The sequence below is a fragment of the Polyodon spathula genome, chromosome 3 (assembly GCF_017654505.1).
Source record: "Polyodon spathula isolate WHYD16114869_AA chromosome 3, ASM1765450v1, whole genome shotgun sequence".
Lineage (NCBI taxonomy): Eukaryota > Metazoa > Chordata > Actinopteri > Acipenseriformes > Polyodontidae > Polyodon > Polyodon spathula.
The window spans coordinates 42,064,917-42,558,624 of NC_054536.1; the positions used below are offsets into that span (position 1 = coordinate 42,064,917).

At 38.0% G+C, this 493,708-nt stretch overlaps 2 protein-coding genes across 4 annotated transcripts; one reads left to right on the forward strand and one right to left on the reverse strand.

Annotated features, from left to right (window-relative positions):
* Positions 1-32,285: 32,285 nt before the first annotated feature.
* Positions 32,286-482,223, forward strand: gmds (GDP-mannose 4,6-dehydratase). 3 transcript variants are annotated; one of them, XM_041245279.1, is made up of 12 exons: positions 32,286-32,319; positions 47,158-47,429; positions 110,399-110,443; positions 122,926-123,013; positions 129,481-129,590; positions 214,744-214,936; positions 215,616-215,720; positions 253,122-253,249; positions 404,997-405,148; positions 407,792-407,888; positions 477,916-477,984; positions 478,613-482,223. In XM_041245279.1, the coding sequence occupies exons 2-12, from the start codon at positions 47,331-47,333 to the stop codon at positions 478,673-478,675; spliced, it is 1,149 nt and encodes a 382-aa protein (XP_041101213.1). In that variant the 5' UTR covers positions 32,286-32,319; positions 47,158-47,330; the 3' UTR covers positions 478,676-482,223. The 3 variants fall into 3 exon arrangements, with proteins under 3 accessions (XP_041101213.1, XP_041101211.1, XP_041101214.1); XM_041245277.1 differs by lacking the exon at positions 32,286-32,319 and having other exon boundaries at positions 47,157-47,429; XM_041245280.1 differs by lacking the exon at positions 32,286-32,319 and having other exon boundaries at positions 405,030-405,148.
* A 7,351-nt stretch (positions 482,224-489,574) lies between these two features.
* Positions 489,575-491,453, reverse strand: LOC121313108 (forkhead box C1-A-like). The gene has a single exon (XM_041245281.1). The coding sequence runs from the start codon at positions 491,196-491,198 to the stop codon at positions 489,783-489,785; it is 1,416 nt and encodes a 471-aa protein (XP_041101215.1). The 5' UTR covers positions 491,199-491,453; the 3' UTR covers positions 489,575-489,782.
* Positions 491,454-493,708: the final 2,255 nt, after the last annotated feature.

Consider the following 493,708-nt stretch of genomic DNA (forward strand, 5'->3'; position numbering starts at 1 on the left):
AGATTTATTTTTTTTATTTTGTTTTATTAGCGGTTGTTTCCCCACCACATTGTAAGAAAAATAAAACCAACACTGGTTTTAAACTGTAAATCAAGACTCCAGCCTGATCATTTACACTGCCCTCGGCCACATCACATTACAATTAGCAAAAGTGCCTCAGAGCATCAGCAGTTTAAATACAGTATACAAATATCAGTGGTGCTCAATCACTGAGGACAATACATCAAAACAATCAAAACAAGTCATTGTTGGTAAGCAGCTTGTTATATGATCACAATTATGTCTACTTATGGCTGCAGAATCCTATTTTACTACAAGCGATCGTCTCGTGAGTGTGCCTAGTTTAACTGACGTGCGGTGCTACGTGTAATGGCCTTTGAATTAAAATGACATTACAGCACAGTATTTTACTGTCAGGACTACCACTGCATTTAAGCATCTGTGGCTTACTTATTTTCTGTTGTGATGCAAATCTCAGTTTTTTATTAAGTGGAGATGCAAAGCGCTGCAATCCCACTCCCTCTATATGCATATCACACAATAACACTGCTCCTCTCAGTATGTATTCAATGAATGTTTATTCACTTTATTGAATCAAATTTTCACTAACAGAGAACACAAAAATATATACCATCACAATGCAGTGGCACACTCACTCTCTGATTACAAACAATGCTGTGTTTCCTGCATCACTGCACGATCCACGCTGCGTACGTGTCTAATCACACAAAGTGTGATCAAATTCAAATTCATAAACAGCTTTATTGGCTGTACACATCATTGCACTTTATAAAATATCACGTTACATGTAGTCAGTTTTGCCTGAAATTATTCTTATAAGCGGGTTGTTTGATTCTATCAAGCAGAGTATTTTAGCATGGTTGGTATAGGAACGATTTTGTTCCAGTGGTTTTGATCACTATATGTGGTTGATTATTATATCAGTGATTCTTATAAATAAGCACTGTAATAATAACAATAAAAACTACGTGAATCCAAATTCCACATGGGTGGTGCAAATTCGTGGAATTAACAGTTTTTTTTTTCTTTTTCATGTTTTTGTACTTATAAAACAAATCTTGCTCAGTGAATTAGGCTCATGCAAGCCTTATTTTCTCAGTAGCCCACATCAATAACACAGCTATGCTAATTTAATAATATTTTGGTACAACCGTCACCTTTTTCCCCCTTGGAAAGGTACCCATGATAGACGTTACTTATGATGAACTGCATCACAATGCTAAGGGATAGAGCAGTCTAGGCTAAAGCAATCAGCTGTCTGATGACCAATCACAAAGATAACAAAAATAAGTGTAATCTGCTTCGTTATTTATTTATGTATTTATTGCAAAGGGTTTTTTTGTTTTGTATTTGTAGTAGGTTCGGTATTTTTTATAACCTTTATAAATTGCTATTAAAGAACTTAGTCACTATAGTTCACCAATTATGCTATAAACTACAACAATACATCACTCCAGTAGTAATTTGCAGTTCTGGCTTCATTTTAATTGATTAAATCATGAATGTTTACTCTCTGTAAAAGTGCACCTTGTTTCAAACAAAAAAAACACAGACAATTTAAGAAATAATGATTTTTAACTAGTTTTATTATATAGCACACATGGATAAGCAAAGACAACACATAATATATATTCTAAATCTAATAGATATAGGCAACTCTTGATAGGTTAAGAATTATATATTTACCCTTGTGGAGCTTGAAGAAAGGTTTTAAGAGTAGTAATGTTTCAAAGTTTTGCAAGTCAAGTTGTAAAAAGAGTCCATTAATGTGCAAAACTTGATTTAAGAGTCCTGCAGTTTCGTTGCAAATTGTTAGATTTCCATGAACAATGTGTAAAATTTTTCTTTTAAAATCCCACATAGAAAGTCAATTGCAGTTAATCCTCTTCAAAAATATTGTCTTTTGGTTGCAGTTCAATTCAAAGTTTAGTTCCAAGGCAGATCGAAGTTTTTAAGTTGAAGAAGGTTTTCTTCAACAAGGCATCTTCTGTAGCTTCCAGATATATAGTTGATTCCTCAGAGAATAGGTCCAAAATAGATGAATGGATGGAAAAATCAAGACCCAGAAATTGTTACGCTGTCACATTGAAAGTGGTACACTGTGAGATTCAGGTACAGGTACAATCAATTGCAATGTGATGTGAAAAAAGTTTCCCTGTTGTCAAACAGAGGTACATTTACTATTAATTATACATCTTTTTTTTGCAAACCATTAACTATACATTATGTTTTGCAAACTTTTGCAAAAAGAAAAAACAATTCATGACGAACAAGACAAAATGAAAAGTCAACCATAAAGTTGCAGAAGTAAAACAATTAACCTATATATTGCATATGATAAATATTCACCAATTATTTTCTTAGTGGAAAAATATAATAAAGTCAATTAAAAATAAACAGCATAACATACCAGATCTGAACGGGCACTTCTGTGCTTTCTAAGCGGAAGTTGTTTAGATGTTGTTTAGGCATGTGCGAGCACTTTTTACCCGCGTACCTGGAAATAACATTACACACTCAGTGGATTAACCAATCACAGCCAAGTGGTGACAACATGTGCTTGGCAGGAAAAACCACAAATGAAACTGTTGTCTACGGAGGTGTCCAAGCACCCTGAAGTGTTTGATCCCTCCCATATTTCATACAAGGACAGGCAGATCAGTATTTTATACATCACCCCTGATAAGCATCCTTCCTGCAGCCAATTTGGTACTGTTATCACTTTTTTTACTTTTTTTTAATCATTTCTGTAGCGCTACTATTTTTACTAAATGACTGTCTGTAAAAGGATATATTTTCTAACACTTCAGTAGTAGGCTACTTACTGTCAGAAATGTATGTTTCTTTGCTAATTTGATCACTCATTTCATACACCTGCATATAGATGACAGAAAAACAACTTTGATAAAGAAACCAGTGTTTTTATTTAAGCAGATTATATGGGGGGACAACATTACAGCTATGGCCAAATGTTTTGCATCACACCCTATAGCATTAAAAATGTTATGTTAACATGTTGAATTACATACCGTTTTGTAGTTTTCCAAAAATTGAAAAATGTAACATTTTGAAATCTAACATGAAATACAGCACTACTATTGTAGTTTCCAGTAAACTTTTGCAATATCATTTTGTAGTTTCTTTGATTGCATGATGTTAAATAAAATATCGAAATTATTATTAAAACTTTTGGCCATGTATGTAAATTATATTTGAGTACATAGCCTATGGTGTGGTACTGACAACTACTGTACTGTACCATTCAATTTTTCTACACTATTGTAAGAAAAGTCAGTCGCGTAGTGCATACTATGAAAATGGCCAGCGGTGCCGCGCCGGTCTGTCCTGGGCTTAAGCCCTAGTATTTTATACTTATTTATTTCCGATTTGGTCAAAGAAACTTGACAATAAGCTTGCTTAGTAAAGCCTTCAGTTATAGTAGAAAGTTGTGTGAGGTTACTTCACAAAAACAGGATTTCCACTGCTTAAGTCTCGTAAGCATACTATTTCCTATGCTGCTCTAGAAAGAGTGCAAAGAAGAGCGAAAATAATTATTAATGGTTTAAAAGGCATGTCATATGCAGACAGGCTAAAATAACTGAAGCTGTAGTGTATTGAACAAAGAAGACTATGCAGTGATCTGATTCAAGCATGCAAATTTCTAAAAGGTATGAATAATGTCGACCCAAGGGACTTTTTCAAACTGAAAAAAGAAACAAAGACCAGGGGTCACAAATGGATATTAGACAAAGGGGCATTCAAAACAGAAAATAGCACTTTTTTTACACAGAGAATTGTGAGGGTCTGGAACCAACTCCCCAATAATGTTGTTGAAGCTGACACCCTGGGATCCTTCAAGAAGCTGCTTGATGAGATTCTGGGATCAATAAGCTACTAACAACCACGAGCAAGATGGGCCAAATGGCCTCCTCTCATTTGTAACTTTTCTATGTTCTTATTACTGTCATTTGGATATGGAGAACGCAGCAGGGATGTAAAAATATTTGCTCTAATTAACATTTGGGCTGACGGTTCAATCCAGAGAAGCTTGCGTGGAAGTGTAAGTAACAAGCTGCTTTCGGGGCACTGATACATGTATTGTGTACTTGGGTGTGTAGTGTGCGATATGTAAGGTATGAACCATGACGGGCCGTGCAGTTCTCATGATATATAACCACCCCAGAAGTGGTCTATATCATCGGAACCTCACGGCCTGAAGTGGTTTCTACCGCTAATAACACGACTACCTGACATTTGTGGGAGGAAAACACATTTAAAAACACATTTAAATAAAGTCAAAACCAGAAACTTTTATTGTGTATACATCAGCAGTGTAATATAGTCCCAAATTTAATTTAATTTAATTTAATTAATTGTTCACTTATAAAAAAAATTTGTTGCACATGCTCGTTTATTGTGAATTTCTGCATCGAAAATGCCATCTCACTATAAACTAGTGAGCACAAACTGTGATGATGGGCGGAGTTTCAAATGACACTAAAGGCCCGCATAGTAGTGGTAGGTTTTCTTTTCCCCCAAAAGAAAGACTTATTTTGTATTCTTTTCCCAACACCCGGTGGTGTGGGGAGGATGGAGGGGTGTGCTCTTTAATAGTAGTAGTCGTAGTAGCATATAAATATATTGTGTTTGTGCGGACGGATGAAAGCCACCTGTCATGATTATTTATTATTTAAGATGGCGGCAAAAAGCAGCGCGTTTGTGTTTTGTTTATTTATTTAAAAACCTTGTGCAGAAGGTGACCATCTCCCAAGTTAATTCATTGATTAATTGGGAGATGTTCACCTATATAAAAGGGAACTCTGGCCAAAGTGAAACAAACACTAACAATTCTAAACAAGTATAGATTTAGCAATTGTTTGTCTATTAATTTAGACGTAAGTCTCGCCTCTGACACTCTTCTATTTTTATACAGGTGACCATCTCTGGTCACTGGTCACCTTCTGCACAAGCTTTTAAAATAAATAAACAAAACACAAACGCACGACTTTTCGTCGTTATCTTAAATAATAAATTATCATGTTGAACGGCCTTCGTCCATCTGCACATAAACACGATATATTTATATAATATAATAATAATAATAATAATAATAATAATAATAATAATAATAAAATAATATTAATATCTACATAAAAAATAAAATACTCCCAAGGGGTGGGCACCCCGTCACAAAGTGAAACGGCTTGATTTCAAACCATATGACATGAAGCTGCTCTCTGATTGCTCAGTTGTGTATTTTTGAGACAAATTCGCAAAAATAGGATCAGTTTCTATTTTTTTTTCATCGCTCGCATTGGAATTTGTGTCACGGTTGAAGAGCGCTATTGAAAAGTAGAGGTTTTATTGATTTTCTTGTGTCACTTTGTCGTGCCGTTCATCACGTCGTGTCTGGTGTGTAAGGGCCTTAAGGAAGTAAAGGGAGCAGCTGCAATGGAGGTGAGTTTGTGAACTTGTTATATGCGAGGCAGACATATTCTAACATGTTTTCATCCTTTTGGATCTCAAAAGATGTTTTTGTTAGTTGTCGGACACCCTTGTGTCTAAGTCGTGCCAGATTAAGTTAATGATCGAACCAGACTTTACACATCAATCCAACCGCAGTGTCAGGGGACAGTACTTCAGTTTTCCGCAGACACAAATCCAGGCTGGTAATTCGGTGGTTGGTGTCTGGCCTTGTCTTTGTCTGCTTTTCTAAGAGTTTTTGTGACTCTCAGGAATACATTATTGCTGGTTTAAACTTGCGGACAGCAGAGATTTTAAAACCTCTACTGTTAAAATATGTATTTAGTTCAGCTCAGTGCTATAAAACTGGAGACTGAATACTGGTCCCTAGCTGAACTTCTTGCACTGGCATAAAATTCCCTTAATGTTGTTGAGATTTTGTGGACTTACTTCCATAAAATGAATGTCCATATTTTTTTCTTTAAGTACATTAACCAGCCCATGCTGTAGTTTTTTGTGTTTAGTTGTTCCTCATCTATGTTTTTCAGGTGGACTGCTGTCTTCACTCAGAAAGTTGGTGTTGTACCAGTTATGTGGCGTTTCATCCCCAAATATATTAAAGGAAATAGGTGAAATGCCACTAATTTTTGGCTGTGGTTTTGTAACTAATTACAAATAAAATGGCATTTAGTCATGGAATTTTGAATGTATAGAATGTGGTGTGTAGTGATTTATTCAATGTGAAGCGGCTCATTAGTATGCAATCCATGCTATACGCTATATCTACGCAGTCATGTGATCCTGTATATATATATATATATATATATATATATATATATATATATGTGGGCTTAGGGCTCTTCCATAACTTTCAGATATGTTTCCATGCAAAAAAAAAAGAGTTTTAGTGTCCTGCCTTTGAAGTCGTACCATGTTTTAGATGCACACTTCCTATAACGTGTGTAACGTGTGTGGTATGTGTGTGCTACCACACATAAAAAATGAATGTTGAGAGACAGAGAGTGATGACTTTCTAAGCTGCGTGGAAACCCAACCAATGTAATATTCCATTGAAGCTACTTAAAATACCTGTTGTGAAACTTCATGAAACTCCCTATTTATGGGAATATTAGTAGCAGACATTAAAGTCAAATTCAGTTTAGGTTATATAAATGCCACCATAATTATTTCCCATGCTTTCAAACTTGATACTGAAATGTCTGTCAAAATTCATGAATATTCATTAACCTACTTTGGCAAAGTGGATTGCAGTGAGCAGGTGTAGAGGTGATGCAGTGCTCAAACAATGACACAAACAGTGTTCACGGTCCAAACAGTTTCTTTAATTTGTTTTCACTGTTTGGCACCATTAAATAATAATGCTGGCAATTACACAGACAATACAGGCTTTCAGTCCCAAAATAATAATACACAAAGGCAATGTCCAGGCACGGCTCCACTTACTTTCGTGGTGCTCCTGTGCTGGTGAATACAGAGTTAAGTGTGACAGTTGCATTGTTTGTAATCCAGGTTGGATGTGGTGCTCCCGTGCTGGTGGTGAAATCACAGTTAAGAGTGACTGGTGCAGTGTTTGTAATCCAGGTTGGATGCAGGCTTAACAGCGACAGCTCTCAGTTTGCTTAGCCATCTAATAATTACAAATAAACAGTTAATAACAAATACAAAATAATAAGTAATTTGTGATTTAGTTCAATGGTAATGTTACTGTATTGTTTGAAAATTAAGTAAGTGTGGTGGTTTATGGGAAGAAGTGATATGACAAGAAACACGTAGTTGGGGTTGGATTTTTATTTGTAGCACTCTCCGAAATACAAAGTCCCGAGCAGTGGGTTTCCACACAATTTGCAATAAAAAAACTGCCTCTGTTATCAGCTAGGGTAAGCAGAGGCTTGAAATGAAAAACAAACAATCCACCAAGAACAGCAGGTGGTTGGACTCCCTCTCCCAAGCAGGAATGGTGGTTGTTGGAGATGCCAAGGATCACAGGTGAAGTTCAGGCTCGGAGGCAGCCGGCCTGGGAATCCTCAGTCTGGGTATAAAAAAAACACAACACAAAAAACAAACTCACAGAGCTTATGCAGCAAGATCATCTCAGTTCAGGATAGGGAGACCAAATGACAGAACCCCTCAGCCTAAATAGTGCCGAGCTCCACCCCTGCAAGCTCCACTAGCCAGTTTTTCAAAAGTGGTGAGATAATTTTTAAAAAAGTGGTGAGATAATTTTCTATTTCATCTGCACCTGCCCACCTCAGCGAATCTTCAAGTGCAGCACAGCTGATTGCAATAATGGGGCTCGACCATGAGGTCCTGCTCCGAGTTATGATGGCCGCTACCATTGCAGCTTCTGCCCCAACCATGACTCAGCCATTCTCCTGTGTCTCAGTCCTTCCTGCACAGCGCTGCCAGTAGTCGGGAGGGCGAATTACAACAGGGACTCCTTTCACTCCTGTCACAGTAAGATATGAATGTTTTTTATATTATTAATTAGCAATTTGGTATGTTCCAAGGGGAGGGGCCAAGTTGGGTATAAATAGCCTGTATCAAGCCCAGACTCAGAGAGTGTGTGTTGGTTTTCTAGAACTGGTTCGTGCTGTGTAAATGGCTGAGAGGGAACCTGTTTATCAGATTATAGCCTCCTACTGACAGTTAACTGTTTCTGATTTTTCTATTTATTTATTTAGTAATTTATTTTTGTTTTCTTTTTCTCTTTTGTGGCCACATTTGTACCAAGTGCAATTTTTGTTCTGGTGTTCCTCACTCTGTTTTAGAAAAATAAAAGAAAGCCAGCTTGGCGCAACACAATCTTTTCTGGTCATCACTTACTTAATGACATCTGACATTAAACACACCGATCTCTAACAATTGGTGGCAGGGTGGGATCCAGTGGCTGTGGTAACAAGTGACAAAGATGAGACAGAGGAAGCACCAGCATCAAGGAAGCCTCCAAAATGGGGTAGAGTTGAGCAAACAGAAGGTGCAGAGGAAGAAGTGATGATCGCGGCTCCTGCAGCAGAGGCTACATCATCACCAGCCCTTCCAAGGGTGAGAAGACTGCCTGGGGGTCATTAGATGTCAGCCACTACTGAACTGGCGGGTATGTTTAATACATACTTGGGGTTTCAGCAACAAAGGAAAGAAAGGCTGGAGACAGAGGCTGTTAGACAGGAACAAAAATTCAAGGTTATGCAGCATCAAATCATCCAGTTGCAGTTGGATGTGGAGCAGGGTCAACCTGGGCAGGATGCAGCTAAAGAGGGAGGCTCTGGAGACCATCTTAGACGAAGTGGGGCATTTTATGATTGGGAACCAAAGCTGGTGAAGCTGGAAGATGCAGATGAAATAGAAAATTATCTCACCACTTTTGAAAAACTGGCTAGTGCATATAAATGGCCAACATTTGATTGGGCCATACGTTTAATTAATATTTTGACAGGTAAAGCCAGTAGTGCTTCTGTAGCTATAGACATGAGTGACACAGTGGACTATAATTTACTGCCTGAAGAGACTTCGCAAGAGTTGTACATGCGTCTAAAAGACGTGTTTGCAAAATGGGTGAAGCTGGACCAGAATGATATAAAGGCTATTATGGAAACCTTAGTCCTTGAGCAATACCCGCAAGTGCTATATCCAGAAGTAAGAGTCTGAGTGAAGGGGTATGACCCCGCGATTGGCTATGATGCTGTATGCTTGGTGGAGGCCTTTGTTGCAGCTCGCAAGGGACCTGGAGGTTGCCGCTTCACTGGAATCTCTCGGTTGGCCATGGGTAAGTCTGCTGAAGTTGGTAAAGGTGGTGGTCTAGACAATCCTTTGCATAGTCAGAGAAAAGATATAACCAGTAAGCCTGTAACAGTTAAACCAGAATTGCACTCAGGAAGAGGTCCATTAGTCTGTTATAACTGAGGTGAACCACGGCATACACAACCAGTTTGTCCATTTAGAAAATATAAGATGACTAATCTGTGTTATGTTCCCAGACCTAACATAAGGGCAGATGTAGGGCAGGGAATTGAGCCAATAGTCACTGTTTTGCTTAATGGGAAACCCTTAAGAGCATTGATAGATACTGGGAGTATACAAACCTTGATACAGACACAGTGGATGCCTAGGGATTTGTGCAATTGGGATAGTGAATTAAGAGTTAAATATGTGCATGGGGATGAGACAGCTTACCCAACAGCAGATGCTTATATTGAGTACTGTAACCAGCTTTTTTTGTTGACAGTAGGGATAGGGCCAACACTTCCGTACCCCATTGTTTTAGGTCAAGACTTGTCTATATTGCTAGAGTTGTTACAGCAGATTAAGTTATGCAATATTGTAGTCACGAGAGCACAGGCTAGGAAACTGGACACAGGTACACAGGAGGTGGAATCTAACCCCTTAGATGATATTCCTTTCTGGGATGAAGAGTTAAGAGGACAGCCAGTTAGGACCTGGAAAACACGTAGTGAGAGACGGAGGGAAAAGTGTAGGGGTTCAATAAAGCAGGGTCATGTCGGAGTGTGAATGGGTTAGAGCCATCTATAATAGATGAAGGACAGATACCATTGCCCATTAATCTAGCTGAGTTACAGTTGAAAGATATTACCTTGAAAGACTGTTTTAATAAAATAACTGAGGGAGATACTAGCATGCTTGATTTGGGGAAGGACACTTACAGGCTCAGGAAGGGTTTGCTGTATCATCTGTGTAATCAGGGGGAGCAGTTGACTTTACCAAAAAGGTTACGGAGCCAAGTGCTGCAGCTGGGGTATGCCATCCCTTGGGCTGGACACTTGGGCACCGTTAAAACACTGTCACGAATAGCCAGAATGTACGGGGATGTGAGAGAGATTTGTCGAACTTGTCCAGAATGTCAGATCTTGGGAGGAAAGGCAATAGCTTGGGCCCTCTTAATTTCATTACCAATCATGGATGTTCCATTTGAACGTATAGGAGTTGATGTGATAGGCCCTTTAGAACGGAGTCAAGCAGGAAATAAATATATTCTGGTCATTTGCGATTATGCCACTAAATATCCAGAAGCTTTTCCAATGAGGGATGTGAAGGCAAGACATGTAGTGTCAGTGCTGTTGCAATTTTTTTCTAGAGTTGGTTTATGGAGAGAAATTTTAACTGATCAAGGGACAAATTTTATGGGCCGTACCTTACGTCAAGTGTACCAGTTGCTAGGGATAGGTAGAATAAGGACCACCCCTTACCACCCACAGACTGATGGCCTAGTGGAAAGATATATTCAAACATTAAAGAACATGTTAAGGAAGTTTGTTTCAGAAATGGGCAAAGACTGGGACAGATGGCTACCATACTTACTGTTTTCATATCAAGTTCCCCAGGCCTCTATGGGCTTTTCACCTTTTGAGCTGCTTTATGGACGCGAGGTACGAGGACCTCTTGATGTGTTGAAAAGGAAAGCTGGGAAGAGGAGGAGCAAACCCCAAAAGTGAATGTGATCACTTATGTCCTTAAAATGAGGAATCAGCTGGCACAAATGTCAACCTTAGCTCATGAGCACATGGAAAAGTCTCAAGTAGCTCAGAAGAAATGATACTATCAGTCTGGTCGGAAACGTGCTTTCCTGCCCCGAGAGCAAGTGTTGTTGTTGTTACCAACCATTGAAAATAAGCTGTTGGCAAAATGGCAAGGTCCATATACACTGACTCAGAAGATGAGCCCAGTTACATATGAAATTCGCATACCAGAGCGCCAGAAACCACTGCAAGTTTTTCATATTAATTTGCTTAAGAAGTGGTTTAAGCGCCCAGATCCTGCTGCAGAGAGTCTGTACATCCAAGCCATTGAGGAGGAAGAGGATTCCACAGAGCAGTATTTTCCCAGACAACATAAAGAGGGGGAAGTGGATTTGCTACATTTGCCACAGGAAAAGCAACAAGAATTTCTGCAATGTGTTCCCACCAATTTGTTTGTTGAGAAACCAGGACGTACTGAGGTAGTCCAGCATTGGATCATCATAAAAGACAACACTCTGGCTCGTCAAAAACTATATCGCATTCCTGAGAGACTCTTACCTGTCTTAAAAGAGGAGTTGGAGGTGATGAAAGACTTTGGGAAATGGAACCTTCCTGCAATGAATGGTGCAGTCCTGTTGTTCTTGTTCCCAAGAAAGGTGGACGTATAAGATTCTGTATTGACTTTCTTAAGATCAGTAGTATTTCCAAATTTGATCCCTATCCAATGCCTCGATTGGATGAACTGGTGGAGCATCTAGGGAAAGCTAAATACCTCAGTACACTTGACCTCTGCAAAGGCTACTGGCAGGTGCCACTGATGTCAGAAAGCCGTGAATATACTACTTTTAGAACTCCATATGGACTTCATGTCCTTTGGGTTACATGGTGCCCAGCCACATTCCAAAGACTGATTGATCAAGTTCTTAGGGGAACTGAAAGGTTTGCTGCTGCCTACCTGGATGATCTTATTATCTATAGTTGTACGTGGGAAGAGCATTTGAAACATTTGAGTGAAGTGCTGACCAGGATAAAGAATGCCAGTTTAACCATCCACCCTCGAAAGTGTTCTATCACCAAGGAGGAGACCAAATACCTGGGGTATGTGCTGGGACAGCCTCAAGTTGGGAAGGTGGAGGCGATAAGAACTGCGGAGAGACCAATAACGAAAAAACAGGTGCATTCATTTCTTGGATTGGTGGGGTAGTATAGATGCTTTATCCCCAACTTTTCAGCCAGAGCTGCAATGTTGACTGAGTTAACCGAGAAAACTGATCTTAATAAGGTGCAGTGGACAACCGAATGTGAGTCAGCCTTTCAGGACTTGAAAGAGTCACTATGTCAAGAGCCTGTGCTACAAAGCTTAGATTTTAACCTGCTCTTTACAGTGCAAACCGATGCTTCTGGAATGGGCTTGGGAGCAGTCCTCCTTCTAGGAGAGAACAGAGGCCTGTTGCTTTTATTAGTCGCAAGCTCTTGCCTAGGGAGTCAAAATACTCCACGATTGAAAAAGAGTGTCTTGCTATTAAATGGGCACTTGATTCCCTTAGATACTACTTAATGAGCAGGAAGTTTATTCTTGAAACTGATCATTGGGCTTTATCCTGGTTGGGACAGATGAGAGACTCTAATGCCCGAATAACACAATGGTTTCTGACAATGCAAATTTTTGATTCTGAGGTCCGTTATAGAGCCGGGGCACAAAATCATACAGCAGACTTCCTTCCACGTCTGCCTCTCCGGACTGACATCTTCCTGCCCCCACCCCACCCCCCCCCCCCCACATATCTGAATACTTCTATTACAAAATAACAGGAACTGGTTAAGATGGGGGTTGTTTCGTAAAAACTGACTACAATAAGGACTTCTGTTAACCTTTTATTATTTTGCTTTTGTGTATCTACCGGCTTAACAGTAAACTATTTGGTAAAATATAAATTAAAATGTGCTTACCAATAGGAGGAGCTGTGTAGGTTCCTGAAAGAGAAAAAAGTCTGTTTGCATCAGAACGGCAGGTTGAGCAGGGACGGCGCAGTTCACTGAATGGAGGCCTACATTCAATAAACTTGCATCATCTCTGTTAAGAAAGCTAATGTAAAACTAGTTTTAATTCAGCCGAGTTATTTGGTGGGTTTGCACTTAAAATAATAAAGATCTAATTGAGAAGATTAGTATAATTTATTTAACTAAGACTTAAGGAAAATTAAAGTACAACTTACCAATTTGCATTGCCTGTGGCTCTGTATGTGTGGATGTGTGTGCATGTGTTGACAAAGGGAGCGCGCACGGTTGAGGCGCGCTTTTTGAAAAAGATAGTGGACGTGCATAATGTAAGTCTATGGGGAGTCTATACCATTGCTGGTATTAGGGTTATTTGCACCTGGACCAGTGACTCTGTGACGTCTGTTTCATCACCACACTCACCACACCGTCACAGGTACATAGCCACAAGCCTAGCTACTGAAGACCATTCCTTAGCATTATTCCACAATAGCTTTTTGCATCATGTGAAACTAAGGGGCAGATGTACTAAAGTGTTACGTCTGTCACAATCGTTGCATACCACCTGCAAACCAGTCAGAAGTGTAGTGTGAAATATACTAAACAAATTCAATGCTGTTAGCATCATTTTAGCGAATGCTTTGCAGTCGCAGTTCTTATTTGCTCTTTAGCCTTAAATGAATATGTAATTCTGGGCGTTCCTCCAGAAATTCGCAGACACAGGGTGGAGATATTGTAATGAGGGATCAAAAATATTGCAATGAGATGTACTAAAGCTGCTGGCAATTGCGACACTTGCAATTGCATCAATTTTTTAGAACTTTTAAAGCATGCTTTAAACAGTGGCAATTGTTGCTATGATTTCCCAGTCCGCTTTTTCTCATGCGTTGCCAATTGTGCTCAATGTATTTTTGAGAGGAGCACACAAGTACCTCATTTTCAATAAAGTCAGGGTGTACTTACAAGCCTTGAAAACTAATTTCTATGACATTTCTGGTTTTCCCAGCATGTTGGGAGCAATAGAATGCACACATGTGCCACTAACCCCTCCAGCTCATTCTTAACATTTGTATAGGATCATGATCTGTTGTGTGTTAATTGTCTAGGCTACTAAGTAGACCAAGATACAAAATAATAATACTTCAAATAAAATTAAAAGCCCTAAAATCATTTATTTTCAATTTCAAATAATCTTTTATTCCCATTGTACACCAAGGTGTACAATGCAGCAGCATGATTTATTTTGTGTTATCGGTAGCCTACAGGCTAAAGTAAAAAGAAAGTGCGCTAGGTATTTATTTGACTACTATACTGTATACTGTATAGTGAAGTTTGGGGACCCACTATAGAATGTGATGGGATTAAACTGCCTTTCACAGAACAGAATGCATTGCAGGTGACGTTTACAGTGGCTCTCAAAAGTATTCACCCCCCTGTTCCACATTTTATTGTGTTACAACATGGAATCAAAATGGATTTAATTAAGCGTTTTTGCCACTGATCAACACAAAAAAGTCCATAATGTCAAAGTGAAAAATAGAATCTACAAACTGTTCTAAATTAATTACAAATATAAAACAGAAAATAATTGATTTTATAAGTATTCACCCCCTTTGCTATGACACACCTAAATAGGCTCTGGTGCAACCAATTGTCTTTAGAAGTCACATAATTAGTTGAATGGAGCACACCTGTGTGCAATTAAGGTGTTTCACATGATTTCAGGTTAAATACATGGCTGGTTAGTACATTTCCTAACAAAAACTACATCATGAAGACGAAGGAACATTCAAAGCAAATCCAGAATAAGGTTATTTAAAAGCACCAATCAGGGGTAGCATATAAGAACATTTCCAAGACATTGAATATCCCCCGGAGCACAGTAAAGTCCATTGTTAAGAAATGGAGAGAATTTATGGCACAACTGTGAATCTGTGAACTGTGAATCTGTCTAGAACATGCCATCCTCAAAAGCTGAGTATCCGGGTGAGAAGGGCACTAGTCAGGGAGGCCACCAAGAAGCCTCTGGGAACTCTACAGGAGTTACAGTCTTCCACAGCTGAACAACAATAGCCCTGGTGCTTCACAAAACTGGCCTTTATGGGAGAGTGGCAAAAAAAAGCCATTGTTGAAAAAAACTCAGATCAAATCTCTGCTAGAGTTTGCCAGAAGGCATGTGGGAGACTCTGAGACCAAGAGGAAGAAGATTTTATGGTCTGATGAGACAAAATAGAGCTTTTTGGCTTCAATGCTAAGCGCTGTTTGGCACAAGCCTAACACCGTACATCATCCTGAGAACACCATCACTACCATGAAGCATGAAGCAGAATTAATGGTCTCCTCACTGCTGAAAAGTACAGGCAGATACTTATCCATCATGCAATACCATCAGGGAGGCATCTGATTGGCCCCAGATTTATTCTGCAGCATGACAACGACCCCAAACATACATCGAAAGTCATTAAGAACTATCTTCAGTGTAAAGAAGAAGAAGGAGTCCTGGAAGTGATGGTATAGCCCCCACAGAGCCCTGATCTCAACATCATCAAGTCTGTCTGGGATTACATGAAGAGAGAGAAGCAACTGAGGCTGCCTAAATCCATAGAAGAACTGTGGTCAGTTCTCCAAGATGTTTGGGCCAACCAACCTGCCAAGTTCCTTCAAAAACTGTGTGCAAGTGTACCTAGAAGAACTGATGCTGTTTTGAAGGGTGGTCACACTAAATATGGATTTGATTTAGATTTGTCTTCTGTTCACTCACTTTGCATTTAGTTAATTGATAAATGTAATTGTGATGAGTCAAAGGGGTTTCGGTCTGCAATTCAGCCTCCCAACAGTAGAAGGCATCAAACCAACACGGGATTTCCCTTACCAAGGTCTTGTGACCATGACAAAAGTCATCTTTTTAAGGGGCGGCACCTTGGTGAGGGGCGGAAGTACGAGTATGTAAATTCCAGCCACTGGAGTCAAGTGAAATTAAGGATACCTGTCAGTTTGGGATTGGTGATCCACTGACTACCGGGGCGGGGTTTGCATACTAAAGGGAACGTGCTACTGTGTTCGGGGTTGGTCCTAAGGAATAGAGGCGGGGAGAAAAAGGCTGGAGGAGTACTTGGTTGTTGTGGACTGTGTCACGAACGGGGGCCTTACTAACTGGTTCTTTTCTGTTTTTATTCCTTTTGTTTTATTTTTTGGATTAAAGCAGAACGCGACGAGGACTAAGAGGCTTCCGTTCCTTTGTTTTTGATTACTCCCGCACTCCCTCCCTCACATCCTTTTTTATTATTTTTCTTTTTTTTCTCGTGTAATATTAAATAAAATTTTAATTGTTACACGTAAATCACTGTCTGGAAAATCCATTTGTACTCACACGCCTCACACGTGGTGTCATTGTGGGAGATGGATCCAGCTACAGTTTTGGCGATGTTTAGGGAGCAGGAGGAGAAGCGAGAGGAGAGGGAAGCACGGCGCCAGGAACAGCTCGCCCAGTTCTTTGGTCAGCTGGTAGAGAAAATCTCGACACCAGCGGCGGAAACAGCGGTTGCCCGGATGTTTTCTTCACAACCTAAGCTACAGAAGATGACTCCGGAAGATGATCCTGAGGCGTTCTTGGTCACCTTTGAGAGAGTGGCAGAAGCAGCAGGGTGGCCCAAGGAACACTGGGCCATGAAATTGGCACCCTGTTTGACAGGACAGGCGCAAGCAGCGTACAGAGCCTTGATGGCCTCGGAGGCCGCGGATTATATAAAAGTAAAAGAAGCCATTCTCTCACGCCTCGGGATCACGGAAGAAACATACCGGCGCCGTTTCCGGGAATACCAGCTGTCCAAGGGGGTGCGGCCCCGGGTTGCGGGACAGTATCTCCTGGATCAGTGCACCCGGTGGCTGCAACCGGAAGAACACACACCCCAAGAACTGGTGCAGAAGATCGCTATAGAGCAGTTCACCTCCATACTACCGCCAGGAAATCGGGAGTGGGTTAAAAGGAATCAACCTACCACTCTCGAGAAGGCCATCATCCTGGCGGAGGCTTATGAGGATGCGAATGAAGGCGCCGCCTCTGACCCCACTCCTGCGCCTAAACTAACCAGGACCAACCCATCAGTGAAGCCCAGAGGAGGTAACCAGACCTTCAGACCATGGAGGTCGAGGTTAGCCCCATCTTGGGCGAGAGAAAAACCCCCTAACCTGTCGGTCACCGACTCACAGGACAAACAAACCCCGTTGGTGCCTTCTACCCCAGTCTGTTACCGATGCAATGAGCCCGGACATATAGCCAGGGATTGTCCAATGATGGAGGTAGACCTGGCAAGAAGATCCTGGTCGGCAGTAACAGGTAAGAACACTGGGGAATGTTGGGAGGGCCCTTATCAATTAAGAGTACAGGTCGGGGATAAGAGTACTAATGCATTTGCAGACTCTGGGTGTGCACAAACATTGATTCGACAAGCTCTTTTGGAGGGGGTAACCTGGGAGCCACAGGGTAAAGTGGCTATCTCATGTATCCATGGAGAAACTCGGGTTTATCCCACCACTAAAGTTAGACTTACTGTTGATGGTTACTCAGCTTACGTTAAAGTGGCTGTAGCGCAATGTTTACCATACCCTGTTCTCCTGGGAAGAGACTGGCCGTTTTTTGATCGTATTTTAGGTCGGGAAATGGTCTTAGTTTCTACCAGGGGACAATCTAAGCAACGGGAGAAAACAATTGGCGAGATTTTCCCGTTACAATCCGACCTGTTTAACCCTAAAATCCGCCCGAGAAAAACAAAGAGAGAGCGCAGGGTGGAAAAATATGAGGGAACTCTGAGACGACAAGGGGAGGGGTCTGACTCAAAGGTAAACCAATCTTGTAAACGGCAGGGTAAAGGAGTAGGTGTTCAGTGTGACCGGGGCTGCGAGGTTACTGATGTGGAAGGTCACATAATAAAAGACACTCCTCTCAGCGTACCTAATCATTGGGACCGAGATATTGACCTGGGCTATGAACAACAAAATGATCCCACATTACAGTATGCTTGGAAACAGGTTAGATATGTTGAGGGGAAGGATATGCAGGAAGGACAACCAGTGGTATTTCCGCATTTTTCTGTATCTGGGCACTTATTATATAGAATAACCCGGGCTCCCGGGACGGGACAGCTCGTAAAACAGTTATTGGTTCCTAGGCCTTTTCAGTCAGAAGTCATGAGATTGGCGCATGACATTCCATTTGCAGGTCATTTAGGAACTGAAAAGACTCAGGAACGAATTCTGGCCCGGTTTTTTTGGCCAGGGGTTTATGGTCTTGTGCGGAAGTATGTATCTGAGTGTCCGGAATGTCAATTAGCTGCCCCTAAGTTAGTTCGCCCCGCACCTCTGGTCTCACTGCCAATTATTGGAGTACCGTTTGAGAGGATTGGTGTAGATTTAGTAGGCCCTCTGGAGGGAGCAGAGTCAGGATATCGGTATATTTTGGTAGTAGTGGACTACGCAACACGATATCCAGAAGCTGTTCCCTTACGCTCTATGAGTGCAGAAGTAGTAGCAAATGAATTGGTTAAAATATTTTCTAGGGTGGGAATCCCGAAAGAAATTCTCACTGATCAGGGCACTAATTTTATGTCTGGCTGTATTCAGCAATTATACAAATTATTGAAAATCCGTTCAATTCGAACCTCAGTTTTTCATCCTCAAACGGATGGGCTTGTTGAACGATTTAATCAGACTTTAAAAAGTATGTTGCGCCGCTTTGTAGATCAGGAGAAACGTAATTGGGCTAAACTGCTTCCCTACTTGCTCTTTGCAGTTCGTGAGGTACCACAATCCTCAACGGGGTTCTCTCCGTTTGAGCTCTTGTACGGTCGGCAGCCGCGGGGTATCTTGGATCTCATAAGAGAAGGCTGGGAAGAACAGTCAAAAGACTCTAAAAATATAGTGAAATATGTATTACAGCTACGCGATCGCTTAGAATTAGTCGGTCGATTGGCACATGACAATCTCAAAGTGGCACAGCAGAAGCAGCAGCAAAGCTACAATAAAAATGCAAGAATTAGGAACTTTCGACCTGGAGACAAAGTGTTGTTGTTGCTTCCCTCATCAGAATCTAAGTTGTTTGCTAAATGGCAGGGTCCCTTTGAGGTCATTCGAGCAATTGGAAAAGTTAATTATGAGATTCGACAGCCTGGGCGTCGGAAGGAAAATCAAATTTATCATGTTAATCTCCTCAAACCGTGGAAAGAACGGGAGGTCCATTTTATATCTCCCGAACAGGAGGGAGAGGACTATGGACCCTCAATTGAGCCAGTATCAGCAGCTGGGGTTCCGATGGGGGAACAATTAACTCCTGATCAACGCAAAGAGGTAAGCAATTTAATCAAAATGTTTGGTGATGTGTTTTCTAACGTGCCCGGAAGAACGCATTTGATTGAACATGCTATTATCACTCCGCCAGGTCTGAGAGTTAGACAGAGACCGTATCGCATTCCAGAAAGTCGGAGAGATTCTGTCCGGAGGGAGGTGGAGTGTATGTTGAAACTTGGGATAATTGAACCTTCCCGAAGTGAGTGGTGTAGCCCAATTGTACCAATAGACAAACCAGATGGGTCACTACGGTTATGTATAGACTTTAGGAGGGTGAATGCTATCTCTAAGTTTGATGCATATCCCATGCCTCGGGTAGATGAACTCTTAGACAGGCTGGGGCGAGCTCGGTTTATTTCAACTTTGGATCTGACGAAAGGATACTGGCAAATTCCATTAGCAAAAGCCTCTCGTGAGAAAACGGCATTCTCAACCCCAGATGGTCTTTTTCAATTTTGTACTATGCCGTTCGGACTTCATGGAGCTCCCGCAACTTTCCAGAGACTGATGGACAGGGTATTACAACCTCATCGAGAGTATGCAGCTGCATATATCGATGATGTAGTCATATACAGTTCTTCCTGGAAAGAACATTTGAGTAGATTAAAAGCCGTCCTACAGTCTCTGAGGAAGGCGGGACTCACAGCGAACATGGCAAAGTGCGCTATTGGAAAAGAAGAAACAAAATATTTAGGTTTCATAATGGGTAAGGGTAGAGTGAAACCGTTGGTTTCAAAAGTCCAGGCTTTGTTGGATTCACCGGTACCTACCACAAAAACCCAGGTGAGATCATTGTTGGGATTGGCTGGTTATTACCGCCGCTTTATTCCACACTTTTCCACTATAGCCGCCCCTCTCACTGATCTCACTAAAAAGAACGCTCCAAATAAAATTAAGTGGAGTGCAGAGTGTCAGACAGCCTTTGAATCTATTAAAACTAATTTGAGTCAGGCCCCAGCATTAGTAAGCCCGGATTTCAGCCGAGAGTTCATCCTTCAGACCGATGCATCACAGACTGGTCTGGGGGCGGTTCTGTCCCAGGAAAAAAATGGTATAGAACACCCGATATTATATATTAGTCGGAAGTTACTGCCGAGAGAACAGAGGTACTCGGTGGTAGAGAAAGAATGCCTGGCAGTAAAATGGGCGGTGGAGTCCTTAAAATACTATCTTCTGGGACGACCCTTTGTACTCATCACAGATCACGCCCCTTTAAAGTGGTTAGACACAATGAAGGATTCAAACGCTAGGATTACGCGGTGGTACCTGGCGCTCCAACCCTTCGCCTTTCAAATAAGGCATCGTGCAGGTAAGTTACATCAAAACGCTGATTTTTTTTCCCGGGAGGGAGGGGAAAAGGAGGGGTTAGAGGTTTCCGAGTGTTCCTTCGGCTCCACTCTGAGGGGTGGGATATGTGATGAGTCAAAGGGGTTTCGGTCTGCAATTCAGCCTCCCAACAGTAGAAGGCATCAAACCAACTCGGGATTTCCCTTACCAAGGTCTTGTGACCATGACAAAAGTCATCTTTTTAAGGGGCGGCACCTTGGTGAGGGGCGGAAGTACGAGTATGTAAATTCCAGCCACTGGAGTCAAGTGAAATTAAGGATACCTGTCAGTTTGGGATTGGTGATCCACTGACTACCGGGGCGGGGTTTGCATACTAAAGGGAACGTGCTACTGTGTTCGGGGTTGGACCTAAGGAATAGAGGCGGGGAGAAAAAGGCTGGAGGAGTACTTGGTTGTTGTGGACTGTGTCACGAACGGGGGCCTTACTAACTTGTTCTTTTCTGTTTTTATTCCTTTTGTTTTATTTTTGGATTAAAGCAGAACGCGACGAGGACTAAGAGGCTTCCGTTCCTTTGTTTTTGATTACTCCCGCACTCCCTCCCTCACATCCTTTTTTATTATTTTTCTTTTTTTTCTCGTGTAATATTAAATAAAATTTTAATTGTTACACGTAAATCACTGTCTGGAAAATCCATTTGTACTCACACGCCTCACAGTAATCTATTATCATGTCTATTTTTGAAAGCAATCTTACTTTACAACATTTTTTCACACCTGCCTAAAACTTTTGCACAGTACTGTACATATAATATCTATATATTCCGTAACTTGGTAGTTTTACTAGAAAACACTTCTCATAAACATTTTTCTTTTTTTCAGATGTGTTGGTCTGATTTTAATGATTTAGTACAATGTTATCTCATGCAACTGATTCACTACTTAAAGAGTAAGTAGCGGGGTTCTGAAAAATAAAGCGTTATATGTCCTCACATGTTGCTACAACTGTTTAAATAATGTACCTGTGATTTCTCTTTTGATTGTTAACATCCTGACAACCTTTTTACACTTATAACTTTAAAGTCTGTTTCAAATCTCTTTTCACAATGGCAGCTCTATTGCATCTGTCCTCTAAATCACTGCAGGACATTACAACAAGTGTTTTGTTCCGTACCACATTATGGATCGTTATTGCTGCATTACCTGTTTGACAATGTGGGCAATAATCCTTACCCTATCAGTGCAGCAGCTATTTTGAAAATATCTTTAAAACAGAATTTAAAATTATAAGTATAAAAAGTTGTCAGGATGTTAACAATGAAAAGAAAAATTACAGGTACATTATTTAAACAGTTGTAGCAACACGTGGGGAAGTGTAACGCTACTTTTTTTTTTCGGAATGCTGCTACTTACTCTTAAAGTGTCCCCTTTACAAGACAAAAATAGTCACCACCAAATCCCTGTACAAACTATTGGCAGTAAAGACAAAAGAAATACTCAAAGTGTGCTGTGTTTTCCCACTGTTGATATGAAAGAAGAAAAAAAAAAACACACACACACCCTGCTGATTTCTGAGAAAACAAAATTCTCAGGGTAAATGATCCTGGTTTGTCCTGGTAATGCCCAACATATTTAAAATGTACTCAACTATACTTCAAACAGTTTGTTTCATAATGTTTCTTACAACAGCGGGGTGCACAAGTTTAAAAGAAGAAAGCTGCATGATACCTCTTCAATCAGAAGACCACTATCTCAGGATTCCTCTGTGGAGATAAGCATGCCAATATACACCCTGGCAAGTGAAAATAATATGATTGGGATCCTTTCGGGTTAAACCCCACACTCACACACTCATACACACACTGATCATGTACAATCAAAAGGAACCAAAATGGAAATTATCAACTTGCAACATGATGAGCCTGCTGAGCAATATAAAAGCCTTTCTGTGTTTCAGAGATGAGGTGTGTGTGGCAGGTTTTCTTCAGATCTTACTGTCCCACAGCTTTTTGAATCTGCCTGAGCCGTGGCTCTTTGGCTAGGCCATCTGCATTTGGGCTTGTTTTGCAAGGGTTGTTGTATCCCCTCAGAGTTCAGAACGGGCCTCAGTGTTTCACACACAGTGTGCAGCCATCAGCCCTATCCTTCCTGCCTGAGATTGAATGATCGATGGTCGGCCTCCACATATGTGCAGTTATGGCAGCTAAAGCCTGTTTCTTTCGGACTAGCAAAACAGCCCGTGGAGCCAAGACAAACAGCAAGGGCATAAAAGTTAACAGTTTGCAATAATTGTGGTGTGAAACATTCCCATGAAGTCCAGACATCAATGATGCTGCCTCAAATATCTGGGATGAACAGCATATTTCTAAAATGAACCGGTAATGTAGAAGCGCTGTGGGAGACAGCAGGCAGCACAGAATACATGCCTCTCGCAGAGCTTGCCATGCAGTTTGCTCCTGTCGCCAAAAAAAAGCTCTGGAATAAAAAAAGAATCACGCAAATAGATTTTGTTTCGCTCAACAGTTTTTTTTTCGGTTGCTATTTAATTAAAAAAATTAAAATATATATATATATATATATATATATATATATATATATATATATATATATATATAGAGAGAGAGAGAGAGAGAGAGAGAGAGAGAGAGAGAGAGAGAGAGAGAGAGAGAGAGAATTTTAATATTTGTGTGTGTGTGTGTGTGTGTGTGTGTATATATTTATATACACACACACACACACACACACACACACACACACACCTTTATATCACCCCTCGATATGCTGCGGATTCAGATATATCGCGGTCCTGGAGGTGGCTTCCCATTTTTACAGTCTAACTGCATATGCCTTAGCTACAATATACATAGGCACTTATAATTTGTATCCAAGTGTCTCATTGGTCAAAAGAAGGTCACATGGCTGTACCAATGACAATCATTTTCTGATATGTGACTCAGGGCAATCCATATTTGCCATATAGTGATGGCCTAACTGCAGGTGGTCCACAATGTAGCTAACACACCTGTGAACTTGTTGTCATTTTTATATATGTTACGGTTCATGTGTAAAATCAGTAAGTCTATAGATTAACCAGAAAAAGTGTAGATTTACCAGCTCAGTGGTCAATCTATAAAATAACCAGTGTATGTGTAGCAAGGACAGGCAATTAATTTCCTGTGAAGCCGGAAAGTGTGTTTTAGCTGGTTCATCGTTGACGTGTTTCCAAGTGACACCGACTGGGTATAAAAACTCATGGGAACTAGTGTAAGTGGTCAGCAGCAAGAGAAGCTGACCTGGTGGTGAGTAGTGGGCCGCAATCCTGATGTAATTGCAACTTATTCTAACTTTGTGCTTGCTGCATTTCGGGTTATGACCTTCTTTAAGTATTTACTTTGTTCTCTCCAAGTGTGTTGGTCGGTGCTGTTGCTGGGCTATGCTGGGTGCTGGAATTGTACTAATGATCTGTGTATAGGAATACCCTCTTGTATATGGTTTGTGATGCAGTATTGAAGGGAGTTTGAACAACGTATCATGGCTAGCGGCCAGTGGCCAGGTGGAGAAGACCATCGAATCCTATGGAACTCAAGCCTTTCCTTTGTTTTGATAGTTATTACCAAATATTTGTTAAAGGTTTTGCATAGATAGCCACACCTTTACATGCGTTGACTGTACAGGAGCCTATGGCGAAGAAAAACAAAAGTGGTGGGGTTGCCCTCTCAAGGGTCTCTTTTGAGCAGCAGTGGAATTCTGGGTGTGAAGAGGCCTTTGAGTTTTTGAAGACTAAGCTTGTTACATCCCCAGTGCTGGCTTATGCATATTTCCAAAAAAAAACGTTGTCTTCGAAATTGATGCTAGCCCCTGTAGACTAGGGGCTGTGTTGTTACAAGACACTGATGGCAAGTAGCTTAAGCCAGCTGTGGATTGCGACACACAGAAAGGAATACGCACAACTACAGTGCTATGAAGCTTGAGTTTTTATCCATGAAGTGCACACTCATGACAAGTACTTGCATTGTTACACATAACCTCTTTGATAACTGGACAGAGTGCAACAACAATAAATGGAACATAATACAACATATGTACTTTGACAGCTTAATCTGCAGAAGTTAATTGTTGTTAATTGTTGTTAATTGTTGTTTTTTTTTCCACTCTGCTCAGCGGGTGACTCGGCTGGTAAAAGTTCCAGTTTTTGGATCTGGGCCTGTTTAAAAAAAGCTACTATGGATTATCCGAAGATAACAAAAAATAAGAGTTTGAAACACAGCATCTGAATGACGTTGACGTAGTTGATTGTCATTGATAAGTTTGCCTTGCTGCAGTGCGTACAGCACTACTGTTGGATGACAGTGACAGATGAGTGGAATCCAAGCCTGATTCACTTTATACAGCCAAACTTTATGATCCAGCTCCAGTGAAACTAAACTCCATTCTTTTTTTTTTTTCAATCATGTTAATAGAATGTGCTACTGATCTTACGGTCTGAAGTGCTAAGACCGAAATTTTTCAGTTTGCGTAAAAATTATGCAGCATACATTTATCATTTTAAATGGTTTCCAGAACAAATCATTGTTAGTTCAAAATCTTTTATCAGTCTGGATAAATTTATCCCCCCATGGGAGGACAAGTGCTGAGCCAGGGATAAAAAAAAAAAAAGCAGAGCCAGGAAAATCCCCCCTTCCCCCCCATCAAATCCCACCCTGCTGTAGAATATCACTCTTCCTGTCTGAGGAGGCATCTAGTCTTTTGTACTTAACTCTTGCATTGAACTTAAATCTTTCTTGGGGTCTTCCAAGGTAGTTCATATGGTTATATTTATTGTTCTCTTTTGGGTTGTGCACTGGGTCAGACGTATCAAGGTCTTAAGACCAATGTTCTCCATTTTTCATAAAAGTAAAAACATATTTAACAAACAAACACATTTGAACTAACAATATTACAATTTTTGTTATAGTATTTTATAGTTTAAAATTGGCCTTTTTGCCAAGGACTAAAGTATGCTGAGGCTTTTTCAAATCAGCATGCAGAAATCCACTGTGTTATAAGAATCTGTTTGGACAATCAGCATATTTACCATGTTCCCTCCCTAGATGTTTTACAATCCTCACATTTTGGAATCATGATCGTGAATGGCAATGACGTGATTTCAGCATGTGATTATTGCATATTAATTACCGTAGATTGTGTGGATAGGGTAATAATATCAACTACAACTGTTTAAAAAAAAAAAAATCAATTACAAAGATAAAACAGATCACACCAGCAAGCAGCAGCAGTACGTTATTATATGGCACTAAGGTCTACAACACTTCAGTAAAACATTTCTGGTTGTATGCTATTAGGTGACATTCCTGGAAATCCAATGGAGCACCTTAACTACACAGAGAGCCTAAAATAATATATAGTAGAATACAAGCAAGTATCACACAAATGGCTTGAAATGTTTAGTCTTGTTGTTTTTGAGCTCTGTCCCTAGTAGCATATTACTACCAAAATTATTTAATGCTTGTTTATTTTACTTGGGGAATCTATAGGATTGTACCAGAAATCTAGTGTACAGAACAATTTTTTCATAACAAATCTCTACTTCTGTGGCAATTGGAGCACACACAGGACACACCTGCATTTATTCTAACTGACTAGTATAATGTTAATCCAAAGCAGAGGATAACGAAGATCTAGACTGTGATCTAGATTGTGAGTGCAAGCACAAATAACATTTGTTTTACTTCAGACAAGTCTACAGTAATTCCACAATTCCAGTCTATAACATGAGTGTCACAGAATCAGCTACTTCTGTTAACCCACCTGTGAACAGGCTGGCTTTGTGGTGACATCATAGACTAGGAAGAGCCTGACCAGTACTGTGGTTTGAAGTGCTGATGCACGTATTTAATAATTGAATTAAAAGGTTTGAACACAAAACAGAAAACACTTAACACAAAACAAAATGGCATGGTGGCCAAAACAGACAAACAGATACACAACAAGTACTGTGCTGGTTCAACTTCAACACGTTATTGTTTTCACTCACGTCACTCTCTTTCGTTCCTACCTCTTTTATGCAGCTGTGCCTGAGCTTGACTGCTTGTCAATCATTCAATCCTGCTCAGGCACATTCTACACGTCAAGTGATTTGGCAAGGGAGGCAATAAACCCTTCCCTGCCAACCTAAAACAGCAGTGCAAAAAAATAAAATACATTCAAATCATAATACAACAAACCAAATATAAAATAATACAAAATATGCACAGGGGCAGGGTGTACCTGTCACACATCTCCCCCCTTGCGCGTAGCACATGTGGCCTTAAAGGCCACCTCCCCCTTAAAGGCCCAAAAGTCACGGTCTGGGTCCTGGCACCTGAACGGAGCTACTAATGGGCTCATGGGTGGCCACAGTGTGAGGCCCTCCTACAGTGACCATGATGGTAGTGGAAAGGCTGACAGCTGTGCAGCACACTCTGGCAGTGGAAATGCTGCCTCCTTTGGACATGTAGCCAGCAAAGCTAATGCTGGCAGCAGAAATGCTGAGAGTGGCAAGGCTGGCTCCTCCAACAGGGGCAATCCTGGTAGAAGACATGCTGCCTCCTCTGGAAATGTAGAAAGCAGTGGCATCGCTGACAGTGTCAATGCTGACAGTGGCCAGGTTGGCTCTTCCAGCAAAGTCAATCCTGGCAGTGAAAATGCTGCCAGTGGCAACACTAGTAGTGGCAAGGCTGGCTCCTCCAGCACGGGCAATCCTGGCAGCGGACATGCTGCCTCCTCTGGACGTGTAGCCAGCAGTGGCAACGCTGACAGTGGCCATGTTGGCTCCTCCAACATAGAAAGACTCCCGGGCGGTGACGAACAGACATCCCTAGACAAACTGACAAACTAGGCAATCCAGGCTTGGCAGCCCCAGGCGTCGCAGGCTTGGTATCCACAGGGTGTGCAGGCTTAGCAGTATTTACTGTACAGATAATTAAAAATAGCGGTGGACAAAGTGAGTCCAGGATAAAATGCAACAATGTTTTATTTTATTCTTATTGCAGTAATACAATACAAATTTCTGAGCTGCATTGTTTGAATGATTCAGTATCAGCAAGAGACTAATAATCACATTTAAGTTTAAACATGTAAAAGTCACCCAGTTAAATACAGTTACCCGAAACTCAGGAAGAAAATTTGACTCAGAAGAAAAAGTTTTCTTATAAAAAGTTTTCGTTCTGTGGAAAATATTTTTTACACATACAAACAATATTATTTCATGTCTAACATTAGTTGACATCTGATCTCAGACAATTAGACATTTTCCTCAGCATTTCATTAAAACAAATAAACAAAAATAAATATCAACGATTCAACTCGGTCTAATGATTATTCGACTGATGAACTATTATTGAGAACTGCAGCAGATATCAAGAGGATGAACACTGCTGTGTTACTTTCCATTAGCCTTTCATTTGTTACAACAGGGCATACTAAAGTCTTTCTTTAGTCTTTTCTCAGGTGGCTGTGGGCAGTTGACGAACTGCCTGGGCAGATGCCAAAATTACATAATATTCGGCATCTGACCGCTGTAGCTGGGCACTTCACCAACTGCCCAGGCATTATGGCAACTGCCCAATTTTGGCAACAGTCCATAACATATATATATATATATATATATATATATATATATATATATATATATATATATATATATATATATATGTTTGAGTTATTTTATAAATGTGTTTCTGTAACAAAACAAAATAAAACAGCATTTTTAGTGGATTCAACGAAAAACAAAATTTGTGAAATAAAACAAAAAATTATAACAAATAAAAATAATTTCACGGGGCTTTACTTATTTGTATCTACGTATAGAATAGCTGTATAGGAATTATACATGGAAAAATACAAGAACATTTTGGAAGACCTAATTGACCCTCCTATAGAATATAAATAATTATTGTTTTATTCATATTTTTTTTTTTTTTACCAATAACAGATATAAACCTTACTGGAATGGATGTACCTAATTGCATTAAACACCACCAAAAAACATTGTTATTATGTAAGCATAATCTGCAGAAACACCAAAAAACATTATTTTACTGTAGGCATACAAAAATATATATTGTATATATATATATATATATATATATATATATATATATATATATATATATATATATATATATCATTAAAGTAATGGAAAACAAATATCACTCAACCAAAAATGTTTCCATTCATTCTTAATAATGTTTGACAGGTTTGTTTTTTTATTTTTTTTTCCTTATAGCTTCTAGGCTTGTCTGCCTGCATTTTTTGTTTGTGAATACTGTTAAATGTATTCCAGTAACTCCACTAACCTGTTTTAAAAAAAACAATTTCATATTTATGTGCTTGTACGTGAACTTTTCCTTTTTTTGCACTTCACAGTTCATCCTTTTAAGTACTCATCTTGAACAAAAAAAATTAATCCATAACCCATGAATTGTTTAAATATAGAATTTTCAGATGGTGAAAAGTCATAACGCCACTTAAAAACAGAATACCTGGAAAGATAGTTGTACTATATTAGTGTCAGGCATAGTGACAGAAAAGGGAATGGAAAACTCTCCTTTATACTTGCGTCCTATGATTGTTTGAAATGACTGGAAGCTCATTAACAGCTGAAGGAACAACAATTGTAAATTGTGAGAAACAATAAATCTGCTTTTTTTTAGTGAGCCACACATCCAGCCCTTTCCCTGCTCTTGCGATACAGTGGAAAATGAATGCCGTATCTTTTTAAAAACAGCTTCCTGGAATGAAGTGCACATGAAGGGAATTCAAGCCCATTGCTTATGTAGGAAGAGATAACAGACAGTTCTAACGGCAATGTGACATAACCAAAAATATAAATGTGTGATCTTTTTTTCCTTTGTTTTCTTTTTCCTCTGACAAAAATGTTATGAATGGTAATCTATGACCTTTAAAAGATTCTGTTGAATACCAATGAAACAACAAATCAAATCAACAAAACAGGAAATTAAAATAAATATTGTTCTTTTTTTTAACTTTAATGTGATTGTATGCATCTGAATGGTACCAGAGGTGAGCACTTTCTGAGGCAAGCCTTTGATATGGGGTGAACTTCTGGTAACATGGCCTTTATTTTAGATATCACATCTTCATATAACTGCTTACAAAAAGTTAAGCATACTACATTTTCTTGGAAAAGTGGGTGTCCAAAAGTGACCAATGGCAGACTGGGAAGATCATTAATTTATCCCTGGGAAATCGCACTAGAAAGGCAAGGCAACTCTGTCAAGATGCTGGCTACAATGTATACATCCAGACAATCAGAAATAGCCTATTCAGGTTTGTATGCATGATGCCCCTGTGTTCCATCTCAAATGATGAACCACCATCATCAGGCTCAATTCAATGGTGCTGTGACCATCTGGGGTGGATTGCAGCAAATTGCACCAATGTGGTCTGATGAATCAAAGTTTAATCTTGGCTTCAAAGATGGGAGATGTGTTTGGCACAGTCACAGAGTGTTACACTAGCTGCAACATGGTACCCAATGATAGTTTAGGCGGGAGATCAGTTATGGTGTGGGCTGGGATCACCACAACTGGTAGCGTAGATGGGAGAATTGATAGTTAACCCTTCGGCCATAGTAAATAAAAGTCTGCAGCTCTCTGCACTCTAGTTGGGGTGTTTGAGATGCGGAGAGAGAGAGAGAGAGAGAGAGAGAGAGAGAGAGAGAGAGAGAGATTAATTTAAAAACAAAAAAGAAACGTCTAGGAACAATAAAAGCAATTTGCCCAGCCTGACCTGGATCGTATTTGTAGTGTTTTGTGTTCATGATTATTTTGTTTACATCTTTTCTTTTGCTCTGTGAGCAAGTGTTTTTTGTTTAATAGTTTTTTGGTTTTTTTTTGGTTCTTTATTAAACGCCTCACAACGCGTCTTTTTTGCCTGCAGAACTTGCCTTCGGTCTTTCTGTTCCTGCATCTGGTCTGACGTCACTGCTCAGCCATTTCCTGTCCCGTCATGAATAGCTTTTTTCTTTTTAGAAAAATTGATTGTCTGATTCCATTTTAAGTTTGCAAAAAAATAATGTATAATTAATGTTTGCAAAAATTAATAATTAATGGTAAATGTACCTCTGTTTAACAATAGGAAAACACATCACATTGCAATAGATAGCACCTGTACCAAAATCTCACAGTGTACCACTTTCAATATGACCATGTACTACTTTCTAACATTCCATGGGTCAAGTTTTGGTACTCGTACCATATTGTGACGATGTACCACTTTATAGCACTAGAACGGTTGTTTTATTAGCCATAGAGAAGTGATATGTTGACGCTTACAAAACAGGCCATAGCAGCCAACCCACGTCATTTGAGCTGCTAATTGACTTCTTGTACATTTTCTTGTACATACTACACTCTCATAAGAACTATGCTGTCTGAAGAATTCACAGCATTTGCAATGTGAATGCAAGTAAAAACACAGATTGGCATATGACTTGGCGATCCTATCAACATGTAGTTGCAGTCCAGATTCGGACCAGAGTCCGCCTATTGAGTACCCCTGCCGTATACTATACTGTGTATGATATATAGTTATATAACAATAATTAACCAGTATAGCTAATTTTATTGTTGCATCATTTCCATCTGATACAAACTATCTGATACAATGACATTTCAGTTGGCTATATTAGGGTAATGAGGCTGGGTGGCATGGTGGCGTTGTGGTTAGCGCTGCTGCTTCACAGCACCAGGATACTGGGTTTGATTCCGGCCTAGGGGTCTGTTTGTGTGGAGTTTGCATGTTCTTCCTGTGTTCGCGTGTGTGGTGCCCTGCGATGAACTGGCGTCCCATCCAGAGTGTAGTCCTGCCTTGCACCCTGTGTCTGCTGGGTTAGGCTCCGGCTCACCGTGACCCTGTAAAGGATTAAGTGGTTAATGATAATGGATGGATGTAATGAGGCTGATTGTACAGTGACAATTGAATTGGCTGGATGAAATCCTTTTCAAACAATCTGAATGCTTGGGTTGTCTGGGCCATTGCATGTATAATAAGTATTGGAACACACAAATAAATGTTGAAAGGCAGTATATAAACTGTATTGTATCTTAAACCCTAAAAATAGCCCACAATCTACAGCATAGCTGAAATACATTAAAGGAACAGTATAATTTAGAGGTTTTCCAGATGGCCAGAATAATTTATGAAGCCAAAATGAATGTAGACCAACAAAAATAAAATGGTAATTGGTTTAATTACATATGATAAGGTATTATTTGTTTTTTACATTTTAGTAATTAGAAGCAAACACACAGACCTCATCATTGCTCTTTGTGAGACTGCCAGAGTTATGATGGTTTAACCAAGTCCCGCCAAGTCCCCTAGATATGTCACGCTTATGAGCATATTAATTTAACAGCAGGAATAGGTACAAGATGCCAACAAGAGTGAGGTAACCACGCATAAGAAATGGAAGCTGTATGATTCTCAGATTTAATGGATAGAGAGAATTGGTGAAATGCATCCTAAAAAAACATGGACATTTTACAAAATAGTATGTTTATAATTGACATTTGGTCTTTTTCTTTTTGTCTGATACAGTTCCTTAACACGTGGGACAAGAGGTCACAAGTCTTTCCAAAAATGTTTCACAAGGATTGCAAGGAAAAAATAGCCATTAAAAGACTTCTCAGTGGTGTCTCATGAGCATCCTGTGACTGTAAGTAAACTCTTATGTTTTGAAATGCTTTAGACAAATAGAAGAAAGTGGCGAACGGACTGTTTTAATGTGTCAGGCTTTGTTCTAGTGACAGCTAGGAGTTGTTTCTAATTCTTTCTTAACTGTCTGGTTTATTTATAGCTGGAACCTTTACAAACCCATTTCTGTCAAGCAGATAGAATGTCTGGGGGTCAGCTTGGTATGACATATAGGTCTTTTCCAGGAGTACTTTCTCTGCCAGAACATCCTGTCCAGACCATTCAGTGCAATAAAAAAAATGAGACGTGTAATGAGAAAATATAATTGCTGTACTTGGACCTAGTAGCCAGCCACTGAAATTGCTCAGTGAGATATGCAAAGAAATTGTCGTGTGTGTACAGTGGTTCATCTATTATTTGAAATACAGTGCAATATTGACAAAGCTTTACTCCTTTTTTATGGATAGAAGAATTTGATATTCATTAAACTGTTCTGTTCTGTTCACTTCCTAACAACAGTAGAGAAACTCTTATGATTATATTCTGTGATTAGTGTTCCTCAGTGTTTTATTTCTGTTTTAAGTATTCAAATAGTTATTGTTTTTTCATTATATATAAAAAAAAAAGTAATTACATGTCACACAATGGCCAATTAATTAAATGAAATTCAACAATATGTCTTTCTCTGCCTACTGAATTTTTTCCAATTTGTGTGTCACATGGTATTCTGCGACATAGCTGTATCCAATTTCTTATTGTTTTTATTTTTAAAAAAGTATTATTAATAACACAATTTAAGCAGTTTATTAAGAGCATTGTTGCCTACCTCAAAATGAAAAAAAAAAGCTTATTCTCAATTTTGGATCAGTCTTAAGCTACATAACTACATGCGCATGACATTTTCAGTGACAAAGACAATAGGATTATACTACGCCCAGTATTTCCTGGAATTCCAACTTCCAGAATCACATGCTCACATCAGAAAATAGATACCATAAAAGATAGTAAAATGATTTGTTTTGTTTTTCAGTGAAATTGCATATTCTTAATTTGACTTGCTTTTTGAGGTTTTCTCTAAGTTTAAGCAATGCAGTGTATGTATGCAATCTATACCTTTAAAATCCCACAATCAGTTTCAAACATAATTATTATTATTATTTTTTTTTTTTTACACTTCTGCCTCAGGAGACTGCTTTTACTTAGTCTTTTGCAATGTAGTTAACAATCTACAGCTCTGAAGATGAAAATTACAATGTTCCTGTTGAAATTGATCTTACAAACAATTAAAACTTTAAAATAATAAACCTCTTACATAAAATCCCCAGTGTGTTAGTGCATATTTGAGTGAAATGATTACATTTATTTGAAAAGAATAAATATGTAGAAATAATAAGAATTCTCACAAGCCAAATAAACAAAATTCAAACAAATAACATGAATAGCTACCTTCCTTCCAAAACATTTAACAAGAATCAAATTTAGTTTATCCAGTAAGCCACATTACGTAATAGGATTATAAAGTTATACAACCACAAAGTTAGCAATTCATTCCATTACATACATCTCAACCAGCAGATGGAGACACAGCAACTAAGAACTTGACTGTAACTTAACATGCAGAATATGATACTGCAACCATTTATTATTTGTGTGTTTGTTTTCAATACAGAAGGTTTTTCTTGGTATTATTGGTATTATTATTATTTTTAAAGTATATATATATATATATATATATATATATATATATATATATATATATATATATGTATATATATATATATATATATATATATATATATATATATATATATATGTATATGTATATATATATATATATATATATATATATATATATATAATATATATATATATATATATATATATATATTATTATTATTATTATTATTATTATTATTATATATCTATAGTACAAAAAGTCACTCAGAACGGATCTTGCCCCAAATACCCTTTATGGGATTAGTGTTTTTACTTGCATTACATAATCATTAATATGTCTATCTTTTAAGGTGATGGTAACTACACTTATTATAATATTGTAGTATGGGGGGGTAGCTGCAACAAGGGGCCCATGTAAAATGGACGGTGTTATGGATTGGGGATCTGTGCTCATGTTTAAATTGTACTCATTTTGTTCTAAAACATATTTATCATATAATATGCTGTAATATTTGAGTTATTGTGCTAAGAAAAGTAAGTATATATTTAATCTATTTAACTTGTATTCTTTTACATGCTTCTAGTCAAAAGTAAATGTAGATTTTTTTTTTTTTTTTTTAAAGTACCTTTTAAAAAACAAACTTAACAGGAATACCTTTTAATATCTATACCTTGTCCGATGTAAAAATAATTAAACACTGAAATGTAGGTTTTTAAAATACATGTTCTGATTGTAACGAGATATCCTTTTGGTTGAGGTCTATTTAGACAGAGCTGTGGTAAGACGTACATTAAAAGATTAGAAGGATCGTTCTGTATTTACACTGTTGACAGGTTAAGCACCTCAGGGGAAGGAATGCAAGAGCTGCAAATCAAGGTTCATGCTTCTGCAGAACTGTAGACCGTCCTCCCTTTAGATTTTGCATTATCAAGTGTAGGCAAAGGTATATTTTCTGCACAAAAGGCTTCAGTTAATTTTAAGTTGGTGGGGAATGTACAGGTGCAGGAGTGATGTGGTGTGTAATTTTTATTTTTAACAATCCAGGTCTGCTGACCAAATAATGAACCCTGGCAAGACACAGCAATGTGTAGTGCAGGGGGTAAATAATAATGGGTTTGAAATCCCAAACAATAAACACAAGTGTTCTTCCCAGAATGTACAAATACAGTCACCAGTCCTGGGTGCGTGCTGTAGTGCGCTTGATGGGTGATACAGTTTATTGTGTGACAATAGTGTAGTGCTGTTCTACATTTTGTACTGGCCCTTGGCAACAGCTCCAGAACCTGTTAGACTTCTACTAATACAACAAGCAACAATTAGAGACAAAAGAAACAAAACACTCACGATACGTTATCACAATGCCTTCTGAGTTACTTTCTCGTAACCAAAACGAAGGAACAGATTGTGTCTCTCCGTCCCCTTTTATGCCGTCACACATGAGTGCAACCACCCCTTCAATCCGTGACTGCAACATAGTTTCCCTTCCGGATTGATGAGTTAATGCACCAGAGTTCCGCCCCCTTTCTAGCTGGCCGACTTCCCTTGAACCCTGGGAAAGAACTGTCGGGCCAACCCGTCCAAGGTACTGTGTGCTCACTACTCAGTGCCCTCACAGGTCAGGAGGGAGATTTACCACCAAGAATCACTGTATTTCTGTCATGTAACCCACCATTCAGAGTGGAGCCATAGGAACACTTGGCTGAATGTACCTTTCACATTACTCCCCCCTCCCCATTTAATGGCCAAACACTCCTTTTCGACCACTGAGTAGTTGCACTCCCGAGGATGCATCTTTTTACTGATATACAATATCGGGTGTTCTACTCCTCAACAACATTACTGGGGAGTTGGTTCCACACCCTCACGATTCTCTGTGTATAAAAGTGCCTCCTATTTTCTGTTCTGAATGCCCCTTTGTCTAATCTCCATTTGTGACCCCTGGTCCTTGTTTCTTTTTTCGGGACGAAAAAGTGTCTTGGGTCGACATTGTCAATACTTTTTAGAATTTTGAATGCTTGAATCAGGTCGCCACAGAGATTCAATTCTTTTAGCCTGTCTGCATATGACATGCATTTTAAACCCAGAATAATTCTGGTCACTCTTCTTTCTAGAGCAGCAATATCCTTTATGTAGTGAGGTGACCAGAAATGAACACAGTATTCTAGATGAGGTCTTACTAATGCAAAGTTTTAACATTACTTCCCTTGATTTAAATTCAACACTTTTCATAATATATCCAAGCATTTTGTTGGCCTTTTTTATAGATTCCACAATGTCTAGATGAAGACATTTCTGAGTCAACATATACTCCTAGATCTTTTTCATAAATTCCTTCTTCAGTTTCAGTATGTCCCATATGATGTTTATAAAGCACATTTGCATTGGCTGAGTGCAGTACCTTACACTTTTCTCTATTAAATGTCATTTGCCATGTGTCTGGCCAGTCCTGAATCTTGTTTAGATCAATTTGAATGACCTTTGCTACTGCAACAGCATTTGGCACTCCTCCTATTTTCATCTGCAAATTTAACAAGTTTGCTTACTATACCAGAATCTAAGTCATTAATGTAGATTATGAATAGCAGAGGACCTAACACTGATCCCTGTGGTACTCTACTGGTTTCCTCGCTCCATTTTGAGGTTTCTCCTCTAATCAGTAGTTTCTGCTTTCTACATGTTATCCAATCCCTAATCCATGTACATGCATTTCCTTCAATCCCTACTGCGTTCAGTTTGAGAATTAATCTTTTATGTCGGACTTTGTCAAAAGCTTTCTGGAAATCTAAATAAACCCTGTCATATGCTTTGCAATTATCTATTATCAATGTTGCATCCTCAAAAAAATCAAGCAGGTTAGTTAGACACGATCTCATCTTATCTTAAACCATGGTGACTGTCTCCCAGGATACTGTTACCATATAGGTAATGTTCCATTTTGGCTCTAGTTTCCATAAGTTTACATATAATAGAAGTCAGGCCTATTGGTCTGTAGTTACCTGGTTCGGTTTTGTTTCCCTTTTTGTGGATCAGTGTTATGTTTGCAATTCTCCAGTCTGTCGGTACAACCCCTGTGTCAAGAGATTGTTGCATGATCTGGATTAGCAGTTTGTAAATAACTTCTTTCATTTCTTTGTGTTCTATTGGGAGGGTTTCATCCGGTCCAACGAACTTGGCAATAGCGCTTACCTTCCGGAAGTCCACACAGAAGCGGTTTGTGCTGTCTTTCTTGGCCACTATGACAATTGGACTGCACCACTCACTCCTGGAAGGCTCAATCACCCCAATTTCGAACATGTCCCATACCTCTTTGCGAACGCCACTTTGTCGACTTTTGCTGATCTGAAACCAATTGTTCCCCCATCTAAATAATTTTAGTTATAAGGGTCTCTGGACAGGGGCCTAAATCATCCTTTACATTGCCTGGGGCTATAAATAAGGCCTTCTTTGACATGATGAATTTCATGTTCATTACGGTGACCGGGCTATCTAATTTCATAATTAACCTTTACTATAGCCCAAATCACTTCATATGGCCCCTGCCATTTAGCACATAGTTTCAATTCTGAGGGAAGCAGCAGCAGATTGAGAATGCCAGGAGGCTGTCAGCTGTACAAGAGCTCAAGGGGGAGAACCCTGTTGAACTCTGCGGTACCTCTCTCACTGCAAAAAGGAGATAAGGAAGAAGAGATGCCCAATGCTTTTGCTCTGGTTCACAAATCATCTCAGCATCTGCTTCAGGGTCTGATAGAAACGTTCCAACAAACCATCCATCTGTGGATGATAATCAGATGTCCTGATGGGACGTATTTTTAGTATTTTATAAACTTGATGTGACGTGTTAGTTCTGTGATGGTGCAAATATAGTACTAGGTGGTGGATTGTGCCGATCGCCAGCTTATTTTGAACCCCTGCATTCACTGTCACTATTTTTGTTTTGAAAATAATAGTTTTTTTTTAGCAATCATTTTTAACATTTTAGCCTCTCGAGTGCTTAACACATAAAACTCTCTGATTGGTTAAATGTTGTGTCAAGACATAACACAACTGTCATGTGGTTCCAAGATTTTTTTTTTTTTTTTCATGCAGCAATGGTCTGCTAGAAGCGAAATCAGTCCTTATTGTTAAAGGCACAGTAGCATCTGCAGGCGGATTGGGGTTTTCCTGAAAAGGCCTTGGGAGAATCCTGTTCTTGTTTCCCGCAGGTCTCTTTCTGACTCTTTTGCGACGATCTGGTGGATATTGGTATTGCAGGCAAGTATACAGCTCGCTTTGTTCCACCATGCAAAGACCTCTGCTGGCAAACCCTGGAACAGCACTCGTTGTATGTCAGTGTTAAATAAGACCATTTCAAACTAATCTTTCATGAAGTAGTGTAATTATTTGTTCAAACTTTCATTTTATATTCCTCAATGAATCATCACACAGTGTCCCTCTAAAACTGTATTTACAACAATTGTTTTTCTCTTCAATAAAACAGGACTACACCCAGTCCCAATCTTCCTCTACCTTCTTGTCCCAGACACAGATACTAACAGCAAGATTTGCTGGACATATACAATCATTCCTTCTTGGAATAAAAAGTTCCATTTTTGTAGACCACAGCATGAGGCTCAGTTGGTTGTAAACAAATCCCGTACAATCCTTTCAGTTCCTGAAGAATGTAGATCAATGAAGAAGACAAACATCCACACTGGAAAGTATCCGATTTCTGTTCTTTTCTAATTTCACTATCATTTTCAGGCTCTGTTTAGTTTTTTCTCGATTACCATTCACAATGACCATACCCTTTTCTCTATTACCAGCCACCAAGGCTACACGACACACAGTGGGTGCGTTAAGTAAGTGAGCGGCTCAGAGCAGCTCAGTAAAAGAATCAACTTAACTACTTGTTCAGTTCCGTTCCTGCTGAACCGCTCAGATCGCTCCAGAGCATTTCCCATCAGTGATCAGAGGGAGCGGACTCAATGGCCACCTGCAGGAAACAAGTGGAGATGACAGGCAGGATTGACAAATACGTTTGTCAAGAACGATTAACTGGTTTCGACTGGTTTTCGAATTTGCATCATTAAATTTAATTTAAAAAAAATGTAGAGCTGTGTGGCAAAGTACCCGCCCCTGTGTGTATTTTGTGTTATATGTTGTATGTTAATGTTGGTGTATAGTCATTGGTACACGGGATATAAACGGGTCTGTGTAACACAAGTGTTTAAAATGTATATTTGTATTTAGGTATGAGGATTGCACAGCACTTCACGTGCAAGTAAAAAGTAATAATATGCGAGCACGGGGAATTGCACTTTATTAATTCATGTGCAGTTGTACTGCGACTCCAATTGAACGATTGATTAGCAATCAAGTCTCGGTACAGCTGTATAAAAGCAACATGTTTTCACTCACTTGGGGTTGTGTGTTTGATGAGTGGAGAACGGGATTGGAGACGATTGGAGAGGTAATACTGATCGTTAAAATAATAATAATAATAATCGTTAAAAATATCTGCTCACCGTGTTTGTCTGTGTAGTCTGTTTTGTTCATCTCTTTGTTTTGGCGAATGTGTCGTGTCCTGTGTGTTTTTGTTTGTTACAGCCTTTTTATTTACTGTTCTGTTCTTTCATTAAATGCTGAGCGCAAGCAAGCGCTCAGCTCAACCCAACTCCACCTCTCTGTCATTTATTTCCTGGTTCCTGTTTCTGGTCTGATGTCCCCTTTGGCTGTCTTTGTGACATACTCATGACAGACTACCAGCGACTCCTAGATGCAACCAGAGCAGGAACCGCAGTTTCTTGTTTAAAAAAACCAAAAACAAAACCAAAAAAAATGTCAGAAGACACCGTCAGTTTGAGGGGCTGGATCCAGGACAATGCTGGGCTGGAGGCCCAGTCCGTGCCCATAGCCATCCGGGTCCTGTGGCTTATGGACAGGGAGTAATGGGAGGCGTACGAGAGAACACACCCCAAACTCCCAAAGTCCTCTGCTACCTGGAGGCATACATAAATAGAACAGCACCCGAGGTAGCAGGGTCTCCAGCGCCCAGGCGGGGGGACCATGAGAGTCCGGTGCCCAGACGGGGGGACCGCAGGAAACCAAAGCCTGAGGGACTGCTGTTGCCACCTCCGCCAGCAAAGGAAGAATGCCTGCTGATCCCATCTCCACCAGCAGAGGAAGAATGCCTGCTGTCCCCATCTCCACCAGCAGAGGGTGAGTGCCTGCTGGTATCACTTGCCCTACCGTCACCACCTGGAGGAGAGGAGCAGGTGCTTCCTCTGCCTCCATTACCTTCCCCTGCAAGTGAGGGAGAACCGCACCAGTCCCCTGCAAGTGAGGGAGAGCAGCACCAGTCCCCTGCAAGTGAGGGAGAGCTGCACCAGTCCCCTGTACTAAGGGTAGACTACACGCCGCTCCCACCTCCGCCGCCAGGAGACTACACGGCGCTCCCACCTCTGTCGCCAGAAGACCTCATGCCTTCGCCACCTCCATCGGCAGGAGCAGAGCAGCAGGATCTGCCTGGGCCTCCGCCACCTCCATCAGCAGGAGTAGAGCAGCAGGATCTGCCTGGGCCTCCGCCACCTCCATCAGCAGGAGTAGAGCAGCAGGAGCTGCCTCAGCCTCCGCCAGCTTTTTCGACGGAGTCGGAGGCGGTGGAAAGGAACGTCCTATGATGTCCTAGACATGCTTCCACCACCTCCACCAGCAGTGGCCGAGAAGAGGGCCAACACCCGCACCCCAGCTTGTCCTGACTCCCTGTCTCGCTTCGCCCAAGGATGCCTTCTTCGCTTCGTCCAAGGATGCCTGCCTCGATTCGCCCAAGGATGCCTGTTGCTCCGCATCGCCTTGGTTTGCCTGCCTCGCTTCACCCAAGAATGCCCGTTGCTCCCCATAACCTGGGGTTGCCAGTTGCTCCACATTGCCTAGGGTCGCTGGAACTGCTTCGCCAAGGGTTGCAGTCAGCTCTGCTTGGCCGCAGGTATCAGTGTGGCCGGAGCCCCACCAGAGGGAGCTGCCGGCTATGAAAAAGTGGGGAGAGGTCTAGAGACCACCTTCCCCTGCAGCAGCTTCACTGCTGGAGATCCTGGGGGAGGTCTGGAGACCACCAACCCCAGCAGCTTTTCAGCTGCTGGACTTGCCCCGGCTGAAGGAGCCATTCTGGGAGCTGTCAGCACGTTTGCTGACAGCCGCACCATTGGCAGCATTTCCTCTTCCAGTGGTACAGCGGGAGGAGAGATTCACCCCACTGTCAGCACGTCTGCTGACAGCATGGCCAGTAGCAGCCTGGCTACTGGCAACATTGCCAACCATCAACCCCTTAAAGTCCCTGTTCTTGGCCCAGGACTTTGAGCGAGACTTTGGGGATTTTAAGGGGGGAGGTGGCCATTGAGGCCATGTGTGCTTTGCACAAGGTGGGGTATATGTGGCAAAGTGCCCTCCCCTGTGTGTATTTTGTGTTATATGTTGTATGTTAATGTTGGTGTATAGTCATTGGTACACGGGATATAAATGGGTCTGTGTAACACGAGGGATTTAAAATGTATATTTGTATTTAGGCATGAGGATTGCACAGCACTCCACGTGCAGATTAAAAAGCATATAGTGTGTGGACACGGGAGTGCACTAATTTAATTCACATGCAGTTGTACCGAGATTCCAACTGAATGATTGATTCGCAATCGAGTCTCGGTACAGCTGCATAAAAGCATGCATGTTTCACTCACTCGGGGTTGTGTGTTCGTGAGTGGAGATTGGGTGTGGAGAGGAGAGAATTAAAAACAAAGAGAAAGAAAAGTAAATAAAATGAGTGCTGGAAGCACCAGCACCGTACCTGTTTTGTATTCAACATTCGTCCACCCTGTTTGATAGTATCTATTTGTTTTGTTTGTCTGTTTAATTTGGCCTCAAGTGCCATGTGTTGTTTTTTGTTACCACCTTTTATTTTCTGTTTGTTCATTTATTAAATGCTGAGCACAAGCAACTGCTCAGCTTCACCAAACTCCACATCTGTCTATTCTGTGTTGGTCCCTTTTTCTGGTCTGACGTCATCCACTACAGCTGTCTTTGTGACAATCAAATATAACTAATACAGGGTATGGTAGTGATGTAGTACAGTCATGTAGGGTTGCCACCTTTTCCACATGCCAAACCCGGACATATAAATAAAAATATGTATTTACCGTTAACAGAATGCATTATACTACAGTAATTACTTCAATATGAAATCACAGAAACATCATTATTTATAACATATTTAAAAGTACAATAATGCAAACAGCATTCATCTACCTGTAATTTAGGCGACTTGAAAACCAAACAGAAATCGTTATGCGCGTACCTTACATATTGTTCACGCTGTGCTCCTTTTTGCACAGCATAGTCCTTTAGTACAGTCTCCTTATCTTAACCATTTATCTGTCACTGAAGTTGATTTTACAGGAAATCTACATATTCTAGTTACTGACGCTTCATTTTTTTTTGTGGGGTGTGGAGAATTCACTGACACATGAAACAGAATACCAACGATGGTAAATGAGGAGCAGAATATTTCATATACATGCACAGGTGCTTCAAATAATAATACAAACAAAAGGCGAAAAGAAAAAGAAAATAAAACACTTTTAACAAAACTACAAAATAAAGTGGCTGCGTCCTGCAGCGTCACCCACCACCGCTACACCGGTCGCCTCGGGTCTTCATGCCTTTCTATTTCCTCTCTAAACACTTATAGGATTGCCCACGTTTCCCCATCTATCTCCACATCCCTCCTCGGGTACGTCAATAAATAACTGTGTGTTGCTTGCTTGATTGTGCTTTCTCTCCAGCTGCTGCCGTTCTTTCTCCAGGTTTGTTTACACTGGTGGTCCTGTACCTAGCATCACTGGACGTCTTTGAAAAAGGGCAGTAGAGAAACATTCTTTTCTTGGCTGAGCGACCACCTCACGGCCCGCCTCCTGACCACTCAGAGAGAGGAAGAGGCAACACACCCTCTCCCAACCTCCCTGTAACAATGCCATGAATGACAGGGGATCCCAAAGGGCTCCCAAGCTCTTCCTGCAGGATCTGCATGCATCAGACAGCCAGCACAGAACTCACCCTGTTGCAAACCCCATAGAAATGTATGATACTCTTAAACCAAATATGTCATATATATTGTTTTAATTGTGAGTCCATTTAATGAAAGATGTCTACTTGTGCCAGAATGTAATGTTGCTGGTACTATATGAGGTACCCTTGTGCTAAAATCTAGCGCCATAACATCAAATTTGCAAACCTGGCCTAGAGTCCCATAAGAAATAGATTTAGCAGTATGTCATACATTTTTAAGAGGTGCTTCAGTACAACAGCCAGAGTTAATAATGTCAAGTATATTTTGAAAACAATCCTATTTCCTGACTGTCAGTCTGCCTCTTTCACAGCCACTCTAACACAACTACAGTACTCTCTCTGCTTTCTGTTATATTGCTTAATAAATCACAAAGTGAAACTATATTTTAATATTTGGTTTATCTGTTTTCTATATTATGATATCTATTTTGGATAATCGTGTATTTATTATTATTATTATTATTATTATTATTATTATTATTATTATTATTATTATTATTATTATTATTATTAATAAAGGCAACCGGTGAATACAATTCTGTTTAGCACCCCCTAAACAAAAGGGGGTGCCAACAAGGACTGGCCATTAACTAATTAAAATGAAAAAACAGTTCAAAGGACTGCAAATTATATGTTCAAAACAAAAGGGGGGGCACGCCACCCAGAGCCCACTGGTCGACAAAGGCCGATATGTCGCCAGCAGACTCTGCATGGGCGTGCTCTAACTTAACCCTGGACCGGATCAGGGCCCTGAACATGGCTCCGCAGTCAGAGAGACCCTCCCTGGTCATCTTACGCTTCCTGGTCTTGTAGATGGCCAGTCTAGCAAGAGCCAGGAGCAGATTCACCAGGAGGTCTCTCGCCTTGGTGGAGCCACGAACAGAGTGCTCAAAGATGAGGAGTGTCGGGAATAAATGCAGACAGAACTGCAGCAGAAGATTCCTCAACAGAAGGAAGAAAGGCTGGAGCCTGGAACAAAGAAAATAAATGTGGACTACCGACTTGGACTGACCGCAGAAAGGGCATGCGGCGTCCAAGTTGGTAAAGTGACGCAGGATCTCTCCTGACGCGAGCACTCCATGCAGCACCCTCCATCCTAAGTCCCCAGATCCTCTCAGGACCAATGGGGAGTACAGGGCCTCCTACCGGGGACCGACGCCCTCCAGTGGTCAGAGGGGCTCCCGCCAAGCGGTGTCTCGGTGGGAGATGAGGGCGAGGAAGTGGAGGGTGTGGAGCACCATCGCGTACAGGGTCTTCCTCAATGCGGATCGCAGGGGGGTCAAGAAGAACTGCGAGATCCTGCTCAGATTTTTCTCGAGGGAAGGCCGAGGGGGGTCCCGCGCCTTGGGTTCAATCAGCAGGACTGGAGAGCCGGGAGTAGGGGGGAAGGTTGCTCTCCGGTCCTGAGGACCCCCACAAGATACCTGTCAGAGTCTGGGTCTTTTCAGGGACTCCCCCTGACCCACCAACAGATGATACGGTGGTGGGCTTTGTTGCCCCCTGCTTGGCCCCCCCTGTGGACTTGGCCTCCTTCCTTTTTCTTTGAAGGGGAGTAGTCCACTTGGCAGCCTTCTCCCCCTGCGCGCTGCCCCATGGCGCAGAGGATCCTACTTCCTTGGGGACCTCCTCTCTCTCCCCCCCTTGGATGTTGTTAGGAGGGGGGCAGGTGTCATTTTAACCCCCTCTGTGGGCCTCTTGGAGGCCCTGGGGGGGAGGTGGACTCGGAGGGGCACAGTGCTGGCGCGGATGGTTTTGCACCTTGCTTCAGCTTGGGGCACCTCTTTTGCTGGTGCCCCAGCTCCCTGCAGTGGTAGCACCACACCTCCTCCGAGGAATAAAAAAATGACATAACTGATCCCCTGAAAGGGGACCACACAACTACCCTCCACCACAGATGGTAACCTGGCGTCGGAAGGACAACATGTGGCGGAGGGGCTGGTCTTTGCACTCTAGGGGGATGGAGTGGATTGCTGTTTTCAGCTCTCCTACAGCCTGAGGATGGGGCTTCAGGAGGTCGTCCTTCAGGAAAGGTGGGAAGTTTGAAAGGAGGACCCTGTTGCCCAACCCCTCCAGGGATTCCATGGGAATGTACATCACCCCTCTCAATCGCAGTGTGTGCCAGAATGGTTGACGGCCAGACCACCTTGGCCATGGCCTTGATTGACAGGGTGTCTCTCAGGAGGCATCTGACCCTGTGCCTTCTTGTAATTTTTTTAAAGGGGGCGGCAGCCTCCCCTGCAGCCACCCGTGCCCACTTTTTCGGGGCTGTGGAGCCTGTACATGCATTTTTATTTATTTATTGATGTTGTAATTGTTCATTTACTTATTGTTATTTATATTTATTGTTGTTTTGATGCTTATTTATTTATTGTTATTTTTATGTTTATTTATTTATTTAAATCTTGAGAAAAGTTCTTACTACGCCTTAAAATCGAAGTCCAAACAAACAAAAACAGGTGCATAGATCCACAAACACACGTAGTAGCAGAAGTCAAAAAGGATCTGCACACTATGATCAGGAGAGTGGCGACAAGGAAACCACTAAACAAAGTAAGCGAAAAAAAAATATTTAATTTGACCAAAGAACAAGCAAATAAAGAAATAAAGTGCTCAGTACAAGTGCAAACATTTCGGTCATTTGACCATCATCAGTGCTGTGCATAGACATCAGTAGAAATGTAATATAGACTCTTAAATAATTACATTACGTAACAGGAAAATATCATATATAATGATGATAGGATCATAAAATGTAGTATGTTGATAAATTGATGGATTTAACAAACAGATTATAGCAATTCATATAAATTTGGAATCAGGTTGACACAATTACATAGCATTAATGTTAGTATTACAGAATAAAGATGGTTTATCTTTTTTTTCTGAATATAACAAGATAAACCTAATTCTTCATTAATTCCTTCAGGTTGTACTGTTTTGAGATAGAAAATCAATTTTGCTTCACATTGAAGTAATTTTTGGTTTAGATCACCTCCTCTATGAGGTTGAGTTAAGCTTTGTATACCACATCATTTTAAATCTGAAATTTGGAGTGATTTATCTCTGCCAAAGGCGAATGTATGTCTTTTCTACGGATGGCATGTTTATGTTCATTAATGTGAGCTCGTAGTTGTCTTTTGGTTTTGCCAACATATTGTAAATTGCAAGGGCAAAAGATTAAATAAACAGCAAGTAATGACTTGGGAAATCGTATAGTCTTTGTTAGTAACTTGACTTGTGAAGGTTTTGGTTTTAATAGCGTTGTCAAAAGCTGCACATATCCAACATGAGAAGAATATGTTAATTACTGTACCCCAGTTTAAATGTTTAGCTGTATCTTTAAATGAATCAACATGAGCTAAAATATACTGCATGTTTCTACCTCTATAATGTGTAAAGAGGGGCATATCATGAAATACTTTACTGCCAGTAGTATTAGTAGATAGAATAGATAACAAACAAAACAATAACAGACACAGAACACAAAACTAAAAAAACACTTGCATTCCAATAGTGCAGGGGTACACAAAACAAAACAAACACAACGGGGGTTTTCCCCTTAACAAGGAAAACAAGTAAATCAAAGTTTAAAACTAAAAAAAAAGTTTAAAACTTAAAAACTAAACAACAAAAAATAAAATCAATAAAATAAGTGTGAAAAAATAAAAGAGGGAAAAATCTCTCACGGAGACAAAAACTAAAAAAAGATTTGAAAAATAAAAAGTTTCAATAACTGTTTTTAAATGTTTTTAATTGATTGTTGAGGAACTTCACAAACATGTGACCTCTCAGTTCTAGTGGTAGAAGTACTTTTTGCGATGTTGTGCTTGTTGGACAGGCTTATTAGTTAGTTGTAATATGAATATAAGTTGTTATTTTTAAAAGGGGTGTTCTCATTTGCAAACTTCACTAGTAATACAATTAGTACAGCAATATATGCTGATACAGCACACCATAAATTATTTGGTTAATTGATAACAACACCCCCAGACTCTACTCGCCATTAGTTGGCGCTGTGAAAAGTGAGTAAAACGTTTTTTTTTCTTCTTAAAAGTAGCCTCTCTTTCTTGTGTGTTCGTCTGTTCATAGAAAATCTGCTTTTCCTGGATTGTCTCCGATTGGCTGGAAGACTCCCGGTTTCATTCTGACACGCATTTACTGCAACTCTAACCCGGCTTTGTCACTGCAGTAAGGAAGTCTGCAAAATATAAAATCTGTATTGGAAACATTAACACGAGTCCTTTGAAATACAGGAAGAGACAATGGCGCTGTGTGCAGAACTAGTTGCTTGCAGCTCTGAATTGAATGGACAGCAGAATAAAAAGAGGAAGGTTGCTCTCATCACTGGCATCACGGGACAGGTAAGCAGTGCACACGGTATGCGGACTGTAGGGTACCGCACTGTCCAAGCAGTTACATCACACATCTTGCATTTAGCGTTTTACTAATTCACATTTCCTAAACCCTCCAGGAAATACAGCTTAGCTTGTGCAGCAGTGTTTTATTTAAAGTAAAACAGTAGCCTTATTTGTACAGTGTTAATGTAGATGGACATTGTTAGTCTTACATATTGTGATTGGAAGACAACAAAACGCACCTTCAAAATACGTTTGCTTCAGCAAAGTTCACAAATATTGCCACAGAAAATAATAATAGCGATAACATCTATCGCCTGTGCAGGTTCAAGTTCAGTAACAGTAGTACTAATATTGGGTTACAATGCAATGTTCAGAAATAACTTCATAGTAATGTAGTCAGGGTACTTCAGAAAATAGTAAGTGGAGCAGCGGTGCGTGTTTTCCAAAGCACAAGGGGTTTTGGAGCCCATCAGGACCCCAATGGGAAGGCCCCTGGGGAATTTTTCACATTTACAGTGCCAGTGCAGTCAATTTTACACCTAAAAAAGGTGAATAAATTAATGTGTAGATAGTTTATGGGGAGCCTGGGTCCATGAAAAATAATACTGCTAGTTGGATGAGAAAATGTTTATTTGCATGTAAATCATACACTTATTTGAAGATTGGAGCTAAGTTTTAGGTTAACAATAATCAGTATGATAATTAGAATTAATAGTAGAAGATGGTGAATTAGAAAAATACTGCCAATTTCACTGTTTGGGTAGATTTTCTATGGAAGGTTCCCAGCCCAGAATAAAGAAAAGGAGACTCTTACGCTCTAAACTGGGTGGTCTAATATTAATACCAGATGTACCCACGTGAAACCATTTGTAAAATAATCTGACTGTTCACTTCTTATAACTGGTCCCAAAACATGTTTATAAGCATTTAAAATAATAAAAAAAAACAGCTATTTGTTAGGATAAGATAAAACTGAAGCACATAGATATTTTGTCTGCAAAATAGAAAAAGCTTGGCATCAGAACTGCAAGACATCTTTCAAAATGAAACACTGTTGGGTCCGTGTCAACACAACCAGAGCTGGGGGCCAGCAACACAGAAATACTAAAGTGGTGGTACATGAATTCTAGAGAAGACCTACTTGGCTGTTGGTACAGAAGCATTCATAGGGCTACTGATATTCTAAGTATCATTTTTAGATCCTCAAAATCACTCCAAAATTAGATGTTTCAAGTATGACTACCCCCCATAAAAGGGAATGTATCTCAGTAAATCATCATTGAGTTTGTATTTGGCCTGGTTTCATACCTGACCTGTATCTTCCACTACGCGAAATATTGACACGGAGTGACCCTGTAATCTTTTGACACAGTCAGTTACAATGCAATATAGCAAAGGAACTCTTTCAGTTCTTTCAAATAAAATAAATCCTCAAAATGACCACAATATAGCCTACACATTAATAGCAGACGTCCAATTGAATAAGTATGATTCTGCATGGTAAGCCATAAAAAAGACCATGCAACTGCAAGTCGCAAATAAAAACGAAAGCAAAAAAAGAACAATATTGTCAATATTGTCTCCTTTAAACAACCATGCTGCACGGGGCCTTGCCGAGACCTCACGGTTCAGTCAAAGGGAACCTGGGTTGTTTTTCCACTGCAGAACCGAGCTGTGCTACTGTCACATGCAACGAAAGACAGTTGTTATTAATTAACTCGGTTTGCCAAAAGATGCGCAAATAAATGCTGTTAAAAAAATTAATAGACCAACGGTATAGCTGTATCTTGTATCGCTAGATTTTGTAAATATGTTTGGGAATTATATTCTACAAATTTTACTGATTACGTGATCTTAATAAAGTTCAATAAGTTTGTTAGAGGTGAAAAAAGAAGGTTTTAAAAATATGAATTGCCAAAGATATCCTGTTTTAATGATAGTTGTTGTTTTTTCTAGAGTGGTTTTGTGTTTGGGTGCTTAAAAGAAGAAGCTGCACGAGCACAATGAGACCCGTAGTTGTATGTATGGTACAGCTGTGTTTTGTTTTACTATATTTTTGTAAGTACGTTTAGAATTTATTCTTTGCATTTGGTTCATTATATTAATGTAAAGGTCAAGAATGAGAAATTTGGTAGAATTTTATGAGTTAAATGTACCGTACCTGCGGTTTATTCCCATTTGCTTCAAGTAGTCAGAAATTTGGACATGAACATTCTCATTTCTGACGCACAACTGTAGATCATCCTGAACACTTCTAACTGCACAAAGAGAAACTAGAGCCTGCACTTCCTCAGCCTCCCAGGGCTGTGCTTTTCTCTCACCACACTCACTGCCCGCCATTACTGGTGTAATGTAATGATGAAAATACTGAACCTGGCCACCCTCGGCCTGGCTTGGCTCAGAGCCAGATTTGGATGTCTAGTGAGGCTGGAGTTTCACGGGTTGGTACTCGCTCGTCTCGACAAACAGCCAGTGGAGAACCACCTGTACCTGTACCGTATCAAGCCCTAACGTCAGATGTGACAGTGGAGAAGGGGTATATTTGTCTAGCATGTGCCCTTTTTTTACATACACTATGGTATCCCAAATCTCTTTTACAATAAAAAAAAATGTAAAGACTATACAGACATCACATATCACAGAAATAAGAAACAAGCAATAAAATGCATTTAAAAAACACCCACATTTAAAAATTGGACAAAATAGCAGGTCAAAAATAAACACGACAAAATGTATGCAGTCTTGTAGCCTAGTAAAAACAGGTGTGCAGTGTCTTTGTAAACACTGATATGATTTTAAATAACTTTTGCTTTGTATTCAAAGTTTTCACAATTATTTTCAGCAAATCGAGAGATCTTGCTAGGAACACAGGATCGATGAGGGATTGTGTGCTGTTTTTCATCAAATCTGCTGGATAGTGTTTTGTTTGTCAGTTTTGGAAGAAAAAAGGTATTATACAAGTTTTGAGTTTATTTTAGAATTGTTGAAACAGTACATGTTGTTATTATTATGTGATAACGTTCTTTAAAAAAAAAAAAGTATCCCTCTATAAAACAGTTATCATGTCCGTTTCAGTACTGTTCAGCCAGAGCGCACACAATGAAGATGGAGTGTGAAAAAAGACAGTGTTCACACAAGAGTCTAACACTGAATGTAGTGTAGCAACAGGGCAGATACTGTATGAGCCATTGGTAGACTGTGATACCATAATGGCATGAACCACTACACACTGGACCTGAATTACTTTAATTACTAATAGTACAAGCATAAGCAGTAGCACACAGAACAACCCATGCCATCAAGTGTGTTATTGTGTTACAGAAGGACATTTTGGTGTATGGATGAACTGTTATCTGAGTTAAATGCAACGAGACCTGAACCATTGTCTGTATCCAGGTCTGGGAATTACTTGCCCTCTAATTCTAACACTGAGAGAATAAAATGTATTTTCAGGGGGTTACTCATTACCATGAGTAATCTCGATAAATACTGTACAATCTTTAATGGTAATGGGATAAGCATTACAAAAAGAGCCTTCCGTTTGAACTGTAATCTTACTTTGAACTCCTTTACAACTACGTGCGTGTTTTACAAGGTTCTTTATCGGCTCAGTGCATTTATTTCGAGGTATCGCACTGACTATGCAAATTAATTAAGCAAACTTAAACTCGGTGAACGTGTTAAAACATCAATATAAAGCCGCACAGATAAAATAAGGAAATGCATTAATAAGTTATAGAACAAATATTATAGGCACCTTTTTTTAGTGGTTGCCACCGATGATGGTTCTAGTATTTGTAGCTACACTGGGGTGTTTACGCTTCAGCCTGTGCAGCTTTGAATTTTTCTTATTCTTACAGTGATTGGCTGTAAAGACAACAGAGCCTGCCAGAGATTGGATCATGTTTGTAATCATGTTTGAATCTGGGGATACATAAAGAGAGTCTGTCCGCCCAACTGGCTGTGTGTATGTCATGGTCACGTTGTCATATACAGAACCACTTGTCCAATTATGGGGAAACTTGTTAAAGACATTATTTAGCACACTATTGAGTGTAACATTCTGGGTTTAGTCTGTTCATCTTTGTCACATTTACAAATATGTATCTCTAGAGAACCGCTAAATGTAATTGTGTTGAAACTGCACAAGGTTGTTCTTTGCCACAACACAAGTTATTAGGAGTGTCAGAGTGTAGGAGTCTCACAGTTGTTCTTTTGCCTACAGAGGACACCTTTTGAACCCCTGCACATGAACCACAACCACAACATGAGGAAACACCTTGAGCTGGAATGAGCTGCACAGTCATCTTTTTCTATGGGTAGAAAAACCAAAAAAATTCAGAATTGACTCTCGGAGAAAATTCTACATAAAATTAAGAACAAACAGATAGTGTGTAAGAAAATTAATTATTCCTAGTGCCAGCCAAGTTGTCATTTGTATTCAGATTCAACCTACCTTGATGACATCAGTTATACTTTCCCCATCTATGTATGCCATTTCCCCATTTTTTTAAACTGAAGTTTACTTTGGCACATTTAGAACCATACACAAACTGGCAATTCCCAGAAAACTGAATTAAAAAAAAAAAACTTTCATAATATGTTATTCAGGAAGTGAATGATAAATGTATCTACACTTAGTATACGTGCTAAGAGGTGCTACAGTACACCTGCATGTGAGAACCTGAACGGGTTTGTTGTTGGAATTTAAAAACAGTTGCATAAATGTTTTTCTCTTCAGTCAAGAGCGCATTTGAAAACAACCCAATACACCCTAATCCTTAACCAGATTATTAGTTTTCTTTAGCACAGGTATTGATGATATCAGAATAGAAGTACATGCTACTGTAACTCAGTATGCTTTGACTTATCTGTACTGTAGTTTAGACTAACATTTTTACATACAGTTCATAAAATAGCACGTTATTGAAGGTATCACAACATAGGGGGTCTACTTTTTTGATCCGACTCTATCTGTACTGTATGTCTCACTTGAATTTTGACAAATTGTGACAACACTTGCTAAACAATCTTTGTGTACTTACTGTAGTATTTCATAATTTTGGGGGTCTATGGGGGCTGGCAGTCTCTGAATGATACACCTACATTCTTTCATTTATCTGGATAACCCCATCTCTATCTCCTATCTCCTATCTATCTATCTATCTATCTATCTATCTATCTATCTATCTATCTATCTATCTATCTATCTATCTATGTAGTAAGTTTTTTAAAATTGTTTTAATGAAACTTGGTTTGGGTGTACAATTGAGAGTATCAATCTCAGAGCAAATTAAGCCATGTCTTACAGAGAAATGCTGAACTTAGACAGATGTGCAGGCTATTTATAGCTCTTATTAAAGCCATGGCAGGATATCTGATGTGTTCTGGGAGCAGACTTCCTTGTGTCATGTTGGATAACAGGGTGCTACTAAAATGAAGGACATCTATTAAAGTGTGATGGACATTTTTCTTGTATTTAAAGTGAGACTTTTAGTAGAAAAGTGTAAAAGATGGGGTTATTTAATTGAAAAAGTGAAGGAAATAGTTACTTCACTGGAGAAGTCCTTTGTCACTTTTGCATTGGAAAAAAAAAAAACCTGTCCTTCATACTTTTCTATGAGAAAAGTCCTGTCCTTTTGTTTTTTTTCTACTAAGAAAACCCTGACCTTCACACTTTTCTATTGGGAATCTTATACATGTATATTTTTATTTCCTGATAAATACAATACAGTACAGTAGTTATCAATTACCTTTTGGATGCACAAAATGGGGTGTGTGTTTTTCTTGTTTTTTATATATATATATATATATATATATATATAGCGCTTTTGCATTTGTTGTCCCTTGTTTGCTTTTTAACAAAGTATAAGTACAGAACATGCTTCACTCTGCATCTGGTCTAATATCAGAATTGTAACTCCTGTTATGCTTATCAGTCACAAATTGCACCTAATAAATAAATCTGTCCACCAATATTAAACAAGGCCTTTTTTTAACAATTGTTTATTGTCCATAACGATTAAACACTCAAAAGTTCTAAATTTAGAAATACTAAAAGAAACGTAATACATTCAATGACAAACATTTCGACTAGAAGTTTGGTTTAGTAAAGCATATGGAATGGTAAACTTAACCGGATGCCTAGACCAGTTACTTTTTATAGCTTCTTGTTACGACATCTGCTAACATTCAGGTCTATAAACTGTACAAGTACAGGAAACCACATTTATTCATAGACACAAGTAAATAAACCTAAACCTTAGGTAGCTGAAAACAAACTCTTCCTGAATGCAGAAAGAAGGGTTTGGAAGGATAATTAATTATTCTTATTGAGTTTTGAAGGTTAGGACAGTATGTTATGTCTAACGAATAATAAAGTATGTTTAATTATCCAATAATTATGTAATTTAAAGTATTGTTTTGTAGCTCATACATTAAACTGCATTGTTAACTTGTCTGAGCAGGACAGGCTACTTACTGGTTGGAAAACATATAAATCATGTTTGTAGCCTATTTGTTGCTCTAAGAAAATGCCAGGCTTGTGTGGACTGTACATCAATAGGAGTGAGATATCTTGGAACATGATCCAGAAGAGTGAGAAGACCCTGCAGATCTGAGCTGTATAAGCTCTGTATTACTCTGATGATGTGATTTGTAGCAGGTATCGATTTAACAGGAACGCAAATAGTCACCTTTTTGGAGAACATATACTGAAGAGTCGAACTGCTAGAAACAAGGCTGTCCCTGTATTAAATCAATCCATGATTAAGATTCTCATGTTGGTAAGTTTTGCAGGTGTATTCATCAGTGCCGTGCGCAGAAAGCTAGTAGATACTACTTACCTTTACATGTTTTTAATATCATTCCATCTACCGAGAGGCAGCTCAATTCATTTTAAAGTAATTTATATTTTATTACTCCCCCCAGCACGTAAATGTGTTTACTCTTTACAGCTATGGCCAAACATTTTTGCATCGCCCTATAGAATGAACTAATTTTGTTTTTATATTCGAGTGAAACTTGCTGAATAATGTTTTACATTAACATATTCAATTACATACCGCTTTGTAGTTTTCTTTATACTTAACTAAAAACTGACAAATTGGTATTGAACATGAAATACTGTACTACTATTATGGTTTTCTTTTGATTACATGATGTTGGGGGAAAAAAAAGATGTAAATTGTCGTTTTTTTTTTTTGTCTCAGTGCTAAAATTCTAGGTAATGCAAAACTTTTGGCCATACTTGTATACTGAAAAATACATATTTGTATCAAATGGGATTGTTAGTTAGTTGAAGAAGTTGTATTTAGTAACTACTGTGGCAGGGAAAATGCGTTGGTGGTTAGCAGGGATGGGGTCAGTTCCTGTCCCTGCCAGATAAATGTGTGTGTGTGGATGTGTTTGCATAGCCACAGGTGTAATTAGTTTATTTAATTGTTTTATAATTTAATTAGTGTCACCTGCCTGGGATTAACAGGCAGGTGTATAAACAGGATACAATGTTTGTTCAGGGCAGTCTGAGAAGGAAAGAGGCTATTAGTGTAGAGAGACCTGTGTGGCTAACAGAAAAGATAGTGTGTAAACCTTTTGTTTCTGTTGTAACATTACAAGAAATGTGTTATGACTGATAAACAGCTTAGCTGTCCGTTTATTAGTTTAAGGATCGTGCAGAGTTTAGTACACTCCATGTGGAGGCTTTTGTTTGATTATTTTCCTTTTATTTCTGTAAAACAATAAAAGGCACGAAAGTGCTTTAAAAACTTCAATTTCTGTGTCAATGTGGCAAACAAACGTTAAATTCAGTGAAATCTTTCACACTACAAATACATTACAAGAAATATGTAGCATTTTCTAGTCCAATTTCCAATTATGAAACTGAATAGTATTGTGTGACGGTTTTTAAGTATAACTGTATTTATTTTATTTTATTTATTTATTTTAGTTTTAAAGAAGCTATTTGCATGGTAGGGTGTACTGTATGAGAAACAGATGAGATATTTTGAAGTATTTGCAAACTGAGGGAATACAGTAACAAATAAAAGCATAGGTGTTTTCTCTGCCATTTAACAATTAATGTAATTTAATGTAATTGTAGTCCGGTCTTTCTGTGCCATTTGTCAGTCAAATTAAAGTTTTAAACATAATGTTATGAGAAAAATAACCAGAGATGATGCTGTAGTGCCTTCTATACTTTCTTGTGCACTGCAAAGAAAATGTCTGCTAATATTAGACAATCCTTTTTTGTCAAACAAAATTCACATTACATTTCTTTTTCAGGAAGGCATGTGCATACGCTATATAAAAATTATTTTATTATAAAAGTATATACTGCACATACCCTAACCTCTGTCACATCCAGCACCTGTGTGTGCAATTATTATTATTTTCAAAACTGACATTCTTGCGTAAGTAACCAAAAGAATACTGCAGTATTTATATATATATATATATATATATATATATATATATATATATATATATATATATATATATATATATGGCAGTTTTTTTTCTGTACTTCTACAATTTATTTGTGCCTGTTTCGGGAATTAGGACAGCAGAGTGTTTCAGGCTAAGTTATCTACAAGATCTTAGAGCAATGGAAAGCTAGTTTTTGTTAGGGTGCCTGTGGCAAAGTGCCCCGCCCCTGTGTGTTTTGTGTGTTAAATGTTGGTGTATAGTCATAGGTACACAGGATATAAACGGGTCTGTGTAACACAAGTGTTTAAAATGTATATTTGTATTTAGGCACAAGGATTGCCCAGCACTTCACGTGCAAGTAAAAAGTAATAATATGCCAGCACGGGGAATTGCACTTTATTAATTCACATGCAGTTATACCACTACTCCAATTGAATGATTGATTAGCAATCGCATCTTGGTACAGCTGCATAAAAGCAACATGTTTTCACTCACTCTGGGTTGTGTGTTGGGTGAGTGGAGAACGGGATTGAAAACAGGTTATAATAATAATAATAGTTAAAATATCAGATCACTGTGTTTGTCTGTGTAGTCCGTTTTTTCTTTAATTTGGCGAAAGTGCCATGTCCTGTCTTTTTGTTAATCTGTTCAGCATAACTCCTTTCTGAGGTTCAGAGCATTCTGCTCTCTACAGAAGATTGCTTTTTCAAGGTATTGAATAAAACTGCAGCCCTCTGTTCGTCCTCCAAAGGTTTACTCCTCAAACTGTAGTACAAACCTACAATTTACTTTGCAATAATTTTTTTCCATAGCTACTGTTCTACACTACAGACCCATTCTGCCTTCTGTTAAAAGGTTATTGTCAAAATTCAGAGAGACAGTGGGCTACATGTTTGGCTAATTCTGTTATCCCAGCTGTGTTGTATGCTTGTAAACTGGCTATGAGCTCCTGCTGCGTTTTTCCAATACTTTTGTATTGCATTAGGAGCTTTACATGGATGATTCCTCCTTCGGGAGCAAGGTATTTGATACTGCAGTCTGAAACTATACCCACCTTCTGCCATTGTCTCCTGCCATGGTGTTGGTAGTTACAGAACAAAAAAAAAAAGTATAGTCACCTATGGTAGGTGTTTATTATCCATCTAGGTATCTTAAAGTATAGATTTTGCACTAAAAATAAAAGCTGCCGTCTATTGCAAACTTTATGTAGGCAGATTCCCTCACAGGGATTTGGGGCATTACCCATTTAAAATTCTCTGACCTTTTGACCTTGAAGAACAGGGTCCTGTACAGTATGAATAACTATACTGGATTCTGCCGAGTCAACACCCAGGGGGCATAAGGTTGTCATTAAGGCAAAAGTGTGTGTGGTGGGGTGGGGGGTGGAGATACGTTTATTAATCGGAAGAGGAAGAGTCATCATTCCAGACGAGCACTGATTGGACTACTGTCCATTGCTGCCTCTAAGGAGGTAGGTGAACAGGAACTAGGGTTCCTGTCTGAGGACATGGAGTCTAATAGCACGTACCTAGGTCGCCCAGTCTCAATCGCGTGGCTCATCAGCTTTGCTGTGGCTGCATGAGAAACTCCTTTGACTTCGGGAAGTTCATTTGCCAGGGTGATGAAATCAACCAACTGTCCCTTCTGGTTTTCCATATTAGGCGGCGAAGAACCGCTGGGAATAGATTTCTTGGCACACCAGTTGCTGAGGCATCTGTTATATACCTTCCCATCATTCGTATAGCTCCAGATGTGTCTGAAGAAGATCAGCAGGTCTGGACCAAGGTGCTCTTAGTAGCCCCATACTGACACAGGAGAACTTGAGTTTTGACCCTTTTGCAGCTCCTGAGCGGTCAGCCTGAGAGACTGCTGATATGCCACAACCTGCTCAGCCAGGCGCGGGAAACCTTATGGCGGCCTGGCTCCTGAGCAGTCTGGGTCTTTCCAACAGGGTTTGACACCCCACAGAATGCCAGGGCAGTGTCCATGCATCCCCAGTACAAGTGGGGTGTCTTCAGACGTGGTGCATGCCCTGTGGGTTCGACCTCACAACTTGTCCCATGGCAGTTATACTACAGTTTTGCATTACCTTTTTGGACGAGACGATATCCCCCTTCATATTAAAGGTCAATCCTGGCAGCTATTCAGCTTACCATGTCAAGACTGACTCTTTTCTCTCCAGGAGCTTGCTTCCTGGCGGGGTGATTTGAGAGGTGCTTGGCAGCTTCGTCCGCCTACGAAGAACATTGTTCCTTGCTGGAGGCTAAATGTGGTGCATAATGCACTCATGAAGCCTCCCTTTGAACCTCTGCATTCAGCTGAGCTGAAATGGCTATCTTTCAAAGCAGCTACTTGCTGGCCTTCACCTCCATGAGATGCAGGCATTCTCTATTGTGAAGGCCTGCTTATTTTTTTTCAGAGGCCAGGACAAGTTCACGCTTCGTACCAATCCTGCCACCTGGCCAAATCTCGGCTTTCCATGTCAACCAGTCTGTGGAATTGGAGGCTTTCTATATTTAAATCAGAAAGTATTTATTGAAACCACCTTGTGCTCAATTAAGTAATGGAACTAATGCAATTCCTTGTCGAAATGTATTTTATTTTATCGTTAAGTTCTACAAGCATGCAACCATATCTGTCATCTAAGCATTTGATATGCCATCAGTACGGTTAACCAGGTTATGTTTCATTGGTGCAAATTAAGTGGTACGAAATTATCCTCATGTGTCTTCAGTTGTTGACTGAGATTTCAGTAACTAACAAATCATACACACCAATAAAGACAACGATTTAAAAAAAAAACAAAAACAAACAAAAGCAAACAAGAAAAAAAACAAACAGAAGTATGCAAGGTAGTGATAATCTTAATATATAAAAGAGAAAGTTTGTCTTTCTGTTGCATTCGGACCCCGCAGGAGCCAGTGCAGCCAACCTTTGCATGACCTCCTCTTTCATCCAGGGGAAGGTCGAGGGCTATGTTTGGATCCAAAACTTTGACCCCCAGGGTACTTTATTTAGTAACCCCATTACTGGATCACTGCAGTAGCCATGTATCTCAAATTAAAGAAACCAAAAAAATAAATAAAAAGAGCAAACATTAAAAAAAAAATAAGGTTAATAAAAGGGAAAGGGGTCCGAGCGCATTGTGCGACACCCAAGATCAGTAACATAAGCCTACCGTTCCCTAATTTGTCATGCATGAAATATTGAAATATTTAATTTCCTCGAGCAACGGCAGGTACTTTAGCTAGTCTATTATAAAAAGAAAATAGATAAATTAATGCACCTCAAGACTGTATTTCGTCTATTAGTCGTAGTGATAAAACAAGGAAGCTGTTACTTGGGTCATGGTAACATTATAGCTAGCTATTTGCTCCTGTTTGTTTTTTTTTTTTCATAGTCAGAATTTTGATAAAGTAATATTGTGTCCCTTTTTTAGCGTGGGTGAAACCAGGGTTAACATTAATAAAACCGGAGCTGCCATTCTCCATGACAAGATTACAGACAGTGAATAAACTTAATAGACCACCGACTCGATATATAGTGGGTGTCTGGGTCCAATATAAATCCAGTATGTATCGAGGGCGGCTATATAGCGAGAGACCCATAGAAAAACAAATGGGCTAACAAATACTGTACAACCAGTCCCTCGTTTTATCGGGTGCATCAGGGTCCAACATAAGTCCTCTATGCAAACGGCTTTTTCTCATTTTTCATGTAAAAAGCAGCACACAGTTTTAATTCAAAATGCGGAGGGTAACTGCTTCTCATCAGTTTAAGTCTCCAATTCATTTCATGAGTCTTCCTCTCTTTTCTTGCTGCATTGAAAGAATCCATTCCCAACATAGGAGGCTTGTTGCTAGGGAATTGACGTCACTGCCGTGTGACTTTTTTTTTTTTTTTTTTGCATCGCTGCCACAAGTAAACACCTCGTTGGATAAAATAAAAAAAAAATGCTTCAGTAAGTAGATATTTAATATCTTTTGTGTTATTGTGCAATGCATGTGTATTTGATAAGTTCTTTGTTTTTAATTGTTTTGTATATTTTTGTTTGCAATGAGCAGCACAAAATAAAACAAACAGTAATTCTAAGTGACTGTGTATATTGTAGGTAAAGCATGAGCAGTTAGACTGTAAAATGGGTAGCCAACTCCAGGACAATGACATATCCGAATCCGCAGTATAATGAGGAGAGGTATAATGAGGGGTGGGTGTATCCTGTTAGGTCATTGCCTGTTATCATATAAAATTGTAAAGTTATTTAATTTTGCTTTTGGTATATAAAATAAACTTCATACCTTAAAATTGTATCTATGTTCTGGTACTGTAGGTATTTGTACGCCACTGCCTAATACGATTTGCATTTTGGGTCTGGCGTGTATCTACATTGGGTGATACAAACCTCAGTCATCTACAAATCGGGAAGCTCTAGTTGCAATGATTTCCTGCTTTATGAAAGATACGAATAATGCATGTGTTTAAAAAAAATAATCCTGGTAAATCTGTACGTGTTCACTCAGGGTCGGTCATATAAATTGCAGCGTAAGGTATCAGAAAAATGCCACTGTATAAAAAAAAATACTAAAAAAAAAAAACAACTAGTAGCAAATTAAGAGTTCTGGGTAGCAAAATGCTACCAAATATACGCTAACTTTGAGCCTTGATCATAACCCATGTTTCCTGAAATCGAAATGTAACCATTAACCTTCAAGGTTGCTGCGTCCATGATTGCAGCAGACTTGAAAGAAAAATGATGTTGAGTGAGATCTGTGATATTGGGTCAGGCCTGAACTGCATCACAGGCTCGCTGGTATTCAGGATTCGGGTCTTTAGGAGGTAAATACCTATATGGTAATGGTTACATTACTATTCCAGGGAACCAGGGTCATAATAACCTAACGTTGTTATACTTTCAGGATTCATGGTATGGTGTTGAAGGTTCTTAAAAATTACTAAGCCTCAGTCGACTGTTGGGTGCGGTCTATGCAGGCTAAGGTTCTTTAAAAGCCTCCATCTGCCATGGATGAATGCTGCTAACTGAAAGTGTTTTTTTTTTCTTCTTAAGACATACAATTCAAGAAAGCAGTTTTTCGAAGTGGTGGATTATCAACAGAACTCGCTAGTTTTGATTTTGCATTTCCCCAACATGTTTTAAATTAAATGTAATAAACAGCTAAAGTAGGATAATAAATGAACTAGAAACAGATCAAGTAGACCAGATAGCAACGAACCATGCAGACATGCATTGCTGTGTCTGTTTAATGGAATGCACATGAGAGTATTTAATTTCCAAAAGAAAAATAGAGAAAGGAAACAAGTTTTCCTTAGGTTAGTTGTTATTATTTATTTTGTGGATTTTAGCCCCGTATTGGCTCCTGGGGGAGTTCAGCAGTAGAGTTGATGCCTGTGCTAAACAGTTCCCATCAGTTCCATTAACAGATTACTGTACCTGCCCTTCATTGTGCTCTTAGAAAGAGGCCCAATAAGAATTTTCACATCCCACAATGGAAGTAGCCAAGGAAACTTGCAAAACATGCGGTTATCCTGCCAAACTAGAGTCCCAGTGGGCATCTAGTTTCTCATTTTCTCTACTTCTGCTAATTTCTTGTAACAAAAGACCAGACATAGAGCAATAAAAAAGTACAGCAAGCCTGCGGTATGTATGTTCTAAGTTTAATATTTTAAATTAAGTTGAAAGTCTACTTCAGATAAATGCGAACTCGTCAAAATTACTTAACCTTATCTTGGCTTGATAATATATCAAATACAATGAAAAGAGGGCTACTTTTTTAAGATACTACAGATAACAATTCAATGCAGAATCCCTTAAGCACAAATTGAGAAACATGAATATGTAAGCGGTAGCACATGACTGGGTGGGATTATGGTAAATCATGGCATGCCCTGGATGTATTGTAAGGCAAAGCTGAGTATCTTCAGCATAAGAGAAATGCATTGTTCTAGCTTAATGCACATCCTGGAGTGTGTTATTGCATTTACAACATGGGGCGTTTATGTTAGAAAAAACAAAAAAACACTAGATTTTACACTTTAAAATAACTTTTATTAAATGTATCCTTCTACCAGTGCAACACAGTCCCCATGGTTTGGCTTTAGAGGCTATAAATTAGCAGAGTTTTACAAATTAATTGCTGAGATATGTTAGCATTCAAAATATTTAATACTTGGGTTACATATTCTTCTGCGAAATTAATTGCATGCGCATTTACTGTGTTCTACATACTAAAAGATTGCCAGCAATCGAATGCTTTAAAAAATCTAATAAAAAAAGTAACTGCTGTGCTGCTTTCTACAAAGGGTAACGTGCAGGGAACATCTTATACAGACTAATGGAGTTTGGTGTTGATATACTGACAGCCCTGAGGGTATTGTGTGTAGCAAGAACTCTCGCAGCCTTGGACTAACCTAATGTTCCCAGGCTGGAAAATGTGTTTGCCAGCCATTGTAGCATCTCACACAGATCTGTGAGTATTAGCATTTGGCATTGGTCAATTTAAAAAAAAAAAAATAATAATAATAATAATAATTGGTGCAGTGGATGTCTGTTCCACCACCAACAGCCCCTATATGACTTAAAACAGACAACACACTACATTACAGATAACATCAGCATTATCTCAATGTTGTTCTGTTGGTTGGAAGTCTAACAGATCAGAATACTTTTTTTTCGATTTGCGCTATGTGCCGTGAAGTAGTCATTAACCAGGGCACACACATAGGGTTCGATGCATAGTAAACCCTTAAGTCTCTCTATAAGTCACTGTAAGTCGCTTTGGATAAAAGTGTCTGCTAAAGGACTTATTGTTGTTTAATAATAATGAAGCACATTTTCATTTATTGTACTGTATGTTGTCATTGACATCTGCCTTAATTATCGTTAAAATGTGGCTGTTGTCCATGGGTGTCTAAGTCTCCTCCAGGTGGATCAGTTTCCAGTCTGTCTTATGACCTGTGCTCATTTCTGTCTTGTTGTGGTAAGTCATGATAACAAACTATGATGTTATTTGAAAACCCTTCAAAAACAACGCTTTAAGGTATGAGAGGGCATGGGTTACAGTGGATATTGTCACTGCTTGGTGCGTTGTTAGGTACGAGGCGTAATAGATCATCTGATCTGATCCTCCATCAAGATGTTGCTCCAGCACTTTCGATTTTCTAACGACGGTTCCTGATAACTCTGTAGGGAGCTCTCCGATTTGTGATCGCTAACAGACATCATTTCTCTCACTGGCAATCCAGCGTTGGACAGTTTCTGTATTGAGGTACTGCAGATGCAATGACTGGTGTATATTTGTGTGGTGCCTTCCTTTCTGCACAGTCAGCATTGTTGCTAGGTAATTCACTCCCATTGGCTCTAGCCTATACCATACACCGTGATAATTAAACGTGTTTTGTTCTCTTTTATTAGGGTGAAGATAGAAGGCAGGCAGATTTGCTGGAAGTTTTGACAAGTACTTCTGTAGTGATGCTACTGGACACAAGCGATTTCCAGGCTTTTCAAACATGAATCCGTGGTGACGTTCTTTGTTCTGTTCAAAGGGATTTTTGTGGATTTTTTTTTTTTTTTTTGTACTTCTGTTAAAGGTCATGGTGGTGTATTGTTTTTATAACAAAAGAGTCTGCCAGTAGTTGTCTGTTTCCTTATTTTCGCCTGACAAAAATGTAACTGGACGTCAAACCAAACTTTACTCACAACAGCTGTGTCAGGGTTCAGGGCTTCACAATGTTCAAATGTTCAGTTTTTGCATGATGAGGTTGTGTTTTGTCCTGGCCTTCACATCTAAGTATTTTAATTGTAGCCACAAGCACCTTCTTTGAACTTGTGAATTCTGTGTCGCTCATTTGACACCAGGATAAACTTAACGGGAGGTCATTTACATATGTGTTCAATCCACACAGATCCCATCATAGCTGCTGATTCCGTATTTACAGTGTCGGACTGTGCCATAAAAATCTGTTAGGATGTTATTTAGCCCTTTTGTTAGTTGTGTGAATTCAATATGTATTTTTTTTTTTTTTTTCAGAAAGCCAGGCAAAGCATTTAACAGCCCAAATGGTTTGTTTAGTGGTATTCATTTCATTTCTAGTTTTTTCTAGCACATCAATGTTAGAGTGCTGTACCTCAGCGTTACGGTTTAACTTTTTTCTTTTCTTCGCTTTCGGGAGACTTGCAAATATGAGCTGATGCAGCTTCTATTTCTTCCCATTTATTGATTGTCATCAGTGCAAACAGCTCTAAAGTGATGCTTTCAGTGGTATATTCCATGACTGCCAGGTATTTTGACAGGTGTTTTTTATTACCATTATTTTAATAGACGCAGTGATACAATAGTACCACGGGTCTAGTGATTTACCCAACAGTTATTAGACTGGGGATTATATCATGTCTTAGAACCACGGATTGGCCAATCAGCATGCAGCATTATAACAATCCGTTTTATAATCTATTTTATTTCATTTCTTTGTAAGCAATGACAATATATGCTTGAATATCTTTTAGAATACATGTGTTTATGTTTTTATCTTGAATATGTGGCAAGTAATGTTCCCTGAAATGGATGCATCCCTTTTATGAGGAAGCCAATTTGAGATTGTGTTATGGGTTTTCTCTGTTGTTTTCCATTGTTTCTGCTTAGATCATGTATATTACTGTAACTGGCTAATGTCTTTTTTCAATCACTGAAAAAGCTATGGGTGTGCAATTATAATGTCTTCCCCCACTGCAACTAAGTTCGTAAATTTACTTTTTTCTTTTTACAGATTCACAGTTTCAGAGGGGACTTAAATAAGTCGCACACCCCTAGTGGGAAAATTACATAATTTCCCACCAATTCTTTACAGTTTAAGTCAAATAAAAATACTGAAATAAGTAGGTGGTGTCTGATCTACTTTAGTTACTTTATCTTTCTTCTATGTAATATTATCATTTGATGCAATTTGTTGGCACTTTCATTTACTATGTACTGTAGGTCTCGTACTGTATGTTACTATCTCGTACTATTTTATATATATTGTACAGTGCCTATAGAAAGTCTACATCCCTCTTGAACTTTTTCACATTTTGTTGTGTCAGTGCCTCAGAGTTTCATGCATTTAAATGAGGATTTTTTTCTACTTATCTACACACCATACTCCATAGTTAAGGGGGGGGGGGAGGGGGGATATTAAACACAAAACTGAAAGGTCATAATTGGATAAGTCTCCACCCCCCTGAGTTAATACTTGGTGGAAGCACCTTTGGCAGCAATTGCAGCTGTGAGTCTGTTGGGATAGGTCTCTACCAACTTTGCACACCTAGATTTGGCAATATGTCACCATTTGTCTTTACAAAACTGTTCAAGCTCCGTCAAGTTCCTTGGGGAGCACTGATGGACAGCAATCTTGAAGTCATGCCAGAAATTTGATTGGATTTAGGTCAGGGCTCTGACTGAGCCACTCAAGGACATTTACCTTTTTTTTCCTTAGCCACTCCAGTGTAGCTTTGGCTGTGTGCTTTGGGTCGTTGTCATGCTGAAAGGTGAACTTCCGTCCCAGTTTCAGCTTTTTTGCAGAGGGCAGCAGGCTTTCCTCAAGGACTTCTCTGTACTTTGCTCCATTCATTGTTCCTTATATCCCTGTTGATGAGAAACATCCCCATAACATGATGCTGCCACCACTATGCTTCACAGTAGGAATGGTGATCTTTGGGTGATGCGCTGTGTTGGGTTTGCACCAAACATAACGCTTTGCATTTAGGCCAAAAAGTTCAATTTTAGTTCCGTCAGAACACAAAACTTTTTGCCACATGGCTACAGAATCTCCTGAGTGTTTTTTGCATACTTCAAAATGGGATTTAAGGTGGGCTTTCTTGAGTAATGGCTTCCTTCTTGCTATCGTACCATACAGGCCAAATTTGTGGAGTACTTGGGATATTGTTGTCACATGCACACTTTGACCAGTCTTGGCCATAAAAGCCTGTAGCTCTTGCAAAGTTGCCATTGGTCTCTTGGTAGCCTCTCTGATCAGTCTCCTTCTTGCTCGGTCATCCAGTTTGGAGGGATGGCCTAATCTAGGCAGGGTCTTGGTAGTGCCATGCACCTTCCACTTCTTAATAGTCATCTTGACCATGCTCCAAGGGATATTCAGGGCCTTTGATGTTTTTTTTATACCCATCCCCTGATCTGTGCCTTTCAATAACTTTGTCCCAGAGTTCTTTTGAAAGCACCTTGGTGTTCATGGTTGAGTCTTTGCTTTAAAATGCACTACCCAGCAGTGGGAACCTACAGGAACTGCTGAATTTATCCTGAAATCATGTGAATCACTATAATTTAACAATTGCTGCCAAAGGTGCTTCCACCAAGTATTAACTCAGGGGGGTGGAGACTTATCCAATTATGACCTTTCAGTTTTGTGTTTAATATCCCCCCCCCTTAACTGTGGAGTATGGTGTGTAGATAAGTAGAAAAAAATCCTCATTTAAATGCATGAAACCCCCCCTTTCAAAATGTTCACCTTTTGTTGCCTTATAACCTGGAATTAAAATGCATAGCAATCCTAAATTAGCTCAGGTGTAACCAATCGCCAAGTTAGGTTGCCTCCACCTTGTGTTAAATTATAGTGATTCACATTTTGAAAGGGGGTGTATACTTTCTATAGGCACTGTGTGTGTGTGTGTGTGTATATATATATATATATATATATATATATATATATATATATATATATATATATATATATATATATAAAATTAGGGCTGTCAAGCAATTTAAAAAAAAAAAAAAACTAATATTGCGATTCATTTTTTAAAAAAATCTTAGTTAACCCTTAGCGGTCCATTTACTCAGCACTTGTCAGGCACGTCAGGTCCAATCTATTTTCACACATGCTTTTTAATTTTTTTTTTCCAGAGTAAAACAAGTTTAAAGGCCCTGCATGGCAAAAGTACATCAGTACAGCATCTCCAGCCAAGCCCCACCCCTTGTTCACTGTATTTTTCACATACCTTTTGTGGCAGGATGACGAGTGGTGATGTCAAGTCAGACGCATGAACAGAAAACACCAAGGGCAGTACTGCAGGGCAAAAAACGCTGCATGCCGTTTATCTAAATAACAAAAATAAAATGTTTAATAAAAACACTGCTCACAGAGCAAAATAAAAGGTTTACACAAAACAACGAACACAATAATACAACTCAGTCTGGGCAAATTACTTTCACCGATCCTATATATTTTTAGTTTCACTTTCGTCTCTCCTCTCGCTCTCCTGTTCCTCCTCTGAACACCCACCCCGACTGCAGAGCTGCAGGCTGCTATGCAGGTGACAATCTCCCAATTAGCATAAATTAAACAATTAATTAATAGGGATATGGCCACCTTCTGCACAAGGTTTTTGATTGTCGCTGGGACTTCCCATCCATACTACCAAACAAAAGCTACAGCTTCTCGGCGTCATATTTAATAAAACAAGAACGAAATGCATGACTTTCACGTCATTTAAAAATGTACAATGTACAATAAATAAATCATAATACAAATACAAAATAACACGACACAGTAGCAGAGGGGGAAACTGTTTTAAAAATAAATAAACAACACATTTAAACAGGGCTTTCCTACCGCCCTGCTACACCTTTTTATAGACATGCATACTGATAAATCCTCTCCTGATCACTTGTTTTATCACCAAACTCCTCAATAATGTGATCCAAGTCATTGTTTTATTACTATAACATCTCTGCGAATCTCTACGATATTCTTTGAGCGCTGGATGCGGAAGCAGGTATTTCCTTTGTTATGTGTCCGCACTATCTCTGCGGTTCATGGGGCTATCTGTATTGCTCAGGTATGCCCCCCCCCTTTTTATTTTTGGCTTCATTTCAGCTCCTATCAGTCTCACTCGGCCACTGAAAGGTTTTCTGTGCTTTTTCCGGAAAAAAAAAAACAAAAAAACGACTTGACCTGTCCTTGACGTCTTTTTGATGATGTTGGACAGGGTCCGACATCGGACAAGAAAGGGAAAATTGTTAACAAAGGGTTAATCTTAGTTTTAATCTCCCATATTTATTTGATGCAATTACTGCATCCATCTCATTTGTTTGTTTCATTACTGTTGCTATTATTTGGGGGCTAAGCAGTGAAGTTGCTGGACACCTATTGTTATTGTTAAGAGGATTTATTATTATTTTATTATTATTATTACTATTATTATTATTATTATTATTATTATTATTATTATTATTATTATTATAAACGGTTTAGAACTTTCTGACATTTTTTCAGCCTGAAAATTAATGTCATAGGTCACATGGTTTGGCAGCCATATTGGATTTTTCAAGAATTTTAGACAAAAAAAAAAAAAACTTCAGTTGCCTAAAACAAATACAGGTGAATTAAATATAAATCAATACTGAATTGTGCATGTTTAGTTTTGTCCCCACCAGTGGTATTTCTGTCAGCGCATGTTTGGTATTTTGAGTGATGCTTCTCCAGGAGCTTTAATTACCACTGTTCAAATCCAATGAATCACTGAGCCTGGAAAAGAAAACACATTGTTAGAAGTGGTGGAAATGTCGATATTTCATTTTCAGTTCTCTGTCCTTATATTTCTGCATGCAACACAATTTACCACTCACCTATGCTTAAGTAGCCCTTTTCCTTCATAGCCACAAGACTTTTGATGCTTTAGCCATCTCCTTGTGTCCATCCTGTTGCAGTTGTTGGCTTCATTGATGTCAGCACATCCCCCATATCTAGAAGAAATTGATCTGGACGGTGTGGAAAACACAATGATTGTGCTGATCCATTTGGGTGCAAAAAGTTAATTTCAACGTCCTGTTTCTTCTGATCAGCAGACACCACCAGCCTGAGCCACCAGTGACAGTCATACTAAACAGTAACATATAATTTCACTTGGTCAAATGGTAGGATATCCACTTGACTGATTAATTTTTCTCTTTGTCTTGTTGACTGAGAACTCAAGGATTTTTGCTTTGGTAACCAGTTGAAAGAAGTAGACAGGCCATGGAAATCTTGCAGGCTCCAGGAAATCTTGCACAGCTTGCCATTGTGTTATCGTGAAGTATTCTACTTAAGAGCAGGAATGTTGTCTTTTGCAAACCTGTACAGTGGCCATGGTTATGGACACTGCAAACTGGCTTTTGTTGCAATTCATTTAATGGTTCCTCCTACACGATCACAGCGTCCTTTGCCATGAGATGTTGCAAAGAAATTCCACTCTGCTTCCACGCCTGATAATGATTCAATGACACTTCTGTACTGGCAGTCGTAGAAGCTTAGAACAAATAGACATCAGCTGGTGTGTTGTGCACTATCTCTGTACAAGTATGTGCAAAGTAACAAAAGTATTGTGCAGTTGTATTGGGTTCTTCTCTCATACTGGATATCAAAATAGTAGCATAAATTTAATTTAAAAAAGTGCATACAGTATTTCTAAATTCAGAGATTGAAATAAAGGAACACCAGCTCTTTCAGTTTGGTGGTTATTGGTTAAAGAATTGACCCAGGAAGTACATAACTGAAAAATCATGGCTTCCAGAAGTTTTTTTTTAGCTTTAAGTACTACCAGCTACATGTTTTGAAAGGAAAATACATGCTTGAAATAACACATTTGAATAAAATAAATAGATGCGCATGGCAGAGAAATTTTATCAAACTATTTTTGTTAGCTGCCGTTAGACTGACAAAGTAAAGGTTGACCACACACTCTCAAACAAAGGCCAGAAATGTATTTCATCATTTCAACTAGAACAAAAAGACAATGAGGTTTCCATCTCTTGGTCTTCATCAGTACTACACCTTCTTGTGTTTAATAGGTACAATTACTTTAAAAGAGGATATATTTTATCAAGTAAAAGACAGGGGAGTTGACAAGTTTCCTACTGCTTATACATGGGCCAGTCTCTGATGTTGTTTTCCACAAAAACTGTACAAGTCTTGGCAAAAGTTGGATAACCAAGGGACTCCTAACGTGGCAACGGATGTGTATGCATACATACAGGGATGTTACCTAGAGTGGGGGTCTCCAATCCTAGTCCTGCAGACCTACTATGGCTGCTGGTTTTCGTTTCCACTAATCTGTTACTTAATTAAACCAATTATTGGCTTAATTAGTCAAGATTACCAGATGTTCCAGATCTTTAGCCACTGATGACATAAAGACACCTATAAAACCTGCTGGATAGGGGCTCTCCAGGACCAGGGTTGGAGACCCCTGACCTAGAGAAAACCCTGATCTGAATTTATCATTTTATTAGATCGGGAATTCATTATCCATTTGTTCTGGAACTTGTTACAGACATAAGAAAAATATGGAAGATCAGAATTAGGTCATGGTGACTTAAAAGAATCTTAAACTATGAGAATGTCCTTTGGATAATATTACAAATGTATTTCCTCTGGATAATATTTACAAATATATAATCCAGTAGTGTTTAAATCAATTGAATAGACACTACTACCTCCATAACTAAATTTTCTGGACTTGAATAATGAGGTAATGATTCAGGTCAGCCTGCAGGTGGTGCCTGTATAATGTCTTCTGAAATCTCCTGGCTTCACATAATAAACGGCACACGAACAGAAATGATAGATACAATAACACAATAAAAACAAATGGGTGTAAAGGTAAATAAGTATTATTAACAGTTTTATTATAATACCATTTTACGTTCCTATCAACTGTCTTGTAATTGTTCAGTACTGAATGATAAGACTGAAAAGAAAATGTATACATGATTAGTATTACTACATTACTCTTCTACATTGTACTCCCATAGTGTAATGTACTATTAATTTAATCACATAAGAATTAGCGGTAAGTATGTTAAACCAAAGGACATAAGTGTGCAGTGTCTCTATTCATATTGGTGTTTGTGATATAGCTACGGTAAAGTTATGTTGGACCTGAAAGCACATGCCACTAAACGTATTAAAAAGTAGATGTGTGTTAATGTTAATTAATGTTAATTAATGTGTGTATTAATGCTGTTAATATTTAAACAACATATTGTCCCTGTTGCTCAAATAGAAAGAAGGGCAGAATTCTTTGTATGGTTGGGGGTATAATGATTTCTGTCATCTGACTGTATAATTTATGCTGTATGGTAACTCTCTGGGGTCATTCCTCTGCTTTATTTATTGCTTTTGGCTTGGGCTGCCTAGGTCCAGTTAACCTGACGGGGAAAGTCGTCCACTTGAATTAAAGTTTTAGTTTGCCAAGCATTTCAGCTGGATCAGTCTTGCTGTATTTCCAGATGCTGTACAGCAAATCAATCTGATGACATTCACCCACACACTTTGTAGTAGTGTATGTTGATGCTGTTACCTTATTGGAGTATCGGAGATAAATTGCTTTGTTCCATTTTTAAGTTCAAAAGTAATTTCAGAACATAAATAAAGTGATAATTTGATTACTGTCTTGAACAGTGTGTTAACTTTTTGTGTTTATCAAGTAAATACATAAATAAATAAGTAATTCAGTGTACATCACCTACCAAAATAAATGCAGAAATAGTGAATAAATGCAGCAAAACGGGTGGAACACAAAATAATTATTTATTTTTACCATTGCAAAATGACTGGGATAGATGGTTTTTCACACAAAAATGGAATGGAAAATGGAAGCTCGATGACTTTCAAACTCTCTTTTTGCTAATCCAAGAGCAAGCGTTGACTGAGTGGAGTATCTGCGTTAGCTGCCAGGCAGCTAGCAGATACTCCACTCACACGGGAAACAAACAACAACAAATAAACATCTTGTTTTAAGAGCTATCTTTTTAAATAGGACACAGTGAGCTGGTCCCAGAAGGGCACTTCTCTGTCTGACTAGAAAGTGTTTCCTATTTATGTTAAATACTCTCTTGCGGTCATGAACTGTCTCAGAATTTTAACTATTATTTACTTTAGTAACTTGGGCTATGTGAAGAATTTTTTTTTATTATTTTATTTTTTTTTATTACCAACATTTAAAGTATAAATAACAAAGTGCTACTAAAAGGTACAAATGGCTGGAGCTGGCAACTTCTTTGCCAAATTGGATTTTCCAGCTGTTATTTAAACTTGCATGCACCAGCTTTGTCAAGCCAGGCAGCTGAAAGTGCTGTACTTGCCGGAAACCAGGGCATTTATGATTGAGTTCCTGTTATTGACTTTTTCTAGACGAAATGCCAAGTTTTACTAGACATAGTACAGTAGGTTCAGTGTGGGAGCTTTCCGTGAGAGCTGTCTGAGGAATACTGAACACTTCTTGTTTCTAAACCTGTACATTTTCAACTTTTTTTTTTTTTATGGCACAGTTTCTGTAGTCCACAGCAAAACACAGTGAAGCACATTTGATCCTAATTGAGCCCGACTATAATATCTACATACTTATTGCAACAGCTTTAGTAGATGCTATTATGGTTTGAAATTTGTGCTTGCTTGCTACACAATTCAACGGTTTAGAATAGTCACACAAAATAGAACACCATTTTTTGTGTACTGTATATTCACAATGTACTGTATGTTGTATTGCAACTAGAATTTCTGTAGTAACATACAAACAAAATAAAAAAAAAAAAAAAAAAAAAAAAAAAAAAACCTTGGATGGAAATATTTTATTATTTCCTGAATATTTCTTTCTCTGGCATAAACACCATTCTCTTAACAAGTGGCATTTTACAGTCTGTTTTATAGTTTTAAATAAGCCAACAACTACTCTAGTTTCAGAGTGTTTTTCTTTTTAAATTTTCTAATACTATATAGCAAATACTCACCACATTATAGCCATGAGGAATGGAACCTATTCCCTCCACATCCTCTTGAGTTTGTACCAGGAAAATGTTGTTGTCTCTCACCTTTTCCACAGGAAATGTAATTCCTTATGCACAGCATTTGATTTTATTTGCCTTTCAGACTTTAGTTGTTACAGTAGACCTTATACTTTATATAATATATTGGAAATGTGATATATATACTTATAGATATACATATATATATATATATATATATATATATATATATATATATATATATATATATATATATATAGAGAGAGAGAGAGATATATAGATTTTTTTTATTATTAAACACACACGCAGTTGTTGTCAGGTTTGATACCTCTTGTGAGTCTGTTGAACACTTGTTTGTCTTACCAAGTGGTAGTTAAAAATCTGGTGAATTAACTGAGTTAAGGCAAATGGTACAAATATTTACAAATTAACTCCATTGACTTTCATAGAGTTGGAGTCATAAATATTTGTCCCCTGGCCTTAACTCGGTTAATTCACGCTACCACTTGGTAAGACGAATGTGTAAAACACTCACAAGAGGTTTCGTTGCCGTGTAAGTATAGTGTATCAAACAGTGTTAATAACACTTGATACATTAGTAAATGTCATTGTTGCAAATAGAGGATAAGTAAACTTTTGACGACAAATGTGTGTGCCTGTGTCTAAATATGGCCATGTCATTCTTGGCTGTCACAAATAGCACCGCTCAATCAGAGGCTTCAACTCTCTACCAGTCAGTACATGCAAAAGCACCCATTTTATATTCGATCCGGAAACAGCCTTTCACTTGTCTAAGTAGTGTGCCCTTTTATCATTTGAATTTATTATGCTACAGAGACTAGTAGAATACATACATGGTTATAGTTTTATGCTTTTATGTCAGGACTATAGACTTATCACAGATTATTTTGTTATAAGACAGAAGTTAATAGGATAGGGAGAGTATGTATCCATACCAACTATAAAACACACTTCTGTATCATTCAAGAACCATTTGGGGAACAACAGTGGGCTATGCTGCGCTTTTGGACTTGTATGACAATACAAACACACACCTGTTACGATAGATCATGTAATAAAAGATTGATAAATCTGTCTGTTTTTTTAGATTCGTAAACATCACATTATAGTAAGTGTAAAACGGGTAACTTTAACATAAAAATGGATGTCAACAATGTCTGACATAACAAAGTTAGTAAAACGTATCAGTCGCTTGCATGTATAACACATTAGCAGGAACAGGAAAGACATTTACAGTATGCTGTAAAACATTCAGCATAAACTCACACGCACGCACACACAGATAAAGGTAGGAACGAGTTTTAAACATTTAGAAAGCTCTGCAAGAGTACCCTCTGCTGGCTGTATGACTGATCTAATAACAGGTTTGAACAGGTAAACGAAGCAGATGATAGACCGTTAGAACAGTACTACTAAGCTCGTCCTGCTGCAGTTGATGTAATAAAACAAACAAAAAAAAAAAAAAAAAAAACATGGTTTTAAATTTTGACATTTGGTTTCTTAAACTATATAAGATTCAGTTGGGTATAACTGATCAGCAAACAGCTGTAGTTTTGTTTTAGGATCTTTGGCAAGATGTTTTATTCATTTGTTTATTGCTGTATTTTATATGGCCACATGTCTATTGTAGTGCATCAGTCTTAAAGACAGATCTCCTACAGTTTTGTGTGTTTAGAATTTTATTAAATATTTGTGATAAAACACAACATATTTAGAATTGTATTTGCTGCTGATGCATTGTCCTGGTCTATACAAGTAGTATAGACTCTGATAAGTCAATCGTATGCATCAATTTCAGGTTAACAGTAACTATGAATACTGAACAGTTCTTGGATAACCTTATAAACATTTGCTATGCATCAGTAATATAAAATGCAGTTGTGACAGCTGTTTGATGCTGTATTCCACAGTCTGGAGTATTTTTTTAAGAATCGAGAACGAGTTTAATGTTCATTGGAATCTGGGACTAAAGGTGAAAGGTGGAACACTGCTGACTCCCACGGTGCACTCCACTGCTCCAGTCCAATGTGTGTACTACAGTTGGCGTTTTAAAGAGGCGTTTGTTGTACGACCTGTTGCGCTACTAACGCCATCTGGGTATAGACCTCTGGTCACTGCTGTACAATACAGTGTATGCATTTTTTGCCAGAAATAATAACACAAAAATAATCTGTCTGGATTCATTTATGAAGATGGATTCCTCATCATAATGTGATTTGAAGTTCTGAGAGAATTAAATAAGTACCAGCTTTGCCCTTTCGCTTTAGAGTATTTCCAGCACCTTCATTTGTATCTACAGTAACCCCTGAGCTTAGCGTTTTAGTGAGGTACAGGCTTTTTTTTTTTTTTTTTTTTTTTTTTTTTTTTGCATTAAATGGGGAAAAAACATGGTGAAACAGTTCAAACCCTGCTGCTGTGAGAAAATATACAGCACTTTTCACAGGAACCCCAGTTACAATGACCCAAATATCTTCCACTGTAATGATATCTACCCCTTCAATTGAGAGACATTTCTGTTTTTGATAGCCGTCCCCACCTTTCTTCTCAGTCTAACTTGTGCTTTGTCATGCTATGCTCCAATACATGGATGTTTTGTTATCTGCATGTTTTGGTGCTATAGACCCCTGTGGAAAGGCAGGAGCCCTGCACAAGAGTGGGTTTTGTGGGTATAGATTGTAAATAGTGTGTGGAATTATTGTAATTAATTAATGAAGTACCTGGCGCTCCTGGGCTAGCCTGCCATCTGCCTTGTGGGTGGTTGTATTCGCTGCTGGGTGACAGGCAGGGGATCGAGATGGAGGTTGTTGTTGATCTGCACCACAAACAAACAGGTTTTATTTATGTAGAGACAGACTACAACTCACGTGACACTACCGGCGATGGTAGTACACTGAGGACAAACTTTGTAATGTACGTAAACAAAAATACAACACTGTACAAAAACTATCAAATAAAAGGTGCCGTGAAAACGGAGTGTCAGATACTTCATTAATTAATTACCCAATACTGTTTACAGTTTATACACACAAAACCCACCCTGTGTAGGGCTCATGCCCTGTCTCACCCCCCAAACATTTTTCAGCGTGATGGGCCAAGGAGTTGTACAGTTTCAGTTAATACAATTCATGATCCATATTACAAATACCTCATTCAGAAATCTGTTTGGATTGATGTGGAGAGAAAACAGGCATCTTAACAGAATGGATTGAAAGATTTTGTTTAATTGGTCCTAAAGGAATTTTTACTTTATAATTATTTTGTTATGTTAAAATATAATTTTAGAGGGGTGTGAAATTCACAATGCCTGCTCACTTCAACTAGAGGGGAACTGTGTGTTTTACTGTGTTTTAGTTTCACGGAAGCAGATGGCATACATTTTTTTAAAGTTATTTTATTGTTGTTATTACTGATGTATTGTGTTACGTACTGGATGTGATACCCTAAAAAAGTATGTATTAGTCATTTCAAAATCTAAAATATTTTTCATAATTTGATGGTCAGATTGTGGAAGGAAAATTCTTCATAATCACTAATCTGTTGGAAAATCACATCAAAACAAGTGTGCTACCCAGTTGTTAGTTAGGCAGAAAATACTTTTATTTATTTTAAATAAATAAATGCATAATGTATTTATTTTCAAGTTGTCACTACGCTAATGAAAGAAAGCACTAGCAGAAACTTATTTTTTTTTTTGTCTAGTCACGTTGGTCGCCTTACTTAATCATCACATTTCCACTATTTATTTTATCCCTTACCATAAAAAAATGTGTACTAATGCAGTACCATATTTTGTAGTGGACATCCAAAATATTCATATAGAATTTACCCCTCAGCTAAGTTTTTACATTCATAGTTTGTTTTCAATATCCTAGTTTTATTTCTGTCAATGCAGCTATCATTGTTTTTCATCAAACCAGTGGATCATTCTATTTGACCACTTACAGAAACCCGACCAGTGCTTCCTGTTGAAAGGAGATAGGACTGTAAGTTTAACAGAAAGCAGCATTGCTGTGCTTCTGCCAAAAACAATAAACCTCAACACAGTGATAACAATGATGATAGGTTTTCATGTTTAGGGACTTTTTTTTCTTTCTTTTTTTAACAAAGTAATTTTTTCAACATGTTCTTTTAAGAAGGCGTCCTTGTTAATTTATTTATTTTTTTTCATAATTTATATTTAATCTCCAGAGCACAGCACCAAATTTGGCCACGTTTTTGAAAAAAACGTACAGAGTTAGAAATAGTTAACAGCTGTGTTGTTATTTGCAGCCACATAATTGAGGTGTAGTACATTCTACTTGTTGTCTGTCAACCTGCCCTTAACACTCTGTATCACACAAATATAGAAGTCATTGTCACACAAGGTCATAAACATTTCAGTGTACAGGAACTGTAAGAAATTGTGGATTAAACCTGGCATTTATAAGTTCCAGTACCAATCATCTGGATATGTTTGTATTGTCTGATACCTAAGTTTAGTATGTGTGCATTGTCTGTGAAGCTCCCTGTGTGTGAATCGCGACAGGTTGAGATTTCGTAAATTGGGCTCAAAATAGAAGTTTAGCACTGAAGATTATCTGCCTTTCTGCTTCGAACTGTAAATTTTATTAAGGGAGTTATCAGTTTTGAGCTTGCAGCACGAAAGTTGGACAAGTGTAAAAAATGTAAAATTAAGTGAGCTGTGATTAAATGGGCAAGCTTTTGAATATGGAAAACTGAATTATTTTTAGCTAATGATTACCGGTATCCAGATCTTTAATGTATAGATTCTACAAAATTGCTTTAAGAATAGCAGTACTAAAAAATGAAAGACTTGGGGCCCTATTCACAAAGCTTATAGGGGGTGTATAGGATTGTGACAAAGTGCCCGCCCCTGTGTGTATTTTTTCTGTTATATGTTGCGTGTGGTGTGTTAAATGTTGGTGTATAGGCATTGGTACACGGGATATAAACGGGTCTGTGTTTCACATGTGTTTAAAAATGTATAATTGTATTTAGGCATGGGATTGTACATCACTTCATGTGCATTTAAAATATTTAATATGTGAGCACAAGGTTGCACATAATTAATTCACGTGCTGGGATTCAAGTGAATAATTAATTGGTAATTGAATCCTAGCACAACAGTATATATAGATGCACGTTTTACTCACTCAGAGTTGTTGTGTGTTCGGTGAGTGGAGAATGGGATTGGAGATGGAGGTAATAATTGTAATAATAATCGTTAGTTAAAATATCTGCTCACCGTCTTTTGTCTGTATAGTCCATTTTGTTTGTCTCTTTTGTTTTGGTGAATGTGCCGTGTCCTGTATTTTTGTTTGTTACAACCTTTTTATTTTCTGTTCTGTTCATTTATTAAATGCTGAGCGAAAGCATTCGCTCAGCTCCACCAAACTCCACCTCTCGTTGTTCATTTCCTGGCTCTGGTCTGATGCCACCCACTCCGGCCTTCTTTATGACAAGGACCTATAGATGTACATACTGTAAAACAATGAAAAACAACTTGAAATGAGCTGTCTTGCCACATGATTGATTCATTTTAAATACAGATGGCATTTCTGACATGGCCTGATACAGTAATAGGCGTTCAGATAATTTATGCTTCAGGACTTCACAATTGAATTTGTTAGGAACAGTCTCTAAAGGGATGGCACTATATGCCATTCTGGAGGAAAGACTTCAGATGTTTTACCCCATAACATACCCAAGTGGGGTTTGACATTAACCATGGCTCTGAGGCCTGTGGTTGGTAGAGATTGCAGTTTGGCCTGCAGTTAAGAAGCACTACAGGCCCGGCTACATTTTTTAACTGTTAATAGATTAAAGTTTTAAAGATATGAATTAAAGACTTATTGCTTTTATTGGGAACTCTGTGTGGATATGGACTTGATTTTTAAGGGAGTTTCACATCGGTTGTGAGGAATTTTGGCCAATTCCTTCTTACAGAACTGCCTCAACTCGGTGACATTTGAGGGCTTTCTTACATGGACAGCTCGCTTCAGGTCCTTCCACAACATTTCGATGGGGTTTAGGTCCAGACTTTAACTAGGCCATTCTAAAACACCGAATTTCTTCTTCTGCAGCCATTCTTTTGTAGATCTGCTTGTATGTTTAGGATCATTGTCTTGCTGCATGACCCACTTCCGGTTCAGCTTCAGCTCACGAACGCTGGCCTGACATTCTCCTCTAGAATCTTCTGATACAATGTAGAATTCATGGATGTGTCAATGATGGCAAGGCATCCAGGTCCTGAGGCAGCAAAGCAGCCCCAAACCATCACACCCCCACCACCATGCTTGACGGTTGGGATGAGGTTCTTCTGTTTGAACACAGTGTTTGGTTTTTGCCAAACATAACGTTTCTCATTGAGGCCAAAAAGTTCTACCTTTGACTCGTCTGTCCAGAGAACATTGTTCCAGAAGTCTTGTGGATCATCTGTTTGCTCTTTGGTGAACTTCAGATGGGCAGCAATGCTATTTTTAGAGAGCAGCGGTTTCCTCCTGGCTATCCTTCCACAAACACCATTCTTGTTCAGTCTTTTTCTGATAGTTGAGTCATGAACACTCACATTAGCCAAGGCGAGAGTGGCCTGCAGATCCTTGGATGTTACTCTGGGGGTTACTTCCTTGATGATTTTCCGGTTTGTTCTTGGAGAGATTTTGGTAGGACAACCACTCCTGGGTACAGTGACTGTGTTCTTGAACTTTCTCCATTTGTAGACTATCTGTCTGACAGTGGATTGGTGGATCCCCAATTCCTTAGAAATGGTTTTGTAACCCTTTCTAGACTGATGAGCATCAATAACTGTTTTTTCTGAGGTCCTCAGAGATTTATTTTGATCGTGGCATGACGTGTTTCCACACACCTGCATGGTGAAGTCCAAACTCACAAAGTTTCTGATCTTTATATAGGGTGTGGCCTCCCAAACTCACCCCTGAAGATTTACCTTAAACACCTGATTCTAATTATCCCCTTAATTGAGCTGATAAAACCAGGGGTTCACTTATTTTTTCACGTACCCTGAATCTTAATTACTCATTGTTTGTCTAATTCATACATCATTTTGTTTCAAAAGATGGTTTTGATTCAAGAAGGCTACCATGATAAAACTGTGGAATTTCCATAATTATCATTGGTGTTCACAAACTTTTTCTCTGCACTATATATATATATATATATATATATATATATATATATATATATATATATATATATATATATATATATGCATTTGTAACAATGATAATCTAATTATTTATCGATTGGAACCCCATGATAACAAATCAATAATGTTTTAATGAAATTGAATATTCCATTAAATTAAGGTGTCTTGTATATATTAACTTACTGTCAAACGTAACCTGAGTATGCGTCTGTGAACAGATACAGGATAATGATGCAGAGATGAAGAGTGACTTGCTTTGTTAATGTATTTTATACATATTCATTTGTTTTAAATCAGTCCCAACTGTAATCGCCTGACTTGAGAGAAAGTAATAATATTTAACATTACTAGGTTGTCACGTGCTGCTGTTTTAGAAAAAGTAAAACCAATTTTTTTTTTTTTACCTTTTCATTTTGAAGCAATGCACTATCTGCAGCCTTTTTCATTTTTTATTGCTGTCTTAGTCTAAATGCCGCTGGATTGTAGCTTGCCATATGGAATAGCTTGCCACCAGTAGAATGCAAAATTATTGTACACGATCCGCTGCACTAATAATTATAGATTTTTTTAAAATTAATTTTGGACACTTGCAAAATGTTCACTTGCTTAACAATATCAGTTGAGATCTCCTAGGATACTAAACCCGCCCCGCATTCCCTTATCTACAAATCAGTGAGCAGAGTACTTATTGGCTGCTTTAAAGTGTCAATCAATAAATCCTGTCCAGTTTTATTTTTGAAACTGAAACAAGCTTATAATCACATCAGGAACCTGGACAGATACACAACATGCAGGATAAATGTACAGAAAATAGACAGTTTTCACGGTGAAGAATGCATTTCACGGTCCGTGTCATGTTTTTCACGGCTGTGAAATAGGTAGGCCCTTAGTAATGTACTGTAAGTGTAAGTGAATCCATGTGGGTGAAATGCTTCTCTGAGCACTCCAGTATGTGACACATTTTTGGTTGAGACGTGGTATGTCTATTTGATTATGCCTATACACGTACGAAAGAGATATTCTATATATTCAGGTGTGAATTATTATCAACCGGAGTTGTCGCTGTCTAAAGTTCCGTTGCAGGAAAGGGGAGGCTACCTCTAATGTACTGTTTGGAAAAATGACGATACAGTTGTATTCACTGAAGATAATGCAAATCTAAGTGGCTATGCAATGTCATGTAATGTTTTGATTAAAATATGACAGCAAAAAGTGAAATGCATCTCTGCAGCCACGGCACACTGGAAGGGACTGCTGCTTTTGCTAGCAGAAGCTGGACCACGTAATTCATAAATTGTAACCAACAGCAAATAAATAAATAATAATAAAAAAGAAGTTAAGCCATGAATAGGCCATTTTAATGTAGTTTTCAAATCTTGTTTTATTTCTCCTTTGGATAGCAGGGTTTTTTTTGTTTGTTTTTTTGTTTTTTTTCTTAATTTACCGTTATGTTACACCTGCAGTTTGTCAAAGGCAAAGGCTAGTGATGGCAGCAATATTTAAATGCCAATTGATTTATCAAACATCAGGATTTATTTGAATTAGTTTTTTATACCATGCTATACAAAAAGAGGACTTATTGTTCTTTTAAACTGATACTGTGAGGGAAGTTTTTTTTTTGTTTTAAGCATTTTAACTTGGTAATAATTGTTAATTAGGCATATTACATGGTTATCTTTCCTAATGTATTTACTTTTTTGCTGGGAGACGAGACGCTTCAGCTTCGCCTCACCCCCCTCCGAACACTAACCCCTTCTTTTTTTTTTGTAAAAAATATAGCGTTGATTACATGGTGCTTTATGCATCGTTAATTCACGGAAAGTTACTTTTTTGCTTCACTTTATGTGCATTATAAAGAGGAAGTTATTTTATTTTGTATTTTAGTCAGATGTATGTTTTGTGTCCCGTGGATTCCCCAAAGGTGTAAAACCCTACTCTGTGGGGATGGTTCTGAGTCAGGGAGGTATTGTTTAAAGATGAGTTGCAGTAACTTTCTGGAAGTGTATTTGCTATTGGAAAGTCTGAAAAGACAGGAAACCTTGTAGTGCACGATTATGCAGTTACAGTTCTTTGCACATTTAAGAATGAGACTAAACAGTCATTTCTTATTTACATAAATGAATAAAATATTGTTTAAGCCCCCAAAAGGTCTGATAAAAACCTCTCTGGTCAATGTGAGATTAAGGTCGAGTTTCTGTTATTTAAATTCAGTGTCTAGACTGCTGGCTGCTCTTTTTTACTATTATTTTTCTCGCTCAGGCTACTGACAAACTCTGTCTGATACTAGTCCTAGATTGGGGAATTCTCAGGTGTGCCGGATGCAGATCAGTAGCAATTACTTCAGTATAGTCGCGCTCTGTTGATAAATGGACTTGTCATCTTAATGGAGCGACTGTGTCTGTCTGACATCTCTTTCCTGTGTTGCCTTGGCTGTGGTTGGGAGTGAACTTCTGGAACGTTTAGTGGAGGGCCGGGGATGCAGCCTGAACAGACCTTCCCAATGTGTTCCCAGCTTGGAGTTTCAACACAGCCGGCGGTCGCCTTTGATTGCACAGCTGAGGAATGATTGCACTTCTGGAGTTGTGTTCTGGCAAGTCGGGCTTGATTTGGAGCAGACAGCCAAACCCATAATCATACTTGCATACAAATGTATTTTTTTTCCCCTCAGTGTGTACCCTCATAGTAGGCATAGTGTTTGCATTTTGTATATATGAGTATGCTAATTTATGACAAAATTGAAAGAAATATTTTGAGAAAAAGGTGAATAAAGAGTTTAAACTTTACAGTAAACCTACAGTACTACACACATAAATCATATAAATAAATTGTTTAATATAAATTAAGCAACGATAAACAGAATGCAGTTTAAAATGTTAGTTTCCATATATAGTACTTAGGCAGACATAGATGAACATGACATTTAGTACAGATTGACACATTCAAATGTACATGCTGTGTAAAAGATTATTTCTCAGTAGGTTACTCTAGATGCAGTTCTTTCACAGTGAGGCATTGTATTGTGTTATTTAATGAAAAGGGCATGTTTTAATCTACATTACACAGTCAATCTTGACCTTGTCAGGCTTCCACAGTAAGTACTGTATTTGCAGACAAAGCTGTTGAAGTTCCATCATGTGTTACCTGTACTCTGCAGAACTTGGTAAATACCCAGAAACATTTCCTGTCCAGCTGTTTCTTTACACCTCTCTCGCAAATCAGAACAGGAATAACAATTTTCAGAAGGTCTTGACTGATGACCACTTGGAATTAAAATCCTACTTGTTTCAAATTGGCTTTGTCATATCAGATGTCAGCATTGAAAATATGGAGACAATTCATTTGTGTCAACATCACACACAGTCATATATATGCTAACTTCACTGGCATTTTTCTGCAACAGAAAATAAGTAAGCTGTAGATGTTTTAATGGTAGTTCTGACAGTAAAATACTGCACTGTAATGTAATTTTAATTCAAAGGCCATTACACGTTCCACCGCATGGCAGTTAAACTTCTCAATTCTACAGTAGTAAAATAGGATTCTGTAGCCTTGAGTAAACATATTGTGATCACATTCTGGCATTGAAGGTTAAGGGGCATTTGCCAGCCGGCTTTCGTGTGTCTTATCAAAATGTTTCTGCCTAGCTCGAGGGCTAGCTGCAAAATGAAGTCCCTCTGAGTGATTGTGTTGCCGATGCACTTCTTGTACAAATCCAAAGCGTTGACAGCTGCCAGGTCCAAAACTTTATAAAAAAACAGCCACTGGCCACCTGCGAGTACCACCTTTGACAGAGTACAGCGGTCCCATTTGATCCAGTATATCCACACTACTTCATTGCGTTGTAAAGTGCAACAGTCTATGGCTTCATTTAGCATCACTCCCGATGGTCACTGATTTGTGCAGAGAGTTTAGAATAAGCACTTTTTTTCACACCTGTACACACTCAGGGTGGCACAGTCGTTCTGCCTGAGGAGTGTAGTGGAGTGCAGGGGGGCTCGCAGGACCGGCAGATAAGGATAAAAGTAGCATAGCTATATCAGTGTATTGTGATTCAGTGTGTATATTTTGTGACAATTGCTAATAAAATAATAATAATAACAATATGTGTAGAGCACTCGACAGGAGTATATAATACGTTTTTTCACAATGACTTTGATTTTGTTACAAAGCCCAGATTAAATTGTCAGCTATATTGTATTGATTTCAATATGCCACATAAACTGTGGGTCTGGCGGTTTAAGAACCAAGTTCTTATAACTTATTCATTTTTTCTGATTCTGCAGCTGGAACACCATATGAGTATTTAATTCAAACATTTAGTAACATTTAAGAACTGTCTTGCATATTTACTTTGTATATCTAGGGTTTATGTCACAACCCTGTCCTCGCCAATAACCATTAAAGAAAAAAACCATTATAGATCATAATGTAATTATTAACCATAAAAAACACAATACCTCAATAAAACTAGCGATTCTGGCTTAATTATCCCTAGATTCATAATGAAAAGAGATTAACAATATTATGTATGATTAAGTATTTCAAATCAATCATAAATGTGTATTTGCTATAAGACAAAGAAAACTAACAATCCAAATTATTACATTTATTCATATTCTCAAAGGAAGAAGAATAAAGGTTAGGCTTCATAGTTAAAAACATGTAGAAAGAAGATACAAAAAATAAAACATTCAAGGAAAAGTAATGCATTTTTAAATGTTCATAATTAATCCTTGATGTGCTGTCTGGTCATAGAGTTCTGCATTAGTGTTCCCTTGTACTGTAAGCAAGTCTTTGTCGGTCCTTCCATTGGTTCACAGTATTTGATAGACAGTTGCATGTCACACAAGGGTGTGTTAGAAATGGAATGTATCTGCCTATTTTGTTATCAAAGGATTTTACATTTATCATTTAAACCTCCTATTCAATATAACTTTAGTTGCATTCATTGGAGAAGCATACAAATTTCATTATCTTTACAAAATTAAGACTACAAGCATATAAACACATAATACAATCAAAGGATAATATTTTAAAATAGTTATTAGTTTATAATATTCATTTAAAACACAATGAACACTTCAGATTTATTGAGAAACATACTTAAATAACTATTAAACTTGTGTCCACAAGTTATGTAATTAAAAATTATTCTTAAAGCATTTTAACTAACTTATAACACAATAATGGTACAACTGTACTGTAGCTTGCCTTTGTAAGTTTTATGACAACTTAGGAGGCCAGACAATCGGATAGCATTTTGGAAGGCGAGCTTCAAAGAGTTAACACAGTTTGTGGCCTGTGCCTTATCTACAACCTTTGAAGTTCTGGAATTGGTGTTAACAACTCAGTCACCACAGCATGTCAGTACAGACATCAGAATTAAATATCTGAGAAATGCATGAATTTAACCATGAATTTTTGACAGAACGGACATGCACGAGATATTCACATAAGGGGAGATATTTAAATTTGAATTGCAAAAGCCATTCAAAAAGCAGCTATGGCGGTGCTGGTGTTAGCGATTCCAAATTTAGATCAGTTTCCTGTCTTCATCCTGAAGCACATTGAGCAAGAATGCTACTATATACAGTGGCTCTCAAAAGTATTCACCCCCTTGGACTTTTCCACATTTTATTGTGTTACACCATGGAATCAAAATGGATTTAATTAGGAGTTTTGCCACTGATCAACACAAAGTCCATAATGTCAAAGTGAAAAATAAAATCTACAAATTGTTCTAAATTAATTACAAATACAAAACAGAAATAATTGATTGCATAAGTATTCACCCCCTTGAGTCAATATTTGGCAGCAATTACAGCCATGAGTCTATTTGGATAAGTCTCTACCAGCTTTGCATATCTGGACACTGCGGTTTTTGTCCATTCTTCTATGCAAAATTGCTCAAGCTCCGTCAAGTTGGATGGGGACCTTTGGTGAACAGCAATTTTAACTCTTTCCACATATTCTCAATTGGATTGAGGTCTGGGCTATGACTGGGCCACTCCAGGACATTGACCTTTCTGTTTTTAAGCCACTCCTGTGTGGCTTTGACTGTATATTTGGGGTCATTGTCCTGCTGGAAGATGAATCTTCTCCCAGGTCCCAGGTCTCTTGCAGACTTCAGCAGGTTTTCCTCTAGGATTTCTCTGTACTTTGCTGCATCCATTTTGCCCTCTATCTTCACAAGCTTTCCAGGTCCTTACGCAGAGAAGCATCACATCATAGCATGATGCTGCCACCACCATGCTTCATGTTAGGGATGGTGTTCTTAGGATGATGCTTGCGCCAAACCTAGCGCATAGCGTTGATGCCAAAAAGCTCTGTTTTGGTCTCATCAGACCCAAGAATCTTATTCCACTTCAGCCAAAGAAGCAGGAACAGTTATTTAAAAAACTGCCATAATAAAAAACAGTAATGTAGTGTGAGTATTGTACTAAAGCAGGGTCAGCTGTTGCAGGGAAAACAAGGTTTATTTCACAGACTGACCAGAAAGGTGAAAACAGAATGCATAGAAATACTGATTTAATAAAAAAACAAACAAACAAAAAAAAAAAAAAACATTTAGGCAATTAAAATGAAATGTACTGCAACTTACTTGACTGCAGTAAAATAAACAGCCATTCACTAAAATAGTTCTCAGATTGTGCTAGTGAAAATATCTACAATATATGACAGTGTAGTGTATTTAATATTTAAAAAAAAATAGCAGAACTAACACACAGCAATTTAAAGTTGTTTTTTTACTTAAATATAAACGGTAACATGTCATCATAACAGCTGTCTATGTTTACATGATGTCAGATCTGGACTTGACGTAACACTGAGCATGGGAGCTGCAGCATGCTGTTTCCCATATTACTCTATACAATTTAATGGTGTGGACACCAATTCCACACACATTTTCATCCAGTCTTGTATTTCAGGGGTCTTGATGCTCCAAAAGTACATTTTTCTATTGTTGATCTTGCCTTGCTGTGAGCAGTGCTGAAATAAAACCCCTTCATTGCACTAATGGAGTGCTTTGTCAGACACTACAAGCAGACATCTACTACTACCATCCAAACTGTGCAAAAATCTGCCATTGGCACTACACTCCACAGTGCGATCGGTGCCCCCTACTATCTTATATGTGCCACATACCTTAAAACTCATGGAAAACCCTGTGTGTGTGTGTGTGTGTGTGTAGATCGATAGATAATGACCTCCATTCTAAAAATAAGATCTTCCACTCCAGTTACTTTAGCTTTCCTAGTTTTTCAAATAGACATTTTAGCTTGTCCTATCAAGACATTAGCCAACTGGCACAGATATTTATTGTTGTGTACTGTACAACAAATGTAAAAACACTTTCAGAAAAATCTAATCCCAACTGATTAAATAATACCTTTCATCAGTCTAAAAAGAGGGAGTAGTCTATTGCACACATTAGAACAATGGAAACAGTTTCCCTAGCAGCACAGAAATGACTGTGTGCAGCAGCCTCTACTGCAGATTTCCCAATCTCTTGGGCAGTGGGGGCTTGTAGAGGGATCTCCAGTCCTGTTTTGCTTGATCCTGTACTCCCAGCTGCCCCCTCCAGTGTGTGTGTGTGTGGAAACCCCTGCAACTGGGCTTTGTTTTGTTTTTACTTTTGTGCAAATTTCATATAAACTGTCACCATTTGTACTTACTTGACAGGAGGAGAGCAGTCAAGTGTTTTACTTTTTAGTAACAGTCCATGCTCCTCTTCATCCTGACTGATGTTTGGGGAGATTGATAGGAAAGGGAAAGGAGTTTCTGGAGGGGTCTGGATGCGCTCAGTAAAAGCTCTTTGCAATATTTCTTTGTGTTCAGTAGGCATGGCTGTCTCTCTCCTGATCTCTCTCTGATCCCCAAAGCTGAGGACAAGCTCTGCAGGCTCCGCCAGTTAAAAATGTCCAAGTCCAACACATGGCGGAGCTTTGTGACCCCCGCCTTCACCATCAAATTAGAGACAGTTTGAGAACCAGTCAGCTCTGCTTTAAAAATAGGGTTAGAAAGCAAAGGATTTTCGAAAAGCCAATTAAAAGTCGAGCTCCCTTGCTCAGCCCCACTCTCAGATTCTGCCATGCTCTCAGCAGACTCTGCTAAAAAGATGGGAGGCAACTAAAATCAACCTGAGTAGTGTTCATTAAAAAGAGTTGGTTATCCAGCCCCAGCCCTCCGGCCTGCTGCAAGAACAGCAACGCCAGCTCTGTCCATACAGGTTTCTCTGCACTGTACAGCATCTTCTTTACCGTCTGCAGCCTAAAAGCTGCAGTCCTGCTAGACAGCTCTGAGCCTCTGTCCGTCCTCCGCTAAAGGCTGGTAAAGAACACTGCCTCAGCCAGTGCAGTTCGTCCCAGAAGAAACTCAGGAATTCCTTCTGGATTTCTTTCAGAAAGATCTGTTGCGCTTAAACAAGCTCAGGCTGCTAGGTTGTTGACAATGAGGACTCTTCCCCTGAAGGACAGCTTTCGTAAAATCCATCGCCACTTCTGAAGACACCTTCTCCAGTACCCCCTCCCAGTTCTGTATGCTCTCTTATTCCCCAGAAAGACTCCCAGATATTTGACCTCATTCTTCTTCCACAGTAATTAACTTGGCAAGACTGGGGGTCCTGCATTTTTCCAGTCTCCTATTAGTAAAGCCTCACTTTTTTCCAGTTTATTTTGCAGAGATTTTTTTTCAAACATTTTCTGACTTTCACAAATACTGTTAACATCCTGCTGGTTTGTTATAAAACCTGCATAAGCAGACTTTTGTATATGTTGTGACAGACTTCCAGGGATGGATTTTCCAGTCAGCACTTGTCTGAGTGTGATTTTAAGGGCTCAATAGAAAGGGAATATAGTATCCAAGAAAGAGGACAGCCCTGCCTAATAACCCTGAGCAATGGGAAAGATACACTCAGCCCCCCACTGATTTTCAGCAAACTGGAGATGTCACAGTACAGGAGCTGAATTTGGGCAGTAAAACCTGGGCCAAACTGAAAGCTTCAGATACTTTCAATAAGTAATTTTGATAGACTCTGTCAAAGGCCTTCTCCTGGTCAAGGGAGATAAGCCCAGCAGGGAAACCTAAGAACTTGGAGGCAGCCAAAACATCCTGAATGAAAAAGATATTGGCAAAAATGCACCTGTCTGGGACGCAGTAGGTTTGGTCACGGTGTACGATGTTGCCCATCACAGTACTGTGTGTATTAGCCAGGGCTCTAGCTATTATTTTATAATCTGTACCCAGCAATGACACAGGCCTCCAATTTTTAATACTGCACAGGTCTTCTTTTTTTGGTAATAGGATTATAACAGCTCTCCTGCAACTTGGGGGCAGTTCTCCTTTATCCAAACTTTCAGTGAACACTGCTTGCAGATCATATTCTAGCAGTGTCCAGAATCCTTTGAAGAATTCAACTGGCAGCCTGTCTATTCCAGGTTTTACCCCCTTTCAGACCCTTGAGCATATCAGAGAGCTCCTGCACAGTTAGGGGACCATCCAGATCCTTTTGTGTATCTTCAGAGATCTTCGGTAGAGCCTCCCGGCAGTGTTCCATTTCTTCAGGCTGCCCTCCAGCCTCCGCTGTGAACAGCTCAGAACTTTTTGGGCTCCTTCTGCTATTCCCCTGCTGGTGACTTCTAAGTAGTGTATGATCTTCCACTGTACACTTGTTCTCCAGACTGACGAACTGTGGGGGCGCATCGATCTTGTGGATATTCTGTACCTGTGACCTCACCAGCACCCCTTGCACTTTGACATTCAGCAGCTCAGCGCACTTTTGAGGTCTTGAATTGACCTACTATTTAGATTGAACTGCAGAGCTCCCTGAAGCTCTGACATGTCCCTCTGTAGCTCTTCCAGAGTCTGTCATCCTCTTTATGACGTTAGCAGTGTACTGCTGACAAAACAATCTGATCTGTGCATTTCCCACATCCCACTATTGCACTAGCTAATTAAGAGGTTTTCTGCAGTTTCCATCTTTTCCAGAGACAAAGACACTTTTTGAAATGAGAATCTTTTGTATGTCTGTAGTATTGTGAACTAAAAGCTAAATGATCATTATTTACTGAAACATGAAACTAATGCTAGTTTTTTTTTCCCTCTTATAGGATTCCTCTTTTGCTGTGGTATTTATCAGATGGTTTTCCATTTTTTAATTTTGATTTTAGGAAGAGAATGCAGTGGGTTTTGCTCTCATCTTGCTCTCTCACTCACATGAGACTGGCAAGTGTTTAAAAATACCTTTAGGAAAAGCCCTAAATGTATATGTATCATTAGTTTGGTGTAATATTTTAGTTCTACACATTAAAACTGTATTCTTTTCCTTTATAATTTTAGGAGATACTACCTATGGCACTTTTTTCCTTTGAAGTGTTGTTTTTATAGCTGAGGTAACTGAGACACGCAGAGGTCAAGTGACTTGACTGGGGTCACACAGCAGCTCAGATGGGATTTGATTGACTGAGAGATCCAGGGTTCTACTTTTCACTTTGGTTACAACTAAGGGGTAGATGTGCTAAGATGGGCCAGTCGCAGCAAAAAAAAATACAGCAATTTGCATTTTCGTTACGACAGTTCGCAAAGTGGACAGTTTGTCGTATGTACTAAGAAAAAATATGTTAGTGAAGAGAACTGCAATATACTAATTTAAGTATTGTTTGTGTCATCTTAGCGAGATCTAGCGAGAGTTGTGTGACATTTTTTCAAATAAAATAGATGCAGTTGAGTTGTGGTATTGCTACGCAAGAGAGTACCCGAAGGATAATGTCTATACATGTAAGGGTGCAAGAATTAAAATAACATTGTTTTTGTTAAATGTAAACATCATCTGTACAATGCATTCTGTTCCATCTTTATTTGACCTATTTTAATACTGTTTTATATATAAAAAATGAAAGGCAGTTTAATCCCATCAGATTCTATAGTGGGGCCGCAACCTTCACCCCCAAAAAGCGTTTCATAATTATACAGTAGCCCGTCGCTAAACTGGACATGTTTATCCAACATAAGGAGGTGTCTGGTTTAAAAACAATACAATAAAATCACACACACACACACACACACACACACATGCACATTTATAGTTCTCGATGTATTTTAAATGTAAATCATTGAGCTGAAATAACACTAATGTGTTTTGGGTAGGCTACACATTACATTATATAAAAATATAAATCTGTGCAGTAGGCCTATACAGTATACAGTACAGTAGTAAAATCAAATGAATATCTAGCACACTTTCTATTTACTTTAGCCTACTGGTAACATGAAATAAATTATACTGCTGCATTGTACGCATTGGTGTACAATGCAAATAAAAGATTATTTTAAATAGAAACTAAATGATTTCAGAGTTTTTGTATTTTATTTTAGTTATTACTATTTTTAACTTGGTCTGCTTAGTAACCTAGACAATTAACACACAAATATGGTCCTATACAGCTGGCACATGTGTGCAAGTCTGTTGCTCCCAACACGCTAGGAAAAACCAGAAATGTCATAGAAATTTGTTTTCAAGGCTTGTAAGTACACCCTGACTTTAGTGAAAATTAGGTACCTGGGTGTTCTTCTCAAGTACATTGAGCACAACTGGCAACACACAAGAAAAAGCGGACTGGGAAATGCCAGCAAAAATTGCGACTGTTTAAAACATGCTTAACAAATTGATGCAATTGGTAGAGTCGCAATTGCCCGCAGCTTTAATAGATCTCATTACAATAATAATGCTTAACAGCATTGCGTTTGTTTAATAGGTTTCACGCTACACTTCCTTCTGGGTTGTAACTATTGCGACAGACGCAACACTTTAGTACATCTATCCCTAAGTTTCTTTTGTCGTCTAAATTTGATCACAGTTCCATTCACGAGACTGTTTTTATTTGGACTTGAAACTGTCAGACATCTTGCTTTCTTTAACCTTTGGAAACTTGACAGTTTGCATGTTAAAGAAACATACTTTACACACTGCAAATGATTAAAATAAGAAGTGTTCAAAATGTGGTTTACTTTCACTGTGCCTTCAATTGACATATTGCCATGGAAACCAGACCTCATTTAATTAAAAAGGGAAGTAACTAAACTTCTAAGGACAAGTATGTTTGCCTTCAGGGTTTCAGAGGTTTATAGAAATTGCACTCTGTAGTAACACCAGAATACCAGCAGAGGGATCCATGTAGTGCCAATTGAAGCAGATACTGTACATATAGATGTAAGGTTGTGATATCTTTTATAGTGATACAAGGACATACAAATCTGTCCATGGATTGATTAAACTGTAAGAACAAATTTGTTTTGCGTATTGGTAGAGGTGTGTTTCTCCTAAATGCCTAAAACTTTCACACTCTGTTCAAATTTGTGAATTATGAATTGAAGGCTTGATTCCAGTATTTGTTAAATTCCACTGGCTGTGATTTTTTCAAGTTAATAGACTCTTAAAGTGCCTACCGTTAAGGCTGCTTGTGTCATTCACTCTAAAATGCAAAAGCTATGTTTACAACAGAAATCGAGGTAGCATGACATGATAGTAAAAAAAAACAGTTGACCATGCTCTTTTTTTACCACATTATAGGTTTATAGCAAACATTATATATGCTGACCATATGTTTTACTGGTATTGTAGTTATAAATAAATGTATAATCAGGTTACAGTATTTTGATATTACTCTGTGTAGTATATTGTGAATTGCAGGAGAAAGTGCTTTTGAAAGTAAGATTCACTGATGGTTCTTCAATTTTTCCCTGGAATTTTACTCATTTTAAATATATGTTGCTTACGGTATTTATCTGGACATACATGTTTCATTCTGTGAAAACAAGTTTTGTTCCTGCTAGGGTTGCTGTTGCTTCTGTTAAAGACATCTTTTCACCTATCCGTTAGGGGCAGAACCTTTCCTATGCAATGCTTATTTCATGGTATGATGTTTTTGAAATTTTTAAAGGTGTTGGGTACTAATGTGAAAACCTCTGAGGTATTAAGATTGCTTCTAGAAGTCATGGGTTTTGATAGGGCTGATACTCTAGTCACGTGTCCCCTTCCTTTCAAAAAGTTTGCACCAAATTATTAAGGCTATGTTTTATTTAATTACCACTGCAAGAAATTATATTTAACTTTATCATAGCCTCCATGCCATAACATTATTTCAATACACCACTGACAAGTGTAACCACACACGTTTTCTCAAGTCTTGTACGAAATAAACCAGCAAGACTACTTTTCTTTTGCTGCTTTTCTTGTTTTTTATTAACTAATATTCAAAAATAATAGTGGCAGTCAGGTCTAAGCTAGCTATCTGCTGGAATGGGTTCGGCCTACTGTGGGGAGGGTACGAGTCATGTTGTGAACAGCCGGATTGTAGATGAGTTCCGATCCCAGGTCACAGCGCTTGTATTGGACTGACGTCTCGCGAAGAGCCGAGGATTCCATGGTCTCTTCCTATCCAGAGAGCGAGTCTGTCCAGAGAAAAACAACAAGATAGGCATACAAGCCCCTCACTACACAGTGAGCCAATTAGCAATCAGAAAGTCCCGGTCCAAAGATATAACTTTGTTACACAAGTAAGGTACAGCACATGTCTTGAACTTTCTTTGCACACACCAGCGCAAACAAGTCTGAAGAAAGTGTTGTGCTTGATATTTTAAATAAATGCTGCAGCTTTGCCAAATATTCATTATTTTTATCAAGCACATATTTTGTCGAGGTACAGGGCTGTAAGTGCATGTTTTAGCCTTGGTGGTTCTTTTTTTACAGCAACATCCTGATAAGTGACTTTGTTAGGTGGAGGGAACGATGTTTATTTGGGAGTAGTGTAAAATGGGAATCATTCTAATCTGCTGGAAATGCTTGGGGGCAGCCTGTGGGGTTCCAAACTGAGCCAAATTACAAGTGCATATTATAAATAATAAAATGCATCTGTCAGCAGTCCAGATCACTTTACAGTACTGTATATGTTGGATTTAGTTACAAAGAGCTACAAGCATCTGTGTCTTGGAAAATTCAGTCACAAAATACACGACACATTAACCTTTACAGTAAATTAACGTTCTCCAATATAAAAAGTATGTAGCTACAATATAATACTGTTTTTATAAAACTAATATATTTTGTACTGGTTTAAAACATCTTAGATGTACACACGTAGAGCTGGTTTCTCAGGCTCGATTAACCCTAATTTTGGATTACTGTACCCAATGTTTAAGTAGTGCAACATTAGTGCTAATCTGGGCCTGAAATTATATTTTTTTTATTGTTATAACTAGTACGTCATTTTTGGAGTACCATTACTACGGCAAAAACCATCCTCAGTAGCCTGCATTCATACTATAAACAGAGCCAAAGGTAGAAAAGATCAGAGAGGTAGGCACTGGTCTGTAACTGTAACAGGGTAACGCTTCTGTGGGTTATATTGTGATGGTTTTGGCTGGGGAACCCCTGCTGAGTAATATTGTTAGTTCAGCTTGGATAACACAGTTGTTAATAATAATTCAGAGTAGGAAACAAACAAGACTCTAAGCGTAGGTTGCTGTCGTTGTTTTGAATTTATTTAAGTTTTGGTTGACGCCTCTTCCAAAACAAGTATTTTAGTACCCTGCTTTGTGGGTACATATCTGGTCTATGAAAAATAGTGAATCCAAGTGGTGGGAGAAACTCAGTGGTGGTGGTTGGAAACAGTACCTGTTAATCAGTTATGACTCCTACAAAATAATGTGCAGGAACAGATTACAATGGCAACCTTATGATGAATTACTCTTACACAAGCAACAATATATTTATTTGCAATAAATGTCCAAGGACATACACCACACATAGTTTAGAGTAATTCTCTATTTTGTAAAGGTTATAGCAGTCTGTTCATTTATAAAATAAATAAATACAAATTATTTTCATTAGATTGTTGCATTTTTGAGCATATTAAATTGTTGTACATTTGCTTCTAAATGCCTTAATTCATGAGCTTGAAAAATAAATAATAAAAAAGTGTCTCGGTTTTCTGATTTTAGTTTCCAAGAAGGGAAAGTGTTAAAAAAAAAAAAAAAAAAAAAAAAAAGTCTCTCCTGAGGCACCAGACCTACTCAGATGACCCTCTGTGGGTTCTCGTTATGTGGCTGGAGTACCACAGCTTCCTTCTCAGGATGTCGGGGAGGAAGGACCTTCGTGTGTACACTTGGTTCAGTGCCCAGTTGTTAAAGTGCTTATCAGTCTACTTGGATCAGCTTGTCGCTCCAGTAATTGCATTTCTTAAGTACATCCATTCCTCCTCTTTTCAGCCTTTCTTATTATCCAGGTAATCACACAAACATAAGATCCCATATATAATAGTGTTAATCCCAGACAATGAATGCGCTGCTTACCAGTGCACATTATCACCAACACTGTTTTTGAAAATAACTTGTTGTCCAAGAGACAAAATGCTACTTGTCCTTCTTAAAAATATGTTTGCCCTTTCCCCGTCACACAAAAAAGTGAAATATAACTTGTAGGATTTTGGTTTTATTTAACAGTGAACACAATCAATCAATTATTGATTATTAGGGGTGGATCTATTCTTGTAGCTTGACAAGCTCACTAAATTCTTCAAAATACACAAAAGGTTCCCTGTGACCCCACCTCACCTCAACAAATTTATAACATACTTTTTAAGGAAATGTTCCTTTCAGTGCAGTTTGGAACACATGTGGAGTTATTTGTATATAAAAATAGCTTCTGCCTGTTTTTCCCCACTCTTTTTCTATAAGCTAAATTCAACTCCTGATGTACAGGTGTTTGTTTGTTGCACCACAGATACAAAATCATTGCCGACTGTTACTGCTGCTTTGTGGAATTCTGATTTTTCTTTATGCTCTTTCAGTCTCGTAACTGCTGAACAACAGATTTTTAAAGGGTGTGTATATAACATGTCAAAATTCTCTGCATTTTTTACTGTTTCTACCAAAATACATGCAGTATTTACAGTAGGCTCCATCAAATTCTGCAAAGAAAAAATGTGTTTTCTTTTGTTTATTTCTGTTATATACTTATTTAAACATCTTGTCTCATGACGGCTAACTGGAACACTGCAGCAGCAGAGTGATCCTGGTTTCATACCTGGATGAGTTTTTTGTACTGTACAGATAATCTCATGTACAGGCATTTCATTTCTGTCGTTATGAACGTATTTATCTATCTTCATGTTTTAAGTTTCACAAATTGATGGATTATGCTCGTCCAATAAATAACTAATATTGCTTCTATTCAAGTGTAGTAAAAAAAAGTATATTTAAAAAAAAATAAAAAAAAAGGTCAATATGGTAAATGTCAAATTAGGTTAGCAACACTAAAATCGAAAGAAAAAAAGCATGACATTTTTTGCCAGTGAAAGTTTGTCTTGCTTCTAAACAGTAAACTTTCTTCTTTTTTTTTTTTTTTTTTTTAAAAACATCCCAACAAGTACACACTTGACCACAAAGTGTTAAATTACACAGCACAATTTTTTCTAACCTGCTAATACCTTAGTGGCCTATGGTGGGTTTTTTTTTTGTTGTTTTTTTTTGTAACTTTATTAGATTGCTTCATTTAAATGTCAGGTTCATGTATTAAGAAAGCAGCTTCACTTGTTTACTAATTTTACCAAAAACATAAATAATACCTTAAGTTTATAAGATTAGTCTGCATTGCCAGAGGCTGTCAGGCAGCCATTTCTGGGTTTCGTTGTAACCAATAGAAGATCAGCTTCTTCCACAGCTAGCCACAAAGTGAGAGGGATAGGATGTAAACACTTCTTAAAATGTCTGTGCGTAGGTGGCATTTTTAATTTTTTTTCCTGAAATTCAGTTTTCATAAACTTGCTTGGCTCTCTAGAAATATACCCTGGGTTTCTTTCTAGCAACAGAACAAACATAGGAAATATAAATAAAAAAATAAAAACTGTTTGTCCGCTGGGAAAAGTATAACGGCAAAACTTGTAGTCCCTCACACAAATCTTGCTGTCCAGGGCATCGGGCGATTCGAATTGGCCACCCTTGCTGTGATTGATTCTATGTGCACCAGACTACATTTTTTTCATATTTAGTACGCAACATGGAGTTTTTGTGCGGGTTGGGTTACTTGATCTCCATGCAACTTAACCACTGTTGGCTCCCTTGAAACAAAATGTGACACCTCATCTGGGCATTCTTGGAAAATAATTGTACTACAATTCATCTCACAAGCCTGCGGTACTTTCAAAATGAAGTGTGTTTGATACATACAGCGCAAACTGTAGGCGACACTTTATTTGATCTGCTAACTTTAAAACGAAATATTGGTACATGACTTGGCTTCAAAAGGCCCAATCATAAAATCTGAGTCAAATTTTATTTATGAAGGATTATCCTACACACACTTGCCATTACTTGTTAGCTGATAATTTATTTATTTTTATTCCATCTAGGAAATGTACCAAAAATTAAGAGCAGAACTTGATAATTGTATTTTTTTTTTTTTTTGTTCAGTAAACAATGGCTTGATTTGAACAGTTCTGTAATTCCCACTTTGGAGAGTTACAGCAGTTGAATGGGGGTGTGAAGGAGGGTTAAGAAAATGGAGTGTGGGGGATGCACATGGCAGAACTCATCACTCTCTGGAGTAAACAGGCCACTGATGTGGTTTTTGGGCTATGATTTGTTTTTGTTACAGTTACTATCAGAGAAACAATTGTGAATCACCACTTTAATTGAGAGCGGTTTTAACTCCAGTTATACACCGGAACATCTCCCCAGGACTTGTTTTGAAGACCTAAAATAAACTTAGAAGAGCATGTTAGGTTTCTTATTTCTTTTTTATATTATCTGTGGTGTTACCACAAAAGAAAAACCTGGAGTTGTTTTTGGAATTATCTTAGCCAGGGAGAGAAAAAAAAATGTTTACCATAAATTAGAGATGCTTTTCATAATATTTAATTTTATACCTGTTGAATATACTATTATGTGCTTACAGAATAATGTGATGAACTCCACACACAGAGTGAACTCCTAGTCTCCATTTTGCTTGAGTCAGGAGAAAAGCCGATCGCTTTCCCAGAGATCCTGTATATAATCCTTATTTTGGTGCCAAGTAATGTCCCTCTATAAAGCGTGCTCTTCCTGGAGTATCCAAGTCCAAACTTTTCTTGCATACAACATTCCCGCTAAGCTTTTTAGTTACTGAGAAACTTGCCGTTTTGACTGAGAAAGGGTCAATTATCAGTGAGAAACCTTCGGCCACTCATTAACCCTTTTAATATATTTTTTGTTGCATTATACCATTTTGAAATGGACACATTTTCAAAATCTGCTTAACTTTTGCCTTTTCATGTTAGGAATTTTATATTTGTAACAATATTTATAAAAATATAATTTGTATTAAATAATTGAACCGGATAAATAATTGAAATTCGATGGATCAGAGCAAAACGCAAAGTAGAGTAAATAGCAACTTGCCTGGTTAGTGGGAAACCTGGGCCTGCCGGTGTGTGCAGAGCCTTTTGATCCAGGGAGGAGTTGATGAGAGGGCCACCCGCAAATCTTGCTCCACTGACAAGCGCTCTCTCCTGTTTGTTTTTTTTAAGGTATGCCAGTGTTGACAATGCTAGCTCGTAGAGCTATGTTATCGGAAACGACAAGAGTACAGCAATAGCATGGTCAGAGATCGTCGGATATTCATGTACCGCAGTCAGCAAAAACTCATCCATCCAAAAATCCATCCGTAGCTCTGCATATTCCTCTTTTTCTTTTTATGTCAGCTTTTGTGATGAATTGGAAAAAAGTGAACTAAACAGATCACATATCCAATCATAGTCTTCCACATGTGCAGAGGAGAAGTATCATTCGAACTTCTCTTGCAGCGTTTTGAGGTGTTTGAATATGAGGCTCTGCGCCTTGACAGCTGCGTCTTCAAGTGAACCCCCTGCCACTGTCTCTTGCCAAAGGCCCAGTTTTGACCTCAAGCCTTGAAGTTTATCTGTGATGGTCAGGATCATCTCATTCTTCCCCTGCATTTTAGTATTCCGCTCGTTCAGATGGCGGAACATGTGCGAGATATGCAAGCTTAGCCCACCATAGTAACTCTTTATAAGGCAGTTCCTGCATCTGTCAGTTTTCTCCGGAGCTCATGAACACGGGAGAGAACCTTCCCCCTCGATAACCATCGCACCTCGGTGTGTAACAGTAAACTCTGATGCTTGGCCCCCATCTCTGCCACAAAATAGTGAACAAACGTGACTTCAATGGCTGAGATTTTATGTAATTCACGATTTTCACGGCTTGCTCTAACTGCAGCTAACTGTGGTGGCAGTGTTTTGGCTACAAGAGCTTCACGGTGGAGGATACAAGGATATGAATGTCAGGATTTTGCGCTTTCACCATCAAATCCTTTGACTTTCCCCATCATGGAGGCTGCTCCGTCAGTGCAAATGCTACAATACATGGCCCAGGTAAGTTTGTTTTCCTTCAAGTAAGTATTGGTTACCTGAAATTTCCTCACTAGTCGCATGACTTGGTAGCTCCTTACAAAATAAAAAATTCTCCTGAATGGAGTCCCCATCAACATACTGAAGGTTGGCCAGCAGCTGGCAGTGTCCGCTTATATCGATGGACTCGTCAATCTGCAAAGCAAACTTCCCACTAGTTGCTAACTTTTCTTGCAGCACTTCCTCGATATCAGCTGACATGTCGTCAATTCGCCGTTGAACTGTATTATCAGAGAGTGGAATTATTCCGATCTCTTTTACAGCATCAGCTCCTAACATCACTCCTATGATTTTTTTTTTACATGCAGGCATGATTAAGTTTTTGGCAATGGTATGGGGCTGCTTTGATTTTGGTACAAGCTCAGCCATCAGGTAACTAGCCTTTTGAGCTTTATCCGATACCCGCACACACTCAATCAGATGTTGGGTCTGCTTCATGTTTTGTTCTTTACTCCGCTTGAAGTACTGAATATCTTTGTTTGCAAGAGGTGGATGTTTCGTCTGCAAATGGCGTTTTAACTTGGTACCATGTCAGCATTTGCCATCTTCTCTCTGCTGATGAGACATTCAGGTAAGGGGCAAGCAGCATCTCCTGTCCATGAAAATCTTGGGGTTCAGATGTTTCATCAACGATTTTAATAAGTGGAGGAATTGCCTCTTTTGACAACAAACTTATCCATTTCTTCATAGATCAGGGGATATAAAATAGATCCAGCAAATAAATGTGGATACGGACAATTTCGCTGCGTCTGCTAGCTTTTGTCTTGTTTTACTGTTAACAAAAAAAGCGCCGTATGCCGTTGCTTGGTTTCTAGTAAAAACTATAACATCGTCTCAATTTCGCCCTTTGGCCACCTGCGTTTTAGAATGTTCGCGTTTTCAAATCGAAGGACTGATTACCTCGCTTTTACACTATTTGATTAATTTTGATGATCATTTGAAAAAAGGAGTAACGCAGGCATATCTCTGTCGTGATTTCCATTACATGAGAGTAGGTGTTAAAACTTCATATGGGGCCGCTCTCGCCAAGATAAACACCAACTAAGACATAGCTTCTTCTACTGTAAACTAATGGGATCCATCTGCGTTTCCTTCCATCTGATGATGTAGACATCCTTCTGCCTGGTGTTGATGGCTGAAGTGTAATGCCGGCTACAGGGATCAGCCTATTGTGCCTCCCTGGCGCATCAGCACACACAACAGCTGCAATGCTGACTCCAGGGATCAACCACTGCACGGCCTCCCTAGCACATCAGCATGACAACCGTCTGGACAGTTGAGTAGGGTACTTCACTGGGGTCTTCAAGTGGGCACCTTCCATCCTTGGTATTTCGTCGACTAGCCAACGACACTTTAAGAGGGGTTGACAGTGATTCTGGCGTCCCAGCATCAACCCCCTCTGCCCCCCACTCAGCTAAGCCCAGCTTACTTACCTACCTTACATCGACATTGCTTTTTTTCTACTCTGATTGAGGTCCCCAACCAGAATTTTTTCGTCTCAACCAGAGCCAGTTGCTGCTCCTCTCTTCTCTCCTGCTTCAGATAAGTTATTCACTATGCGTCGCAGGTCTTGACCACTGAATCCGATGTCTCTGAGAAACTGAGTTGTGGAGTGTGCCACAAATCCTTGACAACCCACCTCCACTGGGTAAACCTGGACTCTCCATCCTTGCTGTTCCGCTTCAGCAGTCATTTGAGCGTACCGAAGTTTCTTCCTTTTTCATACACCTCGTCCACAGCATCCTCCCATGGCACTGTTAACTCTACCAGGTGAACAAAGCATGCTGATCCAGACCACAAGACAATATCCGGTCGAAGGTTAGTGGTGGCAATCTCAGGTGGGAAAATAAACCATTGTCCAACATCTGCCAGCATTTTCCAGTCTCTAGCAGCTTCCAGTTATCCTAGATGAGTTTTGGTTTTAATACCTTTTCTTGGTGGTTGCTCCTCTGGACGATGCCAAGGCCAAACATCGCAGCACCTGATCATCACGCCAAATAAACCATCCTTTGCTAAGACCCACCTTACATTCTGTCAAAATATGTCTTAATGTAGCTGATGATGAACACAAAGGACACCACAGATCCTCTGCTAACTGTAGATTAAGGTTATGTGGTGATGGGAGAACATCATATGTTGACCTGATGAGGAAACTGATCCTGCTCTGTTCCATTGTCGTTATAGCTCATCATCTGATCTTGTGTTATTCCACACTCTTCCATCTCGTCCGTCCTCCCTGCTTGGCCTGGAAAACTGCCTTTATGTACCTCATCCTCTCCTCCTGCTTTTGCACCTTGTTTACTTCTAGCTTCCGTTGAGCTAGGGCTTCTTTGTGCCATGTAGGAGGAGCTGAACTGAGACCAAGGCCTCCTCTTCCATGCTGTACTTGACCCATGATATCACTGATATGAAGGGCTTCCTTTGCTGCCCACTATAGGTTGTCAAAAAGCACTCCTGTTTTTTGGCTTGTTCAGCAACTTTCAAAAAAAAGTAACAACAAAAATAAATCTTGAGGATCTGAGTTTTCATGTCAGGTTGATTTGGAATAAAAACTCTGTTTGGGATTCTTGCATGTTGGATTATGAGCTGGTGCACTTTGAAACGATTCATATCAGATTGATTTTGAATAAAAGTTTAGTTTCAATTCAGGATTTTTGCTTTTTGTGTAGCGTTTTAATTCTTTACTGAATTGGATAAAACAAAGTCAGAACACTGCATACATGAGATGAACAGGTTCATGTATTCTATTTTTATTCACAACATCATCTCATTTAACTTACTCCAACAGTTTATTGTTCATTTTGATTGTCCTTTTCACTGTAATGAACCCCTCAATATAATAAACAGAAGGCTTGGAACCCAACAAGTTCGCTATAGGAAGGGTGTACTGTATTTAAAAATTGACTAGTCCTCATTTTGTTTTTAACTGCATCACTGTCAAGAATGGGCAAATTAAATGAATTAATGTTTTTTAGTGGAAACAAAGCAAGTGTTGCTTGCTCCTTGCAGTAAGTAATGTGAGCTCAGGTGAGATGTCAAACCTAGTGCACTATGTACTGGAGTTGAGGAAATAAGATGCTTCCTTTCAAAAGCTGAGGGAGTCATTTAGGTGGGGGAGCACAAGACTTGTAGTAGACAGGTTGTAGCAGGCGCTAATAAGTGTTTGTAACGTAGGACATCCACCCTGGTTTTAATTGCCTTAAGCTACAAATTGTGGAAGCTCAGTTCTTGCTTGGAACGTTTCCATTTGTTTTCAGTTTCTTTATCAATTGGCAAATTAGTGAAAAGGTCTGCCCTTATTGAAGTTTCTCAGCTCCTCCAGTACTTTTTCCTGTCTGTTAAGATAATCTGAGGGAAACAGGCCTCTCAATTCAGCTCACTTTAGATAAGACTCGTTTATCAAAAAGGAATTGACTTTATGGTACATTCAGAAGCCCCGGTCATTTCTTAAACAAAAAAATAATCTGCAGTCTCCTGTTATTGAACAGTTGTAACTGCACTGACTGATGGACCAAGTCATTTTGATAACTGTTCACAACTATCTACAATATTCTGTATATCCTCCTCAGTCTCTCTTTTGGTACGTCTTTGTCAGGTGCTTTTACTTTTAGTTCAGGTGCTGCTCTGCACTTCTAGCTGCCTACCCTAGCATATGAAATGTATGGTAGAGCTGAATTCCACTGTATTTATGGAGTCCAACTAGAACTGAAAAGCAGCTACTGAACTGGAAGCAAAAACCAAAACAAAATCAGTAATTACAATAATAACCACTCAGAGTCATTGCAGATATCATGAAAGGGAAGGGGGCAGTAAACCACCACGTGGTGTTTGGTATTGGTACGACCTTTATGTATACATACTTACTAACACACTCAAATGTAATTTTAACCATTTCAAAAAAAAAAAAAAAAAAAAGAATACAAAATACAAATAACAGCTGTTTTGTAACATAGACATATTTACTGGATTGTTTACCACATTTCTTTCAAATGATTAAACTGTCTACACTAATCATGATGACAAGTTCACGTTGATGAATTTTCAGTTGCTGGATAAAAGAGAAAAACAATTGTGTAACTTCACCGCACAACAGAAAATAGTTTTCTTTAATTTCGAAAGGGGGAGGGAGAGGGGTGTGTGTGTGGAGAGTTTTCTGTTTTGTTTTTTTATCATATATGTTTGTGCATGTTGTTTTTTTAAGCCTAATGTCCTAATGGCTTTTACATGATATGAATTGAAGGGGTATTAAGAACTGGCAATAATACAATGCTAATTCTTTTGTCAGCTGTGACGACTATCCGAAGGCGAAGTTTTTAAAACCTATAAAAAAAACAAACTATGCAGTTCTTCATGATAAAATCTAAGACCTTTGTTTTGTAATAGTTTTTTTTATTTTATTTTTTTATGAAAAGGTATGCTTGTACAGTGAATAAAAATCCAGATGCTAATGTATAATAGAGTGGTGATGTCAGCAACTGACAGATACTTATTTTCTTTCTCAATACCTGCTTTTGTGCATCTGTAAAGTGTATTCCCTTTCTTCATCCATACTGTGCTTTCATGCTAGTTTTTTATTTTGGAAATTAATCTCAAATGGTACAGGGCTTGGTTTAGATACCAGTGTTTTACTGTACCTCCTGGAGGTAAAAGTTCCAGTCCACTTTATTGACCAAATAATTCCTCCAACTGTTGACTATGCAATGTGACAGCTGCAGCATTCTGCATGTTCTAACAAAATAAACCTTGTTTTGGCTGATTATCCCTGCTGGTGATAGACATCACACCGTTAGTTTAGTGTCCTGTCGGTGGAGGTGGCGGAGGCAGAGGCAGCTCTTGCTGCTCTTCTTCTGGAGGTGGAGTTGACGGAGGCAGAGGCAGCTCCTGCTGCTCTGCTCCTGCCGGGTGAAGCGGTGGAGGTGGAAGTGGCGTGTAGCCTCCTGGCAACGAAGGTGGGAGTGGCCTGTAGTCTCCTGGCGACGGAGGTGGGAGCGGCGTGTAGTCTACCCATGTTTCAGGGGACTGGTGCGGCTCTCCCTCTTGGGGCGAAACCAGCAGGTATTCTTCTTCTGCTGGTGTTGGAGCTGGAAACAGCAGGCATTTTTCCTCTGCTGGTGGAGGTGGAAACAGCAGACGTTCTCCCTCTGCTGGTGGAGACGTGGGCTGTGGACGCTCTGCCTTTCCCTTTGTGGGCTGTAGACGCCTGTGCTCCCCCCTTCTGGGTGCTGGGTGCTTAGGCTCTTCCCACTCAGGTGTAGGACGTTTGGGCTCCTCATCCTCTGGCTCCTGCTCTGGGCAGTCCTCATCATCATGCCCATAGGCAATGCACAGGGTGCACCACCTTCTGCTTCCTCCTCACCTGGAGGGTCCCCTCTGACCGACAGGGAGCCATCGGAGACAGTAGGGACCTGGCAGGAGTCTGACCTGGCCAGTTGAGGGAGTGAGACTCGCCCCCCCCCCCCCCCCCCCCCCCAAAGAAAGACCCCTGGCTCCCTGCAGAACCACACCGTGTAGATAGGAAAGAGACTGCAAAGCCACACACACAGATGATGGGAAAGGCTAGAAAGAAACAAAACAGAGAGGCTTATTATAACAGGCTATGGATTCAAGGCCATCCGTGCCGTGGAGAGGAACCCCTCCATTGGGAAGAAGCCTCTTGTGGACCTGGTGAAGAGGGCACACCCACTCCGGGCATACTAACGAGGGACTGGCTAGGTGCTGCGGTGTCCGTGGTAGATGACCTGATATACGCCTCCACTGCAGTTTGTCAGGTGCTGGTTGACTGGTGTGTGCTGCTGAAGTGGCTGCTCCGATCCGGAAGGAGTGGAGAGAATAAAACTGAGGGGAGTGCCCAGACCTAGACAGAAGGGTGTTGAGATGGGAAGCAAACCAATGTCTTGTAATGACCATTCTTGAAGAGTCGATGGAGAGGATCTGAAGGGGGCAAGGTACTTTGTTATGGCAGAGCTTAGGCCAGAGAGGAGAGTTTTTGAGAACTGAACGCACTGAACCTTAATGTAACTGGTCTCTGAAGTCCTGATAAAGTGATTTCCGGAGACTTGAGTGAGGCCGGAATGCTGCAGGCAGATGGCTTGAAGCGCAGGAACCCGAAGAAGGCGACTAGGCTCAGTGCTTCCATGACTATGTCATCGAAAGGGGGGAGATGAGGTGAAGGAGGATATGCGATGAGATCAGTTATGTTGATGGAGAGGCGGGAGGGAGGCTCTTCTCCATGCCCCGGATCGTCAGGCGGAACTGGTGCTGGATACCTGAGAGGTAATTCCTGATGGAGGAAGTGGCCAGGGATAGCCTGAGGCATGTAATAAAGGAGGTGCTGAAAGTTATAGGTGGTGGGAGAGATTCGATTCTGGGCGCAGAATGTGGTGATTTGGTGGCCAGGTGGTAGAATAAGAAGAGCGAGTGGAAGGGGATAAGGCATTCTCCATAAATTTGTGAGCCGACTAAAGGAGGCTGGATAGGATGGAATTTAGTGGAACACCAGTTGCTTGAAAGGAGGAACTTGCCACGCATTGGGGTCTGCTTCCGAGACCAGGCTGTGAAACTTGTGGACCTTTTAATGATTTGTTTACGCAGAGTAGTAGAACCGGTAATGCACTTGGAGCCAGTGGTGTACTGGGGGTAGACAGCAGAGGCACAGGCTAGTGTGAAAGAGGGGTCATGATCGATGGCCTCAGTCACTGAGGCGGTGGCTGAAGTATGGAGGAATGGAGGGTCTGGGCTTTAGCCTGGTGTTGATAGCCACCATGGATTCAGAAGCTGGCTGCAGGAGGGCCTTCATATCTTAAAGCACCCCCCGGCAGATGCTGTTGGAGTCAGAGGCTGGTGACTGTGGAGGAGGGTGTGGCCTTGGAATTGTAGAAACCACTGCTGCTGCAGAGAGTGGCTTACTGGACAGGGCAGCTGGGCCTGGGGAATCGAGGAGCTGGTTCAGGAGGCAGCAGCTGGGAAGGACTCGAGCCTGAGGCGGATGGGCCTGGGTGATCAGATTGGGTTGCTCCTCACTTCCGTTTAAGGGGGAAAATGGGGACTGCCGAGATGGAGTGGCAGAATGTTAGGATATCACAAGTAGGTCTGCAGTGAAGTCTGCAAAAAACAAGCACAAGACAAAGAGTGGAAGTAGTGCTAGGTTAATATAGGAAAGATGGAGAGATAGACAGGTTGACTGCCAAACAGAAACCCTGTCACTGCCCTGGCCACACCCCTTGATTAACGTGGTGAGCGCTGTGCGAGGCTATTTAGAGATGACTAGAAATGTGCTGCTCACTCACCCGGAACTGATTGTGCTGGTAGATCACTTCCCCCAGGCGGAGCACGACTGAGGAAAGCTAGAGTGGATGGCATGGAAAAATGAGGTAAACAGAGAAAAAGCTCAGTGAGTGGCGTTGCACTTTAAAATACTTAGTTAGTAAACAAAAAGAATCGAAGAAGGAATTTGTAAAGAGACACAATTGAGATGGCAGTAAGTTGTATGTATATAAATGTATAACAATAAAATAATTTTGTTGAAAATATCAGTTCAACGATATTACTATTGCCCAGCTGTCTTCTTACATCTGGAGATGTACTGGGCTTCAAATCAGACTACTACTGCGACTGCTACCACGAAAATAAAACACCAAAAAAAGCAAAAAAAAAAACTACTACAATTGTACAATTACTACTAATAATAATGATAACAATAAAACTGCTTGATATATAGAAATGTTCAGTAACTCTGATCTATAGATTTTACAAGTCTAACCTTTATTTTACAACGGAGTTGGCGGAGGTCAGGGTGGTAACCAAACAAGACCTATTTTGTAATGACACGGCCCATCTCTAGTGTCCAATAGGAATGCATGGGCGGGGTCATGTATTTATTTCCAGTCTTTTGGATTGTTTCGAGGCCACGTCTGGTGTGGATTGACATTCGGCGACTTCGTTCGCGTCGCTGTGTCCAGTGTGAATGCAGCTTTAGCATTTTCGTATCTTATAGTTAAATATCGCTGTGGCATCCTTTATACCTTGTCATTTAACTAAAATGTTACCACTACCGCTACATTACCAGACATAAGGAGCATAAATAAGATAATTACAAAAGTATTTAAGCCTCTGTTTTAGTTAGTTGTAAGTAAAACTTTGACAAATGCCATGTTTACCAGGCCACGGTCAAAACAGTAGGAGAACACGAATGATGCTTAACCTGTAATGATTACTGTACAAGCATTAGTAACACTTCATGTGTTGACAACAAATAAGGCTCAATACATGCATAAACCTTGTTTGGATCATGCTGGCACATGTTTTGTGTACTTTGCAATTCAGTTTACCACAAGTCCATTTGTTTTGAGCTACATCTGTAGCACATCCTTCAGTCGTCAATTTTGTTGTTTTTTTCATGCTAAATGGACACAAGTTTCCGTTCTGTCTGTTCCTGGTGGTTTTAATTAGGGGTGATGTTGCCAAACTAGTTTGGGGAAGCCTCTGGCTTTCACATTATAATAATCTTATAATGATCTTGTGGCCAAAAAAAGGTGTCCTGGGTTTGGTTGACCTTTATTTCTATTTTGGGAGGGGGGGCATTTGGTAAGCTGAAAAGGACTCTTGTTTTTCAATAGTAGCCTGGTGTTTTAAATGAAAATTTATTTTCAGGAAAGTATAACATTACAGTAGAAGTTACAGTAGTTTCAAATGAAAATGCCAGTGTTGAGGGTCTTGCTATGTAGACTTACTAAAGGGTTATAATTTTGGTGGAGTTTCAAGCCTTCATCCAGTAATACTAATTAACTGCTGTACTTTGCCTGCCCATGCCCAACCCAGTGTGTATATTTCCAACAGTGCAGTTCAGTTTGACTTTACTGTCATAAAATAAATCAGCCCATGTACTTTTATTGGTTGATTTATTCATTACTCCATTGCAGCTGGTGCCTTGTTAGAAATATCCTGGATTCCGGATACAATCAGGGTGGAGAGTGCTTTTTTTTTTTTAATGCTTTTTAACGGGTTTGGCTCAGTTATAAAGAAGCAACTGGGAAAAGTGATATTTCAAGACATAAAAACTTTTAATGGGAGCGGCAGAACATACAGAAACTGCACTCAGTTGCAGCAGCCCCTATATCTTAACACATCACCTGATTTTAGATACCGTAAAGACTGTGGTGACTGGGCACAAGTTAAAGCCCTGTCACACGTCCACTGCTAGGATGTTTCAAGAAAAAAAGAAAATAACACAGCAGGATATCAAAATGTATTGTGTGAGCCTTTGGAGAAGAGAATCAGCTCAGTTAAGATATTGCCAGGAACCAGTACTGCATATTTGATAGGTTTCACTTGATAGGCTTGGAAAGGAAGTGCAGAGTTAGTAAATGCTTCTGCTGGTTCAGAATGTTCCAGTGTGGTTGGAAACTTTGAGAAATGGCCTGGGTGAGAAGAACAAGACCTTATTGACAGGGTTCAATCCTGGTTAGGTCTGTTTTTCATCAATTCTCTGTATGAGTAGTGCTTTTTTTTGTCCCGGGGCTCCTAGCTTTTACCTTTTAAAAACAAAAAATCCCAAACATATATATATATATATATATATATATATAATATATATATATATATATATATATATATATAAGATGTGTGTATTCTTTCTGAAACAGGATATGCAGTCATAGGAGAACACAGAGGATGTTTTATTCACCTTGAAGAAATTGTTAGAAAAAGACTACACATTACTCTAGCTTGGTTTAAAAATGTCATACTTTCCAGAGTCCTTTTTAGAAGTGCAAATATTATAATGTTAATGCCGTTTTCATTTGTTTTTTAAATTTTTTTTATTTTCTAGAGAGCCTCATTCACGCCTGCTGATTTTATGGGCTATAGCTCACTCCATCATTTCCGCTTGTGGTGGCATTGAAGCAATGGCTTGTTGTGGTTTAAATTAAACAGATGACATTTTTTTTTCTTGTCTTGTTTCTATCAGCATTTGGGAATCATGCATGTGTGTGTCATGTACAGTGTGTTGTAAGAGAAAGTCTTGTGCAATATTTCATCATTATTCCTCCAAAAATAATGTCATACACGTGTTAGCTGTGCTACTAGACTATTAAGTAAACCACAGATTGTCAGCTGAACAACATGCCTACAATAGTCTATTCCATCTGGGGTTTGGCATTAATAGTTATTGCCTTGCTAAGTTACTCAATAGGAACCATTATAAGTGCATCAGAAGCATAATGTTTTGTACACCAGTCACCTCCACCCTTTATGGACCAAGGGTTAGTCCACTCACTGAATCATACTTTGTTCTGGGGTCAAAACTGACCAGTATGCTGTAGCACTCATGGAAAAAATATACAAACTGTAAAAGTAGTTTTTATTCAGAAAAATCCCTTGTAAAAGGTATTTGCTTTGCTAAAACTGAATGATTAAGTGCTGTTTGTTTTATAAGCTGATAACTTAAGTAAATATTAACAATCTCCAAAAATAACCTGTACATACTGTAGCCACCAGTTTTCCTTTAGCTTCTATGGTATTGCGAGCTGTAAATTAAAACAAAGTATATGTGAGGGAGTTCCTTTTCCTTCAATGCACTTCAGTCCACAAATAGAGAAGGGGAATATCTGTCTGCAGTAAACTAAACTGCACTGTTTCTACTGTAGTCAATTGAGATTCACAAGCAGCACAAGCTAGGGACCAACTCAATACAACAACAAAACCAACATTCCGAAGTTCTGTGAATACACTGTTCATTGCTACAACAATGCTACTCATTTAGTAAGCACCACAGTTTACTAGAATACACTGAAGTTACTGTACAACAAAGCAAATGAGTAACTGAAAAAGTGAGTTAATTTAGTGACTGATATCTCTGAATGTAGTTTAGTAGAGATTGGTAGAGCTACCTGTATTACTAAGAAGTTCTGCAAAGGACAGCAGCTCATACAGTGAACAACCCTTGGTGAACGGCTAAACGTTTAGCAGGAACTGAAGTTTGTAAATGTTTAAACTCCACACCACTAATGGCCTCTTTGCAGTCCTCCGTTTTTCTATGATAACTCTAATACCTTAACCCTTCTATCTTATTGGTGCATCTGTGTAATGCACTGTGTCTTTCTTTTGTCTTTTCAGGATGGCTCGTATTTGGCTGAGTTCCTGCTGGAAAAGGGCTATGAGGTGAGCCAGTGCATATTCATCAGACTAGGGTTGTCCTTTCTTCCCCCATTACTGTCCCTTGTGCTTCTCTCTGTTTTTTCAGGGAAACCCAGACAAATAATACTGTCTCTAGAGAAAACCACGCAGCACAGGCAGTAATGAAGCAAGCTGATTGTCTTGGTTATCTCTTTGCTGTTGAATTCTCTCCACTTGCGGCTGTTTTCTGTACAGGGTGGGGGTGGGGTAGTTGGCCCACACTCGCACACTTCCCCAAAGTGGCCAGATAAGCACCAGCCTTTGCAAAATAAATGCTGCAGGGAATAAAGAGGATAATTTATGATGCAAGCCACCACATAAACCACAAATGAGATCATGTCAGATTCGGAAATTGCAGCGAGCAATAAAGTTAAAATAACAGTGGGGATTTTTCACAAAAGGCCACATTTGTCACTGTGCGCAATCCAGTGGTGCGCAAACTTTTTATACGACCCCCCCCCCCCCCCCCCGATGACACAGATATTAAAACGTTAGAACTTAACTTTATTTAAAACTTGGCAATTTAAACATTTACCTGACAGATAAATCTGAAAAACATTATCGTTCAGCAGTAAATCTAAGAAAATAGATCTGTGTTTCCACAAACAAAAAAATAAATAAATCATTGCCAGTTACCGGCATATCTGAAGCGAACATGCAAGCCCACGCCCCTTGACGCGTTTTATTTGGCATTGCTGCAGAGCTGCCACACTCTGAATGTGTTTGTTAACATTTGTGTATTTTTAGCTAAATCTGGAAATATGGAAAGCCACCATTTCGGCTCTGTTCACTGCAGTTATTTGATATTTTAAACAATATTCTCAGTTAACTTAATAGGTATTATATCTTAACAGTGATTTCAACATCCAAAAATAAAATTAGGTTACTCAGTTTAAAAGTATAATTACTTCAGTGTTACAATGTTACCAAAGAAATTCAATATAGCTACAAAACTTTAATTAAAAGAGTCTTGTAGCAAGGTTTTCCCACTCAGGGGTGTGCACAAAAATAAATAAATAAATAATGGTTGCCCAAGGGACAAAATGCTAGAAAAATTTACTTGTCCTTAAAAATCTACTTCTCCTCCCCATTCCATATAACTTGTAGGATTTTGTAAAAAAAAAGAAAAAATAATAATTTGCTTTTTTTAAATCTAAAAAAATAAGTAAATATGGCAAAATAGGTTAGCAACACTAAAATTGAAAGAAAAAAATCATAATTTTTTGCCAGGTAGTTTGTCTTGAAATGCTTCTAAACAGTAAACTTGTTGGGATGTAAAAACAAAACAAACAAACAACAAAAAAACAAGTATACACTTGACCACAAAGTAGACTAAATATGTGATATTTAATTTTTTTCTTATCCGTTAATACTTTAGTGACTGTGGGGTGTGTGTGTGTGGGGGCGTTTTTTGTTTTTTTTTGTAACTTTACTGGATTGCTGCATTTACATGTCTGGTTCATGTATTAAGAAAGCAGTATCACTTATTTGCTTATTTACAAAAAACGTAAGTAATACCTTAAGTTTATAACATTAGTATGCTCACTTGGCAGCTATTTCTGGGTTTCTTTGTAACCAATAGAAGATCAGCTTTTTCCACAGCTAGCCAATCAGAAGTGATAGGGGTGGGACACAAATACTTTTTGAAATGTTTGTGTGTAGGGGCTAGACAAGTCCAAAAATTAGATTTTGTTCCCAATGGTTTAAAAGATGGTTTCCTTTTTCATTTGTAATTTCCTCAAATAAACACATTTCTGGTGGTGGCCTGGATAGGTGTGCAGAGCCACAGTTAAGAGCCAGCTTATTGAGAGAATTGAAGAGCACACAGATGTGCTTGTGACCAAACAGTTTGTCCTTAGAAAAACAAGCAGTTCTCCAATCACATAGCTACATCCAAGTTTCAATAGCTTCATAGCACATTCAGTGATTGGTTCAAATTGACTCTTGGGTGTTTGTAAAACAAATCTACACCACACCATCCAACTCATTGGTTACTTTGAAGATAAACAGGATTGATCATTGTCTATTAGAATATCACTATAAATGTTAATGTTAACAGATATCTTCATTCCATAAGTGGTCCAGTCTCTTTGAAGAACAGTCAAGACGCATTGTCTTCAGACCATATTTGTTTATTCAAAACAATAAAACAAAGCTGACTCACACCTTGAAGTCTTTGAAACTAAGACCACAGTGAGGGTCTTTGGTTTAGGAAGAGATGGCAGTCTGAGAACAGGCAGAATTATCCAGTACAATGGTTACAGTTTGAGTTGGAATACCTTGGAATATACCTTTTGAATAGTTAATGTTAGCCCATGTTATTCATTTTAAAAGGAAGCATAACTACTGTGTAAAGAAAGGGTCATGGCTATTACCATTTAGTAGCATGTAAGTGGTTACAAGTTTTTAATTGGCAGAGCGAGAACTCTGCCTGTAAATATTGTGGTGTTGTGTGTTTTTGGTGGTGGTTGGCAGGGATGGGGTTAATTGCTGTCCCTGCCAAAAACATATGAGAATGTGGCTGCTGCTTAATTAAACAATTGGTGATAATTGGGAGTAGCTAATTTATTAAAGGAGAGCTCAGGACTCCATTAAGGGAGACTACCAGGAAGCTGGAACCAGAGAGGAAAGTTAGTGTTTGTGATCCACTTAGACTTTTGTTTGACCAGGAAACAGCTTAGCTGTCCTGTACAGCTTAGACCTGCACAGTTTAGTTAACACCCCTGGAAGGAGTTAGGTTTTTGGTTTTGTTTATTTTGTTTTGGAGTTTAAAATAAACATACAGGCCTGCCCTGTTGAAAACTTACCTGTGCTTGTGTGGAGTGTTGTTCCTTTTACACAAAAGACAAGTGAAGACGGTCCTGCGTGTGACAAGCTCACCCTGGGCTTTTCACAGTAATACTTTTGAATACTACAGTACATGCAGTTTGTAGAAAATAGTACACAGCATAGGGATCCGTATCATTTTTGATGTTTGCATGCACCTCAGTTTTGACCCTGGCTCCTAGGTGATTTATTACATGTGCAATATGTTGAAGTTGCAATGGTGGACAATTTTTATTTACTTTCCTGCAGGAAAGCCAATGTTTAATGTTGCTCTATACCATATGATATACCACAGTATTATTGGTTATTACAGTGATTATTATCAGTGTCTTATGTGCATTTTATTACAAAAATAACAAAACCTCACACGAATTGTAAACACAAAAAGATTTATGGAACCTGTCATGGGTGATTTTTTTTTTTTTTTTAACAAAGGCAGGTACATTTTTATAACTATACATGGAATATTGGTACTACAATTGTAAATATTCATACTAACACTGCAACTTGTTGGTGCAGTGGGTTAATGCCCTGTTCACCTCTGGAGGCCTGTGTTTAAATTCAGCATTGGTCTGAGTGAAATGTTTTTGGTGGTGATCTCAACTCGGGCCTCAGTGGATGGTAGTTTATCATAAAGTCCCAATACAGCTTAGCAAACTGATAAGAAATGGGAATAAAGAGTAAACTGCTCCAACATTACTAATGCACACCTTGATTTTGAAGAATATAGTGTTTGAATAAAATGCTTCAATATCTAGCTGATGAAACAAGTCTAGTTTGTTTTTTTAGGTAATGGTTACTTGGGACCAGATGACCAACACCCAAATTATAGAAACAGGGCCAACAACCAGAACTTAAAAAGAAAAATCAATCAAAATAACTTTTCAAAGGAAGAAAAAACCCTATCCAGCACAAACTAAAATAACCTTGACCATTGAGTTGTGATTTCACGTTATTATTATGCATGTTTGTGACCAGGTGGCTTTGTGGTGACGTCAGGCCAGGAGGTAGACAAACAGCAGTGCTGGGGTATGGAAGTGCTGCTTGCAGATTTTAATAATAATAAATAAAAGAAAGGTTTTGAACAAAACAGAACACAGATCCAAAGAAAACAGCACTGTGGCCAAAAGAAACAGGTAAAATAAATCAACAAGTAGCGTGCTGGTGTAAACCCAGCACGGGTAGCAATTGTTATTATTTTCACTTTTAGTTCTCTGTAACTCATGGCTCTCGTTCCGCCTCGAACACACCACCTCGATCAGCCAAAGTTGCAGGTTTTTATACATGTGACCGTCTCCAAATTACAGTGGACCCTTTTTATACCGCCAGGTAAGGGCCATGGGCAAAAACAGGCAATAAGCGAGGGTCAACAAAAAATAAATAATCACACACACACACAACCTTCTATGTTTGCAATACATTCAAACGTTTTACCAATCTGGAGATGGTCACATTCTACACGAGTTTAGTATGGATGGGGAAGTTTTACCAAGTAAAAAGATAGAATGCCTGCACACTTATGATGCGCCACCACTTTTATTAATTTAAATTAAAAACACCATGCCATGAGATAAAATCTTCATCAGGATTTGAGAATGTTGCAACAAGCTTGTCTTAAATAGACCATTAATTTATGTTCAATAGATACAGGTGAACAAACACATTATATCAGACAAAAGAAATTAAAATCAGACTGCCTTGTTACATTTTCAAAGGCAAAGCAGCATTTTTATTAATACTTAAGAATAATTATGAATTCTTCAGAAGTGTCACAACCTATTACATTTTATATATATATATATATATATATATATATATATATATATATATATATATATATATACACACACACACACACACACACACACACACACACACTATTTCATAAATCTCATGATATTCGTAACATTTTATCTTTAGAAAGGAACAAGAGCTGTACTTTTATGAGATTGACATCACAAAAAATAATAAATAAGACAGTCACAAATAACACAAATAAATGAATTATTTGTTGACAATATATATCAACTCGTTACACATAATCAACAAATAAAATAATTAACCCCATCCATGCTGCAAAACAATTAATAAAACATAACATGTTTTTACCCATGTAAAGAATACATTTAAAATAATAATACAACAAATAATATAATACACACAGAAGTGGGGTGTAGCCCGTCACAGTGTTACAGTGCAGTTTATCATCATTTAATTTGCTCGAAAGGGTGTGCAGCCTTCAGTGCATCTGCTTCATCTTGTTGCGGCACATTAAAATCCTCCTCTTCCCTCAGTGATTGCTGTCCTAACGTCCATTTGTTTCTGGCAGTCATTTTGAAGACGATTTCCTATATCCTGCCACAAAGCCAACTAGAATCTATTTTTAAAACTGCCATGACCTACCTGTTCTAATTTGATTGTTTATTATTTATTTATTTATTTGGGGGGGGGGGGGGGGGGGGGGGCACTTTCTTTCCACAGTATTTGGATTGTTGTTGTTAAGAACCTGATACAGTACATACAGAACTAGTGTTGGACAAGAATAAAGAAATAAATAGAACCCCAGTACTAAAGAAAGGTCTATTTGAGGCACTACTACAATAAACAGTATAATGCGGTATACTTGTATAAAACTCAGGTTTCCTCTTCTGTTAAGTTACTTTGCGTTTCACACTTCATGCCAGCGCACAACATTTGTATTGTTATTACTATTTTTTATTAATGCTATTACTTCACAGTCCCTTAGATCATTCTCCTCCAGGTCAGGTTCAAGAAAAAAATATATAAATATGAAATCCCTGTGAACAGAATCCACTAATCCTGCATTTTTAACTAGATTATTAGGGTTACACAGTTTGTCTCGTCATAAAATGTAACATTTCACCTGTCTGTTGGAGCAGACAGAATTTTCATCACTGATTACAGTGTTACTTGCTGTCATGGATTAAGTGTTCTGCACTTCTTTCTCACCCAAAACAAAATAGGTACAATGTTTGTTCTTGCTTTCCCTGCCACCTTAACCGAGTAGCGAGTGCACACCTCAGTGGGCAGATATTAACTCTCCTAATGTAAAGCTCCATCAAGTATGATCTGTCAGCAGAGCTTAAGTTCGTTGTCTTTGACCATCGCTCTGCGATTTTGCACATGCCTGAACTAGACAAATAAAAGATGAAGTATTTGAGAGCTGACAGCCTCCGTCAACAGGCTTCTGTTTGGCAGATAAGATGTTGTCTAGCTTGCTGTCATTGTCAGGTGTTACACCTGAAAAAATGTTCCTGTCTACTTTTATTTTAATCTGCTGTATGAAATTATGGATTAAGGATGTGTGATTGTAGACTTTTGAGCTATCCTGTTATGTCAATTTTATTTATTTTTTTCTTCTCAAGACAAATTTTCTAGTCCTTTTTGGATTCTTTTTTTTATTTTCTTTGGGAAACTTGTGACAGGAAGGCTTATTCCACTGGCAACACATTAACCATCATTAAACTCCAATCAAGGGGCAGGATGCTACAGTGAATAGAGGAAAGAAGGGCAGGGCACAGTGACCTGTTGTACACTACTACAGAATCCCGCAATTATCTCTTTTCTACAGTGTTTCCTATGGGACAGTCCACAGCATGTGTCTCAGCTACTCTGCAGAGCTGTCTTGCCAACAATTTTCTCCTTTGCTCTGCAGTATATGAAGAGTTTTGGGGGTATTCAATAAATAAATAAATAAATATCGCCTGTAAAGCTTGAGGTAAATCTTCTGTTTTTTTTAATGGTCTTACTGTCTTTAGAAAAATATATACAGTTGTAGTCAAAAGTTTACATACCCCAATGGAAATGTATAATTTCTAGAAATTTCTTGAAAACAAATAATTATAGGAGAACTCTTTTGTAGCAAAAGTTTTGCTTTTGTGGATGAAGAAAAAAGTTACAAGAAATAGATGTCTACAATTATTTATTTTAGTTTTTTTTTTTTTTTTTTTTTTTTTTTTACAAAAATCCAAAAATGCTAATTCAAAAGTATTCATACCCTGACAAGGAAAATGAAATGAATAGCTAGTTGAGGCACCTTTTAGAAATTATAACCTATTAGGATATTTGTCAATGAGCTTTTGGCATGATTCTTTAGTGATTTTTGACCATTCTTCAATGCAAAATTGTTCCAGTTCATTCAAATTCTGAGGACTTCTCTTGTGCACAGCATTCTTGAACTCATACCAAAGATTCTCAATCAGATTTAGATCGGGACTATGACTAGGCCATTTCAGAACCTTGGCTTTATTTTTCCTTAACCATTCTGAAGTAGATTTTGATGTGTGCTTTGGATCGTTGTTGTGTTGGAATGTCCAGTTGAGCTTTAAACCAAATTTTGTAGTGGAGGGTTTCGGATAGTTGGCCAATATCTTTTTGTATGCTAGGAATTTTACCATGTAATGGAACAAAATTCCCTCTGCCATTAGAGGTAAAACAGCCCCATAGAAGGATATTACCACTTCCATGCTTGACAGTAGGTATGGTGTTTTTTCTTTGACGGTTTCCTAAGAGACCATCACCATGTAATACTCGACCTGTGGTTGAAATGGAAACCAGAGTCCCATTTAATAGCCAATTCACTTTGAACATCTTAGGCAGTCAATCTTGGATTGTTATTAGCCTTCCTCACAATTCTTCTACTTGTTCTTGGCGACAGAGTCTTCTTTCTTCCAGACCGAGGGAACATTGTGACAGTACCATGAGTCTTGTATTTCTTGATAACAGAAACAATATTTGAAAATTTGATACTCGGATGCTTGGAAATCTTCTTGTATCCTTATCCAGCTTTAAGACAATAAATAATTTTCAGTCTAAGGTCTTCTGATAGCTCTTTACTTTTTTCCATATTGACTTATTGGTAATGAGCAATCATCCTATGCCTAACCCTTTAAAATGCTCTAAAAATGTTCACCTACAATCCAACATTTTCTAGACTTTTCTAGAATTAGATCTCCATATTGAAATTTCTAGCACATTGTAGACAATAATATAGCATCAAAGGGTAGGAATACTTTTGAATTAGCATTTTTTGGAGTTTTGCTAAAATATTGCTCAGATAAATAATTGTAGACATCTATTTCTTGTAACTTCTTTTCCTCATCCACAAAAGTATGTAAACTTTTGACTACAACTGTATGTTTTATATATTTCAATGACATGACTAACCAGCAGCAGGCCCCTTCCGAGATGCCTGCCCCATGTGCACTTTCCCCTGCTAATAAACAGTTGTTATTTAGAAAAAGATGATTTACCCAATGTTAAATAACATTTTTCTGAAGACAGAATGCAACATAGCACCATACCACTATTTAAATACTTCATAAACTTGAATGTAAAGGAACACCTAATGAGTCATATTTACCTCAGATTGTGGTAACCTCAGATCTATCTCTACATTCAAGCGATTTCTATACTTATTCTTGATGTAAATAAGCAAAGAAAACAGCGTTTCACACAGGTATGTTGAGGCAAAGTGAACAAGTATTTTGATGGCTGTTTGTGACAATTCAGAGAACTATTTTCGAATTGAGAGCCAGAACCGATTGACAAGCATAAAAGGTACAAAGGTTTTCCACGTCTTACTATTTGGTATGAGGCCGCTACGATGCTTCAAGTGCTTTGGCAGGTGTAGCGCTGCTTTCTTCTATTAATCTCCTCTGTCCTTTTGAGTTGAAAGAGCTTTTGGTCTCCAGTTGGCGTTTTAGTTTGTTTGGTTTCATGCTATCATTGGCAAGAACATCCGCACAAACACCACATTGTGGTCGCTGGTGTTCTTCAGAACCAATACATGTAAATCCCAAGTCCAAGGGCTGGTATTTTTATTTATTTATTTGTTTATTTATTTATTTTTACCGACTTTACCTGCTCTCTCATCTGGATCAATATTCTTAGCTTTTACTTTTTAAAAAACACTCCATTCGTTCCTCTTGTTTGCTGTCTAATGTTAAGAGTCACATTCCAATGTTGGTTTGGGCTCTAAGGGGCAAGCAATGACATGCATCGGAATATTGTTCAATGAAGCTTTGGTACATTGCACCTTGTTTTACAATCGCCAAGTAGTCAGAACCAAATATTTACCAGTCCCCCCCCCCCCCCAAATAACCTTGTCACGCCCCCCAGTTTGAGACTTTGCAACTTTTTAAAATAAATAAACTTATAAATTGGCAGTGTAATTGTGTTTCTACAATAAACCCTAATAAACAGAAATGGACCCCAGATCTCTGCGTGCTGTTTCATCATGTCATTAGCCCTATGTATATAATCCATGTGGATTGAGCTAAGTAGGGTACATCTCTGGGGGTCTTCAAGAGGACACCTTCCAACCTCGGTGTTTCGTCAATTAGCCCACGACACCTCAAGAGGGCTCAACAGTGATTCTGGCGTCCCAGAATCACCCCCTTCCGTCCCCAACTCAACTCAGCCCAGCTTACTTACCTGTACATCAGCATGGCTTTCTTTCTATTGTGCTTGAGATCCCCATCCAGAATCTTTCCATTTCAACCACAGCCAGTTGCTGCTCCTTTCTGCTACTTCAGATAAGTTCTTCACTGTGCAACGCAACCCTTGGCCACTGAACCTGACATCTCTAAGAAACTGGGTTGTAGAGTGAGCCACAAATCCTTGAAAACTCACCTCCACTGGTTAAACCCAGACTCTCCATCCTCGCTGTTCCATTGAGCACACTACAGTTTCTTCCTCTCATATGCCTCATCCACAGTATCCTCCCATGGCACTGTTAATTCTACCATGTGAACAAGGCGTGCTGATCCAGACCACAAGACAATCTATCTACATTGTTCAGTTGCTTTTGCGCATCTGGTAATAAACCGACTTCTGTTGAAAACTTAAATGTATTGCTGTCGTTTCAGTTTTATGTTGTAAACTGATGTTTGTTCAGATGTTTATTTATTTACATTATCTTGTTTTGATTTGTAAAATAAATGTTTGTTTATATATATATATATATATATATATATATATATATATATATATATATATATATATATATATATATATATATATATATATATATATATATATATATATATTTTTTCTTTTTATCAAATTGTTTATATATTTCTCCTTTTGTTATACTATTTACAGTGTTTTGAATACAGCTGTCAGAAAGACTGCTGCAGGTCTTCTAGTGTTAAATGTGTTTTTGTGTAAGAGTACTCCCAAATATTTAATACCTTTTCTGTGCCAGTCTTTCCAAAGAATTGCTTTTCCACCAATTCTTTGTCCGGAAAGGTGAGGTTTTTTCTCTCCTATGTAGCAAATTTCCCTGGAGTGGATCATTACAAGGTTTCTGTTTCTGTTGATGTCTCTGGCGTTGGTGGTTTAGCTTTTTTGTTGTAGAAAAACCCCAAATGTAGCTGTCTTTTTACCACTGTACAGGGCTACATCAAATTCACTCTGTTTTGCCACATATTTTCGCTGACTGACTCTTTGGTTATGTTATTAAGGTTTGAAAGTTTGAAATAAACTGCGCACTTACATATTTTCTACCCACTTAAGAAAAATTTAAAATATCTGTTTTTACTTTTAAATAATAAACCCTGGCAGCAGGGGCGTAGCCAGGATTTTATTTCAGGAGGAGATGAAAATGGTAACTTATCATAGTGGTGCAATTGGCAACCTGATTTCTTATTTGTGCATTGACGTTTTATTTTTGAAAAATAAAGAACAATCTTTTTTTTTTACATTAGACCAAATACACCGTTGTGCAAAATACAGTTTAGAAATTACACTAATTTCTTGAACTTTTAACATGTGCATCAGATTTTAATTTCACATTATGATAATAAATAAATTTAACTATATATAATTTCATTAGTACTTACGGTTGTTCCTTTTTGTTAACTAACATTATGTGCTCAAAGCAAAGCAAACCATTTTATTTAGTCTCTCCAATCCTGGCTAATTTAATTACTGTTTGAATGGCGCAGGACTGCCGGTGGTAGCTGCTAGCTTGTTGTCTTCAGACGGTTCATCAACAGTCTTCTGCCATTTAGACCAAAACGAATATCAATTTTTTAAAATAATTTTTTCCTTTTCCCTACCGCTGTCATGCCATACTTCACGTCTCTCACTCAGTGTTCCGTCACGTTGCCCGTCCCCTTGGACTGTAAAGTGTAAAAGCTGTGTACATTGTCCAATCAGAAGAGTTCAAGGCTGAACCTCTCATGAATGACAGTAAATAGCCCAATTTCAAACAGAAATCTGAAACATGTGCTTTGGCAGACAGCAAGCATGTCATTGGTCAATTGTGAGTGGCGGTTCATATGTATACTCATTGAAAGCGGTACTGATTGAAGCTTATTGAGGCCACCAAAAAAAATTGCTCTTTTCAGCACTTTTCAGCACAATGGCTAAGCCACTGCCTGGCAAAAATCGGGGGGGGGGGGGCACGTGACCAGGCGTGCCCCCCCCTATGCATTGCCTCTGATTAAAACAATGAATTTCTTTATGATTAGTGACACATTTTCCCTGCTTAGTTTTTAATTGCCCCGAAGTGTCTCTTGTTGTCCCTGACCCTTAGCTGACTTGTTACGTTTCCCTGCTTTTTCTCCTGATTCCATATTGTGTGTTCTTTGTTTTTATTAATAGTCTGTATAGAAAGTGTTCTGCCTTTTTAAAAATATTATAATTAGATTTTATTTTGCATTTGTTTTATTGATCATTGCTATTTTAGGATTAGACCAGTATTCTTTCTCTAGTGGTTTAATCTCTTTGTCCAATTTTTCCACATGTTGCTGTGCATTTTGATTATGATTCCCCTTATGTATAGTTTAAAAGCTTCCCATACACTTGTTTGTTTTGCCTCTGTACTATTATTTTCCTAAAATATTTATTGTTATCTCATTTACAAAGTGCTTGATCCTATAGTATGCTGGTATTCATACGCTAGGCCCTTGTCTTTTCACAACTTGTTCCCATTTTAAGCAGCAAGTCTATTGGAGCATGGTCAGCTAATGCAATTTATTTTAAAAGTTACATTTTCAGCCAAACTGTTTCATTTAGCAGTAGTTAAACCGGGTACTGCTCTCTTGTGTACTGTATGTGATCAGTGTTTTCTGCATTTTTTTTCTGCTACTGTAAACAATGTACCTTTTTAGTTTTTCTTTTATTTCAATTTAGCTGCCATCACAAATGCCTTTGCCTCTTGCAACGGTTCAGAGATGAGGATCTCTTCCACAGTTTTGACTCTGAGCACAGCCGGGTAAAGCAGAGAGTATCTGTAGCCTTGGTTGATTAACATGTGTCGAACCTCTGTGAACATCTTTCTTTTTTCGTCAAACTTTTTGGTAAAGTCCTGAAAAGTCTGTTTTGTTTTTATTTACTTTTTGTCTGCACCTGCATTCTGTCTGGTGGTCCTGGGTCAGAAAGAGTACCCCTTTTACTCACATAGAGCCCATGGGATCACTTATTATTATATGTGTATTGAAGTATTACCAAGTCTGTTTTATTGCATCTCTCCTGGGATATAGGGAGAGCAGGGGTGATGGAGATTTCCTGTCAAGTATGAGCGGTTTGAGGTACTGAAATGACATAACCCTGAAAGAAAGACACATTTCTAACATCCTGTTTCATAGGCTTGCATTTTTGTTTTTACACAGGTGCACGGTATTGTACGTAGATCCAGCTCTTTCAACACAGGCAGGATTGAACATCTTTACAAAAATCCTCAGACACATACAGAAGGAAGTAAGTCATTGTTTAATTCTTAGCTCAAGCACTACGAAGAGGTGGGATCTTTCAGTTCAGAGGGTTTATGTTCATTATTGATGCCAAAGCTAGTAACAAAAAAATACCTTTTGTTCTCTTTCTAGTACGAAATGTAAACATTACCATACAGGTATTTACCTCTTAAAGATCCAAAACCTGAATAAGATATCGAAGTTGCTCGCAGAACCTGTGACGCAGTCATGGCCTCCCCAGAGGGCATAGAAGTACTGCGCTCACAGATCTCTGCGCCATTATTCCTTTCAAGACCTGACCTTACAGGAGAGCCTGGTTCAGATAAATATTTGTTGCCTGTCTAATTTTTTCTCGCAATTCTTGTGTTTACACAAATGTTAAGCAATATTCTTATGCTTGAGTCGCTCCTTCCCAGGGATCCAGCAACATAAGTCGGCTGTCTTTGTGCTCTCCCCCAGGCTGCATAACTCTTGCTGGAGTCAATTTATTTCTTGGTCAAAACTGTAATTGTCTCATTACTGTTTCTTGTGGAGAAAATGTTCTCTAGTTTATATATCTCTGTGCTTTTTGCAGATACTACATGCACAGCTGCTGGGCTTGCCCAGTTTCCACCGGAGGCTTCAATTGCCTCCTTGGTCCAGGTGCCTAATTTAGTGTTCCTGTCCAAGGACACTACCTGCCCCAACAAACAGTGCCTATGCAGCAACTGGTAGGGGTAGGCGTAGGGGAGGTGTAACCCCCATTGCGCACTAATGTTCCTACAGTCCAAACAGCATTGCCTTCTTATTGAACCCTGTGAGTCCAGTCTTTAACAAACTAAGACAGCAATGGTACGTTCTTCTGTACATTGTTTGCTATTTGCATGATGCCTGGGTTTTATACCTGTGATACATGCAAGACCTAGTCTGCCTGTCTAGTTGCATAATGCCAGGCTTTTTATCACTGTGACACATGCAAAGCTAGCCTTCCTGTCTAGTACCAAGCAGGCCTTATTGACAGTCCAGTTACTATGTTTAACAAGCTGACAGTCCAGTTACTGTGTTTAACATTCTTTCTGTACATTGCTTGCTGTTTGCATCAAACCACTTTCTCCGAGTTTTGTGTGAATTTCTCCAAGACACTCTGCATCTCTAGGAGCTGGCGTTCCCGTCCTGAGGATGTGGAGTCAGATGGTGTATCCCCTGTGGTTATGCTTCTCCCTGTAACGGCGGAGCTTATGCCATTGATAAAAATGGACACTGCAGTCTTGCAGATGCCCTGGTCTAAAGAGGGTTTGCACTGTTGCATTACTGTACAGACGCCCCCTTGTGGGCAGCAACAGTACTGTACCAACCTGGTGCTACATGCATAAAACCGGTACCAAATTGACCCGGTACCATTCCAGTAGAGTCCCGACCTGCTACCGACTGGTTTTACAACCCCTAATCTGGTACCAAGCAGGCCTCGTTGACAGTCTAGTTGCTGTTTTTAGCAAGCTGGGGCAGCAGCACGCAAAGCAGGCACTGGTAAACCGCTTTTCTGCGAGTTTTGTCGGCGTTCTCCAAGCGTTTCTCGTGCAGCTCTACAGCGCTCTCTGCATCCCTCACCTGTACTTTGGGAGACCTAGGCACCTGAGAATAGAGAAGCTCTGGGCAGCAGTTTCCCACAGCCACGCGTGCCCAATGAGGACAAAGTTTGCTCCGTTCTGTTTGGTTCCGGCCTGCTACTGACCAGTGTTCCCTTCCGAGTCTGGTACCAAGCAGGCCTTGTTGACAGTCCTGTTACTATCTTTAGCAACTGAGGCAGCAACTGTACATTCCTACTGTACATTACTTGCTATTGCATATGCTTGGGTTTTTATCCCAGTGCAGCAGCTTCAGGGACCAACACAACCAGCTGTGCTTGTGGCCAGACCGCCTCCCACTGCATCAGCACTAGGGGTTTGCTGTCACAGGCCCAGGGCCTCTTCTCCGGGAGCCATCTGAAGTATTACCATCGGTGCACCACAGACATCTGGGTGGTTACTACTGTTCAGACCGGCTACTCCCTGCCAAAGCAGAGTCCTCCTCCCTTTCGGGGCATGACTGCAGCATCAGTTACGGACCCACAGGCCACCGCTGCGGTGTCTCAGGAGGTGGCAGCTCTGCTGCAAAAACAGGCTATTCCTATGGTACACTCCCTCCAATTGGAGGACGGGTTCTACTCGATGTCCTAGCGGGATGGTGGCCCCAGACCAATCCTCAACCTTCGGCAGGTCAACCTGTTTTTCGCTGAAGGAGGTTCAAAATGTGAAGATGCAACAGCTAAGTTGCAGTCATCAGGCCAGGCAATTGGTTCCCCAAGATAGACCTCAAAGATGCTTATTTCCATATCCCCATAAAGACCGGCACACATGAGTACCTGCGGTTCGCTTTTAGAGAACAGTGTATGAGGTGAAGTTTTGCCATTTGGCCTCTCTAGCTCCCCATGCCTTTTCAAGATGCACGGAAACTATGCTGGCCCCATTGAGACATTGTCCCCACTGGTTCTCTGTAACAGGAGCCAGGGACCCACTGGCGATAGATGTCTTGGCACACCAATGGCGGAGGCAGCTGTTGTATGCCTTCCCATCGCTCCCATGCTCCCGCTGTGTCTGGAGAAAATCACACAAGACTGGGCCACAGTTAGTGGCTCCTTGCTGGCCCAGGGGTGTGGTTTCCAGTTCTGATGCAGCTCCTGAGCAGCCAGCCGTGGAACCAACCTGAACATCACGACCTGCTCAGTCAGGCGCGGGGTACATTGTGGCATCCCAACCCATCGAGCCTGCGGCTCTGGGTCTGGCCCCTGAACGGCAACATTTCAGCGGTCCAGGGCTTTCTGACAGGGTTACTGACACCCTGCAGAATGCCAGAGCAACATTCACATATTCCTTGTATGTGTACAAGTGGGGCATTTTCAGACGTGCTTGCCTAAGGGTTTTGACCCCACGACCTGTCCCATGGCAGTTACGCTGCAATTATTTTGTGGGACCTGTTGATAAGGGGAATCCCCATCTACATTAAAGGTCTAATTTTCAATTATTTCAGCTTGCCATATCAAAATTGATTCAGTCTCCCCAAGAGCACAGCTTTCTGGTGGAGACAATTATTTTAAAAGGAGTTTGGCGGCTTCAGCCACCCATGAAGGACATTGTCCCTTGCTGGAGGCTTATTGTGGTGCTTTAAGCACTTGTGAAGCCTCCCTTTGAGCCCTTGCATTCTGCTGAGCTGAAATAATTTTATTTGGAAGTGGCTTTCGTGCTTGCAATCACACCCACTAAGCGGGTGGATGTGATGCAAGCATTTTCGATTGTGAAAGTCTGCTTAATTTTTGCAGAAGCCAGGACAAAGGTTACACTTCATACCAATCCTGCTTTTCCTTGGCATTCCACATTAACCAGACTGTGGAATTGGAGGCTTTCCATCTGCCTCCTTTCCAGTCAGACAGGGAGTGGCAGCTCCATATGCTTTGCCCAGTGAGCATTAGCGTATTATGTGGACAGAACACAGAGTTGGAGACAGTCTGAACAATTTTTTGGCTTTTGTAGGACCAAGTCTCATGTTAAAGCTCTGTCTAAGCAGAGACTATCCAAATGGATCACAGACACAGTCAAGACTGACTATGAGCGAGCCAACTTGCCCCTCCAGAAAAGCTCACTGCCCATTCTACCAGGGGCATGGCAACTTTGTGGGCTTTGTTCCAGGGTGTATCTGTCAGAGACATTTGCAATGCAGCAGTGTGAGCTACTCCCCATGCTTTTACACAGTTCTATGAACTGAATGTTGTAGATCCACAAAACCATGGCTTTGGAATGAGAGTTTTAAGGGCGGCTTCAGGATTGGCCCTTACAACATAAACAGAGGTGAGTTTTCCCTCAGTTTTTTAGCCCTAGCTACTTGTACTGGGGTTCCTAATGGTAATTCTCAAGGTAACTTTGCTTAGCCTTTGGTATTTCTACCCAGTTCCTACTTGATAGAGAACATTTGGTTATTATCATAACCCTGGTTCCCTGAAATAGAAATGTAACCATTAACCTTCAAGGTTGCTGCGTCCATGATTGCAGCAGATTTGAAAGAAAAATGATACTGAGATCTGCTCTTGTAATCTATATCTGCTCTCGGGGACAGGCACGACTGCGTCCCAGGCTCTGATGAGCAGTTTTTGTTATATCTATTCAAGTTACAGTGTCTTCAGTGATAAATACCCATTAGGTAATGTTTACATTTCTATTTCAGAGATCCAGGGTTATGATAATAACATAACGTTTTTTTTTAGCTACTGAGCTGAATTTTGTACTATATTGTGTATTGTTAGCAGGATTACTTTTTCTTCTATCATGTGTACAATTCAAGCAGCACACCTGTTTCAGTGTCTTGGTTATGACACTTAAAACCTGTAGTTGTAATGAGATCTCCCTTTAGCGGCCTCCATTTTAGACACATATTGTTTTAGATCTTAACTATATTCCAGAAGTTCATCTACGCGTTTCCACAATTTCAAAATATTCCAGTTCAATTTGTCATACAAATGCATTCATATTTTTGGTCCCATACTGGTTGTGATCTGTAGGAAGCCCTAGGTTGGTTCACACTTTAAAACTGCTTTGGGCATTTTTGTACAGTATTTAAAAAAACAACCTGGTATGAGTGATATATTAAGTCATCGCTTCCTGCTGACTTTTAAGCCTACAAGTTAAAACATCTATGTGTCCTCAGTCTAACCCTCAGAATCTTGCCTAACCGCCCAGTACGTCCGGTATCCCTCCTTGCCCTGTGGCATTCTGCCTTTAGTGGATGTACTTGTAATTCTTAAATACATTTGCAAAAATCACCTAGAATTTTGACAAGTTGAATTACATTTCATGCGAGGTAGCCTTGTGTCGATGGCTTATTTTCATTTTCAAATATGAAGCTGTCTAAATTAGAACAAGGAAAAGTAACACACATACACACATGGTTTTGATACTTCTGTTCGCAGCTCCAAAGCCATGTGAAAGCCATACCTTTGGTTAATTTCTCCTTTAAAATGTGACACTTTTTTAAATTTAATTTTTTGGATAACAGACCCTCTCACCCCAGTTACACAAAATATAAAATACAAAATAAAAATAAGTAGTTTATTTAATGCCATTGATGGAATCGGAAATTCAGTTCTGTCAAATGAAGGGCTTGTTATCTCTTTTGTGAATATAAAAAAAAAAAAAAAATGCTGGACTGGCACCCAAAAAAGTAGAGTAGGTGGTAGGAGATCTAAATTAAGTCTTTTGTGCACTAAAAATGTAGATTGAACCGATAACCCTAACCCTAACCCTAACTCTGCCATTCCATTTTTTATTTACCATCTTAAATCTATAAACCATACATAACGTATCATTTTCTTTTTTTTTTTTTTTTTTTTTTTTAATTTAGTAGTTGCCAATTTATTTTTTATTGTTTTCTCCCCAATTTAGTTGTGTCCAATTATTTTTAGGCTCAGCTCACCGCTGTCCTCTGAAGCGTGTGCCGTTAGCCATACGCTTCTTTACACACTGCAGACTTACCATGCAGCCACCCAGAGCTACAGTGTTGGATGACAATGAAACCCTAGGGAGTTTACAGGCAAGCCTGCAGGCGCCCGGCCAGACCACAGAGGCCGCTGGTGCGCGGTGAACCAAGGACACCCTGGCCCACCTAGCCACCTAGTGCTTTCTCATTGGGTCTACTTTTGCATATTCTTGCATATTCTGTTGGGTATGGCAGGATTTAAAATGTACCTTTATATCAAGGTTGTCTGTTATTGCTCCAGTGCAATAACATAGAGGCCTGGGGGTACTTTCAAATTGTCATCAGCGTTTCAGATCAGATGTCCTGTTTCTAAATATCTGTATATGTCTTTTGACACCACTGACCACCAACCTTATGGCTGTCATTAGACACTGACTGCAGCTAGATCCTGAATGTCTTAACACTGCGTTTGTAACTGAACGCAAGTTCATTCTGCTGGTTTCTCAACTAGTTTTAAAGAATGCCACACCCTTTACTGTGGGGTTTTATGGCTCTAAATGGGGTTGTTAAGAACCTTGGAATTAACTTTTTAATTCCTGAGCTATAGTTTCATGACAATGTATGGTGAGATGAAATTGTTTCAGGTTTTCTGCAGTGTTCATTGCCTTTGGATTTTTGTTCAGGTAAGATGCATATATTTCAAAGTACACCTCTAGTCCCCCTCTTAAGTTACTGGTTTTACCATGTTATACTAATTGAGCTCAAAGAAATGGATGAAACTAACACAGAAACACCCATATCTATAATCTTTGATAAACTTGGTTGGACACAGCAGGCAGTCATTACACCAAACACCTTGACCACATTTAATGTACAGTACCTTCAAACTAAGCACTTAATGGTATACATTGAATTATTTGTGTAACTTGCAGAGGCATTTCATTTTCATACACTTGAACAATAACACGTTCCATTATCTCTTCATTTATTTAGATATGAAGTTGCACTATGGGGATCTCACAGACAGTACCTGCCTGGTGAAGATTATCAATGAAGTGAAGCCTTCAGAGGTTTTCAATCTTGGAGCACAGAGCCATGTCAAGGTAAGCCTAGAAATAATTTTTTTTATTCCACTCTCTCTGCCACATAACAAAAACACTGGACCTTTTAAGGAATCGGTAGTGTTAGCAAAGTGAACAATTTGCTTACCCCTAATGCTTTGATAATTGCCTGACAACAACATGCATTCTTGAAGGACCACAGCATGCCACAGTGTTAAAGTGGTATATTCTAAAGCTTATTGGAACCACCTCTAATGTTCAAACATATTTTCATATGTATATTTTTTTATATTAGATATCATCATGGAACCAGACCCGATGTTCTTCGGAGCCAATATTGCTAAATCATTAGTGATACATTTTAAGTGGAGAACATTCTGTAATGAGGAATATGCTGGTATTAGTACTTTTCAAAGTTTATACTCCTAAGAATGTTTTAGTAGTAGGCTAGTTTGTTATAAATGTTTTAAATTCTTTTTTTAACCACCTATCGGCTAATTGTGGATATAGATTACAAAAAGGCCTGTGTCTATATTCTAGTAACACTTCTTTTGAATAAAACGTAGTTGGATGCTTTCATTTTCCATTATGTTGAAGATTGTTCATAGAGTTGTGGCTTCACTTTTCCAAAGCTGTATTAATAAAGATTGGGCCACCAAGGACAGAGACAGGAAACCCAGCATAACATCAATAAGCCCTTTATTCTGCCCACAGCATATGACCTGCTGTAACTACCCACAGGATTGTCCATAAAAACCCTAACCCAAGATAAGAGCAGTACAGTTTAAGGAAATGGAAAATCCCCTAGTAGCTTGCCAGGCAGTGATGCTGTTCTACCATTTTTTTTTGTTAAATCACACATCATCTGTGGTCTCTGTGTGTGACTCAATTGCATCTTTGGGATGATTTCCACACCTCATCTCCCTTTCGCAATAATTTCTCTACAAAAAAAAAAAAAAAAAAAAAAAAAAGCCACACAGTGTGAGCTTCTTTCTCAAGATTATGGGGTAGGCTGTCATGTTAAAATATTTATGCAGTTTGCACTTTGAAATAATAGTTTAATCAGTGGCATAAGCGGCCGGTCACTGTTGGCAAATATTGAAGTTATTCTTCAAGTACATTTTTGGCTATTGTCGTCATCATCAGGTAATCTATAGAAATAAATGAAGGGTGTCAATGTTCATATCCGATAGGATATATTTTTTAATCATTCTAGAAGTTGGCATTGGTACACCATGTTTTTTTATACACTTCCCTTTTAGTCAGGACATTGAGATGGCCAACAGCTTAAGTCAGAGGTCCCAACTTTTTCTGAAATGCGGAGTGGGTGTTCATGTTTATTGCACGCGTCATGTAATATTGTCTGTAATGACTAAGAAAATAGGGAACTGTGGATCCCAAGAGAACATTTCTATTTTATCAAAGCAATTTAATAAAAGTGAAATATTGATGTTTCTAAATTCATTGGCAATGATAAATTAGTGACACAGGATACTATTATTTCTACAAACAAGTCTTGACTGAGATTCATTACATTTTTTAAAGAATATTCAGGACATTGTCAGTTATATGCATCATGTAGATGCCGCGCAGTGCTATAAATAGACAGGTCCTCTTGTTCTTGTATTTTAGCAGTACATAGCAATACAATATATCCTCAGTGTGGGTGTTGTTTTGACCATGTTTTCCACAAAATAAATCCCTTTCATACAAATACAGTGGGTTGCGAAAGTATTGACCCCCCTTGGCATTTTTCCTATTTTGTTGCCTTACAACTGGGAATTAAAATGGATTTTTATTTGGATTTCACGTAATGGACATAAACAAAATAGTCCAAATTGGTGAAGTGAAATGAAAAAAATAACGTGTTTAAAAAAAATTCTAAAAAATAAATAACGGAAAAGTGGTGCGTGCATATGTATTCACCCCCTTTCCTATTAAGCCTCTAAATAAGATCTGGTGCAACCAGTTACCTTCAGAAGTCACATAATTAGTTAAATAAAGTCCACCTGTGTGCAATCTAAGTGTCACATGATCTGTCACATGATCTCAGTATATATACACCTGTTCTGAAAGGACCCAGAGTCTGCAACACCACTAAGCAAGGGGCACCACCAAGCAAGTGGCACCATGAAGACCAAGGAGCTCTCCAAACAGGTCAGGGACAAAGTTGTGGAGAAGTACAGAGCAGGGTTGGGTTATAAAAAAAATATCCGAAACTTTGAACATCCCACGGAGCACCATTAAAGCCATTATTAAAAAATGGAAAGAATATGGCACCACAACAAACCTGGCAAGAGAGGGCCGCCCACCAAAACTCACGGACCAGGCAAGGAGGGCATTAATCAGAGAGGCAACAAAGAGACCAAAGATAACCCTGAAGGCACTGCAAAGCTCCACAGCGGAGATTGGAGTATCTGTCCATAGGACCACTTTAAGCCGTACACTCCACAGAGCTGGGCTTTACAGAAGAGTGGCCAGAAAAAAGCCATTGCTTAAAGAAAAAAATAAGCAAACACATTTGGTGTTCGCCAAAAGGCATATGGGAGACTCCCCAACCATATGGAAGAAGGTACTCTGGTCAGATGAGACTAAAATTGAGCTTTTTGGCCATCAAGGAAAACGCTACGTCTGGCGCAAACCCAACACCACTGATCACCCTGAGAACATCATCCCCACAGTGAAGCATGGTGGTGGCAGCATCATTCTGTGGGAATGTTTTTCATCGGCAGGGACTGGGAAACTGGTCAGAATTGAAGTAATAATGGATGGCGCTAAATACAGGGAAATTCTTGAGGGAAACCTGTTTCAGTCTTCCAGAGATTTGAGACTGGGACGGAGGTTCACCTTCCAGCAGGACAATGACCCTAAACATACTGCTAAAGCAACACTCGAGTGGTTTAAGGGGAAACATTTAAATGTCTTGGAATGGCCTAGTCAAAGCCCAGACCTCAATCCAATTGAGAATCTGTGGTATGACTTAAAGATTGCTGTACACCAGCGGAACCCATCCAACTTGAAGGAGCTGGAGCAGTTTTGCCTTGAAGAATGGGCAAAAATCCCAGTGGCTAGATCTGCCAAGCTTATAGATACATACACCAAGAGACTTGTAGCTGTAAATGTTGTAAAAGGTGGCTCTACAAAGTATTGACTTTGGGGGGGTGAATACTTATGCACGCTCAAGTTTTCTGTTTTTTTGTCTTATTTCTTGTTTGTTTCACAATAAAAAATATTTTGCTCTTCAAAGTGGTAGGCATGTTGTGTAAATCAAATGATACAAACCCCCCCCAAAAATCCATTTTAATTCCAGGTTGTAAGGCAACAAAATAGGAAAAATGCCAAGGGGGGTCAATACTTTCGCAAGCCACTGTACATGTGGGCGAGGGGAGGAGCCAACAGCACAGCAGAACAACACAGTTAAACGAGGCAGTCTTCCCAGCGACAGCGAGTGGAAGCGACAGCAAGTGGGAGAAGTACAGGCGTGGTAAAGTACAGAGCAGTTTAGAAGCAGTTTGAAAGCAGGTTGACGGCTGCAGAAGAAACTAAACTTAAAAAAAAAAAAAAACCTCAACATGGTCTTCAAGCCAGTAATCTGTGACACCTGCTTGATGTGGGAAATCCGAGAAAACCCAGCGGAGCTAAACCAAGTGTGCGTAAAGTGCCGCGCGATCCAGGATTTGCATAAACTAGTAAGTATGCTAGAAATGGAGCTGGAAGAAGTGAGACATCAACAGGATCTTGAGGAACTGGCACACCCACAATTCATGGAAGTCTGCATCACCCCTAACAGACTGAAAACCACCAAGAAGGTAGAAGGTCAGAACAGCTGGGTTCAGGTAGGCAGAAGCAGGGAAAAAAAGAAACATTGTCAAACACAACCACCAGAAATCAAAACAACCAACAAATTTGAGTAATTTCAGAATTTTGATGAGCAGAACCAACAACAAGAGAATGAAAGGAACAACATCCAGGACTCCATTGACAGTGGTGACCAGACAGCAAAAAGAAGGGAGATCATGATTGTTGGGGACTCCATATTGAGAAACACAGCAAGTTCAATTCGCAGTTTGGACCCCCTTACTACAACAGTGTGCTGCCTTCCAGGAGCCTCGGTCAAGCACATCAATGAGAACGTGGACAGGCTCCTAGAATGAACAGGAGACGACCCGGTAGTAGTCGTCCACATCGGTACAAACAACATTGGAAGAGACAGACCAAAATCCCTGCAAAACAAATTCAGAGAGCTAGGAAGGAAATTAAAAGAGAAAACCAAAACTGTGGTATTTTCTGGTATACTACCGGCACCTTGCAAAGGACCATATGGACAGCTGGAAATAATTAATCAAAACGCATGGCTGAAGATGTGGTGCACACGGGAAGGCTTCACCTATCTTGATCATTGGACCACATTCTACAACGAGGACTATCTGTATAGACAGGATGGACTGAACTTAAATAACAAGGGAACCTGTCTACTCGGAGAAAAGATCCTCAAGCAGGTTCAGAAGCATTTAAACTAGAAAGGAAGGGGGGAGAAATCAACAAAAAAACAGAAGGGAGACCGCATCAAAACAAGAACAACAACTCAGGTAAGACAACCATTAAATGTATTTATCTAAATGCTAGAAGTATCAGAAACAAAATTCTAGAACTTGAAGCTACTGCACTAACAGGTAACTATGATGTGATAGGTGTTACAGAAACGTGGTTGTCTGAGAGTGATGGGGATGAATATAATATTTGTGGGTATACACTGTATAGGAAAGACAGGCAGGACAGAAGAGGAGGAGGGGTAGCGCTATACATAAGAAACAGTCTTGAAGCCCAGGTGTTAAACCTGGACAAAGAAAATAAAACCGAATCAATATGGGTCAGAATAACGGACAAAAATTCAAAGGGCATAATAATAGGAGCATGCTATAGACCGCCAGATTCAGACGGTGAGCAAAATAATCTGTTATACAATGACATTAGAAATGCGTGTAGCAAAGGAGAAGCCATACTAATGGGGGATTTCAACTTCCCCCAAATAAAATGGGAAAACCCGGTGGGTAGCACGAAGGATGAAATAGAAATGGTGGAAATGACAAATGACTGCTTCCTAACACAATTTGTCAAGGCACCGACTAGAGGGGAGGCATGCCTTGATTTAGTCTTTTCAAATAACGAAGATAGAATAACTAAAACAGAGGTCAGAGAACCACTGGCAAACTCAGACCACAACATGGTCTCATTTGAAGTGTTTTTTAAAACCCCAAAAGTAATGACTAAAGCTAAGGTTTACAATTTTAGAAAAGCAAACTATGAAGGTATGAAACAGAGACTAACAGAAGTAGATTGGAGTAAAATAGAGAAAACACCCACAGAAGAAGGATGGTTGTTCTTCAAAAATGTAGTACTAGAGGCGCAAAACAATTACATCCCTAAAGTAGACAAATCTAAATGTAAAACTAAATTGCCAAAATGGTTTAATAGATCAATTAAAAAAAATATTCAGCAAAAAAAGGCACTTTACAGAGCATTAAAAAAGGACCAAAAAGAAAGTACGCAGAAAGAGTACACAGAACTGCAAACGCAAGTCAAAAAGGAAGTTAGAAAGGCCAAGAGAGAAATAGAAATGAACATTGCTAAGGGAGCTAAAACCAATTCCAAAATGTTTTTCTAATATTACAACAGCAAGAGAACATTCAAAGAGGAGATTAAATGTTTAAGAGATACAAATGGCAAAATCGTAGATGAAGAAAAAAAAAATAGCAAATATATTAAATGATTACTTTTCACAAGTTTTTACAAAGGAAGATACTGACAACATGCCCCACATGTCATCCAGTTCCTATCCAGTTTTAAATAACTTTAGCATAACTGAGGCAGAAGTGTTAAAGGGACTAGGAGCTCTTAAAATAAACAAATCCCCTGGGCCGGATGAGATCCTCCCAGTAGTACTCAAAGAAATGAAAGAAGTAATTTACAAACCGCTAACCAAGATCATGCAGCAGTCTCTTGACACAGGGGTGGTACCGACAGACTGGAAAATTGCAAACGTAATACCGATCCACAAAAAGGGAAACAAAACTGAACCAGGTAACTACAGACCAGTAAGCCTGACTCCTATTATACGCAAACTTATGGAAACTATAATAAGATCCAAAATGGAAAATTACCTATATGGTAACAGGGTCCTGGGAGACAGTCAACATGGTTTTAGGAAAGGGAGATCGTGTCTAACTAACTTGCTTGATTTTTTTGAGGATGCAACATCGATAATGGATAACTGCAAAGCATATGACATGGTTTATTTAGATTTCCAGAAAGCTTTTGACAAAGTCCCGCACAAAAGATTAATTCTCAAACTGAACGCAGTTGGGATTCAAGGAAACACATGTACATGGATTAGGGAGTGGTTAACATGTAGAAAACAGAAAGTACTTATTAGAGGAAAAACCTCAGAATGGAGTGTGGTAACCAGTGGTGTACCACAGGGATCAGTATTAGGTCCTCTGCTATTCCTAATCTACATTAATGATTTAGATTCTGGTATAGTAAGCAAACTTGTTAAATTTGCAGACGACACAAAAGTAGGAGGAGTGGCAAACACTGTTGCAGCAGCAAAGGTCATTCAAAATGATCTAGACAAGATTCAGAACTGGGCAGACACATGGCAAATGACATCTAATAGAGAAAAGTGTAAGGTACTGCACGCAGGAAATAAAAATGTACATTATAAATATCAATTGGGAGATACTGAAATTGGAGAAGGAATCTATGAAAAAGACCTAGGAGTTTTTGTTGACTCAGAAATGTCTTCATCTAGACAATGTGGGGAAGCTATAAAAAAGGCCAACAAGATGCTCGGATACATTGTGAAAAGTGTTGAATTTAAATCAAGGGCAGTAATGTTAAAACTTTACAATGCACTAGTAAGACCTCATCTTGAATATTGTGTGCAGTTCTGGTCACCTCGCTATAAAAAAGATATTGCTGCTTTAGAAAGAGTGCAAAGAAGAGCGACCAGAATTATTCCGGGCTTAAAAGGCATGTCATATGCAGACAGGCTAAAAGAATTTAATCTGTTAAGTCTTGAACAAAGAAGACTACGTGGTGACCTAATTCAAGCATTCAAAATTCTAAAAGGTATTGACAGTGTCGACCCAAGGGACTTTTTCAGCCTGAAAAAAGAAACAAGGACCAGGGGTCACAAATGGAGATTAGACAAAGGGGCATTCAGAACAGAAAATAGGAGGCACTTTTTTACACAGAGAATTGTGAGGGTCTGGAATCAACTCCCCAGTAATGTTGTTGAAGCTGACACCCTGGGATCCTTCAAGAAGCTGCTTGATGAGATTTTGGGATCAATAAGCTACTAACAACCAAACGAGCAAGATGGGCCGAATGGCCTCCTCTCGTTTGTAAACTTTCTTATGTTCTTATGCTGAAAGTAAGAGAACAGAATTATAGGAAGCTGGTTTATTTTCCTGCAGGAAACCAATGAAGATGGAATTGTTTTTTTGACATTCTCTGGGCTAGTTCAGTACACCGTAAAAAGAACCACATTGTAAACAGTTGTTACTCCCCCAGCACTTCTTCCAATACAATATTTCTTAGGGTTACACAGACTTTTTCTTCACTTGTGAAACATTCTCAAGTGTTTAAGTAATTAAGAAGGGCATCTTGACAAATCTTGGACAATACAACTAAATAATATACAGTAAATATAACTTTTCTAGACTTTTCTTAAGGACACTAACAGCAGTTAGTGAATAACAAACTTTGTTCTAGGCTTTATTAAAGTTACCATGTGCTAGAACCGATTCAATACCACCAGTCAGTCAGCTCTTCCAGCTCAAGCAGGCTTCTATGGTCAATGCCTGATGCTACGTTAGTATATCAGCTGTGAATCAAATTAAAAATCAATCTGTGCAATTACCAGCTTTGTCAATTTGACTAGCTGTAATGAAAGCTCAGTTCACATTCGTTTGGACAGCAAATACTAAACAAATACACAATTAATCCAAATTAATTTTATTATCGGCCAAAACCAGCCAATTGATAATTAATAACTATGAAAGCAACCAGCCCTGTACCTGTCACTGATATTGTCGCATCAGCCAACTGGAGCTCAGCATCTTTCAACAACAAGAAACTGAGACAGGCAGTTCTGTAATATTGCTCCATTCGGGTATCTGGCACTGTCCAGATAAACTGTGAGAAACTTTGACAAGTAAAAAGTTATCTCTCTGTTTATTTTTCTTTTCTTATGTAAGTGATCCTTTATGAACATTTTCAGGACTATTTTCCTAAAACATTTCTCAGTGGAAGGGTACCTAACGAAGTATTACAAATTCAAGTAAACCTGGGTTTTAAAGTATTGTTTTAAAAAAAAATAATGAGAAAATAGTGATAGTGCCCTCTTGATGAAGGCTCTACTGTGTAGCAGTTGACTTTGACTTTTGTTGGCGCCCTCGCCTTCAGCTCGGGACACACAACTCCAGTTGCGGTCAACTACTGTACCTCATGGTAGAGCCTTCATTGACAGGCACTGCTGCTTAAGTTCTGTACAGTTACCTCTGATGCATTAATTTCTTCTATACCCAGTTCATGACTTGATACATAAATCAGAATCCCACAGGCTTCTTACAAGACAACTTTGTACCAGTTCATATTTAGGCACTCACAATGTAAAAAATGACTGAAAAGTATCTCTCTCTCTCTCTCTCTCTCTCTCTCTCTCTCTCTCTCTCTCTCTCTCTCTCTCTCTCTCTCTCTCTCGTATTGCAGTGCTATAATGGGAACAGCTTAATTTAACTAGAATTAAAATTGATGTAATGTAATGTACAACAAATAAAACACATCAAGTGACATAAATTGTAGGATACTATATAAATGACATCAATAATTGAACAAGGTTTAATATAATTCCGTAACAAAGACGGCCGGAGTGGGGGACGTCAGACCAGAAACTGGAACTGGGAAATAAACGACAGAGGGTTGGAGTTTGGTGGAGCTGAGAGAGTGATTTTGCTCAGCATTTACTGAGTGAACTGAACAGTAAATAAAAAGGTTGTAACAAAAACAGCACATGGCACGTGAGGCCAAAATAAACAGACAAACAAAATGGACTAACACTTAAACAAACAGTGGACTAATAGACAAACAAGGTGAGTGAAAACAACGGTTATATATAGTACTTCATTTCATCGTTCTTAATTAGTTCTTAATTCACCCGTTCTCCATTCACCGAACACACAACCCTGAGTGGGTGAAAACATGCAGCTTTTATGCAGCTGTACCGAGACTCGATTGCGAATCATTCAGTTGGAGTCGTGGTACAACTGCACGTGAATTAATAAAGTGCAATTCCCCATGCTCGCATATTACGTTTTACTTGCACGTGAAGTGCTGTGCAATCCTCATGACAAAATACAAATATACATTTTACACACTCGTGTTACACAGACCCGTTTATATCCCGTGTACCAATGACTATACACCAACATTAAACACAACATATAACAGAAAATACACACAGGGGCGGGCACTTTGCCACAAATTCCTATTGTAGTGATAGCAGATGTGGAGCACATTTTAGATGGACTGCATGTTCCTGGTGAAGTTGGATAGTTAGCAGATAAAATTAGCAATTCAGTTGGCTACCAAACCAGGATGCTGATAATCGGGATTGCTGCTTAAATGGGATACAACTCGGGGAGACAGTTCTTCCCAGTGCTGTTTATGTTGTTTAATTGGGACATCACTTCATTTGTTTGGGATACAGTGTTTTCAAATGATGACCAGAGATTGCATTTCAGAGCAAGGCATGTTCGCGTAGCATAATGCAGTGAGTACATGATTATACTGTGACTTGTGTAAATTGCATAAACCATGTTGATTGAACTGTTGAAGAAGGAGGAGTCTTCTTTGGTTTCTCAGGCTGCTGTTGCAAATAAATATTATTGTATATTAAATAATGTATTTAACATTTAATCCTAATGAGATGTAATTGCAATCATTTCCTTTTCATTAAGAATAAAAAAAAAAGCTGTTCTCAACTGCCTCTCGTTTAATTGGGACAGCCGCTTACTCCTCATATTTTTTCTTCTCCCGAGACATCCCGATAAAGCGGCGCCGACCTGTAGTGTGTGTTATCACCTATTTGTAATTTGTAACATATTAATAACTGTAAATGCTTGGGACCCCTACTGCAGACTGTCACAACAATTGCCAGCCGACTGAAATCGATCGGCCGATCCTGTAAAAATCTCATCGCAAAGCATAACACACTGCCCAATACGACTGAAAAATCACAACAGACAGAGTTACTGCATAAGGGACCCTAAAAAGTAAACTCAATGCTGAAAATAAGCCATTGATTTTATAAGTTAAAAACACTGGACACTGTTTTGCTTCTTTAAAGATGAGTGCCAGTCCCTTTAGCATGCCTGAAGTCAGATCCATAATTAAATATTTAAGAACATGTGAGTTTCAATTCTAATGGTGCATTCCCCTCTATTAGTCACCACTTGAGTGAATGTGGAATGTTAGAAACTGGAAAATGTTAGCTACTGTCTGTTCCTGATTTGCAGTAGATTTCGTTGATGGAAAGGCCATTTACGTTATAGACAGTGTAAACATGTAGCTTTTGAACACAGCCAGATACAAGACATTGAAAGGCCTTGTAAACTGTTTTTGTGTGGCATGACATTAATCTACAGCACTACATTCCACACAGGGATTTGTAAGATGTACATACAATGGACTGCTACTTGATTGTAAAATATATACAAATTTGCTTGTACACCAAACTGTTAAGGAAATACCACTTGTTACCCTGCAATAAAAAGCCCTATTACAGTATCTGATTTCTTAGAAAAGGCAGATTTTTTCTAGGTTTGTGATATTAGTAAATTATGGGTAAGATATTCATGTCCTTGGTTAACCCTGTAAACTATTACTGCTTCCAAATTTTTTGATCATCTTGATGTCAATGCCTTTCCTTAATCGTTGGGCAGTCTTTAGCAGAAGTTAAGAGTATTGGAATCTGGGCGTAAACAAGATGGGGGTGCCTGTCTGTCATCAGTACATCACACTTTATAAATATGTACATACGGTGGATATAGGTCATTTGTGAGCTATTTTCATGATATTGAAGGCCTCATTTTGTACATATGTCATCATATGTGTCATTCATAACTATACAAATATTTTGACTAGTGCCTTTGTCATTGTTTTAACATCAAAGGGGTGTTTTCATAAGGACATTATCTAAAAATAAACTTGGAAATACTGAAATACTGTAAACGTATGAGTTATGTTACTTATATGCATGCTAATGCCATGGCTCATGACTCGACACCTGATAAGTCAACATTAAATGCATCCCCATGGGATGTCGAGTTAACCAAGGTTGACTTTCAATCTATCTATCTATCTATTGCCACTATAGTTAGGGTTGAGTAAGCAGTTTAATGTTAAACCCCAATTTTTTAATTTAATAACTTTTAACCAGTTCAATGGTTTTGCATGAATTTGGATGTGTGATGCCTTTGGTTAGATCTCTTGATGTAGGCCATTTTGTTCTGCTCGGTTATGCGGTGCCGAGATCCAGATAGTGGGGGGAAAAAAAAAAAATCTGTTTTTGCAGTTTTTTTTTTTTAAGGGTAGAAGGGGACTGGCCCAATAGTGCCTTTTTCTGGTTTGGTGAAAACATATTAATCTATTCCTGAGAGACAGGAATTTCAAATGATGTTTGATCTCGAAAAAGGAATTGGCCTTACAACAAAATATACTGTTTATATAATATACATGCCGGTTGAAACCTCTTCCAAATCTGTTTCACCACTTGATGATGCAGCCTCCACTCCAAGCTGTCTGGAGCTATTCTGGACAGGAGGTCTGCTGCCTTGTTGTCCACACTGGGGAGGTGAACTGCCCTGATGGAACTCAAGTTTCTGTGCGTCCAGGACAGGAGTCTGTGCGCTGCGTGGTGAAGGCACGGTGAGTGCAGGCCGCCTTGGTGAATTTATGTAGGCTACCGCTGTGGTATTGTCCGTCCGGACCAGCACACGTTTGTGCGCTAATTGCGAAAATGTGATAACGCCAGGCTTACTGCTTGCAGCTCTTGCATTCCACTGACCTCTTATTCCTCTCCCGTTCCAGACCGCTCCCCAGCCCAGGCTGGAGGCTTCTCTACTGATCACTTCCCTTCTGTGAGAGGATCCCTGGCGAATCCTCCAGTGCCACCATTCAGATGTCTTTCAGCATTGTGTGGACACTCGCACCAGCCAGTACCGATCTCGGACCGGGTGCACCTTGAGCATATTCACCCAGACTTGAAGCAGACGCATTCTCAGCAGCCCTAGTGGAAGGATTCTCGAGGCGGCTGCCATCAGCCCCAACAACCTTTGATATACTTTGATCTGTAGGAGAACGTTCTCTCTGAATAGGGAGAGTGTGGTCTCCAACGACGGAATCCTGTCTTCTGACAGTGAGGCAAGCATGCTCACAGAGTTCAGTTTGATCCCCAGGAACACTGTGGACTGAGATGGTACGAAGTTGCTCTTCTGTTGATGTATTCAGAGCCCTAACTTCACCACATGATCTATGACCTGTTTCGTGTGCGCCTCTGCGCGTTTTTCACTGCTCCCAAACCAACCAATCGTCCTGATAGTTTAGGATCCGAATACCCCGCAGCCTGAGTGGAGCGGGACGGATCAGGACGGATCAGGACGTGAAAATAGGCGTCTTGCAGGTCGATCAACGTGAACCAGTCGTCCGGGGACGGACTGGAGGATACACTGTGCTGTCAACATGTTGAACTTCCTCTGTTTGAGGAACAAGTTGAAGACCCTTGGTGTGAAACCGCCGTCCCTTTTGGGCACCAGGAAGTACCTGGAATAAAAACCGCTGAGGGCATTGCTTGGACTTACCAAGCGTACAGCGTTCTTCCTTCGAAGATTGGTGATCTCCTGTTGAAGGAGTATCGCCCTCGTTGGTTCGATGGTGGTGAGGAGCACACCCTTGAAGGGTGGCGGACCTATGCGGAACTGTAGAGCGTATCAGTGTCTCATAGTCGATAGCACCCAGGAGTCCTGGGTGCAGCCTTGCCATGGGTATTTGCTGTTGGTCAGTCTGGTTGTGCCGGGGTTTGGTGGCAGCCCGGGGCCCCTCAGGGTGGTCTCCCTCGGGCTTGGGAGGGGGCAGTTTCCCTTGGCCTGCGGTGGTCTCTGCTGGGGATAGGGCTGCGTGCTCTGGGCCTAGGCACCTGCCGCAGGATCGGTGCTCGTCCTGCCTCGGCAATTTTGCCGCACACTGGTCACACTGGTGAAAACCAGCGGAGGGTCCAATAGACTGGACTGACATGCTTTGTAGTTTTTTTTTTTTTTTTTTTTTTAATTTAACTGCTGAGCTCAATGAGCAGCCTGCAGATGCTTTTTAACACCGATTCACCAGTGCCGAATCAGTCGGTACCAGGATTGGCGTCGAGGCGAGCACGGTCGGTGCCGGTATGTAGACAACCTCGAAGCTATTTCGACTATCAGCGTTGAAAGGAGCGTGGTTGGTGCCGAGTCAATCGGCGCCCAGGTTGATGCCGACATGTAGCGCGGTCGGTGCCAGGCTGTAGACGGCCTCGAAGAGGTTCACCGGTGCCGAGAAATGCACTATTGATGCCGAAGCAGTCAATGCCGAGTGGACCTGTTCCGTGGTCGGTGCCGATGGTAGGCACGGTTGGGGCCAAAGTGTAGGTGCCGCCGAAGATGTTTACGTCGGTGCCAAGTCAATCGGGACCGCTTAGGCGCTGTTTTTTCAACCTCGCGATCGGTGGGAAAATGATGCCGGGGTATGCAGCCTATTCAGTCGGCGTGGTCTCTGAGGGCAAGCACAGCCGTGCTAGGAAAGCCCGAAGATAGAAAGGGGTGCTAGGCCCGCGCGTTTTTTTTTTTTTTTTGTCGCTGTGACCGATTAAATCAGTGTAGAGGACGACGTCGCAAGCACCACAACAGCTCTCCACATAGTGTATCAACTACATGAGGCCTCATGTAGTGAAAAGAGCAATGGCCGCTCGCTAATCTCTTCAGAGGAGTCAAAACCAGCTCTAATCAGAAACTGACACGAGAATAAAGCAAGGGCACTCTTTCATACATGCTTGAAGTGTGATTTTACCGTGCATTATTTATTTTTTTATTTTTAATTTGTGGATAAATCCAACAAATCAGCAAAATTCGGTAGTAGAAGTGAAAGCTATCCACAAACCTGTCTGTGTGATGAGAGAGAAAATGGCGATGTGCCACGGTGAGGACGTCCCTCTTCAACAGGAGGTGGGAGGGACTTCTCCCTCACAGCAGGGCCCTGATAGGGCAGCTTTTATAGATTTGCTCAGTGATTGGTGGTCAGAGAGGCTCTTCCCATTCGGTAATGGTTGTCATTCGAATTGAAAGGGAACGCTCATGGTTATAACGCACCTCGGATATAACACTTCTACAGCATGTCGTTCAATTCCCTATTGTAGTAATTCATGCAATATTTCTACAGTAAATACAGCACTGGTGTTCAAACTGTAAACAACTTCTCAGTCTAACTTCCGTTTCTGTCTCTACCTTTTGATACAGTATCTGAACTGAAGAAAAGCTGCACTGGCCCTTTATAACACAGACATCTTATTTAGCATTCATTTTATAACTAAATAAATATTAGGCCTATTTTCAGATTCGCTTCAGCCCTGTTCTGGCAGCCAAACCCAGGGAAAGCCCATTCCCTCTTCCCCTCTCCCAACCCGCTCTCCTTCTCACATTTGGTTTGTTTGTCTGAACTCCCGACCGCCTTGTAGCCAGACTATGTATAGTTTAAAAACTGATTATTATAGGGATTCACAAGGTGGGATTATTTTTTTTTGTGTAAAAATATAGCATTGATTACATGGTGCTTTATGCATAGTTACTTCACAGAAAGTTACATTTTTGCTTTACTATATTATAGAGAGGGAGTTATTTTCTTTTGTATTTTAGTGAGATGTGCGTTATGTGTCCCGTGGCGTCCCCCACCCCCTCCCGTTTATAGTATGATGTGTCCCCCGAGACTCCTGTTATAGCAAGGGAGCACTGTAGTAAAATTAAACTATTAAGTTTTTACTTTTTAATTTTTGTTCCAGAGAGAAATGGTACAGCTGTGGCCACAACTTTTGCATTGCATACATTTGTTTTTTGGATTGAGAGAAAAAAAAAAATAGATTAACATAATTCAGATGTTTTATTTAACATCATGTAATCAAAAAAATTACAGAATGATATCGCAAAAGTCTGCCGGAAGCTTTATGTAATTCAGTATTTTAACGTAGCATTATTTCACAGGCTTCACTCGACTCTGTGATGCAAAATAATTTAATTATATAGGGAGATGCAAAACCTTTGGCCATAGCTGTACTGCTAATTCACTCTATTCTAATAGTTAAAGTACAACTATACATTAAATACTGGCAAAATACAATAAACTCGATTTTACCATTGTCTGTACTGTATAGTGAGTATAATGTTATAGTTTATTACCTACAATGTACTGTAACTACTGCTTGGAACATTTGTCTAAACAAAATCTCCACAGTGCACAAACAGCTTCCACATCGAACAAGCTGAACGTAACTGATGGTCAAAATTCTGTATTAAAAAATAATAATAATAATTAAAATAAAAATAAAAACTTTTGGGATATTAATTTGTTAAGTTTGGTCATAACATGATGTTTTCGCTTATGAGTTGTAACAAATTCATTTGTACTTTGGGCTAGGTTTTCACTTCACAGTCTTCCACCAGGGCCCAGTAAATTTTAGTGCCTATGGGGGTGGGGCTAAGATTGCAAAACACTTTGTGCGAATAGGTGAAGAAAAACTAATCATGTGTATTGATCTTGTTACACAATTGATTGGATATACTGTTATTTGATTGATTACTGTCTTGTTCACAGTCATCTTAAAATAACACTAGAATATGTTTAGATGAAAAAGAATACATTTTTGACTGATTCAGATCGTAGAGTCAGCACTGGGTAGGGGTGGGGCTAAGATTGCTAAACACTTTGTGTGAATTGGTGAAGAAAAACAAATCATTTGTATTATACATAAACCTGTGTCAGTGTTTAGTGTTATATATATATATATATATATATATATATATATATATATATATATATATATATATATATATATATATATATATACACACACACACACACACACACACACACACACACACACACACACACACACACACACCTGTGACGTGTTTAATCAAGTTTACAAATAAAGTAAGTTTTATTTTTGTGCTCTGTAATTTAATATACAGGCTTTCTAGCTATAAATATATTCTCAAAAAAGAAGGAAATTCTTTGCAAAAGTTTTAACCCTAACTCTGCATTCCCTCCCATCCCCTTACAAGCAGTGGAAGGGGCAAGGCAACACAAGCATCCACAGACAGCCATCATCAGTTAAAACGAACAACATACAACTCTCGCATATTCAACCCTATAAAATTTTGACTTCAATGACGGTTAAACGAGTATAACACATATCTGATTGTTTCATTTTGGCCTGTTCCAACCTTTGCCTGTTTTTCAGGGAATACAGAAAAGATACAATGTCAAAAATACATAGACTGTGTTTTAAAATAAGTAGGCTTCCATTTAAATGTACTGTGTTGGTTTTGTTGTTTTGTTGGTACAGTACTATATTTTCAACAGAAATAGTATTTTAATTCAAAACAATATGATTCTGAAAATATGACTTGCCAAAAGAGACTGTAATACAGTAATATATATATATATATATATATATATATATATATATAGTGCCTTGCAAAAGTATTCAGACCCCTGACCAATTCTCTCATATTACCGAATTACAAATGGTACATTGAAAGTTTGTTCTGTTCGATATTTTATTTTAAAACACTTAAAACTCAAAATCAATTATTGTAAGGTGACATTGGTTTTATGTTGGGAAATATTTTAAAGAAAAATAAAAAAACTGAAATATCTTGCTTGCATAAGTATTCAACCCCCACACATTAATATTTGGTAGAGCCACCTTTCGCTGCAATAACAGCTTTAAGTCTTTTGGGGTAAGTATGTACCAGCTTTGCACACAGTGTCGGAGTGATTTTGGCCCATTCTTCTTGGCAGATTTGCTCCAGGTTGTTCAAGTTGGTTGGACAACGCTTGTGAACCGCAATTGTCAAATAGTGCCACATATTCTCAATGGGATTGAGATCAGGACTTTGACTGGGCCACTGTAGGACATTCACCTTTTTGTTCTTGAGCCACTCCAATGTTGCTTTGGCCTTGTGCTTGGGATCATTGTCCTGCTGAAAGGTGAATTTCCTCCCAAGCTTCAGTTTTTTAGCGGACTGAAGCAGATTCTCTTGCAGTATTTTCCTGTATTTTGCTCCATCCATTCTTCCTTCAATTGTAACAAGATGCCCAGTCCCTGCTGATGAGAAGCATCCCCACAGCATGATGCTGCCACCACCATACTTCACTGTAGGGATGGTGTGTCTTGAGGCATGGGCAGTGTTAGGTTTGCGCCACACATAGCGCTTTGAGTTTTGGCCGAAAAGCTCTATCTTGGTCTCATCTGACCACAAAACCTTTTCCCACATCGCAGCTGGGTCACTCTCATGCTTTCTGGCAAACTCCAGACGTGCTTTCAGATGGTACTTTTTGAGTAACGGCTTCTTTCTTGCCACCCTCCCATACAGGCCAGTGTTATGCAGAGCTCTTGATATGGTTGACTGGTGCACCATTACTCCACTCCCAGCCACTGAACTCTGTAGCTCCTTCAAAGTGATTGTTGGCCTCTCTGTGGCTTCTCTCACAAGTCTCCTTCTTGTTTGAGCGCTGAGTTTTGAGGGATGGCCTTTTCTTGGCAGTGCCTGGGTGGTGTGATGCAGCTTCCACTTCCAGATTATTGATGCAGTTGTGCTCACAGGGATATCCAAACACTTGGATATTATTTTGTACCCTTTCCCTAATCTATGCATTTGTATTACTTTATTTCTAACTTCTGTAGAATGCTCTTTGGTCTTCATTTTCCTTCAGATTCACAGCCTTACCAATGATTCTTCAACAGTGGGGTTTTTATCCAGAAAATGTGACAGCAACTTTAATGGTTCACAGGTGGAGGCCAATGGTAAGGTAATTGTGTCCTCGTTAGGGCAATTTCTTTCATCGGTGCAAACTGGGAGCTTCCACAGCACAGGGGTTGAATACTTATGCAAGCAAGATATTTCAGTTTTTTATTTTTCTTATAAATATTTAAAAACATAAAACCAATGTCACCTTACAATAATTGATTCTGAGTTTCAGTGTTTAAAAATAAAATATCAAACAGAACGAAATTTCAGTGTACCATTTGTAATTTGGTAATGTGAGAGAATTGGTCAGGGGTCTGAATACTTTTCCAAGGCACTGTATGTATGTATGTGTGTGTGTGTGAGTGTTTTATATATATATATATATATATATATATATATATATATATATATATCACACACACATACATACATACATACATACATATACACAGTACTGTGCAAAAGTTTTAGGCAGGTGAGAAAAAATGCTGTAAAGAATGCTTTCAAAAATAGACATGTTAATAGACTATTTATCAATTAACTAAATGCAAAGTGAGTGAACAGAAGAAAAATTTAAATCAAATCCATATTTGGTGTGACCACCCTTTGCCTTCAAAACAGCATCAGTTCTTCTAGGTACACTTGCACAAAGTCAGGGATTTTGTAGGCATATAGTCTGGTGTATGATTAAACAATTATACCAAACAGGTGCTAATGATCATCAATTCAATACGTAGGTTGAAACACAATCATTAACTGAAACAGAAACATCTGTGTAGGAGGAATAAAACTGGGTGCACAGCAACAAGACACAAGGTAGTTATAGTGTATCAGCAAGATCTCTCTCAGGCAGAAATTTCAAGGCAGACAGGGGTTTCCAGATGTGCTGTCCAAGCTCTTTTGAAGAAGCACAATGAAATGCGCAACGTGGAGGACTGTAGACGCAGTGGTCAGCCAAAGAAACTTACTGCAGCAGATGAAAGACACATCATGCTTACTTCCCTTCGCAAACGGAAGATGTCCAGCAGATGGCAGAAACAGTGGGACCCTGACACACCCATCTACTGTCTGGAGACTTGCAGCCAATAAGCCATACCTCCGACATGGAAACAAGACCAAGCGACTCAACTGTGCATGAAAACACAGGAACTGGGGTGCAGAAAAATGGCAGCAGGTGCTCTGGACTGATGAGTCAAAATTTGAAATATTTCCCTGTAGCAGAAGGCAGTTTGTTCCCCGAAGGGCTGGAGAGCGGTACACGAATGAGTGTTTGCAGGCAACAGTGAAGCATGGTGGAGGTTCCTTGCAAGTTTGGGGCTGCATTTCTGCAAATGGAGTTAGGGATTTGGTCAGAATTAATGGTCTCCTCACTGCTGAGAAGTACAGGCAGATACTTATCCATCATGCAATACCATCAGGGAGGCATCTGATTGGCCCCAAATTTATTCTGCAGCATGACAACAACCGCAAACATACGGTGAAAGTCATTAAGAACTATCTTCAGTGTAAAGAAGAACAAGGAGTCCTGGAAGTGATGGTATGGCCCCCACAGAGCCCTGATCTCAACATCATCGAGTCTGTCTGGGATTACATGAAGAGAGAGAAGCAACTGAGGCTGCCTAAATCCACAGAAGAACTGTAGTTAGTTCTCCAAGATGTTTGGGCCAACCTACCTGCTGAGTTCCTTCAAAAACTGTGTGCAAGTGTGGTCACACCAAATATTGATTTGATGTAGATTTTCCTTCTGTTCACTCACTTTGCGTTTTGTTAATTGATAAATATAAACTATTAACATGTCTATTTACTTTACAGCATTTTTTTACACCTGCCTAAAACCTTTGCACAGTACTGTGTGTGTGTGTGTGTGTGTGTATATATATTGTAAAACGATCCTCACACTCACGGAGTTCGTTGTCCCTTTAAGACCAGACCCAGGACACAGAAATGGAATTGCTTTAGCGCTGACGCGCACTTTTAATAAACACCAATCAAATAAATTAAACAAAACAGAAACAAACACCTAGCTCTCTCTTGGAGCTCTAACTAACATTAACGGGAACCTAACTAAACATTCAGGACGGCTAAGCCGTTTACCTGACACTAACACCAAATACAAACTCACACGGGCTTCACTCCGTACTTCACCTTCGATACGACTGCTCACTCACACAGTCGGGCTCTTCTCTCAGCAGCCTGGAACAGACTGGCTGCCTCTCTCAAATACCCTGCACCTGGCTCTAATTTACAACTACCATCAGGTGCAGGGGATTACTAAACAATTACACAATTAAACCCCATAATACCCAAATGTGCATTCTCACAAGGTTTTTAGCAGGGAAGGATTTTAACCCCCTCCCTGGTACCTTATATATATATATATATATATATATATATATATATATATATATATATATATAATCATTTGAAATAATAAAAAAAACTAAAGTAAAAAATACACTATAAATGCCTTACTGAACATTTACCATTTTAAGTATACATTTTTTTGGGAAGTTTAAACTACATAACTACATGATACGGGCCCATATTGGTTGTGTTCATTACTTTGTTGGGATACAACTCTGAGTAGCCTACCTTATTTTTCTAGTTCAAAGCTGAAAGATTTCTGAAGTGTTTGTTAAAATAAGTCTTCATGACTTAAAAAATAACAGGCACAGACATATTATTTTACTGAACTGCCAGGCCAATTTAAACACATTTAATCTGTTTTCAGTCAAAATATTACAAGGTAGTTAAACAATTAATGTAAGCAAGCTTGATGTGAATAGGGATGCTCTGGCTTGTAGTCTTAACTAGTAGAATAGAGCAGTAATAAATTCCTGTTCAGAGATATGGTATGCATTTTCAAATACGCTACCTCCACTCTGCAGCTTCTACAGCAGATAATAAGTTTCATTTTCATATTTTCAGTGTTATGGAAACACCTTGGGCAAAATATAGTGGCGTCCTTCACTTTGACCCGTGACCTTATAAGGCTGCCATATTAGGGAAGTAGCATTTTACTCTCAGGATGACAAAGACCTAGCACTTGAGATAATTACTTCATGCTTGGTACACATATTGTATATGAGCCTTGTATCTTGAAAATCATTTGAGTTAGTGACTTCATATTTGCATTTGAAGGTTAGAGCAGAACTTGCACAATGAAGTGTACCCCCAGTGTTCCTGTTATTTTTTATTTGCTACACAAAATTAATCAATCCTAATGCACAACTATGAACATTTTAAAACTATAACTTCAAAAAAGATGCAAAGGAATGGGTTTATTTTTTTTTTTCATTTGGACCTTATTGGAGAGATTCAAGTCTGTCTGCAGTCAGTAATATGAATTACTCTGATCTAAGATTGTAATTCCACTAACATATCTATTCTATATATATATATATATATTATATAATATATATATATATATATATATATATATATATATATATATATATATATATTTTATATATATATAGTTTTATTATATTCTGGGAAGCATAAGTTTATAATATCCCAGGTTATTTTCAAGTTCATCAAATTATTAAATACATGCCTTAATAAAATAATGTCACTCATGTGTTTTCAATTGTTTTTAAATTGTTGAGAATGCGATATCTATGTATAACGTATGCATAGGTACTATAATTGCATCTCAGCCCATACGAAACAAAAAAAGCACATTAAGCACATATCGCTTCTGTATGATTTCCCAAAAAGATTTCACGGAATTATCTGTAGGTCGTTTAAACGCCTAACTGTTTTTATTCTCTGTAGATTTTGAAAGGGGATTCAGTGTTCAAAAGCACAATAAAATACAAGCTGTGCTGTGGTATTGGAATACAAAACATTCAGCAACCTCAGCAATTGAAGCAGATGGGGGGGAAGTGCTACAAAATGTCATATAGTTCTTGGAGCCATGGGTCAGACTATTGTTTATTTAGGGATAACAAGCTATAGTAAGCAGGGATTTGAATATGAAAAAAGAAACAACAAATTCCCTACCCTATTAGTAGTGTTGTTGTAAAGATGGATCAGGGACGGTCTTGGTTTACTTGGAGCTGGTGTACTTGGTGACAGCCTTGGTGCCCTCAGACACGGCTTGCACGGCCAACTCTGAGCAGCAGGAGGTGCACGGCTGTCTGGGAAGGGATGGTGGAGCGCTTGTTGTAGTGAGCCAGACAGCGCGACTCACCGGCGATGCGCTTGAAAATGTTGTTGACGAACGAGTTCATGATGCCCATTGTCTTGGAAGAAATGCCGGGTTGTGATGGACCTGCTACAACACTTCGTACATGTAGATAGCGTAGCTCTCCTTCCTTTCTGCGCTTCTAGTAGTAGTAGTAGTAGTAGTAGCAGGTCTGCATTTATGCATCTGTCCCAATTCTTGTTGATGGGTAATGTAGATCCAACTCTTGATACTGTGACAGAGCATACACTCTGCAAATGGGGGTGCCCACCTGTGTGTGTGTGCTTGGTGGCTGGTGGCTATCTTGGTGAAGGGACCAAGATGGCCACTGTTGGCACAGTCACATTATTATTATTGTTGTTGCTGTTATTTATTTCTTAGCAGACACCCTTATCCAGGGCAACTTACAGTTGTTACAAAATAGTACATTACAGATGACAGCAGTTCTAAGATATAATACAATCAGTAGTAAATAGGAGCGAATTCAAATAAGAGAAAATAAAAAATACAGTAAATAATTACATGGGTTTGATTGTTTAATTGAGTGATTGGAGAACTGTGGAATGTGGCAAGTGACTGATTAATTGATTGTCAATCAACCCCCGGGCACATGGTATAAAAGGAGTGTTTGTGCGAGTAAGTAGGAGAGTGTGGAGCGGAGTGCGCGTGGTGAGACTAGAAAGAGAGCACCGTGCTTGGGTGTTGTATTGTGTTTTGGGTTTGTAGTGTTTTGTTCAAATGTTTATTTTGTTTGCGTGTTTTGTTCTTACTATGTGTGCAACAAGCACTTAACTTGCAGTTTTCATGTCTGGATCTAATATTTCAAGGATGCAGAGCAGCCTTGCACGGGATGCTACGCCACAGACACAATGCATAGAAAATAGTGCTTTTTCAATATTAATGTCAGTCTACTGTTCTGTTATTTAGTGTAAATTGTAAAGTACAGAGCCTGATAACAGACAAACACAAAGGCTAAATCTGATTTTAGAGTGAGCGTATCTGTGTGTGCGTTTCCAACAGAGAATAAAAAAAAATAAAAAACACATACAAAGTAATAACAATTCTGTACTTGTTGTAACAGATTTCAATTGGAACTGTTTTTGTTTTCCTGGGTTAGGTGGGGTTCTGTTTTGACACCAATAACGATCGGAATTTTGGTTATAATTGGCAGACCACACAAAGGTACGATTGTTGGGTTTTGCTCAAACAATCCAATCATTCATTTGTATGTCATGTATACCACGAGTACAACATGTGAAAAAAAAAACACAAAAAAACCTTTGAATGAATTTAGTGTCATTTGCCTTTCATCCTCTGAACAGATAAAGTAATTGCAATTATTGCAATTGCTGTGCTTCATGCTGACAGTCAGTGTAAATATTTTCGTTATGTACGCTACATGAATGCTGAATGTAAGCTAATTTATTTTTAAAAACTGTAATCACTTGCAGGACATCTTTCAACTGTTAGTAAAATGTTTTTTCAAGTTTGCATGTTATTCATATGTGCATTGTTATATTTTGTCAGTCTGCCAAAATCCTGAACACACCTAGGATTTTATGCAAAACTTTTCAGTTTTTGTACAGGATACTTTTCAAACAAGTTGAACTGCCTTATTTTTATTTTCAAATAAAATAACTTGAAGTTCCTCTCGCATTATTTACTGTAAATGTGTTGACAAAAATGAGACTGGTGCCTCGCTCATGGTTACCTTTTCACTGATGTCTGGTATGAAAAAAAAAAAACATCTTGTGTTATATGCAAGTCAGAAAGGCAAGTGTCTGAGAAAGCTTTATCATGTTATGTAGCCAATCAGTGATATACATAGTAAGCATTTCTTCCAGAGGATATATGTATAATTTGAAATAATCTTTCTCTAGAAAAAGCTTTTCCATTATATTTCCTTGGCAGAGTTTGTAAATTCCATTTTCTCCTGCTTGTTAAATAAATTCCACCAAATGCTTTGCTTGGATGCCATTGTTATGTATTCACAAGACAGAATTTAGTGATGATCAGGAATGACACTTCACTGTTAACCAAACAGATGCACATGTCTCTCTTATGACTGCCGTCAAAACCCAGCTTGTTCAATTTACGGTAGCTCTTTTGACAGTCTATAGCATAATAGTGGTGCTGTACTACTGCATTAGTTTTAAAACTGAACATAACAGCCATGTTAACAACAACAATAGCAGCGGAATATGGCCAATATATGTTGCAAAGAATCCTGCAGCATGATGCACATTTAACATTAATAACTGTATTTAAACAGATTATTATTATTATTATTATTATTATTATTATTATTATTATTATTATTATTATTATTATTTCAATGTTTCTTGTACTGAAAAACATCTGCAGAGCTGAAGGGACTAAATGTGTACTATATAGTATTTAAATATGTATCGTGCACTTAAAACATTAAAATGTGGTTTAAAAATGTAATCATTACCCAAAAAAGATCTGGGTACCCGGTTCCAGATTTTCTACCCGTGCCAGCCTCTAATTCAGACTAATCGTTATTTTTATTCATTTTAGGTTTAGTCCGTGAGTAGCTCCCATCAAAAATCTTTCCGACTTGTTAAATTAATTAACACAGTGTAATTGTATGTATGTACGCTTGCATATATTTACAAAACTTCTTTCAGATTATGTGGTAGAAGGACATCCTGTAAGTACAAATTTTTTAAAAAGTTATTGATGGTTATATACTAACAATATATATATAATATCTTCTTATATATATATATATATATATATTATATATATATATATATATATATATATATATATAATATATATTGATAACTTTTGAAAATAGTAAACTTTAAATCAAAGTAGATTTAAACAAATAGCTTTTTTTTTTATTTATAAAACTGAAAATGTTATGAATTGTGAAGTGCTCAAATTGTAAAATATAAAATTATGTAAACTAAAACTATTAGGGACCAACACTTTACCAAGAATGGGCTATATTATTTACGAAGGAAAATACAGTGTTGATCAACCCCTGAAACCTTATACACCAGCTCCAGTAAAGGTTTCCTGTGACTGTGGTCATGTTTAGATAGTGTGCACTGTGTAACATATCTTTTTTTTTCCTCAATTAGTTTTGTGGTCTCGGCACAGTCTCCAGAGGGGCGTTTCCCACAATAGAAACAAACCACAAAATATCATGATTGTTGCTTTTTCTATGGCTCCTATTGCCATGAAAACCAGACTGTACACTGCCTATTCAAGAAGGCTTTGAGGATGTACAGTGCTTGCTGTAATCTGTATTTACTTGTATCAAAATATATTGTAAAAAAAAAAACAACATGTTCAATTTGAGGGCAAACATATAAAACAGTTTCACAGTAAACTGCCAATGTAATGAATTTGTTGAAATGCATACCTTGGAGACTTTCCAAATTGAAACAAAAACTTCTGTATGTTAAATTAATATTAAGTTTTCTTTCCATAGCTTCTAAAAAGGTCAGCTATTCATTTGGTAATGTGTTTAAGCATGTATTATTTGGTCTGTATATAGTTCTGGAATGGAGGTAGACTATGCCCATCCTGTTCCAAAGTTTCAGCAGATACAAGTTCTACAAAGAGACTGCTTTGACTATTCAGATCTTGCTTTGTAATCATCACTCTTAAGTGAATCTGTACAACATCATATAATGATAGCACAAAGTTATATTCCTTGCTGATGAATCAGCTTGTGTTACCTTTTAACCCCTAAGGCCAAAATTTACCTGGGGCCATACATTTTGTCAGTCTAGCCTGAAAGCTGGATTTTTAAAGGCTGCTCAATAAAAGCAAAATGAGTGTCTACTACTAAGTATTTTTTTTTTTTTTTATAACTAAAGCCGTACCAAACTAGATTTAAATACGGAACCATGAATGACAACATGTCTTGTTTGTAAGATTCACACAGATAGGTGGCAGCAAAGTGCCACACACCCTGGACAAGTCTGCTCCTCTGATGGCAATGAAAGGCAAGTAACTTCTCAGTCTTACTGCTTCCAGCTGCACTAATCCTATACTTTTAAAAACAGAAGACAGAAAACTGATTAGAATGACAAGGCCTGGAAGACTTGAGTGGGACCGGGAGGGGACAGCGAGTGGAAAAAGTTCCAAGCAAGGTGTCTCTTGTGGTCTCTCAGGTATGTCAGTCACCCTGCATTAAACTTAAAATGGGGGGGGGGGGGCGGCGGCTCAGTGCACGTTTTTCAAGTTGAGTCGGTGTGAGACTAAACCATTTTACAGGATGCTGTTTGTTACTGAAAATAGTGCAGGAGTGGTGCCTCTGCCCAGTTCAGGACTTGGCCTGCACGTCTGCTTTTCAGTAAAGCAAGTTTCAGGGAGGAAATGTCAGTTCATGAATCAGACGAGTGTGTCCTGGGAATGTTTGCTGGGCTTTGCTCTAATGTCAGCGTTTTCTGAAGCGGGGCTGCAGTGCATCCTGTAGTGTTGTGGCACTGCCGGGTGATTTTAAGGTGGCATGGTGTGTTATTAGTGGAAGAGTCTTGTCTTCGAAGTCTTAATGCGTAAACAAATGCAGCATCATCATTTTAAATGTTAGATTGAGAGGATAGGTTGAAGAGACAGCACAGTAACTAAGTATTATAATAAATATTTGGGTGTTGCATAACTGAGACTGTAACTATGGATTCCCATGGGGCATTTAGCTTGGAATGTTTAAAACAACTACATAGAAAGGATCAGATTTAATTGTTTACTGTCACGCATGTTTCATATTGATCATTAATAGTAGCAATAATAATTAAAAAAAAGTTCCTTCATGTAAAGACTCTGCTATGGCAGATGGAGGTTACTGCTTATAATATAGTTATCTTGAATTATGTATTGCAAAGACTGTTGTCAGGCACAGGCCATTAAACCATAGAACAGAAGGCAATGCAAATTGTTTTGAAGGCCTTTTGTTAGCTGTACCTTCTCTTTTTTAAAGCTTTATATCAATATTCAATTTAATTGTGTTGTAATTTAAACCAATTGTAATTATTATACCGTATTATTTTAATTACCGGTTGTTCACGCTCATTTACCACAATAGCGCCATCTTAGTGAGTTCCATTACTGAGAGGATTCTAGGCTGTCAAAAGTCAGCATAAAGGAGTTTGTAATTTTTTATTCCAGGCATCCTGAATGGACCTCCTGGGATATGGTAAGGGAGGTGGTATTTTGAGCTTCTGTGTTTTTTATTTATTACTTTACTACATTTTTAATTCGGCTGAAGGAAGCCTAGTATGTGTCGTTATTAGTATGACAATTGAATTTACAGTACTGTTTCCAACTGTAATGAGGTCATGCGTGCAGTAGGATGTGGAGATAAAAGTTGGGTTAGTATTCTCATTAAACACACCTATACATTGCATAATAAATCACAATGTCTATTTACAGAATAAAGAAACATTCATGTTAAGGTTGCAGGACTGTTGGGTGTGGGGGTGACATGTTGTTCCTCAGTAATAACTGTGAACAAGAGAAGGTTGTCATCTAATTGATTTTTCCTGTTTTGACAGTTGGAAGAATGGCTTGTATTTATGCACGTTGTCATGGATAATATCTGGTTCCTACTTTTGGTCATGCAGTTACTGCATCGATGCACTGACTGTGTGCAAGTGTTCATACTGGTGACTGGCTCAGCAACACAAGAACTGACTGAGCAACAAAGACACTTATTTTTTAGTTAGAGTTCAGGATATGGGGCATTTAAAAAATGTATTGCTTGCTATTTCAGCTTTTCAGTGCAGTTGCTATGTTCACCCTTATTTTGTCAGAAACTAAACTGACTTTTGTTCATGTACTGTATGCTCTACACATTATAGTTAAAGTCTTTAATTTTGATTTGCTAATTTTGCTGAATATTTTGTATTCTTGCCTATTATGTGTTTTGATGGATTTTCTAAGCCACCTTTTTGCTTATTCCAAATGAGTTAATGTAGTTGGAAAATAAAACATTAAATTTACTGTGACACCAAGATAAAACTGGAGTATGGAGGTGATGCTACATGTTACAGGGTTAATTGTTTTTTTCCAATCCACAATTTTTTTTTTGGAAAACTTTCTGCAAAGAACTCGGTCATGGTGTGGCAGCCAGACTGGCACCAGCACACAGAGTATCAAGATAAGCCATTCATTAGATCAGGTAACAAAAAAAAAAAAAAAAAGATCACACAGTTTAACAGCAATACAACATCTGTAATAAATAAATGAATGCAAGGTGTAGTTCTGAGAATGTAAGCATTAAATAAGGAAGACTGGCTCCTGTACAGCAATTCTTCTGGTATTTTAATTTAGGTTTTCTTTCAAAGAATATAATGAACCAAGTTTGTAACCAATGTAGTGACTTCAGTTTGTAGATAACTCACTTTATGTGAAGCCAGTAGTGAAGTCTTCTCATAATAGAGAAGATACTGTTTGTTTAGGTGTGTGTGTGTATAATATACTTTGCTCATAATCCATAGACATGTCTGAAGTCTATTCACTATGGGGCATTGTGTACATTTTAAAAATGTGTGTACGAGTTCCGGTTTGGTTTGGTAAGAAAATAAAGCTTAGGTTCAAGAAACATGGCTACTGTGCTAATTTAAGACTTTCAAGTTCCCGCAAGGTAGATACCAGACTAATTGTCAATTATTGATGCCTAAACCTTGAATTTAACATGTAGCCAGCAGCAAAGGTACAGTGCCTTACAGTAAACAGTAAATGCCAAGTGAGGTAAAGATGATTATTAAAGGGTTAGAGCTACAGTATTAGAAGCTTCACAAGTGTCTTTGTGTGATATTTCAACACAATTAGGCTGTACTTATTTGTTTTAACCACTCTACCTTGCTCTTGTAAAATTAATTAGAAATGTGGTCTTGTAAATCGACATTCAATAATCACTTCTCTTACCCAAACCCACACTTTCCTTGAAGCACTATGAACTGTATTGTGTTATTAAAGTTGAGTTTTTTTGTTTCCGGCTTTAAAATGACTAATTATAACAAGACCACATGTAGGTGTTGTCCTCTATATAGCAGAACATTTTAAGGACTTTATTTTTTTTTCAGTACCATTTAATGTACATCAGAATGTGTCTTCAAAGGAAAACCAAAAAAAGAAAAATAAATCTAACAGCAAGAAGAAAACTGTGTGAAACATATGATTCAAACTGCTCAGTGCTACTCATCATTATTGTTTTTGTTATTATTAATAATATTGTTACTGTTATTTTTTCGGAGGTTCTTCATTTCAGTGCTGAACCAGTTAAAGTTGTACCTTGAGTGTTGATTCAAAGTGTATTATAATTACAATGAACTCCTTTGGAATGCTTAATACAGGTAATCAAGATTTATGTCAAGTAAATTATACAATTTCGGACATGTGCTTCCGACTTACAGTAATAAAAAAAAAAAAAAAAAAAATTGTTTAAATTGTAAAATCTTTGGCTAACTTGAAATGTTTAGATTTACCTTGTATGAACTTATGTTTTGCCAAAGTCTAAAAGTAGATTAATACAATGATGGTTTCTGTTACAGTACAATTGTGTACATTTGTTTGCTCAAAAATAGTACATCTTAATTGTAGTGTCTGGTTCAAGTTTATTTTATTTTGTTCTAAACCAGGCTGGAACCTGTCAAGCCTTGGGCTAATTTTTTATTAATCTCTTCATGAAAAGGAATCGGCAGAGTAGGGCTTTGATTTTTGTAAACAGCCATTAAAGCAGCGTGTAGGATGGTCCAGCCCTTTACAGTAGTTGTGTGGTGATGTCATGTGGGCCAGGCTGGAACAATGCTTATTATGAGAAGGTGACAAAGTATGAGTTTTAACCACAGGTGTCAAACATTAAAGTGAGTGTAAGTTGGTTAATAATAATACTAATAATAATAATAATAATAATAATAATAATAATAATAATAAAGTTCTGAAAGTGCATTCATGTATATATTGAAATATACAGATGGATATGCAGTACGTTATCTGCAAAAAACAAACATGACTATTTTAAGTAAATATAAGCAACAACAAAAATAACTGATTTCATACCCATATGAAGATGCTCTTTAAGAGAAACCACAGAGTTATATATAGTAGTGCACTTTTTCAGAGATACTCATTCCAGATACATGTTTAAACATTCAGGGGTGTGCAATTTGTATCACCTAATGCCCGGGACAACAAGCTTTGTGTAAGGAACAAGAAGTTTTGCCGTTATACTTTGCCTGTCGGACAAGTAGTTTTTATTAATTTATTTTCCCTATGTTTGTTCTGTTGCTAGAAAGACACTCCGGGTATATTTATAGCGTGCCATGCAAGTTTCTAAAAACTGAATTGTGGAAGTGTTTATGACTCACCCCTAGCAATTCTGATTGGCTAGCTGTGGAAGGAGCTGATCTTCTATTGGTTACAAAGAAAACCCAGAAATGGCTGATTGAGCACCTCTGGCAACACACAGACTAATCTTTTAAATTTAAGGTATCACCAGTATTTACGTTTTGTGTAAATGAGCAAATACTGCTTTCTAAGAAAACTACATGATATATGAACCTGACATTTAAATGCAGCAAGCTAGTAAAGTGTAACAAAACCAAAAAAAACTAAAACACTGTAGTCGCTAAGGTATTATTGGATTTTTAAAAAAAAAATGTTGTGGAATTTATAACATTTTGTGGCCAAGCTTGTCTTCTTTCGATTTTAGTGTAGCTGAACTAATTTTGCTATTTACCATATTTACATTTTTTGTTTACATTTAAATGCTATATTTAAAAAAAAAATAAAAAAAATAAAAAAATACTAGTGCTGAACAAAGCAATATTAGTTATTTATTGGACAAGCACAATCCATCAATTTGTGAAACTATTAAAACATGAAGATTGACAAATATGTTTATAATGGTAGAAATTAAATGCTTAAATATGAGCTTATCGGGGGATGGGGGGGAGCAGAAGCTGTTTTTATATTTGAATAACTCCCAGTACTGCTTACAATAGTTGTACTCTTCGTATGTTACTTAAATTTGTAAGCAAATGTGTTCCAAACTGCACTGAAAGGAACATTTCCTTAAAGTATGTTATAAATGTGTTGAGGTGAGGTGGGGTCTCAGGGAACCTTTTGTGTATCTTTAAGAATGTAGTGAATATAATATAAACCACCAATATATATGTTGTTTATGTAGCAAATATACTAATAATTGCTTATTTGATATAGAACACTGAGATTAAAGCAATCAAACACAGATTCAACAGAAATATGACTGAAAACACTACTTTGGCACTAAAGCAGTTAACAAGGTTAGGAAAACTGGTTGGCAGTGAACTTGCCCTGACAATGTTGCTTACACCCCATTTTGAAGATGACATTCCTGGAAGCAATACCCTGTTTACAAAGACCCTGTCAATCTCAGGTTGAATGGGGATATACAAATCTGTCCAGAAGCTGAATTAAAGCTGTCACAGATCACCAACTGTGTTTATTTGATTAATTTACATTTTCTTATAACATATCTATTTGTTTCTGCTGGCCCCTCTGGGATTGCCGTGGCTTGTTCAAAGAGGATTGGGAGAGAGCGAGCTGCTGGGAGATTACGTGTTGGAGCAGATGGTTCAAGTCGGGTCATTTTAGTCGGCTCTAAAGTGAAAAACGTTCATGTGATCCCCTTGCCTACTGCCCAGTGAAGCTATGGAGTAATTCAATGTAAACGGGCGACATGCATAAGATGCAGCGGAGGCTAATTGTTTTTGTCTGTCTTTTTCATTCCTCAATGTTTCCCTCTGCGGGCTGCAGTCTTTCATTCCTCGGAAAACAGCAGGTTTTCTGCTTAACCAGGCAGCACAAATGTCAGCTCTTTTTGACACTCATTTCAAACAGCTTCAATATGGAACAAAAAGTTTTTTCCTATGTTAAGTCTGACAGCTTTTGCATCACACATTTACTGACGTAGTCCATTGAAAAGTGAATTTTTAGAATTATTAATGATTGTGGGCTTGTCTGTTTTATTTTTCTGCTACTGTAGAGAATAAAAGGTGCGTTAAGGTATTATTGATGCTTGGACAGTACTGGTACACCTAACAGTCAAATGTATTGTGATTGATTTAAACCTTGAAAAACAAAGAATTTGTTTGTATTACTTGTGGAAATTAACATTATAATATTTTGTATTTGTCTAGTTTGTAGAATACAGAAATTGACACATTTACAAAGACCCTGACTAAAGGAAATCCAACTGATTCAGGCTCTCTTATTTTTTCAGTTGTTTTCAAATGCTATTTAAATAAAGTTTCTAAGGTACGGAAGCATATAGCTGCCATGTAGAGCAAAAATCCAAACCATGATTTCCAATTTCACAAGATAATTATTATCTTAACGTAATAATTATTCCCGTTTTCACAGCTAGTTATTATGTTAAAAGGTGATAATTATCTCGTGAAAATAGAAACAAATTGCAATGTATCAGGTTTCAGAAAATCATAGACAAATGCACTACTAATATGTCATTGTAGACATAACTTGTTGTAATACTAGCTTGTTGCATCCTAGTTCATATTGTGTGTTAGCAGTGTTATTTATTTTGCACTTACTGTAAACTATACTGCATTTAAATATTAAGCTTGCATTGTAACCCTCTACTGCCCTGTAACAGTAAGTCGCCTTGGATAAATAAATAAATACATAATGCAATATCTCACTAGCACAAGCAAATTCACAAATCAGGAGAGACGGTCATGGCTGATGTAGTAAACAAAATGTGATTCTATTTTGGATTAGGCATGAAGCATAAGGTCATATTTGAATGTTTAGTGCATTTGGCTGCAATTGTTATGCAGTAGAACACTTAGTTGAAAGCACCAGTCTGATGTACTAGACGCAGCACTGTATTTAATGTAAGAAATTTTACGCTCTGGACAATTGCATTGTTACAGATTAATGCAGTTAAAATGCATTCGAGAAGGATCTGTTGTTAGCCAGAATGACGTTACACAGTTGCTTAATATTATTGACTCCCAAGGTATTCAATTTAGGTGTATAAATCGATTGAGATGCAGAACATACCACAAAAGTCCCTGATTTTCTATGGCATCTTGATTCCTACAATAAAGTTAAACCCTATGGAATATGCAATACAAGTGCAAATCATGGATAGTCTAGATATGTAATTTGGTTAGCAGCACACACAAGGAACAGTGATCCAGCAGAAGTAGCAAGTTATTTTATGGAGGCTGTGAAATCAAGAATGGGGTGTCCCAGGCTAGTGTGTGGAGATTTGGGCCTGACAAAATACTGGCACTGGTTTTGTTTATGTTTTCACAAGATAATTGTTAAGTAATAACATAATTACCTTGTGAAAACTGAAATAATTATTATGTACTAATGTTTTACATGCCATGATTACAAAATATACGGCTTATATATATATATATATATATATATATATATATATATATATATATATATATATATATATATTACTACATATTATCAGACCATCGACGTAGATGTATATGAACCATATTAAAGTACTTTTATAGCAAAAATGACTAAGACACATTTCCAAATTACCTTGACTTCTGTTTTATGTGTGAAAAAAAACAAACACTTCTGAAGTATATCTTTCAGGACGATTTTATTTTTTTTTTTTAAAAGCTATGTGGCAATAGTATGTAAACCTTCTACTCACATCTGCATCTCTAAGCTTAAACCTATTATTGTAAAACCTGCAGCTCTTAGCACTCCATGGCATATAAATGTGCGTTTTTTATTATATTGCAAGTTTGCAAATGCCTGCTGTATTACTGGATTTTCTCGTTTCACTTTAATACTAGGAAATGTATTTTTATTTATGGTGTACAAGGTGCAAAAGTCAAGAGTAATAATGTCTGTCCATGGAGCTGTCATTTCTCATGACTGTTAACTAAAATGTGTATTTAAAAAGTGCGCATTTTAAGTGCTAGTACCTTTTGGTCCTGCTTTATTTTAAGGGGCAATTTCTTACTGTTCATAACTATCTTACTAACATGTTAACAAATAGTGTGTGATTTGGTTTAATAGGTAATATTTTGACCAATTCATAATAAAAAGGGTATAACAGAACAATTTAACCCCATTTTAATTATATGATTGACTTTGAGTAGGTCATTTCAATGAAAGGATCTAATGTTTGCTGCAAAGTTTTAGCTGGGCTTTTTTTGTTAGTTCATAAATAGGTTATTATATTTTAACTAGCCAACTAGCCATTAACACGCTATGTTAGGAAGCGAACTGCAAACAGTTAATAAACAGATAATAAATAAAAGATTAATAAAAGGTTAATAAAAGATTCCAGAATTACAGGCAAATATTCTTGTTCTTGCCATTTCTTTTATCAGTAGGACTACATAATTATTCAAGTGTATTTAGGTATCATCAAGTGCCTACATATTTTCTGTACAATTTAGCACCTAATTGATTTAAATATTTTTTTCAAAAAGTAAAATAGAGTCTTAATTGTTGAAGTTTAGAAATAAAATTTCTTATCTGAAACACTCTTGCCTTCATACTTCCGAGCTCATAAACCAAGTTAATTTTGAGTTTTCCCCTCAGCAGTCACATTTGTTTAGTCTGTCGTCTGGACGGAAATGCTTGTACAATTGCACTCTTTCCCCTTTTTTAAAAAAAGAGAAAGCTGCTGGGTAACGAAATGCACAGCACAGTCATTACACTGATGGCTATCTACTGTGTGTTTTTTTTTTTCTTAATAAAAACCACTAAAGCCAGAAGTAGATTGACAGCACTTTAACCAGCATTGCTGAAAAATGCTTGACTGTAATGAAGTTTTAAAGCAATACATCTGGGAATTGTTCATGTATATACTGTATATTATAAAAATAAAATACATTTAAAGATTGAAACAGACAGTTTACCTGGTTTCAAACTAGTGCTCAGTACACGGTTTACAGTTAGGAGCCTACTATGTTTTTATTTTAAGATACCAAAACTTGGTAAACTTCTTGAAATACATTTCAGAAAAAGCATAAGATGAAATGCTTTTTTTAAACTGATGAGTACTTAATGAAATCCACTTTTGACCCCTTTTATTTTTCCTCTGCTAACTGATTCTTTGAATCTAGGTGTCAAACATTGTAACCCCTTTTGCCATTCCTGGTGGATCAGAAGTGCCTTATATTTGAAACACTGCTTTGAGAACTGCAGAAAAAGCGATTAACAAGAAACCTCCACCGGAGTCCAAAGCCATGCAGTGTTCTAACAAATAAGCTTTTAAAAAGAAATTGACCAATTAATTGGGTGTTGATATTACAGCATATCACCATGGGTCGGCATTTTTTTTCAAAAACGGGCAAATCACTGGCAGATACCCATACACCTAGAATTTAAAAACAAAAACGACTGACATTTTGAAATGTATCCCAACTTTTCGGAAACCGAAGTGTACATGAGATATTAAATGAATCTGAACCGGACACCAATGATTAATTAAATTAGTGAAGAAAAGCAAAAGTACAATAAATGCAAAACTCGCCGTTCTGATCGCTCTGTTCCTTCACCCTGAACTACGGCGTTTCCCTATTACATTTTGATAATAAATAGTTTTAAAAAATACCTCTTAAACTTTAAGCTTTTCACAAAAGATTTGGGTCCCTGTTAAAAGAGGCTTTGGGGTTAAAAGATGTTTTGGTTACCGCTGTCCCGCTGTCTGTTCTTCGGTCTGCCTGCCTGCTGCCACTGGACCCACCACCTGCGAAGCTATGATCTGATGCTGAACATTTATAAATTAATCTTGACAATTCCTGCCATGCCTTTTAAATGTGTCCAGGTACGATGGTATCATGGGTTCTGCATTGTTTTAAATTGTTTCTTAACACTGGCCCAGTAGTTCTCCACGTTGCCAAACTGTAAATTGCAAAGTTAGTTTGATAAGTAACCGGGTATTCCAGGCAAATAACGTCTTTCTCTCGCCTTAAGCTGTAACACAAATCTGGTATGGATACCTCCTGTTACTACCCCGGACAATTAAGGATGATTTAAAAAAAAAAAAAAAAACACTCACCTGATACTATTGCAGGTCTTGTGAGGATGGGTCTGCGTGATGTAAAGGCAGTCTTATTTGTGCTGCGTGATTTAAATGTAGACTCGTTTGTTCTGTGTCACGATGGAAATGGGCAGTAATATTTTACTTTAAAATGTAATGAAAAAAAAAAAAAAAAAGAATTACAAGAAGTGTAACGAATCAAAACTTCACTTTCAATGTCAATGTTCAATTCAACAGCTGAAATTATTTTTTGATTAATGCATTTTTGGTTTTATTTTTCTATGTTTTAAGGGACTATTTTTTCAAAGGTCAAGCAGAGATGGAAGGATATTTAATAAAAATTACTTTTTTGTTAATTAAAACAGTTTTTTTTTTTTTTTTTTGTAATGTTGGCACTTCAGGGTGTGGGATATACTCTAATATCCACACGCTCTGGGCTTCGCCTTGTGACTTACAACGCATCCGGGATGTGTGGATATTAGAGTATATCCCACACCTTGTCGTGCCTTATTGTTTACTTGTTGAAAAGTTTGATAATTACATGGTTGGATATGTTTAACTTGTTCCACAATGTACAATGTAAAAGATGACTCAATGGATTGTGTTATTTGATGTGTGAACTGTGATTCATCACAATACATTTACAATACAAATCCTAACTGCCTCCTGTAATTGTAAAAAACGTGCTGTATTGTCTAAGATACTGTAAAGTCTAAACACCAGTGTTACCATTACTGGAACACACTTCAGGCATATTTAAATATGTAGATTACTGTTAATTTAGACATTTATGGACATGTCATTTTTAATTAATTAACAATGTTAACTCTAATGAAAGTTATCCTGTACTTTAAAGAAAATAGTACAGTAAAGATTAAGTTTGCTGATCCAATAACTGAAGTGAAATTAAGAAAAGGCCCCTGTGACGGGCTACACCCCGCCCCTGTGCATATTATACTTTGTGATTTGTGTTGTATTATTATTTAAAACATAGTTTACATTCATATAAGCTATGATGGTTTGTTATTGTTGTTTTTGCCGCATGGACGGGGTTAAATTTTCCCGTCTATTCTAACCCTGTGCAGAATGTGACCATCTCCAAATTGATTAATTTATTAAAAACATAACAAACGCTACTCGGGCTGGATTTGGACCAGCACGATACTTCTTGTGTTCAGTGTTTCTTTTGGCCATCGCGCCTTTTGTTTTGGAAAGTCCTTTGTTGTGTTTAAACCTTTTATTTATTAATAAACGCACTGCAGCGCTTTTCATACCTCAGTCGGCTGTTGATGTGTTGTGAATTCGTTTCCTAGTCTGACATCATCCACAAAGCCATCCTGTGACAGGCCTACAGTGATCTACAGTATTATGAGCTTTAACTTCTAGCATTTCATCAATTTGCAAAGGCTATATTGGGATGTGTTGATATTGATATATAACAGGAATTTTCAAACTAGCACAGAAAGCTTTCGAGCAGACCCATTTTTTTTTCTTCTACCTGCTCAGTCAATTATTAACAATAATATACAGTGTCATAGTTTTTTCGTTTGGTTCCTAATCACTGTAAAGATTGACACGTAATTGGATTTCTAGAATAAGTTATATATATATATATATATATATATATATATATATATATAATATATATATATATATATATATATATATATATTATATATATATTATATTACCGTTATATAAATAAAACTTTTACAACCTCAGTTGGTAACATTAAATGTTTGAGAACCATTGTAGAACATTCAGTAGAAAAAATGGAACTCCAAAAAGGCTGTAAGAAGAGGTACACATATTGACGTCATGCAGTCTAACTTGAACCATGCATTAAAGTAACAAGGGTTGGTTCTTCAAGCTCTATATAAATCAGAAATATAAAGCAGTTATAAATATGTCAGACAGCTTTACCAGAAAAAAAAAAAAAAAAAAAAAAAAAATACTGTCTAATAACTTTCACCAGGAAATCATTTTGACTTGGCCATACAACACAGGGACACATTATAATTACAGTAGGGGGGTATGAATAAACTCTCTATGGAGCAGCAAGGCACAGCTTTTAAAACCCAAAGCAGGTCAATGCACAAAGACAGTGACACACTGACTCAGTCACACAGGGAACCTGGAAAAGTTACCAGTATTGCAAATTTGAATTGCGTGGGAAAGGTGATGTTTGTCAGGTCGCTTTGCATTGACTGTTGTGGCACTCCCTCTGTGGTATGCACCTGGAACGCCGTATTATTTAACAGCCGAGTCTATTTTGGCATTAATGTTAAATACATGTGAGACGTGTACGAGGTGGAATGTGGAGTGCCAAATGAAAACAGAAATCTCCACTTGGCAGCTGTGAACAGCAGATGAGATGCCTAAATCATCAGAGATGGGTTTCATGATCTGCCAACATCTGCTTTACTATTAAAATTAGTTTAAAAAAACAATAATTAAAGTTTTCCTAAATGTTTTGTAAATAGGGCCTCCTGTATCCGATACACTGTTAGTGTGCTTGAGTATGCTAACTCATTCTTGCTGCTTGCCTAGAGGATCTACCTATTGTATAGCACTTGGAATTTGTTCCTATAATTTTATATGCTGGATTACCGTTAAAGATTACTGTGGTAATGTGGTTTTACTTCAGGTAAATCATGTATGCTACTGTATGCACAAAACAAACTAACCAAAAATGTTTAAAGAAGAGGTAGAGTGATCTAATCTACACCATCTTAACTGTAAAAGGTTTGCACTTCTAAAGAAATACTCAATACATTCTAAATGTGTTAGGTGTTCTTAATCACCATTTATTACTGTTTGTCATGTGTTTTAAAGTCACCAGCATATTGGTCACCAGCACTTTTGGGGCAGTGTCATAGCAAGTTGAGCAAGGTGGAATATCTATAATAAGAACAGGACCAATTAACCACTAGAGGTGTGTACCAGTTCTTATCTTTGAAACAGTATGTTTGTTATATATTCCACTGCAAACAAACTCCCTCTGGGGAGAAGAAATTCCTGCTGCACACCACTTCTGGCCATATTGATCAGCTTTGCCCAGTGATGGTCCCAAAGGTAAAATATTCTGGTGATTCATGTTTGTTAATCATTAAAATGTATAAAGATGCTCTTGTCCATTGTTTTCTTAAAATTGAGATATGTATTACATTGAACAAAGTTTTATGTGATATTAACAGTAAAAAAGGTAATTGTGCTACTAAATTCCTGCTTCTATCAGTGTTTAGATTCTTCTTCATAATTTGTGGTTTGTTATCCATGCCAACAAAATTATAGCAGAGTTAGACCATAGTAAATCATAACAGCCATGCTCGGCATGCCTCGGGCCTGTTTGCATGGTAAGATGCTGAAAGAAAGACAGAAAAAAACCCCCCAAAAACATTTTTTTGTTTAGTTTTTTTCCCAATGAAATCTTTTTCTTAAATGATGTGAATTTTCATATGTATCTGTGGTTTTTATTTTGCTAAAAATCACGAAGGTTTCTGTTTTTATCAAAGATCTTGCTAGGAACTGTTTAGTTTAAATAAATAAATAAATAAATAATCCTTAATATTTTAAATTGTTCTTTGGGATGCAGCTGGTACACTGGTCTGTAGTGAAGAAGCATTAAGGATAATACAACTTAAGCATTCAAAGCAATCTCTGATTTGCTTTTTTTATACTCAGTGCAATTGTTAGAGAAAATGTACTTAAGGTAATAAAGCATTACAATTGGCAATTTAAGTTATTTGGAGTTTCTTGAGTCTCACCTCAAACTATAGATCACGCCTCTATGTCTGGAGTCTCCTGACGAAATCGGGAGGCTTGGCAGGTATGCATGTGCAGATGTCTGGCTTTGGAGATGGCACACAGTGTTATTGCAATATAAAAAAAAGGACCCTATTTAAAATGTGAACAATGTTTATTATTAATAATAATAATAATAATAATAATAATAATAATAATAATAATAATAGAGAGCAATTCTCAACGATCAGAAGCATTTGTTTTGTTTGTTTATCTCGATAGATGGACCAATATTTGTGGATGGAGAGTTATCAGATGTTTAATAAACACTTAAATCATTCTTGGCAAGGAACAGCAGGGGCAGCATCGATATTATTTTCAATAGAAGCCTGCAATGATTTGCTCACGAATGCTGCAAAAGGTACTAAATAGGACTACTACTACTACTAAACACGGCACGGCAGGCGATCTCACTTCCCCAGCTGGTGTCAGTGGTGGGACGTGGGGAAAGTGCAGATCAAGATCCTCTGTCAGGAGTACACGAGGGGCGCAAGCAGGAGGAGGGACTCAGGGATCGAGCGGCTGGAAAGGGAGCTGATCGCTCTGGAAAGTCGCCTGGCTTGCGGGGACCTTGAAAAGCACCTAGCGGGACCTGAAGAGCACCTTGTGAGACCTGCAGCTCCAGCGGTCCCGGGGGGCGTTTGTGCTCTCGCGGGTCAGTTCCTTCAGGAGATGGTCTGCGGCACACACTTCTTCTACGCATTGGAGAAAAAGAAGGGGGACCGGAAAAACATCACCTGCCTCTTGGTGGAGGACTGCTGCCTTCTGACGGATCCGGAGAGCTTAGAGAGCCAGGGCCTTCTACTATGCCCTCTTCTCTCCGGATCCCGTCGACACCGACGTGTGGAGGGTTTTGTGGGACGGGCTTCCCACGGTCGGCGAGGGCGTGCAGGACGAGTTTGAGGGCCACCTGACCCTGGCCGAGCTCTCCAACGCCCTCAGTCAGATGCCCTACAACAAATCGCCAGGCATCGACGGGCTGGCCGAAGAGTTCTACATGAAGTTTTGGGACTTGCTGGGGCCCACCTTTGCGCCAGTCCTGGTAGAAGCCTACGAGACTGGGGAGATGCCCCTTTCGATGAGGCGGGCCGTTATCACGCTGCTGCCCAAGAAAGGGGATCTGCGCTGCCTCAAGAACTGGCGTCTCGCTGCTCTGCACGGACTACAAAATGGTGGCCAAGGCCGCCTCCCTGAGGCTCAAGTCCGTACTGGCAGACGTGATCCACCCCGACCAGGTCTGCACGGTCCCGAACCGGAAGATCTTTGACAACATCTTCCTGGTTCGGGACCTCCTGCACTACTGCAGGAGGACCGGTCGGTCGGTCGCCTTCCTCTCTCTGGATCAAGAGAAGGCGTTCGACCGGGTGGATCACGGTATCTCTTCGGAACCCTGTGAGCATTCGGATTCTGGCCGCGCTTCGTAGGCCTGTTCCGGATGCTGTACGCCTCTGCCAAGTGCCTGATCAAGGTCAACTGGTCCCTGACCGCGCCCCTCGCCTTCAGGAGAGGAGTACATCAGGGCTGCCCTCTGTCCGGACAACTGTATGCTCTGTGCATCAAGCCCTTCTTCTGCCTTCTTCGCAGGAGGCTCACGGGCCTACGCCGATGACGTGCTCCTGGTGGCCTTGGATCCGGTCGATCTGGAGAGGATGCAGAGTTGCCAGAGCGTCTACTCTGCCGTGTCCTCTGCCAGAATCAACTGGACCAAGAGCTCTGGGTTACTGGTAGGTCCCTGGTGGGTGGACTCCCTCCCTGCCGCGCTCCAGCAGTTCCAGTGGAGCGAGGACAGCTTCAAATACTGCGGAGACCTCAGTCGCAGCTAACTGGGTGGAGTTGGAGGACAAGGTGGTTGCGCGACTGAGGTCAGGTCGGGTCTGCTAAAACTGCTTTCCTTCAGGGGCAGGGCTCTGGTGATCAACCAGCTGGTGGGGTCGATGCTTTGGTATCGGCTCACCGTCTTGAGCCCGCCCCCTGAGTTTGTGGCTAGGGTTCAGAGGAAGCTGATGGACTTCTTCTGGGCCGGAAAGCACTGGGTGTCTGCGGCGGTTCTGAGCCTCCCTCTCGCTGAGGGAGGGCAAGGCTTGGTGTGCATCAGGAGACAGGTGCACACCTTCCGCCTCCAGACCCTGCAGAGATATCTGTACGCAGACCCGGTCCCGCAGTGGTGCACGCTGGCGTCCCTCCTTTTGCACCAGCTGCACGACCTGGGCTACGACCGGCAGCTCTTCTGGATCCACCTCCGGGGAATCCGTCTCCCTGAGCTGCCTGTCTTTTACCAGGACCTGCTCAGGACCCGGAGCATGTTCAACGTCGGCCGAGACACTGTGCCAACCAAGGGCCAAGGACTCCTGCTGGAGCCCCTGCTGCACAACCCCCACCTAGGTGCGCAGGCGTTGGGGTCCCCCTCGGTGTGGCGCGCGCTGATCTTGGCCAAGGTGACCAGAGACTGGGATCTCCTGGATCGCGGACGCTCGGCGTGGCTGACGCCCGAGTCGCTCTCAGCCAGGGCTACCGTCTGGACGGCCGGCCGAGCGATCCGGGAGTGCAAAGCAGCGTTGCACCCAGATTCTGTCAGGTATCTCGAGGGAGTTCTCAGGACCGAGGAGCCATCCCCAGGGGAAATGGGGACCTGGGGTGGAGGGTCCTGCACGGAGCGCTTGCCTCAGGAGAGATCCTGCGTCACTTTACCGACTCGGACGCCGCCTGCCCTTTCTGCAGTCAGTCCGAGTCGGTGGCTCATATTTATTTTCTGTGCACCAGGCTGCAGCCGTTCTTTTTACTGCTAAAGAACCTCCTGCTGCAGTTCTGGCTGCATTTCTCCCCCACCCTCCTCATATTCGGGCACCCTGTTCGTGGCTCCAGCAAGAAGAGAGACCTCCTTGTGAATCTGCTCCTGGCTCTTGCTAAACTAGCAATTTACAAGACCAGGGAGCGGAAGATGAGCACAGTCTCATTGACTGTGGGGCCATGTTCAGGGCCCTCGTCCGTTCCCGGGTTAAGTTGGAGCACGCCCACGCGGAGTCTGCTGGTGACACGGCCGCCTTTGTCGACCAGTGGACTCTACGGGGCGTGCTCTGTACCACCTCCCCTTTGGTTTTGCCACAGGTTTTTGTTTAATTAGTTAAGGTTCGTCTTTTTTTGCACCCCCAAGGGTGCTAACATGAATTTTTTTCCAGCTGTCTTTGGACAGCTGGTGTAGTCCCCTCAAACGGACCTTAAATAGGACTACGACTACTACTAATAATACTACCACTACTACTACTACTAATAATAATAATAATAATAGTTAATGATAATAGTGCTTAAATGATAAATGCTTGCGAGAAAATATATTGGCAATAGACTGCTGCGGTATTGTAACGGGAGGAAATAAAAATAAATAAATAAATTTAAAAAAAGCTACACGTCTGTACATGTCCAGCAAATCCTCGCAATTGACACTTGCCCTGCTGAATACATTCATGCAGACTCGGAGAACATTCTAAACCAATTTTACACGATTTTTCGCTGGCTCCTGAGCGAGCACTGCACGAACCTGACGTGCATTTTTACAGATAGGAATCTGCTGCAAGATAAATATATAAGTTTATGCTAACTGTTTGCCAGAATGCTCTCAAAATGACATGTTTACCTCGAGATGTTGGAGTCTCGACTTAAGTTCGATATTTATGATAATAACTTGCGAAAGTTAATAAACTATGAGTGCAAAGGCTGTTGCCAGTTATTGTGAATAATGGGCGCATTTTAGCCTTGGAGGGAACGCTGGTGTCTACTATTGGGGGAAAAGGTATTAAAACATATTTTACAGTTTGACTCTGTTGCAGCTGTTAAACATTAACTTGTATGTAAAAAAAAAAAAAAAAAAAAAAAAAGTGTGTGTGTGTATATATATATATATATATATATATATATATATATATATATATATATATATATATATATATATATAATATATATAATTATATAATTTTGCTCAAAACATCAATTAAAGAATATCTGCTCTTGCTGCAGAAAGCACCTCTTTACTTGATTTAAGTACATGTACTGCACAAACAAAGGTGACCTTTGTCTTGTTATGGAGACGCGCCATGCTGTTTGACATGATGACATGTAGGATATTATTTAGAGCTGCTGAAATTTTGGGATCTATGGGTGCTTTGTTTGCTTTAGATTGTGTTTTGACTTGCATATTTCTGACTGACATTGTAGCATTAACGTACAAGCCTAGCATTGCACTTTAAAATACAGCTTTGTATTATATCAGATGTAAGAAAGCTATGGCAGATATAATACCAGAGAGATTTTCATCAAAAATTACACACACATACAAAATACAGTATATAAAATGATTATTATGATTTTTTATTTTTTTTAATACAAAGATCAGTATTGCTTCAGCACAGGAAATCAGTTAGCACTATATGGGGCGTTTTCTATTGATTGAGACAGCAGCACATATATAAACTGTTAGTAAGAAAATAAATATTAATTTCTGTACCATGATTATGAAAAGCAAACAACTAAGAATGCATATGCATTTCTGGTTGCAAACATATTTAAAATGGCAGAGAGCATCTTTTTCTTGTGATTTAAAAAAAAAAATGGTGGTATTTAGATCCACCACTGTTTAGACCCCTGCATCTCTTTTATAGCATTATGACCTTAGATACTTTACAAAATACATTAAAACACAAATAAGGAAAGCCATGCACTAATAATAATAATAATAATAATAATAATAATAATAATAATAATAATAATAATAATAATAATACACCAAATAGTGTAACTCGAAACAGTACTGAGTACAGTTAAGCCTAAAATGATGAGGTCAGATATTTATTTTTCAATGCGCTGTTAAATGTTCCTATTGTACTGCTTGCCATTCACATTTACTGTAGGATACTCCAGCAGAAAAAAAAAGGTCCACTGCTAGACCTTAAAGAAAAAAAAAGCAGCATATCTCAGTTTTATTTCAAACATGCAGGTGAGAAGTAAGAACTCGCAGAGACAGCCTGGAATTCAAAGCTGACGTTTAATGAGAATGTTGGCAAGAGGTAGTCTCGAGAAATGGTTCTATTTTGGAACATTCTTGTTTTTCATTAGAACGCTATTGTATGTATTATGGCATGTCAGTTTATTGACCAGCAGCTTACATTGAAGATTATTCCCCCCTGATAGTTTACAAACACAGTAAAAAGTTGAATACAGAAAACAAATGAATACAGCTTACATAGTGAATCCTATACTCCTGTGGCTACTACTGAAAAGTCAGTTCTGTCGATTTCTATTTAAAGAAATTAACCTTTATTAGCTTGATGTATTAGGTTAACATACATAGAATATTGTATATTTGAATCTTATTACGGTTTGTGGATTATACTGTACTTCAATGGTGTTGCATAGTTTCTTTTTTTAAACCTGTTTGTATGAAGGTGCTTAATGTTTATTGTGTTAAACTGTGTAACTTAATTATCCCTGGGTGTAATAAACTTAGTCTAAATTGAAATTTGAATCCATTCTTTTTCTTCAGCATATCCACTTTCCTAATATGGAGCGAGACATTTATTCAATACTTGTTTATACAACATTTATGTCACTGTGAACAAGATTTGCAATAGTATCTCCATTACCCTTTTGAATGAATGTCATTCATCATAAACAAAGATGGCTAGACTATGAAAATGATCTCTTTCCTGTAGGCTATTCTGTAATCGCTTAAATTTAATCTGTGTTGCTACTGTAATAGTTGTAAATAGTTTTTCCAGTACCATATATAGAACTGTACATTTTTTTAGGGTCCTCATTCCAAAAATGTGGACCCTTATACACTGATAGTGTCCATCATTTTGTGTGTCACACTATACTGGGTGAACACTGGGAGAAATTATTTCTTGTTTTAAAAATAAATAAATAAATATTTTGGTCATTTAAATTATTTTTATTTTTGCTCTTTTATACTGTGCCCTCGCTGCCCTTATTATATACTATCCCCTTACCTAAAGTGGCACTCAAAACCAATATTGAATACAGTTATGCAAACAAGTTGTGCAGTTTAAAATGTATTTTTCAATGTGCAGTTATACGTAGTGCTTCTTGTTGTATTTTAATTACTAAAGTACTGTGTTTTAATAGTTATTTTTGGTAAGTCAATATGAAGGTGCATTCGTCAGAGTTCAGGAGCTGCTCTTTAGTTTCAGGTGTCTGTCACTACTCTATCATTGATCTATGGGGGCTGTCAATAAACATCTGTGCACTAGATGGAGCCAGCACCTATTAAAGCATCTTTCACACTGGCACTCCTACCCAGGTCCTAACCCGGGTCACAATCCCACATAGTGTGAAACCACATACCTGGGTCATACCAGGGTTGACCCGGGTCGCATCGACCCACCTCAGGATGTGGATTGACATACTTTGACCTGGGTCGTGCAGGACAAAATGCATGACAGCCATTTGTAAGCCAACAAAATAACAAACAGTCATGGCTGCGTGACGGCTTTACTTCTGCAAGGAACGTTTCTGTTTAGCCAGATTGCAGAAGGGAAGAAGAAACATTTGTTCTAATTCACATATGGGCTGACGGTTCAATCCAGAGAAGCTTGGCTGGAAGCATCCATAATAAGCTGCTTCCGGGGCATTGATACCCGTGTTGTGTATTTGCTTGTCACCCAGGTTGACCCTGCTCCTTCAAAAGCAGTTTGAAATCACATAGTCGACATGCCAGTGTGAAAGGGGCTTAATAGAGACACTTTGGCACACAACTAGAACTGAAGAGCAGACCCAGAACTCAAAGTCAAAGCACCTTAACAAAGACTAAAAAAAACAAAAAAAACAACAAAAAAAAAAACAGTATTTGAGAACCACTATGAATGATTGCAAACATCATAACAAGGTATGCGTTCAAAAAAAAAAAAGTTTGTCAAAATTGTTAGTACTACTTCACTCAGACGTATATGATCATGTACAGTATTTTAAGGACAGTGAGATGGATTGTGGATTTCAGTCTTTTTTTGATACATCTCACATCATGTACAGATACATTTTCTTTATTGTAATTAGTCATTAAAAACGACATAGTGCCTCATCTAGAAGAGGCACTACCACACGAAATGCACCTCCCACCCCCAGCATTTCAATTGCTAATATGCATAATCCTTTACAGATGCCAAGAACAAGATAGGGTTTTTCCTTCTGAAAGCGAAACATTTTTTATATGTTATTGCTGACTGAAGGCAGTCTTTATGTGCTGTTTAAAGGTGTGTATTAATCAGTAGATGATGTTCTTCTGCAACGAGACACCTGTAGAGGCCGTTTCCATGTGAAGTGACGTTTCAGTGCACCTTCCAGCTGCCCCCCCCCCCCCCCCCGCAACCCCCCCCCCCCCCCCCCCCCCCCCACTGTGACTGCGGCTAGTCAGAGGGCCATGAAGTCATTGCGCTATTCAGAAATTGTAGAGATTAAAAAGAAAAGAGGAAAAAAAAAAAATCTGTCATCTCTGAGGTTGGATTTTAAACAGCACAAAATACCAGAGCTATTATGCCCAGACATGACAGCATGCAGCAGGATTGTTTGAAGAAATCAGTTATACACTGCACAGAGGACCGTGTGACAATAACATGATTGTTACAAATTGTAAAACCGAAGGGGGAGGAGTAGGGTCGCTTTAGCCCAATACCTCTGAAACTCCCTTTTACACAAAATGCTCAGAAAACCCTGATTAGGTTTCAGAGTAGAGGTTATTACATTATTAGTGCTGTTCAAATCTTTGTTTGCTAACATGACAAAATACAGTTTCATTGTAACATCATCTCGGATAAGAAAGAACATCCTTCCTCTGAAGAACTCGAGGACAGGCAGAGTGAATGCTGCATTGCTACTGTTCTGAAGACTAACTGTGTACTTAATCCACTAATTACTAAGTAAAGGTTTGAACAGCAGTGACAGTATAATAAGCTCTTATCTGAAACATAATCAGGTCCTGCTAAGGGCCTTGTGAAATAGGGAGTTTTCAGAGGTATTGGGCCAAGGAGTTCTCACTCCAAAACACACTAGTTACATTTGTCTCCCCGGTGCTGGCAAATGGGGAAACAATCATATAGAAAAACTTAATACAGGATTAGGTTGGTATTAGAAAACAGATGTCTTAACCCTCGCCACTGCAACAGGCATGTTGAGTCTAATGGTATTAAGTACCTGTTGAAAAACATTTACGGTGGCTTCTGATTTGCTATATATACTGTTTATGACTGGAAGGCTGCAATGACCACTTTTGGGAGTCATGTTATGTGGAGTAACTGGGCTTTTACAGCTGGTGCCAGGTATGCATTGATTATTGCAAATAAGGATTTAATATCCTTAACAATGAATTCTTTCCAGAAAAAAAGACCCTTCCTTTTAGTAAGAACATCTTTCTATAGTTGTCCAAGAAAATTTGCATTACCACAAAGTGTCATTGCCAGATTGTTTATATATATATATATATATATATATATATATATATATATATATATATATATATATATATATATATATATTCGATATATATACGAACTGGAAACTTGACACAAAGAACTGTGTTGGCGCCATCTGTTCTCTACTGTGCTATACCATGGTGCAAACATACAGTAATCAACATTTTGGAGTTGAAAGGTCACAGGATCACCTGATTAGCCACTTAGAAGTCCACTGCGTTTTTTTTCTCAGGTTCTACTGTATAGGGGAAAATGATTGATTTGATCTTAAAAACATTAAAAGTATCATTTAAACCCTTTACACTTTATGTGAGAATCAACGTGTTTCTCATATGTCTTCTAAAATATCAAATTACAATTCCTTCAATCACTCATCCATGTATTATATAAAATCTCTTTTAACTAGAACATTCCTGTGATGTCAGTCTCATGTTTAGAGGAGTGCTTATGGCAAGCCTTAGCATGTTTGTCATACCAGCCTAAAACGTCATTCAATCACCAAAAAAAAAAAAAAAAAACAACATCAATAGCTATTAATATTCTGATTAACTCTAAAATGTAATCCAAACAAATATAATGGCAGCTTAAAAGTTTGTAAAGTCTAAGTGCAGAGTATTGTACACATTTTACAAAAACATCCATTTAAACACTGTTTTATTCATCAGTTACAGTTACCACCCTTGTTGTGTAATAAACATGATGAATGATAATTAGAAATTGTTTTTATATACCTCCTATGGCAGAGAACAACATAATACATCAGTCAAGAGAACACTTTTGACCTATTCTCACTTTATTCACTGCAGGGAACTCTCCCACATGATTTTGTTTCAGTATCTCACAGTTACTCAAAAGGCTGGGAAACAGAAATGGTATGTGTTGGGAATGATTGAGGGTGAATACAGAATGTTCATGGAGGGAATGCTTGTATACCAGAGCTCAATATTTTTGTATATCTACCAGTGTTCCAATCACGAACTGTCCTTTTATACAATCACTAAAGCTTATATATGATAAACTTCTCCCTCAGGTCAAAAAGAGTATTTTCACAACACGGACAGCATTAAAAGTGCATTCTTGTAGAGCATAGTTGATAGTAAAAAACAGCTCTAAACTGTTTGTGAGCTATTTGCGAGCTGAATATTTTATTTATTTTGTTGTTTGGTAATTGTAATATTCTCTGATTTATGTTTTAATTATGAATAGCCATTACCAGTGAAATACAATTTGAACAAATGCATTTTAGCTGAGGAAAAGCATTTTCGGAAAATATAAATGCAAGCAGAAGCAGGGCACATTTTATTTATTTATTTTTTTGATGTGATTAACACAAGAAGAACAAAGCATTCATCAACATCTTTTTATTTTTTTGCATGAATTTACATGTTCTTGAAATACTTTTAAATTTGAAATGCACCCCTAACTGAATTGAATTGGGCCCTAGGACACACTTTTGCAGCAGGGAATTAAAATACTGAGGATGGATCCCATCATTGTTTAATTCTGATCTATTGTTGTCACCTTTTGTTTCATTTAGTTATTTATTTATTTAATTATTTTAGCTCTATTTTTTTGGCCATTGCTTCCTGGTGGCAGTATTATGTCTTGTAGCTTCCTAATGGTATCAAGGGACGACTAGGAAAACAGTTGTGAAAACCATGAGAGTGAATGAGCAGTGCCAGTCTCTGCTGAAAGGTCATCTTGTTTTACATTTTTACATTTTACATGCCTTTCCATTGCACGCACCCCTTTCCAAAAGTTGTTGACTGGCGCTTGAGCTGCCCGGCAGAGCTAACTAAGTGAATACCTGCGAGTTACTGTGTCGCAGGAGAGTGCGTGTTGACCTGAAATGTGCCAAGTGACAGTCGGAGTTCACTGGCTTAAATTACAGAATCTAGTGTTAGTTGTATGTAATTTACAGTGTTTTTGTCTGTTCACAGTTTATGGTCCAACTAAGGAATGTTCAGTGCCGTCAGACTGTTACATCACTGAGGCAGTTTCAGATTTGAGAGGACCACCTAAGGTGGCTGGAATTTGAGCACTGATTGATTTTAACTGCATCGGAGGAGTTCAGTGGGAGACGGACTTGAATCGTTTTTTTCTTTGCTGTATATTTTATGAAAAGAGATGCATTCCAAGATTGATCTTTTTGCGCAGTCCAGCACGTTCAACTTTAAATCCCATAATGGAGATTAATTATAATAATTAAACTGTCATTAGGAAAGGTATTTAAAATGCTTCTTAATTAAAAATGCACTTTTATTTAAACTGAATAAGCAAAATATTACCCAACACACCCAAAGATTAATGGGTATATTATTTAGTGATTAAGTTAATGGTGAGGTCAGAAAGAAATGCCACTTTTAATATATGGTTAAGGAACATTTCTCCTGTTTTTTAAAGCTTATTTAAGCAAGTGTTACAGATCTAAAAGTCCTGGTAAACTTATGAGGGACATTCATCTTTATAAAAAAGGAAGACTGTCCAGCTATTGTTTCCCACCATGTAGTAGCATACCGTTGCAAGAGAGTAATTTTTTTGTGGCTATTTGATGTTGACTTTCTGCAGTGGTCTAATGTGTACTGCCATGTTACTAGAGAGTTTGAAATGATTCTTGGGGCCATGCTAACAAAGCATTCACCTCAGTGCTAACTTAAATAAAGCAATACAAAACATGAATGGTTCAAAGATTCTGATAAATAGCTAAAACATTTAATCAAAGATTTAGTAGTTTTTTTTCTGCAGCAGTTATGTAACATCGTCATTTTTCTACAAATTTAGTATTTGCTTAAATGTTGTTAAAACTAATAGTAATATTTAGTAGTAGTATCTTTTGTTTTCTGTAACCACTCAAGAGTGGACAGCATTCTGACTGACGCGTGACCTGATGACATTCTGTATAAAACAGTCGCTTACATCTTTTATAATAAAATAGCAGAAAAAAATAAGAGAATTATACACAATAATGTTAAAGTATATGTTAAAATAAGAAGTTGTAGGTACGTGGTCGTGGTCAGACTGATTACTTCAAAATGTAGCCGATATCTATTGATATCAATCACACTGTTTGTTTTTAACTGTTTTAACCACACTAGGATTCCTCCATAATAAAACTTTTTATGGTAAAACATTGTAATGTAGTTATTGAAGGATTCTTTTCTATTCACTTTATGTTGGGAGTGGATTCATGTCTCTCCTGTGTACAGCCACAAAGTAATTCAGATCTCTTATAAGCTGGTCTTTCCAGGCTGATACCCGGCCTGAACCAACAGACAACAAATATTATCAAGAAAGAGCATGTCAGATGCAACAAATGAAATGTTTATGATCACTAGCGACCTCCGACCTTTGATTTATGTCATTTATAATTCTGTCGCCTGGGTGCTGTACATTTGATTTGGGCTGTTTTTTGCGTGGGTCACATTTTACCAAGCATTCACATATTACAAACAAGTGTACTGAATGGGGTACCTGTGTCTGGTCACAACCACTGACTAATTGCTCCAGGGAAAATGAAAAAACAGGTTAAGATGTTCTGGTTTGTTCATACCGTGAGATGTATCCGTCTCTCTTTCCAAATGGGGTTGTCTTCGGTCAGATGGATTATGGGGTTAGTATAATACTGTATTTGGGGGTAAACGGATCCCACAAAGGAGCTGTAAAACAGTTCAAGACTTGGTCACACATAACCCAATATTGGTTTCAGTCGCCACGCATTGTGTCAGGATGGTAAGAAAATACACGTTCATCTCACATTTCTCAATTTTATCAGTTACTGGCATTGAGAAGGAGATCAAAATGCACAATCCTGAAATCCTGATGTTATCACTAGCACTGAGCACCACTAGAGCAGAGAGTTCTGTAGGCTATAAAAAAAAAAAAAAAAAAAAAGGCTTCTGGGGACTAATCCATGTTGTGGGAACGGCACTGCTGTTTTCTTGCCTATCTATCAGGAAATGGTCCTTAATCTACAACACTTCACAGTATCAGCATTCCTTCAAAATTACACAATTGCATAAGATTAATAATGGGTAATTGTCTCATTAGTTAAAGTAAACACATGGCACCCTGCTTTGAAAGATGGCGTAAGTGCTTCAAATATTCATTTCTTGGATGTCCATATATTCTGAATTTATTTTTCCCCCAGAAGTTTCATTTTTTCCCTCTTCATGTGTTTTTGGCAAACAATGGATTGTAATTGTTTTTCTAAATGCACCCTGAGGTAAAATGAAAATGTCTTTCACAGTTAACTTCTTGAACAGGTTGTCTAGAGTACAAGGAATACAGCTGAAGATTGGTTAGCCAGGCAACATAAAGATATACTATTAGGATAGAACGCACCTTAGTGTATGACCCACGGTCTAGACAAGTTTAACTCTGAAATTCTTAGAATACCTTGGTCTAAGAATCCATTGGCAACAAATATACTTTACAATTAAGGACGATGTAAACTTATTATAGCTGGACAAAAAGGCCAAAGAATAAAAACTAATGAAGATATATATATAATCTCTCTCTCTCTCTCTCTCTCTCTCTCTCTCTCTCTCTCTCTCTCTCTCTCTCTCTCTCTATATATATATATATATATATATATATAATATATATATATATATATAATATATATATATATATATATATATATATATATCATATATCATCATCTTCAGCCTTTTTCAATCCGCTGCTGGATGAAGGCCTCCTCAAGATTCTTCCACAAATGCATGTCTGCTGCTTCCCTCATCCACGTTGCTCCAGCGTGTTTCCTAATTTCATCTTGCCATCTTCTTGGAGGTCTCTCTGGATCCAGTCTAGTGTCTCCTTGGTCCAGCGATGGACTTTTCTTCTTGCTACATGTCCGGCCCACTTCCATTTCAGTTTTTTCGCTCATACAATAACATTGCATACTTTTGTTTGCGTCTCTTATCCATTGCTTCCTTTTCCTGTCTTAATGTTATTCCCAGCATGCATCTTTCCATACACCATTGAGTTGTTTGTAATTTCTGAGTCAGTTTTGCTTTGAGGGTCCAGATTTGAACATGAACATTTAACATGAAGTTAGCACTGGCAGCACGCATTGGTCAAAGACTTTTCTCTTGAGGCATAACGGTAGTTTCCCTTTCAGAACTGTAATTAATCTTCCAAAGACACTCGAGCCCGATTTTGCTCTTCTGTTGATTTTGTTATTGACTTCTTCAAGCTTGACCCAATTGACTTCAATTGCCTGTGGAGTGGTATATTTATTGAACATGACTTGAGTCGTCTTCAGTTTCATTTTCAAACACTGCTTTGATGCTGGCCTCGTGTAGTTCTTGTATTTTTGTTTGTAATTTTTCTGGCACGTTGTAAGCGCAAGGATGTCGTCAGCAAATCGTAGGTGATTCAAGTAGGCTCCACTGTTTTTATGGAGTCTTACTGTGGATGTTCCATTCTTGTATATAGTGCTGATCAAGTCTCTGTATTTTTTCTCAATTTCTTGTTTTTTCAGAGAGTTTAATACATATCTTGTGTAAACAGTCAAAGGCTTTTTCATAGTCGATGAATCCCAATCAAATAGGTAGTTCATACTCGTTGCTGGTTTGAATCACTTGCCGTACAACTTGAAGGTGATCCATTGTGCTAAATCCAGTCCTGAATCCTGCTTGCTCATTTGATTATGCAGAGTCAAATTTATCTGCTACGTTGCTCTTTTCATCCTGATATATTTTTCTTCAAAATCAATTTGCGGTTCTTGATGACAGTCCCGTCCTCTTGTTTGGTTGCTAAAATCAGTTTTATTTCCCCCCAACGATTAGTCTTTGATTTGCTTTCTTCAGGCTTTGGTTGTTTTCAGTAGTTTTCTCTACCAACCTATAGTTGAACGACCGTATATCCTCTGTAATGTGCTTTCTTACTGTCTTGCAGAGCTCCATGTATTCAATCTTTGTCTTCAGAGCTGCCGTTTGTTTTATTTCCCTACTTTTCTTCATGAGGTCTTTTGTCTCTTGCATGATCTTCTGGTCACATTTTGTACTCTGTTCCAGCGATGTTTTGCAATTGCTTGCGTCACTTCCTCATAGATTTTGTTTACCTCGATTGCTTCATCTTTTTGCAGATCTTGAAGAGCTGACTCTATTCTTTAGTTCCAGTTGAAACACTAGGCTTTGCTTCTGGAGCATTTCTACTTTGATTGTGTTGGATTTCGTCATCATGAGTTTCACCCTCTCCAGTGCTGTGTTTAGGTGTATTTTGCATTTTTTAGTTATCTAAACAGATGTAAATAGCAGCAGTATTTAAATGTGCCACAAACCCAAATTTGATTTTTCCCTCAGGGTTTATGAACATTACAAGATTAATACATTGATCATTAGGTTTATGAATTTTAGGAGGTATTAAAATCTGTTGCTGTTTAAGACCATTAAAATAGATCCCAATCAGATAATCTGATTAGGTAGTGTTTTTACATGCTACTGTGAAACTAAACTGTGGAATATGATCATGGTAAGAGTGCTGAAACGCCATCTTGGATCATCTTTTCGGTATGCTTCAGGAGCCTGCAGCAGTATTTTATTATTCATTTAATTATGTACTCTGCCCCAGTAGTCCTATTATTATCCTACTTTAATGATACAAGACACTGAATAGTAGGTGGCTTGTATTTCTACAATGCTGTTTGTAACAGCCAGGTGATACAGTATAATAAGTACCCTACAGCTAAGCTTATTTCAGTACTGATTTAGAACTATTTTTCAACCACCAAACCATGGGCCAACTTGTAAAAAAGAGGAGCTTGTAGTTAGGCTCAGATATTTTATTGTTTTTGTGCATATTCTTCAAATTAAATAACACAATTGCTATATTACTTAGAGATACAATAAGTGAGTAATATGTGCAGTACATTTAATCCTAACTGCTAGTCGCGAAGGTTTTTTTTTGTTGTTTTTTTTTTTTTTTGCAAGAAGACACAAGTAGCATTAAAAGAGTTAAGATGCTCAAATGACAAACAAATATACATTACATAAAGATCAAAAATGTATGTTATTTAAAAAAAATCTTGGGAAGAGTTGGTTTGGTTTCTGAATTTGCCACATTCAAAGGACCTCACTTTCTTTGAAGGATCAAAGCATCTATCACGCAAGCCATCAGAATGAACAGAAATGTGGGGAATCCTGCGCAGGAGCCGAGGGCCGCCACCTCCAGACAAGCCATGCATTCATTGCTAAGAGCCTTCGTCCTGGCCGTCCTGCCAGCTTTCACCAGTATAGCCTGCTTATCAAAGCACTTTATCAGTGGGGAAGGCATATGGGTTAACCACTTCACTCAGCTTTTACTTCCCAGCTAGTGGTCTGTCAGCAAACAGCTGTTTTTCAATGTGTACACTGTGTGCTGCTGCAGCAGCAACAGCAGTGGGGAGCTTGCAGCCACCGCTGACAAAACTAGCTTTGTGTCGCAGGTAAGCAAAGGACCAAAGGTACGGCCTCAACACTAGGCTGCTTGTTGCTCGCTCCCCAAATGAATGATTTATTCTTGGATAAAAGATTAAAATTAAAATAAAAGAAAGGGCTGCATTGAATCCTGAGATTAAGATTAACTGTTTGATAAGATCACAGTGTTCCCTGATGTACATGTTACACATTTTTCCCTGAAGGAATGGATAAGATCACATTGCAAAATAAATAAATACATCATAACTGCCTACTGAATCCTTTCAGACAGTCAGGCCTCTCATAGTTTTAAGATTTCGGTTTACATTTACCACAAAGGTCAGTGGAAAGTAACTGAGTAATACTTTCACTTTTGGGAGCCTGGGTTTGAATGCAATTCATTACCTCAGTGACAGAAGCCTCACATCACAAAACCTGCGCTATAGTTAAGCACATTTTCCAATAGCTACTTCGGAGTGGTCCCTAAAGGATCAGGAATAAAGTGCTTTTAGCAGAACTTTAATAACTAATTAAGGACCGACACCCCCCCCCCATTTCACAGCCTAGTTTGCAAAGAGGTGTAGCTGCTTCAGGCTGGCCTATTTATTGCTTCATGCTACTGCCACATGATACATGAGTTAATTTAGTTAATTGAATTATGCATTCATTAAATCGTTAACGGTTGTGCTGAGTATCCGTTACAGTAAAGCTGGGAGTATACTGAGTATCTGTAAAAATGATGACAATTTTTTTGAGTACAAATAATTTAAAGAGTAAAAAGCATATTATGTTTTACTACTAGTAGAACATTACAAATAAAAATTGTCTGACAGTTGGACAGTGATGCATGTCAATCTTAAGAAAAAGGAGACTATAGTACTTCACAGTCAGCCCCATAAAGAAGTAAACGGGGGGGGGGACACCTTGCATCTTCAACAGCTAAATCCTTGTTAAGCAACATTAAAGCATGGTTTAGTCATTTTTGAATGAGAATGCATTTTTACAAATATGAATGCTTATAAGTGAACATATAAGCGACACATTTTTAAATCTGATGTGCTGAAAAATTATATTTGCAGTGTTGGATGGTACCTTTTGCCCAGTTGTAGTTACATTTGTATCAAAACAAAAACAGCCTTGGTGTGTCTTGAAATTAAATTAAATTAAACCTTTTCTCAAATTAAACCTTTTTATTAAAACTGGGTTTGTCAAAGAAACCACAGTACTAGACTTACGAACAAGCTTTTTAAAGGAATTTCAGATAAACAATTTGAACTGGACTACCTCGGTTTCAAGGGTGTCCAATTTAGAAATACGTTATAGACTCAAAGTGGCATAAAGTGTTGAAATCTGTATTGAAATAATTAGTTTTTTGAAACTGGATTATTTAACAGACTCAAACAGTTTTGTTGTTTCTACCCATGTCACAAGTACTAGCTCTCAAAGACCAGAATTAACTGGAACTAAGGTTCACTGTAATTGTCTGCGCTGTTGAAATACGTTGTCTTGTGCTGGTGGTCCCGTGCAGGTGTTGGGTTGTGTCTGAAGTGAGGAACTCAGCCATTTACATACCACTACAGTTTAATAATCAGATACACTGATAAACAGCCCATTAATCAGCACACCCTGCTACATACTAGAGACCTTTCAACTGATAAATTGGCACTGTATACCCTTCACTTCCAATTTCTTCCATTAAATGAAACATACCCCCTCTTTTAACCTGCCTTTCCATTTTGATGTGGTTGGGAAAAGGGGGTGTAATGATGATAGCTCAAGGTAGTGAGAAAATTACACAGCGTGAAAAAATGCAGCCCACAGAAATAAAGGTTCTTTGCAGAATCTACACTGTGGTAGTGTTTATAGAGACCGTTGCGTTGATACTTCAAAATCTTAGAGACATGTTAAAAAAAATAAAATAAATAAAAATAAAGTAAATGTTGACTTAAAGGCACACCTTCTATCACTTTGAAGTGCAGGCTTATTTCCCCAGCTATTAACTACATTAACACCTTGTTATCTTAATGTTTTTTTTTCACAACTTGGTCATTAAATCCATGAATGGTTTAAGTGTCTTCCACTGTTCAATTAGTAATCTTTGTTTTCTTTGATTAGGATTTAGGTGGGAGGTATGAGGAGGAGAGGGGGTACTTGCTCTTCATTGAGCACGATGGCACATTGTAGAAAAACAAGAGCCATAATTAAAAGTAGATATAAAGCCAGCTTCCTTATTTTCATCCACACATCACATTGTGAAGCCCACTCCTAATGTTCTTACCACTTCTCAGCAGAGGCCACCATGTCTGTAGCCCCATATAGATAGACTCTTTGTGAACTCTGTGGGGTCAGCTGCACATCAGTGCATTATATTTATCATTATCTCAGTGTGCAAGGTTACAGGTCAGTGTCTGGTGGAGTAACTTGAACTTATCAAATACTGTACTGTAGTAACTCCCTCCACTCAAATACTGACTCTCCTTATGATAACTATGGCACAGCAGGACCTTGCAAATGACTGCTCAACTGTATTTATATCTTCATCAAACCAAAATATGCTGCAGTGTGTCTAGAAAATATACATTTGCAAAAGACAAGAATAACTGTTGTAGCCTATATTTCAAAGTGCATTTAACCAAATGTGGTTTTTAATGTTTATTTTACAAAGAAGCTGTTCCACTTTCATTTGAATTGGGTTACATGGTAATCCCTTTTTTTTTTTTTTTTTTTTTTTTTTATTCAACAGCAATAACATTTTCTGAACAGAACCAACCACTGCAGTCAGTTTGATAAGAATAGCCACCCGGCCTCAGTAAAACAAATACGTTGTCTATTCACAAGCCTTGCAAATGTATAAAAATTGCACAATTGTGTGACCTTGTTGTCCGTGTGACCTGAAAATAGGGATCGAGCTGTACAGTACCCTACAGGTCACCCTCCTTCTTCCTTTAAGACATATTTTCCTGACATGCTTTTGTGGACCTCAAATGAGATTTTCACATTTCCAGTAGGTGGTGTTAAACTCTGTTTATATCACCTGACTTTGTTACTGTTATTTTTCAGGTGTTTCTGTGACTGAAAATGTATTGCCATCAGTAGAACAGTGTATAGTTTCATTCTTTTATTATTTCTAGGGCCATTATACAGTCTTGATAACGCCTTATTGATAAAAGTTCCAGGTCAGGCACTATTTATTGAACTGACAGATTTCCATACTTTTTACCAGTGGAGCAGAGGTAAAGAAGCTGTCAGAATTTTTTCCATCTGCAGTACACGCATATTTCCAATACATTAAGGGTATTCTACTGGACATACATTTTGTAACAAAAAGTTGCATGTCAAATTACATGTGTTTTGTTTAATTATCCCATTATATCATTTCTATGGGGTAAAAGATGAAAAGGCTTGTGTATAGTCCCTCTCACAGTTTAGATCCTGTTGCAGGCATTTGTGGAACCACCCTCTGCTGTTGTACACCATTCCTTAATAACCAACTACCTATCCTGCTGAACTCCACCGTGCTAAACGTAGGGCATTTCTTTTTTACAATGTAAAAATTCTGAAATTGCTAATTTCACTTTACACAAATGCCAACTTCAGTCAGTGGATTGGTAAATACAGGGCCTGCTAGCATACTGAGCTCTTAAGTGTACCTCAATCCATTTGTGTTTTATGTAAGGGTCCTTTTCTCTTTGCATTTTCCTGTTTACTGTTACATTTTAAACATGACTAAGTGTACTACAGAATGGTTGCTTAGGTTATACTGTAGTAGTGATGCACAAGCTAGTAGTGTAGAAGATAAAGTAGGTATCTACTTTATGCAAATTGGTGTGTGACATTGGTTACATTACCCTGGGATGTAGATGTTCAGTGAACCAACATGCACTAAACCAATGCCATTTAAAAAAAAAAAAAAGTGATTACCAGTAAACGTATTGTCATATAACTGTGCAAATCGAATTAATCTTGGGGAAATGCAATTAACTGTTTGGTTTCATATGTTAACCCACACGCCAGTGACTGAGTAAAAGTGCCATCATGGTTACAAATTTGTACAAATGAAAGATGTAAGGGCAAAGACAGGCTGGTGCTGGTGCCCCATCACTTTGTCTGTCATGCCTTTTCCTTGGCACCAAATCTTCAAATAAACCTATAATTCCAGTGTTTAACTAAAGCAGAGCACCCAGAAGGCATTTAGTAACAATCATCGTGATGACTTCATTCCATGCAGAGATGGAATAAAACTGTTAAGGAGTGTACAATATATTTGTGGTTTGTTTGTTTTTGCACAGGTTGTTCAGGTAACGTGCAAGTCGTTTGCCAAACGAATTGATGAGAGAAGCCTGTAAGAGTGCTCTGTGGGTCAGTCTTATCATTAATAGAAAGCAGCATTGGACATCCTGCAAACTCATTTCCTAATTTAAAGTGGGTATCCTTCCTTTACTGAGCAACGTTTCCTTTTTGGTGAAGACCCCATCTTTGTAAACTGTTAAAGGCACGGCCCTTTGAATGGCTCTCCTGCCAAATGCTATGTGCCAAATTTTTATGTGGCATTTACTTTGATGGCATGTTAGATTGCCATCATTATTATATTATTATACTGCAAATGTATTAAACCTACCTTGAAAGAATCAATAATAAACTCAAGGGAAAATTACATAAACCTATTTTTTGCTGGTAGCTTTCTGTAAATCTGTCTGTGTATGTGTGTGTGTGTGTGTATATATATATATATATATATATATATATATATATATATATATATATATATATATATATATATATATATATTTTATTTGTAAATGTACCAAGATTTATAGTAAAAAACAGACACGTACAGTTACGCGGATATCATAGCAATGGGGAATCCCCTTTTATTGTCAAGGCTAGGTTGGTGTCACCTGTTCAAGTCTAGTCTGGTATGCATTTGGTTGTGTCTGAAATAGACAGGCATTTAAGCCAAGCAAGTTTTTAAAATCCACATTCTTATCTCTTATTAGCACCAGTAGTATTATCATGGGTCCCGCTTTTCTTCTGTTGAAGACCTTTTGTTTTTTTGGCTGTATTATATACTTTGATTTGGTATAGAATAGATGAAAGGTTGCTATTGCTGCTTCCTAGGGTTAGGGTTAACCCTCTCTTCAGTGGTCTCACTGCAATCGGACCATGTGACCAACAGAGGAGGCACCATGAAGATGCAGTTCATAAATAGCATTGTGTTTTGAAATATGTCCTGTTAATTAAGTGTGGGGCACCTTCGCAATGGAATTTTTATTAAAAGCATAAACAAAATTAGGTATTTACCCTGTTAAGCCCATTCTTATACACTGGAGTTGTAGGAAGATGCTGCCATTCTTTGTTTACAGAGAAGGTGTCAGAGAGGAGGAATTAAGCAGGGGGAATCCTGTCCGCCCCATTTTATATAGGAACCTTGCAGAAGTTTATAAGCTGCGTGAACTGACCCGATTTAAATGTGTAGTCCGGAGGTCAGATCAGCCTGTCACATGAATTTATTCTATTTATGTTGCAATTTGGTAATGTCTGAATCAGTGACCAAACAATGTATGGATGTGTTGATTAGCTTGTTAAGTAGGCTACACATGCAAAACAATACATATTATGAAATAAGTAGGCTACATTCATTACATTTTACTAAATTTTTATTTCGGTATGTACAGTGGCTCTCAAAAGTATTCATCCCTCTTGGACTTTTCCATATTTATTGTATTACAACATGGAATCAAAATGGATTTAATTAGGAGTTTTTAACAGCAATAGCGGCTGGTTGAATTTGTTTTCAGTGGTGTTTGTACATCCAGTTTATCCTATGTATCGTTTTGAGTCGAAAATTGAGATATTTGTTAATTGCAAAAGAAAAAATTTAAGAAGAAAACACAAATCTACAGAAAGTGCAAAGCCATAACATGTTATGCCGAGTCCCTTTGGATAGTTTTATGGTGGCTTTCATAAAAGGTTTGTCATTGATAGTTGTTGTAGTTCCCTTTCAACTACAAAATGTAACCATTTGTGTATGGGTATTTACCTCCTAAAGACCCGTTACCTGAATAAGATATATCAAAGCTGCAGAGCCTGTGACGCAGTCAGACTGACCTGACAGTAGAGCTTTTGTTCAGGTAAGTACTTGTTGCCTATCAATTTTATATTCTTGCAAATTACTGTGTGTTTACACAAATGTTAAGTGATATTATATGCTGTGTTAGTATTACTAATCTTGCGTACATTGTGCACTACAGCCTGTTGCTTGTTACGTCCCACTTCCTAGGAATCCAGCAACATAAGTCGGTTGACTTTGTGCTCTCCCCCCAGGCTGCACAGCTCCGGCTGGAGCCAATTTATTTCTATTTTAAAATATGAGACTTTATATTAGTAACTGTAATTGTCTAATTACTGTTTTTTGTGGAGAAAATGTTCTCTGGTGTATAGGTTTCTGTGTTTTTTACAGAAACTACGTGCACAGCTGCGGGGCTCAGCAGCGCTGCGCAGGACCAAGATACGTGCTTCAGTTTTATTTGCTTGCAATCTCATCCACAGTATCTTGCTGCCATTTTGGGGACTGCTTTTGCATCACCATTGCAAAGGCTGTTAGTACCTCTAACACGCTCCACTCAGTCTCTCGTGTGTGGTGCTGACTAAGTGGTTTTACCAGTGGCCTGTACAGGTGGGTATCCCTGTACATTGTTACCCACGGTGACTGTGAACCAGTGGATCCGTACTGAACCAGGACCGAGGTTACTGCACCGGTGCCGTTCTGGTGCTGAAATGGTGCTAAAGTCACCACACTGGTACCGAACAGTCATGGTTTCTACCTGGTCCTACATGGCCCAGCACTGACCGGTGCTCACATATCCGGTTCCCTGTTGCTATCTATAATCAGATTGAGGCAGCACCTGTACATCTATGTACTGTACACTATATTCTGTACACAATATACATGCCTGGGTATTATCCCTGCGAGACAAGGCCAGTTTACCTATTGAGGACAAGCACGGCAGATGTTTTTCCTGCTTGGGGCCAGAGCATGCCAAGGAGACACACGCTTGGGAAGTGTCTCTCCCGCAGCTCTACAGAGCACTTTGCATCCCTCACTTCTGCACAGCTCTCTTCCCCATTGCCCTCTGTTAGAGAGCTGGCTGCATCCTCACTCCATGGCTCTGTGCCAAGGGAGACCAGACGATGCACCTGGGAAATTAGCCCACGCAGGAAACAGTCTTCAAGATCTTCCTCATCTTTCTCTGCTTCTCCTTCTCCTCCCCTCAGGAAGAAGTCCCCGTTCCAACTTTCCATGTTCATATTGGACGCTTATTTCCAAGGGTGTTAAATAAGTATCCAGAGGCAGTCCACCACCCAAGCAGATTTTTTTTTTCCTTTTCACTGTCAACATTTATTTTATTTATTTATTTTTTGTTTATTTGCAGTTCTGTTTGTTTGACCGACAGTATTTCTTTTTTGCAAAGTTGATTTCTAAATTATGCATCTCCTTGACTGGCTGTGTTTTTTGCTCCTTGACTTCCAAATATAATTTTATAGTTATTAATAATCTTTTCAACTAAAAGATTATTAATAATTGTAGCAGCCTGTCTGGGTAGACTATAGGGCAGTATAATCATGTTGTGTAGTTTTCAAGACTGTTCTCATTGTTTTAGTGCCCTGTCTGAGCAGTTTTGTGTTGGTCTGACTTTCACCCACTGGCTGTGTTAATATACAAGTAGTAAGATTTAAAAAGTATTAATTGTAGTGTGACATTTATATCACAGGAACACAATTAGGGATTGTTTGAATGCTAATATCTCAGACATACATTTTTCTGTGCCTTAATTATGTCTTGTAAGGCTGCCAGATATGCTAGTATACACTGTTTAAAAAACAAACAAACAAACAAAAAAAATAGTGTACATACTATAATGTCTTGCTTTTTTCAGTGATATGATGTAATGGACTCACAAAAGAAGCATTAATTAGTTTGTGGCCAAACAAGGGCAGGAAAAACATCCCTTCTTTCACCTAAATAGCCAACATAGCTGAAAATGGTTGACCTGTTGAGATTGCATACCATCTAATCTGGTTGAAATCATGCCAAGGCAGAAATGTGGCCTGTCAGTGCTCTAAAGAGTACTACTGTAAACCATTCTTTGCACTCAGGACTTGATCCAAGTCCAAAAATGTGTTGTAATGAAGAAAAAGCCTTGTAAGACAATATGCGAATTAATTTTGAATAATGTGTAACATATGTGCTCTTCATTTTTTTTTTTTTTTTGATGTCCTTTTTATTTTATTTTTTTTAGTCAACTCAGTTAAACTCTTGGAAAAGTGTTGACTGTGAAACAAGTTCAGTTTAGGTTTTTCTCCCTTTACTTGATTGATTGTGATTACTTGATGATTTTGTTTCATTGAAAAAAAAAAAAAAAAAAAACTGCAAACAGAGGAAACTATTTGCAAAACGGGTTATATCATTTTTTTTTTTTTTTCAACAAGTCACTAAGATTTTAAATCTGGGCAAAGCAATTTGACTTTACTCACTTTTTGTGTAGGTTTAAATTAAAAATAACAAGCTTGCTTTTTTTTGGTATCAATGAAACAGAATCATAGTGTCATTCAAGTTATGGGAGAAAAAACTAAAGTGATCTTGTTTCACAATCAGCGCTTTGCCAAGAGCTTAATTAAGAAACAATCAGTATAACTTTAAACAGCTTCCCCAAAGCAAATATAAAAACTGAAAATGAAGAGCCCTACATGTGTGATTTCTTCTTCTTCTTCTTACTATACTTACAACACACTTGGCAAATTCATAATTATATTAAATGCCAATTATTCTGACCATAAGATACATTGTAAAAAATGTTTTCAAGCAGTATTTTGGAGGTTAAACTTTTCCTGTACATACCGTGCAATACAATTCATTTTATAAATGGTAATGGGATTTAGAGGTTGGGAACCTTTTTTTAAGAATATTTCTATTGCACTGCAGATTAGGGTGTAGATAATATTATCCTTTGGCAAGGCATTCAGCAATCTGACAAGCAGGGCACATGAGTTTTGGCCACTCTTCCATGGGAAAACATATTCCACAAATTCTGCAGACAGAGCCTTCTGGGAGGAAATGAAAAGGAAGTACTGCAGAAAGTGTAAAAAATTCTGTCTGCGATTGTATACGTTCATAAAAACTGCACTGTGTTAACTCCAGAGTGTAGCTATAAAATACTACTGTCTCAGGAAGGCTGTGACTGGTAAACTTTTACAGAGTTGCCTTTCATGAATTTGGATTGTTTATTTTAGTTGGTTTACTCAGTTTGAGCTTTTCTTAGCATCAACCAGAAAAGGGAAAACTTCTGGATTCTGCTTCTCTATAATGGTGTAGTTTTAATCTTCATTGTAGAGCTTCACACAAAACAAACATTTTCCTCTGACACGTGACTCGACATTTGAGGATTAGTTTGCCATTGAAAAGAGCCTCAGCAGTTTTCAATTTCCACGTCATTAAGCCCATAATGTGGGTATTAGTTCAAATTGAATTAGTCACATTTATGGTGCAAAATATATTTAGATAAGAAATGTGAAAGAGTCTAACAGGGGGTCCACTGAACAAACAAACTGCAAGCTGCCCCACCCCTCCAGTGATGTGCGAAAACAAAAGTTGATGAGATCAATCATGCCCCTCACTTAGGGAGTGAAACAGAGGCAGAGGTGTGTGTGTGTGTGTGTGAGTAGGGGTGGAGATGCACAGCTGGAGGCTTGTCCCTGATACAGACCAGGTGGTAGCCCTCTCGACCCTCTGCTGGTAGTCACTTCAAGTTAGGGACAGCTGTGGGATGTGTTGTCACCAAGGTGTGAATTGATGGCAGGGTCAGCTTAAGGAATTTGGTGAAGAATTTATTCGTGGAATCCTGTCGATGCACCCCAGGTAGTAGTTTGAAGTGCCTGTTATCACAGTTTAAAAAAAGGAAAGCTTCCACTTGATTCCAAGAGAGGAGCAGCAGTTAGGGTGGTAGATGGGTCTTTTAACTGCATTAATAAACAATAGTGGAGACCTATGACTTTGTAATTCATAGGAAAATACCGTATATACTCAATAAAGCGCCCAGTCTCAACTGTCCACCCTTGTTCATATTAGCACCCAGTTTTACTGGCAAATGGTTAATAAGCACTCATACTCTCCAAAGCACCCACTCCACTATTTTTTTTCAGTTTCTTAAATATTATATTATTTACAAGTCAATACACAATTAAACTAATTAAGTATTATTGATGTATTTTGTGTTTAGTGTTTATCTGTAATTAAATAACATTTCAAAATGTTTTTTGCCATGACAACTCGAGCCTGAAATTAACAGGTGCCAGAGGGTTTAAGCTCAGAAATACTGTAACCCTTTCTATATTTTGTGATGATAGCATATATACACATGTTAGTTATTTCGTGACACAGCGGTACAAACATAGTTTTCTATTCAATACTATCTGTTATTCCTCCACTTCCACTTGGTTTGCAGCTCACAAACAAGCTTCAAGCAGTATCCTTCATTTTGGGTGCTTATTTGGATACAAGTGTCTACTTGAGAGCAGGCGCTTGTTGATGTCTGCCTCAGCCCTCATTCAGCAAGATAGTGAGTATTATTTTTATGTCATTGTATTCTGGACAAGAACAGTACCAGTTGAGCTAGAGGGTCAGCCACCCTCCCCCTGTCCAGTAAGAAATCCCTGCATCTTCAGCCAGGCAGTGACACCATTCTGTGTTAGCTGGGTCTGTCAGTCAGGTCGGCCCCACAGTTGGCAGGGTGATATGCAGCCGCAGCGGATGGGAAGACCCATCCTGTTCTTCTTGAGCGGGAGTGAGTGGGGTGGTGGGAGAGGCAGTTCACTGCTTCTTACACAGAGTGGTCTCAAAGACTTTATTGTTTGTATGTGCTATTAAATAGTTTTTCAGTGCTCCATTACATCTGCTTTCTATTAATTGTGAATACATCTGTATGACCTGATGAAAACTCAAGCTGAAATGTTTAATATATACTTTGGTGCTCCTATTAAAGATAGTGATTTTAGTTTGTGTATAATTTGTAGCAAGGAACATAGTTTATACATTATAAAAAAATAAATCGGCATGAGCAGCATTCCAGATAAGATGCGTACTGTTGTACGCATTGAAAAAATATTATGTATGATATTTAAACTTAATGTGTAATGAATATGCATAGCAATTTTACTGCACAGCTTGTTTGCATGTTAAGTTATTCACTTTCTTGTTCTCCATTGGTTCCCGGGGTCTCAATGGTCAGTTGTGAATATGCTGCATGCGGTAGCTAGAGAATGGATCATAGAAATGCCAGGACTGCTAATTGTAGGCTGTCTGGGAATGGCCAGAAACATGACCAGTAAGTTTTGGTTTTCAAATAATCAAGTTGTGACTGTGAGTAAATGCCTGGGTTCTTGAACCCTAGGATTTGTCAGTGCTGTCTTAGTCCCCCTCAGCCTAAGATACCAATTTATTCTGCGTTTAGAGAGAGTGGGGATGAATATATTGCTATAGCAAGGCAATCAATAGGGAATATAATATTATTATTTGCATTTGTGCAGTATTGGTACAGTTTTTTAAAACTATTTGTGAACATTTTTTGTTTTGTTTTAAAATTGTTAGGGTGTGTCTGTCTCCTTGGAAAGAGAGAGCACAGGAGACCAAGAAAAGAAGATTACAGAAAACAACTATACAAACTGTAACAACCTAGTACTAGTGGGAGGAGACTTGGTGAACACAGTAGATAACTACATTGAGAGTACAGTAGCCACTATTATTAAATATAATAATAATAAGGCAGGACTAAATGGCTGCGTAAAATTGTTGAATTTTTTTTCTGGTGGAAAATAAGGAAAGCACAGTGTCTACATGCAGAACGATTGTAAATGAAGTTGTTGTTCAAAGTAGCATTACAGTTAAAATGTAAGGCTGTAGTTATATCATACCCCATAAGTTAGCATTAAAGCATGTACAGTATTTATTAAAAATACTCATGACTTCAAGGTAATGTTGTATTTTACTCACCACAAATACATTACTCACATAGTGTCTAAATTGGAGAGTAAATTATTAATGACTCAAAGTTATTCTGGAGAGCTGGGAATGAGTATATAGCAACCAAGCCACCAACCAAACAATTCAAAATATGTTGAGAAGCTCATGGGAACAGCAAGCTGGGTTGCACTCCTGCCTATTTCCTGTTTTTTCTTCTAGGACTGTTGGTCTGAACAGCGGAAATACTACAGCAAGGGACAATGTATCTTGGTTTTCTTCAGCAAGAACATGTGCAATGCTATATACTTGTACAATATAATACCAAGGTACTTGTAAAATGTCTAAAGACATTAGGGCAGTGAAGCAGTCCCAAGCAAAGTGAAAAGCACTTTTGAGACCTATTGATTAATTCAAATGATATAACATATGAAAACCATAAGATGCTCAACTAAAAAAGAGAAGTCTGCATACTTCAGGGTAGAGGTACTAAAATGGGCCAGTCGCAAACATATCTCAATTTGCATTACTGTTTCAACAATTTGTAATGTATACATTTTGTCGTATGTACTAAGAGAAAATATGTTAATAAAGAGAGCTGCGATATACTCATTTAAATATTCGTTGTGTCATTTTAGTCAGATCTCTAGCGTTGCGAGAGTCGTGTGACGTTTTTTGGAATAAAAAATGAAAGGCAGTTTAATCCCATCAGATTCTACAGTGGGGCCCCCACCTTCACTGCCAAATAAAAAATGTGTTTCTATCAGAAAGCTTTTCATAATCATACAGTAGCCCCTCGCTAAACCGGACATGTTTGTCTGAGGAGGAGGAGTCGGGTATAAAAAAAAATACAATAAAGTCGCACACACATACATTTATAGTGCTCAATGTTTTTTAAATAAATCATTGTGCTGAAATAACACTGATGTGTTTTGGGTAGGCTACATGTTACGCCTATACAATATACATTACAGTAGCCCCTCGCTAAACCGGACATGTTTGTCTGAGGAGGAGGAGTCGGGTATAAAAAAAAATACAATGTGCTGCATTGCACACATACATTTATAGTGCTCAATGTGTATTTCATGCTGAATACACATTAAGATTATTTTAAACTAAATGATTTTAGCAGCATAATTATTAGTGTTATGAATACGTCTGATACAAAAAAAATGAAAATCGAACATCTGATGGTCATTGTGTTCTTTTAGTACGACGACGTAACGTGTGTAACCACACGTTACGCTTATTTCTATTTCTAATAAAATTTGATTACTAAATACGTAAAAAAATTATAATAATAATTATAATAACATACTCAAGATTAGTTAATCACTAATATAATAATAATAATAATTATTAATATATATAATTAGGAAACGGATAAATCATTTATTGGATCACCAAAAGTTGGGACCAGGACCCTAGCCCTGTGGCTGCTGGTTTTCATTCCAGCTGAGCTCTCAATTGCTTAACTAGAACCTTAATTGAAATGATAATTTGCTTAATTGGACTTTTTTAAATTGGTTTCAGCTCTTAAACAGTTGCAGAGTTCAAGTTACTTATCAAATGTTATAGCTAACTTGAAATCTACAACTGTTTAGAGCAGAAAACAATTTAAAAAGTCTACTTAAGTAAATTATCATTTCAATTAAAGGTTTAGTTAAGTAATTGAGAGCTCAGTTGGGCTGAAAACCACTCCCCATAACTACATCCCTGTTCTCTGAATGGACAGCTAAACCGAGAGCCCTGCTATCACTGGTTGTTTCAAGTGTCCATTAAAAGTAATGATTAGTTGTATTAACTGGAGTGATTCCACCTATCACTGTCCATTTTTTATAAAACCTTGAAGCAGCCAATGATAGCACTAGCAGGGATGGACTTTATAGTGAATTGGAACTCTCCGGCCTTAAGTGAAATACGGGGGCTGGTATTTAATTATGTTCAGCGATAATAACCTCAGGTACCAAGAGATCACTGACAGATCCCAGAGACCTTGAGACAATAGAAAATCGGGCAGTTAGACAGGTATGGGTCACAGGTAGATAATATGCAACCTCGCTACCTGTATGAAAAATGCTTTGCTGTTAAAAATGTACTGACAGTATGCATTTGCGTCTTAAAAACAATATGGAAGTCCCCATTTTTTTTTCTATTGTTATGCATGCATACCTGCGTACCAGTTTTTATTTAAGTTAGTCAGTGGTGCAGTGCTAAGTTGGGCACAATTACAAACCACCTGCACATTAATAGAATGGGTGTTTCTTATTCCTATACAGATGCTCAGAATAAGCTGGATGGGTTAGTTGGACGTGTTTTCAAGGCTTGTAAGTACACTGTGCTTTTAGGGAAAAATATGTATTTGGGTGTTCACCTCAAAAATGCATTGAGCACAACTGGCAACGCACGATACAATTAGGAAATGCCAGCATCAATTGCGACTGTCTAAAACATGGTTTCAAAAGTTCTTAACAAATTGATCTAATTGTTAGCGTCACAATTACCAGCAGCTTTAGTACATCACATTATAATATTTGAGAACACTCATTTGCACTATATCCACCCACTTTTTGATCATTTATACAGGAATGCCCATAATTACATATTCATCTAAGGCTAAACCGCAAAGAAAAACTGCCGCAAAGCATTGCATTGCATATGTTTAATACATTTCACCCTGGACTTCCGACTCGTTTGCGACTGTTGCGACAGCTGCAACACTTGAGAACATCTACCCATCCCTTAGTGTTAATCCTAATATTACTGTTATACTGTTAATCATTTGCCTATAACATACCGTATAGCAGGTTATTTTGATGAAGAAATATATATCCTAGGAATAAAAAAGCCTTCCTTAATTATTGGGTCACTCCATGACAAATCACCCAGCAGGTAACATGCTACCATCTCTGATTTACATCAAACTCCATTCTTAGGGTTGTTTCAAGCAACAAAAAAACCCTACCACAAATTAAAGTTTTTTTAGACTGATCAGGTCAAGGGGTAAAAGATTATAGAGGTCAAAAGGTTTGGAAGACAATTTAAGGAAGTTACACCTTAACAAAGTTTTTGACCTTTGACCTTTAGGTACAATCCCGAAATGAAAAATCTAAAAAAAAAAATCACTAAAAAAAAATACCATGGAAAGGTCAGGGTCTCTGTTTCTTATGTGCAACATTTCAGGAAGGAAATATTTTCGGTTTGTTGTAAAAAAAAAATAAAAATAAAAATAAAAAAAAGTCTAAAAACGTAAATGTGTTTTAGTTTTTGCTGCTTGAAACAACCTTAAGAACTGAGTTTGGTATAAACTGGAAATAGTAGGACTTTAAATAAAAACTTTTTTTTGCGGTGATTTATCAAACAGTGACTCTGTTAAAGGATTGCCTTGGTCCTTTGTGTTTTAAATTAGAAAGAATATAATAAAAAGAACAATGTCAAGTGTGCTGAATAGCATTGTCCTCTTTGAATAGATGTATGTTTGCATTTACAACACCAGGGTTACACTGGAGTACTGCAATGTAAAGTGTTGCACAGCAGAGTACACTGTAGAGGAAAGCAGAGTGTAAACAGGCCTAATATAACTGGTAGTTAGGTTGTCACACCAGCCTCTCAATCTGTGGCTTTGAACAAACTTGTAATAAAGATTCAATTGAGGAAGCAGCAATAACAACAATATTCCTACCCAACTGCACAGTTTGCAAATGTATCTGGTTTATACTTCCTGCCTGGGCATATTTTAATTTAATTATTTCACTTTTTAAGTTTTTCTGTTTATCATTTCTCTTGAAACCAATGGGAACGTTCAGCAGAGACAACTGTCATTAATTGAAATACTGTACTGTGCCACAGAAATGTGAAAATGTACAGGCTATATAAGAACAAAAAAATATGTATCACATTTTGATGTAAAAACAGTAATTAGTGCATTTTTGGCTTACAAATACCAGATAAATAAAAGGTTTGGTAACAAAGACAAGTTTGCGAATGATCTAGTGTTAGTGAAACAGGAGCAAGCTGAGCTGCAGGCCTTGTTCCCCTGTTACTGCTTCTGAATCTGCCAATTTGTCGAATTTGACTCCTCCTAATCAGAGCAATGCAACAGGATGCTGAGTTCCTGCCCTGCACCTGATTAAAGCCAAATGTAGCAGGAACAGCTGGGAGGAAGCTCTGCGCTGGGCTCAGCTGGGGGTTTCAGAGGTGATGGGAAGAGAGGCCACAGCAGTTCTGGGCTCTGCTTTGTTATCCAGATCTGCAGCTGATAAGGGCTCGCCCTGAATACTGACCTTCGGAATTGGTTAGACTTCATTTGACTTTGTCTACATGGGTGCATTAGTGGGCCTACCGAAAATAAAAAATGAAAAGCTGGCTTTGTTGTGTACTAAGTGTCTCAGTTGTTTCTAAATGTATTCGGTGATTTTAATGAGAAAAAGCTCTTATATTTGTAAAGGTGGTTAAATAAATAAAGATAAGATTCTAAAATATAAAATGTATTAACTGGTCTGCTATAGAGATATGCTTATTGATACATTGCAGCAGATCATTGGCAAAAGTTAAGAACAGAAATGACTTTATAAACATTCAGAGCTTTATATAAAATATGTATGTATGAGTGATATTGTAAATTTAGATACCCACTTGACATTTTGCAGGTCCATGTTTTATGCAGGACAGAGATTGTTAGATTTGGTATGTACATATCTTCAACAGCTAACTGTTATTCTGTGGAAAATCAATTGAAAATATCAAACAAAATCACTCTTTTCAGAGGACAAGTGTACACCCTTAGTGGCCATTTTTACTGGGAAGGCTGGGAAGACGCATGGGTTTTTGCCATGGATTTGGGCATGAATTATGTACTGTAAAACATAAGTGTGGATTTTGAGCGGTGTAGGTTATTACAAGCATATACTTTTTATTTCAATTGTAGTCAAGGAAGTAAAGAAACAATGGTGTAACCTGGAGACACATGTGAAAGAAGCGTGATAGGGCAAGAGCGGTCAGGGCTTAACAATCAGAAAAGAGGGGCAGTACGAAAGTAATGGAAAGTATTTCCGTAGCTCATTGCTAGCTCGCCAACTTTTAGATATATTTATTACAAGACTGAGTTTTTGAAAAATTAAATATTGGTCATATGGTTCCTGATGCTATGACAACCGTGTATCTTTTTTTTTTATGTATTGCGTAACAACATTATTGTAGTCTAGTAGAAACGTAACAATTAACAAACGTTTTCCATCAGCGTTTGCTGATCATTAAGCTGATTTGTAACAGGTGCTTGTAATAATTCTAGCAGAACACAACTTGTTATGGTTAGAAATGTTGTTCGTTTTTATATGTAAAAAATGTATTGTTTACACGCAAAAGGAGAATATGTGGGTTAATACATCATGAGCACCGCTTTCCATTAAGGGTGTACTCAGGAGAGCAATTAACATATGGGTTTGGCTGGGATACCAAATTGAAACCATGAGTGATGGAGACACCATAAACATTACTTTGTGAAATAACTGGTTGCTAGAAAACAAAATGCTGTTGCTTGATGGATTGCACTACGGCACGAATGTTCTGTAGAGGATATCATGTGCAATGTAAATATCTTGTTTGCTCAGCCCCTCTAATCTAATGCAATCACCATGATTTTTAAGCTGTCTGGTCTTCTGCCGCTACTGGAAAGTAGAACCTGTAATAACACTGCTATGAAACACAACATATCCAACATGGGTTGAAATGTTGTCATTTTAATTAACCCATTCCTCCACTTCCCTAGGCTCTGGCCAAAATGTCTACTTGACTCACAAATACCACATCTGTATTTTTTGCAGAGCATTTTGCAACACTGGGCAATCACCCTGGATTTCTGCCTGTGTCAGTGTGCTCCGCCCCTGTGTGTATTTTGTGTTGTGTGTTAATGTTGGTGTATAGTCATTGGTGCACGGGATATAAATGGGTCTATGTAGCACAAGTGATTTAAAATATATAGTTGTATTTAGGCACAGGGAGTGAAACTGAGATGCTTTCGCCACTCAGTACGTTTATTAAACAAACAGAAAATAAAAGGTTGAACAAAACAGAACACGGCACTTGAGTCCAAAATAAAAGACAAACAAAACAAAGAGACTAACAAACAGGGCACGAACACTAAACACAAAACAAGTACGGTGCTGGTGCTTCCACACTCATAGCAGTAATTATTATTATTATTATTATTATTATTATTATTATTATTATTATTATTATTATTATTACCATTAAAGTTCTCTTCCATATCTTTGTCCTGAACACACAACCCCAAGTGAGTAAAAAGTGCATCTGTTGTGCCGGGATTCAATTACTAATTAATTATTCACTTGAATCCCAGCACGTGAGCTAATTTGTGCAACCCTGTGCTCACATATTATTAAATACTTGAAATGCAAGTGAAGTGCAATCCCCGTCCCATTTATATCCTGTGCACTAACATCTAAACACCAACATTAACACACCACATGCAACACATAACACAAAATACACACAGGGGCGGAGTACACTGCCACACTGCCCTATTTCTAGGGATGATCCTGTCAAAAAATTAAATATTCTGCCCAACAGAATTTGTATAGATGGATGTGTGTATGTCCGTTTCACTCTTGAAAGATGCTCATGACCATCTTTGTTATGTAGTCTTGGACAGACTGACAATTGTACCAAGTGTTGAAAACCACCCCAAACTAATTACAATTGGGACCTAAACCTAAAAGAACCCAGATCTGCTGAGATGAAAGCCTAGTTATTTATATTGAGCCTTTCATACTGCAGTATGTCAAAGCACTTTACAAGTCAATAAAAACAAATTACAATAAAATGAATTAAAAAAATAATAATAAAAAAAAAAAAAAAACATGAACAAGTTCTAGTAAAATTAATCAAAACAACAATAAAGAACATCAGTATTAGCAGAGAAATAGAAAGGAGGAAATAACACATTTGAAAACTGATACAAAAGGCTAGTCTAAAGTGAGTTTTTAATCTTGATTTAAAAATTCTAAATTACTCAGCATCTCAGACGATAGTTTATTCCACAATCTGGGAGCACAGAAGACTAACATCAGCTGACCTTAATGAATGTGTAGGTACATATGGGGACAAAAGCGTTTTGTAAGTCGCCACCATTCCACCTCACCATCTCCTTGTGTAAAACATGGGCAAAACATTAAAACCCTTTTTGTGCTGTAGAGAGAGAATCTTCAGAATTAACAGTTGCTTCCAGCTGTCTTTGTGTGCAAATTTATAGTGCTGTCTTTTTTGTAATTGCAAGCTCATACATTTCCAGAAATCCTTAATGTTGCAAACAGGTGGCACAAGGATGACTAGTTAATCCCTAGCCTTTCTTATTGTGGCTCATGTATAGAACTCCTTGGTTACAGTGCACCTGTAATTTGGAAATCTTTGCCAGTTCAATACAAAGATTCCTATACTGCATATCTGTTGTTTAGTTTGAAGTAGTATATCAGCTTTTTGTAAATACTGATTTACTGGAATGTGTGTGTTTGTGTTATAACTAGTATTTTTATTACCGATATAAACCACATTAAGAAATATGAATGAACATACCGGTACATTTACATAAATAAATACATAAATAACAATACAAAAAAAAAAAAAAAAACACATTGAGGACAATAGCTGCAAATGCTATTTTAAATATTTTTTGTATCCCTCCATTAGTGTTTTTAGGATGTTTACAAGCATTTTGAATGGTGGTTCATGTCTTTCTAAAATTAAGATGCATGTAATATTAAGGTTAAATACATGCTCTCTCTGCTACTGTGAACAGGCTGCAGTTTTGCTTGCAAGATTGTGTAAATCATGTGATATTGTGACTTGTTGACTACCTGCTTTATGGATGCATGTAAAATTGAAAAAGAAAAAATGATAAGATATGGCAGTTGTGATTGCAAACATAATACAGTACATTTTTTTAAATGGAATCTGTTGCTATGTCTGTAATATAAAACACTGAATCACAAATTGTATGATACAACAGAAACCTCCTGTGGCAAAGTGGTTAAATGTGCAGGTGATCAATAAACAGACAGACAATTATAATCCAGGTGCAATGTTGTTTAATGGTTTGTAATCCAATTGCCCGATGGCGTAGCAACAGTAAATAATAAACTATTTAACAGGCAATACAGTAGCATGTATTGCTCTGTTTAAATTCATAGTTGGTTCCCAAATAATAAACAGTCCCATTCTTATTCACCCACAAGTAACATGTAACACAAACACAAGTCCACAGTGAGTGCTCCTAGTGAAAATACAGTCCTTAATGAAACAAAGTGCAATGATGTTGTCCGGGTTGGTGCTGGCCTTTGGCGACAGCTCCGGTTTGCGTTAGCCATCTAAACAATAACAAACAGTATTTTTAGACATGACAAAACAAACCAAACACTTGCGCTATATTTCACAATAAGTAAACACAGGTCCTTCCGGGTTATTTCTTAACCAAAACGAAGGAACAGATTACGTTAGTGCACTGTAGCTTCGCCCTGTTTCTAGATGATCGACTACCCTGGGAATTAATTATCAGACCAACCAGTCCAGTGTGCTCTGTTCCCGTTATTTAGCGCCCTCATAGGCCGGGAGGGAGATTTACCAGCAAGAATCATTCTGTTTCTGTCACACCTTTGTATTGTCATTAAGCAGTAATGAAAGTAGGGAACCCCCCTGAATTGCACCAGCCACTTATTTTTATTTGTAGTCATGTAACAACAAAGAATATGTGGTTGAATCAATCCAGGGCGATTTTCTCTATTTAAAACAATGCTCTTAAAATCCATCTGAGATTTATTTCAGATGGGTATAAGATGTCAGGTGAGTTTGCTAAAACTTTAATCCAGGTACTTAGCAGGGGAAAACAAACAAACAAACAAACAAAAAAAAAACATTGGTGTCAGTAATACAATTTGCTTTTTGTCTGTAATAAACTTATAGACTGAAGGGAATACTGTAGTTAATTCAGCCAGTAAACTTATATGATTACATTTATATGCAATTGTAATTATAAGAAATATACTCCATTACAAACATTTGGTACGGTCATGTTGACAGTGAGGCCCTTCATTTCCTTAATTTTTTTTATGGCAGTTGGTTAGGTAGGAGTAAAAGACGTCAAAACCAAACAGGATGAATCACAGCGCCTGGCTCAAGACTATATTAACAACCAATGGGTTGCTACTGACCTCTTTGAACTTTATAATGGTTGTGATGTAAATGTAAAGGATATTTCTGGTAAAACATGATCAGTTTTAACAAAAGTGTCTGGCATTACAAGGAAATGAATGTGATATTTGTTTTTTAGTTAATAAAGTTGTACACAGAAAGGGTGCTCCGTTATGCAGATAGTCATTCAAAACTATTCTATTTAATAAAACATTCAGTGTCGGCTTGACAGAAGTGTTTTTAAATAAGAAGAGCAGTGCAAGCCATGTATTAATTATTTCATTGACAGTCTGCAAATTGCTTAACCATGAACTGTTGGCCAAACCCTAATGTGAAGTGATTTGCATTGTGATTTTCATTGAATCGCCTGCTTGTTATTATATGTTCTAATTCACCACTAGAGGTTAGATTAAGAACACCAAGAATACATTAATAAAATCATTGTAACCATAACAGTAAAGTGTTTTTGTATGTAGGCGTTAATACTCATAGCACAACTAAAATTAGTTTGACCGCAAAATCATTTGGCTGATAAACACTACCTTGCTTCAAGTGATTATTTTAACCCTATCTGAGTTTTTTTTTTTTTTTTTTGTATTTTAATTCAGATATACTAATATACATCTTTGCATTATTTGTTTAGGAAATTCTTATCATTTACACAATACAATACTGGCAAGGGAAAGTACTGTGGATTTGTCTAAATATCTTCTTTAGCCCAAATCTAGCATTAGCACACACTTGTGTTTACATATATCTACATAACTACTGAACCAATTGTGATGAAATCCAAAAGCATTTATTTTCTTTAAAATCAAGATCTTGAAAGTTCGAAACCTAGGTTCATTTTTTCATAATATGGTATAAAAAGTAAGTGTGTATTATAATGAGCAGTTTTGTTCAGGTTGACTTGATATGAGTGACATTCTGCACGACTGACCGTCTGGGAGACTGCAGAAGTTAAAGTAGTGTTTGAGAAGAGACGCATGCAGGCAGCACGTTTGGTGGAACAAAAAAAATAAATAACAAAGGTTCAGAGTGCATTCATTGTACAAGGGGAAACAGGGTTTTCAAATGTCGGTTTTACTCACAAAAAGTGTATAAAACATGTAAATAAGCATTTTTTGAGGAAAATAATACATTCAAATTGTACTAAAAAAATAACCTTCACTATCTAAAAAAATAAAAACAAAATGTCCTGAGCAGTAATTGTTTTTTTCCAACAAATGTAACTCTTTTGCACTAGCTGTAGTGTTTTGTTTTTCTTTTTATAAAATACACAGAGCCATTTTATAAAAGCAATAACCTACTCCATGGTATGTGGTAAGATGTATCTTACAGCACGCCCTGTTGAGGGTTATTCTTACATATTTAGTGCCTTGGCAGAGATGTTTATCTAATGGAACCCGTTTTTAGAGTTTTTCAATTTGGTGGTGTTTCAACTGAAAAATAAAAAATATTGTCTAAATATTATATATATATATATATATATATATATATATATATATCTATATATATATATATATATCCGATACAATATATTATAAAATAAACACACAATAAGGATTTGTTTTATGCTTGTACTGCATGAGCATGTTGCTTCCTCTGATAGGTACAGTACCTTGTTAGTGAAGCCACTCATAACACATTGGCCTGCAAAGGTGTGAACAGTGAAGTGAGAAAAGTGACTGACCACAGCCTGACAGACTGAATGAACCTGATCTATTGATCTAGACTGTGGGTCACTGTAGAAAGAACACCACATTGGTTAAAAAGATCTGGGTGGAAACTGCCTGTTAGTCGAGGCTCAGTGCTCTCAGTTAATTCATCAACATTTTAAATCACTTCAACCTTACATACTTGAAAGGTTAAGACAGTAAATGGTTTATAACTAGTGAATGCTGCAGATCATCCATCACAAAGATGTCCTTTGGGGATGACTTCATATTGATATTGTCTAAGTGTGTTTGTGTCTTAGCATTTTGCGCCTTGGTTGAAAAAACAAATACTCTTCTTATTTGTCATAAAATGTATTTAGATTACATTATTAATCAGAAATACAGGGATTTTTTTGTACTTTTATTTTATTATTTGTTTGTTATTGTTTCTTGTGTCGGAAGTGTCGCACATGCTTTCTGATACTTTGTTGTTTCTTTATTTTTTGAGCTTCCCACCATCTGGGAAAATGTGTTGGGGTCTAGACTAGACAAACCAACCCAAATTAATCTCAATCTGTAATAAATGTGCTGTCTGGAAAACAGCTGAGATGCTGGATGAAATAACAGTAACAAACATTTCAAGCAATTAAAATTGAACGAAATATTGTAGGTGGCTCATTGACATTTAATGGATCAGTTAAACAAATGTATTGATTTGTTCAAGTGGTCTGAAAAAATAAGTTTACGAATGGTGTTACTGAGTGTGATGGATAAAATACCATCCTTATTATATGGATGCTGTTAAACAAACTGGTGTTTTTAACATGAAATAACTGTTTACACTACATGAAAAAAGAAAATGTAAAACTTACCTGTTGAATGTCTTTTGAGGGAAAACGTATAGATCGGGTTTGGTTAAGAAGGGGAAACGTTATTACCTGACTTGTATGCAAAGTGAGTGCAGGTGCTATTTAATGGAGAGGTGCATATCTTCTGAGAAATACACTGCCTTGTTTCCTCAAACAACTTCAATAATTGTTTGAAATCTTTTATTATAACTTTGACAGACTTTAAAAAGGTAAGAAAAGACAACTATTTTTTTAAAGGGACGTACAGGGATTTAATTGACTAACTGTTTGTATAATAAAATGTCCACACTTTTGTTTTAAAGCAAACTGACTCGCACCAGGTACATGATTAGTTCCTCTGTAGATGCATCTTGGAGAGTCGTTGACAGGTAAGGACAGGGACTTACTGTACGTCTGGAAAGGGTCAATCTATTTTCTTTTGGGACCTAGTGTAAAATAGATGAATAAAGGTAACATATTTTACTAAATATTTTGGCTAAATGCAATTAATATTTGGTTTTATTTTGGGGGATTCATTATTTGTTTTTAACTGGTATAGATGATTTGTCATGCTTTACTCATGTATGAAACAAAGAAAAATGAAAACAATATTATATGTAGTTCTTCTGTTTTTTCGTTTTTTATTTTGAGCTCTTTTCAAGTTTTATGTAAATCGTTTTTTTCGGGGCTTTCGTTTTTAATATACTCTATGAAATTTGTGTTTTTGGTTACTTTCCAAAATGCTTGAGCGTTTCTTTTTTTTTCTTGCAAAATGTGTTTAGTAGTAACTTGACAATACTTGCACACTTAAGTTGTACCTTCTTTTCTTTGCTGCCTTTCACAACAAAATCCCCGTGGTCACGGGCACATTCTTCTGGGGTTTTTGAGTGTAGGCATCTTTTTACATTTTGCCACAATTCTGTTTTAAATCCCTGTATCTTAACAGTAATACAGCTTTAAATCTCACTAACAAGCCTCCATTCCTGATTGTAATCTTGTTTTAAATCTTCAATAGACATTGGAATGTCTATTGGAGATTTAATGTGGAATGTGCTGTCACTCAGTAGTTGGGGCGGGTTTAAAGTATTCAGAACGAATCAGTGACAGATACAAGTCAGGAAGGCAGAACATTGCCCAACAGCACTGGAAATATATTTATTATTATTATTATTATTATTTTTGAAGTAGATTTGATTATTCAATTGGAAAAGGGTACAGTCAACGTGAATTAATTAACAATTTACAGAGTTTTTCGGGTGTTTTCCATGTTTATTGGCTATCCACTGATTTCATTTATTTTGAAAGGGGAGTGTTTTATCGAGTTTTATTGGTTAAAACCTAAAATCAGAAGCCTTAATTATACAAACATATTGCCAACAATCCTACATTTAAACAGTATTGTAGAATACTATAGTATTTTACATTTAGGGTAAGGCTAGCTGGAGCCACCACCCCACCAAAAGAAAATAGTTTGTAGCTCATGGTGTCTCCTCTGAGTCCCAAGTGGGGATCACAGAACACTTTGTAATAAAAATACATGTATACACGTAACTTTTTTTTTCTTTTTTGTGTGTTTACTTGGCTGTGGACCCCCAATACTGACAAGACTTGGCAAAGCTCCCAGACAGCCAAGTAAAGAACAATATCTGCCAGAACTTGACCTAAGGGCCCCAGGCTTTGGATCCAGCCTTTTAAAACTTCAGCAGTGCTGGTGAAATAACAATAGTTACATAATTACAAAGAATGTAAGCATTAGAACAATTTGTTTGATTTAAGTTGTCAAACCTTTCTGGATCCAGCTTCTCCGCTGTTTTCCATCCCCAATGTGGCTTTTGTTCTTTCTACTTTTCTAAAAAAAAAAAATCCCAGGCACTTGAACTGATAGCTTTCTAGTTTCACTGACTGTACTATATGCTATTCAGCTTGGGAATTAAGTTCCATGCATTTATCTCTGGTGTGTGTTCGGGCAGGAATGACACATTATCTGATATAGTGCGTGAAAGATGAAGTTGTTCCTTACCTAATAGAGCTGGGTAAATTACTGCCTTTATTCAATTTAAGCTTACTGTAGTCTAATAACTGTCAATAGTACAGTACTCTTGTGTATACTCAATAACTTTCTTGTTTTATTATGATGGACACTTATTTGTATTTGTTATTATGCAATTTAGGCAGGAATAGTCATCTCGACTCTCTGTGTGCAATCTGTGCTAATGTGAGAATGAAATAAAAGTAAGTAATGGATTGTGTTTAACTTTATACTGGAAGAGAATGGTGGCTGTCCATTGCTGGCCTTGCTAAAATACCCACAGTATTGAAGTCTTTGGAGAATCAAAGACATAACTTGAGAACATTACAGCATAGGGTCGTAATAGAATTCACTGTGATATGTGTTTTGGGGTGTCAGGTAGCTAAAGGAATCCATTCTAGGTCTAGTTGGAAGTTAAGACTTTTGCAACACTGTCAGTATCAATGGCAATTTAATTTAGTGCTGTTTGCAGTGGTGTGGAAATGCCACAATTGTAGTATCTTACTCATTTTCTTTTTCATTCATTGATGGATTTATCGCCATCGTGCTTTATTTGGGACAAGCATATGGTTGTGTTGGGCTTTTGTGGTGCTTTAAGCATTTATTATTATTATTATTTATTATTATTATTATTATTATTATTATATAGTCTCCCTCCCACATTTTATTCTCAGTCTTCTTTTACCAGAGCACATATAAAGGGTGAAAAAATGAATTGGTTATCTTTTTAAATCTCCATACTAATATTCTCTAGTGGCTCCGTGATGCCTATTTTTTTTTTTTCTTTTTAAACAAGTTTAAAGCTTTTGGCACAGCTGGATCTCTCTGTGTAAGCAAACTTTCCAAGTAATACAGTGTCACTAATCTTTCAAGTTACAACATTTCAAGCTGAAAGGCCTTTCTGACTCTGCAAAACCATTATGGTGCCATAATGTTTAAGGAAAGAAACATTTGATCTTCTGGAAGGGGCTTCAGAGACTTCTTTTGACTGCTCTTCTTGCTCCTGCTTTCTCCTTTGGCACATGGAAACTGGAGAAATTCACGACAGCACTCTGACATCTCACCTACCCCATCAAATTAATAATAAATGGACAGCGAGATAAGAGAAAAAAAAGAATGGGGAGGTTACATTTTTCTGACAGTTTTTTATGGTTGTGCCGATTCTCATGAGCACTTTTATCTCTCCTACCCCTCTTCCTTGCTCTCTTATCAGCTCTATCTGTACATTCCATTAATGAAGTCTTCGGCTGCAAAGAGTAAGAGAGGTGGGGGGGAGAGTATTTAAGTATACTGTTGTAAAAATAGATTACATTTTTGGGTTTTTTTTTTTTTGCTAATAGAGAAAAACTTTGAGATAGTGTCTTCATGTTTGGTACACAGCTGTAGTCTGTGATTCTCTGTCAAGTTTGCCCTTTTAAAAATTAACTGTTTCACCACCATGTTTTTTTTGTAAAATTCTGGCTCTTTCATTGCTACAAACATTTGCGATAGTCTATTCACCTTTGATTACTGGTGTCCAATGAAAATTAACCATATTGTGGCCACATGAATTTATAACTTTCACTATATTTCAAGGTCTGTACTTCTTCTACTTTACAACCTCGGCTCATTTTATTCACCGAACCATTTCATTAACTTTATCCAAGGTCTCTAACCATTCTTTCAGGGAAGCATTCCCTGTACATTATGAAGGCTGATATGCTTTGTTTCTGTGCAAAAAAATACCCTGTTCCAGTTTCACCCTTTCAGCACTGCAGGCCAGTATAATGGATAAGGAAAGATAACCTTGCTCAAATCTAAAGACTGATTTAGGTACTACAGGAAAGACCCCTCCCTTCAAACAGCAGTCCAGTTTGCTAATCTTCTAATTTGTTAACCTAGGGTTGATAAAGTTATTACGCATTGAAATGGTTAGACTTTTTTTATTTAGATTTTTTTATTTACATTTTTTCACCTGTTTTTTAAGTTTATTTTAATGAATCAAATGCAATTTGATAGTGTTATAGACCAAAACAGTCTTGGGTGGTAACTCCAAAAGGTGCAGGATAGCAGGCCAAGTTAATTTCAGGGTCTGCGGACGAAGCAAGTTGAACACTTTGTGACTTGATTGGCTGGAAAGACTGTGCTTGGCATGCTCAGAAGTAATGTAATATGATTACAGCAAAACTAAAAATAAACGAAAAAAAGAAAACAGTAGTTTAACAGAGGACAGCTGATAGACTTGGTTCTTTCAACAGTTCAGTATTTTTTTTTTTTAAGTAATGTTGTTGTTTAACAAAAGACCTCATGCTTACAGCTTTTTGGAAGGCGTGGGGGACTAACTAATAATGAAGAACGTGGGACTGGAGAATTACCACTTGAAAACCAAACCCCACATTACTTCACTCCAACCATAACCATTGAGATTAGTTTCTATACAAAATGTCAGTAGCATGTCTTAGAGGTAATTCATTTATTTACTTTACCATTTATCTTTTATACTCCATTAAACAGGGCAGCATATCGAGACACAAAATGTCCAAAACACTAAACTTAGAATACAAAGTAAGCAGTTGGATGTCCACGTTCCCTACCCTCTGTTTAAACTGCAACAGTTTCTTAACTGTCAAACACCCCACTTTTTAAAAATGCTATACTGCACTCAAGATTACGGTAGTTTGTGTGAGCACAGATAAGATGTCTGGAGCCTATTGATGTTTAATGATGCTGAAATATGCCTCTGTCTGTGGCATACAGTACATCACGATTTATGTGATATGCTGTTCTAGGGGTTTACTTAAATAGGGTCATCCTCACAGTGTTTTTATGATGTACAATTTGAGTTATAAGCATTAGATTCCAGACTCAGTAGACCAAAATAAAAAAGGGAATTTGTTCTAATACCTTAGTTTTTCATAGGCAGGATGGTGCATGTTGTTTTTCACATACGTAGTGGTTGGTGGGCGTTCGTTCTGATCAACTAACAGTACCCCCCCCCCCCCCCCCCCCCACCCCAGCAATAAAGTTGCCCACTCAACCCTATTCATCTGTGAATGATGATCTATTCTGCTTTAAGAGTGTTTACTATTCCAAATCATTTTAACCCAAGCAATGGTCCATACCTTCATTTAGAAGTTGTTGTCAATGTCTTTCTTGTTATAACAACAAAGTCATGTGTATATTTTTATATTGTTGTATATTTCATGATTCAATATTTAAAATTATAGATGCATGCATGATACATACTTCTAATATGCATTTTCCAGGCCTGAACTCCACTACACTTGATGCCTTTTTAACTGAACTGCTCCAAGTACTGTACATGCAAATACTGTAGTTCATTAAAGGTTTACACAGAAAATGCATTCATTTCACTTCCTTTGTTTTGTAAACACTATAATTCAATAAATACACTTAGCTACAAACTGGGGAGAAACAACCCAGTTTCTTTATATTTATTTTTCTAGATTTCCTTTGATTTGGCTGAATACACTGCAGATGTGGACGGAGTTGGTACACTACGTCTCCTGGATGCCATCAAGACCTGCGGTCTGACCAACAGCGTGCGTTTTTATCAAGCGTCCACAAGTGAGCTCTTTGGCAAAGTGCAAGAGACCCCCCAGAAGGAGACCACACCCTTCTACCCCCGTTCCCCGTATGGTAAGACCTCCACTCCAGCTTCCTTTCTGAGCAGTGTGTGTAAAATGAGCGCTTATATATAAAGCAACAGAAAAAATAGAGAAGCATGTTGATTTCTTAAACATCAGTATAGAGCTCTTGGTATCATACAAGCTAGTGACTGATGCTTTCGGAGAGAGTCTAGAAAGTGATAAGGTTTCATATTCTTTGTTGCCTAAATGAAAAGTCTCCTAAAGAGCTGTGTCTCCCAAAGGTTGGGTATGAAATGTGGGACACGCTTAGTAATCAAGTTTGAAGTGTAAGCTGGAGTGATAGAGTTTCCTTCAATAAGGGGGCTTACAGGCAAGCCTTTGCACTTTTACATGCCACCGCATTTTAATTAAAGGTCAGCAGTATGGCATATTTTAAGCACACCCCCTTTCCATGTGCTAATATATTTTGAAGTAGTCGGGCACTTTATTAGTCATAAGAAAACAAACTCAAAAAGCATTTGTACTTCCTGCAGACACTGCCCGCACAGATAAGAATCCTTTATCCTTTTTGGCTGGTGGCCTATTATCCAAGGCCAATTTCCTTGCATGTGAAATATTATCAGCAGACACCGTTCGACAGTTCAGAGCTAATTGCATTTATATTTTGCACACGACTGACATTGACTCTGCTGTGGTTGTTATTTATTATTTTCTCCTCTCCCCCTCAGGGGCAGCCAAACTTTATGCTTATTGGATCGTTGTGAACTTTAGAGAGGCGTATAACCTTTTTGCAGTCAATGGCATTCTTTTCAACCACGAGAGCCCAAGACGAGGTAAGGAAACCCTAAACCACGTATTACCAAACACTTTACACCCTTCAAGAACACTGGAGCCACCATCAATTATCATAATAGAAGAGTCAAATGAGCCGTCATGACGGGTCTGTCCTTGTGGGAATGAAGGGGTGCACATATTATGTTTATATCATCTAACCAGATTTTTTGGAAATCCTATCATGCACTTTGTGTGTGTGTGTGTATATATATATATATATATATATATATATATATAGGGCATGTTTCTCACGGGTGTACTTTAAGTACCAGTAGATAAATCTAGCTATGTCTAGCATTTCTTAACTTGTTAATTAGCCATTTGCCCTGCTCCGATAAGAGCAGTAATTTGCCTAATTGTGAACTAGGCTGACTTGGCCAAGTCAACCCATATCTTTCTAATGCCTATTTACTCAATGTCAAATATATTGGACACCTGGCAGCAAAGGGTTACACTATTTCAGCATTGACATTAAAAGGCTCCAAAATAATACCAAGTACTTTGCATCTCCAACTAATGATTGTATTGCCTTTACATATCACATTTGTTTTACATGCTGAAAATTCCCTATGCTTTTTTGGACCCTAATCCAAATGTACAAACCTGTCAAAGATAATAAATGGTGTTTGACACTTTTTATAAATATGGCAGCACTACTTTCCATAGATATAAAAACGTGTATTGTGGTGATGATTGGTAGCACTTTTTAAAGCTATTACTTGCAAACTGCTTCTCAGAATCTGAAACAAGAAAATCTTCAGTTCTGAAATATGCCTTTAGCTCCTTTTAATACCACGTGATTCACCATATATCCAAACATTACAATAGATGGAAGATGGGACATGAAGTAAAAACTGTAAAAATCAGTGACTTTGTCTACATTCCCAACATGCAGTAGTGTAAATAACAAAAAACTAAAATAAATTGGTCTGATTTTTGTGGATGGGCCTAAAGGCTTAAATCTGGATTATGTTCAGATACTATGTAATTATTTGTAATTAAGTCATGAAGCAAGCTCTATCGTGACATGCTGTGAGAGGTTTTGTCGCTGTATTATCATGTATAGAATGAAATGCAGCTGACACAGGGGTGTGTGTGGGGGGTGGGGGGGGCAGCTAGGCCATGACCCATCACTTTTTGACAAAAGAAATGTGCACAGCCGAAAACATTGGGACTTGTATAGCATTTCACTAAAGCCCTAAGCCAATAGAGGTGTATGCGGCGCAGCATTTCAGTAGCTATAGATTCGATTACCATATACCATGGCTTCAAAGAGCACAGAGCATACTAAATCTCTCTGCGTAACTAAGAATACTTACCTGAAAGAAAAAAAAAAAAAAACATTTTTTACAGAAGCTGTTGATGGGTTGACAGATCTCTCTGATGGCAAACTTCTTCACACTGATTCTAGTAAATAATGTGAAATAGATGAGCCTGCGCACCCGTCAAACTATTTGGTATAAATCAAAACCATACACAGTATCTATAAAATTCTTTACGATTCCAGTTGCTGAGGGTTATGGCTACAACTGCTAATTTTACAGTTTTTAGGTAGTAGATCACTGAGTTACACTTAAGAGGATATTTCTAAATTAAGAATAATTTGAGTACATTTTAAAATGTATTCTTTTAAATTTAAACTAGGTAATCGCAGTGTATATTTATCATAGAGTGAAAACATTATACTCTTAATAATCTGCAGACTCTCAGCTGTTTAGATAATATAAGGTATATGGTATGCCTTTTGTGGATAGTTGCCCTGATACAAGCCGTAAAGTCAGTCGGACCTCTAAAAGGTAACATTTTCACAGTAGGCAAAGGGTTACAAATGTGTCAAATCATGACTGCAATAGGACTGTAGGAGAGGGATACGTCAACCAATTCAGTGATAGACAGACAGACAGACAATTAGTGTGCAGAGCAACAGCACGCAAATTCTGAATGGAGCCTTTACTTTTTCTATGAGTTAAAGTTTTTTTTTTTCAGTCTGAGATTACTTTTAAGGTGGGAAATATACAGAAAATAAGGACAATTTAAAGAGTAGAAAAATGAACACTTTAGAAGATGATACTATTGTGGATGAGGCAACAAAAATCTTAATTTTACCACCACCAAAAAAATTTAATAAAACATATTAATTATTTCTCCAGGAGTCACTCTTCACAGCAAAGCAAAAACACAACAACGCAGTGGCTTTGATAAGCATGTACAAAGACAGAACTGACACCGTGAATGATGGAAAAACTATGGGCATATTTATAGTAAAGAATGTGCGCAAAGCAGCCTACTTTGGCAAGTCAAACTCTTAATTCTCATTAGCAGACCTCAAACCATCACATGGTGAGAAAATGCTTTATTTATTGCAAGGTGTTATTTTGTTTAGTGTGGTAAAAAACTTGAAATATATGATTCAATTTGTGTAGTACTATAAAGTATATATTGCAGGGGGTTTTTTTTATCACTGAAATAGATGCAGCAGTGGTTATTAAGAATAGTAGAATTATTATTTTAAAAACAATAAAGAAATAAATACAACATTTTAAAGGCCACTGACTTAATAAAGGGAAAGAGTTATCTGCCTGTATGTCTATCCTACAGGTTTGTGAGATGAAAACATAACAAAAAAAAAATAATAATATGGTGATTTCGTGCGTGTGAGGTGGTTGCACGAACTCCAGCTTGTCAGGGCATCGGGTGCATGTCTTTCAAGGGAAAGAGAGTGCCGAATTTCGCTCCTGGGTGCGGTTTGTACAAGTCAAAAGAGAGGACTTCACCGTGAAATCCGTTCATCACATGTCGTCTGTGGCGCACACTTTCTCAACAGTGATTATCTGGAGGGCGACTCACTTGAATATAGCATGGGATTTAGAAGCAAGCATCAGGTTGATTTTTTTTTTTAATAATTAAAGCATTGAGGTTTTATAGGAAACCACCACAAACACACACACACCAGTGTGTGTGTGTGTGTGTGTGTGTGTGTATATATATATATATATATATATATATATATATATATATATATATATATATATATATTATATATATAATCGAGGCTGTTGAGAGTGCGTATTGAGTACAGTAGTATACATTAATGAAAATGGATAAAACTAGCTGCAGTGATAATGTGGAAAAGTGAATTGAAAAGAGCTCAAGTATCAAAGGAAATACAAAGAAGTTATGATAAAATTTGTAAGATTGTGGTTATCAGAAAAGCTGATTCATCCAGCAATTTTCGTGCTGCTGAGAAATTTGTGTCACTTAAAACAACACAGGCCTGGACAAAACAACTGCTATTGAATGAACACTCAGAGGAAATCGTTTAGTGGTCTGTGGGTTGTCTGTTTCTTAATTTCCTTGCTTACTTAACAAGTAGGTAAGTTACAGTATTTCAGTTAAACTAATACTTTTGACAGAAACTTAGGTCATAATATCGGCACTCACTTTTAAAATGATATAGTAACTTTAATTATTGTGTGTGCATCATCAGGATACAAGACATGTAAATAGTTGTTATGGCATTACCATATTGGACTATAAACCTGTATTTCTGGATTTCAAACAACTATCCAAACTTTACTGCATCAGAAAATTTGTACCACTGAGAAACATTTATTTTTCCATATTCATTGCTGAAGTTGTCATATCTACTTTATATAATGCCATCTTAACAATCCTTATGTCTACTGTACATTGTTGTAATATTTGTAATTTATCATCTTTGAAAAGATTTTATAGTGTCACTGTCAGTGGTCTGCTATTCTGTGACAGTCTGTGGCCTGTGATCACAAACAATTGGTATTTATAGGCCATAACAAACAATCACTAAACTAATTACAGAGTACAGATACTGAAGCGTATATTATTGGTAATCAAACACATTACAATTTTGGAAATTACACTCACCATGCAGCGTTGCTGATCTGTTACAGGTTTTTGGGGGGTCTACAGCTCTATTTCTTGTCGATCCCCATTTAGTCACTGCCTCTGTTGATCAGTGGGATCGACGGCGGATCAAAACTGTAGGGTTGTGGCCCCTGTTCCCAAAAATTAATTGGGCCTTTGACTTCATCGTTGATGTTTCTAGCAGCAGTCGCTGTGTGTGTTTACTGTTTTTTATGTAACTTCTGGTTTTGTTCCAGCCAGCACGATTGATTGGTTGTGGCCATACACCACACAAAATCCATCATTTCTTTGTTGTTTATTAATATTTTTTAACCACTTAAAAACTATTTTATTTCTATTGATGAAATCTATACAGAAATGTGTTAGTGTTTTTGACCTGCGAGATACATTTTAAGGCCCTGTGGAAATCGCAGAAATTTTCTTTAAAATTCACAGCAGTGTCACGGGTAAAGTATCGTATTTCGTGGAATGAACTATTTAATCAATTATGTGTAGTGGTTATTATTATTTTTTAAAACATCAAATGTAGAGATAAATGCACTTTACAATAGATTGTGAAACAGTGTTGTAATTAACAGCCTTTAGGTAAGGTGTATCTGCAGGGACAGCTTTGAGTTCTAGTACGTCAGATGCATGTTCACCATTTAGGCCTTGCAAAACAAACACAATGTGTAACCCACACTGATCTTGGGCTTCAGTCGACTAGTCAGTGACCGCTGACAAGCACCCAGACTGTTTTACCAGTTCCATAATCTCCTGCTTGTGATACTCAGCAACTTTAGGTAAGCAAGTCTCAGCTGGGCTGATGAAGGAATCGCTCCACAATTTGCTACACTCAGTCTGCAGAATTTACATAACTTCTGGTTGTCCACATTTTGAAGTGGAATATTTGTGCAAACAATCACCTCTGTCAGGCCAAAATGTGATGCGTTTCGTGCTTCATGGTTTTCAGTGGGCTTTTGGACCACTGAAGTCTCCTTTTTTTGTTTCTTTGCAAGTAAAGCAGTCGCAGTACTGCTCTGTATTTCCACCTTTTTCTTTCGGTGAATACTTGAATCTAAATGCCTGTCAATAGCTGATTCTTGGCAGAGATCTACAGTAAATTTGCAGGCTATACAAAAGAGCTTCCCTTTATCTCTATGTAAAACTCCTGCTGGATCCTGCTTTACGTGATCTGCTGCAGACACATTTTTAGCCTTTTTAGAGACATCCATTTCCGTTTACTGTGTCTAGTATTTAAATTTCCCGCCTAGATTGCATATAGTCACATGATGTAATCACTGCACAGCACTATGTGCATGGCGAATATTACACACAGGCACATAGCAGAGCTGTACAGCTTCGTTAATGTGATGCAATACAAGTAATTATGAAATAATTTATTTTTATTTCTTAAAAATATTGTAAAAATTGCAGTATTGGTCTATTTTCACTATTTCTGCGTAGCCTGTTAAATCGCGATTTAGCCTTAACTATGATGTTTGGTGTTTTGTGTTCCATATCAGTTGTTAAATGCAGATCTTTACAACTTTGTAAAAAAAAAAATAATAATAATTACTAGTAATCTGACAAGAAACACTTTGAAAGTAAGGCCCTCAGTTTCTTATTGTTTTACCTTAGTATTCTAATTGAGCATTTTTAAGTTCTTGGTGGTTCACAGAAATAATTTCAAGATGATAAGATTTTTCTTTTTAGTAAATCATTTTAGAAATTGGCTGTAGAACTAGTTATAATACCTCTATTTTTGGAAAAGATCTTCACCCCGGTGGTGAGCTTTAATGATGAGGACAAACACAGACATTTCTGTTAACAAACACCATTACAGAAATCACATACATCAACTCTGGCAAGATTATGCAGCATATGCATTCCTTAATCAGCTGCTACTAACCTTTGGCACTGATGGACGGACTGAGAAAAATGTTGTCTGAGTTTCAGGGGTCACTGGGAGGTATGAGGGTTGTATGAGGTCATTTTAGTGCTGGAAACTAGAACAAAAAAGATAGGGAATCCAAAACCATCCTTTAACTCTATTTGAATTATATTTATAATGATTTATTAATCCCCTTATTAGCAGAACTAAACTGAATACAACTACAGTGCAATGAGGATGATACAAGAGCAGTTTTTTTTTTTTTTAAGGCCAGAGTTGTTGAGATCTTCAATTGATTTTAAATAATTAAAACAGAACCATTTTGCAGTATAAACATATAAAGTTAACAGAATGTTTAAAAACTTGATCCATATGGCAAATTTCTCATATACTTAACCCACTTCAAACTTTTGTAGAGAATTGTAAATCAGCAATTATTAAACTGTTTTAATGGCACAGCTTTACAGAACAAAGACTAATACATAAGTGGCTATACAAGGAAGTCATTGTAACGTAAAAATCATTTTATAGGTTGCGCTGGTGTAACATTTGCTCCCCCCTTTTTGAGAGTCCAATTTTAGGAATTGTAAACTTGGTTGCTTTTCTGCAAGGAGAATCCGCCCCTAACCAATATGTCAGTAAGCGCATAAGTGGTCGGGTTGGAGAAGCACACCACCAACAGCCACAAAGATGAATCATTCTTTCAGAAGGTTAATTTAAAAAAAAAAAACAACAAAAAAAAACAGTTGTTATTTCCAAGTTAGGTTATTATTGCTTAGCAGTTTGTGACATCTCTGCTTTTATTATAAGCATAGTCACTAATCTTGGCCAAATTGGACAAATATATTCTAGGTCACCAGCTCTCAAAGTTTCATACATTGTGAAATTAGATTGTTCTGATTCTGAAAGACTAAACATATTGTAGTGCACAGATAGTTGCCTTGACTGGAATTTTATTAAACAGCAGGTAGTGAGTTTAGTTTGGAAAATGTTTTACATTACATCTACAGTATGAAATATTATGATACATATTGGAAAGCTATGATGAAAGAATGACTACCACAGTGTAATGGGGAGATGTGAGCAGACTAGAGGTTAAAGTCCTTACTGTATGTACTGTAACCTGAGACATCTTGACTTCTTTGGCAAGATTTTTGTGGAAATGCAGTTGTGTGTTGTGATATAGCTTCTGACCAATCACAGTTCTGTTAAGGTTTGACAAAAGACATTGAACACAAAAATGAACTGTAACCTCTCTGGTCTTCCTCTAGACTTTTTTTGTGCTATGATGGTTGCTCACAATATTCACAAAAATAAATGCAGGCTTTCCACAAAGCTCTTTAGCAATCCACTCATTAACACCTGGGTTTTTGGTGGAAGGAAATACCTGGTTATTGCTTCACATATACTTTTGGGGTAGGGGTTTTCATTAGTATGACATAATTGTCTTGACAACAGGGCGGTGCCAGCCTTCAAACACAAACACCCACTGGAAACTGCATGATGTCATCAACTCCCAAAGGGTGTGCAGTGTGCGCTGGTGTTAGGGAAACAGTACATGCCTTATACAGTGACCTTAAACAGCAGGTTCTTTGTGACCTAAGCTGGTTTGGAAACTTGTCACTGTGCCACTCCTGCTGTAGGAACAGGTGAAATGTGTGATGCCAATAGGCATCAAGTACTGTGAAGTAGGGGCACAGAAGTGGGTACACATTTAGTGTGATTTAAAATGTACTTTTATTTGAAAAGTTAACTTTGAGTTAGTCGAGGGCGCTATTACAACCAAACGGTCAATGATGCCTGGTAATTCCTGATGTTAAGGTTCTTATTGCATTTACACTTCAATGTTACAGCACAATTAATAATCATTTTTATTTCTTTTTTCTTTTTTTTTGTCACGTATCCTTCCACATACATAAAAATGTGGTCCTCCATTATAACAGTGTTCTACAAAATCTAGTCCTCCATTATAACAATGCTGGAAATGAGCTTCTCTATAAAATTAAACCAACAGAACACACATAGGTTGGAACAAGTCCAGTATGTATTTCTCCAGTGATGGGGCAGTTTGACATTTAATTATCATATTTTGGTCATGCAGTACATGTTATTTTTATTTGAATTGCTATATTTGAACATAATTATTTTTATTCTGTTGAAACTCAGTAAATCACCATGCAGTAAATCCAAGATGGGCTGATTTTTTGTGCATAAATGCTTTTTTAGTGGCTTAAACCTTCTTTCAGATATCATTAAGTTAAGTTAAAACTGATTTAATAAAATCCATTTAGATTTTTTTTTTCTGCTTAAATCTTAAAATACGTTTGACGACGCTGCTAGTACAGTAGTCTTGGTAGTTTTTCAGTTTGTCTGACAGTACTCCTCTCTGTACTGTACAGCGTCAGTATACATCTTCGAGCGGCTCCTATTATTTTCTGGGAAGTTTTGCATTACACATTCTTCAATTAACATGCTATTAAAAATGTAAAAATATACTGTAAATAACATTTTGTTACAAATAAAACTAGCAGAGTGATATTATTTGATATTTTGTTACAATCAAAGGGCATATATGAGGTTGTGTGTGTGTGTGTGTGTGTGTGTGTGTGTATATATATATATATATATATATATATATATTGATATTTCTACTTAGAAGGACTATTTGTTTGCAGTAAACACATATTTGAAACCTCTGTATCAGGGCAGCAGCAATGACAAACACAATTGATAGATGAAAACACTGTTGTCTGTGTTTATTTGTTCACATCAGCAAAACAATTCAGAACAGAAATAAACAAACTCATCGAGTCCTACCTAAATAGAATATAGTTCTTGTCTAAACAGGGACAGACTAAGCCTTTTCACCTCAAACAAACAGTTTAGTGTAAACTCACTTTTCTCTTTCTTCTTTTTCTCCTTCTCCCACATTCCTACACACACTCTCTAAACAAACACTCCTTTGTCTGTTTGACAATTGATAGATCAATCAACACCTGGCCACATTCCACATTTCTATTCATCAATTTAAACAGTTATACGATTGAACCCTTAAACTCATAAAGGAGTTTTGTCATACAATAAGGCCTTTACCAGTATGGCCTCTCCGTACATTTCCCAGTGTGCAGGGTCTCTCTCTCGCTCTCTCTCTCTCTCTCTCATATATATATATATATATATATATATATATATATATATATATATATATATATATATTATATATATATATATATTAGTGGCATGGTAGTTAGGGTTGAGTTGGGTACTCAATATTAAAACCCTAATTTTGCACTTTAATAACTTTGGCGTGGTTTGTCGGAATTGTCCACAGATTCGCATGTTCCATTGACTTGCAGTGCTGTGAAAGCATGGAAAGTTTCATGATGTCACCTTGTGTGGTTTCTGAGATTTTTTTTTTTTTGTAAAAGTTCCCTTTTTTTCGCCCCTATAACGAACATGTTGTTTTTTTTTTTTCTTTGCTCTCATGTACAGGCTACGCGGTAGTGAATTTCTGTACCGAGTAAGGTGTATACGTGGCCTGTGCTGAGGTAGGGCCTTTGGAAGGTTTGGTTAAAAAAATATGAAACAGTTCCTGAGTTAGTAATAATAAAAAGTTAACTGCCAAGCGTCCAGGACTTTCTGAAATCCTCTCGACAAGGAATCCCGCCCCTGAAGGAGTGTGCTTGTTACATGAGCTGTTTGCTGATTGGGACAGCAAAACTGTGTGTAAGTGACGTCAGGCCACTGAGATCTGTAGTTCTGGGGGAGCCTGTAAACAATGCAATCACATAGACACGCGCTCCTGTTTGAACTGCAGCTCCCAAAATGCATACCAAATGTGTCAGTCAAGTAATACAAAGTGAATCATCACAAGTATATACTATGGCAAGCCAATTTATCATTTAGATATATCTCGAAATGCATTTCAAGATATCTTAAATTGAACTGCAGATATCTCAAACTAACTTGATTTCAAGATATCTCAAACTCATTTCGAGATATCTCAACCTCCTTTCAAGATATGTCAAATTCAATTTGAGATATCTCAAATTGACTTCCTGTCCTGTTTGAGATATCTCAACTTCAATTCGAGATATCTCAAATTAACCCTGTTTTCAAGATATCTCAAATTCAGCTCTCTATACAGAAGGATAGTTTAACTGTTTTGAAGTTTTATCCACGCATATGCATATTACAGGAGATCTGAGTTTTTAATGACAATGAACTTGTTTTGTCAACATGGAAATATAGTAGGGTAGGGGTTGCCAAATTGTGGGCCACAGGAGCAATAACATGCTATGTATCTTTTTCTATTAATAATGAAAAGCAGGTGCCGGCGGCAGCTGTAACTGTAGAAACAAAGTGTAGCAAGGGAGTCATGGTGGACTGTCAATCGAAGCAGACATTCACAAATCAAAGCTAACAGATTGCCTAGTTGTAGGTGGAATGTAAGGCAAGAGCTCTTACAATAGGGCAGTGTTTTAGGATTACCACTGCCCATCCTAGCAAAGAAGTGAGGTTCATGCACTTGTCAAGAGAGAAAGTTTACTGGTCCGCATGTAGAGACCCAAGCATGGAGACCTGCCAAAATAAATTTAAATGGAGCGTCCAGTTTCGGATTCAATCACCCACTTGCAGTTGAGAGTAGTAGCCAGGCCACCCAGGGGAGCAAAGAAGTGCCCACCGCACGGTGCTCTAAGGGACAAGAGAAACCACAGGCAGAAGCATCTCTTTTACAGTACAGAAAGCTCCCAGCTACAGAAGAAACAAAATGTCAAATTAACTTGTCTTTTTTATATGTATATATAGTTTGTTAAACACACAACACACACAAAAAACCCCAGCAAAAACCAACTCGCACCAATGTGTTCATAGAGTAGGGCCTTTAATGAAAACCTTGGTCAGATACATGTAGCTATACATGAAAGGATATATTCAAGATAATTTTGCTGATAATTCAACACTTTTAATAATTATACTGTTCTAGTAGTACAATAAGGGCATTCATAGGAAAAGGTTGCGTATAGGTAGCCTTGTTATTGTTAAATTGTATCGTTAGTGTTCAAGATAACCATCTGTAGTCAAAATATGTCTGTGTACGTTTTTTTAGCCTCTTTAAATATATTCTAATTAAAAAATATATCTTTACATGAAAGATGAGCTTCATTTTTGCTAATGAATTATAATAATTAGATTTTTGCTTATACTAAAGCGTTGTTTTTAAGAGTTGGTTATATGGCTTCACTGACTCTGGAAACTATTAAACTCCTTAAATTAGGGCCTTGAAATTTTTTACAATGGCCCTTAATTGTCCTTGAAAAGTCCTTGAAATTTGCAAGTGAAAATCTGTATGAACCCTGTAAGGTCATGTGATCGCTCTGCAGGCAGATGCAAGCAGTGTGTTCAGTATTAATAAAATTACAATATGTTGAATCCACTACCAAAGAATATGTTTTACAAAGGATGAAGAACAAAAAAGCAGCAGGAGTTTGAATGCATCTGTACCGTGGGCTCAGTTTTGAGGTGCTGGAATGGGTTTGTTTTTTTGTAGAAATGTTTTCATTCTAACTTTTGTACTTGATAACATTAATTAAAAAATTCAGTTGATGTCTATGATGAATATGTTTGCGTGACTAATTAGCTATTGTAAATTTTAAAGTCATGATATATAAGTTATATATAATATATATATTATAAGATAATATATATATATATATATATATATATATATATATATATATATATAAATCTAATATATTTCAATAGTAAAGTTATCAAGTGATTAGTCAAAATTCATTTGAGAGTATAAAAAAAAAAACAGAATGATTTATTACTAATAATTTTACAAACCTATATGATGATAAAATAATTAATGACCGAACAGTGTCAGTAGAATTTTATTGCGATCATAAAATAACGCTAGAATATGTTTTTTTTTTAAATTAATAATAAAAAAAATAATAAGTTGTAAAAAACTGAGGAAAAGTCAATAAAAATGTTCAGTCCAGAGGGGGGAGACGGGGTCACAATAAAAACACAAACAATTTATATATATATTTATATATATACAATTCCCTGCACGGTCAAGGGGAGCAGTGCAGGTTCATCCTCGTCAGGGTCCAAGGTAAGGGTCAGATACCCAGCCATCCAGTGTATAGACACTTTCGCCACCCCCAGTTCCAACGAGGTTAACCAAAGATCATTAAACCGAACACAAAAAAGTCTTGTGTTTTTTCCAGACACAATAAAAGCAGAATCAAACTTGCATTCAAAAACACAAACACTAGTTTGTAGAATCAATTTGGGCATCCCGTTGGCCAGCACCGGTTCAAATAGTTTGTTACTGTCCGCTTGAGTTTCTTTTTTTTTTTTTTTTTTAAATACATATCCTTCCACATAAGCACTCTAAAATAGATATTTATGTCAGGAGGTATTGTCCTCTAGAAGAGAGATTTTACTCATGTTTTGAGCTAAAAAAACAGACATATGTAAATAAACTTGTCTCTTTTTCTTTTTCTAAAACTTTTTGTGAAAAAAAATTAGTATTATTCTTATATTATTATTATATTTTATTATATTTTATTATTATTAATAACATTAGTATTATATGACTATTATTCACACGTGCAAATAATTTTACGAAGGCTTTTAAAATTTTTTTTTCTAACATTGTTAATTGTAATTATTACTAATGAGAATCCAGCTCTACTATTAATCTATAACTTTATACTAATATTTCAGCTCTCAAAGAAATATAACTCCATATACTGCACGGTTGTCCCTCTTTATTTTTGACGGTTGCATAAATTTCTCTGAGATATTCATTTAAACTCTGGCAAGTGTTTTCCTCAAAATTTGTGTTGTTATCCTTTTCCTTTAACCAGTCTAGAAACACATTAATTCCCCAAGCTGTTTGTTTTCTGGTATTTTTTTCAGTTCTTTCTATTTCAATTAAATTAAGTCGCTTTTGGGTAACACTCCCATGTCTAGCACTACTAGTAGTACTGCTGGTATGTTTTTCAGTTTGTGCGACAGTACTTCTCCCAGTACTACTTACAGAGACTATAGACATCTCTGAGATAGTCGTATTTTCCGGGATGTTTTGATTTAGTCATTCCTCAATTGACATCTTATTAAAAAGGTTGAAATTTACTTTAAACAACATTTTGTTAATAGTTGATGGAGTGATCTTGTTTGATTTGTTTTTGTGATGCAGTGTGGCAAAGTGGTGCATGAATTAAGGTGAGTGCAGTGCAGAGAAGATTAATCACACAGTCAATAAATAACAGGTACAAGGGTATTTATTGAAATTTCTTCAATGTCCAGAGCCTTACACCTATAAATAATACATGATGGAAGTGAGTACAGGGGTGTGTATCACTTAGTTTGTAAAAATCCCACAGATTTGACCTGCAACTAAAAGTCCAGTTTAAAACACCAACACTAAACACAAGAGGCAGTTGTGGTGTATTTTAGTTCTCAGTGAAAATGCAGGGGTGAAAGTGATGTCTGGGTTTATGCTGGCTTTTGCTACAACTCCAGATTGTGCTACTGGTAGTCTATTAAAAAAAACAGACAACAGTTAACAAACTGATCAGATCACTTACACTACGACCTCCTATTTATACCCTTGCTCATGACCCCTAGATTAATGAGGGCATCCGCTCCTCCAGTCCTCAGATGATTTCCATGGAAGTGTGTGTGTGTGTGTGTGTGTGTGTGTGTGTGTATATATATATATATATATATATATATATATATATATATATATATAGTTTTGTTTTTTGTTTTTTTCCTGGAATGCAAATACAGTACTAGCATATAGACAAATGGTCTTAACTTTGGTTGTCACTCTACGCACAGTAGCTATACAATATATTAAGGTATTGTGATAGCAATAACAGCAACAAGCTCTGTGTGTGTGTCTGTGTGTGCTTTTAGAACCAAAACACGGCTCAAATTGTGTGTATAAGTAATGGGGGTAATATTTGTTTTTCTTTCAATACCAAATCTGAAATTACCTTGTATTTCAGGGCTAGCCTAATAAGGAACATACTAGTACTACTGCAGCTGTTGTTTACCTTCCAAAGTACTATCCACTAAGAACAAACATACAGTACCTATGGAAAATCTACACACCCTTAAAATTTTCACCTTTTGTTGCGTTATAGCCTGTAATTAAAAGGCATTAAAATAGTTTTTTTTCCTTCATTTATCTACACATTGTACCCTATAAATTCCAATTGAAAAAAGATATTCTAGAAATTTGTAGAAAATGAATTTGTAGAAAAACTGAAATAGCTTGGTTGGATAAATGTCCACCCCCTTGTAATAGCAATCCTAAATTAGCTCAGGTGTTACCAATCCCCTTCAAAATCACACACCAAGTTAAGTGGCCTCCACCTGTGTTAAATTGTAGTGATTCACATGATTTCAGGATAAATTTTCCTGTAGGTTACCTCTGCTGGGGAGTGCATTTCAAAGCAAAGACTCAACCATGAGCACCAAGGCGCTTTCAAATGATCCAGGGACAAAGACGATTATTAAGAAGTGGAAGGTGTATGGCACCACCAAGACCCTGCCTAGATCAGGCCGTCCCCCCAAACTGGATGACCAAGCAAGGAGATTGATCAGACAGGCTACCAAAAGGACAATGGTAACTTTGCAAGTGCTACTGGCTTTTATGGCCAAGACTGGTCAAAGTGTGCATGTGACAATAATATCCAAAGCACTCCACAAATCTGGCCTGTATGGTAGGGTGGCAAGAAGGAAGCCATTACTCAGGAAAGCCCACTTTGAATCCCGTTTGAAGCGTGCACAAAAACACTCTAGAGATTTTGAAGCCATGTGGCAAAAAGTTTTATGGTCTGACCAAACTAAAATGGAACTTTTTGGTCTAAATGCAAAGCGATATTTTGGCGCAAACCCAATACAGCGCATCACCCAAAGAACACCATCCCTACTGTGAAGCATGGTGGTGCCAGCATCATGTTATGGGGATATTTCTTATCGGCAGGGACTTTCAGCATGACAACGACCCAAAGCACACAGCCAAAGCTACACTGGAGTGTCTAAGGAACAAAAAGATAAATGTCCTTGAGTAGCCCAGTCAGAGCCTTGACCGAAATCCAGTCAAATTTGTGGTGTGACTTGAAGATTGCTGCCATCAATGCTCCCCAAAGAACTTGACAGAGCTTGAACAGTTTTGTAAAGAAGAATGGTCAAATATTGCCAAATCTAGGTGTGCAAAGTTGGTAGAGACCTATCCCAACAGACTCACAGCTGTAATTGCTGCCAAAGGTGCTTCAACCAAGTATGAACTAAGGGGGGATGGAGACTTATCCAATTATGATATTTCAGTTTTGTATTTTTAATATATAATTTTTTTCCCCTTTACAGTGTGGAGTATGGTGTGTAGATAAGTGGAAAAGCATCCTCATTTAAATGCATGAAACTCTGAGGCACTGACACAACAAAATGTGAAAATATAGTTCAAGGGGGTGTAGACTTTCTCTAGGCACTAGAGTACAGCCCGAGTACTTACATAGACAACAGTTCAAATGACTGACTAAAAATCACAAGCGAGTAAAGACCATTTATCGTGACATAACATCTTCTCATTGTAAGACTATAGCCAAAGGAGGATACTTCGATAAATAAAAACTATGTATAAAATTAGCACTTTAATTGGCATTTTGAGCTCCATTCTAATTGAGTAGCACAGTTTGGACAGGTCTTTAGCATGTAGTGGGAAGGCACCAGAATTACCAAGATATTCAGTGATGCATTTTGTCTGTGGGGATTAACTAAACCATGTTATGTGCAAAGGGTTGGAAGAGAATGGACTCTCCTGCCCATGCACTGGTCCAACAGGCATGTAGTGACACAACTGAAATTCTCCATGGTGATGTAACAGTGAGCCTACAGCTCAAGAACAGTAGACCCCCCCTACATATGTCTCAACTCTAATTCTCTTTCATTGTGTAATCAGCCAAGGCCCTATTTTATTAGCAGATGTTGACAGTTCTGGTGAATGGAAGTTAATTGAGCTCAGGTGAGTTTAGTCATCTGTCCTGGTGTGTAGGCTGAAATAGAACAAACTTGTTTTACACCAGAGGGTGTTAGAGAAAGTATAAACAGTAACTCTATTCTGAAAAGATAGGATGGAAAGCACCCATGATTTAACAGTGAGTCCAGGTTTCAGGGTGTTCTCCATATGCATTGAATAAATATGATATTGGTATGGATAAGCTGCATATTCATCCTTTGCTTCACACTTGTTTTCAGTTTTCGTACGTCTCGTGAATTCTATCTATCTGTAAACACGACAGCTTTTCTGACAAACATTTAAAGTGATCAAGAGAAAGATTTTAATTCAGCTGGTTTAAAGCCATAGACTTTTAAACAATTGGAGATTTCAAGTTAACTATACAAGTTTTTAGCTAACTTTAAATCTGCAAATGTTTAAGAGCTAAAAACAATTAAGAAGGTCTAATTAAGCAAATTATCAGTTCAATTAAGGGTCTAATTAAGTAATTGAGAATTGGAATGAAAACCAGCAGACATAGTGGGTCCTCAGGACCAGGGTTGAGAACCACTGCTCAAAATCACTGCAGGAAGAGGATTAAAAAAAACAAACAAGCAGTACTCTGGCTCGTCTGTTCCACACCACATCCTGGATCGCTATTGCTGTGTTACCTGTTTGACAATATGGGCACTAATCCTGACACTGTCAGTGCACTAGAGCGGACATTTTGAAACAGACTTGAAAGTTAGTGTAAAAAGTTGTCAGGATGTTAACAACGAAAAGAAAAGTTACAGGTACATTATTGAAACAGTTGTAGCAACATGTGGGGAAGTATAACCCTATATTTTTTGGAAACTCGCTACTTACTCTAAGTAAAATCTTCTCACACAGCTTTGCATTCATCAATAAATCCTAAAACTGGTTAGTAGTAGAAGTCGATATCTGTTTAAAGGGATTTGAAGTGGGTACTTTAGAGTGTTTTAATTTGGATAATGACTTTGTAAGTGTCATTATATACTAAAACAGGCCATTAAATAGTCATTTAATAGACAGCTTTTTAAAAAATGGTTGCACTTTTTTTTTAAAATTACATTTCTGATGATGTTTTTGATATAAAATGTAATATCTTAAAAAAAAAAAAAAAATAAAAAATGCTATGTTTAAGAAATACATTTTAAAGTGTTATTTCAGTGAGAAGAGGAGATCCAAGAGCATTCAGGGAACTGAGACTTATGTAATGGATCACAGATGGTACACAATCAAATGCATAAGCAGCAACACTTATGGTTTTGATAATTCACCACAAAATGCAATGTATAAAAAAAGTTCAACAACAAACAAATACTGTTTGTACATTGGTGAATAGTAAAACATTGTACAAGTACAATACAGAGGGCTTCTTATTAATGTTTGTTTATCCTTATATCACAGTTTTTGGTTTTATCTGTTTTCTGCTTAAACTCTCCCAGACATGAGCACATGCATCCAACTATTCCTGCAGATGAAATCAAACGTGCAAAACAATCAAAAACTATATTAAAATTCAAAAGCTGCAACATAAATCATTGCTGTACAATTGCCAAGACTTCACACCTAGGAAGGTGATGTTACAGCAACATTATTAGCAAGCCTTTACACTGACTACAAAGAATTAGAGAGTGTAAGTCAATTTATAAAATTCCATACATGTATATTGCATTAAATGTTTGTGGTCATATTCTAGTCTTCAGGATGTGCAAGTCATGCTATGGTGGTCCAAATCCGTGGACAAGTTATTTATACAATATGAGGCTCCCAAGTGGCGTGGAGTGCAGGATGCGCCCTATAGCCTGGACATCGCCGATTCAAGTCCAGGCTATTCCATTGCCAACCGTGGATGGGAGCTCTCTGGGGGCAGCGCACAGTTAGTGGGGGTTTGGGCTTAAGTTGGCCAGGGTGTCGTTGGCTCACCGCGTGCCAGCAACCCCTGTAGTCTGGCTGGGCGCCTGCGGGTTTGCCTGTAAGCTGCCCATTGCTGCATTGTCCTCTGACGCTCTAGCTCTGTGGTGGCTGCATGGTGGGTCTGCAGTGCGAAAAAAAGTGGATGTCTGATGGCACACACTTCGGATTACAGCGTGTGTTCATCTTAGCCGCTCCCCAGTCACACAGGGGTGGTAGTGGTGAGCTTAGCCTAAAAATAACTGTCTATTCTAAATTGGGAGAAAAGTATTAAAAAAAAAAAAAAAAAAAAAACAATTGGCGATTCACTAAATTAAAAAAACAAACAAACAAAAAGTTATTCACACAATGTGCTGGCAGCTTTGCTTTGTGGGCTTTGGTAGCAGCCCATTATAATTTATTTGGCCAGTTAGTGTGTTACTGCAGTACAGTGAACTGGAGTGCATATTCACACAACAGTGCGCTGCAAAAACCGCAATCAGTAGTGTTTTTGTACCGGGTTAAACAGCGTTTAACTGTACTTGAATACAGAGCCTTCTACACACCTGTATTTGTATTACCTGGTTGTCATAGAAACCAAGAATCTGAATGAATTAAAATACCATTTTAGCAGCACTAATGACATCCTATGGGTATTTATTCATTTTTTTCATTTTTCTTGGCTGATAAAAGAGGAGGTAAGTGGGACTCCTGGGAAATGACATGCAGCACTAGGCTCTCTGCGCTGGTATCTGCATACTTGTGGGAAAGAGTTTCAAGTATCACTTGGCAGCTGAAGCAATCCTGCCTAGTTTTTCTCTCCATTTGTTTACTTAAACACTATAGTCACTAAGACTGTTAAAACAACCACTGGCCATTTTATTGGGTTATTTGTGTCTTATATTTAAGAAATATAATGCCTCTGTGTCTACACTAGTCACGTGTGCAATGGATAGTGTCCTTCACTTACAATCATTCCAGGGTGCTTGAGAAACAAGAATAAAAACTGAACAGTGCCACAATTAAATATCATTAATCCTTCAGAATAAGCAAACAGAACAAGCACTGATGACAGCATTCAGTGTTAGAAGAGTTCACCAATTGATCAGATTTTTCTATTCAGATTGCAATGTTACTCAGTGCTACCAACTACTGAATTAATCAAGTCTGTTACGCAAGAGAACATGCGTTATTCATTTAAAGGAAGGAAGGAAGGAACAAAAGAGAACAGGACCCACATGGGGGTACTTACTCTAGAGCCTCTGTTAAGCCTCTTTATTCTACTTGGGACAAACTACTGGTAGTATTTTGGTACTGTCAGGCCTACAAATTTGTAATCATTCCATTGATGATTCCAGCTGTTACCATGGTGACTCTTAGTACATACATTCAACAGTGGCCGCTCATAACTTTTTTTTTTATCTCTTCAATATGTAAATTGATTTTCTTATGACTAGTTGAAACATGACAGACTGCAAACAAGTAGCAGCATCTTTTTAGAGCAAAAAAGTTAACCTTTTTAACTGAATTATTTATTCGGCCCTGTTATGTTCTTTTTTAAGAATTCAACTTTAGTTTTTTCTACCACAACTATGCAAAATAACTGAACATAGAGATTCATTTAATCAAGGTTGCTAACAAAGGCTTTATAACAATAAGAAATCTAGTTGCCTTGTAGTATAGTTATGTCGTCTTGTCCACCGTACCTGTCAAGTGGAACTTCTGATCTGAAATTTTGGCTTCCAGTAACAAGATCACTGATGCGATTTGAACAGGCTGGTATTCTCCCTTTTTTTTTTATTTAAACCACGTACTGCTTTTTTTTTTTTTTTTTGTTACACAGTGATTTTTTATTGAGCTTTCCATTGGGGGGATTTGAAGGTTAAGTAGCTGCAGTTGTTAGATATACATTTCTTAAATACCATAGATTAAGCCATGGGACTACAGCTATGCCCATAAAAGAAACAAATTAGCACCAATTTTTATAACAAGTAGTCTTTGTAGGAGCTTTAATTAGCCATGTATGGCAGTCCGGGTCCCAATTAAACCAGGGTATTCAGCAGTGCATTTGATGTTAACTAGAGTGCACATTTAATTTCTACTTTTTTTAACATGTTTTTTAAATGATTATTTTTAACTGAAATGCCAGCATATTGTGCAATACCTACGCACCATACTTAATCACATGCTGAAAAGGCACTGTACCCTATACTTATTTCTAGTGGTTCTAGCCTAATTTTAAATCACTAAACACTCATCAGTGAGTTGCAATTCATTTACAATGGGCATTGTCAAAGCAGCAAATAATTGGATAGGGGATTTGGAAGCTAGGGTGGATTTGCAGACCTGTAAGTTTACAAATGGGTTGGAATGCCAACTGTACACACTGAGCGTTCTTTACAATCTGCTGGTTTAGGTTTGTTAGAGGTACGTAACTCAAGGGTGTAGAGCTATAGGCCCTTAATTTGGTATACACTGTTTAACAGACAATCTATTATAGGCATTAGTGATACCACATCTGGAGTAGTATGTATATAAACATGTTCATGGCTGATTAATCAATAGTTTTATACAAATGTCATTCTAAATGTAGTGTAGTTTCAAGTTATTTTTACTGTGCATTTAAATTTTTGAAAGGTGTGTGTGTGTGTGTGTGTATGTATGTATATATATATATATATATATATATATATATATATATATATAAATGTTTTTTTTTTTTTTTTTTTTTTTCCAGCACAGCAGCGCAGAGGAAGGCTGTTAAGCTCTGCTACCCACATGTTGCAGGTACTGAAGCCAGGGAGTACAGTGGTGTGGCAGGGCAGGGCCCTGTCTGTAAATATTGTTGTGAGAATGTGAGAATACTCAAATACATGTGAGAATGTGGCTGGAGCTAATTGAGTCATTGATAATTAGGCTCCAGCCACATGCTATAAAAAAGGGTGAAATTTCTTTGTTTGGAGGTGTTTTGGGGTGAGTGTTTCTGTTTTGCTAAATTTATTTTGTGTTACAAATTTCAGTGAAGACTCTGCCCAGCCTGAACAGTTTTTGTTTGACCTTTTATTTTTGGCTCTGTGATCAGTGTTTTGTTTGACTTTTTGATTTATTTTTGTTGATTAAAACAGAGCAGCAGCGCTTTAACTGCAGTTTTACTGTCTCTGAGTCTCTGCCGTCCCAGCTATCCTGTCACACGTGGGACGGAGTGGGACTGTAGTTCAAAAAAAAATTATTATTTTTAATTTTTTTTAAATATGGAGCCGGCCCAGGAGGACGCAGATGACAGCTGGGAGTTTTTTTAAAGACAAGAGTTGTGCCCCGGCTGTGGGGAATATGGGCACACGGTGGCCATCTGCTCCACGCAGTACGAGGGGGAGGAGCCGTCGCTGCCATCCTAAGAGCCGGAAGGGGAGGCGCCGTCGCTGCCGTCCCAAGAGCCGGAGGGAGAGGAGCTACAGTCCTGTGAGCTGGAGGTGGAGGAGTGGGAGGCCCAACCCCCAGAAGCCCCTTTATTTACTGCTGAAGGGAGCCTTGCGGAGATGCCGACCACGAGCCCTGCTGTCAGAGGAGCCGGCAGTGCCACCTGCCCTACCCCTGCTGTCGGAGGAACTGGTAGTGCCACCAGCCCTGCTGTCGGAGGAGTCGGCAGCAACCTCAGCTCCAGCCCTGCTGCTAGAGGAAAACAGGTTTTTATACCTGCCTCCACCACCAGAGGAGCTGGAACTGCCTCCACCGTCCGACAGTGAGGAGGAAGTCTGGTTCTAGAGGCCAGAGGTTCCTGCACTGTTGGCCACGCCCACACTGCCCAAGGATGCCTGCCTTGCACCGCCCAAGGATGCCTGCCTTGCACCGCCCAAGGATGCCTGCCTTGCACCGCCCAAGGATGCCTGCCTTGCACCGCCCAGGGAGGCCTGCCTTGCACCGCCCAGGGATGCCTGCCTTGCACCGCCCAAGGATGCCTGCCTTGCACCGCCCAAGGATGCCTGCCTTGCACCGCCCAGGGATGCCTGCCTTGCACCGCCCAGGGATGCCTGCCTTGCACCGCCCAGGGATGCCTGCCTTGCACCGCCCAGGGATCCCTGCCTTGCACCGCACAGGGATGCCACGCCCGCTCCGCTCAGGGATGCCACATTATCATCGCCTGGGATTGCCTGCTGCTCCGCATCGCCTGGGGTTTCCTGCTGCTCTGCATCGCCTGGGGTTTCCTGCTGCTCTGCATCGCCTGGGGCTGCCTGCTGCTCCGCATCGCCTGGGGCTGCTGGCGTCTCCTTTTTGTCTCCTAGGGTTGCTAAGGGTCCGCTGCCGCCGTCGCCTCCCGAGGGTCGCTGCAGGCTTCTCTTTGTTTGGGTCACTGCCAGCCCTTCATGGCAGCAGGGAATACTGTGGCTGGAGCCATAGCCTGGCGCCTGGGGATTGGTTCCCTCAACCTGGGCGTGGCACCACCAGGCACAGGAGGCCGCCTGGACTACAAAGTTCAGTGAAGACTCTGCCCAGCCTGAACAGTTTTTGTTTGACCTTTTATTTTTGGCTCTGTGAGCAGTGTTTTGTTTGACTTTTTGATTTATTTTTGTTGATTATAACAACGCAGCAGCGCTTTAACTGCAGTTTTACTGTCTCCGAGTCTCTGTCGTCCCAGCTATCCTGTCACAAGTGGTTATGACCCACATTACAGATTTTCACAAGCTTAAAAATAACTTTCAAAATGATAATTTTAACTACACTGTCATTAAACAGACTGGTGTGCACACATCTGATAACCTGAGATAAAAAAAGGTAGCATAACAGCAGACGTATATTTTCTTTAAACAGGTGGTCTTGTTGCTAACATGCCCTTAACAAGCTCCCCATGTAACACAACTATGACCCGAGATCAGTAGCCTTTTAACCTTACTTCTGCTGCAGCACACACCAGGGAAATGTTTGTAGGCACCTGGAAGCCTGTTCCTCATAATTCCACTGGAATGTGTCCTTTAGCCCTCTGAGCTAGGGTAAGAGACGAAAAAAAGAGACAAAAGGTGCTAGTTCTCCCCACCACATTTACATTATGAATAGCCCTCTTTTAAGCCTCAGATTCCTGAACGAGAAAAAAAAAAAAAAAGCCTCTTGGGTTTTGAGTACCTGCAGTTAAATGGTGTTGCTTTTGGCAGAGCTTGGTGAGCAAATGAGGCATAATCTCTCTGATCTCTATAGTCTGGTTTGTCAACCATGGCATTCATAGTGTCCTTCCTTTCTACACCCTGTCTGTGCGAGAGCCATGGCCCAGCAACCCTCTGAGGGGGAGTCAAAGATCACCGTGTTTACTGGAACAGCAGATGGTGGTCTGCTGGAGGATTGCACCCGCCATGCTGCGGTTCACATGGGGTTCAGAGTAAGGAGAAGAAACCCCTCAACCGATGACAATGATGGCATGCCTCAATGGGTTCTTTGTTGTTGAGTTGGAGCGTGTGTATATACTACCATCCGACAAGCATTGGCTGGGATTGAGTGTGAAATGTATTGCCTGTTTTACTGCTCTCAGATTTGATAAAACCGTTCTTCAAAAGCATATTAAAAAGTAATCTGTCCAGCAAAAGCAGCGGTAAGCCTCTTCATTTTCCTACCCAAGAAAGAAGTCTTTGCAATGGTAACCTCCATGTTTAATTAAACTTTCATGAAATTCATAGAAGACTGATTACATTTTTGGGGATGGTTGGCTCACTAAAATATGTTCCATAAGTTTGTGTAAAATAGATAACATATTCCTCGTACATGTTTATTTCTTCTAAGTGGAACTCTTTAACGCAACTATTGCAGTACATTTAACTTCACTGAGGGCAAAAACTATTTTCCTCAGAATTTTTGGAAAGTTGGGGTTTTTTATTTTATTGATTTGTTTTTATTAAGTCAAATTCTTTGAAGATTTTTTAATTCAGAGAATACCAAACATTGTTGGCGAGGACCTAAGGGTTAATATAAATAACAAACCGGATATGAATCTATAATGTAAACTATTTCTAGTTCCAGATTTCCATTTCTGGCAGTATCAAAAAAGGGGACAAACACCTGCTTTAAATCCAGTAATGCATGTCAGCTGTGTTCCTGCTGTTATCTTTTAAGGTTCAAAAAGGTTCATAATAGGCTCTTTGTCTCTGGCGCGGCTTCATCAACTCACATGTCACTAAAAATAAAGATTTTTTTTCTTCTTTTAGTAAATGAAACATGTATATGTTTTAACAAGCTGGAGTTACATGCCAAGAGTCTTGGAAACCAGCTACAAAGAGAAATCCCCACATCTTATTGCCAGTGTTTCTGGAGACAAGAGGGTCTTTGTCATAGTGAAAGCTTCAAATACAGACGTATTAAAAAAAAAAAAAGAAGAAAAGCAACCAAACTCATTTTATTGGTTCTGTTAAGTTTTATTGTATTACACTATTGTTGCCTCATTTGACTTAAGAACTGGTTGCATATGATAAAATGCTTCATCTTCAAAAAAATGTAATTTACTTTTCAACCTGATGCACCTTTAAAAAAAAGATCAATGCATTGCTCGTGCGATAGAAGTGTACATTTATTTTTCTAGAGCAGTTTTTCAAGTAGCATTTTATGTTTAAAGGAAATTTTGATGATGCAAAGTTTTACATAATTGTGGTTACATTTTTTCAACAACTAGTATTTCTGCTTGTTCTCTGTGTAATTGAATACTGAGACTGTCACGATGATATGGTGTTTTACACTAGAAAGTTGTGTAAAGAACACTGCATTTTAGTGTTGCTGTGTCTATAGATAACTATAACCACGTTTTCACTAATTGATTTGTGTTTGCAGTTAAGTTGGAAGGATACATTGGTGAAAGATTTTGATAACGTTTAGGAAAATATCCACTAACATGGCTTGAGTACGGCAAGGGGTTTGAGATAGTTTAGTCCTGGTAGCTTCACAGTACATGTATACAACTATAGTCTTATTGAATAATAAAACACTCAATTACAAGGGTGTGATTAAACCACATCAAGTTTTCATAGCCTTATATAGTAAACCATGAGTATACAGTATAGTATTATTCTTCAAAGCTGTTGAATTTACCTTTTCACTTGATGAGGTGTTCTTAAAACCAACCACAGTATACATAAGCATGATTCACATGATTCATGATTCAAAATCAGGTGTCCTCAGAGTTGGTCAAAAGTGGAGGACATCCCTCCCAGACGTGGATTAGTTTTCATCAAGTCAGTAAATTCAAAATTAAATGCGATGTTGTGGCCAGAGAAAGTGCTTTTGTGCATGATTTGTAAAGAATAAACTGAGTTTAAATAACTAATTTCATTGTACCTTCTTTTCCAAAGGCTAGAATAACCATTTCGTCCCTTGAGTCGCCAATTATGTTATGTATTTTCCCCTGGTCCCCAATTTGTTTATGCCCAATTGTTGCGTTTTACTAAACTGTAGAATTTCTGACATATTGTACCAATTTTAATATTGTATTATGGTTTATTGAGAAGGCTGGTATTGCTTTGAGGCGAATACCTTGGAAATGCTTTATCAATTCTAACAACACTGACGTGGTCGATTTGCACGGGGGTAACAGAGATGCCAACGGCTACGATTTGACAGCAGCAGCTACTGCGGTATAATACTATGATTTTTATTAAGTAAATAAATATATGATATATACGCCTTGAAAGTTTATGTAATGCTTTTTCAATACTGTATGTGTGTGTTTTCCTGTTTATTTTTTTTTATGAACGAATTGTTCTTAATACTGTATTTCAGTGACAGTTTCAGTGGCATTTTACTGAGCTAGGTTGCTTAGTAACCAGTTTAGGGGTCCTTCAGAAACTGCTGCGCAAGTGTCGCTTTGTAATCATTATCAACTGAACGTTTACTTGGACCCCGTTCACACTTTCGGTTTAGGCTGGCCCAGGGCGACCTTATCTCGTGTGAATGCTCGAAAAATGAAAAGGCCGGGTGAAATTTAGATTTTTGATTAGGCCTAAAGTATGCAATGCCGCCTCAGAGTCGGCCTATCTGTATGTGTGAACCCAGCGTAGGCCCTGGACCGGCCTTAACGCGTCAATGCGGTGACATAGCTCAAACCACTCCCCTACTAGGTCGAGCATAGTAAATCAAACAATGTTGGTTTTAGGAGGTAGCAGCTGGGACAATGCAGAAATTAACCCTTAGCGTTCCATTTATTCAGCATTTGTCAGGAGCGTCAGGTCCAATTTATTTTCACACACGTTAGTTTACACACACTTTTTTAAATATATATTTTATTCAGAGTAAAATAGGTTTAAAAGGCAGTGAATCACAAAAGGATAGTCCTGCTTCTCCAGCCAAGCCCCACCCCTTGTTCGCTGTATTTTTCACATACCTCTTTATAGATGTGCATATTGATAAATCCTCTCCTGATCACTCGTTTTATCACCAAACTCCTCAATAATACGATCCAAGTCATTATTACTATAACATCTCAAAAAGCTCTGCAAATGTCTGTGATATTCTTTGAGCACTGGATGCAGAAGCAGCTACCTCCTTTATGTCAATGTTATCTCTGCGGTGCAAGGGGCTATCAGATACACCCTTTTGAACTCTCAGAAATACTGAGCAGCAGGCTAGAGATAAACCCACCATGGATCTCAGATTTTATGGGACCTACGACGATCTCCAGTCCAGAAAATAGCAATGGGGAATGCACTGAATACACCGACACTTTTGACGATGATGATGCTGGTCAGTCATGAATGGTAAGTATTTCTTCATCGTACAGCTTTTGTTAAAACGATAAAACTTGAAAAAGTATTCGCCCCCCCCCCATCCCTTTTTTCCCATTTAAGAGTCTCACAGCCTGGGATTTTGATGCATTAGCTTTGTATTTACGAGTCACCCATTCTTCTTCACAAAGTCCCCCCCAAAAAGAAAGAAAATAGTAAACAATAAAATAATAAAAATTAAAAAACTGACGTCATAATTTTTTTAAGTATTCATCCCCCTGGGTCAATACTTGATTGAACCACCTCTGGCAGCTATTACAGCTAGTAGTCTTTTCGGATAAGTCTCTATTAACTTTGCACACCATGATGGAGCAATATTTGCCCATTCCTCCTTGCAAAATTGCTGAAGTTGTGTCAAGTTAGTTGGGGAATGGTGAAGGACAGCAATTTTGAGGTCTTGCCACAGATTTTCGATGGGATTAAGGTCAGGACACTGACTGGGCAACTGAAGGACATCTATTTTCTTCATTGTAAGCCACTCCAGTGTTGCTCTGTCAGTGTGCTTTGGATCATTGTCCTGTTGAAAGCCAAACTTCTTCCGCAGTTTGAGTTTTTTGGAAGAGGGGCGCAGGTTTTTATCTAGGATTTCTCTGTATTGTGTGCCCTTCATCCTCCCATCAATCCTGACAATATTGCCAGTCCCTGCTGCTGAAAAGCATCCCCATAACATGATGCTACCACCACCATACTTTATGGTGGGGATGGTGTTACCTGGCTGATGTGCAGTGTTTGATTTGCACCACACATACCGCTTAGCATTCAGACCAAAAAGTTCAATTTTAGTCTCATCAGACCACAAGTCGTTCTGCCACATAACAGCAGTATCTTCTAGTTGACGTTTTGCGAACTCTTTGCAGGCAAAGATATAGATTTTTTCCAGGCAGGGCTTCTTCCTTACCACTCTCCCATAAAGGCCCTTTTTGTGGAATGCCTTGGAGATTGTTGATACATGAACATTATCGTCCATCGCAGCCATTCATTCAGAGTCACAGTTGGCCTCGTAGTAGCTTCCGTAAGAAGTGCCCTTCTTGTCCGGCAACTAAGTTTAGAGGGGCGGCCTAATCTAGGCAGTGTGGTGGTAGTTTCGTATTTTTCCCACGTCTATACGACGGACTGCATTGAGCTCCGAGAGATGTTCAATGCCTTTGAAATGGTTTTGTATCCTTCCCAGATTTGTGCTTCTCTATAATCACATCCCTGACTTCCTTAGAATGCTCTTTCGTCTTAATTTTGATTCTTTCTTTTGAAAGAATTCCATACTGTGGGACCATACAGAGAGAGCGGTATTTATCCTCACAGATTAATTTAAAGCAGATGATCCACTAATTTCTTACACAGGTGGAGTCCATCAACAAATTGTGTGACTTGTTGAGGTAATATATTGAAAGCTTTTGTAATTTTTCTTTTGATTTGACATGGTGCTCAAGGCTTTGTAGATCAGTGGGAAAAACTCTTAATTTAATCCATTTCAAATTCTGAATCTGATACAACAAAATGTGGAAAAAGTGTCGGGGCCTGAATACTTTTTCAACGCACTGTGTGTGTGTGTGTGTGTGTAATACGTAAAGAGATATATATATATATATATATATATATATATATATATATATATATATATATATATATATATATATATATATATTTTTTTTTTTTTCAGATTGTAGCTAAGATTGTAAATCTCAGTAGTGATAAATAATGCATACAACATTGCATATTCAGTCACCATTAATATAATAATCTGTATTGTCACTAATGTAATGTACACGTCCTTGTTTGCTGCATTTACGCATGATGCAACACGATCAGTTCTTTCCACAGTAACCGACTGCACTGTCAACACATGCCTTTATCATATCTTATGCAATAAGTACAGTACCAACAGTGTTGCGAAAAATAAGCTTGCCATATTTACGTTTGCAAATTTCCCAGCTCAATCTCTTATGTTGACTTCCGGGAATGCAGTGTTTACGTCACTGTTTACATTCCCGACAAGCACTTCACCACAATTTAGGCTTCCTTTTCAGCCACATATGTGAATGCACTTAGGTCTCCTAAAACCTCATCTGTGAACGGAAATTTGAGGCGGCCCAGAGAGGACCCAAGGCCAGCTCAGTAAGTGTGAACGTGGTCTTGGTTGCTTATCAGTTATTAAAATAGGAATCACAAATACAACTAAAAATGTCACACTACTCCATCTAAAAGATCGAGGTTTGCTTGTCAGAAATATTGAGAAGAATTTACCACAGAATGCCCATTCATTAAAAGAAGTCGAGCATCTGAATCTAAGGTCTACTGTCAATACTGCCGGACAGACTTCTGTGTGAAACATGGTGGACGTCATGACTGTATCACTCACATAGGAAGCACCAGCAATATGCAAAATCTGACATTCCCCATTCCTCATTAATCTGACATTCCCCATGTTTGTGCAAATGGGTTTTGAGGTTTAACTCACTTTAAATAATTATTGGATACTACACAGCATTTTACAGAGTAGTAAAAATTTTATTAAAAACTTTGGGCTGTATTCTGATCACAGCGCAAATGCGAGTGCAAGCGTGAATGGCACTTGCCTCCGATTCTCTGGCGCATAAGTGGAGCGATGGCATAAAAACAAAACAAAACAAAAAAAACACTATGCTAAAATGGTATTCTGAAGACATGCCTTGCGCTGTCATAGAGCTCTCATGAATTTCGGGGCGTGGTATCAATAACATATTCACCAAAGCGATTCTGATGACAGTGCAATGGGGTCCCGAATAGACAATTGAGCACTGCGTTAAGAGCCGCTGAAACCAGGTTTATTTAGTGGTGCAATCAGGAACTTTAACAACTGACCACACTATAAAAAGCAAAGTATTTCTAAGAAGCAACTGCATGCTTTTGGACTAGAGAGTGACATTAGGATAGGACTCCTGAGGGATTCACATGGTACAGGAGTACATTTCTCTTTATGTTTGCAGGAATGGATGGGAACTGGTGGGACCAGGAATAAAGAGTTTTAAATCTCACGGGAACAAATGGGAGTGGAACTGAAGGCTGCAGGGACGGGTGAGAACAGGACAAAGCTGTGGGAAGAGTTGTACCAAACTGTCGTTTGTCAGACAAGCTACAAGAACTTTAGATGTTGCAATATTAAGCCAATCAATTTGAGATGTTGTAAAATTAACCCAATCAAATGCATACTCGGACTTCTGGGTATCCATATATTTATAAAGATAAGACAAACACTATAACCCTTGTATCAAAGACACTAATTTTAATTGTCACATCCCATTTAGTGATGTCACTGGCCCACCCATTCAATTCACCCCCGTTCTGTCTTGCTATCATTGATTGCAACTAACATTTACACTAAAACTGTGAAATACCTAAACTCATTTTAAATATGTTAACCTCAGCAAATAATTGGATTAATTAAACTTATTGGAGTTCAACACGTAATGCATAATAATACAGTTGAAGTAGGTTTGTGTGGTTCTTGTTATTCTTGTAATAGGTAATATGTGAATAGTGAATGACAGTTAAAAAATTAAACTAGGAACAGGATGAGAATGAAAAACACAAGAAAAAAAGGGTAATCTGAAACATATCCTGCGTGAAAGGTATGCCATACAGTGAGAGGCTAAAAAGAAATCCATCTCTTTTCTTTTTCTTAAATATCCCGGGACAATGTGACAGGACATTTTTTGACAAGACGGGATGGGACGGGAATTAAAAAAATATATATATGTACGGAACACTGGTGGGACAGGATGGGAACAAAAATTAAACTGAAAATATTTTCATGGGATGGGGCAGGAAAATGTATCATGCGACAGGATGGGACGAAACTCATGTTTAGTTCCCTTGTCACTTTCTAGTTTGGACTGACACAGAAAGAGGAAATCAGAGAGAGAAAGTTTTTTATTTTTTTTGTAAATGTCCTTGACAAAGACCATTTAAAAAAAATTAAATACTCCAAAGCGGTTAACTTTCTTGTTTTCTATTCACATGACAATGATGTTTTAGTCAGCCTATCAGTGTGTCTGTAATGCTTTTCTGTGACCTGTATAGTAGGAGGTGGGACAAAGTCAGTGATGCATTGTTATTTTGATTTAAGTTGCTAAAATGTAGTTTTCAGCATTGGAGGTAAAATATGAAAACTGGACAACAAAGCAAAAAAAAAAAAATAAATATTGTAACGGCAGGTCCCGAGGCAGGCTGGAGAGTGGGGCAGGGCCAGAGCACTGTCACCAACCAGGAAGTGGGTTCTCCATGGATCGAGGGTGTGCTCAGCGCGCTGGAGTGAATGGGAGAACCCCTCCCTTTTTCAAGGTTCCATGGCTCCCTGGGCTGGGGAATTTCCCCACAGCTGCCAGCCTGGAACTTTCTAGCTTGGGACTTTCCATCCAGGTGTATCTAGCTCTGGATTGGCTAGAGCAGGCACTGCCTCCCTCCAGCTCCCCTATAAAAGGAAGTGGGAGCTGGTACCAGGGTTGGTCTGAAAGAATGAAAACAGAGTGATGAAAAGAAGCTGAAGAGAGAAAGAGCTAAAGAGAAGAGCTAGTGAGAAAAAGCTAAAGAGAAGAAAGAGATGACTGTTTTGTACAGCGGTATTGGTGCCATGCTTTAGTGCGAGGGGTCCCAGGTTTGCGGCCGCCCTCCATCTGTGTGTGGATTGCTTCGTCCTGTGTGATGTGCTTCCTTGTGTATATTTCAGCAGAGGATTGTGTCAGGAAATTTCCCAAAATAACTTTACATACAGAGGCTGCTAAACGGAACGTAGAACAAATAATAGCTTTCAAAAAACAAAATTGAAAGTCAGCGCAGACAAAAAGTATTCCTGTCAGTTGTATCCAAGTTAAATCAGTACTACAAGTATGATCTAGCATAGCCACCTTGCTTCAAACAAACCACTGCTTACTTTTTTAAATGCAGTTTCTTTCTTTTGACTTGGTACTAATAAAATTAATTCCTTGATGGGACAAAAAACATGACAATGAACGTGCTGCATATATAGCCTTTATTAAAGAATGCCAGATGCCCTTGAGGGTAACCGAGTTTTGGGACAGTTTCTAATCGATTTCCACATCTGTATAACCTAGCAAAGTGTTGCTTTACACTTCTAGTCAATTCAGTGGATGCAGAATGTGCAGTCTCAATGTATGGACAAGTCTTCACAACACAGAGACAGAAAATGTCATCAGCAACTGCTGGGGGATGTTGCATGCTTGCCTTTAACAAATGACAGCACTCCACTTTAATAAGGAAGCAAGTACCACTATTTTAGGCTTTTATAGTGCTCTGAAATATTATCTACTTAGGTTTATTTAATGTTTGAACAGGTCTGTGAAATGTCCACAAAATCCTAATTTTATTCTGTAACCTACCTGGGAAAAATATGTTAATTCTCCATGATATCAGTAGATCCCTAATAATCATGGATGATATGCTTGCTATTACTATAACTTCATCCATTGAGAGGAAGGGTATATCAGATATGTAATATTATTTTCATGAATGCATTACAAAAGAAACAAAGTTGTTGGGCTAAATTTGGTTTATTGAAGCAAAAAGTGTGGTACGTACAGCGTGTGGACCTAGTGAGCACATACAAGGACAGGCTGGTGGGAGATAATATAGAAACCACACATTATGACACAGAACCAAAAAAAAAAATTGAAAGCAATAATAAAGCAGTAATGTAGGTCACAGCTGATAGCCAGGACCAAAAGTAGTGGATGAATGAATGTTAACTGATATTAATATAGCAATCTCCTGTGTCATGAAGCGTGGTTTACGTATCTGTGAGTGATCTACCACTTGCTGTTCTGACATGTGTTGGTTGTTCTTGCTCTGTGCTACTGCCGCTCGACATGGTCGCTACTTCTACATTCAAAAACTGAGCCTATTGCCTGGCCCTGATTGGATAACAGATTCCCCAACCTACTCAGCATTGATTGGCTGGGTGCTGTCAGTGCACAACTAAATGCGCTTGCGCCAGGTTTTTAATTTCATTAGAATCATACTTTTGGAGAAGCCACTCCCTGCGGGGCAGGCGCGATTGACTTTAACCACTGTGTGTGCGATTGCGTTCATTTCATCAGAACAGAGCCCATAATGTTAAATCTTTGTTATTTTAATAGTTATTTTTATAAAGTTTTGAGGTTAAATATTTCAGTCCAGGTTTGATAGCGCTTAAAAGATTCTGAAACACTCTTCTTTACTAATATTTAAATCCAGAATAAATAGAATTCCAAATTAAAAAACAATGTAATAGTTTTTTTTTTTGTTTTTTTGTTTTTTACAAATTACCAAAATTATAGATTGAACATCAAAAATTAAGCCATTGGCTTGCCAGAGCTTAAGAACCTTTTAACTTCTAGGGGCTAGCAGCTTCGCTCAGCACATGCTACTGCTTTCATAAGTTGGCATCTCTGGAGTAAAAAGACACAGGACGCCTGAGTTTGAAATTTTATAGAAGATCCCAATGTCCTGGGATAAAAAGAAGTGGATGGTTTGCATCAGACTACCTTACATTTCACTGATGTCATTAAAAATTCGGTAACCACCTGTTATGTGGATGATTTTTAGTCCTGTGCGAATCAAGCTATAAGGTACTTCATGACATCAGACTCAAGGCCCATACAACAGAACTGTGTGGCAAATTTACCCATATTGATATTAGTGATGACATGCTCACAGTGTTATTTTGCATTTAGTATGTAATGTAATTAAGGTTATGTCTATCATTTATGTTACAGTAAACTTGTCTACATTAATGCAGGGTCCGGAAACCAAATAAACTTTTGGCTGGCATGTAAATAGAATGCTGGCGCTCAAATTTTGCCAATTTTACATTATTCTATTACAATTTTGATAAAATGGATAGATTTGTGGATAGAATTTCTGAAACAGTAGTTGCCGGACAAACTTTTGTCTTTTAAACGATGCAGTCAAATGGATAAAACAAAATTCTGGTTTATACTGTACAGTCATTGGAAATAATGACAGTACATTTTTACACTGATCATTTAGTATATCATTTTAGGTCACTGTGTTTCATACATGTTATGAAGGTTGTACTTAAAATGAATATTTATAGATGTGGAAGTTTAACAAAATTGAGCTTTTGTTTAACATATGATTGGCCCCAGATTTATTCTGCAGCATGACAACGACCCCAACCATACAGCGAAAGTCTATCTTCAGTGTAAAGAAGAACAAGGAGTCCTGGAAGTGATGGTATGGCCCCCACAGAGCCCTGATCTCAACATTATCGAGTCTGTCTGGGATTACATGAAGAGAGAGAAGCAACTGAGGCTGCCTAAAGCCACAGAAGAATGGTGGTTAGTTCTCCAAGATGTTTGGGGCAACCTACCTGCCAAATTTATACTGTTTTGAAGGCAAAGGGTGGTCACACCAAATATGGATTTGATTTAGATTTTTCTTCTGTTCACTCACTTTGCATTTAGTTAATTGATAAATATAATCTATTAACATGTCTATTCTTACTTTACAGCATTTTTTCACACCTGCCTAAAACTTTTGCACAGTACTGTGTGTGTGTGTGTGTGTGTGTATATATATATATATATATATATATATATATATATATATATATATATATATATATATATATATAGTCTCAATCCTAAAATTTCTAGATGATGCAAAACTTTTGGCTATAGCTGTAGTTTCCTGTGTGCGCTATAGTGGTCAGACAGGGAAAAATTGTTAGAATACAGAATGCTATTATGCTAATAAAAAGTAAGAGTTAAGGCTTAGGTCTTTGAACCTTGTTTGTAATCACAGTCCACAATAGTGTAAAGTGTTCTTGATAGCTAGAACAAAAGAAATCATATGTATATAGCTGTAATAATAAAGTATATTATTACAATAAATAATAAATAATAAGGAATTGCATTTTATGAAAACATAAAAATTAAAAAATTGTGCTGCCTGTTGCCATTTTAAACAGACAATAAAAACAGCAGTGGGTTGAGACGTTTTGGAGTCTGACCCTACTGCAAACCAACATGAATATGTAAAACTGATTAGTTCTGTAAAACTTTTTACACATCTACATCATATTCATATAAATTTGTATTAATCTAGCAATTCATCTAGCCACATTCATTTAAATTTCAAATGAAGTCAGGTTATGCTTCATTTCCGCTAGGGGGAGAGGCTATGTTTTTCATAAAATATAATAAATAGATTGATCGTTTGCCTTATCATTTTAAGATCACTGGGGGAGTTCTTTAAGCATTTTACATCTAAACAACATTATTGCTATAATACAAGAGAAAACACTTTGGTTTTAGTGCTGCTTGATATTTTTTTTGTTGGCATTTTAGAAACATCGCTCTCAAATTCAGATCACTTACAATTAAACTCTGTAAAGGTATTCAGCACTAAAACTCTCAACACTTCTTGTATAAAACTAATTATGTTGAAAAAAGGGCATTTTGTCAATATGTTTTGAACATTATAAGGGTTAAGCATAATGTCATAAATGTTTTCTGAATAAGACTGCTGAAAATAAAAATCTAATATATGTTATCAGTTATAACTGTATCTGTATTTTGAACCTGATTACTACCCAACAAGATCAAAACAGCTACACAGGGAGATATTAAAAAATGCCCTTAATATTTCTATTCTTCTCATCATGTCTTTACACCACGTTTGACCATTTTTTTGCACATGATTTTGCCTGTTTATTGTTCTTTGCAAGGTCATTGATTGTGCGTGTGGATTCGAGCTGTGGACACTGCAGCAGGTGTTGCATAGTCTGAGGCTCAGTGCTGTAATCGCAGGTGGTTGAGCCGGTGGTATGGCACTACTTTCTTACTGCTTCCTTCGGGCGTCTGATGCGTAGGCGGTTGAGACATAGCCACCTTTGTCTCTAGCCTCTCATTCCACGTTTATAATCGGGTCTCCTTGGGTGTGGCGTTGATAGGTTGGGTGCTGGTGAGGAAACTCATGCGTGACTTCAGTAGGTTGTGGTCTGGGGAGTGGTCATACAATGGGTGTGTCACATCTTCAGCTTGCCTTGATCACTGTTATTGCTATCACAATACCATAATACATTGTATAGCTACTGTGCGTAGAGTGACAACCAAAGTTAAGACCATTTGTGTATATGCTAGTACTGTATTTGCATTCCAGGAAAAAAAAAACTAAAAAGAAATATATATATAAAAGGGAAAGCAGATGTACCACCGTCAGTTTCAAGGCTAGTGATATCACAATATAGACTGCTATATATATATATATATATATATATATATATATATATATATATATATATATATATATATATATATATATATATATATATATATATATATATATATGCATGGATGGGGGAAGGCAGGGGGGGGGGCTACCCCCTTCCGTCGTCGGTGACGTAATCACCACTGCAGTGGTGTAGGTCACTTCAGTGCGAGAGGTCACGGGTCGTGCCCACCCTCCACCAGGGTGGGAGGTGGTTGCCTCACCCGGAGTGAGGAGCCTACGGGAATGAGATGGCTCTAGCGATGATATATATATATATCTATATATATATATATATATCGATATATATATATATATGATTTATATATATATAGTAGGTCGTCCTCCCCCAATTATAGGAGGGACGGTATTTTAATAACTAAAAAAACCAAATGCACATTGGACGGGCTGCAGCGTTTTTCGTGGACCTGGCTTCCATTGAAATTAGAGCCAGGTGCACACTATAAAAAGAAAGGAGGCAGTCTGTTTACGGCTGTTGTGTGTGAAAAGCCTTCTTGAAGGTGTGCTCAAGTGTAGGAAAAAAAAAGGAAAGATAGTGAAAAACCCTTTTGAGGTGGTTTATTTTTGTGTTACAGGTAAACAGCTTAGCTGTCCTGTTTTAGTTAGGTTCATGTGTTTGTACAGTTACTGCTCTAGTAAGAGCTAGGTGATTTGTTTGGTTTGTCTATTTTGTCTTTATTAAAAATAGCGCGTAAGCGCTTTAAAAACTCAATTTCTATGTGCTGAGTCCTGTTTTAAAGGGGTAACGAACCAGTGTGAGCTGAAGCTCTGTTACCCTATATATATATATATATATATATATATATATATATATATATATATATATATATATATATATATATATATGACAACACCCACTGTACAGAAATGTTCATTAATGATCAACAAAATGAGAATACGTTAAGCTGGTACATTTGTGTCTCAGAGAAACTGGTGAAACAGATAACAACATACAACGTCTGTTCTGCACTGAAACACTATGTTTAAAAAAAAACAACTGTACTGCTGAACTTAATTTTCTTTAATATTAGCATCACGAGGGTATCCATGTATTATGAAAAAATAATAGATGGGCCTCTTCAGTGAGTTACAGGAAAACAATTCCATCTCGGGTTTCTGTGACAGTTTATAAATTACTCAGCCTTCGGCTCGTAATTTATGACACCACAGAAACCCTACGTTAAATTATTTTCCTGTAAATCACTGAAGCCCATGCATCTATAATATATATTAGGGATTGGTACAAATTGATAAATACATAATTCCATTGGTTGTCCCGGCATTGAGAACTGGGAGCAGAGGTTTTATAATCTGTTTTGTACAAATGCCAGGGTGGTCCTAAGTTGCTTTTTGTGCTTTCTAGTTTTTCCCTTTGTGTTGATAAACTAACAATCCGAAAGATGTTCCTTGGCTCAATGCCTTGATTGAATATTGAAATGGAAAAAAAAGAAGCTGTTTAAGGTGTAATAGAGGAGAGATCAGCACTTGAAATCAATCTTTTATACATTTCAGAGCCCCAGCTTCTGGACTGACTCAGCTGGCAGGCGATAGCACAGCACAGCCGTTGAGGGAAAGTGCCGAATTAGCTTAGGGGAGGGATTGTCTGGTCTGTGTGGTGGCATGATATAATTTGTTTTTATTCTTGCAGGGGCTAATTTTGTGACTCGGAAAATTAGCCGATCGGTGGCTAAGATTCATCTCGGACAGCTGGAATGCTTCAGCCTGGGCAATCTTGATGCCAAGAGAGACTGGGGTCATGCCAAGGACTATGTTGAGGTAAGTTATGGATGGGCTGTTTGGGGCTGATGAAAACAGACAGACAGACAGACACACACACACACAAACACACATACGCCCACACCTTTTTTGTCTTGTTGGGTATGTTTTCCTATTTCATATCAAACAGAAATATTTGATCTGCATGGAATCTCTTGTGAACTGGTGCCAAGAAGGAGTGCACCACTGCTGGGACACTGCAGACTGCATTAGATTTCCCAGAATTTAGTAGCAGAGAAGGCTGCTTACAGTTTGAGGTTTAAAAAAAAAAAAAAACAGACATGACTGATCTTATGTCTCATGATGGCTAAATAGCTGTCTGTTTAATATATAGTTGCCAGTGGTCAGCAAGATACAAAGGGGTATGGGAATCCTAAGGATTGCAACCAGGAACAAAGTTGTGACTCCATGCAATATGCATGTTGTTAAAACACACACAAAAATGTACTTATTTATTCATTTAGAATTAAATTATTTTCAGTATTTTCACAATTAATTAAAAAGTACACAATGAGTGCTGATATGCAGCCCACTTTATAACTGATATTTTTACTCGTATGAAGAGTTCTCTTAAAAGCTGAAACATGCCCAGATAAGAAAACATACTTGCATACATATTTGCTTACTGACGAATGAGCCAGATTTCTCTGAAATGAGGTATAATAGGAAATATTGTATACAGCCTGCAAACATACCAGTAAATGAGTACCATTAGGTAGTAGAATAGTCTTCAGTTAAACAAACACGGTGCTTCACTACTAAATTCACTGACATTCTGCTTCTTCTCAATGGGAATATTCCATTATAATTTCATTATACCACATTTAAGAATTTATTGTAGACAGAGTTTTACTGCACTAAACAGCAGCAAAGTGCAAACAAACCAAAAAAGGGTTTGGGCCAGGCGAGTAAATTTCCCTCGGTTAGATCCTAACAGGTTTCCTGTGCTTATATACTATTTCTGTCCACTTGAATCATACATCCCTGGGATGCAGACTCTGGCTTCCACTGCCATTTATGCAATTTAAACAGAAGCTGAAAAATCAAAAAAACATGAAAAAGTAAACCCACTGACATGTTTAAAAGAAGCGATTCTGCAAAAGTGTGTGATTACTTGAACAGTGTATGTGGGTTTTATATCATGCTTGTGGGAGAAAATTAACCCAGATGTCTACTGCTAATACATGAAAAACAGTACTTACTGTATTTTGTTTCCTTGCTGGTGTTAAAAAAGAATTGCCTCTGTTGTACCTTCTGCATTGGAATGTCTTTAACCCAAATTGAGCAGGTATTGTTGAAAAGTGAATTATTTTGTCAGTTAATGGCTGTGACTACAGCTAATATTACTGTACAGTGGTGCCACATTGATTTTTTTTGTTTGCTTTGCATTTTACCGCATGATCTGTAACAAACCCGTCTGATAAAGCAGGGTAACATTAGATTATTGTTAGGGTTAATTATCGGTTGTGCAGAATTTAAGTACACCCAGCTTGAACAGTCAGATTTTTTGGATCTGAAACATCAACTGACGCTTGGTTGATATTTAAATTAATAACAATTAAAAAATAACTACATTGTCAAAATTGTAATCCCTAATCGTTAAACAAAACACAAAAGTTTGGTTACAGAAAGGATCTGTTAATACATCATCTTCTATAAGAATCCATTAAAGGCCAGTTACTGTATATACCTGCTGTGTTGCATTGAAGATCAAGAACACTTTTTTATGGTTCACCAAGTGGTTAAGAAGTAGATCTTGCTAGTCTTAATAAAAAGTATGTGCACGTTTTTCCTATACAGTAGCGATCTGTTATTTGTAACAGCCCCTTCCATAACACATTTGTAAAACAGGTTCCTGTTGATAAAGTATGACACATCATATTGTTTTATTGATTGAAGCATGCTGAAATGTATTATGTATATATATATATATATATATATATATATATATATTTATATATATATATATATATATATATATATATATATATATATTAGTGCCTATAGAACGTCTACACCCCCTTTAAATAAAATGCATTAAAATAGTTTTTTTTTTTCATTTATCTACACATCCTACCCCACAACTTCCAAGTGAAAAAATATTCTAGAAGTTTTTAGAAGATTAATTAAAAGTAAAAATTGAAATAGCTTGGTTGGATAAGTGTCCACCCCACTTGTAATAGCAATCCTAAATTAGCTCAGGTGTAACCTTCAAAATCGCACACCAAGTTAAGTGGCCTCCACCTGTGTTAAATTACAGTGATTCACATGATTTCAGGATGAATTCAGCAGTTCCTGTAGGTTCCCTCTGCTGAGTAGTGCATTTCAAATCAAAGACTCAACCATGAGCACCAAGGCGCTTTCAAAAGAACTCCGGGACAAAGTTGTTAAAGGCACAGATCAGGGGATGGGTATAAAAAAAAATATCAAAGGCCTTGAATATCCCTTGGAGCACGGTCAAGACGATTATTAAGAAGTGGAAGGTGTATGGCACCATGAAGACCCTGCCTAGATCAGGCCATCCCTCCAAACTGGATGACCGAGCAAGAAGGAGACTGATCAGACATGCTACCAAGAGGTCAATGGCAACTTTACAAGAGCTGCAGGCTTTTATGGCCAAGACTGGTCAAAATGTGCATGTGACAACAATATCCCAAGCACTCCACAAATCTAGCCTCTATGGTAGGACGGCAAGAAGGAAGCCATTACTCAAGAAAGCCCACCTTAAATCCCATTTTGAAGTATACAATAAAAAAAAAAAACACTCAAGAGATTCTGTATCCATGTGGCAAAAAGTTTTGTGGTCTGACAAAACTAAAATGGAACTTTTTGGCCTAAATGCAAAGTGTTATGTTTGGCGTAAACCCAACACAGCGCATCACCCAAAGAACACCATCCCTACTGTAAAGCATTGTGGTGGCAGCATCATGTTATGGGGATGTTTCTTATCGGCAGAGACTGGGGCACTTGTCAGGATAGAAGGGAAAATGAATGGCACAAAGTACAGAGAAGTCCTTGAGGAAAACCTGCTGCCCTCGGCAAGAAAGCTGAAACTGGGATGGAAGTTCACCTTTCAGCATGACAACGACCCAAAGCACACAGCCAAAGCTACACTGGAGTGGCTAAAGAACAAAAAGGTAAATGTCCTTGAGTGGCCCAGTCAGAGCCCTGATCTAAATCCAATCGGAAATTTGTGGCATGACTTGAAGATTGCTGTCCGTCAGTGCTCCCCAAGGAACTTGATAGAGCTTGAACAGTTTTGTAAAGAAGAATGGTCAAATATTGTCAAATCTAGGTGTGCAAATATTGGTAGAGACCTATCCCAACAGACTCACAGCTGTAATTGCTGCCAAAGGTGCTTCCACCAAGTATTAACTCAAGGAGGTGGAGACTTATCCAATTTTTTCAGTTTTGTATTTTTAATGTATATATTTTTTTCTCAATACAAACTTTTTTTTTCCCCTTAACAGTGTGAGTATGGTGTGTAGATAAGTGTGTGTGGGGGGGGGGACTTCTTCAAGAGATGATATCTGGATCCACACATTTTCAACCCAACCACGGCTTGCCTTAGCTGGGGCTTGTGGACATTTATATTGCCTTCAATGCAATTGATTTTCATGTTACTCTTAATTGATTCTGTCTCTAATGCCATATCTAGTTAACTAGTTCCTCTTCCATGTCAGGATCAGCAGGGCAACGTCCGCCACCACAAAACATTTTCTGTTTACCCTGTGAAGGTGTCGGCTCTTCTTATAGCTGAGGTACTTACTTTCTCCATTCCCTAATGCAACGTTCATCAACTTAAAGTTCTCAACAGTTTTCAGCTTGTAACCAGAGCTGTATGTTGACCTCGTCATGCTATGCCTGCACCTTTGGCTACCGTATATAAGTCATAGAAGGTTCTTTGAACACCTTCAAAAGCCGTACTACTTCCAATAAATGCCACCCTCGAAAATAAGGTCACCGCCTTTGAAAACCGTACTACTTCTAGTAAACATGGCCCTCGAAAACAAGGTCACCGACTTTGAAAACCGTACTACTTCCAATAAACATGGCCATCGAAAACAAGGTCTTCCTATAAACTGATAAATTTGATGTTTAACATTTCAACATCAAGCTGGATATTACAAGCAGTATATCAACCGTCTATACCTCTTCATCTCCAAACCTATGAAATCTCAAAAAGAATATTAATCAATATCTTATGTACATCATTATCCACATAACATAGTTAAATAAGTCTGATCGGTAACTACTGTATATTTTATAAAACCTTGCAGCTACATGGTATAAAAACAACATAAATTACAACTCGACACAATCTTTGAATTTTAGTCAACTGTATACATAACTATAGGCAGGGCTTAATTTGCAAACAAAAAACTACCACCAATACGTAGAAACTAGGAAGAGCCGGTCACCCTATCAACCAGTAGCAACGCAGTCCAGGTCAGTTTTCAGAGTTTAAAAGGTTGGTGGCAGTTGGTCTTGCAGAGGTTCTATTATTTTATGACTTAGCCTGGCGTTTACCAAATACTTTGAATTTTGTACCAGTCTTGGCAGTCACAGTTGTTTACAGGGAAAATGAAGAGCAGTTGTCCCTCACAGGTTAGGAGTCTGTGCATGACAAAATCGTTCTGTTTTAGATGACACCATAATTTTGACCACCAGTGTATATTTTACATGTTTACATTCTCGCACATATTAAGCACATAACATGCATTGCACATATGCTGTCGAAATGACACAGAGCTGAACTAATTGATACATTACGTGCAAAGTTTAATTGTTGGGCCTGTGGTGTTTTCAGTGACGTTATTAAAGCATGCCACTGTTAAAATGACATAATCTAACTATTTCTACATAAACAGAACCATATGCCGTGGTGCACTGATGTATGGTCTTGACATCAAAATTGTTCCTAATTGCTTCTAAATATATTTTGAATGGCATGACAGGCACGTTATACATCATTCTACAAATGTCTGTGTGATGTGAGAGTTTGTGTACCATGTGTAATTTTTTTTACAGTTCATCTGACTCAGTAAATGATATGTGTTATATTTAAAAGGGAAATGGAATATGGTACAAGTTGAATAGTAAAATACAGCACAGTGCCTTTCTCGTTAGTAATAAACTTTAAGGACTTTCTAAGTAAATTTAAAGTTGACAGACTGTCAAATATTTTCAGTTGAGGCTGATTTTTAAAGTTGAAACTAAAGGGCCACACACATGCATATACCATTGCTTCTGGCTTTTAATGAAACAACCCTTAGATCAAGAGACAGCAGATTAGCACCCCTTTTTGTTTTTCTTTCCAGTACTACATCATCTCAAATGTCACCGTACAAAGCTCTGCAAGCAGCTGTTTTAATGGTGTTATATAGCAATGCTTTGTAAAACTTTACCAACTCAAGGGTGCTGCATTTCCTAAGAGGTATAAAGTAATTTGTCTAACTGATGTTTTACCCAAAAAGAAAACAATAGTTCTGTCAAAATCCTAGAATAACCCTTGCAAAGATTTGTGTTCTTTATGACTGTGATCAGAATTGCAGTTACTAATGGTACATTAGCTTTATAATTATGTATGTAATTTTTAAAAAGCACAAAAAGATAGAATACAATCTAAGCGGAGTACATTTACCTTATTCTTTACATGGGTATATGTTTGGTTGCAGTCAGTGGTGTAGTGGTAAATAAAAAAAATGGGTAAACTGCCCTGTTTGGTAGAGTTGAACAGATAGATTAAACAGATAAACATTAACAGATACATTGTTATTGGCCCTCAGCCAACCAGAGCCACCCATATAGTCCTTTATCTTTTCAGGTGCTGTTTGTGAACAGTCACAAACCCGACGGTGCACTTCACTGAACAGTTCTGTGAGCATCCTTTCGTGAGCTAGGATGAAGGCTATTTACACCACCCTGCAGGTCCAGTGTGCCTGACAACATAACATTAACAGAACATAAATAACCAATCACACACACACACACACACACACAGAACATGCAGTCCAGTGGCCACACTGCCCCCACCCCACACATGCCACAATGCTAATTGAGAGCTCTCAGCTGTCAGTCTCATGCCCAGCAATGCAGCACAGACGCTCACCGTTAAAATATCTTGTCTTTAACCCAGGATTTGCATATCACAGGTAGAAGTGAGTAAACTCTGTATCCCTTATATGAAAAGTGCGTAAATGCCAAATTGCCAAATGAAAATTTGATAAACGCCATTTACCTGCGTATACTCTCGACTACACCACTGGTTGCGGTTAAACATGTTGTTTGGAAATGCTAAACGTTTTGGCCTGCTAAACTGTTGGCCCTCTCTGGTTCTGCTTCATTGCTTTCTCAGAATGTTATAATGCCTTTTGCTGTCATCTAGGCCATAGTGGTCCATGTCTTGGTATGTTTCCTTACAACATCCTTTTATGGATGCCTCCCCATTCCTGCTGCATTTTTAGAACTCTTTTCAACTAATTTTGTTCTTGCTGCAATAATACAGTACGATAAAACAAATTACCAGAAATTAGGTTTTTATGTAAGGCATAATTGAAAAGTTTGAACCAATCTGTAATTTACTTGTCTGGTATTTTGTGTTCTTGTGACATTTGCAATATTTATAGCTATATTGGTAATAGTAGTATTTAGCAGTTTTATAACACAATAGTTTGAAAATCACTTGATAATACTGGATAAATGTGGCTATTTTTCACGAGTTCTACCAAAATGACCAGTGAGTGCAACCTGGCGGTGAAGCGCAAAACACTCTTAAATAAACACAAATATTATCTCATTTTAATTTTTCAGTTATAACTAAAGTGATCTTCAGATGTGACATGGTTGTCAAACAGTCAAAAAGGTGTCAAACGTATTTTCTTTTATGTATTGTGAATTGACATTGCACTCACATGGTTTTTGTCAGCAGTCTTAGCACTAACAGTTGCAGATGAGACTAATTGGTTAATCTGATCCTTAAATCAGATGCAATTGTCTGTGATAGATGGGCTGATCCCTTCCTGATAAGGAACAGTGGAGCTCAGAGAAGACATGAAGCTCCTTGGGTCAAGCACCACAGATTCCGTATTGCTTAGGAGACCTTTTGTTTTATTCATTTGCATTACATCTTACGTTATTGAATTATGTTCATGAGATTAAATGGTTTAAATATGTTTAAATGTTTAACTGCAAAACTTGTCAGCCAAGGGTATTTTTTTTCTTTATAATATTCCACAACATGATGAAACGTTATACTGGGAATAGGCAGTTTGTTTTAATTTGTTTGAGTGGTGGCTGCTGTATGTGTAGATGTGTAATGTCAGTAAAAAGAAACCTATGTATAAAAGTAGAAACTTTAAACATGTTTTGTTTTCTCCATTTTACAATAAACTGTATTTTAGAAAAGTATGAATAACTGGGGAGTTGGGAAATAATGAGGTAAAAAAAAAACGATTACTATATTTGGGCAAAAATCGTGTATAAAATCAAGTGTTTGGATTATAGCCACATGTAATACGTGTAGGATAAAAGTTTGTAAAGGCTGGTGTAAAATCAAATCAGTTATCTTGTTCAGCATTTAGAGTGTAACAGACAGACATTATCAGGGTCCCAACTGTTTTAAATAATAATACTATAGCAAGTTGTCTCAGTCACAATGTCCATGTGTTTGGGCACATAGTAAAGAAAACGTATCTATAATATCCATAATCATTTTCAGTTTTCTTTGATGGTGTCTGTTTAATATATTTCTCCTTAGTTCTGCACACTTCAGTTGTTGACAGTGTATTTATTATACAATATTATTTTGCATCATTTCCATTTTTTTTTTTTATATAACAAAGTTTTCCCATCAAAATAGTGATGCATGACACACCATATTGTGACAGTTGCATAATACACAGATCATCTGAATTTGATCATCCCCAGACCCTCACGATAATTTCATGGAAAATAAAACATAAAACTATACCTTTGGAAAATACTTCTGGATTTATGTAAGATGCTTCAGGGGTCTTCTGAGGTTATAAGCATCATTAGATTTAATTTCCCTGTTGTTTCCCACTGTATGTTATGAATGGTCTTCATAAAGGTAGAGAGTACATCTTGCTTTATGCAGTGAGATATTGTTCTACAGGTAGACAAGTAGAGGCCTGCATTTAAATATGACTTCAGTGAAATGAGGCGGGGTGGGGGTGTGGGCAGCTTAGTTCTCTGTGTTCAAGAACTGAATAACAGGGGTGCCTGTTGTCCCTTGTGTTCAATGATAACAAATCAAATAAAATTTAAATTATATGTTATATGCTTCTATTGAAAAAAGAAAGTTTTTAGTAAGACATTTATGATTTAATCTTCATCAGATTTAAGATGTAAACAAGAATTACAACTGAATCGATTTCCAATGTCTTTAACCAGTCTTTTATTGTATTTAATTTTTTTAATCCAGTCTGACTATTCCAGTTCCTGGAAACATACTGTAGGGCACTCTTGAGAATGTCAGGTGTGATAATGGGTGGGCTTGAGAAGGTTCTCCCCTGGGAAGCTTTGCAGTTGGGTTGCATTTAGTAACATCTTTCATTGCTCCACACCAATGTTTTCCTGGCATCTTTATAAGTATAAGTAAACAGCAGGCAGCTGTGGGGCTAGAGCCTGTCCCATTTCACCTCCGAGTCACAGGGGGCCACTGCAATTAATTTCAAGTGAAACCTTAGACGCACTTAAGCTGCGGTGCAATAAACCTAGTTATAAATAGAGCCCCCCAAGCCGTAGCCTAATAAAACAAAGTCTATAATCTCAAGTCAGTTGGGTGTCAGTCATGACAGAACTATGGTTACAATGAGCTGAGATATTAAGGTGTTAATCACATCAACTGAACTATATGTAACATCATAGCAATACAAAAACGGAAATGACTAGGCTTTGCAACCATTTTAAATTATAATTTCCAGTTCTAAGGTGGTCAGTTCTGATTCCAAAGTTAGATATTGAGTTTGCTCCATGTTAAAAAATGTACAGCAAAATCATAAAAAAAGTTGATTATTTAAAAAAATTAAAATAAAAAGAAGAAAACCCTGCGGGTTTACAAGCCTGCCACGTTACCACTGTACCGAGCTTGCACTCTCTCTTCATTGCTGCACAGAATGCTTTCTCTTATAAAACACCCAGGAGAGGGAGATCAGCCTCCAGGAAGATGGGCCCTGGGATTTCATCACAGACTCTCTGCGCTTTTATCAGATCTACTCCAGGGGATCTGCCCTGATTTCATCTTGGCCTTTACACCAAAATCCAATTTGCTTCAAAAATGTTAATCTTACTTAACAAATAACAAATCTCCCTTAAGCTTAATTTATGTACTCACAATGTACCTATAATAATAACAGTTTTATTTTTCTTTGACAAAATGTTACAAAAAGCCCCCTGATAATTCTTGATGAATCTAGGCCTATGTGCATTTATTTCTATCAGGAGTTCAATGATTTATAACCCTTATAAAAACACCAGAGCAGACACCACGTTGTAATGAACATGCTGTTAAAAGAAAGATGTTAAACTGTTAGAGATATTACTAAAGAAAAGTTGAGTCAGTCAGCAACCCTGTTTAGATTATAGAGCCTATTAACTCATTAGTTCTGAGTATGATATATCATAATAAACTAGGCTGGTCTGTTTTATACTTTTTTCACAATTTGCATAGACTTCAGGGTCTATTCTTTCATTAAAAAAAAAAAAAAAACCTGTTGCTTATAGATTATGTGGAATTATAGTGTGTTAATTTGATGGTAATTGTAACTGGAATTTATGTACTGCATGTAAGTAGAGCAGAACCACACTTTTGAAGTGACCTTTGTTCTTCTGCAACCCCTATTAATAATATTTTATAGAAATACATTTAGATATGGATTTTTAAACCTTTTCTGTACATCTGAAAAAAAAACAAACAAAAAAAAAACGTTAATTTGTGTGTGTGTGCATGTGTGTGTGTTAAGAAGTTTTGATCCATATCTTCACTCAGAAGTTAACCATAGCCACATTTCTGTGTTCAAGTGGGCTGTCATTGTTTTTTTGGCTGTGTGCATTGAAAAGTGCTTTTCTCAGCAAAGGCCGTCTGGTTTAGCTTCCTGTGCTCCAGCACTTACATTTACATTATTATTAGGCCCACCCTTGTTGTAGCTCTAAATGGTGCTTTTACACTGGTGGTCTCAGTAATAAAGAGGAATGATGGGCATGTTTCGTTGTAGAGGGCCTTGAAGTATAACGTTTTCCAGAGAAACCAAATGTATGATGATAGCTTTATTAAAATGCTTATTTACCAAGTGTAAATTAGGTAGACAAGTTTAAATTATACTGTACATACAAAGCATATGTTTTGTTGTTAACGCTTGTGTACCCCAAGGGTATACCATACTGTTACTGTCCTAAATGGCTGGTCCAGACATTGTGGATTTAAATAATCTGCGAAAGGAAGTGTTGCAGTGTTCCCTATGAAGTACAATATGAAACCATTACCTCCTGGGTATTTGTCCTTTAATACCATTTAATCTGAACCGATATATCAAAGCTGCATGTAGGATTGTGATGTAGTTATGCCTGCCCCCAAGAGCAAATACGACCACTGACACAAGTATCATCATCTTTTTTCCTTTCCTCACCTGGAGAGAGATCTGCGAACAGATAAGTGACACAAAGTGTTTTATCTGACTTTACGCTTGTGTTTTAACACCTATTGCGATGTTCCCATGTGTTGCTACAACTGTTAACATAAGGTGTGTGTATTATTTATTTTTAACATTTGACCATTTATTTAAACGTTTTTAAAATTGAATTCCCTCCCTCAAGATGGCTTCCCATGTACCCGAATGGACTTCTCAGAACTATATTTCCCATCATTCTCCTGGTCACATAGTACGGTACGGTGCTCTGCCATACTGTGTGTACTTTACCGTTGTACGTATCATGCGGCATACAACGTACTGTACTTTTTGCACAGTACTGTGTGTACCGTGCACTGCGCCGTACCATTGATATGCTCTCTATAGTACAGTGCGGGTGTCATTAAAGCTTTTTAGTCTTGTTCCCCTTTCTTAACACATCTTTTAACCCCTAATTTCAAGAGAGACCTTAATACTGTTGATTTGGTGGACAACGACAGCTGTACCGTCTGACAGTTCTGTTCTCAATTCAGTGCTTGTCTTTCTTTGTGTGTGTGTGTGTGTGTGTGTGTGTGTGTGTGTAAGTAAAATTCTTTTTTTTATATTATCATTATATTTTTCCCCTAAAAGTAAATTGCAAATGAGAGTGCCATAAATCACTGGAAAACACACGTCTTTACTACCACTTGGGCACTCTTTAAACAAGTAATGCAATTATTTATTTTTAGATGATAAGCGGCCACAATCTGTCATGGACCCAAAAAAAACAAACACTTTCAGGTATAGTTGTTTATGCCGTTAAGTTATGTATACAAATACAGTACTACATACTCTTTTGAATAATGCAAGGTAATGGGAATTATATGTATTACTGTATATTGTGAAAGACAGCCGTTTTATAGTGAAATGACTTTTTACTTTTTATCTACCACACGCTTACATAAATTGCACAATGAAAGTCCTGATGTAGTTGCAGTTGGATGGGGTGGGGAGGTTTACTTAACTGTAAATATGTAATCTTAAATAAAACATAACAAAAATATATATATATATACATGTATTTAATGAAAGGCTGATTGATTCTGGTATTTGTATTTTCCTTATGGGTATTCTATTGATAAAAAGCAGATTTGTGTTGGTAATTATAATAATAATAATAAAAAAATCCTTTCTGTTTTGGCTGAAAAATAATGATACATTCTCTGTTTCTATAGGGTGCACTTAACATGCCACTTTGTGGTCTTAGTTAAAATGCAAGATTTTTTAGCTGTAGGTGTTTTGGGATCTAGCCTGACCTAACAACCAACCAGTTATCCAAAGTTAGACCAGCTGAACTTTTGATTCAGCTTCATTTGGCAGCCAGTCCATGTACTCTCTGTGGACAGCCTGAACTCGCTACCAGACTGAATTTATGGAGCGGGAGCAGATCATGTTGAACCTCACTGTTCCCCTAGCTTGTCACTGGATTTATTTGGATTTCCTCCTTGGATGAAAAACTTGTCTGTGCCCTTAATACATTTTCTTTTTCCTTCAACTGATCTGGTAATCTCTTTTAAAAATATAGGTTCTGCAAATCCAAAGCAATACTTATTAATCTCTCTTGGTAGTGTATCTGTCACAAGCTAAACATCTCATCCATGCGTCATCTTATTATGAGCTAACCGACTCTCAAAAGAAGCCTGTGCTGAAGTTTTGAAATACTGTGAATCTGTTTAGGAAGTTTGGGATTAAACATTTATTTGCACACACATTTATAAGCACAGAGCACATTATGGTATGTAGTAGAAAAGTGTCATTGCTGTCCTAGCAAAACTGCTTCAGTGCTTTCATAGGGAAAAGTTGAAGGTTCACATTATCTACAGTTGCTTAAATTGCAAAAAAAAAAAAAAGATATAGAGTATAAAATAACAAAATCTATTAAAATGTCAAAGACCAGATGCAGTTTGTGAGGTTTATAAATTTCAGGGAGGCAACATTAAGGTCCATCATGGTTTCGATCATTTAAAAAGAACCCTCTATCTTTCAAGGTTATGTTGTCTTCTAATTCAGCTTTTACTCCTCAAAAATGATTACACCAGAAGCGTATCGTATCATTGTCATTTTCATGTTGTTATTTGATAAAATAATAAAACAATATATGATGTGATACTGGCATTACAAGTTTGATACATAATCTAAAAAATAATAATAATAATATTTGTAGACCAACAAGTGGCTCCCACGAATGGTGGGGAAAAGTTATATTGACGAGACATTAATATCCAGGTGCAACACAGTCAGGTGGAAGTTATTCCAGACATCCTTTGCTGGTCATGGAAATCATTTTAATGATGACAAAGGTGATGGATTTGATTACTTTAACTCAAAAACCTAAACGTTGCATACTGAATATTCTCCCTTTCTATTAATTTATAAGACTGCCTTATTTGAATACAAACTTGAAAAATGAGACTATAGGAGGATATGATTGTCCTGTTGGTTAAAATTATATTGTATTTCCCTTCACCTCCTTTTCAGTTTGTTTTGTCACACTGTTTTGTTTTCATTATTTATTTGTTTACAGTTGAAGCAACTATGATATTAGTTCTTAGATACAATAAAATAACATTTCAACAAAAAACATTTTTTATTAGATACTGTAGACTATTTTCTTGCTAACTACTCATTACCAGCACATTTTTTTTTTTAGGATTGTAAGAAACATACCCAAGAAAGTTACCAAACCAAAAATAAAAAAAATGGAGGCATTCATTTAGGCAATTGTGAGTAGTGTTTTGTATTTATGTTTTTCACTTGTGCTATTGGAGTAAATATTGATTCAGCAATAAATACATATATAATTCTAATTCTGTTTACCACAGGCTAGGCTGTAACTTCCAGGCGAACAACATACTATTTTAATTCTAGTGTAAAACCTGAACAAAACAACAACAAAAAAAGCATCAAAACTAACTGATGCAGCTGATAAATAGAGACCAACACACGATCAAATAGATATTAACATGCAGTTCTGCAGGTATGTAGTAACATATTTCCTGTAAACAACACATACACATATACATCAACCCCAATACTACTATCAGCACCAGGACCACAACATTGCATTATAGATGTTTAATCATCCATGGGGATTTCTTATACTGCTGAAGGCTGCTTTTTTTTTTTTTTTTTAAAAGGAGATCTGCCCTGATGGAGTATGAGATAATTTTAAGCACATCCTTTTCTTTTGCTGCAGTCCAGAAAAAAAGCCTCCAGTCCTTTTTTTCCTGTGTCTTACAGAGTGCAGATGATTGTCATGATTAACCCTAATGAGTAGACAGGGATTTATTGTTTGCCAGGAGATAAGGCTTGATGAGCTTCCTTGACTGACATATAAGGGCTGAAATGTGAAATCCTGTAAAGTGTCTTGCCTGGCTACAGTTATTTATCGGTGACCGTTAATAAGACAAGTCCTTGATGCTCAAGCTGGATTTATTAAAGTTACACAAAGAAAAGTTTATCTGATTTTGTTGGTGGTCATGTATGTCATGGACATTATTCAGCTGGGTATGAGGCAATCAGGAGGTGCTTCCTATTGCATATAAGTCCCCCAACCCCCATCTGTTCCTCTCCAAACCCCCAAATCCAACAGTGCCTTTTCTGTTTAATGCTAGTCCTCCTCCCCAAAGCCAAAATAAATCAATGTTGGTCGGGGCTCAGTCGCAATAAATCAAGACCTGTCCAGAATTGGAGCCTGCCCAGTCAAACTGTCACAGCTTGGCTTTCACTGAGGATTAATTAAGGCCTGATATAAAGCCCAGATGTGCTTGAGCAGAACAGCAAACGGCCTCGTAGTGACTGTGCTGGAAACTCACTCTCCCCATGAAACTGCCCACCAGCAGCTCAGGGGAGGAGGCTAACGTGGAAGGAGGCAAGCCACCCAGCAGCTCAGGGGAGGAGGCTAACTCTCTCTTGTTTTCTTTTTTAATTTAGTTTTTTTCAGCACCTGGATTAGCTGAAAACAAGCCTATTTGGTGCATGTCATGCACGGGTAGTACTAAAACTTTTAAAATTTTATTTTAAAGATATGTTTATATTATATGCACCCTCCTCAAACACACTTAGAAACTACATCCTTTTGAAAAACAGCTGTTTTCTGTTGCTTAATTATATGTGCTGTCAGATGCCAATTTTGCTATGCTGATACCATGTATTTAGAATGAGGGGGCTGTCAGAAATACTCAGTTGCTACCTGGCAGATCTTTTTACTGACATTGGTTTTAAGTGTCCTTTTTTTCAGCGTTGTTGCGTTTTTTTATTCTGATGTATTTATTCTTTTTATACAGTTTGTCATTACAGCCTCCATCTGTATTACCTTCTTTATTTTCTGCTTGTAGGATACTGTTTTGTACCATACTGCATCTACTGTATTGATTTATTTATTGAATATTTTCATTTGTTGAGAGTTCATAAGAAACATCTTGTTACAATAAAGTAAAAGTCTGGTTTCATTTTACAATTACTTGTTACTTCCCCTTGTGCCAAGATTTTAAACATTTTTTGACAAACCCCACCTCTGTGTGACCGTGAACAAGTACCTGAACCTCCTTGTGCTCCATACTGCGGATGAGATGTTAAATCAGTGTCCTATTTGAAGTGACTCTGCATATAATGCACAGTCCACAGCCTACATCTGTAAAGAGCTTTGTTATGGCTGTTCATTATGAAAGGTGCTATATAAAAAAAAGATATTTTTATTATTATATAATAAAATTTAGCATTTAAATGATCTAAATGTAAACATTGTGAAGACTTTTGGGCCATCACTTTTGGGTTAGAGTTTTGGTTTAATTCACAGAAATGACCATATACAATGTAAAACATGTTTAGGAATTAATCATAAATGTTATGCAACAGATTTGAAACACTTATTAGTGTTAATTTTAATTTTTGGAGAATATGCTTTAGGGTCACAAAAAAAACAGCAGTGTTACCAAAATAAACAATGTTATAGTATACAAATACTAAAATGAGTTTGAAATCTGTTGCAGAAGATTTCCATTTAATTTGTATACATTTGGTTTACCTGTTTGGAGAGTAGGTACATTTATAATTAAATAAGTGTCTCAGAGCAAAAACCTTGGTGCAGTCATAAATACTAGATTTTTGGACAGGATATAGAAACCTGTAGCAACTCGAGTTTGTGTCTATATCTTCAGTTTCAGAAACAGCATTGTCAAATCACAATTGCTTACAATAAAAGTATATAACACATTAAATATAAGAAAAAAAATACTCTCAAATGAGAAATTGCGGTTAAATTCCCTTTGTATTTTAAACCCACTACATACCAGAGGTGGAGTATGAGTTATAAAGAGACTCCTCTTCATTTTTTGTTGGTTGCTACAATGTATATCTTCAACAATACATCAAGACCTTACTTCATTGGATAGGTAAAGTAGAAGCAACAGTACAATGACAAGACCTGTCTTCAATATTAAAGGCTTTGTTTTACTAATAGAGACATTTCTTATCTCTGATTGTTATGATGTTCTTCCATGTCCCTTTTACAGTATGTTTTTTTTTTTTTTTGTAGATCATTTAATTTTCACTGTTCATCCAAAACTTTAAAACACTCATTAAAAATGTAAGGTAAACCTTAAAAGAAACAAGTAGACAAACATTTGGCTGCTGTCTAAAAACCTATCATATACAGTGCCTATTGAAAGCCTTGCCTTATAGCCTGGAATTAAAATGCATTAAAATAGTTTTTTTTTTTTTTTTATCTACACATCCTACCACACAACTTCCAAGTGAAAAAAAAGATTTGCAGAACATTAATTAAAAGTAAAAACTGAAATAGCTTGGTTGGATAAGTGTCTACCCCCTTGTAATAGCAATCCGAAATTAGCTCAGTTGTAACCAGTCGCCTTCAAAATCACACACCAAGTTAAGTGGCCTCTACCTGTGTTAAATTGTAGTGATTCACATGATTTCAGCAGTTCCTGTAGGTTCCCTGTGCTGGGTAGTACATTTCAAAGCAAAGACTCAACCATGAGCATCAAGATGCTTTCAAAAGAACTCTGGGACAAAGTTGTTGTAAGGCACAGATCAGGGGATGGGTATAAAAAAATATCAAAGGCCTTGATTATCCCTTGGAGCATGGTCAAGACGATTATTAAGAAGTGGAAGGTGTATGGCACCACCAAGACCCTGCCTAGATCTGGCCATCCCCCCAAACTGGATGACTGAGCAAGAAGGAGACTGATCAGAGAGGCTACCAAGAGGCCAATGGCAACTTTGCAAGAGCTACAGGCTTTTATGGCCAAGACTGGTCAAAGTGTACAACAATATCCCAAGCAGTCCACAGATCTGGCCTGAATGGTAGGGTGGCAAGTAGGAAGCCATTACCCAAGAAAGTCCACTTTGAATCCCGTTTGAAGTATGCAACACTCAGGAGATTCTGTAGCCATGTGGCAAAAAGATTTGTGGTCTGACGAAACTAAATGGAACTTTTTGGCCTAAATTCAAAGCATTATGTTTGGCGCAAACCCAACACAGTGCCTCACCCAAAGAACACCATCCCTACTGTGAAGCATGGTGGTGACTTCCTGATCAGCTCAGTGCCGGGTGAGCCCACTGCTCAACTGGTCGCTTAGCAACGTGTCTCAGCTGCACACCCTTGCGCAGAAGTCTAACAAACACCTTTTTAGCATTAATGTAGATTGAAGTATTTGAAAATATACCCTGATGTTGTCCATACACATCTCTTATGTAAAGCTGATGCCCTTCAAAAATAAAAGTTTGTATTGGAAGTTTGCGTAAAATGTTAAATCTATGAATACCTTTTTACACGTATGCCTTTAAACTCTGTTTCAAAGCTCTTTTCAAAATGGCCGCTCTAGTGCACTGATATTGTAGGGTTTATTGTCAACAGGTAACACAGCAATAATGATCCATGATATGGTATGGAAAAGAAAAGCCAGAGCACTTAGGGTTTCTTTTTTTTTAGACTTTAAAGTTCTAAGTGTAAAAAGTTGTCAGGATGTTAACAATGAAAAGAAGAATTACAAGTACGTTATTTAAACATTTACAGCAATATGTGGGCTAACATACAACGCTATATTTTTTTGAACCCTGCAACTTACTCTTTAAGGAATTGTGAGGGAGGACAAGAGTTATTTTGCCTAATAGGCAGATCTTGATCCAAAAGATGGATTTGTCCAAAGTCTCCAGGCTTGGTGATCCTTACATTTTGACTGTTGACTGGATGATGGGAAAAATTGTCGTAACAAAAATAGACACGAGTATTGCATCCCAACACCTTTCTAACATTATTTTATTTATTTATTTTTTTAAAGGCATCCTTCAAGCCTTGATTTCTGATTTACTCTTTCCGTCAGATTGCTGTACATTATTAATTGATGTGCAAATGAAAGTTATTCTATTTAATGAATAAACTGCACCGTAGTTCTCAGGATTTCAGTGGTAACATTTCTATTGTGAACGTGTAAAAAGTGTATTTCAAAACTCATTTAATGTGGTATTGTCATTATTTGTTTTGAACTGTACATTTACATACAGTATTTATAAAAAAAAACAAAAAAAAAACTACTGCCTGATAGTGAATTAAAACAAAAAAAAAAAGATGTTCAGTCACATGACAGTAGGTATCTATACTAAAGCATTGTGGATTTTGCTCAATGACTAGTTAGTGTCCTGTGTTATAGCTGAGTGGCTTTTACTAAACTACTGTTTTTATTTCCGCTAGTCTGGTAAGATTTGTCCTATGGGTTATGTAAGACCACAACTGTGGTGGAAGTGATTTCTGTCTGTATATGAGACAATTAATTTCCCCATTGAACATTTTTGTCTTAACAAAATGCATCATTGAATGTCTCTGGTTATGGCTTCATTATACTAATTGAAAGTAGAATAGCATAGATAGTTCAAACTAATATATACTGTAAATCCCATAGTGACATAAAAAAAAGTTTAAGATTATTATTATTATTATATATTATTATTATTATTAATATTATTATTATTATTATTATTATTATTATCCTTCAAGGTCCAGAAGCTTACACTCCCATTAAAACTTGCACAGTCATATGGCAGGCAGGCCACAGGAGGAATTTATAAATGACAACTGTATTTTAGGTCAGGAAGAGCAAAACACCAACACGTTGTGTCACACACACACACACACACACACACACACACACACACCTTTTTTTCTTATAATAATACAATTTTACATGAATCTCTAACAAAGCTTATATTATATTATCAATGGGGGCAATGCACATGTATTCTATAGCCTGTGTTTAATGGCAGGGGTGAGCTAATTTCATTTCATTGTTCATGAAATCTGGTTCGCAGCCTTGCACTTTTGTCACCCTCTGTGGGACTTCAATGCTTGGCTGGGGCTTAATTACAGCACTGATGTAAACAAGGGGGTTAGTGTGGAACTCTGTATAGGCAACTGGAGCTTGAGCTGGCAGTGCAGACAGGGATCGAGTTTAGCAGTGAAGCAGAACAGCATGGTTTTATCAGGGACCCATGGCATCAGAAAAAAGAAGTGTCCTGCTGCTATACAATGAGAATGCATGCCTGATCGCAGTAGGGCAGGGAGTCGAATGCTTGTACACACTGAAGCCAAGAGAGAAAGGAATGCCAGTTTCTGCCACTCAAACCTTTGTTTTGAGTAGATCGGCTGTGGTAAGAAGTCAGCTGCAGTATGCTTCCCAGTTGGCGTTCAGTCGTACGCTCCCCTTCAAAGGTCTGTGTAGAGAGAAGTTGAGTGTGCCTTGGAAGCTGTCAGGAAGAGTGACATTTATTTTATTCGGAACAAGAGTGAAATATCAGAACTGGGAACAATGAGAATTTTCATGATGTATAAGTGTCTATCTAAGCTCTCTCAACAGTATTTCAATATACAAGAAAAAAATGCCCTTTGTCAAAAAAAGAAACAAACTAATTTAATACCATTTGTAAAAATATCTATGTAGTGAATCCATTCGTTTTTTTTTTTTTTAATGTATTGATTTAATAAAGTAACTTTTAAAAACTTGATTAAATCCCAGGAAAAATAGATTTTTTTTAAAGAAATATGAGCACAAATACACAGTTAAGTGGATTAAAGTTAAGTTTTATTAAATAGCATTTAAGCAACACCGTTTGCGGAGTTTCAAAGCAAATTGGAAATTGTAGAGTCGAAAGTGTAAATTCGGTGTTTAAATAATCCAGGATGTTGTTATTGAAAAATGAGTCAGCAAGTTGAAACAAAGACACTTTTCTTCACAGGGCTGAAAACAAGAATAGTTCTACCACCGTACAGGGGGCCGTTTCCCGACAATTGTAGTACTTGGTTTCAAAACACCTTGTGAAACAGCATCTTCAGAACAACCTTAAAGTGCAAGTCAGTCACAAAACGATCGATTTGTTCAATATTTTCTTTGTGATTTTAATATTAGGCCTACATTTTAAAACTCGTTTAGAGTCGAATTGAAGGTTTATATTGTACGACTGAGTAAAGGAATAGAATAAAACTTAATTTACTCATCTTATAAATGAGTGTTTGTGACAACCACACTTGTCTGCATAATTGATTTATTCTCACGATATCGTCTAATGATTTCTTTGTCATTAAGTATAGGCTATCTAACAGGTTTAAGTGAGTTCTTATGTTGGCATTAATTCTTACTAATCTACTCTGTGGACGGCGTCTGTGACAATTAAGTTCCACAGTTCTGTGAATTGCAGCCATACTGGTAGATATAGCAAGAGAAGGATGTTCTTGCAATGCATTTCTGTACGTTCAGAGGCCGTGGAGCCGGGGGGCCCTCCTGTGCCATGGCCCGACCACTTTTAAGCACTTGAATCGAAAATAAAATGCACTCAAAGAATTATATTTTTTCCTACGGTCCCTGGCCATGACGTCTCAATTCAGCCTATCCAAGTTACCATAGGTATTGTGATAATAGCATCTTCCAGATATTATTTCAGTTTCCATTTAAATAATTTGTTGTTATCTTATATAAGGTAGCCTGGCTTCAAAACAGTAATATTAAACACTGGCCATTTTTTATTCTTAATAAAATTTCCTTTTTTTTTTTTTTTTTTTTTTTTTTTACAAATGTTAAATACAAATGTAGTAAATTCAACACAAAGCAATGCAATATAGGTTTCAAAGCAGGAATTGTTAAACTAAACTTAAACCAGCCCGAAGCCCTTGTGTGCGTTCATGACTCACATCTCTCCTCACGATTATCCCAGATCACTCGTGAACCCACGATGCCACACACAAACTACTTGACTGATGATGGTGTTTGGGAAACACATCAGATTTGACACGTTGCTCTTACGATGGTCTTACAATGTTCATTTGGCTTAAGCTGATTTTGAGAAACGGACCTCAGGTCACCTTGCCATTCACCTATCTACCTATCACTTCATGAATACAATTGTCATTTTTGTTGACAATAATACATCATTCTCGGCATTTAAAATACAATAGAAAAGCAAAAGGTAATATTTATACATTTTAAAAATGTACATAAACTGTAAATGTTGTTGATAGAAAAGGTAGATATTAATTAGGAATTATGAGGAACTGAAAATGAAACATGAAACAGTGTTATGCAAATGAATTGAACCATATTGTGTGTCACGTGGAGTAAAATCAAAATATAGTTTTGAAATTGATAAAAAGTGAGTAAATGTCCTTACCATCCACTTACAAAGTTTTGAAAGCCCGGCCCTTAGCTGTTAGTATGTCTAGAAACAGTTAGTTCTTCCATTTTCGTAAGTCGTAAGTTGTTATTGTGGCTAGCTGACGTGTCTACTTGACTTACAGTTGAACCTTAGAGTTCTGATGTTATGGATGACTAAAAAAGTAATGACAAACTTGTGATCTGTCTCAGTGCTGTCAAAATTGACTTGAGTCTGTCAGTATGAATTTTCACCATATACCAATGAAGTCACCCTAGTTGTGTGTGTATAGCTATATATGTGTATATTTGAAATAAGTGTCCTTCAGTGCCTATATTTACACAGTAGTATTTGATACTCAAGACATTTAATTGTCTGGAAAATGTATCTGCATTCAGTCTTCTCCGGAGTTTCTCATAGGTACTGACATGAAAATTGCTTCACTGGATGTATTTTTTCAGATGCTTTTCAGATCAATTTGTTACAGATGTTTGCAGTAGACAGCTAGGGATTTTGTTTCATTATCAATGATTCCCTTGCAGTATTTCACACCCATTTCTCATATGGCAGCTCTATCAGATGACCTTTTTCCTATGAACCTTGACCAATTCTCAACAATGTTACTGTGCAGTACAATATATACCCTTGCTGACCACAAATATAAAAATCTTTGCTGGAAGAGCAGGGTATGTGCTTTTTGTTTTACTCCACTCAGACCACTTGTTTATTAAATAGATAATCATCCAGAAAAAAACTGGATTGGATGTTTTCTCTAAATTTTACGCCAAAGATTGGTTTCTTGACAGTCACCAATGAAGAAACCCACCAGTCACGTTTTTTGGTGTATCAGGGCTGGGGCCATGCACATAAGGAGGGGGCGTCTGTGATTGTTTATTGTAAATACGAGTGGTGTGGTTGTATAAATAAATAATAGTGTGATTGGTTTTAATGGGGAATCTGATGCTCTGCGTGTAGCGGCCAGTCTGCCTGCTGTGTTTAGTTGCTGGAACAAGCAGCATGTGCGTGCTTACCAGCTGCGTGCTCCTAATCAGCAAGTGGGCATGGTGCAGCAGAACACCAGGAATAAAAGGTTCCTATTTATATAGTTCAGGGCTGTTGTAAGCCATAGGGGTCAGAGCGCTGCTCTTGCCAAAGCATCAGTCAGTCTGTGCTGCTGAACAACAAGAAATGAAGCTGAGGTTGGAGTTGGGTGAACTGCCCGAGGAACAGGGAGTTAGTTTCGGGATAGTAGATACCACCCAGTACAGCAGACAGATGTGGCAGCAGGACCGCCATTTTGTTAGCGGAATAGTGTGAGCTGTTTTTCAGTCTGTTTTTATTTTGATATTTTTTTGTAGTGTTTGTTTTGCTTGTTGTACGCCCCATGTGTATGCCCCACGTGACACTACCATTGTTGTTAGCGTCATGTGAGGTTCCTGTGTCTGTAAATAAACCTGCGTGCCTGCGGGGCGTGTCAATCCCCACCTTCTGTCTCCATCTCCTGTCAATCAAGCAGCGAACACACATGCACCTCCTCAAAAGAAATCAAGCACTTCTTACATCACGGGTAACAAGATCCCTGTTACAGTAACAAGAGTATATTTTGGCACAAATAATGGGGTCCAATTCACTGACACTACCATAAAGAAGCAGCTTTTTGTTAAGGTCTTTACACCAAAATGTAATTTGCACCATGTAAAACTGGTAATGTTTCAAAACAAGTAATAAAACAACACATATAATTCAAAGGTATGCATACATACATTTCTAAATGTGAAAAAATTGTGCAAATTGCAATTTGATGTTGAGACCTTGATAAATTTGGCCCATAGTTCCTAATATTTTATGATTTGTATTATTTTAAAACAGATCCCCATTGATCTCTCAGCATTCTTCCTCATAATGTAACTTTTTGTTGTTTTAAGTTCCTCAGAGGACTAACTTGTGTCTACTTCTACTATAACAATTTATATATATATATACACATGCAGTAAGCCTTCAGGGAACACAAAACCTGCCTTATTGATGGTAACTGATATAGTTTGGTCCTCTGGAGTGCCTATCCTAATTCATCAGAGCTCAATTTATGAAGACTGTTTTTTAAACACTGTTTTTAAACTCCCATAGCTGTTTATTGAAAGAAAAGGTTATTACTGTTTTGAAATAAAGAAAAGGCATGTGGAGTAAAACATATTTTCAGTTTGGATTTAGTTTGCTTTGTTCTGCCTTGGTTGAAGATGCCCTTTGAGTGGGTGACCCCTCTTCATTTGGCTGGGAATCTCCACAAGTTTCCAGGGAAACGCAGAGAAACGGTGACAGGATGTTCCGTTAACAGTCTTGTAGGAAACAGGAAGTTACTTTTTTATAACAATACAGGTAACAGGATGTTGCTTCCAAAATAATTTTGAAAAGAACATAGCTTATTATCTAAACATTGTCCTTTAATTGTTTAAATCATTTACTGGTAATTATGGGTCTGGATATAGGACAATAATTCAAAACACAATTGAATTAGGTCAATTGGTCTTTATTCCCGTAAAACATGGCATTCCAAATTTCTGTGAAGCTGTAGATTTGTTAAATACAAGCTGGGCCATTACTGTACCAAAAATGGTATGAACCAATTCTTCCAATATTTGTTTTGTATCTATTGTCTGCATCTACGTGTAATATCCACTACATAAGCAGCGACTTTGCCCAAATATTGCTGTTTTTTTAGCATTGCAATGAATAAGAACTAGTGTAATTGCTGGGAATCTGATAATGCGCTCATTTAATGTCATAGGTTAATTGCTCATTGGTGAAAGTAACATACTGTGCAGAGCGGCTTTTGTTCAAATTAAAGTCTGTTTTGTGCCCTCTAAATTGGGCCTGCATTATGTAAACAACGTTCAAGACTGATCACAGAAGTTAATACATTAGGCAGGCAGCCCTAGTTCTGACATGCGAATAATCTTTTTTTTTTTTTTCAGATTCCTTTATTCTGTGTCACTGCTGGAATTTGTATCTGCCATTTTTGCCTGCAGAGCACATTTGTGTGCACCAGTTTAATGATGCAAACAATGGCAGATCTTTATACCTGATCATACAATGTACAAACCTGGTATTTTACAAACTGCTTTCATCTGTATTTTTTATTTTACTTTTGTATTACTATTATTTTATTTGTTTGATTTCTTGATGTTTAAGAGTAAGTAGTGGGGTTCCGAAAAAATATAGCGTTATACATCCCCACGTGTTGCTACAACTGTTTAAATAACATACCTGTAATTGTTCTTTTCATTGTTAACATCCTGACAACTTTTTACAGTTAACTTTAAAGTCTGTTTCAAAGCTCTTGATCGGGGAAACACCAGCAGGAAATGATAGAGTTAAAATACCTATCCTTAAAGAGGAATCATGAGAGGCATATTCAGTAGTTGTGCCATCTCATCATTGGCGTTATTTACAGCAAAAATAACACTGACTTATTTTTTAACAGGATGGAATAATACTTACTAAACCTCTCACCTTTTGATCACCCACCTTTTACAGAATAAAATAAGATATTGTTTAATTTGTTTTTATAATTCATTGCATGGTACAGTAGTTACAATGTCCTTTTGTTTTTGATAGCTTAGCAGATGTCAATGTTTTCGTTTTGATGTGCTATGTATTACACCTGAGGGTGTAACTTCTAACATTTTTTTTTTCATTAAATTCATGTTTATTTTTAATTTTAGATTTTGGGGAGACAAACTTGAATATCTGTTTAATTCATTATCATGGTTTTATTATTTTTCAGTTTTTCTCACCTTTTGTAGTGTCTGCTGCTTTGGCTTTTTTATCTATTTTTTTTTCTTTTGTATTTTTATTTTCATATATAGTACATGGTAACCTATGCACTGAACACATTTTTATTGAGCTGATGCCAGTGAGTATATGGCTAATTTAAACTCAAGCAATTTAGTACCAAACAGCCTTTTAGGTCAAGTAACTCTGGGCATTTGAGTTGAATGTATTGTTAAAAAAAATAAGTAAAACATTGTTGACTCCTACTCTCACAATTTAGCATATTTGAAGAAATTCGCCACAGATTGTGTGTCTCTCAGCCTTTCAGTAATGTACTAGGAGCTGTAGGGGATTCGGAACATTAACAAATATGCATGACACAAACCTGAACTTTTTGGATTATCTGCATTCCATTGCTTAAATTATCACTTAATAGACACAGGCAATGATGGCAAGGCTGAGGGCTCTGTTAGATTAGATTTACAAATGCACCATTTTTTTTCCATTAACATATTTGGCAAATTCAGTGTTTAAGCCTGTAGGGGCAATCTAATTGGCTAAAAAAAAAAAAAAAAGTACCATATAAATGATACAATATATACAGTACTTATTGTAGTACAATTGACCACCTTGTAAAAAACAAACAAAAAGTCTGAGTCATTATAGTCATTAAACCATTTCTTTGAAAAACGATGAAAACCACATTATACAGCAAATAATTGGTCCATGTTCTTGAGAAAGGTTCATAGTATATGCATGTGAGTTATAACAACATATGATACTGCTCATGGCAATACAGTCAATTCCCCATGTGGATTCGACATGCTCAAGTCATTTAGAGTCAAGCCACATAAAAACTTTAGAGTCAAGCCACAGAAAACAGATATCTAACAGTACTTTCTATTTAGATGCGTCATCTAATAACAATGACACAACTCATCTTGGGTCTTGCTACATCAAAACATACCTTTGAATTGTTTTCTTTGATCAGTCAGCCAGATCTAACTAATCTATATGTTGGGATGATCTCCACTACATGTCCTTTAGACCATATTCCTAATGAACTGTTAAAGAAGTATTCTCCATGATTAAGGTGACCAGATTTTTAAGTCCTTAAACTGGGACAGTTTGGAAATATTGTTAATAACTTCGGGAAGCTCTAGGTTTTTTTTTTTTTTTTTTTTTTTATTTTCACTTTGGCAATGTTTGATCTAATATCATATTGAAAGTGAATGCAGAAACTCATGATGATATTCAGCATGGACTCTTTTACTTACGTTTCTTTTTGTGAATAAATGATCTTATTGTCTTATGGAATTTCATTTCTACACGATTATAGTCATTATGTTACACAGTAGCAATTCAATAATATCAAAATCCATCTGCCTAAGAAACTGCATCTTCCTTCTTTGATTTCAACTTTCCATCTTGCTCTATCTCTGTCTCTGTTATGCCCCAGTGTCCAATCTGCAAACCAGACCCTTCCTGTATGAAAACATGTCATATCTAAATATGTCTATTAATTAAATGCTTACTTCATAGAATCTATTTTTTTCAAAATATTACATTTCTTACCATGTAATATGATAATATAATAATTCTGTGTGTGTGTGTGTGTGTGTATATATATATATATATATATATATATATATATATATATATATATATATATATATATATATATATATATATATATTTTCTATTGCAGTTTCTGCTTGTATCATTAGTCTGCTGTGATTAATAGATACTAGGAATTTTTTCAGCCACTTTCTATTGATCTGTAACTATTAAAGATGATGAAATGTACTTTCTCTAAATGTACTATCTTTTGACTGTGTGCAATAAATTAAGCCACTAACTAGCTTTTCTAAACGTTTTGTTTAGAAGCTGCCCTGATTGCAGAAACAGGAATTTTCTTACGAAGTAGCTATTAAGTGTGGTAAAAGTTTTTCCAAATAGTTGTACAGTTGGCGCCGCCTAAACGGGATACTGATAATCTGGATTGCTGCTTTAATGAGATATAACTTTGCAGTTCAGACAAGCTGCATTCCTGCCCTTTTTACGCTTTAAAAAATCCAAAATACACACTACATTTAAACTGTAAGTGTAAGACTATGCTTAGCAATTTTGCTGCGCAGCTTGTCTGCCTCCCCTCCCATTTCCCCTATAACTTCCACTCACAACTACATCTCCCAGAATACAATGTGTTCAGTTACTGGGAAACTGTACACAAGAAAAAAACAACCAAACAAACATTATCCAATCTCCGGCTAGCCCTGTTGTCTTTGTGGCCAATCGCAGTAAGAATAAGAAAAATTTGAAGCTGTACAGGTTAAAGCGTAAACACCCCAGTCCAGCTACAAATTGAACTGGAACCATTGTCAGAGGCAACTGCTACACAAAAGGTGCCTATAATTTAAAAAAAAAACAGTTTTATAACTTATTTATAAATTTCCTTGTTTTATTTACCTGTATGGCTTTATATTTAAGTTTTAATATGTTCACTGAGTTTAAGAATTTAATATTTGTAACGTTATTAATTTGCAGAGTCGGTGTGATACCTTGAAAAAAATGCACTGAGAGAAATGATTCAGAGTAGGATGGCCACCAGTTCATTTCAGCAACAGTCAGAAGATAAACCCACCCTCAACTCTCTGTGATTGGTTGCAAATATGAATGTTTTCTATTAGGTAATTCTCCAGGGTTGCACAGCAATGGTACTAATACTAATGGTAGTAACACAGCGTGACCATGCTCTGGGAAATAAAACAGGACAAAATGAGCGTCCCAAGAAAAGCTTCCGCCCTGGTTATACTACTGAAACTGCACTAAACAGAGTGGTAGATGATGTGCTGTTATCTTCCGATATGTGTTCTCCCTCTGTTCTTATACTTGTAGATCTAAGTGCAGGATTCAACCCTACTGATCATCCTATTTTGATTGATCGTCTTGAGAATCTAATCAGGTTGTGTTCTGTCTTGGTTTTAATCTTTCAATAGTTTTCAATTTGTTAAAGTTGAGGAAGAAACCTCTTTTTTATCTGAGGTTGCATGTGGTGTCTCACAGGTTTCTGTTCTTGGTCTAATTTTGTTTTTTTCTTGTAAACGCTTCCCTTGGGTGATATTGTTCAGAGACATGAGGTACATTTTCATTGTTATGCTGATGATAGTCAAATTATATTTCTCTCTAAAATGGGGTGACACCTCATTTGAAAATATTCTTACTACCTGTCTTGCTGACATTAAGCAATGGATATGTTTTTTTTTTTTTTTATGTTAAAGCAGATATGTTGGTTTTGGGATCACAGAATCAACTAAATAATACAAATCTGTGATTTCACATGTGGTAATTTCTCCTCCAGTTGAAGGCTGAAATAAGAAATTTGGATGTCATTTTTTTTTGTCCATATCTTTCATTTGAGCCACACATTATGCATACTACTAAAGTGTCTTTTTATTGAAGAAATATTTTCAAACTGAGATGTAATCTTTCTCTACCGGACTCGGAGAGACGTTGATTATTGTAATGCTTCTCTGGTGTTTCAAGATATGTTTTATCTTGATTGCAGCCTGTGCAAAATGCTGCTGCCAGAGTTTTAGCAAGAACACATAACCCCATGTGTTAGCAGCTTTACATTAGATTCCTGTACAGTTCAGTGCTTCTAACTTAAAGCTTTAAATGGCCTGGCTCTCCTATAACTAATAGAAAGTTTTTCTGTCCCTAGTCACTCTCTTAGATCACAAGATGAAGGTTTGCTCAATATTCCACGGATACAGAGAAAGAAGGCAGAGCCTTCAGCTTTAGAGCCTCTATGTTGTGGAATGATCTAGCTCTAGCTGCTTTTAAAGTAATGGAAAATATAATTTAGCACATGTTGAAGGGAAAATGTATCATCCTGTTTTATGTTATTTCTTTTTTTTTTTTTTATAAATTATGCACATTTTGTCACTTCTTTTTAAAGTAAGATGAAAAATATTTTGTTATTTTTATGTATCCAACGTATGTATCTTTTACTGTTTCTCAAAATTGTTTTGTATATTATACATTTTTAAAAATGTTTATCTGTAAAAGCACTTTGAGGGGATTTATCTGGAAAGGCGTTATATAAAAAATTAAGATTGATTGATTGAGTCCAAGAGACTCAGACAGTTCATGTCTTATTCCTGCTGGGTTAAAGATGAAAGCAGATGCTTTCTCTCATATTGTGTAATCTGAACCCTTAGCTTTCAGATTGACCTAGCACGGATTTCTGTAAGTCCACATCGCTATTTCAAAGAGAAGCTGGCTCAGAGGGACTGTATCTTTAACTTCCAAGTATCAAACAAGTAAAGGCAACACTATATTATTTATTTCAAAAGGCCTCAGAAATCAAGTTTGGACATGTGGAATCTTGTATATGTGTATTGTGCATTTGTGGGATATGTACTGTATATCTGTTTTTTACAGGAATAGATCGTGTATTGGTTTTCAGCCTTGAAGCCTATACTGGGTTGCAAAATAGCAGTACTGTAACCTAGAAAATTCAAAGTGAAATTATAATTTTTTAGGTAACACCTGCTGCACCACCCTTTTCTACTCAGCATTTAGAGACGTTTGTTGTATAACAGATACAGAAGAAAGTTGGAAAAGTTGGCATCTGCTTTCATTACAGGGGAGCATGATTGTATTCCAAGCTCAATGGGGTTTTGTTGGTCTGTTCTGTTGCAGTCACCAGGTCCTTTCTGTTGGATATTCATACTTTTCATCAAGCAGAATCTGGATGGATTACCTATTGAAGCATGGTTGAGGAGTGGTGGTGGACTCTTGTGGAAGGAGGTTGAGCTTCCTTTCCCTCTAGTGTTTATCCATCAGTTTTATATCATGCTGCTTATCCCATGCTTTGTTGCATGCTAGAGGATTGCCCACAAAACAGAAATATCTACAAAGTCCATGCACTTAGAAGCAACAACACTGACTGCTCTCTATTTCAGTTTTTCTTATTGGTCTTTTGGTGGAAGAAATCCCCAGCAACAGGAATATACTTTCAATTATCATGAAAATTGGTATGAACATTATTTTGAAGTTATTGACAGTGTTCGATTCAAGGGATACTGTGTGGAGTTGTCTGTCTGAATGTACATCCACCTGTCTATGTTGCTCTTGCATATATCTGGAGACCTGCTTATCAAATTGTGATGAAGTATTTCATATCCATTTCTTATACTATTCTATAGTAAAAAGAAACCCTCACATTATAGGATGTTTAAACCAAGATGATTCCCTTCATAGAGAAAGTGTTAGAGCTGAGCCAAAATTTGATTTTGTGTTATTGTACCTGAAAACATTGGTAATTGATTTACTGATTATGCAAGCTGAGAGACCTTTGGTGTTGCAAAGCTTTCTGTCAGTATTTACCAAGTTGCATGACTGAACCCTACTGGCTATCCAGGAAATATGGAGTAACCCTGTCCAGGGCTGAGAGGAGGTAAATACAGTAAACATGCTTCAGTTTTTTTTTTTTTTTTTTTTTTTCTAAAGGTTGCTTAAAGTATAGCCAAATTGTATACCAGTTTCATATAATGTGGGCAACAGTGTTGAGACCACCAAACTCATTTCACTCATGAGTGAAATTTAATTTCATGTGTATCCAGAAGTGGCTTTTGAAGACAGTTCTACCAGCCCATCCTCCATATAGATACGCAATGTAAACATTAGAGGACAAACCGTGCAATGGAGCATGGATTGCATTTCCAAATGTGTAGAAAAGCCTTTCCTCGGGTTATGTCATTAAATGGAACATATACAAGTAAAATGTGGGGAAGCAAAGACTCAAAGGGTCAGGTTAACAATACCATTACTTAAAAAAAAAAGTAAAAAGAAAAACATGTTAACTTCCTAAATGCTCATGTCTTTTACTTGAGGTTATAGAACAATTGGAATCAGTGGCCCTTTGGATAAGTGTCTTGTTTGCTCCAGTGACATTCTGAATATAACCTAACTGAATTGACCCAAAGCCACTTAGTAGTTCTCTATTGTGTATGACTCTCAAAAAAGACACTTCAGGTCTGCAATGTTAGAAACTCAGGAAGAGCTGGGGAGTGAAGACAGTTTTCAAAAAAACTCAAACAGCTGTAAGAAGTCCTCGTTTAGCAAAGTTGGCTGTTAAATTTATAGCAGCCATGTGTGTTCTTTAATATATGTCAAATCCAATGAGTCATTGTAGTGTTTCCAATGGGTGCTTTGAACTGCAGTGACAGTTTGAGAGCATGCATAAATTACTGTATAAAGCTTCCCTAGGCCCCCATACATGGGGAGCTAATTGTTGAACTTCGACTTAATAGGAGTCACTGAACTAAATAATTTGTCAAATTTGTGGCTCTCAATAAATAACCTGATGGTCCCGCCACTGAGACTGTGTTTGAAGTAAAGGTCTGCCCCATTTGTGTGCTGTCCTTTTGTGGTTATGCATTTAAAGCTCTTTTGCCATTCTTAACAAGACCAATATATCCCAGAGATAAGCCTTCTTTTTTTACTGCTTTGTTGAGATATACATATATGTCCTAATAAGAAAGTATCTGTCATTTAAAAAAAAAATTAAACTCAAGAGTTTGTTTATGACTTTTTAGTTGGAATGATTAACATATATCTTTAGGGTGTCTAAATTGTAAAAATTAATCTTATTTGTTGCTGAGGTCTGTCACATTAGTGACAAGCAAAATTACTTGAATACAGTAGCTCCTTATTGCAGAGAATAGAGAGAGCTTGTACTATTTATTTTATATAAACTCCTGGTTAAAGATGTGTGTGTGTGTGTGTGTTGTGTGTGTGTTGTGTGTGTGTGTGTGTGTGTGTGTGTGTTGTGAAATACTGTATAAACTAGGTTGAAGTCGCCAGTAATGACACACATCATCATAACAAAGTGTTTTAAAAGGTTGTGAGAGACTGAGTCAGGGTATAAAATCCCTCTGGGTTGGGTGATTATTGCTACCTTGTCAGAGACAAGGACTTTACAGCAGTTATTTAATAATGTATTGTTGTTTGCTGTGTTATTTCTTTCTTTTTGTAGGTCTGAGTGTTTGAAAATCATCCTACCAATCTTCCGACCTATTAATATTTTGTTTCCTTTAAGAGCTTATTTGTCTTTGGCAAATATTCCCATGTAGACATCCCTCCTGTTAACACGATTACATTTACCACCAGTACATGCACTTGTCTGTAGGCAGTTCGGAGACGACGATAAAACTGGAGAAGTGTGGTGTGCTCACCATACAGAGTGTGAGACAGACAGATAGACACAATTAGGGCATTTTGAGTAAATACCCAAGAAAGAAGAAAAAAGATGTGTTCTAACAACTGTCCTCTCAGTAGTTGAATAATGGAAACAAAATTCACTAGAATATTTATTGGGAAATGGATTTCCTTTAACCTGATTTGTCGATATGATATCCATAATCTCTGGTAAATATGTAAGTACAGTATTCATTGCTGTATGAAAATCTCTGTTCTAGTACACACCCTCTGAATGTTGTCTTTAAATGTACAGTCTCCTTCCTCGCTGTCCTAAATGTGCAATCTATCTATTTAAATTTAGTATAGCAACTAAAATAAAACAAAAAAATAGTAATCAAGAAGAGTTTTTGTTGTCAGTGGCAATACAGTAACCACAGCAACAATAGCAACTTGTCTTTGGTTTGAATTACAAGTTGAAGAAATCAAACTGGGATGCAAACTTTACTATAGTATACAGTATCATAATAACAACAAAGGCAATGTTCTCTCTTCTCACAATGCCACACTGTGAACAAATTACTGAACAAACACCACAGTCAGCATTAACACATGTAGGCTACTAGATATTTAATTACTAAAACGTTTGTGTACAAGGTATATGAACTAAAGAACAGATATGTTTTTTTAGTATTGAGGTATTATTTAGACTATTGAAAATACTCATGACACAACATCGTCCACCGCTGGGATACTGAAGCCTGAAGGCAACAATACCACAGATGGAATTCTGAGCAAACCGCATTACTCATGGAATAATGAGGAAAACATTTGTATTCATTAGAAACAAAAACTAGAAAAATCATGAGAAAAACCAACAGAAAACTTAAAATATTTTTTCAGTGTATCAATTTTCTAATAACAATAGAACCCTTATAAGAGGACTTTACTATTAAGTTTAATGGCGCAATGGTAGAACACTCTACTTTGGGCTCTATTGCTTATACAGTTCAGTTTATAAAGAACTACATACCTATGGTCAAAATGTTGAAAAAAAACTTTATCTGCGATATGTTAACCAACTCTCTACTAGCTCCCAACAGTTGTGGATAGTTAGGATATATGGACATTTCCTCCCAAACCCTCAAACTGTGAGGGTGCATCCATTCGTGCGTATATTCTTCCCAGGAAAGGAGACCTGATTTAAAGCTCTGGCTGATATGTATATATGTGTGTATATATATATATATATATATATATATATATATATATATATATATATATATATATATATATATATATATATATATAATCAGAATCCTTGCCTTAAAACTCGAAACGGGTTAACAGAACTAATTGTATAATTTAATTAAATCAGTGACCCAATGGGCTTTTCTGAAATAAATTACACTTTCAGTCACTTCAATAGCAACATTTTGCTGACACTGGCTTTTCTTTCCTCTGCGATGTCACTTTCTCAGTGTCCAAGAGTGGACAGTGTTCTGTGTGGTTTATTACAGAGGAAAAAACTCTCCATATGAGAGTGCCACTTATTTTCTTTGACAATTAATAAACAGAGCCACCCAAATTTAGCAAGAAATAAAACATAAGAATAAAATTACAAAAGTGAATCTTACATTTTCACATATTTGGAAATCTGGCCAAGAGAAAAACCTTTTTAATGAAAAAAAAGAATATCACATGTAAATATATCTTGATATATACTTTACAAGCTTGTTTAGTAGGTAACATGTCTCTAATAGAGCACAAAAAGTGGTATCATATATCTAAAATTAACTTCCAGTTTGTGAATTACAAATGTCAAGAAATACAGTACATTTATAGTGCAGCAAGTCAATAATTAACTCCCTTTATGTCTCACATTCTCTTACCACTTACTAGCATAAGGAGTTCTCAGTAAGCCCCCCCCCCCCCTTATGCTGAAGATATTTTGGTTCTACACATTTTTAGGATATATGAGTTTTTTAAATACTACACTATTGATCAAAGATTTTAACTGCTGTTTCCTGGGATAGATAGAAATTAAACAACTGATGGTAGTGATGATAGTGCAAATTAAAGCCTGGAAAATAACTCCTGAAGAACTTTTTAATGAATCGTTTTGATAGTATTTATAATTCATGTCCTGTTCTGCAGTTCTTTAAGGTGCCCCAAGGTTACTTCAGTTTTTCATTAAGGATTAACCACACCATTAAAATACACTGTATATTGTATTGTATCTTCAGTGTCTTCAAGCTTGATTTGTAATGTATCCAAACCAATCCCAGAAGGTCTGTCAACTGTAGATGTTTTTACATTTATTGTCACTGGAACATTGTTAGTGTTCCAAAACGTGTGCATTTAATAAACTCTATTTTGTATTTTTTTTTTTTATTTTGTTCATATTTGTCATATATAGTGGTAAATCAAGCTATCTACAATAATTCCGCCTTGCAAATGTTCATGGCTGATGAGTCATTATAGTGTAATAGGTGGACTGTGGGTGCATCTAGGATATGATTCATTTCCTAAAAAATAAATTTTTATGAACAAAAAGAGTATTTATTAAATGATCCTGTCATCACTTTCAATATTATAAAATATCTATTCTGCCAGTTCTCATTGCACACGCAAGTGTGTTCAATGACGTTAACATTTGAAATGCGAATCCCCTATCATGACCATTTAATATTGTCATCTGGACAGAACTGAAATACATTTAAGTGACCTAAAACCAGGGATATAGTGTGGTGTTGTGGGATTGAAATGACCTTTTTTTTAAATTAATTTTATAATTAATTTAAGTAAGTTTTATTTCAATTATAACTGTAGTTCATAACTTGCTTTACAATGTGTATCTGATGCATTTTATGTGAAGTAAAATAATATAATGGGCCAATATGAAAATCCTATTAATGTCTGCCTGAAAACTTGAAATGTTTGTACTGCTGTTTTTAAAAGATGTGTCAGAATTAAGGAGAAGGCATACGAAGTACAAATTTGTAAAAAATTGTTACTCAAAATATACTACTTGTATACTGATTTCAAATTGTAGATTCTGTTTCTCAGGTTTGATAATCAAAACCCATGTAAGTACAGAGTAGTCAATCAAGAGAAGTCGTTTGTCATAACCGTCTGCTTTAAAGTTAATACTTATACAGCATGACTGCAGGACAAGTGAAAGTCAACCTACTGTAGTTACCCACTGAAACACAGACAGCTTCTTCAAATGCATTGCTCCAGAGACCTGCTGTGTGGTACGCAACAGAATTATATTTATTACATTCTGGCTGATGCAGATGCTAATGGTAATTCTAGGATATATTAACTGTGGCCAGTTACAACTGTAATGTTTTTCTTTAATCTAAAAAAATGTTTTATACAAGTCAAATGTGTTTGTAAAACAAACAAACTGTTATAATTAGGGCTTCTGTTTTTCAGTTTTTATTAATTTATTTTATTTTTCAGTGCTTTTTTTATGGCTATTTTCGAGTTTTATGTAAATTGTTTTTTTCGGGGCATTTGTTTTTGATTTACTGTATGAAATTAGTGTTTTCAGTTACTTTCCAAAATGCTTGAGTGTTTTTTTTTTTTTTTTTTTCTGTCAAAATATGTCTAGTAACTCAACAGTACTTGTATACTTAAGTTGTGCCTTCTTTCCTTTCTGTCTTCCACAACGAAATCCCTATGGCCACTGGTACATTCTTCTGGGGTTTTTGTGTGTAGGCATTTTTTTACATTTCGCTACAATTCTGTTTTAAATCCTCTGTATCTTAACTGCAATACAGCTTTAAATCTCACTAACAAGCCTCCATTCCTGATTGTAATCTTGTTTTAAATCTCCAATAGACATGTAGGAATGTGCTGTCACTCAGTAGTTTGGGCGGGTTTAAAGTATTCAGAACAAATCAATAATAGATGCAAGTCAGGAAGGCGAGACGTTGCCCAGCAGCACTGGAAAATGTATTTATTATTATTTTTGTAGTAGGTTTTATTTGTTAATTGGAAAGGGTAAAGTCAATGTGAATTGATTAACCATTTCCACAGTTTTTTGTGTGTTTTCTGGTATTTATTAGCTGTCCACTGATTTCATTTTTTTTTTTGTATCAGGGGGATTTTATCAGGTTTTATTGGTAAAACCAAAAATCAGAAGCCCAGTTTATAATATAATCAAGTAATATATTTAGTTAGTATAACATTTTTCAAAAATTTTAAATAGTACAATTACTGAAGTTTAGTGCTCTATCAATGTGTTAAATGGGCAAAATATCTTAAACGGTAACATTAATTGTTATGGTCTAACCAAGAAAAGCCACCCAGAAAACTCTCTAAAGGAGTGATGTTACTTCATAAAAAAAGTAGCTTTTGGAAAATGATTACATACATGTTCGTTTACATGTTTTCACCATTTTTATATATATATATATATATATATATATATATATATATATATATATATATATATATTATATATATACATATATATATACATATATATATATATATATATATATATATATATATATATATATGTGTGTGTGTGTGTGTGTGTGTGTGTGAAAGTTACAAAAAAAGAAAAGGATATTTTAAAAATGAATCTGTTTTACAAAATGTAAATTACATAAAAGCAGCCCTTTCCAGTAATAAATAATTCATCAGCCCCCCCCCCCCCCCCCATCTCTCTGTCTGCACCGGACCTGTAAATTGGAAGGGTTTTTGGGTGGATGGATGCCACACCTTCAAGCCAGCTCTCTCCTTATAGTCATAGGGCACGGGGGTTTGTTGTCTGAGCCGATATAACGCAGCTTCTTGTAGCTTTCATTGAAAACAATGAGGACTTTGTTTTTCTGGCAGACCCAGCCTCCCTGGGCAGGAGTGGTGAGGAATCTACGTTCAAGTCTCTTGGCCTGTGTAGCTTCATTTTTGTGGGTTTTTTTTTTTTTTTGCATTTTTTCTACTCTCTCCAAGTTCCTGGCATTGCACTGGGAACAAGTAATTCAATAATTATAATAGTTATGGTGTCAGCCTTTCCTCGATGGCCACATAATGATGTATTGCTGGCTAATGACTAAAGAGAAATATGGGAAACAACATGAGGATGTGTCTTCAACATGGTAGGGACAGTTTATTATTGCTAACCTTCTACTACAGTCTCATCTTTGGTTTTTGGGGATTTTGTGCTTGTTGTGTGCCCTCAGAGCTTTCAATTCACCCTAGCTGTGACCTGAGAGATCATTGTTTGTTCTGTTCAGGCCTGGTCTTCCTGACTAGTCTGTACCAACTAGTGTGGTGGTTTTGTGACAAGAACTAAACACAAAACTAACGTTCCCGACAGCCTTAATAAAACTTAGGCTCCACATAGGAAAGAGACTAGCAGTGTTAAAACTGTTATGTTTGGTTGTTAAGTGTACAGCAGCACCCTGCTTGTGTTTTGAGTTGTGAGTGTGTGTAGTGCTCGTGTTGCTGAGTTACGATGCTGTAAGGCAGTGTGAGTTGTACGTTATGTCAGTGAGATGCCTTGTTCCTTGAACAGTGAAAGACTACACTAGTGTGCATCTGGGCATGTGAACACTGGCAAATGTATCTATATGGCCAGACATTTACACTCCGCACTGATCACCAGGCTCTCACAGCCTTGATGTCCACTCCGGCTGTACAGGTGGGTGGACCACCTGCAGAAGTATCATTTTCGGCTTTAGTTCACCCTGCTCTCCAGATCAGTTGTTGCTCCTGACACTGCTAGCCAGCCTATGGATACGGAACAAGACCTGGTCCAGTTGCTGCACGCTCCTCTACAGGATGAGGTCTCCCTCCTTGAGCTCTAGCGAGCATCTACAGAGGACCCTTTTCTCTGCATCCTACGCTCCTACATCACAGGCGGCTGGCCCCCTCCAGGTGCCTGAGGAACTGGCACTGTTTGCCAGAGTCAAGGAGGAGCTGTCGTGCTGGAATGACACCTGTGTGGCTTGGGGACACTACACAGTCGTGCTGAGCGCTTTGCATGCATGATTGGTGACTATACCGCACAAGGGGCACCTGGGTATCGTTAGGCTGAAACAGTTGTGTCAGGACCTTGTGTGGTGGCCTGGTTTTGACCACGACTTTGAGGCACTGGTCAAAGACTGTACAGCCTGCCTGGCCAGTGGAAAAAATGGCCAGCCTGCTCCTCCACCACTGCAGCCACTCATCTGGCCATCTAAACCCTGGGATCACCTCCAGCTGGACATCTGTGGGGAAATCCATGGTGTTCCCCATCACCAGCACTGCCTTGTGGTCATAAATGACCTTTATTCCAAATATGCCTGAAATGTTATCTGTTGGCTCAGTCACCTGCCAAGTCATAATTAACATTCTGGACACTCTCATCTCCAGCTGGGGCCTGCCTCAGGCCATCACCACGGATAACAGCCCACAGTTCATCTCTGCTGAATTCTCCACTCCTCAGCGACAAGGGGATCAAGCACATCCACACAGCCATCTACCACCACCAGGCCAACAAGGGGGTCGAGCAGTTTTTGAGCACACCTGCGGCACACCACCACAGGGGTTTCGCCAGCACTGCTGATGACAGGGCGAGATCTACAACTGCCACTGGACAGGCTGTGTCCACCAACAGCTCGCACTTCCGTTCCTACTGCCCACACCATGGTCCAACAGCATCAACACCACATGAAACAGCGGTTTGACAAAGTCCACAGAGTGAAGTCTCCTGCCATATGAGTCTTGGACTAGGTGAGAGTTAAGCAGCCTCACCGCAGTTACAAGCTGCAGTCCTTCTGGTCTCTCCTATGTCGTTTCAGTCGACAGCTCAGATTGGCCACTTTTCAGCTCCAAGACGGGTCTTGTGGCATGCTAGCAGGCTGCACAAAGTGCCATCTCTGCAATCTCACCCAGTGCCTTTTGGACACCATGGAACTGCGTTTTGGACCAACAACTCAGGTGCTGTGGCCGGCGGAGAGGGTCGTGCTGGTTGTGCCCGCAGCCCACCCTCTACAGGTTCAACAGCGTCCTGGCCATGTGCAGGACTTTGTTACCTCCTTCCACTAAGATCAGAAAGTTTAGATCTATATAAGTAGCTGTACAGTATAGCATACAGAAGACTGCAATGTGCAGCTACTTTTGTATTCAATTAAAAACCAAAATGTGTACAGGGTAATATATATATACACACACATATATATATACATATATATATATATATATATATATATACACACACACACACACACACATACACACACACATATATATATAGTCTATGAGAGTTATGTTATCAATCATATAGCTTGAACTATATTTAAGTTCAACAGCGATATTGTTTTCCTCAGTCACCATTGTTTTCCTCAGTTCTTTTGAAGTGATATTAAGAGATGTATTATAGTTGTTTTTCTGTTTATCAGTTACTTCTAATCTGAGGTGTGTTGTTTCCAGTTAACCTCTGTGTGATTGTATCCATCTTGCTGTGAAGACAGTTGCAGTGCTAAATAAATAAAGTAGCTCTTTTAGGCAGTACATATGCTTTCTTATGTTGTTGTTTAATAGCTATGAAAGCAGACAAAGCTTACAATGGGTCTTTGCTACCAGAGTGGAGCTGGCAACAAGCTAGACCTGGCAGGCATCCAGATTGATAAATCCAGCCCCTCCAAACATAGGAGGGAATTGAAAATCCCTTTCAGGCTTAATACTTTTATAAGGACAGCTATCACCCTCAACTATAATTAAGCTAACATGAATGTTGTGCTGTTTCTTATCAATTGCAGGTGCTTGTGCCTCTAGAGTAAGATGAATAAAAATTGGAGTAACTCAGGTCACAACAAGCAAATGTTATAGTTGAGGGACTTCCATGTTGTGGCCATGGTGGAGCTCAAATTTCCTATTTGTCAGAATAAAGTGACAGGCCTGGCTGTGGTCTTCATGGCAAAGTGAAGGTGAATGTTCATGTCTCTATGCTTAATATTTCTGTCTTCACTTTTGTCCCATAACATTTTTTGTCACTTTTTTCACTGTAAACACAATAAAAGGAAGAGATAGTTTATCTTTCAATGAAAAGTAAATGGGGACTCACACTTTTGTGGAAAAATAGCTTGTGTATAGATATGCATGTGAGATTTCAACAAAGCTGGCAGACCCTTATTATATTCTCAGCAGAATAAAATAAGTGAATAACATATATAGTTTAATGTAGCAGGTGGAAAAAGGTTTGATTTAATGCTTTTCCCCACCACTTTACAAATATAATTTTTATTTAATAAATGAAAATAGCATTGTGCATTCACAAATACCATGGGGATGTAAACTCAATACATTGTATAAGCTAAAATTCATACTTCATAAATTCTTTAATTAAACACTGTAATGAAATCTAAGCTAAACTGAAGACTGAATTCTAAATAAAACACGTGTCTATTTGTTTGTCTTACCAGCTGAAAATATTATTTAATTTAACCTTATCTAACAAAATAAGTTCAGTACATTTTACCAAGTATGTATTGCCATCAGTTCAAAGATGTAAAACTAATCAAACTCCCAGGAGTCTCACGCTTTGGCTTTCATTCTCCATCCTATAAGCAAGTGCTGCTTTTCCTACGCTTCCAAAGTCTCTCTTTTCGGTCCTGTTAGCAATTGAAGTTGAATGTGAGAAGTGGAGTGTTGAAATATGTTCAAGGATTATCAGTAAATTTGGTTATGTAATAGCTTTTAAAATACACATTTACAGTAATGTGTCAAACTTTTGTACTGGAAAATGTGAGACATTCGAAGTGTTGGCCATTTACTTGCATTGTTTTGTCATAATAGCCATTCATGTCAGCTTTATAAAGCATAGTAGCAGCAGGGTTGTCTGTGTTAGGTGGTCATTTGTTATCCTAAAAATGTTCCTCATTTAATCCACTCTTATCTGTGTACTTTGTCTATTTATATTTCGTAACACTTAGAAACAGTTCATATGGATATCTGAGTAGTGAAATTTATCAGGAATTAATAGTTCAGAACTCAGTCAGATTAAAAAAAATAAATACATTATTAATAAATTTAGTGGCAATAGTTTTATTCATTTTAGTAAAGTCCCAGCAAAAATTTGTATCAACTATATTTCTACATCTGTGTAGAGATAAATCTGTCAAGACCTCTTGTGCATTAGTACTTAAATACATTTTTAAACAATTCCTTAACTTACTGGTAACAAATCCCAACTGGAAAATGTAAACTTCAGTCTAGAAAAGTTACAGTAGCTGTATGTAACATGAAATGAAACCAAATAAGCTGTAGATACTGTATTAGATAAAAACAAGTATATTTATTTATTTTCAAATTTAGTCGTTGCCAATTATTTTTTATTTTTTATTTTCTCCCAATTTGAAATGGCCAATTATTGCTTAGGCTCAGCTCACCGCTACCAAAACCTGCGCTGATTCAGGAGCGGCGAATATGAACACACGCTGTCCTCAGAAACATGTGCCATCAGCTGACCGCTTCTTTACACACTGCTGGTCACCATGCAGCCACCCAGGAGCTACATCATGGGAGGACAACGCATCTCCCGGGCAGCTAACAGGCAAGTCCGCAGGCGCCCGGCCAGACTACAGGGGTCGCTGGTGCGCGGTGAGCCAAGGACACCCTGGCCGAATTTTAAACACATGTAAGACCAGTCTGCCTGTTGCGGACTAGCATGCCAGATGCTCTTACTTCTTCCTTCTTAGTGCCAGAGCGCACCAAGGAGACAATGGAAAACCACAGTTTCTGCAAGTTTTGTTTAACTTTCTCTAAACACATGTGTCCCTTACTCCTGCACAGCACTCTTCCCCCTCACCCTCTATTAGAGAGGTGGTTGTGTCCCTACCCCATGGCCCTGTGCCAAGGGAGAGCAGGCGACGCACCACGGAAAGTAGCCCACATAGGTAACCATCTTCCTCTACTTCGCTTTCTCGTCCCCCAAGGCAGAAGAAGATGATTTGCCATTCCAAGTGATCGTTGGACTCAAAAGCAGATGGAAAAGCTCTGGGCAGCTGGAAAGGAAAGGTGGTCGCAGAATTACTGCGTGACCAATCTGCGCCACCTGCCCTGACTGTCCCCTTAAAGCCCCAGATTGACAACTGGACATACTGTGCATTGCGCCCTTTGAGGTGGGTGAACAGGAGCTGGCATTCCTGTCTGCGGTTAAGCTTTGCCTATGAGAAGCTTCTACCGCTAATCAAGAGGGCCATTGGAGTCTGCAAGTGCACTGGCCTACAGAAGGCAAAATAAAGCAGTCTATTTTTGATGTTGAGCCTACCACCTATCTTGTGTCGTCGTCCCCCAGTGCACCCAGATGTTCATTTTGAAATCCAGTCGTCCTGGGATCATCCAGCTACAGCTCTGACTGTTTCTCGGTCTGTGAACACTCTATATAGGGTGCATGATGTGGAGAAGCTGGGCCTGGCCCATTTTCCACTGGTGGAGGCCTCAATTGCCACTTTGGTACAGGCACCTAATTTAGCGCTCCTGTCCAAGGAGGCTACCTGCACAACAACCAGTACCAGGTCTCCAAGGCTACCCTCAAGCATGCCTATTCAGCCAGTGTGTACGCCGCATCTCTGGGCAACTTAGTTTTCCATTGAAAACTTAGCCTTGGCAACTAAGTATTTATTTATTTATTTATTTATTTTTTAAGTTTTCTATCAAAATTACCTCTCCCAGGTCCATTCTTATGATTCAGGTAGAAATGCCAAAAAATAGAGTTGTTTTTTTTTTTTCACCTGTTGAACTGTAACTTGATTGAAAGCATAGGCACGCAAACCAGGGCACAGGGGAGGCAAACTATATATTTTACCTCCCTACTTTTTTTGCTCCATGTATACACACTTTTATTCTGTTATGGTTTTGCATTTAAATGTTTAAAAATGTAATAAAAAAAGGGAAAGTCATTCAGAAAGCACTGGAAGTTAAAAAATAAAATAAAAATTACAATCAAAATAAAACACAATAAACCCACCCTACATGAAGATTGGTTTGACATGTAGTCTGCACTGCACTGTTTACAACAGCTGACAGCAGCAGCAGGGTGCCAAATATATTGGGCAATTAGTGGCAACTACAAAAATGATTATATAATTAAATGTAGGCTAGGTAGTTGTTAGTTTAGTTTACTTTTGTTATCTATTAATTAAACAATAAGCTTTGGAAAAAAGACAAGCGAGAACCAGACAGTTATCCTTTCACAGCCAGTGTCATCTTACTTTAAAGGCACGTACCTGAAATTGTTAAAGACATATAATAATGTACCTGATCCAAAGCAAGTGCAAAACACATTTTAAAACTAGCAAGAAATAACTTTGTTGCAGTAGAAACAGTTACATTATTGTTTTAAGTTATTTTATTATGGACAAACTTTGCCGCCTAACTCAATGGACCATATTTAGAAGCAAGCACAAAACACAATTTCTTAGAGGAATAATATAATTTTAATGGTATAAAACAAGAAAACTTTTGGCTGGTCCTTCCTGCAGCTAAATTTATACAGTTTAATATATACTGTTGAAATTGTTTTATTCAGCAAAAAAAAAGTCTTTACATGTGCTTCAGAATGAAATCTTTTTTTTTTTTTTTAAATACAGTAAACCAGTACTTCTGACATGGCAAGTATTTTGAAGTATTTTGAATTCTTACCTTCAAAAGGACAGTACAGAAGTCCGTCATGCATCTGACTGCGGTGGGACCAGAGTAAGGGCAGATATATAAATTGTCAAATAAATCCTGTTTTAAAAAAAACTAAAAACATTATAGACAGCTGTAACAATTACTATATTCACACAATTATTGTTTTGAGAATCAGCTTTTATTAGGGAGCGCCTCTAAACCCCTTGTTTAGAAAGATACAGGGTATTAATGCTTATGACAGGGTAGCTGTCTGTCGTGTGGGCGCATGCATTGGCTGCTGAGTGACAGGCAGGTTGAAGTTGATACACCCCGCATGCAAACTGAATTTATTTACATATCAACACACTGACCAGCTCAAGCAACCACTCCCTGTGTGCAAACCAGCAGCAAACTGGCACCCTATGCCCTAGCATCCTCAAAAACCGGCACAGCAGGCTGCACCTGCTGGCAGAAGTGGTGTTCAGAATCGGCCCATGGTTGCTTGCCATGGAAACAGAAGCCTTAGGCCAAGCCACAAGCCTTGCAGCAGATCTAGGAGTTTGCTGCTACAGGCTCAGTTCCCCTTCTCAGGGAGCCATATGGAGTATTGGCATCAGTGCACCATGGATATCTGGGAACTTACTACCGTTCAGACTGGCTAGTCATTGCAGTTTAAGCACGGTCCCTTTTTATGACAACATAAAAAGCCAGCTTACCGCAGAACTTAAAACACAGAGTGTTTATCACACAACTGATCTCTGGGCTACAATGCCAACAATATGAATCTGGCAATGGAGATCTGTGATTAGTTCCCGAATGACCTGGGCTGTTGTGGCCATCATCATTCAAGGCAAGTTTAAGTCTTCCTGACATCTCCAAAGCAGAAGAAGCAACAAGACGAGTTATGGGGCATTTCCATCCGCTCTGCATTGGCCATTAGTGAGCTGAAAAAATGGCAAGTTCAGCTCGACTAAAAACAAAACAAGAGCTTAACGACATTGCCACATGGTGGAACGCTACATTCTTCATGGTGGAGCACTTATTTGAGCAACTGGCTCTTTAGGCCATCCTGACTGATGAAACTGTCACAAAAGCAGCCAACAGCAGTGACGTGGGAGCTACACAAGCCTTTAAGGCAGAAGTCAGCAAGCAACTAATAAAATGATTCAAACTGGATCAGCAAGGACTTGCGGAAACACTTCCCATCATGGCAGGCATGCTGGACCCACGTTCCAAGCACCTTCAGTTTCTACAGAGTGACGTGAGAGAGGCAGCCAAACACCATCTTTCAAAATTGTTTCTGAATCTGAACCAGTCAAGATCCTGTGATTCTGCTGCTGCCATGGTTGCTGCTGAAACCTGCTGTCCCTGTGATGGTGATGCCTCAGAAAGTGCTCCCGCGGATGCAGAGCCTCAAACGAGAAAGTCCAAAATTGAAATGGACTATGCAGAAATGTTTGGATGTCACTTCAAGGAAGGAAGAAAACCATGATCAGCAAGTGATGACAGTAAAATAAATGATTACCTCAAGTTGACCCCTTACATTCCAACAATGGACAACCCATTACTGTGATGGAAGAAAAGGAAAGACCGAAGCCTTAGCAAGAAAATATCTTGCTACTTTCTACACAAGCACTCCGACCGACACAGATCAAGTTTCCACACAGATCATGTTGATGTCCTTGTGTTCCTTAATGTAAATTAAAAGTGAAAAGGAACTGACACTAAGGAATGATGTATCTGATGAGTCAGAGTAAAGATCAGTACTGACAGCTTCTGACATGTTAGGAAAAAAACCCTTATTTTGTTTATAAGTTTAATGCCAGCAATATAATATTATGTTTCTTATATGAAAGGCTTTGATTTTGTTACCCAAGTTTAAAAAATCACCATGTTAAGTTTTTATTTATTTATTTTATTGTTATTTTCCATGGTAGGCTATGCTGTTGCCTCAGAACAGAATATTAGTGTTTCTGTTGTTTACTGTAACACATCAGCATATTGTCTGAACTAATGATTCAAATCTGTTAAAAAAAAAAACATCAAAGTAATCAGTAACGTGTATATGAATCGATTGTTAATCTGTGGTCCATCAGAGAACTACCTAATAAAAAAATAAAACAGTGATGTGTTGTTTTATCTTTCTTTGTTTGCTACATCCCGACTAGTTTACCCTTAACTATTCGACTCTATAAAAATAGTAGTCATTCTACCCCTAATGTGAGTCGAAGGAGGTTCAGCTGTTGTAGTTAATCATGCCATGCAACTGATTCACCATGATGAACCTCAAAGACGCCTATTTCAACATCTCCATAAAACCAATGCACAGGAAGTACCTGCGGTTCACTTTTCAGGGAACAGAATATGAGTTCCGTGTCTTGCCATTTGACCTCTCCCTTGCTCCCCATGCCTTCTCGAAGTGCATGGAAGCTATCCTGGCTCCTTTGAGACTCAGGGGCATCAGAGTGTTCAAATATCTGGATGACTCATTTTGCACCCAGTCTCCAGCACAGGCACAGGCCTAGGCCTACATGGAACCTATCACTGGCCACCTTCAACGATTGGACCTTATGGTGACTCATGTGAAGAACCAGCTCACGCCTCCTCAGCCTCCTATCTAGGAGTGTGCTTGGACTCCAGGTCCATGGTGTCTACTGTGTTGGACAACAGAATACAAAGAATAGCTGCCTGTTTGGAGATCTTTCGGCTCAACAGAGAGCGTACGGTAGTGACATTCCAAAGACTTATGGGCTTGATGGCAGCAGCTTCCCAGACTCTTTCATTGGTCTCCTGCGCATACGCCCTCTACAGACCTGGTTCAGCAGCAGGGTTTTTTGGCCTGCATTGAACAGCGGCTGCCTGCTGACAATGTCTTGCCGTTGTCTAAAGGCACTCTCTTGGTGGAAATAGCCTGCCCATCTACTCCCCTTGGCAGGGTCTCCACATCAATGTTTTAGAGCTGCAGGTAGTTTACCTGGCCATGCAGAATTTTTTGCTGGAGGTTCGAGAGAGACATGTGCTTGTTTGCACAGACAACACAACATTGGTGGCTTACATCACCCACCAGGGCGTCCTCAGGTCAGCCAGTCTCCATCGGGTGGCCTGCAAGCTTTGTGGGCACACGAGGACCTCCTGTCACTGCGGGCAGTACATCTGCTCGGGGTGACAAACTGGGCAACGGACCTCTCAAAGAGAGTCCTCAGCGCCTCGGAGTGGGGGCTTCACCCCGAGATGGTGAGCCTCATTTCAGAGAAGTTCGAGAGAGCAGAAATAGATCTCTTTGCCTCCCAGGAATCAATCCACTGTCCCTTCTGGTTCTCTATAATAGAAGGTGGGGACCCGCTGGCAATAGATGCCCTGGCACACCAGTGGTTGAGGCAACTGTTATATGACTTTGCACCATTCGCTATGCTCCCGCTATGTCTGTAGAAAATCAGACAGGACCGGGCCAAGGTGCTTCTAGAAGTCCCTTATTTGCCCAGGAGACTGGTTTTCAACCCGATGCAGCTCCTGAGCAATCTGCTCAGTTGGGCACAGGGGACCTTATGGCATCCCAACCCATCGAGCCTTCAGCTCTGGGTCTTGCCCCTGAATGGCTGCATTTGAGCCATCTGGGGCTTTCTAATAGGGTCATTGACACCTTGCAGTATGCCGGAGCATCGTCTATGTATTCCCAGTAAGGGTACAAATGGGGTGTTTTTCACTCGAAGCGTCTTCCTTGCTCAGCAAAGTGGGTGAGTGAGATGCAAACATTCTCCATTGCAAAAGCCTGCTTAATTGTTACAGAGGCCAGGACAAAGGTTATGTTCCATATCAATCTTGCCTTTTGCTGAAGACGATCTCAGCATTCCATGTCAACCAGTTTGTGGAATTGGATGCTTTCCATTCCCCTGCTTTCCAGACTGACGGAGAGCAACCGCTCCATATGCTCTGCCCAGTTTGGGGCGCACTGTTGACAGGACAAAAAGTTGGAGGCAGTCTGAACAATTTTTTGTCTGCTATGAAGCAAAGTCCCACGGTCAAGCCCTGTTTAAGCAGAGGCTGTCCAAATGGATAGCAGACATGATCAGGATTGCCTGTGAACTGGCCAACTTCCTCCCTCCAGAAAAGCTCACTTCCCATTCCACCAGGGGCATGGCAACTTTGTGGGCTTTACCAGGGTGCATCTGTCAAGGACGTATACAGTGCAGCGGTGTCGGCTACTCCCCATACCTTTTACTAGGTTCTACAGACTTAATGTCATGGATTCTCAAAACCCTGGTTTTGGAACTAGAGTGTTATGTTTGGCTTCTCAGTCGTCCCTTACAACACAGACATAGAGGTGAGTTGCTCACTCAATGTATTAGTCCTAGCTACGTGATACTGGGGTTCCTTATGGTAAAGCACAAGGCAGCCTCTCAACTTAGCCTTGTAGCATTCCAGTCGTTCTGCAATATTGCCCTTGAGACAGGCTTTGGTACACTCACCCACATGGTGATGGTTAAATTTCATACTTGAAAAGGAACCTTGGGTTACTATCGTAACCCTGGTTCACTGAAATAGAAATGTTCATGATTGAAGCAGACTTGAAGGAAAAATGACGTTGAGGTCTGTGACGCCAGTCCTTTTATGTCCTTGGGGCGGACCATGACTGCGCCACATGCTCGTCAAGCAGCTTTGATATATCTTCAGGTTTTGGATATTTCGAAGGTAAACACCCATACAGTAATGGTTACATCTGTATTTCAGAGAACCGGGGTTATGATAATAATCTATTGCTTTCGCTAGTTCTCTCGCTTTCACCTTGGCATGCATGGAGTAACTCCCATTGCAGCCGGTACAGCATTCATCGCCAGCTCTAAACACCTACTATTCTGCACTATGAAGCACTGTTGTCTGGTTACAAAATTGTTACAAACAAAGATAGCAGACAAGCGGCTACTTACATTTAATAATGTTTGTTTGCAATGTGTTTTTTCTTTTTATAAAGCTGACCCAGTTTTGTATGCATTCTGGTTTAAAGAAGTAGCAAAAGGTAACACTTCAGAGGCCAAAAGAAAGTATATTTTTATTTATATTTATTTTTTTAAGCTAGAAATGTTGTGACTGAAAACACCAACAGGTTATTTGAGCCTTGTCGTTTCTCAGATGCACTGTCATCATCCACTCTTAACTTTCCAAGGCGAGTGCTGTGTCTAGAAGTCAAAAAGGATCATGTGAAAGCATGTCGGCCAATTAATCACTGCCAATGAGCCATGACCTGCCAGATCGAGCTGCCCTAAATGTCTATTTCGCACATGGGCTTGAGGGAAAGCAAATTCAGAGACTATCAACCACAGCTTGCTGTGATAGGCCCCACTGAAAAATCTAGCAACATGGAAGAAGGTATGAACCCTCTTAAATGTATTGAGTAACAATTACTGTAGTCTTAGAAACCAGTGTAGCATGTAACTGGAAAAAAAAACAACAAAAAAAAAAACACATGGCATTCATTAAGAAAATTAGCCTAATGTATTCAACCTTTAGGAATATTTAAAAAAAGCAATAGAACAGCTCCAGAATTGCTTGCGTTTTTATGTTTTGATAAATGGATTAGTATAATTTTGCTGTATTTAAAGTAAAATAATATCACTGTGTTTGATTTTGAACCGGATATATGTATGTGCCAAATACCTATACTACTGCTATTAGAACTTGTAATGCAAGCCTGTACTAACATTACCTGTTGCTGTAACTACAAAGTCCATCTGTGTTTTTTTTTTTTTTTATAAATAGAAATACAGTTGTAGAGGGGGCAGAAATGACAGATGCACAAACCTAGTACAGGTGGTTAAAATAGGACATTTTTGCATAGTCCAGGGGATATGTGAAACAGTTGTGCACTTTTTGCTACAAGCATGAAAATTGGCAGAATAGTCGTTTTTACATACTAATAAGAAATGGATATGGAGGCATTTTGAAAAAAAATACAGTATATATAAGTTTTTTTTGGCCACTGCATATATATGTAGCGCATCTCTATGAAGAAGTCAAACTATTCGTCTTGACACTTATAATGGTAAAAGAGACCAAAATAATGTTATATATGTGTCTATTTAAAGGTCATGCATTCTAAAAAATATGCATCTTTCAAACAAATGCAATGTCATGTGTTTAATACACAAAGTGGAAAAAGGATACTTTTAGAAATCATGTATTTTGTACAACTTTTCCTCTATACCTCTAAAGAGGTTAAGGAAGATGCCTGTCACCTCATCATAAGTTTGCCAAATATTAATAAATAATATTTGTAAAACATACAAATGTACTATTTTTTAAACGATTTAGAAAAGAAAATGAGTAATAATAATAATAATAATAATAATAATAATAATAATAATCTTAGCAATAACAATAACTTTGTTGCTTGGACCCCCTAATAATAATCACAGTAAATAATAATTTAAAAAAAAGTTTCACAATCTGGGAGCATTATAACTACATGCCCTTTCTCCTAACCATTTCAATCTTACCTTTGGGTGGCACATATGAACAATGTTAGCTGACCTTGAAGTGGGCAGGGGTTATATGGGACAGATTTTCTCTTAGGTAATCCAGTGCCAAACCATTTAGTGCTCTATATGTCAATAGTAAGATTTTAAAATCAATTTGAAAACAGACTGGAAGCCAGTGCAATGAGACCAACACAGCAGTTATATGAGCCTGTTTCTTTGTTCTAGTGAGAACCTTAGCAACTGCAAATGTGATACGGCATGACGTGGAAGCCCAGCAAATACAATATTATAATAGTCAAGTCTAGATGAAACAATAGCATTAATGTACTTCTCAGCATCAGACAAAGAAAAAAAAAAAAAAATTAGTAATGTTTTGTAGATTATAAAAAGACACGATCAAATATAACCCCCACATTTCTCACATCAAATGTTATATTCAGGTTGTCCAAATCTATTTTTAAGGAATGGTTGTGATCATCTTAATAACAGAACAACTTTTATAATGCTTATTCTGAAGAAAACAAATTGACACTTGTGTGAAAATTTCAATTTCTTAAATATATGTATTTAAAAGCATGTAAGGGATGTGGAATGTTTAAATGCAGTATAATATTACCTCTAAAAGCCAGTTGCGCAATAGAATGAGGATGAGTAAAGTGATAAAATCATATCTGTTCATTTAGTAAATGAAACCAAAGCCAGATTAATAACCAGGTAAAAGCGGTGAGCCATGTCGGATGAGTTTGCATGTCCCATTCTGGCAGTGCGATGACAGCGAAACAAGAAAAAGGTTGCAAACCTATGCACAGAGACCATGACTAATGGAGGCCTTGTGACAAGATGGGTGTAGTAGTCCTGTTACTCTGAGTTCTCCAAAGGCTTCTCTGTTACGTTAAAAAAAAAAATTCTGTTCCTTGCCAGTATTAATGGGAGCTAAATATTTCTGTTGACTACTTGCGATGAAAACATTCTACTGGTAAGTGACTAGGCCTTGCCATTTGGACCCTGTCTTCCAGATGAAAGTATCGGTGTTAATTATGGGCAGAATGGGACTGGAATAAAGTAGTTTACTTTGCTGTCAAGAACATACTTGCTGTAGAGTACATGTTTTGTTGTGTCTTGCAATTGAGATGTTACTAGTGAGAAATTCCTTTCCACCTTTCATCTATAGAATATATTGATTTGTTGTTTTTTTTTTTTTTAATCTAAATGAGGGAGTTTTTCAGTTTAATTTTAAAAGTTGATTGAGCTTTTATCACATTCTTCCCTTTCCATCACACTAGTAAAAAAAAAAAAATGTCTATACTTAAATGTTGAACTCCTTCTTTCTAATAGTCATTCTTTCACAGAATATGTTAACAATTGCCATGGAAACTGAATAGATCTATTAAACTGTTATTGTGCTATCTTAAGAACCCGTTTTTTAATAAAAACCTATGCATGTGCAGTATGTCATTTTACTTCACAGTATACCACATACCAGAGTTGTGATTGTTCCATGGGGAATTTTTTTCCAGCCTATGTAGGTTCCTCTTGACTGACTGTGATCTGACAGGTGACGAGGGTGCTTGAGACACACATGTATATGCATTTGCCAGTTCAATGCTTGGGAGACGGAAATAGTAACATTTGTAATTTGATTATACCACGCAGCTGGGAGTGAAGCCTGTCCTGTTCATACAGTATAAACAGAACACATGACCTGGAGCAATAGGTTTTGAGAAGTAATGCACTTGGTGGCAGTAGCTGAATAAAGACTAAAGACTAAATAAAGACTGCTGTAGTGTGTGGCAAAGACAACACCACTCGAAATGACTAATGAAATGTATACTATGTATTTAGAACATATTCCCATTTTTTTCTTCTGAAAAATACATTGAACTGTGTTAATTATCAAAGTTTGTTTAGAGTGGGTTGTTATTAGTTTTATTTAATTTTTCAAAGAACTTTAAGATAATTAAAAACAAAAAAACAGGCCTAAAACAGTTTTTGCACATTATTAATTTCCCCGGGTTATAATAACCTACAGAACAACCTACAACTATGAGTTTCAACATCTCTACAAAATAATCTTCAGAAACAGATTTTGGGATCGCCTTGGTGTTTCCCAGCTGAGAATAACTGTCATATCTAAGGCAGAACCTTAGTTAGAACCTCAGTTTCCAAGAGAGAATGTAGCTTAAGTCTTAGCAGAGGTATAGACTCATTTCTGTTTAATGTAGATGTTTTTTTAACAGCTTGCAAAAAAGTGTAGCCACATATTGTATTTCCATGACTCTCAAATAATAGGTGATAAGAGCCTTAATGATGTTTTCACAAAAGACACAGACCCTGTCATTAAAGGACAAACAGCAAGAAAAACAAATACCTTTAAGCTGGTGACTTAATGATTTTATTTTTGTTTAAAGGAAATACCTTGCTTCCAGCTACCTTGGCAGTTACCTCTCTGAGTGATACCACCGCTAAGCAGTATTTGTTGAGCCAAGTCTGGTCAATTGCACTGCTTGTTAAGTTCACACATTTGCCAGTGCATATTGTATCGTTATCTTTGAGACTGCACTTTGTGTTCAGTACGTGCTTGAAAATCCCTTTTCAGAAGGATCAACTTGGGTGTTCTGCGGTCAGCATGTTAGTTGTTATGGTTAATAATTCCCACAGTGGAGAAGGGAATTAGGAGGGGTGCAGAGAGAACAAAAGTCAGTTGAATGCCAGCTGAGTAAAGCACACTCTGTGAACAGGTCTGAGTAATAACTATATTTCTGGAGGGAAGGTAATGATACTTAAGTGAAGTTGGTCTTCGTAATGTAATATATACAAAGCCATTGCAGGTCTGGATCCAATAATGTTTCATTTACCAAGTCTGGAATAGAGTGCCTGGATAAATTAACTGAACTCTTGCCCAGCTCTGAGTTTTTGTTCTCTGGTCTCAGCCTGTTAGCCTATGAGCCTTCTAACCTGACCCTTGTCGGTTTCTGGAGTCAATGAAACCCCAAGGATTGAATACAGAGATTCTGTCAGCGCATATAGTCTCTCAGTTTTCATCTGAACTATAAAATAGCTGCAGCTTTTAGCTGTTTGCCCTGTGGCTGAATTAACAGGTGTATGGGAGGTTATTTCAAAGTTCACAATGCTAAAAAACTCATTCAGGTGATACGTTGTGTGTTAAATGTCCTGGTTTGCAAATGGAAAAGCTGTTTTTAGTCACGGTTTTTCATTGACATGGTTATTAATTTGAACTATAGAGAGGATATGACTAAAGCCAAGTTTGCCAGCGCCATTGCTAACACGAACAGATCAAGTATATTTAACAGATGTTTCATGCAAGCCTCTATTTAAGTGTCCAGTGTGGCGTATGGAGTTCTAGGTTTTGTTTTTGTATCTTTAATTAGAAAATCCCAGCACTTTATCAGTGTTACATTTGCAAACATTAAAGCTGAGCGAACACTGAAAAGTAGCATGACAGAATGAAAGAAGTGACTTTAGATCTTACACAAATTACTCACTTTTGTAAATGCAGAATATTCTGGGTTAATGTATATTTTTCAAAGTGACTTAAAAATTGAAGAGGTGCTTTTTCCACATTACTGTGAGACACTGTCTGTCTCAGATGACACAGTTCTGTTACGTAGAAATACTTAAGTATGTGAGCATTCCACGAGCTGGAACGAGCACAACCATGTGCATACCACAGTCTGAGAAATCATATGACTCTGTGTGAAAAATCTACCCTGTGTGAGTCTACCAAGAGGGAACTGGTGGTGTTTAGAGACTGTTATTGAGCAGTCTTTATAAATGATTGCTATAGTAGAGTATTATACTGTCTGTAACCACCATGTATTCAGCTTTCAATTCTGTTTCACTTGTTGTTTTTTCTATACATAGGTATATTCTCTATTCTCAAATTACCTAATGTAGTCGTTTGAGCTGTGCACATGATTGGATGATATTACATGACCTGTTTAATAGCTGGTAAATATTTAAGGGTCAGGGGTTAAATGTCAAATGCGCCTTGCCAAGTTTCAGCTCATAAACCATTGTAAATGACTCGTAATTGAGCCCAAGACATATTTCACCTAAGGGAAATAGGTTTGACAGCTTACAACCAATTCTGGATTACCACCTTTCAGGGGTTAGAGATCATACTAGTAATTGTAGGTGGTTTACAATCGTTAACATAGCTGAGGAAGAGCAATGACATGTGCACGTTTTTTTGAGTGTGACAAAGTGATGATAGTGAGGTCACGTGACGAGTCATAGCGAGAGGCCGTAACACAAAGGAGCCCCCATTAGGAGTTGTTTATAATTTAACGCTAGAACAACTACATTTATAGTCATACCTAGAACAACCATGACCGATCAGTTTGACCGGCCTATTAAAAACAACATAAATATTATAATGAAAGGACAAACAATTGAATAATAAGTTATAGTTTCATTTAGGAAAATCATATAAAGCATCTCCCAGTGACGGCTGGTGAACTTTGAGAGGGGTGGGACATCGAAGAACCAATTCTTATTTTATCCCCCAAACATAACCCCTGTATTTCACCTCTCCCAAATACACGTATAACATAAAAACATTGCATACTGCTTACACTCGATGTACCGTATTTAACTGTTCTTCAGTTATCCTCCCGTAATTGCTACTGTGCATTGCATTACTGAAATGAAAGGCTGTGATATAAATTACCAGAGTTACTAGGCTACTGATTTTCTGTATATTCAAATAAACAGGCCTACAGAAGTAGTAGGCTGTGTAAATAAATAGCATTTGATACAGTATGAATAACCATATCGTCCTATACTTAAGTATTACTTTTAGTGCAGAGGGAAAACAAACGTAGGGTACCAGGTTTAATCAGACAATAGATGACAAATCTCTGCAATTTATTTTATTTTACTTTCTTTTCTGCAGGAGCCTACTGTAGTTATGATATTAAAACATGTTTCACCTATTTTAAAAGTGGCTTGATTGGTTAGACTATCATACTGTAGTCATGACAGCTATACACTTTCATAACTGTCACTGGCGCAGGATTCAGCACCCCAGAACTCATTGAAAACTTGCATTGCTTCTACACGCGAACAGCTCAGAAATCACAACTTCGCATGTGCTCCAGGGGCGAAAGGCTTCAGCTACCGTTTAATTTAGATCATTATTATTAATTATTAATTTAAACTGGTGGGGCGGCGTCCTTTGCGCCCGTATACACGAGCCACCACTGCCATCTACACAACCGAAGTAGTAAATAAATGGCCATTTGAACAGAAATGTGTTTATATACAGACACATTACATAAAACAACCTCAAAATACAGTAACAAATGAAATAAACAAATATTTTTAAATAAACATGCGGATACACAGGTATATCATATACATACAAAACTGTACAACTGAAACAATGTAAATAAGTATCAACATTTTTTTAAATAAATGGGTTTATATTGCTTACATAACAAGGCGCACATACGCAACCGAAGCTATGCATTTATATACAGACTATAATCGAAATGACATGAATAAATAAACATTTGAACAGACTGGGGTTCATTTACAATCGTTTACAAAGTCAAATTTGTGTATATACAGGTGTATCATATACATACAAAACTGTACAACTGAAACAACGTAAATAAGAATAAAAAAATGTTAAATAAATTAGTTTATATTGCCTACATAACAAAGTGCATAGTGCTTTTCAAAATATGCAGTGCACTTATGGCAGATTGTCTGAGCGCAGTAACTCAGGCTTCTGGCATCCAAATCCTCTATGGGCATATACTAGTGCAATGAAAGCGTCTAATTCCTCCAAAGGCATTGACCAGGAATCATCTTGTATTTGTTGGTGGGCTTCTACTTCAGTACAACATTGTGCCAATCAATAGGCGAAAAGCACTCAATGCGTTCTCATCAATGTTGCATTTTGCATATGCTGTGGGCCCTAGAACTTCCCTCAGAATATTATGTTCACCACTTCTACCTGCTGCTTCAACACCAGGATTTATAATGTTCCAAACAGTGTCATCATTACCAGCCACTTGAGTGCCAGGTGGTGCTGGTGCTACATGTGAAGTAGCAGCTGGATCAGGTGCAGGTGCTGATGCAGGTGAAGTAACTACCATCCTTGCAGGGGATGCCACAGGATTGCTTCTTCTCCCACGAGATCTCCTGTGCCCTCGGTGTCACTGCTGCTGGAAGATTAATATTTGCAAACCCAGTCTGTTTCAGAGCCAGATTCATCAGTGCCCTTCTGCATCACAATCGTTATTTGTTAAAAATTTGCAGTAATTCCAACACTGCTTTGCTGTCTTGCGTATTCTGCGATCCATTTTCAATATGTATTGGGGTAACAATGAATTTCTTAGAAAAAAAGAGTGACTTATAGTAGAGTGCAGACAGAGTACAATGATGGGCTATCAGGAGGCTCAGTGAAACAATAGAAATGTCAGGAGACCGCTCACTTGAGGAATGCAGACTGATATATCAAACTTCAATACATGGTGGGAAGTCCCGACTCGTAAATACAAATAATACCACAACATTTAATTGTTCTAATGTGTATCGGTCAATTTGACGATCCTGGTCGGAATAGGTATGACAATATTTTATCTTGCTAATTTTTGCTGCTACGCGATTCTTTCTTTGTCAGGGTAATTAGTACATATATTTGGAAAAAGTCAGGAAAGCACAGGTCAGTATCTTAAACACGCGCACAGCAATCTAAATTTTAATAACAAAAACAGTCAAAATTACCACCTTATCCGTTCTAGTGTTAATTTAAAATCAGAAAAAGCGCTTCATATAATTTATTTCTCAGTTCTCAAAACCCACAAGATGGCAATGAACCCTACAAAAACAGTTTTGGAACCAAGAAGTGATAAATCAAAACGGAAATGACATAGCTAAGTGGGTGGGTATTGGTAGTAGAAAGACATCACATCTGCGATTGGATGAACATTTACTCAGTTACTGTGATCCTAGACCGTGGAAGCTATCGTGTTTTTCAATATATATATAGTTTTTCTTTATATAAAAACAATATAGAATCACATATTTATTTTTTAAATAATATTACCGTAGTAAAGGTGGGACTGAAAAATGGAGCATACAAAATAGTAGCCTGCATTATAAAATTGTAAAATGAACTGAGCTTCCACGCCACTACCAGTCTATGTGCAGCAGTTATTTATAGATATTTATAGAGTTATTACATAATGGTGTGTTTATGGGAATCCTACTAATAATAATTTATATTATAAAAAAAATTTTTTTACATTTTTTTTATATAAAAAAAAAATATATTTCTTTTGTATATGTGTGTGTGTATATATATATATATATATATCTATTATATATATATATATATATATAATATATATACTATATATATATATATATATATATATATATATATATATTGACATGTGTACAAAGACAATAGCTTTGAAGGTCCAGGATCACGGTAACTGGGTGTATGTTCATCCAATCGGAGATGTGGTCTATCTTTCCACAACTAACACCCGCCCCACTTAGCTATGTCATATCTGTTTTGGAATTTGATTTGTTTTAGACAAATTTTAAGATGCACGTTTTTTTTTTTTTGTATTTATAGACAAATTTTAAAATGCAGGTGGGTTTTTGTACTTGCAGTCATTTTTTTGTTTGTCTGTATTTTTTTTAATTGCTTGTGTTTTGCACTTCAGGGCCACCGCAGTTTCCCAACCCTAGTCCTGGGGATCCCATGTGTCGTCTGGGCTCTCAATTAATTAATTGAACTAATAATTTGCTTGTTTTTTTTTTTTTTTTTTTTTTTTAAACTGTTCAGCTTTTAAAAAGTTGGAGATTTCAAGTTCCTTGTACCATTGTTTGTTATTTTTTTTATACAAATAATTTGAAATCTCAATTGAAGAAATAATTTCAATGTGCTGATTAGGCAAATTTTGAGTTAATTTAAGGATTTGATTAAGTAATTCTGGATCTGCATCACAGCATGCATGGTAGTGCCACTGTTTTTCTGCAGTAGTGTCATTGATCTAAATGTACCTGTAAATAAAGATATTTATGGTTTTTAACCAATTAATTTTAAATGCAATGTGTATATACACATTATATATATATATATATATATATATATATATATATATATATATATATATATATATATATATATATATATATATAGTAACTGAGCTGCACTCACTCTGGTTCTTTTGCCCCTTTAGATGACAGACCCAACACAGAAGTGGAAGTTTAGCACTTTACTTTTAATATTACCAAAAATAAACAAATCAAAACAAACACCTAGCTCTTTTGTTTTGAGCACTAGCTAACACAGAAACAGTAGCCTGTTTACCTGTTAAAGAAAATATCAAACAAAATACACAGTTTTTAAACCAGTAACACAAAAAGGCTTTACACAGTACCTTTTTCTTTATACTCTTGAGCACACTATCAAGCGGGCTGTCCACACACAGCAGCCCAGAACAGACTGGCTGCTTCCTTTAAATACCCTGCACCTGGCTTTAATTTAGAATGATCACCAGGTACAGGGTATAATTAATAATTAAACAATTTACAAATATAATTAAAACAATTAAATTAAACCAATGTGCATTTGCACGTCTTTTTCTTCAGCAGGGAGGAATTCAACCCTCTCCCTGCTCACAATCTCTCTCCTCTCTCTCTCTCTCTGTGTGTGTATATATATATATATATATATATATATATATATATATATATATATATATATATATATATATATATATATAAAGCAGTTATCTTAAGTCAACTATGTTATTCTAAACATGTAACAGGGTTGACCGGTAATAGTCTGGTCCCATATCTTAAAAAGGGGTCTGGAAAATGGGTTATAAGGCATTTTGTGTTAAAATGTGGTATATAATGGATTTTCATGTTCCTATAATGGATTCTGTGTGTGCTTATTGTTTTCTCATACCCTGCCAGCCATTGCATTTTCTGCTATTTTCTGTCCTAGCAAGCCACTCTCAGTCCAAACCTCCAAAATTCCTGTAGACTGCAAATAATGGCCTATTTGTATGGCTGCCATTTTGAAAATAACTTTGACCATACCTAGAAACCCCTTAAGACATGTTCATACAGTTTTAATTTTAGCTTTAATGGATTTGTGGATGCATAAAATGTAGGAAAAGACACTTTGATCATCATTCTGTCCCAGTTAGTTCAGAAATTATAGAGGTATACAGTACAGTTGGTGGTCAATTTGTTATTCACAATTTTGAGGGTCAAGAACACAAATTTCAGCTTAGTATACTGTACAGTTGGATTCAGCAGGTCAAAATCATTAGGAATCCATTGTATGCCACATTTTAACACAAAATGCTGTATGAAGTCTCTTTTTCTGAGAATGGAACTAGACTATAACAGGGTTGACTTACATAACAAGCCTTTATTTCCCATGTGGTAGAGAGCATGGGAGCACATGGTGTGCTTCTGGTGAAGGCTTTTATGGAGTTTATGAAACTAATTATACATTTTGGGATTTATATTTTTCTACTTAACTTTGTGCAACATAGTTGACATTTATAAAGTATCCTATGTACCCCAAGACAAGATACGTGTAGCTTTAAAAAAAGATGAAAAACTGCTTCATACCTGAAGTTGTTTCCTGTGTCTTCCTCCTGAAATCATGTGACTTGTGGAATAATCCATTATTCTGTAGGGGGATTTCTCTCCAGTAACAGGGTTGACAATGGATTTAGGGACAGTACTAAATATTTTATATTAATAAATATACAATGATTGTACAAATGTATACTTGAAAAACAATGTACTAATTTGTGTTTTATGATAATGGTGAGATTTAAAAAATAAATTAGGATTTAGTGAGTTATATTCTTAAAGGACTTAGTAAAAAGATGAATAGGGACATTGCAGAATGCAGATTTCTCCTTAAGAAATAAGATGTTTTTTCACTTTAAATGCTATCTAGTGTGTGTTTACTAGTTATTGTGTATAGGAACTACTTCATATTTTAATGATGTATTAATTACTTTGAGTAGAATCAGTTATTTTATCCAAAATATGGCATTGGGACACAAAAGGCACTCTATCCGTGGAGGTCCCATGTAGTGTATCAGCAGAATACTTAAAGTTCTAGTTAAATAATATTCTTACTGATAAAGAAGCTTCCTTTTAAAGAAAATGAAAACAGCATTTCATGTCCATGTTTAAAATCTGACAAAATACTTGCATATTCATTAAAAAAGCATTACGAATGCCAGATCATCCCACAAACTTCCTACAATCACTATTGACCTGAAGCTAATTAAAAACACAATCAGGAATTACTACAATCGAATATATACCTCAGAATCCACAAAGGATGCTAAACGTATACACAACTTCTGCTTGATTCGCCAATTAACATATAACAAACAGTTTCAACATTAACATTTCCAACATAACCCCAGGACAAGGACAAGATGTATACACATCTGGGTTTTTTAAAACTCTTCTCAGCACTTTTAACGCAGCTTTCCTTGGAAGCAAGCTTCCACCTTCAATGAACACATTAATCATATCATTACTTCTTCAACCTAATAAAGATCCACAAGAATATCAAAGCTACAGACCAATTTCCTTATTGCAAACAAATTATAAAATCCTAGCAAAAGTCCTTACTAATTGATTAACCAAACATATTGTTAAGCTTATTCATGACGATAATAAAAAAAATTGATTTGCTATTGATAATATTAGACAACTAATATCAATATTAGATATTTGTAAAGATACACTGGTCCCAGTAATGTCTGTTTTGTTAGATGCAGAACTAGTCTTTGACAGAGGAATGGAATTTCCTTTTTTAAGACAATGGCTAAAATGGGCTTGGTTGTAATTTTCTTAATTATGAAAATGTTTTATTATAATCCAGAAGCTTCAGTATGCACTGGGAATTCTATTTCTTTACCCTTTAAAATGAAATGAACAAGGCAGGGTTGCCCTCTCACCATTAATATTTAATATTGCAATTGAGCCACTTGCTTGACTAATTTGTCAATCTGATAATGATCAAGGAGTTGGGCAACAGAGACAGTCATCAGAAATTATGCTTTGTGCAGATGATGTATTGCTAATGTGTTAAACCTACTGAGCGTATAGTCCGAATATGAAATTACCTAGGCAAAATCTGAAGCTCTTCCAATTTCCAAAAATTTAGTAAATACCCATTTAAATGGCCTAAAACAGGTGTTCAATATTTAGGGGTTAGTATCCAAAATAACATAAAAGAAATGGTCAATACTAATCTCAAACCTTTAACTAAAAACATTGAAATTAAAATAGATAGTTGGAATAACTTTCCCCTTCTACTATGGGGCAGATTAGAACTCCTTAAAATGACCATTTTTCCCCAATTGACATATATGCTGGCTATGCTTCTTTTACAAATATCTATGTCCATCATTTTATTTTCCAGCAAAGCAATGTGTAAGAGAGCCAAAATAAATAATTAGTATGATTTTAACTGAGGCCTGTGCCTTGGGTGCCTCATAGCTGGCTATGGCCTTGCATAGATAGATTACTTCGTGGAGCTTCTAATAACAAAAATTGAAAAGTTTAAGTGGATTCTACTACAGGAAGATAGTACCAATGGATGACTACAGTACTTCCCTTATTAACAGGAAGTTATACAGTTCTGGGTGGCTTCTCTTTAAATTCCAAAATCTAGGAAATTCTTTCTTCCCAGCTCAGGAAGGGTTGATGAAAAATAGTATACGACCTGGTAGCCTAGTAGTAAAGAATTATCAAGTAATACACAATACCATTTATTTAAGTTCTGAAATCTGACCCCCAGGTGAAAACTATTCCCTGCCATGAAAATGTGTTTTGACACTTACTTCCTTTCACCCCACCCCAAGGCATATTTTACCCCCACTTTCCTTATATAGTTGCTTAAGAATGAAGATATTTTGATATAATTTGATCCTGTACCACGTGTCTCTGTTTTCCTCTGTGTGGGGCCCGACTTGTTTCGCAGTGTCTGATGTGGATTCAGGCCGTCTTTCTCTTTTTAGTTCGGATGCGAGAGGGTAGTCATACAGCAGGGGTGCTTAGCCTGTGACTTCACTATGAGTCTGTGTCTCAAGCCCTCCTGTTTCCTCTGTGTGGGGCCATTAGTTTCCAAAGTCTGCTGTAGATCTAGGTCACCCTTTCTGAACTATGCTGAAGAGCCTGCCCAGACCTGTGGGAAGTATCAGCTATTAATACTGTTCCTTTCCCACTCATTCTCAAAGGAACTCCCAACAGGAAGGTTTCACACAATCTACAGAGGACCGCTTCTTGCATTTAACCCTTTAACTGCTTGAAAGTAGGGCTTTGGATCCACTAGCCCACTTTACTATTAGAGTAACGATCCTATACAATCATGTTTGCTACATACACCTGCAGAGTCATCTCAGCACAATTCTGTACGATCCACCAAGACATGTACTGTGTAGTTAAAAAGAATTACATCTGCTGATCAGCAAAAAAAAAAGAAAAGCATGAACTAAACTTCTAATAGTGTACAGTAACATCTGGCAACAGCTGGCTCTCATTACTGCACTGTACAGTAGCCATTCTTTTTCATTTACTCTTTTCACGGGCGTTATTAAAAAAGTTACATACTGCAGTTTGTTATAGATTTATGCGATACAGGTGCTGCTCTTTCAAGTGAAAACAGGACTAAAAGTAGTTGTGTGCATGACTGCAAAGACCAAACTTAAAATCAAAGGTGCCTAATTATGATATTTCATTTTAATGGTAGTGTAGATCATATCGATGGTTCTGTTAAGGTCTTTGATGCAGTACAGTGATTGAGGCAAAGGGCAGGCAAGTTAGCAAAAAGTTAGAAAGATAAATAGAACAATAGCAATACAGTAAAATAATGGGGATCTGTACATGCTATGTTAAATGAAATACCTGACAAATACCCTAAAAATATAAACTTCATGACTATCTAAGCTGATTATAAAATGGCAGTAATAAAGTAAACCCAAGTATAGGTACAGTTTAGGTTCTTCATTAGTGGTCTGTGTTCTCTTAGAATTAAATACATCACAATAAATCATTTAATGCCAATGGAAGTCCAAACTCTGCATGTGTATGCATAATAATGTAATAAGTAAATAGTTTGAAAAATGACTTGCTTTACTATGTGAACATGGTAGATGGGTCAGTATTTAGCAACATTTCTTTTTAGAATTTGTGTTGCAAATATTAAAAGTATTTCTCCACTTTCCATCCAATATTTGCATTTTTGCTTTGTTATAAGACCTGTTGAGTAACTAAAGTAAAAAATAAATTAAGATTTGTTATGCCATTGTTGTGTCCTGTATAGAAACATAAATGAATTCAGTATGTGCACAGCTTCAACTCTGACATTATATTACTATTTTTATTGTAAAATATAATCTAAAGAATGGAGAAATATACACAGCATTGGATATTTGTCAATATAGTTGTCCAAAGGGTCCTGTTTCTTGTTTAAATGGATTCTGCTGTTTGAATATTACCCTTTAGAAACCTGTCTCAGAGGAAAAGGGAAGCCACATCTTTAAACCTGCAAAACGGGGTAAATGTATCACTTAATCTAAATGATGGGAAGAGAGAAAAACATTGTTGATACACAAAGCAGTGAGTTATAACTACTGGGGCCCACCAGTCAATGGTCTTACCCCCCAACAAAAGGAAAAAACCAAGATCACTAATCGAGTAGACTGACCAGATATTGTGGAACTATTACCTCTGACACTGGGTTAGCCGTCCCCCGTCCCCTGTCTCTTGGGGTCTTAGCAGTGAAGTGCTGTAGGCCCATAGCTATATCGTGGGTGGGAAGAGGAGAGTTTAAACAAATAGCAAAACAAAGCAAATGCCCTTTAATCTTAAACAAAATAAGGGTCTCTGTAACATCTTAATAAAAAAAATGTAAAAAGGCCAGTTTTACTTCACCCCTTGTGTTATTTGTCTGTAAAGGAAAACTAAACCAGATGACCAGCTACAATAACATTTCTGGCATCAGATAAGAAAATTTCTAGAACTTAATTTCTCTTCATCCATAAAATTTGAACTTGGCTTCTGTAAACTATGGAAGTTATTTACATGCAGTGGTATTACAAAGTACATTTCCAATGGGGTTGAATTGAAAACCTCCTGGTAAGAAAAAGAAATACAGAATTTGCATATTTCTTTTTTGTCATTGAGAAAAAATGCACGTAAAGATCCAAACTCATCCTGCTCTGCTGCAGGCCATGAACCCAGCCAAGAGCTCTGTAGTTTACATAGGGGAGCTTTGACTTTTTTGCCAGGTTGCATGGCATTGATTTAACTTGCTATTTCCTACTGCTATCTCACAAATGAAATTCTTGCCCGAAGGCTTTTTTTGCAGCTCTATGAAAATGGCAAAATAACATGCGGAGAGATAGAGCGAACCCGAAACCTCTCACACTAAAGCATACCACTGTACAAAAGAGCTGGCTCCTTTACAAGGAGTGTATATCCGGCTTATGTCTTTGTGTGTGACTACGTTACCTACCAGCTCTGCTGCTGCCTTCCTCCGTGCACGCTACACTACTGTAACTGTTATAACCTTTTTTTTGTATTTTTAATATCTTGTCACTGTTGTAAAGTATATCATTTGTAGTGAATGCTTTCCAGTCAAGCAAATATGTAGGTATTGTATTATCGTGTATTATATAAAACCCTATCATAAACACCATACAATATAACAAGTACATGGGCACATATAATACAAACATGTTCTCCGAAAATGTATATAATAAATGTATGTATTGTTTAAAAAAACACATTATGGGTAATATTCATAATGCACGCCATGTTTAAGATTGCAGTGGTCCAATGGCATTGAATTGGATGTAGAGGCAAAGGCTGGACACAAACCGCTAACCTCACAGCTAAAAAATGAATGTCTACCATTCTACTAAAAAGCAATCTCTCTAGTCAAAATGGAAGTATGTGTCTAATGGTGATGTCACTATTATTACCTCATCAGCCACTAGGAGGAGATACGTTGCACATTACGTTTCCCCTTGCTTAATCAAAGCAGTCCTCAAGCGTAAATACAAGTGCAATCCACTAACCTAGACTTAGAGGGTTTCAGTGTTGGGCTTGTCAATGTGAATGCTACACAGAAAATACAGTTTATTAAAATTAAATCAAATTGCATTTTTATATACATATTCACATTTGTAAAATTGACTAAAGAAAGTTTCTATTTATGAGAAGCAGAATCCATTGGACTGCACGAGGCACGTTTGTGAATGTTGTCTTCTCCAGGAGTAAATGTAAACTAGGGTTGCTGTATACGTATGTTTGCATTTTAAAGGTACTGTATGTGCATATTGATGCCACGGTTTGCGTTTGGATTGACAATCAACTATAACAAAAAAGCATGTGCAAAAAAGAAGTTTCTAAACATTTGCTATGTACAAAAAAGATAAACTGGATAGTAAACTGGATTTCTAACAATATTTCATTTTTATTAATAATTGGAGAGTTTGGCTTTCTTTGTTTTCAGAACTCCATCTGCTAACCCTTATAAAAGTTTACTTAAAAAAGCATAGCGAAGGCATGGTGAAGCAATCTAATGATTGTGAGGTAAAGTATATTAATAAACATGGAAAACAACGGTAAAGTATGGTATATACATAATATTACCATGGGAAAAGCATGGTAAAACTGTAATTATACCTTTGTAAACTCTTATAAGGGAATAAATATTTAATAGTTGTTTTTTTTTTTCGTGGTTTTTTTTTTTTTTAACGTGCTGTATGTATGCTTTTTAAACATTTTAAGGTGAAGAGTTAAATAAAATAGTCAAGACCACTCACTTGTTGTCCTCAAAGTTGCTCATTTGGTGTTGTGTTTCGCAGACCTCTCACCTTCGAGGTTTGTTTGTTTGTTTTTTTTTTTTTTTTTTTTTTTAAAGCAAAGGATGGTGCCCCTCCTATTCAAGCTTTTAAATTGTGAATTACTCTTCTTTGTCTCACAGTGCATCTGCAGCACTCATGTTTCACCCTGACACCTCCAAGATGAGCCCTCCATCTCCAGGCAGGGAGGACATTTGATGCCTTTCATGTTTTTCTGGTGCCTCCCTCTTAAGCAGTCAATCTGTGAAGCAGCCTGGGCTGTGAAAGCCAGCATGAGGCTGCCTTCGGTCTCTTCCCTTGTGATTGATGCTTGCAGGGGCTCATACCACCCCTCATCTATCTCCCAGTCGGTGCGCGATCGTGGCATAGCGTTTCGTGTGTTCAGCTGTGGCGTGACCCAGACCTGATGCCTGAGTGGCGCCAGCAATTTTCCGTCCTTTGTGTAGGGCTAGCCAGTGCCTGGTGCTACTAGAGCTGCCAACGGCCTCACTCTCTTCAGCTATGTCATCTTCACAAGCTTCCTTCCTATTTTCCTGCCTTTGCGGACAGCAATCAGTGTCAGTTTGATAGTATTAGTAGCAGGCGTCAGCTGAGATACTGAGCTTTTTCCCCCCAAAGGTGTCGTTTTTCACAATGTTTTTTTTTTTTTTTTTTTTTCTGTTGGTATTTAACCTCCACTTCTCAGCTACAATATTGTGAAAGTCACATTTCATGCAGAAATGGATTTGTAAATCCTACATTCTAGAGAAATGTCAGAAATGCGAGATTGAAAACATAAAAAACATGATATCGTACCTGTTAAGACAGCACAAAAACAAGATCAGTTTTCAATGCCGGACCTATTAAAATATATATATATATATATATATATATATATATATATATATATCAATATATATATATTATATATACTATATCACATGACCCCGAGGTGTAGTAGGTCTTGTGGTAAAACACAGGTAGGAGAATTGAATTGCAGTTCAACAACACTCTTGCCTAACTCCAGCAAGGAGCTGTAACTTGACTTTTGTCAGGTGGCCCTGTCTAATCATGGGACTGCTAGTCATTTACCTGTAACAAAAACAAATGTTCTTCAATAATGCTTTGCTCTCTTTAGCTTCTCTCTCCAACTCCACATACATGTACCCTCCTTCCATACACCTCTCAGAGATGGTTGGACCTGTCCCTTTTTAAAGGGAATTACTTGATTTAAGCCCACTTGCCAACAACAAATTAATTAAAAGGGCAATCAAGCCAAAAAACTGTAGTCTTCTGGGCAATATAGTTTTTTCCTGACTCCTTTGGAGTCAATCCAAAACCGCTAGTGGTTGCACAGTGAAATCATGGAATAAAGGTCTTTCTATCCTCAAGCTTATATAGTGCCCTTGAATGACTTTTTTACATACCCCTCCACTCAGCTCAAACCCATGGGTTGGAGCGCAATTGTCTGAAAAACAGTGGACCCGTGACAAACCATCTGCGTTACCATTTTGCTTCCCACTGCGATGTTCAAAAGAGAACCTATAGGGCTGTAAGGACAAAAACCACCTGGTAACTCTGGAGTTTTTCTCCTTATCTGTTTTCATCCATTTTAGGGATGCATGGTTAGTAACCAGGTTGAACTCTATCCCCATAAGATAGTATCTAAAGGACTCTATGGCCCACTTTACTACCAGGCACTCTCCACAATGGCGTAATTATGCTCTCTTGGAAGCAGCTTTCTTCTCAGATACAAGACGGGGTGCTCTTCCCCATCTTCCTGCTGTGGCAACTGCACCAATACCAACCTCGGGTGCATCGCTCTGAAGGATAAAGTTCTGTTTAAAGTCAGGCACAACTAATATTGGGTTCTTACAAAGAATATCTGCCAAGGCCCTCAATGCCTGATGTGTCCACCACACCAAGTTTGGACTCCTACTGCGTTTGTCAGTAGCTAGCGTGGCAAACTTTGGAACAAACCTCTTGTAGTAGCCAACAATACCTAGAAAGGCTCGAACCTGTTTCTTATTAACAGGTCGAGGTCAGTTCTTAATGGCCTCCACTTTGTTTAACTGGGGCTTTACTAGGCTATTCCCTACCACATAACGCAGATAGTGAGCCTCTGTTAGACCCATGTGACATTTCTCAGGGTTCGCAGTTAATCTGGCTGTCCTGATGCTACACAAGACAGCTTCCACGCTTTGCAAATGGCCTTACCAGGTTTCACTAGAAATCACTATATCATCTAGAAAGGCTGCCGCGTAATTGGCATGAGGTTTCAAGATCTTATCCATAAGGCACTGAAAAGTAGCCGGTGCACCATGCAACCCAAATGGCATTACCTTATAAGGGTATAACCCTGATGGAGTAACAAAATCTGTCTTTTCCTTGGCACTCTCAGTTAGGGGTATTTGACAATAACCCTTGGTGAGGTCCAGTGTAGACAAGTATTTGGCTTTTCTAGCTTTTCAATGAATTCGTCTACCATAGACATATTTATCAAATTTTTGAAACTTCATTCAACCTACGGAAATCACTGAAAAAACACCAAGTACCATTGGGCTTTGGCACCAACACTATCAGACTAGTCTAATCACTGCTAGATTTCTCAATTACCCCTGTTGGAACATCTTCTCTGCCTCTGCTTTTATCGCTGCTCTTTTGACCTCATGGACTTGATAGAGTCATAACTTTACTTTGACCCCAGGTCAGTTACAATGTTATGTTTTTTTATATATATATATATATATATATATATATATATATATATATATATATATATATATATATATATATATATAAATGTAGTCATCGCCAATTTTTTACCCCGGTTTTTCTCCTCAATTTTGTTTGTCCAATTATTATCTGAGTCCTTGGCTCACCGCTCGCAACCCCCCCGCCGACTTGGGAAATGGTGGCTAGAACATGCGTCCTCCGAAAAATGCTCCGCCAATCCGTCATTTTTCACACTGAAGATCCACAGTAAGGCCACCAGATCTGTAGTGCCAGAGGACAACACAGATCTGACGGCTCCACTAGAGAACCACAGGTGCCCTTTAGGCCACAGGGGTCGCTGGTGCGCAGTGAACCATGGATTGCCCTGCCTACCTAAGTCCTCCCTACCCGGGCATCACTCAGCCAATTGTGCGCCGCTCCCTAGGAACCCCCGGTCACGATCAGCTATGACAGCTGGATTCAAACCTGTGATCTCCAGGTTATAGGGTGCATCCTGCACTCCACACAGAGTGCTTTTACTGGATGTGCCACTCAGGAGTCCACAATGTTATGTTTAATTACATTTGTTCTCCCTGGTAATGCTGAAAATATATTGAGATTTCTTTCAATCACCATCTTGGCATTGGACTGTATCTAAAGTTGAGCCAATATTGACTTTAGAAGTTGTGAGTTTAACCTCAACAGTCTCTGCCGCCTCTGCAACAAGTACCGTCTCCCTATCTTTCCAGGGCTTTATCAGATTTATATTATAAATCTGCTCCTTCTTTTTGCAGGTTAACCTTGTAATTTACGGGCCCCACTGCCTCAATTACCTCATAAGGCCCTTGCCACTGTGCAAATAATTTACACTGCAAAGGGGAACTAAAACCAAAACCTTATCCCCAGACTGAAACACTCTGCTCTGTGCTGCTTGGTTGTAAGTCCGGGACTGTGCCGCTTGTGCTTTTTCTAAATGCTCCCTAACTATGGGGGTGATCGTCTCGATTCTATTACCCATCTTTATCAGACTATCGACTTCCCTGTGTTGGTTTATGCCTCCCAGATCTCTCTAGCAATGTCCAGTATACCACTTGGCCATCTCCAAAACAAGAAGTCAAAGGGAGAAAAACCTGTGGATGACTGAGGGACCTCCCTTATGGTGAACATTAAGCAGCAGTCTTTCCCTCTGTTGGCTCAACCTCACCAAATTTCCTTCGGTCAGCAGGGAGCGTCAAATTCCCCTGTACTTGAAGCAAGGTAATCTCTCCCCAGTATCATCTCATGCGGGAGCTTTGGTAAGACCCCCACTCGGATACTACATTCTACCCCATTAAAGCTTAGATTCACCTGACATGTAGGATAGAAATGAGTGTTTCTGTGGATTCAAGTGATACCAGTCCTGAGACCCTGATCCAACTGGCTGCACTTCACAAATCTGTGTGCAATAAGGGTAATAGCACTGCCTGAATCTGCAATACCCTGGGTTGGTTTCCCATTTACACTCACAGGCAGCATGATCTGATGACCTACTATAGCAGCGCCCACAACACTGATTACCCCACAATACTTATATTCCTACACATTCCATTCCATAGGTATCTATTCATTTGGGCATTGTGCTGCAATATGGCCATACTCATTACGACAGTAACACATAATACAGGTATTGGTTCACATTTTGACCACTATTCAAACCCTGCATCATCCTTCTTTCCCCGTCCCTTCACGGTCCTGACCGGTCTTCAGCAGCCTCTCCCCTCAGCTATATTTTACCAGAGTTCTGGCCGGGGTGTTGTTTCAGAGGAGGGGTCCTCTGAGGCGATCTTTCATGCCACCTAGGCCACAAAGTGGATGGATGGGTCATCTTGTCCTTCCCACTTCTTGTGGGACCTGGGTAAGGATCTCAAAAACAAGTCCATTACAAGGACCTCCACAACCCAGCTACACAAGTTAACATCCAACTGTAGCCAGTGTTTAACCAGATGCACCAAATGAAATATGTGCAAGCGTGAAGCTCTAGGTTAAATGCCCAAGCTGGAACCGCTGTGCTCTGATGGTGACCATCACTCCTGCCCTCGCCAAAATCTCAGCCTTGCGCTGGTTATAATCCTCACCAGAGGGGGTGCCCAGGTCAAAGTAGGCTTTCTGTGCATCACCAATCAGGAATGGTGCCAGACTTCCAGCCCATTGGTTTTTGGGCCAACCTTCTCTGTTGGCAATCCTTTTAAAGGACAGAAGGTATACTTCCACGTCATCTTGCTGGGTCATTTTGGATAAGAAGTGGCTGGGTCTTATGGGGTTGATTAAGGGTCGGCAAGCCTCACCTGCAAGAACTCATTGTGTCACATCTTTAACGTACTCCCTGTGCTCTTACCAGCGGGCCAGCAACTGTTGCTGCTGCTGCTGTAACACCAGGGTAGCCACTTGTTTGCGCAGCCATCTGTTGCTGGTGTCTTTTCTTGTGCAGCTACTTGAACAGCGACCTGTCGGTTGGTATCCTGCTGCGCAGCCATAGCTTGCAGCAGTGCTTTTACCACGTCATCCATAATACTTTTTTTTGTGCAATTAATCCTCAACGCCTGTAGGGGCGTTCTCATCCCACAGCTGCCACCAAGGTGTAGTAGGTCATGTAATAAAACACAGGTAGGAGACTTGAATTGCAGTTAAACAACACTCTTGGTGTTCTTTATTTTTCTTTGTGTGAAACACTTTTAAATGAGGGCTGGGATGCATTCTTACATTGCAAGCTTACATTGCAAGCGTCAGACTGAGTTGTCTTCCAGCTGAAGCTTTGCCAAGACAGCTTAAATGCCAGCACAGATAACAAAAGACACACCAAGTGGGGATTGTGGATTTGCTTATATTGTTATCCCAGCTACGCCTTTAGACACGTTCAGGGACTATGATAACATCTCCTCAGTCCGCCTGCACTTAACCTCAAAGGTGTCATTAGGAAAAAGGCCGTTTGTTGTTTTGCGCATGGTGCTATGAAATCCTTCAGATTGTTTTTGCTTTTGTTGGATAATTGCAGCCTGGGTTGTTGAACTAGGGCTGCTCACTTTAACTGCATTCTTACATACAAATCAGTGCTTGTTTACTCTCCCTAAAGGCAGCTGCCAGAACTGAATTGCCTTGCCCCTTGAAACAGACCACAGATGGTGTTCAAAAATTAATAGACCAATGGTACAGCTACAGTGCATATAGGAAGTATTCACCCCCCTTGGAACATGTGTGAAAAAAGGGGGGGGGGGGGGGGGGGGGGGGACAAATCAATTAAAAATAAAAACCTGAAAATACTTAGATAAGTATTCGCCTCCTTTGCTATGACACTCCTACATAAGCTCAGGTGCAACCAATTGCCTTCATAATTCACACAATAAGTTAAATGGAGTCCATCTGTGTGCAGTAACAGTGGTTCACGTGATTTCAGATGAAATACACCTGTCTCTGTCCCACAGTTGGGTAGTGCATTCAAAGCAAAGCTACTACCATGAAGACCAAGGAGCTTTCAAAACAACTCAGGGATAAAGTCGTGGAAAGGCACAGATCAGGGGAGGGGTATAAAAAAATTTCAAAACATTGAATATCCCTTGGAGCACAGTCAAGTCAATCATTAAGAAGTGGAAGGTATATGGCACCACCCAGAATCTGCTTAGAGCAGGCCATCCTCCCAGACTGAGCAGCCAGTTAAGAAGGGCATTGGTCAGAGAAGCCACCAAGAGGCCAGTAACAACTCTAAAAGACCTACAGTGTTCCATGGCTGACATGGGAGAAACTGTCCATGTGTCAACAATAGCTGAGGTAATCCACAAATCTGGCCTGTATGGAAGAGTGGCAAGAATGAAGCCATTTCTGAAAAAAGCCCACGTAAAATCCTGCTTGGAATTTGCAAAAAGGCACGTGAGAGACTCTGAAAAGATGTGGCAAAAGATTCTGTGGTCCGATGAAGCAAAAATTGAACTATTTGGCCTAAATGCAAAGTGTTATGTCTGGAGCAAACCCAACCCAGCACACCTCCGAGGTAACACAATCCCTATTGTGAAGCATGGTGGTGGCAGCATCATACTATGGGGATGCTTTTCATCGGCAGGGACTGGGAAGCTGGTCAGGGTAGAGGACAAAAGGGATGGAGCTAAATATAGGCAAATTCTTGAGGAAAACCTGCTTCAGTCTGCAAAAGACCCAAGACTGGGACCGAGATTCACCTTTCAGCAGGATAATGACCCCAAGCACACAGCCAAAGTGACACTGAAGTGGCTTAAAAACAAGAAAATTAATGTCCAAGAGTGGCCCAGTCAAAGCCCAGAGTTGAATCCGATTGAGAATCTGTGGTATGACTTGAAGATTGCTATCCACCAACGATCCCCATCGAACTTGACAGAGCTTGAACAATTTTGCCAAGAAGAATGGGCGAATATTGCACGATCCAGATGTGCAAACCTGGTAGAGACTTTCAGTTTTTTTTTTTTTTTTCATTATCAGTAACTTTTGTTTCACAATAAAAATGTTCTTGTCTGTTCAAAGTGTTGAGTAGATTATGTAACTCAAAGGAAAAAAAAAATCCCATTTAAATGCATCAAGATTTCAGGTTATAACACAACAAACTGTGAAAACATCCAAGGGGGTTAAATACTTACTGTAGGCACTGTATAACTTGTATCGTTATATTGTTTTTAATATATTTAGGAATGTCTTTATAATCCACAAATTTTACTGATTATATTGACTTATTAAAGTTCAATTAGTTCTGTTGAAGGGGAAAAAAGAAGGTTTTAACTCTTTGCAGTCCATTTATTCAGCGCTTGTCAGAAGCATCGGGTCCAATTTATTTTCACACACGCTGTTTAATTTTTTTTTTTCAGCGTAAAACAGGTTTAAAATGCATTGAATTGCAAAAGGACACTCAGTACTCTATCTACAGCCAAGCCCCACCCCTTGTTTGCTGTATTTTTCACATACCTGTTTATAGATGTGCATACTGTTAAATCCTCTCCTGAGCATTCGTTTTATCACCAAACCCCTCAATAATGCAATCCAAGTCATTATTTTATTACTATAACATTAAATAAAAGCTCTGTAAATGTCTGTGATATTCTTTGAGCCCTGGATGCAGAAGCAGCTATCTCCTTTGTTATGTCTGTGTTATCTCTGTAGTGGATGGGGCTATCAGATACACTTTTTTTTTTTTTTTTCGGTTTCATTCAGCTCCTGTCGGTCTCACTCAGCCATTGAAAAGTGCTTTTTCCTGAGAAAAAATGACTAGAGACCTGTGCTTCACGTTTTTTTGATGATGTTGGACAGGGTCTGACATCGGACTGAAAAGGGAAAATTGTAATGTCGGACCTAGTCTGACATAGGACCACAAAGGGTTAAAATGATGATTTGCCAAAGATATCCAGTTTTAAGGATAGCTGTTTTTGTGTTTGGGTGCTTAAAAAAGAAACTACACTTGCTCAATGATAGCCGTAGTATTTTGTTTGACTATATTTTTGTAAATAAATTTAGAATTGTTTTATTTTCACATTTTCTTTCTTTATGTTGATATAATAAAGGTAAAGGATAAGAAATTTGGCAGAATTTTGTGTTTTTGAGTGTGTGAGTTAAGTGTCCCTTACCCGCAATTTATGTGCATTTGCTTCAAATTGTCAGAAATTCGGGCATAATTCTCATTCTGAACACTTCTATCTGCTCACAGAGAAAATAGAGCCTGCACTTCCTCAGCGTCCCAAGGCTGTACTGTTTCTCATCACACTCACTGCCCACCATGTTTGTTCTTTTTCTTTCTGGAGTGTACTGATGCAATGTAATGATGAAAATCCTTAACTGCGCAAGTGGCTCGGCTTGGCTTGCAGCCGGATTCAGATGTCTTTTGAGGCCAGATTTTCACGTTGTGGTTCTCGCTCGGCTTGACAAATAGCCAGTGGAGAACCACCCATACCTGTACCGTACCAAGCCCTCACCGGTTGGATGTGCCAGTGGAGAAGGGGTATTAGATCTTCAGGCTCTACATGTTATAGCTCAGGAAGAAAAAACAGGATTGCCCTTTTTCACATGAAATTTCACAGGACATGGCATATTTCAACATCAGTATGGCTCATATAATAACAGTCAGTGGCGACTCTTATTTTTGCATTGATTTTTTTTTTTTCCAAAAATAAATGTCTTTTTTTTTTTTTTTTTAACAGAACATCCAATAACCAAGTACACTGTGCAAAACAGTTACAAATAAAAAAGATTCAGTTTAGATCACTTCCGATTAAAAACAAAAAAGGAAATACAAAGCAAAGAACTTGAACGTTTAACATGCGCATCAGATTTCAATTTCACATTATGATAATAAATATAAATACCTATATATAATTTCATTCGTACTTATGATGGTTCATTTTTGTTAACTAACATTTTGTGCTCAAAGCAAAGCAAACCATTTTATTTAGTCTCACCAAACCTGGCTAATTTAATTACTGTTTGAATGGCGCAGGACTGCTGGTGGTAGCTGCTAGCTTGTTGTCTTCAGATGGTTCATCAACAGTTTCCTGCCATTTAGACAAATTAGGATGACCAAAACAAATAGCTAATTTTTAAATAATTTTCCTTTTCCCCTACCGCTGTCAGGCCGTACTTCACGTCTCTCACTCAGTGTTATGTCACGTTGTGCGTCCGTTTGGACTGTAAAGTGTAAAAGCTGTATGCATTATCCAGTCAGAAGAGTTAAAGGTTGAACCTCTTACGAATGACAGTAATTAGCCCAATCACAAACAGAAATTTGAAATGTGAGCTTTGGCAGACAGGAAGCATATAATTGGTCAGTTGTGAGTGGAGGTTCATGTGTACACTAATTCAAAGTGGTACTGATTGAAGCGTATTGAGGTCACCAAAAAAATCTTTTCAGCATTTTTTTTTTCCTGTTATCAATTTTTAAATGTTGCTTTCAATGTGTAATTTCAAATTGTCTGAAAGTTTAATGAAGTTGAACTTTTATCTACCAGTAATGTCTAGTTTAAAAAGCACAGCAGAGCAAGCTTCGGTATAACGTTTTTAGAAGAGCAATAAGCAGCATTTAAATTTCCAAGAACAGCCACCAATGGAAAATAAATGCTGACCAGTTTTTTTTTTTTTCTTCAGGAACCACACAGGAGCTAATTTTAGCTTCTTGATCAAACTGACCCAGTCTTTAACCCTGGCAAACATTACTACAGCACACTTCCAATAGACAATAGTTTGCATACCAACACTACTGGAAACAGATGTTCAAGACGAGTCAATTTCTTTAGCTGTTACAAAAAAGTCAATGTGTTGTTTATGTGCATTAGTTTTTTTTTTTTATTTATCATCAGTTACATAGTACTTTGCATTGCATTGCAGATGTATCTTAACCACACTGTTTCATGAATTGGTTTGTCTAACGGTTAGACCCTAACCCATACATTAATTGCTGCTGCCATTCTGTGTAATCAGTGGTGCATACTGTACAGCAGCAAATACACTGTCTTTTACACATTTAACAAATATGTTAAGTGTTGTAATTAAGCATATTTATTTTGTTTTTATAGTATGGTACCAAATACAGATTGTAATTTTCTTAGTGACCTTTATAGAAACTGGAGAAATAGGTCATATTAAATCAGTTTTACAATAGTTAATTGATGATATACTATTTTTAAATAATGTGCCCTGTGCATTGAACTTTAACTGAAAGCATGTGTTGATAGATTATACAGTACGTATTCACTGTAAAATATGTTGTATAACACGATTTTCTAGGCGTTTTTGTGGGGCTTGTACAGAATATACTATTAGAATGATACTCAAAAAACAGGTTAAAACAATTTCAGTTCATGTGTTACTGGCAACAAAAAATATGTAAGTTTTTAAATTATGTCATGGAAAAGAATCAGAAAAACTGGGGTGCTACACAACAAGAACCTATTCACTTTTTTATGCTGCACAAGTCATTGTGCAAAACATATTTTCATTGAAGTCAAAGTCAGTGTTTTCACAAATATCCTGTGTTCATATTTCACTATTTACTATCTGTTGACCAGATAGACATTCATTCAGAACCACTTCATCATATACAAGGGTAATGACAGTTTACAGCCCAGCAACTATTCTCATAATGCTGCCCACAAGAAAAACTCGTGTTTCACTATTTTGCTTTGAGTTGCACTTTAAAAACAACAACTAAGAGAAAAGCTTGTCTCCCATTCTTGCTCTGAGTGGTCGCATTAGCCATCCACTCTGACTAAATACCCTCTTCACAGGTGCTGATGTGGCTGGAATATATTTTCCAACAAAGGCAACATTGTTTTGTTGTGCTGACCCCGAAAATATGCCTTGAGTTTAGGAAGTGATATCATCCAAGTAATGCTGCACAATGTACCGTGTTAATGTAGGTGAAGCAGCCCCCGCGGTCTGGCGTCTTTGCTTGTTGTTGTTGTTGTTATTGTTATTATTATTAATAATAATAATAATAATAATAATAAATAATAATAATAAGAAGAAGAAGAAGAAGAAGAAATAATAATAATATCTAGTAAAGACATGCCATTTTCAAATGTATTTTGAATATATATTCAGTATGTTACTTTTTGTGTAATACTATGAAAACAATCCTAATTCTTCATTTAACTTTACTGTTAATTTGAACTATGCTTATGAAGATTAAATATGTCAGGTATCTCTGAGCCGATCTCTTGTCATATCAGAATTACTACATGGGAATCGTTTTTCAAAATTCCTTCAATAATGCCATCCTTCCGAAGGTTAAAAGGGTTTTTTGTGAGTCCAGTGTGGCATTGCCATAGCGGGAATATAAATATTTATACATTGATGCAATAGCATTTATTTTTTCTGCCACAAATTAAAGATTTAAGTTAATTGGTTATGCCCAGTGTCAATTGCCATTTTTTTCTAAATCCTGTACGCTGATTAGCTACAGTGAGCAAAGCTTGTGTGTGTTGAAGTAAACTGCCAAACACTTTAAAACAAATCTGATAAATGACACCTACTTAAGCCTATTCACACATTAATTTGGGGGAAACTGGTTATTTTGTTCAAGTAAATAGCAATCAGTTGTCATTATTAGAAATTACATGTGACCAGTTTGAAACACCCAAGTTCTCGAAGTCCTCGGACCGAGGACAACTGAGGCCACAACCCCGAGGCCGAGGTCAAGGACGAGACCTGAAAAAATGTCCTCAAGCCGGCCTCGAGGCTGAGACCAGATCGAAGACCCAAGGCTGGTTTTGATTAACAACAAAACAAATGTATTTGTACAGCTGGAAGTTTAATGCAATTGTACTGTACCATATGCAACACTAAAGCCCTGTCCACACACTATGCCTTTAAACCATGTTTGTTGCCTTTAAACCGGCTTAAAAGTGCTAAATATGCTTTGCATCCACACTACACAGCGTTTAATACAGTACTGGAGAACCGGACTCGAGACCACCTCAGGGGGTAGTCTCGAGTTTGTTTCTAATTAGCTTGCATTAGTTAGTACAGCTTGTCAGAAGTGTGGACGCTGTAATACCAAACTACATTTTTTGTATCTCCAATAACCCAAAATGCTTTCTGATATGTTTGGCGAAACTCAGAACAGGTGCTTGAAGCACTTGCTATCAGTGTACACTTTGCACTGGGTATTAATTTGTATGCTTAAAAATAAAAATTAAAAATTATTTTAGGACATCTCTGTTAATCCTTTACGGTCCTATGTCGGAGCAGGTCCGACATTACAATTTTTTCTTTCTGGTCCGATATCAGACCCCGTCAAGCACAGGTCTCTAGTCTTTTTTTTCTCCGGAAAAAGCAGAGAAAACCTTTCAATGGCCGAGTGAGACCAATAGGAACCCAGAGAAGATGAAAAAAAAGCTTGACCCCAAAGTGAAGTCATTGTTGTTTTTCACACGGACTTGTAAACAAAACTTTCTCTGGAATAAAAATAATAATCAGATTCTGTCTGTTATTCCATACACAATCTAATAAATACAACAACTGGACAGTAAAGTTAGTGTTAAAATACTAATTAGATTGATGCATCTAAGTATTATACTCACGTAAACCTGCAGTAAAAATTGCAGAGGCTTCACTTTAGAAAACAAAGCAACTCCAAAGAGGAAACAGTCAAGGGGTGCTTATTGATATGCATGCTAGCTATCAATATTATTAACCATAGAGAGTCTGAGTGAAGGACTCCCAAGACCAACTTACTCTTACAGAAAGTTCAGTGAGTCCAGAAATATTGCAAAGATTAAAATAATTGATTTTATATGGTATTAGGTGACTTCAGACATCTTGCATGTCTAAGTTTTTTAATGACAGTTAACTTTAGCAATATAGGGTATTTTCCTGTCTTAATTCGTTTTTATATACTGTACGATGCTGTTTTACTATTTTAAATGTCATGACTGTTATGCAGCATGAGAAGCTCTAACCCAATGTCTATTGGAGGAACGCTATTTTGCATGAAGCTTGATTATTATCTTCAACAGAAATTGTTAACAGCTGGGTTATTCATGGCTGATGGTCACATAGTTTATATATTGAAACTGTTGGAATGTGAACAATTACCTCGTTCATTTTCTCACAAACCCTAATATAGTTCATGTAAACTGTTCTCTTTAAAAATGTGATTAAAATGTTTTACTGGCCGCTGGGGTGTATTTACAATGTAGAAATTCGAGTTGTACAGATGATTACGTTGCACTGGTGGTCTCGATGTTGTGGCTGTTAGTATATAAATTTTTTAGATAGAGATTAATTTTAGTCTAGTATGTACATTGTAATGGGGTTCTGGGCTACAGGACTCCAGGGTCATTTGAAGGTTAAGTTATACCAAATTGTGACTATGGATTGTCTACTGCTTTTGGACACACAGCAATTTTCAGGGTCCACCAGGGAATATGCGATAAGATAGTCTGATATACTTTGTCCGTCAGAGATGTCACAATTGTTTTATTTCTTATTTGTAAAAATGTATTACCTTTGCTGCAACAACTTCCTGTTTCTGCCACATTGAGAGCATTGTGAGTTTCTTATACTTTCAAATTTTGTGCCACCTGACTTTCCTGAACTTCCCCATGATTCCAGATTAGAGTGATGGGAATGAGGAAACATACTGTAACACTTTGAAAAGTCAGTGACAAGAGCAAATAACTGCCATATACTGTAAGCACTACAGAAATAAACTGGATTTGTAATGAGGCTTAAACATACTTCAGATATATAAAATGGTGATTTATTGTTCATTATTAAGTAACAATGATATTGGTCTGTAATTGGCGACCTCCATTTAAGAGCCTCCCTTATATTACTGGTACGACATGTGCAAGTTTCCACAATGTTGGAATAGTTCCAGTATTTAAGGATAGAGTAAACAAATGCGTCAGAAGAAACTAAATCATTTTTGAAAGAAAGGCTTAAACTGATCAGCTCCAGCCTCCTTTGAAGTATCCAAACCTTGTAATAATGCACATACAGTGAGTGGATGATGTCACATTCTTAAAATCAAATTTAACAGTAGCAGACTTTTCTTGTCTATTAAAAGAAGAATTATATAATATAATATCTTTATTTTTTATATAGCGTTTGTCTTCGTCGACCACCATCACAAAGCGCTTTACAAAGGTAGGCTGTTAACTGTGCAATACATGCAGAGTCACAACAGGACACTGGTTTAACATCTCATCCACAGGATAGAGCACAAGGAGGTTAAGTGATATACTCAGGGTCAAACAGTGAGTCAGTCAATGGCAGAGGTGGGATTTGAACCGGTGACCTTCTGGTTACAAGCACTGGACCACACTGCCTCCATTAAATTACCATTAAATGCATTAATGACTTGTATAAAATATTGTTTACAGACATTAATAATATTTCCCAGACACTGGTTACGTTTTCTATAGTGCACCCAGTTCTTGGTATGACCACTAATTTGTATTTGTGCTGCCTTCCAGGCTGGATCTCTGGACTCAAAGAGCAGTTAACTCCATGGTAATCCATGGAGAACATTGACTATGCACCTGAGGTTGTGTGTGTATATGTATATATATATATATATATATATATATATATATATATATATATATATATATATATATATATATATATATATATATATATATCAGTGCCTTGCAAAAGTATTCAGACCCCTAACCAATTCTCTCATATTACTGAATTACAAATGGTACATTGAAATTTCGTTCTGTTCGATATTCTATTTTAAAACACTTAAACTCAAAATCAATTTGCAAGGTGACATTAGTTTTATGTTGGGAAATATTTTTAAGAAAAATAAAAAACTGAAATATCTTGCTTGCATAATTATTCAACCCCCACACATTAATATTTGGTAGATCCACCTTTCACTGCAATAACAGCTTTAAGTCTTTTGGGGTAAGTATGTACCAGCTTTGCACACAGTGTCAGAGTGATTTTGCCCCATTCTTCTTGGCAGATTTGCTCCAGGTTGTTCAGGTTGGTTGGACGACGCTTGTGGAGCTCAATTTTCAAATACTGCCACAGATTCTCAATGGGATTGAGATTAGGACTTTGACTGAGCCACTGTAGGACATTCACCTTTTTGTTCTTGAGCCGCTCCAATGTTGCTCTGGCCATGTGCTTGGGATCAATGTCCTTCTGAAAGGGGAATTTCCTCCCAAGCTTCAGTTTTTTAGCGGACTGAAGCAGATTCTCTTGCAGTATTTTCCTGTAATTTGATCCATCCATTCTTCCTTCAGTTGTAACAAGATGCCCAGTCCCTGCTGATGAGAAGCATCCCCACAGCATGATGCTGCCACCATCATACTTCACTGTAGGGATGGTGTGTCTTGAGCCATGGGCAGAGTTAGGTTTGCGCCACACATAGCGCTTTGAGTTTTGGCCAAAAAACTCTTGACTTTGTCTCATCTGACCACAAAACCTTTCCCACATTGCCGCTGGGTCACTCTCATGCTTTCTGGCAAACTCCAGATGTGCTTTCAGATGGTACTTTTTGAGTAATGGCTTCTTTCTTGCCACCCTCCCATACAAGCCAGTGTTATGCAGAGCTCTTGATATGGTTGACTGGTGCACCATTACTCCACTCCCAGCCACTGAACTCTGTAGCTCCTTCAAAGTGATTGTTGGCCTCTCTGTGGCTTCTCTCACAAGTCTCCTCCTTGTTTGAGAGCTGAGTTTTGAGGGACAGCCTTTTCTTGGCAGTGTCTGGGCGGTGTGATGCAGCTTCCACTTCCTGATTATTGATGCAACTGTGCTCACTGGGATATCCAAACACTTGGATATTATTTTGTACCCTTTCCCTAATCTATGCATTTGTATTACTTTATCTCTAACTTCTGTAGAATGCTCTTTGGTCTTCATTTTCCTTCAGATTCACAGCCTTACCAATGATCCTTCAACAGTGGGGTTTTTATCCAGAAAATGTGACAGCAACTTTAATGGTTCACAGGTGGAGGCCAATGGTAAGGTAATTGTGTCCTCGTTAGGGCAGTTTCTTTCATTGGTGCAAACTGGGAGCTTCCACAGCACAGGGGTTGAATACTTATTCAAGCAAGATATTTCAGTTTTTTATTTTTCTTAAAAATATTTCCCAACATAAAACCAATGTCACCTTACAGTAATTGATTCCGAGTTTCAGTGTTTAAAAATAAAATATCAAACGGAACGAAATTTCAATGTACCATTTGTAATTCGGTAATATGAGATAATTGGTCAGGGGTCTGAATACTTTTGCAAGCCATTGTGTGTGTGTGTGTGTGTATATATGCCTCCAACTGATGGGACAAGATCTATTCTATTCCGATTGAGCATATTCTTCAAATCCTCTAGGAAAGCCTGCTCATTCAAATGTTTAAGTTGTCTCCTCTCAGTTATCCTGGGTTTCAGGTGCAAACATTTCTGATGCAAAAAAATAACCTCATGATCAATCAACTGGCCAGATACCAAGCCCACTAAGCAGACTTTTCTTGGTGTAGGTATGTTAATAAGGTCACTAAAACCATGTTCCCCACAGCATACCAGTACTTCAAACTTTTTTATTTGAACTCCAATTAAAATTTCCAGCAATGCATAGCTCACTGTGGTAAGCTGGCCAGAGCGGTGACATCAGACCTGAAAAAAACACACACAGCACTGAAATGTGAATGCACTTGCTTGTGCATTTTAATAAATAAAAAGATTTAACAAAACACAAACACTGAACAAACAAAACAGCACAATGGCCAAATGAACAGATAGTAATAAACAATGGACAAAACAAACAATCCAGTATCATGCTGGCCCTCCAGTATGAGCAGCAGTTGTTTTTGTACTATTTCATTTACCTCCTCTCTCCCATTCTTTCGCCGTGACACCCAACAACCGAGCGAGTGAGCCATGCCTCTATATATACAGTTGTGCCGGGATTCAATTACTAATTAATCATTCACTTGAATCCCAGCACGTGAACTAATTTATGCCACACTCATGTTTACTCTTAAAAGGGAAAATTGCCACCAATGGTGATATCAAGCTCAAATTACAAAAGGTCTTGAATTTGGAAATAATACTTCTGCAATCAACAATTCATACTGCTTAGTGCAGGACAAAGCAACAAAAACTCTAACATTAAATCTCCCCTTGCGATAAATGGATACACCCCCACCAGGTAGAGTAACTGTACTGTCAGGGATAGTCTCCCTAAGCCAAGTTTCTGTCAGCATTAAAAAATCAGGTTGAGCCTGTTCCATCCAGACTGTAAGCATATCTAACTTTGGAACTAAACAAGTCATTTGTATAATTTTTGACTCATCTGTGACTAAAACCCACTGTACTGCTTTGACTAACCCCCAGAAACTTGACCAAACAGAGTTCAGCTGTTGTGATTTATTATTATACACGTGATATTAATAGCAATTAGAATCAGCAGCCATTATTTATAGCACTTGAACAGTAATTGTACCTTCAAACTGTTAAATATTTTTATAAGAATGCAGCTCGGCAGTGGGTGTGTCCATCTTGGTATGTTGGCATCTTTTCCCCTTGCTGTGTTTGTTCTTGCTTTGGAGAAATATGTCACTTTTCCTGCCGAATTTGGCTTTAGGTCTCACAGTGAGAAAGAAACCTCTGTGGTGCAGTAAACAAGGCTTTTAATGTCAATTACATTATCAATTATATATATATATATATATATATATATATATATATATAATATATATATATATATATATATATATAGATCAGGCCAGGTGCCATGAATAACAACATTTCCTAGTTACACTCTTGACAAATACTTTCCATCACAATGGGGAAAATTCTAAAGTTTTTTTTTTTGTTTTGTTTTAATATCTGATTATACTTTGGCGAAAGAATGACGTAAAATCTATCATATAAAAATCTTGTATACTGTTATATACCCATATTCTCGACTGTAAAAATACTGTTTCAATATAATTTATAATACACAATTTTAAACCACAGGTACTTACTATAAAAAAAGTTAATCTACTACTAATGGTCCTTTTATGGTACTTGTTTGTCAATTCTCAATAGTGGCATTTACCATAAAAATAGTTAAAGGTTTTTGAAAACTTTTTTTTTAAATAGTACAGTAGTACACTATTCCAGACAGGCTTTTCAGTAAAAAAAAAAAAAAAAAAAAACAGACCATTTCTTGTTATTATCTTATACCACTTTCACACACAAATCTATTACTCGGAAGAGCCTCTGTCTCAGAGACACATTAAATATCCATTCACACAGCACGAAATTGTGCAATCTATGCTGGTATAATACCATCATAACCCTTTCACACAGCCAGAGGGATCATGTGAGTACAACTTGCAAACCTGCCAGTCAACAGATTGTTTACATGGCAACAGAAAAAAAAAGAAAAAATGAATAAAAAAAAAAAAGAAATAAAAATATATATATATATATATATATATATATATATATATATATATATATATATATATATATATACACACACACACACACACACACACACACACACACGCTGCTGTGCAAAAGTTGCATTTTTCTACTTTGATGCATTATGAGCACAACAATTTACTCAAAGCCTCCACTAGTGTTCTTTACTATTATAACAACCTTGACTTGAATAAAGAAGGAAAAACATTGAGTGAAGTAACTCACATCACTTGATTTTCAAGGTGTGGTATCAGAAGCATAATCAGCAAGTACAGAGAAACATCATCTGTAATTGACAAACACAGGACTGGAAGACCCAAAAAGCTGTCTAACAAGGATGAGCAATACTTGAAGATAATATCCTTAAGGAATAGAAAGAAGAACTGCATTGAATTGACAACAGAAATGTCAGAAGGCACAGGTGTCGCTGTCCATCAAATCAACAGTACGCGGGTCACAGTAAGAAGACCTCTGTTAGGGAAGGGGAACAAGACTAAAAGGCTAAAATATGCACAAGAACACAGAGATTGGACTGTAATATGTATATCTATATATATATATATATATATATATATATTAATGTAGCCTCTCTGTACTTGGCTCGTTTGCACACTGAATCACAGACCCAGACACAGAACTTACAGTTGAGCTCTTTTGTACACTTTCATTTTCACATAAACAAAACAAAACCTAGCTCCCACATGGAGTACTAAACTATACTTTGTTTTCACATTTTGTTGTGTCAGTGCCTCAGAGTTTCATACATTTAAATGAGGATTTTTTTCCACTTATCTACACACCATACTCCACACTGTTAATGGGAAAAAAGTTTTTATTGACAAAAAAAATATTATATTTAAAAATGCACAACTGAAAGATCATAATTGGATAATCCTTCTTTACAAAACTGTTTAAGCTCTATCAAGTTCCTAGGGGAGCGTTGATGGACAGCAATCTTCAAGTCATGCCACAAATTTTCGATTGGATTTAGGTCGGGGCTCTGACTGGGTCACTCAAGGACATTTACCTTTTTGTTCCTTAGCCACTCCAGTGTAGCTTTGGCTGTGTGCTTTGGGTCGTTGTCATGCTGAAAGGTGAACTTCCGTTCCAGTTTCAGATTTCTTGCTGAGGGCAGCAAGTTTTCCTCAAGGACTTCTGTGTACTTTACTGCATTCATTTTCCCTGCTATCCTGACAAGTGCCCCAGTTCCTGCTGATGAGAAACATCCCCATAACATGATGCTGCCACCACCATGCTTCACAGCAGGGATGGTGTTGTTTGGCTGATGCTGTGTGTTGGGTTTATGCCAAACATAACGCTTTGCATTTAGCCCAAAAAGTTCCATTTTAGTTTCGTCAGACCACAAAACTGTCTGAAGAATCTCCTGAGTGTTTTTTTGCATACTTCAAGCAGGATTCAAGGTGGGCATCCTTCTTGCCACCTTACAATACAGCCCAGATTTGTGGAGTGTTTGGGATATTGTTGTCACATGCACACTTTGACCAGTCTTGGCCATAAAAGCCTGTAGCTCTTGCAAAGTTGCCATTGGCCTCTTGGTAGCCTCTCTGATTAGACTCCTCCTTGCTCGGTCATCTAGTTTGGAGGGTCTTGGTGGTGCCATACACCTTCCACTTCTTAATAATCGTCTTGACCATACTCCAAGGGATATTCAAGGCCCTTGCTATTTTTTTATACCCTTCCCCTGATCTGTGCCTTTCAATAACTTTGTCCTGGAGTTCTTTTGAAAGCACCTTGGTCTTTGCTTTGAAATGCATTATCCAGCAGAGGGAACCTACAGGAACTGCTGAATTTATCCTGAAATCATGTGAATCACTACAATTTAACACAGGTGGAGGCCACTTAACTTGGTGTGTGATTTTGAAGGCAATTCGTTATACCTGAGATAATTTATGATTGCTATTACAATGGGTATGGACACTTATCTAACCAAGCTATTCCCGTTTTTATTTTTAATTTATTTTCTACAAATGTCTAGAATATTTTTTTCACTTGGAAGATGTGGGGTAGGATGTGTAGATAAATGAAAAAAATAAATAAATAAAAACTATTTTGTGTAATGCATTTTATTTCCAGACTATAAGGCAACAAAAGGTGAACATTTTTAAAGGGGGTGTAGACTTTCTATAGGCACAGTAACTATAATTGGACAGCTAAACTGTTTAGCAATAACAAACTCTTATAACTCACAGGTTCATACAGCACTGTGTTCTCTTTCCCAACAGCTTCTTGCCTTCACACTGACTGCCCAGTACAAACATTTGGTTCCTTTTAAATACACAACCACATTTATCTGGCATGGACAGAAATGAACCCTATCCCTGCCAACCACCAACCATTTTTTTACTGGCACTGATTTGCCCTGCAACATACTCCCCCTTACGGCAAGCCAAATTATAATTTTTAGATATCTCAAATTGCATTTTAAGATATCTTGAAATATTTAAAGCTATATCTAAATCATTTCAAGATATCTTATATTGAATTACAGATATATTCATTGTACAGTTTAAGATATCTAAAATCAATTTTAAGGTCGCTGTAAATCAATTATAGATATCTAAAAATGAAATAAGTATATATCAGATTGATTTACACATATCTTTAAATGCTATAGAAACCATGTGGATTTTGCTAGCATGCTACACCAAACTGTCATTTAGAGATATCTTAAAATGGGGGTTTTAAAGATATATCTAAATTATGTGAAGATATCTCTAAATGACTTCCTTTCATTTAGAGATGTCTCTAAATCATTTAAAAATATCTTGAAAAAACTTCATTTTCATTTAGAGATTTCTCTAAATAACTTCCTGTTCATTTGGAGATATCTCTAAATGGAGAGGAAGTCCATTCAAAACAGAGCATTTTCACAAGAATTCATTTTGAGATATCTTGAAATGGCATCCTGTTCATTTGAAGATAATGAACAGGAAGTTATTTAGATACCTCTAAATCATTTAGAGATATCTCTAAATGAACAGGAAGTTATTTTGAGATATCTTACTCATGTAGAGCTATACATTTGTTTATTAAGAAGCCACTGAATATTCCATATTTTATTCATTTGTCCTGGTGATGTATTTTGAGCTCATAACACATGTTTTTCAAGTACTGCTGTACCAAAATCTCCATATTGGCGATTTTCAGTTTTCGTTTCCGAGCATCCTCATTACCATGGCTAGTACCAGGCTGAGGTCTTTGCGTGCCATTCATTTTCTTTTGGAATGTGTAGTCTGCACACGCAGGGTTGACCAACCATGGACAATAAAAGCCTTTTTAGCTAGTGCCCTAGGGTTCAATCTGTAAAGGCCTGATAGTAATTAAACAATCTGCTAAGAACAAGGAGAGATTTCTGGTTTTCATGAAACTTAAAAACCACATCCACTTGTGTTTACATCTCAGTTACTAATTTTCTTTTTTTGTTTCTTTCCCCCAAACTAAGCAGAGCAGGAACTAAAACAGAAGGAGGCCACATGTATCCCATAATGCCATGCATCAAAATAAGTGTACTGTGACATGTTCCAAATCATTTTGGCCATCAACAAAAAAGGCAGGAAGTGGTTTTTACATGCAAATTCCTACAACTCGGCCGATTCCTCAGCATTGCTGTACAGATGTATTATTCATGATCTTTAGATTTGTGCTCATTATTTAATTCAGGAATTCCTTTCACAAAACCTTTTTTTTCTCTTTTTTTTTGTGGGAACATTAACACTTCCTTCTATTTCCACCAAGGGGAGGGTAGTTCCTTGTCGGGTCAGCTATTAAATATTCTGGCCTTATGAGATATCAGTCTCTGATCAGTACAGTTAGCACGTTTTACCTTCGAAGGAAGTGTGGACTGAGCCAGCTGGAGCTTGAATATAGTAGGAGATGGAGAGGGCCATAATTGAAACAGGCAACTGCTCCAGTACAGACAGGAAATAAAAGGAGGACTGCGCCCTTCTATGGATTAAATTAGATGTTTCAAGTCCAGACAGTATCAAGAAAAGAAGACTTATTTTGTAAAGGGTTGTCAGTAAGTTCATTCGAGCTCAAGACCCACCACATCACCTCACCCCCCCCCCCCCCCCCACACCACATCCCACACCCCCCCCCCCATTCACTGACGTGTGTTCTTCCAGACCTACTCTGATGCCGCTCAATGTTCAACAACACTTTTTATGAGACAAACCTGCCAAGACACTCTTAACAGAGTGTAGGGTCAGTAATAGCCAGGATAGCACAGATTTTATATGACAAGTCTGCAGGGATCACACTGTTTTGGAGGGGCAAGCGATGACCAAACTTCTTTTGAGATTAATCCTTGTAAAACGTTTGTAACTTAAGCAGTTTTGAAAGAGGAAGAACTTGCCAAAACTTTCAAAATCTGTGACACATGATGCCCATTGTCACAGAAACTGACTTTCAACCAGGGAGGCAGCTTTATTATTGAATACGTCGTGAGATGTCATGCATAACAAAGTAATCACTTATATGAGTAGAACCGTGTAAATTTTTTTTCTGTTTGTTTTGTTTTATCCAAACATTTGATTACACACACAAATATGTAAAATCCCTAGCATTTAAGAAAAATGTATAAAGGAAACTGCATTCGTTATTTGGCAATTCTGGGATTTAGACTCAAAATAATGTAGCATATTAGTTGAGGAAACAGATAATATGATGAAGTTTATTAAAGTTTTCAGGACCTCACAGTAGCAGACTGTTTTTTCCCTAAAAAGAACCCAGCACAGTTAATACTGAGTTATTTTACACAGTAGTACAGAGGGGGGATTTAAACTGTTGGTCCTATAGTCAAAAATCAATGCAGTTTAGATAAAGAGGCTGATCCACTACAGTGTAACTGAAGTGTGACATATTTACTCAAAATTTAATCTCAGTATTAAAAAACGCTTAATATTTTGGGTTGGTATTTTAGTTCAGGAGTGCAATGTTGACCATATGATACATACATATTTTTCTGTGGCAGTTTGGATTTTCTAGGTGTCCACTTTTCCATGAAGCACATAACCCGGGTAAGTGCTCGAATTGCTCCCCCCCATCCCGCCACCCCACCCACCTCCATTTCCATGTTTTGAAATTACTCAAGTTGGCACCCAACACAAACCTTCTCTCCTGTGTATGTGGATGAGTGTGGGTGGGTCATGTGAGTAGTCCTGACCCAATGAGAAACTATCATCATCTATGATTGCTAAGGAGTATATATATATATATATATTATATATATATATATATATATATATATATATATATATATATATATATACACACACACACACACACACACACACATATAGAGATATATATATATATATATATATATATATATATATATATATATATATATATATATATATATAGCTGGAAAACTTGTGAACAACTGTTTCGTTAACAACCAAAGGAAATGTTCTCCATTTTGGTTCCTTTACTATGAAACTAACTCACCTGCTCAACTGCTGCTACTGGTAGGTACATTGTATTTTAATAAGACTTGCCAATTAGGTCATTATCCTTCATCTTTAAATCCCCCAGTGTATTTTTGGGTTGCCATTCGTAACCTGGTGGCCTCCCTGATGTACTGATGTACAAAATAAGACACGCCTATTCTGAACTTTCTATAGCTGATGAATATTATAATTTTTGTTCAAACTCATTACTACTGTATCTGAATATTTAGTTAACCTTTAAATTGTGTAAGCATGATATGGGTGCAAATTTGTTTCAAAATGGTTGGAAGCATAGTCACCTTTTGTCATTAAAATAAGTGTAACATCAGTTTTAAAAATTGGATTTAAGTACATAAATAAACTTCATTAAACAGTGGAAGGTGATTGTTTATTTGAAACCCAAGCCTCTAATGAATTTCAGAACCATTAAAAGGTTACATATTCTATGTCTTAACCTTACATATTATAGAAGCGAGTAAATAATGCTGTCTATAAACCAAATATGTTATTACTATCCATTATACCTGGTGACTATCTTACAATTTCTGTTTTTGTTTTATCTTTGTCTTAAAAAGTCTGGTCCATTACTGAAAGCCTTTGGTTCTAAATGGTGTTTTTCACATTCTAGCAGTTACTGTTAGCAAATGCTGAGTGAACAGACATGTGTCGCTGTACACACATTAATTCCACTATACACACAACATTAACTGCAGTGGATTGAAATTAAACACTGCATTTCTGAATGCAGGTGAAACCTAAAGCAAGCGCAGTGCCAGGATTAGTTCCAGAGGGTCATATTTACAAATGAAGTGGTTTAACAAACAAGTACTTACTGAGTTTCCTTTTAAACTGAGCTAATGATGAACTGTGGGGAGGCTGTTCCAGAGTAAAACAAAGTGTTTCCTGTAATTTACTGTACAAACTGCATCCACATGGCTGTAAAAACAAGTGTCTCTCTTGTATTTTAAACAAATGTCAATATATCATCAAAACTCCCATCAAGCCTGGTTCAAGCTGCAATTAAACGTATGCGTGGCAGTTAGCCTGCTATTTAATTTGCAGAACAAGAAGATTCGCATTAGAGGCATACAAATCCCAGTGGATTTGGAGCTCAACTTGACTGATACCGATTGATATTGAATCTTTTTGTGATTTTTGCATAGCAACTTTCTGGTGGTTTGCATAGGATTTGCTTCACTGCAATGCCAGATTGTTTTGTCAGGAAGTGCTTATTGATATCATAGCTTTAAAAAAAAAAAAAAAGCATGCTGTGTACAGAAAGCCTTAGTGACTATGCTGCTAAGATAAGTTATGTGTGTATGCCTGATTGAGGCAAAGGTGATTCAAAGGTCCAGATGTGCGTATCTCATGGTAGGTTAACCCACAGGTTTAAAAAAAATGGAAAATGAAGAAATAAACGTATCGAGCTGTATTTTTTTTTTAACTGTAACAAATAGCTTACTAACTTTTACTTACTAAAAGTTCATAGAAACTAGTCTGTAATATAAAAAACAAAAACAAAACATGAGGGCAATTATTCTAAAAACTAACTTAAGATTCTTAACACTCACTTTGAACGGCAAAAAGATCCGGTACAAAATATAACCTAACGTATATTAGGTTTAAAAAAGCAGGAATACCCTTTGCAGCTGTCAGCACCTTTGGTAAACTTCTCTCAGAATACCTAAATGTTGTTGTAGTCAATTATCTGTTACGGACATTAATTCTTAGGTACAATGTAATAATATACAATGTGTACCCTATATTAAAATAACTTGGCTTTTAATCTTCTTTTTCTACCCTTTTGAACTTAACATTACATACTTTGAACTGCATCAAAAGCTTTCTCAATTTGGCACAATCTGTTTATTGAATATAACCCAAAAAATTATAAAAATTCAGTTTCACATGAGAGAACTACAAAAAAAAAAAAAAAAAAAAAGATGACAGTGAAATAAAGCACATGCTTCATGCACGTCTAGCACAGCAGATCTCTTAGTGCTAGTTTTGCCACGGTGGTGAGTTTTTAGAAATGACTGGTTGGGCAATTCAGGTGGTGGTGGTGGGGGAGGTTTTGCACAAGTCAGCAGTTTCAACTTTTCATTAACATGCTTTATATTAAAACAATAAATAAAACAAAAAAAAAAAAAAAGCTAACACTTTGGCTTCTGTGCACGCAATGTAGTACGGTACATTTACATTGCCTGGTGTACACAGGAACTAAAGAAATTTGACTTCTCAAGTTAAAATATGCACATTTGCTTCTACCGAAGAGTCTTGTTTCAACAGTATTACTAATACTGTCAAGACTGCAAGCGGTTCAAATTGTTCCTGGGGGGGGGTAGTGATTATTCCTCAAAAAAGCTGCATCTAAATTTGTATTTCTTGACAAACATCAGTTAACTAATGTTTCTAATGTGTCTGAAAAAGGCACTGGCTATTTACACAAAAGGCTGTTCTGTATATTACTATATAGGCTTGTTCAGCAATTAGAAAATGTGTGGACTTCTTGTTTTTGCATCAGTGTTTGTAATAAGAGCATTTAAAGTGCTTACTGACAGTATTAAACGTATCCGTATTTTAGGATTATTGTTGAAACTGTTACAATGAAGAGTGCAGATGATATTTACAGCATCAGTTCAGATTTAGATCATGTTCGGTGCATTTTGGAATATCTGATATAGATGAAATTATGTCCCCTTTTAGAGTAATTTTAGGAAACTAGCAAGAATCTGAAATTTAGAAATGTATTCTGAAAACAGTAAAATACTAAAATGATCATTTTGAATGTATTACTTTCAAAGGCGGAGCATGTCCATTACAGAATTATTGTGTGGGTAATTAGGGGATACAGTCAATTCTGCAAGCCAGTTTGGATATCAAAGTCTTAACTAAACAAACCTTTGCTGTCAAAATATTGTCACGATAATTATAGCACAAAGTTTGAAAAAAATAAATGCTTTGTCATATAGGCTTTTGGGGAGGTCCTGCGTGGATGATGTTATTTGTTTTTCTTACTTTTGGTTGAGTTAAAATCAGATTAAATGAGCCCTTCATTTTTCTCTGTCACACTTTACGACATTGCAAGTGGGACATAGATTTTACTAAGGGGATGGAATGCTTATATAATAACAGGGAGGTCTGTGTCTCACGCGTGAGACACTGTACAGTGAAACTAGGGGAAATAACAATGTGGCATCCTGGGCTGCTTCTTTCCATGGCATACAGTAAGCTTTTAGTAATTTATGATCATATCTCTTCACATATTTAAGAACATTAAGCTAATTTTGTTTCCTAAGCTTTAAATAATTTATGATCTTCTCACTGTTTCAGGTAGTTTTAAGAGTATTCCTGTTTGGCTAACAGTAAGAACATGTTGAATCAATTTACCAGTTGAAAACAACCTATTAACACAGTTTGCTTTTGGATAAAGTTAATTGCACAGATTGCTAAACTATGGAGGTATGTAATAAACATAAATTAGAGTTGTGGTGTAAAACGGAACCTGTTTGTGGGGCACTGCAGCTTTAAATACCATACTACTTTATTATTATGCAACGTTCTTTCAATATTATGTTTTAATAATTGTGTCATATGAAAAAATAATATACCATTTTCCAACTCAACATTCTGTTTTGCTTCATACTAAATAAAACCAGTTGTACTATACACTGTATAGGGCAGAAATATAATATGCTATTGCATGTTTTTTCATGTGTGATGCCTTGACCTGGAGGACCCGCCTTCTTCAGGAATGGGTCTGTCATTTCATTTTCTGTGTGTATTATAAGGACAAAAGCTAACAAAACAATTCCATTCATTCTTCCTTAATAGCTATTACTGTCACATCATCTGAAAGGTGCACATATTATGATAAATGTCTTTGATTTGTAATATATATTTTTTTCATAACAGTTAATTAAAAAATATGTATTAACCGCCCCTTTCACTTATTCAATGCTGCCACCCAAGACTTATTTTTCAAGAAGTCACATAAAGCAATTAGAAGCACGAGATATAGAAACTCATGCCATTGAAGGAGCCAAGCGAGTTACAACAATTTCTGTGAGTTAGTTATTTTTTTAAAAAGAGATGGCAACAATTTTTTTCAAGAACTGATCTCCAGAATTCCTGCTAGTTTGGCTTTCCAAAGTAAAAAGTACATCCACAATATACAGCCCCCACCAAAGCTGTCAATCCACAATCAGAGCTGTTAATATGATGAAAAAGTTGCTGATAATTACATATATCAACATTACAGCAATAAGAAACGGCAACAATTTGATGAGCAATTATCCAGATATATGCAAAAAAGGTGCAACATTCAGAGGGATTAAATGTACAGACATGTATCCCTAGACTCTGATATTCTCAATAATTTATATGAAATTATGTTAATTTCAAAAGGTTTTCCAGATTTATGGAAAAGTATGACGTGTGATATATAAACAGACAGTAGCTGCGACCGTCTCCACTATATCCCCTTCACAGGGGGAATGACAATGACTGCTTGAATATTGAATATGTGAAATAGGTACATTTTTGTTGCTGTGTTGCCATTAAAAAAAAGTTACAGCTACAAAATAACTACAATGTGTTCTGTATTCGGTAAATATTTTTTTAGCTTCATTAAGCCTAGTGCTGTGGCTACAACAAATATGACTTTTTGTGTTTATACACATTTTAAACCAGAGGTTGATACAAACACCATTACAGTAATGTATTTAGTACCTCTAATGAGCAGACATTATTTTTAGATAGCTTAAATTATTTAGAGATATCTCTAAATGAACAGGAAGTCATTTTAAGATATCTTAAATAAAATTTCAAGTATCTTTTAGATGATTTAAAGATATCTCAAAAACATTTAGTGATATCTTTAAATGATTTAAAGATATGATTTATTTATGATTTATATTGATAACTCATTTCGAGCTGCATTTAGGGATATCTGTAAACCAATTTAAGATATCTCTAAATGTATTTTAGATATCTTAAAATTATTTAGAGATATCTTTCAATATTTAGAAATATCGCTAAATTAATTTGAGATACCTCTAAATAATAGTTTGGCTTGCCATAGTCTAGCAGGCTGTACCTTCAATGACTGACATTCCTCAGACAAGATCACGATTGACTTAATATAACCGTCTCCATAGAAAAGACACAGCATTTTATAATCCCCAGCCCCACCTACTCCTAACAAGATTAATTATTCAATAAACACTTTAGAAATTGATTTTATACAAAAATAAAATTTTATTTATATATATATATATATATATATATATATATATATATATATATATATATATAAATATTTTACAAAAAAACATTCATATATTTTACGTTGATCATGTTTCTTCTCATTTATACATATTTGTTTAACTTGTATGAATACCGTCCTTGTTTACAAACACGATTGCTATATTATATTGTTTACTTGTTGTTATTATCATCGTCATTATTATTCTTTAGTCCTTAACTATTACAAGTAAAGGCTGAAAATTAGCATTACCCATTCTGTTGGAAGATTACCGAACATATGGCAATAACAAAACTCATGTTCCACATGTATAACTACGGCAAATTCATTAATGGAAGCAATAACAAACAATTTGATATTACAGTGAGGGTCTTATCCTCACACCTAAAGAAACATATTTATGAAATAACGCAATAGTGTTGTGATAAAAAAGAAGCAATCAAATGCAATCCACCCTTTTTGTTCACTCACTGTTTACACTTTCTAATTCCGGACAACTAAACACACCTCCTTTTACCTCTAGCAGTAAATTGAAGAGACAAAATGTCCTGTTTATCAGCCCACCTGGGTAACAAATCTACACTATCAAAAACAAACCAACTCAACATGCCTACACAGATACGGCTGCCATACCTTAAAAGGCCTGCTCTGCCTCTCCAACTCACCAGGTTTCTGTGCCTCAGGTGAACGTCTCCTTGTATATTTACACTCAGTGCTGCTCACTTAACACTCTTCAACTCATTTTCCTTAAGGACAGACTTAGTAACCTTTCAACATTGCAAGAGGCTTTTCAGCACCCCCTGTATCTGTGCAGTCCTAGTTGTTCACCCCCAAGTGCTAGATTTTTGCTATCTGTTAACAGTGGTTTCTTTGCAGCAATTCTTCTAGTTAGGCCAGCTTCACGCAGTCTCTTCTGAACAGCTGATGTTGAAACATCTGAACTTCTAGTGGCATTTAGCTGAGCTTGTATTTCAGTGGCAGTTAATCGCTGGTTTTGCAGACTTGTGACTCGAATGAACTTGTTCTCTGATTCTGAGGTCACCCTTGGCCTGCCTGACCTTGTTTGGTCCTCTTGAGCGCCAGTTTCTTCAAATCGTTTGATGGTTTTGGCCACAGCTGTTACAGACACTTGCAAAGTTCTTGCGATTTGTCTTAAAGATTGACCTTCATTTCTTAAAGTAATTACAGTCTTTTTTCTTTGCTTAACTGAGCGTATTTTGCCATTTTCTGCTCCCTTACATTCAGGAATGACAAACTTGTACCTATGCTACCTATATTTATAGTGATCATGGACCCTCACCTGTTAACAATAATTGGTGACAAAAGGTTAATTAGGTAACATGCTAGTTAACTTAGAGAACATCTAACAAAGACACTTTTATACTTAGGCCAGTGTTCTAACACCGTGTTATACACATTTCAGACTTTTAACTGACTTGGGCTTCAGACTGAAATCCCCTTGCTTCAGGTGACCATTTCATTGAAATTGACAAGATTTACATTTTCATTTAAAAATTAAATTTTTGAATGCAATTCACTTATGATTATCAGCTTATATAAGTGCACGTATCATATAATGAAATACTAAGTGTTTATAGACAAGTTTATACAGTTAAAAGCATAGATAATCATGAAAAACCTGGTTTCAAGCAGGTGTACTCAAACTTTTGACTGGTACTGTATATATATATATATATATATATATATATATATACTATATATATATATATATATATATATATGATTGATTCTTATTCTAAAGATTCTTTATAAGATAAGTCTAAAGAATAAGAAGATAATGCACAGTACATTTCACAAATCAACATAATACATGTAAGCTTTTAAATCTCTCTGTAATGTGCTATATCTACTGATCCATAGCAAGTCTGACAGGAATTGACCTTTACCATTTTAAATTGAAATGATGCCAGAATTTTCTCAATGGAGTGACATCACTTGTCAATCAAGATGTACCTCTTGGCTGTGAACTATTTTTGTCATGCATACACCAAACAGAACTGAGAAACACTTTCAAACAGTCTCTGAAACCAGTCAAGCCATCAACGCTTACAAAGGCTCTTAGTTTAAATGATGTTATCAGAATTCTTTGATACGCAGTACGACCAGAAAGTTAGAACAGTCTCTCTCTCTCTCTCTCTCTCTCTCTCTCTCTCTCTCTCTCTCTCTCTCTCTCTCTCTCTCTCTCACACACACACACACACACACACACAATCTCTCTCACACAATCTCTTTAGCAGAAGAGTGCTGCTTTTTTACACCTAAAGAACGATCTTTTCAATAATTTAGAAGATTCTATTTTCATTAATTAGATTGTAAATCAAACCTTGGCACAACTTGGCAAACTGAAATTAATGCTGCTGATTCTAAAACTCAGTATATTTGCACATTTAATATGGACAATCTGTGTTTGTAATTGGAAGTCAGAATGTAATATCGGTGGTTCTTTGAATTTGTCTCAGTCTGTGTTTTGCTGTATTGGTACATGGCCTGATTATAGCTAGACCACTGTTCTCACCCTACTCTATGCTTGATTACTTCATCCCATCTGCCACTTACTGATCGTTGTAGTAGTGTCATTCCATTCACACAGTTTCCCTGTCACAAACTAATTTAACAGACTTACTTCAGCAAACCGCATCCTTGTTAATTGTCACATTTAGGCATTTCTTGACATTAAGGTAGCACTGAAGTGTCACGACCCCGCTGCTTCTAGTTCATTCAGTAGTTTTCTCACTAAAACAGGCACAAAGTCTTCTTCATACCTTGTAGCCAGGTTCTTTTTGAGAATGTTTAAGATATCTACTGCATAGCGATCTTCTCCCTCCAGCAATGTGATTGTGTCATGAAAAAACGTCATGTTTGCATGAATAAAAGCCAGAGTCGGAGTTCCGTGCATGGGTCGTCAAATATTTTGTGAACTACTCTGCACTGTTCCTCTGACAAGAAAATGACTTCAACAACTCTCTAGCAGCAGGTAACATAACAGCCACCTGACATTGTATATCCCAGTATATTCTGATTTTCTTGTCCCAGGTACTCACAGAAAATGTTTAGTCTTTCCACTTGAACAGTGAATATATGAAAATATCAAAAAAAAATGTTAATTGGAATGTTCTTAATGTCTACTGGGATTGTATCCATTGCAGTTGGGGCACAGTTGTGTACAATGTGAGCAGAGCATCCAAGGCCTATCACTTCCCTTGTTAAGCTTGGGTTGCTGAATTTGTTATTTAAATTGGAATTATAGTCCAATGCTCTGAAACTGTGATTATGTCTAATGGTATGATATGCATCTGTTCCTTCTTGCTCAGGAAGGTCATACTCACTCTGTGTTGGCTCAACTTTGCGAAAAAAACTTGAACTTGCACCTGCAATAGTGCCGTACCATCTAGATCAGTGGTTTTCAAACTTTTTAGGCCCTGTACTCCTTTCCAAAAAATCTAGTCTACCTTGTACCCTGTTGCTGAGTGTCCCGCCCCTTTGTTTATTATTCTTTGTATTATTATTATTATTATGTACTGTTTGGCCGGACGAGCGATTTTATTTTTAAATACCTCATGAGGATGAGTGACTGATCAGCTACTGATTATTTAACTAGCTGACAGTCACGCGTCATTATTTAATCTCGTGCCAGAATATAAAAGCCTGCAGCTGTCTGCGCTCAGTGTTGTGTGTGTCAGAGGAGACGTAAGTCTATAGAAGACAATAGACAATTGCTAGATGGGCTGGCTGAAAACCAGCACGATACTTGTTAATTATTTATTTGTTTATTTGTTTTGCCAATGCACCTTTTTGTTTGTGTCTTGTTTTTGGTTAAACTGTTTATTTTTGTTAAATAAATATAGCCAGTGCAACAGCTCAGTTTTCACCCATTGGTTCATTTGTACTGTTTGGAGTCTGACCAGAGGTCTGACGTCACCACTGCAAGCCATCCTGGTCACATATGGTGTCTGAAGAGGGACAAACCCAGCCTCCACAAGTCAGACCAGGGAAGGACAGCTTTTTTTTTTATGTTAGTGTAAAGTTTTAAAGTTTCCCTTCGGGGGGAGGGGTGGGATGGTAGTGGTGAATGCCTGCTGGTTCCACCTCCACCACTGTGGGAGGACTATGTCGTTCCCACCACCACCGGCAGAGGGAGAATGCCTGCTGGTTCCTCCTCCACCAGCAGAGGGAGAATACCTGCTTGTTTCACCACCACCCTTGCGAGGAGAGGAACAGGAACTGCCTCTGCCTCCATGCCTACCACGTGGGAAAGAAAACCAGGTACTGCCGCCACAGAGCCAGTACTACCCCCTGAGCACTATCTTCCCTGCACAGCACAGCATGGACACAAACACCACTTTCCTGGGATGAATGGGAGATGCCCCCCCGCCCCCCGCACACATGGTCTTAAAAGGCCACTTCCCTCCCCCTTTAGTCCCCAAAGTCACGGTTTACACTCCTGGCCCAGGAACAGGGGCAGCAACGGGACAAAGGTCCCACCCCAACAGCTGTAGCAGCCAGGCTGACTGTACACAGGCCGGCTCCTCCGGCCAAGGTAATCCTGACCATCTTCCGCTTCTCTGCAGCCGGCAGCTCCCCCTTGTTGGGCTCTGGCCACAGTATTTCCTGCAGAAACGCAGGGCTGACAGCAACCCCAGGTGAAGCTGTTCCGTCGACCCCAGGCGAAGCAGAGCCGGCGACCCCAGGTGATGGTAGCAGCAGCGGACTCTTGGGGGAGACGGCAGCAGTAGCAACAGCAGCGGACCCTCGGGAGGTGAACTCGGGAGGGGAGCCCCTGGCCATAGAGGCGGCAGCTGGAGCTCCAACCGTTGCAGGGGATTGATGCGGCTCTCCCTCACTTGCTAATTTGTTGAAAGTAGAACAGGGATATTTATATCATGCAGTCAAAAATTACTTTAAGCAAAATGCTTTCATGTTAATGTGTTTAGTGCAGTAGTCTGTTTGTGTTAAGCAGCTGTAAGGCAATAAAATCTTGTTGATGGGCACTTATTTGATATGAACACACTCAATAGGTCTGGATTAGGGGATCCAATTCCAGACACTTCCCAATTCCAGGATTTTCAGATTGATATATATATATATATTTTTTTTAAATCCCGGGACTCAATTTTTATAATAGTAACAATATCGTGCTTTTGCTTTTATTAATAATTACCGGTATGGAGGCATAGAGTAATGCACTCACATGACAAAGGAGTTTTCAACAACTTCATGAATAATGAAAAAAACATAAAGGCACTGCAAGTAAAGATAACTATTGTGTTGCTCCAGTGCAGAACAAGTGAGTGAGTTCTCTATCTAAGTAGGGCACCCAGCAGCCTGGTCAACTAAAAAATATGGTTATTTAAAAACTTAAAGGTAGATAAAACCATGAACTGATTAAATTACTAACACAATGACAATCTTTGAGTTGTTTTTTGTGCGCTCAACACTCACTCACTGTCATCAGCCAGCTCCCTCAACAGAAAGGAAAAAGTCCACCAGTACTGCTGCGGTTTTATTTGAAAGGAGATTCAACACTGTTGATTCAATTATTACGTCACAAAGTACTAAAACGTGGTTTAAAAAACGTGTTATCCGCCATTACTGGATTTTTCTCATGTATCCCCTGATGAGAGCTTGCGTACTCCAGTTTGAAAAACGCTGATCTAGATGTTATAGCTAATAACAATAATAGAAGCGGTCTGGATATTTCTCCCTAAGTTACTCCAACAGTTTATCCTTCATTTTGATTGTCCTTTCGCTATATCAAACCCCTCGATATAACTAACAAAATGCTTGGACCCCAACAGGTTCATTATAGCAAGGGTGTGCTGTATAACTTTATTTTTGTTTCAAATCTCTTTTCAAAACGTACCGTATCGTTATTTTACAATGTGGGCAATAATCCTTACACTATCAATGCACTAGAGCAGCCATTTTGAAAAGAGCTTTGAAAGAAACTTTAAAATTATAAGTGTAAAAAGTTGTCAGGATGTTATCCATGAAAAGAAAAATTACAGATATGTTGTTTACAGTGGTAGCAACACGTGGCAACATGTAGCGCTATATTTTTCAGAACCCTGCTACTTACTCTTTAAACCCAAGTATGAACACCATGTCTTAAGTCAGCAGTGCATGTCAGTTCATTGCCAGATGCAGAACTTTAGAAGTTTCTTCTAGCTTCAGCACCAGTGCAATTTAGAGTCTTGGCTGTGATATGCCTGCATGCCTACTCCTATACAGCCTGTACTGTATTGTCTACAGTTTTAGCTGAGCGCTTTAGTGTCAGTTCACTTGATCCTTTAGGTCTCTGAAAAGTAATTGATCTCAATCAGTAGGCCATTATCTTTAGCACCCAATTATCCACATTGTCACTTTTGCATTTGCTTTTTCAACCCTGAGGTCAGAGGTCTGGTGTAACTTAATATCCCCAAACAACTCCCTTACCTGTCATATAAATAGTCATCCAAACTAAATGAGGCCCAAGGGGGCCTTTGCAGAAGTGTTGAGAAAAGGCAGTTTAACTCGATCCCTTATTGAATGCAGAACCGTTCTGGCTCCCTTTTCAAAATATAACAAAGTTCCATTTTTCACTTCTCTCTCTTTTTTTTTTTTTACTATATATAAAGAGATTACCCGTGCACATACAAATGTTCTTTTGTGGCACTTTATTGAAATTTCCATTCCTCTCTTCCATCTGTTAGGTCTTACCAGAACTGCTATGGAAAAAAAGCCACATAGATCAGCCCTATCTGAATGAAGTTTCTATATTTGTGATTTTGAAGACCAATATTTGTGTAAAACACATTTGTTTTAATTGATTTTGAAGTATCATTGACATGCACTTCATGCAAATAAATTGTGGGTTTTGCCAGTGCCAGACCAGATGTTCATCGCAAAGATCAAAAAGACGATGAACCTTCATTTGTTGCCAATAGTGATCAATCAAATATCCAACAATATTTTTGAAATCTGTTTTGTGATATGTCATTTGGAATCTGACATAGCAGTGAGCTGACTGACCTCCTAAGAATTTTTCACCAGCTTTCCCCTTTAAAACTCATACAAATTAAAATTGCTGCACTGTCTGTCACATGGTGAAGTAAGTATTTCTGCCTTTATGTGTGGGTAAAGAAACACAAACATGCGTGCCCTGCTTCTGTAACTTGTTTGAGTTGACCGTCAGTTTCCATCAAGGGTTTCTAGTCCTCCTTTGACTTAAGGCACCTCAGGCAGCCAGATATAGTGCAATACTTGGGAATGCATTGCCGCTATGATGAGCAATATCCTTTTGTAACAATGCCGCACTCAAATACTGTATTTTAAAGGCAAAACAAATTAGAGGTTTAATTAGGACAGGAGACTGGCATTACCAGAGTACCAGGGTGGAGTATTCTCCAGAAAGGAAATAATACATAATGGTTGATTTATTACTGTAAAATATAATATAAAAGAAATAAACAAACAGGAGGAAAAACAACATAAACTGTTCCCCTGTAGACTTATAGGCTTGACATGTGAATAACTCATTCATGAAATAAGAAATACAAGAAACAAGAAACTATTACCAGTCTAAACTTCCTGTTTTAAACACATTTTCCAAAAATATGGAATATAAAAAACATCACCTATTCAGAGCTTGTAGAGTCGTCAATGACTACATACAACTATGCCCAAGTTTTTCATTATGACTATTTTTTTTTATAAGTATATGAACATCATTTTGATCTCTTATTTAACATCATGTAATCAAATAAAAACTACACAGTGATATCGCAAAATTCTACTGGAAGCCATAATAGTAATACAGTATTTCATGTTAGATTTAGAAATGTCACATTTTTAAATTTTGTCAGTTTTTCATTACTTATATTGGAAAACTACAAGTGATATGTAATTCAATATGTTAACACAACATTATTCAACAGGTTTCATTCGACTTTATGAAGCAAAATGTGTTAATTCTATATGGTGATGCAAAACATTTGGCCATAGCTGTAGTTTGGGTAATGCTTTCATCACTGCTTTAAGCTACTAAACCATGAATGATATTATTAGGCTTCAAAGCTGGCTCAGGGAGCCTATTATTATTGTAAATATTTTGGTTTTATCTATTTTATTTTTATTATTGTCATTTTTCCTCCCTAAACTGCTCTTGTTCACACGCGGTGTAACCAAATAAACATAAAACTTGGCAGGTATCATCCCGTGTAGATTACAGTTCAGATGCAAAAAAAATTGCTCTCCTGCATTTGAAAAAAACTTTCAGAATCTTCCTCTTGGGAAGCAGTGAACTGATTAATTGGAAAATGTGCATACGTCATCAGCAAACCCGCTTCAAGTTTGCGAAGCAGAAGTTGCTGCGATAAATTTTACTATCAAAGTGGCTGCCACCAAATTCTTCAAATTGCGCCCAAACATCAAACTGCTTCTGTTTGCAAACCGTTTAATCAACTAACTCTTAACTTGGTAGGCGTCATCCTGGGGACAGTAGAACTCAAATATGGCAAAATGGTATTCTTTTCATAAATAAGATGGCAGCCAGACCTATGTTTCATTCTTAGATTTAAAACCACTTCAGTTGAACACGGTTTAGTTGATTAACTCCAAAGCTGACAAGCATCAAATCATCCCTGTGTCAATACAGTTGACTTTTTCAAAAATGGTGTTTGTGCGTAAACCAATATGGCCACCTGATGCATTTCTTTAAAAAACTTTCAAAATCTTTGGTCAAATGTAAAACTAGCTCATAACTCCTTACAAAGTGCAGTTAGGTTAATGATTATTATGGAACAAATAGGAAACCATATGTGCTCCATCCACAAATGACCTTGCCTGTGACCTTTGACCTCTCCTTAAGTTAAAATGTAAAATTAGCTTATAACTCCTTACAGAGTGTATACAGGTTAATGGTTACTACAGAACACAGATGGGAAACCATATTCGCTCTATTCAAACATTACCTTGATCGTGACCTTTGACCTCTCCTTAAGGTTAAATGTAAAATTAGCTTATAACTCCTTACAGTGTATAGATAGGGTCATGGTTATTATGGTGTTTAAATTTATAAAGCATTGTGAGATAATGAACTGATAGAACATATTGAATTGAAACTGCTCCATAAAACTAATCTGTTGCTGACACTTGTGCTGCAAAGCTACAGCTTGCCAAAACTAGTACTGAGCTTGGAAGCACGGCATTTTTGAAAACTTCTGGGATCAATTCTAAGTTATTATTATTATTATTATTATTATTATTATTATTATTATTATTATTATTATTATTATTATTATTATTCACATATATTCCGTAGTGAATAATTTAGCTTGTTGTCTCTTTATGTTCAAGAATACTTGTACGGTTCTCCTGCTATGACCCTCATCTATAATACCATAGAGAACCAAGAAGAGCTGTTTAACAGGAACCTTTACTGACACCCATGCATTGGAATTTAAGCGTTTCCTTTGGCCCTCTGATTGCAGCTGAAGTAAGCTAAAGGGTCAGCAGAGTCTTTGCTCTATATGCAGCCCAATTGTCTTCATATAAAGTAACAGGATCCTGTCTGTTCATGGTTCACAGTGTTAGGCAGCACTGATTCCCACCACCCCCCTGATATATAAGAAATTACTCCAACATCTAAGGAAATGGTGATATATGTTCCCCACAACCCCCATTCTATAGCAGCATTTAAAGTTAACTTGTCCAACAGGGGGTATCCTTATGCATCTAATCTAAAGCAGCAGATTAAGTGACAAACACATGCCCTGCCAGTTATTTGGTAATCAGCCATTTTTATGCAAAAAAGGAGAGTGTGGTAGAATGAATAACCATAGTGAGATCTCAAGTTCAGCGAGGTCAAGATATGCATTTTATGCACCGCTTCTTGTTTTCCTCAGCCTTACACTGGTGAACTCTTAGTGTTGACCCTGAGTGCCATATTGAAAACCAAACTCTGCAGCTCAGGGCTTGGATTAACTCAGATACTTTTAATGAAATTCTCCCCTTGTATTTGTATGTTTGGACAAAGGGGCCAGAGTTATCTCATGTTAATTTAGTTAGCCAGTAGCTTCCCGGAGATGTCACAAAGATTCGTGACCCCCCCCCAAATCCCCCTCACCCCCGGCTTCCTCAGGGACTCTGCACAGGGAGGTAGAGAATTAAACATTCCTGAGAAATTACAAGAGACACAGCCCGAGGAGAGGGAATGCAGAGTCCAGAGCAGCTGCCAGAGGCCTGAGTCCCCATCATTACTTTTAAATTAAAAGCACTGCCTTGATGGTATTTCTCCAGTCACCTCGGTCTGTCCTCCAGGATCCAGCACTGAAAAGGCAACAACTGGGGTAGAAAGACAATTGACAAGGAGATCTTTGGCATTCCTAATGATTTAGAAGTTCCTGTGCTATGCTTAAGGGCAGACAGAAATGGGAGAGAAGGCATAGATTGCATTATGAGCTGCATCGTTTTCATACTCTATATTTTAAAAGCCTCAGCTCAGGATGAAATACAAATAATAATAATCATATGTTGTGTATGTATCAACTGAAAAAGGTTGTTGGATTTCTGTGTTAATCCATCCCCACACTCCATTTAAACATACCAGATACTTCTTAAAATAGTGGAAATTGGAAATACATATGACAGTGACTTTGGGTGGAGTAACAGGAAAGCCAGGGTAAGCTTAACCACTTTAAAGTTTACAATGATATGTTGTTGAGCTAGTCAGTACTACAGAGCCATCTACTACCATTTTTTAAAGTTATGTAGCCAGCATTATTTGTACAATATGTCATTGAAAGTCAGGGAAAAGTCATTATTTTCAATACTTGCCAGTGCCTTGCAACATTGATAAGTGAGACAAGGTTAAAGATGCCAGAAAGAGAAGACAAGGTTGTCATTTTATATTAAAATCTTGCATTATAAAAAGTTAGCTATTCGATTTAATAGCCCCTGGGCCTTCATGTCACAAGTTCACCTTTTGCAAAGAAGGAAACCTGGCTAGTCCCCATTTATTTATAAACGGTAAGTTTGTGGTGCTCAGTATGAACATAAGAACATAAGAAAGTTTACAAACGAGAGGAGGCCATTCGGCCCATCTTGCTCGTTTGGTTGTTAGTAGCTTATTGATCCCAAAATCTCATCAAGCAGCTTCTTGAAGGATCCCAGGGTGTCAGCTTCAACAACATTACTGGGGAGTTGATTCCAGACCCTCACAATTCTCTGTGTAAAAAAGTGCCTCCTATTTTCTGTTCTGAATGCCCCTTTGTCTAAACTCCATTTGTGACCCCTGGTCCTTGTTTCTTTTTTCAGGCTGAAAAAGTCCCTTGGGTCAACACTGTCAATACCTTTTAGAATTTTGAATGCTTGAATTAGGTCGCCACATAGTCTTCTTTGTTCAAGACTGAACAGATTCAATTCTTTTAGCCTGTCTGCATATGACATGCCTTTTAAGCCCGGAATAATTCTGGTCGCTCTTCTTTGCACTCTTTCTAGAGCAGCAATATCTTTTTTATAGCGAGGTGACCAGAACTGCACACAATATTCAAGATGAGGTCTTACTAGTGCATTGTACAGTTTTATCATTACTTCCCTTGATTTAAATTCAACACTTTTCACAATGTATCCAAGCATCTTGTTAGCCTTTTTTATAGGTTCCCCACATTGTCTAGATGAAGACATTTCTGAGTCAACAAAAACTCTTAGGTCCTTTTCATAGATTCCTTCTCCAATTTCAGTATCTCCCATATGATATTTATAATGTACATTTTTATTTCCTGCGTGCAGTACCTTTCACTTTTCTCTATTAAATGTCATTTGCCATGTGTCTGCCCAGTTCTGAATCTTGTCTAGATCATTTTGAATGACCTTTGCTGCTGCAACAGTGTTTGCCACTCCTCCTACTTTTGTGTCATCTGCAAATTTAACAAGTTTGCTTACTATACCAGAATCTAAATCATTAATGTAGATTAGGAATAGCAGAGGACCTAATACTGATCCCTGTGGTACACCGCTGGTTACCACACTCCATTCTGAGGTTTTTCCTCTAATCAGTACTTTCTGTTTTCTACATGTTAACCACTCCCTAATCCATGTACATGCGTTTCCTTGAATGGCTGAAGGTGAAGGTGGATAAACTAGTTGACCCTATCTGTGGCATAAAACGTTCTTCTCCTGAACTCTGATGATAGAGTTTTACCCAACACGCAAATGTTTACACTTATTGCATGTGACCTTTATTAACTGGGTTGAGTACAATTCTTTTTAACCCATGTTTTAAAGCAAATAATGCACTTTTATACAAGCAGCAGCTGAAGCAGTAAGAACCACCATTTACTTAAAGCAACTTCTCAGGCTTCGTCATATTTTCATTCGTCTCATTTAAACTTAAACATTTAAACACTGGCAAAGAATGAACGCAAGTTGACTACCTATAATTACATATAGTGATATGTATGCAATTTGTGGCCCACATGAACCAATATCAATTGCTCTTAAATGAACTTCTTGGGCCTCTGTCATTTCTTTAAAATCCTGTCATGGTTTGAGTCACATGACAAAGAACGTAACATTGATGCTTGATCAATTATGTACTGGTGCTGTATTTCCAGACATTTGTGTTGTGTGCTGTCTGAATGATGGAACATGTATATGAGTTTCTTGGTTTAAATGTAAATCTAGGGTTGGTCTGTTTTGTTGGCATTAAATAAGGAGCATTACATGTCGAAGAAGAGCAAATGGCATTGAGTCTCATTTGGTCATTCATGCTGTGTAAGTAGCATCTTGTGTTTAATATGTTAATATCCCATACATCAAATTGTAGCAAAAAAATATATAAAATAATGGTTGGGAGGGAGGCAGGCAGGCACGCATGATTTTAACACAGAGCAGCCCCTACTATGGCCCATTACAGACGTCACTGAATTCCTTCACTCATTTTTGCCAATGGACTTTTTTCATTGCCAGTTTATTTATAGTTTTAATTTCAGGGTAGCATTAAAATATGTTTGTGGACATCTGCCACAGGTCCTTTTTACCCTCCACCAAATAGCATCCATTAACCTGGTCAATGAGACAGCTCTTTGCCGTTACTCATCATCCTGTGCCTTGTAACTTAGTACTCCATCTTGTTTTTAGATGTAGATACATCCTCTGCACATTTCCAAATCCCTATTACTTGAAGGAGAAAAAAATCAAATCACTGATTCCCGGATGATATGCACAATTTGAACGAGAACAGTTATTTGTTTTGTATATAGTATTTACCATTTGACTTTTGTATGGGCACACATTTTATTTGGTTTTATTTGACCATTGTGTTTATTCAATAATACAGTTGTACTAGTAACAACCTTATTAGCTTTGTATTGTGCATGTTGACATCTGTTGGGCTTCTGGTGCTCATTTAATAATTGCTGAATATGTCATACTGTAATTACACTATTTATAGTTTGACTGATGGTTGTATTATCTATATTCCTGCCTGCAAGCCTTTTTCTCCACATTTTTCTTAACACTTTCTTTGTCACATGTTAACTGATGTTTGTTTGCATGCTAGCTCATGCCAAATTCTACGGTTTGGTACTTTAGATACGTGTCCATTTTGGGCATCGTGGTTTGTACAATTACATAATTTAACATTACAGATACAGCAGCACATGCTAAGATACTAGTTATTTAGTAATTATTTTTTATCTGTGTTTAAGTGTAACTGTGTCCCACTTTATAGCTTTGCTGTTGGTCCCCAACACTCCACCACCTTGTAAACATTAATAGCGAAATATGGGTTGCTATGTATCAAAGGGATTAAGACTGACATGGATATTAATGAACAGATTGGTAAATCGAGGTGAATAGATCCCAGATTGGAGAAAAATGGATCTGCAGTAAACCCAGGATAGGGAAGATTATATATAGTTACAGTCCATTGCAGAGGTCCCCAAGTGGCTTACCTGAAGAAGCGCAGCCGCACCATACAGTACAGGTTCACACCCTGGCTGTGCAAATTAGGCCGATCTTCGCTGGGACTCTGAAGGGTTAGGGAGGCAAAGACACCAGGAACTGTTTCTCATCATTGTGCTACAGCAAACCCTGTCCTCCAGAGGCTGGTAGCTCGCTGACATCCGCTTTCGAGTTCCTGGATGATAAAGGAAGCTGGCTTAGTTGTGGGATTGGGGGATGCCCACTGAACCATGTGGGGAACTGCTGCGGTGAAGGGAAAAGGGATTGGGCATTCCAAATTGGGAGAAAATTACGTGTCAAATAAAAAACTAAAAAATATTCAATATTATGTCATTGCTAATAATTCATTATATTATATTATATACTAAATATTTAAATAAATATATATATTATATATATATATATATATATATATATATATATATATATATATATATATATATATATATATATATATATATATGTCTTCACCAAGTGATTTTCAACCTTTATGGGGTGCATGATACGATAATGCTGGGCCTTGCCTCGTTAGTCCAGATGCCCAACCTGGTGTTGCTTTCTAAGGATGTTTCTTGCCCTAACAAGCAATGTTGCGTCACTAAAGTGCTGCTTACTGCATTTGCCATGCATTTGAGCAGCTACAGCAGCCTACTGGTAGCTTAGCAGTCTACGCTGCTGCAGTCATTGTCAGCGGACAACAGGCCCTCACCTAAACTCGTCAAAGTACAGCTGGCAAGCTTTGGGCAGGAACACCTCAGCACTGGTGGCTGCCCGGAGGCAGCTCTGGCTGTCTCAGCTCTGAAAACCCTCTTATGGTGGAAACACCCAGGTCTACTGTGCTTGGGTGCAGCTGTCTGCAGCACCATGAGGAGAGGTCATTACTACAGATGCATCCAGCCTGGCCTGAGTGGTGTGGAAACCTTTGTGAGAGAGTCTCCACATCAATCTTTTGGAACTGTGGGCAGTACACCTGGCCCTACAGAATTTCCCCCAACCTCCATCATGTCGACCACAAGCTTCTGGTCTGGGCCCACGAAAACCTCCTGTCCCTAACTGGGAAGCGAACCTCCTCTCAAGAGGTGAAACCCACAGTTTGGAGTGGTGTCTTCACCTGGAAGTTGTGAACCTCGTCTGGAAGAGATTCAGGCACATGAAGTAGACCTCTTCGCGAGCTAGGAATCCACTCACTTCCCCCACTGTTTCTCTGTGCACTAGTAGCCCAAAGCCCATGCTTTCACTGTGCCAGGAGAAAATCAGACAAGAACAGGCCTGGGTGCTCCTGGTGGCCCTGAATTGGCCCAGGAGAACCTGGTTCTCTACACTGGTCCTGGATGGCCAGCCTTGGGAGATGCCTGCATGTTGTGACCTGCTCAGTCAGGTGCGGGAGACCCTGTGGCACCCCAACTCAATGAGCCTGTAGCTGTGGGTCTGGCCCCTGAGCAGCTGCAACTAAGCCAGCGTAGTCTTTCGGATTAGATTATTGCAATCTTCCAGAATGCCTAATATGGGTTTAAAAGGGGAGTTTTCCAGACTTGGTGTCAGTCTTGTGGGTTGGACTCCATCACTTGGCCTATGGCAGACCTATGGCAATTTTTCCAGTCCTTTTTAACAAGGGGAACCCTCCCTCTACTCTTAAGCTATTTCAGCTGGCCATATTAAAATAGACTGTCTTCCCAGGTTTTTGATGGGAGCTCAAGTTTTTGATCAGAGCTCAGAGGTTGTGTCCTCACTGGCAGTTGAATGTGATGATTAATGTGCTTATCAAACTACCATGAGAGCCCCTACATTCAGCAGAGCTAAAATATTTATCTTTTGAAGGCGGTTTTCCTAATAGCAATCGCCTCCACGAAGTGAGTAGGTGAAATGCAATACTTTTCCATTGCGAAAGGCTGACTATTTTTCACAGAAGCCAGGACTAAGATGACACTCCTTATTAACCCTGCTTTCCTCCCTAGAAGCATCTCTGCTTTTCATGCCAACCAGTCAGTGGAGTTTGAGACTTTTAATCCACCACCTTTTCAATCAGACAGGGAGAGGAAGTTCCACATGCTCTGCCCAATTAGGGCATTAACGTACTACGATGACCGGACTTGGGGTTGGCATCAAACCGGGCAGATTATCTTTATCTGCTATGGGTCTATGTTCCATGGATAAGCCCTGTCCAACCAATGGCTGTTGAAGTGGATGTGCACCTGCCCCCACCAGAAAAGGTCACTGCTCATTCCTTGCAACCTCTTGGGCATTATTCCAGGGTGCATCTACCTATACTTTCACTAGGTTTTGTCTTATAACCCCAAAATCTTGGTTTTGGGACCAGACTGCTAAGGGCTGCCACTCAGTCTACCTTTTGATACAAATATACCATAGTATGGGTTTATCCTACACTTTTTCTCTAGTTTATATACACTAGATGTCACAGATTCCCCAAACCCTGGGTTTTCAAACCAGAGTACTAAGGGCAGCTATTCAGTCTGCACCCTTTATAGTACGCACACTGAGGTGTGGGTTCTCCCTTCACTTTTTTTTGTTTCGGTTCTTTGGACTATATATCATGGGTCCTCAAAACCTGGGTTTTGGGACCAGATTGCTAAGGGCAGCCTCCTGGTCTACCCCTTTTAGCACCTCTACCAGTGCTGCAAGTCCTGCACTTGCGACAGCCTGAGTACACTATGCTAGTCAGTAATGGAATATCATTCCATACTTGAAAGGGAACGTTAGGTTATATATCATAACCCCGGTTCCCTGAAATAGAAATGTCATCCAGTACCTTTAGATGTCACTGCATTCACTCTAACATAGCGGGCTTGAATAGAAAATTGGTGATGAAGTAACCAGAACCGAGGGTTAAAGGTACAGAAAATATGCAAAAGTATGATAAAGTGGTTTGCAGAAGTATTCACCCCCTACCAATAATGTCACATTTTGTTGAATTAGAAATAATTGATGCACAGTTTTTCAAACAAACTTTTTTTATTCAAAGCTGTAGTGGTTAAACTGAACACTGTTATCTGAGGAGGAGGTTAAATGTCAGCAAAACTTGCAAAGAAAATGTACTAAATGAAATGTACTGGTTGCATTCAGCCCCTTAAGTCAGTACTTGGTAGAAGCATCTTTTGAAGCAATTACTGCTATGAGTCTTTTTGGATATGACTCTACTAGCTTTATATAGTAGGATGGTGAAATTTTTGCCCATTCTTTACGGGAAAATTGCTCCAGTTCTGATAAGTTTGTTGGGGATCATCAATGGACTGCAATCTTCAAGTCTCTACATAAAATTTTGATTGGATTCAAGTCAGTACTTTGACTGGGCCACTCAAGAACATTAATTCTCTTCTTGTTCAACCACTCCAGTGTGGCTTTGGCTTTATGCTTTGGGTCATTGTCCTGCTGAAATGTGAATTTTCTCCCCAGTTTCAGAGTCTTGGCTGATTCAAATAGGTTTTCCTCAAGGATTTGCCTATACTTTGCATCATCCATTCTCCCCTCTATCCTGACAAGCTTCCAAGTCCGTGCTGAAGAGAAGAATCCCCATAACATGATGCTGCCACCACCATGCTTGACAGTTGGGATGGTGCTGATTGGGTGATGTGCAGTGTTGGGCTTGCGTCAGATGTAACGCTTGGAATTTAGACCAAAAAGTTCCATTTTTGTCTGACCACAAAACCTTTTTCCACATGTCTGCAGTATCATCTACATACTTTTTCGCAAACCATACGTGCTTTAAGATGAGGTTTTTTGAGTAATGGCTTCTTTCTTGCCACCCGTCCATACAAGCCAGCTTTGTGTAAGGACCGGCTTATTGTTGATGTGTGAACACAGAACTTTGCAGATCTCTCAAGGTCATTGTTGGCATCAGAGTGACATTTCGAACCAGTTTCCTGCTTGCCTGCTGCTCAGTTTGGGAGGGTGACCTGATCTGGGTAGTGTCTGGGTGGTATGATGCATCTTCCACTTCTTAATGATGGACTTCATTGTGCTGACAGGGATAATCCTCACCAGATCTGCAAGCTGCCTCCACCAAAAAATATATACAAAAGGGATCAAAAGCAACCTAAAAAATATTAATTGAAGGCACCCTGATCATGTGGCACAAGATGGGTCTGTTTACTATGGCTTGAAGAGCCATCAAGGTGGCAACCAGGGCAACATAACCCTAAACATCTCTGGTCTTGTGCACCTGATCCACAAACACGGATATAGATATAAAGATTTTGTGTGAAAAGGTTTGTTTACTGCACCGAGGTAGGTCTGTCTTCAGCTCAGCAGCAACATTCCCTAACCCTAACCCTAACCCTAACACTCACATCTAAGGTATCTCCTAATATGGTCATCTACCGAAAATACACAAGTAGGATCTCATTTTAAAGGTTGGACACGCCTGTATTTCTCACAGTGCCTGATAAAAAAAGTTAAATGGCCAGGGTGCCAGCGGGATATTTAACATTGGGCAGACCCTAAAAGGTTTTAACAGCACCTTTTTAAGCAATTTTCCAAACTTGGAAGTATGAAAAAAGTAAAGCCTTAAGAGGTACAGTACCGTGAAAAAGTATTTGCCCCCTGCCTGATAAATCTACTATTAGATAAAAGGGTCCCTGAGTGAACAAATAACACAACATGTTGATACTTATTTCATTTACTTATTTATTAAAGAAAGTTATGCAACACCCAGTGCCCCCGTGTGAAAAAGTAATCACCCCCTTAAACTCAATAACTGGTTACGCCACCTTTAGCAGCAATAACTCCAACCAAATGCTTCCTGTAGTTATTGATCAGTCAGTCACAGTGCGTGGAGGAATTTTGGCCCACTCCTTCAACTCAGTGACATATGTGGGTTTTCGAGCACAAACTGCTTGTTTCAGGTCTGCCACAACATCTCAATGGGGTTTAGGTCTGGACTTTGACTAGGCCATTCCAAAACTTTAAATGTCTTGTTCTTCAACCATTCTGACATAGACTTGCTTGTGTGTTTCGCATCATTGTCTTGCTGCATGACCCAGCCGCACTTCAGCTTCAGCTCACGAACGGATGTCCTGACATTCTCCTGTAGAATTCTCTGATTCAGAGCAGAATTCATGGTTCCTTCAATGATGGCAAGTCGTCCAGGTCCTTATGCAGCAAAGCATCCCCAAATCATGACACTACCACTACCCGTTGGTATGAGGTTCTTACTTTGGAATGCAGTGTTTGGTTTTCGCCAGACATAACGGGGCCAATACTGGCCAAAAAGTTCCACTTTTGACTCATCTGTCCATGGAACATTGTTCAAGAACTCTTGAGGATCATCCATGTGCTTTCTGGTAAACTTGAGACGAGCACTCATGTTCTTAGTGAGCAGTGGTCTCCACCTTGCTACTCTGCCATGAAACCCATTTTTGCCCAGTGTCTTTCTGATGGTGGAGTCATGAACACTGACCTTATTCGAGGCTTGAGAGGCTTACAGATCCCTGGATGTTGTCCTAGGTTCTTTGTGACTTCCTGGACGATTTTACGCCTTGCTCTTGGAGAGATTTTTTCAGGATCACCACTCCTGGGAAGATTCACTACTGCCCCAAACTTTCTCCATATGGACAATATGGCTCTGATTGTGGTTTGGTGGAGCCCCAGAGCCTTAGAAATGACTTTGTAACCCTTTCCAGACTGATAGGCATCAACAACTTTTTTCTGTTGGTCTTCAGGAATTTCTTTTGACCGTTGCATGATGCGCCTCTAGAACCTGTGTGTTGACAACTTTACTCTAATGGTAAGGGCCATAATTAGTCAGATTTATATTGTGCAGGGCTGGCCCAAATCAGGCCTGATTGTTAACCAAAGTATTCAAACAGCTGACCCTAATTATCCCTTTAATTGGGTTGAGTTAACTACGGGGGGGGGGGGGGCAATAACTTTTTCTCACCTGAAGATTGCATGTTTGATTACCTTGCACACCAAACAAATGAAATAAGCACCAAACTTCGGTGTTATGTTTTTCTCTCAGACACCCTCTATATACTACAACAACCCACAAAAAGATCTGACGAAATTCAATGTGAAAAATGTGCAAAAATGCAGAAAATCAGACGGGTGCAAATACTTTTTTACAACACTGTTGTTTGGAACACAAGCCGTTAGTAAATAGAAAAGCACGTGCTACTTTACACTGTACAACTGCAAATAATAATTTGGCAAATAGTACAGGGTTCTTTGTTGTTTTTTTATTTATTAATGACTAATACTGAGAACCAAATGTTACTCTAGTACCCAAAAGGGACTTTGGTTGTAAAGGATTTCCATTGCACTTCTTGCACTATTTCTGTTTCTCAAAAGCAAGCAGTTTCCTCCATAATCATCACTATTTTAAAATGTTTCAGAAATCACTACATCCGGATCTCTTTTTAAAAACGATCTATAAATAACCATGCATTCATTCCTCCACTCTAGCTTTTTCAGAAGTAGATTAACTTTATTTCTGGATTAACGCATGTACTATTGGAAGAAAGTAGGGCTGTGTTTGTTATGTTATGTTGAATAGTTAAGTAATACATTGTTTTAGTCTAGTGAACCAAAAGGCAAACATTCCAAATACTAATAATTCTTTAGAATTTGGCATGTTTACCTCCAAGTTTTGGGACTTTTCATGGTGGAGCTTAAACAGTGTTCTAAACTACTTCTGATTTTGAGGTATGTAAAGAAAAAGCACCTCTGTAGACTGACATATTGTAAACTACCAATTGCCTTTTAAAAATAATAACAACAACAACAACAACAACAACATTATTGCCATCTGAAAATGAGGTAACACCTTGTTGTAGCTCCTCTACACATTTGGTTTAGTTCTGGTATGATAGGCACCTGCTGTTTAGGTGTTGAACTGTGTTTCAGCCTTTCACCATCTCTATCAGATTCCATGATTAGTCGTGTTGTAATTTTGCTAGATACAGTGGTGATTTGTGATATGGACAGAGGTCAACTGGAAACTGGGCAAAGACCACCAAAACATTTAGTTGCAAAGACACCTAATTCCTATCAGTTGAATCATGTTCTCTAACAAACTTCTGGAATTCCTCTCCTTTTGCATCAAAGAAGTTAGTAGTCATCATTTACCTTTCATTTTCAGCATTTGGCTCAAGCATTGATGTTATTAACATTGCGAAGAAACAATACACTGTACACCTGTTATCTCCCTCTCTGCCGCTGTGTGCCTCTGCCTCATGCCCTAACTGCAACCTGGTTCCAGCCCTGCAGTAATTTAGTGAGCAATCTCTGCAAATTTGGGCCGTCTTGGTCAAAATTGTGAGGAAGGGGGTGAATTTTAACTTTCAATGGATGCTAAAAATAGCATTGAAAAGAAAAAAAAAAATCCTTGTAAAAATCACAGTGCCGCCGCGTCAGCCATCTGCTTTTAGAATGTTTGACTAGGTGGGGCCTGGGAAACTCTATACTTTATGTTTCGTGCCCAGAAAAGATACATGTGAATGATATAAGATGGTTTATGGATGCATGCTGAAAGAAGTGGCCAGGAAAGGGTTTGATTTTCACAGGCATGTAAACCAGCATGCCAGGCATAAATCACACTAAGCCTTGCCCACGTGGTTCGTTTTATTTACTCTTTTTATAGCTAAATTAGTTATTTGCTGGATTATAGTTGCTGGTTTGTAAACTAAAACATAGCATTGCGTAACAGAAGTAAATTCAGAATGATGCAGTAACCACATAAAATATTCAATGAATTCTCCAGAAAGAGAACCCAAGCTTTTCAATAAAATTATTGTAAATACAATTTTGTTTTTGTATGGCTGGTAATTTGTTTGAAATAAAGCTGTGGAATGTAAAATGAAGGAACCTTACATTGAAAGCTTTAAGGCATTGGAACCCACACTTCAGGAGAGCAGACCTTCACTGCTTAACTGCATTAATAATAATAATAATAATAATAATAATAATAATAATAATAATAATAATATAGTAACAATAATAGTAATAATAATAACGCTATTTTCAGTTTTGATACACATACATACTTTTTTTTTTAACTAAACATCGTATGTACATTTACTTACTCAACAGCATTTCTTAAACAAGCATGACTGGTGTTTCTGGAAATCAATTAAATAGAACAGACAGCATCATTAATCAGTGGGAGGTCTGAGGACAGACACAGCAAATAAAACACCGTCGCAGTGTGCCAATTCCCAGAATTTGAGACATCACATGTGACTTAATACAAGTCTTGTATGCAAATTGGAACTGAAGTATTTGTAACATGTGTTTGCATCCTTCCAATGTGGGAGCACTTTTGAAATATTGTGCGGATGAGTGGAAATCCTTCATAAATGTACAAGGCATGGAGGCGTATCCTATGAAAAACTGTAGTCACCCCAGCCAACATTTAACTTGCTGTGGAGTGATAGCATTTGGTTTATGGTTCTCGTAGTGGGTGGTATTTGGTTGGGTAGTGAGCTTTGCATTTTAATATTTCACTTGGTGCACATGAGACTTGAGCCCTCTATTTATCCACTTAGCATTGCTGCACATCTTATTGCCACCTCTAGGATCCCCAAGACAGCTTGGCTGCAGAGCCTGAATTCAGTCAAGGAGGTACAGTATTGCATTGTTGGCAGAGAGTAGTTTAGTCCCGATTTACACAATGCCTGCACCATTGCTTTTGTTTACAGCTAGACTACTGTAATACAATTTATTTCTAAGTTTATTTCTAAGCTACTTGTATTTAGAATTTATTGTCTAAGAATAGAAGTCAACAAAGACACAAAGACAGTTTTTTAATTGATATATATATATATATATATATATATATATATATATAATATATATATATATATATGCTAATTATAAATGTATATATCACATTATCTTATTAACAAATTATGTTAATTTTATATATACAATTACAGATTATTATCAACACATATATTACAACTTTAAAATGCTTGGTTCCAAAATGTGTCACGACAATGATTCTTGGTGTTAAATCTCCCTCCCGACCTGTGAGGGCGCTAAGTAACAGGAACAGAGTATCCTCGACTTCTTGCCCTGACACTTTGTTTCGAGGGTTAAAAGGAAGTCTGTCATTTAGAAAAGGTGGGGAGCTTCGGTACACTAACTCATTGACCCGGAAGGGAAATGATGTGGCAGCCGTGGATTGGAGGAGCAGCTGCTATCGTTTAGCAAGGGGTCATGAGTGACTGTATAAATAGAGGTCAAAACAAAGTAATCTGTTCCTTCGTTTTGGTTTATATAAATTGACCTGGAAAGACCTGTGTTAGTGTAAATAATTGTGAGTGTTGGTTTTTGTCTATTTGTTACTTGTTATCGCTAGACAGCAAACCCATTCCGGACCTGTCGCAAGAAGCCAGCACAAACCCGGAACAGCACTTCACTTGTATCACTGTGAACTGTATTGTACCACAATTACAAAATTCACACACTTAAGGGACTTGTGCATGTGTTTTGTGTTTAATGTGGGAATACAATAATGGGACTATTATTTATTATTTATTATTAACTGCAGAATCTCATCAAGCAGCTTCGTGAAGGATCCCAGGGAGTCAGCTTCAACATTACTGGGGAGTTGGTTCCAGACCCTCGCAATTGCAAAAAAGTACCTCCTATTTTCTGGTCTGAATACCCCTTTATCTAATCTCCATTTGTGACCCAGAGTCCCTTCGGTCGACATTGTCAATACCTTTTAGAATTTTGAATGCTTGTATCAGATCACCGTGTAGTCTTCTTTTTTCAAGACTGAATAGATTCATTTCTTTTAGCCTGTCTGCATATGACATGCCTTTTAAACCTGGAATAATTCTGGTCGCTCTTCTTTGCACTCTTTCTAGAGCAGCAATATCCTTTTTGTAGTGAGGTGACCAGAACTGAACACAGTACTGTAGATGAGGTCTTACTAATGCATAGTAAAGTTTTAACATTACTTCCCTTGATTTAAATTCAACACTTTTCACAATGTATTCAAGCATATTGCTGGCCTTTTTTTAGCTTCCCCACATTGTCTAGATGAAGACATTTCTGAGTCAACAAAAACTCCTAGGTCTTTTTCATAGATTCCTTCTTCAATTTCAGTATCTCCAATATGATATTTATAATGTACATTTTTATTTCCTGTGTGCAGTACCTTACACTTTTCTCTATTAAATGTCATTTGCCATGTGTCTGCCCAGTTCTGAATCTTGTCTAGATCATTTTGAATGACCTTTGCAGCTGCAACAGTGTTTGCCACTCCTCTTATTTTTGTGTCATCTGCAAATTTAACAAGTTTGCTTACTATACAAGAACCTAAATCATTAATGTAGATTAGGAATAGCAGAGGACCTAATACTGATCCCTGTGAGTGTCCCGCCCCTTTATGTTTATTAGTGTTCTATGTTGTATGTAGCGTGTTAATGTTGGTGTTTTGTATAAAATACACAGGATATAAATATGGGTTACGAGCGCAAGTATTTAAAATGTGTATTTAGGCACGAGGATTGCACAGCACTTCACGTGCAGGTAAAAATGTAATAATATGTGAGCACAGGGAATTACACTTAATTAATTCACGTGCAGTTGTACCGAGATTCCAATTGAATGATTGATTAGCAATCGAGTCTCTGTACAGCTGCATATAAACAGCATGTTTTCACTTACTCAGGGTTATGTGTACGGGAAGTGGAGAACGGGTGAGAGAGAGGAGAGTAAGCGGTTTGTAAATAATAATTTCATACTCTTTGTGTAATTTATATTATTTACGATGAGCACGCTCGTGCTGAGACGTGTTATTGAACAATACCAAAGTAGGTGAAAAGTAACAAAAAAGACAGACAAATGAAACTGGCGCGCGGGAAATTTTAGGTCGTGCAAACCTTTGTAAAAAAATTTCGAAAACCCCAATTATTCTACAATAAATGTTATTTTGAGGTTGGCCCCCGGTAATAGCAGGTTGTGGAGTCTGTGTTTCTGGCCTGACGTCACCCCTGCAAAGCCATCCTGGTCACACTCCTGTAATCAGTACTTTCTGTTTTCTACATGTTAACCACTCTGTAATCCATGTGCATGCATTTCCTTGAATCCCTACTGTGTTCAGTTTGAGAATTAATCTTTTATGCTGGACTTTGTTAAAAGCTTTCTGGAAATCTAAATAAACCATGTCATATGCTTTGCAGTTATCCATTGTTGATGTTGCATCCTTAAAAAAGTCAAGCAGGTTAGTTCAAAAGATATGTACATAGGTGGTGCATCCTTAAAGATTTTTAGGTAGAATTAGTGCGAGTCATTTCTATGCAAGATAAAAACACCATGTGATATTATATTCATCTCCATCACTCTCGTATAACCAAGTTTCTGCAACACCTATCACATCGTAGTTACTTGCTTGTTAATGCAGGAGTTTCAAGTTCTAACATTTTGTTTCTGATACTTCTAGCATTTAAATAAATACATGTAATGGCTGTCTTACCCGAGTTGTTGCCCATGTTTTAGTGTGGTTTCCCTTGTTTTTTTGTTGATTTCTCCCCCTTCCTTTCTTGTTTAAATGCATCTGAACCTCCTGAAGGATCCTTTCTCCAAGTAGATTTGTTCTTTTTTATTTAAGTGCAGTCTGTCCTGCCTATATAGATAGTCCTTGTTGTAGAATATGGTCCAATGTTTAAGAAAGGTAAAGTCTTCCTGTGTGCACCACGATTTCAACCATGCATTTTGATTATGTATTTCCAACTGTCCATATGCCAGCAGTATCCCAGAAAATACAGCAGTTTTGGTCTTGTCTTTTAATTTCCTTCCTAGCTCTCTGAATTTGTTTTGGAGGGATTTTGGCCTGTCTCTTCCAATATTGTTTGTACCGATGTGAATGACTACTACCTGGTTGTCTTCTGTTCGTTCTAGGAGCCTGTCCACGTTCTCAGTGATGCGCGTGACAGAGGCTCCTGGAAGGCAGCATATTGTTGTAGTAAGAGGGTCCAAACTGCTAACTGAACTTGCTGTGTTTCTCAATATGGAGTCCCCAGCAATCATGACTTCTCTGCTATCTGTTCACCACTGTTAATAGGGTACTGGATGTTGTTCCTTTCATTCTCTTGATGTTGGTTTTGATCATCTAAATTTTGAAGCGGCTCAAATTTGTTGGATGTTTTGATTTCTGGTGGTTGTGTTTGATGAAGTTTCTTTTTTTCCCTGCCTCTGCCTACCTGAACCCAGCTGTTTGGGCCCTCTTCTATCTCTCTGGTGTCTTTCAGTCTGTTAGGGGTGCAGACTTCCTTGTGGGTGTGCCAGCTCCTCAAACTCCTGTTGCTGTCTCATTTCTTGCAGCTCCATTTCTAGTGTACTTATGAGTTTAAGCAAGTCCTGGATCATACAGCACTTTACACACACTTGGTTTAGCTATGCTGGGTTTTCTCAGATTTCCCACATCATCCAGGTGTCACAGATTACTGGCTTGAAGACCATGTTAATTTTTTTTTTTTTTTGGAAGTTTAGTTTAGCTTCTGCAGCTGTCAAAATGCTTTCAAGTTGCTTCTAACTGCTCTGTACTTTCCACGACTGTACTTCTCCCTCGCTGTCACTTCCACTGTATTATTATTATAAAATAAAACCACAAAACCCACCCCTATTTCTTAAGGTTATTTCTTCAATATTTAGGTAAATTACCTCAGCAAATTATTCCTTTCATTTAATATATTCAATTGTTTATTACCTATTTCTATTAATTTGTAAAATATTTGTATTTCTTAAACCATGATGATGGGCTACTCTGTGATGATCTCCTTCTTTTACATTTTGAGGGGTTTGGGGTGATAGTGATGTAGACGATACTGGAGGTCCTACCTGCAGTTTGAATTAACATTCTTGGAATTTTGAAAAAAAAAAAAATTGCTGAAATAAATAAATGTAGACATCTATTTCTTGTAACTTGTTTTCCTCACCCACAAAAGCAAAATTTTTGCTACAAAAGATTTTTCCAGTAATGATTTATTTTCAAGATATTTCTAGAATTATGCATTTCCATTGGGGTATGGAAACCTTTGACTACAACTGTGTGTGTGTGTGTGTGTGTGTGTGTGTGTGTGTGTGTGTGTGTGTGTGTGTATATATATATATATATATATATATTAGGGGTGCACTGAATCCAGGTTTTTGGGATTCGGTCGAATACCGAATCCATCTCAAAAGATCTGTCCAATTACCGAATCTACAAAAACTGTCAAGAAAACTGAAGGAAACTGTTGAATGAAAAACAGACTGGCAGCTACTAACGAGATGTGTACAGCCTACAGTTTTGAGCCTTTTAATTAACGGTATTTTTATTACTGAATGGAACATCTGGGCATGCAGTCATATTCCCGGTACTTCTCATTAACAATCTCATAAAATGCATTATTTTTAAATTCCCAACACAGTTGTCCTTGCTTGACAAGACCTTGACATTGTTTTCTTGAAGTCGTACAATTGTAATCCTTTTAAAATCGACACTTCCAGATTGGCTTGCAGGAATGGAAAAACTGCTGTCAATGTATCACTGAGCAGTAACTTTGCCCTCAATCTGCACCAAAGGTGGCTCGAACAGCACAACATAATCAACATAACACTCACCGTGACATCTCAACATACGTTGTCTTCTGTCAGGTCTGTCAAGGGCAAAACAGCCTTGATCTTGATTAAAACACTCCACCACTCTCACTGCCACCATCTCAGATTTTCTCTGGCCCACAGAAGACAGCGATTTCGTCTCTCTGCTGTCAACATGTTACCTCTGAACGACCTCCGAGAATGCATTTATTTTCATGCCAATGATGAGCTACAGTCATCCTGCTGATGTACGGGTTATTTCTTCCTGGAATTTCTCGTGATGTAGCCACTGCAATCTGAAAACAATTACACAGATGGGTCAGTCGGATGCGACGGTCCTGGACAGGTGTGGTGACCCTCTGCCTTCCAGGACGTGGCCTGTCCCTCACAGAATCAATTTCCAGGTTTCTCTGGACTAGTCTGCTGATTTGTTGAAGCAGAACATCTCATTCTCCAGGCAACTTCTCTCACACACAGGCCACCTTCAGTTATTCTGTCAGATTGTGCATCAGTGTGTGTGTGTGTGTGGGTTTATATATATATATATATATATATATATATATATATATATATATATATATATCTATGATATTATATATATCTCCCAAATCAATTATAAATGCTTATTTTAGTACTCGTCAGTACACAGACCTAGTTTTCAGGATTTAAAATGTAATTTTAGAAAATGCATTCAATTACAATTTCAAATGGGGCCTCTCGAGTGGCGCATCCAGTAAAAGTGTTCTCCGTGAGTGCAGGATGTGCCCTATAGCCTGGATGTCGCCGGTTTGAGTCTGGGCTATTCCACAGCCGACCATGGACGGGAGTTCCCAAGAGGCGGGGGGCGGTTCTAGGTCGGCCAGGGTGTCCTTGGCTCACCGCACACCAGAAACCCCTGTAGTCAGCCAGGAAGTCTGTGGGCTTGCCTGTTAGATGCCCAGGAGCTGCGTTGTCCTCCCACACTGTAGCTTCTGGGTGGCTGCATGGTGAACCCGCAGGGTAAATAAACGGTCGACTGACGACACGTGTTTCGGAGGACAGCGTGCGTTCGTCTTCACCGCTACAGAGTCAGCGCAGGGGTAGTAGTGGTGAGCTGAGCCTAAATAATAATTGGTCATTTCAAACTGGGAGAAAATAAAAAAAAAATAATAATAATTGGCAACGACTAAATTAAAAAAAAAATTGATATAAAAATATATACTTCAATCATACATGGAGGTTACATATTTTGAGTTTGAAGCGAGAGAAATTCAATTTCTCTGAGAGCAGCCAAGTAAATACTTCAATGTGGTACACTGTGAATCCCTTTAAATCTCTGAGAGTGTTGAGACACTGTTCAGGGCTCTTGAGTGACATTGTCAAGCAGACACACCTACTGATGTCCCTATTTGCCTGTAGACTGGAGAATTAGCCTTTGGCAAACCGATTAAGATTACCGGTAGTGTTGGCTGTACAAGTAGAACCTATGCTGCCAGCGTGCAATATTTTGACACGATGAATAGAAGAAAAAAAAAACAAACAATGGGGACATTGTTCCACTACCTGCAATGTATCTGAAATGCATTGTGGTCTGTTGGTTAAGGAAATAACAAAACTAATTTGACCATTTAAGGTGTTTTCCGTTGCTTTTCTTGCTGTGGTTTAACTAACAAGCTTCCTCTTATTAAAATACTACAGAGGGGTTGTGTCCATTAATACAGAGCAGACTTGGTGATAAATTATGCAGCTAATCTTTTTAACTGAAAAAAAAACAAAGATCTGCGAGATACTGATTTATTTTAGTGTTTGGGTGTGCGTTCAACTCAAATTAATGCCAAGTGAGTTTCCATCCAGAAGACACAGCAATGCAAAGCTCATTTTATGAAAATTATTTGTAGTCCATTTGTTTCCTGAGTTAGTTAAAAGTTAGGCTATTTTGTGCTTGTTATTTGTTTTGGTCTGCTTTCAAGTGCTTGTATGAATACAGGTCGTTGCTGTGTACTAGCAGTGTGGTTTCCAGAACGGCTAAGCTCAACTTTAAGAAAAAAATGCAGCAAAATAACACTTTTAACCTGCTCCAGTGATAGATTGATATAAACTGTACTGACTGAGACATTTAACCAGAACCAAATTCTTGATTATTTTATGATATATATATATATATATATATATATATATATTATATATATATATATATATATATATATATATATATATATATATTTAATTTAATTTTTTTGCCTTTGCTAATAAAAAACAAACTGTGGGGGGACAGTTTTACCGCTGACAGTACTGATAAATGCCAAAGGACAGTAATAGCATACCTACAAAATATGTGATGAACTGTGCTAATTAAGACTAGTTTTGAGATTCCATTCTTTGGAACAAACCTGGGGTATAGATGACAAACGTTCAGAATACCCATTAAAATGACTTACAAATTGTAAAAAATAAAATGTTGCACAATCTCAAAAGGAAACATTAAAAAAAAAAAAGACGACCCCATTGTGCACGTTTGGCAACTCCCAAGCATGCTGCTGCTCATTATGTTTTCTTTGTGGATAATAACAGTAAACTGGCAGCAGTGCAAAGGGATGACGCTGTATTGTGGTTTTGACAGGTGCCGACTGAACTCTGTAAATATAGCCCATGCATTAGAGGCCATTAACGCAACAAAGTCTCTGTTCCCTTGCCTTTGTTTGTGTGAAGTTGATAGACTAATAAACAACTGACACAACACTTTCACCGTGTTGTCAAAGATTAAGTCAAAACTGGCACACATTTGATTTCATTTATACAATAGTTAAATAACCCTGTTAAACCACTTTTCACTTTTTTCCAGATGTCCTGCTTTAAAACTATCCAGTTACATATATTCTCATCACTACGGTATAGTTGTATGTTTTTTCGTAATTGCGGTGTGGTTCCAGTGTGTTTTTGTTAAGAATTGTTCAGGATAACCTAATCTGTTTCCAGAGGGAGTATATGCAGTGTTGTAGCTGGGTGGGCTAAAATTGTTTCCCCTGGTTTAACACAGGCAGGGGTGGAGCTGGTATTCAGACCCAGGGTTTCCCAACTCCCCAGACTCATGTTTAACCACTAGGCCTTACTGCCACCAGGGATGGCCAGTTAGCAGTATTTGCTTGCTCGCCAAACCCCAAGTCTCTTATTAATGAGCTGAGATACCCTTCTACTGGGTGATGTGCATTTCATTTCCCCCCCTCACGTGACACTGGCACCTCAACAATGCCGTTCATCCCATCTGTTTAATGGGCTGAAGTCGGGCTGTGCTTGCTCAGAAACGCGAGCACCCAAATCCGCCGGGCACATGCACAGTAGCAGCCAGCTGTCAGCCAGGACTGGCTTAAAAATATCTGGATGGAGCGCAGCTGGTTAGTGAACACAGTGATCAGGCGGTCAGAGCGCATGTGCCAAGACAACAAAGGCTATAGATATGAGCAGCACGACTTCGGCTCTTCTAAGTCTTGCATGGTATGTTACTTTGTGGAAAGACAGAAATCATTTAAGCTGTTTATATATTAAAATAAAATTCACAAGTCTAATTATCTTTGTCTAACTTTAAATTAATGTTTATGAATACTCATTTGTTCAACTTTGTTCTTTTCACAGTTTCAGTTTGTCTTTATTTTGCGCCATCTGTCCTCTCCCGAGGCTGCTGTTCTTCAGCACTGCTTTAACGTAAAGGGTACATAAGGACCTTTGTATTTTATTGTTACCATGTGTTTACATAAAATGTGTGTATTGTTAAAAATTTTTTTTTTTTACATTTTGACCACTTTTTTAAACTTTTAAATTGCATTCCCTGCATGGACCTCTCAGAACTACATTTCCCATCATACTGCTGCTAACTGGTAAATCAATCTTAGCCCTGTCCGACATCATCAAAAAGATGTAAAGCACAGGTCTCTAGTCGTTTTTTATCCGGAAAAAGACTAGAAAACCTTTCAATGGCCAAGTGAGACCGATAAGAACCTAATGAAGCTGAAAAGAAGGGCGTATCTGAGCAAATCACATAGCCCCTGCACCACAGAGACACAAGCAAAGGAGATAGCTGCTTCCACATCCAGCGCTCAAAGAATTGTAGAGCATTTGTAGAGATTTTTGAGATGTTATAGTAATAAAAGAATGACTTGGATCGCATTATTGAGGAGTTTGATGATAGAATAAGTGATCAGGAGAGGATTTATCAGTATGCATGTCTATAAAGAGGTATGTGAAAAATACAGTGAACAAGGGGTGGGGCTTATCTGGAGAAGCAGTACTGATGTCCTATTGTTATGCACTGCCTTTTAAACCTGTTTTCCTCTGAAAAAATTAAACAGTGCGTGTAAAATAAACCGCACGTGTGAAAATAAACTGGACCTGACGCGCCTGACAAGCACTGAAGGGTTAATGTTTTTTTTGCCAGGTTTTAATATTCTAAGTTAATCAAAAAAAAAGAAGACATGAATACAGTACAATTTTTGCTTGCTAATAATTTTTCTACAATTGATTAAGTGCAGAAACTGCAGATCAAAAGGACTGAACCCAGCAGACCTCCAACAAATTAGTGCAGGTGAATAGTGACAGAGGACGAGCATACACTCAAACCTTTAACAAGTCCTGGTATAAGCTTAGGCCATGGGGTTGTGCAAGTGAAAACAATAATGCACTGTTTTGCTTTCCTTGCCTCTTTTTTGCTTAGGCTCGCCATGACACTGATGTGGCATGGTCAAGAACTGGAGTTACAGACCTGCAACTTCTCTCCTCTAAATAAAAAAAAAAAAGCACGAGAACTTAAGAGATTTCATCTTGGTATGTTAGGGAGAGTGAATATTGCTGCCCAGCTTAGCATTGCTTACCGAAATGCCATAAAGAAGCACAATGAAGTGTCTAAAAACCGACACTTCTTACACACATCAATGAATGCATAAAGTTCTGTGGAGCTTTTGAATTGGCCTTACAAGGTCATGATGAATCGTCAAATCTTCCAATGCTGGTGTGTTTCTTGGGCTGGTTGATTTTGTTTCAAAGTTTGATCAGGCAATGGAAACACACTTGAGGATGGCCACAGTCTTTAAAGGCACCTCTAATACAGTTCAGAATGAACTTCTAGACTGCATGTTAGAGGTTTGCAAGGAAAATATTGTGAAAGAACTGAAACAGACTGTTGTTACTGAAGTTGATGAAACCAGTGACATTACAAATATTTTCCAAAGTGTACTAGTTTTTAGGTACATTGTTTCCAAAACTGGGCATGTTGTTGAGCAATTTTTTTGTTTTACTGAGTTGCAAAGTAGAAATGTTGAAGCTATTTCCACTGCCATTATGCAACAACTAGATGCCATATTCACATATAATTGCACAAAGCTATGATGGAGCTAGTGTAGTGCATGGTGAGACTGGTGGGGTCCAGAAGTTTGTAAGGGAAAAATATCCAAATGCACATTATGTCCATTGCTATGCCCATCAACTAAACATGATAGTGGAACAAGCAGCAAGTCAGGTTTTTCAACTTTTTTCTTTTGCTCTCCAAAGAAAACTGCTGTTTTGGGTGAAGGTGTAAAGAAAAGACTACCAAATGCTCCTCAAACAAGGTGGAATTTTTATAGTCGAGCAGTGAGGACAGTGGTTGAACAGGGCAATCACCCGTTAGAATGTTTTCAAACAATTATTGATTCAGAAGATTTTGACAATGTCGCACTTGGAGAAGCTAATAGTTTTTGCCAGAGCCACATAGACAGAGAGTTTCTGTACTTCCTGTATTTGTTCCAAAAGATAATGATGCAGGTGGCTATTTTGTATGGGATTCTCCAGGAAAGGAATATTATATTTGTTGAGGCAAATTAATGTGTAAGTCATTTTGTTCAAAGCATTCAGGACATCCAAGCATCTGTTAGAACACTGGAATGCAGCCTCCCTGAGAACCTGCCACCAATGCCAAAAAGATGAAGGGGCCCAAATACCATAGAAGATTATGACACAGCTGCCTTCCAAATTTCTGACATCATCATCTCTCACTCAAAGGAACAGTTTGCCTTCAAAACACCTTGTCTCTGCAGAATTGCTGCAGAGTCATCGTTTTGATGAATATCAGGTAACTTTTCCGGACGGTGTACTAGAGGAAACAGTTCAAGCATATCTAATGCTTTGTAAGACTTCCTTATGCATTGACTTACAAACAGTGTATGGAACAGAAGATTTAAAAAATGCTGAAAATGCATTAAGTATGCTTGAACTGATGATATGTAACAAGATTACAAAATTACTGAAGGTAGTTATTACCACTCCGATGACTTCAGCAGAGGCAGAAAGGTGTTTCTCAGCTCTGAGATGGATAAAAACCTTCTTGAGAAACAGTAAGAAAACTGAACGATTAAATGCTTTAGCTATCTTATCAATTGAAAAAGACATGATGACTGACATTCCTGACTTTAATAATAAAGTAATCGAAAAATTTGGCACGATAAAATATCGCAGAGCAAACTTTTTGTATTGCTTCCAACAAGAAACAGATCCACTGGACAGGGCTTCTACCACTGGGGTTGGCCCCCTGGACCCCACCTGGAACTAGGGGTGCTGGGAGTGCGTAGCTTTGCATAGCTTCCATTATATACAGGTTTTACAGTTTTGTTCAATGGCTTTCAGCACCCCCACAGATTGTTTCAGTGCCACTGCCTCATAGTCCTGTTTTTTTTTGGGTAATTCCCAAATGACAGTTCTGTCAGAAAAGACAGACACTTTCTCTTGTGTGTCCTTATCTCTTAGCCAAGAAGATTTACTCAACCACTAATTCATAAAAAAATCTAATTAAGCTATAGTATAGCACAGCAATTATGAGAAATTTTTTACAGTGGCTGTAGGTTTGTACAGAAATTGATTAACTATATTTCTAGAATGCCTCACAGCACACCTGGAGCTTGCATTGATTCAGCTTTATTGCACACCCTGTGTATAATTGCCTATTAGAGACACATTCATTTTAAAGATGATCTGGTACTGGAGTAGCAGTCTTTTTAACAACACAAAAAATATTGCCACTGGCCTTTCCAGAGTTGTAATGTAGTCATCCAAGGAAGTGTTTTTGTGGCAAGTTATGATTATAATTTGAAATATACAGTAACTATAAGGATGATGTTGATGCAGACAGACAATGGGAATAAAAAGCTATTGAGAATGTGCCTCACATGTCAGTGCCTTCTGAAGTGCTTTACATATTCTGGGTTATTAACATCAGGACCTGAGGAAACAAATTAAATATGTAGTATTGGGCAGAAATAATGAAAAAAAGATCCAGATTAAGTATGCCTCAGTAGAAGGTCAGTCAGTGGCTTATTTGACACTGCTTTTTAAATCTTTGTGAATTAGACAAGGAAATGTAAAAAAAAAAAAAAAAAGAAACAGCTAAGTATAAATAATTATAATAAAAGCCAAAAAAACCCATGGCCATGCCTGGAAGAAACAGATCAGTCGTTGCCGTGGTCTGATTAGTTAGCTCAGTTAACAGCAGTGTTCGTGGATAATGGTTCAGTTATAACGAGTATACCTGCCATGTACTATGGTGTTACGGTAGTTGTTTATTTGCTGCTCCCTGCCACCAATGACTTAGTCTAAAATTATCTATTTTTTCAGTTGAATTATTGCTTTCATCATCATCTCACCCTTTGGCGGTGCACACTATACTTTTTATTTATTTATAATTTATTGCTATGCATTTTGTTTCCGTAAGGAGTGATAATTCGTTATTATGCATCTTTTAGAACTCTGGTACCTACTCTGATTCTGTGTTATACACATTAACTTTAATAGGCACTTACTGTATGTGTTATACATCACATATAATCTTTTAAGGTGTCCCAAAAAAGGTTATTGAATAACTACAAGAGAACAATGGAATTTTAAAGATGTCTACCCCAAATTGATTTAATTGTGAAGTTTTACATTTGATTAATTTCTCTATGTAATAAATCTGATGTTTTGTATCAAAGCTTTCAACCATATGAATGTTGTTTTGCTAGGTGTGCTTGTACCTACATTTATCTGTAGAGGATGCACAGAATCTCTTCAACTTGTAGATCTTGTTTAGGCTTCACATGTAGGAAATACTTTTACCTGGGGTAAACAAATCCAGCCATTACTAGGGCTCCCTGTAGAGAGTGACATATAACAGCATAACGATTTAATAGACGGTGTAAGGAAACAACATCATGTTGTGAAGTATCATTATTCCTATATTATGTATTAAAGCACCTACATGGTCTTTTGTGTTAGTACAACACTGTTATTGTTGGTAAGGATATTATTCCTATAAGTTATTAATTTATTATTATTATTATTATTATTATTATTATTATTATTATTATTATTATTATTATTATTATTATTATTGTTGTTGTTAATATTATTTTATTTTGTATGTCATTGTTGTTTGACATCTTATATCAAAGGTACAAACAATGTGTTGATTTTATAAAGGGAAAGCTACAGCTATGGTCAAAGGTATTACATCACCCAATAGAATTAACTAATTTTGCTTCATAAAGTTGAATGAAACCTGCTGAATAATGTTACGTTAACACATTGAATTACATACTGCTTTGTAGTTTTCCGTATACTTAATGAAAAACTGACAAAAATTGAAAAAATACGAAATTTCATACTTACTGTTGGAACTGACTTTAACATGAAATTTGTGTAACTTATGTATGACTCAACAAAAGGTTTGAAGTACTTCTTGTTAATTTTGATTTATGGCCTGTTTAAATTTGTACTGATGACATGAAACCTCCTGGAAATATATGTCAAATACTGTACTACTGTTATGGCTTCTGGTAGACTTCTGTTGTTTCCTTGATTACATGATGTTAAATAAAATATCTAAATTATTTTCATATAGTTTTTTTTTGTACATTATGTCTCAATTCTAAAATTCTAGTTAATGCAAAACTTTTGGCCATAGCTGTATACTGTAAGAAAGAGTTTAAATTCTGAGATCATGTGACTCCAGCACTAAAGTAGTTCCATCCTTGGAAATTCCTGGCCTAAACTGTTTATTTTCCCTGTAGGTTCAGAAAACTCATCCAAAAAGCAATGGTATCGGGAATGGTTTGGCAATTATGAAAACCTTTAAATAGCATAAAACTGTTTACCAGTCCCTTAAAAAGTTGTCATTGTACAAACTGTACAAGTATGATTCACAATTTTCCCACTGTTGATGCAACAAGTATCTATTAAGAAATAATAGATATACAGTGTGGTCATCAAATATTCTTAAATACATAAATAAATAAATAAATAAATAAATAAATAAATAAGCATGTGTGTACATGTAAGTTGTTTTCTTAATATATTTAACATTGCAAGTTGCCTGTCTCCAGTGAATATGGAGTAGAATTTCCTTCCAGAATGTAACTTTTCTTTTAGCAGTTGACAGTATGGTAATATCTTGGATTGTGCCTTAGTAATAAATAGTAAAAGACAATACATATTGAAAAGAAATTAATGACATTTACTACAGAACAAATCCCAGTTTTGTGTGATGATATTACGTCAACAAAAGTTAAATGCAACTAATATGTATTTCTGTCATTTTGCCTCACATTCCTATATAAAACATACACACCTTATGGAGCTATTTGAAGCTGTTAGTGAAGAAATCTCACCTTGCAATTAATTCATTGCTACACTTCCAGTCATCTAAAACTCAAATACACATAATATGTGCATCATTCATAAAGGAAAGATGATGGTTCTTGTTCAATCTTTTTCTGATAGTTGAGTCATGAACACTCACATTAGCCAAGGCGAGAGTGGCCTGCAGAGGGTTCTTTGTGACTTCCTTGATGATGTTCCAGTTTGTTCTTGGAGAGATTTCGGCAGGATGATCGCTCCTGGGTAGAGTGACTGTGGTCTTGAACTTTCTCCATTTGTAGACTGATCTGTCTGACAGTGGACTGGTGGAGCTCCAAATCCTTAGAAATGGTTTTGTAACCCTTTCTAGACTGAGGAGCATCAATAACTTTTTCTGAGGGCCTCAGAGATTTCCTTTGATCGTAGCATGACATGTTTCTACACACGTGTATGATGAAGACCAAACTCACAAAGTTTCTGATCTTAATATAGGGTGGGGCCTCCCAAACTCACCCCTGAAGATTTACCTAATTATTTAAACACCTGATTCTAATTATCCCCTTAATTAAGCTGATAAAACCATGGGTTCACTTACTTTTTAATGTGGTTAATAGAAACCCTATTATTAGAATTTAAGAAAAAAAAGACCAAGGGTGGGATTCCAATGGGAAGGGCTATTCATAGTGGTCATGAATGAAAATTGAATGAACCATGGGGTTCACTTACTTTTTAGGTACTTTTTCTGAATCAATACCCGGGTTAATTTTTTAATAACCTATTAGATCTTAAGAAAAGACAGGGTTGACCACTTGATCCCGCCACCTTGGTTTGAAGGATAGCGCGTCTATTAGTAATTCTTTGATGGAATTGTCACAACATTCTCAATGGGGGGGTTGTTCTGTGGACCGATAGTACTCTCATTGGGTATTTAATTGATAGGAGGGAGGGAAAGTGTAGTGTATTCCCAAACACCTTGTGCACCAGAAGGGGTGTGGGTAATTCATTGATTAGGAGACAGACAGGTGTACTTGAAAACACCACACAGGTGCCCAGTTTTATTTTTAGACAGTTCTTACTTTTTCCGGCAGAGGGCACTGTTGACCGTGGGCTGCCTATCAACGATGATAGACAGCACCACGGAAATACCACAGCTGGTACATGAACAGGAAGGGCACTCGCAGGTGCTCAAAGAAATAATAATGAAAACAGAAGGCGAAAAGAACAAGGGAAAATAAAACAGTAATAAAACTACAAATAAAAGGTGCTGCACTCGGCAGCGTTATCCCGGTCGCCGCTACCCGCACGACCCGGATCACCGTCCTACTCTATCGGCTATCTAGCCTGCTCTTTCACAATACGCCGGGGTCTGCCCAAGGGTTCCCCGCTCTCTCTCTCTCTGTCTCGCTGTGGTTCTTTATTTTTCTCCCCGCTGATTCCCGGTCCCGAATCAAAGCTTCCGCACTCTTAGCGCGTCTAAGTGGGCAGACCTGAGGAAACAACAGAGCGTTAACTTATAGGACCGACAATCACCCAAGACCCGCCTCTCGGCCATTCAGAGAGGGGGAAAGTCCACACACACACTTTCCCACCTCCCCGTGTCACTGCTATGACTCACAGGCGGTTGTTGGACGACTGCCGCCCTCTTCCTGCAGCCCGTGAACACGCCAGCAGAGTCAGCACAGATCTCTCCCTGTTACATATCCTTCCCCTCAGAATGACACCACTGGTTCATTCGAAAATCTTACACCCCCATGCCTTCCCGAGAGAAAAAGTCTGCATTTTGATGCAGCTTTCCTGCTCGGTGGACTACCCTGAAGGCATAGGGCTGCAAGGCCAAGTACCACCGTGTGATTCTGGCGTTGCTATCTTTCATCCGGTGAAGCCATGCTAAGGGGGCATGATCTGTAACCAGGGTGAAGTGTCGCCCCAGGAGGTAGTACCGGAGTGACTCGACTGCCCATTTTACCGCGAGACACTCCTTCTCGATGGTGCTATAATTTTTCTCGCGGGGAAGGAGCTTCCTGCTGATATACAGGACTGGGTGCTCGCTTCCCCGAACCTCCTGCGACAACACTGCCCCGAGACCTGTCTCTGACGCATCCGTCTGCAGGGTGAACCTCTTACCAAAATCCGGGCTGCATAGTACTGGCTTACTACACAGCCTCCGCTTCAAGGCGAGAAAGGCCCTCTGGCACGACTCCGTCCACTGAACCGTATTTGGGGCAGCCTTCTGGGTGAGGTCTGTCAAGGGAGCAGCGAGCGTAGCGAAACTCGGGATGAACTTTCTATAATAGCCCGCTAGTCCCAAGAAAGAGCGCACCTGGGTTTTTGTTGTAGGAACCGGCCAGTCAGCCAAGGCTTTCACCTTAGCAACTAGCGGTCTGATCTGGCCGCCCCCTACTCGATACCCCAAATACTCCGACTCACTCTTCCCAATGGCACACTTCTTTGGGTTAGCAGTGAGCCCCGCCTCCCGCAAGGATTGCAGCACCGCCGCTACCTTACACAGATGACTCGGCCAATCCTCACTGTGGATAACCACGTCATCTATGTAAGCAGCGGCGTACTGCTGATGGGGCCGCAAGATGCGATCCATCATCCGCTGGAAAGTGGCGGGGGCTCCGTGCAACCCAAAGGGCATGGTCCTGAATTGGTACAACCCGAAGGGAGTCGAAAACGCCGTCCTCTCTCTAGATTCCGGAGTCAGGGGTATCTGCCAGTACCCCTTCGTTAAATCCAGTGTCGTCATAAAATGAGCCGTGCCTAGACGCTCCAGCAACTCATCTACTCGGGGCATCGGATAAGCGTCAAATTTCGATTTCTCATTGATTCGTCTGAAATCAATGCAAAATCGAGTTGACCCGTCTGGCTTATCGACTAAAACGATTGGACTGTTCCAGTCACTTTGGGACTCTTCTATTACCCCCAGTCTCAGCATTTCGTCAATTTCCGCTTTTATTACCTGTCTTTTACGCTCAGGTATACGGTACGGCCTCTGGCGAACTAGCGCCCCCGGCTCAATATCAATGTGATGATGGGCTACTCGAGTCTGCCCCAGGACTGAAGAGAACACGTCAGGAAACTCCGCCACCAGACCGTGAGCCTGACATTTCTGCGTTGGTGTCAGATTCTCAGCAATCTGTACCGATCCTTTTCTTGCCAACACAGAAAGATCAGGTCCCAGGTCCGTGACGTCATCTGCATGCGCCACTAACAACGCCTCTGGCTGTAACCAAGGCTTTAAGAGATTGATATGGTAAATGTGTTTCTCTGTCCGTAGCTCCGGCTGGCAGATCTCATAGTCCACCTTCCCAACCTGGCGTGTAACCTCAAAGGGTTCTTGCCACTTAGCCAAGAGTTTCGACTCAGAACTGGGTAATAAAAGAAGTACCTTATCCCCCGGCTGAAATGTGCGCAACCGGGCTCCTCGGTTATATTGTGTCTCCTGTCTGTGCTGCGCCTGCTGCAAATTGTCATGCGCCCATTTTCCAACAGACTCAAGACGTTTGCGCAGGTCCAACACATACCGGACGGTATTGGTCAAATTGTCCTGCTGCTCCTCCCACATCTCTCTGACCAGGTCGAGCACGCCTCGGGGTCTCCACCCATACAGCAGCTCGAATGGTGAAAACCCCGTAGAAGCCTGGGGAACCTCTCTGATCGCAAAGAGAAGTAGAGGAATCAGCTGGTCCCAGTAACGCACATCACTACGAATAAATCTGCGCAACATGTTCTTAAGGGTCTTATTAAAGCGTTCCACCAAACCGTCGGTCTGAGGATGAAACACCGAGGTCCTAATGGTCTTAATTCCCAAAAGCTTACATGTTCCGCGGATTAGCCGGGACATAAAATTGGTGCCTTGATCGGTTAGTATCTCTTTGGGAATCCCCACCCGGGAGAAAACCTTCACAAGCTCGTTGGCAACAGACTTAGCGGACATAGATCGGAGGGGAATTGCCTCTGGATAACGCGTAGCGTAATCCAGAATGACAAGTAGGTGGGTGTATCCTGCCGCACTCCTTTCTAGTGGCCCAACTATGTCCATCCCAATATGCTCAAATGGAGCTTCCACTAGGGGCAAAGGCACCAGAGGGGCTCGTGGAACAGCTCTAGGGCTGGCCTTCTGACATTCCCCACAACGCTCACAAAACCGCTTAACATCGCCATCCAGCCCCAGCCAGAAGAACCGTGACACAAGCCTTGTTTTAGTTTTATCCCTTCCCAAATGACCAGACAGGGGAATAGCGTGAACCAGCTGCAACAAATCCTCCTTAAAGGGCTGAGGAATGAGCAACTGATGACGCACTTCACCGGTCTGGGGTAATTTATCAACACGGTACAGTAGGTCTCGATCAATTTCAAAGTGGGGGTACGTGGCGGCGCGTCTGGGCTCGACCACCCGACCATTAACCACCGCTGCTTGGTCAAAGAGCCTGCCCAGCACGTCGTCACGCCCTTGCTCGAGTCGGAAGTCACGGGAGCGAGCTAAGAAATCAGCTCCCATGGCTTCCAACTCGGGGTCAGGTCGGTCCCGAGCAGAGGCAGCCGAGCCAGACCCCTGCGCTGGCTCCGCGACCTCCCCCCCGGACTCTTCACCAACCGCCCCCACCTGAAACTTCTCCGACTCCCTCCATTGCCAGCCCTCATTCTTAGCGATCCGACGCTCCCGTTTAGTTTTACGGGGTTTAAATCTATGGCAAAACCATTCTGGATCGCGAAAGGGAAAAATCTCTCCAATTACTTCCTCTTTCTTAGCCAATAAAGAAGACGGGGCTGTCAGAGCAGCCAACCAATCTTTAAACTGCTCACAGTCCCGTCCCAGAACTACTGGTACCGGCAATCGAGGACATAATCCTACCTGCACCTGCGTCACCTGCTGGCCAATAGTCATACACACATTTATCTTGGGATAGGAGCGGACATCCCCATGAATACATTTAATATGCACCCGTCCCAATATACGTTTATGCCCCGGTGAGATTAGGCTCTCCTGTACCAGAGACTGACTACACCCTGAGTCCAGGAGAGCCTGGGTTTTTGTACCATCCACTGTCACAGGAATAACAAAACCCGTGTGCTGAAGTGACTGAGGTAATTGAACGCGCCTACCTGGTCGGCTGAGGTCACACTCCATCACGGGGCAGTCCCGGGAGAGGTGGCCCACCTCCCTGCACGTCCAACACCTCGGTGGGCTGGTTTCTCTCCCCAAAGTTTTGGAAAAAGGGGGAAACACTGGAGCCATAAAAGGGGCTCGCCGATAAGGCGTCCGCGCGAGACCCCGGTCCGACACTGCAGCAGCCCGTGGGTATCCCCACCCTGCCCCAGTACCCGGGCCGGGAGCTCCCGCCGACACCCCCCGACCAAATCCTGGACTACCCCTACCCCCCAGTCCCTTCGCCCTTTCCGGGGCCAGTTGAGGGGACGATCCAGTAGCCGCACTCCTCCCGGGCAGTTTTGTGGGCGTTGGTTCTGCTGCCTGGTACTGCTCGGCAAGTTCGACCGCCCGGTCCAGCGTGTCTGGTGCCTGCCGCTGGACCCACAGCCGACGTTCCGGGGCTAGACATTCCAGGAAGCGCTCCACCACGATCATCTCCACCACCCTGGCTTTGGTGTTCAGCTCCGGGTTCAACCAACCCAGTGCGTAATCCTTCAGACGGTGGGCGATGGCTCGTGGGCGATGGCTCATTTCTTCCGATACCCCTCCGGTGTGGCCCCCACGCGATTAAGGATGACGGTTTTCAGCGTGGGGTAATCCATCATCCGATCCGGGGACAGCGTTCTTGCTGCTGCTTGCGCCTCCCCCGTGAGCTGAGGAAGCAGGTAACTAGCCCACTGGGCTGGATCCCACCCGGCCGAGGTCGCCATGGCTTCAAACACCTCCAAATAGGCGTCAGGTCGATCCTCGGCCGTCATTTTTGTGGGGCGTTGCAACTGGGGGTCTGGAGCTGCGGGTCTTGCCGCCCCCTGCACTGCTGCGGTGAGCGTCTGGCGCAGGAGGTCCATCATCGCAGCAAACTGCGTGGCATCCATGGCTCATCTGCTCCTTCTATAGCTGCACTGCTTGGGGCAGTGCCAGTGAATCCCACTTTTGACACCACGTGTGGAAGGGGTGTGGGTAATTCACTGACTAGGAGACAGACAGGTGTACTTGAAAACACCACACAGGTGCCCAGTTTTATTTTTAGACAGTTCTTACTTTTTCCGGCAGAGGGCACTGTTGACCGTGGGCTGCCTATCAACGATGATAGACAGCACCAAGGAAATACCACAGCTGGTACGTGAACAGGAAGGGCACTCGCAGGTGCTCAAAGAAATAATAATGAAAACAGAAGGCGAAAAGAACAAGGGAAAATAAAACAGTAATAAAACTACAAATAAAAGGTGCTGCACTCGGCAGCGTTATCCCAGTCGCCGCTACCCGCACGACCCGGATCACCGTCCTACTCTATCGGCTATCTAGCCTGCTCTTTCACAATACGCCGGGGTCTGCCCAAGGGTTCCCCGCTCTCTCTCTCTCTGTCTCGCTGTGGTTCTTTATTTTTCTCCCGGCTGATTCCCGGTCCCGAAGCAAAGCATCCACACTCTTAGCGCGTCTAAGTGGGCAGACCTGAGGAAACAACAGAGCGTTATTTTATAGGACCGACAATCACCCAAGACCCGCCTCTCGGCCATTCAGAGAGGGGGAAAGTCCACACACACACTTTCCCACCTCCCCGTGTCACTGCCATGACTCACAGGCGGTTGTTGGGCGACTGCCGCCCTCTTCCTGCAGCCCGTGAACACGCCAGCAGAGTCAGCACAGATCTCTCCCTGTTACAGGTTCACAAACTTTCGTTGACAAAACTTTGTTCTGACACTGCCAGCAGAGCGTCAGCACAAGATCTCTCCTCTGTTATAAGGTTCACAAACTTTTTTCGGCTCACTGTGTGTAATATTACCGTGGGTATTATATATTATATATTATATATAATCCTAGTATAGCATGGTATCTTATATATATATATATATATACATACACACACACACACACACACACACACACACACACACACACACACACAGTGCCGTGAAAAAGTATTTGCCCCGTCTGATTTTCTGCATTTTTGCATATTTCTGACACTGAATATTATCAGATCTTCAACCAAAATCTAATATTAGATAAAATAGACCCTGAGTGAACAAATAACCCAAAATTTCAATACTTATTTCATTTATTTATTAAGGAAAGTTGTGCAACACCCATTGCCCCTGTGTGAAAAAGTAATCGCCCCCTTAGACTCAATAACTGGTTACGCCACCTTTAGCAGCAATAACTGCAACCAAACGCCTCCTGTAGTTATTGATCAGTCTCTCACAGCGCCGTGGAAGAATTTAGGTCCACTCCTTCATGCAGAACTTCTTCAACTCTGTGACATTTGTGGGTTTTCAAGCATAAACTGCTCGTTTTAGGTGGTGCCACAACATCTCAATGGGCTTTACATCTGGACTTTGACTAGGCCATTCCAAAACTTTAAATTTCTTGTTCTTCAACCATTCTGATGTAGACTTGCTTGTTTGTTTTGGATCATTGTCTTGCTGCATGACCCAGCTGCGCTTCAGCTTCAGCTTTCAGTTCAAGGACAGATGTCCTGACATTCTCCTGTAGAATTCTCTGATACAGAGCAGAATTCATGGTTCTTTCAATGATGGCAAGTCGTCCAGGTCCTGATGGAGTAAAGCATCTCCAAATCATGACACTACTACCACCGTGCTTGACCGTTGGATTGAGGTTGTTACTGTGGAATGCAGTGTTTGGTTTTCACCAGACATAATTGGCCCATGTTGGCCAAAAAGTTCCACTTTTGACTCATTTGTCCATAGAACATTGTTCCAGAACTCATGAGGATCATCCAGGTGCATTTTGGAAAACTCATGTTCATTTAGTGAGCAGTGGTTTCCGCCTTGCTACTCTGCCATGAATCCCATTTTTGCCCTGTCTCTTTCTGTTGGTGGAGTCATGAGCACTGACCTTAGCCGAGGTGAGAGAGGCCTACAGATCCCTAGATGTTGTTCTAGGGTTCTTTGTGACTTCCTGGATGATTTTATGCCTTGCTCTTGGAGAGATTTTGGCAGGACGGCCACTCCTGGGATTCACTACTGTCCCAAACTTTCTCCATTTGGACAATATGGCTCTGACTGTGGTTTGGTGGAGCCCTAGAGCCTTAGAAATGACTTTGTAACCCTTTCCAGACTGATAGGCATCAACAACTTTTTTCTTTTTTTTCTGGAGGTCTTCAGGAATTTCTTTTGATCGTTGCATGATGTGCCTCTAGAACCTGTGTGTTGACAACTTCACTCTAATGTTAAGGGCCAAAGTTAGTCAGATTTATATTGTGCGGGGCTGGCCCAAATCAGGCCTGATTGTTAACCAAAGTATTCAAATAGCTGACCCTAATTATCCCTTTAATTGAGTTAACTCAACTTTTCGTTCACATAAAATCAGAAAAAAACAACATATGAATCCAAATTAACATGTATTTATACTAAAGTAATACGAAAATGACTACAAAAGATTTAGAAGTGAGTAGTTTTTCGAGATTTACGATTATACTGTAAATATGTATTACTTTAGTATAAATACATGTTAATTTGGATTCATATGTTGTTTTTTTCTGATTTTATGTGAACGAAAAGACACACATTTGCTCGTTTTCCCATTGGAAATAGTGATATTTTGAAATATCACTGTCCTGATCACAAAAGCAAAGTTTGTGGGGAATAATAGCCATTTTCTATACTTTTGAGGCATAAGCAATTAGGAAATAACACTTACTACCCAGGAACAAAAATTGTGTTACATAGTGGAATCTGTGGCACTATTTGAAAATTGTGGTCCACAAGCGTCGTCCAACCAACCTGAACAACCTGAAGCAAATCTGCCAAGAAGAATGGGTCAAAATCACTCAGACACTGTGTGCAAAGCTGGTACATACTTACCCCAAAACACTTAAAGCTGTTATTGCAGCGAAAGGTGGCTCTACCAAATATTAATGTGTGGGGGTTGAATACTTATGCAAGCAAGATATTTCAGATTTTTATTTTTCTTAAAAATATTTCCCAACATAAAACCAGTGACACCTTACAATAATTGATTTTGAGTTTAAGTGTTTTAAAATAAAATATCGAACAAAACAAATTTTCAATGTATCATTTGTAATTCAGTAATATGAAAGAATTGGTCAGGGGTCTGAATACTTTTGCAAGGCACTGTGTGTGTGTGTGTGTATGTATATATATATATATATATATATATATATATATATATATATATATAGATATATATATATATATATAAATTTACACAGTCATGGTAAATTACAAAAATCCTTTAACAGAGCCCCTGCAATCACTCACAATGTCATTGTTCACTTCCCTTAGTTGGCACGATTACATTCAGTCAGTCATGACATTTGATAGTCAAGTCATTATGACATTTCCAATCCTGAGCATTTAATTAAAAGATTTGATTTTTCAAAACACATAGTTAACATTCTCATGTCCAATTTTGAAATTTTTTTTTTTTTTTTTTTTTTTAAACCTGAAACCAAGCTGTCTGGTCTATTCATTTTTTGTGGAATCTGTGGGTCTTCAGTTTGTTGAAGACTTGACATTGTTGTCATTATAGTTATTGTTAAGATGAAATTTTTTTCTGTTTTAATCCATTTGTTTAAACCACTAATCTCTCATGAATATTGTAAATGAATTGCATTGAAGGAAACTTTTACATCAACATATGTGTTGGGTCAGAAGTGGCCTTGCTTGGAAATAAGCAAACTCTTGTTCAATCCAATTCATACCGTATGCCCTTGAATAAGCCCCAATGGCAGAATATGTTTCCATGACCAAGGAATTAATAATTCCTTAAACAAGTAAAGTCTGACATGTTATGTAATTTTAGATATATATTTTTAAGTTTTTAAGATTATGTGATAACCCAAGATGTAAATGAATACTGTACATATCACTGTGAGAATATTGATACAGTAGCATTTATATTAAAATAGATATGGAGACCAGTTTCTAAATGAACATTTTAGTCAGTACGTGTTACCAGAGACAGTTGCCTGGATATTGCCTGTAGGGGTCACGTGGCTCCACATGTGAACAGGAAGGTGAGAGTGGGTGAACTTTTGCCTCAGTTGGGAAGTCCATCAGAGAATAAATGGGCCAAATCAACTGTGCAGCTGGGTAAGTAGGTGAATGGCTCAATGCCTCTCACACAGAGGCCTTTGTGCTGTAGACATGATCTAGCATTACGATGGGACGGCAGCAAGGCTGTAGCAATTACTAAGCCATTATCACGCTACAACAGAAGATCATTTATCTTCTAATTTGAGGTGTCACCTGTTCTTCATTTACTAGTCAATAACCATTAATTATACTCTGTGGAACTTTAAACAAATCTTTCCCTCTCTGTTAAAACCAGTAAACCATTCAATAAATAAACCTTGAGTGTTGCCCCCACCCTGCCTTTTTTCCCAGCCTGCAGCCCTGAGAGAGAGAGAGAGAGAGAGAGAGAGAGAGAGAGAGAGAGAGCCTAGGAATTGGTAGGTCAAGTGCCTGGGAGGCCTGGCTTGGGCCTGCTGTAAAAGGAACGGTGTGTTGCTCAGCTCTGGGAAAGAGTACACAGCTATACCCCACACCTTATTGATTGAGCCTCTGAGTCTTAATGCAATGAGAAGGGAATGATTCTGTCCATTCCTATTGGGTAACATTGAACTGATGTCACTGGGAAGGCTTAGATGGAATTTAGAAGATCAGTCTTTGATCCCTCTTCTAATCATTAAAGCATTTCAGAATCATCAGGATTGCTTTGTTTTCTTCATAAATTAATTACTTACCATTGCTGCCTTATGCAGTGCATTTGTACTTTGTTGTAAAACATAACCTCAGTTATATTGATTTTTCAGCATCGTACTATTACCATGTTATGGCTCTCCAGTTGCAAACTAATTTCACTGCATGTTGCAGAACATAACTGCCTGGAGGAGTAAGTGTTGACATCACAACATTTCATTGCTTTAAGCTTTCCCTTAACCAGACAGCCTGCACTTTGACTCAACAACGGAAAGAGCCCAGTCAGATTAGTTTGGCACCAGTGCCAAGACTGAGTAATGGTAGATTCAATTATATTTTAAAACAAATGTACAGTATTTTTTATACTGACTCTACATCATTAAACAGACTACAGTAAACAAGAATTTATAAATAAATAAACAAGTGAATACTGGCATTACTCAAATTGAACATACGTTACTCTAAGTGAACTATTAACACATCTTTTAAGGAGACCTGCTAAAAAAAAATCTACCACCTATGTTTTCAAAAACACTTTATTAAATTGTTAGCTAACAAATAGTTCTATATATTTTCTCCACCTTGCACATTCATTTATTAAATAAGGCAGATATGTGCAGTTTTTAAAGAACACACGTTATAGCAAACATGTATTTTCATTTTAAAACATGATGTCAGGTACTACACTTGGTTAAATAAATCTGAGTGTAGAGTGTCTTGCACTTCCTTTGTCATTTGACCCCTTCACTGGCTCCTTTTGTGTCATTAACCAATCCGCTGCTTCCCTTATTTACTGACATGCTTTTAGCCAGTAATATGCTGTGACCCAGAATACACTGCTGGGGTGAAATGACCAAGGAAGTAAACCAGTAAAAGAATTAATGGAAAGCAAAGCAAACTTTCTTTAACCTAGTGTAGTACCAGATGCAATGTTTTAAAATAAAAATATATGTTTGATATACCTCTTACTTCTTAAGAAACTACACATTTGAGATCTGTAACTAATTGAAGTGAAAAACTGATAAGATTTATGGAATTATTGTTTTATCTACAATTACTTTAACACACACATTTGTGTAGTTTTTAAACAGGTTAAACTTGCATGGATTCAGTCACATCTCTGGAATCTCTCTGCTCTTTGCAGGCTTAACATTTCAAGCAGTCTGGTAGCCTGTGGCTATAACAATATGAATGATGTTTTGTGTGCCCTGATAGCCGTGCAGTTTTGTTGTGAGCCCAAAGGGCACACTGTGAACTAACTTTTTAAAAATGAACTCGTTTGACAGGTTAAGGCTTTAAAGTACATTTTAATAACTGTGTCTCTTGAATATTTCTGTTCATTATGGGGATATATATATTTTTTTAGACAAATAGTCATTCATATACACAAACATGAAGTTTCTGATTCTTAACTAACTTCTAGGATATGTCGACATGTAAGCAGCTGCTGTTAAAGATGTAGGGAAATTAGTCAAAATGCTATTGTAGTAATTATTGTTTCTTTGCAGCCTTGAAAGCAAAAATACACTAACACATAATATCTCTTTATTTGCTAAATGTTAATCAGTCTATACATATCTAGAGTACAGTACTAGTAAAAAGTGAGTCTACCTCCTGCAGCTATAACAGCTTTGACATGCCTTGGCATGGAATATCCCCCAAGGTGTCAGGGCCCATTCATCTCCCAAAGCCTACACTGTCAAACAATAAATAACAATGTCGGACAGCTTTCATCCGTCCGCACACAAACACAGTGTGTGTGTTTATATATATATATATATATATATATATATATATATATATATATATATACACACACACAATCATATATAATAAAAGGGATGGGCACCTTGCCACAAGCAGGCACAAAATTATTGTTATTGGTTGTATAAGATGACTCATTTTTGGTATGAATGTCAGTACTGCCCAAAATACATTTAGATTTTTGGAAATTACAAATAGATTAAATGTTTTTACCTATGAGTCTTTGCTAACTTCAAACTATGTCCTAAATTCTCAATTTTTGGAGATATAATTACTGTTATAAGATGGACAAAATGTTGGAAACTAAATCAAACAATATTATAAAGTTGATACTTGCTAGTTTGTTATTTCTCAAGAAATGCTCAATGTAGATTAAAGAATCAAAATGTATAATAATAATAATAATAATAATAATAATAATAATAATAATAATAATAATAATAATAATAATAATCCTTTAGGCTCCAACTTTTTCTTTCAGTCATTAATCCATTGATTGCCTAAATATAGAATGCATTTGTCATGGGATTGTGGAACATGAGTGACATCATTGAAGCTAAGCAAAATGATCTATTTTCATAGCCGAATAGACATGGACCTTTTGGTCAATAGATTATCCTTGTCCTATGTTACAGGCAACAATTCTGGAGTGGATCAGGTAACGGATTTTTCATGTATGGGTCACTTCTGTAACAGAACACTATTGTGTTGACTGTTGACTGTTTTAATTTAAAGCAAGTACAGTAATGCATAATTATTTGCTTTTAAATGATCATTAAGGAGTTTCCATGAGAAGTAAGTTTCCAAAAATGAAGGCAGAGACGTCACATTGGGTTGCCTTCACCCTCGTAATACAGTGGTCGCACTGTTATGGGTGGAAAGTAGTGCTCTAGGGAGGAAAAATCTGGCAGCTGCTCATGTTGTCCCACCCAGCATGCCTCATCCCTGGAGCACCATTAATGTCAAGGTCATGTAGAAGTTCCAGCATTTCTCTCCTATAGATTCTATTTTCCAAAAAAATAAGGGGACGGTCATTGGAGCATGGGGGATTTTGTGCTGTGGATTAATTTTCAGAGTGAAAATAATAACCCACACCCCCAAACTTTAGTAACAAAGTCATGAAAAAGACTGCCCCGTGTTTTGATTTTCCTGCATGAGCTAAACCCAGTGCCCTGAACTGAACAAAATACAGGTGGTATTAAGTATGAGAAACTGAGCTGTCCCACAGCTTTTATTAATCTGATTTGCAGAGTATCCACAAGCATCTGGGGACCTGCTAAAGTTGTTTTCTTTAAATGGTATGTTAAAAGGTTAATGCAAACAGCACTGCATGTTACAGTAAAGAAATGTAGCATCTCACAAGATGCCAATTGACTGTACTATGTGGTCTTTTTTTTGTCTTCTTTTTTAGCACTATTGAACCAGCTGTGTTGAAGAGCTGTATTTGTCTAGAGCTGCTGCTGTTTTCCTTTTGATTTACTTTTATAAGAAGGCTCTCCCTGTTTCAAGTTTGAAAGGGTTTTTTTTATGCTGCTTGTTTTATTAATGATATAAAATTTCTGCTGAATAAAGTGTATTATGTGGAGGAACAAAGGCCCTCACACCAGCAAGCAGTACAGAACAGAGTTCTTTCATTCGCGTGTAATAGCCTATTAACTCATTAGCAGAGTGGATATAAATCTACAGGGAAGTTTCTACACATTCTGCCAATATCTCCACAGAGTCTGACTGCAAGCACGCTCTCATAAATAACTCCCTTTACTTACTGCAGTGTCCTAGTCTGGACCAGTTACACAGGAGTTAAATGCACCTCAGCAACACACAGGGCTGACTTACATAGGGACCAATAACATACCTGATGTAACTTCTGTTCTGTAGGATTCTTCAGAGGATAAAAAAAAAAAAAAAGCATGTTTTCAATGTGAGACATGGCTCATTAAATTTGTATATTTAAAAAGGAAGATATGTTATTATATATTATAATTTAATTTTAGAAAAAAATCCTAGAATACTTTCTTTGATTCTAGCAATATCCTACGGACAAGGTATACAAGGCTATCAAATTAGTCTTCATATTTTAATCTGCTCTCTAGCTAGCCAGGTAGCTAGAGCATGGGACTGCTATTTGTGTACAAATTAAAATCTATTTGTGAAAGTGATCTAGTTAGCTGAACTGTCCAGAGACCAAAAATAGATGTAATACACATCAAGTAATCCATATGTGATAGAACTTGGCAAATCTAAAATGATACCCTTGGATTATTTTTGGTACTCCTTTTCATGTGATCTTTTACCTCTGTAGATTTACAGAATGAATTCTCCCTATACCACTTTTGACTGATAGATCAAGTAGTTGGTTATATCTATCTATCTATCTATATATATCTATCTATATCTATCTATCTATCTATATATATATATATATATATATATATATATATATATATATATATATATATAGATAGATAGATAGATAGATAGATAGATAGATAGATAGATAAATATTTTAAAGCACTCGGATCTCCTTTGTTTGTCTTTCCCTAGGTCAAATGAAAAACTAGCAAGTAATAATAAGGGCCATTTCTGGAATGCCTGTAACCTTCCAGTGTAGGATTTGTAAACCCAGTGCATCAGTTCAAAGGGAGCAAAAGAGGATATACAGAGAAACATGTTCTTCAATATCTTTTCTGGAAACTGTTTTAAACAGTATGGCCCAATATTGGTTAAATATATGCATATATTTACACATTAAAGATGGTTTTACTTCATAAAATCATGTTGAAAATATTAGTTTATATTGGTGTTTCTTGTAAAATGTTATCAAAAATGTAAACAAAGGAAAAGGAGAATTTAGTTTTGCTCCTATAAGCTTACATATAGAATTCACCACCGCTCTGCTGTAGGTAGAAGCAGGGAGATTTGTGATTTATCTTCAGAGCTTATCTGTGTTTTTCAAGTGTACTGTCTTTGCTGGCTATTTCAACTAACCCTGGTTAAATAAGGTTTATTTGGGGGGAGGAGAGTAAATATGTTAGTAATGAAATTAAGTGTTACCAAGTTATGTCTGGTAGGCTTTCTGTAGCTGCCCTGAGAAGCGCCGATTTACTGACAGTTACAGACATTTTTTGTACATTTTATTCTTGCAAGGTGTGGCAAGATGGCTTTGTGGTGACATCAGACCAAGAAGGATGTGGACACAGAATGGTACAGTGAATGTGCTCTTGCACCGGTTTATTGAAAATAAAAGATTTAACAGAAAACAAAACACTGAACAAACAAAACGGCACGATGGCCAAACAAACAGACAAACAAAACCCAGTGAACTAACCCACACCAAGTATCGTGCTGGTCCTCCAGCATTAGTAGCAATTGTTATTTATTTTCCTTCTCTCCCGTTCTTTCTTTCTAAACACCAACCCCATGTCCATGAAACAAGGACTATTTTATGTAGCTGTACTGAGACTTGATTGCTAATCAATCACTCAATTGAATTTCAGCACAGTCTGCACAAGAACTACTTTATGCACTCCCCATACCCAAATACTAATACACTGCATGTGAAATGATTGTGCAATCCCTGTGCCAAAATACAAATATACATTTTAAATCACTCATGCTACACTGTCCACATTATACCCCATGCACGAGTATATACACAAACAGTAACACCCCACATAAAACATAAAACACAAATATACGCACGGGGCGGGGCACCTCGTCATATATCTTCCAGCGGCGGTGCGTATTCTGGCAATGCAACTATTGCGGTTGGAGGTGGTTTCCTCACCTTTCTCCCCTTCTCTGCAGCCAGCGGCTCCCTTCTCTTCGGCCCCGGCCCCAGAATTTCCGGCAATGAAAATGCTGTTGCTGGATGCGACAAAGATCCGGGTGACGACAAGCAGGCAGCCCCAGGTGGTGTTGAGCAGGCCTCGCTGGGCGTTGGCGAACAAGCATCCCCAGGCGATGGCAAACTAGACGCCCCAGGCGATTGCGAACAGGCCTCCCCAGACAATTGGGAGCAGGGCTCCCCAGACGTTGCAGGCTCGGGAGGCTTGGGCAGGAGTTGATCCTTGGAATGCAATTGAGGGTGTTGATCCTAGAGAGGTAGCTTCAGCTCCTTCTGGTGATGGAGGCGGGAGCTGCAGGTAGTCTCCCTCTGACAGTAGAGGCCAAAGCAACAAGTGGTCTCCTTCTGGTGATGGAGGTGGGAGGCTGCAGTTAGTCTCCCTCTAGTGGTGGAGGCGAGAGCAACAGGTAGTCTTCCTCTTGCAGTGGAGACAGGAGTTGCAGATAGTCTCCCTCTAGCGGTGGAGGTGAGAGCAACAAGTGGTCTCCCTCTGGCAGTGGAGGCAGGAACTGCAGATAGTGTTCCTCTAGCAGTGGAGGCAGGAGCATCAGGTAGTTTCTTTCTAGTGGTGGAGGCGGGAGAAGCAGGTAGTCTCCTTCTGTCTCTGGAGACTGGTGAGGATCTCCCTTAGTCACTGGAGACTGGTACAGCTCTCCTCTGGGCCCTGGCTGTGGATGTGGTGTAGGCGTGACTCTTCCCGATGGGAATCGAACCTGTGGGGGTATTCCCATATCTGCAGCCAAGGTGATTACCATGGCTGCAATGTCTGAGAGGGAAGCTGGGTGGTGTTGCTGTTCCCATTGCGCCCCATCTCTGGCCCACAGCAGGTCAACCTCCATCGGGAGGGCCTCCCCTCAGAGTTCCCCTCAGTGTCCACCAGTGAGTCCCATTTCTATATTGAGGGAGTTAGATGCTCGTGCTGGAGCTGGCACCTGCTTTGTTCCCTTCTTCAGGAACCCCTACTACTCCCCTTCTTTGTTTGGGAAGGTTGCACTTCTGTCTCATCCTGAACAGGGACCTCCAGATCGTGGAGGTAGGAGGAGGAAGGAAACACTGCGAAGGTGGGGGAACCCATCTTTGTTGGCTGAAGGACCTTGAGGCGGAGCCATTTTTCCTCCACCTCTTGTGCAATGTAGGAGGTCTTCCCATGGGCACTCTCCAGAAATGTGCCCAAAGTCGCAACACACTTCACATCAAAGCCCCTTCTGTCTCCAACCGGCACTGCTGCACTTCCATGTTCCCATCCGGCCCCCTTTTCTTTCTCTCCATCTTCTCCTCTTTAAAAAAAAAAAAATAAGAAAATCACAAAAAGTAGTATTATTTATTTATTTTTTTTAAATTTCACCCACAGTACTTTTCCTGGCCTGAGTTTTGGAAGCACTGTTATCCCAAGTGTGACAAGATGGCTTTGTGGTGACATCAGACCATATGGACACATAATTTTCAAAACACGATGGCCAAACAAACAGACAAACAAAACCCAGTGAACAAACCCACAACAAGTATCATGCTGGTCCTCCAGCACGAGTAGAAATTGTTATTTTTTTCCTTAGTTCTCTCTCATTTTTTCTCCCTGAACACCAACCCCATGTCCATGAAAAACTGACTCTATGCACCGAGACTTGATTGCTAATCAAACATTCGATTGAACCTCAACACAGTCTGCATGTGAACTATTTTGTGCATTCCCAATGCCCAAATACTAATACACATTTTATCTGCATGTGAAGTGATTGTGAGTAAAAGCTTAACAATGCGTATACTTGTTAAAATATAATTTAACCTGCTCACTGTAACGCAGGGGATGCTTTTTCTTGTATTGAGTTATGTAGATAACCTGGGGGAACTGAATCTATATAGAATAGAATAAAAAAGGATTATAGGAGACTTGACTGAAGTTTTTTTTTTAAACTTAAAAGGAGGTGACAAAGTTAACTGCACCCAGTACTTAAAGCACAGAGACCAGGACGACACATTTGAAACTGAAGTAGAGACAGGCTTAGGCCAAAGAGTGGGAGACCCTTTTATAAGCAGAGTGGTGAATGTATAGAATGGGTTACACAGCCATACTATTGAAGCCTAAGGTCCGAGTTAACAAAGCTTTGGAATGAATCATATACCAGGAACTGGACAAGCACTCATCGGCAGAACATTTTCTTGGTTTCTTTTTTATTTCTTTAAGTCTTTGTGCAGTATTTCAATGAAAAATAATTGATAACCTATGCAGTCAAAAACATATTTGTCATTTTAGTATAATGTCTCACTTTTGTATTTATTCACTTAATACTTGCAGACTAAACTAAGAGCTCTCTATGTATAATTTTGTATTTGGATCCGCAGTACAGCAACTCATGGTCTCACACTATGGGGTAAAACTGGCACTTACTTAACAGCATTCATAACACTGACTACTGTAGGTTGACTGATCTATTGTCATTTTGTCCCTGAGTACAAAGAAACAGGAAGTGTCCAGAGTGCACTCAGAGGTCTCAGGTTATGTTCTGTGGTTGCTGCCAATAGGCACAGCCCATCATGTGCTTTATTTCCCTGCAGGCTATGTGGCTGATGCTGCAGCAGGATGAGCCGGAAGACTTTGTTATAGCGACTGGAGAGGTCCATAGTGTCCGAGAGTTTGTGGAAAAGGCTTTCAAGCACGTTGGAAAAAACATTGTGTAAGTATGCTACAATGCATGGTGAGCTTGCCATTTATCTGACTCACGTTCCATTTTCAATTAGAAAGGGATTTGACTCATAATTGCATTGATGTATATTGGTCTTACAAATTCCTTTGATGCTGAGTAATGGCTTTGAAATTTGAAATGTCGACAAGTGTATATTGCTGCATTCCTAATAATTATGGTACAATAATTTGAGGAAAGCGTGACTGGCTTCTTGTACAGAATATCCGAAAAATCAATTTAAACTGTATGAACAGCTTATAAGTTCACAGATTTTTCTCCGACAATTTTCGTACTGAGGTTGTGAATTCATTCAGTGGTAAATGCTCTAGCAACATCCACACATTTTGAAAAACTTCTATTGCAAACAGAGTAATGTTTTAATTGAAGCTGAAATTACATTTTTCAATCTTATAGTAACCTTTAGGTTAAGGATTAGGTTAAAACTTTTGGGTCAATAGGGTATGGGTAGATTTTTAAGCATGAATGTGCTGGAGCATGTAGCTCAAGACTGATCACCAACATACTGCTATTTTATTTACACTACCATTGTTACTAATGGCAGTAGGTAGGTTATAAATAAAATTATATATATATATATATATATATATATATATATATATATATATATATATATATATATATATATATATATACACACACACACACACACACATACTGGTGTGTCTTTTATACTTTAAATTAAACAAATCCATTGAAATAGTTTTACTGTTTAATAGAGTGGATATAAATCTGCAGGGAAGTTTCTACACAATCTCCACTGGGTCTTACTGCAAGCACACTTGCATAAATAACTCCCTTTACTTTCTGTGGTATCCTGGTCTGGACCAGTTACACAGGAGTTAAAAGCACCTCAGTGATACACAAGGCTGATTCACATAGGGACTAATGAAATGGCGTTTGAAGTTGTTGACAGACTGTGATAGGAATAAGAACCCATTAACCCCAGTATGGCTCGGAGGGGTCTGATTTAATTTTTTAAGTACCCAATAATATTTTTTTATATTTGAGAGTTTTGAAAACACTATTTATTTTGACAAAGAGATATGATAATTATACCAATTGCTAGATTTTCTCACTTAAACTTAAAGGAACTTTTTTTTTTTAAAGTGAAATCGTTTCTAAAGAGTTTTTAATACCCTATGGCATTTCTTCCTTCCCCTCTTTACACTTTGCCCTGTTTGAATCTCCTTCATTGTCTTTTCTACCAAATGCTGTGTGGTAATCCACCTGGAATTCAAAAGCCAAACCTGTATAAAACACGCCTTTGATGTCTAATGCACACATAGACAAACAGATTAACTCTTAATGCCCTAAGGTCACCTTGATTTTGCAAAATGATTCCCTTTGCACAAAAGTCTTCTTCAGATCACAGATTCCCCATATTAAATAACAGTCATGTTTACTTTCTCATACCATTACATTATGTTGTCATTATCTTCAACAGCAGAAAACAATATAAAAATATTCTGACACATGTTTAAGTTTCAGGTATTTTGGTGTTATATATTTTAATTATTTCATAAACTGTATTTTTACTTTAATATACTGATAAATCCTTTTTTTTTCTTTAAAAGCCTTTCACACCACAACACTTCTTCAGAAAATACAGTTGTTTATTCACAGGTTCATAAGACCAGAGAGCAATATGGAGCTGTCTGTGCAATTTGTTTAAAAGAGTCACTAGAATGTGTACACTGCAAGTAAGCATTCTTTAGATAGAGATCAATTAAGTTCACAATCTTGGCATATCAATTATGGTCAAAGATTAGTCTCTGGTACAGTTAGGAGAAGAAATTGATGTAAAAAACATAACCAATGTGCAAATGGTATTGTTTTACATTTCAGCACTGACTTGACCTCATAATTTTACTACATCTATTAAATATGTGAATATTAGTTACACACATTTTAAGACCACATAATAATGATAATGCCAGTGCATGGGCATGTGTAACATAGATAAGGTATTGCCATTCCACCCTTGACTATTGTGCTGCATAGCAGCTGGAAAAATGTACTCATTGCTCCCTATATCGGTTCGTTAATTATCTTGATTTTAGGCAAATAGTGGTTGAGGATATATGTACGGTAATCCCATGTGCTGATAGAAAAGCTCAGAGCACTAACTGTTATAATTTGTACTGATATAATTGATAAAGTTTACACAATACTTTTCCTTTGTGTGTACATGACTAGCTAAAGTGTGGCATAATAACAATAGCTAATCTTTGATGAAAAAAGGAGGACCGGTTTTATTATCGCTCTGCTTTACCCATAGTATAAAAGGATAAAAAAATGCTATTGAAGATATTAAATAAGCTTATTTTAAACTTAATTAATGAACGTTTTTTCAAGCAGATAAATGGCTATGAGATTTATTAACCTGCAAGTCACTGTAAAGAATATGATGTGCAGCCAGCAATACTTTGCTGTCTTCAGACTGTAAGATATGTTATTTTGTCTTTTGAGGGATTTAGTTTAAGGTAAAAATATGTTATTCTGAAAAAGTTCAAAAAATACTCCTGACAACTGAAATTTAAATTTGTATCTAAGTTCTAACATCGTGATAAACTTAGACAGGGATTATTGATTTGCTGTTTTCCCTCTTTCTAGGTGGGAAGGTAAAAATGAGAATGAAGTTGGCCGTTGCATTGAAACAGGAGTGATTCATGTGAGGGTTGATCTCAAGTACTACAGGCCCACTGAAGTGGTAAGTCAAAGACTACCTGTGAAATTAATGATGACTTAACAAACCACTCACCCGGTTAATTGTTGCATTTGGCCCGTTGTCTGTGAAAGTGGTCTAATTAAACTCCTGCTGCTGAGTCCGACAGTTTCACAGACAGTATGGGTAACCAATTATGTATCCATGACAACTGGACAGTAGTTTTTTACTCAGCAATAGCTAACAGTGGAGACGTCAGCTTAATGTTTTACTTTGGCCACAAATCTGAATACCATTTGGTAATTAACTTCTCCCCTCGTAAAGCCACGAAGTTGAGGATAAGTTTTGCATTTTGAATAAATACATTTTAATGTGAGAAGAAATAAAAAAAAAAAAAAAAAAAGTGAGACACAAAATAAATTATGTGATGTCCTGCACTTAAAGATGCAAGGTGATGATTTTGATCTAAATTAATCCTTGCACCTGCAGCAATGCACCTTGTAAGGACAAAAAGGTTATCAGAGGTGTTGGTGATTTAGTCACCCCTTTGCAATTTTAAATCAATTGGTTCCTGCAGCACTGTAGTTAACTGATTACTATTACCTCTGAACAATGTATGTGAAAAAAATAAACATAAATAAATTTTTAGTCTAGCCAATTAATATCTGCGGCATTGGTGTTGCCATAGAAAACTGACCACCAAACATGGGGACTAATTTTCACAGGAAAGGGCCACATACCTTCAAAGGCTTTGTTCAAAAATCTCAACAACCTTACTATGAAAAGAAGAATCCCACCCATTTGAGCTGGGGAGGTTATGTTTACAAGTGGGGGGATAAAGTGCTTTCTTGGAGTGATAACCTTGTCAGTAGGAAACCCTGAAGTGCAACCAGTGTTAGTGCTGATGGGGACTGAACTCATATTGCTAATACAGTACTGTACTTAATGCCGCACTTACAGACCAGTTAGGTTAAGGTTAATATCCTAAGGTAAAGCCCAGGGCCCCAGTTGCTCTCAAATCAGTCATTAACTGCAGTAAAAACAATTTGGAGTTTATTGTTGGTATTATCACCTGTTTATTTACATGTCCAGCTCCAGACAGCATGCAACACCCACTTCCTGTGACACTCACTATTAACCTGTCAGCTGCTCTTTGAGGTGGTCTCATGCACAGCTGTAAGTTTGAGAAAGCAATTGTGTTTACAGGCAATTTACAATTTCAGGCTAATAAGTTTGTTTCAGACTACTTTCTGAATAAAAATAGCAGATATTGATTCCTGTCTATGTCATTATTAAGACTTATTGACTCAAATCATTTACATATCATTAATTAAGCTCAAAGCAGTGGCCATGTGAATGAAACTGATATCACACAAAAAGCTGACACTATTTTATTCATCCCTTAAAATGTGCCTGCACCTTTGCACTTGCTTGAAAATATGGCATACAATGTGCATTCAACATTCAACACCTACCTTGTAAAATGACCTTTAGTCAACCAAAATGACTTAGTCATTTAAAGTTATAAGTCAGGCCACAAATGGCAATAATATCAGGAAACAAAGAAATTACTACTGCCATTTCCCTACTGAATTCTTTCAATTCACATATCACCTGTTTACTTCAAGAGTAAGTACCGGGGTTCCAAAAAAAATAGGGTTATACTTCCCCACGTGTTTCTACAACTGTTTAAATAACATACCTGTCATTTTTCTTTTCATTGTTAACATCCTGAAAACGCTATACACTTATAACGTTAAAATCTGTTTTAAGCTCTTTTCCAAATGTCTGCTCTAGTACACTGAGATTTCAGATGTTCTCTAAATCACTGCAGGAAGAGTGATTTAAATAAATAAATAAAAACATATTTCTCTGGCTTTTCTGTTCCATACCACATCAGTGTTCGCTGTTGCTGTGTTACCTGTTTGACAGTGTGAGCAATACTCCTTACACTATCAGTGCACTAGAGTGGACATTTCAAAAGAGCTTTGAAACAGACTTTAATGTTATAAGTGTAAAAAGTTGACAATGAAAAGAAAAATGACAGGTATGTTATTTAAACAGTTGAAGTAGCATGTGGGGATGTGGAACACTGCCTTTTTTGGAAACCTACTACTTACTCTTTAAGGAGGTTCTTTTATTGTCAAGTACACCTTTCTGTCTACCTGGACAGAGATGATGAGGACATTTTACACACTGTGATAAAGGTGAGGATAAGGGGCTCTGCATTTGTAAAGAGATCAAGTTTATCAAACAACAGATTGAGGAATAGAAAAAAATAAAAAACGACTTTGATCTATAGCTATCTTGATCCTAGATTCAGTTTCTGTGTGTTCAGGGATTTAACAGTTTTTTTGGCTCTCTGAACTGTAAACATTAGAAAAGTGTCAGGGATTAGAGAAAGTTTAGGTGATTGATGTGACCAGGTCTGTTCTGTGGGACCCTGTTGGTATCTAGGCAACAAATCCCCACCCGCACCCTTTTTTATGTCAAGTCATGTCACCACAAACAGCCTGGGGTGGCACCCTGGGCCCATGCAAGAGAAAGTTGGCAGCATTGGATAACTCTGTGTGCTCTAAAAAATAGTATAAACAGTTTTAATTTTACAATCTAAAAGTGTAGGCCCCATAAGTTTGTTGCCTGTGTCACTATGTTCCTGTTCTTGCAGGGGTTTTTTTTTTTTTTATCACTGAAATGGACAGTGATTATTATTATTATTATAATTATTATTATTATTAAAAAAATAAAATAAACATTTTATAGGCCACTAATATGTGATTAATGTGGACACACGTGACGTATCAAAAGGGAAACAGTTATCTGCCTGTATGCCTGGCCTACAGATTTGTGAGATAAAAAAAAAAAAATTATAGTAATAATAAAATGGTGAATACGTGCGTATGTGGAGGTTGCACGAACTCCAACCTCTCAGGGCATCGGGTGCATATCTTTCAAGAGAAAAAGAGTGCCTTACCGCTCCTGGTGCGGTTTGTACAAGTCAAAAGAGGGGACTTCACCGCCGTTCATCACAAAGTAGTTAGGCAAAGTTTGTCACTAATAGACCTCCCGCGACTCATACATATATTATATATATATATATATATATATATATATATATATATATAAATAATATATATATATTTATATATAAGGCAGGTATACCCGTATTAGCCCAGATATAAGGCAAGGTTTTCTGTTTGGTTTTTTTTGTAATGAAAATAAGATTTGAAAAATACAACTCGCCTTCAAGTCAAAGCTGTTGCGAAAGTGCGTATTGAGTACAGTATACTGTAATCAAAATGGATAAAACTAGCTAAAGTGGATATCAAGTGGATAAGAGAGGATTGCAAATGGGTCAAGTATCAAAAGGATTACAAACAAGTTATGATGCATTTGTAACACGGTAACTGCTTGTTCATCCAGAGAAATTTGTGTCACCTTAAACAACACAGGCCAGGACCAAACAACTGCTATTGAATGCCCACTCAGAGGAAATCGTTTAGTGGTCTGAGGGTTGTCTGTGTTTCTTAATTTCCTTGCTTACCTAACAAGTAAGTAAGTTACAATATTTCAGTTACATTACTATTTTTGACAGAAACCTACGGTCGTAATATCAGCACTCACTTTTAAAATTATATAGAGACTTTAATTATTGTGTGTGTATCATCAGGATACAAGACATGTAAATAGTTGTTATGGCATGCTGGATTATAAACACCTATATGGACTTTACTGCATCAGAAAATTTGTACCACTTACGTAACGGTGAGTAAAGAAACGTTTATTTTTTATATGCATTGCTAAAGTTGTATTATCTGCTTCATATAATGCCATCTTATCAATCTACGTCTCCTGTACATTGTTGTAATGTTTGTAATTTATCGTCTTTTAAAAGTGTGATTCCGCTGCCTCGCCAGCGGTTAAAAAATGTATGGTTGTGGTGCCTGTTCCCTAAAATTATTTGGGTCTTCGATGTTTTCAGCAGCAGTCGTCATGTGTTTTTCTTTTAATGCGGAACTTCCAGTTTTATTTCGGCCCGCACAATTTTTGAGTGGGTGTGGCCATACAACACACAAAATCCGTCATATCATCATATATTTATTGTTTATTAATATTTTTTAACCACGTAAAAACTATTTTATCTCTACTGATGCAATCTATACAGAAATGTGTTGGTGTGTTTGACCTGCAAGATACATGTTAAAATGAGGGGTATGTATACCCAAATATAGATCTAATGCAGTGTAAATGTATTTCTAAATAAAATAAAAGATCGCTACTATGGGTACAAAATCCCTTCTCTGAGCTTAGTACAGTTACACTAATACCCACACAATTTTATAAGTCAAGAAAGGGATTTTTTCTAGTAAAGAGGCACACCCCATGTGTTCCTTTGTGTCATCTTCTAACTCTTTGTCAGTTTTTTTATTGTTACTGTCGTTTTTTTGTTTAATGTTAATGAGCTTCACACATCCTTTTCCTCAACATGTTACAAAAGTATTTGCTTCGGGGAGAGTGAATGATTTGAGGTATAATTGTTGCTTCATTCAGGAGGATCAGCCTTATTAACGGACAGTACTGATGTGCAACTTTAAGAACAATGTCAGTATTCTGACCTTGGGCCAACAAAAAGACAAATTATGTGTTAAAAGGCAGCATACCTTTCGCCTTCTCCTATGCTTTACAATCTGCATTACAGTGATTTCAATAAGTTAATATTTTCTTTGTCGTGTTTTTTTTTTTTTTTTTTTTTTTTTTTTTTCACAAGAGAAATAATTTCACAGTTTGAGCAGCCAGATCTTGAGCTACATGAGATTACGTTTCTTATAATGTAATAAAGACAGCACTATATGGCGTAAAAACTATGGAGTTTCATTATAGGTTTTGGGAAAGTATAGCATTTTAGCAATACATGTACATGCTTCAGGTAAGACACAACCCATATTTATAGAGTAAGACTTACCTGTCCACCTTACAAACTACTACTGTACCCAACTCATGGGTGACTTTTCGTGTTATATATATATATATATATATATATATATATATATAATATATATATATATAAATATATAGCAGCTCTGGAAAAAATTAAGAGACCACTGCAAAATGATCAGTTTCTCTGGTTTTACTATTTAAAGGTATGTGTTTGGATAAAATGAACATTTTTGTTTTATTTTATAAACTACTGACAACATTTTTCCCAAATTCCAAATAAAAATATTGTCATTTAGAGCATTTATTTGTAGAAAATAACAAATGGTCAAAATAGCAAAAAAGATGCAGTGTTGTTGTCAGACCTCGAATAATGCAAAGAAAATAAGTTCAGATTCATTTTTAAACAACACAATACTAATGTTTTAACTTAGGAAGAGTTCAGAAATCAATATTTGGTGGAATAACCCTGGTTTTCAAGCACAGCTTTCATGCGTCTTGGCATGCTCTCCACCAGTCTTTCACATTGATGTTGGGTGACTTTATGCCACTCCTGGCGCAAAAATTCAAGCAGCTCGGCTTTGTTTGATGGCTTGTGACCATCCATCTTCCTCTTGATCACATTCCAGAGGTTTTCAATGGGGTTCAGGTCTGGAGATTGGGCTGGCCATGACAGGGTCTTGATCTGGTGGTCCTCCATCCACACCTTGATTGACCTGGCTGTGTGGCATGGAGCATTGTCCTGCTGGAAAAACCAATCCTCAGAGTTGGGGAACATTGTTAGAGCAGAAGGAAGCAAGTTTTCTTCCAGGACAACCTTGTACTTGACTTGATTCATGCGTCCTTCACAAAGACAAATCTGCCCGATTCCAGCCTTGCTGAAGCACCCCCAGATGAGTCCAATTTTCAGCTTTGCCCAACACCTGGTCATCTAATGGTTAGACGGAGACCTGGAGAGGCCTACAAGCCACAGTGTCTCGCACCCACTGTGAAATGTGGTGGAGGATCGGTGATGATCTAGGGGTGCTTCAGCAAGGCTGGAATCAGGCAGCTTTGGCATGAATCAAGCCAAGTACAAGGTTGTCCTGGAAGAAAACTTGCTTCCTTCTGCTCTGACAATGTTCCCCAACTCTGAGGATTGGTTTTCCAGCAGGACAATGCTCCATGCCACACAGCCAGGTCAATCAAGGTGTGGATGGAGGACCACCAGATCAAGACCCTGTCATGGCCAGCCCAATCTCCAGACCTGAACCCCATTGAAAACCTCTGGAATGTGATCAAGAGGAAGATGGATGGTCACAAGCCATCAAACAAAGCCGAGCTGCTTGAATTTTTGCGCTAGGAGTGGCATAAAGTCACCCAACATCAATGTGAAAGACTGGTGGAGAGCATGCCAAGATGCATGAAAGCTGTGCTTGAAAACCACGGTTATTCCACCAAATATTGATTTCTGAACTCTTCCTAAGTTAAAACATTAGTATTGTGTTGTTTAAAAATGAATCTGAACTTATTTTCTTTGCATTATTCGAGGTCTGACAACACTGCATCTTTTTTGTTATTTTGACCAGTTGTCATTTTCTGCAAATAAATGCTCTAAATGACAATATTTTTATTTGGAATTTGGGAGAAATGTTGTCAGTAGTTTATAGAATAAAACAAAAATGTTCATTTTACCCAAACACATACCTATAAATAGTAAAACCAGAGAAACTGATAATTTTGCAGTGGTTTCTTAATTTTTTTCAGAGCTGTGTATATATATATATATATATATATTGAGAGGCAAAGTTAAATGACAACGCCTTACCATTCAACGAAAGAGCAAGCTCTGTAGTCGAGACGTTAGGACGTGTCTTCTGCTCACATCTGTATTATTAACTCAGCAGCAGCTAGGAAGAGATTCATTACAAGCCCATGAGAAAACCAGTTTTGCTTATTAGAAGGAAAACGTGGGTGTCCCTGTTTGGCTAAGTGATGCTTGACTGTGGAGGTCATGCTCTTCCTAGCACTGCAATTATAACCTGGTACGTTATTAGTGTCTACGATTTATTACCAGTCTGTCTCCAATAAGAATGTTAAATATGACATGCCACCCCTACTACTCAGCCTCTGCAGTCTTATTTTGCAATCTGCTTGCTTTAGGCAATAAAGACAAAAATAGGCTAATTCAGTGAAAAGTAGCTGCAATGACAGATGCAGAGACTGTAATTGGTGGTTATGCAGCTAGTAGGTGAGACATATAATAATACATGGCTGACAGTTTAATTAATTCATTAAATATAACGTAATACAAGAAAGAAGGGCAACCTGAACAAAGTATTATAAAAAATAGTTGTGATTAATAATTACAATTTTTGTAATATTTTGTTTCAGGATACCATTCTTACTTGTATTATGTTTCATTTGGTAGTAAGCAATAAAGTACGACAGGGTGTGTGATATACTCTAATATCACCAAGCACCGGGTGCGTTGCAAGTCATGAGGCGAAGCCAAGTGGCTTCAACCACCCCGGCCGTGGTGATATTAGAGTATATCACACACCGTCAAGTGCCCTATTACACTTATAAAATGAGTTAACTAACTACATTGAAAAAAAAAAGTTAAAAGGTTTAATTGACAAAAAAGTATTTTTTATTAAATATCCTTCCACCTAAATCTGAGCTAAGAAAAAATAGTTCCATATAAAAATTAAAAAAAAAAAAAAGTGATTTATGGATGTTGAAATGAACATTGCCATTGAAAGTGCATTGTTATACTTCTTGTAATTCTTGGTTTGTTCATTATATTTTAAAGTAAAATATTACGGTCTATTTTCATCATGGCACAGCACAAATGAGTCTGCCTTTAATCACGCAGACCGTTCTTCACAAAACCTGAAACAGTATCAGGTGACAGTGATGTTTTTTTTTTTTTGTTTAGATTTTTAGTTTTTTAAATCGTCTTTTGTTATTGCGGATAAATAACAGGAGGCATCCATGCCAAATTTGTGCTATAGCTTCACAGTGGCGAGAAACATGTTATTTGCATGGTTACTTATTATTACCCGGTTACTTTTAAAACTGATTTTGTAGTTTACTGCTGTGCAATTTGAAGAACTCAAGGCCAGTGTTAAGAAAAAAATTAAAATAATGCTGGACACAGCAGAAGAGATGATATCATTGTATCTTGCCACGTTTAAAAGGAATCGGCGAGATGCATTTTTTTATATTTTGCATCCGATCGCACAGCTGAGCAGGGGGTGGGTCCAGTGGCAGCAGACAGGCAGGCAGACTGACCAGAGAAGAACGGACAGACCAGGAGCATCGGCAACCAAACATCCGTTTAACCACCAAAGGCTCTTTTAAGAGTGACCCAAATCTTTTGTAAAAAGCTGAAAGTTTTTTTAAAACTGTTTATTTTCAAAAAGGAATACGGAAATGCTGAAGTTCAGGGAGAAGGAGCAGAGTGATCAGAATGGCAAGTTTTGAATTGATTTGAATACTTTTGCTTTTTTCACTACTATAATTAATCAGCTTTCGTAAAAGGTCAACATTTACATAAATCTCATCAGTCATGTTTATTGCGATAAATTCTAACATGTCTACCTTTTTTTGTCTTCAAAATTCTAGTGGTGTATGGATATCTCCCAGTGATTTGCCCGTTTTTGAAAAGATGTGCCGACCCATGGTGATGTGCTGTAATATCAACACCCCCTTATGACCTATTTTGACCAATTAGGATAGAGCATTTAAAGTACCCATTTTATAATTACTAATTATTAAATGAAACATAATACAAGAAGTAGTCATTTAAAACATTTGATTATTAAAAAAAAAAAAAAAAAAAAAAAAAAAAAAAAGTAATTTCTTAACCTGCCTCGCTGACCAAACTAAAATGAGAAACCGGGTCAGCAATAACAGATACATACAAGTGAAAGTCCCAGTAAAACAATACAGATAACTTGGTTATCAGGTAACTTACTTATAACACATATTTATATCAAAATCCATGAACCTTCTGTAATTTAATATCAGCCACTTTTCTCTTGTGGAATGAAACATCATCAATAAGGTTATTTAAACGGTATTTAAACACTTGCATAACTTCTTTCTCTGACAAGTATTTATAGTGAAGGGTTCTGACACTATGCTGGGCTTCCTGTATGTTTTTGTTCACGGTGCTGCTTAGCATGCATTATGGGAGGTTTACCAGGAGGGCGGGTCTCGAGGTTCTCCTGGACTACAGATCCCACAGTGAGAGCAGCTTCAGTGGTTGGCTGATGCCAACCACTGAAATGCGGAAGTAGCGTTTATGATGAGTGACCAAAAAGAAGACATGAAGTTTTATAGTATAATAATCAATTGAAATTGTGGAGTTTATTAATTGTTCAAAGTCAATTTCGGTGTTTAATTTAATAATCGAAAAATTAACTGTATTTTAGATTAATTGCTCATCGCTAATGGTTTTATATTTATTTACACAGAATTATACAGAAAAAATAATTTGCTGAAAAAGCATTTGCTGTTAAATTGTTTGAATCAACTGCTCAATCACACCTGAGTCTGTCTATTATTCACCTCACTGCATTTCAAATTAAACTATATATTTTCTTATGTTTTCTTTTAAAAGGGTATTACAATATGTTTTATAATTTGAAAATAACCAAATAAAATAAAGTTTCACTGAATAACGGTTATATGTTCTTTAATTGTAAACAGTATCTTTTAAAATAAATGTGGTAATTTAAATAAAACGGCAGCTATCCACTTTGCAACAACAGTGGTTATACAGGGTGTTTACCACTGAAAGTAGCCCCCGTAAGCAGTACAAGTATTACAAAGTACAAATAAATAATCACTGACATGTACAGGAATCTTCATTATTACACACTTGGGGGGGGGGGGGAAATACTAAGGGGACTACTTTCACTCTGACCAGTGGGTGACTGTCAAAACTGACGGGTGTCTGTTAGGCACTGTACATTGCTTTTAAGGACTTAAACTGGGGGGGGGGGGGGGGGAGGGGGGTGGGGGTGGGGGGGGGGGGGAAAGGAGTACTCTGTCGATGCTGACGGGTTTCATTTGTTGTTCTGTTTTTGCTGCCTGTAGCAAAAGAACTGTTAGAAAGTGTATTTTGAGAAGGGAAGGCGTGTTTACAGTACAGAGGTGATAAAGCAGACTAGATGCATTCTGTGATACTGGAACTAACAGATACAAGCAACAGTCTTTCTATCCAGTGAACTGTTAGAAAGTAAAAAAAAAACTAAAAAAAAAAAAAAACTTCCCAGTCATAAGTCCTTCACTTTTAGTGCTTTGCTCCATAATACAATTCCGTGACAAACTAACGGGGACTGCACTTACAGTGTTGCATGCACTTGAGTATATTAAAATAGTGCAGCCGGAAATTAATTACGGTATGCTGATAGGGATTAACAATATTTAGATATTGTATGTAACATCATGTAATCAAAGAAACTACCATATGATTTTTCAAAAGTCTACAGGAAGCCATAAAGTTGTACAGTAGTATTTAAGGCATGTTGGTTTCAAAGTGTCACATTTTTAAATACCACAGTTTTTTTGTTAAGTATGGAAAACCTACAAAGAAGTATACAATTCAATATGTTAATGTAGCATTATTCCACAGGCTTCATTTGACTGCGTGAATCAGAATGATAAAGTGATATAGGGAGATGCAAAACTTTTGGTCATAGCTGTATTGCTTATTCACTGTATTCTAATGGGTACATTACAACTGTACATGCAATATTAGCAAAGTACAATAAACGTAGTCTTGATTTGCAATGCTCTGTACTGTATAGCGACATGTATTTATATATTTGACCCATAATATTAATTTTGTAGTTAGCAAAAAGGCTATAATCTTTTCCTGCTCTACATCGAACAAGTTAAAAGTGTCAGAGCCTTCCCATCTCACAAAACTCCATCAACTTTGTATATTACTAACGGATGGTCAAAATTTGGTATTTAAAAAAAAACAAAAAAAACCAAAAACGAAAACATGCTTTTGGGATATTAATTTGTTAAGTTTGTTCATATAATGATGTTTTCGCTCATGAGTAATGAATGCATTTGTACTGTGGGCTAGGTTTTGACTTGCACATGTTGTTTTTTTTTATTTTTTATAGAAACGTTTTTGTACTGACTTTTGCGCTTGATAACATTAATTTAAAAATCCAGTTGATGTCTGTGATTAATACATTTTAATATGTTTTTTGACTAATTGGAACCTATTAATATGTTTCAATATTAACTAAATCGAGTCATTAATCAAATGGATTCATCTTGTTACACAATTGATTTATTAATGTCTGGATATACTGTTATTTGATTGATTACTGTCTTGTTCACAGTCATCATAAAATAACGCTAGAATATGTTTTGTTGAAAAATAATACACTTTTGACCGATTCAAATTTTGCTGCTGATGTGTTAATTTTCAAAAGGTTTTCTTTAGTTTCTGCTGCAGGGCGGGGTCTACTTCAGTCTTGCACCAGGGCCCAGTAAATCGTAGCGTTGGCACTGGGTGGGGAGTGGGGCTAAGATTGCAAAACACTTTGTGTGAATTGGTGAAGAAAAACTAATCATGTGTATTATACATAAACCTGTGTCAGTGTTTAAGCAAGTTTACAAATATAGTCAGTTTTCAATTTTTATGCTCTATAATAGAATATACAGGCTTTCTAGCTATAAATATATTCTCAAAAAGGAAGGAAATTCTTTGCAAAAAAATCTTTGTTAATGCATCTGCTATGAGCAGTGGATGGGGCAAGGCAACACAAGCAAGCACAGACAGTCATCATCAGTTAAGATGAACAACATACATCTCTCTGTAGATAACACAAGAGACATCCCTCATCATGGTCCAAACATCACACTGTACCTCTATGAATTTCACTGCCATGATCAGTGTCTAGTGTGGCATCCACATGTTTGATATGCTTCAGATTGTTGGGTGGAGGGTGGGGAACTGCTTGGGGGGAAGTGTATATGTATGTGTCACAAAGACGGCTGTAGTGGGGAACACCCAACAACCCAGAGTGAGTAAAACGTGCATCTATATATACTGTTTTGCTGGGATTCAATTACCAATTAATTATTCACTTGAATCCCAGCACGTGAATTAATTATGTGCAAACTCGTGCTCACATATTAAATACTTTAAATGCACGTGAAGTGATGTACAATCCCATGCCTAAATACAATTATACATTTTTAAACACATGTGAAACACAGACCTGTTTATAGCCCGTGTACCAATGCCTATACACCAACATTTAACACACCACACGCAACATATACAGAAAATACACACAGGGGCGGGCACTTTGTCACAGTATGGTAAATCATGAGACACAGTTTCATGACAGAATGATTACCAATAGTGCTGTAATGAGAATCTGTGTCCTAGCATAACTTTCTGTTGTATGGAATGTTCAATGGCGTAATACAGTCTTTTGCAAGGAAGGAAGGGGTGATGGGCCGGCATTAGCATTCATAGTAACATGGATAGGGGAAATGAGAGCACTTTAAGAGCAAGACACCCATGCGACAGATGTATGACACAATGATATTGTCACCTGCAAAAATGGAAGTGTATGAGGTACACTGTTATGAAACTGTGTTTACATGGGCGGGTGGAATGTGCTGTGCCATGTCAGTTTGAGAGGGCAGCACCAACAGCATGGATCAACCAAGAGTTTTCAGTGTCATCCTGGATGAGCAACAGAATACAGTTTAATGGGAGGGACAGCCTCACCGTCACAGTTGGGCTGTATACATTGTGCTGTAAAACCAGTATGTTCTGTATTCTCCAGTGTTTTAGGACTATGTTGGCAGATAGCACACGCACACACACACATGTTCTGTAAATATCCATCCTGATGCAGTGCGGATGTTTGTCTCTTGTGTTAGCTGCAGAAAGTTGTATGTTGTTTGTCTTAACTGATGATGGCTGTCTGTGGTTGCTTGTGTTTTCTTGCCCCTTCCACTGCTCATATGTAGACACACACACACACACATACACATACAGTACACCCTCGCTATAATGAACCTGTTGGGGTCCAAGCCTTTTGTTAATTATATTGAGGGGTATGCTATAGCAAAAGGACAATCAAAATGAATGATAAGCTATTGGAGTAAGTTAATGAAATGATATTGTGAATAAAAGTAGAATTACAAGTACCTGTCCATTTCATGTTTGCAGTATTGTGCCTTCGCTTTATCCAATTTGTTAAATAATTAAAATGCAGTATAAAAGCAAAAATCCCAAATTGAAGGTGAACTTTTATTCAAAATCAATCTGACATGAATTGTTTCAAAGTGCAACAAATCTTAATCCAATATGTAAGAATCCCAAACAACTTTTATTCCAAATCAACTGACATGGAAAGTTTGACAAGTTAACCAGATCCTCAAGTTTTTTTTTTTTTTTTTTTTTTGTTAATCAATTTTGCTTTGCCGCATGGTTGCTAAACAAGCCAAAAAAACAGAGTGCTTTTTGACAGCCGATATTCACCACAGAGATATGCTTGCATTACTTCTTTTTTTTCAAATAATCAGCATAGTTTCTAGCTTTGTTACAACATAAAATTATTTTTGTTTTGGAGGCAGTTACACAGCACGCTCTTCTTATTAAGACAAAAGAGTGGACTTCACTGGGGAAGGTGGCATGATCCCGTGAGTACACACCGGGATGTTTACTGTGTGTATATTGTAACAGCAGTCCTTAACACTATAAGAATGAGCCTTCAGTCGATTCAGTTCCAAACTCAATATTTATTACACTAATAAATTGTCAAAGACAATCTGCCAATTGTTAACTAACAATTAACAGGTCGCTGCGGGCCACGGCCTACGCAGCTAAAACTAATTCGTTTTTAAAACGAATCTCAGGGTGGAACTATTCTGTCTCTGTTTATTTGCTTCTCTCTGCTTCACAACAACAACAACAATAAAACAATAAAAACAAACACACTCCCCCTGTCACTGGTCTTTAGCCCCAGTTAGTCCCGCCTCGTCCCACTCCACGGCCAATCACCAGCAGCTCCTGTGGTCCATGCCATAGCCCCTCCTACTGCAAGTGTTCCTGCACTTCACAGACCTTGTATATGTTAAAATATTATCTTTTTTAGTTTTTTAAAAAAAATTTATTTGGGGTCCAGGGGTCAGATTCGTTATAGCCGAAGGTTCGTTATAATGAAGGGCGTTATAGCAAGGGTGTACTCTGTGTGTGTATCTCTCTCTCTCTCTCTCTCTCTCTCTCTCTCTCTCTCTCTCTCTCTCTATATATATATATATATATATATATATATATATATATATATATATATATATATATATATATATATATAGTACTGTGCAAAAGTTTTAGGCAGGTGTGAAAAAATGCTGTAAAGTAAGAATGCTTTCAAAAATAGACATGTTAATAGTTTATATTTATCAATTAACAAAATGCAAAGTGAGTGAACAGAAGAAAAATCTACATCAAATCAATATTTGGTGTGACCACCCTTTGCCTTCAAAACACTATCATTTCTTCTAGGTAGACTTGCACACAGTTTTTGAAGGAACTTGGCAGGTAGGTTGGCCCAAACATCTTGGAGAACTAACCACAGTTCTTCTGTGGATTTAGGCAGCCTCAGTTGCTTCTCTCTCTTCATGTAATCCCAGACAGACTCGATGATGTTCAGATCATGGCTCTGTGGGGGCCATACCATCACTTCCAGGACTCCTTGTTCTTCTTTACGCTGAAGATAGTTCTTAATGACTTTCGCTGTATGTTTGGGGTCGTTGTCATGCTGCAGAATAAATTTGGGGCCAATCAGATGCCTCCCTGATGGTATTGCATGATGGATAAGTATCTGCCTGTACTTCTCAGCATTGAGGAGACCATTAATTCTGACCAAATCCCCAACTCCATTTGCAGAAATGCAGCCCCAAACTTGCAAGGAACCTCCACCATGCTTCACTGTTGCATGCAGACACTCATTCGTGTACCGCTCTCCAGCCCTTCGGTGAACAAACTGCCTTCTGCTACAGCCAAATATTTCAAATTTTGACTCATCAGTCCAGAGCACCTGCTGCCATTTTTCTGCACCCCAGTTCCTGTGTTTTCATGCATAGTTGAGTCGCTTGGCCTTGTTTCCACGTCGGAGGTATGGCTTTTTGGCCGCAAGTCTTCCATGAAGGCCACTTCTGACCAGACTTCTCCGGACAGTAGATGGGTGTACCAGGGTCCCACTGTTTTCTGCCAATTCTGAGCTGATGGCACTGCTGGACATCTTCCAATTGCGAAGGGAAGTAAGCATGATGTGTCTTTCATCTGCTGCAGTAAGTTTCCTTGGCCGACCACTGCGTCTACGGTCCTCAACGTTGCCTGTTTCTTTGTGCTTCTTCAAAAGAGCTTGGACAGCACATCTGGAAACCCCTGTCTGCCTTGAAATTTCTGTCTGGGAGAGACCTTGCTGATGCAGTATAACTACCTTGTGTCTTGTTGCTGTGCTCAGTCTTGCCATGGTGTATGACTTTTGACAGTAAACTGTCTTCAGCAACCTCACCTTGTTAGCTGAGTTTGGCTGTTCCTCACCCAGTTTTATTCCTCTTACACAGCTGTTTCTGTTTCATTTAATTGTGTTTCAACCTACATATTGAATTGATGATCATTAGCACCTGTTTGGTATAATTGTTTAATCATAAACCTGACTATATTCCTACAAAATCCCTGACTTTGTGCAAGTGTACCTAGAAGAATTGATGCTGTTTTGAAGGCAAAGAGTGGTCACATCAAATATGGATTTGATGTAGATTTTTCTTCTGTTCACTCACTTTGCATTTAGTTAATTGATAAATATAATCTATTAACATGTCTATTTTTGAAAGCATTCTTTACAGCATTTTTTCACACCTGCCTAAAACTTTTGCACAGTACTTTATAAATATATGTGTACAGTGGCTTGCAAAAGTATTCAGACCCCTGACCAATTCTCTCATATTACTGAATTACAAATGGTACATTGAAATTTCGTTCTGTTTGATATTTTATTTTTAAACACTGAAACTCAAAATCAATTATTGTAAGGTGACATTGGTTTTATGTTTTTAAATATTTTTAAGGAAAATAAAAAACTGAAATATCTTGCTTGCATAAGTATTCAACCCCCACACATTAATATTTGGTAGAGCCACCTTACGCTGCAATAACAGCTTTAAGTCTTTTAGGGTAAGTATATACCAGCTTTGCACACAGTGTCTGAGTGATTTTGGCCCATTCTTCTTGTCAGATTTGCTCCAGGTTGTTCAGGTTGGTTGGATGACGCTTGTGGACTGCAATTTTCAAATAATGCCACAGATTATAAATGGGATTGAGATCAGGACTTTGACTGGGCCACTGTAGGACATTCACGTTTTTGTTCTTGAGCCACTCCAATGTTGCTTTGGCCTTGTGCTTGGGATCATTGTCCTGCTGAAAGGTGAATTTCCTCTCAAGCTTCAGTTTTTTAGCGGACTGAAGCAGATTCTCTTGCAGTATTTTCCTGTATTTTGCTCCATCCATTCTTCCTTCAGTTGTAACAAGATGCCCAGTCCCTGCTGCTGAGAAGCATCCGCACAGCATGATGCTGCCACCACATACTTCACTGTAGGGATGGTGTGTCTTGAGGCATGGGCAGTGTTAGGTTTGCGCCACACATAGCGCTTTGAGTTTCGGCCAAAAAGCTCTATCTTGGTCTCATCTGACCACAAAACCTTTTCCCACATCGCAGCTGGGTCACTCTCATGCTTTCTGGCAAACTCCAGACGTGCTTTCAGATGGTACTTTTTGAGTAACAGCTTCTTTCTTGCCACCCTCCCATACAGGCCAGTGTTATGCAGAGCTCTTGATATGGTTGACTGGTGTACCAATTCTTCACTCCCAGCCACTGAACTCACTGAACCTTCAAAGTGATTGTTGGCCTCTCTGTGTCTTCTCTCACAAGTCTCCTTCTTGTTTGAGTGCTGAGTTTTGAGGGACGGCCTTTTCTTGGCAGTGCCTGGGTGATGTGATGCAGCTTCCACTTCCTGATTATTGATCCAACTGTGCTCACTGGGATATCCAAACACTTGGATATTATTTTGTACCCTTTCCCTAATCTATGCAATTTTCACCTTTTATTGCCTTATAGCCTGGAATTAAAATGCATTAAAATAGTTTTTTTTTCATTTATCTACACATCCTACCCCACAACTTCCAAGTGAAAAAAATATTCTAGAAATTTGTAGAAAATTATTTAAAAATAAAAACTGAAATAGCTTGGTTGGATAAGTGTCCACCCACATTGTAATAGCAATCCTAAATTAGCTCAGGTGTAACTAATCACCTTCAAAGTCCCACACCAAGTTAAGTTGCCTCCACCTGTGTTAAATTGTAGTGATTCACATAATTTCAGGATTAATTCTGCAGTTCCTGTAGGTTCCCTCTGCTGGGTAGTGCATTTCAAAGCAAAGACTCAACCATGAGCACCTAGGCGCTTTCAAAAGAACTCCGGGACAAAGTTGTTGAAAGGGACAGATCAGGGGATGGATATAATATCCAAGACTGAATATCCCTTGGAGCACGGTCAAGGTGATTATTAAGAAGTGGAAGGTGTATGGCACCACCAAGACCCTGCCTAGATCAGACCGTCCCTCCAAACTGGATGACTGAGCAAAAAGGAGACTGATCAAAGAAGCTACCAAGAGGCCAAAGGGAACTTTGCAAGAGCTACAGGCTTTTATGGCCAAGACTGGTCAAAGTGTCCATGTGATAGCAATATCCCAAGCACTCCACAAATCTGACCTGTATGGTAGGATGGCAAGAAGGAAGCCATTACTCAAGAAAGCCCATCTTGAATCCTATTTGAAGTATGCAAAAAACTACTCAGGAGATTCTGTTGCCATGTGGCAAAAAGTTTTGTAGTCTGATGAAACTACAATAGAACTTTTTGGCCTAAATGCAAAGCGTTATGTTTTGCGCAAACCCAATACGCTCATCATCCAAAGAACACCATCCCTACTATGAAGAATGGTGGTGGCAGCATCATGTAATGGGGATGTTTCTCATCGGCAGGGACTGGGGCACTTGTCAGGATAGAAGGGAAAATGAATAGAGCAAAGTACAGAGAAGTCATTGAGGGAAACCTGCTACCCTCTGCAGCTAAAACTGGGATGGAAGTTCACCTTTCAGCATGATAACAACCCAAAGCACACAGCCAAAGCTACACTGGAGTGGCTAAGGAACAAAACAGTAAATGTCCTTGAGTGGCCCAGACAGAGCCTCGACCTAAATCCAATCGAAAATTTGTGGTATGACTTGAAGATTGCTGCCCATCAACACGCTCCAAGGAACTTGACAGAGCTTGAACAGGCACTGACACAACAAAATGTGAAAAAAAGTTCAAGAGGGTGTAGACTTTATAAGCACTGTATGTGTATGTGTGTGTGTGTGTGTATATAATATATATATATATATATATATATATATATATATATATATATATATAAAATGGAAGAAATCTGCACTCACTCGAGTTCATTATCCCCTTTTATACACTGACCCAGACACAGGATTTAAGTTTTCAGAGCATTTATGCTCTTTTATTGTTTATAATAACAAAAAAACAAAAACAAAACCTAACTCTTCTTGGAGCACTAACTAAAGTTTTGCAGTTTCCTAAACTAAATACTATACATTTAAGCCATTTACACAACACAAACAAAAAGGTTTATACACTACCTATGAGTACACCACACAGGAACACATGGCCTCCCTCAGCCTGCCAGACATCCCTGACTGCAGTCTTTCCAACCCTTTTATGTAGGTTTTGTTAATCTGTTGGAAACCGCCTCCTGGCTCACTTCTGTGGCATTCTGGGAGATGTAGTCCTTTAACCCCACCTTTTATAGTAGACCGCCATCACAAAGCGCTTTACAAGATGCGAAACTAGGGTCTGTGAACGATGCATCAGCTGCAGATCACTTACAACAACATCTCACACCAAAGACAAAGCACAAGGTGGTTAATTGACTTGCTCAGGGTCACACAATGAGTCAATGGCTGAGCTGGGATTTGAACTGGGTACCTGTTGGTTACCCAGTCTGTTTTTTTAACCACTAGACCACACAGAAGAAGAGGGAGATAAGAAAAACTGGAATAGAAATAAGAAATATACAGTTTGTCATATCTGATGTCAAAATCACAAGCTTCAAATTTGTGAACTAAAGTTGAAAAACCCATAAACGAATCAGTAGTTAATTGAATCAAACCACATATTGCTTTTTCATCCACAGGTATACAAAGTTGTATTTAATCAACAGATTTATGTGATCAAAATGCATGCAGACATGATATTTGATTTAATATTCATCTTAAAGGCTTGAGAAGAATATGACTTTATTGTCAATCATTTGGGAGGCATATTGTTCCTGTTAAATGTGATCTTGCCATCAGTTGTTGACTGTCATTCAAGTAGCTGTTCAGTTGAACAATATACTACATGGAAACATAGTTAAGTACCACAATACCTGACTGACGTGTGCCAAACTTCCTCAGGGGTCTTACTAATATTAGTGTAATAGTATATCATAAGGACTATCATTTTATGTGGTTGACATGTATGAATACATTTGCCACTTTATCTAAAGGAGAGAAATAATAATCGAAGGAGAAAAGAGCTAGGATTGTGCATGGAATAGAACAGAGGAGACTATTGCACATTTCAGCACAGACACCAAGATGTTGCTTGTGAATTCTAGAGCACAAGCAAGCCAACATGAATGTTAGCTGCCTCACTGCCAAGCTCATTGTAAGTTTAATAGGCTAAAAAAATGTTTACGAAATAGTTAAAATAGACACAGATTCATTTAATTTGATGTTATCATTCTAAGAACCATTTTTTTCTTTTAAGAACCCATTATTATTTTACTTCTATACAAACTAAAGTATGTAAAGTACTTTTTGCACATATTCATTTCTGACATTAATTTGTGGTTGCAATATGTGCCTGACTTTCAAATACAAGTAAAAGATTTTTTGTATGTTTTTCTATATATATATATGAGTATATATATATTTTTTAATCAGAAGCTAATTTATGGACTTCTGTTACTAGATTTTAGTATTCTGTATTTGCTTAGAGTAAGTAGCAGGGTTCTGAAAAATGTAGCATTATATGTCCCTAGATGTTGCTACAACTGTTTAAATACATACCTGTAATTTTAATTTTCATTGTTGAAATCCTGACAACTTTGTACACTTCTAACATTAAAGTGTGTTTCAAAGCTCTTTTCAAAATGTCCACTCTAGTGCACTGATAATGTACGGCTTATTGCCCACATTGTCAACCAGATAACACAGCAATAACGATCCATAATGTGGTACGGAACACAAAAGCCAGAGCAATTGTTATGTTTTTTTTTGAGAAGTAAAATTACAGGTAGATTATTTAAACAGTTGTAGCAACACGTTGGGGCGTATATGGGGACGTATAATTCTATACTTTTCTGAACCCCGCTACTTAATCTTTAAGTCTCTGTGCTACTTCATATACAATTTAAAAAAGGGGAATTTTAAAATTACAGAACTTCTGGGGTTGAATGAATGATTTTTTTTATCAATTCTGGCAAACAATCTAAAATGTCCTACAATTAGGATGGTTGACATTGTGTTTAGAATTAATTAAAGCTGACTCTGAAGGTTTCCTTTCAAGATACCATCTATATGCTTCACTTCACTGGGTGCCAACAGGTGTCATAATCACATGTTCTGGTTCTTTGAGTTTTTTAACAATTTTTTTTTCATTTCATAGAATATTAAAAGTGAGAGATTAAATTGAAATCATTGGCTACATTTCAATGTGTTTTGTAAAAGTACTTTGCCATTAACACGTAAATAACGTGGTCTTTGATTATGAATGTTATTTTACTGCCTTCCATGAACAAACACACATTCCTTCATCTACACCTGTCAAACAGAAATCAAATTTGTATCTCTCACTTTTGCCTCTGCCTTCCTAAATTGCTGCAAAAGCACATAACACATTTGACGCAATCAGTGATTACTGTCTTTAATTTCTTCAGGGAAGTCTCCAGCATTCCCTACTGTCGGCACATTTGAATCTGCATTAAAAACCTTGAATACTATAATCCCTCTATGAAAGTTCATTAGATTTGATGTCTTTCAGATTGACACTGAAACTGACTTGCAGCAAGAGCTTTTTATTTATAGAATTCCAATATTTCATGGATGCCATATACATAAAATATATGAATAAGTCATATGAGTGATAGCCCATACACTGGGACATTTACATTTCCCTTGCTAAATGTTAGTAAAGGTGGTTGAAGAAATGTGTTATGATGTTGCTACATGTTGACTTACCTGGCGATCTGTATTCAAATTCAACCTCAGCTTTTGTTGGCTTGTTTAAATCTAATAAAATGTCAAAGTCATACTTCAAGCAAACATAAAAAGATAAACTAACAGTAATCTGACAATATTAATAATCATGTTTAAGAAATCACCCAATTATAGTATATTGTATCCTGTGTACAGATGTCGTCATATTCATAGAGCATACAGCATAATTCTTTAATAGCAGTTCAAGAATAAGAGTGTTTTTAGTATTATTCATAATAAGATAATTAGTCATTTGTGTAGTGTATCTTATTGTAATGTAATTTTGGTCAATTTGAGTAGCTAGAACCTCTTGCCCAAACCTTATAATTAAGAGACAACCTACACACGTGTTAACTTACAATATATTATTTATTTGTGAATCTAAATGCAAGTGTCACAGTGATATTACTTGCAGTACCTTGTCATGGTCACTCACCTGTGAATTGCAAAATTTCAAGTCCTTGAGATGTCTTATGTCAATGTTCTGTGGGTGACTTATTTGAAACAGGCACTGGTATGAACTTTAGAAAGTAGTTTAAAAAAAACTAAACCAAACAAAACTGGGATTATGCATTTCAGAGACCTCAAGCAAGGTAGTCTAGACACCCTTTGGCAAAGTCTCGTTTTAGATTTATGACCTGGCTTACCATATGTAGTGCATGTGTTACAGTAAAATCTTAATATTTACTGGTAAATGTCGACATTTACCAAGTAAAGCGATAAATGTCCAAAATAAACATAACCTTTTCCTTTGGACATTTACCGGCAAATCTCAAGAATAACCAAGTGTCTTTACCAATAAGCTTAGGTAAATGTCCGAAAAGCAATATATTTCTTCATAATTCCAGACATTTACCACTTTACTTGGTAAATATTGACAGTTGCTGCTAAAACTTAAGATTCTGACTTTTACCATAACACACATACTGTATATTGGACACCTTGCAAGGTTTAAAACTACACAGTATATTTGTGTACTTCTACCAATAATAGGAGGCCGGTTGTATAGTTTTGTACATTTTGAAAAAGAAATGAATGGTTGAGCCAAACCACAAAAGAGGGACAGTGTGAAAAGAACTTAAGGTCATTCAAGCAATTTAGAACGTAAATATTAGTTACTGATACTTCTTAGTCTTTGTACTTAATTGAGGTAGAGAGTTTCAAACCAGCAGGATTGTCAACAGGGGTCCTCGAGTGGCTCACCTGGTAGACACGCAGCTGCGTGGTGCGCAGGGTGTCATACAAATCAATCTGCAGAAAATATGTAAATACAGTATTTATTTATGGATCACTTTACTTTACAATAAAATAAGCTGTATCTTGGTTGGTGCTTATCTTGGCAAGAGCTGAGTCCAATATCAGCATGAAGTTTTAACACCTACTCTCATGTAATGGAAATCATGTATTTTACCTTTTACCTGCTTGATGAAAGAAAATCTCCATCCTACATGCCCTCTAGATGTTGTGTAGACATCTGCCTACTTATTGTCCTATAAGTTCAATCTATCTATTTAAAATTGGTATAGCAAGTTAAAATAAGTGCTGTGAGCTATAATACAGTTACCACAACAGCAAGAGCAACTGGTCTCCATTTTGAATGACAAGTTCTAGAATTCAAATAACTGGATGCAGACTGATTACTTTCATCAACTTTATTTCAGAATTTAATCATAACAACACTGTACTCTGTTCCAGGAGGCTTTGAATATACTTTATTACACACTCTGTAAACAAGTTACTGAACAAACAATATGATCAGCATTAACACATGTAAGCTACTACATATTTTTAATGACCCATTTTTTATAAACTTTTGCAAATACATTTTAGGACCTAATGGTATCTTAAATACTGAAACTACATGGATATACATTTAAACCAGTACTTTTATTCTTTATACCTTTTATACTATTGGGTTATTATTTAGGGCATTGGAAATCCACATGACACCATCCACCGCTGGGATGTTGAAGCCTGAAGGCTACCAGACCACAAGTGGAATTCTGAGCAAACCGCATTACTCATGGAATATTGAGGAACATGTCTGTATTCATTAGCAACAAAAACTAGTGCTCATAAAATTACGGAAAAAACAAACAAACAGAATTTTAATTATATATATTTTTTAACACAACCATTTTCTAATAGCACTACAACCCTCACAAGAGGGCTTCTTTGTCTTCACTGTCTGACGAGGCCCTCGTCTTCGAGTTACTTGAGTTACTTAATTAATTGCCACTGTTTTAAACTGATTGGCTGAGACATTCCGTAATGTTTGAAGTGATAAGAATAGAATACATTTTCAATAAAATATATATATTTGTTTTTATCATAAACATGACCCTTACTGTCTTCTTTTGGAAACTGCCATATTGACCTTGCCCCTGTCCATAATCTCCTATCATTTGCCCAGTCACTGTTCTTGGTTGAGGTTACTTCAGGAAATCCTGTGTGTTAAGAGTGGAGGATATTTTAGATGACATTAGGTAGTGAGACACACGTATACACAGACAGCAGCTTAAGCCTAGTCAGGAAAGCAATAGAGAGAAATACCTTCAGTGATCACATGGGCAATAATGCTGGTGGCATTGACATTAAATGACCAGCATGCGTTGAAGTTTCATAATGGAAGAACGGTGGATAACTGGGTTTCAGTGGTGTGAATTCTTTGGCAGCCATTTACTTTTGCTTGCCCTCTGCTTTGCATACAGTTGTTAGGGAAACAGATATCTTGCCAATGGAAAGTGATAAAGCTGTCACCAATATAAGACAGGCTGACATATTTGCAAGGCCATGGGTTGCTTGGAGGAATAAACTGTTGTCTGTTGATTGACACTGCTGTGTTTTGCATTGTACTCTTAAGCTCAGGGCGGTTTGCTGGAGATTGCAGGAAAGATTTTCTGGCAAATTATGCAGTCTTGATGCATAGGATTGTACTGAAAGCCTCTGTGTTTGTTATGAAGAGTTACATGGAAACGGCCCCTCATTTCGGAAAGCCCTGCAGCTGTGCTGTGCTAGTCAGGCTCTGCAGGAGAGGCTGGGAAGGGTCAAAGGCGGGGCTTTGGGAAACCTAACCCCTGTTTCGAGATGAGGTTTGATAAGGTTGCAGCCGAGGTGAAAATGGGGAATTGCCAAGCTGCGTCCTCAGGCTACAGCGTGACCTGCCAGTGACTCAAAGCTGTGCCATGCAAATCTAGAGAGGGCTTGCTGTATGTAGCTAATACAGAGCAGTACATGAAGCGTGGTTATATTGTATCAGTGAACTAATAACAATGAGCACATCAGGCAGTTTAATACCATGGATATGCTGTTACTTTTATCAATGCTATTGTCGTAATGTGTTTGTGCTGATACGTGTTTATGTGCTTGCTGACGCATGCGACACCAAACAAAAAGTAAATATGTCGAAAAAGCATTTTACACAACAGCTTGTAGACTTAATAATGTTATAAAGTATGGTTTCAGTTCAATTATGGTTATATTATTGTTCTTGCCCTGTTATGAAAATTGTTAGCAATTTGTTTCTTAAATCTTGGCAGGCCGTATTTGTAAATTTTTTTTTTTTATCCTAATGGCGTTCTAGAGATATGAATGCAAATTTCTAAATTGTTTCCCAATATTTTAAAATAACAGCTTTCATTCCCTCCTCACAATACATGAACTGAACCAGTGCACACTTCAGAGAGAACTTTCAGGCTTGCTAGCTTTATAACATCACTGTGGTTTCTAATAACATGTGGTCCTAGCTACCAAGCTTGTCTACCTCAGTATATAGGCTATACGCAATCTGTATTTCCCATATTGTGCTGCAGATAGCATTCAATTTTGGTGCATAATAAAATAACATGCTAATGTATGGAACATTTGCATGCTATCTATCTAAATATTGTTAACCTTTTCTTGGGTTTTAGTGTGCCATTTCATTTTGTGAATTTCAAACAGTTTACAAATGTGTAAGCGTTTTAAATAATGCAAACACTTTTGAGTATTGTGACTCCTATTGAATTTGAATTTATTTACCTTTTTCAAATTTACTAAATGTGATAAATGCTTGTATTCTAATTGGACTGTCAGTGCAGATTTCTGTTCTCGCAGGACTAATTCATTCCACATGTTCGTCTGTTTTTCTGGGTCCCTCAATACACTTCAAATCCCCTCTGTGTTGTAAAGATAAGATTGCAGCTAAGAAATGTTTAGGCTTAGTCAGCTTCTTCTCACCACAGCCATAAGGGACTCTGGGAAATAGTGTTTATATTAAGCCCAAATTGATTAGGCAACTTTAATGCAGTAAGGTCAAAGGTACAACTGCTTAGGTAGCCTCATCAACTGCTCAGATTTCAGCAGCAATTTATAAAGAAGGTCTATGATGATAACATCTGGCTGCTGGCACATGAATTGTGTGTATTCATATAAGTGATTGAACTACATAATGGTAGGAAGGATAAGGTACAGATAAGGAGGAGAATGTCAAGATCAGGCTCCACGAGAGTGTCCAAGCAAGGCTAACGGACAAATTTAGTACCTGCCAAAGTCCTTTACTGAGTTAGGGGACACCAGGCTTTAGCCTTCTGAATGGCAGTTTATTGAGCCAGGGGTGTGTGTGCGCGTGTGTGTGTGTAGACATAGCCATGACCAGGTCAGCAGCAAGGCCTCCGTGTAGTCCACTCCTGGACCTTAGAGATTTCTGTGATGTACACTTCACAGGCTTAAGGTCATGACAGTTCAGGTGACAGATAGTACAGAGAAACAATAACCAGAGTCACATTAATGAAGTCAATTAGACCTTTGTGAATTTGTGATGTGGATGAACTGTAGTATCTGGTTAAAATATAACTTGTATGATGTTTTCTGTTATACATTTGTATTTTAGTGCCAATATAAAACATTGCTCTAAAATGTCCATAATTGCATACTTCCACATTTATTTTGAAGTATACGTTATCCTGATTTGGCAACATACTAAAAGACAAATAATGTTGTTGGAAAACAATTGAAAAATATGTTTGACTTTGTATGCGCCTGAATTCTTAATTGTCAAATGTCTTCCAACAGAGGCAACAATCTACAGCCATATAGCATAAATCCCTTGGAAGCTTTTGTTTTTCTTTAGTTTCTGAGCACTAAGAAGACTGTTCCAAGTAGCAGTGTTGTGTGAAATAATTTATTTATGAAACAAAGCAACTGCAGTATGTGCACATACAGAGATAAATGACACACTCACAAAAATACTGCTGCCATATTCAGTTGTAGGTAAGACTGTGTATTAACTATTCTGGAGAGCATCATTTACAATATGGTACAATACAATGGGTGGCTGGATCTTGTAAGAAACTGTTGACTCAAAACCTAATTAAGGTAGTAGAACCTGGAGAAAGTATGCAGCTTAGCCCAGCTAGCAGCAGTACAAATATCAGACAGCCAGGCCCCTCTGAAGAGGGCCCAAGATGTAGCCAACCCTCTGGTAGAGTGTGCGTCAGGCCAGCATTGTCATACGCTGTCGAGACTGTGTCCGCAATCCAGTGCGACAGTCACTGCTTCGAGAGGGCCCGTCCTAGGGTCCGTATACCATGACAGACAAAGAGCTCATAAGAATGACGCAGAGCTCTTGTCCTATCCACATACCACCTCAATGCCTGCACCGGGTAAAGAGAGTTCAATCTCCTATCCTCTTCTGAAGAAAATGGAGGTGGATGGAAAGACTCCTGTTCCACAGACTGGTTCATGTGGAAGGCTATGATCACCTTAGGGAGGAAAGCTGGGTTTATACATAGTGACCTCCTGCTACCATCATCCCAAATGTGCATATAGGAGCTGGGCTCAAACAGGGGCTTCGTGACACAATGTCAAGGCTCCAATCATGAAGAACGCCCCTCCGTGGAGGGCATAATCACAGAGCACACTTGAGAAAATGAGTGGCCAAGAAATGCACACCCGGAGATACAGAATCAACGGGGACATGACATGCAGAAATGGCTGCCAAATACACCTTCAGTGTAGAAGGTGACCTACCTGCATCCAGCAGTTCTTGCAGAAACTGCAAGATAACTGGCGTAGGGCAAGATACTGGGTCATGACCTCTACTGAGACACCAGTTCTGAAAATATTTCCACTTATAGGCGTGTAATGACCTAGCCTGCCCTAGCGTTCTGCAATATGCCAACGACCGTGTAAGATAGCCCTAGGGCTGACCAGCGGTCCTGTTCAGGGGCCAGACCCATAATTGGAACCTGCCTGGTTCTGGGTACCAGAGAGTGCCTTCCGTCTGACTGAGGCGATCCAGGCGAAGCGGCATCTCTCAGGGCTGGCCTTGTAGGAGCTGGCAAAAGGTTGAAAACCAGATTCTCCTGGGCCTCAGGTGGAGGCATCTGTTGTCTCCACCTGAGGGTTTACCACTACCCCTATCTACACACCTTCTCACGTGTGAGAGGTCTGCCTCCACCAATGCAGGGTTGTCGAACACGAGCGGCACGCCGTCAGCCAACGGTGTCTGTCGTGCCTTAGATGCAAGTGGAACACATTGAGCCACACTTGCAGTGGGCGCATGCAAATTAAGCCCAGTTTCACAGCTGATATTGCTGCGGCCATCAGACCCAATAATTTTTGACACAACACCAAGGTAACCTCATATCTCTTCTGAAACAGGGAGAGGCAACCTTGAAAAGCTGTTACCCTGCCACCTGACAGGTATGCGCGCATAGCACTGAAGGTCAGCCGGAGCCCCAAGTCATCGTGCACTTTACCTGTGTAAGCCAACTCTTTTTATCCTTGATGGTGAGGCCCAGCCTCGCCAGATGCTCTGTCACGACTGGGAACAAATCAACCAATCGTCGAGGTAGTTCAATACTCTGATCCCCTGCAACCGCACGGGGTCCAGAATAGCATCCACGCACTTTGAAAATGCACGAGGAGCTAAGGAGAGGCCAAACGACTGCACTGAAAACTCATAAATGCTTCCCTGAAAAGCAAAGCAGAGCTACTTCCTGTGTCTGGGACGAATGGGAACGTGGAAGTATGCGTCCCTAAGTCCACAGTGATGGTGAGTCAGCACTTGGAACTTTCTCTCCTTTAGAAACTCATTGAGGAGTCTCAGGTCTAGCTTTCGGCGAAAGCCACCATCCTACTTGGCTACCAGGAAGTATCTTGAGTAGAACCCCTCTCTGTGGGAGGTGGGGTATACAAGAGGAATGGCTCGCTCACAAAACAAGGCAGCCGCTTCCTGCTGAAGCACCGAGACCTGGAGAGGGTCTGTCACAGAGGTATTTGTGACCCCTCGGAAGGGTGGAGGCCCCATGCGGAATTGTAGCACATAACCGGTGTACATGGTGGCGAGCACCCAGGTGTCTGAGATGCAAGCGCACCAGTGTTGCAGCTGGTGTGTCGGGAAAGGATGCGTTTGAGGCCACAAGCCTTCAGGGCCCCTGCTGAGGCAGCTGAGGTTGAGGCGGAGCACGCTGAGCTGGCTGCCTAGGGAGATTGCCCTGGAACTGCCTTCTGGAACGCTGTTGCGTGGGTTCGCCGTGCCTGGTTGCCTGTTGCTGTGGTGGACTGTAGACGGTGCCTCAGGTCACCCGGCGGAGCCGTGGAGACCAGGACTGTCCAAGTTGTAATGCACACCTAGGGAGACTGCGAATGGCTCAACCTGCACCGTGCTGGAACATGGGGAGGGAGTAGCGCAGCCACTTGCCGAGATGCTTTACATTCCTGATGGGAGCCCTGCAGAATTTCCTCCACTGCTGGCTCAAAGGTATGCCCCAGGAATATTGGCATATTTAAAAGTGCCGCCTTATCCGCATCAGAGACCCTCGCTGTCTGCGAACCATCACCACCAGGCTTGACAGGCTGTGGCCTAGGGCTTGCCCTTGAAGGCCGCAGATCTGGAGGAGCATGCCTGGAAGGAGGTGTAACTCGGAAGCCAACAGCTCAGGGAGCAGGGCTTCCTGTAGTATGCCATCCATATAGGCAGTCAGGATACCTGTCGTGATCGCTAGGTGGGTCACCTGTGCTTCCACTGTATAAACCCGCTTCAGGTGCATCTCCATGACCCTGCACTGCGGGTTTGGGCATGCAGGGTCCTTAAGTAAGCCCCCCACTGGCAGAGCCTTGACCAAAGCCGCAATGGTTGAATCTACGGTGGGAAGATCCACCAAGCCCAGCTTCTCTGCACCTTCCAGGGAAGCAAGCGGTGTCGCTTGCTTCAGCAGACTCGGCTCCAAGGACAGATGATCACAGGAGAAATGCACCTCCACTATGAAATTGGGGTAAGCTGAGATGGGCTGAGGGTGGGGAGCCACAGCCTGCATCCGGAACACAGGCCAGCGTGGCTCAGCCACTGTCATCCAAGGGACTTGCAAAAAGGTTTCGAAAGAGCTCGAAAGCGGGGGGCACACTAGCTTCCGAGGCAACTTAAAAACTAGGCTATGCCTCAGCAGAGAGTGCAAGCTCCTCTCCTTCCTCCATCTCGGTGGGGAAAGATCCCTCACCCCATGAGGTCGCTATCGAATGTGTGTCCTCCTCTGCCATCACTCTAGGCAATTTCTCCATGCACACAGAATGTGACCATACATGCAAGCATGGAACCACAACATGCTTGCCGTCACTTTTCAATACCGCCGGGTATTTAAGCCTTAGGCACCGAACAACAAGTCTGCACGGAGTGCAAGGCACAGGAGTGCTTAAGCACTGCATGCACTGAGGGAACTGTGTGCACCAAGCTATGCATGTATCGAGGCACTAAGTACCGTGTGCACCGAATGTGCACTGTGCACGGAGCACTGCAGAGTTTACCAAGTGCACCGAGCACCACATGCACAGATTACCATATGCACCTAGTATACCGAGCACCGGGGGTGCTATGCACAACTAGGTACTAGACACCGTGCGTACTGAGCACCGAGTGCACCTAGCACCGTGTGCACCAAGCACCATGTGAAATGAGGTGCAACACGCACCGAGGCACAGAAGTACCGTGCGCACCGAGCACCATGTGAAGTGAGGTGCTACACGCACCGAGCACCTTGTGAACTGAGGTGCTACACGCACCGAGGCGCTGAAGTACCCTATGCACCGAGCACCATGTGAAGTGAGGTGCTACACGCACCGAGCACCATGTGAAGTGAGGTGCTACACGCACCGAGCACCTTGTGAACTGAGGTGCTACACGCACCGAGGCGCTGAAGTACCCTATGCACCGAGCACCATGTGAAGTGAGGTGCTACATGCACCGAGCACCATGTGAACTGAGGTGCTACACACACCGAGCACCATGTGAACTGAGGTGCTACACGCAGCGAGGCACTGAAGTACCGTGTAGACCGAGCACCATGTGAACTGAGGTGCTACACGCAGCGAGGCACTGAAGTACCGTGTGCACCGAGCACCATGTGAACTGAGGTGCTATACGCACCGAGCACCATGTGAACTGAGGTGCTACACACACCGAGGCGCTGAAGTACCAGGCACCATATGCACGAGCACCGTGCGCAACATAGAGATGATTGGTATCACTCCAAACAGCAATAAAAAGAGGAGCAAGTCATTTATAAAGGAGTCCAGGATTAAAGTTTGGGATACATAGTGTACAGGAGGGAGGCTATTTCACAAGAGTGTTTACTTATATGTAATCACTGCAAAGGGTACTGGTGGGGAAGTTAAAGTGCACTTATATTGGTGCATTATTAACTTTAAAACAAATGGCAAACTTGTTGTATATTCAGTGACACCAAAGAGGTTACTTTTTAATTTGAAAGCTGTTGGAATTTCTCAGAGTTGATCATCCAGAAGGTCAGAGTGCTCTTTTGGTAAGGTTCTTAAAAATAATGTAATTCAGCCCAAATGTATTTTTGCAAAGCCAGTAGTGTTTTCATATTTGCAGAGTTGGGGTAACGTATTACTTAAGTAACACATTACTGTAGTAATATTACTTTTGTGAAGAACAAGGTAATGTAGCACATTAGATGTTTAATGGGAGTAATAATATTAGTTACTTTCCACAAAAAATAAACAAGCTTGTCTTGTTACCACTTGTCTGTTATACATCTACATTGGTGGTCTTTTCTTTTTTTTTTAAGCAAAAAGTACATTTCAGTTCAGTTGTAATTGCTAACGCAGACTGCTCTTTGTTGTATATACAGTGAGCACGGCAAACAGGAAATACTAACAACTCAGCTTATGGCAGTCCCTAAAGATGTAACTGTTATTTTCCCTAAACACATGGAAACCCTGAACTGGCTTGAGTAGAGCTTAATAAAGTCATAACAGAGATCCAGACAGGTGCATAAACAGCTTCTTCTTCAGTAACAATGCCTATAGAAAGTCTACACCCCCTTTCAAAATTATAGCCTGGCATTAAAATAGTTTTTTTTTCCATTTATCTGCAAATCCTACCCCAAAACTTTTAAGTGAAAAAAAATATTCCAGAAATGTGTAGAAAATTAATTAAAAATAATAACTGAAATAGGTTGGTTGGATAAGTGTCCACCCCCCTTCTAATAGCAATCTTAAATTAGCTCAGGTGTAACCAATCACCTTCAAAACCAAGTTAAGTGGCCTCCACCTGTGTTTCAGGATAAATTCAGCAAGTTCCTGTAGGTTTCCTCTGCTAGGTAGTGCATTTCAAAGCAAAGACTCAACCATGAGCACCAAGGCATTTTCAAAAGATTTCCAGGACAAAGTTGTTGAAAGGCACAGATCAGGGGATGGGCATAAAAAAATATCAGTATGGTAGGGTGGCAAGAAGGAAGCAATTACTCAAGAAAGCCCACCTTGAATCCCATTTGAAGTATGCCAAAAAACACTCTGTAGCCATGTTGCAAAAAGTTTTTTGGTCTGATGAAACTAAAATGGAACATTTTGGCCTAAATGCAAAGCGTTATGTTTGGCGCAAACCTAACACAGCACATCACCCAAAGAACACCATTCGTACTGTGAAGCATGGTGGTATTTATGGGGATTTTTCTCATCGGCAGGGATTGGGGCACTTGTCAGGATGTAAGAGAAAATGAATGGAGCAAAGTACAGAGAAGTCCTTGAGGAAAACCTGCTGCCCTCTGCAAGAAAGCTGATACTGGGACGGAAATTCACCTTTCAGCATGACAACGACCCAAAGCACACAACCAAAGCTACACTGGAGTGGCTAAGGAACAAAAAAGGTGAATGTCCTTGACTGGCCCAGTCAGAGGCCTGAAAGTGCAATCGAAAATTTCTGGCATGCCTTGAAGATTGCTGTCCATCAACACTCCCCAAGGAACTTGATAGAGCTTGAACAGTTTTGTAAAGAGGAATGGTCAAATATTGTCAAATCTAGGTGTGCAAAGTTGGCAGTGACCTATCCCAACAGACTCACAGCTGTAATTGACAAGTATTAACTCAGGGTGGATTATGGTGTGTAGCGGAGTGGAAAAAAATCCTCATTTAAATGCATGAAACTTTGAGGCACTGACACAACAAAATGTGAAAAAAGTTCAAGGGGGTTAGACTTTCTATAGGCACTGTATCTATAACATGCATATGTACCTATTTTGTTAAGTAATGTATCTAACACAATGTTTTATATAATGTAAGAGATGGTCACGGGATGATGTGAGGGAAAGGGATCAGAAACGTGGGGTTACAGATACATTCTCCTCACATCAGAAAATATTTGTTAATAGCAGCCAGAGAACAGAGAATAAAAACTCAATTTCCCAGAAGTCTGTAGGGATGAGAGAAACAGGTGAACAGATAAGCTCTAACTTAATGGATTATAAAAAGGTGATGTACCAGAGGAAGACATGCATCTAGGGGCTGAGAGAAAGCACGATTTCAGGAACTGGTTTCAGGCAATAGAATTAAAAAAAGTTAAAAAAGAGCACTTGGGAGTGCTTATAAGGAGTATGGTACGGGAATCGGCATGTCATTTCCTAGTGAACGTGAATGGCAACAACGCTATTAAACAGTCAAAGAAGGAACATGTTTGTATAACTGAAGAGTTGGTCAGTGAGTACCAGATTTCATTATTATGCATGGGGTTACAAAGAAAGAAAAGTTACATTCCTGTGTTGGTTTGTGGAGCGCTGAAGTGCATACCATGGTGTGGTAAATAGACGGAGTAACCAGGACTGTGATAAAAGTAATCTTGCTGAAGCAGTGTGCCTACACTGGGTCAGCGATACTGTGAATGGGAAATAGAATTGCAGCAAAGTACCCGTGTTGAGAATCAAGTAAAACCAAGAAGTATCAAACGCTGTACAACGAGGGAGTGGATGTTGTGTTAACCATGAACCAAAGGACTGTGTTATTAAACAGGTTGGCACATTTGTTTTGATTTAGTTTTAGGCTATGGATTATCATTGTGGACTGTGCTGATAAAAATAAAAAGGGAGCACTGCAAAAATGTATGGAGTAAAAGAGAAGACCACACGTTTGCATTTCATTGAAACTGTTTTATTTGGTGTGGCTGTATTATTGTACAGCAGTACACTGGGTTGATTACTCCAGTGCTGCAATAAATTGTCTGTTACAGGAGTGGCGCTGTTTTACCTAAAAGATAAATCTCAAAGGCAGATTATCAAGGCAGAGCAGAGCTCACTTGTGGATATAAAATAGAGAACTACAATCCTTAATGATACTTACCTTATGCAACCTGGACGAGGACACCTGAGTGGCAGGAGGGAGTGCAGGCTGGGAAAGTACAGTGATACCTGTTGGTGGACGAGACCTATGAAAGAACAGGCAAAGTACAGTGGATTGCACATAGAGGCACACTCCTAAAGATACGTGACTCACATGGGTGTGACCATTGAATACTGCCAGGAGGGCCGAGACTGGGCCAAAAGAAAGGTCTGCGGTATTGTGTAGTGAATAACTACTGATACTGCACTATTGTGCAAGACCCACTTCAACTGCGTTATTGTACCTGTGGAAGGCAAGCTTCAGTAGGGTTAGTAAGGGACAAAAAGGAAAGGTATAGTTAGAGCTGGGACGGACAGGTTTTCTTTTTGTTTGTTATTTTGGATTCTGAAAAAGTATTATTTGATAAAATTAAACTTGCCTTTTCATTGAATCTGCTGTCTGCATTCATTCTCTGGAAGACACGTTTGGCTACCACATTACTTATAGAAGACACCTGGTTCACAATACATTATGGCAGTTTTTTTTTTTTTTTATCCCAACTAACGCTTGGTATTCTCTTATAAAAAGCCTTTATGTAATTTGTTTCTTTTTTTTAATTTTCACTTCTTGTGACTTGTGTCACATGTATTGTAATGATTACAGGTTGCTATATCCAGTCAGTTATTAAGAATTGTTTGTTTGTTATACTACAAACGTTTAAACAATCTGTTTGACACATTTAATAAATGAATTACCAGACACACAGTTAAATAATAAGCAATAATCACAATAACTGTTTCGCAGGACAAGAGAAAGAAATATAACTATAAACTATAAATATAACCAGTAATAAGATCCCTTGTTTCAGTAACGTGCCCAACACTGGCTATTTGGTGAACCTGCAGTCTATGGGGCCGGATATCCTGAGCTCAGCCAACCTTTTTAAATCCGGTGTCCTCAGCTCCAGAAATAAACTGCTGGAACCGTACTCTGTGCTAGTGTTTTCAATCAACCTTGTATATTCCTGTATTGGAAAAAGGTATATTAATAATGCAAAAGCCTTTCAGTCATCAAAATGGTAATTCCATTTCCTTGTACAATGTGTTTTAAGTAGACAGTGACGCCCAACAAGCAACAAAGGCCCTATTCAGGTCAAGACACCCAATGTCAACTGTTTTAAAGAGGGTTTATTAGTGTATTCGCAAAAAACAGTCCTACTTCAAAGGATTTTGGTTGGAAATCACTTCCCACAATAATCAAACATACCCTTCTCAAGCCATGCTGCGCTCGTGTTCTGTACTCTTACAAACCAGTATGGATAAAACAAGTAATATGTGTGTTGCTTAAAGAGCAGAACCAAGTAGCTAGAGAGCCATGTTTGCTATCCACAAGGCTGAATGTAGATAATTGCTGAAAATAAATGTAGACTTGAATATCTAAATATCTTTAACAAGAATGCAATTGAAGCCTGTGCTCTTATAGTGTTATTTTACTGTGCAACATAATACTGTTTTTTTTTTTTGTTAGTTTTTTTGTGGGAAACGATTTTAGCCTGAGTTACTGCCAATCTCATTACAACAGTATTGTTGTTCATTTAAAAGTGGCGTATGTACTGTACATCTAAAACATTGCATTTTTACATGCGTGTGTATTGAAAGATATACCAGCTGTTTGCCTTCCAAACTTTATCCACTTGATTTTCAAATACATTTGTGTTTGCATTTATATACTGTAGATCTGGAAATCCATATTCTTGTGTCTGGTCTGGGCAAAAGAATGTAAGCTGTGGAACTTTCTGAATAAAAAGTATGATGGTAAGAACTATGTAATCTCTATAACTACATCGTGGGATTTTGGCTCTGAGCCCTAGTTTTGATGATTTCATGTCCCACAATAATGACTGAAAGAACATTACGTAGTGGACTAATAATTGCTGGCCTTGCTGGCTCAAGAATAAAAAGCTTCACGGCTTAAAGCTGGAGTCTGATAGATATACAGGGAAAGACTAACTGTCTTTCAGCAAATTGAAATTCTCTGTCCTGAGCATGGAATTTCAAACAACTGACTTCTGCAAAAACAGATTTTTTCCTATTCTGTATTAGTTGAGACTCCTCAATCATTCAGAAGCAATCTGACAGGCTCCAGTGGTTAGTCCACAGACATGGGGATCATGGGCTAAGAAGGCTAGGTGCATCGGTGGAGACTGGGTGCAAAATGAGTGGCAAGCACATCTAAGCCCAGAGACTTAACCACCATACAAAAGCGATGAGAAATTGTCTGGGAGCATCTTTGCTTCCAGGAATACATCAGGACAGCGCCAGTAACACAATGACTTTTTCCTTTTCACTATATAATAGTGCTTGTTTTGTGGGGAAATGTTTCTTCTACATTTAACTATATCAAACACTGCCGGTGCTCCTTTATACAAATTACTAAACAGAATAATGCAAACCCATAGATTGACAACTAGTCGAGTCTTATTGAACTATGCGCTCCAATTGTAATAAAATCAGTGATCTCAGCTTTGCACTTCCTGTCTGATTATCCGCTGTTACTACTATTCTGTGGTGTCTGTTTACAACATGCTTCCCTGGTATCCCGCTGTGCTTTATGGCAGACTTTGTTTACATTCCAGCTTGTTTATATTATATTTGCTTGCAGGAGCACAGTCTTTGCCTCATGAAACCTGCCTGCCACGCTGTCACTGTAGAAGCCAAACCATTACACTCCCATAGAAGGTTATGAATGCCAAGTTATATCTCAAGTGATATTGTTTCATTCTGATAAGAATTTACACCTAAATACCCAAAGCTCACATATTTCACCATTGGCATATATGGTAGCAACCTTCTGAAATGCATTACTATTGTCCCAGGTTTTGGTTACACACTCCTTTCTCCCTGCCTTAGTAAGTGGAACAGTGGCTGCCACCATAACACTTTTGCAGGAAGTTGTATGTTGTGGTGGTGGTGGTGGTTGTTGTTGTTGTTGTTGTTGTTGTTTTGACAGAAGATCATAGGGTTTCCATGCGGGTCAATTTAGACATGAAATGGCGATGCGCGTGCATGTCTGAGAGAATGTGGGTGGCTTATTTTATTATTGTTTTTGGCTGTCTCTGGACTGTCATGTTGTATATCTCATGTGCGTTTACAGTTCTGTATAAAACCACTTACCCTTGTTATAGAATTAAAGCAGCTTTTTGAGAATACCCTTGCTGTAAAAACTATGCTAAAGCTAAACACGAAGAGCAAGTGAGCTGCTTAAATGTAACAATTAATTCCCGTCTTTTTTTTTTTTATCATAGCTATCTCCAAAGACAGCGCATGTCTGCCCTCCACGTTAATAAATGTGGTTGGTGAACCGGATGCCCTCTCAGAACTGACCAAATAAAACTGCAAATGAACGGATTGATTGTATTTTGTTTGTCTGCATCAATAACATGTAACACAACGGTAAATCCAACACAACTTAAACGAAAGGAGAGAATCTCTGACAGCACAAGCCTCCTCAGATCGCTGCTGTCCAGTTGAAACTAGCAGCTAAGGTAACCTTCACAGTTGCCAAGTCTGCTTATAACAAGTGGAATTGGGCTTGTTTTTGAGAGTCACTGGTTGTAGTTTGCATAACACTCACTTTAACATGGGTTGCGCTTGTTTTGAAAGGCAGTGCCATTTTTTTTTTCTTGTGAGACTGTAACCTTCCCCTTCTGTCTCCCAGGCTGATTCCTGAACACCTAATTTTGTTGTTGACAAGAGTTTGTGCAGGATACAGCAGGCAGTGGCAATTTTGGGAATGAATTAATGCTTTTCCGTTTCATTAGTATCTGCCACCTCCCTTTCAAGTGCCTACTACCCGTATTTGCCCAAGCGCGGTGTTGAATGCTTCCTCAGCAGCTGTCAGCCGTCTGAACAGGTAGGCCTTCTGAGGCAGGGTAGTATTCGCAGCATCACCTAATCCCCTATATGGTGTATTGCCTGAATGAAAGGGGTGTGTGTGTGTGTTGTTACATATATATATATATATATATATATATATATATATATATATATATATATATATATATATATATATACACACACACACACACACCCCCTTTCAAAATTTTCACCTTTTGTTGCCTTATAGCCTGGAATTAAAATGCATTAATTTATTTTATTTTTTTTTCATTTATCTACACATCCTACCCCACAACTTCCAAGTGAAAAAAAATATTCTAGAAATATGTAGAAAATTAATTAAAAATAAAAACTGAAATAGCTTGGTTGGATAAGTGTCCACCCTCCTTGTAATAGCAATCCTAAATTAGCTCAGGTGTAACCAATTGCCTTCAAAATCACACACCAAGTGGCCTCCACCTGTGTTAAATTGTAGTGATTCACATGATTTCAGGATAAATTCAGCAGTTCCTGTAGGTTCCTTCTGCTGGGTAGTGCATTTCAAAGCATAGACTCAACAGCGTATCACCCAAAGAATACCATCCCAATGTGAAGCATGGTGGTGGCAACATCATGTTATGGGGATGTTTCTCATCAGCAGGGACTGGGGCATTTGTCAGGATAGAAGAGAAAATGAAATCAACAAAGTACAGAGAAGTCCTTGAGGAAAACCTGCTGCCCACTGCAATAAAGCTGAAACTGGGACGAAAGTTCACCTTTCAGCATGACAATGACCCAAAGCACACAGCCAAAGCTACACTGGCGTGGCTAAGGAACAAAAAGTTAAATCTCCTTGAGTGGCCCAGTTGAAAATTTGTGGCATGACTTGAAGATTGCTGTCCATTAACACTCCCCAAGGAACTTGATAGAGCTTGAACAGTTTTCTAAAGAATGGTAAAATATTGTCAAATGTAAGTGTGCAAAGTTGGTAGAGACCTATCCCAACAAACTCACAGCTGTAATTGCTGCCAAAGGTGCTTCCACCAAGTATTAACTTACGGGGTGGGGGGGTGGAGACTTATCCAATTATGATCTTTCAGTTGTGCATTTTTAATATAAATATTTCTTTTGTCAATAAAAACTTTTTTCCCATTAACAGTGTGGAGTATGGTATGTAGATAAGTGGAAAAAATCCTCATTTAAAATGCATGAAACTGAGGCACTGACACAACAAAATGTGAAAAAAGTTCAAAGGTGTAGACTTTCTATAGGCACTGTAGTTTAAGAAAACAAAGTATACTTTAGTACTCCATGTGGGAGCTAGGTTTTGTTTTGTTTATGTGAAAATGAAAGTGTACAAAAGAGCTCAACTGTAATTTCTGTGTCTGGGTCTGTGATTCAGTGTGCAAACGAGCCGAGTACAGAGAGGCTACATTAATATATTTTTTTATATATATATATATATATATATATATATATATATATATATCTATATATATATATATATATATATATATATATATATATTACAGTCCCAATGTCTGTGTTATGCATATTTTAGCCTTTAGTCTTGTTCCCCTTCCCTAACAGAGTCTTCTTACTGTGACCCGCGTACTGTTGATTTGATGGACAGCGACACCTGTGCCTTCTGACATTTCTGTTGTCAATTCAACAGTTGTCTTCTTTCTATTCCTTAAGGATATTATCTTCAAGTATTGCTCATCCTTGTTAGACAGCTTTTTGGGTCTTCCAGTCCTGTGTTTGTCAATTACAGATGATGTTTCTCTGTACTTGCTGATTATGCTTCTGATACCACACCTTGAAAATCAAGTGATGTGAGCTACTTCACTCAATGTTTTTCCTTCTTTATTCAAGTCAAGGTTGTTATAATAGTAGAGAACACTAGTGGAGGCTTTGAGTAAATTGTTGATGCTCATAATGCATCAAAGTAGAAAAATGCAACTTTTGCACAGCAGTGTGTGTGTGTCTATCTATCTATCTATCTATCTATCTATCTATCTATCTATATATATATATATATATATATATATATATATATATATATATATATATATATATATATATATATATATATATATATATATATATATATATATATATATATATATATATATATATATATATATATACAGCTCTGGAAAAAATTGAGACCACTGCAAAATTATCAGTTTCTCTGGTTTTACTATTTATAGGTATGTGTTTGGGTAAAATGAACATTTTTGTTTTATTCTATAAACTACTGACAACATTTCTCCCAAATTCCAAATAAAAATATTGTCATTTAGAGCATTTATTTGCAGAAAATGACAACTGGTCAAAATAACAAAAAAGATGCAGTGTTGTCAGACCTCGAATAATGCAAAGAAAATAAGTTCATATTCATTTTTAAACAACACAATACTAATGTTTTAACTTAGGAAGAGTTCAGAAATCAATATTTGGTGGAATAACCCTGGTTTTCAAGCACAGCTTTCATGCGTCTTGGCATGCTCTCCACCAGTCTTTCACATTGATGTTGAGTGACTTTATGCCACTCCTGGCGGCAAAAATTCAAACAGCTCTGCTTTGTTTGATGGCTTGTGACCATCCGTCTTCCTCTTGATCACATTCCAGAGGTTTTCAGTGGGGTTCAGGTCTGTAGATTGGGCTGGCCATGACAGGGTCTTGATCTGGCGGTCCTCCATCCACACCTTGATTGACCTGGCTGTGTGGCATGGAGCATTGTCCTGCTGGAAAAACCAATCCTCAGAGTTGGGGAACATTGTCAGAGCAGAAGGAAGCAAGTTTTCTTCCAGGACAACCTTGTACTTGGCTTGATTCATGCGCCCTTCACAAAGACAAATCTGCCCGATTCCAGCCTTGCTTTAGCACCCCCAGATGAGTCCAATTTTTAGCTTTGCCCAACACCTGGTCGTCTAATGGTTAGACGGAGACCTCGAGAGTCCTACAAGCCACAGTGTCTCGCACCCACTGTGAAATGTGGTGGAGGATCGGTGATGATCTAGGGGTGCTTCAGCAAGGCTGGAATCAGGCAGCTTTGGCATACTCTGAATACTTTTGCAAGGCACAGTATATATAACGCCTCTGCCGGTTTTCAGCCATGGTGATCTGCAGTACATGTTGGTCAGTTAAATTTTATATCTCCGGGTTTATTTTTAGTTAATGTGTCATAAGATACATTGGTTGAAACATTATTCACTACTAATGATATTTGAAAAACAATTCGGGCAAGAGCAGTAAAACGCATTTTTAACCAGTCCGCCACGAGGTATTTTGCTTTATTACAGCAGCTTAGATTCACTCGTGTACCAGTTCTATGCATATGGAAACAACATTTTCACTAAATGTCACTAGTAATCTTCAAAAACAGCATGAGTACTTTAAGCATAGCTAATTTACATATCAACCCCCACCTTTCCCATTCATGTTGGGTGAAAAGCCTGGTTTACTCGAGCAAAATAAACCGAGCGAATGGAAACCCAAAAAAGCATTTTACATGGAAACCCCATGAATGATAAACATAGATTACATGCTGATGGAAAAATTTATTTGTGGCACGTGTTTTTAAAAATGAACAGCGAACCTTTCTAAGTATGTAAACAAATTAAACATAAATCTTTTACCTGCAATTGACATCTAGATGATAGCAGGATGATGATATTCCCTTTCATTTTTCATCAGAAAATGGTGTTAAAACCTTAATGGTTTTGTTTTATAGTAATGCCAACATAACACATTTTACAGTTAGTACTAAGCACCATAATAAATGTTAGTGAATTCAATAACTGTAGTTATTGAATGATTATAGGTATCAATATAGACTAAAAATAATAAATGCCAGTCAGGTGCCAAGGTGCTGAAGTGTTGCCTTTGAGTTATTTTTTTAATTTTGCACAATTCATGCTATCATGTTTTTGTAAGCATAGAGATGGGTGTTAAAATAAGTTGTATAGGAAAACTGATGAACAGCACACTGCTGGCCATAGTCTGCGTGCAAAATCAGAGCATATCTAGGTCTTGGCAGAATAAGGTAAAAATGAGGTGAACCTCAGAGGTGCAACATAAAAAAGGCTGTCCTTAACCTATTATAGTAATCATAATGTACTCTCCACCCTGCTGTAAACAAGTACATGCATACTTCTAACCTCGACTGAGTGCCAGTCATTAGAAGCAGTCCAGTTATAAAACAGAGATTAATAAGAGAATTGTAGAAAATACTGTTTACGTTTGTGTTGCATGTCCATTTCTTCCTCAGTCCATTAGCTAGCACACTCTGACCAGTCTTACTGTAATTAAACACACATTTTGAAGGGAATCAAAGCAATTATTAAAGGCCCAAGATTATGTGTGCCATTATTTATGAGTTTTGCAGTTTTCATCCAGCTTTTGTTAAGTCCCTTTTTTTGGATCAATTAAACAATTTTACACCAAAAATGTAACAGTGGATCAGTAAAAGTTTGTGTATATTTGTATGAATTGAATTGAATTTATTTAACTAGGAGATCCCTCTTGAGACTCCACAAAACCAGCTGCATTTTTGTAGCAGTCAGTAAATAGTTATTTGCACAGCAATTGTGCAGGTGAAAACCTCGGCAGTGATTGACAGAAGGAGCCAGGCATTTCCTGAAAGAGTTTCCCCTTGTTTAACAGGACAGGCATCAAAGTTGGCATTGTACAGTAGTTCCCCTATTCCAACACAGCACACAGAAATTAAACTTAATCATTTGGAAACTGCATAACCTGACCTATTGTAGGGGTAATTGCAAGAGTGACCTTCATACTGTTGATTTGATGGACAGCGACACCTGTGCCTTCTGCCAGTTCTGTTGTCAATTCAATGCTTGTCTTCTTTCTATTCCTTAAGGATATTATCTTCAAGTATTTATCATCCTTGTTAGACAGCTTTTTGGATCTTCCAGTCCTGGGTTTGTCAATTACAGATACTGTTTCTCTGTACTTGTTGATTATGCTTTGGATACCACACCTTGAGAATCGAGTGATGCAAGCTGTTTCCTCAATGTTTTTCCTTTTTGATGCAAGTCAAGGTTGTTATAATAGTAGAAAACACTAGTGGAGGCTTTGAATAAATTGTTGATGCTCATAATGCATCAGAGTAGAAAAATGCAACATTTCTAAGACTATATATATATATTAATTTTCAGGTATTTTAGTTTTTATTGCATATTTTCAAGCTTGATTTCAAATCCGCATTTACAATATAGTAAGCCATTACTTTTCATTCAATTGTTGATTCATGTATTTAAGGTTACCATATTCAGGTTTCAAATTTGTTTCTGTTGAGAGTGGCAATACTATATGTATGAGCACCACACAATGTGATAGTGCATGGCGTATGTCTGTTCAACACCAGATCCTAAAAGACAGCTCTTAACCAGTCTTTCTAGTTTGCTTACCAGCTCTTTCTTTTCATGCCAGGACTTTGGGCAACTTCCTTAGTGTTGGCTCTAGATCTGCTTTTTAGACTTCCCCTCTCATTTTGGCTTCCATCCACATACTGTAGTCAACATTTTCCCCTCGGTTAAAGAAAGTATATTAGATCACATGAACAACTCTGTACTGCGTCAGGGACTAATTTCCTTCCCTCCACACCTTCACAAAGGAGGATATTTGAAAATGCTATCCATCAGGCAGGAATAGTTAGCAAGATTTATTATGATGAATCAGGCTTAATGTTTAAAAAAAGAAACAAAAAATAAAATAAAAACTTGGGGAATATATTAAACAAATTGGCTTGTAGAGTTTCTCTGTCTGCAAAGTAAAACTTGCTGTGAAAGACATTCAAAAGCATCCAGCACTATTCTGACCATTGAAACATTGCAAATCATCTTTATGTATTTATTTTTAAATTATTATTATTATAGGGTATGCTGATGAAGTTTATCTGTAGAGCAGTTATGGTAATCTAGTGTTCTGTTATTTTTTTTTTTTTTCTTTGGAACTGACACTGCAAGACAAACATCTCCTTTCTCACACACAGCAACCAGCTATGACACACTGTGGTAATCCCCACTCAAAAAGGACCCAGAGTATGAAAACATACATCGATTATGGGCCAATGGCCTTATAGCAACTTTTCCAAATATCAAAAACTGTCAGAAATGCATGCAGATATTTAAAAGTAATGCTGCATAAATAGCAAACAAAAGAACCAGTTATTTGTTGTTTATTTTGATTTTGGTACTCTTATTAAAGTAACAAAAGGGATTATGCTACGAAATTTAACCCAACAGGATACCTGCCTTTTCTATTGAAAAAGAAAACAAAACTACGATAATAGTGTTTATTTGATATTATAAGTTATCTTTAACATAGCTGTTGTTTGATATGTTTGTTTTAAATATTTTTTTTTAAAAAGGTACAATAATTAGAATTAAAACCTACTGTAAGGAGTTATTTGCTAGTTTTATGTTGTGATGTTCTTTAAATACTTTGAGTACTTGCTGTAGCCTTTGCATACTGTATGCTTTCACAGTGGTACATAGTACTAACTCTTATGGACACTCCAGCAATTATTTTTAACTGGTCATGCTGGTCTGGGCTGTGATTGAACAACAGGTTCAAGTAAAAAAAAAAAAAAAAGTCACATACAGTGCTTCCCCTTTATAATGTTGTAGTTGGGAGCCATAGTTTAGAGACTGTGTTATTTATGTTCCGCCTTATAATGAGAATACTATTGTTAGTGTAATGGCATTATGAGGTAGATGGGAGCCATGACTGTACCGCCTTATAACTTGTTCCACAGTATAATGGGCCGCCTTATAAAGGGGGAGCACTCTACTACTTCAGGAATATTTTTGAGTGGTACACTGTTTATACAGTGTGGTTGTCTACCAGTATGTTTATGTCTATTCTAATTATTAAAAATGAGTTCCTAGTACCCTAACTGGGTGCCACCCTGTTTCTGTGAAGGCAGTATGGAGTACTGATTCCACGCTGGCCTGCCAAACTGCACTTGTTTATAAAAACAACACTTGCAAAGGGTTACAGAAAGAGCGCTGGACTTGGACTCTGATGCGGAAAGCTTTCATCAAAGTAAATCTGATTATTTTCCACATGATTTTCCTGAAAGGATGTTATGATTTTCTCGATGTTTGGTGGCTGGTGATAAATGAGGCTTTTATGATGTCATGTGAAAGGCTGCTGGTTGGACTTCCTTCTTTTTGGAGAATGCTGAAGGATGCACTCTCAACACTCTTGGCCAGTGGGGTGGTTCCTAGCATGGCTTTTAACTCTTTATAGATCTTGATTTACAGTAGGTGCAAAACATCCATTCAGTCATAAGTCTGGTAAACAATTAACATATTTTTCATTGTTGTTAAGTGATGAATTTATCCATAATTATAAAAAAAAAAAACAAAAAAAAAAAAAAACACAATAGTACAGTACAATATTTAGCAACATTAAAAAATAAATAAATACAAAATAATTGATCAACGTTTCAACTAAAAGATTAAGGGTTTCATAAAATGGTTTACTTCATGTGAATTCAAGATGAAATTCTGTTATTCAGAAGCAGTTTGTTCGAATTTGATTACACTTTGCATTCTTGTTGTAACTTGCATTCTTTTATTTTTATTTTTAATTTGGAATCGGCAATTGTTTTTTTTTTTTTACCACAATTCTTTTTAAGCCCAGCTTACCATGGCAACCCCCACACTGACTCTGGAGAGACGAAGACGAGCACACACCTCCTTCAAAATGTGTGCCGTCACTGCAGGCCTGCCATGCAGCTACCTTCAGAGCTACAGCATTGGAGGACCACGGAGCTCTGGGCTGCTTACAGGCTGTTTTGGAAGTAGTGGAACTTTCCAGTCTGGTGCTGTAGCCTTTTTGTGCGTCTCACATGCCTGGCAAAGATGTCTATCTTTTGACATGGAGTTTACATCACAAGTATATAAATCTATGGTGAATCAATATGACATAATTTTGGCAATCAATTTATCAAGTGTGAGAAAAATTATTAAACCAAATCATTTATTTAATAGCTCATCTCAAATCATGTATTTTACTGTATCCAATCTGTGATAGAGTGCATTATTTTTATTTTCATAATTTATCTTGCTTATCTTCTATATCAGTTTATTGATGAAGATTTGTACAGTTTGTAAACCAAAAATTGCTGAGTGAATGGTAAAAGTTACCCAGTGTGTAGCCATCAAGCAGTGTCTAAAACTACAACTAGTATTCTGTAGCTGATTTTTGCAGTGGTAAACTAACCAGAATCCTGGCATACATGCACAGAGTAAGGATATATGTCTGTGCAGCAGACCTGAGACAAATGTATTTATATTTGACATTAATTTATAAATATAAAATATTTCAAGATTTTGTCTGCGCTCAAGTATTTATTTGAAATAATTGTAATATTGGTCAAGATTTTCAACCAATTTTATACAAATAATACTTCCAAAGTTAAGTAAATCTTATTGGAACCCTATAAATGTGTAAATACAGTATAATCGTACATCTCGAAAAACTACTCACCTCTAAATCTTTTGTAGTCATTTTTGTATTACTTTAGTATAAATACATGTTAATTTGGATTCATATGTTGTTTTTTTCTGACTTTATGTGAACGAAAAGACACACATTTGCCCGTTTTCCCATTGGAAATAGTGATATTTTGAAATATCGCTGTCCTGGTCACAAAAGCAAAGTTTTTGGGGAATAATGGCCATTTTCTATACTTTTGAGGCATAAGCAATTAGGAAATAACACTTACTACCCAGGAACAAAAATTGTGTTACATAGTGATCAGATGAGTACTTGTATCTGCATTTTATAGTCGCTATTTGTGTATTATACTAATAAATGTGATAATTTTCTGACTTATTAGTTTTCTAAACATATAATTATTGCACACAGACTGTCATTTGCTGTATCCTGCAGTGGCCTTGTGCCCCATGTGAAGCCGTCAGCTCGTGTCGCCCCTTTACAGGGACCAAACAACCTGAGATGGCTGACTTGTGCTCTCTTCACAGGCTGTTTAGCTCTGGTTAAACTATTCTATTATTATTTGAACTGTAATTGTTGCATTACTGTTTTCTAGTTTCTTGTGTATTTTTCTGTCTTTTTTGCAGAAAACTATGAGCACAGTTGCTGGGTTCGCATCTCGTTTTTGACCAAAATACGCACTTCGGCTGAGATTGCTTGCAGTCTCTATCACAGTATCTCGTGCCGTCTTGGTAATTGCTTGCATCACCATTTCGAAGGCTGTTAAGGCTATAACAAGCAGGCTTCTCTCAGTCTCGTATTTATCCTGACTATGGGTTTGCCAGAAGCTTATGCAGTTGGGCATCCCTCTATACTGCTTCCTGCAGTAACACGAACTGAGTAGACCTGTAAGTCACCGACCCGCTCCATTCCCGACCCAGTACCCGTACCGAGAAGGGAACGAGGTTACCACACCAGTACCGTACCATTCTGACCCGGTGCAAGTCACCAAACAGGTACCGAACTGACTGGTTACCGCCCTGGTACCACTCCGGTTCACATACCATACTGAGAGTGCCATACCACGCCGAACCGACCACTTAGGCACCGTAGCAACCAGTCCAAACCTTGGTACCGTACCATACTGAACTGGTGCTAAGGCACCGTACTGGTACAGAACTGACCGGTGCCATTCCAGTTCCAAACTCGGTACTGTACCGTATCATACCAACCTGGCGCTAAGGCATCGAACTGGTACTGGACCGACCTGGCACCTTTCCAGTACCACCCGGTTCAATCCCAGTACCATACTGTACCACACTGACTCAGTGCAAAGTCATCAAACCGGTTCCCAACCATGGTACAATCCCTGGTCCAGTACCAGAGGACTCGGTTCGGGTCTGGACCTGCCCTGTTACATTGCGGTACAGTGGCATTGCTGCTTGAACAGACTGAGGCAGCAGTTATGCAGTACTGTCCACAGCGTTGCTTTTTGCATCATGTCTGGGCTTAATCCCTGCGACATATGCAAGCCCAATTGAGGATAAGCACGGCAGATGCTCTTCCTGCCTGGGGCCAGAGCAGGCCAAAGAGGTACTCACTAACCGCAGTTTATGCGGGTTTTGTACATGCTGGAGAAACTTGTGTCTCGCAGCTCTACAGAGCGCTCAGAGTCCATTACACCAGGACAGCATGCTTCATCATCACCCTCTGTCACAGTGGTGGCTGCATCCTCTCCACTTAGCTGTCTGTCAAGGGAGGGTAGGCAATGCGCCTGGGGAAAAAACAACATAGTAAGCCATCTTCACGGTCTTCCTTATCCTCCTCTGCCTCTCCTTCTTCTCCAGTGAAGAGGAAGAGAAAGAATCACCGATCCAAAAGGTCGGCAGACTCTGAACAGCTGGAGAAACTCTGGCCACCTGTTTCCCATCAGGGAACGGTGCTTGCAGATCTGCTGCGTGAGCGTGCACCTCTGCCTCCACTCTTGGGGCTCCAAGGGGCTACAAGCACAGATTGACAGCAGGATGATAAGCTGTCCATCGCTGCCTCTAAGGGGGTGGAGTAAGATGGCATACCCCTGCGATTAAACTCTTGCTGTCAGCAGAGCTTTTACCACTGAATAAGAGGGCCAATGTGGTTTTGCAGGTGCCTTGGCCTATAGATAATACGAGGCAGTCCATTTTTGATGATGGGCCTGCTGTATCTCCCTTGTCCCACCCAGTGCTTAAGATTTTCTTTTTGAGATACAATCCTCCTGGGGTCACCCGGCTATAGCTCAGGCTGTTTCACGCTCGATGGACACGTTGTATACCCTGCTTGATGTGGAGAAGCTGGGTTTGGCCCACTTTCCACCGGTAGAGACTTCAAGTGCCATACTGGCACAGGTGCCTAAACTAAACTAGTGACCAAGGATGGTAGCTGCCCTAACAAACAGTGTCAGGTTTTGGAAGTGATTGTGAAGCACGCTTACTCAACTGGTGTGTTCGTCGCAAGGTTGGGTAACTACAAAAGCATACTGGTAGCCTACCAGGCCTGTTTGTTGAAGTCGCTTTCGGAGAACCACAGACCCTCACCACAGCAGCTAGAGGAGCTGTATTTGGTGAACAAAAACCTGCTTTGATAGTCGCAAGTCAGCTTTGGCTTTTCCAGGTACGTGTGTCTGTTGTGGATAAAGCCTTGCTGTTAAATGCCCCAATTACACCGGGGCATACCTTTGGTCCTGCACGGTACAACCTCTCCACGTGATGAAAGGGTTCTACTCCAGGCACTTGTTGTCCAAGCGGGATGGTGGCCTTAGACCAATCCACCAATCCTTGACCTCAGACAGGTCAACCTGTATTTGAGTAGAAGAAGGTTCAAAATGTTGACCATGCAACAGCTGTTGCAGTCAGTTAGGCCAGGTGACAGTGGACCTAAGGGATGCGTATTTCCACATCCCGATAAGATCAGGGCACAGGAGGTACCTGCGGTTCGCTTTTCAAAGAGCAGCGTACGAATTCCGTGTCCTGCCATTTGGCCTCTCTCTAGCTCCCTGTGTCTTCAAAATGCATCAAATCTATCCTGCCCCTTTGAGACTCAAAGGCTTCAGTGCTCAATTATCTGAATGACTGGCTCATTTGTGCCCAGTCTCCAGCACATGTAGAGGCCCACAAGGAGCTTATCACTGCCCACCTTCATCAGTTGGGCCAGTCAGTGCATCGTGCAAAGAGCCATTTCACACCTTCACAGACAGCCTCCTATCTAGGAGTGTGCTTGGACTCCAGGTCCATGCTGTCCATTCTGTCAGATGTCAGAGTGCAGACAACAGCAGCCTGTCTGGAGCTTTTTCAGCTCAATGGACTCTTACAGTCACTTGACGTCCCAGAGTCTTCTGGGCTTGATGGCAGCAGCTTCACAGGCCCTTCCACTGTGTCTCCTTTGCATGCACCCTCTCCAAGCCTGGTTCAACAGCAGAGTTTTTCAGCCTGTGTTGAACTGTGGCCGCCCAGTGACGGTCTTGCCACTGTCTAAAGGTGCTCTCTTGGTGGACACATCCTGCCCGTCTAGAGAGGCCATCGCCACGGCTGGCTAGGGCACTGTATGGAATGGCAGGGGGTCACGGGGGGTATGGAACCTCCCTTGGCAGGATGTCCACATAAATATTTTGAAGCTGCAGGCGGTTTATCTGGACTTGCAGAATTTTTTGCAGGAGGTTCAAGGGAGACGTGCTTGTCCGTATGGACAACACCACTGTGGTGGCTTATATAAACCACCAAGGTGGCCTCAGGTCTCCCAGTGTCCATTGCGTAGCCCGCAAGCTTTTGCTGTGAAAAGATAGACAGATAGATCTCTTTGCCTCCTAGGAATCGACCCACTGTCCCCTTAACACTTGTTCTCCATAATGGGGGAGAAAATCGGGCAGGACCGGGCCAGGGTGCTTTTAGTAGCTCCTTATTGGCCCAGGAGACTGGTTATCAGCCCTGATGCAGTGTTCAGTCAGGCACGGGGGACCTTATGGCATCCCAATCCATCAAGCCTACAGTTTTGGGTCTGGCCCCTGAACGGCTGCATTTAAGTCATCTGGGTCTGCCCAATAGGGGGATTGATAACCAACAAAATGCCAGAGCAGTGTCCACACGTTCCCAGTGAGGCATCTTTCAGACATGGTTCCTGTCTTTGGGTTTTGATCCCACAACTTGTCCCATGGTGTTTATAATGCAATTTCTGCAGAACCTGTTTGATCTGTCTGGCAGCTATTTCAGCTTGCCATGTCAAAATTGATTCAGTCTCCCCAGGAGCTCAATTCCTGGTGGGGCAATTTTCAAAAGGAGCTGGGTGGCTTTGGCTGCCTATGAAGGATATTGTTTCTCACTGGAGGCTTAATGTGGTGCTTGATGCACTCATGAAGCCTGAGGCCCTTGCACTCAGCTGAGATGAAATTTTTAAAGTTGGAGGCAGTCCAGTTTTTTATCTGTTAGGGGCAGAATCCCATGGTCAAGCCCTGTCTAAACAGAGGCTGTCCAAATGGATAACAGATATGGTCAGGATTGCCTATGAGTGATCCATCTTGCCCCCTCCAGAAAAGCTCACTGCCCATACCACCAGGGGCATGGCAACTTTCTGTGCTTTATTCCAGGGTGCATCTGTCACAGACATTTGCAATGCCGCGCAAGGTTTTATAGACTGAATGTTGTGGAGCCACAAAATCCTGGCTTTGGAACTAGAGTATAAAGGGTGGCTTCCGGGTCTACACTTACAACATAGATGTCACTTTCACCCTCATTTTTTTGCCCTAGCTACTTGTGCTGGGGTTCCTAATGGAAACGCGCAAGGTAGCCTTTGACTTAGCCATGTAGCATTCCAGTCATTCTGCAATATTGCCTTGCTACAGCTTGGGTGTACTGGTTATATTTCATATTTGATTGGGAATGTTAGGTTATTATCATAACCCTGCTTCCCTGAAATAGAAATGTCACCATTAACCTTCGATGTCACTGTGTCCATGATTGTTGCAGGCTTGAAAGAAAAATGATGACGAGATCTGTGCATGCAGTCTTTATATGCCCTCGGGGGCTGGCATGACTGTGTTGCAGGCTGATGAGCAGCTTTGATATATCTATTCAGGTTTTGGGTCTTTAGGAGGTAAACACCCATTAGGTAATGGTTACATTTCTATTTCAGGGAACCGGGGTTATAATAATAATCTAATGTTTTCTTGTCTCATTCCTGGCGCTATCTTGTTACAGTCTTTAAAACACACAGTGGAAAACAATAGACCATACTGAACATAGCAGATGACATTTTAATGAGTGTAGTTCTATCGTATTATGATTCAAATTATAGCTGTTTTGATACTGTAAATATGCATACTGGCTAATATGAATGTGATAATACTAAGTAGATGTTCATATAAAACTTAATGTGTTATGTTTTATGTCATTGTAAATGAATTATAAATATATTTGAAAAAGAAATTCAACTATTTTAATATTAACAGTATTTAAAATGTTTAATTGTTTAGAATCATATCGAACACATTTTAAATATTTAAATAAAATCAGTATTTGTAGAGAGAAAATACGTTACAGGGTGTGTAGTGTAATGCTGTATAGCTCCATTGAGGTGATCTGATGAAGAAATCCCTGTCAGATTAAACATTTGCTGTCATTTATTTGTCTATATTTTGTTAATATGCTTATATTTGTATGCCTTTCAAAAATAGTGTATCTAAAATATAAACACATTGGAAATGTGAAAAAAACAACAAGTTAATAAAAGTGCCCAGCCATTTAAAGTGGAGATATAAAAAACAGAAGCCAACTTTCAAGAAATCATTGGGGCAACCAAGCAAATAGGCACCACTGTAAAAGCAGTGGGGGTCGAGATTGTCCCATTTGTTTCTGCTAACTTGGCTTGTGTTTTTGATGGGTTCAAATTCTGTCTGATTCAGCTCGATGACAATAATAATTTTCTGCCTAAGGTCTTCAGATAGCTCTTTACTTTTTCCCATATTGACTTATTGGTAATGACAGCAATCATCCTATGCCTAACCCTTTTATACTCTAAGAATTTTTACAGAAAATCCAGCATTTTCTAGACTTTTCTACAATTAGGTTCTGCATTATCATATTTTAATTTATATATATATATATATATATATATATATATATATATATATATATATATATATATATATATATATATATATATATATGTATAATTATCATTCATTCATATCAACTACATTTTTTCATATAAAAAATTTGTTTGTTGCACTTAAATAAAATACATTTCTTTTAAATTTGCAATATAAACCCTGTGTGGGAATCGAACCCAAGACATGCTTCCAATGCCGTTTGAAATGCAGATGCTCTAGCTTTCACGCCACAAAGTTTGTCCTTCCGTTTTACTACATTTACAAGTAGTATAGCAGTAAAGTTACAGTTTTTAACGAGTAACGAGATGAACAAGGCTTTGTAAATAATGATTATGTATTGTCCTGATTGTATTAAAAGCTTTCATCTGATTTTGCAAAGTATCATCATAAGCTTGAGCCGTTCATTTTGTATATTGTAACGTTTTCATGTTTTGGAAGTATTACTCAGGGAGATGGTGTTGAATTCTCAAAATGTTTGTTTTGTTTGAAACTACAGAGAATTCCTGTCAGGAGCAAGAATTCACAGCACCAAAATAATAACCCTTCGTTTTAGTCTTGGCACTTTCACTGCATATTCTCTCCGGTCACAGCTCACACCCACAGTTTCTTATTCAAGTTCAGTGCTGGACTGTCTCCAGTCCCCAGGCTCATGCACCCCCTTATATAACATCCTGTTGTTTCCTGCCGATGTCTGACTCATCAGCCAATCTCATCCATGCTCTGCAACCCCTGAAAAAAACAACACACATTCTCCCCACTCATTCACTAACTCCCCCTTCCCATGCTAAGAAAACGCATGACCCGTTCCCCTTAAAATACATGTGTAATATAAAGGACAAACTGTACAGATAACAAGTCCTGCAACAAAGCAATTGTCCATCCTAGGTAAAGGATCCAGTATATAATATATATATATATATATATATATATATATATATATATATATATATATATTATATATTTGAAAGTAAAAATATATGAAAGCATGATGACCTTTAAGTACAATCTATACTAATATACAATTGAACAAGAACCTGAGTATTTATTTTTATTTCATGCAGTATTAAATGGCAGTGTTTATATCTGGTAGTGAAATGTCGAGATAGATAAAGAAGGAAATGTCTATGTATTGATTTATGTATTCATTTATTTCAGTATTTATAAATGTATTTATTTATGTTTTACTTTTACCAGGTATAAAGGCTATCCTTCAGCACAGCTAATTCTCAGAAATTAACATTCCTTTTTGTCCAGTGGGGACCACAAATAGCGTTACTCTCATTAACCAGTATCGAGAGGAAACCATACTTCCTTGCCAACAATATGGACCACAATGAGTGTTGCACTGACAGGAAACATTTTTCAGAGATCAAGATCAGAATGTCAGAATGAGTGAGAAAAATAATAGTCCCGAGAATTCTGAGCTGGCTGAGTTCATCTTTCAAAATACTTCTTGTTTTCTCAACTAATTTGTGTAGCACTAACAGTATAACATAGCAGGCTTGCAAACTGAAGGTTACAGTTTATTAAAATCCCACACTAGGCTTTTTTTATATTTATATTATATAAAAAATACATTTTTGCATGCAAACATTCAATTTTAAAACAGAAATAAATAATTTAATATAAATGATATAGACGTCACAATAAGTGTGTTCCCTAGTATATTTCCATGTTGACAAAGCGAATCAATTTGGATATCCTGTAATATACATATGGGTGGATAAAACTCCCTGGGGTCTTCAAAAATCTGCAAAAAACATTGGGAGGAGAATGAGAAGGAGAACATTTTTACCTTACTTTGGTGACTTATTTCTCATACTACATGACAGGTATTGACTTTTTTTTCTTCATTTCACCTAAGAGTGTTGGGAACTACAAATTAAAAGTGAAATGGTGCTTTTGGCTGATTTACATTTGTTGCGCCAATACCCTGAAAACAAGTAAACTGTCCTTGCTGTATAGAGAGTCTCGCTGATAATTTGGCACGAGAAACTAACGTTCCTCTCAGTTGGTTTCATAAATATAAAAACTAGAATCATTGGCAGGGTTTCCATGCAATTTAGAAACTCCAAATTCTCTCTCCATTGTCGTGAGAATGTTATTTAGCATGAACATATCATGCACATGCCTCATTCTATAGGAAGGGTGCGGCCAAAACAGGTACAATGCAAAAGGCTGGGTAAACTGCCTTCTCACGCGAAAAAGCTTTTCAAATTGACAAAAAAAAAACATTTGTTTTATTTTAAATTGTTTTATGATTAATTTATTCCTAATCCGGAGATGGTCACATGCATTGAAACCTACATCTTGTCCTGGTCGAGGTGGGTGTTCTGGAAGGAGGAGCGGGAATGAGAAAGAAGGAAGAGAAAACAAAAGTAAAAAGATAACAATTGCTACACATGCTGGAAGCACCAGCACAGTGCTTATTTGGTAGAGGTATATTATTTGTCAGTACCTGTCTGTGTCTCTGTGTCAACTTCCTGGTCTGGGTACTTCACTACAAGACGTCCTGTCACAGTCATTAATTAGTTAAATGAAGTTAAATCATTTATTGAACCAATATGACAACACACACACTACATGAAACCCATTTGCATCAGTTGTTAAATTAATTTACAGTATTTTATGTAGTGCATAAATACAGTAATATCAGTCACCTGTTGACAGACGATATATTAAGTTGGTAAACTGACATAGCGAGCTGTGTTATTTTAACAATGTATTCCACTTACAGTACATGAAGAAAAAAAACCTATGTGAGCATGAGACAACGCAAAGTAATGAAACCTGTGTTTAAGACTACATGATCATAGTGTAGCCTCCTGTCGTCACATGTTCTATTTTAAACATTCTATCTGTGAAATTATTTTTAACTCTTTTGTTTAGATGCTATTCTGATCTATTGTGATTTAAGTTAAGATCTTTGAACTAAACTTCCTGGTTGCAGGATATTTGTTTTTTCTTCCAGTCAACTACTTACTTCTAGCATTTGCTGTAACCAGACGAGATATTATTAGATGCTGAGCTTTACTAAAAAAAGAAACTTAGTTAGAAAATAGGCAAATACTTAAACAACATGTGTCTTTTATGTTTTATGTTCACAAGATGATGTAACTACTGTGATCTTTTAAATTCTTCAACCCCGCAGACCTTTAAAGAAGGCCTGGCGAAAATAAATTTAAAACACACATATGCACATGACTGACGTAAACAGCAGAGGAGAAGCTGCATGGATATTTATTAGAAAAGTGATTGGAAAAAGTAATTTACAAACGGTGGGTTATATTCACAAAGTATTTACCACTGTGCTAATTTAAAACCTTGAACAGGGCCCTGTAAATATAAACACACTTACCTTTTCAGTGTACTGATGCCTAATTGGCTGAGCTAATGGAAGCCATATCTTGGGAAACACTTACCTGGTTTTAATTAAACTCTAAATTGCCATTTGTTATGAAATGCTTATTGTATGTTATTTATATACCTTTTTTTCTCCTCCCCTCCCTTGTTCTACATAATCCAAAGTTACTGTCTATGAAATTGTTAGTGGGCGCAAACTTAAAATACAACCCTGTAAGCACATTTGTTATACTGTACTTATCCCACAACAGTTCCTCAATGTCATTACTGGTTGTAGCTACCCTTAATGGCAGCATCTAAGCAGACAGCTTCTGGTGGCTGTTTGCTGTTCTCCAGCTGCAGACAGCTGGTATATTTCAAAGGGAAGGCCTCTATTTTATTTGCATCTGTATCTAAGAGATGGGGTTAACAGAGTATTACCCTCCCTAATGGTTTTTCCTGCCTTTTTAGTTAAAGAGTAATTCATTCATATGGCTTCCCATGTCATAGTTTGTGTATATTCCGCTGAAGTGCTGTAAACATCGGGGCAATTGTGTTAACATTCGTTTAAAATTATGTGTACCCGCAAAACAGTTTTAGTGCATCCACTTTTGGCAGGAGCTGTTGTATCAGATTAGTGCCTTCAAATCAGTGATGGGGAGAAATATTCTAAAGGAGTCCCAATGCAAGCACCTCCTGAGTGGGTTAAATACCATGTGCAAACCAGTATGCTCCATAGCCCGGCTTGCATTTGCTCTTTTTTTGCCATTTTATATCCTGTATCAGTTAGGCTGTCAGAGCCAGTGCTGACTGACTCAATTTCCCTGAAGTAGAGTTTAAGCATTGTTTTCGGACTGACGGCATTCTGTTGGCCCCTGGTGATGGACACTACCACTGATTTCACCACTTCCTGAGCAGACCAGACAGCTCACTGTTTTCTTCTCGTCTCTTATCACCGCCTGCCATTAAACAGGGCCCTGTTTTCTACTTCATTTTGTGCTGATATACAGCCATAGGAAGGGAAGAGGGTGAAAGCACATTTTTATTATGAGTTTCTCTCCCTGTTTGGGCACGATGAAATGTGAGATTATTGCGCTGATAAGATAAGAATGTTGCAGTGACTTCTCCAGTTTGGTGGTGGAAGAGGAAATGCCTATCTGATCTGATTTTCACTTAAGATTTTACTCTAAAGCTATTTTTTCTTTACAAGTATGTGCTATTTATGCATTTGCCTTCCTCTGTGTCTTTGCAACTCCCCAGTAAATAACACGGTGCACTAAAAATAAGCATTGACCCAAGATCTGGAGCATGCCTGCTCATGCCACTCGAACGTGGAGATCTAAATCGTGTGCGAAAATCGGCAGCATTCTTTCATTCCCCTGGTACCGAAACTGTTCCACTTCTTGCTTTTCGAAGAAAAGGCAAGCAAAAACTAAATAAATTAGGAGCTAATGTTACTCATTGCTTCCACTCTCTTTTTTTCCTTGAATTTTTTTTAACCCTTCCACCTCCCATGGCTCATTGGTTTTCCCACAGACATGCTTTACTTTCCTGCCCCTGTGTTTTGTTTAGATAAGATTCATATACAATCACAGTGCCTAGGAACCCTTTTGGAAAACACAAATCTTACTTGTAGGAACGGACGCTAGCTAAATATGTTGTTATTGAAGCTGGTAGTAGCACTGCACACAAGTTTGATTATTTTTTTACTTTCTAAATAAAACACCAGAGTCACTTAACCCCTTATAATTTTATTTTATGCTGTGGTTTTAATTTAACCCTGTCCCATTAGAGCTGGTTACCGTAAAAAGCAACTCCTGTCAGAAGAGACGGCTGTTTACAATTGCGTAACAGCTAAGAGCCATCAGCCGTCACCTTTGAAGGGCTGCCAGAAGTTGTAATTATGGGTGGATTCACTGGGTGACAAAACTGGCTGATAAGAGAAAAAGGTTTGGCAAGTTATTTATTAAATCTCACAATGATTATGTAAGGATTTCTTTGTGTACATGAGGTATTTTTGCTTGTTCAAGAATCTTTTTATTAAGATGGAATATTGGAAATCCAACAGGTATATATATATATATATATATATATATATATATATATATATATATATATATATATATATATATTATATTATATAAGAAAATCATTACTGTGTTTATAATAGAATATTCAGGTTTTGACCCCCCACCCCCACCCAGGGTCCTAGATTAAATCTGGGGGGGAGCTACTGTAATGTTACAAACATGCTTGCAGTGACTTTTGATAAAAATTAGTGGCCGACTGTGTCAGGAATGCGGGCTATTATTACTCATGTAATTTTACAGGTCACAAGTCCAGTTAAATAAAATGGGTAGTTTGTTTTAAACTGTAGCAGTAATAAAGACAAAGAAATTGCTAGGTAATGAGGTCCAGGCGTGCGCCAGTGAAGCCACGCAATCTAGATGCCAAAAGGAGCAAGGCTACAGAAATAAAAGAAGAGTGATTACTGGCACTATTTCAGCAGTTCCAGTCCGAGAGGCCTCTGGACTGCACACATTGCCCCTCACCTGGAAAACACTAGAAAAAATTTTAATCAAAACCTACATAAAAGGGTGATGCGTTCCTTAACTTGCACTTTAAAAGGGCCTATAGTACTGATTATTACATCAAAAATTGTAGCAGTGACTGAAAGTATCTGAGACATGATAAAAAGTGCAATTGATAATAGGTATTGTTATACAAATATAGCGTGATAATAAATACAGTACATAATATTGTGTTTATTAATATGAGACGTAGTAGTATTTAACTAGATGGATATTTGAGAATGATGTAATGGTATTCATTTATGTATTTATGTATTATGTAAAAAAAAAATCTACATAATCATTTTTTTTTAGATTGTATAGTGAATCATATTATTATTATTATTATTATTATTATTATTATTATTATTATTATTATTAATAAATGCAATTGATTTAATTGAATAAATGTGGTTAGCTATTTGTTTAAATTATTTGTTTAATTATTATCAATGAATGTAACTCATTATTATTTAATTATTTAGCAGATGCTTTTATCCAAAGCGACTTAAAGAAATTGAACAATTGAACAAAATATAACAATATATAAATTAGTATTAAATTGAAAGATGCAAAGAGAAATGGCAGATAGCAAATGGAAAAATTGTAAATATTAAAAGTACACAACTAACTAATAAAATAACACATATAACACATATAATACAATAACATAACACCCCAGAACAGCCAGTGTCCTTTCCCGATGTTCTTGCACTATTGCTGCACATGCTGCCGCCCACACCGGCAGGGAATGTCAAACAGTAGCAAGCTGTAATCGCAGGCAGTAGAAACAGGTGTGTGATGGACGCAGGTGAAAACAACAAAGGCCAGTGATGCGCTATGATGTGCAGAGAACACTTGCAATGATGTTGTTACCTGCTTCATTTTTATTCTCTACCATAAAATTAAAAATCTTGATACCAATATTGTTTACGTTGGTACCGTAGCATAATGACTTTGATATTAACATTGTTTTATTATGGTGCAGTGTTACAGGGGTGTAGTTATGTGTGGGTATCCACTACATGACAGGAGAGACACGGAGGTTGACGTTGAAACGCCGCTCAGATGTCTAGGTTTTATTGACAAGATTTACAGTTGTTTCAGTGATATCTGGCCTCCACTAGGGTACCAGCAATGGTTGTCCTAGTGAGGGATCACATACACAAACACAGTGTAATAAATACAAAATGCAAAACAACCGGAAAATAAAAGCTGACCCAACAGTGTCCGAGCACTACTCCCCTAGAAAGGAGGCCCCACTCGTCCTCTAACACGTCGCCCTGACACATCCTCTAAATACACATTCATAAGATTAAAATCCCCTAAACTAGTCCCCTTTTCTAAACACTAGGATCCCAGTTAACACATGAAGGTCCTCGGATGTGTTCACAACCCCTGTCAAACACACGCCGGTCACACATCTGATCCACACAGGCATGAGTCCTCATGCTGGAAAACGAAGAACCGGAAAAAAAGGACTGGCTTTCTAGCTCCTTTGTAAAGGTCTGCGGCCAGGGTTAATTGATTGTCAATTAGTCTGCTGCACATGGATTTGTATTAGGAAAGGAGGGAGCTCTAACCTCCCCGTCCTGCCATATCTAGCAGAAACGTAATTTTCTAACTAAACACATTTTATTTCCAAACTAAACAAAAACACATTTCTTACATGTGCAGGGCCTCAGCCCTGCCACAAGCAGTAGCATTTGCCTTTTAATCAGTAGTGACAAACCTGTTCAATGATGATATGTCTGTTAAAAGTGTATTTTATTTAAAACTGTATTTGCAGTCTATTAGGTAGTGTATACAGACACGCATTGCTTAAAAGAGGCCACGGGTTGAGTGAGCATGGGGAACGACTTCTGTTTTATTACCCGCATTGAAGAAACAATGGTGGAAAGGTCAATACAGACCCGTCCTCTCCTGTACCTGTTCTGTGTCTTAAAATGAGGGCTCCCGTTTCCTGTAACTTTAGCTGTTAACCTTCAGAAACACCAACTTCCATGCAAAAGTATTTGTATTTTTCTGAACAGCAAGAAAAAAATGAAGTTGACGTTTTAATTGTCAGTAGTTTTCCCCATCCTGATGAGTTGTGGCAAATATTACAAAAATGTTTCACTTTGTACTGGTTTGTGGATCATTCTGAGGACCAATGGCGATGATGATGTAAAGCTGGTACTTCCAACTAAATAAAATGTTGAAGTTTAAAAATCTTTTTTCTAGTTTGAGCTCCCAGTCAAAAGTTTGAAAGCAGTAGTGAAATACATGACACCCATTTAATACCATCATATTCACACTGTTTTGCTGGTATCCTGAGCTTCACTGACCTGGAAACAGGACACTGTGGGAAAAGGTTGTTATCAATTCCATAGTCATGCTCACTTCCATTCAGTGCAACAGACTCCTTGTTATCATCTTTCACCAGATATCAGACATGCAACTGTCCAGGAAGTTGTTTTGGTAGGATACATTGGTCCTACAGTAAAAATCTGAAGTTCATATTAAATTCCATCAGTGCACTGTATTTATAAAGCATTTGTAAATGCGGTAGTGGCTGTTTATAACTTGCTGCATATTCTATTGAGTATCTATGAAGAGTATTTAAGGAGAAGCATATGTGTGCATGAAGTTGACTGGCGGATTGAGAATTTCTTACTAAAGTATAGGAAAGTGTAACAAAACAAAATTAGGGATTGTAAATATCAGTGAGGTATGGTAAATCATGGCAGACCATACTAAAACATGGTGGGAAAGCATAATAACACTGAGATAACTGCAAAAAATGTGTAAACATTTATAAGAGATAAATGGTAGATTGTCAGTCTACAACATCCATCCAGTAGTAGGCTTGCAGCCGGTGATGTTGTCTCGAGAGGGTGTACTCAATCATGTCAAGGTAACCTTAACTGACCTAGACTAATTTAGAAGTTAACGTTATCTTTCTTGAACTTAAGAGTGGTCTGCAGTTTTGAGGGGAGTTATCTTGCCTAGATTTTTATACATCAGAATAAGTGCAGTGGTACCCCCAAAAATACTGTATGAATTTTGGTGACTGACTTACGACATTTACTCAGTAAATAAGTTGGTATCCCTAAAATAGATAACATTCTCTTATTTCAAATTTGGTAAACTATTTTAATAATCAAGACATCTCACAAGCACATTGTGATCCACTACCAATGCAAAATTACTGTGTGGAATAGTTGTTCTTCATTTTACACCAATGCAGTAGTGACTGCCAAGACTACCAGTTTTTAGAAGTTGTGGTATTTCTGTTAAGTAATCATTGTACAAATAGAATGCTGTTCTGCTCTTACTACGATATTTTCCGTGTATCTTTGATTTTTTCTTAATGCATGAAGACCCTCTGCTATCATACTTAGTTTTTTTCATTGATGTAAATGTCTTGACAACTTCAATTGCAGATTCAGAAGCCTAAGAAAAGATGCTCTGTAATTATAATGAAATTACTTCAGGCCTTACTATACACACTGGTTTTGAAGATTACGTTACTGCAACGTCAACCGTTCATGGTTTCCATAATTAGGTGCTAACAGATTAAAGGAATATTTAATTGTATATAGTGCTGAAATGCTCCCTGGTGTATTAGGGAACTGCGAATGAAAGACATACTGGAAAAATTCAGGAAAGGAGCTCAGGAAATGAAATATTTACATACTAATTCTTCACATTTTCCTCAGGCTTCTTAGACTTTTAGTCAGAACATAGACTTCCATCTTAAAGCCTAGCATAAGGGATTAACATGTCCATGTTAGCAATCTTTTACCAATCAAGATTAAGAATCCAGTTTTAGGCCTCTAAAAACATTAGACATAACCATATAATTTTATTACACACAACTAGATACGTTACTAAGAAATATTAGGGTGTTCTTGTAATCTTTTAGCTAAATGTTTTATAAAACTAATAGCATGTAAAACATCCCTTACAACACGTTTCTGGTTGTACTATTTAAGTAATAATGTATGTGTTCGATCCACAACATCCATCCTCATTACACAAGTACGCTATTACTATTGGAAATTTACTAGCCTTTTAGTTTCTAACTTAAGTTATCTTTCTGGTGTTTTAATATCCAGTGTGGATATTTAAATTATTGTACACTTAACTGCCGTCAGCTTCTGCTGACTCAGAACTGTAGAGTTCTTTGAACCCTGCTTCTTCAAACTATAAACTAATAGGCAGTATTACCTGCTATTATTAGCTCCTTCAACTGCCAGTATTTATTTATTATTTTTTTTAGATCAAACATAAAACACTTTAAACATTGAGGAAATTTAAAGTCAGTTCATTGGTTGTTTGGTTTATCTCAAGAGGGTCTACTCAATCCTATCTAGCTATACTTATTGCATGTGAATGTACAACCAATCAGAGGACAAGATTTTTAACAGCTGTGGTCTTTACCTACAAACATATCTCCCTACTGGTCAGTCACTAGACAAGGCCAAGCAAAGGCAGGTCAACCTGAACTCTTTCCTTCAGCTTCCAGTAGCTTAGGAACATTTAGATTTGCTTGGTGGAAAGAGCCAAGAGAGCAGGATTGGAGGACACTGTGCTGTACATGGGTTACAATAGTAAGGGGACATTCAAATTATGCATTTTAGAGCCAGGGTCTTATAGGAATTGCCATTTCGGGACACCTGAAAGACAGCCATCTAAACAGTAACATATCTAAATAATACCATCACTGAGATCGTCAAAACCGGACCCTTTCATGAAAACCTACATCTCTATCAGTACCTTTTAACTGTGTAAAAGACCAGGGAGGTGCCTGTTTTAATCATTAAAATGGAATCCAGGGCTCTTTACTATACAACAAAAATTCTAAAGCTTATTACAGGTAGTAAGGGTGTAATGAGCGGAACAGTATGCAGGGAGTTATGCAGGATTGATTTTCATTTTTGTATTACTGCTCATACATTCAAAAACATTACACTTTACAATGTTGTGTTGGGTCATTCTTTGAAACCCACAGTAGTACGACACTCAGGTATTGCTTTTATATGCTTACAATACCTAGGTAGTCTTTTCAGGATGAAGGTTTGCAATTGGCCTTGTCCTTGGTCAGTATATGCCGAGAAGCTGATAATTACAAGGCTTAGATTTGTCTACACAGACATACCATTCTGTAACGGATAGATAATGATAAGCATTGAATTTTTATGTTAAAATCTTTTATTATCGATTCAACACTTTGAGTTATTTATGCCACTTAACATTTCTTAACCTAATTGATACTTGCATGTTCGATAATGAGATTAATGTGATTGTTAATTTGGCAATTTGATTTGTTTTTTGCTCTTTTGTTACGCTTAGTTCAAACAGTTCATTATGTTTGCCTCTCATGTTGTGGGAATGTTGTCATGAGTTCCTTTGAGTTTGAGTCTGAAATCCCACTTACAAGATAGTAGCAAGGACTATGTTTTAAATGTAGAACATGAAATGGCATTTGAAAAATAAAAATGCAAAAAACAAACATGTGAACCGGGAACGGAGAGTAAACTTTAAATCGTTTTCCCGAACCTAAAACAGATGAAGACCTACAATCAATATTATTGTTAACGATTGGTTTGAGAAGTACTCAGGCAAAAATTATGTTGGCTGTAATCTTGTGTGAACAAAGCCACGACAGAAATGCTAAATCGGATTTTAAATCTAATGTCTGTGTTTGGTGGAGATTTAATAGGAGATGATGAAATTGCTGTTGTTCCTGAACCTGTCCAGAAAAAATGTGAATAAAAATCAGAATAATTTGTAATCATAAAAAAAAACTTTTTAAAATTACGGTAATGTATAATTGTATTACTTGTATTTAACAATAGTAAATGCTAAACTGAAATCCCAATCCCCTTACGTTTGAAATGAGTAATACTATATTTAACTATTTATGGAAATTACTGCATAATAAAATAGTATTTGTTTTACAGTTGAATTGTTCTGACTGTGACTTTGTTGACAAATCAACAGTTTTCAGCAATATATCTGCCCTGCACTCCCCTTCTCTTGAAAGCCAAACAACCACTTTAGTTAGAAGGTTTATAGAATGAATCAATGAAAGGATCAAAGGGTGACTGTTTTAATATCGAAAAAAGTGTTCATTTGACTACAAAAATAAGGATTTTAATGGCCCCGGTTGTTTTATAATTTATTTTTAAGTTGAATACCCTGTTCTAGTCAGTAGACAAATATGGAGTCATAGTCTAAGGACATTGTCCTGGGAATAGTGATTGAATTATCCACTGAAGTCTATATTTGCATCCTGAGCTATTCTTAAAAGGCATAATTCCACAGTAGTGACGTCAAAAAGTGAAAATTCCTCTAGAGGAAAATATACTTGAACTTTGACCCATTTGACTCCTCGAAAGAATCACTTTCAATTCAAACAAAAAATGTCTCATTTTCAACCACTCGACAACACCCACAGTACAGAAATGTTCATTCATGATCAACAAAATATGAATACGTTAAAAAAAATTAAAATAATGTAATGGTGGTACATTCGTATCTCAGAGAAACTGGAGAGGAATGGGACATTAAAACAAGGTAATGGCAATCATCGAAATAAAGCTGAAGCACTAACGGATAACGACATGGAACGTCTGTACAGCACTGAAACACTACGTTTAAAAAAAAACACTGTACTGCTGAACCTCATCATCTTTAATATTAGCATCACAAGGGTATCCATGTATTATATATAAAAGAAATTATAGATGTGCTTCAGTGAGTTACAGGAAAACAAATTCATCTCGGCTTTCTGTGACAGTTTATAAACTATAACAACTGATATATATATATCGCTATATATATATATATATATATATATATATATATATATATATATATATAGTATATATATATATATCAGGGTATAGACAAAATAAGTAGAGAATTAGAACAAAATTTTGGCAGCAATCTCCAGGGTATTGTTCATGTCTTCTAATGTCTTTAATTGTCTTGCCTATAGAAATTTCAGAAACTATTTTAACTGCATTTTTTAACTACATACGAATCATCTTTATGTATAATTCCTCTTTTGTGAGTTGTGAAAATGTTTCCTTGGAGGGACGTTTATCTGGGAGTTCAGCCATTCTGGAAAAGAGCATTTGCTGGGAGAGTGGGTGTGTGACTTCAGGGGGAATAGCAATATAACGGCAAGATCTGTAATGGATTACATTATGGCTTTTCAGAAGCTCAAAATCAACTGTTAAAAAAAATCATCTCAAGTGTATAATATGTTACAGTAAATCAGTAGTTTATTATTATTATTTTAGAAGTCCAAATTGTAGTTAGGTTTGTATTCCTTGGTGTCTGATTGATATGTCTTCCACGGAGGTGCAACCAGCTTCATCAAAAAGCAGGCCTTGCTGCCTTTCCAGTTTGTTAACTATGCAGGTAACTACATACACCTATGCCTCTGTTAACATGGGTAATGAGATTTTTCTGTAATATGTGACAACTAATTTTAATACCATTTGAGGTACTGTATCTTTAAGACAAAACAACAGGAAATTGAATAAATACGCTGGGGGAATTGTGACTGGGGTGTAGTGTGCGAGTGAAACAAGTAGCAGAGGTTACCCTGAGGGGTGTTGTTGAAGTGTATATTGTCAGAACAGTAAAGGAGCTGTCCCGTGGCCTCATTTCCCTTGCTTCATGTCATCTGTCCAACACCATCTTCCAACACCTTCACAGCAGCATTCAATCCAAAAACATTCAATGAAAACATCAATGTGACATTCACACCGAAAAAAGTGCATACAAAATTAATTAAAATTACAATGTGAAAACTGTATTGTTGGTATTTCCAGTGTTCCTGTTGTTCTCAATGTTGAGGAAATATTATAGAACTATCAAGACTAATTGTTAGAAAAGTAGTGCTTTTAACTGCAAGGATACATATATCTGAAAACAGTGTCTGTTAAAAAAGAAGAGGTTGAACTCTGTTTCACATCTTCCTGAGTGGATAATGATATACTGCTAGGTGTGTTCCTGCAGGTAGCCTCCAGCACAACAAGAGAGTTATTACTTCTGAGATTTTTTGGCCAACTGAAGGGTTAGTTGTTTTAAGTGAACAAGAGCTTTCCTTGAATCAAAATATTTTGACAGTAAAGTAAATATATCTAAATTATTAAGTAACTGTATCCTGACTCCTGTGTTTGTGATGGCTGTCTACCTGTTCCTAAGCAATTAAAGACAATAAACAGGTGGCTTCCCCCCTTTATGGAAATGAATGAAGTTGAACCAAAGAAAACCTGCATTAATGAGAAAATGGCAAGAGTAATAAAAACTCCCATCAACTGGTTTTCACAATTTTAAGGCAAGGTGGTATTTCTGAAATATTTTTGTCTGTATTAGTGTCCGTTGCAGTGCTATTGGGGGTACAAATGTAGCCCTTATAATATTTATTCTCTTATTCTGCCGATATGTTGGTTCTTGCAAAATACCTTTGAGTGTCTCTGAGCAAGCCTGAGCAAGGTGTATTTTCTGTAATCAAGGCAGTATATAAATGACCACTAGGGGCACACTTGTTGTCTGCACTGATCATTTCCTCCACCCACTACACAGTGTTCTATTATGACCTAGTGGAGGTCATTTTGTACTTTCATCATTAAAGATTCTACCTAGTGCAGACTTGCTCGGAGGCAGCCCCAGAGGGGAAATATGCCGGTAACCAAACATGCCAAATATCCACTAGAGAAGAAACATTAATAAATGATGATTAAGAACATGGCATCATAAACAGTGAAATAAATAATTATCGGTAAACAAATTCAGTTTGTGTTCCTTGAAGTTGCTCCAGCAAAGCATGTGATTGATGATAGTTTGAATAGTTTGATGAGCAATGTTATTTCATTTACATAGTGGTAAATATTTTGACAAATAAATATAAATGGAACTAGAAATGCAGGAGGGTATAGATTACTCTATGTAAAAAGGTATAGATTACTCTGTGTATGAAGGTATAGATTACTCTATGTATTAACAGTGTTTAAACATTTTTGCATGACTAGGCAAATCTAGTACAATTAGCTATAGTTTGCTATTTAAATGTTACATCCATATAGGTCACATTTGTACAGCTGAAGTATTTATTGTACAGTTAGTCAGTACGAAATGTGCCAGGTGATTGATTTTGTCTAAGATGTTGTGTTTTGTGTGGACTCTGTAACAAAAAGAAAATCTTAAATCTTATTTTACTAACTACATTCATACAATTCTAGATCACACACAGTTGAACTTTGACCACACATATATGATAGCAGCATATACTGCAAATTTAGAGTTGTAATTATTGAAGTGTATGTTTTCTTACTAGTGTATATATTTGAATGGCGATAAATGTCAGGAAGACATTTAATCTATTTGTCAGCTATATAATATGCCGCCTTTTGTTCGCTGAACTAATTCAGTGATTAATTTTTAAATGTGTGTTACATTTATATTAATGCCATTTTGCATTTTTCTTAAACTAAAAAAAAAAAAAAAAAAAAAAAAAGCAGTGTAAAACCAAATGCACTGAATGAAGTGCTACCAATACCATCTTACCGGTGCACTTTTCTCACATGTGTAGTGTCTCATAGCCCATATCTGCTTCTGCTCCAGCCACAGGAATCCTTGCAGAGCTTCAAAGAGCCAGGCTATTTACACAAGTACCTTTATAGCATATACAATATTTGAAAACCTCATAACAACCATAGCACGTGTTGTCAGAGCAAAGCAATTTGCTGGAAAGGATATTTATGTTTATATCGGATTATGCTTTAGAAGCATGTCCCATACTTCCTGGTATTCTGTCACAGACTGATCATAATCTGACCAGAAATATGTTTGAATCATTTAAACAAAAGTCATCCTGTAACAATAGCTGTTGTTGTTTCAAGTATATGAGTAGTGTTTTTATTTTACTGTATTCATTGTTCCTTTATTTAGGTTATTTATTATTAATAAAATAAAATAATAGAAAAAAAACAATGCACTGATCTACAAGTATGGTATAAGCATATAATACTGGGTCAGGGTTATACTTGTAGAATTTATTATTGTCTTCAAAAGCTGTCTTCCATTTGAATTTTAAATAGATAAACTCAATTGTGACATTTGAACTCATTATGTGTTGACTTTTTTTAACAGATTTGTGTTGTGCATTTATTCACACACAGGCTGTGTCATATTCTTTTCAAAGTCTTTTTTTTGTTTGTTTATAAATATTTACAAGCTGGTGTAAAGCTACTTGTATATCTTACTTTTGTGATCTAGCGATTACATTAAACTACTTCATTCCAGCTGTCAGCTTGAAGAGCAGTTTAAATCTGCTCACCAGTGCCACCTCTGGTTTGGAAATAATGATCCACACTTACCTTGGACCTGGGGTTATTTTGGGAAAAATTGTTTATATAACTACCTGTAGCTTTTACCTAGCACTGTATTTGTCAAAAGAACACATTGTTTTATTTGTGTGATTGGAAAATTCAGTTCAAGTTTGCACCGTTTAATATTTTTCACAAGTTTAAAAAGATTATAATATTTTTTTTTTATAATTTAATATATATATATATATAACAAATGAAAACCTATAATGGCTACGCTGTTACTTTTGGTTTGTCGATGTGTACAGCATTACCACACACACACACACACACACACACACACACACATATATATATATATATATATATATATATATATATATATATATATATATATATATATATATATATATATCATTTTGCTTGCAAAGGATATTTATGTTTATATTGGATTATGCTTTAGCAAGTACATATGCTAGCCTAAACATTTTTTCTTCTCTCTCTATTATTTACTAGTATATTACAATTATTCATTTTATAATGTAAGCCTACTCGTAACGACTCCCTAACTTATACATACCCTTAAACAGCTGTTGGATAGTGGGGTGGTTAACTAAGAAGAGTGACAAGCTTTTAAATCTATCCATTCACACAACCCTTCTCAGATGGATATATGATAGCCATCCAGAGCAGGATTGCCTAATGAAAACCAATTCACACAGTAATAATACTCAAGGGATAGCAGTCTGAGGCAATTTTGGACTGTTTTTTTTTTTTTTTTTTTAAATAAAATAACAAACCATACAGGGATCACCATTTATTTGTTCAGTTGTTTTCAGTACTTTAAAAAAAAAAAGAAAAAAAACTGGCTACTTGCTTGGATCCAGGTGTATTCTGTAGTTAATGATTTTCAGATGATTGTATAATTTGGTGGAGGATTCCTTGGATTTTTAATAAAACATTAGCTGCTTTGTTTTCTTGAGGGTTTTTAATGGCTAACTACAAATGTAAATATTTTATACGTACATCGTATTTATATATATATATATATATATATATATATATATATATATATATATATATATATATATATATATATATATATATATATATAGAAACAATATATTGATGAGTTTAGTTGAAGATAAATCCAAACAAAAATCGAATGCATCAGATTTTAAACGTGCATATTTATTTACTTTACACCATAATAAGTATTTTGGGAATATTTCCATTTTTTGCTTTTGCTTGTAGATATGTAAATAAACACAAGAATGTTCCTTGAAAATATGTTTAATTCATTTCAAAAAATGTTTTACAGTGCTGTGTTTTCTTGTGTAGTTGTTGTTGTCCTACTTAGTTGTACCTTTGAGTTGTATAACGTTTGTATTATTGTTTTTCTTTTAAAGGATTTTCTGCAAGGGGACTGCAGCAAGGCGAACAACAAGCTGGGGTGGAAAGCCAGAGTTCCTTTTGAAGTAAGTTCCAATTGTGTCAGGTGTACATATTATCTTGATAACTCTTGAAAGGTTAAAACAATAACTTATACATATTGACAGTCTTGGGTGCATTGATACTGCACACTGAAAGAAAGTGTGCCTGTTTTATAGACCTTCCTCATGATTTATTTATTGTTGACACCAGCACAATATGCTGAAAAAATTGTTTTTTTTTTCTTCTACACATTCCCAATTCTCCTCCTATTGGCTGTGCAGTTCACTGTAGTAAGAGAGTGATGGAGCATTATAATTGGTTTATAGCTATCTTGGAATCAAGCCCCTATTTATACTTTTTTTAATTACAGAAAAACAGAGTTCTCATATTTTCCCAAATGCTGGAATATATTTTTCCTGCTCAGCCCCCCCCCCCCCCCCCCCCAAGACAGATTAATCACATTCTCTGCTGTCTTTCTTCCCCTTGTTGCACATACTGTATGCTCTGTCATTTTTAGAATTGTATTTCTTGTTGGTCCATCCTGACCATACACTGATTGTAGTCTAAAAATATCTATATCCCTGATTAAGTTAATCTAAAGTCCTAACTTTATATTTTTTTCATTTTTTTTTAAAGAAAAATAAATTTCCATTTTCTTCCCTTACTCTATAGGAGCTTGTGAAGGAGATGGTAGATGCAGATATTGATCTCATGAAGAATAATCCAAATGCTTAATAATACCTTACAATATCACCGTTTCTAAAATGAAGACTGCCACCAGAATAAATACTCCTTCTTCTCCTCCACTCTACGTGGACTTCTAATATTGCAAAAAGTAATCTTGATTCTCAAATCATTTAGTCATTTTCAAATGTATTGTAATTTTTGGAAGTGGTTTTTCAAAAAAAAAAAAGTTTAGTTTATCTTGGTTGAGAAAATACTAATATGATCCTAAATCTTCTTTTTAAATGTGTAAGTATTGTGCAACACCAATGATAATTCTTAGACCAGCAGAAATAATTTTGTGATTGCTTTTTTTTGTATATTAAAGCTGGGATTTGTAAGAAATGTGATTGTATTTGTGTTTTGTTCTTTTTTGTATAATGCATAGCACACAACCGCTAAATCATTTCAGATGACAGGATTTTTTGACACGCAGATTTAGATACTATACCTTCTGGTTATTTTGCAATACACTCTAGATAATTTACTTTTCACAGTAGAATTAATTAGGTGTGTCAATGTATTTTGGAATTTAAAACATTAAACTCATCTCCTGCATATTTGCAACAAATGTTAAGTCCTTTAAAGCCATGATAAACAGATTATGTCTATAGAAAGTTCCAATGTGACTCCATCGTCTGGAAGCGGGTAATATTAAATGTTTCCAGTATCAAACGCGACAGAATCGATACCATGTTGTGTAAAGTTTCTATAATTAGCCCCTGCCAACGCGGGTGAATGTTATGAAGGTAGTTTTAAGGGCAAATTGTAAAACTTCAAGGCAAAGCAATGTTGGTTCAGTCTTTCGTGCCACGGGTCCCAGGTTATCTAAAAGTTGTGAGCTTTTCAGTTTCCCCTTGGTCTGGATATTCTACCCAGCAATCACACTACTTCTTTATTTCATAGGAAAATGTATTTACAGAAGTGCTAAAACAAGTTTGGATATGTTACATTTGAAATAGTCCGACTCACTTTAGGATAGTATATAAAACAATAAGTACGCCTATGTGCTTATAACCCACACTAACAGACTACCAAAAGACTACACAGCAAAAAAGAAAATATTGACTTGTGTTTATTTGTGTGTCTTTTAAATTTTGTCTGTCAAATAATAATAATAATAATAATAATAATAATAATAATAATAATAATAATAATTGCACACACAACTGCACACATAACTCAACATCTATCAAGCAGCTTTTTGTTGGGGTGGTTTTCAATAAAAGACCAGCACAATAGCATTTTACACTAATGAAACCTAATGAAGTATACAAATTCAAACTAAATGTTAAACTGTAATATGACTAATTTTTATTTTTTTGGGGGGTGGGGGGGGGATAGTCTATTTGGTTCCCAATATAGTATATTAAAAAGAATCTCCAGTAATCTAATTTTAAACTGTTTCAATCCTTTATGAATTACTGTACAGTGTGAGCCATACAGCCAAAGCTACATAGTCCCAGATCTATATAAACAAGTAGTTGGAATCTTAAAGGAATGCACTGCAATTTTAGAAGGCTATAAAAAGAGAAATGGTTGGGGACGTAGACGAGGATCTAAGTTCAGTTTCCATATTTTTGTTAAAAAACAAGAGGGCTTTCTTTTCAGAGGAAAACCATTTGACACTAGACTGACATGGAAAGTTGTGGGTTTTTGATCAGGTTTAAAAAGTGGGAACAGTGTAGGTTTGCTTTGCTTTGAGAGGACACCTTGTGAATTAAAGGCGCAGTTCGACAGTCAGACAGAGCCAGAGTCTATGTGCAGTTTAACTGGAAACAGATGGCTCTTTGAGGTTTACCCTGGACAGGCAAAACCACAGCACCTTCCACTGCACTTGGATCAGCACCATACAGGTGCACTCTGCAACCAAATGCACATTTTTGCATTGCACTACACTTAATGACTCTCTCAGTTTAAAACAAAGTCCATCCAGTAATAAAAGGTACTACTATTTCTTACAGGGAAAATCTTTACTCTGGATTTGAATAAGTATTCGATATATGTCTACTGCAGTAAAACGCAACTTTTTTTTAATTTTACAGATTTTTCTGCAATTCAATATGTTGCAGATAATAATTGTTTTAAGGGCTTTTAAACTTCGGAAATTACTTTAAAGTAGCCAGTTTATTGTTTTGCTAGTATTTATCTTTTTTTTTTTTTCATACTAGGGCAGAGAACATTTGAGTTGAATTTCAAGTGCCATTATAATGAAATTAATTTGTTTTACATACCTAACTAGAAATTAACATTGTTCTGGTCAAAACCAACATTTAAATTGGTATTTTATATTTATTAGTAGTAGCAAAGTGTTTCATTATTCAGAAGGCCTATAACATAACATTATATATATATACCAAACAGGGCACTCCGTAAAAGGCCATGGGTTACCTATTTGTAATATAATGTAATTATTACGTGATAGTCTTATAACTTGTGGTGTAAATGAAGAAATAATGCACAACCAAAACGAGAAAAATAAAACAAGGAAACGCGACTGATGATTTTGATATGAATGAGAAATGATCCCATCCCTCAGAATGTCACTACAAGGGCTCGTGCTGTTCGGATAACTAAGCAATAAAACGCTCGCGCTTCTTTAATGCTTCGTTCCTTTTTATTTTGGAAAGGTTCTTCAGATTGCAGAATTTGAAAAAAAAAAAAAAAAAAAATACTTAGGTCTATGCATTCGAAAACTTGGAGTGAAAGCAACACGAGATAGAGTTGTATTTTAATTAATTTTAGCATGCGTGAAAAACTAACTAACACAACCTATGTTACAGCACAGAATGTTATTAAAATAAAAGCCTCACAGCATTGAAATAACAGTAACTGTTGCAGGTTACATGTACTCCTAGAAAAAAAACTGGCCTTTTGTGTTGTTTATCGGTTACTTGTTTTAAATTAACAGCACCGCGGTATCTGTGGTATAAATATCTGAGTATATAATAATTGCAAACTCAATTATGTTGGAAGTAGTTCGCGATTTTTGTCATGAATGCAGTGATTACAAGTTCAAAAACAGCAAGTGAGACCAACAATAAGTATAATAAGAATGAGAGTAATAAGAATAAGCGCGAGAATGGCCCATTGTAGCTAAGGAAACAACTAACCCATTGCTAAATCTCGAAACCGGTTTAGTCAAAGCAGGACACAAATAAACATTCAAACATATGAACTATACATTCATAATAATTTCACAAGACGTGCTTTGAGGTACCGACCCATAGCGTATTCTGGAACATGTTAAATGTCTTTGGTTTAGGCTATTTAGGGGTGTGGGGCTGACAAACTACAACATATAAACGCATCCTACCCAGACATGGATTCATCATCGCTTGACTTCAGGCCATTTTGGGGCTCATGGCTTGTCAGTACAAGACTGGTGAGAACAGCAAAGCACCAGCAGCAACACAATTTTAATCTCCTCAGCTGCTGTGTCTTCATGTTTGCGGCTTTGAATTAAGGGGTTATTGATGAGGATTTTGTTTACTCGGGAAAACAAGTATACAAAGCCGCTGGTAGTGTAGGAGGTTAATAAAAAACAAAACAAAAACAAAAAAACAAAAAAAAATGTAAAAAACAGACAACAACTCCCCCCCCCCTCCACAAGTAGACCGGGATATACATTAATTTTAAAATAAATATACTTCATAATACCAATAATGCAGTTCCATAATAAATAAATATCGTTTATTTTAATATTTGATTTTAGATTAACAATAGACTTTAATGTATCTTCTAAATATTAACTCTTCAAATCACACCTCGATTAAGACAAAACATGTTCTCTTTATGCTATAAATGTAAATTCCCGGGAACATACGAAAATGCTGCAATATATGTGACTGGTGATAAATCAAAAATCGTTTTTGTAAGTAACTTAAAGGGATGTAAATGAAAGAAACCTGATTCATCTTGGCTACACAATCAACAAAGAAAACTGAGAAACTGCGTAATAGGACTGGTTTAAAAACTGCTGCATAATAGGAGTGAATGAAGTTGCTTTGATAACTTTTTTTTGTTTGTTTTACCCTTAACGCTGAGAACATACATTAAATAATTGCGCACGAGTTTTGAGAAACCTGCAGCTTCAATTAGAAGGAAAAAAAAAAAAAAAAAAGAAAAATGTATTTTATTTTTCTATTAATCAGCATAAAAAATAACTTTAGGGCATTACACACATATTTCTGTATTCCTTTCATTCCTATGTATTGTTCGCAGGACTATGGAGCCTACTGCTAATTTTCAATTAATGTTTTTGAATATTTTTTTATACAATGACTCAAATTTCATAAGTAAACATTTTAAAATGAACACTCTCCCTAAATTATTATCCGCATGTTTTCTAAGCTGTGTTCCATTCTTAAGGTATATTTTGTCTCAATGTATGTTACTATAACTCAAAATAATATATGTATGACTCAAAGTTGTATCATGTTTAAAACGTTTTTTTTTTTTTTTTTTTTAACATTTGTTTCTCATTTTTGATAAATACATGAACTTCAAGTTGAATATATTAGTCAACTATATTATATATAACGGAATTAAAAGATATAGGATATGTTAATGTTATTAGCTTGGGGGGGGGGGGGGGGGGGGGGGGGTTCCTGGCGTGTTGATAATTCGATGAAATAGGACAAACGCTGCGTTGAATTAAAATAACCGACTGACCAATGGACTGTCTGTTTGCGACGCAACTTAATTTTATACGCTGACTGTGACCTGACAGGTGTATATCATACGATCTGACACAAGTCCGGTATACCTATATATATAGATAGATATTATATATATATATATATATATATATATATATATATAATATATATATATATATATATATATATATGGATATAATCAGGATAGGTATTACAACACACAACCAACCTATTTATGTAAACTATTTATTTTGATCTGACTTCGATTTTAATCAAACTACTTTTTTATTGAAAGTGTTGTGGCAACACAAAAAAAAATTGTCAAGAAAAAAAAAAAAAGTAATTTTATTATTAAGGAACCCCAGTTCTTTGGTAGTCTTGTATTTCTGAGTGAAAAAAAAATGGCAGGCTAGGTGAAAAACTGCAGGTATTCTTCCTGTGCTGATGTATTCACGTGCTGGTCCTAAATCGCTGTACATGAAACAAATACTGTGCTGTGCCCACCCAGGTCGAACCAAGTTGTGCTTATTTGGGGTGGGGGTGGGGGGATTGTCGACCACCCAATCCAGTAGGCAGCTACCACCAATTCTGGGCGCCAAGCCTCTGCAGTACAAGTTTATGTTTCACCATTGCAGGTCATAGAGGTAGTGAAAGTTAGAGGCATGTTGTTGTTAGCAAGGCCCAGAGCACAGCCAAGTTAGGAGTGCATTATTTGTTTACAAATCTAGACATCGGTCGATATATGAATGTTATTGTTATTCAGTATATTAATGAATATTGAAGCGAAGCTTTATTATTCTTATATAAAACACATATTAAGAGATGATATAAATGAAATACATTTACATTATTGCATTTGTTATCTATAATTTGTATTTCGTTGAGACATGAAAAGGGGTAGAACAACAGTAGAACACTGTTAGAATTGTTTAGGTATAGCTACCAAATTTGACCTTAAATGCGTCTATCCAGCTGAAGAAGGTTTTCTAGTCTGAAACGCCCTAATACAATACATGATTTTGTTTGTTTGTCAATTATTTACATTTCTGTGTGCCTATATTGCCTTTTTCTTTTTGATTTTGGTACACAGCAGTTTTCCTTTTTCAAATTTTAGAGAGAGAGAGAGAGAGAGAGAGAGAGAGAGAGAGAGAGAGAGAGAGATTGAGAGATTGTTCTATTTGTGTTGGAGGGATATAAAAAAGGGTGCACGAAGTTTTGTAAACCTGGAGTTGAACACGTTTTAATAAATATATTCTATTTCAACTTAGATTATGCGGGTATTAAATAATTTAGCTTGATCTGGAAAAAAATAATAACAGCTGTAATCATACTATTCAATATGTATAGGCCCTATATTTACTTTGTAGTTGTTTAATGTCACCACGCAAGTATGCACGCCAGGTATTTTTTAGTCTACTGCGGTGAACGTTTTTCAGTTTAAAGAGCTGTATTGAACTTGTGTAGGAAAAAAAAAAAAAAACATGAACCTAAAAAAAAGTCTGATAAATAGGGGAGACCGGGGCTGGTTGTCACACTTTTTACTCTCTATTATTTTCCTCATTCTGGTGACATGCTGCGAGGTTCTGTTCCTCGTTATATTGAAGAATAACTCTTCACCTACAAGTTGATGTTTTTTATTTTATTTATTATTATTTCAGCATAACTTCATTCCAAATATCATATTTAGACGGTTGAAAATGCGCCGGTCACCTGTGACAACTTGCCCCATACTGGGTTTGGTTGTCACACGATATGGGGTTGGTTGTCACAACGTATGTTCATGCTTTTACAGTAGACAATAATGCAACTTTTTTTTTTTTTTTTTTTTTTTTTTAATAACATAAAGTTTCTACTCTGTACAATGACAGAAAAAGTTATATTTTTACTTTTTATGTGAACATAAAAAATACAGACCTCTATATATTTGAAATGTTGACCCATGCTACAAAATAATACCACCGCCTCCACTTAACAAGAGGACAAACAGGTGGTAATTTAAATAAGCATTACAGGGTGACATATCCCACATTTTGGTGTAAAAAAGTAGAAAGAAAAAATATGACTTCTTCCTATAGGATTTACATGTGACAACCAACCTCCAAAAGTATGTGACAACCTGCCCCAAACAGACTTAACATGATAATTTAATTCCCTCAGTACTATTGGGAGAACCTACTGGTCTTTTTTTACACCAAAAGTTAGCCAGTATCTGGTTCTATTTAACATGGCCACAAGTTCAAACAAATTCCAATACTACTAAGAGTTATAACACAAATAACAAGATGTGCATTTTTTACTTTGGGTATGTAAAAAAATGAAATATGTGCCAACCTTTATGTTACATGGAATTGACCTCAAATTACAAACTGGTTGACTTCCAGACAATAGAACACACATTTCAGTGTTAGCATCACCTGCCTGCGCCATCTACTTTCATAGCTATGAGCACTGTAACAACCAACCCGCGTGACAACCAACCCCGGTCTCCCCTACGTGTTTGCAAACGCTCGTGGATTGTCACTCAATAGCCTTTCTCTTGATCGTCGTAGTACGATTATTGGGAGGAAGATAGATGATCTGACTGACTTACGGATAGAAACATAACTAGAAATGAGATTGCATGTTTTACAGAATGTCCAGATGTGTAGCAGACATACAGTTGGGTAATTTGCTCACTTCAAATGAGGCCATGGGTCTTCAAGCCTTTTACTTGGACAATCTCAGCTCCATCATACCTAGCCCCCTACTTTCCTTTGTGTATTGCAATTCTCATACCTCGAAACAGCCGAAATAGCGTACCGGACGATTCAGCCCAGTCCCCTACACTGCTGGGTTAACTGATCCTCGGAATTATCTAGCACTTCTGGTACTTGAAAACACCTACCCAGTTTCCCTGCTCTCTACTTTGTTGACAGTGCTGTGAAATCTGACATCCTCCCCATTGACCCCCGTCTCCTCGCTGCCTTTTCCGTCTAATGAAAAATTATCCCGCACTTTGATTATATTTTATTCCTTCCTGAGCTGGCCCGGTCTTGCTACATGAACACCATCAATCTTAAACTAACACGACATTTGTTTATTACATAGGAATGAATGTGATGACTTTTATGATTCTGATTACAATTATAAGTGTAGAAACTGAGTATAGCCACCCCGCACACGCACGTAATTCTTCTACATTCTTATTGCTATTTATTGTAAACTGGGAATTTAACAGGTTAGGCTATATATTGTCATATCAAAGCGATTATCCGAATATTTGAAGCTATATCATTTGACAGGGGAGATAAAATATGACTATATTATATATTATATTATATTATAAGTCAAGTGCTCTCTCTCTCTCTCTCTCTCTCTCTCTCTCTCTCTCTCTCTCTCTCTCTCTCTCTATATATATATATATATATATATATATATATATATATATATATATATATATATATATATATATATGTCGATATAGTACATATACGTAGTCCGGATCAGGTGCAAGACATAACTTCATGGTAAGGCAAAAGCGTATAGCAGAGAGTATGTTGTGTCTGTTTCATAGAAAAAGGCTTAGGAATATATTTTCTCACTGAAATCAATAAATATATTGTCCATTGCCGTCAAACTGATAGACATGAAATAATTTCGATTTGTAATCAAACGCATTAAAACAATTTCATATGAAATAGTATTAGAACTTTAATCTTTATTCTGTATAGATTTTGCGAAAGCGGTGGTAAAAGTTTTCTAAATGCTATTTATTTGGAATGGAAATGGTATGAGGAAAGATGCAGGGCGGCTAAAGAGCATGTACGTTTGTGTTCTTAGAGGTTAAAAAGCATATATAATAAAAAAAAAAAAAAAAAAAAAAAAAAAAACTTAAATATTTATTTTAAGTATTGCAGTTAAAAAATAGTTAAGAAAAATAATTCGGGGGCACTCAATAAAAAAAAAAAAAAAAGATAATTCAGGACATTAACCTACGCTTTTGCCTAGCTTTTGCTTACCAATAAACTATTTTAATTGAAAGAGCACACGAACTTCACAGGTCCACTATTATCTTCGACAATAAAGTAATAAACTTAAAGTGTATCGTTTTAATGGGTAATAAAAACGTTTAGGATGTATAGGAAACATTTAGATTACTAAAGACAATATGCCAACAAATAGACGTGTAAATAAAACACGAGTAACTGTGTAAGTTGTCACACAATAAAACTAGTTAGAATGTATTGCATGTGGTCTAAAATTGCTTTTAGTGCACTCTGTGCAGGTTGCGCGTCTGGTTACATAGATGCATCGGTTTTACGACCATTAGACCACTTGTATGACCCTTGTTCTTTTATCTGGGAACAAGAAAAAATAGAGTATCTATATATATATATATATATATATCTATATATATATTATATATATATTATATATATATATATATATATATATATTATATGGGATATCATAAACCTTATATTGGGCCAGTGTCCCAGTATAACTCGTGACTGGGGAGGTCTCGATATCCAGAACTGTTTGCAATACATTTTGCCAATACACCGAATGCAGCCGCAACGATCCATATCAGGTAAGGAGCTGTAAATGTAGACTGCAGTTATCCCAGGTGTCCTTGCATTTTATGTATGTGACACATGTACAGATGTAATTATAAACACGCACTTAAATTCATAACAGATGCAGTCTGGTGACTAGACGATTAAAATAATATTTGGGCCCACGAATAAAATTCAGACAGTCTGATATTGAAAATTACGTTACCCAATACCCAATATTGTTAATTACGTTATTAAAAAATACTACCACTATAGGCGAGCATTTTAATACAATTAAATATGATTTCAAAATAGTTAATATGAATACGATTTAAACACAAACAATTCAATTCATTATGGACAACCAGCAAAATGTTAACGGTATAAACAAACAAACAAACAAACATGTATTATTTTATGTTATTTACTGTAAACATGCTGGAGAGGTTTGAGTGGAGCTTTTTTGTAAAGTTTGATTTCCAAAAAGAAAAAAAAAAAGTGTAGCCTATTCATCAACATGTTTTTGATTAAATTATTTCATCAATGCTTTCTGTGAATATGGAAATGAATTACAGGCATAATTTGTCAAACGTGTTTATAAGTTAGGCGAAAATGCTATGGTGTTTGTTTTTTATTGCAAAATTACAAATATAATTTCTTAGTTAATTAATTAACATCTAAATAAATACCTAAACATTGACTAATTATATAAAAATACATATATTTTCATAGAAAAGCTATAGCTGAAAAATGTTAATATAATTATTGAAAGTTAATATAACGCATGGGTTGTGTTGGGTTATTTTTAGGTGAAAGCATAAATATTTATCCGAAAGGAAACTTTAAACAGATGGCGACATGAACCTGACAGTTTGCAGTACAAAGCATTCTGAAAATGTGCCTCTGTCCGTTACTATGTAAATTGTTTACCGCGACAATCTCAGAAAAACTGCTCCAGAAACCATAAAAGTCATTTAAGTAGTTAAAAGCAAGCCAGAAATGCAGTTTAAAGCTCATTGCTCCGTTGTTATTTAATATGTATCAGTCATGGATTAAACCTCTCCACTAAAAAACAAACAAAAACAAACAAAAAACAAAAAAAAAAAACATATACTTATCTTTGGAAATACTTTTCTTTTTACAGGATAGTCAGGATCAACTATTTTCAAATGTTTTTCTAATCATTTGTGATACTATCGGATTTAGCTATATAATGTATCCCCCCCCCCCCCCCCCCCCCATAAAAAAAAAAAATAATAATTTGCAAAGCGCATGAAAAGGTTACCGTAGAATGCTATTGGAAATAACTCGTACATGTATTGTTTTGTAGAAAAAAATACTAAGTTTATCTCAACACGTTTAACGTCTAGAGAAGGTTCTAAGAAATCAGACTTGCTTATGTTTCAAATAAAATGGCAATTTATTAATAAACAAACAATGCAATGCCTTCAGAGTACTCTCAGCAAAATATGAAGAAAATCGAAAAGATAAGGCGTTATACAGGTTCCGTCTTTTATAATGGAACAGTTTCTTTTTTTTTTGTTTGTTTTGTTTTTGTTTTTTAACGGTTAAGGCAGTTCAATTTAGACGTTTTTGTTTTTTGGTCCACAACATCCGATTACAAAATTAAAAATAAATTACTATATGTTACTTACATTAAAAAAAAAAAAAAAAAAAAAAAAAAAAAAAAAAAAAGTACGTGAAAGGTTGACATTAGGGTTAGGTTTTTTTTTTTTTTTTTTTTTTTTTAAACACATCTATAAACACAGTTCTCAAAAGCAAGAAGAAACTTACGTGTTATTTGGAGTAACACTGTCCTTTACAAACCAAGACATGTTTTTCTGTCTCTGAATATATTTTGTCTTTTTATACGCCGGTATGTTAAGAATCTTTAGGAAACAAAGAAATAAGGAAGTGTTTTGGTCAGAATTTGCTGCAGTCATACACAAAAGCTCCTGAAGTGCGGTAGAGTGACTGACTGGAAGGGAAGGACATCTGACAGCTGCTATTTCCACTCACTGGCGAATTATTTAAGCCAATTCTTTGAGATTCAAACATCTCTCGCACTGAATGGAAGTTCTGTTGTTGTCCGGGGTATGTGGCGCTAGCCAAGTGACTCAGATCTCCTGCCTGGTTAAGGTACCATGAAGCCAGGCGCCCTTGGTGAGGGTGGTGCCCATCTTGTCCCGAGCTTAGACTGCCCTGGTTCAAGGAAGAAGTGGTGGTGGTAATAGAATAATCTGACAGTGTTTCGTCCATAGTGGTAGTGGGGGCAAGGTGGCCCGATCGGTCTCCAGCATATAAACTCATCGCTTGCATGTTGCAATGATAGGTCGTTCCACCGGCATTACCATTAGTGGAGTTGGCATTTTGGCTGCAGGGCGAACTGTAGATAGAACTTTGGCTTGGAGAGTAGCTTAGCGATAAACAAGGGGTAATACCTGTCCTGGAGGCGATCAGAGAGGGATTGAGTTCTGTGGCGCCCTGGGGGGACCCTCTGAGGGTTATGATGTTGTCCACGCTGAATCCCTGGACAGGGGCCTGGCTATGGTGATGATCAGAGGTATCCAGGTTAATTGATCTGTTGGATGGGTTGCTACGTGGGCTCCCGGTGGACATGCTGCTGCTGCTGTCAGGGCTCTCTGTCTTTGGTACTGTGCTGAGGGTAGGGGAGGCCGCCTGTGGAGGTGTTGAAGTCCCATTCTCGGTCTTAATGTCCTGGATCCTCACCGGCTGGGAGCCCTGCACGGACTGCTCTTGATCGCGAGCCTGTCGGGATAGTGGGTCCTTCATCTGCCTGTCCTCCTTGTCCTTTAACGCGTCTTTTCTCTTGAACCGCCTCCTTCGTCTTAAGAAGCTGCCGTTTTCAAACATGTTGTAAGAGTCAGGGTCCAGGGTCCAGTAGCTGCCCTTGCCAGGCTTCTTGTCGTCGCGGGGCACTTTGACAAAACACTCATTAAGAGACAAGTTATGCCTAATACTATTCTGCCAACCCTGCTTATTATCTCTGTAGAAAGGAAATCTCTCCATAATGAACTGATAGATCCCGTTCAGGGTGATCTTCTTGTCTGAAGAGTTTTGGATTGCCATGGTGATGAGAGCGATGTAGCTGTAAGGAGGCTTAACCAAGTCCTTGGGCTGAGGCTGCGGGGTGTAAGGTCCATAGGCTCGGGCCATGTTAGCTGGATACTGGTCGTGGGCCGGGTGGGAGTACATGCTCATTGGGGCCGGCATCCCAGTGTATCCACCACTCGCAGCTCTGTAATAGCTCTGATCGCTGCTAATATAGGGCACTACGCCCAAAGAGTTAGGACTCGATACAGAATAGCGCGCCTGCATTTCTTCTATGTTGCACACTGCTCCCGATCAACAAACTTCCCAAAGTTCGTAGCAGTATTTCACCTTCTGTGTTTTGGGTTGTATTTAAATTAGACTCCGGTTTTGTTAGCGAACAAATATAGCTTAGTTTTTTAGTTTATTTGTTTGTTTCTATCAGTCTGATTTCGGTTTCTGCCTCTTCTGCTTGCTTAAGCGTACATTGAAAACTTCTGAACTTTGAGCATCCGTCACCAGATAGGAGTTCTTTTACGCAGTTACATTTGTTTCTGGTTTTGCTGGAAAGGGTACCTCCTCCCCTCGCCTCTGGCGTCCAATTGAAGGCTGAGTCTGTCAGTGACTGCTTCTCCTGACCACACACACGAGAGGAGACGTTAGGATCTCCCAACCCACTAAGCTCACACTAATGTCAGAAAATAATCCCCAAGTACAAGCGCCTCTTTAAAAGGCAATCACCATTTCAGTATAAATATAATAAGTCTAATAACTCTAAGGAGATCTGGCAACACGCACACACATACACACACACACACACAAACACACACACACACACACACACACACACAACACACATACACAATAGGCTTTAAAACATTTCAATCGTTTCAAGTCTAATAACTCTAAGGAGATCTGGCAACACGCACACACACACACACACACACAAACACACACACACACACACACACACAAACACACATACACAATAGGCTTTAAAACATTTCAATCGTTTCAACATAGGTTTTCATGTTGTTATTTTATGATGTGAGTGGTTAACATGTATTTGACCCTGTATAATATGACATGTAATGCGACATCATTATAATAATAGTAATATAATATAACCCTTTAGCCTAATTTGTTTATATTTTAGTGATATGTACCTTTTAGTATTATAGGACAAATAGTTAGACATTATTGTAAACGTAAAGGCTTGATTATCCTTAACCGGTGGTGTAAATGTTTCAAGACTCATTCGGTGAAAACAGCTGTAGGTGGAATTAAAAATCTAATGACTGTTAATTAAGATATTTTGCTACAAAAAAAAACAAAACAAAAAACAAAACAAAAAAAAAAAACATGAGGTGTGAACGTTTGCGAATGTGTGAAGTGGATTATCTTTATTCGAAACCAAACGGCTCCCAGCATTCCAGCAGAGAAAGTGTTATTCCCACAGCCTCACAGTCGAGAGGTGTCGTTTAAAATCCCTTTATTCTAAATTTCTGTTTTCTGATCTTGAATATACAAACTAATTGCATGTCTCATTTTTAAAATAAAACGTTATTGTGCACCCACCAAACAACATTCTTGTACAAATTGGATATGATGTTTAACATTTCTAAGGACATTTAGCAACACACACACACACACACACACACACACACACACACACACACACACACACACACACACACATATATATATATATATATATATATATATATATATATATATATATATATATATATATTATATTGTTAGTGTTAATTATGTCTATCTCAATTCGAAAAACATTTTCGTCAATATATAATTGGCTTACTTATTAAACTTACAGAATTTTAAGCAACTTATCCCGACTTTGTACAACTTGTATGACACTTAAATATCTCAAATTTTTTAAATTGTAATAGTAGTAGAAGAAGAAGAAGAAGAAGAAGAAGAAGAAGAAGAAGAAGAAGAAGAAGAAGAAGAAGAAGAAGAAGAAGAATGTTATATTGACAAATTGTGTAATAGTTATTATTTTACAGGGGACTTACGTTTGGTAAAAGCTGGGATACTTATAGAGCTATTTCATTGTAATAAATGCACCTTTTAATTTAGGCAATGTTTTTATTTGAATTGTTCAAACATTGCATATACATAAATAAATACAATAAATACTCAGTCATAATAATGACAGCAAATTAAATACAACATTAATTTTTAAAATATAGTTTAATATTTTTTGAATGAAGCCGGTTGTTCTACGACAGAACATGTTTCGATTTTCATCTCTAGCAAAAAAACGGATTAACCACGGATTAACCTGACCTGTCCATTGCTAGTTTCCACTTTCAGAGACCCAGAGATGACCTTTCCTCTGCCTCTAGCTGTTTACACTACTGAGAAATCGACTTCTAACTAACATTTTTGACCAGGCGTCACAGAACAACACTTTTATAAGCCCTACAAGGCATTCACTTTTTTTGTGTGAAGTATGACGTTTAATATGTTTATTGTATTCGATTGATTGCAAAGAAAACATCATTTTAATTATCTCAGTACTAATAAACGTTAACTTTGTTAAATGAGAAATACAATAATATTTAAAAAGCCAGCAATGCCTGCAGTTGTATGTATATTTTAGGCAGTTTTTTTAAATTTATTTTTTTGTTAGAAAACGAGTAATCAGATCTGTCAACCGCGCCTAATATATTAACTATAGTTTAATTATTGTAAGAATTACTACAGTGTGAATATTAATCATTTATTCACAATCATCAAACATATAAAAACTTCATAACAAACCCTATTCA

Bases quoted from the DNA above. Each gene is read 5' to 3' on its own strand.
- LOC121313108 (XM_041245281.1), bottom strand. From the start codon at position 491,198: ATGCAGGCGCGCTATTCTGTATCGAGTCCTAACTCTTTGGGCGTAGTG.
- gmds (XM_041245279.1), top strand. From the start codon at position 47,331: ATGGCGCTGTGTGCAGAACTAGTTGCTTGCAGCTCTGAATTGAATGGA. The intron at 47,430-110,398 runs GTAAGCAGTGCA...TTGTCTTTTCAG, and splicing joins TCACTGGCATCACGGGACAG to GATGGCTCGTATTTGGCTGA. The intron at 253,250-404,996 runs GTAAGTTATGGA...TGCTGCCAATAG, and splicing joins ATGCCAAGGACTATGTTGAG to GCACAGCCCATCATGTGCTT.